Source organism: Melopsittacus undulatus, chromosome 2, assembly GCF_012275295.1.
Source record: "Melopsittacus undulatus isolate bMelUnd1 chromosome 2, bMelUnd1.mat.Z, whole genome shotgun sequence".
Classification (NCBI taxonomy): Eukaryota; Metazoa; Chordata; class Aves; order Psittaciformes; family Psittaculidae; genus Melopsittacus; species Melopsittacus undulatus.
In genome coordinates this window covers 3,126,658-3,649,166 of record NC_047528.1, presented here as the reverse complement: position 1 = coordinate 3,649,166, position 522,509 = coordinate 3,126,658, and the positions used below count along the sequence as shown (strand labels likewise).

General features: G+C 47.9%; 15 protein-coding genes and 1 long non-coding RNA gene across 20 annotated transcripts; 11 read left to right on the top strand and 5 right to left on the bottom strand.

Moving 5' to 3' along the window:
* The first annotated feature begins 21,367 nt into the window (after nucleotides 1–21,367).
* On the top strand, nucleotides 21,368–80,619 carry NARS2 (asparaginyl-tRNA synthetase 2, mitochondrial). Its single transcript, XM_034072618.1, has 14 exons — nucleotides 21,368–21,549; nucleotides 25,025–25,134; nucleotides 25,955–26,075; nucleotides 26,745–26,885; nucleotides 31,929–32,009; nucleotides 42,247–42,347; nucleotides 57,147–57,279; nucleotides 65,227–65,325; nucleotides 65,743–65,780; nucleotides 67,731–67,797; nucleotides 69,388–69,525; nucleotides 70,631–70,728; nucleotides 73,860–73,886; nucleotides 79,824–80,619. Exons 1-14 carry the CDS (start codon nucleotides 21,430–21,432, stop codon nucleotides 79,966–79,968), a joined length of 1,419 nt encoding a protein of 472 aa, XP_033928509.1. The 5' UTR covers nucleotides 21,368–21,429; the 3' UTR covers nucleotides 79,969–80,619.
* A 13,802-nt stretch (nucleotides 80,620–94,421) lies between these two features.
* GAB2 (GRB2 associated binding protein 2) lies at nucleotides 94,422–190,272 on the top strand. 2 transcript variants are annotated; one of them, XR_004550530.1, is made up of 10 exons: nucleotides 94,422–94,570; nucleotides 150,173–150,473; nucleotides 172,670–172,910; nucleotides 175,802–176,388; nucleotides 177,367–177,461; nucleotides 178,169–178,448; nucleotides 179,813–179,903; nucleotides 181,676–181,778; nucleotides 183,086–183,179; nucleotides 183,879–184,014. XR_004550530.1 is itself a non-coding variant. In XM_034072613.1 (10 exons), exons 1-10 carry the CDS (start codon nucleotides 94,499–94,501, stop codon nucleotides 184,020–184,022), a joined length of 2,040 nt encoding a protein of 679 aa, XP_033928504.1. In that variant the 5' UTR covers nucleotides 94,422–94,498; the 3' UTR covers nucleotides 184,023–190,272. The 2 variants fall into 2 exon arrangements, 1 of the variants encoding a protein (XP_033928504.1); XM_034072613.1 differs by having other exon boundaries at nucleotides 183,054–183,179; nucleotides 183,879–190,272.
* A 1,801-nt stretch (nucleotides 190,273–192,073) lies between these two features.
* USP35 (ubiquitin specific peptidase 35) lies at nucleotides 192,074–210,466 on the bottom strand. Its single transcript, XM_034074577.1, has 10 exons — nucleotides 209,785–210,466; nucleotides 208,227–208,362; nucleotides 202,945–203,074; nucleotides 201,566–201,667; nucleotides 198,102–198,260; nucleotides 197,382–197,575; nucleotides 197,171–197,264; nucleotides 195,283–195,389; nucleotides 193,374–194,565; nucleotides 192,074–192,759 (listed from the first exon to the last, which is right to left on the bottom strand). Exons 1-10 carry the CDS (start codon nucleotides 210,464–210,466, stop codon nucleotides 192,589–192,591), a joined length of 2,967 nt encoding a protein of 988 aa, XP_033930468.1. The 3' UTR covers nucleotides 192,074–192,588.
* Nucleotides 210,467–221,389: 10,923 nt separating this feature from the next.
* Nucleotides 221,390–233,633, top strand: KCTD21 (potassium channel tetramerization domain containing 21). Its single transcript, XM_034074460.1, has 2 exons — nucleotides 221,390–221,411; nucleotides 230,719–233,633. The coding sequence occupies exon 2, from the start codon at nucleotides 230,749–230,751 to the stop codon at nucleotides 231,529–231,531; it is 783 nt and encodes a 260-aa protein (XP_033930351.1). The 5' UTR covers nucleotides 221,390–221,411; nucleotides 230,719–230,748; the 3' UTR covers nucleotides 231,532–233,633.
* A 6,370-nt stretch (nucleotides 233,634–240,003) lies between these two features.
* Nucleotides 240,004–252,668, top strand: ALG8 (ALG8 alpha-1,3-glucosyltransferase). The gene is made up of 13 exons (XM_005144762.3): nucleotides 240,004–240,093; nucleotides 240,796–240,874; nucleotides 241,686–241,879; nucleotides 243,170–243,279; nucleotides 244,738–244,805; nucleotides 245,327–245,453; nucleotides 246,099–246,202; nucleotides 246,317–246,437; nucleotides 247,157–247,296; nucleotides 248,208–248,347; nucleotides 250,169–250,266; nucleotides 251,134–251,206; nucleotides 252,052–252,668. The coding sequence occupies exons 1-13, from the start codon at nucleotides 240,014–240,016 to the stop codon at nucleotides 252,281–252,283; spliced, it is 1,566 nt and encodes a 521-aa protein (XP_005144819.2). The 5' UTR covers nucleotides 240,004–240,013; the 3' UTR covers nucleotides 252,284–252,668.
* A 1,067-nt stretch (nucleotides 252,669–253,735) lies between these two features.
* Nucleotides 253,736–257,900, top strand: NDUFC2 (NADH:ubiquinone oxidoreductase subunit C2). Its single transcript, XM_034074544.1, has 3 exons — nucleotides 253,736–253,925; nucleotides 256,212–256,355; nucleotides 257,713–257,900. Exons 1-3 carry the CDS (start codon nucleotides 253,787–253,789, stop codon nucleotides 257,760–257,762), a joined length of 333 nt encoding a protein of 110 aa, XP_033930435.1. The 5' UTR covers nucleotides 253,736–253,786; the 3' UTR covers nucleotides 257,763–257,900.
* A 2,905-nt stretch (nucleotides 257,901–260,805) lies between these two features.
* Nucleotides 260,806–261,920, bottom strand: LOC117435871 (thyroid hormone-inducible hepatic protein-like). The gene is made up of 2 exons (XM_034059943.1): nucleotides 261,434–261,920; nucleotides 260,806–261,159 (listed from the first exon to the last, which is right to left on the bottom strand). The coding sequence occupies exon 1, from the start codon at nucleotides 261,878–261,880 to the stop codon at nucleotides 261,452–261,454; it is 429 nt and encodes a 142-aa protein (XP_033915834.1). The 5' UTR covers nucleotides 261,881–261,920; the 3' UTR covers nucleotides 260,806–261,159; nucleotides 261,434–261,451.
* Nucleotides 261,921–264,846: 2,926 nt separating this feature from the next.
* On the top strand, nucleotides 264,847–265,973 carry LOC101872117 (thyroid hormone-inducible hepatic protein-like). Its single transcript, XM_005144763.3, has 2 exons — nucleotides 264,847–265,465; nucleotides 265,739–265,973. The coding sequence occupies exon 1, from the start codon at nucleotides 265,028–265,030 to the stop codon at nucleotides 265,445–265,447; it is 420 nt and encodes a 139-aa protein (XP_005144820.2). The 5' UTR covers nucleotides 264,847–265,027; the 3' UTR covers nucleotides 265,448–265,465; nucleotides 265,739–265,973.
* A 9,962-nt stretch (nucleotides 265,974–275,935) lies between these two features.
* On the top strand, nucleotides 275,936–279,855 carry KCTD14 (potassium channel tetramerization domain containing 14). Its single transcript, XM_005144764.3, has 2 exons — nucleotides 275,936–276,179; nucleotides 279,074–279,855. Exons 1-2 carry the CDS (start codon nucleotides 276,120–276,122, stop codon nucleotides 279,743–279,745), a joined length of 732 nt encoding a protein of 243 aa, XP_005144821.1. The 5' UTR covers nucleotides 275,936–276,119; the 3' UTR covers nucleotides 279,746–279,855.
* Nucleotides 279,856–282,279: 2,424 nt separating this feature from the next.
* On the top strand, nucleotides 282,280–315,491 carry INTS4 (integrator complex subunit 4). Of its 2 annotated transcripts, none has more exons than XM_031045205.2 (23): nucleotides 282,280–282,374; nucleotides 283,461–283,655; nucleotides 286,459–286,576; nucleotides 287,522–287,628; nucleotides 287,805–287,990; nucleotides 288,857–288,907; nucleotides 289,516–289,604; nucleotides 289,929–290,049; nucleotides 290,556–290,627; nucleotides 291,716–291,890; nucleotides 294,756–294,961; nucleotides 298,314–298,456; nucleotides 299,220–299,335; nucleotides 301,844–301,977; nucleotides 303,374–303,531; nucleotides 306,708–306,801; nucleotides 308,427–308,507; nucleotides 308,893–309,023; nucleotides 309,846–309,905; nucleotides 311,157–311,316; nucleotides 311,668–311,811; nucleotides 312,655–312,775; nucleotides 314,773–315,491. In XM_031045205.2, the coding sequence occupies exons 1-23, from the start codon at nucleotides 282,321–282,323 to the stop codon at nucleotides 314,964–314,966; spliced, it is 2,910 nt and encodes a 969-aa protein (XP_030901065.2). In that variant the 5' UTR covers nucleotides 282,280–282,320; the 3' UTR covers nucleotides 314,967–315,491. The 2 variants fall into 2 exon arrangements, with proteins under 2 accessions (XP_030901065.2, XP_033916011.1); XM_034060120.1 differs by having other exon boundaries at nucleotides 282,321–282,374; nucleotides 283,464–283,655.
* Nucleotides 315,492–320,375: 4,884 nt separating this feature from the next.
* AAMDC (adipogenesis associated Mth938 domain containing) lies at nucleotides 320,376–331,017 on the bottom strand. The gene is made up of 4 exons (XM_005144766.4): nucleotides 330,970–331,017; nucleotides 326,364–326,514; nucleotides 321,778–321,873; nucleotides 320,376–321,078 (listed from the first exon to the last, which is right to left on the bottom strand). Exons 2-4 carry the CDS (start codon nucleotides 326,493–326,495, stop codon nucleotides 320,938–320,940), a joined length of 369 nt encoding a protein of 122 aa, XP_005144823.2. The 5' UTR covers nucleotides 326,496–326,514; nucleotides 330,970–331,017; the 3' UTR covers nucleotides 320,376–320,937.
* A 291-nt stretch (nucleotides 331,018–331,308) lies between these two features.
* On the top strand, nucleotides 331,309–390,473 carry RSF1 (remodeling and spacing factor 1). The gene is made up of 16 exons (XM_034072733.1): nucleotides 331,309–331,520; nucleotides 351,779–351,870; nucleotides 357,106–357,198; nucleotides 357,827–358,032; nucleotides 358,717–358,874; nucleotides 362,889–364,603; nucleotides 365,381–365,578; nucleotides 366,761–366,865; nucleotides 368,384–368,463; nucleotides 369,826–369,880; nucleotides 370,701–370,810; nucleotides 374,776–374,843; nucleotides 375,910–376,117; nucleotides 378,345–378,568; nucleotides 381,141–381,332; nucleotides 383,010–390,473. Exons 1-16 carry the CDS (start codon nucleotides 331,319–331,321, stop codon nucleotides 383,585–383,587), a joined length of 4,284 nt encoding a protein of 1,427 aa, XP_033928624.1. The 5' UTR covers nucleotides 331,309–331,318; the 3' UTR covers nucleotides 383,588–390,473.
* Nucleotides 390,474–395,324: 4,851 nt separating this feature from the next.
* On the top strand, nucleotides 395,325–407,224 carry CLNS1A (chloride nucleotide-sensitive channel 1A). Its single transcript, XM_005144768.4, has 7 exons — nucleotides 395,325–395,490; nucleotides 398,086–398,222; nucleotides 400,639–400,752; nucleotides 401,965–402,075; nucleotides 402,491–402,664; nucleotides 404,021–404,105; nucleotides 406,600–407,224. The coding sequence occupies exons 1-6, from the start codon at nucleotides 395,372–395,374 to the stop codon at nucleotides 404,086–404,088; spliced, it is 723 nt and encodes a 240-aa protein (XP_005144825.2). The 5' UTR covers nucleotides 395,325–395,371; the 3' UTR covers nucleotides 404,089–404,105; nucleotides 406,600–407,224.
* AQP11 (aquaporin 11) lies at nucleotides 407,080–419,449 on the bottom strand. Of its 2 annotated transcripts, XR_004080019.2 has the most exons (4): nucleotides 418,398–419,449; nucleotides 412,898–413,014; nucleotides 409,900–410,508; nucleotides 407,080–407,342 (listed from the first exon to the last, which is right to left on the bottom strand). XR_004080019.2 is itself a non-coding variant. In XM_005144770.3 (3 exons), the coding sequence occupies exons 1-3, from the start codon at nucleotides 418,990–418,992 to the stop codon at nucleotides 410,456–410,458; spliced, it is 765 nt and encodes a 254-aa protein (XP_005144827.2). In that variant the 5' UTR covers nucleotides 418,993–419,449; the 3' UTR covers nucleotides 409,577–410,455. The 2 variants fall into 2 exon arrangements, 1 of the variants encoding a protein (XP_005144827.2); XM_005144770.3 differs by lacking the exon at nucleotides 407,080–407,342 and having other exon boundaries at nucleotides 409,577–410,508.
* An 18,912-nt stretch (nucleotides 419,450–438,361) lies between these two features.
* On the bottom strand, nucleotides 438,362–444,708 carry LOC115945785 (uncharacterized). The gene is made up of 2 exons (XR_004080020.2): nucleotides 444,645–444,708; nucleotides 438,362–438,709 (listed from the first exon to the last, which is right to left on the bottom strand). It is a non-coding gene; the product is annotated as an uncharacterized lncRNA (long non-coding RNA).
* PAK1 (p21 (RAC1) activated kinase 1) lies at nucleotides 444,263–514,429 on the top strand. 2 transcript variants are annotated; one of them, XM_031045204.2, is made up of 16 exons: nucleotides 444,263–444,532; nucleotides 469,211–469,280; nucleotides 484,822–485,032; nucleotides 490,904–491,004; nucleotides 492,396–492,543; nucleotides 493,632–493,669; nucleotides 495,242–495,358; nucleotides 495,648–495,822; nucleotides 499,546–499,609; nucleotides 500,505–500,553; nucleotides 502,134–502,246; nucleotides 506,250–506,367; nucleotides 506,835–506,934; nucleotides 509,159–509,355; nucleotides 510,831–510,968; nucleotides 513,273–514,429. In XM_031045204.2, exons 3-16 carry the CDS (start codon nucleotides 484,843–484,845, stop codon nucleotides 513,357–513,359), a joined length of 1,635 nt encoding a protein of 544 aa, XP_030901064.1. In that variant the 5' UTR covers nucleotides 444,263–444,532; nucleotides 469,211–469,280; nucleotides 484,822–484,842; the 3' UTR covers nucleotides 513,360–514,429. The 2 variants fall into 2 exon arrangements, with proteins under 2 accessions (XP_030901064.1, XP_005144828.1); XM_005144771.2 differs by lacking the exon at nucleotides 444,263–444,532 and adding an exon at nucleotides 444,750–444,776.
* Nucleotides 514,430–522,509: the final 8,080 nt, after the last annotated feature.

Sequence of the window (522,509 nt, the reverse complement as noted above, 5' to 3'; positions counted from 1 at the left end):
GAACATTTTCTTCTTGCCAGTAAAAGGGAGGTAGGGACTTATTGAACACGAAAAAGCTATTTCCCATCTCTTCGGCCTCTGTGGTTTCTGTGAGCCTCAACCCCACTTCTCTTGATTCGTCACCATGTCCCTTAATGCCATATTTCTCCATTAAAACATCCAGCTGTCTCATAAACCAATCTTTGCTCCTTGTTTCAGTGGCATTATTGGGTTTATTAGTCCATATATTACCGCAAGCTGGTCCTCTGTGGAATGTATCCTTTTTCTTCCAAGTGTAGACCTCGTTGTTATCAGTCCTGGGACATGCTGCAAACAATATAGTCCTCTAATTGACCAAGAATGGAAAATAGCTGTGGACCACAAATAGCTACCAAGTGTGTATTCTCTGATTAGCATTAACAGAGTGCCCCTGTTTGACCATGTTCAAGTCATCTTTCCTGCCTGGGAGAATGGAGTAAATACATATGGTGGTTAGACATTGCAGCCAAGACAGAAAGTAAATTCAGATGGGAATACAGGGTGATTTTCTTAGGGGTTTCCCGAGAAATTATTTACCTAGGAATACAACAGCTTCTCCAGAACTTAGAGTCTTTAAATCATGGGTCAGCGTGTGTTGGTAACTTCAGGAAGGCCATCAAAAGAAGACACAAACATGAAATACTGTAATATACGATCACAAGTCCCCTCATAGCATCTTTGATCTGGATTTGAGCTGGTCCTCCTGGCTCTGGGTCCCTATGGCAGAGACCTCATAGCAGCCTTCCAGTCTTTGAAGGGGGCCTATAAGGACGCTGGTGAGGGACTCTTCATTAGGGACTGTAGTGACAGGACAAGAAGTAACAGGTTAAAACTTAAACAGGGGAAGTTTAGATTGGATCTAAGGAAGAAGTTCTTTACTGTGAGGGTGCTGAGGCACTGGAATGGGTTGCCCAGGAGAGTTGTGAATGCTCCATCCCTGGCAGTGTTCAAGGCCAGGTTGGACAGAACCTTGGGTGCCATGTTTTAGTGTGAGGTGTCTCTGCCCACGGCAGGGAGGTTGGAACTGGATGATCTTAAGGTCCTTTTCAACCCTAACTATTCCATGATTCTATGTCTCTATGCTCAAGCACAGTCTTTATCTCAGTCTTTCCTGCAGGCATAGCACTCTGTATTCAGCCTTCACACCTTCCCCCTGTCCCTCTCTGAGATTATCCACTGCTAGTTTTACTCTTTAGAGGACACAGTGATCAGCAAGGATAAACCCCCTCAACATTTGGCATAGAAATTGTTTTGATCATGTCATGTCACTTTTAGAAAGCATCCTCAATCCTCACCAGACAACTGAAGGCTTTAGAGGATGCTGTCCCCCTGGGCCAGATCTTGTTGCCATTTTAGAGGTCAACCAGCATCTGTATCTTCACATTAGCTTCCTTGCATGTGACAAAGGATAAACTTATCTTCAGAGCCCTCACAGCTCATCACAGGTCTGTTTTCTCCATGTGTCCCATCAGGAAGCACATTGCCTCCTCCTGTGTGGAGTAAAACATCCTCAGATGTATGGCAGTGATCCCACATCCAACAGAATAGGAAAAATAACTCTAGGCTACATTAGCTCTATCTAGGCAATGCATTTGCAAGGGCAAAATGCTGTGATGGGGGACAACCCTACTGCATGACACATCATAAAGCAACAAAACGCAGCAGGTTAAACTGATCTCTCTGAGCAACAAGGTGCTTCACTGTATGGAAATCATATTCAAAGGACAGCTCTTTCACCAAGTCTGTTCTTATGATCTGTTAAACCAGACTTACAGCTGCATGGGTGTACCTTTCCTGTAAGTTTGATGTTGGCCTATCCATACACATTCCTGCAAAGAGATCCCACTCAGTACCATGCTTGTTCATGAGGTTGTTGTATGAAGATTTACTTGACAACTATACAAAGGAAAACCTTTGTCCTTTGTAATCTGGTACATGAACATAAAACAAATGGTGAGTTAAATGGGCTAAACACATAGACCCATCCAGCTGATTGGTTCCTGCCCAAGGAAGAACATCTTCTGCTGGTGTTAGGGCCATGCATGGTGATAACCACAATTTCTCTGTGATGATGGCTCAGGGATGCATCAGACTCTTTCTTTGCTCAGGGCACTGACTGGCTGACATTGCTCTGTTCTTGCAGTGAGCAGGGTGTAAGATGAATCAACAGATACCATTAAATGGATACTTTACACCCAAGCTGAAATAACAATGTTGTATGCAAGTCGAGACAGAAAATGGAGTTCATAACTCGATGCATGTGTTCAGATTGGCCACATGAATTATCTTGCTAAAAGATGTGCTACAAGCTCAAGCAAAAATCATGAACCCGACACAGACATTAGTGGCTGGTGTTCTTTGTGCTTTGTGATGCAGAAGGTGGGGCTATATAATCATAGTGGTGTCTTTAGAATCTATAAATACAGAGCTCCCCTCGTGATTAAACCGTCACACACCTCCATGAGGAAAGGGACTTATTGTCTCCCCTTTATGGAGTGGGAAATTAGGCACAGCTTTACACCAGCCGTAATTATCTTCTCCACCTATGGGTTCATAATGGCTCGCTGTGTGGAAACACTCTGCTGTGCAAGTAATTCATGAAAATGACCATGACTCATTTTTAACCTATCCCCACCACAAAATAGCCCAAAATGTGCAGTTGTAGATGTGCCTTTTCTGATATCAGCAGGAAGGCTCCAGAGATGGGAATGAAAGACAAGATGTATGAAGACAGGTTGAGAACACTGGGGCTGTTGAGCCTGGAGAAGAGAAGCTGCGTGGAGACCTCAGAGCAGCTTCCAGAATCTGAAGGGGCCTCCAAGGATGCTGGAGAGGGGCTCTTCATCAGGGACTGCAGTGATAGGACAAGGGGTGATGGGTTCAGACTGAAACAGAGGAAGTTTAGATTGGATGTAAGGAAGAAATTCTTTACTCTGAGGGTGCTGAGGCACTGGAATGGGTTGCCCAGGGAAGCTGTGAATGCTCCGTCCCTGGCAGTGTTCAAGGCCAGGTTGGACAGAGCCTTGGGTGCCATGGTTTAGTGTGAGGTGTCCCTGCCCATGGCAGGGGTTGGAACTGGATGATCTTAAGGTCCTTTCCAACCCAGACCATTCTCTGATTCTAAGTGGTCTCAGGACAGAAAAAGCAAGAGGGTGATTGTGCCTGTGGTTCCTCCTCCTTCCTCTGAAAGATGAAGGAGATTGGATCTCTCCTGAGCTGGGAGGACCATGTGCAGGGGAAGTAGCTCTTGGGCTACAAGCCTTGCAGGTCTTCAGCCTGAACATAGGGAGCTGCCTCCTGTCACCAGAGTGAATTGCAAAGGGATTTTGTGCTTCACACAGCCACTTCTAAGGAGGGGAATGCTAGGTATATAGTTTGGGTTTCATATGCCAGGCCTCTGTGGAGACACTGGATTCTCCTCAGAAATGCCTCATAGAAAGCAAGCCTGCAGGGAAAGGCTATTTCAATGGCTTTTGAATTCTAATAGCAGACTATTTTGCTCTGTTACCAAGTTCCTGGGAATCACCTGGATTCTCTAGAGAAACAGATCCCTGGGAGATGCATTGCCTTTGTTTCTTGTGTAATGTTCTGCATGGGGATGGTGGTCTGTAAATGTCAACATGTTCTAGTCCAGCAGTGATCAAAGTCATTGTGACTGGGTTTTCCTTTACCCATGTTAAATGACATTGGTGACTACAGTCTATTTATTGTGGGATAGGCTGGATTATCAGTGCGTTATGGCAAAAAGAAGAGTAGAGACTTGGCATAGGACTAAAGGTCTTAGGATATTTGGAACAGAGATCTTGAGTTTCTGTGTTGGAGATGAAGACTTCATGCAGGAAGAGAAGAAATCTAGGGAATTACAGTACAAAGGGCTCTGGCCAGGAGGGATTGGGCATTCCCTAATGCTCCTGACCAGGAAAGTCTCCAATGGGAACCTATATGGGGGGAAGAACAAAATCCCTGAGAACCTTGTTCCTACCTCCTTTTCCTGTGGGAAATAAGGTCAGCATCCAGAGTGGATGGATCCCAATCTCTCCTTTCTTCTGTAGAGGATCTCAGCACTGGTGCTGGAGGACATGAATCAGGAGGAAGCCAGAGGTTGGTTTCAGCTCTGCATGTAGGTGTCAATGTGCTGGTATCTACATTAGCCACAGGTATGAGTTCCTGCTCATGTACATGAAAAGCAACTGAGCCATGCAGATGGAGGTTGGAAAGGACCTTAAGATCATCCAGTTCCAACCCCCTGCCATGGGCAGGGACACCTCACACTAAACCATGGCACCCAAGGCTCTGTCCAGCCTGGCCTTAAACACTGCCAGGGATGGAGCATTCACAACCTCCCTGGGCAACCCATTCCAGTGCCTCAGCACCCTCACAGTAAAGAATTTCTTCCTTAGATCCAATCTAAACTTCACCCATTTCAGTTTGAACCCATCACCCCTTGTCCTATCACTGCAGTCCCTGATGAAGAGCCCCTCTCCAGCATCCTTGTAGCCCCTTCAGACACTGGAAGCTGCTCTGAGGTCTCCACGCAGCTTCTCTTCTCCAGGCTCAACAGCCCCAACTTTCTCAGCCTGGCTCCATACAGGAGCTGCTCCAGCCTCTGAGCATCCTCATGGCCTCCTCTACACTTTAATTAATCCTCATCTCCCTCATGGAGGATGGGAAAAAAAACATGGAGCAGGAAATGGAAGCACAAAAAGATTAAGAATGATGCTTTAATCCACCTGGAAAACTATGGTCAAACTCAGGACTAGATCCCTTGAGCACTTGACTCCAGACCAGCTCCTAATCCAACCTTAGCCACAAGTCTTTTGCCTGGTGGCACAGGAAAACCAACACTGCTTCTGGGCTGCGTGATTTGATCCTGCCAGCTAGAGGACCACAGCCTCCAGCATTGTCTCAGCACCTTTTGCCAAAACTGAGCTACCACGTGGTTTATGCAGTTTCACTTGATTTACTTTCCTCCTTTGATGTGCAAGGATTTAGTGGCATGCTTCGCAATGCAGTAGCATGAGACACATTGCATAAAATCAAATCACTGCTGGGGCAGATGCTTCCAGATTTAAAAGCTCAATTGGTAGCACAGACACGTAGCTGCCTAACTGCAGGCTGTTTCGCCTGAGACTGAGCCTGTGGGGGCTTCTCAGGATCCCTTTTAGTCCCAAAACTGCAGTAAAAAGGCTTAGAAGTCATCCTTTGAACCTCAAGGTGAATGTTTTAGGTCAGTGGTAGCTGATCTATAACATTCAGGCTGTGCCAGTGTCTCTAATGATCTGCTTTCAGCTCTGATGCATCAGTAAGTGCCACCCTTCTCCTTTCCCTTTGCCACTCTGACAGCTGTGGACATGGCCAGGGTGACCTAAATAGTTGTCATCTCCAGGGTACCTTTTACCTTGAATCACAGTTTCTAATAGAGGACATGAAACAGATGGATAGTTCCTAGCTGGTCCACATAGGAACCGCTTCATGCTTTGGGACCTGTCAAGTGATGTTCAAGGTGATGGGCCAGCTCCCAAACACAGCCAGGCTCTCCCCGTGATCCATCAGCCACCACCTGAGCCATGTGTCCTAGGGACAGGGCAGCTCCCAGATCAGAGGATGAAGCATGTGAAATCAGACAAAAAAGCATAACAGTGACTTCAATGGGAATGAGGTATCTGTGTACTGGTCTATGAATATTCCACCTACCTATAGCTGCAGAAGCTTAAATATCTTTCTCATCCTGTGTGTGCCATCCCATCCCTTCCTTTCTTCTCCTCTCCTCCTCTCTCCTCTTCTCTCCACTCTGTTTCCTTCTTCTCCTTTCCTCTTCTCCCCTACTCCACCCTACCCTGACATATTCCATAGGTTCAAGTGGACACACACAAGATTGCTCAGGACATACAGCAAAAGACCTCTGATCTCTTCCTCCCAAGCAATAGGTTTCATCTCACCCAAGTGTCAGCAATTAGCCTGAGTAAGTGACTCATCTAAGCTCTCCCTTTGTGGCCAACTGAGAGACACAAGCTTCTCTTGACTTCTCCTTACTCCTATTACTCCTTCCTACTCCTATTTTAGATGTTCATGTTGGGAAGAGCAGAAATATTTTGGGGAGTTATCTACCCAGATGTTCTGTCATATAGGAATCCTATTCTGCCAGCTTAGTTTGACCACCTACTATTTAGATGGCTACAATGAACTAGGAGACATCATTCCATAGAAACCTCCATCTCCACCACCAGGAACAATTAGAGCATGACATCAAAGAAGTTATATCATCTTTTCTCCTTCATTCAGCTGTGGATTGGACTGACTGATCAGAAAGAAGAATGCTGGGTTAGTTTTCCACCATAATGCACCACACCAGCTCTTTAGGGCTGTGATCCTGCATGACTGAAGTCAATAGGAGTAGATGGTCAAGGCCTTACCATGAAGGTCTACCAGTATCTGTATGTTATTGCTGCCTTTGAGGGTAAAAATCATACTGCAGGGAAAACAAAGGCAACAACCACAATCACTATAGGAAACAAGGTGGAAGCTCCTACTAGTCACTGGCATGAAGCTGGAAATACACTTTCCAGTTCTGCAATATCTGAGAGATTCAATGCCTTGGTATCTCATCTCCTCTGCTGTGGTTTGGACAAGAACAAAGCTTGGGCCATGCCCAAGAGCTGCAGGCACTGAAGATTGCTGTTGGGGCTTTAGGTTGGAAAAATTCATCATGAAAATCCTGCTTGTGAAATATTGACCCAGAATCTGCTATGAAACTACAAATAAATGACAGAGAACGTCTCCTAAAGAACATAAATCCTCCTGAGAACACAAATCACAACCTCACCACAGAATATCTGTACAGATCAGAGACCTGGTTCAGCTGATCACTAGACAAGGTCCATGTGCTCATGCAGAGCTGTCTGCTAGACCGTGGTCTGAACCAGCCCCCTCCATAGCATCCTAGGTACAGAAATCGGCCACTTACTGAGTCGTGTCAAAACCCTTAGCCCTTTATTCCCTGTTATCTGTACCAGGTAAAGGTATTCCCAATAGCAGCATCATTTATACTGAAATAATTCTTTCAAATCCCCTTTTCACTCCTTATTTACCCCTCTCAATTATCTGGCCTATATTCCACCAGGAAGAAGTAATCACTGCACGCACTAAAATCCTCCCATTCATCTATCCATTCATCCATCCATCTATCCATCTATCCATCCATCCATCCATCCATCCATCCTGTCTAAAACATTTATACTCATATTTTGGTGCCAATTCACAGGATTCTACCCATTCCTTGGGAGCTCAGCTCTGTGTCTGCAGGTGTTGTATAGCAGCAGGCTGTACAGGGCTGGAAGGTGTTTCAGTTGCCTGCGTCTTTAAGCATTCCTGTTGGATTAAATGAGGTGGGTAGTGTCCATCTTCGGAGAGCACAAGCCTAGTTTAATACAGAAGACATTGGGTAAGGGTGAGAGAAATAAGGATAGGATGGGAATGACAGAAGCCGGAAAACACACGTAACTTCCCAAAGTTCCCCAAAAAGGGGAAGTTTTGACTTCAGTATTGTGTTTGTACATAACCTGACAGATTGGGAAGTAGATAAAGAGTTGTTAAAAGGTGCCTGGGTGATTTGGGGCACCGAGCTGGCTGTCCCAGCCATGAACAGCCCGGTATAGAAGCAGTACCTGCCCTAGGTTCAGAGCACTCCTTGGTCTTGCAACTCCTTGTTCTGAGACCTCTGCTGTCATCTAGCGACAAAAGGGAAGAAGTAGCCGAAAAGGAAAAGGAAAATGTTTGGATGGAAGGAATGTCAGCGCAGGTTGTGATGGGAGAAGCAGAAACCGGTGTATTCTGAAGACCTGGCTCAGCAGCAGCAGTGAGGTCCCACCTGTACACACAGAGCCAGCTGAGGTGGTTTTTAAGGTATTCCCCACAGTAATACAGGAGTGCTTTAAATCCACAAGCATTGTCTATAGCAAACATATCTCAGATGGGTACATCTCTCCTAACCATGGAGGCTTTGCCATCTGAGACTGCTATCTCGGGCACCCTTGTGAGCATACACCCAGGCTCTTTTGGATGCCTGCTTCAGGATGAGAACATCTCTCTCCCTGGAGGAGCTTATTTGTCTCCATCAGCTATAGGAGTGTGAACAACAGCTCAGATGCAGACATCTGCATGGAAACACTCTGGAATTAGATGTCCCCAACATAAGAAGGACATGGGGCTGTTGGAGCCAGTCCACAGGAGGCCATGAGGATGATCAGGGGCTGCAGCACCTCCCATATGGAGACAGGCTGAGGAAGTTGGGGCTGTTGAGCCTGGAGAAGAGAAGCTGCGTGGAGACCTCAGAGCAGCTTCCAGTGTCTGAAGGGGGCTACAAGGATGCTGGAGAGGGGCTCTTCATTAGGGACTGCAGTGACAGGACAAGGGGCGATGGGTTCAAACTGAAACAGGGGAAGTTCAGGTTAGATCTAAGGCAGAAGCTCTTTCCTGTTTAGATCTAAGGCAGAAGCTGTTCCCTGGGAGGGTGCTGAGGCGCTGGCACAGGGTGCCCAGAGAAGCTGTGGCTGCCCCATCCCTGGCAGTGTTCAAGGCCAGGTTGGACACAGGGGCTTGGAGCAGCTGCTCCAGTGGAAGGGGTCCCTGCCTGTGGAAGGGGTTGGGACTGGATGAGATTTAAGGTCCCTTCCAACCCAAACCATTCTATGACTCTATGAAATGGCTGCTATCCCTTAACTTGAAGGTGACATTCACCTGGAGAACAGGTCAGACTTTCTCTTGGTATCTTGTTATCCCTATCCTCATTTTTGCTGTTTTTGTAGGGGAAAAGCTCAAACTGGCATCCTGCAGAGCAGCACAAGGCAGCTTCTTCCTTCTCACAAAGTAGCAATGTTGCCCATACTTTTGGGGACATATGAGAAAGCACTGGAAGCAGCAAAAAGCATCACTGGCAGCTGGGAGAGACTGAAGGCAGCAGAAACTATCTGGAGTGAAACGAGGCATGAATAAAATGAGAGCTGATGTTGGTATGAACAACATCTTAAGGTTGGAGCTCAAATCCCATGCATGACCTTGACCTGTTGTGTGATTTAGGACAAGTTGTTTCACCAGTGTAGCCCAGTAGCACAAGAGGAGACTAGTTTCCCATGGGAATTCTCCAAAGGCATTAAAGCTTGGTGGCATAAAACACCATAGTGATGCTGGGCACAGTACATTGCAGATACTCCAAAGACAATTCCAGTTTTGCCAACAAAGCCAGTTTCTTCTCCCTACTTTTAAACCCTATGGCCACACTAAAGGCTTCATTTGTCTCTTGTCAGCAGGGCTGACGCAACTGAACCTGAATTCTTCCTTTCCCCCACAGTATTCTTCAGCTGTGTTGCAAAAGCAGGTATGAAACACTACCAATGTTGCCTGCTCTGCTGGTAACAGGCCCTCGGTTCCTTCTGTATCTCTATGAACCACTTCATTAGGCTTCCAGACCTGCCAAAGCATATTTCAGAGACCTCCTTTTAAGTCTTGAAAACAGAATATTGAGCACAATCAATCATTTCTTGTGACAGCTTCTTTGCCCATGAACTCTTTCCATTCATTATAATGGTTTCTATTTAAAGGCCACAGTGTGTGGGAGAGGGGTTGGTATTAAAGAAACCCCAAAAGACACTTTTTGATCCTAACAGTGTCAAAGCATGGTCTAATTTTCTTTGTTTTCCTGCTACAGTCACATATTTGAGGCACAGTCATGCCTTGAGTAATGCAGGAGCACTACTGATGCTCAACTAGGTCCCAGCATCTAGGGCACCGCACTAAGGGCAAAGACTTGGCTTTCACAGTGGGGAAGTTTCCATTCACACGAAGAGCAAGTGAAGCTGAAAGGGTTGAGGAATGTCATCCTGTGCCTGCTGAGGATGTGATCCCAATGTGAGCTCCGGAAGGATGAGTTCATGCCAGGAGCTTAAACTTCAGGAGGTCTGAAGATGCTCCTTGAGACCAGCCAATGCTGGAGACCACATTGGGCATCAGCAGTGACACAGGTTCATGCCTCCAAATTAATTCCTCCTTCTACCCCAGAATGTAGCAGGAAATAACCTGCCATCTCTATGCTTTCAGGCCAAGTGGGATATTGCTGAGCAGGGCTAAGGGCTTTTATCTTGTCCTGCTGCTAAAAGCAAGTTGAGGGTGAGGGCAGGACAAAGGTCTAAGCTTACCTTGTTCTTTACACTCTCACACAGCAAGAAGCCACAGCATCTCTTCATCAAGATTTTCTTATAGCCGAAGGATGCTGTGAGAGTTAACAATGCACCCCACATTGCTTTGGAAAGGGTTACAGGGCCCCCAACCCAAACAGGGAAGTGAAAAGATGTAGTACAGGGTAAATAAAGGTGGAACTTCACAGCACCACATGGCACAGACTGCTCACCTCAGGTAAATATGCCATGGTTGGATAATACAAAGCACACCAGTAGCTTGAAGTGGAGGCTGTCATGGAAACCCTGGCAGCGAGCGGCATCATTTCAGAGAATCACTTAGGAGGGACAGAATAAAGGGCATTGTTTCTTGGGAAGCAGCAGGATTCACAGATTAAATGCACTGAAGTTTGGGAGCAGGAACTCTTCAGCGGGTTGCCCATCCAGCCTGGGAAATCACAGCCTTTTTGGTTCCTCTCCTGCAAACAGGGCTGGATTTCCCTCTGTTAGACCCTGTTGAATGGGTATAAACTCTCCAGGAGACTAAACTTCTCTGTGTGTTATTACTTAGGCTACCACGGTGAGACTCTTTGTAACCATGGAAAGGTGGTTGTGAATATTCACCATAGAGTTTGGCAGCAGAACCTGAAGGAAAAAGTGGTGGAAGGTCTCTGCATGCATCACCTTTCCTCTGAAGCATGGACCAGAAGGACACAGTGATGGGTTCAGACTTAAACAGGGGAAGTTCAGTTGGATATAAAGAAGAAATTCTTTACTGTGAGGGTGCTGAGGCACTGGAATGGGTTGCCCAGGGAAGTTGTGAATGCTCCATCCCTGGCAGTGTTCAAGGCCAGGTTGGACAGAGCCTTGGGTGCCATGGTTTAGTGTGAGGTGTCCCTGTCCATGGCAGGGGATTGGTACTGGATGATCTTAAGGTCATTTCCAAGCCAAGCCATTCTACAATTCTATGGTCATCAGTGCACTCTCTAGTCCAGCATCCCTCAGTGATGAAGTTTCAGGGCAGCTCCATGCTCTCCATTTGATCTGAATTAACACTAACCCCCTTTTCAGAACTTGGTTTTAGCCCCTTCTCATTGAAAGATCTCAAACCAGGATGCTCCTTTTGCTCCACCACCTCCCCAACGTGCAAGCATCCTCCTGCTGGCATTCAATGCTGAGGCTTACCTCTTAATTGTCATCCCCCAAACCACTCCAGCACGAGGACAGCCATCCCAATAACCTTCCTTTGGTGCCTTTCCCACTGTGCTTCCCCTTCCAGGCAGCCTGAGCTGGTTTATCTCTTTCACAGAAGGAGAACTCTGTGGAGGCCCAAACCTCACAGCAGCAGAACACTGGAGATAAGGCAGGGAAAACACTCGCAAGGAAACGGCCTCGTCTCACGCTAACGTCCCCATCCTCTGGAATCCAAGGCAATAATTACAGCAATTTGTAGATAATTATTTGTTAATTAAAACCAGCCTTGCTGGGTACAGTCACCAATTGCCTCCGCTGGCTGCATAGGGCTGCGCAAAGAGGCACTGGGGGATTGCTGGTTTCATGCAATCATTTGCTTGCTTGGTTCAGAGAAAAGCCCCTGGTGCATCGTCTCCCCCTTCTCCTCACATCCTGATGCATTCTCCTAAGACATCCCGGAGAGATCCGTGCCTGCCTTTCCCTTGGTGATTTCCAATCAAGGTGACTGCTGCATCCCCTCACTGCAGCCTGTTTCTCCAGCTGATTTAATGCTTACACAGACTCATTTCTGAGCACATTTAATCTACTAATGCCTAAAGAAGGAGTTGTGACCCCAAGTTGAGGTTATGAGTTTGAGAGAAGCTCATCTCCATCCCATATTTACATTAGCAGTAATTAATGAACAGTGGGTTTGGAGTTACAGAAGGGAATATGATGCTGCTGGTTTAAATAGGGTTGTTGGGGGCTATTATTCTACCCTAGGTTGGGCAGTCTGTGGTTCTTGGTAGCTTCCCAGGCATAGTTTCCTTGTCAGCTGTGAGAAGAAGCAACAATGGGATCTAAGATGCTCCCCACTAAATACTGCATCCACAAGGAGTGTGTATCAGGATTAATGGCCTGATGTGCAAGGATTTTCAACCTTGTGAATCCTCTGTCTCTGTTTCTCCTATGGAATTCACCTTCTCCTGGGCCTACCATAATCCACCAACCCACCAACATGCTCCAGAGTCCCACAGATCCAGAGCCAGGAGGAATTATTTAGCCTTGGAAGCAGGAAAACCCCATTGCTCCTGATGGATTGAGCTGGCTCTGGGCAGTCACTTCAGATGTCCCTTCTTCTGTGGCACTGAGGAAACAGATCATGGACATCTGAGAGTTGGCTGTGTGAGTTGTACACCAAAATACTACCCTTATAAACCCTCATAGAAAAACAAGTCCATGGGGAACTACGGTGAGAAGGGAGAGTGAGCATCCTCCTCCTGGTTGTAGCAGAGCAGCTTGGACCCATGGTGACAAAGGTGGAACCAAGGTGTAACATGGCCATCTTGTCATCAGAAGATTGTTCCCATTACCCTTATCAAAGCAGCAGCATCAATAAGAACAAATCAGTGCTAATGGGGAAGGGAAACAAAATTACAGTGTCAGCATCCTCTTCATGGGAATGACCTCCCAGGCTGTTAGTCACACAGGGCTGGCTTCTCCCCTCTCATTTGCTCTTGTATGTGGGCTTCCGTGTTCCTCCCATCACCTTAGTGGCTCAGTGCCTGCACTACGTACAGAGGAATCACAATTAAGCAACGTGGCTGGATGTCATGATATATGGGACTACATCTCTGCTTCCACAGCACAGAAAGCTAGCGATGAGCTGAGATTAAACACGGGGTTAATTAGTGCATTTAATTAGCTCCCAGTTATTAAATCCTTGCAGACACTTAGACAAATCGGTCAAAGGACAAAGCATTTCTTAGATATGTTAGTATTTCTCCCCCTGTCTTCAGGTGAGTGGAGCTCTGCCTTTCCTCCTGCAGCTTCTTGTAGCAGTATCATAGAATCATAGAATGGTTTGGGTTGGAAAGGACCTTAAGATCATTCAGTTCCAACCATAGGGAAGACCCTTTCCACCAGACCAGGCTGCTCCAAGCTGGCCAGAGGTTGGAACTGGATGAGCTTTAAGGTCTTTTCCAACCCAAATGATTTTTAGTTCCATTTCTGAGAGACCTTGGAGACCTATCTAAGGCATTTATCCCTTGGATAACTTGAACAACAGAAGTGCACCAAGCTCAGGCTCTGATCTGACTTGAAAACCGGTTCCTATAGAGTCAAATCTATACACTGTCCTCATCATAGCTCACTGGGAAACTGATATTTGGGTCGAAGGAAAGGGGTTTCAGCATTTTCAGCACCAAGCCTTTTCTTCCCTAGTTATTAACAGCTGGGATGGTGGGCAGGGAATTCAGCTCCTTCTGATGCTCGTGACCTCAACCCATAGGCTGAGAATTAATGGGAGCGAAGAGCTGCATTGGATGTGGCTTGCTTAAGGGAGTTTGCTTAAGGTAAAATAACAGTACAGGATGAAGCTGAGTGATATTCCTTGTTAAACCATGAAAGATACCATACGACAATGACTTGCCTGACACTTGTTTGTAATTCTAATACACTTAAACTATTAGAAAGGAGAAAGCAAAGGCTGGGTAAGATGCTGTTACCCAAGCCAACATTTAGAGAACAAGAATGCATCTTTCTGGAAGATAATGTTCTCTCCTTGTTTTAGCCCTGCTCACTTTCAAAAGAAAGGAATTTAATCCTTCCATAAATAAGCAGGAGTGTATTTGTTTCTAGAGAGTACAAAATACATCAGCACCAAAGCAATGTGGAGACATTTGCAAATGCAGTAGCTAATTTGGTACTCGTAAGAAACCATCACCATAGCCTAGGACTGTATCTCAGAGGACTGGGCTGACCTTTCAGCAGCTGATGGTACTTCTAAAATGGCTCCTCATCACTGAAAGCCCAATCTAACATCAGTTAAAATAAATTAAAAGCTAGCACTGGCTTCTGCAGATATTGGATTAGGCCATATAAAACCCACTGGAATGCTGGGAACCCAAGGAAATGATCATGGTAAATCTGAATTCTAGCGAAGCCTTACAGGCTTTAAAACATCTCTCTGCAGCCCCATTAAGAATGGGTTTCTACTTAGCTCATTAATAATTCACCTTTCTTCTTCTCCTAATAGATGATGAATACCACCACGATGAAGCACAGCACAAAGCCCAGCATTACAGTCAATGCAGTGTTCAAGTTCAGGTTGGAAGGGGCTTGGAGCAAGCTGCTCTAGTGCAAGGTGTCCCTGCCCATAGCAGGGGTTGGAACTGAGTGAGCTTTAAGGTCCCTTCCAACACAAACCAGCCTGTGACTCTATGAAAAGCCATCTGAGGGCCTGTCAGCTCTGCACTCTGCTTCATCATCATTTTGATTTGGGACTGATGGACCAAATTCTTGCCCTTCCCTGTGATACCATTTGGTCTTTGGAAGGAAATATATTCCCATACCACACCATAGGATGTCAGCTCAGCATATAGAGCTGGGGGAAGAAGGAGAAAGAGGGAATACTGGGAGTGATAGCGTTTGTCTTCCCAAGTCACCACTACATGTGATGGAGCCTGTCCTGGAGATGGCTGAACACCTTCCTGACCATGGGAAGTGGTGGACAAATCCCTTGTTTTGCTTTTGCTTTACCTGTTAAACTGTTTCTATCTCAATCCATGAGTGTTCCCACTTCTCCAGTTCTCTCCCCCATCCCACTGGGGGAAGTCAGTGAGCGGCTGTGTGGGGTTAGTTGTGGGGTTAAACCACAACACCCTCTGACAGAGGGTCAATGTCTCCCCTTTATCTCCTGGGGAGCACAAAGCAAAACCTAAAGGACATGGTAGGAAGTTTTTGAATCTGCTTTGGGATTGTTTTCAGGAAAGGGTTCAGAAAAAAGCCCTGGAATTTGAGACAGAAAGAATGAAGCATCTAAACTAGTGGTTTACTTAGGGAAAATCAACTGCATTTATTGGAAGGAATGTGTTACATATTGTATCTCATTTCACTGGGAAGTTACTACTGTGAAACAAAAGAAATACAGGTTCTTTACTTTGGAAGAAAGACAAATGTGCTTCATTTCAGGTTACCAAGGTATCACTGCAGAAAAAGGCCAGCACTTTCCAACCACAGTGTTCCCATTCCTACCTCTAAGGCACAGCAGGATGTTGGCTGTCTTGTGCATCTAAGTTTCAAACTAGGACCTTTAAGGACACCAAAGGGCATCTGCTGATACAGTGAGAAGATTTCATAACCACAGGGAGTCTGTCAGGTTGAAGAACTGCATATTATCCACAGGTTAACAAGGATTTATCTATCTGCCTTACTCTCCTTCCTTCTGGGAGGACATGCTCATGCTCTGCATGTATAGTCTTTTATCCGCCCTGAAGCTGCTATATCAAGCTTTAAGTAGGAAGTACAAGTTGATGTTCTAATGTAGTCAAAAGGATGCTGGACTCTCTGGGGATACTCAGGACTCCAGACAGAGATCCATGAACAGTGGACCCTGCTGCTGATAAAAGCCCTCACTGAAAGATGCCACTGTTGGCAAATGCATCTTCAGGGCTCTCAGGTGGAGACATGGAAAAGAATTCCACACACATAACCTCGAGGGGAGTTATTCTGCAACAGCATCTCCAATTCCAAACTACATGGAGAAACTAAGACAAAGCAGACACCAGTTAGGTGAGTGTCATCAGGGAACAGGCAAGATCTGATTTCTTGCTTTGTACCATTCCCACCCTGTTTCTTGCCTTTGTTAGAGTCTCACTCCATGGCCAGGTCTGGAGAATCTCTGAGTCAGAATGGAACAAGGACAGACTCACTTCAATAGCAGCACTGTGTGGAGCTCTGCCTCCTCCACCTGCTAGAAAGCACAAAGTGAAGGAACAGAAAGATGTAGAGGGCATGGGTGAGGAGGCTCCATGTGGAGACAGTCTGGAGCTAAAGCATCAGGATGAAACATCCACAGAGGAGGCACTTCAGAGAACTTCTCCTGCCAGGCTGGACATTACTATATGGATGGTGCCACAGAGGTGACAAGCATAAGGCTGATTCTCTACTCCTGCCTGTTTTATACCCTTTTCTCACCACTGCTCCATGCTTTCTCTACAGCCCTTACACCCCGTTGGGAGTAGAGAAGCATCATTATTTCTCACCATCCTTTAAACCTCCCTCCTTGCAGACATCCTGACAACCAGCTTTCTGCCTCCCAGCCAGACTTACATTAAAGATCTCAGCCACAAACAGCAGCAATGCCCTCTGGAGAGCTGTTAGAAGAGCTCTTTTCTGCAGGGAAAGAAACGAAATGTACACTCAGACGCTGCCATGTCTTTGTAGACAGCTGAAATGGCTCTAAAACACCCAGGTCATGTAAAAGAGAAGGAATAGAGCAATAACGTAGCTCCAGCACCTCACACACCCATACAGACCTACTGAAACAACCTGAGATCTAGTGTCACCTAGTGTTAAACTGATGTTTGCTGGAGAACACAGCAACCCCTGTCTGTCCTCCTGGCATCCCAGTACAAATTGGTGTTAGCACATGAGCATTGCCTGCAGTCCAGGAGCTTGGAAAAGCTCACAGCAATGTGAGAAAGTCTTGGTAGCATCAGACCCAGGTGAGGAACTCAGTAAAAGGGAGTACAGTGTAGATGAGGGTGTATGGAGCAGGAGCTGAGGGAGAGCTGAGACCAATGGCAGAACAGGTAAAAATATAAAGGAAAGGCAGAAAAGAATGTAAATTTACATTAGACATTAAGCAGAAGCTGTTCCCTGTGAGGGTGCTGAGGCGCTGGCACAGGGTGCCCAGAGAAGCTGTGGCTGCCCCATCCCTGGCAGTGTTCAAGGCCAGGTTGGACACAGGGGCTTGGAGCAGCTGCTCCAGTGGAAGGGGTCCCTGCCCGTGGCAGGGGTTGGAGCTGGATGAGCTTTAAGGTCCCTTCCAACACAAACCAGTCTGCCCTCTCCAGTGATATCATTTGGACTTCAGAAAGAAATTGCTTCATCCAGATGGAAAAACTTCAATTCCAGTCTTATGAACTTGAGGCCAGACTTTCCTCTTCCTTCCAAAGACCCATAGGTGGCCCTGGAGCAATGGGTGTGAGGGGAAGGACCTTACCCCTTTCCTGCTGTATTTTAACTGTCATTGGTGTTACTCCCTAATTTTTCCCTTACTTAATTCTTTATTTGGCCTAGAAAGCATTTTAGGAGTCAAATAACACTGGAAAGAGATATTCTATTGCAGTATGGGCTGGACAAGAGAGAAACACCTATAGCTGAGAGCAGTAAGAAATGCACTGTCTGTGACAGGACAGAGAGAACACATAACATGCACTGAACAGCCATTACACACTTGTTTAATCCTCACATTAAGCCAGGAGTTCCCTGAACAATTGAGCCCTCATTTCCTACCCCTTTACATCCTGTATCTCTGCCTGACACTGAAGCAGCACCAGCTCCTTCCTGAGCTGTGATTGCCTCAGAGAGCACATCACATCGCTGTACCAACAGCCACCAAAGCTCAGTGCTGGCCCTTACAGGAGGGGATGGTGCTTGGCATTAAAACAAAACTCATTTTGTTCACTTCAGAGTACCTGTGTCCCTGTGTCCCCAGTGCTAAGGGATTAACCTGCACATGTACAGGCAGTCTGCCTCATTCCTTGGAGCACCATGGAAGAGACAAGTTGTCCTCATAGGCTGAGGATGCACTTGCAGCCCTCCCTGCAGTCTCCTGTCCTTCCTCTTTCTTATCCACTCAGTTATGTTGTGCCCTTGCCCTGAAGCTCTAATGCCTCAGGACAGCCTTTCAAGGCAGCTCAGAGCTCAGGTCTAGACTAAGAGCCACAGGCAGGGACATGGGCTTACTGGGAGCAAAGGCAGAGGTGAAGGAAGGCCCTGGCAAGCAGCCTGGGGACTTTGAGGACAAGCATCTTTTCATACACAGATAAAAAGCACCCGAAGGGAAAGCTGAAACCAGGCATCTACAAAGCTTTGCTCTTCTCTTTCCCATGAGTCCAGCTTGTTCCTTTTAAATGAGGTCTCTGGCTGGCAGTTCTTTTCATACCTGAGACTCTGACTTTCAGCAGGGCAGGGATTTGCCTCCCTACCAAAGCTGCCTCCCAGCACCTCCTGGCCCTGGGGCATCACACTGCTGCTGTCTCTTGTTTCACCCACCAGACTCCAAACATCAATGCACAGGAGTGGGACAACCTCTGACCACAAACACAGCAGATACATTCTGCTCCTGCCTTCCTGCAGTGGGAGTGTGCAAGAAGAGGAACATACATGGAGCAGGGAAAGGGCAGAATACAGTGGCAAAGCCTGGGCTGGCAGCACTGCTGTTGTCCCTTCCTCATAGAATACAGAACAGTTTGGGTTGGAAGGGACCTTAAAGCTCATCAGGTTCCAACCCTTTCTTACTGCTCTCACCTATAGGTTTTTCTCTCTTGCCCAGCCCATACTGCAATAGAATATCTTTTTCCAGTGTTATTTGACTCCTAAAATCCTTTTTAGGCCAAATAAAGAATTAAGTAAGGGAAAAATTAGGAAGTAACACCAATGACAGTTTAAATACAGCAGGAAAGGGGTAAGGTCCTTCCCCTCACACCCATCTGCTCCAGAGCCAGCTATGGGTCTTTGGAAGGAAGAGGAAAGTCTGGCCTCAAGTTTATAAGACTGGAATTGAAGTTTTTCCATCTGGATGAAGCTATTTCTTTCTAAGGACCAAATGATATAACTGGAGAGAGCAGGAATTTGGTCCCCAGAGCAAAAAGGATGACAAAGCAGAGTGCAAAGCTGATGGTCTCTCAGATGGCTTTTCATGGAGTCACGGAGTGGGTTGTGTTGGAAGGGACCTTAAAGCTCATCCAGCTCCAACCCCTGCCACAGACAGGGACCCCTTCCACTGGAGCAGCTGCTCCAAGCCCCTGTGTCCAACCTGGCCTTGAGCACTGCCAGGGATGGGGCAGCCACAGCTTCTCTGGGCACCCTGTGCCAGCGCCTCAGCAGCCTCCCAGGGAAGAGCTCTCCATCATGTTCAATCTAAATCTCCATTCTTAACAGTTTAAAACCACTGTCTGAGCCCTGTCATTAGAGGCCTTAGCAAAAACTCTCTCTCCATCTTATAAGCCCTCTTTAAGCATTGAAAGGCAGCAATAAGATGCCCATGGAGCCTTCTCCTGGGGCTGAATGATCCCACCTCTCTCAGCCTTTCTTCATAGGAGTGGGGCTCCAGCCTTCTGATCATCTTCTGGACTCGCTCTAACAGGCTCATGTCTTTGTTGTGCTGGAGGTGCCAAAGGTGGGCACAGAAAGCCAGGTAGGATCCTACTAGAGCCCACAATATGGTTGAATCTCAGGGCTGGGAGCATGTATTGCCCAGGTTTTGCCCACCAGTATTCCCAAATCCTTCTCCATAGGGCTGGAAACACTTCTCCTTCTGCAGAGCTGGAAGGGCAGAGGCTTGTGAGGCTGAAAAAGGGATAGAAGAAGAGCCTTGTCCCCCAGCAAGGTCTGCAGAGCAGAACCACATCCTGAATCCCTGATTAGGAAAAACACAGGTCAATCCAGTGCTTATCCCACTGTGTAAGAGAGGGATCCAGCAGCACAGGAGGTTGCAGATCATCCCTGAAATACACAGGACACTGTACACTGAGTAGGGCTGTTTCTCCCTCCATCCTGCTCCCACAAGGGCTGGTTGAGGAGCAGGGCTGCAGCCTGGCCTGTCTAAGATCCCAATTGGAATTGGCTTGTTCCTCAGGTGTTTCAACCCCTTCCCCTCCTTGTGCAATGGAAGTGGTGGGAGACCAGGTAGAGCTCCTGAGGCAGCCACAGCACTGCCAAGGTCCCAGAGAGCAGCAGCATCCCTTACCTGATGTGATAAACACATCAATGTATTGGCTTTCCCTATTATCATAGGTGTGATTATGTGGATGTAACTATACAAGCTTATAGTAACAAAAAGCTCGATAAAGACACAAGATGAGCAAAACAGAGTCGCAGAGTAGAAGAATCTGTAAAGGTAAAGAGAAGAAGGGGGGTTGCATGCTTGATATAAGAAAAACTAGTCCCTGTAAAATACAGAGTTAAAGTACTTTTTAGCTTAACTTAGGTTGTAGAAAGAGAACAATGTTTATGTTGTTAGCCTGTGGAATTTAGTGGCCTCACTAAATGTGAGTTAATTGTTTCACACTGGTCCTCTAAAGTATCTTTAGTTTTAAAGAACAACGTTTGTGTTGTAAATCTGTGGTGAGATAACAAGATTTAGTGACCCCCCTAAACATGAATGAGTTATTTCACACCATCCTTCTACTTGTCAGTTAGTTTAGAGACAGAGCCTCCCAGCCATCTGCTCCTTTGGGATACTCCTTGTCTGCCCATCCTGCCATGAATTGTGCAGGAAGGTCACACTGTTTTAAATCTTTGCTAGTTATCACAATAATTACAGATCTGGCTGGTTTCAGCTCCTTGTGTGATTACTGGGGCGTCCAACTGGGCCAAAGGTGAAAAGCACACTGTGAGGAAGACTGCTTCATCTTGAAGACCCCTACTCACATGAGGAAGACTGCTTACTTCATCCTCAAGACCCCTGCCCACAATCATTGAAGAGGAGGGCGCAGATGCCAAGAGGAGGAGACTTATGATAATAACTTACTGGACTTAGTTATAATGTTGCCTGCCTATACACAGGGATTATGAATATGTATGTGACTAATGGAATTGTGACAGTATATAAACCTGTAACAAATACTGATCACTTGTGCCTCTGGCTACGGTCACGCTCCCAGCGCTGTTTGCTTTTGCTTTATTGACTTTGTCCCTCAATAAAACCTTGTTATCTTGTTTAGAGGAGTGAATTCGTATGTCACACCCGAGCCATGGGGATCCCTTGTGTCCCACAACAGGGATGCATAGGGATGCTTCCCTCCTGCCATGCAACCTTACGAACTACATTTCCCATCGGCCCTTGCGCCGCGGCGGCGGAAGAGGTGGTTCTCCGCCGTGGGTGGTCTTCTATTCTGATTGGCTAGCTGGGGCAGCCCCTCTGCTCCTATTGGTCGGCGTTGTCACATGGTGCTCGGGGGGGCGTGTCGTCCCTCCTGACGGAAGCCGCGCGGTAGCGGCCGGTCGTGGCGAGATGCGGCCGGGTCGGCGGCCGGAGCGGCCCCGCTAGGCCTGAGCTATGCTGCGGGCCCGGGCTGGGTGGTGTTGGGGCCTTCGCCGCTGCGCTTCCCTTCCGCGGGCGCTGCGGGTCCGTGAGGCGCTGCAGGCCCCGGAGCCGCTGGAGCGGGTTAAAGTGCAGGTGTGTGGCCGGGAGGTCGCGGTGTGCCTGGTAACGACTGTCACCCACAGCCTTAGCGTGCGGAAGGGCTGGGGTGAGCACCGCGGTGCTTCAGGGAGGCGAGATGGAGCCTCTGCAGAGCGTTTTGCTGAGGTTATAGATCCCCTTTGCAGCCTGCAGGGCCAGGTTTCGCTGTGTTAATTCAGTTTGGCGTTGTTAAATCGGCTCCAGAGCTGTGGAGTTACTCAGGATGTGCAAGGAGAGATTGCTGCTGTAACGGGTTGTGCTGAAACAGGCGCTTCACACGGTTGGTTTTATCCCCTGGTTGGTTTGGGAGAGGGAAGCATTGCCTCTGTGCTGATGGGTTTGATAGCTTTGAGGGCAGGATTTCTGCCGGGCTGTTTAAATGCAGCTTTCCCATAGAGGTCCAGGGGTTTCCATGGCAGGGGGTTGGAACTGGATGAGTTTCCAATCCCCTTCCAACCCAAACTGTTCTGTGATTTGCTTTAAGCCTTGTTCTACATCTAGGTTTATAGCGGTGTCAGCTAAAGTTAGCAGTTTCATTGGTGTTCATATCTACTTTCTCTTGTGCACCAAGGTAAACTGGGATAAATAAATGGGCTTTTTTAGCAGTGGAGCTCTTGCTCTTTCCTCAGCACACAGTTGTGTGTCCCTCTGTTTTCTGGTGCTTTCCACAGACAGAACAGTGGTTGTACATCTATAGTCCCTGTTTTAATGTAGGGCCCTTGGCTGGGGCGGTGCAGTTGTCAGGATTTCTGGGTGAGTCTGTAAAGGACTGGGCTGTTTGTAACAGTGTTAAACTGGACTGATAGAGGGGAGACTGAGCTGAGCTCTTAGGCAGAAGCTCTTCCCTGGGAGGGTGCTGAGGCGCTGGCACAGGGTGCCCAGAGAAGCTGTGGCTGCCCCATCCCTGGCAGTGCTCAAGGCCAGGTTGGACACAGGGGCTTGGAGCAGCTGCTCCAGTGGAAGGGGTCCCTGCCTGTGGCAGGGGTTGGAACTGGATGAGCTTTAAGGTCCCTTCCAACACAAACCAGTCTGGATTCTGTGATCCAGAAACCAGTTTCAAACACTAGTTCCTGCACACACATAGACGAAGCCTGATGGGGTAGGGAGAAGCTCATCCAGCACAGGTGCTTTTCAGTTGTAGTTCTGTGAATAAAGCAAGCTGGAGTAAATTGATGCTAAAATTGGCAATATTGCCTTTTTATTACCCCAGGTCCTGGCTGCTTTGTTGATCTGGTTCTATGCTGACAAAACTGTGGGTGTTTTTGTATTAAACTGGGTTGGGGAACTGGTCTGGCTCGAACCCAACCTTCTTATAGCCAGGCTGTTGGAATGTGCAGTCTGCTCTGGGTTGGGGTTGTCATTACACATTGCTTCTGGTAAAGCCTGCGGTGGTCAAAGCATTGCTGCCGCAGGCCTTGCTGCTCCCCTACAGGCCTGTGGGTATGCTCTTATTTCCTGTTGCAGGATGCAAGACTCAGCTCCTTAACAGATCCCAGAACAGCCTGATGAGGTGGAAACTGTTTCATTGTTCAGGGGTTTTGTGTGTTTTGTTAAGGAGCAGGTAAGAGGAGAGAAATTAAGAAAACCATCTGGCATTATACATTATACATTAAACATGCATCAAGTATAACGTATACAACAGGTTCTGGGGATTTAGGGGAATGCAGAGGATAAGCACAACAGCTTCAGGTATGTTACAGTATGAAATACCTTTTAAACACCTGCTTCTTTAATCATAAGAATATGAGGGTGCCCAAATGATCAGACTTTAGTTTTAGACTCTCGTTTCTTGCAGTAGTTCTTGTTTCAGGTGGAAACACCCTGCAGAGGTCATTTAGGTCTGAAATCGTGAGCCTGGAGCACAAGCTGAAGTTTCATTGATTATTGGGTTTGTGGCTTTAAAACCTTCCATAGTTCTTGTTTGCAGTTGTCCTCTTCCTGCTATACAAACCTGGCTAATGCCTTGTGTGTGTTAGTAGTAATGTTGTACTTTGAAGAGTGCTTTGGTACTATTCAGTGCCTGAAGATAGTTCAGTCTAGACATCAGAAGTTGATGGGTTCACATTTGCTTGGCATAAAATCCCTAATGCACTTATGCAGTTGGAAGTTATTGGAACAATTTGGACACCTCCAGTTAAACAGAAGACAAAACTGCTTGGAAAAGAGGCAGTTTGGTTCTTTAATCAGCACTGGTTCTGGTTGTTCTCTATAGTATTATTATAAGATGAGCTGGAAGTTCCCCTGCAGATAGTTTTGCTTTTAAGGGCAGCTTTGTCTCAACACTTGTGAACTGGGGAGCAACTGAGGAAGTTGTATTTTGAATGCTGCTTCTTTTGCTTGGTGCTGACTTAAATACTTCTTTTAAAGGAAATACTGTTTTTCATTGAAAAACTCAAATGAAAACGTTAACCAACAGGTACATGGCCAGTTCTGTTGCTTTGCTGTTATAAAGAACTGCTGTGCTACTCTTTTAATTCTTTTACTCAAACTGGACAAGAACATGTGTAGATTTCTTCTTAATGCATCTTTTCATCAGTATTGAATTTAAAGTGTAAGGGGAAGCATCCAGGGCATTAGGTTTTATTTTAGTGAACAGATTTCAGTCAGAGCCTCCCTATAGGTGATACAGCAACAAAAACTGATACTATAAATTGTAAAATCATAGATCATGGAATGGTTTGGGTTGGAAAGGACCTTAAGGTCATCCAGTTCCAGCCCCCTGCCATGGCCACGGATGACTCATGGTAGATCACGTCTCCCAAGGCTCTATCCAACCTGGCCTTGAACACTACCAGGAATGGAGCATTCACTTCTTTGGACAACCTCTTCCAGTGCCTCAGCACCCTCACAGTAAAGAACCTCTTCCTTATCTCCAACCTGAATTTCTCCTGTTTCAGTTTGAACCCATCACCCCTTGTCCTATCACTGCAGTCCCTAATGAAGAGCCCCTCTCCAGCATCCTTGTAGCCCCCTTCAGACACTGGAAGCTGCTCTGAGGTCTCCATGCAGCTTCTCTTCTCCAGGCTGAACAGCATCCAGTCTTGAGTGTGTTATAAAGGACTGTGCATCCCTGCTCTCTCCTGTTTCAGTAAGAAGTGTTTTCAAGGGACATCACTCATAAGAATATGTACTTTGCTAAAATGCTTTTCATCTTCAGAGCACACTTTCTGTATCCTCAGCATCTCAGAGATGCAGGTAGGGCCCTCCTGGACTCTGGAGGAGATTTGATGTCTCTGCCTAAGGATTTTTTTTTCTCTTTGCTTTGAAGTCAGTGGAAAAACTGAAACTGATTTTTCCTTTTAATTATTTTTCTTTTAATTTTTTGTTGTCCTCAAAGAAATACTTCTTTTAATTTCAATAAGAAGTTAAAACAGGGCTAAAGTAGCTTGTCCTGCTCAGCTGGGAAAATGCTATTGGGACACTGAGTTGGTGCCAAGAAATAACAAATTCCTTTTTCTTTTACCTCTAGGGCTGGGTCCGCTCTGTCCGATCCCAGAAGGAAGTTTTGTTCCTGCACTTAAATGATGGGAGCTCTCTGGAAAGCCTCCAGATCGTTGCTGATCCCAGCCTGGAAAGCAGGTTGGTCTGTTTGTGATACCTGAGGAAATACGTGGTGACCAGTGCTTGGTGGGGTCTGCTCAGGCCTCCTTTCCTCTTGCCAGTTGCTTACCTGACCATGGGAAAGGCCCTTTGGCATTCTGGGCTCTCTGGATGTGTTTAGAGGATGGAGCATGTCTGATTACTCTGTCTCCACTTAGCTGAGGCCTCGTGGTTCAGTATCTGGTCTTCTGACATTAATTTGGACCTCATTTTCTTAATAGCTGTAGCAGTGTGGTTGTTCTGGGCTACTGCTGGACTTGTTTGGATATCATACAACATAGCTAGGGATAACCAGGAATAACTGTCCATCGGGTTTTGGGAGGCTATTGTTCTTCCTATAACTACTTTGGGGGAGACTTGGTAGGCATAATCCTTAGATAGGCATGTCTGTTGTACTATGATAAAGTAATGCACTTGTTTTACAGCTTCACTTTGTTTGTTACTCTCAATTGTTCTTTGGGCTGGGGTTGGGAGTTCTGGGGTGATCCAGGAACCTTCAGCATGTAACCTGAATGTTTTAACTTGTATTTCTCTATAAGCCTGGTTTGTCCCCACAAGAGCCCCTTGTCTCTTTTCCCCTTGCTTGTTCACCATTCCTAACTTGTCCCAAATTCTTCTATAGCTTTGTGAATCTATTCACATTCCCACATATGCATTTAATAAGCTTTCAGTTCATGGATTAAGCCCTATGGCTGCAGTATCTCTTGTGATCTCAAGTGGTCCAGCTACATGAACAGGAATCTGTCTTCTGAATGTTGTTGTCTTTGTTTCTGAATGTTGCTTTTCCTTGGTTTTTTAGGGACCTGACTTTTGGAAGTGCAGTGGAAGTGCAAGGGAAACTGGTCAAAAGTCCTCATAAGAAGCAAAACATGGAGCTGAAAGCTGAAACCATCCACGTGGTGGGACCTTGTAATGCTTTGGTATGTCACTGCAGCAGGAGCCCAGCTGGTAGGACCACTTTGGAAATGGATTTCAGAATGTCCAAGTATGCAGCAGGGCGTGCTCAGACTGTAGTTCCTTTAAGTCTGATTGATTCTGCAGGCATTGATTTGTCAGCAGTGTCTGTAGGGTGCCTCAAGGATGAAACATGGGATCACCATGAAAGCTCTTCTGGAGCAGAGCTGTTTCTACATGGAAATGGGCACACATGCTAGCAGCATGTCTCACCCTGAAGCACTTGCCTGTGCCAGGTGGTTCACCTGATTCAGTCTGGCTGGAATGTGCATTGGAAAAGCAGTGGGACTGTCAAAACACTCCAGATTATGCAGGAGGAAGACCTGTACCTGCCACAGGCACGTTTGGAACTGGCTCCCCATTGCAGCAGTGAAATGAACTTCAAGAAGACTCAATGTCCAAAAGGGTGGAGCATTTCAGAACACTACTTTCTCCTCTTTTGTTCATGGCTCTTGCTCTGCTGTAAGCATTATAAAATCTGCAGAATAACTAGAAGATAGGCAAAAGCATCCAGTTCTTCCCTATTGTGTAATGACAATTGAATTGTAGTAGACAGAAATAGTATCCCATGAACAGCAATAAAACTACACCGACTCCAAATTCTCATCCTCCTATTTTTCTTTCCCTGTTTTCAGTTGTTCCCCCTGAAAATGAAGGAGAGGCACCCGCTGGAGTATGTCCGACAGTTCCCTCACTTGCGATGCAGAAACAACACACTTGGCTCCCTCTTGAGAATCCGCAGTGAAGCCACTGCAAGCATCCACTCGTTCTTCCAGGTACTCACCTCTGTACTAAGCTTAGGTATAAAACACTCCCCCGGTCAGGCTTCATGGGAGCACACTGGGAGGGAGGGAGGGAATGAGTTATCCTGACTGCAGGATATGAATTCAGCTTTGAGGGCAACAGCACAAGAGGGACGTGGAGCTGTTGGAGGGAGGCCAGAGGAGGCCATGGAGATGCTGCGAGGGCTGGAGCAGCTCTGCTCTGGAGCCAGGCTGAGAGAGCTGGGCTGGGGCAGCCTGGACAAGAGAAGGCTCCTGAAGGGGAGAGCTGAGAGCAGCTCCAGTGCCTAAAGGGGCTGCAGGAAAGCTGGAGAGGGGCTTGGGACAAGGGCCTGTAGGGCCAGGCCAAGGGGAATGGCTTGAACCTGCCCAAGAGAGGGGAGACTGAGCTGAGCTCTTAGGCAAAAGCTGTTCCCTGTGAGGGTGCTGAGGCTCTGGCACAGGGTGCCCAGAGAAGCTGTGGCTGCCCCATCCCTGGCAGTGTTCAAGGCCAGGTTGGACACAGGGCTTGGAGCAGCTGCTCCAGTGGAAGGGGTCCCTGCCTGTGCAGGGGATTGGAACTGGGTGAGCTTTAAGGCCCCTTCAACCCAAACTAGTCTGGGATTTGATGATTTTAGACATGGTGGTTTTCTTTCTAGGCTTGGGCCTTGGCCACTGTCTTGCTTAAGATGAGGTCAGCACATCTGTGGTCTTGTTAGCATCCTTCCACCCACTTCCTGTTAGTTATTTTATCCCTTTCCCTATGTTGCACGCCTTTGAGTGTGTGTGGTCTGTGGAATACAACATAATGTGGAGTTGTTTAACCCATCCTCTGCAGTGACCTTGGATAGAAGCCTCATCCCACACAGAAAAATCTGTGATGCAAGAAGGCTCTGACAAACTGACTCAGAGCTTCACACTTTTCTTCTCAGTTCTTACCTTTCTGTTACCGCGTTGCAACTCTATATGAATGCTGTTAGCTGAGACTGGGAGACTCCTGTTTTGATGCATTACAAACTGATGGGTGGGAAGCACCTGTGTTTTATGAATGTGTCCCATTCAAGTTGTGGGCATGGCACAGGCTTTGTGCAGGTGGTGGGAGTAGCAAATTAACTCCACAGATACTGTATAGAGGAAGTGTGATTCTTTGTGTTAGTAGGTAAAGGTAGCAATTCCTCTAGCACACCTGAGCTTTTTCTTTTAAAGCTGTTCATTGAAATCATCAGATCCCAGACTAATTTGTGTTGGAAGGGACCTTAATGCTCGACCAGCTCCAACCCCTGCCACAGGCAAGGACCCCTTCACTGGAGCAGCTGCTCCAAGCCCCTGTGTCCAACCTGGCCTTGAACACTGCCAGGGATGGGGCAGCCACAGCTTCTCTGGGCACCCTGTGCCAGCGCCTCAGCACCCTCCCAGGGAAGAACAGCTTCTGCCTAAGAGCTCAGCTCAGTCTCCCCTCTCTTGGGCAGGTTCAAGCCATTCCCCTTGGCCTGGCCCTACAGGCCCTTGTCCCAAGCCCCTCTCCAGCTTTCCTGCAGCCCCTTTAGGCACTGGAGCTGCTCTCAGCTCTCCCCTTCAGGAGCCTTCTCTTGTCCAGGCTGCCCCAGCCCAGCTCTCTCAGCCTGGCTCCAGAGCAGAGCTGCTCCAGCCCTCGCAGCATCTCCATGGCCTCCTATGGCCTCACTCCAGCAGCTCCAGGTCCCTCTTGTGCTGCTGCCCCAGAGCTGGATCAGGGCTGCAGGGGGGGGCTCCCCAGAGCACAGCAGAGGGGGACAATCCCTTTCTTCAACCTGCTGCTTACTTTCCTTTTGGTGCATGTTTTAATTTAGATCAAGAGGTTTTAGTTTGAGTAGAATTGTATTGAGAGCATTCTGACTAAAAATTTTGTGTCTAATGATTAGTACAGCCTGAATAAGGTGAAAATCGTTGGGGTTCATTTTCACGTCCCAGATATGTTCATATGAGTCTCCTGCAGTGGCAAAGAAGACTTGCTTGCTCTAGAAGTTATGTGTGTGGAACTGGATGGTATTTGGAAGACTTCTATGTAATTTTAGTTTTACTTTCCTGATAGAATAAGCATGTCGGGTAAAGCTGCTGTTGTTTCAGTGTTGTGCCAGCTGGAGTTCACAACCCAGCTGTTAGGATGCAGTCTTTACTGGTGTAGAGCCACTAGATGGCATCGCCTACAACCATTTGTGATTTCAAACATGGGCAAGGAAGGCAGCTCAAATAAAGCATCTTACTGTGACAAAGATTTCGAATTAATTCCTGTTCAAGCTCTGACATACCTTCCTCTTCAAGACACTCGAGCTGAGAAGCATTAAAATATATAAGGTATCATTAATTTAGCAGCAACAACTGCACTAAAGTTATATTTAAAGGGATGAGAAGATTTGGTCTCAGACCTGATTATTTGCAATTGCTTATGTCATGACTATTCTCACAAGGAACATCTGTGAGTGCTTCATCCCTGGCAGTGTTCAAGGCTAGGTTGGACAAGCCTTGTGTGGCATGCTTCAGTGTGAGCTGTCCTGCCCGTGGCAGGGGGTTTGGAACTAGATGATCTTAAGGTCTTTTCCAATCCTAACTAATCTATGATTCTTTGATCTGTAGTTTGCTCCTTTCCTGATGGAAGGAAAACTGCCTTTAAATTGCCATCTACCAAAACTGTTTGCCATCATCCCCAATATGTTGCAGTTTCCAGCTTGACAGTGTCAGATCATACCATAACCAGGAAGTATAATCAGAATGGGTTATACAAGGATGCAGAGAAGGGACTCTTCGTCAGGGATTGCAGTGATAGGACAAGGGGTGATGGGTTCAAACTGAAACAGGGGAAGTTGCGGTTGGAGATAAAGAAGTTCACCCTGTGAGGGTCCTGAGGTACTGGCACAGAGTGCTTGAAGAACCTGTAATGCTCCATCCCTTGCAGTGTTCAAGGCCAGGTTGGACAGAGCCTTGGGTGCCATGGTTTAGTGTGAGGTGTCCCTGCCCATGGCAGGGGGTTGGAACTGGATGATCTTAAGGTCCTTTCCAACCCAAACCATCCTATGGTTCTTTTGAGTGTTTTCACTGCACAGAGCTGTGAAGAGCCTGATGCTGGAAGAAAAGAAGTAGAGGTTTTTTTTAATACACACTTGAAATTATCTAGATTCTCTGTAACTTCAGAAACATTTGTAGCCTATTCATTTCCATCAGTGAATGTCTAATGCCAAATGCCTTTGGTTTGGATGCCAAAGCCTAAAATGTCATCTTTAAATCTTTTCCTGAGTATTGTGGTCTGTGTGGGATAGGCAAATTGTTCCTAGGCACAGTGAAATAGTTGCCATGTGAATGGCAACCTCCACTTTGCACTTGCACTGACTTCCAGGTTTGTCAGAACCAATAATGTGACTTGAAGCACTTGAAGTGTTTTAGGAGCTTTTATAAGGGGAATTATCCCAGAGCCTTTCTATGGGATTCTCATCTTTGAGACCTGTGCAGTTCACATTCCTTTCCAAAGCATGTGAGGGATCTTCTGTGTGAAATGTGCTTCTTTACAGCATCTCCTATCACTGTCTGAGGAATTTAGGCAATTTTCCAAGCCTCATGTAGGGCTGGGAGGCCACATGAGCAACAGATCTCTGGAGTATGCATGGAATTGTGGCAGAGACCTGGATTTTGATAGGCTCAAACCATCCTCTCCTAGCAAAGCAAGTACTGCTGGCTACAGAATTTGTAGGTGAGAAGCTCAGGTGCTGAGCAAGCTGAGGTCTTTCACCTGTAACCAAGGTAGTGTAGAGCTGATGGCAGGGGCTTTGCTCCCTCTTGTTGTGTTATAGTACTTCCACAAAATGCGTTGTCTGTCCTTATGCACTCTTTGGTCCAAATTAGTTTGAGTTTGATGCTCAGGATGGGCAATAAATACTGCTCCTGTCTTTCCTGCCTTTTAACTAGCTGGTGGTAAGGACCAGGACCATGTGAGTGGTCAGTTTGTGTGAATCTGGTACAAGCTGTGAAACCAAGCTTCTAAAAACATTTCCTTTTTATCAGTGTTTTGAGTAAATAGACAATGGGTTATGTTACATCATTGCCTGTGTCATGATAATGCTGGCACACCCTGATTTTAAAGGGATTCCCTTGTTACAGTGATGCAAGAGAGAAGAACAAATCCCTTGTTCACAGCTGAAATCAGGTTGTTTTAGGTTCTTGTTTGCCTTGACATGCACAGGTGTGATCTGTGCTCCAGCAGTAATCTCTGCAGTGACATTAAATCAGGAAGGTGATGGTCAGTAGAGTTCTGTTCCTGGTTTTGCCTCTGAACATGCTGTGTGGGTTTGTCTGAGGTCTGCTTGATGTACCCATGCACTGAAAATTGGGTTGCAGCTGGTTTAAAAGCCATGGTTGCACTGCAGCCAAACCTAGAGAGTAGGGGCTCTTTCCTCATGCAGCCTTGGAGGCCTCTGCTGAATCTATGAACTATTACTTGAATGTGTAATTAATTATACAGGTACCTAAAATATGACCAAGCCAGGGTATAACCTGTCTCTCAAAATCAGTTTGACTTCATTATCTCAGATGATGTGAGGTAGAATTGACATTTTCATGGTGGTTAGGTGTTCTTTCCTATGCAGTGTTACCTAACACACTCGATCATTTCTCTTAGTGGAGAACACTACAAGAGTATCCTCTGCCTAACCACCACCTTCCAAAAACGTGGAAGAAACTGAAGTATTGAGACCATAGAGGTGAATTTGATGAAAACTGCCCAAAAATATAATATTACTGGAGGAGATGAGAAGAAATGGGAATGAAGTGGAGATGGGCAGTTGCAAAACCCCACAGTAATGACATATATCTCATTTCTTTATGAAACATGGAAGAAAAAGCACAAGTAGTAAACAAGGATTTGTAAGTCATGCTAGTATTTAGGTAGTCCTCTGTCCCTGAAGGCAGAAACTTGCCTGAAAGAGCAGATATTTTGTCCTGGTTGGGATCTGATAGCTGAGTTTTGATGGGGGCTGGTTGATGCCATCCTTGAATTTGGTATCTTTAACATGAGCGTTCTGTCTGTTCCAGGACAATGGCTACGTGCATATTCATACCCCCATAATTACATCAAACGACTGTGAAGGTGCTGGGGAACTCTTTCAGATTGGGGTAAGTTGACTTGTTGTGTAAAGCTTGGTTTGATTTTTGCTTGGCAAAGCAGTTCTGGAGTCACTGAAGGCTGGAAGAAAGGTTTGTCTTTGCAAAACTTCTCCATTATGTACCTCTGTGAATATATCTTTAACATAGTAGTCCTTTGCCTCAGCTAGTAATTTAAACAGATACATTACTTTATATTCTTGTTGTTATTATTACTGCTGGTTTGGACATTATTCAGCACTTTTTGCAATTATGAAGTTTTTCTGTCCCTGGTGCTATGGAGAAGTTTCCAGCAGGGAATAACAGAGGGAGGTGGAACATCTTATTAAGCAGAAAGATGTGATTATAAGAGGCCAAGAGATGGGATGGGACATTCAGGACAGCTCATGACACACAGATTTCTTAGCTTTTTAATGAAGGCTATAATTCATTATGAGATGACTCCTTAAAGTCAGAAATATCTAAAATCCCTTTCACATAGAATGGTTTGGGTTGGAAGGGACCTTCAAATTTCATCTAATCCAGCCACCCCTGCAATGAGCAGGGATATCTTCAACTAGATCAGGTTGCCACCTGTGTATCTATTCCTACATGCTACTCCTGTTGCATGTTAGAACTCCCCCTCAACGTTGGCAAGTCACCCCATCCATCCACAATCTATCATTATACACAGTACTTCACATCTTGGTTCAAAACCTCCCATGAAACTTAAATGCAGCTAAACCACAAAGATCTTCCCCACAGACATCTAATTATTCCTAACCCCTACTTCCATGAATCATAAGAAATTCCATCTGCTTTTATACTTGTGTATTTGAAATTCACTCATCTGTCTCAAACAATTACATCCATTGCCACTTGTGCTTATTTGCTCCAGCCTTGCTGGTGAATCATCTGTAAGCAAAAGAAAGTGTTGAGGTAGCAGTTGCATGTTGCAGGATCGTGTCTTCCACTCTCTGCAGACAAAAAGCCTCCATGTGCTGGTTCTTTAGGATTTCAAGGTCTAACCTGTGCTGCTAGTGATTCCCTTCCAGCCCAGCTCAGCTTTTTGCTTGCTGGGACAATAGAGTTTGATTAGCTAAATTGTTCCTGGTTTAATTGAGATCCCTTAAAGCTACCAAAGGTTTGTTCCAGGCTGTTGCATGTAAATTAAGATGTGAAAACAAGTGAGAGTTAATGATGAGAACATTATACAATTTGCAGCTGTACATGTATTACGTCTTTGGTACAAATTGTATCCACTTGAAAGCTGTAGAGGATGCAGGACTACAGCGTAGGTGGCTGGTGGTAACAGAAGCACTGATGCACATGTTGATTGAGGTGCTAAATTGTTAGTCTGAAACTTGTATAAGCTGTATTCTAATAAAAACTTTTATAAACTGCACTAAATAGGCAGTTAAAGGCAAATACCTTTCTCTTTCTCAATGTGATTGCTTAAGCATAAGTATACCTGTCTTGGAGAAATGCAGTGATGGCTGTACTTGAGAGGTGCCAAGCCAGATCCTGTTAAATGGCCTATACCACAAAGAACAGGCTTCAGAAACCCACTTGCTGCTGGGAAGTGGGAAGTGGGAAGTTCTCCCTGATTTCCTGTTTCTTCTTTAAGTATCACTTCATTGTCTGGCCTAGTTTAGGACTTGGGTTTGTTTCTGCAAAGCTCTGTTGGAGTTGGTCTTGGCTAGCAGAGACCAAGACCGTTTCACAGTGATGCTGCTAAGAGAGTGGAATCTGGGGAAGATTAAGCCTGCTTTACGCCATGCATGTGAGGCTGTCAGATATAAAAAGAAGGATGACAGAAGGGTGTCAGACATAAAAATATGGGTGTGGTATTTGCAGCAAGCCCAGAATCTTTATATGCTTTTAATCAAACCAGCCATCACGATGTTCCCCATCTGCTGTGTTCAGTCACTTTAAACTAGTGCTTAGTTCCCTGCTTGAACAGACCAAAGAACAAAGTAAGTTTCTGTTCCTCTTATATTTGAGCAGTAGCCACGAATTATGGTGAAAGCCACCTGCATATTTCATTCTTCATCTTAATAAATGTTTAAATCCTCTGCTTCAAGTCTTAAGACCTATTCTCCAGTTGCAACTAGAATATAAACTGGTATACTATTGCTCTTGCACTTACAGTAGTTACAATACACCTGCTACTTACAGGTTGGTTTTTCTGCTTTGATTTATGTGTACAAAAGTGATAATGTCCCCAGTTTTCCTGCCCTGCTGCAGGTGGAATAAGGTGAAAACTTTAGTTGGGAAGCCTTTAGGACCCAAGCAGAGGCTGCTTTTGCACTCGCTGTGAACCACTGCCTTTTAATAGCTGCTCTCTCTTGAGTGGCACAATTGTAATCCTCTGACTAATGTCTGAGGGCTGCTCAGGCCCCTACATTCCTTGGAAATGGTGGAAAGCAAAGAGGAATCTGTTTTTACATGAGACTTGAAGAGATGGGGTGGAAAAGTATCTTAAGTTAGAAGGAAAAGGCTTTCTGAAGGCCTGTGATCTTTGATTTCTAGACCTCTTAATCCTGTAGGATTTGTGTTTGTTTATATGGTCAGCTTCCTTATTATCTTTGTTTGGTTTGGGGTGTACTGATTAGTCTGTGCATAGCTTTGGCTGGGATGTTCCCATACTGGGGCTTGGGCTGGAGGAGAATCCCTGCTGGGCAAATCAACTCAGCTGAACACTTCTATCATGTAACAGTGGAAAGAGGGTGGTAAGCAGAGGAGGTATGAAAAGAGAAAGCAATCATAAGAGCTCCAAAGACATCTTTTGCAGTTGAGGCTTTCTACACCTGCAGGGTGTAGGTTTGAGGAGACACCACCACAAGTGGTCAGCCAGGCAGCCCCTAACCCACATGGAGAGCATCAGCAGCACCAACCTGTGGATTTCTGCACCTTGGATGGCCCCTGCCTTTGGTGGAACCTTGGGGGGGGGGGGGTAGCATCTTGCTTGTGCTGCCCTCTTTAAAGTAAATGTACTGAAAACACCAAAACAGCTTTGAATATTGAAAGCTGGGTTGTAGTGGAATGAGGGGGAATGTAGATCAGCAGGGTGAGACAGCCCTTTGAGTTTAATCTTAGTTCCTCTGTACCAGCAGTCTCAGCACTTCAAGGTGGATTCTTCCCTTTCTTCTCTTTTCTCCTTCTGAAGTCTAAAATTCTTTGCAGCTTTGTATGGTGCAAGAAACTACCCAGTGCCTTTCTGGAGCTGCTTCCTGGGAAATCTGCCTTTCCTTTGTGACCCAGCTGCATGTCTGTGCCCTGCTATTTTCAGTAGCCTCCCACTCTGTCTGCAGCGTTGAAGGCTCCCTGGTTTCTGGGTCTTTTGCTCTGTCTTTTCCACTTTGCTCCCTGGAGAGTTTCCTTGTTTGTCTGTCCTCAGCTGCTGTGGGGAAGGTGGAGGGTCCTCTATACTGTAAGGAGGAGTCTTTCTGGCCCAGGACACTCCAGCTCTTGTGAAGAGGCCCTGGACAACCACTTTCCATGCTGCTTCAATGCAGCCTTTTAGAAGAACTCAGCAAGCAGTGAGTTACCAAGCACAGCAGCTCTATTGGCATTCACTGGCTCTTTAAAGTAGGTCTCACATGTGTTTTGTATTGCCTGTAGCCATATTCCTTCCTCAGGACATTGATCTATGCCTAAGAACCTGCTACACTCTACGTGTTGGCTCCAGCAGAGAGTATGTGCTCTGTATCAGGCTTGTCTCTTGCCTCAAACATACTTCATTATCTGGGTGGTGTTTAACTAAATGCAGTGGCTGGATCAGACAGTTTCATTATTTGAAAGGATCATCATCGTAGAATCATAAAATGGTTTTTGTTGGAAGGGACCTTAAAGCTCCTCCAGCTCCAACCCCTGCCACAGGCAGGGACCCCTTCCACTGGAGCAGCTGCTCCAAGCCCCTGTGTCCAACGTGGCCTTGAACACTGCCAGGGATGGGGCAGCTACAGCTTCTCTGGGCACCCTGTGCCAGCACCTCAGCACCCTCCCAGGGAACAGCTTCTGCCTCAGAGCTCAGCTCAGTCTCCCCTTCTCTTGGGCAGGTTCAAGCCATTCCCCTTGTCCCAAGCCCCTCTCCAGCTTTCCTGCAGCCCCTTTAGGCACTGGAGCTGCTCTCAGGTCTCCCTTTCAGGAGCCTTCTCTTGTCCAGGCTGCCCCAGCCCAGGTCTCTCAGCCTGGCTCCAGAGCAGAGCTGCTCCAGCCCTTGCAGCAGCTCCATGGCCTCCTCTGCACTCACTCCAACAGCTCCAAGTCCTTCTTGTGCTGTTGCCCCAGAGCTGGAGCAGGGCTGCAGAGGGGATCTCCCCAGAGTGCAGCAGAGGTGCAGGGTCCCCTCCATCAGTCTGCTGTTCACGTTCTGGGGAGGCAGCCCATTCAGTTAAGGATACTTAACTATAAACCTGAAAAAAAATCCAGGCATTATTCTTCTCTAAAATCCAGAGAGTATGCAGTGTTTGGCTTTTGGGATTGTTTTTCCTACCCTCTCACAGGAGAGAATGTAAATGTTTCTTGATACCTGAAGAGTTCAGGTTCATGGCTGTGCCGCTGCAAAAGGTGCAGGCATCATCTACTGTTCCTTTGGTAGTGCTGAAACAGCCTTGTCAGCACCAAGGAAGGATCTGCTGGGGAGTGTCACAGTTAAAGGCAGCAGTATTAGTGTCTGTCAGGTGTCTGACCCTTTAGAGATGTGTCACATCTTGGGAGGCAGTCAGGCCCTGGGAGTCAGGGACTTCAGAGAGGTGCTCAGCAGGGAGCAGGGTAAGCTGGAGCTGAGCTGAGGGCAGTGCTCCTATACTTTCTAGCCCTCTCACTTTCTGCTCACTTCTACCTTGTTCATCTCTATCTGTAGTTACAGTCCATATTGGAGGTGTTTGTCTCAGCTGCTGTTGCCCAGTGCAAGTCCATCTGATTGGGATTAGGACTGAATTGCAAGGAGGACTTCTTGGAACTCATGAGGTTTGCAGTGGTTATCTAAAGAGGAAAACTTGAACATGTTTACAATGGGACATCACAGAAGGCAGGTCTGGATTAAAGATGTGGTGCTGTGAAGCTTCAGCAGGATGGTGGTGTGGACCTGGTTAGAGCTGCAGCAGTGATTTCTATGGGCTTTTTAGATCTTCTCTGATCCCTTCATGCATTTAGCTTGCATCAAGTGAAAGACAGAATCAAATGGCTTATACCTTCCTGAAGCTAATTGCCTCTAGTAAATGGTAGTACAAGACTGACATCAAAGGGAATCATCTTAAATGACATCATTAGCCATTTGAGGAGATGGGGAACAAAACAGGTACTAAATCCAGTTGTTCTTGTATTTAGAATGAGAATAACAAGCTTTTGATGCTGATGTTGAATCCTACTGTGTTTGTAGCATGTTTACTCTAAAACACCAAAATGCTTCATACAGATCCCCCCTCCCTCTTTCCCCATTGTGTTTTGGGTCTGTTTTGACTAGGGAATGGAGAGAAGTTGGAAGCAAACACATTATTCCCTGCTAATCATTTATCAGATAGGTATTTTGGGGTTGGAAAGTGGGAGAAAAGTCCCATCAAATTGAAATAAAAGTATCACAATGTTGTCACTTTGTTTGATTTATCATGGACATGAAAAACAATCTCAGAGTCAACAGTGAAGGGATAGCATCACTTACTGTTTATCTTCTACCAGTGCTTATGGTTGTGTATAGTAAAGAAACAAGCTTGATCTAAAAGGCTGAGCATAAGTCTGGGGCACAGGCACTTGAAAACAGTGGCCTGATCCTGTGCTTGAATGTGTGAAGTTGGTTACAGGATACCTGCTTGCTGAAGGGGTCACTTCAGAAGGAAAAGGGAGATGCTTCATTCTCCCTGCATAGCAAAGGGATTGTCTTTTGCAGCTCACAACCCCTGTTCATCAAGCTTTTTGTCTCAAAATGAGGGAGAGGAAGTGGGCAGCTGTGGAGAGGTGATTGGATCGTGATGGGGAAATAACATTTACCTTCCCTTCACTCATCATCTACTGTTGGAAGCCATCTAGGAGCTGCTCACAAAGCAGACGAGCATCTGGGGTCTCTCAGTGGCTTCCCAAACTGGCTGCAGTTTCTAAGCCCAGTTGAGCTCTAAACTTTCTCACACCCTTCCTTCAGTCCCTTGTTGTTGTGTCTGTTTTCCTTCTCCCTCCCTGAGATTCCGTCTGATTTGGAGAATGAAAAATGACACAAAGTCATTATAAATAAACCAAGGCCCAGCTCCTGCAGACAGCTGTATCCTGTTTGTGGATTTGCAGGGAAGCGTGGAGATTTCATGGCTGATCCCTTCTGTTCTTTTCCTGCCTCTTTCTCCTTGTTTAGAAGTTGCATCCTACAGGATTAGGTGGGATTTTGCACTGGTGGAATGAGGAATGTAACAAAGCTAAATTGGCAGTAGGAGGAGCTGGAATGGTACATGGCTCTTCTCTCTAGTGCCCTGGCCATGGCTCTGGGGCTGTGGTGTGTGGAAGTTTGTATGTTTATTAATATCCTTATTGTTTTTGAGGAGACACTCTGGGTTTATTTGAAGAAAACAATAGGAACCTGTTTCTGCATCCTTGGGATTTGTTCTTTGGGGCTTTTTAGAGCTGCAAAATCTATGAAACAAAGGAAGCAAGCCACAGATTGTCATGTTTTCATTGATTACTGTGGAACAAGGCGAGCTTGCTCTTCCCTCTAGTGTGATGCTATGATGCCTTGTGATCTGAAGGCTTTGGCAGCCTCTGTTTTGTCTTTGAGAGGAGCAGCAGAGCTCTTTGAGAACAAAAACACCTTCAGCCTCTTTGGGGAAAATGACAGGTTGTAGAATATCAAAGGCTGGCAAACAGGCTATGAGGGTGGTGAGGCACTGCAATGGGTTGCCCAAAGAAGTGGTGAATGCTCCATCCCTGGCGGTGTTCAAGGCCAGGTTGGACAGAGCCTTAGGTGCCATGGTTTAGTGTGAGGTGTCCCTGCCCATGGCAGGGGGGTTGGAACTGGATGATCTTAAGGTCCTTTCCAACCCAAACCATTCTATGATTCTATTTCAGACTTATCTCAGCAGAAAAGAATCACCAAATTAGCTTTAAAATTTCGTTCTGTCTTGCTCCTGAACCTTTGACTCCTCCAAAGCTTAGGGATGACATTGAAATATGGAAAAAAATGAAGCAAAAAAACTCATTTATCTTCATGGGGTTTTGAAAGTCACAAAATTGTGACCTCTAGGGAGTATCTCATTCATCTCGTGTGCTCAGACAGGCAGCTAGAGCAAGTTGCCCAGTATGCTGTGCTGTTCAGTTTTGTATATCTCCCCAGTTGGAGACTTCACAGCCTCTCTGAACAACCTGTTCTAGTGTCTGACCACCCTCACAGCAAATAAAAAAGGCTTATTCTTGTTTTCAGATGAAATGTCATGTGTCTATAAAATCACTGCCTCTTGTCCTACCAGTGAGAACAGCTGAGATGAGTCTGGTTCCATCTTCATTCCCTTCCATCAGGTATTTATGTACAAGGACAAGGCCCCCCCCGAGCCTTCTGTTCTCCAGACTGAGTAGTCCCAGAGCTTTCTCATTCTGTCTTCATATGGAAGATGCTCCCATCCATTAAGCGTCTTCTTTTGGTCCTTTGCTGGACTCACTCCAGTATGTCCATGTCCTTCTTGTACTGGGGAAGCGAGCACTTCATCCAGTGATCTTCATGAACCACCAGTGCTATGCAGAGGGGAGGGATTCCCCCCCCTTTGTCCTGCCATGTAGATGAGGTCCTTAGTGACATGCTTTAGTGGTGGCCTTGGCAGTGCTGGGGAATGGTTGGACATGATGGTCTTAAAGATCTTTTCCAACCTGGTTGATTATATGATTCCATTTGCCACGTGTGCTCCTCACTGTTGTGGTCAGCTTGGTTCTGGTAGGGAGATGGTGAAGCTCAGTCCTTACGTTCAAATTGCTTTTAAAGGGCTTGACACAAGAGGTCTTCTATTTTTGCTTTTGTGCCTGTAAATTAAAACCCCAGAATATACCATTCCTTTAAAGGCACTTTGGTTTTTAGAGTTGTTTTCACCATGAAACACTCAACTTGCTACATTTTCCAGTACTCCTGTTTTTTATGCTGAAAATATCTGGTGATCTGAAAAAAACATGCAAAAGGCAACATGAAACATTGTTTGTTCTTCAGTGCCTGTATAATATGTAAGCTGTGATGGTTCCAACCCCATATTGTCTCAGTTCTGCTTTTCTTGAAGCCTGAATAATGAGTCTGAAGAGGATATTGCATTCCTTTTTCTTTGTTCTGATTACTCTTTGTCTTTTTGTAATGGAAACAAATTCATTTGCCCATGAAAAGGAAAGAACAGTGGTTTGAGAAGTCTTTGGTAAAAGTCGAGGCACCTCATGTGGAAAATGCTCCTCCATTTTATCATCAGACTTGAAACTGGATTTTGAAGGCAATGCTGTGTGAAGTTTCAAACTTTAACATGATAGACATTTCTCCCTTCCCCTCACTGTTCATCTTATCATAGAACAGTTTATGTTGGAAAGGATCTTTAAAGTTCATCTAGTCCAATGCTGCTGCAGTGTGCAAGGAGATCTTCAGCTAGAGCAGCCTAGAGGAGGTTGCCCATCTTGGTAGGAATGAGGGAAAATCACTGCTTATATTTGGAGACAAGGCTGGTAGGATGGCATCTTTCTTTTGTTGCTGGGCAAAATGTTCTTTGTCATATGTTTCATGGGGGTTTTCATTCTGTGTATCTGCATTTCTCAAAAACATGGAATGTGGTTTCTTCACCTGCTCCCAAACCCCTAGGTAGAGATGGAGCCCTTAGCTACGTAGTTGCTGTTCAGCCTGGAGAAGGGAAGGCTGCATGGAGACCTCAGAGCAGCTTCCAGTATCTGAAAGAGGCCTATAAGGATGCTGGGGGGGTGGACTGTTCATTAGGGATTGTAGTGATAGGACAAGGTTTAATGGGTTAAAACTGAAACAGGGGAAGTTTAGATTGGATATAAGGAGGAAGTTCTTTATTGTGAGGATGCTGAGGCACTGGAATGGGTTGCCCAGGGAGGTTGTGAATGCTCCATCCCTGGCAGTGTTCAAGGCCAGGTTGGACAGAGCCTTGGGTGCCATGGTTTAGTGTGAGTGCTTGGAGCAGCTGCTCCAGTGGAAGGTGTCCCTGGCCTTGGCAGGGGGTTGGAACTGGATAATCTTAAGGTCCTTTCCAACCCTAACTATTCTATGATTCTATATGTGTTACTTTACAAGGGAGCCAAAAATCAGAGGCTGCTCTAGAAAATCTTCTCTTGTCATCCCTGCTTGTAAAATGGTGAATACGGAATCCCAGGCTGGTTTGGATTGGAAGGGACCTCACAGCTCATCCAGTTCCAACCCCTGCCACGGGCAGGGACACCTTCCACTGGAGCAGCTGCTCCAAGCCCCTGTGCCCAACCTGGCCTTGAACATTGCCAGGGATGGGGCAGCCACAGCTTCTCTGGGCACCCTGTCCTTCCTGACATTTTAGTTTACGTTTGTTATCTCCTACTTTTCTCCAATGGTTTTTCTAATTCAGCTCATCCATGGTCAAACACATAAGTTGCACAATTCCTTGAATAAGATTCAGAGCTCCTGTCATACCCACATATGAAGGTGAGAGGGGAAGAGCTGCAGATTCTCTTAGCTTTGTATGAACTCTGCTGCCCACAAAGTTAAGGGGTGACAGTAAACTCCATGAAGCTGTGTTGTATTAGGTTACTTCCCACTCACCTGAATGGATATAACTGGAGATCCACTTTACAATCACTGTTAGTCTGAGAAATGTATGAAAGAGCTGTGTATCCCTTCCTCTGTGCTTACATGTTCCAGCTTTGCTGGTGACACTGGGAGTACGTGCTACAGTTCACAAACCTGTTCAGCAAGTTGCTGTGATGCCCACAAACCCATGTCCTCATGAATCATTGAAAGTGGAAGTGGGAGCTGTGGTGTTTCCCACTTAAAATAGGCTTTTCATTACATAGACACATCACTGTATGGGACCCCTAGAAAGAGAAGTCTTGAGGAATGCTTTATCTTGATGTGTTTTGCTTGAGAGGGTTTTAGAGCCAGTCTGAGCAAAGAGGGGGAGTGTTGAGTTGTGACCTCCCACACTGCTGGATTCCATCTCAGCATTGTTTGGGTTGAATCTCATGGAATTTCCAGAGAGAATATAGGGGACATAAGCCAGGAGCTGTGATTTTTAATGAAACACTGATGGGCTGACTTCTTGTTCATTGGTTTGACTTACAGGTGGCGAATGAGGCCAAGGAATCTGCAGAAAAGACCCATTTCTTCAATGTGCCTGCTTTCCTGACTGTTTCTGGCCAGCTCCATTTGGAAGTGATGGCAGGGTGAGTAAAATGAGAAGGTTTTGGCTTCATCCAAGGGATCTTCCTGATTTTGCCCCATTGGTATCCATTAGATAACTGCCCAATGTGTTCCAGACACTAGCTGGATGATGGTGTGAGCAGTAGGGCAAAATCAGACTGCTTTTTAATTCTGGTTTATGAACTACTTTTAAATACTAGGAGTCTCCAGCTTGCCATTAATTGGGAATATTGGATGGAAACTTAATCTTTATGGGAATGATTGTAGGACTGTTGCTAATCACTGTAATACCTTAAATGTCTTGTTTGTTCATATCTGTCATGTCTCAGCAAGAAAAGCTCTTTCATTTTAGCTATCATGTTCCTTTCCTCTTTACTCCTTTTCTCCAAAGCTTCCTTTTTCTGTCTTCTTCATTCTTCCTGTTGTGTTTCTTCCTTCTGCCAATTCTCATTTCTCCTGTTTCATGGCATTCACATTTGATGCTTTATCATAGCATAGAATCATAGGAGAGTTTGGGCTGGAAGGGACCTTAAAGCTCATCCAGTTCCAACACCCTGCCATGGACAAGGACACCTTCCACTAGTGCAGGTTGCTCCAAGCCCCTGTGTCCAACCTGGCCTTGAACACTGCCAGGGATGGGGCAGCCACAGCTTCTCTGGGCATCCTGTGCCAGCACCTCAGCACCTTTGCAGGAAAGAACTTCTTCCTGAACTTCATCCAAGCTGAACTTCCCTTGTTTCAGTTTGAACCCATCATCCCTTGTCCTATTGCTACAGCCCCTGATGAAGAGGTTCTGATTAATGTTTCTAATAGTGTTAACTGTTTGTCATATCCACTGTTGAGAACTAATGGGTTCTATTTAATCACTGCTGCACACTTGAGTTGGCTGCTGGTAAATAGCTGCAGTTCAAAGTGTGAGTTTTGTGTAGAAATCAAAAGGTATAAATGTCTTCAGAAAGCTGTTTTCTGCCTGGCACTGTCTCAGACCACCCATCTGCTGCCATACTCCAGCTAAAGGTTCTCACTGGACAGGATGTTTAACATGTGGTGCCCTGGCTGCTGCAAGCAAAGCACAGGTCACTTGGCAGCGACAGGCAGATGCGTCATCTCAGCCATTAGCTGGGGAAAGCTAATGAGGAGGAGGTTTGTTTAAGTGGAGGGTGGTGGAGTTTGTGTGTCCCTGAAAGAAGATGGGATGACATGGATTTGTACATGTAGGATTTAATTGACCATCAAATGTTGTGACCTTTACTGAAAGATGTAATTCCGCAAATGAAATAAGTCCAAAGCAAAACCAGTGATTGTAATGATTAACTTGAAATACAATCTCACTCTCTTACATCAGTCTGTTCCCTTTAAATAGCACACAACCTGCTCTGGGATGCAGTGAAGGTTGAACTGGGCAGATGCAAGACCTGCCTGGTAAATGTATTTTCCATTGATATCACTCAGGTGCACCTTGGCCTCTAAGGATGGGTAAAAATAAATCAGTGCTCTTCAGTGTGGGGTACATGACGTTAAGCTTCATGTTCCTATTTTACAGTAGCATGTTGTTCTTACAGGCATTTTAAATGGATCCCGTACCATCTAAATATAGATGTGTTTATTCATAATGGGATGTAACTGTGAACCTGTTCCTTTATTTAAGCACACCGAGTTGTTGACCCTATAGCTCAAGTGGTATTGAATCCTGTCAGTTTACAAAAATAGATCAAGCTCTTCTAGATGCAGAAGCACCATAGTGATGCATCACAGTATTAACTCTCTAGATGCTGTGAAGCCCTTTAGATGTGTGAAGGTTTTACCTGTGGTTATCAAGTTGGGTCATAGTCTGTGAATGGGACTCCTACATCATCAAAGAATGTAAGTGCGTAATAGCAACCAGAGCTGCTTGGCAAAAGAAAATACGGAAACATTCCGGTCTTCCCAATAAACAAAGCAGCCAAAACAGTGAAGATTTATGTGGTTTGGATTTGGTCCTGTGTAATTTACCCTTTGTTTTAGCCAGACGGAGTTTTTCCTGCCTAGAAAAGGAACTATTCTTTAGCTTATATAGAAGGTTAAGTTGCTGCAGGCTTTCAGGAGCAACTGCTCCCTGAGAATTGGTGGGAGGAGAGCAAGGTAGGAATGCTTGGGAGCCCTTTCCCCTTGCAGTCTTGGCCTGTAATCCTATTGTTACTTGCTGTGGGGCATGGGAGCATAGAGACAGATCCTTCAGGGGTGAAGCAGGGTAGGTATGACAGGCAGGGAGGCATTTGTGCATGGTGTTTATGTGGTAGTAAATGGAAAGTGCGCTTGGCAGTCATCTCTGGAGTTAGCTTGGAAGCTGCTCATGAGCTTTGTGGAGCTAAAGCTGTGGTTGGAAAAGGCTGGGCAAGGGGAAGACTTAGCAGATGTATCTGGAACCAGCTCTTCTGCTGTCCTTGCTGAGGGTTCATCTGCAGCCCGCAGGCTATCACCTGAGTACACATGCCAGTGTGTTGTCCAGGGCTCAGAGCTCTATTTTATGGCAGGGCTGCTTGGTGCCATTCCTGATAACAGAGAGAACATTGAGCCATTTATGATCATAAAATCCTAGAATAGTTTGGGTTGGAAAGGACCTTAAGATCATCCAGTTCCAACCCCCTGACATGGGCAGGGACACCTCACACTAAACCATGGCACCCAAGGCTTTGTCCAACCTGGCCTTGAACACTGCCAGGGATGGAGCATTCACAACTTCCCTGGGCAACCCATTCCAGTGCCTCAGCACCCTCACAGTAAAGAACTTCTTCCTTATATCTAACCTGAACTTCCCCTGTTTCAGTGTGGTCCCATCACCCCTTGTCCTATCACTACAGTCCCTAATGAATAGTCCCTCCTCAGCATCCTTATAACCCCCCTTCAGACACTGGAAGCTGCTCTGAGGTCTCCACGCAGCTTCTCTTCTCCAGGCTCAACAGCCCCAACTTTTTAAGCCTATCTTCATATGGGAGGTGCTCCAGCCCCCTCATCATCCTTTTTCCATGCGGAAAGGTGTGGAGAGCGATATTCCTGCACTTACTGTCTGTCTGCTGTGCTGTGCATGCTTCCTATTGAAGGCAAGGTCAGAGAAGTTCATTCTGTCTCTCAGCATGACACGAATGGCCTAGTTGGCACAACTTGTCATTTCATTGTACATCATCTTTGCAGTGACAGCATCTAGGTTGGCTGCTCAGGGTGTCTGAGTCATTGTCAGCTGTAAATCTATAGGCTCTTTAAGGTCTCCAAAAAGCCTTTATTCAGTCATACAACATTCCCCTTCAGTTTTAGTCTCAGCTGAGTCAATAACCATTGTATGTGGTAGCAGCTTGTAGGACTTTGTGTGTCCTGATAACTGCATTTAAATGTCATTGGTTTACTGTCAAGTCCTTGTGGTATTTCCTTGCCCAGTGATCCTTTGGTGAGAATAAAGACCCTTTGGGGTCTGAACTAGGCTGGAGGGCTTGTGACAGCTGAAGATGATTCAGAGGCCTATTGGAGACAGCCAAAACCAAGTGTTGCCAAGAAGTGCGGCTCACTGGCTGTGTTGACTCTGGTTTTAGTATTTGTTTTGTGCTCCTTTCACCCATCTGCACCTCCCACAAGCTCAACCTGCTTCTCTCCCTTCAACCCCTCTTGCTCATAGCTTACATCATTGTTTTGCATTGCTTTTCCTTGTGCCACATTTCATCCCATGCACTGTCTGTTCTGCCTTTTGCATCATAGGTTTAACTAAAACTGCTCTTCCTAAAACCTCTTGGGGCTGTCCCCTCCCTAAATCACAGAATGAGTCATCTCTTCATTCCCTGCCTTCTACCCTAGCTCTGTTTCTTTTATCAGGCCTTCAGGGGGATTCTCATTGAATCATAGAATGGTTTGGGTTGGAAAGGACCTTAAGATCATCCAGTTCCAGCCCCCTGCCATGGGCAGGGACACCTTCCACTAGAGCAGCTTGCTCAGAGTTGAAACAAGAGAAGTTTTGAGTGGATGTAGTATGGAGAAAATCACCAAGAGATCAGTCAAGCATTGGAAAAGGTTGCTGAGCATGACTGTGCACTCTTCATCCTGAGAGGTTTTCAAGACCCAGCCAGATAAAGCCTTGAACAGCCTGGTCTGGCCTTCTTGCTGACCCTGCTTTGAAGAGAAGACTGGACCAGTGATCTCCTGAGCTCCTTTCCAGCCTGAATTATTCCATCCTTACAAGTTTATTCTTGTCTTAATGCTCATTTTCCTCTCCACCAGTCTCATCCACAAGACCATGGCAGTGAATTTTCTTTCTAGTTCCCTTTCATTTCAGCATCTCTCCCCAGGACTTGTATTTTTCTGCTCAACTTAAAGTCTCAGCCTTTCATACTGACATCTGCCTGTTCACATCTAACTGTTAAACATGGCTTAATTGAAATAGAATCAATCCCATTCCTCCCTCCTGAAGCACATGCCCTTGATTTCCAAACCAGCATGGATTTTCTGCCTATTCCAGATACTCTCTGCAGTCCTTCAGCTGAGTTTTGTGGTTGCAGAGGCTCTAAAGCAATCTCACCCATGCAGACCCTTTCAGCTCTGTCTACCTGAGTTTGTTGAGAGCTGAATGCAGTGAATTTCCAGTTGGTTAAAGAAGATACTGAGATCACACTGATTCCACTTTTTAAATGGGAGAGATAGAGATAGCTGTCATTGGTGTTCAAGAAGACCCTGCAGACCTGAAGGGAGATGTGTTTGAAGCTTCATTTTCAGCAGCCTGGCAAACACTGCCTTAAAATCTGATTCCAGAATGACTTGCTAATGATGGAACAGATTGCATTGTCTTTAAGCAAATATTTACTCTCCATTGTACCATTTGAAATCCTTCTGGATGCAGCTGCAGGAATGATGTCCAGTTGTGTAACATTCCTGTTGCTAAGAAGTAGCAAAAATAAGTGTAATTATTTATCTTGGATGCCTGGGGAAAAAAAAAGCCCCTCTCTGACATTTCTTGCACAACGTTTGGTTGAGGCTGACTCACGATGCAGACTCTTATAATTAGCACTAACTTCCATTAATTAGGCTGACACTTGATGGGAGCTATAAAAAGCAACTGGGACATGTCTGGTTTTAATCAATTAGCACAGGCTTCAGTCTGGTTCATGACTGCTGCTGGGATGGGTAATGATTCTGTGTTACTAAGAGGCTGAATACATGAACTTGCTGGGTGCAGCCCTCAGCTTAGGGTGGTTTAGGCTGGGTGGAGCTTGCAGTTCTTACAGATATGCTGTTGGTCCTTTCCCCTCCTCTGCTTTTTTGGGAGGGGAAACAGGAAATTCCTTCACCCAGGGAAGTTGTGAATGCTCCATCCCTGCCAGTGTTCAAGGCCAGGTTGGACAGAGCCTTGGGTGCCATGGTTTAGTGTGAGGTGTCCTGGCCATGGCAGGGGGTTGGAACTGGATGATCTTAAGGTCCATTCCAACCCAACTCATTCTGTGATTCTGTGAAGCATGGTGAATGAGCTCAGAGTTATCTGTAGTTCAGTCATGTCCCTGGGATCCATGCGTGAAGGGCTTAATGCAATCCTAGCAGTGTCTCGGGCTGTATGCCCTGTATTTTCATAGAAACATGTGGAAAGAGGACCAAGAATTTGAGCTGATGCCACCTTTCACCAGATGAATGTAAAACTTCTCCTGCTGTTGTTACCTGCACTTGATTTTTACAGTCAGGACTTTTATAATAAGTCTCAGCTCTGGGGCCCTAAACACAAGAGGGACGTGGAGCTGTTGGAGTGAGGCCAGAGGAGGCCATGGAGCTGCTGCGAGGGCTGGAGCAGCTCTGCTCTGGAGCCAGGCTGAGAGAGCTGGGCTGGGGCAGCCTGGACAAGAGAAGGCTCCTGAAGGGGAGACCTGAGAGCAGCTCCAGTGCCTAAAGGGGCTGCAGGAAAGCTGGAGAGGGGCTTGGGACAAGGGCCTGTAGGGCCAGGCTAAGGGGAATGGCTTGAACCTGCCCAAGAGAGGGGAGACTGAGCTGAGCTCTTAGGCAGAAGCTCTTCCCTGTGAGGGTGCTGAGGCGCTGGCACAGGGGCTTGGAGCAGCTGCTCCAGTGGAAGGGGTCCCTGCCCGTGGCAGGGGTTGGAACTGGATGAGCTTTAAGTTCCCTTCCAACCCAAGCCAGTCTGGGATTCTAATTTGAGGCCTTGGAGGGTTTAAGTAACAACACCCAAACTTCTTAAGTTGCCTGAACCATGCCTCTCTTTGTACCACAGTGCACGCTCTGCTCTTTCTTGCTGTGATTCATGTTTACAGAGTTTGTAGATGCAGTGCCCATCTGAAAAACCAATTCATCTTAAAAAATCCTATTTGTAGGTACTATAATGCAATTTCTGGGGAAAACGTCTTTTCTGCTCTGAAAGGACAAAGGTTTAACCCAATTGCCCCCTCCTTCCTCCCCATGTTGGTAATGTATTTTTACGGCTTAAAATAGAAGTCCCTGGGATGACTGTGATTTCAAAAACATCTTTGCTCCCTGTTTTCTTTAAAGCTTTGAAACATTTTGTATTACTCCTTTGTAGAAGTTCTCTGCTAATTAGGCTGTGGGGAATGGTTATTTGAAAACATGCTTAAATACTCTGAGGGCTTTCATCAGCTCAACTTGAGGTTTGTTAGTGTTTATTATTATATAAGAAATAATACGTTTATTATTATATAAACCAACAAAAATTGGTTGTTTTATTCACTTTAATTGGAAATAACAATATCTAAGCTAGGACAAAAGAAGACTCAACTGAGCATAAAATACAGCATAAAAGGGCACAAGACACAGGTTGATGAGGTCTTTGAGCCTGGGGCAGAAGACACTGTATGGTTCTGAGTAACTACTTCCTTTGTCTCCATTTTCCCCTCTAATGCCATCTGTAAACCAACACCTCAGTGTCTAGGTGTGGTGTGAGGTTTAATAAAGAAAATGCAGGTGCTTTGCCAGATAATTATGGTATATGGGTCACATTGTTAATAACTCAGATGTGCCTGCATTATATTCAGGCAGAGGTGGATGACGTGGGCAGGATCCTTGTCCCATCTTCTCCTTTTCTTGCTGCTGAAGCTGGAGCAGGGGATGTGGCAGGGTGAGAGCTGGTCCTGGAGCATGGCATGAGGGTGATGCTTTGCACAAGACCTTGCAGGCATGGTAGGGCTCATTGGAGATTGCAGTAAGGGAAACTGCTGCATTGCTTCAGCCTGACTGGCTGGAGGGGAAGTTGGCACTTCCCAAACCCTGTCTGGGAACTTAGACAGCATCTTTTTTCCCTTTATGTGTTTATTTTTGGCTGCTTACAAAAGGAAGCACAGTCCCATCTCATTGCAGCATGAGTTGAAACCTTAGTACACAGCACACCAGCTCTGCTGCCCGAGCCTGAGCCTCACACACTACTGACAGTCCATGTCAAGATGCAGCTTTTGTCATATCTCAGAGGGCAGAGAGAGGTGGCCTGTTCAGAGAGGAATCTCTTAAACCTCTTTTTGCTGTTTGAAATTCAGTTCCCCAACTGCCTTTTCAACCCCACTTGCAGCACTGTGTGCTGCTCTGGTGTCCTCAACATAAGGACATGGAGCTGTTGGAGAGAGTCCAGAGCAGGCCATGAGGATGAGCAGGGGCTGGAGCAGCTCCTGTATGGAGCCAGGCTGAGAACATTGGGGCTGTTGAGCCTGGAGAAGAGAAGTTGCATGGAGACCTCAGAGCAGCTTCCAGTGTCTGAAGGGGGCTACAGGGATGCTGGGGAGGGACACTTCATCAGGGACTGTAGGGATAGGACAAGGGGTGATGGGTTCAAACTGAAACAAAGGAAGTTTCAGGTTGGAGATAAGGAAGAAGTTCTTTACTGTGAGGGTGCTGAGGCGCTGGCACAGGGTGCCCAGAGAAGCTGTCCCTGCCCCATCCCTGGCAGTGCTCAAGGCCAGGTTGGACACAGGGGTTTGGAGCAGCTGCTCCAGTGGAAGGGGTCCCTGCCTGTGGCAGGGGTTGGAGCTGGGTGAGCTTTAAGGTCCCTTCCAACACAAACCAGTCTATGATTTTTATTGTACAAAATCCAAGCCACCCAACAATAGTAATGGGACCATTATTTTTATATTGAGGTTAAAAAGCAGGTATCTCTGTCCAACTCTGAAGTTTTATGTTAACACGATCTACCTAGCTCAATGGCATAAAATGTTCTTTCTCTGCTCCAAAGTGCTGGGTACCTGTGCCTCACTGGCAGCATTAGGAGCTCTGGGTTTCCAGCTCTTCCAAAAACTAGACCCTGGAGGTATTGGATTGGTATGTTTGAATTGTTGTCTGTGTGCTTGTGGTTTTGTGAATGGGGCCAGAATATCTTTCAACATACAAATTTCAGCATCCCTCAGCAATCCCAGTTGTACTGGGCTCAAGCACTGCAGCCAGCTGGTGTCTCCTGGCAGCAAAGCAAAGTCATCTACTTGATGGAGCAGGTAGGTCCTCCGTGCTCCAAATGAATATGGTCATGCTAGAACAGAGCAGAATTAAATCAGATGGCTCACTTTATTAATTTCTTCCCTTCCTGAGAGAAAAGAGAATGTGGCTGACAAAGCTGAGCTCCTGGGCTTCAGAGTCACCTTGCTCTCCTTTCCTCCTCTGCTGGCATCATGTGTCATTTTGTCCTTGCATTAGAAACTACTGTTTCATAGACTCCCAGGCTCGTTTGGGTTAGAAGGGACCTTAAGGCTCCTCCAGCTCCAACCCCTGCCACGGGCAGGGACACCTTCCACTGGAGCAGCTGCTCCAAGCCCCTGTGTCCAACCTGGCCTTGAGCACTGCCAGCGATGGGGCAGCCACAGCTTCTCTGGGCACCCTGTGCCAGCGCCTCAGCACCCTCCCAGGGAACAGCTTCTGCCTCAGAGCTCAGCTCAGTCTCCCCTCTCTTGGGCAGGTTCAAGCCATTCCCCTTGGCCTGTCCCTACAGGCCCTTGTCCCAAGCCCCTCTCCAGCTTTCCTGCAGCCCCTTTAGTCACTGGAGCTGCTCTCAGGTCTCCCCTTCAGGAGCCTTCTCCATCTACATTTGTATGTGTGACTGGGAAATTGAAGGATGATGTGGGGGGAGCACACTATAATTAAGATTTGGCACCACTTTCATCTGATCTCTTCACTGCAGACCTTGTCAGACTGATCATTGCACATGTGTTTATGCAGACACCTGTATTTTGGGGTGAGCAGGAGGGCACTGTACAATGGGTAACGTGTGCTGGTGTGGTTTAGTTCTTAACCCTGAGTCAGAACAAGCAGCTTCTGCCTCCAGCTGTGCCACTACAATGTATTGTGACCTTGGCATAGGCTGTGAGCTGACTGTGCAGGGATTGCATCTTCTTGATTAATAGCTTTGCTCTGAGTTCTATCCCCTTGGTTCGACAGCACAAATAAGTCTTTATTACCAAGGTAGCAGCATGGAGTCCTGGCTCAGAAAAGGATCACAATCCATCCCTGGCTTGGGAACTTTCAGTACAATTAATTATATTGGGATTGCAGTGTAAAAAGGCAGAGATGCGAGCCTCCAAACATTGCGTGAGTTTAATTAACAGAGCAATTTTGAGCAGTTTTGGGCACAGCTCCTTTATTCTTCTCCATTGGTTTCTATCACTGCCTCAGTAATGAATTGTCAAGGAGTTCAAATGAAATGAGCTTCCGTTCTGCGTGGTGTAAAGCTCTCAAAGAGGGAGAGGAGCTGCTTCTGAAAAGGGGTTTAGTAGTGTGTGAAATAAGGGTGAGAAGGGGGAAGTTTCTCCCTTCCTGAGTGTTCACAGGGTGGGGATCACAAACTCAGCCAGTGCAAGAATGAGCCTCCATGAAGTGATCATCCATGCAGAGGATGCTGTGCTCCAGCAATGCATCCAAGCACGGCTGTCTGCATCCAGAGGGACTCTTGCGAGCCCGTACCTGGAAGGAAGCTAATCCCTTCACTGGGCTGGAGCAGGGAAGCTCAGCATTTTCACAGCATCATAGAATAGTTAGGGATGGAAAGGACCTTAAGGTCATCCAGTTTCAACCCCCTGCCATGAGCAGGGACACCTCACACTAAACCATGGCACCCAAGGCTCTGTCCAACCTGGCCTTGAACGCTACCAGGGATGGAGCATTCACAGCTTCCTTGAGCAACCCATTCCAGTGCCTCAGCACCCTCACAGTAAAGAACTTCTTCCTTAGATCCAACCTGAACTTCCCCTGTGTAAGTTTAAACCACTCTGCAGGATGGAGCCCTGCCTTGCGCAGCATCTCAGTGCATCGGAAGGAGCGCTGTGGGTATTCTCTTGGCCTCCCCATTAAGCTCTCAGATTTTCCCAGAGAACTGGGCAGAGCAAAACAGAGCCCCAGAAAGGGAGCAATTAATTAAGCAGCTCTGTGCCTTCTGCTGTTGACCCTGGCAGTGCCTCTGAACAGCATAAATGCACTCGGCCTTGCTGTCCAGAGCTCTGATCTGGGGGAAGCTGAGCTGCAAAGGGTCTCCTTTCAAAGCCTCTCTTGTCTTCTTTGCTAGCACGTACAAGGACAGTGTTACAGACATTACTGCTCTGCTTATAATGGCTAAGGAAAAGAGCTCGGCAGATTATTGGGCTTGCTGTTTTCCCCGCTTGTGTGTATGTGCTTTTGTTGGAGATGAGGAATTAGCACTAGTGATGTATTTCAAAGACTCTTGGGTTCACACAGCCCCATCTGACCTAGGCACTTTTGGATCCTTAAGGCAGAGTTTTCAAGTTATTTTTGAATGCTGGAAGTCTTGCAGAGGTCTGGGAATGTTAAATGATTGATTATTTGCATCAGAGAGCATCAGAGTCACAGCCCTGGACTGAGACTCCATTGTGCTAGGTGCTGAATGCATGCAGAACAGAGTGACTGCTTTTGCCCTCGGTACATTGAAATCGGAGCTGAAATCAGCTCCCATCCTCTTCTCTAATGCATTTATACATGCTCAGTGCGATACAGAAGCATATCAAGTGACTGATATGTTTTTAATAGCAGATGAATTACACATAAAGGTCAGATTTGTGCAGCATGCATTTGCTTGCTGTCTGGAATGGCAGAGGACAGTAAACAGTGTGTGATGCCTGGATGAAAACTAACTGTTCACGCTTAGAGTTGATAACAGGGCCTGTGTGTATTTTTAGTTCTTTCTGTTATGTGCAGGCCTCTGATCAGTGTTACACTGCCATGACCACATGACTTGCATTTACAGCACTCCTTTGATCACTTTGCCAGCATGACATCTGGCTAGTTTCCCTTTGCCAGGGTCCCAGGATCATGATGAGGTTCTCACAGTTATTTGTATCTATCTTTTTCCCTTTACAATTTGCCTGAGCAATGAATGGCTCCTCCTCTCCCTGTAGATGTGGGTTTGGACTTTAGTTGTTTGGGGTTTGTTTCCTTTTTTCCAGCCAAATCCAACCCTACACCAATGATGTGAGGTTCTCTACAAGCTAACCCAGGGCCCTTATCCTTGCTGTTTTTGAACATCCCTGCCCATGGCAGGGGGGGTTGGAACTAGATGATCTTAAGGTCCTTTCCAACCCTAAGTATTCCATGATTCTATGATCTTGGGATAGTCCATGAAGCTGTGGTGCTAATCGTTCAGTTTTGTACACATAGGTGGTACTCAATGTACCAGTTAGAGAAGATTGGTCCTCATGGGATGCCTGTTGCTGAGGAAAGACTGAAATCAGTTCCTATGGGAGTTGTTCTGCACTTGTCCTCCCCAAAAGCTCCATCTCAGACACAGAGAGGCTTTATTCTTGCAGCACAAAATTGATCTGTGACTGTGAAGTGTTTGACCACGGCTGACATCTTGGGAGCAATAAGGGCTTTATTTTTCATTACTTTTGGATATCTTGCAGTCAGCAAGACCCTTGGAAGATAACTAGTCATCCTGCTTGGGCTGTATTGCAGAAGGAAATAGAACCAGTTCAAAGTGCTCACAGTAGCATTGCTGGAGGCTCTCATCTGCCATAGTAACCTGTCATCACTGAAATGTCAATGCCATGCCTGGACAGCCACTAAGAATCGTAGAATCACAGACTGGTTTGGGTTGGAAGGAACCTTAAAGCTCCTCCAGCTCCAACCCCTGCCACGGGCAGGGACCCCTTCCACTGGAGCAGCTGCTCCAAGCCCCTGTGTCCAACCTGGCCTTGAACACTGCCAAGGATGGGGCAGCCACAGCTTCTCTGGGCACCCTGTGCCAGTGCCTCAGCACCCTCCCAGGGAACAGCTTCTTCCTTAGATCTAACCTGAACTTCCCCTGTTTCAGTCTGAACCCATCACCCCTTGTCCTATCACTGCAGTCCCTAATGAAGAGCCCCTCTCCAGCATCCTTGTAGCCCCCTTCAGACACTGGAAGCTGCTCTGAGGTCTCCATGCACCTTCTCTTCTCCAGGCTCAACAGCCCCAACTTTCCTAAGAACTGTGAGAAACATGTGTCTCACTGAATCCTGTTGCTTTGTGGGACAGGATCTCCTGCAAGGCAGCTGGTACCACACTTTCAAGTGTTGCTTTAAAGCCTTCCTAACAGCGAGACCTTAGAGCCCTGCACATCAAACCAAGCAGACCCAAGTGGGTATTTCAGCAATTGCAAGCTTTTCAACATGTTTTTGTCTTGTGCCCAGTCCTGACCCAGTCACAATTGTTACTTATTTATTTAGGGGAAATTCTTTAACTGAAGAGCCCCAAACTGAAACATTTCAGCAAAGCCTAAAACCTGGGCACAGGTAGCAGGAGAACCTGTGTCTCCTGTTTCCCACTGCAGGCCAACCTCTGTGGCCTGGCAAGCAAAAGTGTTATTGACCAATTTTGGCCAGTGACTCATTGTTCCATGTTTGTTGTTTGTATTGCTATAGCAGTTGAGGCTCTTAAGCTTTGGATCCAAGACCTTGTTGTGCCAGGTGCTGTAGGAACATGGAAAACTGGAAAACAAACCCAAAAGGCCTTGTGAGGAAGGACATGCGCTTCTGTGTGACCCAAGACAACAGATGGCTCCAGATGGGGGAGCACAAGGAACTGATGAGATAATACTGACCTGTGCAGTGAGTAATAGTCTTGGTACGTCACTTATCTAAACACTGCTGAGGTTTTGTAGACACTACAGCAAAGGGCAGCTTGAAGGAGGATGATCAAGTGACGGCAGAAGTTTATGGTAACATCCCAGCAAGAGATAAGGGCAGCAGAGGGAAAACAGGCAACTGAAAATGATGCTTGAGGAAGGATACTTGCTTTAAATGTGGTTGGCATCATAGGTGCTGTGATCATGTATGAGAGAGTACAGGTGTTTGGATAAAGCACAGACAGAAAGTGTGTTTGTTGGAGCAGGGAAAGCAGAGCCCATGGGGAACAGAAACCTACAGGCATGCTACGTATTCAGGCTTGACCTGGAACTTTCCTCTGGTGTGTTTACTACTAGAAACTCAAGGAAAAAGAAAGTTCTGTTTCTCTGGATCATAACCTTTAACCATCATGTGACATGAGGGAACAGATGAGAAAAGCCGAATGTGTGTGTTCCTTTCTTTGCAGTGCAGATGCCTCCATCAGGGGTAAAGGGAAAACGCTGCTTTGTGTAGTGGTGTTTGTTTAAACTTCAGTTGAACAAAGTTAGACTGTGCAGAAACTCCAGTGAACATCCTCATTCAGCTGAAACCTTGCAGAGCAAGATGTGAGTCAAATGCCAGCCCCAGCAATTAGCACGCAGCCTTTCATGAGTGTTAAACTGTGCTTAATCTCTACTGATCAGGTTCTTTTGCTTCTACACACTCTCTACAGCTATAATAATGTCAACTTAAAGATGTACCCAGAGACAGCAGCTGCCCAGTCCATGGGTTTTGTGAAGCAGCTCACTCCCTCAGCTTGGTTTGCTTCCCATGCAGCAGGAGAGGAAACACAGCTGACTCTTTGGGAAGCTCTCACTGGCTTGGGGATGTCCAGGAGCCCAAGTGCTCAGAGCCCACAGTGTAAAAGGTATTACTTGGAGTATAGCTTCCCCACAGCAAAAATAAACCTTTGAAAGGTGTGGTGCTGTTGATAGGAAGGTTTCTTACCAAGGAAATGGAAAGTCAAGAAAGCTTTTTGTATCCTGTGTAATACAGCGTGGTGTGGCTGCAGAACAAGAGAGGATGTATTTAAATAAGAGTCCCCAGAAGGCTGCTGGAGAAATAGCTTCATAATAGGAAATTCAATGGTTGCTTCTGCATAAAATGATATCCCAGATGTGTTCTCTGCAGTAGGAGCATCTTTTAGCTGAAGCATTTTGAGTTGTGTGGAAGGAGGCCAGGCTGGAAGGCTCTATCAGCAATCAGCTTTGGGTTTGCCACTAGAGGGGGACCACAGGCCATACACTGTACACCCATCCTGGAGCCTTCACCAGGCACGCCTCAGTGCTAACACCAGTAGCAGGACCCTCTCTGGTTTGCTGAGCTTTGGGATGTCACAGCACCCATAAAGGTTAGACCCTGCAGCCAAAAACGGACCTGAATATGGGGAGCCCAACTGGTGCGATATCTGGGTGCTTCTCCAGTGATGTAGTTCTGCAGAACAGCATTTTTTATTCCTACACAGCTACAAAAAGCTCTTTGAGCATGAATGGTGTTAAGTGAAAGCTGAATAGGGTTTGTGCAACCTCCCTGAGTCGTGGAGACGTGTGAATAACCCCTCTCCATCCCTGGATGAAGGAGCGTAACAGCAGCATACCCGTCAGTGCCATTAAACTGGTCAAAGATGAAATGGAAACATGAATGCTTCTGTCTCCTGGGAGAAACCTGAGGGCTTTATAACAGACTCACCTGTGTGCTGGGCCTGACCTGCCTGTTTCTTGCTGCTTGCAGGGCTTTTACCCGTGTGTTCACCTTTGGACCGACGTTCCGAGCGGAAAACTCACAGAGTCGCCGGCATCTGGCAGAGTTCTACATGGTGGAGGCTGAGCTGTCCTTCACTGAGAGCCTTCAAGACATCATGCAGGTGAGCACTCCAGGTGTCTGCAGGACCAGTGCAAGAGCTGCTTCTTATTCCCTGAGCTGTGTTTCCTGCCCTCAGCTGAAATCATAGCTCCTTTCACCTTATGTAGAGGTTGCAAAGAGACTTCCCAAGGATCAGGGTTTGCTCAGCAGAAGTGAAGCCACAGAGGGAATTTGGAAGGGAAGACACAGCCCTCATCTGAATGGGAGGCTGCATGGTTGCTGTGTTGCCAGGAAATGTGCAAATGTGCTAATGAAAGTTACACTCTCCCCTTCCAAGTCTTCAGCATCTCTCCAGTGACTGAGCAGTACCTATGCAGTGTGTGTCCCTGGGTGTGCTTGGAAGGAGCTCCTTGAAACCCACATTGAAATCTGAAGCAGAAACAGCAGTTCCTGGCTTACACTATTCACTGTGGCTTTAGCAGAGGGCTGAGAGAAATCCTTAGTCAGCCAGCTTTTGGTTTTTCAGGGTTGACCTCTTGGTTGCAGTTTAACCTCATGATGGATGCTAAAACATTGTACGAGACTCAGCACAAGCCAGCTTGTGCCCAGTAGGACTTGTAAGTAAACATCCACATGCTCTCATATATCAGATAAGCTCCTTGGGAAGCTATTGGAGAAACAGCTATTGGAGAAAAAGACCTGAGGCACTGTAAAAAAGAACAGCCATGTGGTGGTTTCTTCAGCCTGGCTCATATACAGGCTGCTGAGTCAGAATGGCCTGAGAGCAGAGCTGACAGCCTCCATCCCTTGTGTGTGTTGCTTCTGCATCTTGAGTGTCTGGATGGCAATGGGCTGTGTGGGCTGACATGCTAGGAACCTCTGCTCTGTCATTCATAGCATCCCATTCTTTGTTTTCTTTCTCCTTTTCCCCAGGACAGCTTTGTGTATTTTTAGAGCAGAGCATAAGTCTGCATTTATGCTTCCTGAGCTCCCTGTTTCTCTAGGTAATAAGGAGCTGATTGAAGTCTTTACTGCCTTCATCTAGTATAATAAGCAGGATCTTCCCTTTGAGCCCTTGAACACATCATTAAGATAGAGAATCTTAGAGTCACAGACTTATTTGTATTCAAGAGACCTTAAAGCTCATCCAGCTCCAACCCCTGCCATGGGCAGGGACACCTTCCACTGGAGCAGCTGCTCCAAGCCTCTGTGTCCAACCTGGCCTTGAATGCTCACATGGAAGAGCTTCTGCCTAAGAGCTCATCTCAATCTCCCCTCTTTCAGTATTGTGTTTCTGTGCAGCTGTACTTTTGTGCTGAGAACCCTCATTTCTTGCCTTGTTAAGGTACAGATAGCCAGTTCAGACAATTCACAGATGTAGATTTGAGAACTGTTCTGCACTGTGTAGGGCTTTCATTGTAGGGAAAGGAGGAACTTCCCTCCTTGGCTTGGCTTTTGTTGTTGCTAAAGATCTTGCGAAGTCTCTGCTTGTGCTCTTCTCTTTCTCTTCTTCCCTCTGTTCCAAAGTGTTACCCTATAGCAGAAAGGCTCCCAGCAGCCATTGTTTTGTATTCCTCATAGTGAGCCTGCATTGCAACACACTTACTTCTGTGCTGTTCTCATTTGCAGAAGTGGAGTTCCCATTTCACTTATTTTTAAACCATTGGGCAATCTCTCCTTCAAAACAAAACAAACCTGACAGCTGCTCTAAAGCCTGCAACTGAAGTTTCTCTTTCCCCTCATCACTGACCTAAATCCAGTGTTCTCTCATGGATCTGCCCCTTGGGCACTTGCTTTGCTGTCATCTGTATATTCTTTATTCAGTGTAGAACGCCCAGTTGAGAGCCTCGGGGGCTCTTGGCCAGGGTGAGCATCTGAACTTTGTCCTCACATAAGAGCTGACTTGTTTAAAACTTGAGTTTTAAAACTGGTATTCAACATTTGCACTGAGTACCTCTTAACTGCAGCAAGTCAGTGTGCTGGGAATGCTCAGTGTGAGGTGTGGGCTTATACACCATGGAAGAAGAGCCTTGCTATGAAGACGTACATGTTTACCATTCACTGGCTTGAGAGCTTTCTCTCAACCAGAGCTCCAAAGGACACGTTTCCTTACAATATAAAAGGAAAAGGAAGAGTTAATAACAAAGTTACATGTATTTGGGAGCAAAGGTCCTGGAATCTTGGAGCAACGGTCTTTTTTCCCCACCATAATAGCCTGCTGGAATAGTGCTCCATCATTCCTAAATTAGTAACACAGTTCCTGTGAAGTCTCATGTGTCTTTATCATGCAATCTAAATGCGTGTTTTGTGCCAAAATGTGTTTTAGAGCTACAAAGAAGCTTAAACTCTCATGGTGCTGGTTTCACAATACTTTCTATGGAAAGTCCCATGTGCTCAGTGTAGCACTCAACCCTGCATGGCTGGGTGACAGTGTTACTACTTTAGTGCACAGGGTTTATGTGAGGGTATCTCAGAAGAGGCCTCTGTGGTCTCTTCCAGAATAGTCAAGTCAGGTTCCCATAAGGCACTTCTCTTTCAAACTGAATGAGAAAGAGAAAGGAGTTACACAAAGATCAGGTTAATACAGTATCATAGAATCAAAGAATGGTTTGGGTTGGAAGGGACCTTAAAGTTCATCCACTTCCAACCCCCCTTCCACGGGCAGGGACCCCTTCCACTGGAGCAGCTGCTCCAAGCCCCTGTGTCCAACCTGGCCTTGAACACTGCCAGGGATGGGGCAGCCACAGCTTCTCTGGGCACCCTGTGCCAGCGCCTCAGCACCCTCACAGGGAACAGCTTCTGCCTAAGAGCTCAGCTCAGTCTCCCCTCTCTTGGGCAGGTTCAAGCCATTCCCCTTGGCCTGTCCCTCCAGGCCCTTGTAAAATGGACTCTTGTCATGAAAAGAAGCAGTCTTGTCTCAGACCACTCCTTCACAGGCCAGTGAAGCTGAACAATAAATGCTGATGGAGGTTAGGGAACAGAGAGTCTCAGCTGTGGCTGCTGGATGCCACTTCAGAGAAGGAACCTGTGGCCTGTAGATATCCAGATGTCCCTATAGAGCCCTGTCCAAGGCACTTGAGCAAATCCTTTCCATGCACTTACCAGTGTTTGTTCCCTGGAGTCTCCAGTCAGATTTACCCAACTGCCTTTGCCTTGGCACTGAAGACAGAAAATACTCTGAGTGCAAACTGCTTTGGGAATCAACCCACACCAGTGTTTCAGATCTGAGGTACCCTGAACCAGACATGTAAGTTTGGCACTACTGCTGACTTCATTTCATGCCTCGAATCCCTCCTGTAAATTGAGGTAATAATGCTCCATGTCACTGGGCTGTAATGACAGCAGCCTAATTTTGATGAAGTACATAACCAGTGGAAAACAATACTTCTGCCCTCAAGACAGAGCTCAAATACTGTGTGTTAAATTGTGTTCTTCATCTTAAAGAGATGTATTGTCTATCTCTTAAAGAGACAATGCTGCTAGGATGTGACCTTGTCGAGGGAGACTAATGCTGTCCATAAACTCCCAAAAATGCCCTCAGGAAAACTTCCTTCTGGCATTTCCTAATTTTACAGCCTAAATAATGTGGGTTTTAACATGGGGGTTTTATGTGTGTTTGAACTCAGTAATGTCTGCACATATGGCCTCTTTGAGACCCCATTAGTGTCATGAGTGAAGTGGGGTCCTTTAAATCCAGTGCACTGCCAAGACAGCAGAATGAACAAGTGATAACCTAAAAATGCAGCTACAAGACACAGCACAGAAGAGAGGAGGAGAGAGGGGGCAGCCAGCATCTCAGAGGACAGATGAGTGTGGAGACCTTGGACTTTCAATTCAGGACCAGAGGGGCAATGGCTCCAGTGAATCCAGAGATTTCCATACAAACTGGACCCATTCTACAAAGATGCTGCGAGGGCTGGAGCAGCTCTGCTCTGGAGCCAGGCTGAGAGAGCTGGGCTGGGGCAGCCTGGACAAGAGAAGGCTCCTGAAGGGGAGAGCTGAGAGCAGCTCCAGTGCCTAAAGGGGCTGCAGGAAAGCTGGAGAGGGGCTTGGGACAAGGGCCTGTAGGGCCAGGCCAAGGGGAATGGCTTGAACCTGCCCAAGAGAGGGGAGACTGAGCTGAGCTCTTAGGCAGAAGCTGTTCCCTGTGAGGGTGCTGAGGCGCTGGCACAGGGTGCCCAGAGAAGCTGTGGCTGCCCCATCCCTGGCAGTGTTCAAGGCCAGGTTGGACACAGGGGCTTGGAGCAGCTGCTCCAGTGGAAGGGGTCCCTGCCTGTGGCAGGGGTTGGAGCTGGATGATCTTAATGTCTTTTCCAACCCAAGCTATTCTGTGATTCTATAACAACAGCATCTCTCCAGAGCTGGTCCTGAGCTGTTATATAGCTGAGAGAGGAGACTTCATGACCAAGATCAGATGCAAATCTCCCCTTTGTGTGTGTGCATATGTGCACACACATGCAGTGTGTGTGAGCAAACATGAAGGCTAGAAATAGTGGTCCACTTGGTGCATGTTTCATATGTAAATACCCTGTGATCTGCACTGCATCCATCTGCATGGCCCAGGTAAATGCAGCAACACAAATTCTACTGCCTGCTCTTGTGACTTTCTTGGAAGTGTCTTGTGTAATAAAGGTGGTGATTTAAGCCCTTTTTGTAGTACACAGCACCTTCAATTGCTGCTGCTGACGTTTAGTGCTGGTTTTTGGATGACTTTCTCTGTTTCAGCTCTGGTTATAATTTTATTTGGAAAGAGGATAAGTTGCAATATCAGAAGATCCAAGTTAAAATTAAACAGTACAGCTGGGAGCTGCTCCTCATCAAAATTGGACAGTGAACCATTAAGTTCCACAGCAACATCAGGGAAAGGCAGGATTGATACTGCTGAACTGTTTTGAAAGGTGAAGAGAGAAAAGCTGGGATGGAGAAGGGGGAACATCTCTGTCCTCCTTCCCTGCCCTCCTACCAGCACAACTTCTGCAATCCTCTTATGAAGCACCCATATTAATGGGCTTCTGGGCATCAGGAGTCCCACCTTGGGGATGAGCTAATTGCTGTTATTCCTATGGCTTTTTCTGCAAGTCATTTACCAAATATAGAATCCCAGATTGGTCTGGGTTAAAGGGACCTTAAAGCTCCTCCAGCTCCAACCCCTGCCATGGGCAGGGACCCCTTCCACTGGAGCAGCTGCTCCAAGCCCCTGTGTCCAACCTGGCCTTGAGCACTGCCAGGGATGGGGCAGCCACAGCTTCTCTGGGCACCCTGTGCCAGCACCTCAGCACCCTCCCAGGGAACAGCTTCTGCCTTATGTCCAACCTAAATCTCCCCTCTTTCAGTTTGAACCCATTACCCCTTGTCCTCTGACTACAGTCCCATGTTTCTTTCAGGATATATTCAAACAAATCACTTTGTTTCACCTCTACCTCCAGCTCATGTCTTCCCTCAAACCAATGAGCCAGTGCTCATGTTTCCCCACTCATTTTCATATAGCCTGTTCTCCAGTACTTCATTATGCTCAAAGCCAGAACTTCTCAGTTCAACAGCTTTCCCCCCTTCCCTTTGTTTTTCCCCTCCCCTGTTCATGCCTAATGCACATTTGGCATGAATAAGAGCTAAGAGCAGCGAGGAGGCCAACGCATGACCCACATGTCTGTCTCTTTTGCCAGGATAAAAACCTCCTTTCCAAACCTGGAAATGTTTCTCAGATTGTTTTCCCCATCCCACCCACCTCTTTTTTCCACAGGAGGAAGCTGCTCATGTGGAATGCTGTGGGAACCTAACTGTTACTTTATCGCATAGCGAGGAGAAGAAGTGCTAATTAAACAACATGCTCTTCTGAAACCAGATGATACTTTCATTTGCTAGAAAGAGGAAGCTTCATGTAAAATCCCTTTGTCTCTGCCTGGTGAAACCAGATGAAATGCCAAGAAGTTTTCTAATTTCATTTGCATAAGCCTTTTTCTTGCTACTTTGAAGAAAGTTCAAAGCTGCCTGGTTGGTTATTTGCTACTCAGCAGCAGGAATGCTGGCGTTTCATTTCCTCTGTGTTTTGAGTAGCAGGAGGGGGAAAACTCTTCATCTGCATATGGTAATGCTGTTCCTTTATTTGGATCTTGAGGGCCAAGGTTGATGCAAGAGTCCAGAGGCTGAGTTTGGCTCCAGAGGAGCCAAAATGGATTTACCAGCTCCTCTGGGCTGATGGGATGCAGAGGTAGTTCAGGTGATGAAGGATGTTCTTCTAAGCATGAGAGTTTGAATAACATGCCTGAAATCTCATCTTGGCTATGTCAGTAGCCCAGCTTCTTTTCTGTGCCTTTTGTTCCTCTTACCCTCTAAGATCTGGTGCCTTGCAAGGCAGAGGTCTGCTCAGATCTGCTAACTGAACATCATGTTTGTCTTGTCACAGTCTCCCTTGGGCTCTGCTGTGTCTAGGGACTGCTACTCACTCAGTTATCATCAGTGGATACTTCACTTCTCTCTACTCTACAACTAAAGATGCTCACAATAAAAGCTAGGAATGTACCAAGACTCTCAGAGGTGGGAAGAACCTGGTTCTGTCCCAGGCTGAGATGTGCAGCTGGTTTCCTGGCTCTGTTTCTTAAGGCAATAAGAATAGGGATGGTGATTTTGAAGACAAGTTGGGATCATCAGTACTACACAGGTACCAGCTACCTCTTCATGCAGGTGTAGGGCTGTGAAAAGCCATGGGAACTCTTAACCTGCACAACAGCAAGCATCTTGGATGGTCTGCTTTGCTTAGCCAAAGAAGAAGATCACCCTTACAGGTGATCAGAATGCCACAGAATCCTATATGGGGGCTTTTTTTGGTCAGAACCAAAATGGCATTTTAATTTTTTCATGGGTGAAGCCCGTTTTACTGGATAAGTATATCCAAATTGGATGATAATGGCATTTAGTTAATTCACATTGGTTTAGGGAAATGAAACCACATCTATTTTAGTTTCTTAACTGTCCCTGCATTGCTCTCCTCTGCTTTAGCTCTCTTCTCATCTCTGTACATGTTCTCTTTGCTTTGCTCTTACTGAGCAGTCTCTCTAGCTGGGATCTGTTTGAGGGGCTGGCTCTACTCAGTACACGTTTCACAGAATCACAGATTGATTTGGGTTGGAAAGGACCTTAATGTCATGTAGTGACAACCCCCCTGCATGGGCAGGGATGCCTCACACTAGACCGTGTCACCCAAGGTTCTGTCCAGCCTGGCCTAGAACACTGCCAGGGATGGAGCATTCACAACTTCTCTGGGCAACCGGTGCCAGCACCTCAGTACCCTCACAGTAAAGAACTTCTTCCTTATATCCAATCTAAACCTCTGCTGTTTCAGTTTGAACCCATCACCCCTTGTCCTTTCACTGCAGTCCCTAACGAAGAGACCCTCTCCAGTATCCTTGTAGCCCCCTTCAGACACTGGAAGCTGCTCTGAGGTCTCCACGCAGCTTCTGTTCTCCAGGCTCAACAGCCCCAATGTTCTCAGCCTGGCTCCATACAGGAGCTGCTCCAGCCCCTGAGCAACCTCGTGGCCTCCTCTGGACTTGCACCAACAGCTCCATGTCCTTTTCATGCTGAAGACACCAGAGCCGCACACAGTGCTCCAAGTACTCCTTTTCCTTCAGTTCTGCCTCTTCTAACAACAAAGCACAAACCCAGAACTGCTCATTACAGAACAGGCATCTCACTAACAATCAATCTGAGACCAGTCATCACAAATGCTTGCAAAGTGGGTGTTTGTGCCTGCCAGGGCTGCTGCTTGAATACTTTAGCTGTGCCTTTTTCACTGGAGATACCATACTGAAGGTACTGAGGCCCTAAACAGACAGCAGAAATACAGGTTCCAGTCCTCTTCAGCTGCTGAGCAATCCTCTTGCGCAGTCTGACCATGCAGAAGGACAGAAGCTCCTTCTCTACCCTTTGGCTGATGTGCACTGTGTTTTATTTATAGCCTGGGACATCTAAGCACTGTTAATTTTTCATGCCCTCCTGTTTTCTCTATTAGGTTATGGAAGATCTTTTCAAGACTGTAACAAGCACCGTGCTCTCCAAATGTCCTCATGATGTTGAGCTATTTCATAAATACATAGCTTCTGGCCAAAAGGTAATAAATGTGACAGGAAAGAGCTGCAATGTATGTGTTTTGGGGGCTTTTTTACTACAAGGGGCTTAATTTTGTGATTATTTTTATTACTGTGTTGTCCTGGGTTAAAAAACTATGAGGAGCTAAAGGTCAGTCTTGAGGATGAGTGAGCATTCAGGCCAACAGAGGGAGGACACAGGACTTTCTATAGCTGGTAGTTCATGTGGCAGAACTGTAGTTGTCACATCATCCAACCTCTGAATCATGAGCTCCTGTAGTGTGGTACCCTTTAAGCACTGAATAGCTGGGATTTTAGCCCATCTTTAGATGACAATGCAGACTTACACATTAAACCTTAGAAGGAGGTGCTTTTCTGAGTTTCCTCTGGTTCCTTGAGCCCTTAAGAGTAGCTTTACATTTTCTCTTGTTTTGCCCAAGGGCAGGTTGGAACAAATGCTGAAGAAGAGATTTGTAATGTAAGTACTTGTGTTTCAAAGGGATCTGGAAGAGGGCTTTTGGGGGAAGATTTCCTGTTTTGTGTATGACCTTTTCCTTTCCAAGCTCAATGACTTCTGGGTTAGTGTGATGTCTCCAAAAGAGCATGAATTGCAGTTCCCTTTGTACTGTACTGCATGAGACTGGCATCTGAATCTGCTCGCCTTTGGCTTTTGCTTCCCTGGGCAAGATCCTCTTTCTATATGGCTATCTTCCTTCCAGCATGTACCTGCACAGTGATTTCCTCACTGCCCTGCTTGGGTTTGGCTTTGGTGCTCTTCCTTTCTTTAAGCTACCACTCCAGTGGCTCCCTTTTTATGAAGCTATTGTTTGCTGTTTTAACATCCCAGTTAGTTTTCTATTTCCAATTGCTTGTGCAGCTCCTTTCCCCAGTTCCCTGTGTGCTAAAGAACTGAAGGGTTTTGATTTCTCTCCTTGGCCTCCAAGAATACATCTTCTTCCCTACCCTTTCTTGCCTGTCTCTTCAAATAGTGATGCTCTCCATAGCACAGAGCACTGTAGGGCTGCTCAACCCAGCACTGGTTTTCCTGTTAAGCTACAGCCACACTTGGGCAATAGGATGATGATAACTCCTCCCTATGCCTTGAGCCTGCATTAAACACTGTGGGAGATGTCAGGGAAGTCAGTGTCTCCCCATTTCAGTCCTTCTCTCATTGGTCCTAAGCTATATTCACAAGAGGAAAGAGTTGCACTCAGCTTCTTCCGTGGTCCAAGGGGAAAAAGAGTGACTCAGCCCATCTCTTTCTGCCTCTCTGTTTCCCTCTTCATCATCTGCTGGCAGGGGCACTCCTGGCTTATACACATCAGTTACATGCATTGAACCTCTGCCAGTGCTATACCTCACTTAAACCATGGCCTCACATAACCCAAACACATGAAGGACTATATTTCCACCAGAAGCCTTCCCTGTATTAGTGAAACCTTGTAGCTGGGTGTAAGGAGCTTGTGCCCTGTAGGGAATTTGGTTTATAGTTGGATCTAGCCAGTGATACAGAGAGATCAAATCATAGGGATCAGGTTATGTTTTCTTCACTCTGCCCACGACATTTGCTTGGTACATGGAAAACGTGTCAGCAAAAGTATCTTCCACTGAGTCTTGATTTCCAGTTATCAAACCTGCAGCATCTTCCACTGCACTTTTCCTGTTTCCTCTGCCATGATGCTGTTATTTTGTTCAGGTGGAGAATCAGCTCTCAGATGAGTCAGAAGGGAAGAGAAACATTGCTGCAAATCATGGAATCATAGAATAGTTAAGGTTGGAAGGGACCTTTAAAGCTCATCCAGTTCCAACCCCTGCAATGAGCAGGGACATCTTCAACTAGACAAGGTTGCTCACATCCTGCCTGCCCTTAAACATCTTCAGGCGTGGCGCATCCACCACCTCTCTGGGCAACCTGTACCAGTGTTTCACCACCCTCATTGTAAAGCACTTTTTCCTCACTTCCAGCCTGAGATAAATGTCAGGATCTTCGCAAAGTCAAGTGAGAATGTTTGAGCTCCAAGCCCTTTGCACCCTGGGCTGTTATTTTTGCCTAACACCATCCTGAACAGGAGAGCAGTGTGGTTGGAGCCATACCAATGAGGAAATGTTTTCCACCAGTTTCTAAGAAGCAATTCTCTGCAGAGCTCACTTCTGACTCAAATGCAACATTGCAATAAAGCAAAAGTATCTGGAGAGCTTGGCACTTCCTGCCCTGCAGTGTAGCACAGGAAAACAATGTTCTTTGCCATATAAAATGAGGTTTGGTTTCTATCCAGAGAAGCATTGCTGGGAAGTCTGACATCATAGCACAAGTTGGCATGGTGGGGGGGAAATGCCTCCTTCATTTGCCAACGTGGCTCTTAGCCAGAAAACTTTGTTATTCCTCTCATAGTTATCTTAAAGACTTCCTTTTTTTCCTCCTCTGCAGCATTTCCTACAGCGAAGCAGTGGAAATTCTGAAGCAAGCTTCTCAAGGTTTCACTTTCAAGCCAGAGGTAGGTGGTTCCCTGGTGGTTTGTCCTTGTGCCTGCTCACAACCGGCCTGAACTTCATTGATCTCCTTTTATTCTGATACCACAAGAGCTGTTACTTCATACAGTAACATATCCCCCTCCCAGGGGTGTTTGAACACTGGTAACCCAGGTATCACTTTTACCCTTTGGGGTTGCAATGGAAGCAATATAAGGAGTGAGATCTGTATCAGAACATGTAGCATGCAGGGAAGGAAGTGATGAGTTTGCTGTTCAAGGACCAAGACCTTAGCAAAGATGCTTCACCTTCCTGTATGTGAGTATTGCTGAGTGTGTTGTGGATTCAGCAGCAATCATCTAAGGAGAGATGCTGCAATAGTCATCAAATAAAGGAATAATATTAGGAGAGCACCCTAAGTATGACAAGGACTAATAAGCCAAAAACATGTCAAAATACCATGTAATCAAGATGTAAGTAAGGGGAATCCATTGACTTCCCAAAACATAGATGTTGACTGGGAAAGAGAATCATATGCTACTGGTTTAATACTCTTAGGTTATGGTATTAATGTCCCATCCCTGGCGGTGTTCAAGGCCAGGTTGGACACAGGGGCTTGGAGCAGCTGCTCCAGTGGAAGCTGTCCCTGCCCGTGGCAGGGGGTTGGAACTGGAGGATCTTTAAGGTCTCTTCCAACACAGCCATTCTGTTATTCTATGGTTTTCTAAAACTTGTGTTTTACCCAATTTCAAACACACAGAGCAGTAGGGAGAGCATTCTTCTCGTGTATACTGATTTATCTTCATCTCTGATGCTTTGAGGAAGATAACCCTCTGGCTGAAGCCACCTTCATGCCAGTGGGTAACTGTCTCATCTCTGTGTACAAGTGGGTGTAGAACCTCAAATCCTCTGGCTGTACTGCCTTGGTCTGAGACAGCAAACATAGTTCAGATAAGGAGTCTGCAGAATATCTGTTCCTCTCTTCCCTTTCCACTCCCCTGGTATTCTGTGCACATCCTATAATGGTCTCTAGTCAAAAGCCACAGAATTTATAACATCACTGGAAGAAAGGAGATGTGAAGGGCATTGCAAATGTCTATGGTTTCTGATAACAGAGAATTGGTTAATGGGATGCTGGCTTTTCTTAAGTGAGAATTAATGTAGCATGTAACAGGACCCAGTGGGGAAGAGAGCGGTCAGCCTAACAAAGCTGCTTCCTATATACCAAAGATAATACTGAAATGAGGCTGTGTTGCTGGCTTGAGTAAGCTAACTTTGGATAGGTGCCTGTTTCCCTTGAGGTATGTGGAGTGTGGTTTTGGGGTTTACTTTCCCTTTGGTTGGGGTTTGTTCTGGTTTGATATTAAATGCTTGGGCTTGATGCAGGGATGATCTGGCCATGGTCTGTGAAAGTCAAACCATGTTCTTTTCATTGCTGTACTCTGCCTTAAAACTTGTGAAACTGCCTAACAGATGGCCTGTGTGAGAAGTCGCTGTGATTTGTTTCATGTTATTCAGAGCAGCACATCTCTCCTACACAGGGATTTTGCTGGGTCTCTTGCCACAGGCAAGATGCACCAGAGCAGGATCCCAAGTCCCTTTTGCTGTCTTTACAGTGGGGCTGTGACCTCCAAAGGGAACATGAAAAGTACCTGGTGAAGCACTGTGGTGAGATTCCAGTGTTTGTGATTAACTACCCCTATGACCTCAAACCTTTCTACATGCGGGACAATGAAGATGGACCTCAGCACACAGTGAGTCTTTGGATCACACTTCCACCACTTTTTTGGCTAGGCATGTGTCTTAGCCTATAGAGAGGTTGATACATGTATGCATACATGTATAGATAAGGATAGTCTTCTGTGCCTCCACTCAAGAAGTCCAAGATAAGGCATGACCATTAGGTGATCCTCTCCAGTCTTTTTCCTGTTGTAGAATAAATCCTCAAAGTAGGAACAACAGGATGGGGAAGATTCAGGAGCTGGATAGTGTTTTTGTTTTAAGTCCCTTAAGAGAAGTTTGCCATAGTTTATTTTCCTGGTCAACTTCTGCACTACTGGGTGAAATGCCTACAATTGCATGGCTGCAAGTAGTCCGTGATTCTCTTGTTATCCAGATGTGGCATCCATGCAATCCTCAAACAGCAAATGGGCACGAGAAGTAAGCTCTTTTGTCACAAGTCTCATGTTTTGAAGGTGTGATTCCCAGTTGAACAGAGACAACCTGAAGCATTGCTTCTGCTGAAAGGAGCAACTACCCCACCTTGTACCACTGTGGTACTTCAGTGGCTTTAATTCTAGCAATGGTTCAACTATGGGATAAGCAAAGTATCTCTAGAATACAGAGGAAACTGGCAGCCCAAACCTAACAGCAGAAGTGGTTACCCTGGGACCATTTATCCATTGGTATCATTACCATTAGTACTGGCCGAAGAAGTGGGGGCAGGTGTGGATAAACCAAGTTGCAGCATCAGAGCAGCTTAAAGTCTAAGGGAATCAGGGCTTCGGGAAAGCTGCCAGTATGTCTTTGCTTCCTTCTGAGTTGCTATTGGGTTCCTTATACCCTGCACAGGCTCACCTACATACATAGGTTGTCACCAGAGTGACCTGGTGGGATTCAGTTCATACCACCTGCTGTAGATGTCCTCAGTCTGGAACATCACTGCACTCATTTAGGTTTTCTGCAGACTTACTGATGGTTATCACTGTAAAGTTCCCTCTGAGCCTTCTCCTGTCAGCAGGAGACTTCAAGCACATGCAGGTACTTCACCTAGCTACAAACAACCATCGATGTCAGCTGTGCTTCTGCCATAGATGCATGGCTGAATGTGTGGCTTAAATCAGTTTTCTTCCTTTCAAGGTTGCAGCAGTTGATCTCCTGGTGCCAGGAGTAGGAGAGTTGTGTGGAGGCAGCTTGAGAGAGGAGCGACTGCCCTTCCTCGAGTCACGCTTACAGAGGTATGGAAAACCCAGAGATGCCAGGAGATGGCCTGGCCAAGAGTGTTTCAGCAGCCCTCAGTGGTTGGTAGGACAGGGGCAGAAGGGCAGCTGATGGCATTTAAAGGCAGCCTGGTTTTGTCTTTGAGATATCAATTTAACTGAGTAGGTGATCAAAAACTGATGTTCTTATGCTTCTGCTGTAGGTATGCAAACTGACTCTGTTTTAGCTCATCAGAGAACAAGAGTGTTTTATGCTAGGGCAGCAGAAAGCCTCAGATCTGCTGGGACTGTCTGGATCAGGGTCTGATGGGAGGCATTTCATCCTTTAGCCTTTCCTTTGCAGCTTTTGAGGCTGAGATTGGGTTGCAAAGGTGGAAGTTGTCACGTAGGCAGAGCTTGGGTATATTTGTCACCACATTGTGTAAACCGAGGAACTGCAGTTTTGGTCAGAAGCTTCTCTCACTGTGATGCAGCTGGCCCCAGTGGCATCATTTCAGAGAATATAGTTCTTTACTAATAGCTTCATGGGAAGCCTGGGACCTGTACTGTGTCATACAGGCTCCTTCCCTGTTGCTTTATTCTGGATGATGTGACTTTGAGTAATTTTGGGCTAAATTTAGTGTTGGAATATCAAAACTGATGTTTAGTTAACAACATTTGACATAATAGATGGAATAATTCTCCATAGACAATTACTCCCATAGACAATCATGTTTGATTGTTCAAAAGAGCCATTCATAGGATCATAGAATGGTTTGTGTTGGAAGGGGCCTTAAAGTTCATCCAGCTCCAACCCCTGCCATGGGCAGGGACCCCTTCCACTGGAGCAGCTGCTCCAAGCCCCTGTGTCCAACCTGGCCTTGAACTCTCCCATTTGGACCAGTCATAGAATCACAGAATCATAGAATAGTTTGGGTTGGAAAGGACCTTAAAATCATCCAATTCCAACCCCCTGCCATGGGCAGGGATATCTCACACTAAACCATGGCAGCCAAGGCTTCATCCAACCTGGCCTTGAACACTGCCAGGGATGGAGCATTCACAGCTTCCCTGAGCAACCCATTCCAGTGCCTCAGCACCCTCACAGTAAAGAACTTCTTCCTTAGATCCAATCTAAACTTCCCCTGTTTCATTTTGAACCCATCACCCCTTGTCCTGTCATTGCAGTCCCTAGTGAAGAGTCCCTCTCCAGCATCCCTATAGGCCCCCCTCAGACACTGGAAGCTGCTCTGAGGTCTCCACGCAGCTTCTCTTCTCCAGGCTCAACAGCCCCAATGTTCTCAGCCTGGCTCCATACAGGAGCTGCTCCAGTCCCTGAGCATCTTCGTGGCCTCCTCTGGACTTGTCCCAACAGTTCCATGTCCTTTTTATGCTGAGGACACCAGAACTGCACACAATGCTCCAGGTGAGGTCTCACAGAGCAGAGCAGAGGGGCAGGATCACCTCCTTCGCCCTGCTGGTCACGCTCCTTTGGATGCAGCCCAGGATACGGTTGCTTTCTGGGCTGTGAGCACACACTGCAGCCGGCTCATGTTCAGTTTCTCATTGACCAACACCCCCAAGTCCTTCTCCTTGGGCTGCTCTGGATCTCTTCTCTGCCCAACCTGTAGCTGTGCCTGGGATTGCTCCGACCCAGGTGTAGGACCTTGCACTTGTCATGGTTAAACTTCATGAGGTTGGCATCAGCCCACCTCACAAGTGTATCAAGGTCCCTCTGGATGGCATTCCTTCCCTCCAGCAGATCAACAGAACCACACAACTTGGTGTCATCGGCAAACTTGCTGAGGGTGCACTCAATCCCATTGTCCATGTTACTGACAAAGATGTTAAACAAGAGTGGTCCAAACACCCATCTCTGAGAGACACCACTCATTACTGGTCTCCAGCCGGACACCACATACAGTTGTGCAAAGCAATTCTGGGAGGAGGATTAATCCCAGAGTAACACCATTTACACACTGGGTAATTTGGTGCTTAACTGAGCCACATGCTCACAAGGAGAGATCTAGTCAATAGAGAAGAGCAAAATCCATTTCAGCATAATGAATCCAAAAGGTGCAGGGCCATTGAAATCACCAGAACATTGGCTCTCAATTTGTAGTATGTATATTATTCCCTGTGTTTCCTACTATTCTCCTTGCAAGCTCTGCCAAAGCAGGTATGCTTCATCTGAAGCAAAGTATGATGTTGCCTGCTACACATTTGCACTTGCAGTGTTTGCCAGTGAGATCTGGAACTTACAGCTCTCGAGGTGTGGGGCCGGAGGAAGGGTCTATGTAGAAGTTGAAGCCAGACTTATTTGTTTGTCAGGGAAGCCATAGGAAGTATTTCATGCTACACATAGAATCATAGAATGGTTTGGGTTGGAAAGGACTTTTAAGATCATCCAATTCCAACCCCCTGCTATGGGCAGGGACACCTCACACTTGGTGTACCTTGAGAGACCTTAAGTGCAGCTCTGCATTGAGGATGACCTGGAAAAAGTAACACCTCTTTTCATATGTTTTTCCCAGTTTTGAGTATTCAGGATCTGATCTACTGAGCCCAAATAATTTGTTGAAGCTTTTAAAACTCAACTTTGCTCTGGTTCTACCAAGGCAGGAAAAGGAGAGAGGGTTCACTGGAGGCAACTGGGAAAAAAAGCCTATTTTATTTAGTAGCTTTACTGAAGTTACACACTTTCATAAAGCTACAGGAGTTCAGTGGGTTCATACACTGTGGAAGGGGAGCCACGTAGCCACACATGTGGAGAGACTTTGACTCACTCACAAATGAGGTTTTATTGGCTGCATGGCTTTGTATATGTAATATTCAGGCCTTTACTCTGCAAACATTCACAAGCAGGGTTTAGTGATACTGTTGAAGTTAAGAGCATGCACAAGTCTTTGCATGAAGATCAACCCTGTATGTTGACAAAGCAAACTTCATGCTTTAAGAAGCATGCTGGGAACCTGTTCAAGACTGTCTGCTAATTACCAGAACTGACAGCCACTGAGTATGTCTTCCCTTCATTTCCTGCCTTTCCTTTTTGGACTGAGCTTAATCATCAGAGCCTCCCTTTCCTTGTAGCATCCTTTTCCATGCAAATGCTGCTTGTGTGGATCTCTGCTGTTCCTTAACTTACAATGGGTCTTCTTTTTGTTCCACAGGTTAGGACTCGCAGATACCTACCAATGGTAAGACACTATGTTGGTCCTCAAGCTCTATATCTTATTTTGATACTCCTTAAACAACTGTATTGATCATGTTCTTGAGGGGACATTTCTTGGCCCAGTTGCCATCGCTGCCAGTCTGAATGGAACAGCTGGTTCCTTTAAACAACATTTAATCTGACGCTATTTAGCTTGTCTTCCTGATTTGTCCACTCACAGCACAGGTCATTCCTTTCAGTATTGCATGAAGTGGATTAATTTCCAACCCATAATGATTTTTGATATTAAATCATTAGACTGTGTTCAGAGTTGAATAGCTTCTGAGTGCCGTTGCATGAGATAAACAGGTTAGAGAACCATAAGCACTCTGTGACCTTTAGCAGCTCTGTGAATAACTCCCATTGCAATTGGCAGGGCAGTTGGGTTGAAAACGCTTCCCTAACAAAGCAGTTGAAGCAATTAAAACTGTCCAGCAAAGGAGACAAATCAACCTTTGAATTAACAAATTGGCCTATTAAAATGACAGAAGGACCCTAATGTTCCTCTTGACAAGTGTTCATTGGGATGTACTTTGTCATATCTACTGTGGAGAAGTTTAGATTTAAAAGAGTTTATTCAACTAGTCTGCAGTATTTGGATATGCTCATTAGGGAGGCTGCCTTGAAAGAAAGCAGGGTAAGTGTAACATGCTTCACTCTCCTATTTCCACAACATGGAATCACTTGGGAGCAGTCCAGTGCATGGCAAACCTTTATGTCATCTGTTTGCAAACAGCATGGATTAAATATCTCCCTTTATTGTTGGCATTTATGGGCTAGAATTTAACATATCACTTCATCTGAGGGAAGGCTTATCCTGAACTGGGATGATCAGTTGTGTGGTTAGCTGCTGCAATACAGCCTTAGGATGTCTGCTGTTCAGTGAAGGAGACTTCCAGCATGACTAGGATAGCACAGCTCTGCCTCATGCTTCCTGTAAAAGAGAACATTACAACATTGCCCATCACCCTTTTGCATCACATTCTGGAAACTCTTTCCTCCTGTCTTCTTGTTCTGGGGACTCTTTTCTCCTCTGTTCCCTCCACTCTATCACAGAGGATGCAGGTTCCCAGAGAAGATTAATACTGTTGTTACTCCTCGACATAGCAGGGTCTAGTGTGCTAGGGAGGTGCAAGGTGGGACTAATCCTGAATGCTTCTGGACTGCAGTCCATACTCTGCCAGAAAACAGGGAGGTAGTTTGCCAGCATCCATCTTTTCAGTGGAGGTGGCAGGAGAGACTGAGATTGATCTCCTCCAATTTAGTGATTGAATTTAGTCTCCAAAACTGGCTCTCAACCTCCTTGAAGAACAGTTGAGTCATTCCCTTTTCGGTATAATACTTGCTGACTAATAGTGGTCTGCTGTATGAGATGTTATCCCTTTTGATAACCCTTATATATTGCCATATCTCTGTTTCTGCCTGTTTCCTTCTCCCGTTAAGCATGAGGATATTGTGGAGGCTGACTTCTAGGGCAGCTTCAGGAGTGTTGTTTGTGCAAGAATCGTTGGGCAGAGAGGCAGTGGATGATGTGAAATGCTGTTGTGCTCCTGCCCATCCTTACCTGTTAGAAAGCTTTTCAGAAGAAGCAGATAAAGGGACCTGGTCAAACTCCTCTGAATCTTCTTCAGCTCACTGGACCTGATCCTCTTTGCAACCTCCTGGTGCCATCTTAGCACGAGCAATAACAGAGGAGGTACTTTGTAATGAACATCACTAGCATCAGCTTGAGCAGCATTTCAGACAGTCTTTCTACATGCAAGGCACCCATTTCCTCTGGTTATCATCATGCACATCAGTGAAGAAGATGGCCTCATGCTGAGCCCTTTACAGCCGAGGTACCTTATATTCTGGTGTAACACTGATAAAGGTACAAAGTGGCAGAGCAGGTGTTATCTGCTATCTTGCAGTGTATATTACTGTGTTGTTTTGGCCTTGCTCGTGCTCTGGATGGAGAAGGTTGAGATGTTTTCAGCTCTTTAATTCCTAACTTTCTTTGAAGCCAGAGTGTTCTGTTGGGTCTTTATGTGGCAGGGTAGAAAGAAGGAGCTGGACTTCAGGAGCAGCATCACTGGTGAGCCACTTGCAATCCATGGCCAGTGACAACATTCATGTCACAGAATCCCAGACTGGTTTGGGTTGGAAGGAACCTTAAAGCTTATCCAGTTCCAACCCCTGCCACAGGCAGGGACCCCTTCCACTGGAGCAGCTGCTCCAAGCCCCTGTGTCCAACCTGGCCTTGAGCACTGCCAGGGATGGGGCAGCCACAGCTTCTCTGGGCACCCTGTGCCAGCACCTCAGCACCCTCACAGGGAACAGCTTCTGCCTAAGAGCTCATCTCAATCTACCTTTAACCTCCTCCAGAGTGCAGTGAAAATGGGTAGCCCATCACTGTCGTTGGCAGTTTCTTGGTCCTATTACTCCTTCTCTGGGGAGAAACCAGAGCGCTGTGCTGGACCATACAGATGCAGGCACAGTGTCAGTACTAAAGCCAGCAAGCCAGCCCAGACCCTCATGCCAATGGGAGTGTTTTAGATTGAATGCTTTTTTTGTGGATCCCCCAGAAGTTGTAGCAGAGCCTGAAACCAAAAGCAGCCTTAAACCCAGCACTAGAACCTGGTGATGTTTGTCCTGAAACACTCAACAAAATGATCCTGCAAATGGCGTTTCAGAGTGGTTTCTCATTAGCCTTTCATTAGCCATTATTTTCCAGTAGAACATAAAGCCTCATGCACCATAATATCCTTATTCTTTCAGCTTTCCTTTTTTCCAGCTGGCTGCAGAGGCTTCAGTAGAACAAAGGGGTTACACAAAAGATCAAGATTGTATTTGTTTTGAAAGGATACTGAAGAGAATACACTCTGCTCATGAATGGTCACTGAGAGAGCAGTGATGTTCACAGTGCTTTGCCGTGCAACACAGGAGCCTGGCGATGATGATAAAAGGGTATAGGTTTCTAAAAGGATGAAAGGAAATGCTCTTCTAACTCGGTGCATAACAAGCTCCTGGAATTCATTGCTGGGGGATGTTGTTGCAGCACTTACTTCAGTAAGATTCAAATCTCTGAAGACTTCCAGGTCCAGAATATGAATTCTGGGGCTAGCTGGGGTCACAGAAACTTATTTCCCTGTGGAAATATGCTGCACAGTCCCACAGTTGCCAAGGGAGGGCTCAGCTCTCCTCTTAAGTATGAGCTACTAGGAGGAATAGCAAGACCAGTTCATGAGTGTGTTTGAGGTGAGAAACATCCAATGTCTGGAGACTACTGAATGAAGGAAAACCTCAGGGAGCATTTTCCATCCTAAAGGGAATTTTCTCATCATCTGCAGGCAGTTACTTTTTCTTTCATCTGGGAAGAATGGAAAATTTCTCAATTCTTTTGCTTCTTCTAAGCACAGTCATCAGAAAGGATTCACAGTCTTGATCCTCAGCATGTTTAATTCAATGGACTTTTTCCATTACCTTTAATGGGTTTTGTTTCGCTCCTTTTGCCAGGATGGCTTCTCCGAGTGCTTTGAGATCTACAGATGAAAGCCCTGGATAAGAAAGGGTAGAATTTATTATTATTGTTCATCTGGAAGAAGCTGAGTTATTTCATCTCCTTAGAATGACTTTATAAACTCTGCTGCCAACAAAAGGGAGAGAAGAGATGCTGGGCTTAGTCTCAACTGTCTTTGCAAAGGATGAGATATGCTTACAAACGTCATCAGAAATGGTTGTGCTGTTATTTGTATGACTGGTTTCAGCCAGAGCTGTCACCAGTTGTGCTCAGAACTATTGGGCTGGTACAGATTGATCTGCCAGGGCCAGCACCCACATCCCTCATATTTACAAGGTCTTTCCTGTTTCACAAGTCACCACCACCCTCAGCATCTGATCTGCCCATCATCTTCCTTGTCAAGCCTTGTGAAGCTGCTGAGTGGAGCTCCCCAGGGACAGTTCCAGTGTATTAGTGGAAACTTGAATACTTCTTATGAATCTCTCACTTTTAAGCCTGCTGCTCAACTTAGAGTATAGACATAACTGCCTTTAGAGAACCATAGAATAGTTAGGGTTGGAAAGGACATTAAGATCATCCAGTTCCAACCCCTTGCCATGGGCAGGGACACCTCACACTAAACCATGGCACCCAAGGCTCTGTCCAGCCTGGCCTTGAACACTGCCAGGGATGGAGCATTTACCACTTCTTTGGGTAACCTGTTCCAGTGCCTCAGCACCCTCACAGTAAAGAACTTCTTCCTTATATCTATGAACTTCCCCTGTTTAAGTTCAAAGTTTAAGTCTTCATGTCAATGCTAGTAGGAAGAATTAAGAAGTTCTATGATTTTATGAAGTTCTGCTTCTGGTTTTACTACTTGGGCAGTAGAGGGGAAAACCACTGTGGGAAAAAAACACCTGAAGGCTGGATTGAGTGTAATAAATACAGCTTCCCAGATGTTTAACTGCTGCCAATGAACTGCAAGGTAAAACACTATTTCATGGTAAAATCCCTTCCAACCCAAACCATGCTATGATTGTGTACGGTATAAAAGGCACGGTGTCAAACAGAGCTTGCCAGGGCAATCTCTTGCAGATGTAGAATTTTTTGGAGAGTGTTTAATTTTGCAAGCAGGTAATCTGGCATTACTTCATAGAATCATGGGATGGTTTGGGTTGAAGGGACCTTAAAGCTCATCCAGCTCCAACCCCTGCCACAGGCAGGGACCCCTTCCACTGGAGCAGCTGCTCCAAGCCCCTGTGTCCAACCTGGCCTTGAGCACTGCCAGGGATGGGGCAGCCACAGCTTCTCTGGGCACCCTGTGCCAGCACCTCAGCACCCTCCCAGGGAAGAGCTTCTGCCTAAGATCTAACCTGAACTTCCCCTGTTTCAGTCTGAACCCATCACCCCTTGTCCTATCACTGCAGTCCCTGATGAAGAGCCCCTTCCCAGCATCCCTGTAGCCCCCTTCAGACACTGGAAGCTGCTCTGAGGTCCCCATGCAGCTTCTCTTCTCCAGGCTGAACAGCCCCTACTTTCTCAGCCTGTCTTTATGCTTCCACCTCACTCTTAAAATGTAGTCTTCAAGCCAACCGAATTCTGACATCCAAGGAAGTATGCTTAAATAGATGTATATTGAAGCCATATGATAATGTATATTTTACATATTAATATATATATACACACACAGATATACATTTTTCCTCACAGTTCATTAACAGTAGTTAAAACCTTGGAAGCCATTTATTGCAATCAATCCTATCTTCAATTTTTCCACAGTGTTTTTCCCCCTCTACTCCACTGCCTAAGTAGTAAAACATATATTTGCATTTATATTTAAGTGTACTTGATTGCTCTTTCTTTAAACTGGGATGATTAAATACACACAAAGATTAGAAGCATGTAATGCATCTGGAGTCACTCAATCCTTTTTATAGGGCAATCACATAAAGAATAACTTTGTGGCCACAGCAAGCTCAGAAGTGGCCCCGTAAATCAAGAGAACCACTGAGATGTTTTTCACTCCTATTAAAATAAAACTGTTGGTGACAATTTATAGCTGCAAATATAGTTCACAGCAGCCACAGTCCAGCTGGGAAATGATGAACTCTAAGGCATCATAGAATAGTTAGGGTTGGAAAGGACCTTAAGCTCATCCAGTTCCAACCCCCTGCCATGGGCAGGGACACCTCACACTAAACCATGGCACCCAAGGCTCTGTCCAGCCTGGCCTTGAACACTGACAGGGATGGAGCATTCACAACCTCCCTGGGCAACCCATTCCAGTGCCTCAGCACCCTCACAGTAAAGAATTTCTTCCTTAGATCCAATCTAAACTTCCCCTGTTTCAGTTTGAACCCATCACCCCTTGTCCTATCACTGCAGTCCCTGATGAAGAGTCCCTCTCCAGCAGGCTGCAAATGTAACTGTGTGTTTAAATTACAGGTATCTAGACCTCCGAAAGTTCGGCTCAGTTCCTCACGGAGGCTTCGGGATGGGCTTTGAACGCTACCTGCAGTACATCCTGGGAGTTGACAATATCAAAGATGTCATTCCTTTCCCCAGGTTTTCTCACTCCTGTCTCCTGTAGCACTTGGCTCACTGCTGGTGTGCTAAATGGATAGAACATGCCAGGGTAGGACAAAGTGTGGTTTAGTGGGAAATCAAGGTCATTTTTGTATCAGTCAGACTCTTGGTACATATAATAATGGCTTATTGAATAGGTGTTCTGGTAAGATTATGGAGGCACATTTGATAGCAGTTTGTGTCCTCAGTGTGCTTCAGGGGTATTGATAAACCCCATTTAACTAAAGGGTTAAGATACTCATGAGACCAGTACAAGCCATGGGAGTACTGAATAAGCATTGTTGGGAGCAGTGGGGGTTTTAATGTGAAATACTAATAAAGAGGTGTGACCTGAAATGGACTGGGAGCCAGGAATGCTCTGAGGCTTTAATAGGCATTCATTAAATGCCTGAACGGTGCTTTGAAGATTGAGTGCTATAAAATTGGGAAGTATTGTCATGGCTGTGATGCACTTGCTCTTACGAAATGACTACCACCCACCCCAAGTTGAAAGCAGATATTGTTTACCTTGGGAAAATCAGCCCAATCTAGCAAGGGAAAACATCACATTGGAACCACTGGAGTGAATTAGGTGAATGATGTCTGAGTTTGTGAATCATCAATAAAGATGTGCCCTGGGTTGTTTTGTAACTCTGTATGGTCTCTTCTGCTTTAAAACCGTAGCACTTGGCATCAGCGTTCTCTCCATTGTCTTAGGTAGAGGTTTCCTTTTGGTATACTCAAAGTAGTTACCCAGTTTCTGCAGGAGGTACCTGTTTTCTGTCCCTGTGACAGCACATGTCGGTGGCACAAAGAAATACTCACTTATATGAGAGTTCATTCATCTCTCCAGAGCCAGTTTGCAATTTATTGGTGTTTTTCTTGCTGCTCTGTTTTTTTATTGTGGTTATTGAGAAAACCTCTTGTGTGCTCATCAGACCAAGAAGTTCTGTCTCTGTTTTGAAACAACAACCAACATATGCTCCCAACATTGCATATGTATTAAGTAATTGCTTATCACCCTAGGATCTGAACTCCTTGCTGTCTGTAATGGCTTTATTCTCTCAGCTTCCCTGCCAGGTAAAGAAATACTCAATTCTGTTTTGAAGACAGGATTATGGGAACATCAAGTGACTTGCCAAAGGCAATTGGAAACCAGTGGTTTATATGGGACTTAAACTGAGGGTTTCCAGCATCCTTCTTCCCTTCCAAATTATCACAACCCACCACATGGACATTTGCATAGTGCTTACCACTCTGGAGCCCAAGCCTGCTGCAGAATAAACAATATATAGAAAGAAAAAGCAAGGTGACAGCTTCATTGCTAATGAACGTTAGCAATGTGCCGTGTAAATTGGCACATACAACGTGAAGTGGCTGCAGAACAGCCTTGAAGACTTCTTTTCCAAGTAGATGAAAGAGATTGAAAAGGGGTAATCAACAAGCATTGCGCTGGTGATGCTGCAGTCACAGTTCTCTCGGGTAGGGCTGGATAATACTGCACCTGCAGTGCCTAAAATACATATTTATGTCATGTGGCACCTGCCACGTTTCAGTTTGGTCCATGGCTGGGGCTTTTGAATGATGTGATCATGCGGACAGCATCACCACAAGGTCATTACTGTGGGGTGGTTGTTGCATGCACTGGGGTATTCCCTGCATATCGAGATTGGGTTTGTATGTTCTCTGTCTGCTTGATCAGGCAGGTGTTAACCATGCATGTGCTGGTTTGTGTTGGCTGGTACAGTTCATAGAATCATAGAATGGTTTGGGTTGGAAGGGACCTTAAAGCTCCTCCAGCTCCAACCCTTGCCACAGGCAGGGACCCCTTCCACTGGAGCAGCTGCTCCAAGCCCCTGTGTCCAACCTGGCCTTGAGCACTGCCAGGGATGGGGCAGCCACAGCTTCTCTGGGCACCCTGTGCCAGCGCCTCAGCACCCTCACAGGGAACAGCTTCTGCCTAAGAGCTCATCTAGGTTCAAGCCATTCCCCTTGGCCTGTCCCTACAGGCCCTTGTCCCAAGCCCCTCTCCAGCTTTCCTGCAGTCCCTTTAGGCACTGGAGCTGCTCTCAGGTCTCCCCTTCAGGATCCTTCTCTTCTCCAGCCTGAGCTGGTAAGTCTGGTTCCACAAAACAGTTTAAGCACCTGCCTTCCCTTTGCAACCATTGAGTTCCTGCATCAGAGACCCGAGTGTCCTCCTGCATTTGGACCATCTCTCCTTTTAATGCTTTTCCTTAAATGTTATTGACTTTATGTTTTGGAATTACTTCTCTCAGCAGAAAGATGTGGAAGGAGTACAGTTGCCAAACAGCCCCATCCACACTGTGTGTGATGAGCCAGTGTCCTCACCGAGATCCTTAGTCACTGCTTCTGCCACAGTTGCTGTAAATGAGAATGCTTGAACTGGAAACCCATGTGCTGAAAACAGAGTGGATGGATGGCAAACCCATCCCCTGCTCATTGCTCTCATCCCCACTGCAGCTCTGGGCTGGCTGTGCTGGGTTTGGCATCAGCAGGAGGTTGTTGATCACACTGTCAGATGCCAGATCTGATGGGCAGGGTGAGGGTATGCAAGGGCAAGTGAAAAACAAGGTGTAGAGAAGAAGACAATGGAAGGTGCCAAAATGTCTTAGGATGATGTGTCATGAGTCACAAGTCACAGGGAAGGATGGCAGGGCTGTTTCAGAGTGGTTGTTAGGGTCCGATAGGAAGTGACACCTTGCAAGAACCAAGAGCTGCTATCATCCACCCTTCATTCTTTGCCTTGATAAGAGGTCACTGCAGGACAGAAGGAATAGGTTGAACCTTTGATTTGTAGGTGGTAGGTTTATGAAGGTAAATGGTAAGAAAGATGGAGCAAGGATGCACTGTGAGTGGTTCTTCATGTGTTTCCAATTAGGTGTCCAAGAGGAGCAGTCTCCCTCATCTTCTACATGTATTTGTTTCATTCAAAGGTATTTGTTGAGTTGAAGATCTGACAGACAGGGTTGAGCTAAGGGGATGTTATCCTTGGGTCTAAGAGCTCATCCAGAAAGAACTCCCCTTAATAATATGGCAGAATAAGCAGGAGGAGAGCAGGGTTGTCCCCAGAACTAACCAAATGAGCATTCAGGCTCTGAGGGGAGAAGAAAGGGTTGTCCAGTCTTGAAAACAGCCTTAAACACGCATGTTTTTTCCTAGTGATGGCAGAGAGAAGGTAGAGGCTGAGGCCCATGTGTGTGATGATATTGCCTAGGGTTAATACTGAGACTGGTGTTCTTGTGAGAAGCCTGATTTATGGGTACTCAGCAAGGGTGGGAGCTGCTCTCTCCCTCCAGGCTGGCATTGTTCGCCTGGTGCTATGTATATACAACACGGGCTGGTATTGCCAAGGAATGCAGTATGTTTTCCCTGGGATTTCCATGTGGAATGTCATGCATTTCCTTCGGATCTCCTCTCCCAGAACGAAGCGGAAGTTAATCTGGAGGGAGAGGGGAGGTCACTGCTCTTGGCTATGTAGGCAGGGAAACACACTGTGAATTACTTAGATTGAAGCAGGTTTCTGTGCTACCTCTTCTCTTAGAGCCTGCACTGTGAGAAAGGCTGAAGCCAGATAAGAACTGACACTTCTTCAACTAAAAAGCCAGTATTCTTTGCACACAGGAATCCTCTCTTAGCCTGACCATGCAGTGCAGTGCCTTACACTGGGGTGTGCTCAGTGCGGTACGCGGTCAGCTCTCCAGCCCAGGTAACCAGCACGGTCTCTTCTAGCATCCCTTTGGTGAGTACCTCTTCAAGTTTCAGTTCCTCAAAGCCTCTTTTCAGGTTTATCCTCAGTGTGAGCATCAGAGGAAAGAATCAGCATCATTGATTACTGCATCTGTGGCTTTGCAACATTAGGGCAGAGGGATGGAAGAGCAGCACCACTGGGAACAAAAGAGCAATGCCATCAACTTTGCATAACCAAATGCCAGCCTCTCAGGAGAGTGTTTAGAGGGAAAACCTTTGTTTTCACTTCAGTAATATCAGATAATCCCTTCACTCAAGATCCTTATGCTCAGGATCAAAGTATCCCAAAGCCCTCTGGTTTTAATTAAAAGAGTAATACCTGCAGATCTAACACTATGTCTCAGTCTTCCCGGTTTTAAATCCACAGGAGAGCAAACGCGTGCTCTGAAGCTAATACCAGAGATTGCTGTCCTCTCCCTTATGATTTACATTGCAGTGTGTGGATGTTGGACTGTCACACCAGCTTCTGTACGTGCATAGACAAAAAGATGCATCTCTTGGCCAAATGTTAAGAAGCCAGCAGAGCAGCACAGGGGTTTTAGCTGGATTACCTGCCTTTGGGCCCCAGAGCTGAGGGCAAAGCAGCAAGGTGCCCAGCTCAGCACTCCTCCTTCCAGTTTCTTTGGTAGCAGTTGTGATTTCGAAAGCATCCCTTGTTTGAGGGAATGCCAGGACACTGATGGGAAATGTACAGATTTCCTTGCTGGATTCATATTGATTGGTTTGGAAGTAGCTTATAGATGTGTTTTGCTTGGAGGGGGGGAGAATGCACTAATTTGCCAAGAAACACTTTGGTCATTGTTTCCATTAAATGTGTGTATAGAGAGAAATGTGGCTTTGCTGCAGCTGAACCCAACAGCAGCCATTCTTGCTGTTGTTTTCACCTCTGCCTTGTGCTTAGGGGGAACTGGGAGATGTGTCCAAAAGGAGAAATAAGAAAGAGCTTGTATGTAGATTGTCTGAGTTCTCATTCCACCGATCTAACCAATGCTCCCAAAGCTTGGGGTTGAATTTATTGTCTCGTCTTACTGTTTGTTGCAGAGTCGTGACCTTCAGAAGGGTTGTAAAGTTGTGCTTTATGGTCCTGCCGATAAAGAGACGTACGTAATTTACTACAGGAGTTCTTACAGACTTGGCTAACAACAAGTTTGACCCAAAGTTCAAAGAAATTATGGTTCCCGTTGTTTTATTGCTGCTGTGAAACATGTGATTATCTGTCCTACAGCTGTGGCTCTGTGTGCTGCACAAGGTGTTTGGCAAAGATGCTGGAAAGGGAGAGCTTTCATGTGAAGGGTAAGAGTAGGGCAAGACTGTGTGGTCATTTAAAGGCATACAGAGTTCCAGCAGGAGCTGTAGGCTGGGTTGGATGGGGCTTGGGGCAACCTGCTCTAAGGTGTTCCTGCCCATGGCAGGGGTTGGAACTGGATGAGCTTTAAGATCCCTTCCAACCCAAACCACTCGGGGATTCTGTGGTTCTATGAACTGACCCAAATCACCCCACTGGTGCTCAGCACCTCCCCACAGGACTTCCCTCTGTTTGCCTTTGGGTTCACTGCCATACCAGAAGCCAGGCAGGATGTTTGCAAGTGCTCTGCTTTCAAACGTATTTTTGGCATTTCTAAGCTCCTAGACTGTGCTTCAGTGACTTTTATCTGTCCCACATGTCCCGAGGCCCTTCGGAGGCAGCAATCCTGCTGGTTAGCTTTAGTGCTCCTACAATTGATTTTCATTCCTGAGTTATTCAAGGCAGCCAAGAGAGCACATCTTTAATTCCCTTTGCAAAGCCTGGTCTTCCTTTTGCTCTTTGCAATAGCTCTTTATCTTACTGCCTTAATGTGGTTAATGTGCTGATGCTTGTATGTGCTGTGAGAGGGGTGGTGTCAAGGTTCTGAAGTCACTGAGCATGCAGGTTGCCGGCAGAAGAAATCAGTGTGGTCTGGGAGGTGGCCTCAACACACGAGGCTCAGGGGGGACCTGATGGCTCCCTCCAAGTGCCTGCAGGAGGATGGAGCCAGGAGGGGCTGGGCTCTGCTCCCAAGGAACAAGGGATGGGACAAGAGGAACCGGCCTCAAGCTGCACCAGGGCAGGTTTAGATGGAGCTGAGAAACAATTCCTGCCCCACAGGGTGCTCAGGCATTGGAACAGGCTGCCCAGGGCAGGGCTGCAGGCACCGGCCCTGCAAGGGTTCACAGCCCGTGGAGACGAGGCCTCAGTGCCATGGGGCAGGGGTGGAATGGGCAGTGCTGGGCAATGGTTGGACTGGATGAGCTTAAAGGGCTTTTCCAACCTGTCTGATTCCATGGTTCTATAAGCTTCTATGCTGGATTATTATCTACTTCCTGCCATGACTTCTAAAAGAGCCACATTTCCATCCACAGGGAGAAACAGTTGTATTTCATAGGCACGATAGCTTTGTAATAATGCTTTTATAGTGTCTTTCCCACCAGAGTGATCTTTGAGCACTAATTCAGTGCTGTCTTTGTGGCCCCTTGAAGATCCTGGGCTCCAAGTGCTCAGTGCTGTGATTAAGCTGTGTGAAGCAGGCTTGTGATCCATACTTGGCTGAGACACACATCTGCTTTCTGCCTGGTGACGAAGGCATGGCCACAGGCTGCCCATCCACGCATGAGACAGCCAGACACACACCATAGACAGCTTCCAGGCTTCCTGACCTCTGTGTTGGTGCTGCCAGGGCTCTTCACACAGCTGGGATGCTCCAGGTGAAAAGTCAGGGATATGGCAGAGCCTATGGATGGAAACACAAGAGGATCAGGGATAGATTTCCAGGCTCCCCTGCCCGAGTCAAGAGCAAGTTTCTCCCATTTCTGCACTAGGCAATGGAAATCAGTGCTTTGTCAGTAGCCAGTTTGCATCTCTAGTGATGCAGTGTTTGCCTTCTGCAGGGATCCTGGCATCACTTTACCTGATGAGGCCTTGTTGTGGCAGGTTTGAGTCACACAATGGCATCTCTGTGGTTGTTCAGTGTAAATCAATCACTGTGTGGGTCCAGGCTCACCCAGCAGCGTGTGCATGGGGTCAGAGCTGCGAGAAGGGGCTCTGTGCAGCAGCTGAAGTGCTGGACAGGGTGTGCTATAGGTGCCTGTGCTACACAGGCATTGGGTGCTGCTTTCTCAGGTCACCCTGTACATCTGAACCTTATAGAACCACAGAACCACAGAACCGAATAACCACACACATCAAATCCAAAGGCCTGGCTTATGCAGTGATTTCAGTCTTCCAAGTCTCATTCTTACTAATGGCATTAATAAATTACTCATGTTTAGGGTGATTTAGGAAGTGTAGGGTTCAAGTATCTAAAGGATTTCATGAGCCTGTTCCTTAACAAACTTGATGGATGACTCACTGGGCAGGATTGCTTCTGTGTCATACAGTCATGGAATCAGCCAGGTTGGAAAAGCCCTTTAAGCTCATCCAGTCCAACCATTCCCAGCACTGCCAAAGCCACCCCTGCCCCATGGCACTGAGGCCTCGTCTCCATGGGGTGTGAACCCTTGCAGGGCCGGTGCCTGCAGCCCTGCCCTGGGCAGCCTGTTCCAATGCCTGAGCACCCTGTGGGGCAGGAATTGTTCCTCAGCTCCATCTAAACCTGTCCTGGTGCAGCCTTTCGTTATGTGCTAAAACACAGTGGGTTTAGCACTGTGTTACTGCAGACCCTGACTGAGATCTAATGCCATCTGTAACAGTGCTGGTATGGAAAAAAGGAAGCAAGTTTGTGCTAAACCCTTCTGAGATACATTATCAAGTGTTCATTTCCCAGATCATTACAAGCTCAGAATAGCCATCTGGCCAGAGCCAGGGATGCATACGGCTGCATCTACAGCTTAGCAGCATTCAGCTGCAAGGGTGGCTGCTCGGAAACATTTGGGAGCTGGAGAGCATCCTTTGGTGCTGGTCTTAGAGAGGTCTCTTCACACTTTGGTCTCTTTATGGTTACTCTGTAATGCAAAACTGACCTGACTCTTAGGAGGTGTCTGTCTAAAATGCAATTGACACTTCAACCAGGAATCCAGTTCACTTCCTGTGCCTCCAAATGGCCTAAAATGCTTTCAAACCACAGGAGTCTCTCACCTCCACACCTCACTCCAGTGTTCGTTTTCACTGTGGAACAAGTGCCACGTTTCAGTCTCCATTTGCGTGGCCCCATCCTGTGTCAGGAGGGTATCCATGTGTCTGAGCTCACAGCCTTGCATTGGAAAAGGCCATTTGCAAGCTTTGATCTCCAGTGTAATGGGAACAGGGTTTTATGTGCAGCTGCCTTGAGTCAGTGGGAGCTGGGGGGGTCTGAAAATCACAGAATGAATCCCAGCCTGGTTTGTGTTGGAAGGGACCTCAAAGCTCCTCCAACTCCAACCCCTGCCACAGGCAGGGACACCTTCCACTGGAGCAGCTGCTCCAAGCCCCTGTGTCCAACCTGGCCTTGAACACTGCCAGGGATGGGGCAGCCACAGCTTCTCTGGGCACCCTGTGCCAGCGCCTCAGCACCCTCCCAGGGAACAGCTTCTGCCTAAGAGCTCAGCTCAGTCTCCCCTCTCTTGGGCAGGTTCAAGCCATTCCCCTTGGCCTGGCCCTACAGGTCCTTGTCCCAAGCCCCTCTCCAGCTTTCCTGCAGCCCCTTTAGGCACTGGAGCTGCTCTCAGGTCTCCCCTTCAGGAGCCTTCTCTTGTCCAGGATAAGCTCCGGCTTTGCTCTGTTGCTCTCAGCTCTAAGTTACCTGTAGTAGAGCTTTAAGTCTCCTTCTATAAACACAGCATTTTGTCTATTGCTTGTTCTCAGCTGGTGGTGCAGAGTGGAAAACAGGACCTGAGGGACTCCTCCCGCATCATCCATTCACTCCTGCTCGTGCTTCCCTACTTGTACAGTAAGAAGAATAAGATTTATATGTCCCACAGCTCACGTGCATCATAGGTTTATGCTCCAGTCGCTTCAGCTCTAAGCTGTGCATGGTCTGCAGTTGTAAACAAACACACTCTAAATCATTTACACTTTATAGGGGAGGCCTGGATGTGATATGACAGCAATGACTTCCTTCTTCTAATAGCATTATACTGACTGTACCGTGCAAGCTCACATCCTGAAGGGGTGTCGGTGGAAGGAGGAGTAGGGGGGAACAGCATCTGGTTTTATTCTGGCTTCTGTTCTGACCAGCAGATATAATGGCACATGACCATTGAGCTGACAGTAATGCAGTTAGAAAAGTCCTCAGAGTTACTGCCCCAACCAAATGAAACTCAATTACATCCCATTATGCTGATAAGCCAGACAACAGCTCTTAGCTTGGGGTGAAGTAACTTCTTGCATGGGGAGGGGGGGGCCTCGCAGGGTGTCAGGAGGATAATTGCTCATTTGCTCTACCACAGAGCACCATCTGCTCTTGAAGTAATGCCTAAGGATGTGAGAGCAGAGCAGGGTTGGATGGGCAGGCAAGGCAAAGATGTCTCCCTGCTTTGTTTAGCATCATTCGGGTTCTGGTTGCTTGCCCTCATTGTGCCAAAGGGTGTCCATAGAGGGCATCTTTTCCATACAGAGCTTCTGGGCTCATCAGGAAAAACACAAGGATGAAGCAGCCTTGATGCTTAAACCAGAATAGTGCCCATGTCTGGAGCATTGACTGGTTCTCTTTTCACTGAGCAATGGGTTTCTGTCCTGAGAAGGTGAGAAAAACATGGGAAAACTCCCATTTTCCTTCTCTTCCCTGGTGAAAACAGTGTAAGTGGAAAGAAACCAGGGTAAACATGAAATGTATCTGGGTCCAGGCGGGAGAGTTGCATGAGGAACTCATCCATCCTAGGAGGAGGGACCAGGCATGAAGAAGCTCTACCTGGGCCCCAAACTGAGAAGTGCTTCACTGATGTTGTGTTCCAGCTCAGCTCCAAAGTGACTTCAAACTGTCCAGTTTATGGAAGGAAGCAGGGCTGGGCCTTGGCTTGGGCTGTGGTTTCAGAATAGGAAACCCTGTTCATCATAGAATGGTTTGGGTTGGAAGGGACCTTAAAGCTCATCCAGTTCCAGCCCCTGACACAGGCAGGGACACCTTCCACTGGAGCAGCTGCTCCAAGCCCCTGTGTCCAACCTGGCCTTGAACACTGCCAGGGATGGAGCATTCACAGCTTCCCTGGGCAACCCATTCCAGTGCCTCAGCACCCTCACAGTAAAGAACTTCTGCCTTATATCCAATAAACTTCCCCTGTTTCAGTCTGAACCCATCATCCCTTGTCCTATCACTGCAGTCCCTGATGAAGAGCCCCTCCCCAGCATCCTTGTAGCCCCCTTCAGACACTGGAAGCTGCTCTGAGGTCTCCACGCAGCTTCTCTTCTCCAGGCTTAACAGCCCCAGTGTTCTCAGCCTGGCTCCATACAGGAGCTGCTCCAGCCCCTGAGCATCCTCGTGGCCTCCTCTGGACTCTCTCCAACAGCCCCATGTCCTTAATATTTAATAATGTTCCAGTGCAAGCACTGGAAGTGTCCCATGTCTGCACCCACCGACACCATCCAGGGGTCTGCATCCATTCCTGATGGGATGTGCTGGGTTTTGCCAGGATTTCCAACATAGAAAGGACAAGGCAGGTTTAATCCATTGTTTTCCCATCACCACCGCTAGCAACTGGACCAGCAAATCCAAAGGAGCACCTTGATCACTGCAGACCCACAAGCCATCTCTTCCCTCTTTTAAGTCTCTATTAAAGCATCAGAGCTCTGATGCCTTTGCCACAATGCTATAGTGAGGATGCTTCGAACTGTCTCACTATGTGATCAGATCACCTTGTGCTGTTCCCCCTCCCCATGCTTGCTGCTGGAGCTCCTCTCTGTCATGAAGGAAAGGACCATCTTGTGGGTTGCTTTCCATTGCAGGGTGGAAGGCTTGAAAAGGCTTCATTTCTTGAAAGAAATGATTCATTTTTCTCTTTAACCTTGACCATTCTTGATGAAATAAAGGAGAAAAAGCTGCTTCCATCTCGCTCTGCTGCAGGAACTGTTGCATGAAGATAAAGTCAGGTCCTATTCTTGTGGAGCTGCATCTCCTGAGACGGAGCATTCGCTTGGAATTCCAAAGCAGGCACGTAGCACCCAGGCAGCACTGATCTGCATTGCTCCCCCTCAGCATGTCTCGGTTTATATTAACCTCAGCAAAGGGCATTTCCATGGGATTAGTGCCTGGCTGGGGTAAGTAGCCCAGAGCGTTTTAACCAGCTGGTCCCTAATCCACAGGAAATTCCCAGTGTCTCCATCCATCCCTGCTGCTTCCACCGGAGCGAGGAATGGCTCTGCCTGCAGCATTCCCTATTGCCAGTAGATGGCACAGCTCAGTTAAGTAAGCCCAGAGCAGGCAGGAGGAGCGGAGGTGCTGCGGGTTCGCTCTTCGAAGCTGTGATTTCAGGCAACAAGGAACGGCGCTGATTGAAAACCACGAGGTTTTTGCCAGCGGCAGCGAAACGCACATTAAATGAGAGGAAAAAAGGTCTTTTTCATGGGAAAAAAAATGTTTTTCTTTCTGCACTATTGTGTGCAACGAACGTGGTTTCTTATCAGAGGATCATAGAATGGTTTGGGTTGAAGGGACCTTAAAGCTCATCCAGCTCCAACCCCAACACCTTCCACTGGAGCAGCTGCTCCAAGCCCCTGTGTCCAACCTGGCCTTGAGCACTGCCAGGGATGGGGCAGCCACAGCTTCTCTGGGCACCCTGTGCCAGCGCCTCAGCACCCTCCCAGGGAACAGCTTCTGCCTAAGAGCTCAGCTCAGTCTCCCCTCTCTTGGGCAGGTTCAAGCCATTCCCCTTGGCCTGGCCCTACAGGCCCTTGTCCAGAGCCCTTTCCTGTAGCCCCTTTAGCTATGGGATGTGTGTTCTCCCATGGCATCCCTTCATTTCCCCCTTGTTACACCTTCTGGTTGTTCCTCCTTCAGTCTCTCCGGCTGCCAGGGACAAGCTCCTGATGGCTCCACATGAGCCCTCCTCGCTTTCAAACAGGGCAATGTGGTTTTCACAGCTTTCTGCTGGCTCAGCCTGCAAGGATTTGCACCAGCAGCCGGGACCAGCCCGAGTTCAGGCTCCATCACCCCTTGGATGAACAGCTTGAAGTTGGTAAAGCTGTTACGAACGTGCGAGCACTGCCAAAGCTGAGCCGCGTTCATGACGTGCAGCGTCTGTAGCTCCTAAAGGCATTGGGATAATATTGATCTTCCTGGCCAGCATCTGATGCCGTTGTAACATTGCATGCGTTGGATCATATGGAATCTGGCAGCGTTATCTCACTGTTCCCACTCTGTGTGCAGCCACAGCGGGATTAGGGAGGCACGTTCATATGGAGCATCTTTGGTTGGAGCATTTTCCTGTACAAAGCTTGTATTTCACGTTTGAGATGGCAGCACATTGAAGTGTATAGAAAATGCAACCTGTTTCCCACCCAGAATCCCAGGAATCTGAGGTACATGTGTCAGGCATCACCGAAGGCATGGAGAAAAGGGGGGTTTCACGTTTTGGATGCTGTTCCGCTCTATGTTGTGATATAACCAAGCCAATAAATGTGATCCAGAGTAGGGGATGGGTGGGGAGAAAAGGGAATGCAGCAAAGGAGCAGGGTAATCAAGCAAAGGCTGTCACAGAGTGTGTAGAATAATTCATTGCCGTTCACACAGTGATAATTATGGAGCCTTCCTTTAAACACCCATTGCCCAAGGAAGCGCTTCAGTGGAGCACTGGAAGCTGTTAACATAAAAATGCGGATGGGGTTCTCTGCAACTGGTTTCCAGACTTGATACCACTTTGCATTGGTGTCAGTGCGAGCGAATTCCTTGGCTGTGGATCATTAACGCACACCACGGGATGGATCTGCATGGTACCTGCCTATTAATCACAGTCGTCTGCTCTCGATTGGGTCTCTATAAGTCCCCAGGAGGTCACCAGCATCCCTGAGATTGCTCTGGGGTTTGGGAAGATCCCTCAAGCACAGGTCGCAAGGATGCAGTTTTCCCTGCGGATCCTAACACAGGAGGGGTTGAGGGCAAGACTCAATGTAAATTGATACAGCTCCAGTGCACTGAATAAGGTCATGCTGGTTGATGCCAGTGCAGAGCTGGTTTCTCCATCCTCCCGTGCTCCCAGCTCCATTGTACACAGCACCCTGGGTGAGCTGATCCAACCATAGCCCAGATGATCCAACCATAGCCCAGCTGATCCGACTATAGCCAAGCTGATCTGACTGTAGCCAAGCTGATCTGCCTGTAGCCAAACTGATCTGCCTGTAGCCAGCATCTGTGCAGAGACTGAACAGGATCAAGGCCTTCCTTTGGGCAGTGAAAAGGTAGAGAAACCTTTTTGAGCCTTTGCATTTCACTGGCAGAAAAACAAAGCTGTTGAGAAGATGCATTCCTAACAAGTGACATATTTGCTCTTTAAGGGGTTAACCCCCCTCCTTTATGCATCCACAGAGATGATAAACAACATATGGCTTAACTATGCTGTCCCCATCTTGAAGAGGTGTCCTGCCTCCCTCCCAAAGGCACTGTGAGCTGCAATTACTGCTCTGAAGTGATGCAAGATCCCCTCTCGAGCGACGTGCTGCAAAGGCTGTTGTTGTTTGACATGCAACAGAGCATCCAGGCAGCGTGGAGTTGTTGTTGCACCAGCTACAGCACAAACACACAAGGAGGGACCATCCCTGCCCACAGAGGGTGGACGGGCAGGGAAGTCAAGGCAGGGATGAATGTGGCCAAGCAGGTTTGGGGCAGAGCTGCTGTATAGAGACAGGTCTTAAAACTCCATCCCCAGCAAACAGCCTTGAGTTGTATGTTCCTAAGTGGGCGGTATGAGTGTGTCATGGGTTAGAAATGGGCTTTCAGGGTCCTAGATCCAGGTTGAACGATGCAGCACAAGGAGGGTTAGGGCATAATCCTACTCACAGGGCTATGGAGGGAAGTTTCCTTGCTGCTGAGATGATCAGCCTTTAAAACACACAGTGTTCCCAGATCTGGAAGATGATAGTTCATCTCAGCTGGAGCATAACAGCGTTGCAATGCAAACCCCAGCTTGTTTGCATGAGGCTCCGGCAGCAGGCGCATCCCCTCGCAGTGGGCACTGCTCCATTATTTAAAAATCAATAATAAAATATGAAGCTTTTATCGATTTCCCCCATTTTTAATATATTTTTTTCTTCCTCCAGGAGGGTTTTTTGCTATCACTGAGGTTTGGCTGTTTCTTGCTCAACCTCTTTGTTTTCCTACAGGCACCTTCATCTCACACACAAACCCCACAGCGCAGTGGGGTGAAAGCAAGTGAAGGAGCTTTCCCATTAAGACAGTGGAAGGGTCCTTGGGGGTGGGGGATGACTGCAGTGATTTAACCTCATAGTACAAGGTTTTGGGGCGTCTTCATTAAGGCATCTCTCTGCACATCCCCCCTGCGGTACGTATAAAGTTTATAGGGTCTGAATGAGCTCGGGGATGGGGCGGGGGGAGCAGGAATGAACCAAACCCCCCGGGTCTGCGGGGGGGGGAGCAGCCCTCGCTCCCTGCGGGGTTTGTATCTTTAAAGCAGGCTGGCGGGGCGCCGGGCCGGGCGGGAGGCGTGGTGAGCCGGGGAAGGAGCCGGTTTCCTGCTTCCCCGCTCGCAGCCGAGCGGCGGCGGCGGCGGGGGAGGCGCTCATCGCATACACTGAACCCCCCCCTCCCCTTTTCCCTTCCATCCATCCATCCATCCATCCATCCGGACATCCATCCTCCCACCGCCTTCCATGGGCGCTGAGCGCCGGGAGGCAGCGCCCGGCCGCCGCGATGAGCGGCGGGGAGGTTGTGTGCTCGGGCTGGCTCCGAAAGTCACCGCCGGAGAAGAAGTTGCGGAGATACGTAAGTCTCAGACCATCCCTATCTCGCATCCCTAACCCTTTCCCTGTATCCCCTTCACCCTTTGGTACCCGGTGCACCTGCCATCGCCCGCCCCGAGGCTCGCTGCCCCTTACCCGGCCATGGAAGGCTCGGTCTTGGCTCCGCTCTGCTTGGGAAGGGCGGTGGGAGCATCCCTGAGCCCCCTTTCCCCACCTCACCCCCTGCCCAGCGTGGTGGCAACGGCTGGACCGGACCCCCGCTTATCCCACCCCTCTTTAAAGTCTTGTGTTTTCTATGGGGAGGTTGGGAATACGTTGATCCCAAAGAGAAATAGCACATCTTGGGTGTCCTCCCCCTTCCTCACACCCCCCTTAACGGTCGTTTTCCCCTCCCCGTGCACGGTTCCTATTAATCATTGAAGGCTGCAACCCTTTGAAGATAGCACCAGTAGCGCTCCGATAGCCTTTGGTGTCATTAGCGGCTGAGATCAAACACTTCAAAGAAGTTGTAAAGAGAAGGGTCCAAATGCCAGCCCTGTCACATTCCCTGCTCCCTGAAAGACGCAACTGTTCCTTGCTCCCTCCCGACGGCCCCGCCGTGCGCCGCGAGCATTGGAGCTCGGGAACGCAGCAACGTCCTGCTGCCATCCCATGACTCGGCACATCGCTCTCCGCTATGATGCTGGGGTCCCATTCCCTGCCTCCAGTGTCCCCAGCCTGTGGGAAAGGCTCCCTTCCCGGTTAGGGGGAGGCACAAAGCAGGTTGTGCTTTGGTCCTGTTGGTTTTGCCTGTGTGTGTTTCGGGATCAGCAGCAGAACAAGTGCAGCTGGTGGCTCCACAGTGCCGGTTATTGATGGATTGAAGCATCGCTGCCTGCCTTTAGGAGGGAGGGATTGTTTGTGGCATCACAGCCTAGGGCAGGGCTGGAGGAGTATCCAGTTTGTGATCCTATGTTAATAGGCTTGTCCATATGGGTGCAGCCCCATAGACATCAGTGGTGTCACATCCCTGTGCATTAAACAGTGTGTTTGGTCACTCTTGTGTGCCTGGTCCCCTTTGAAGAAAGATAAGATTGGGATGGGACCATGAGGGAACCCGGTTCTTTTGCTCCTTGTTCCCCCAAATACACTGAGGCAAAGGTAAAACAGGGTATTTACATGGGGAATATCAAGTCCCTGATGTATGCAGCCAGCTTTGTGGGACATGGACAGAACGACTTTGTGCACACTGAACTGTGGAGGATGCTTTTAGCTTAATGGAGCAAAGCACCTTCCTCCCTCCCTCCCTCCCTGCAGAAATCAACTAATTGCTGATCCTGAGTCACCAGTGGCCTTAACTCATCAACCATCATTAGCTCCCCAGCATCTGCCCTGTGAAAGGGCACTCACATCTCCTTCTGAATATCCAGCTTGTGCTCCGGCATTCCAGCGGGAGCCGAATAAAGCTGCTTATGCCTCCCCATGAGGGTGTGACACGCCGGCGGTTAGCACTCATTATCCATGTGCAGAAGAGTGCTTTTCATCCCCTCAGCATCCCAAAGTGCTTTGCAAAAGCCACCTTGGCTTTCCAAACATCCCCATTCCCCAAAGGAAACACGGCTGTGCTGAGATGGGCCCGGCTTGTCCCATGCAGGGCAGGAAGCAATGCTCGAGGGGATCTCAGTGGTCAGTGGGACTTCCCTTCCAGTCACACCAGTTGTGCCGGCTCCCTGCTTCGGTGGCTGGAGTTGGGAGTGTTGGGGTCAGCTTGGATTGTGTCTTGCGTGGTGGTGTCCCCATCCCATTGCTTTTTAATGGCTATTAATGTATTTGTATGGCTGCGGCATGCGTTCAGGGTGTTGGTGTGTTGATTGGGTTCTCTTTGAGATTGGCTCAAGATGTGGTGGAGCTGGAGGCTGATGTATTCCAACAATCCCCAAAGAAGTGGTAGTCACCATCCCTGGAAGTGTTCACAAACTGGCCCTCAGTGCCATGGGTTAGCAGTGATAATGTTTGGAGTTGATGATCTTAAACGTCTTTTCCAGCCTGGTTAACTCTTTCTATGACAGCTTTGCTCCCATCAAGCCTTCATCTACAGCAAACCCACATGGCTGGACTTTGGTTTTCATGCACAGAAGGTGAGCTTCAGCCACCGCGGTGTTACACTCAAAGGCAAGGTACTGAATCCTTTGCCACTCCCCTTGTGCCTTTGGTTTATGCTCTGCTTTGAGACCTCAAAGGAGGAATCTCAGGCTGCAGGATGCTGCTAATCGGGTTTGAAGTTCCTGCTCTGGCTCTATCGACACAGGGTAGGTGATAGATCTATTTTCTCTCTGACAAGTGCCTTTCAGACGTACGTGTCTGCTCATGGGTGTGCTGCTGACACTGTCCTTGAAGTGCTGGGCTTTCATAAGCCTGCTTTTGTTTTGGTTTTGCTTCTCAAGGAGATCTTTGGCAAGGCAGGAAAGTGCTGACTGTACTTTCTGCCTCCCATGCAGAGCGGCTGGGGAAGGGGATTCCTCCCCACACCTAATCCATGGAGTGTTAATCTGCATTTGTATCAATGCCTGCTCAGTTTCACTACAGAGGATTGTGTTTATGTGAGACTGGAGGTATTCTATGTAGGACCTCTTTGTACTGGGAAATACCAGTGTCTGTGGTTCCTGTTCCATTGGGGAGCATTCACACCATGACTGCTTCGAGGTTGAGATGAATGGTACCTCTCTTCCGTCTCATAACTGGGGACTGGGGTTCATATAGACCCTAGGCAGTTTGGCCATGAGCTCAGATGAGCCCTATAATACATATATAGATAAGGCTGCCTAGTATTGATAATAAACATAACAAAATAATTGAAGGTCAAAAGTGGTGCAGGTACCAAAACACCACCTTCCATCTCCCTTCTGCATGGATGCCGGGCTCCATCGTCAGCTTGCTTGGGGTTCTTTTCAGATGAACACTTTGTACCATCACAGAATGGTTTGGGTTGGAAGGGAACTTAAAGCTCCTCCAGCTCCATCCCCTGCCATGGGCAGGGACCCCTTCCACTGGAGCAGCTGCTCCAAGCCCCTGTGTCCAACCTGGCCTTGAGCACTGCCAGGGATGGGGCAGCCACAGCTCCTCTGGGCACCCTGTGCCAGCACCTCAGCACCCTCCCAGGGAACAGCTTCTGCCTAAGATCTACCCTGAATCAATGCTCTTTTAGCTCAAAACCATTCCCCCTTGTCCTACCGCAACAGGTCCTATTAAAAGCCTGTCCCCACCTTCTCCCTTCTGCCTTTCACGCATGGAAAGGTCTCCTTGGTTTGCCACAAAGCACAAAGCTGGTTTGACTTCTTCTCTTTCAAACACCCATGAAAAACCCCAATCCCTAAACACCCCCCTTGGCTCCAGCTGTGTGACCAACGAGCCGAGACCGGCGCATGTTGTGCCCGGCTGCACTGACTCACTGTCTCCTGGTGCTCCTGCTCTGGACGTGCCTGTCTGTTGTCTCCCACGTTAGACGTGGGGGTTGAGTGTGATGTTCTGTGTCTATCCACAGCCACTGATGGGGCTCTCTGGCAGGAAAGCAATGTAAAGAATAAGGGCTGTCGATGTCGAGAGCAGCTCTTTGCTTCCTATCGTTCAATCAGTGCATTGCCGGCTCATTATGGACTGTGGAGTCCGAGGGTTCTCTGTCTGGCTGAGATGTGTGTCTGTAGCTCTGATTAAAGAGCTTCTTGCCTTGTTTTAACAATGCTTTAGTGCTGTTTTGGTTTTCCTCGCTGGGTTGTTTGGGGGGAGAGTTTGCCTTTGTTGTTTCTACATCAAGCAGAAGTAGTTTAATCAAGGTTATAGGAAGATCTGCTCCTCTCTGATGTGGTGAGCAGAAGAGGTTAAAGGAGGGTAAAATGGGCTGGTTGCAGCTCTATTCCTATGGATAACTCCCTGACAAGGGGCTTTTTTGGCCGCTGAAGTATATCCTTCATATCCCACTTGAAGATGCACAGCAAGAATATCCTCTGTAAGGGAGAATATAGGATTTTTAAAGGATATGCAGTGATGGGACAAGGGGGAATGACTATAAACTGAAAGAGGGGGCTTTTATGACTCTTATACCTCCAAATGGCCTAAAATGCTTTCAAAGCACAGGAGCCTCTCACCTCCACACCTCACTCCAGGGTTCATTTTCACTGTTGAACAAGTGCCGCATTTCAGTCTCCATTTGTGTGGCCCCATCCTGTGTCAGGAGGGTATCCGTGTGTCTGAGCTCACAGCCTTGCAGGGGCATTGGAAAAGGCCGTTTGCAAAGTTTGATCTCCAGTGTAATGGGAACAGGGTTTTATGTGGGGCTGCCTTGAGTCAGTGCTGGTGGGAGCTGGGGGGGGTCTGAAAATCACAGAATGAATCCCAAACTGGTTTGGGTTGGAAGGGACCTTAAAGCTCCTCCAGCTCCAACCCCTGCCACAGGCAGGGACACCTTCCACTGGAGCAGCTGCTCCAAGCCCCTGTGTCCAACCTGGCCTTGAGCACTGCCAGGGATGGGGCAGCCACAGCTTCTCTGGGCACCCTGTGCCAGCGCCTCAGCAGCCTCACAGGGAACAGCTTCTGCCTAAGAGCTCAGCTCAGTCTCCCCTCTCTTGGGCAGGTTCAAGCCATTCCCCTTGGCCTGGCCCTACAGGCCCTTGTCCCAAGCCCCTCTCCAGCTTTCCTGCAGCCCCTTTAGGCACTGGAGCTGCTCTCAGGTCTCCCCTTCAGGAGCCTTCTCTTGTCCAGGCTGCCCCAGCCCAGCTCTCTCAGCCTGGCTCCAGAGCAGAGCTGCTCCAGCCCTCGCAGCAGCTCCATGGCCTCCTCTGGACTCACTCTCACTGGTTGCTTTCACATTTGCCTGTGCCAGGCCTGATTCAGGATGCTTCCCTCTATGGAAAACAGGAAACAATTGCAGAGACTCCAGAGAAAAACACCAAAAATGAGAAGAAAGTTAGAAAACATGGAAAAACTGAAGGAAATTAGGGATGAGACGTGTGAAAGGAGAAATAACAGCACTTATGTCTGTCAGATGTAGCTGCAAAGGGGAAGGGTGTAAGCTTTTCTCCATGGCCAGCACTAAGAGGCCAAGAAATGCTGAGCACACACTGCACCAAGGGAAACAAGTGCTAGGAAAAAACTTCCTAACCACTGATTGCCAGAGGAGCAGAGCAGTGGAACAGATGGGTTGGGATGGGCTTGGAATCTCCATCGGTGGAAGTTTGGAAGAGCAGGTTGGCCACAGTGCTCTTAGGAGAGCTGATCCAGTGGAATAAATACGACAACTTCTCCACAAGTCCCCTCCAGTGCTGGTTTGGGTGAATTCATGGATTTTGAGCCTGAGTTCAGGGAGGGATAGCAAAGAGGCTTAGGGCACTCATCACGTCACCTGGGTCTGCTGATGGGAAGTCCTCTGACCCAGAGCAAACAGGTTCTTTGTAGGAGGGTTTGACAGCACTGAGCTCCATGACTTTGTGTCTATCAAGCTGCCTCTCTTCACCCAGCTCCTCCCATGTCATCTCCAGCCCTGATGCAAAAAGCCCATCAGAGGTTTTAGGCACTGTCATCTGCCCCATGATTCAGAGGAGGGATGAGCCCTTGCTCCACCAGAGAAGGTGTTGCAGGTCAGGGGGTGCATTTTGCTTCCAAGGGCAGTGCCTGACAGCACTCCTGCAGCACCACCTCTCTTGTGCAATGCTGGGCAAAGGTCATGCTCCATAACTCGTTTCTCTGCTGCATCATTGCTGATGAGTCAAAACCTCTTCCCTGCAACCTTCTCTTGGGGTTAGTTTGAGTGTGGGGCTGCGTTCCTTCACCCACTGTAGCATCTCCTGGCAGAGGGTGGTATATTGTCGTCATAGAATGGGTTGGGTTGGAAAGGACCTTAAGATCATCCACTGCCAACCCCCTGCCATGGACAGGGACACCTTCCTCTTTGGTTGCTGCAAGCCTTGTCCAACCTGGCCTTGAAATACTCTTGATCTAATAACCTGCAGCTATTTGGAGGATGGTTTATGGGGATAATGGAGTCAAACTCTTCTTTGCTGTAGCAGGTGACTAAATAGGGGGCAACAACCACAAACCAGCTTTGGAGGTTCAGGTTTGGGTTATAGGGAAGCTCCTCCAGTAAGGGGGTCATTGCATAGAGGAACAGGCTCCCATAAAGGCTGTAGGGTCTCAGGCTCTGGAGGTGTTCAAGACTTGGCTGACCTGATATAGTCACACCTGAATGCAGGGTTGGACCAGAGACCTCCCAAGGAGCCTCCAACCCAACACTTCTGGTACCTCTGTGGCATTACACAAGCATGGAGCCATCAATCTAAGAAGCAATGTAACTGCTTTAGCCCAGCTCCATCTGCAGGTGATAGTCCTTGTTTTGTTTCCTACCAACACAAGCTACCTGGGAGAAGTGCTGTGCTAGGGCAGCTCTTCAGCTGCTGAAACTCAAACTGGTTTGGTCAGGGCATGTCTTACCAAAGCATTGCATTGATTGAGGTGGACATGCCCATAGAGGTAAGGAATCCGTGTGTTGCGTGGGGAGTGAAACTGGTGTATTCTCCCAGTGCTTTGGCTTTGCTAAGATAACTTGAGTGACTCTTCAGCTGCCTGTCATGACTTCAGAGCAGGCCAATGGTCCTGGCCAATTTCACAGTGAATGTACAAGATTGGTGGTGGCAAAGCAGAGGTTGAACTGAAGGAAGACAAACAATACTTAAGGACAGTGTAGGAGGAAGCTGGATTTGTTTCTCTTTGGGAAAGAGCAGAAGTGATACTGAAACCCTGTCTTTTCCTCTCTTTTTCTTCTAGCCAGGGTCAGATGCAAGAGGTGATGTAATGGTGTTTACCAGACCAAAGCACTTAATTTATAGTAGTGACTCAAAGGCAGAGCAAGTGTTATTTATTTGGGTTACAGTAGCAGCTGAGGTGACTGGGATTAGGGCTCCGTGCTCTGGGTGTTTGGTGAGACCACATCTGCCCCGAAGGGTTTGGTCAGATGGGGAAACGGAGGCATGGAACAAGTCAGCATCTTGGCTGGCCTTGTGTTCAGCGTCATTCCCACAGCTGGGAACTCAACTTGGAATCATCACTTCTACCTGAGCCAGGGGGTTCCAAGCTGCTTGCAGGCTGCTGGGGATGAGTGAAGCTATGGAAAGTGAAGCAACTGGTCTACTTCTAGCAGGGATAGAGCTGGTAAGGTTGCCAAGGTCATCTGGGGGCTCTCCAAGATGAGCTGATCCAAAATCACTGCTCTTAATACAATCTGCCCTTCCTGTCAGTACTCATTTCAAGTCTTTAAAGTCTCACTTTCCTATCATACTTCTTAGGTAGACTTTATAGCACCTGACAGTGGTGACGAAGCACATTTATCCCTCTCTCAGGAGGTGGAAGAAAGGAGGAAGAGAGATTTTGATTCACTTCAGGGCACATGAAGAGCAGCAATAGAGCCGAAAGAGGTTTCTTAACTGCTGTTGCTGCTGTTCTGCACAGCCTCACCTCCTCCTCTTAGCCCTTCTCTGTGGGATAGACCCATCCTGCCAAGGATTTGGGTAAAAAGAGGTTAAGCCCAGTATCAGCAATATGCAAATGCTTATTATCCCACAGTGTCCTTCGGCTGGGTAACTTTATGGAATTTTAATTGCGGCACACCTTGGCATATCCTTCGATCGAGAGTTGTCATGTAAATACAGCCTGTTGTGGTTTCCTCATCTGGAGCTCTGAGCGGGAAGCCTGGCTGTGTCACAGTGGGGCTGTGGAGAGCCCATGGCACCAGCTGGGATACCTGGCTCTGGAAAGGCTCACAAAGCTTCTGGGACATCCTGGATCTCTGCTATGGGTCACTGAGATGCACTTACAGTAGCATTCATCATACAGATCAGAGAATGGGTTGGAAAGGACCTTAAAGCTCATCCAGTTCCAACCCCTGCCACAGGCAGGGACCCCTTCCACTGGAGCAGCTGCTCCAAGCCCCTGTGTCCAACCTGGCCTTGAACACTGCCAAGGATGGGGCAGCCACAGCTTCTCTGGGCACCCTGTGCCAGTGACAATGGATGTGTCCCATTTCCAGGGTAAGATAGTGGTAGACCTGGCCTCCAAAGTTTCATTTGGTGTCTCCACAGTCTAGCAATGGCTCCTGTAGTTCTATTTAAGTAATAAACACAGGTTGAGGATGGAAAAAATCCTCATTCTTGTTTGTACATCAAATGGTCTCTCCTCCTTACCTCTAGAGCTTCCCCATCACACAGTGCTACAGGCTGGAAAGGAGCTGAGCAGGGAAATGCTGGGTTAGGTTTTTATTTGCCTTTTCCAGTCTCTCATCCCATCTGAGAAGTCATTGGTTTTGGAAGTGACTTGTTTACACTCTTATACACCACTATGTTAATATCCCACCATGGCTGGATGCATTTAGGCCAAAGCTCTCAGAGCTGCTGGCCTGGAAATGCTGGTGTGAAGTGGTCCAGGTCTTGCTCTCACACAAGGATGGGTGAGTTTGCTCATTCTTAGGCTTTTTCAATCTGAATCTGGATAAATTGAACCAGCACTTGAGCACTCTGCTGCCAAGTGAAACTAGCTTTGTGGTTATCATGAGTTAAACCAGCAGCAAATTGGCTGTGAAGGCACTGTATAGACCGGCCAGTGTAGAGCATCCCTCTTCTTATTCATGATTAGCAACAGAACAAGCCAACATTCAGCATGTGGAATCACAGAGCACAGACCTGAGACCTTAAGAAGAGATCCAGACCATGTGCATGCCTCCAGGCAAGCACACTTGCACCTCAGGTATGTCTGCCACTATCTGACCTCCTTTTCTAGTGTAAAGGAGGAATTCCTCAAGGTCAGTGCACAGTACAGTTGTTATGTATGTTATCATAGAATCATAGAATAGCTAGGGTTGGAAAGGACCTTAAGATCATCCAGTTCCAACCCCCTGCCATGGGCTAGGACACCTCACACTAAACCATGTCACCCAAGCCTCTGTCCAACCTGGCCTTGAACACTGCCAGGGCATACACCAACTTATATATGTGCTGTGTTTAAATCGTTATTATTACTATTACTATGAATAATAATAATAATAATAACAATAACAATAATGATAGTAATGAATTAATAGTAATAAAATAAGAGTTATTAACAACTAGAAACTAGCCTTGGTCAAAAAAACCCCAACTCATAATCATCTCTAGCCTGCAAGCTGGGCTTTTAAAGCACAGGAGGAAAAGATGAGTACTGGAAGCATGTTTCTTGCTGTAAGACAGCCAGCGGTGCCTGTTTCTCCAATGAATCTGGAATCATTTGATGCCAGCAACCTGGGGGGAGTGATTTCATCTCTGGGTTTGTCTTTTCGTATTTGGTTCCTTGGGGTTTTTTGTGAGTTCTTGCGTAGTTTTCCTGGAGAAGGTTAGGAACTGGGAAATCTTGCATCAGCCTGGTTGTCTGCATTACACCAATACCTAGAAATGAACTTCTCCATCCAAAAGTGTATATTCTCACCCCAAAGAGATGCCTCTTCAGGATAGGAGCTTCACTCCTGGGCCAGAAATGGGGTGTTTTGATTTCAGTTTAAAGCTGGCTTTAAGGCAGGACCAGTGGAGAACAGCTCTTGGACATTTCTCCATACACATTCAAATTGCTTCTGCCTTTCCATTGCTTGGGAAGCTTTTCCATCTCTGGCCACTCTGGACTCTTCTTAATGCAGCCTCTGATTTTTTAAATCCTGTATGTTTGGTCTCTCTTTTGCCTTTAATATATTGACATAAATATCTCCTGGTTGTGTTTTATTAATATTACTTATTATTTCTTTTGCTTCCCAACGCCTTTTGGACACATCCAAGAGATTTCCATTGAGTCTCCTGGATCGAAGATGCTGTCCTAATAGCATCTCAGTACTTGTTATACATCTTATTCCATTCAAACCTGGTGTTTTCCAAAGGCGTTTGCTTTGGAAGGCATTTAGACATCTCCTTGGTGGAGTTCCAGCTCCCACATCCATATGGTGAGATGGAAATAACATTTTTCAGGCAAAGATTTGTGCTCTTTTGTATTCTGTAGATTTACAGCCATTCAGTTTTGCTGATGATCACAGCTGCTCCCTCTCTCGTTCAGGTTCCCCACTGACCTACTGAACATCCCCATGGACTTTCATGTGGCTGCCAAAGGACACAAGCTGACTTGCTAAACAAACTCCTTGTCTATTCAATACCCAAAAGGGGGTTATGTCTTGTTGGCAACCCTGATTATTAAACATCCCTTTAGCTCCTCTTTTGTGATGACATTTAGGGTGTCTTCTAAATGTTCAGCTTCAAAGAGTTGTTGTAAGTCTGCTACTGTATGCTGCTGTTGGATTGGGCATTACTTACAATTGTCTGCACTTTTCTATCTCATAGTAGTGATGCTAAACAGGGTTGTTGTTAGTCATTGCTACCAACCTGTTCTGCACATCTTCATCCACATGCTTATTAAGCATCTTTTTGGGGGGTTATAGTTTATTTGTAGGGGAGATATGTGGGTTTTGAGTGCCCTCAAGATGCTCTTGGCTTGAAAGAGTGCCTCATGGAAAAGGGAAGATGTAATTCAGCTTAAGAGTTTGATACTCCATAGTTGCTTTTCCCTTGCAAAGTCTCATTCTCCACCCCTATAGAGGACACCTCCAGATCTCCTTCTCCCACTGCTTTCATGCAGGTACTGTGCTTGAGAACCAGCCAGCACAGGAAGGGCCAAACACAATAAATGCCCCTTGTGGCTTATGGACAGCTTAAAATACCCTCTCTGCTTCCACGTCTTCAATGCTGCACACAGCTCCTTTGATTCTGGCTCTCCCTGTTGCTCCTAAATAACTCCCTCCAGATCGGAAGCTCCCAGGAAAACCCTTGTTTGCTTTGACCCAAGAAGAATCAATGACTTGAGGCTTATGTTCTCCCTCTCTGCCCGCTTCGCCCACTGCCCATTACATGTAACATCAGGCTGGAGTTTCCAACGGGGCGGTGGGGAATAGAAGGGCTCATTGTTTTGGGGGTCAGGGTGCAGGGCTGGGGTGGCAGGAGAGAGGGGAAGCAGCTGAGCCCCGTTGTTACCTCCAGCTTGGCCTTACATCATCCATACAGTGAGCTGTCTGTGATCGTGGCAGGCTTAAAGCCCTTGAGGGAAGGGAATAAATAAAGTAAAAGGAAGAAAGAGATGGGATGTCAGGAATGCAGACGGGTCCCTGCTTAGGGCTTGAAATAGGGGATTGAGGTTTGGAGCTAGCCCTGGATGTGTGGATCCCTCTCTGAGCCCTCTCTGTGTGTGGAGCGAGGCAGGACAGGGAGCTGGGAGTTTTCCTGGCAGCAATCAGGGCTTTATCCTGCAGCAATGTGCATGTGGGTGGACCCTTGACACCAGAGTCTTTGGAGGAGGGTGACGAGAGTGATTAAGAGCCTGGGAAAGCTTCATAGGACAGACTTCTGGAGCAGAGAGGGACAGACACCTTCCAATGAAAGTGAATGAGAAAGTGCCCTGGTAAGGCTGCTGTCAGTGCAGAGCATGGACAGCATCTTAGCTTGGCTTGTGAGACTTCTGATTGGAGCACCCCAGGGTCCTGCTCCCAGGAAGTGTTTGGCACATCACCAGAGAGAATTGCAGGAGAGTTTGGGTTGGAAAGGACCTTAAGATCATCCAGTTCCAACCCCTGCCATGGGCAGGGACACCTCACACTAAACCATGGCACCCAAGGCTCTGTCCAACCTGGCCTTGAACACTGCCAGGGATGGGGCATTCACAGCTTCTTTGGGCAACCCATTCCAGTGCCTCAGCACCCTCACAGTAAAGAACTTCTTCCTTATATCCAATCTAAACTTCCCCTGTTTCAGTCTGAACCCATCACCCCTTGTCCTATCACTGCAGTCCCTGATGAAGAGCCCCTCTCCAGCATCCTTGTAGCCCCCTTCAGACACTGGAAGCTGCTCTGAGGTCTCCACGCAGCTTCTCTTCTCCAGGCTCAACAGCCCCAATGTTCTCAGCCTGGCTCCATACAGGAGCTGCTCCAGCCCCTGCTCATCCTCGTGGCCTCCTCTGCACTTGTTCCAACAGTTCCATGTCCTTGTTATGCTGAGCACCCCAGAACTGCACACAATGCTCCAGGTGAGGTCTCACCAGAGCAGAGCAGAGGGGCAGGATCACCTCCTTCGCCCTGCTGGTCACGCTCCTTTGGATGCAGCCCAGGATATCATTAGCAAAAGGTGTCCCACTCCATCACCTGAACCCACTCTTGGAGAAGTGAAATTTGCACCCAGGAGAGGGGATCTGATGTTTCTGATCCCTCAGCATCAAATGTAGAAGGGAGCTGGTCACAGATGTTAAAGCTTGTGAGATCTTTTTGTTTCTGTATCCTTCAGCAAGTTCTGCCTCCACTATAGATGTACCATCAGGGAGAAGCATACATCCTCCTACCAACTCTGAATTTACAGCTTTTAAAGATGAGACATGAGTAATGTATCTGCTGTTGTAGAAGTTGATGCCATGAACAAAACACTGGAAAGGGAACAAAATTAGTGTTTTTAGGTCTAAATCTCAGACAGTTCTGATCCTAGACATGGGGCTACCTTCCCTTGCCTTTTCAGTCAGTTGCCACCTGCAATGAGGAGTGTTTTGGTCCAGGACCACCTATACCCAGCATCATACCCATGAGGTTGCTCCCAGAGCCACATTTTGAGCTCCTGCCTTGCATTCCCTCCACAATCAACCCAAGGGAGGGCCTGGAAGGATCAGGCTGTTTTCTCAGCCCCTTGCAAAACATGTTGGCTGAGGCTTCGACCAGGAATCAATCAATGCACTCTGTTTTTAGCATCAAATCAGTACAGCCAGCTGGCGTGCAGATGGGCTGATGTATCATGTGCTGTCACAGGGAGGTGTACCGGGGAGCGAGGTTTGAAGACAGTCATGTGTAGAGAATAAGGTTGTCTGCCGAGTGCTACTACAGGAGCTGCTTCACGTGCAGCACAGAGCAGCATCTTACAAGCTGGTGGTGTGGTTCACAAAGGGTTGTGGTTCACAAGATGGTTTGTGCTTCCAAAACACTCTTTGCACAGTAGTGTGTGTTGGATGTTCTCAATGGGGATCAAAACGAGTGTCTTTGGGCAGATGGAAACTGGATCTCATGCGCTGGGGTTGGAACTGAAAAGGAGATGTAAAGCAACATCTGTCCTGTGCTACCTGTAGGATGTTTATTAGGGTTTTTGTATGAGTTTTTAGTTAAATATGATATTTGATGAAAATATTCCATTAATGATATTTCTCTGCCTATCCTGCTTCTGAGAAGAGTCTGCCGTGACCTGCTTGATGCTGTTGAATGCTGTCATTAAGGTTAGGTGGGGTTGAGCACGGACCTGCTGCTCTGGCACTCTTGTAATTTCAGATAGGATCAAGTTGTTCAGTGGCACTCGGGGATGAGAAGCTTCAAGATTTGCATTTGTAATTAAGGAGAAGAGCTCTTAAAGCCTATTCTTTGCATTCCTTTGTACCTCAAGCCTCCCACTAACTAACCGTAGCTTGGGTTGTGGAGGAAGGTGAGAAGCCAGAATGACATGTTTGGGGTTGACATGCTCCCCTCTGCTGCAGGCATAACTGCTGAATCAGCTGTAGCATAGGCAAGGTCTAACCTTCATTTCTCTATGTGGTCAAAGCCTTTGATGGAACTGGATGATCTTAACCCTAACCATTCTATGATTTGTTTCCTTCCAAGCATGGGAGAACGCTGCCTAATTATATATGTTTAAAACAAAACAAAAAGAAATCAGTTTGCTAGAAAACCAGACACCAAAGCATGACCAGAAAAGAGCTGTGGTGCTCCCCACATTGTATCTTAGACATTCACTCCTGGTCAGCATATATGCCTGGATATTACTGTATCTGCTTCTCCCATTTTCCCACCTATATCCTTTTGTACCCCAAGCCCAGTGGTGTGGGTTGGGCTTGGGTTCATTTTGTTCCCCCAAGCTTTTGGTTATAGAATCCCAGACTGGTTCGTGTTGGAAGGGACCTTAAAGCTCATCCAGCTCCAACCCCTGCCACGGGCAGAGACCCCTTCCACTGGAGCAGCTGCTCCAAGCCCCTGTGTCCAACCTGTCCTTGAACACTGCCAGAGATGGGGCAGCCACAGCTTCTCTGGGCACCCTGTGCCAGCGCCTCAGCACCCTCAGTCCTACTGATATGCACCCTCCTACCCTGAACATTACAAGCTCTTGGCATTATAGCACTGAGGTGTGTTGCAAACACAAATGATTTTAGCCTTGTACCTCCCAACAGAACAAAGAGGTGGTCCAAGGGGTTGGACACTCAGTGCGTTTCCAACCTTTCCACCCTTGTGCTGCCAAGTTGCTTGCTGGACTCTTATGTCTTTGCTGTCCCTGCTTTATAAATAGGAAATTAAAGTGTACAGGGATTAAGTGAATCTCTTAAGGTCTGCAACGAATCCATTGAGAGCTGGGAGCCAGACACCAACATCCTTCAATCTTATCTTCATCTTACCCATTTCTAAGCTGCATCCTGGCATGCCCTGTCCCTGCAGCCTCATGTTGAGAAAGCCCAAGTGTTCTGAGCCAAGTTCACCTCGCGTGTGCCTTGCCTTGAAGTCCATCCAATGAGGTTAGGAGTGAATTCAGCCTGTCTGAAAACTCAGTTCAGCTGCTGAACAGGAAAATCCGATGAGTGGAAAGTCAATCAGACATGGGAAAGGAGGGGGGAAAGGCGAGCGGTTGTTGCCAATGCTGCGTTCATTGTGGGCTTGGCAATGGGTTTGTGCCACATTGCAGGAATCCATGGATTTACTCTGGTTTGGGAGTAAACACGTGGCAGCGCACACCCCTGTGATGTAGGTTGGGCAGTAAGAGTAAATCTTGCTCTGCTTTTGAGTAGCTGAGGCTACAACATGGTATAATAGCAGTGTGTATAATTTTGTACAGTGAGCTGGTAATTTACTGTGCTGTTTTGGCCATCAGCACAACAGCTAGAGGCTGTTAAGGTAATTTAGTGGAGGTTTGTGGTTATAAATACGTTTCCATCCCGACTAAGGATTCTAATAGATATTAAATTCAGCCAGCGGGGGGTTTAGTGTTTTGCCTTTTTCATTGCATACTCCCCAGAGTTTCTGTTTTGACTTATTAACCTTAAGGAAGAAGCTGAGGGATGGCTATTAAATGGTTCTGAACGTGTAAAACAGGAGTTGTAAAAGGAAAAGAACAACAGTGTATGATGCAATTACTTTAGTGTAATCCACTTGTTCAGCAGTGGGGCCTTGGGGTGTCCTACTTGTGGCTGCTGATGCTACAGAGGTGTTGGGTGATGTGCAAAGCTATTGTAATGCAATTCTTTGTCCTATACATGTTTTTCACTTGGAGTAAAAAGGAACTTGGTCTCATGCAAGAGAAGTAACACAACTGCATCTAAATGTCAAGGTGCTCAAGACCTCAACCACCCCCCAGGACCTTAACTGTGGAATTCCCTTCATGTTCTTCATCCATACAAAGACCTCCCTTCCACCACTGACAGTGTGAGAAGCGATGTGGATCTGCTGTGGGAATGCCTCAGCTCTCCTACTCTGCTGTCTTAATCTGAATAATAACAACAAGAAGTTTGAAGCTTAGTTTGGAATTGGATAGCTCTCCCAAAATAGGTTCTCCCTGAAGATATCTCCTACTTCCTGCTGGGCTGGAAAAGCTGCGCTGACAGCCTTTGCGCACGGATGTTTAGGCGTCTCCTGGAACCTAGAGCATGAAGGAATGCAAAATAATAGAGGAAATCAGTTAAACTTGTTATGTTTCAGAAGAGCAGATGCTTGGAGCTTCACAAAGTGTTGTCCTCCCCACTCCTCCTCCAGAGCCAAACCCCAGTATTTACAAATATCTTTGAGATCTTCCAGGTTTTGGAATTCCAAAGGTTTTGAGATCTTCCAGGCTAGATCCTCTTTGTCTACGTAATAGATCTTGGCTTGAGTGCATCTGAGCTCCTGGAAAGCATGGACCCCAAAGAGGGCTCCTTGCATCCAACGATGTGTTGGCTCCAGCTCAATCTTCACATGCTCAGAGAGGAGGAAGGCTTTGCATTAAACACAAAGGCAAATAAACCTAACAAATTTCAGTTGTTTTGTCCTTGTCTCTGACAGTCTCACACGACAGCTGATACCATCTGGTGTACTGTAGGGGTTTGTCATCTGGAGCTTTATCTCCACTCTCCTTTTGGACAATGGATGAGCCTGGAGGCGGTGGGCTTGGAGGTTTCCTCTGTGCAGCTCTCTGTGAGCTCCATGTTTTGGTGCCCTCATCTTTCCATTTTATTTTACTCCCTTTTCTCCTTTTCATCTAACTTTTAACATTTAGGGGGTTGTCAACAAGAACCCACTTTCCCCACTGAGTAGCTTGTGTTTTACTTGCTGAGGACATGGTCTATGGCACTGAGTAGAGGCACCTCTTCAAATCCACCTTAAAGTGGAATAAGCACAGAAAGGATCAGAGAATCATAGAATGATTTGGGTTGGAAGGGACCTTAAAGCTCCTCCAGCTCCAACCCCTGCCATGGGCAGGGACCCCTTCCACTGGAGCAGCTGCTCCAAGCCCCTGTGTCCAACCTGGCCTTGAACACTGCCAGGGATGGGGCAGCCACAGCTTCTCTGGGCACCCTGTGCCAGCGCCTCAGCACCCTCCCAGGGAACAGCTTCTGCCTAAGAGCTCAGCTCAGTCTCCCCTCTCTTGGGCAGGTTCAAGCCATTCCCCTTGGCCTGTCCCTCCAGGCCCTTGTCCCATGCCCCTCTCCAGCTTTCCTGCAGCCCCTTTAGGCACTGGAGCTGCTCTCAGGTCTCCCCTTCAGGAGCCTTCTCTTGTCCAGGCTGCCCCAGCCCAGCTCTCTCAGGCTGGCTCCATAGGAGAGGTGCTATGGGCATCCCCATGCTGCAGAGCATCTCAGAAACCCACCCTGAGTCTCTACATTGACACACAGCCATGCTAAGAGGAGCAACCCCTGTTCCAAGCAGGACTCCACAAAACCAAGATACAAAAAGCAGTATTATTAACCTGATGTGACATGTGGCAAGCCTGGGCTTGGGAAGCTGGAAAAACCTACATTTCCAAAGCAGTTGATTAGGGATTTCAGTGTGAAACCCTTTCCTCCATCCTCCTGCTTTAAGCTTCCCACTGGGATGTCTGGGCCCATGCGGGTGGCTGGTATTTCACCCTCTGACTCCCCAGCCCCAGCAGCACCAGCTCTAAAACCCGTGTCGGGAACAGCAGTTCAGAAACACACTCCCAACCTTTCCCGGCTTGTTTTTCCCATCTGTTTTTAACAGCGTGTTCTTGCCACTTGGACCTGTCTGGGCTCGATCTTGTGATCCCTGCTGTAGGATGACATTTCCAGTGTATTAGGAATGCTTGTGTTTATTTGCTGGGTGGTTTTTTTTCTTGCTTTCTTTCCTTTTTCTTTCCCTTTTCCCTAGGTTCTGGGGAGGTTTTCTGCCTCGGCTGCCAATACAAACGTCCCCTCGGTGCCGGGAGGTGCCACCCACACCCGTCCTCTCTGAAATCAGGACAGTTATCTCAGTATTCGCCAGCCCTTTGGGTGGTTTTGGGGCTTTTATTAAACAAAAAGGAAGGCTGAGTATGTTTTTTCTTCTCCTTTTTTACTATTCCATAACAAAACACCAGGTCCTAGAGCACTGAAGTGAGTTGAAAATCAGTCGTCTTCCTTTAACTTGCCTAAGGAAAACCAGCAAGAAGGGACTCAGGGCTCGAGTTTGCTGGTGGCATTTTCAGTTTGCCTATATTGCCTTTGCTTTGCTTAGCAGTCTGAGTTTATTGCCTGTTGCTTGCAAGTGTGAGTTGCTTCTAACATAAAGATGAATGGAGCAGCTTTCACTTTGCTCTGTCTTTTCCTTTTGCATAGAAATCATTGTGCTTCCCTGCAGTGCTGAGCAGATCTCATCAACAGATGCCTATCAATGACAGGGCAGCATTAGGACTGGGGTTCAGCTCTGCCCATAGAGTGCTGCTTTCCATAGCCTATGTATCCTTCTCTAAAACCTCCTTTGTTCTCTGTGAAATAAATCAAGAGATACCTTTTGGAGATCTGTTTTCAGTTCCTGGTTGCATAAATCCCACTTCAAAGGTGCTTAGTAGCTTGTAAAAATGCTTTCAGCTGTAGCGTACCAGCCTATGAAGCACGTGTTGGGGTGGGAAACTGCAGTCTGAGTGGTGTTTCATGCAGGGTTACATCTAGGATGCTCACAGGACTCTCCTTCCCATTGAAAACATGCTTCTGGCTGTGAGAAGACAGGACTCATGGTGGAGTGGCTCTTGTGCTGGAGCTGCCAGCCCTTGCTCTATGAGGAGAAGGGCTCTAAGTCATCTTCTTGGCCTGAGTGTGAGTAAGACATGGAAGGCAGGTCACACACCTCCATTCTTCTTCTATTTATGAAGCTGAACCAGATCTCAACTGCAGTCCTAAGACAGGGGGGTAAATCTGGCAAGTGCCACATGGCTGCAACAAGCCAGGAGTAGAGACAAGGCTGATTCATTTTGGGTCATTTCATCTTGTGCTTCAGGACCAAATCTTTGGTCGTTGTTATATGTGAAGGATCCTTTGATCAAAGGAAGGTGCTGCTGAACCCCCCTCCTGCACCTGAGGTCCTGTACTAACACAGCCCCATAGTTGGCATCATTTCTTCAAGGCATGGGAAATCTTTGCTCTTTGCCATCAGGGTCAGAATTTGTGTCTGTAACCATAAGGGTTTGTAACCAGAATCATTTACATCACCAAAACAAGCCAAAAAAAGCTCAAAAAAACCCAAAATAAAGTCCCAGGGAGCTCAGAACTGCTGTGTCTGCTTTTCGACTCTTAAACATTGGCCTTCCCAGGAAAACAGAGCTCCCTCCAGAGACCCCGTGTCTCTGACTGCTTCCAGCCAAGCAGCAGGGGCAGGTTTCTGTCCGGTGAGTCTGGTTTGTGCATCAGCTTTCCCTGATGAGAGACCAGCCTCCATGTCTCTCTATCTTTCCATTTAGTGTAGAAAGCACAACACTTCCTCCATTGGAAGCATATCATCAACAGATGCGTATCGATGACAGAGCACTATTTGCTTTAAGGCAAAATGAACTTCTTGATCATAGAATCATAGACTGGTTTGGGTTGGAAAGGACCTTAAGATCATCCAGTTCCAACCCCTGCCATGGGCAGGGACACCCCCAAATGATGTGGAGACCATACCCTCTCCTGGGGACTGCTTGGGACATGCTTTAGGCAGCGTCTGCTCCCAAAGACCTCGCCTCCTCCTGTGCAGATTAAGATTTGCTGGTACTCAGCATTAAACAAAGACGAGGTGAACTTCATCTTCCTGTTGTATTCATTAGGCTTGTGTAACGGCAGACACCATAAAAACAAAAGGAACCAGCTGTAAGAAGGACTGATTGCAAGTGCAGATGCTCTGGAGCAGGGTCAGGAGGGACAGGCTGCATCTGGCAGCCGGTCCTTAACTGTGTGTGTTGTCTGGATTCAGGAATGAGGGATAGAGAGGATAAAACACAAGGCAGTACCAGTCTGCTGGGATGGATTTGTCCAACTTGTTGCTGAATTTGCCTTTGTGGGTTTATGTTTAACACAGGGGAAGGCCTCTCTGCTGGAAGTAAAATTGATCAATAGATGCTTGGGGTCCTCGTCTGGCTCAAAACAGCTCCATGATGGATGTGCACTGCAGAGCCCTTGACCGTCACCCTCCACAGGCGCTCAGGGAGGGAGCTCAGAGGGGGATGAGGATATGATGGATGCTGCTGAGCCTGAGTGGAATTTGGCCTTCGGGAGGTTTTCCCCTTGGGATGCCAGGGTTTTGTGCCCACTCAGGGCCAGCTTTCATCTTGCAGCAGGATATTGAATGGAATGCTAAGGTTTTCTCATCCCCGTGGCTGTTTTATGAGCCAGCCTCTAACCATGTCCTTGCTTCCCCAGGGAAAGCGGCTGCTAATTTTGCTCCTCACTTATTGGACTTGCCGTGGGCCTCCCGGATGGAGGATTTCTGACCAAGGTTTTCAATATGCATAGTTGTAACTGCATGGTGAATAAGGGGCCATTAGTTCCTCTGGTTTGATCTCAGATCATTAACTCCATGCTACTGCTTTCCTTTACCATCTTGTATTCTCCTTGTCCTTCCTAAGCGCTGTTTGTTTTTTATCGCTCTGTGTATCCTTTCAGCAGTAGCACTAGCATCTTTGTTAGTATTAATTGGCATATGTGCAACAAATGTCATGCGAGGATCACAGAAGCCGTTGTCTTGGAGAAATCACTGCCTTTATCCCACATGGGGAATCAGAGGCACCGATGAAACCAGATGGGCATCAGCTGCAGGCATGCCCCAGCAGAGCTGATGGTGATTTCTTCCTAAAGGGCAGTTTGGACCTTGCAGTCATTGGCACATGCTTGCTTTGAACGACTTCAGTGTGCCCTGGAAACCAGGTCTTTATTCCAGCAAACCTGCTGGTTTTCACACCACCTTCAGTCCTGCATTGTTTATTGTACACTCCTCATTGTGCCATCCAAAATGCCCAGCCCAGGATGGGTTGGAGCAGTGCTGCAAGGCAAAAAAAGGGAATGGTAGTAATAATAATGATAACAATTATGATAATAATAACAATAGTAATAATAGTAATAATAGGAGAGAGCTGTTCAGGAGATGATGATGATAAATTGTCTCAAGGTATCATTTCAGAGTTACTTATCCAGGTTTAAAAAGCAATGCAGGCAGAAGGACCAAAGCTGGCGCTTTACACAGACTGTGGAGGTGAAAGTGAAGCCATAAGGGCAAAAAGCAAGGCTGAAATGTCCCATTTTGTTATATTTTTACCCCAGTGAGCAGCCTCTCAGTCCCGACAGGGGACAATAGCCACTTGTTCCCAGCATCATCCCCCAGCCGACAGCCTGTGGTGCGGAGGGGACCGGGAAGGGGCTCCCAGGGCTCGGCTCAGCCTGGCCGCTCGCCCGCATCCCGCTGTGCCGGGGGAGTTTATTTTTCCAGTGCTCCTACTCAGAAACATTTGGCTGAAGGGAAGATTGTGGAGGAGGTTTAGCTCCAATGAGCACAAAAACATGTGTCCGGGTAGCGCAGGGCTCGCCGAGTGCTTTCAAATGGCTCTTTTTCCTTGTCTTTCTTTTTAAGCGTATCGGAGAGCTTGGGAATCATGGAAGAGGGTGGGGGTGATGCCTTTCAGATGGACACAGGGCTGTGTAAATACAAGGAAGGGAAATCTTTTCTGCCTGCTGTAAGTTCTCCCTGCCTGTTTTTATTCCTCTTTTCCATACTACTTCTTTGGGTGAATGAGTGTGGACATGGCAGAGCTTAAGGAAACCTTTAAAGCTTCATCTAAAAGCCATACCTTAACCTACCGAAGTGACCACTCATCCTCTTCCCATGACCCCCAGAAGTCCCTGCATGAGGAAAGGAGCTGGATTGTCAGGCCAAGTTTTTTCTTGCCATATGACCTGTTCACTGTGGGGGAAAAAGCAACAAGGCATAAGAAAAGTTGGCTTCTGGACTTTAAAAAGGGAGCAAAAAGCTGCCTCCTCCTCTCTATCTGATTTATTCATTTATATCTCCTTCCCTCTGATTTATTCTTGCACACAAGCTCCTCTCTCCTGCCCTCTGCAAGCGAAACATTGCTTCATCCCAAGATGAGATGCTGAGCAAACAGATCGCGGGTCAAAGTCTCCCACTCCTTTCCCTGCCACATTCCCATCCTTGCATTTCTGTGCACCATCCCTGCTGCCTTTTCCCATGCCCTTTAAGGGGAGTGGGGTTGGTACCGGCTGTCAGCACAGCGGACGCGGTCCCGCAGATGTGAGCTCCCTTTGGCAGGAGAAACAGGGAATGACTTGGAAGCCTGGGCAGATGGTTTCCACCCTTTGCTGTGAGCTGGAGTTGGCAGAGTGGGTCTTGAAGGCAAAGCCAGTTGCAGGCTCTGGAGTCTGGATCAAATCCATGCTAAGCCCTTTCTTGGGCTTGTGCGGTGGTAACGGGATGAGAAGTAAATCGCCTCTAACCCCATGTGGATGAGGATGTGATGCATGTGGATTTGTTTGCCCTGGGAGGGTGCATCCCAAAGAGGAGCTGTGAAGCTTGGCAAAGTGGGGGATGTAAAAATGTATGTATAATATATAAAGAGATATACATTATATATACATATAATATATAAAGATAAAAGCCCCAAGCATGCTGCAATAGCTGCCAGGAAGAAATAAAGTGTTAGGAAAAGAGGGAACCACAGGATTTTAGCTATTTTGGAGAGAAAACCAAAATATTATGGGTTCATCTAACAAAGATGCACCCATGTTTTCTTACCCATCTTCAAAGATCAGAGGATCCTGGAGAAGAGGTTTAGCAGAATGGAAGGTGACGTGGGACAAGGGGTTAGTGGGATAGAAGGTGATTGTTTATTGGCTTTAACCTTTCCCCTATAACATCAGCACCATTTGCTGATCAAACCATGAAGTGAAGTTAAATTCACATTAACCAATGAGTCTGGAGGGCTCCAGTTTATGTCTCCAACCGTGTGATGGACCTGAGTGAAGAGAGCCTGAGGGTATTGCTTTGGAAGGCAGAGAGGTAACAGTGCAGAACCGTGGCTGCATCACTGGTCCTTGACATCTGTGCTGCCTTGGCCAAAGAATCCATGACCCAGATAAAGACACAGACCAGGGTATGCGAGCTGGCTGATTGCACTGAGCTGCAAGCACCTGCCATAGACAGAAGAGTTCTCCTTGGGCTCTTTCTCTACACACTTATTTTGTTTTCTGGCCCAGAGCTGATACAAAGACATTAAATGAGAATTTAATTGTGAACTTACTCATCTTGACTTGGGCACGCTACAGGCATGCAAGTTGAATCACTGTCTGGAGTCTGTACCTGAGACTGCTGTGATGCCCACTCACGGGTGAGGAGAGCTGTGGCCTTCACGTGCATGAGCCATGCACAGGATGGGACATCCCATGAGCTGGTTTCTACCTGCTCTGGTTGGTTGTCCTGGGGACTTTGCGGGTTTCCTCGTGCCTGCTGTGGGATTGACCTGAGGTCTTTGGGTTACCCTGGGGTAAAAGACAATGGTCCCACATTAATCCATGCTCCACAGGTATTCAGGAGGGCGGCAGTGAGGGGAATGGAGAGAGGACCAACTTACCCACCCTATCTTTCTTATTCAGGTTCACAAGCAGTGGTTTTGCCTGTTAAGGAATAACTTTGCTTTAGTGTGTGCTTCTCCCATCTGAGCTCTTCAGAGTAGGAGGCAATGCCCACAGGACATTGGATGAATGAGTGTGAAGATGTCTAAGGAAGCCTTTAAAGCCTCATCTAAAAGCCCTCAAGCTGCTATTGTCCCCAGTTTGTTTAATCCCAAACTCCACTGTATCCTGAACACAGCCACAATGTTCCATAACACAGCACAGAATCAACATGTCAAAGGACCCAGCTGGGTACCCTGAACTTCTTGTGATAGACCCTGCACTCATATAAAATGCCAGTGTGGTCCCTGCTATGAAGCGATTCTGATTTATCCCCTTCAGATGGTGACCTCTGTTCTGGTCTGCCAGGCCCAGGGGTACATGGGCAAAGGTGCTGAGTCTTTTGGAAACTTATGATTTGGGTTTGTGGTGTGATTTTCTTCTTGTTTTCATCCTCTCCCCAACTTCTGAAGGTGCTGAGAGGTCAGAGAGCATCATTAGATGTTTAACTTTGTCTTTGGGGTTTTTTGTTTGTTTAAGTGCTGTAGGGGAAACTCCATCTGCTAAAGTATGAAGCTGATCAGGGATAAAGAGAACCAACTTGGACATTAACATAAAGATCTAGCAGGACCCTATCCAGTTTGATATCAGTGGCTGCAAGTTGTCAGCTTGGAGTATAATGGGTTTAGGCTGACTTTTCAAATGGATCTCTGCAGATGGGTGGGAAATCCAATAGAAGATGGGAATCCAACTCCCTTACGCTCACCTAGAAAACCAGGAAGGAACAACAGTTCATCTCTGGCAGTGCCCTGCCAATGACGTCCTTATCCCTAAGCCCAGCCTTACCTTCTGTCTCCAGAGACCTATCCCAGAGAACGACTGGGTAAAACAGGGGATTTCCTCTCTTACAAAGCCTGGAAGCTGGCCTGTTCTACATCAAGTGCTGTGGTGTAAGATCCTGAAGAGAGCTGTCAACATGAGCTGCTGGTCTATGTCAGCCAAGGAGAAAGGGACTTTCACTTCTCACGTCCCTACCTTGCCACTTCCCATTTCCCTGCCTGGCTCAGTCAAACCAATCCCTTTTCCAAGAGCACACATCATGGAAATCTGACAATCCGGCTTCTTCCTGACGCTTTCTTTGCTTCATCATGTCCAAAGTGTTGACTCATCAGCCTTTCTTCACGTGATGCCCTCAAAATAGCTTCCCTTGGGCAGACAGTGTAGGGACCCAACAGCCTCATCGCACGACTTCTCTTTGAGAAGCTGCCATCATGGCTGGTCCCTCCAGGACAATTCTGGTCTCTACAAGGTTTTTAGCTCTTCCCAAAAGCATTTAAGAGGGAAAATCTTCTCCAGTGGTGTTTTGTGCTTAAAGAAGAAGAGCTCTTGTGAAGATAGAGCTTAAGTGTGTGCTGTGTGGCATCTGGGTCTCTCAAGTGCTTTGAAATCCTGGATGGAAGGTCACTCATCCTGAAATGTCTTTCCTTCCTCTCGCTGGACACAGTGCCAACAGGAACCCTGACACTGTACATACACAACCTCATGCACCACCTCTTGTGGGATTATCAAAACCCCTCTAATTTAGACTTCTCTTGCCTTTTAGGGTTGCTTTTTTGGAGCAAACCTAAGGGTTTCCTGCAAGAGCCCAGGGTGATTGTCTAAAGGAGCAAGGAGCCATGATTGCTGTTGATATTGGTCTTTGGGATGACCCCATAGCCCATTGTTTCCAGCTTTCTCAGCCCCTGAACACTTCCACACCGCCTGGGTGCCAGCTAGCATCACTGTCTAAGAATGAGAAGTAATTTAGTTCCTAAGCAACCTCTCGCCTGGCCTCTTGCTAAAGAGTGACTTAGCATTTTCCAAAGGGGAAAAAAGAGGCTGCGGATAGCAGTGTGTCAAGGCAGGTTCTTCTCATGTGCTTAACCCCCAGGATGCTGGTTTAATCATCCACAGAGCATTGGCTGGCTGTGTTGCTGCCAGTGGGGTTGGGATGCTGTGGAAATCCAAGTTCAGACCATCTGGATTAGACTAGACTAGACTAGACTCTAAGGTTTATAGTCTGTAGCTGTTCAGAGTGTTTCTAGGATTGCAAGGACTGCTTTTCCCTTACTTTTTCCTGCTTTAATTTCCCTCCTGACCTTAAGACTTTTTGCTGTCTGCTTTCAGCTTATTTCGTCTTCCCTCCCACCCCTTCAAAAGCCAATAGATTACATTTTATAGGGGCTTCTGCTATGGTGACTCTTGGTTTTATTTCAACTCCATCAATGCCTAGCCTTAAAAATGAATTTGCAGGTCACATCTCTGTCCTAACCATCTCTTACTATCTGAGACAGATAAATTCCTACTACCTCCATTAGAGCTGTCCCTCAGTAAATCAAGGTTTTCACTGTGTTTATCCCTGTAAAGCAAGCTTCAGGTGAATCATGATTTTCCCAGGTTATTATTATGGAGAAACCAGAGCCAAAGCATCTGAATTTGAACCCGCAGGGTACCCAGCTTTCACATGGGACATGCTGACTCCTGACCTGCTGTCTTCATTCAGTTCCTCCTCCACTGAGGGTCAGAACTCCTCCATCGAGTTGGGAGGCTGGAGAATGTTATCTTTTGAGATATAACTGTAAGGAAACAACAAACAGCTTGAAAGGATGTAAAAACATCAAGGCATGAGTGCAGCCTTACATTAAGCAAGAGCTTCACCATCTCTTGACAGTTATGTTGAAGCCAAGAAGACCTGATGGCAGATTTGGGTGTAGAACCCAAGCACGACCTGATGGTTGCTGATGACCCCCTCTACTACAGCAAGTTTTCTATATATAATAGCAAAGAAACACTATTAATTTTAATTCCCCTTTATTTAAAGGAAAATAGAATGGCCTGGCAGAGAGTGAGCACGCAGGGAATGGGCAGACACACTGCCTCGTTTGTTGGAATGGCCAAGAGATTAAATTAAGGCCTAAAAAAAGGGGGGAATTAGAAAGGGAGAGAGAGAACAAGTGATTTCTATGTGCAGAGTTCATTCACGAGTCACTCATTTCTCTTGCTCTTCAGGGAGTGATAGCAGACAATTAGCTAATTGGTTTGGAGAGGTGACCTGTCAGTGACTCAAGGAGGAAATGTCTCCTGTGCAGTTTGACATAAAGAATATCTTTTCAGCCCGTTGTGACAGCTGCAAGCACCCCCCATTAAAATCAACCATGTAATGGCTGTAATATGGCAAGCTTGGAATCCATCACGGCAAGGGAAAAGCAATGAAAACCCTGATAACACGCACTAAATTGCAGCTAGAACGAGTCTGTTATGTTGTCAGGGTTGAAATATTTCTGAATTATCTTATCATTAGCGCTGTGTAAGCATCCCAAGCCTTTCTGAGGTTGAAATCTGTCCCAGAGCCCTTTGGTTCAGCAGCTCATCCACCTTCAGAGCCAGGTACCTGCGTGTCTTCATGATGGAGCCAACGGCATGTCTTGGTGATGGAGCCGATGACTGTGTATGAAGTCTGGAGGACTTGAAATATGGGATTTTAGCCCAAGCCTTTGGAAAAAGGAGGTGGTTGCTCATTTTGTGAAGAAGATGTGGATTTTCCACATTTTTCTAGGAGTTCCTAAGACCTGACAGTCAACAGCATAGCTTCCTGCATTGGGTAGCGTTTGCTGTAGGATTCAAGCTTAGGTCTTAGGTCCCCATCAACCTTCAGCCCTAAATGTTGAGTGTTTTGGCAAAACCAGTAGCTTGGGAGGGAACCAATGAGAAGGGGAAGTTTAGCCAAGAAGGCAACATTGTCCTCATGCCGTCAGACCTGTGCCTGTGCACTCCTTCAACCACTGATCCCACCAACATAGCAAAAACCAGAATACCAAAGTGAGCATGTTGCAAAGCGACAGCAGTCATGAGATAATCAGATGGAGAAAAGCAGGAAGTCTCCTTCCCCCCAAATGATGTAGGTTTCCACAAACTGAACTTCATTCATGTGATTTCCCACCCACCATCCCCCTTCACTCCCCCCCCAAAAAGGCAACTACAACTCTTAATGGTCAATGGTTGAAAGAGGGAGCAGGTCCCAAACTGGTGCTAGAAGGTACCTGTTTCTCCTAATGGTTGATCCTCTCTGAATAGGAAGTGCCTGAAAGTGATAATCATAGTAATAATAATAATATACACTATTATATATATATTATATATATATACTACTACTACTATTACTATCACTATTGCTATTACTATAAGCTTTTGAAAATTTTGGCTAGCAAAACGAGTCTCCGTCCCTTCCCACAGCCCAACCATTCACTTGTATTTCCATGTGCAACATGGTACAACAGGTACAACAATTATGCAGGAGGAATGGCTTTGCTGATGCTTGGTGGGTCTGAATTTCCTGATGACAGCAAGGATAAGCCCTGGGAGTGAGCACAGCAGGAACTGGAGGTACAGTGAATAAGTACATCATAGGATCCCACGCTGGTTTGGGTTGGAAGGGACACTAAAGTTCATCCAGTTCCAACCCACTGCCATGGGCAGGGATACCTTCCACTAGAGCAGCTGCTCCAAGCCCCTGTGTCCAACCTAGCCTTGAACACTGCCAGGGATGGAGCATTCACAAACCTTTCCATCATGTTTTAGAGGTTCTGGCCACCTGGTACATCCTCCCCATGCCTGCCCTGCAAATCCCTATGAGAAAATACACTGCTGGCCCCCCTGCAGGGCTTGTTGGGACATCCAGGAGCACTGGGTCAGCCCAACACCTGCTTGTGTTGATGAGTTCAGGCAAGGGCTGTTTATGTGTTAAATTAGGAAGGGGGATGTTTTTCATCCTGGTGCTGTGTCTGTGTTGGTGTCAGACAGTTTCGCCACGGCACAGACAGGAGACAGCTGCTATTTCCATCACTGTTGCACTGGAGTTTCTCGTAAAGGTCATAAATGAAAATAACCCTCAGTGGACTGACCCATCATTAGTGGTAAAGGCAGCTCTGCTCCACAACAGGCATGTCCCATAGCAGGGCAGCAGGACGTAGGCATGATTTCCTCAAAGAAACACACATTTATTTTCATTTGTGTGGCAGAAAATGCCTAAAATAGTCAGTTTACTTCCTTCTTCCTGAAGTATCACAACCTGCTGAATTGTATGAGCAGCTTGTGTTTCTCCATCCTACCCTGCTGACTCCCTGGGTTTCATCCCTAAGGATTACAAGCCAGAAAGAGTGGCAGAGCTGCACCGTGCTGGATTTCACAGGGACTGGATTCATGATGGGAGGAAAATAGGGGCAAAGTCAATCATTCCAACCACCTAGAGCAATTAAAAGTTCCTTCATACTTTTCAGCATCCAAAAGAACTTAATGCTCTGCTACCACTTTATCACTCCATGCAAGCAGTGTTGGAAGCTGTGATTTGATAACCTGAAGGGTGAAGCACTGATTTATCTAGTGACCTCTTGCAACATTTGGGGTTGAAATTCCCAAATCCCTAAATTACATCCACAAGGGGAATACTCCTTCCTGAGCACTGAGTGTCTTTGGGGCTTATTTTCTCTGCTCCAAATACCAAATACCTGCCTGCCAAAGGGCTGGTTTTCTTAAAGGGTTTTGTCTGCAAAGCTTGAAGTCAGGCACCTTGCTCAGAGCCTGGAAGAGAGACTTGGCTTGAACCCTAAGGAGCTGTGCATCGGGAGTTACGCTTTAAACTGGATGAAGGGCTGAAATCCCACTTGTTTTAATAGATTTTTTGTTGATAAATCATTTTTGGGGGTCAGAAAAGTTTAAATTATTAAAAAGAAAAATACAGAGAACCTTTTTTCCTCACTCAAGTTGGAAATCCAGTGGAAAGGAGGAATAACAACTCCTTTCTGGCCAGACTTAGGCACCATCTCCCTTGATTCAGGGCATTACTGTGGCTAGCAGGGGACCTTCTGCCTAATTTTGCCAGGGATAGGATGGGGTTTTCTACATTAGTCTTAGACTGTTTTCCTGGTTCTAGTCTCCTCCAAAGGGATTAACATTGGTTCAGGCCATTTGATAGGAAATATCTGCTGGAATCTCAACAGAACACAGCCGCGGCAGGAGGTTTCTATACATACCTCACTCTGGGCTCACTGCAAACATCCTGCCAGGAAGAGGAAACATTTCCTCTGCCCCAGGATAACCTGCCTTCCTATAGAAAGAGAATTGATGTTTCCGGCTGGAGCATATGGATGTGGAAGAGGAGCCTGCCCATGCTGCTGCTGGGCCCCAAGGGTCGGCTCTGCTGTTGGCCAAAGTCAATGGGTTTGTTTCATGTGTTGAGTGGAGCAGGACCTGTATGAGGATGCTTCTTGGAGGTGTTCTCCAGGTGCTAAAGGGAGCTCAGGGCATTTAATTCACCCTTTGAATGCAGTGGAGGTCTATGTAAGGACTAGAGCTGGAAATAGAGTGAAAGCTGCTGTCGTGCCCTAAAATCCCACCCAATCCCATGGAAAATAGGAAGAAGCAAGGCAGAGAGGAAAACCCCAGGAAATTAGGTGGTTTTTTTGTTGTTTTGTGCTCTTTTTTTGTAATAAAACATCCAATAAAAGATTTCCTGCTGCACCAAAGGGACAGCAGAGGAGGGAAGCTCTTCCTAAAAATAACCCCAAGCTGCCTGGCGTCACTAGACAGCTCCTCCATGGGGACCCATGGGTTTGACAGGGGATGGATCAGCCAACTCCCCAGGGCACATCCACTGCAGCACTCTCTCTTCTGATGGCAATGCATTGATCCAAAGCAGAATTGACTCTTTTTTCCCCTCTTTCCCCCCTGTGCCAAAAATATCTGTAGATCTGAGGTGATGGGGAGGGATGGAAACATATGCAAAAGGGAAGGGCTGGGAGAAATCCTGGATTTCTTTCATGTGCCAAGCAAGAGGTTAGGAATAAAGAGGGTGAGCTGGGATGTTGCACAGAGCCTGAAGGTGCATCTGAGAGCAAAAGGTGACTCTGCAGGTGCCAGTGCTGTGAAGGTGGGTTAGCAATAGGGCAGCATCTCTGTATTCTCGGGTAGGTTGAAATAGTGTGATAATTGGTGTTGATGCTTAGTATGGGCAAGAGGGAATATAGCAGTGCCTGGCTACCTGCTTGTCTTACCCCTGCTGCTATCCATCAATGGAAAGGGGAGTAAGGTAAGACCTGGGTGCAGAAGACAAGAGGTGAGCTCCTCTTGCCATCTCTTCATGCCATGTCCAAAAGGGCAACTTCAGCTCAGCCCCATCCATGCAGACTCCAGGCTGAGTTTCCAAAATGCCACTTTTTGTTTCCATAGAGTCACAGAATGGTTTGGATTGGAAAGGACCTTAAGATCATCCAGTTCCAATCCCCTGCAGGGATGCCTCACACTAAGCCATCTCTTAGTTCAGTACAGAACTGTCTTCAGGATTGCTCTGGCTCAACGTGGGAGCCAAAGAGGTTCCCAGAGGAAGCTGATGCTTTTGTGGAGGAGATTATCCACCTTTTAATGCTGTTATAATACAGACAAAAGGCTTTGGGATCACTGTTACCTGATCCGCTTTCCTTCATCAGCCACAACCGCAGTCACTGGGGTTGTTCACCCCCATGTGCTGAACCTGTCCTCCACTGCCTGGATTGGGAGGATGCTTTACCCAAACCCAAGCAATTTCACTGTTTTGGAGGTTCATCCCCTTTCCCTGGGACAGGTGATACCAGCCACACTTTGGGGCAAGGGTAGAGGCTGGAGGACCTTTGGCATGACCTAGGCTACCAGATCCCAGGTAGCTCTTGGGAAGCAAGGTGCAATGTGAATGTTCAAACTAAACATTCAGTTTGAATGCTCAGATTAAAACAGGGGAAGTTCAGGTTAGATATAAGGCAGAAGTTCTTTACTGTGAGGGTGCTGAGGTGCTGGCACAGGGTGCACAGAGAAGTGATAAATGCTCCATCCCTGGCAGTGTTCAAGGCCAGGATGGACAGAGCCTTGGGTGCCATGGTTTAGTGTGAGGTGTCCCTGCCCATGGCACAGGGATTGGAACTGGATGACCTTAAAGTCCTTTCCAATCCAAACCATTCTATGATGCTATGATTCTAAGCCCCGCTAAGTATGAGGTGTTCAGCATCCCCAGGCCAAAACTTCCCAGATCCGAGCAGGTTTTCAGATCTTCCTCTAGGAAACCAGGAGCACCACCCAGGAGGCAGATGGGACATTGCTGCTCTCAAACTGCAGCTTTCTTGTATCTACCCTCATGACCAAATGGCAGAGAAATGGTTACAGCATTTGGAACAGTTCCATGGGGCTGTAGCTTTTAATGGCCATGATGGTCCTTGTGACCCCTCTTTGATGGAGACATAAATCCAGGAGTGCTTAAAGCCAGTAGAGGTTGTCCAGCTGTTAACCTGAGCGTCTGAGATGGGAATCTATCCCTAATTCTGTATTTCAATACGGTGGTGACTTGGGCCAGGATGGAGCAGGTTTGGCTGTTGAAATCACACCTTGTTGCATCTAAAGCCTACATCTCCTTGGTGCTTCCTTGCTGATGGCACCCTCCCATGAGGGCATCGTGATCCCACGCCGCATCGCTCATCCCATTCCAGGACCCAGAGCTCCCTGAGAGCAGTCACATCCTACAAGCTTTGCTTTAAACTTCTTTAGTTAAATAATTCCTGTGTGAAAAATGCAAAAATATCCATTTTCCATTCATTTTTCCAAATTGCATGAAGTATTTGCACATATGGGAGGCCAGGACATGCAGGGAATAGATTGGTGAACCCAACCTGAGCTAAGCCTAGGTGGAAAAGTCCTATTCTGAAAATAGCCACCAATTCTTGCTCATGTGTGGCATCCTGGACAAGCTTTTCATCCAACCTTGATCAACAAGGTTGCAAGCAAAGGACATTTTATCCCTTCTAAGAGGCTGTGCATAGGAAATGCAAACAAATCCTTCCTGGGGTGTGGTTCTATATGCTTTTCTCATATAACCTTGGCTGGTTCCCGGATGCTCTGCATGGTGCCACATGATGAATTAATGATTGTAACATTGGTATTTCCATGTTGTTGCCCAAATAAACCTCAAGACTCCCTGGAGGAGCTTCCCACTGCTGTAAGAACCCCACTTGGGGAGCACACAGGGGTGCTGAGGTGCGCAGGGTGGGAGAAGATGGCTTTGTACAACCAAAGTAATGCTGTGAAAGGGGGTGAATGGGGCAGTTTTTGCAAGGAGTGGGTTTGAAATGGGGTTTGTTGCATGTAGCAAACACTGGGCCTGGGCCTTGCTTTAGAGTCCCATCCTAGAACCACTCTGCATTTCTGGAAGCCCACAGATGAGAAAATCTCATCCACTGCTACATAAGGATTGCCTCTAAAGCCATGAACATGAGTTCCTGGAGCTGCTTATGCCTTCTGAGCCAAGCACATGGCCATCTTATGCCCCTAAGCATCCCAAAAACACATCATCTTCTATAGGTAACTCAAGCTGAGGTTGTCCCAGCTGGGATGGGGTTGAGGGTTCCAAAACACCAACGCTGGGTTGACGCAGTGATGTTCCCCTTCCCCACCACTGCTTGCAAATGCATTTGGAATTCAAGGGGGTAATTAAATCCTGGGAGCAATTTACTGTAGACCTGTTCCATACAGCAGTGAGGCAGCTGCCGGTAAATATGAGAATATCAATATTGCAGAGCAACCGCAGGGCTGAAATGAGTGACACAGCAAGCGCAAGGCAATTTAATGCTGTAGAGGAGGGGAGGCAGGGATGCCAGAAGCCAAAGATGAGCTGTTTGCAGGTAGCAATGTGCTAATGAGTGGCATGTCAGAGCCTCATTAGCTCCCAAGGCAAATGCATGGCACTCGGAGGATATTAAAGCTCTATGCCATCATGGAGGAGGGTAGCATCTCTATGATGACTCAGGGAGCACTATAGCACCATGGTGAGCCCCACACTGCCTCTGTCTTTTGGGACAGCACCTCTGGGACATCTTAATTTTGGCAAATTAAGGCCGAAACAACTGCTGAGAGTTGAAAATCTGGCTCCATGCATCCAACAGTCGTCACATTTCCTTTGGAGACGTCCACTGTGGCCAATGGGCAGCCTGCCCACAACAGGGCAATGGGGTTGTTTCAGTGGTTCAGCCTTGAAGTAAGAGCCAGGTTGGGAGAATGCAGGGGACTGGGGGTGCCCAAACTCCCGTTGCTGAGCAAACAAAGGCTTGTTGAATTCTTCCCAGAGCACTGTAGGAAAAACCTTGTGAATAGGGTATTAACCTCACCTGGAACATCCATGTCTGCTCTTGGAGGCATTTAAGGAAGGGAACAGTGGCTCTTCTCCTACCATCAGCAGATGCATTTGGGTGTCTTCAGCCTGCCTGCCACAAGCTAGGTCCTGTAACAGCAATTTTCCTGTCCTTTCCTGACATCCAGCACTGTGCAGACTGCCCTGGCCTGTGATAATTCAAGACTCTTTTGTCCCAAGAGAGCAGGAGGTCAGGGCCATGTGAGTCACACAGAAACTCTCTTCTTTAGGGCAATCTAAAAGATTCCCCCTCTTGTAATAAATCCCTGTGACTTCCAGGTGCTTTTTTGCCCAGCGTGGCTTTCCCTTGTCTTTCTGTGGCTGTGCAGAGAAGCTGGAATGGGATTTTATCCCAGGTGAATGGAGCTTCACACGACTGGCTGGCACGATGATGTCCATCAGGAACAGGCACAGGAATGTGCCACACGTACATCATCAAGCACAAGTTACTTCTGGAAGATGATACAGGATATGGCATTAGGATGCCAGGGGAGTTGTGAATGCTGCACCCCTGGAAGTGTTCAAGGCCAGGTTGGACAGAGCCTTGGGTGCCATGGTTTCGTGTGAGGTGTCCCTGCCCATGGCAGGGGGGTTGGAACTGGATGATCTTAAGGTCCTTTCCAACCCTAACTATTCTATGATTCTATGATGTCCCTCAATCCTGATCACAAGCAGGGGGAACAGGTTCTAGGCTGATCAGTGTGAGCCCAGCCCTGCTGAAACTGAGATCAGGCTGATTTACCTTTCGCTCTTCCAGCCCTGTCATCCTCTTGGCATGTCCTGCATGACAATAAAGCTAGATCTGTTAAGTGAAACAGATGTGGCTTTGTTAGGAGATGGATTTAGGTGCATTCCCAGGAAAGCACTCCCCATGCACAGGGCTGGGTTTGCAGGTTCACTGCTTGGGAGGATAGAGACATTGGGTCTGCACCATCACCTCCAGGCATCCCTTGGGAAACCCGATCTCCCAGCCTAAGATTCTCTCATTGAAACCTGTTTAGTTCTTACAGGGAGGATTTAACCACCTTAAATTCCTGTAAGTGAATGGGGAAGCCTCTTATGATCTCCAAGCCAAGCAGGTCACCTTTAATTTCCTTTTCCTTCCATCAGTAGTGCTAGCGGATGGAGGGGAGGTGATTTATTAAGCCCTGAATAAAAGGGCTTTCGTGTGTATTGCTGTCAGAGAGATAAATAGGCTGCTTTGAAGGCAACTTTCTGGGAGGTGGCCGTGACTTTTATATATATCCATATGCATGAAGCAACGCAGACCCCTTCCTCCTAGGACATCCCTGATCTTTCAGGCTGTGTGTGGCTCTTCCCCAGCCACCCTGTGCCATATAACGTGCTCGGAGTGGTGATCCCCGACCTGCCCCGCTGGGAGGATGATTAATGCTTGCAAAGTGCTTTGAGAACATCAGATTAGTAGGACAGAGCCTCATTATTATATTAGCAATCACCGGTTCCTTGGCCTTTTCCACTCCTGGTGCACTTAGCACAGCATCTAAAAGCCAAATGCTGTTTACAAGCAAACCTCGGTGCGTGTGGATGCTTCAGGGAGAGCTTTTTTGTGCTGTTCACAGGTTTATTCTTAATGATGCACCTGTGGTCCAGACTCCACCGAGGTCTCCACAAGGCACTGCCCTGCTTTTCATGCAAACACTGTGCCGATTGAAAACAAAGACCACTCGCGGTTATAACTATAGAAACCAAATATTTGGTGCAACTATAAAGGGCAGGGGTGTTTATGGCTACGAGGCAAAAAGGCATTTCCAGCCAAAGTGGAATGTATTTTAGTGCTGCGGACTATTTATAGATAAGGCAGCCACTCTAAATTTGAATCTTGTCTTCCGTAAGCAATTCTTTGTGCCTACTGGGATATATCCTACTCGTCTGGGGTTTAGCAATGTCACTACAGGGAGTCAAAGCAGTTTGGAGTCATCCTATAAAAGACATAATGGTTTGTTTTTAGGGGTTTCTCTGGCGGTTCTGTGAAGCTGGAGGAAAGAACTTTGCTTGGGAGATGAATAAATATTTCCCTTGACTGTAAATTCAATATTTTGATGTGGAGCTATTGTTTTAACCCTTCCAATTGGAAAATAAGTGTTACTTTGAACTGGAAAATCCAAACAGAGTTACGAAACAGGAATTGTTTCAGGGGCTCGTAGGGGGTTTAAAGGATGTTTTCTCCAAGTAAATGATTTTGCAGAATTGATATGGATTAGCAAAATATTCCTTGCCATGTCTGTCCTAAGGTTTCAGCTAAAAATCATCATTTCTATAACCACCAGACTTGAAGCCAGGGATTATAGAAGAGAAATAACAGGGTGTAGGTGGGGAAATAAGCTTCTTGAGCAGCCTGAAGACCTCTTGGGAGCAGGCTGTGTGGTGTCAGATACCACTTGGCCTTGCCCTGATCAGCTTAAAATCACGCCAGCATCTAGAAACCCTCTCTTTGACATCCAGATTAAAGCAGTGTAAGGGTTGTTTGTGCTTCTCTGAGTCCCATCATGACCCAACAGATACTACAGAGACCCATAGAAAAGCTATAAGATGAGGGAGCTTGAACAAATGGTACGTGGAGAGACTAGTAATCGTGATGGGTTAGTGTCTTCACCTCATTCCTGCTCATTCTACTCTGTAAAACCCCCTTGGTGGTTTCCCTCTTGTCTTTGGTGTTTACACCCTTCAAATATTTGCAGCCAGTTGAGTTGCCAGGCCCCTGCTAGGCTGCTGTTAAGCCAAGCTAAACACATTAGCTCAGAAAGTCCGCCTCTCCGACTCCGTAATCATGTTTTGCTTTGTTCTTCTCCGAGTTTCCTCCAGTTCACTGATATTTTCCTGGGATTGGGGCACCTGCCCCTGATGGTGATACAGGAGGTGCCGTCTTTGCAGAACACCAAGGTCCCTGTGCTATGTGAAGCCAGAAGGTGCTGGGTTTTATAGATGCTTCCTTGCCTTGTTTAAGTACAGACTGGAGGTTCCCCCACAACCCCCTGGCTGAACCCAGAGACCAACTAATATAGGATCACTCCCTGCAGAGAGACCAGTGGGTGTCTGTCTGATGGGCCTTCCATGGGCTCATCCCTCCTGTCTTCTCCTTGGCAAAGATGGGAACTGAGTTTTGCCAGGCTCAAGCCCCTCTGCATTCCTGCAGAGCTGAAGGAGTCCTCAGAGATTCACTCCCAACTCATCCATGAGTTTTCACTGTCCCCAGTAATAAAAAACCACTAATAAGCCTTATCTTTAGACATAATGATACAGCTTCTGAAACCCAACCTGGCCCTGCTGCCATCTCCCCAACCTTCACTCTTCCATGCTCCTATAATCTTTCTGTTGACCTTCCTGGCTGAAACAAGGAGACATCCTTGGCTTGGCATAGAAATGCCTTCCTTCTGCATCCCTGGATGCTAAGAGCAGTCAACAGGAGAACCTGGACTACACATGGAGCCCACCCTTGTTGTGAAGGAGAGCTGTGTTTGCTCAGGGTGGAAAACCCAGCAGAGTCCTCATTGCTTATCCTTGCTGGTGGGAGGGCGAGCAAGCCATGTGTAGATAGGGCAGGGATCCACAATGGACTCCACTCCTATTTACTCAGCTGCAGAAACCACTTGAGCTTGCAAAGGGCACCCATAGAATCAACACAAGCCTCCTGCAGCAGCGTGGTGGGGCAGCATCAGGATGGAGTGGGAGAGTAGGGACACATGGTGGGTTTAGGTGGGTCACAGTCAAAGCAAAGTGCAGGATCCCATGTGCATTAGGAGGTAATGAATAGGAGTGGCTTCCCTCAATCTCTTGCAGAGCACAGGGTGTATATATATATATATATGTATATATATATATAATATCATTGGGAACACCCAGCCCAGGAATCTGGGGTATTTAAACCCTATCTTTCCCAAACTCAGCAGCTTATGCAAGTTGAGGCAGAAAAGGCACTTACCCTGTGCATCCTCCAACATATAGTGCTAATGTCTTCCAGCATATAATGCATAATATACTAAAATATGGACCAGAGAGGTCCCATACTCCAGTAATGTTGTTTTCCAGGGATGAACTGTCTCCAGAGGAGCTTGTAAATGAGGTCCTGTGTAAAAATACAGTCACTCTTTTATCACAGTGCCTGCAGATGCAATCCCTGACTGCCCATGCTCATGCCTCGGTCCCCTGCCTGCTGCTGTGATAACTGCAATGAAATAGAGGTCTGGTGGGAGAGCCATGCAGGTGGGATGAGCTGAGCAGGAAAATCAGAATGAAGGGATGCAGGGGCAGAGGTGTGACATCCCAAAGTGAAGGGGAAAACAGCTTCCAACATCACTGTGCACCTGCCTGAGCCATCAAAGGATTTGGGGATAGGGGCTCCCAATGAGAGCTGGACCTGTTCTCCCCTGGCAGCCCATGCAGGGCAGTCCCTACAGCCTCTGAGCACACAGAGAGCCTCTCCATTCCCTTTGGAAAGCATCTGCAGTATTCCACACTGCCAGGCTGCTTGAGGGACACCCCTGAAGGCCACATTTGGCCCAGTGGGTCGGGCCCTTAATGCAGGTTGGCCCTGAAGAGCGTTTCCTTCTGGCCAGACACTGTGTTCCCATTCCAGGATGGATCCCAGATGTGAGTTAGAGTTACAAATACATCTCAAAACCCTCATTTCCCCCCACTGCCAAGTCCTCCACCCCCCTCCCAGTCCTCTTCTAGAGGGATGATTAACACATGCTGCTATGAACCTCATCAGTTATTGCTCTTTCCACCCCTCTTTGCTGCAGGTTCAGGCTCCCACTCACTGTTTTCTCCCTCTTGGTTTGCAGAACTGTTGTAGGCAGAAAAATTACTCCCCACCCATCTTATAACTGCACTTTTATCCACCCCCAAAGTATTTTTTCATATAGAATCTTAGTCTTTAGGGGTCTTTTTGTAACATCCATCTGAGATTGGGTCTTGGTTTTGTTCAGCTTTTTTCTGGAGTTGATTCTGTTCAGCCCCATTCTGTGTATTTTCTCTCATCTATCACCCAGGATATATGAGCTTTATGAAGCTAAGAATAAGCAGGGATTAATGCATTTCATGTCTCTCTTCAAGGTCTCTCTCCAGGTCTGCTCCTAAGGCGTGAAATTTGACAAAGTGTTTAAGTGTCCTCATGACCCTTTCTTTACATTCCCCCTTTATATCAAAGTTAATTTGCTTCAGATAAAGGGCATTACACAAAAAAAAGAGGAGCCCTGACAAAGCATTTGGACTTTAAAAGACTCTCCAGCACAAACCTGGTGTGATAGGCAGGGCATAGGACAGAGCTCCCAAGCCCTCAAGGTTTGAAGGCACCATGCCTTTTGTCCTCACTGCACTTTCTAGGTGCTTTCTCAGTGATGAAGCAAATGGAGCTTTTGTGTCGTCTCTAATGGCCTGAGTGTGAGCACTTTGCAGGCCACCTTTAAGGGAGGAGAGAGGCTTTAAGAGGCTTTATCTTTATGATACTAATGGAAAAACAAGACCTAATGACATCTAATCCTGCTCATTTCACTTACAGGGCTACTTTCGATAGTAGAGTGGTGTTTAACACTGTCACTCTGGCTTATCCAGTTTTGGCTTGCAGTGTCCTGCTCCTCTACACCCCATACATGTTAGCTTGAACCAGCTATTGCTGTGGAGCAGATCTGGTGATTCCCTTGTTGGAAGAGCACAGGAGCAAAGGACAGTGCAGGTTTGGACACCCTCAGCTGGAGGATGCCCTGGCTGTGTGGCTGCCCCATCCCTGGCAGTGTTCAAGGCCAGGTTGGACACAGGGGCTTGGAGCAGCTGCTCCAGTGGAAGGGGTCCCTGCCCATGGCAGGGGTTGGAGCTGGATGAGCTTTAGGGTCCCTCCCAACCTAAACCATTCTATGGTTCTATGCACCTTTGCTGTCTCACAAGCACTGTGATTCCCAGCACGTGTGGATGGGTTCACCCACCACCCACCATCCCATTTCCATTTGCATTATTAGAGGAGCCAACATGGGGAGGATATAAGGTTCCTTTCCCAGGCCCACAGGTTCAGGGAGGGATGAGGAAGCAGCACCAAGGATCCTTGTTTCTCTCTGTGTCCATGCAGCGTATGGGCTGAATGTTTCCTTTGTGGTTTGGTCTGTGAAGGCTTGTGTCTAGGCCTTTGCTCTCGTGCCAGGGAGTCCCAGCACTTCCATCCTGGAGCTGCCTCGCTGACACAAAGGACATCAGTCTGTGCACAACTTCCCCTGCTCTCCCCTTGGCCCTTCTGACAGCTTTGTGTTGGAGTGGAGCATGTTTAAGTGGGTCAACAAAGAGGTCATTTTTCCCTCTGCAAAGTACCCTAATAAATTAACCAGTGAGGATTTTAATAATACATGAAAGGAGAGAGGTTCGCTGCCTTTGGAAAGGCTTTTCAGCCATTGGTGGGGTCAGCAGCTGGGTTAGTGGCCATTGGGATTCCAATGGGCAACATCCTCCATGCCATCAGGCGAAAACAGAGCTACCCCTCTTCAACCCACTGATTTAAGTGTTGTTAATGCCTTTTCAATACACGTTACCAGGCAGATGGAGAAGCTGCTGTGGGGTGGTGGTAATGGAGAATTAGCCTTCCTCTCCACTCCTCTGAAGCCTGAAGCACATGAGCTTCAAACTGGGCTTCCAGCTGGGTTTCCAAAGAGATGGGGCTGGTGTGATCGGTCGGGGGGAACAGTCGGCTGCCTCAGTTATGTCTGGCTGCAGCCACTTTAATGGAATAATTTAAATTTAAGGAGAAAAGGCTAATCCACAAAGGTCACACTGAACAGTCCTGTTGATCCCTTTGCTGCTCATCTGTTCTAAAGTGGTTTTCAGCACCTCAGATGATTTATTCCCCTTTGGCTTCCTTGATTTTAAAGTCTTTCAACAAGGCAATCTGTCACCATGACCCCAGGTTATTTGCCTGCCTTCCTCAGCCAGATTTGTGGGCATTCTTCAGGTCAGAGTCTGAATATGCGGTGTTCTCACTGTGTTGTTGGTCGGGCAAGAAATAGGGATAACCAGAAACCCTGCAGCATCCCAAATATACTATTGCAAGGGCTTCTATAGGCTCTGATTTTTGGAAGGCAATAGTGACATTAATAGTCATTAGGAGCAGGCTATCTCTGAACAGGTCATCTTCTCATCCATTTGACCATCATCTCTGTTGGCCAAACCATACTGCTGTTTATCAAATGACTCATTATGCACTTGAGCTCCAAAAGCCAAATAGACTATTTGTGCTCAGAGATATCTTCCCCAGGCTTTGCTCACAGGCCGAAGGCAAAGGCTGGGGCAGATACGTTCCTCAGCACTGTGTTGATTGCTGTTCCTAAGGCCATGATGGTCTCTGCCCATGCCTACTTGTGCACTATCAGAGCATCCATCAGACCTTAGCATCAAAGTAGACTTTGAGGTGCTACCTTCTCTAGGTCTCTTTCCTCCTGTGAGGAAGACCAGGACTTTACTTGCTCTCTTCCACATTCCATGTGGATGGTGTCTGGAGATGCCTCTTCTAAAGCCTTTTGCCCCAAACAAAACTCTTGATGGCCACTTCCCCTTGAGTTTTAGAGGGAGTTCCATCACTAAAGAGTCTTGGAGAGACTTGAAAATGTGGTATTTGAGGAAGAGATAAGCAAAGCAGTGCACAGTTTCCTGCAGGGAAGCTCATGGAGGTCCTGGAAGCAGCAGTCTTCTTGCCTTTCCACCGAAGCATAGGAAAAGAAGACAACAGCTTTCCAGACATGGAGGAAACAGGTTAGGTTAATCCTGAATAAAGGAGTTACTTCCAATCCAGAAGGCAGAAGAAATGTTCAGAAGAGACTCCCTAAGCAGCAAAAGGAGGATGAACAGCATCAATCTGAATGGCAGACCCCACAGTTCTGTTAATGGCAGGTCAGCTATAGGGATGTAAGGACAGCCCATACAGGTCAGAGCACATGGCAAGTGAATTAAAACCTGACAGATCCCAGTAAGATGGAACCCTCAGACATGGCTTTTCCTCATGTCATTTTTCATGGATTAATACAAGGTCTCAGCATTTCTCTATGTGAAGCAGATCCGATGGCTCCTGCGGGGAGATGCTGCCCGTGGCACAAAGGGTAATGAAACGGTAAATGTTGAAGACAAATTCATTAGATGGGGCAGTCTGGTTCACTTGGCAAGCAGAGCAAACGTGAAAGAAATGTGCTAGAAGACAGCCCAATGCAAAACTGTACATCAAAGGAGAAGGAATTGAGATTGTTCCTTGGAAAGGGGCAGTAAATCACCAAATGCAGGGGTTTAGTAGACAGAAACTGCACAATAGGCTCCTGATGAGAATTGAGGCTGCAGCAGAAGCAGCTACAGTGACCTTTGGTGTCTAAATGAAGGGGTAGGAGGTGCATTTATTTCTCCTTATATACAGCAGCGGCAAAACGTGTTTCAGTAGCTGGCTACTAATGTTGGTGCCAAAGAGGAAAAAAGGGGAACATGGAAGTGTTGCAGGACTGGTGTTTAGCACAGAAATGCTTAGGCTGACAGCTGGTTAGCTTTTTGGAATAGCTGAGAGGTTGGAAGACATAATCATTGTGATATTTTCTCCCTCCAAAAGTGCTAAGGATGCTCCAGTCTAGCAGAGAAGGTCATCACAAGAGCCCTTTGCAAGATGCCAAAGCCACAAAGTGACAGATTGGAAGCAACCCCCTCCTTGCTTTTTCTTTCTGGAGATGATGGCTAAATATGAGGAGAAATGAGTGGTAACTTGGATCCATATGGGCATAAATGTGCATTCAGTTAAGAGCCTGTGATATAGAAGAAATCAGTTTACAATCATAGTATTATAATTCAAGTTGGAAGGGACCTCAGGAGACCTGGACTGCTGTAATCAGTGATTCACACTGATAAGGGGGGAACATGGAGAAGATTTCCTTATGTAGGCACAGGGCTGTGGGACTGGAAGTGTTGTGAGGACTCAATATAGACCCAACTGCTGTCACTGACAGATGTTTCAGAGATTGGGAACATCTGGAGGGATGTACATCACTGTGGCAGGCTTGAAGCCAGAAATCTGCCTATTCTAGCTGGCCACCCTCAACCCAGCCTTACAACAAGTGAGATCCTAACCCTTCTGTTGTGCAGATCTGGGGCTATCCCCATATAAACCCTGAGTTAACCCCACTGCCCTTGAGCTGAACTGCTAGCAGAGACATGGTTGGAGCTGTGAGCTTGGCACGGCTGATGGAGAGCCTCAGGGAATGTCTGGATGTGCATGTGCCTTCTGTGAGTGTCTCCTGAAAGCAGTAAATCCCTCAGCAGGTTTCAGAGGGGCCTGACAGCAGGATGAGATAATTAGGTCTCTATGAGTTTCATCTTAAGGGCAAGCTGGAAGAGGAGAGAAATCCTCTTTTAACTAATGAAAGGCTTTTGCATGAGCTTACATGTTATGAAGCACAAGGGAATCTACTCATTAGGGTGCCCTATTAAGCTACAGGAATGAATCCCAGGTCCCAAAATCAACTAAGCCATGAAAAAGCAGCCCATGGATGAATGCCATTTGTAGAATCATAGAATAGTTTGGGTTGGAAGGGACTTTCAAAGCTGACCTAGGTCCCTGCAATGAGCAAGGACATCTTCAACAAGACCAGGTTGCCCAGAACCACATCCAGCCTGGCTTTGAATGTCTCCAGGGATGGGGCATCCACCACCTCTCTGGGCAACCTGTGCCAGTGTTTTACCACCCTCATTGTAAAGCATTTCTTCCTCATATCCAGCCTAAATCTCCCCTCTTTCAGTTTAAAACCATCACCCCTCATCCTATCACAACAGGCCCTGCATTGGTGCTGTCTCTCCTATGAGCTATCTTTCTCATAGGAACTTTCAACTCCAATTCTCTCTTTTGCCCACATTTAATGTGTTTGGCCTCACAGCCTCCTGCCTCTCTGTCTTCCCAAAATAACAACCACAGCCACATTTGCTGGACTAAAGCCAGGGCAACATGTAAAGCCATGGGTACAGAATGGGTCTGATACCCATCTTCTGGGTCTGATACCAACTGGAGGACATCTTGGAGGTCCAGCCCATCGTTAGCCCTTTATATGCACCTCCACTACAGCGAAAGCACATTTGGGCAGGGATGAATGGTTTTGTTTCCTCCATGAGGAAATCCATCTTAGTGCATCAAAGCCACTTAAACAACCTGAACCAACACCTAGAGGTGAGCAGATTTGCTAGTATCAGAAAATGATTGTCATTGTGAGCAAACAGCTCCTGTAGACATGTGCAGGTTGACCACAACCACACATAAAGCAGACATAAAAAGGGGAATTTTCCTCAAGGAAAAGACCATAGGGGCAACATGACTGTAGCCACAAGGTCAAGGGAGTGATGTACTGGCTTGGGAGCCAGAAGGCAGGGTGAGGACCTCACCATGGCTGCATACTGGAGTAGCTCTGGCTGAGTTATCTCTCTTCTTTCATTCCTCATCTGCCTTTTCTCTTCCAGTCTGGCATCTCTGAGCTAATGATGTTTCTCACAGCATCTGGCACAAAGCAGCCCACAGTTTGGATAATGTCTCGTGTTGGGGCTACCATGGAAATGTTTCCTTGACAAAAAAAGCTATGGCAGGGAAAGATGAAAGTCCAAATATTGTAAAGGCGTGAGGATGCCAAATTCCCATGGTATTCCTGGGGATCTGCTGCTATTTTCCAGAGGGTTTGTGGGAATGTGTTGAGGAAGGTAAAAACAGAGAGGTTTGAGGGAGTGTGTTTAACCAAAGGAGCTTAAGCTCTGCAAAACCTTGTATGGCTGCACCCTGTGCCAATTCTATGTCAGATGGAGGTTTTGGCTGCTGGGAGCACAACTCCTCTTGCTCTGCTTCCAACCAGTGTCCCAGTGGTGCAACTGTCCTCTCAAGAAAGGAATTGGGTACCACGATGCTCAAGAAATGTGGTTTTATTGCATCGTCCCACTCTTGCAGGGGTTAATCCAGCTGGAGATGGTTACACACTGAGGCAATGGGACAGCTTGTTACAGTGGCTGCAAATTAGCAGGCATCAGAGGTTTTCTGGAATTAAAAATCAGCCCTAGAAAGGGATGTCTGCACCAAAGGCAAGTCTATGGCCTTGCCATAGTCTATGCCATCTATGCCAAAGGCAAGTCTATGGCCTTGCCATAGTCTATATGCCATCTTGGCCTTGAATAGTCTATGGCAAGTCTATACCAAATATCCTGCTACAAGCCAGAAAACCAGACCAGTCTTTTAGATGAAAGCAGAAGCTTCCTGATGCTTTGTTGTCATCTTCAGCCCCATGATACCTCCAGCTCATCATCTCAAACCAAACAGGATGGAGACCTTTCGCTGTGCATAGAGCACAGAAGAGGTTCAGTATCACCACGTTGACCCTATTTCTGCAGCCTTTAAGCAAAGGAAGTGGCATGTCAAGGGAAAGGGGAACATCAGTGTTAAAGACCAGGTTGGACAGAGCCTTGGATGACATGATCTAGGGTGAGGTCTCCCTGCCCATGGCAGGGGGTGCAACTGGATGATCTTAAGGTCTTTTCAACCCAAACCAGTCTATGATTCTATGATCCTGACACACCTCTCATTCCTGTTGTCCACTTCTATGTCCATCTGTATTTTCATCCACCTTCACCTGAGAGATTGATGGCAGAGCAGTTTAGTTATGGAATTCACTCCTAGAGCTGACATGGGTGCCTATCTCCAAAGGACTGAAACTAAGCCTCAAGCTGACTTTGTATTGGCTCAAAAGTGCTGTTTTAAAACACCTTTGCTTTGAAACACAAGCAGTATTCAGGGTTTGGAAAGGGTTCACCCCCAGTCTGGGAAACCTGTTTCTCAACTCCTTCCCTGTCTACCTCTGAGGCTTATGGATGCTCATGGATGTGAGCTGTGGGACATGATGTGAAGCCCATCACTGGGTGCTTGCGGGTAGAAGCATCCCTGTTATGGGTTTTGTGGGGGCTTTTGTTCACCCAGGAGGTCTGGGGCAGGATCCATGGCATCTACCAGCACCCTGTGCAGGTTTTGAGGGGCACATCCATATTCTTGGGGTAGCAATTTGGGATAGCACAAATCTCGGGGTGAGGGAAAGGAAATCACTGACAGTGCTGTGGGATTTATTTTGCTCTTGCAGAGGCCAGAAAACCAGAACAACTCAGTTATCAAAGCACTGCACTTGAAGTCATTTGCTCATGCCACATTCCCATGTCCAGCCCTGCTTGTGGAATGGCCAGGAAAGAGCTTATCAGAGCCTGATACTGAAGTCTCAGGAGGGACAAAAAATACCTCGGAGCAGTTTGCTTTTTATTCCAGAAACCCAGTGCTGGAAAAGCAAAGTAAACTCCACTCTGTTGGTGTGCTCATACGGTGTGCTCTGATTTATCCCAGTGACGTGGTCGGCCCTTGCTCACCTCCATAGGGTTGAGTGTAGTCAATGGTGATGGATGGGTTTTGCAAACAGACTTGAGAAGCACCAGTCTGGACATGCACCACGTGAAATATGCATAACTATAGTATCATAACGTATATGATAAGTATAATAACACATAATAAGCTGGTGGGGTATCCTGTTTGCTTGTCACAGCACATTGTCCTTGTCAGCTTTGAAACAGGCAGCAAAATGCAGTCCAGCCCCTGCTATACCTGCAATGGTGACATGGGAATGAGGAGCATGCAGCTTTGTGCTCAGTTTATCATCCATGTGGCAGAGCTACAGCCTTATGCCCAGTGAGGTGATACAGCAGTGCCATCACCCTGTAACTTGAATCAGGATGTGGGCAAGGCAGATACAGGGACTGGGAATCACCTTTGGGACTGGCATTGCTGAAAACAAAGCACCTTAAGTCAGAGAATGAAAAATCCCTCTAAGTATCCCAGGCTTCTGGATCAGACCCAGACTAAACAGTTGGCTGGAGACTCGTTGCAATCCCTTTAGGACCCCAGGGGTATCACTTGCACTGTTGCTGTTGTACGATGTGGTCCCTTCTGTCATACTGTTTTTCCTGGGATGGCCAATGGCAGCTTGGGGCAGAGGTGATGGAGGTGTCATCCCATCCCTTCCCCTTGTCCTGCAGATCCTCAGGGAGCCACCAGCTCTGCCCATCCCCACACAGTGACACCCATCTGCCTGCACCCCTTGGGGTGCTGCTCCAGTCCCTCTGCAAAGGGTGTGCCATGGCAGGGCCAGGGGAGAGATTCCAGCTTGGAATAACAGAGTGGAATATACAGAACAGGGCTGAATAGCAGGAAATACTTCCAGATAATAAAATCCATGGCACAGCGGCAGGGACACACGTGGACCATTCGCTGCCAGCCCCAGGGCAGGAGCTGGGCTCCAGCTCATTCCTTCAACCCATGTCCTTTCCCAGCACCTTCCCCGTGCAGAATTCAGAAGGAATTGCCCAGAAAAGGCTCCTTTACTCAAGGAGAGGTTAAAGATGCCAGCGCTGCCCTTTCTCATGCTAAATGCTGAGGAATGATGCACAGAGCTGCACACCCATCCTGCTGAGCAGTCTCATCAGGTCTCCATATGACAAGTTCAACATTCCTCACTGGGAGCTGGGCCTGATTATGGAAAAGTAATTTAGTTTTGGGGTAACTGAGGTCAGAAGGGACCTTTGGAGGTCTCTGGACCAACCTCCTGCTGAATCAAAGTGGGGCCAGCTTGAAGTTAAGGCCAACTCTGGAGGTAAATCAGGCTCCTTGGGTTGTCCAGCCAGGTTTTGAATAGCTCCAAAGGTGAACATCACCCCATTTGTTTTGGGGTTTTGTTGCCTGCTATTCAGTGTGAAGCCTTTTCCTTACATCTAATGTAAGGCAATTGCATCTCATGCTGTCCCCATGCATCTCCCAGTTGCGTCTGGTTCCATCCTCTCCAGAAAGGAGTTTTCCTGGTGCAACCCAGGTTTCCCTGTTTCCTTCTATCTGTCACAGCTTGCCTGGTGGTGTAAGCACAACCTCACTACATGGTATTTTGTTTCCCCATCCCATCCTTAATCAGGCACCCCACCATCCCAGCAGAAACGCAGTTGCATCCCTGAGAGACATCTTTATTTTCCTTTATTTTCCATGCAACACTGAGCTACTGAAATCTTTCCAACCGGAGAACTCCCATGAAATAAATACAAAGGGAAGTGTTTTCCACATTGTGTCACTGCTTTGTCACCCGTCCCATTCACAAAGCGGGTCCTCCAGCTTACACCAGTTGTACCTTTAGCTCTGACCCATTCCAACCCCTTCCTTCCCCTATCTCTGATGGCAGGAGCTGGTTTAGGCTTTTCAGATGATCTTGCAAATAGGTTTTAGCCTGTGTTTGAGCCTCACCTCCTTAAGCCCCATCCAAGAGGATGCTCAGTGCAGGAAGCCTCACATTGGCCACACCACCCTTGGGTGGATTTCGCACACAGCAATACATCGTGTGCTCTGAAGCCTAATTGCAGAGGGGAAATAACATCCCAGGAGGGAAGATCAGTTTGACAGCCTGAGATACACACTGGGTTGGGGGTTTACACATCACTATTACTTCCCTTTATCCCCTAGCGAGCCAGGGAAGAGCCGCCTTGTACCCCAGTGAGGTTTCCTGTGCCCTGCAGGGTCTCGCTGCTGCAGTGTGGCATTATTAAGGCTGCCAATCAAACCATCCCCAAAGCGATGCTGCTAACGAACTCACCATGAACTCAGACACAGCAGATGTGTGATTAGCAGGGATCAGTCTCCATCCCTTTGAAGGGTGAGAGGAGAGGAGCTGGGACCTGTCTGCTCCCAGCATCGTGTTAAAAGGTGCTATGAGTGGGTAGCGGGCAAGGAGAAGGTGCTTGGAGAGCCATTAAAGGGTAGGAAGGGGCTCAGGAGCTCCTGTTTGCTCTTGGATTTGGGGCACATTAAGGCTTTGTGGGGGCAATCAGCCACTAGAACCTGAGCAGACACAAGGAGCTGCCTTGCTGCTTGCACATCTTCTTTCAAGCTGCATTTCCTTTGAGTTAGTGCTAACACAGGGAGGGGAGAGGTGTTCGTGCATGAATAATAAAACCAGCATCCTTCTGTCCATCAGATGAGATAAAAAGCCCCCAGGGACACAGAGGAAGACAACATTATTATACAGGTCACCAATAGGTTATTCTACAATCCTCCTGTACGTGGCTTCACTCTCCGATGCTGTAGCATTGGCTGCTGTATGGGACCACGTCCCATATGCAGGGCTGCAGCGATGGGGTGACCAGGGCACGGTCAGCCCTGGTGTGGGGTAACACAGTCCAATGGCACCCAGGATGCCCCCATCACTGCAGGATGAAAACTGGGGACATGTGGGGCTGGGACAGGGTTGGGGCTTTCCTTGGCCATAGAACCGTAGGATGGTTTGGGTTGGAAGAGACCTTCAAAGCTCATCCAGTTCCAACCCCCTGCAATGAGCAGGGACATCTTCAACTAGATCAGGTTGCCCAGAATCACATCCAGCCTGGCCTTGAATGGTGGCATCCCCACTGGTGGCCATAGGGACCATAGAAGGAGCTGTCCTGCACTCTTTCTGGGAAGATCCAGGACACAAGTGCCCATTTGCCCCACTGTGGGTTTCCTGCTTGAATCGCTCAGTCCCTGGCTTCATCCCAGTGTGAGAAATTCACCCAATGTCACAGCTAGGTCACTCATCCTGCCTGCCAGCTCGGATTAGATCCTGTGATTTGTGTCAGGTCGGATTCTGGAAGGCTTATTTGACACTAGCGGGGTGCTGCGCTCGTGGGGACAAAGGTGGCAACAGGGGGTAAAGAAGCAAGGTGGAGAGATTTATTGGGACATGTATGTTCATGTCCTATTTTCTTTTCTCTTCTCTTTCTCTTCTCTTATTTTCTCTTTTCTTCTTTCCCTTCTCTTCTCTTCTCTTCTCTTCTCTCTTTTCTCGTCTCTCGTCTCTCCTCTCTTCTCTCTTCTCTCTTCTCTCTTCTCTCTTCTTTCTCTTCTCTTTCTCTTCTTTCTTTTCTCTTTCTCTTCTTTCTCTTCTTTCTCTTCTCTTCTTTCTCTTCTCTCTCTCTTCCCTTTCTCTTTCTCTTCTCTTCTTTCTCTTCTCTTCTTTCTCTTCTCTCTCTCTTCCCTTTCTCTTTCTCTTCTCTTCTTTCTCTTCTCTTCTTTGTCTTCTCTTCTTTCTCTTCTCTTTCTCTTATTCTTTCTCTCTCTTCCATTTTCGTCTCCTCTTCTCTTTTTTCCTCTCCTCTCCTCTTCTCTTTTTTCCTCTCCTCTCCTCTCCTCTCCTCTCCTCTCCTCTCCTCTCCTCTCCTCTCTTCTTCCCCTATCACTATATATGTTATAAGGGTGTGCTGGTAATATTATTAATATTTAAGATTTGAGAGGTCTAACTCAGCAGTTTCTTCAAGCTGAAAGAACATTCCTTTCAGCTAAAAGATAACAGTCTCTGTTTCCAATTCCTCACTTCAGAGCTAAGATAACACTGGGGGAGGCACTCCTATAGGCCCCACCAAGAGCCATCTCTTCATATTGTCACTGTATTTACTGTTTGATTCCTTCTTAGGATTGTGGCAGCTGGCAAGCTCCCCAGGGATGGGTATCTGGCTTTGCTAGCATTGAAATGATTATTTTCCTCATCTTTCTTTCTCTTCTGCAACAATAGACAGGTTGGGTCTCTGCAATCACTTGGCACAGAACAGGGGAGCAGAGGAGGAGATGCTGTCCAAATGTCCCCTGGCTATAATCATAGTTATTAAAGCTTCTCTCTGACCTGTCCTTAACTGCACTTGGGATATTACACACTTGGAGTCCCCAGATTGTCTCACAAGGGACAGTCTGAGCCCTCTGCAGGGACGCCACAAGCTCTGTCGCTGCATTGCTCCATCAGGGTGCAAGTTTTCAAGGCCAGGTTGGATGGGGCTTGGAGCAACCTGGTCTAGTGTGAGGCATCCCTGCCCATGCAGGGGATTGGAAATAGATGAGCTTTAAGGTCCCTTCCAACACAAACCATTCTAGGATTCTATGATTCTAAGGGTCCCAGCCACTGCCTGAGCCCCCCAGAGCATCCCTGCTCAGTGCACTAAACTGGTAAACCCAGCATCACCCCTCATCTCTGCCAACCCAACTCTGTGACCCATAAACCAACCAATTCTGGGTAGTATCCAGCTGGAAAGGGGTCAGTTTTGTAAACCTTAACTTGCCACAGCACTATTGAGGTGGGAGGCAATCAAACAGTTGTGGTTCTGGGCACTCAGGGAGGATTTTCATTGCACTGGCAGCACTATGGGCATTTGCTTAACAAACAAGTCCTTAAACAAAGTTCTTGCCAAGTGTCAAAATATTTCTCAATGCTATTAATGACCTTCAGCAGCTGTAATTTGGTTCTGAAGCACCTGATGCAGGCAGAGGACCACACAGCTGGAAAGCTGGGCTGCAAAGGCACCATTTTATGGCTGTTAAGTTGTTGGCCTCTCCACGTTGTAAAGCTGTTAAACAAGCGCAGCCCTTGGCTCACACCATGTGTCGGTGAAGCAGAGTGTTTTGGCAGGAGCTGACAGCAACAGGGGCTTCAAAGGAGCCAGGAAGGAATAGAAATGAGGAGAGAAGGAAAACCCAGGTGGAGAGGGAGACGTGTGTTGGCCATCACAGCCCTGTGGTGAGACAAGGTGGTCTTGGAAGCAGAGACCTATTATTACAGAGTGTGTAGGTCCACGTGGAGTTGCATCCTCCTGTGGTTTGGCATGGGCTGTGATTGCCATGTCTGTATACCCTATGCACCCCACGGCAGCTGGTGGCTGATAGTCCTTTAAATCACCCTCTTGCAGGAAGGTGGTGCTCTAAGGAAGCCTAAACATAGAAGATTTGGGTGATGTTCACAGCTTTGAGCAGGGAAATAGGTGTCCCAGGAGGATGGACCACATGCTGCAGGCTGTGTATCCTTTGCCACGTATCACTATATATTGAAACAAGCCCTGTTAGTGCCACAGGGTGCTCCAAGAGCAGCCCCAGCCTGACAAACACAAGCTGAGTCTTTTTCCTGTTGGAAACATAGTAAACCCACAGGAAAAAACTGAAATACACTTGCTGAGCTCAGAAATTCGAAGGAATGGGGAAAATCTCCATAAAAATAAGAAAGTTCCTGGCTATTTCTGTATTATTTCTGTATTACTTCTTTCCATTCTCTTCTAATGGTCAACACTTATTTCTCTGGCTCAGAAGCTGATCTTAAGAGGAAGGAATGGCTGATCCTTCTGTGGGACTTGTGGAGGAAGATGCATCCAGCATCCTGTTCTGGACAGGCAATCCAGATGCTGCTGCCATGAGCTGGTTTTCTATGTCAGAAGCTGTTTCAGAAGAGCACCAGTGTCTCTTTCATCAAGAAGGCACATGGCAGAGGGGGACAGGGTGGTCATCCTATGTTGATGAGGTTGTTTCCCCATCCAATGGTCCCTTCTTCCAGTAATATTCCAGCTCCTGAAGCTTCCAAAGAAATATTGTCCTGGCAAAAGCAGTCCTTTTGCTAGCAGCTTATGTTAGGGCTTACCCAATACTACCAGACTGCGTGTGTTATACTGTTTGCTCTGCCAATGAATGTGTGGGGCTTTCCATTGCTACCAGACACACCAAAAAGAACTAGAGAACAGGCTCTGGCACTGGTGATAAAATGGGAAGCTGTGTTAGCATCATTGGCCTTGCTTGCAGCACTTCCTCCTGTTTTTTCCATGGAAGCTCTAAATTCTGGAGTCCAATTTCTGTATTTTATGGGGTTTTTAACACAACTTCCGTGCCATGAAGGGATGCTGCAAGTGTTGGCTCTGAATAGCTGGAAAGCAACAAGCTAAGTAGAATTGGATGTCTTCATTCAGGCGGTGGTCCATGTGGTTTCACAACATGATCTTCTTTCAGACCTCCTCATTGACATGTGCCCATGTCTTAGCCCTGCCAAGTGGTTGCAAAGAAATGTCTTGGTGTTAAGAAGGAGTTAATGGGACATTTTCCTCCTAGAGCTATTAAAAAACATCCATGAGTTTGTTTCTCAATGATTTAGATGGTCCATTCCTAAAAGGGACAGCAAATTATTACTGTTGCCTGGTGAAATTGGTTTTCCCCTCCCTGATGGACACAGGTCTCCCGTGTGCATTTCATTTCATCTAAAAGCAGCCGGTTTGATGTGAATTGGGTGAGCATCTCCTGGATTAAACCAAAACCTGCCAGCTTTGCACATCCTCTCGCTAAGCAATTTGCTGCTCTGCTGCGTTTGGAAGATTGCACTGAAGTTGCTTTCCTGGCACCAGGGACCAGTTTGAGAATTAGTGCAAAACTAATTTGGTTACAAATCTCAAAGGCACCAACAAAAGCTGGTTTTAAGCCTTTGAGAAGTACAGCACAAAGTGAACCATTCAGAGAAAGCATCGCAGCTGTTTCTTAGCCTTATTTCAGCACCAAATCCCCCAAAACTGTGGGATCCTGGTGCAATTGGCACATGCCCATCATCAATATGCAAAGCATCACAGGGCTGTGGTCACCTCCCACTGAGGTCCCAGCACACCATTCACCTTGCTTCCTTTCTTGGGTTACTAAAGATGTTTGTGGCTCTTTGTTCTTTCTTAGGGACATCATCAGCTTCCTCATGATCCAACCTCTCATAATCATATTAACCCCAAAACTGGTGATTTTAACAAAAAGTAATATGGCAAATCTCATTAAAAAAACCCAAATGTCCACAATTGGTGCAAGATGGCAAGGATTACATCCCCTCCCTTGACATCCTTTGGTGCAAACTGAGGTCTGTGTTGGGCAACGCAGGAGTGCTGGCAATAACGTATCATTCATGTCAGCTGTATCCAACCCATGTTGTTTGTGAACCTCTAGCACCTTCACTGCCCTCAAAGGCAGCATGAACAACTCATCTACACTTAGACATTGTCTTTCCCTTCTATACACTGTGGGAGCTCAGCCCTCTGCAAAGCAGCATAGCTCTGCGATGGGGAGCAGCTCAAGGTGGTCCCTCACCCTGCGCATCCCTCCTACAGGCTCCATGATGCTCGTGCAGAGCCCATCCCCAAAAAACCCCTCCATCCCATGGGATAGGGAATTACACCTGCACGGTTTTCCATATAACATAAATTGCAGTATTTAGCACATTATCGTTGTGTCTCTTCACCCTCCTGCAGGCTCCCAACTGCATTTGGCGAGAGCAGAGGGGCTGTAGCTCCCAGTGCCAGGGCTGATGGCTGACATTTATCTTGCAGTTTGCTTCTAACACCATAACCCCCTGAAGTCTTTCCCTGGTCAGTTTGGCATGGGGCTGCTGTCAGCAGTGCTTTGAAGAATCAGTGATAACCTTTTCCTTTGCTAAGGGGTTTGCTATGTGCTGGGGAGCAGAAGATGCTGAAAAACAAATGAAGCTTGGATTCTCCATGGGTCTCCCTGGCATTATTCCTGATATTTAAAGCATACAAACCAGTTCCTCGTTGGTTTTATTAGCCTTTTCTATCCTGGCATTTAAACGGAGATGGAATTGCCGCGGTTGGTATCTGCAGACTTGCACTGCGATGCTCTCAGGGGTTTCTCTGAAGGGCAGGATACTCAGGTCTGAAGCACCTGAGCTCCTCCAAGCTGCTGGAAGGTATTTCAGCATTGCCAGTAATGCCACTCCACAGATTATCTTGCATTGAGGAGAAAGGGTATTTGAGTCCTGGGGGTGCAACTGTAAGATAGGAGCAAGGTTGCTCTAAGCCTCAAGACAAGCAGTTCTTGGAGTCTGAAGCTTAATGAGTCTTAAGCTTTGCATCTTAAGCTACAATGGTATTCTGGTATTTAATTCTCCCTGATAACCAGTGGGATTTGTGTATTGAACTGATGAGCTGAGTCTGTGCATCTCTTGCAGGGATGTCCTGAGCAGCATCCCAAAGCAACCAAGGCAGAGAGGTGCCATGTCCATGTGTCCCCCTGTGCACGGCAGTGGTTTCTTGACCCTTGTGACTTGAGTGATGGGGTTCATGCTTCCTCTGCTCTTGGTTTCAGTCACAGAATCATAGAATAGTTAGGGTTGGAAAGGACCTTAAGATCATCCAGTTCCAACCCCCTGCCATGGGCAGGGACACCTCACACTAAACCATAGCACCCAAGGCTCTGTCCAACCTGGCCTTGAACACTGACAGGGATGGAGCATTCACAGCCTCCCTGGGCAACCCATTCCAGTACCTCACCACCCTAACAGTGAAGAATTTCTTCCTTATATGCAATCTAAACCTCTGGTGTTTACGTTTCAACCCGTTACCCCTTGTCCTATCACTACAGTCCCTAATGAATAGTCCCTTACCAGCATTCCTATAGGCCCCCTTCAGACACTGGAAGCTGTCATGGAAGAAGCACTGGTTCATCATCTTCAAGCCATCTTAAGCTAAAATGATATTCTGGTATTTAATTCTCCCTGATAACCAGTGGGATTTGGGTATTGAACTGATGATCTGAGCCTGTGCATCTCTTGCAGCGATGTCCTAAGCAGCATCCCAAAGCAACCAAGGCAGAGAGGTGTCATGTCCATGTGTCCCCCTGTGCACGGCAGTGGTTTCTTGACCCTCATGACTTGAGTAATGGGGTTCATGCTTACTCTGCTCTTGGTTTCAGTCACAGAATCATAGAATAGTTAGGGTTGGAAAGGACCTTAATATCATCCAGTTCCAACCCCCTGCCATGGCCAGGAACACCTCACACTAAACCATAGCACCCAAGGCTCTGTCCAACCTGGCCCTGTACACTGCCAGGGATGGAGCATTCACAACCTCCCGGGGCAACCCATTCCAGTGCCTCAGCACCCTCACAGTAAAGAACTTCTTTCTTATATCCAATCTAAACCTCTGCTGTTTCAGTTTGAACCCGTTACCCCTTGTCCTATCACTACAGTCCCTAATGAATAGTCCCTTACCAGCATTCCTATAGGCCCCTTCAGACACTGGAAGCTGTCATGGAAGAAGCACTGGTTCATCATCTTCGAGTCATCTTAAGCTAAAATGATATTCTGGTATTTAATTCTCCCTGATAACCAGTAGGATTTGGGTATTGAACTGATGAGCTGAGTCTGTGCATCTGTTGCAGGGATGTCCTGAGCAGCATTCCAAGGCAACCAAGGCAGAGAGGTGTCATGTCCATGTGTCCCCCTGTGCATGGCAGTGGTTTCTTGACCCTCGTGACTTGAGTGATGGGATTCATGCTTCCTCTCTTCTCGGTTCCAGGCATGGAAGAAGCGCTGGTTCGTCCTGCGCAGCGGTCGGATGAGTGGCGACCCCGACGTCCTGGAGTACTACAAAAATGACCACTCCAAGAAACCCTTGCGTGTCATCAACCTCAACTTCTGCGAGCAAGTGGATGCAGGCCTGACCTTCAACAAGAAGGAGCTGCAAGACAGTTACATCTTCGACATCAAGACCAGTGACAGGACCTTCTACCTGGTGGCTGAGACCGAGGACGACATGAACAAGTGGGTTCGCAGCATCTGCCAGATCTGTGGCTTCAACCAGTCCGAGGAGAACACAGGTACTGTGAAACCCATGTCCACGGCCAAGAGCATCTCCTGTCCTGCCTTCCCAATGGGGCACAACTCCTCTTTCAGATCAGACCTATGGGAGGGCTGGGGCGGATGGAATGGGAAAGGGATGGATACAGGGGAAACCTCTATGAGGCTTCCCTGCCTTTGACATTTGAAGTGGCTTTGGCCACTTCATTAATTTTTCATGTAACTGTAGATTTGAGTCTCTTATAGAAGCTGGTGGGACTTGGGGACTTTTTTAGCTGCACCCTTGGTCCTCATCCATCACCAAAGTCCCTTTGGGAGTGATGGGAACCAGTAGTGAAACCCCCCCTCATTCATTCAGTCCCTTGGTGGAGAGGGGGAGAAGCTTTATAAGGACAATGTCACTCCCCACTGTGGGTGTCCCCACTGCTGACAGGCTTTCATGTGAAGGACAGACACGTTCTTCCCACCTGCATCCACATCTCCTCCTGGGGCTCACTGTGAAAATGCTGGGAGAGGAGAGCACAGGGTGGTTTTGTTCCATGGTGGGACCTGTTCTACTGGTCATGCTCCACCATCCAAACTCAGTTGTGCTTCGTCAAGCCTCTGCAGTAACCACCAGTGAGCTGCCTCTAGTTCCACAGCACCACAAGGGCTCACCATAGCGAGATAGGATGGGGATGAGCACAGGATGCAGTCACCTTCCAGTCCCATTACACTTAGTAGCACCTCCAGGCATCTTTGTTTCATCTCATCATGGTCCAGCCTCATCCAGGCTACTCCAACCCTGAGCTCTGTCTACACAAAGCTCCCTATGACAACGTCCAGCTTGAATCTGTTTTGGTGCCTTGTGGAGCAGCTGCCAAGAGCTGTAACCCTGCCAAGAGCTTGTCAGGCAGGACAGCAAACAAAGCATCACAGCAGCACGGATGTGATCTCCACTGACTGACGCAGGAAACGGGACGTCACCTTGGCAATGGGTGTACAAGTGGTAGAGAGGATCCTTGCTAACGCCACCAGCACGGTCTTTAAGGGAAAGGTCAGGCTAAATAAATCACATCCCATTCCAGTGTCAGCAGGTTCAGTGGAATCGTTCAGACCCCTTTTTTAGGAGCTGTTTTGTTGCAGGATTTTCCATTTTCAGCTGTGGGGAACTGGAGGTTTTTTTCCTGCCCATTTAGTAAAATGAGATCTCAGCCCAGCAGCAGTGGGATCGATACGGGACTCCAGTGAAATAGAAATCTGGGCAGCACAAGGAAAAACAATCTCCCGTTTGCAAGTACATCTGTCCCGAAGGGCACACAGGGCTCATCAGGCTGCAGAGATCCGAGCGCTATTCCCTGCAGGATCACGGAGTGACATCAGCAAAAGAGGAACAAAAATCCCTATTTGTAACAAAATCACAGCGCATTAATGCTGTAGGGAAAGTACCCACTTGAAACAGTACCCAGCTGCTCTGAGAGATGCTCGGAGTAAGCTGGGAAACAGCCTGCAAGAGCAAACGCAGCAGATGTGTCCAGATGCTGCAGAAAAGAGGGAGCATGAATTATTCAGAGCTGGTGCTTAGCTTTGGTGCTTGCTAAAGCAGTGACCCCACACTCACCTTTCCTTCACCATCCCTGCTAAGGAATGGCAATAAATCATCGCTGTCTCAAAGTAGATAATGACTGTTTGAAGGACCCGTGGCCTGAGGCTGGTCAGGGAGGTTGAGGAGTTGTTGCAGTGTGATGAGTATTGGGAGTCTTGTCCATCTTGGTGTATTTAAGCCCATCACCCTTCCTTCATGATGGTTCATCTGAAGGGGGATATAAAACAGTAGTAGCAGGACTTGTAATTGCTCCATCTTCATCACCTCCTTGAAACTGTGGGTTAATGGACAGAAGAGGATGCCCCATCCCTGGCAATGTTCAAGGCCAGGTTGGATGGGACTTGAAGCAACCTGCTCTAGTGGAAGGCGTCCATGGCAGAGGGTTGGAACTGAATGAGCTTTAAGTTCCCTTCCAACCCAAACCATTCGGTATAATACAGTGATGAGGAGCCTGCATGAGATTAAGACAGTTCCTGGGTAGCAATAGAGCTTTCTTTCTTAGACCCTTACTCCCTCATCCTCAAGCCTCTTTGTGCCTTGTTGTGGCTCCTGCCTTGGAGAATGAATCAGTAATTGGATGCACCAAAAAGGGGAGGAAAAGGTAACCATCAGGGGCAGGAATAGCTCCATGCTAATTGTAGCAATTAATTAACTAAACCTCCCTCTCCCAGCAGACAGGCAGTGTGGTGGAACGAGATCAGGGACTTCCAGGGAAGCTGCTCAGCACATTCTTCTGGTTGCACTCATTCCTGGGTGTGCAATGCCCCTATAGTGACCCAAAAGCCCTGCTGGGTCCAGCCCCAAAGCCGGGCTGCTCCTGGCTGGGATATATTTGCATCCTGGACAGGGAAACGCTCCATTGCCATTGTTTACTACAGCTGTCATCACACACAATTATATTGGGGTTAGAAAGGACCTTAAAGCTCATCCAATTCCGACCCCCTGCCACAGGCAGGGACCCCTTCCACTAGAGCAGCTTGCTCCAAGCCCCATCTAACCTGGCCTCCTGCTTGAAGGGTTACCCCACATCAGCTCAGCTCCAGTCACCAGTCATGAGTTTGCTTCTAATCCACTGGTGGTGGAGGAAAAGCTCATCACCTTTTGGGGCAGTTTGGGTAAAAGCCTCTTTCACCACCTCCCCATGTCCTGTCTAGACTGGTGAACTCTTTAGGGTTAAGAAACAGGCTGGAGTTTGGGGTGGGCTAACATTGTGCTATGGTTAGCTGCTGGTTTAGCTGATCGCTGGCTGTGTTATACATCTGGTTTGTCCATAGGAAGCTCGATTCAGCCTCAGGGACCTCAATGTCAGTGAAGTGATGACCCCAGTACTGCAGCCACCAGTAGGAGCAGCCGCTCTGCAAACCCATCACGGCTTCATTCCCTGCCCTAACCCAAAAACAACTGCAGAGCAGCACGATTGCATCTGCCAGGAGAAGGGAAATTAAATTGACTCCAAAGTGTTTAAACAGGCTGCGGCTCTTTCTTTGTTTCTGTTAACACCTATTTACTTTGAGAGCTAATTACTGGTTTTGAGCAAGCAGAGCCTTGCAGCATCCCAGGTCTGAGGAAGCTGATGGTGCACAAGGGAAGCAGGTTTGCTCCCAGCTCAGTGCTGCATTTCCACTGTGATTTGCACTGCTTCCACCTTGTCTGACTCTGATACAATGGGGGGAGACCTGCTGGGGACCCTGAGCCGCAGGCCATGGGAGAAACACAGGCACACGGGTATTTCAGACCATCTGCATTTTCTCTGCCCTAGTGGGCAAGCAGCCAGGGCTCAGCTGTGAACTGGATTTTCTCATGTGCTTTGTTTGTTGGAGTTAAAACAAACCCAACCCAAATCCCACTAAACATGTCTCCTGTGCCATTAACTCCTTCTGGAGAGGATGCTTCCTACAAAACCCTTCCCTGTTGTCCCATTCCCGGTAGGACAGAGGCAAAGCTATGGCAGTGTATAACTGTGAAGCAACATATATCCTTGCAGCAAGCACATCCTTGCAGGGAACTGTGCACGGGTTATTTCAGAGGGGTCAATACCTTTACTAACTCTATCCCAATTTACTGTGCTCCCTGGAGCTCCCCCTTCCACCTCCTCATGGAGCAGTGGATCTCTAAGGGCTTGGATGCATGGGTGTTGAGCAAACACTCAAGAAGGGTTAAGAGCTTGTTCATGCACTGCATTAATGCCCCTGTGCTAGAGGTGCAACCCAGCCATGGAAACAGGGAAGGGAATACTTGAGGGTGGAGACTTGGAGAGGGTGAGCAGGGCATGGGAAAAGGATGGTGCTGGGCTCCTGACATTATGGGCTGTGAACAGCAACAGTGGCCTCCCCCACCCAGCACAGGCATGTGTCTTTATTTTATTTTATTTTATTTTATTTTATTTTATTTTATTTTATTTTATTTTATTTTATTTTATTTTATTTATTTTATATTTTTATTTTATTTATCTGTCACTTTGTTTAACTTATTTCACTGCTTTCTGCCAGGGGGCTGCAATGGGGCAATCCCAGCCTCCGGCTCATTCCCTGCTCCATCGCCAAGGCTCAGTGCTGGCATTTCACATCACGGCTGGGATCAATCCCCAGCAGTCTCCAGGCTTTTACTGTCTCGCCGCATGCAAGTCAGGGCTGAGCATTAATGTTTAATAGAGAGCTGAGTGTCTCTCCTCCCTCCTTCAGCTCAGCCACACTCACTCCAGCAGAGATTGTCAGATCAGCCTCCAGACAACAATCACTTTACACTCATGTTGATGGGAGCTCCTACACCCCATGCACATGGTCCCCACTGATGCTCCCCAGACCCTCTATTGCCTGCCCCTTCCAGCCCATGATGCAAATTCATTGCTTTAGTACCCACTTGACTTGCTTTGGCTGGGGCTCCCATATGGTTTGCTGGCTGGGTGCTCCCTGCAAGTCTTTGCTAGCAGCCCATATATCTGCTCTTGCTCCTTCCTTGCTTCTCCACCCAAAATATCTTGGTCCCAGCATCAGGCCAGTGATGCCTCCCACCCCATCAGTTCCTTGCAGCCAGGTTTGTATGGGTGTTTGCTAAGCAAAGGGAGCTCAAGATGGGCTGGCACAAAGATACCCCTGAATCACCAGTGTTCACCACCCCAACATGCAGGAGCGAGGCACAGGGGAGCCTATGGAAGGTGATGGCTGTGGGGCAGCCCCTCTGTTTCTACTGCTGATGTCTGTCCCATGGCCAGGCAGAACTGAAGCAGAGGGGAAACACTAATTAATGACTGCCACAAGACCAGGTACTTCCTTGCTATTGTGTCTGGCACACGCCTCCTTCCTTCCCTGCTCAAGCCCCTGGAAGTTACAAGCCCAGCACTGTGCCAGGGAGTGTGCTGGGGGATGAGGAATAGGGGCTGAGAAACAGGGGTAAGGAGGGAGATATGGAGGTATCCTTGTGTCCCTGAAAGCACCCAGGTCCTGATGTGCTTTGTCTCCATGCCTGCAGGCAGCAGTGCCACCTAAGGGCAGCCGAACAAGCAGCCTCTTGTGGAGCTTTGTGCCCTCAAGCTGGAACAGGACTTGACTCTTCGGCTTCTATTGATGCAAGCCTATTGGTCTTGACTTCATCTTTAAGCACTGGTATGGGTTGTACTTGGATATCGGCTCGCTTGGAGGCCAGTCTGTCCCCTAACAGACAGTACGACACCCTACAACAAGCAATGAGCAAGGTTGCAGTTGAGTTGAGCTTGATCCATGGGTGAATGGGGAGGTCTGGTTGGATTATCTCTATGTATCCCACCTTCCCATGTGTCATCCACCTACTCAATGGTCCCTTGCACCATCTGGGACTTGGATGTGGCCTGCAGTGGGACAACAATGTGAAGTCCTTGGGCCTTGAGCCCTTTCCTCTCACCCAGCATCCTACCATACATATAGATGTAGCCTTTTCCTTGGTATTCTCATCAATGCTTTCTGCACTCAGCATCATGAAGCTCATTCTTTTAAAACATCATATGTCGCATCTAGTCCCACTGGTTGTACATCTCAAGGGCATTCGGATCCATCCCACCCATCCATCTCTACCATGTTCTGAGTTTTCCTAACAAGAGAAAGAGCTATGGCTATAGATTCACTCTGGGAGGACAAATGTAGATGTCACTTCTCATTCCCAGGCTTGACCTGGTTGGGTTGATCCCAGCCTCACTGGAATGAATAGAGAAGAACCCACAACCCCAGCTCACTTTGCACCAGGCTTACAGTTGAACTTTAGGTGCATGTGAACACCTCCTTGCCTGAATCCCAGTTCATCCCTTAGTGATCCTGTCCCTTTAAATTCATTCCAAACTTCCCTGACCCTGGTTTTCCTGCTCCACAAACAGCAAGTTATTTTAAGATCTGACACTGTTCAGCCTTTATTTCAGTGTAAACAATACTGGAGATGGAGTGGTCTTGGCACAAAGGAGCAGCTTGAGAGCAGTTAAGTGCCTGCTGCCTTTCCCCCTACTTTTTCCCCTCTTTCCCATCGGACATAAGCTAGGTGGGGTGCTATTGAGTCTGGTGAAGAGCACAGAGCCACAGATAATATGGGATTTGCTTCCTAGAAGGCAGAAACAGAGAGAGATCATTGCTGATCTCTACCAACCAGTTAGGGTCTCCTTGCTATGATTCCCCAGGAACCAGCATCACTGAGAGTGAGACATGTGCTGATGGTTATAAACTGTCCATTTTGGGAAGAAAATGGGTAAAGATGTCTAAAATGAGGCAAATCTCATGATTTCTTTCCCTTGGCTCTCCAGGGAGCCAGGACTGATGAGCTCAGGTGGACACATCCACTGTGTAGAGTCCTAAACCTCTGCTGAGATGAATCCCACCCATCTGTTAAGACCTTTGAGATATCTGTATCTTTAAATGGTGTCATTTGTCATCATTTTGTTTAAAGCAAATGAGGATGAACCTCTCCTATCCTCTCATACCTTATTCTTCTTGCTGTACTCAGCTCTTCATCATATTGTGTTACCAGAAGCACTGCAGGACCACTGCATTGCTGTGATAGTTGCTGTCCTTAATAATGTCCTTAAAGGGGGTTGGAACTAGATGATCTTAAGGTCCTTTCCAACCCAAACTCTTGTATGATTCTATACCATGAGCAGATTTCTAGCCCATCTGAGTGCCAAGAAAAGGATTGAAGCAAGGATGTAGAGGGTTTTAGGCTAAAGAAAAGGTTTTAAGGTATCTACACAATTAGAAAACCAAGCTTCTGGCTTTAGGGGGTCTGATACAGTTGGATATCTAAAGTTTGCAATGCTGGCTCAACACTGGATTTGCAAATTCAGGAATTATTAGGAGTTCTTTATTTAGAGGTTCTATTGTGGCTGTGGACACTGTAGAAGTAGAACTTGTGTTTGCAAACCCATATTTCTGCTATCCCATACAGACCCCTGGGAGATACACATTAGCTGAGCCCCCTTTAGCCCGGTATTGATGGGAACACACAGAGGATGCAGGCATTTGTGGGAGCACCAGGTTTCCAGGCAAATAATGCTCTTGTGTGGCTGCAAATGATAAACCCATCAAGAGGGGAAATTTATGCTCAACTGTCAAAAAGACCCACAGCCAAATTCCCAGTTCTTGACTATTTCCCAGCAGGAACCCAGCACAAGGTATCCAACTGGAGATAAATATGGAACTAGAGCACTGGGGCCTTTAGGGAAAATCCTGCCCTTTCCTGGCCAAAGTCCCACTGAGTTTGCTGAGCTGGGGCTGGGATTTGAGCTGGGATGGAAGGGAGAAAGGTGAAGTTCAAGAGGTTTGGGGACATTTTCAGAGCAAAAAAGCATTGCCCAGCCTTTGTAACACAGGTTTCCCAGCAGATGCTGGCAAACTACATTCATATGGCTCAGGGCTGTCTCCTAGGCCAGGTACCCAGAATCAGAAGCCCATTTAAAGTAATTCTTGGGTTTATAATTGGCTTTTATCACCATAAGCCTCTGTGCACATCAGGTCAGCCCCATTAGTTTAATGGGCACTGAGGAATTTGCAGGATGACTTACTGACCGTGGAAGAACGAACGCAGCAGATGGTATCAGCATCACATCAAAAAGCAAACCCATGCAAAGCCTTTGGAAACACAAACAGCTGATGGGCTTGGAGCAAAGCGACTGGTGAAGCAAAACCAAGGGAAAGAAGGAGGTATTCTGGGTATCATCCAGCTGGGAGGAAACTCACACTCACATTCACCTGCATTTCTGTTCCCAGAGGGGTGCTGCGAGTGTTTTAGCCCCCAGCTGTACCACAGTGTGGTTAATGGAGCTGTATCTTATGCCTGCAAAGCTGCTTGGGTATGGGGACATGATGTGGGTCTCCAGGTAATGCCCAACCTATAGGGGCTGGGCTGGGAAATGTGATGGACACAGGATCCCAAAATGCGAGCGCGAGCAAGTTGGAGGATAAGGGAGAAAATCACATGTTTGCAGTGGATAATTTCAGGTAGTTTTTCATTTTGTGACATTTTTCCCCAAAAAATACTCAATGTATTTCCCCTTATTTTTACCTCCATGTATTCCACATTGTTCCTTCCAAACCTTTGAGAGGGGCCATGGTTTGTGCCCACTGAGCACTGCTTTGCTGATAAAAGCCAGCACAGATTTAGACTCTCGTTTCCCAGACCCCAATACCTCGTTGTTTACTGCTTTGTGTTGCTTCATATTTACAATTAAACCCAAGCCTGAGTAAAGGGAAAGCTTTCTAAAGCCTTTAAAGCCTCAGAGTGAAGGCACCCAGAGCAGGAAGGAGCCGTGAAGCTGTCGATTGCTGTGAACTTTCCATGACACCACTCAGGGTTTGTTTCCAGACTGATCTTTATTTATGAATGCAGTAGCATTTATTACTGATTTTATCTGTTAAGATAACACTTCTTCCCTAGCTGGATTCTGTGCCTCAGTTATAATTACTGCCTGCTTCTCAAGCATACTTCTGCATTATTTAGTGTGGTAGGATGTCAGAGCTGTAATGTTGGCAATTTATTACTTGGGCTGTGGGGTTACATCTGATCCGTGGATGCCCCATGGCATCCAATTGTTGGTCCATACTTAAAATCACTTTAAGCCACAGAGGATGAAGCAAATACTTATAGTTAAACACGAGAAAACAAAACTGAACTAAACAAAACCTGAATCTCCATTCTTGGAGGTTCTCAAAACCCAATTGGACACAGTCCTGAGCTGTTGTATCTGCCTCTGAGTAGGAGGTTGGACTAGAGCATCTCCAGAGGTCCTTTCCAACCCAAATATTCTATGATTCTGTGATTTTAATGAATTTATGCTGCAGGGAAATTCCAGGCTTCAGAGTATGGTTGGGAACTGAGATACATCAGCAATCCAGCCGGTAAAACTGGAGTTGTTCCCTGTTAGCATCCAAAAGGTGAGAAGGCAGAACAAAAGATGAGATATTGCCCCATCTGAGTCTGTATCACAGCATATTGCCTGATACCCTTTGGATCTGGGCAAGTCCTGACTGGTGTTTTCTGACCCTTTTTGCTCTATGTGATGTCCCTCCTCATCCTCCAGCTGCTCCAATGTGGGTGGTGAAGCCCTGGCGGGTCTCTTAGGATTTGTCTCCTGATAGAGCAGACTTTGTCTTTCCTGTCTCAATCCCAGTTTCTTGACTCCTGTGGCCTTTCCTCATCCCCAAACTTCATCCCATGAGTCTAAGAAAAGGAGTCAATGATTTTCACTTGAAACTCATTCACGTTTTTACAGTTTATTGCAGGTTATAGTTTTTATTACAGGTTTTATTACTCAGTTCTTACTGGGCATCCAGCATCCTTTCATACTTACTGGGTTGTTGCCACATACCAAAGGCTGTGTCTGACTCGTCTGCACCTTTGCCTGATTGCCACCCTTTATGTCTGCTTATTAAGATGGAAAATAGCATTTCACCTCAAAGATTTCATCATGTGTTCTTTCAGCTCTGCATGACCAAATCTCATCCTGGCCAGTACAATGCTCCTTGTCAGCTTTTTGTATGATTGCCTTCCATCAGTTTCCTGCCAAATATATAAACTCCCCATGTTGTTATATGCTATTGCTTTTGAAAGTAAGCTGGAGTCGAGTGACTCATTACATTTGCTGGTTTCTTTTCATAACTGACAACAGATTCTCTTTTTGAAGTGTTGGGCAGGCTTCTGGGTACTTACTTCATCACTTGTAGAAGTGTGGTGAGTGGCTATCCCACTGCCTGTGGCTCCATCCTCACCTTAATCTCATAGCACATCACCTGCCCTGCCAAGCACCACCTTGTTTGACATTGCTATCTGTGTAAGCCATTCCCTCGAGCTTGCATATACTTTGCACAGGCTCAACCTTGATATAAAGCCTTTATGATGGTAATTATTTTGGCCGGCTTGCCATAACGGTTCACATTGCTCTCAGATGAGTCATGATGAAGTCTCTCAAATACCCACTTGAAATCCATAAATTGTGTGATGAGTCTGTTTTGCTCCTCGATGGTTGCTTTGATGATAAGTGTTAGGGTCAAAGCTTGGTCAGTACATGATCTTCCAGGTAAAAACACTGCCTTCCTCTCCTGGGGTTTGTCTCCTGATAGAGCAGACTTTGTCTTTCCTGTCTTAATCCCAGTTGCTTAACTCCTGTGGCCTTTTCTCATCCCAAACTTCATCCCATGAGTCTAAGAAAAGGAGTCAACGATTTTCACTTGAAACTCACTCATGCTTTTACAGCTTATTACAGGTTTTAAACACCATTGTATCTGTTCTTTGGCATCAACAGAACTCCTTCTGAGGGCCTGAGATCCTGCTGGCTTCTCTGTAATGCTCCAGAAACTCACTTCCCCCCCTTCTGCTACCTTTAAGAACTCAGAGTACAGACTTGCAGATGCTTTGAATATCTTTGGCACGCAGCTGTAAGGACCACCCTGTCCTCTGCCTGACACAAATAGCTTTATGCAGATCAGTCCACAGTGTCCTAGACAAACACTGCTCCTTGCAGTAAAAAACCCACTGACATATCTCAGTAATGAGAATACAAACTGCTGTCTGCTGTCTCCTGCTGCAGTTTGAAGGGAGAACCAGCTCACAAACCTGTGGGACACAGTGGCTGGTTTTACAGATAAAGTGGCCTAAAGAATTAAGCCTGCCATGAGTGCAAGAATGCCCTCAGTTCTATTAGATAAGTCAAGATATCTGCTTCAATAATCTATAAATGACGAGGTGAGGCACAAATCAGTTTTCCCCGTGGGTGTGTTGCTGCATGAGTGATCCCTGTGACGTACTCAGCTGTCTCCGAAGCACTTGGATATGGAAAGCTGGAGCAGGCTGGCTTCTGGTTTGGTCTGGTCCTGGTAATTCCTACATTCCTGTGGTTGCAGCCAAAACCCATTATATCACTGCTTATTCCTCCCAGCATCTGCAGGGAGAAACAGATCCAATGCATTACGTATTTGTCACCAAACCGCTTTTCATCCATGAGTGACGGACTCAGGTAGTAATGACAGGGGCACCAAGTATTGGATCTTATTCAGATCTGTTTCAGCAGCCAAATACACCAAGTCTGGACATTGAATTATGATCTAGGTAATTAAGATTAAAACAAAAATAAATCCTATTCCTGTGAGGAAGGAAGAGGTCTCAGAAGCTGCACATATGGAGTCTGAACAAGCTGATGCTGGGGGAATGGTGCCCTTGCAGGGAGCAGAGCGGGTGATGAGCCCATCACAAACTCCACTTCAGAGGTGGTAAAAACTCAACATGTTCATCTTTCCCCTCACTGGAATTCATTTTCATGCACTTTCAGTGTCGATTTTCACTCACACCTTTTCAGTCTGAATTTGAATGAATTTCAGGAGAAATCAAGAGTTCCTCTCTGAATCGCGTTTTCACATCAAAAAAGCATGTGATGACAATCTTGGGTCAAAGAAGGGCAATCCACCCCCCAAAAACCCATCCACTCTGACAAGAATGAATCAAAACACTTTGACCTTCTTCCTTTTTACTTTAAAATCACTTTTATCTTCTAAAGGTAATTTCTGGCTTCAAGCAGTCCTTTGGCAAGCTCCTATTCTGATTAAATGGCATTTCCCAGCTGGAGGGTGTCAGAACATATTCAACTGGCCCTAAGCCAAGCTCAAAGCACAGGAGATGCACTGGGCAAGAAGATGCTGGTTTTGGTCTGGGTGCTGGTACCATCTGTGGTGTGTGTGCGGATGGGTGATAATGTAATCTGGCTCTTGTGGGATTTGAGGGTGGGCTCACCGCACTTTGAGCAAGGAAGAGGAGGGTGAGGAGATGCTGAATAAGCCCATGGGATGGTTCCCAGCCCATCAGGGCAGAGAGGGTTTGCCTCGGTCTTTGGATGCTAGAGGATGGTTTTGTCCTGAGTCAGGGGATGAGGAATGCCAGAATCCAGTATTACCCTAAAGGAAATTGTGATAAATATGCCTTGCCCAATCCTCTTGAGGACCAAGCTCTCTATTACGCTCCGTTGCCTCACTAAACCCAGCTCTGCTGCTGCTGTGTGTGTTAAAAATAACCACAAAACCAGCCCATGCTTTAGTGCACAAGGTTCAAGCAGCAACATCCACACTGACAGCTTGTCCTGCTGCTCAGCACAGAAATATCCAGTGGGAATAGATTTGTTTGTCCATGACAAGATATGATGGGGAGATGAAGGGTGTCCAGGTGGAAACGGTCACACATGGAGTAAGAAACACAAGAGCATAATGTGGAACTGAACTGATGGCGACCAGTGGGATGTTAAACCCAGCAGGATTGAGGCTCCAGCCAACCCTGCTTCTCCTTTAACCTCCTTCAGCTCTTGAGATGGTCTCAAGGGATACAAGCCATAGTCAATGGGGAATGTGGGAATGTGGAGATGGGGCTGACTCTGACCTTGCAGGAGAAGCTGCCAGCCCCATGTTTCTGAGCATGAATACTACCCCATCGTATTGCTGTGCTGCTTTCAACCCACGCCAGTCCTTGCCTTTGGCACGAGTCTTGCTCCTCACTCCTTGCCAAACCAGTACAGATGTTTTAACACCCACCGGAGCCCAGATAATTACAACCAGAACCGAGAGACTGGTTGGGGCTGTTTTCATTGCCTGAACTCCAGCTTTTCTCAAGCAAGACAACTCCCACTTTCTGACACTGCTTTCAAAGGCATTTTTGTGGGCCACGTTGCTAATACTCATTTTATTAGGGTACGCCCAGAAGCCCCAACCAGGATGAGGATCGCACTGACTTAACGGTGACCGCAGAGTGAAACAAGTGCAGGGAAGATGAGTGGAGCAGCTGGGAAACCCTTTTTATAGGGAAATTAGAGCTGGTTTCTACTCAGTGGCTTTCCAGCAAAGCTCAGGTCATTTTCAAATGGGTGTGGGGAGTGTTTTCAATGAGACAAATTCATGCAATCAACTGGTGGGCACTGGGCAGAGGATGCTGCATGTCCTTCCCATCCTAGATCCTTACAGGAGGCAGTGCCCATCGTATCAAGCTTGTGAGCAGAGCCGATGACATGAAGGAAAGAGCAGCATTTCCTGTTTTGATGGAGGAAAGCCAGCAGCAAATACCTTCTCCATAGTCTGTGCTTGTACAACCCTAAAATACAGGAGTCTGGCCCAAGATCAGCAGCTATGTTCCCTCAGGCCATTTGCGAATAGCCAGGTTTGAGTTTAACAGATGAGAACTGATTTAGCATGAATGAAACCAGATCTCATATGCATCCCCCTAATGCCACTTAGAAAGTATAGGTGGGGTGGAGGAGCAAGAAAGCCTCCTCAGGCTTCATATCTACATGAACCTCATGTCTCCTTACCCCTTTTCCATCAGGATTCTTTGCGGTCCTCCTGGACATGCAGGTTTAATTTGTCATAGAATCATAGAATGGTTTGATTCTATGATTCTATGACACAATGACAAAATGGACCTGCATGGCCAGAAGGACCTCAAAGCATCCTGTCCTTGTGTTCATTATGACAACTGATAACTAGTTGGGTGGAAGATGACTGGCACAAGCCCACTAACCTCGGTAGGCTCAAGCCATCTTCATGGCTCTCCCCTCAATCTCTGCTGTGAAATTCCTCTTTCTTTATGCCCAGCCACGAACAATTTCATCCAACATTATTCCAGTTCGTTTCTGGTTGCTGTGGAGACCAATCTAAATGAAACTTTAGTATTTTGGAAGAGAATATGATTCTAAAGTCATTTGCGATGCAGGGTCCCATGCTAATAGCATTAGCATATTATTTGATTATGGCGATGTGGAGGGAATAAATTCCAAGTCCTTTTGCCATCATTGCATCTTAAAAGAAAAGGAAGAGAAAAACCTCCAGGTTTTAGCTGAAACTGATGACCTTTACTGCTGGTGAATTCGTGATTTCTGAATGCATAAAGCTTTAAGGGTCTCAGGCATTTTTAACCTCATGGCAATGGGAATAGCTCCTTGGAAGGGACCTTTTCCTTCTCTGCTTTCAGTGAGCGCTGTTAATAGACTGCCTAATGGGCAGGACTCGGGTTTTAATGATGGGTAGAGAGATCCAGGATGGCTTTTTGAGCTGGAGTGATGGTGTGGCAGAGCCCAGCTGGAGAATTGTACCTGTGCAAGCTACAATCCTCCCATTACTTGCAGAGATTTTTCTTCTTGCATTTTACCTTTAGGAAGGGTTTTGACCTCAGGACTTCTTTAGATGATTCTCGCATGAGGACAGGGTATGTCCATACCACCAGATGAAAAATAATTGCATGGAAAACCTTTGCAGATTGGTTTGTTCTGAATGTGAAGCTGCAGAGATGGAAAAGGCAGAGGAACTTCCAGCAAGAAAGAAAACAAAGCCAATCTATTGTTTTGAGTGTCCATCCGTTTGCGGGATGGACTGACCCCTGTTCCCACTGACCCCTCAGCTGCCTTGCTCAATGGTTCAGGGACGTGGTATTGCAGCCATGAGGGTTAATGACTTCTTTTGTCTCCTCTTTTGGCTTTGATGCAGCTGATACTGCCCTGTCTGAGCATGTTGGGCTCACCCACAGCTATGTGAGGAATTTGGGGCTCTACCACCACCCCCTGTTCCCATTTTCCTCTCTACCCCCTGCACATCACACACCTCCCTTTCCTTTTAACCCAACAGCTAAAATACCACCCAGGGAGCAAAAACTAACATTAATCCCATGAATATTAATAACATTCATATCAATAACATTAAGATAGAGGAGAGAAAAATAGGACCAAAGTCCTGCAGTTTTGTCCCATGCATGGATGGAAGTGTACTCCTAAGGAAGGGGGCTCTGAGAGGGGAAATATGGGGATCCTCTTTCTTTCTCCATCGCTGCCTTGCTGAGCATTGGTAAAGCAGCTCCTTAGCAGCACCTCTGCTTTATTGACTCCCTGGCAAACTGGAAGTTATAATGTTTCTCCCCCAAGGTAAGGAGAGATCAAAATAAATTACTTCTGTAAAGAGCCAGAAATGGCAGTTCTTCTATAATACAAAGTGCAAATATTTGGGCCTCCTGTGCGCTCCCTTGAATAGAAATGGTACTAAATCATGCATAATAAAACAGGTTCACGTTTTCTCCTAGCAAAAGTTTCCCTCTGCTCTCCTGAAGCGTTAAAGTCCTATGCTCCCATCGCCATAAAAAGGGCCATAAAATTTAAAGCAAGCCGTTAAGAAGCCCTGGCTGGGATTAGGTTGGGATTCATCCTTTCTACATCTCCATCCCTGCTAAGTGAGGCACGCACCCGTGTTTGCTCAAGCAAGGAATGGCATCCACATACTGCTCACAGTGAACAATGAGGGTGAGAAGAAATCTGTTCAGGGCTTAAAAGTACGTTTTCTCTTGGGTTGGGTGGTGCAAAGTCAATGGTGAACCAGCTTCTGGGCTTTCACCCTGCTCGTTGGTGGCATGTTGGACCATGGCACTGGGTGAGACTGTGTTGGCATGAAGTCCAAGGGAAACCCAGTTAGGTAAATGCCAACATTTCTAATCATCATCATCATGGAATCATGGAATTAGAATGGCTTGGATTGGAAAGGACCTTAAGATCATCCAGTTCCAACCACCTGCCATGGACAGGGATGCCTCACACTAGACCAGGTTGCTCAAGGCCCTGTCCAACGATAATAACCAATAATAAGAACCAATGACATCCTCCAAAACAAGATGCCAGAGCTTCATTTCACACAGTGACATAGCTGGTTTGATGCTGAGCTGCCTCTGGAAGGGAAAAAACACCCTTTCTCATAGAAATATATCATTTCTTATGATAGCTCTTAGTTTTCAACAGCTTCAGCCCTGTCCTGCAGCACTTGGCTCCACAGACTCCAGCCAGATTTGCTAAGGTTGCCCCTGTCATCTGTAGAAAGTACATATGTCAGAAAAGCAGCTGATTCTTCATATTCCCATTGCCTTGGGTTTGCCACGTTATCCCTACCCTGAAAAAGGCAAAAATAACCCTCTTGAGACCACTTTGTGTTTTATAAAGTTCCATCTCACCATCTTTGTCCTTTCTCTCTGTTCCACCCTTTTCTTTTTTGTCTTTTCTTCTCCCAATTTAGTCCCTCATCAAATTGGTTTTACAGTGTCAGAGATGATGATCCCTGAAGCAGTGTCAGAGATGGAGTTGGATCTGTGAAGCAAATGAAGCCTGTCCCAACCCACGCTGCCATGCTGGGGCTGTCCTTCATCCCCAGCCATAGGTCATTGTCCCACTCTCAGATAAGGATGTCCCAGGTGGGATGCTCAAGGCTGTGTGTAAGCCAGGGCTGCTTTTATCTCCAGCACTGAAGCCCTTATAGCAAAAATAAATAGGTGCACACCAGACATCCCCTATGGCCAAATGTTAGACCTCCAAATATTGACTCAAAAGGTTGAGCTCCACAATCGAGCGGCAGATTTGCTCTTTAAAGGGTAGCCACCATGCACAGGGCTGATATGATACAGAGCTGGGTCACTGCCACAAAGGGGCAGAGATGGGATTTTGGGCACAGCTTCATCTCATACAAGCAAACCTGTGTTTTCCAAGGAGAAGCATCGCATCGTTCCTGTTGCAGTCTCTCTCCTGCCCCTTTGTCCTTCAAAGAATTGATTGCTGTTAAAATAACTGAGATATATAATGCTTTGAGGTCAGGATGATCTGACTTGGCTCCTTTCCCTCTCTTCTCTCTCACTTACTCTCCAGTGCTGTGATATTTTCCCCTGGTTCCCATGCTTCTCCAAGGCAAACACTCCCGCATTGCCACTACTGTGTTGTTGTTCCATACGGATGCAAGCAGAGCGCTGACACTAATGGGCAGAGATGATGCTATTTATTTATTGCCACTCATCCTTGTCTCCCTGTCTCTCCCATTATGGGTAATTCTCCCCAGTCCTGTGTTACATACTTAAATAAATGGGGGATTTCAGTGTTGTCAGTAGAAGAAACGTTAGGGGAGCAGCTCAAGCTAGATAGCAGTTAGATGGCTGAAACTGTGCTCCTACCGCTCTGTGCAGCAGATCCCTGTCCATAAAGCTCCTCCTTTCCCTTATGCAGTCTGTCCTGACCAGTTTCTCAAAGCAAAATAACTGGAAAGGAAAAGCTCAAAACCCAAATATCACTTTGTCCCCATCCTTCAGCTCCTCTGCAGTGCAGGATGCATCTGTGCCCCATCCTTGCTTTTGGGGAGCTCCATTCCCCCTGCTTGGCACCCAAAATACAGGCGATGCTGGATATTAGGGGTACCCGTGTCCTTGCACACAGCTCCCACCCTGATGGAAACCAGAGAGGGGAGATTATCCCAACCAGACACCCTTTCCTACTAGCCTACTGGAGGAAACATTTAGCAGGCAACCATCCAAGGCATCCTTAGACTGACAACAGCTTTTCCAAATGCCATCCAACTCAGAGGCCATAGGGCAAGCTCGATAAACAAACCTTCCTTGGGTACCATTCTCATCCTCATGGCATTCCAGGGCCTCCTGGCAGCACGATGGGATGGTGAATCATCCATTGGACGTGTTGTTTGTGCTCTCCCTGCCAGGAGAAGCAGAGGGAAGGATGTTTTGGTAGGGTTGTTTGTCTTTTTTCATTATTATGTTGTATTTGTGCTGGAGGAATGAGCTGGCAGTGAAAGCAGAGGCGCAGGCGGATTCCCATAGTAGAAGGTTCCCCCTTTTTATTGCTAATAAATGATGGAGCTACTCCAAAAAGTGGGGAAGATGAGGGTTAGGGTTAGGGTTAGGGTTAGGGCACCCTCCTGTGCCCTCCTAGGGATTATTTCTAGTAGATTTCTCCTAGTCCCTCATTGGCCATAAGTTTTAACCAGTGTGAAGTCAATGACATGGTCTGAGGTGGTTTGTGGCCCTATCTGCCAAGGTAGAACTGGGAAGACATTATCTGCGAGGCCCCTTGGACCACTAAGTCCTTGCCAGCACCGTGTGGGCATCACAGAGAATTCCATGCTGCTCAGGGATGACAAGCAACCGTAGAATCCCAGACTGGTTTGGGTTGGAAAGGACCTTAAGGTTCCAAGCCCCTGCCATGGGCAGGGACACCTTCCACTAAACCAGGTTGCTCCAATCCCTTTCTAACCTGGCTTTGAACATTGACGGGAGCTTGACCCAAAAATCGCTGCCTTCCTATGGGCTTCATTTCAAGTCCATGGGATATAGGGAGTTTAGTCCCAGCCTTTGCCTGCAAGCAGGGAAGGCAGACTGGGTTCTGGTGAAAAAGGCCATTCTGAGCAACAACATCCGAAGGAGACTGAGTAATTGTTTCTCTCAGATAAGTCCAGGAACATGGTGTGAAGCTCTGTGCACACAGCAATACTCCAGTGCTCTGAGAAGGGAATTCACAACTGTCAGCAAGGAGGGAAATACCGCTTTGGGGGATTGAAAACATCCATAAAACATTCCTGGCTCCCAGCCTAGCCCATCCCATTGCCGGCAGTGTGCTCGCAGTTGCATATTGCTGCTTTGGGGATGGAGTCACAAGGGGGTTTTCTCCCTTCTTATTGCAAAACATGGCCCAAAAGGCACATCTTAACCTGGACTAGTGAGTGCCAAGCGTCCAGCTGGACTGGCACCACAGGGTTTTGCAGGGCTGTGCTGGCTTGTCCCCACTGAGCCTCTTGACTTGCTTTCTCACAGGGGCCAGCACAACATCTGTAGCACAAGCCCAGTGTGATGTACTCACGCAAATCATGCTGCTGACATTGAGTTTTAAGTTGTGGGTGTCCCAAAGCTGCCTTTTCCAGACCGTGAGAGCCCAATTCCCCAAACTCGGAGAAGAGCCAGCCAGGAAATGTGGGTTAAGATGACACTTCCCACATGGCCTCACTACGTAACCTTAACTCTGCCCCCCTGGGAATGGCAATAGGAACTGGAACAAGATCTTATCCCTTCTTGGCTGTATTTGATACATTCCCTTAACATATACTCAAGTTCTCAATGTAAAGCCAAGGGATTTGAAGGCTATGTCTATGCTGTTAAATAAAGGAGGGCCACAAGTTTATTCATGGCCATGAAGGATGGAGAAGCATCTTTCTTTATGGCTCATGTCAAATTGAGTTGAGCATCTTTGGTCATGATGCAGGTAGAACTGATGCCTGGAGGTGTGTGGATGGGACCACCTGGAGCTTATTCACTGAATGTCCTACATGGACATGGGAAAGGAGTGTTAGTCCTCATTGCCTGGGAGCTGGGCACTGCAGCATGGCAAGCTGAAATGGCTTTGGGACCTTTGACTCACTGTGTGCCTTACCCTTATGGCAAACTCTTCCTGTTTCAATCCAGCATGTACTAGTCATCAAATACTATTTTCCTGCCTCAATTTCCTTTCTTGCCTCCTGATCTCCCCCCCACCAAGACCCATCATTACTGTGTGACCTGGCCACATGAGCTGCCCTTGTTTCTATTGCAAAACCCCCATTCAACATAAAAAATACAGAGTAATCTCAGCAATCCCTTTCTGCAGCCACAGGATTTATCATCCCAGCCTTTGCAGTCCCCTCCCAGCCCCACGAAGCAATCCATCTCTCACTTGCTATTACGGAGCTCATCTCACAGACCTAATGGAGTACACGAGCCCTGAATGGGCTCCGCTAATGCTCTCAGTGGCCGGGTCCTTGTGGGAAGCGAGCTGGGAATTCAGTCTGAAAATCAATGTGGATGCCAATAGAGTGGCTTCCCCCAGGGAAGTGATGTGCTTTTACTGGGCAGTGCTGCCTGCTCCCCTTCATCTCCTGTTTTCTTTCACGTGGTCAGAGTAACCATGGAGTAATTCATCCTCCTCTCAATGAGTGGGACTTTCCCATTGGTTTCCCCACATCAGACTGATTTTGGGGAGAAGATTCAGCTCTCCTGGCAGTGCAGGATTCCCTGAGCACCTCAAAGTGTTGTGATTTGCATTTGCTGGGCTCTGGGGTGATGGTGGGCACTGTCTCCTGCATGCAGCACTATCTCTCCCTTTAGGCTGTGTTGGCACAAATAAATCAGTGTCATTTCTAACTCCTGGGTGTATTTTGGCTTGTCACAGATTTTCCATGTAATGGCAAGTGTGGAGCCTGCAGGGATAGTGCTGGAAGACTGCTCAAGGTAGAGGGACCCCAACCCAGCACAGTTCATAGCTGTACCCAGGGGTAACCTTAATGCTGGGATGGGGACACAACATTACCCTGCCATCCTCACACCATCCTTGGAAGAGTCTTTGCCAAAGCCCAGTGTGATGTGCAATTCCCAACCTTGATTCAGGAGGCAGCAAGACCATTGGGCTGTTCCTGGGAAGCACTTTGGGTGTAGCCGGCCTGATTTTGATAGGAATAGAGGTACAGGCTCTACCATGCTGATGGAATTCAAAGCACTTGATTTGGGACTAAGATCTGGGATTTGCAGAGGTCTCAAGACTCCTTTCCAATGGGGATCTGCACTACTACAGGATAAATGTTTAATGAGAATGAGGGTCAAGGCACTGTTTTGTCCAAGGACACTGAAATGGCCATTTACTCCCATGAAAAGCACCAAGGGATACTTAATGCCCATGCAAAGAAGACAGGAATGGAAGTTTTAAGCTCTCATCCCCCACCATTAATGTCAATGTTAAATATTGATCCTTTCTGTGTTTAGCACAGACCAAACAACCGAGTAAAGCCACACTCTTTGGCTTTTATTAATGTACTTTTTCTGCATCAGGTGAAGTTTGCAGTGACACCAGGATAAAAAATGTACCGGCAGTGAAGGAGCAGCATTGATTTTGTATCCTGACACCATTCAGAAGTCAGTGAAAAATCACCCTGTGAAGCAGTTCCTTGTCCAAGCCGTAACAGCCATTCCAGAGAACACATTCCCTGCAGTCAGACCCAGAATTTGAGGGATTTAAGGGAAGGAATGGGAAAAAAAAAGGTTGGAAATCTATAAAATCCCCAAAATCCAGCATCGGAGCAGGTTCCTTTATGGGTGTCTGAAGTCATATTTGAAGAGCAGATGGGAATTGTGTTGGGAGAAACATGGAAGCAGTCCCTAAATCAGTGGTGGACAGAAAATGGATGGATGTAACCAGGGGAAAATGATTTTTTTGTTAGGTTTTGGGGTTTTCTGTGGTTTTAATTAGCACCAAGTAAGTGTAAATCACAGCTATTATAAAGGGTAACTTTAGTGAATCACAATGAGGGTTTTCACATGCAAGGAGTGCATGCATGGCAAGGTGACCATGCATTGTCTTCTGCAGCCAGAAATGGATCGGCTTTCCCAAATATTGCTATTTGTGTGGTTTCTGTGGTGTTTTTATAATGGGGATGTACAGCTTGGCAGCTAAAATCCATCCAGGATTCAAATTCTTGGAGCACACTCTTACAGAAGGCTGGAGTAGCTGGGTTGTTATTCCATTGAGATGAGCTTGAGATTTGAAGGTGTATTTCACCTTGAAGAGCAGGCAGTAGGAGTCACGCCTTGGGTCTGCAACCCATGCTACAAGCAGAAAAGAGCAGGAGCTCTTTTGAGGTCACGAAATTAATAGAGGACTGGGGAATATGGGAATCATTTTCATCTCTGCTGTTATTATGTTCATATATGTTCATGTTTACCCAACTGTATAGATAGCAGTGATGTTCTGACACAAAGGGATGAGGATCATGGAATCATAGAATGGTTTGGGTTGGAAAGGACCTCAAGATCATCCAGTTCCAACCCCCTGCCATGGGCAGGGACACCTCACACTAAACCATGGCACTCAATGCTATGTCCAGCCTGGCCTTGAACACTGCCAGGGATCACATCTCTAAAGCCTCTTGCTAAAGGTCTCTGAGCAAGGACAGATGCAGTAGCTGTGGTTTGGAAGCTCTTCTCTTCCTTTGTAACCAGATTTTAAGTGTAACAACCCATTGGGCTCCCTGTGGATTGGACTGACATCACCCATACATCCCCCCAGGGCACTAAGCATGTGCTAAAACATGATAAAATATGTTAATATTTTAAAATATGGTAAGATATTCATTTCTCTCCATGATACCTATAGTTGCATAGGTACCTATAGTGCTCCAAGTAGAACCTTCTGCTGAGTGCATCAATCAAAGCCATACCCAAACCCCACCAACCTCCATAAACGCTGGAGCACTCAAGCAAGGATAACCCTGGGAACATGGGATATGTGGTCACTGTGTGCATCCTCTCAAGGTGCCTTCTCTCCCCATACAGACACCCTGAGGACCCTGGCCTCCATGAACCACGCACCGCGGTCCTCACCAGCAGAGCTCAGCAGTGCCAGCCACCACCTCCTGCGGGAGCGCAAGTCCTCGGCACCATCCCATTCCAGCCAACCCACCCTGTTCACCTTCGACTCGCCCACCAGCCACCTCCAGAGCACCCTGTCCGCCAGTGCCCCCCAGGACTACTTGTTCCTCCACCAGTGTATGAGCAGGAAGTCGGAGAACGCAAGGTATTGGAGTCTGGGAGCAAACCTTAGGGAGGAGGGAGGGCTGGGGGTGAATGGTACAACACAACTCCATCCACAGGGATGCAAAACACGGGTGGAGAAAGCTCTGAGTGATGGGCTTATCACATTGTGGTTGGGAGGAGGAGGTCAGAGTGGCCACATCCCAAGTTCCCAACTTTCCTGGCTTTCTGGGTTGTATTGAAAACTGGACAAGTGGCTGGACTCAGAATGTGGTGAGTCAGCAGCAGTGTACCCCAGGGGTCAATACTGGGTCCAGTCCCGTTTAACATAGAATCCCAGACTGGTTTGTGTTAGAAGGAACCTTGAAGCTCATCCAGCTCCAAACCCTGCCACAGGCAGGGACCCCTTCCACTGGAGCAGCTGCTCCAAGCCCCTGTGTCCAACTGGCCTTGAACACTGCCAGGGATGGGGCAGCCACAGCTTCTCTGGGCACCCTGTGCCAGCGCCTCAGCACCCTCCCAGGGAACAGCTTCTGCCTCAGAGCTCAGCTCAGTCTCCCCTCTCTTGGGCAGGTTCAAGCCATTCCCCTTGGCCTGGCCCTCCAGGCCCTTGTCCCAAGCCCCTCTCCAGCTTCCCTGCAGCCCCTTTAGGCACTGGAGCTGCTCTCAGCTCTCCCCTTCAGGAGCCTTCTCTTGTCCAGGCTGCCCCAGCCCAGCTCTCTCAGCCTGGCTCCAGAGCAGAGCTGCTCCAGCCCTCGCAGCAGCTCCATGGCACTCCTTGAAGATGATCATTAACAGTCTGCTTGATGGGGCAGAGTGCTCCCTCAGTGAGTCTGCTGATGACATCAAGGTGGGACAGGTAGCTGATATACCAGGGGCTCATGCTGATAGCATCAGGGGGACCTCAACATGCTGGAGAAGTGGACCAGCAAGAACCTCAGATCTGGATACCTGCAACCAGCTCTATGTGGCCCATCATGAGGAGCTGGGGTTTGCTGGGGTCCTTTCCACCTTCAACCACTGTGATCCTACAGACAGGGGCCTAATTCCCTCTCTAACCAGGACAACCACAACCAGAGGGATGTGCAGAGACTGCACCACTCTGCCATTCATCCCTTGCAGAGCGCGCTGTGCTCCATGGCATCCCGTGGTGCACAGTGTGGTATCACAGTGAGCCACAGCTCGCCTCCTCCAGACCCAGACAGTTGCCTTAAATAGCGAGGAGATCTTCCTGACGTGGAGAGTTTTGGCTCACAGGAGCAATGAGGAGATGAGGAATGAGGGAAGGAGGCAGGGAATGAGAGGCAGTCAAATCCCAGCTGGCGCGGGGTGAGATCAGAGCCTGGGTTGCAGCCTCCGCTGGGCTTTCCTGCTGCAGCTGCCTTTCCCTACCCAAAAACAACAGAAAAAGGCTCAGCAAAACTAACTTCAGATGGGGTTAATGGAGCAGTGTTCAAGAACAGGCTCTCTGACACTCCAGCTGTGTGGGTATCTGCAAGCCACCCATGGAGACCCCAGGCTGGGACCTGGAGGATGGAGCAAGCCGTGATGCTTTGATGGGCACAAACTGACCGGCAGCAGCTTCTGCAGCTGGACTAGAACTAATCACCCTGATCAATACCCAGCGCACAGGGCCGGGCTTCAGGACCACTGGGACTCCCTCTGCTTTCAGCTCCCAAGCTCTTACTTTACTCATCCATAAAATGAGGGTAATAGCAGCTAATTGGTGGGCAATGCTGAGTAATTAACCCGTGAGATGCTTCAAGTCCTCAGCCAAAAGGGCCCTGCCAGAGCACAGACATCTCCCAGGCGGACTGAGCTCCAAGGGCAGCAGGGGGTTGTTTGTCATCCCACAGCATCACTTTGGTTTTGACTCAATAAGCCCTATTACTGAGCGCCATCTCGTGCTGGCTCCATGGAACCGAGTTCCTGGTGTCCCTGCAGAGCATCAGCCCCATCAGAGCAGTGTAAACCAGCATCTCCCAGCTTTTCCCATAAGGCTGGGGCTTTGCAACTACTGGGAGCACTCCCTGTAACCATTGCACTTTATACCAGTGTTGTGGTACAGGGCAGAGTAATTCTGTGAGGAGATGTTTAAATGGGGCTGGCTAAGCCCTTTCTGCCTGTGAATGGCCCCCAAAACACTGACCCGTGCATAGCTAGGATCATAGAATGGCTTGGATTGGAATGAGCCTTAAAGCTCATCCAGTTCCAATCCCCTGGCACAGGCAGGGACACCTTCCTCTAGAGCAGCTTGCTGACAACCTCATCCATAGTTATAACTGCAAGCAAAAAGACCCAGCCCAGGGCTACCTCTCACCCTCTTTTGGTGCATGTGCATCAGCTCTTCATGGCAGAGTGGTCCTTTCTGTGGGCTCTCCTGTATTATCTTCTTCCATGCTGCTTCAGCCAGCTCACAGGTATCATTATCACCCATGCTCAGCTCTGCTGCGTCTTCCCCTAGTGTCCTAGCACTTTCATAGTGATTCTCATGTTTCTCCAAGTCTTGCAGGATGGGGAGACACTTCATGGTGGCAGGAGTTGAGGATGGGAGAGGGAAAAGTCCTAACAAGACTCTTCATCAGGGACTGTAGTGATAGGACAAGGGTTCAAATTGAAACAGGGGAAGTTCCAGTTGGAGATAAAGAAGTCCTCCCTGTGAGGGTGCTGAGGCACTGGCACAGGGTGCTTGAAGAAACTGTAATGCTCCATCCCTGGCAGTGTTCAAGGCCAGGTTGGACAGAGCCCTGGGTGCCATGGTTTAGTGTGAGGTGTCCCTGCCTATGGCAGGGGGGTTGGAACTGGATGATCTTAAGGTCCTTTCCAACCCAAACCATTCTTTGATTCTATGACTCTAAACAGGGGGAGCAAAGCTCAATGCACCCCAGGACTTGCTCTCCCCCATCTCAGCCCCTTTCTCCCCTTCCTCTACAGGAGCGCCAGCTTCTCCCAAGCCACGAGATCTGCCTTCTTCATGCGGAGCGACACAGCAGTCCAGAAGCTCTCACAGGGCAATGGGCACTGTGTGAACGGGGTTGGAGGGCAGCTCCATGGCTTTTACAGCCTGCCTAAACCCAGCCGGCACAACTCGGAGTTCAGGGACAGTGCGTACGACCTCCCGCGCTCCTTCGGCTCCTACACGCACCCCAAGTCGAGCCTCACCAGCTCCGAAACGGATAACGAAGAGGTCTACACCTTCAAGACTCCCAACAACACCCTATGCAAGGAGTTTGGGGAGCTCTCCACGGACTCCTATGACATCCCTACCACCCCGCATTCCGTCTACCAGATCCCCAGGACATTTACACTGGACAAGAACCACAACGCTCTGGCCGTGGCCGCCAGCGACTCTCCTGCTGCACCCCCTCCACGACCCCCAAAACCCGGGCAGATGGAGCCACGGTGGGGCAGCCCCCCCCAGCAGCCCCAGCCTGGTGACAGCTTAGGGCTGGTCCCCATGGCAGCCACCATTCCCAGGAGAAACACACTGCCAGCAGTGGAGAACAGCAGGTTACACCGAGGTGAATTGGGGGGTGAGGAGCTTGGGGTGGCTTGGTTCTATCTATCAGCCTCAGACCACTGTGTTGTGGTAGGGATGGGGTGGCTGTTGGCATCAACCAAAGGGCTGAACACAAAGAAGGTCTCCCCGATCAGGATCTGGGCCTGTTTTTTGTATATAACAGGCATGGAGAGGGATCCCCACGGTTTTGGCACTGGAGATGCTCATCTGGCTCTTGGTTGTGTTGTACTTTGAACCAAAACCCCAAACCTTCTTGCCCCATCACCACATTTTGATGATTTCAGCTCTTTTTAGCTTGCTTTTACTTCTGTTCATACCCAGATTTATCAGAACCTACTTCAGCCTGGAGCTGCCTTGTTTTTTGCTCACTGAGGATGTAATTTCACACATATCCAAGACCCAGAATCCCTTTCCATTGGCCATGGATGGGCTATGGATGAACATGCCCTTTCCAAACCTTGTGCCTAGGGTGAAATAGTTGCCAAGAAATTTAGAAGAGGTGGCTGGAGAGAAAACATCCTCTAAATGATATACACAGTTCTCTGAAATGCCTCTTCCATCCCCAACATTAAGGCTGAGATCAGACCCATGCTCAGCAATAGACAGTCCAGTCTAAGAGCTCAGCACGCCATCCTCACCCCATCTTCCACTTACTGTAGGCTGCTAGCCCTTATATTTGCAAGGTGTAACAGAGCTCTTCCTTAACCCAGTTTTGTCACCATGATCTACCTTATCTGACATGTTTACGCTTGGGATTTTGCAGCACATTGACAGAACCAGGTTAGGTCCACGTGGCACGTGCATCGATGCATCAGAGTGATGCTAACTGGGAAGGAGCAGAGCAGGGAGTCTGTGACAGGCTAAAACCCATGCCTTCCTATCAGCATCTCCATCACCAGGAGCAGACACTGCCCTCCTAGTACCTGGATTTTGTTTAGCATCAGCTGGAACACATTGTGCATTTATGGTTGTGTTGCAGCTTCTTCTTGTGAGACGTACGAATACCCCCAGCATGGAGGCAGCAGTGCTGTGCAGTCCGTCGAGTCCATGAATGATGGGTACAACTCCTACCTGGTGAGTTGGCTTTGGTGTTGGCCACACTATAGGCATAGTTTACACCTTATAGATTAAGAAGCAAGTTGGTTCCAGGTTGGACCTCACAGTCTAAGTCAAGAAGGGGTTTAGTACTGGTTTCAGCTAAAACCATGGTGGCTTGCAGGGTAGAGATGGAGGAACAATGACCTAGCCCAGCACCTCATGCAGAGATTTGCTTTGGGTGCTTCCACAGAGTGTATCTGCCTGGAGCTTTGATCCCAAAAAGGCACCCAGGAGTTTGGCTTCTTCCTGAAAGCCTGGGATGCTGACACATTTGACATGTTGCCAGAAAAGCCTCTTTTGTGCACTTTCTAAGACTTCCTGAGCTGGAAATGACATTAAAGCAGCCTTTCATATTGCATTTTATTCATGGCCAGAGCCCAGGGAAAAATGACTTTCCAGGTTGAGCGTGCTTCTGCAGCTCACTCTGATCATGAGAAGAGACTCAGGTCTGTGTGATTAAGACCTTTCCTGAACTCAGGATGTTGTAATGCCTTGATAACAATGAAAGTAGTACAAACTGATGGCAAAGGAGGGGACAGCCCACCCCATCCCTCTGTGCCGAGATTTTAGAGCTGGTCCCACCTCAGCTGTGTGTTCAGTGATGCTGAGATGAAAGGGTTTATAGTGGGATGGGGTTGAGGAATCTCTGATGCTCACAGCACATCCTCCTTCTTGTCCCCCAGCAAGCCAAGGCAGTGGTGGCCCGCTCCCACAGCACTGACTCCGAGGACAACTACGTCCCCATGAACCCCGGTTCCTCACCCCTGATCCACACCGAGAAAGCCAATGACAATGCCCAAAGTCTGTACATCCCCATGAGCCCTGGGCCACATCACTTTGACCTGGTGGGGTTGTCCTCGGCCACCCTCCCCGTGCATAAAGGAGCCATGGCGCAGTGCCACAGGCGGCTGAGTGAGATCCAGCCCCCGCCAGTCAACCGCAACCTCAAACCCGATCGGAAAGGTGAGAACAGTTGTTTATGGGTGAATCTTTCCAGGAACCCTTCTACTCTTGTAATGCTTCAGACTACACCCATTGTCTTGTGCACACTCAAGTACAGCCCTAGGTGGGCTGATGGAGCAGGTCCAGAGGAATCCATGAGGATGAGCAGGGGCTGGAGCAGCTCCTGTATGGAGCCAGGCTGAGAACATTGGGGCTGTTGAGCCTGGAGAAGAGAAGCTGCGTGGAGACCTCAGAGCAGCTTCCAGTGTCTGAAGGGGGCTACAGGGATGCTGGGGATGGACTCTTCATTAGGGACTGCAGTGATAGGACAAGGGGTGATGGGTTCAGACTGAAACAGGGGAAGTTTAGACTGGATATAAGGAAGAAGCTCTTTACTGTGAGGGTGCTGAGGCACTGGAATGGGTTGCCCAGGGAAGCTGTGAATGCTCCATCCCTGTCAGTGTTCAAGGCCAGGTTGAGCAGGGATTGGAGCAACTGGATCTAGTGGAAGTTGTCCCTGCCCATGGCAGGGGTTGGAACTGGATGATCTTAAGGTCTTTTCCAACCCAAATCATTCTGGCATTCTATGATTCTATGTGCTTTGTTCCCACATGCACAGTCAGATCTTCAGATCTTCCCCATCCCCTTCCTGTTTCAGGAGCACTATTGTGCAAATGCAGCTTTCATGGTGCTTGAACAGCCTGTCCCGAACCCCTCCTGGCCTTTACAGAAGATGCATGTTGCAAGCAGGATCTCATCCCCTTTGCCTGCACCCCTCCCTGCACTCCACCCCAAAATCTCTGCATTGCATTCAGATGACCCAGGTTTCTCCTCCTGTTTCCTACTGGCTGGCTCTAGTTCTTCCCTTTGGGCTTTGCCTACATCCTCCAAATCCCACCCCAAACCATTGCCTGGTAGCTCACCAATAAGATGCTGAGAAGGAGGGCTCCCATCATTAATGTGTCAACACCTAATCCCATCAACGTGCTGGGCAAGGACTGGGGCTGGAGTGCAACTCTATTCCACCTAATGAACCATCCGTGATGAGAAGAGCTTTAGAGCTTTCGTGTTACACTGCAGATGTCCTTTCCCAACCCATTCCCTATGGGAAAATGCTCTGGTCAGAGGCAGCTTAACACTTACAGAGCCTGGTCTTGTCCCTATCTAATGGGTTATCACAGCTCCCTGATGAACGGGATTTAGGGCATTTTTAGCAGATCTCTATTCCCTGGGAGGTACATTCCCCATTAGGGGCCACCCATACACTCTGGGGCTGTGGGTCAGAGAGAATGGAAGCAACCAGTATATTGCTGGGGACATGCAAGTCATGGATGCTGAACTGTGGGAATGTGCTGCCTCTGAATAAAGGCTTTTCTATTCCCCAGCAAAGCCATCACCATTGGACCTGAGGAACAACACTGTCATCGATGAGCTTCCCTTCAAATCACCAGTCACAAAATCCTGGTCCAGGCCAACGTGAGTAATGGTTGGGGTATGAATTCTTGCTGTGTTCCAACAGCAGATCTCTGATCTTGCTGTTGTCCACATGTAGACACACTGTCACCTCTGCCATGGATTAGACATCACTGGCTGAGTGTAAGGGGATGTCCACTGCTCCTTTGCTTCCTTCTGACCCACAATCTCTTCTTACGAAGGGCACGTTTCTCATGGGCTATCTTAAATCAAGCTTGAACTGAGCCCAGGCATTGGATGCAGACCCAAATTCCCCCAAAAGCTGTATGACCCCTTCAGCCCTCATTGTGTTCTTTGTCAATGTTAGCAACAGGAGCTGCACCATCACACAAACATGTGCACTGGCATGAAAATTCCCCTTGCCCAACACACTACCCCCATTAGGGACCAGCAGGAGCTATTTGGGAAGAGGGACACTTATGGAGTGATTCATTCCTAAAATATCCTGCCACACTATGGCAATCTGGGGGTTTCCTTGGTCACATCATGGCCAGACTTAGGAGCTGGTCCAGATGTTGTTGAAGCAGAGTGGCCCCTGTCTTGAGCCCCTCATGAGCTTAGTCCAGTGTTGTGAGAGCCAGATTCGCATTCCCCACATCACAGCTGGTGGCAAGAGAATACATTTGTTTAGGTCGGGATTCCACATGAAAGCCCAGCATGTGGCCAAGCAGCTAATTAAGATCTCCTGAAGACATTTCCTATTTCTGGGATCTGACAACTCCTGTAGAGCTGTGGCTCTAACAAAGGACCTGTGCTCCACCGCGACTCAGGGCCCAGCTGTGCCACTCCATCCCATCCATACTTTAGGTGCAGGGCATGATTTCCCATCCATCTTTCCCCCTAAAACCCCCTCTATAATGTCAAAACACAGGGTGAGCCTTGCAGGGTCTGACCGAGCTGTGTTTTGGTTGCCTTGAAAGCAAAGCTTAGCCTGAAGGAAGCCTGCAAAATGAAACCAAAGCACTTCAGAGCAAAGCCTACCGGCCAAAAATAACAGGATTCACACAGTTCCAGTTCTTGCTGCTAATTCGTGCTCTGATGCTGTCCAGTGAAAGGTTTGGCTGCTATGACTCCGCTAATAAATTGGATTGTGTGGAGACTGACTGCAGGGCATGAGCGCTGTGTGCTGAAATCACTGCACCAGGAAACAGAGAGCAGGCTTTGACTGACAAGACATCCGACCCTAGAGAAGCTAATGGATTTTTCCTTTATCAGCTAATCGTATGACCCTGCCTTTACTGCAAGGCAACAAATAGCTTTTTAAGACACAAGCTTTAATGCCAGACGCTGATTGCATTATGTTCTTCGGTATAATCAGATTTGGCCAATTGAAAGCAAGACAATGCCTCGGAGGTTTTGTATTCCAGGGCCCTGCATGGCAAACAAATCCTGGAGCTGTGGTGGGGCAGGAGGTGAGAAGCTTCACCAAGGCTGGCCCTGCATGCTCCACAATTAAATATTTCCTGTGAGACAAATAGAATTCATGGAGCCTGGTTCATGGAGCTGATAGCAGGAGGGTTATGGGTGCACAGCAAGCAAGGTGTTATTAAGAGGTCTTAGAAAGGAAAAGCATTACAAGACCAGACCCAGTGATTTATGACCCATGGAAAGGTCAGGTTGGAGAAGCTCAGTGCCACCAGCTCTTCATGTCCAGTCCCTGTATCTGAGCATGGCAATGTTTGGAACACTCAGGTGCTACCCTTTCCCATCCTTCCTTGGGAATGGACCAGCAGCATATGTGACCATCCTTAATGTATTAATCCTTGTCCTTACAGCCAGTCCTTCAATGCAGGCTCTTTGCAATACTGTCGCCCTGTCTCCTCCCAGAGCATCACCAGCACTGATTCGGGAGACAGCGAGGAGAACTACGTGGCGATGGTAAGGGCCCGACAGCTAAGATATATGGTCCTGGCAGGACATATACATTCCCCAGAGCTACAAACACATTCCTAGCTCATGACATGGAAGTGCTCAGATAGCACCATGTGCTGTTTGTCCTTGCGTACATCCCTGCATGCACAAAACAGTGTTTTTCATAGCTAAAATGACATGTCCACTGGGGTTTTAACTGTATATGAGAACAGGAACATATATCACTGACTTTGCTAGGAATTAAGAGGGGATAAAACCATCTATGGGCTGTGAGGGTGTATTTTCCTAATATAAGTTGATTTTTCAGGGTTTTTTGCCTCTAATAGCTGCTGACATCATGTTTGTGTGGAGGGCAGGGGCTATCGGAGCAGCAGCAGGGAGTGGCACTGCTTACAGGGAGGGGATTTGTCTCCCTTTATGAAGCTGCTGACTTGAAGCATATTTTTGAGGCTATGTAATTAAGGGGGTAGAGGAAATCTGTGCTCTGTGCAGTGTGGTTGTGATTAGTGAAGATCCGGGAGCTGGTCTGGCCTCAGTAAGTTATGGTTCCTGTGGAAAGCTAAAGCCCATGTCTGATGTCAGGTATATGAACAACATAAGCGTAAAGGCAGCAGAACTGCTCTCATACATCAAGTTAAGAGCATGAGCTTGAAATATATATGTATTATATATAATATGTGTAATACATGTAATATATATTGTGCATATTATATATTATAATAATTATTATAATATTGATTATACCATATATATAATATATGAAGTAATTGCATACAGTATATCAAATATAATTATATAATATATAATACATAATAGATACAATACATAATAGATACAATACATAATACATATATATTATTATATATTATACATATATATATAATCATATATAACTTTATAATATATAGAATATATATTATATAATATATAATAACATATAACATAATATATATGCATTATGTGTATTATGCATTGTATCTAATATATATTATATATTATATATTATACATTATACATTATACATTATACATTATACATTATACATTATATATTATATATTATATATTATATGTTATATAGTATATAGTATATAGTATATCTGTAGGCCCCTAGGATTTCTGCATATCCTGGTCCAAGAAGCAGGTGAACAAATAACCAGCCTAGAACCTCTTTTAAGAACACCACCAAGGCATTTTATTGCCATATTTGTGTTAATTCCTCTTTTTCTCCTTTCTTCCCATTTTAATCCTCATTGTCTCTCCTGTCTCTTCCCTGCATTAGCAAAACCCCATTTCTGCTTCTCCTGTTCCTAGTGGCACCAACAGCCCAGCGCCTAAAAAGAGCTCGGGGAGTGTGGATTATCTGGCCCTGGACTTCCAGCCAAGCTCGCCAGGGCCACACAGAAAGGTAAGAGGGGTTTTATATATTTCTGATTAAAAGTAATGTGGTTATTTAAGGGGTTTTGGGCAACCGGGTCTAGCGGTAGGTGTTCATGTCCATGACAGGGGCATTTGGAGCTGGATGAGCTTTAAGTTCCCTCCCAACCAAACCATTCTATGACTCCACATGACCTGGTGCTATGCTTATTCTTGGTCAGACTCAGTGTATTGCATGCCTGCAGCCTTGCTGGAAGCGTTACCAGCCACATGGATGTGCAGGGCTCCAGGGATGCTGATGGAACCAGAAATTCAGCTGGAGATTGTATATTCAAAAGTATCCCCAGAAGCATCAGAATTCATTTCTTTTCCTCCTCCAGAACCTCTGTAAGAGTTCTTGGGCTCTTTGCAAGAAAATGAGCAAGGTGCAGAGCTGCATTTGCAATATCAGCAGTTAGGTATCACATTTGCAACCAAGCATTCATGCCCCAGATTTGATGTGAAGGTAGAGCCCATGTGCTGTTTCTACCTTACCACTGCACCTTATGCAAACAAGATGCAGAGCAGACTGAAATCTTCCATCCAAGGTCCTTTGGGAGGTTAAAGGGAGGATGATGAGCTATAGAAAGAAGGGGAGATGTTGATGGATGTGTAGCATCCGTGATGATGTTATGGGAAGGAGCGAGAGGGAATGGGTGACCAAGCAATGCCATGTTTCTCCTCTCCACAGCCCTCCACCTCTTCAGTTGCCTCAGATGAGAAGGTTGACTACGTGCAAGTGGACAAGGAGAAGACACAGGCGCTGCAGAGCACCATGCAGGAGTGGACTGATGTGCGGCAGTCCTCGGAGCCCACCAAGAGCACGAAGCAGTAGAGCCTGGGACGGGCAGTGAAACAGGCAAATCCCAGCTCCGCTTGGGCTGGATTCCTAAGACTTACATGCAGAGGGGAAGGGATCTCCATTGTTTCTTGGTTCTCTTTTTAAGGCAAAAAGAAACTTAATTTCAGGGGCAGATTTGGTAGATACTGTTTGCCAGTGATAAAGACCAACTACATTCGGTGGCTAGGTTTGTGCTTTAGCTGTTGGATGCACTATCCAGGAACTTCGACTTAGCAATACCAGGTTTCACCTTACACATCTTTTGCTTACAGCTATTAAAGCCACCTTGTACGTGCTAACACTGCATCATCTCTCCCCGTCTTCTTCCATGCCGTGCAGGTTTGCAGCATCTCTCATGCCCCAGCTCTGATTCCCCACTCATTACGGTTGCCCTTCTCTCTGCCTCCTCCCAATCCCAAAACTAAGCAAGGATCATTCCTTTTGAAGTCACTTGCGTTGTCCCAACTCCTGTAAATAATACGTTCAAAACCTCTGAGGGCTCTTCTCCTCCTGGAGGAACAGCCCCCATGGTTTTGGTTGTGGTTGATAACCTTCAGGAGCTTGAAGAGCATCCCATTGAGCTGACTTAGGAACCCAGGACTTGCTCCATTGTACACACACAGATATGCCAGCACATGCTCACACACATGAATGCATGCTTGGAACAGCCAAGTTTGTTGGGGTGTCTTCTGCTATTGATGCTCTCCAGCATCTCTCGAAGCCAACAGGCTGGAGAGATTGGCTTTGGATGGTAGAATTAAAGCCCTGACTCACTGCCTATGTGAAACCTATGAATCTGGCTCCAAGAACCAAAATCTGCCCTTTGTGGCACCAAACGAAGCCCATAGAATTAGATTCCTACATCTGTGGCCATCATTAGAAGCTCTGTGGTTAAGCACAGGGATACAGGGAGGCTCTGGAGACCATGTGTATCTGAGCTGGTGTGAGGATGAGTGACAAGGTGGGAGTGGAAAGCTGTTGTGAGGACTGGGAGAAGGTGGATGTTGTACCACAAATGTTGTCTTGGATGAGGAGCTGCAGTGGGGTGTATCCTAGAGGAAAGGAGCAGGGTAATTGAGATGTTGGTTGATGGGGAGGCCTTAGGCTTGTGAAGAGGCTGGTCAGGAGAGTCAGAGCAATGTGTTTCAGTATTAGGTTTCATGTAGCATTATGGTTGGCTTGGTGTTGGGTACAAAGGGATGGACCAGATGCTTTCTCCCCATGTTCATCAGTGTTTCTTCAACACAGAAACAGGGCTTATTGACCCTGGGCTCTAATTACGGGTGGGAATCTGCTGTCGCCCCTTGCCAGCATCCTTGACACATCCAGGCTTTGGGATCACTCCCGAGGCAGCTGCTGGGGACAGAGTGCAGAGAAGGAAGAGACAGTTTATTGCAGAGATAATAATTCATGATCTCATGAAAACAGGAAGAACTAATGATTGCCATGGAGCAGCCTGATTGCCAGACAGCCAGCGATGACATGAGCAAACGGGCCAACCACAAATCAAGAGCCAAATGAAGGAGACATTAGAAAGATTAGGTAATAATATTTATTGAAGAGCTGGAGCTATTCTCTCTGCAAGCTGGACCTTCCCAGAACCACCAGCTCTATGTTCCAACCACCAAGTTGTATTGATTACTAAAGCTTAAGTGTTAATACATTTGTTTAATCCTGGTCTGGGTTTGGAAAGGGCCAGATGTGACCCACACTGGGATAGGATACTGGTCCCTTAAGGGCTGCATGCTGGTAAAGTAAGTGTTGAACTTCCAACACCAGTTTGTATTTGTTTCTTGCATGCCATGAAAGGGAAGGATAATAATGGAAAAGCTCTGACAACCCTTTTAAGACATCAAACTGTTGGTCGTTTACAGGAATAACGAAGCAAATATATTAATGCTTATGGTAAAAACAATAACCATCAAGGAAAGAGGGGGAAAAAAGACCCAAAGGGGAAGATTTAGCACAACCAGATGCTCTCTGAAGGTTGGGGAGTGTGTTACAGCTTGCAACGGCCCTTGCTTCTCATTGGGGGCTTGCAAGCTTGCATGGTGAGATAATGAAATGAAGAGCAGACTTCAGTGCTTCTTATTTCTATAGCCCCTTTCATCACCACATCTCAGGGGAGACTGAACGTTGGGCCTGCTCCAGAGCCCACTGAAGTGTGTGATCACCCATCCCCACCAAACAGCAAATGTGACTCAAGTAAGGAGCTGTTGTTTTCCTATCCCATCCCCTAAACTGTTAGAGGGACACAAGGGAAGATGAGGTTGGGGGAGCAGGGTTATGGTGCACGCTGGATGTGTTTCCCTGCCAAAAGTGTGCTGTTCTCCTCCTCTTACATGATCTCTGGGGTGGATTGCAGCAGGAATTTTGGGAATGGTTCCTTATGCTGTTTTGGGTCTTGCTCTGTAAAACAGTGCAGTTAGTTCCAGGCTAAAACAGTCTTGGACTGGACCAAAAGCCTTGAGAAATCAAGTGATAGCCTTGATAGTGCTCAGATAGAGTCTTTTTCATCCACCTGGGACATGGGGAGCTCAGCAAGTCCCAAATGTACCTTGAAAGTCAGAAGGTGATGGGGAAGCAGCAGCAGCAGGAATTTGATGGTGCAGTGGCTTGAGAGGCAACACTATGGGTTGTGATGTTTCTTACTGAGTCATGCCTTGTGCTTCTGAGCTGGGACTATGTGCATCCAATGCCCACTCCAAATCCCAAATCCAAAGCATTAAGACTGGAAAACCCCTTTGTGGTACTGACTAAACTAGTCCCTTTTCTCCATGTCCCACAGATGTCTGTATTTGTTTAGTTGACAAGCACTGGCATGGGATAGCTCAATTCTCTGTTTTGATGATTGCTTTCATGAGCATCCCCAGTAACTGGCCCTTTGCATTTGGCAGACCAAGGGCAAAAACAGCCCAAAAGTAGCTATTTTGCAACTGCTGCTTGCTGGCCCCTCTCTGCTTTGCAAGGAGGTCTCTGTTTTCCCAGAAACTGATACATTCCTCATTTTTTCCCCCGCTAAGCACCAAGCAAATGGCCCCTTCAAACTAAGTCCATAGACTCTACGCACTGTCAAACAGACAGGACTATATCAACCCTTTCCTGAAATCCATTAAGTAATCAATGGCTGCAATGGAAATAGTCATTCCTGATGGTTGCCGAGCTGATTACAGCAGTCCCTGGTGATTAATGTTTCTTCAGTATTTAGTCTTAAACCATATTGAAAAGCAGCTGGTTTAATTACATGGGCTGCCAAGAACTTTGTCCTGAAGGCATGGAGTTTATCACATCCACTCTATACTTGGATGCTCAAGTATGACTGACTCCTTTGTTAGAAATAGGTATTTTAGGAAGCTGGGAACACTGCAGATGGTTCATTTGGCATTAAAATGGCTTGAGCCTTCCCATCAGAGCCAGCTCTTCAGCTCTTGAGTCCCATTTAAGAAAAGGGATGTGGTTGCATGTGTGTGTGGGCTCATGGAGAAAGGTTGTCTGTGGAACAAGCATCATGACCTCAATATTGAGTTTTATGAACTACCAGGGCCATGGTTTAAAGCTCTCCCAAAGCTTCCAAATGAGTAAGGTGGTGGTTTTGAAGGCAGAAGGCTCCAAAAGTGTGTATCCCTTGCTGTGAGTGTGCAACTGCTGCTCATGTCTTGGGTGACATGGTCTGGTGTGAGGTGTCCCTGCCCATTGCAGAGGGTTGGACTGGATGATCTTAAGATCCCTTCAAGCCAAACCATTCTATGGTTCCTCTGTCTGGTGACACGTGTGAGCTGCCCTGGAGCTGATTTGCTCTGAACTGACATTTAAGTGTTGGGTGGGAAATACATTTCCAGCTCCAAATTGATGCCAGGCATAGGTTAGTCTCAAGTTGGAGAAAGAAAATATAAGTGAGTGCAAATTGTGCCAGGGCAAAGATGAGTAGATGAGCAGATAGGGCCAAAGCCAAAAGGTAGCTAAGAGCTGGGTTGACTGGGATGGGTTTGGACCCAGGGTCACCAGCACTGTTAAGGGTTATGTATGGGGGAACATGAGATTGGGAGGAGAGAGGGCAGAGGAGTTTGCCAGCAAGATTTGAGTCTTGGACCTCACCTTTGGCATGTGGGAGAGGGTTGGCACAGACCAAGTCATCCAGGACACAGACAACTGGGAGACAGCTTGAACCTGTACATGTCTTAGGATAGACATTGACCTAGAGCTCTCTGCAGCCCCATGCCAGCCTTTACACCCTGAGCATTGAGCATGGTGGGAAGTGTTGGGTTCCTTTAGCCACCCAATGAGCATGGCTCCCTGGGAGGGGTAGAGCCATGCCCAGGTCTTATGTGGTAGTGGAATTTGGTAGGAAAAGGTTTAAATAGCTCCCAGATCCTGACTCATCTTCCTGTCTTAAGAGGCGAGTAAGAGGATGGTTTTCTTAAGTCATGCTTTCATTGTGCTGATGTTCTCTCACCTGGTGGTGTTGCTGTTCCATGTAAAAGCTAACACTCACCCACTGTGTGTCCACTGAAGGGATGTTGTCTGGATGAGATGGCTGCAGTGGGGCTGTGCCTATAGAGAAGCCCTACTTGAAATGGAAAGGGCAAAGAGCAGAGCCTAACCCCAACGCCAGCCAGAGGACAGGCATGGCCATCAAAAAGCCATCAAGAAAATCAGAGGGACCAGCTCAGCATCAAATCACAAGGGCCAAGAAGCCAGTTTGTGGCCTCTGGTGAATCTGTGTGCCTCTGCCCAGAAAGCACCAACTTGCCCACATGTACACAATGACCTTGCAACTATGAATGAGGCTCTTGCAGGTAGAGATGTTCACCTTCTCATCATGGTTTCTGCTTGGCCTGGAGCCGTTCATCCCTCCATCAGCTTGTCCTTGGTGTCTCATCCTTGTAGACACAATTTGATCTCCTTGTTCACAACTCCTAAAGTATTGCTGTTCATCAGGTTGCTACTTCAGTGTCTGCTGCTCAGAAAAGCTGATACATAGCAAGGTGTCACCAAACAACTCTGTCCCCACCAACCCTTGGCCAGCCAAGCAACATCTGGCACAAGCCAAGCAACATCTGGAGCAGAAGCTGGGCCACATGGCCCCATCTCCTGAGCCCAAAGAGCTTCTCAATGGACTTACTTCCAGTCCAGTGATGCAGCCCATTGCTAACCTATAATGTGCTCATTTGTAGGCCAGTGGGTTGACTATATGGGAGAGACACCAACCCATCATTTTTACTGCTCTTTGGGTGACACCAGGTAGGACAAGGGGGCTCATTTGAACTCTGTATCCCACTTTTCCAGCTTATAAAATGAAGGTTTATAGCACTTACTTCCCCACGTCACACATGTGTCATGGGGTGTAATTAATTGACATCTAATAATGCAAAGAGCTGCTTTGAGTCTGCATGCAACAGGCAGGCAGCATGCGGTGCGACCCTCCTGTCATGCCCAGCATCACACATGGCACTGCACATCCTGCTCTGCAAAACCCATTGAAAACCCTCAACCTTAATTCCTGAGGTGGAAAATAATTTGGCAGGATTTTCTCCTGAGTGAGGGGAAAAGCCATTTGCACAGTTTGAGCCTTCTGCTGCCACACTGGCCCTGGAAATACCGTGTTTTGTTTGGATGTGGTGGCTGAAGCATGTTGTAGAGAGGGAAATGGAATAGGACCTGGGCTCCGATTGGAGCTCATCAATGAATCCCATAGGGTTAGGACCAAACTTTTAGTGTAGCTATGTCCCACTCAACCCAGCCCTTGGTGAAGTCAATGTGTCCCCATTGACTTTGGGTTGAGTGGGAATGAACCCAGCCAAATTAGGGTAGTTTTCTCCATTTGTTCCTTAACCTGCTGCGAGGAGGGGTTGGATCCATGGCTGGGAAGCCATGGCATCGGCACCCGATCCGCAGGGATGTTTTGTGTGTTTCCAAGCCTATGACTGTTCTTAAAGAGAAGTCTTTTTAATTCCTTTCTTTTTTGTTGTTGTTTTCCATTTGTAGAAGGAAGGACAAGAGTAACCTGTGGCAAACTGTACAGTACGTGTCTTCTTGTGGTGTCACTGTTTGAATGGTTATTCGGTTTTCAAATCACTGTGGACAGCTAATCACTTAAGTTATTAATTTATTCTTTGGGGTTTTGTTGTTTGTTTTTTTTATTAAAAGTAATTTGAAACAATTATTTATCCTGTAAATTGGTCTTGAGTGAAGCCTAGATAATACTTTTTTGCTGTTAATAAACATGGTACATGCCTGACGTGAAGGTGATCTCATTTTTAAGTACTGTATATGCAGTGCGAAAGCAATAGGGAAATAAAAGACTGGTAATATAAAGACATCTCTCACTGGTGACTCCCAGCATGGGTTCGGAGTGGGAAGAGAAAGGGGGAATTAATGACCTGATCAGGTTGAATTATGCGGCACCTTTAATGCTTTCAGAGCATCTTCCCAGTGTCGGCAAGTGTATCTTACAGCTTCCTGTCTGTAGAACAAGGGCCTTTAGGATGCAGTTATGTAGTTTCCCTGATACCAGAACCCAAGTCATGTGTTTCCAGCTACTAAAGTGAGTTTCATACTATATATCTCCTCCAGAGATACACTTTGGTATATGCAGAGTGAAGAAGCGCTGCCTTCCTTACCCATCAGAAGCTTAGCATCTATGATCTCCAGTTCAGGACAACAAACCACCCATAAAACCTAAGCAGAAGAACAGGTCTTTTGGGTTGACTATCTGCTTAGATTGTTTAGATTAGGGTCTTATCAAGACAGTCTCCTGCAAAAGCACACTCAGCACATGGCCCTGAAAATGTCTCCAGGTGGTCCTCCATCACAAAGCAGAGTTGGAATGACAGCAACATGAAAGCTTTCAGCAACCTCTTTGGACAGGAGGTTCATAAAGGTCTATTAATAATACCAGGAAACACTGTGCTTTCTGTTTAACTTCAGCTTTGGGTCCGTATTTATTTCCTTTTAGCATCACTTTAAGTATAATGGACTTAAATACAACAAACACACTCCACTGCTCAACTACAAACCCCCACTAACAGGACTGTGATCTGCATTCAGAGGCTGCAGGTCCCCATCCCACCACTGCCTGCTCCCATCTGCTCTGCAGTGTTGTCCCATGTATTGTGAAGTTGAATGCCCATCTCCCATATTCTCTTTGACCTATCGAACTCATAGCTATGAGTATTGCAATAAGACACTGAGGCTCTATGTTGAATTCATTCATTTCCTTTATTTGTATATAGGAAAGGCAATAAAAGAATATGATAGTACACGCCAGAGATCTGATCCCAAGTGTCCTCTCTAGCAGACTTTCTGTTCACCTTATCTGTAGCAACGTCTGTGCTTCACCTTTTCCTCTATGGCAATGCAATATTCCCACCCCAATACGCCATGGTCAGGATTAGGCCCTGCACACAGGACCTAAGGCACAAGTTTCTGCCACTTGAGCTAGAGAAAACTCTACTACAGGAGCAAGGGAGGAGCAGGCAAGGACAATGGCTGGGGAGGGACATGGGAGGGAGCTGTGACCCTATAGCCACACTAGCCAAGGCCTGGGTTGGCCACATGCCACCAAAATCACCCCTGTTCCATTACTCGTTTATATATCAGATTGGTTAATGTAGTATGTATTTATACTGGGTTGATAGAATATATCCGGTTGGGCTTCTCTCCTTCTAAATCAGTATTTTCGGGTTAGTGGGTTTAGGGTGGCTGTCATTTGCTGCTCATTTCAAGGTATTCCAGTGGGAAGCCCAAGTTTTAAAGGGCAGATCCAGCCCAGAAAGCCATGAGATGACAGCAGCAGGAAGAGGCTGAGTCTTAAAGACACATCTGGAAGAACAGCTGTGTGTCAGGGCCTGTTGTGTACACCAACAGCATCACTAACAGCATCCAGAGGTCACCAGTAACACAACTGGGCTTTGTTGGAGACCTAAAAACCCAACCAGACTATGTCAGTCTCTCTTGGCTGCAGGGGTTTGTGCTCCTCGATCTCTTCTGGGTTGACCTGCCACTGTTCACTGTGGCCAAACAGGTTTACAAGCTCACCACCCCACAAGATCAGTGTTGCCATGTTGGCTGCTTGGTGTTTTTTAGCCTTTTTCTACCTTTAGAGGTACGTCAAGTTCTCAAAACCACATTAAAATAACTGACAAACAACAAGAGGTCCCCCCCAGACCAACTCACAGCTGTAGATGGGATGTGCATTGGGAGATCTTCATCCTTGTGGCCCCACTGTGTCCATGCTCATCCCTGTCCCCATCCTCTCCCCAGGCTGGTGGCATGGCTCACAGTGGGCAAGACACGGCTATGCTGAAGCAAAAGGGCACTTCTCCGAGCTGTCAGCAGCTGCTCATCTCTGCATTAGCTTAGTTACATTAAGGCGTGAAGACCAAGTGCATAGGAAGCAGTGGGACCCTCCGGGTGCCTCCAAAACAACCCCTGAGTCCTTTTCCATTTAAATGTTCCCTAAATCTTCCTCCAAGATGCTCACTGTCATCAAGGTGAGGAAGAGGAACCTCTGGCTTCAGGTTGTGCCCATGGATATTGATTATCTGGTTTAACCCATTGGCTAGAAGACGAGTCCATGAAAGGAGCCGGATCCACCACCACTCGCTGCTGGGCTGCAGCCTCCTGAGGAGTTGTCATCATCCTTATCCCTGTCAAAGTCTCTCCACCACAATGGGGATTTTGGCAAGGCAGAAATGTAGGCGGCTCTGTTCCTGGCTTCTTTTTCCTGCTCCTGGGAGAAGAAAGAGGGATAAATAACATAAGGATACCTGTGGATAAATGACCCAGGCAGGGGGATGCTCCCAACCTCCCCAAGGAGATGGGAAGCTGTTGGGTTGCCCTTCTCCAAATACAACTGGGGTGAGAAGGCCATGTGCTAATCTCTAGAGCAGCAAAGCATTGAGCCTCTCCAGTGATCAAAAACATCCCTTCTGTGTCACCTCTGGGAGAGGAGGGACTCTACTGGGTGATGCCCATGTCCTATGGACACTGATGTTTGGAAAGCATTGAACTCCATCAGTTTAATAGAACCTGTTCTAGTCTGTATTCGCAGCCCATCCATCTTTCTCAGGCCCTTAGGAGTGCTGCTTGGGGCAGGCAACAGCAAGTCAACCCTAAGCACAACCAAGAGGTGCCTTGCACCAACCTCAACACCCAGTTTCATCAGGAAACTCCAACCTGTTTATACCTGGGTGCTAAAAAGGAAAGGGATTTGACTTCAGGGAGTGGGTGGGTGTCTGCATGCATGGATTTATCCACAGGACACAACCCGGATGGGTGGGAATGCAGCCCATGAGCCGGGAAGCTGCAGGATTACACCCTGCTGTGCACAGCAGAGGGAGTTACCTGCAAGTAGAGGATGTTATCTTTGGAAATGGCTTCCATCAAGTCCTTATGGAGGGAAGGTTCTCCATGCAGGCGGCCAGCCTCGGCCAGAGCCTCATGCAGCAGGCAGCTCTGCCTGCCCGGCCGCTGCCTGTAGAACAGGACATAGGCAGTGTCCTTGGGGAAGAAAGAGGTGACATTGCTGACGGATTCAAAGGAGGAGAAGGAAACTCTGGTGTCATTGAAGAGGTACCATTGGATTTCAAAGTCCATCTGCTTGTCAGAGGCTGGTTTTGCTGCTCCATCCCGGGGCTGCCCATGGGGGACACTGTCGGTGCACTCCCTGGAATAGCAATAGTAGTGGCCACTCTCAGAGGAGATGCCTGAATGCACCACCACACTGCAGAGGTCATACACAACAGACGTGAAGCCACTTCCCGGAGCAGCCCTGTCCTTCCCATGCCAGCAAACCTCCTTGGATTCCTCTGGAGCAACAAGGATGGGAAGCTTGAGGACCACAGGGATGGAGACGTTATCCAGGATCTTCTTCCTCTTCATAGTCCGTGGGTCAAAGGAGAACCGCAGCAGCGTGAGGATGAGGTAGTGTGGACCCTCTGTCAGCTCTGCCACCTTCTCAGCATCCTGCAGGGATGCACATTTCTCACAGTGGTATTTGTTCTCTGCTGTCAGCCTCTCCGGGGATAGGAAATAGTTGATTAAATCCGGGACGGATCTGGAGTCTTTGGCTGCGATTGGGTCTTTGGCTGCATCCACACCAATGCCATTGCCACTTAAGGGATTTGCCGCTTCTCCTGGCTCCTGGAAACCCAATGTTTCCACTGGCATTGGTGGAGCTGCAGGTTCTCGGGCCATAGGGGTCTTCCTCTGGACCCAAGGAGACCCCGTAAGCTGGCTTGGGTTTTCAGGAGGCTCAATAAGCTGTGGGCCAATTTCTTCCACAGGTAAAACAGACGTGCTCCTACGGATGTGCCTGTCCGATGGGGGGAAAGCCAAGGACAGGTCTGTGAAGGCTTCTTCACGGGAAGAGACATTGAGACACTTCAAGCAGCGGATCTTTGTCATCATTTTACCCCCAAACATCTTCTCAATCAGTGTCTTGTTTAAGTAGTGATGCTCCACTGCCTGAGACATTAAGCTGGATTCCTTGAGTTTCTGATAGATCCTTTTCCCAGTCTTTTCTTCTTCATGTAACCTTTGGAAGGGGGGAAAACAGGATACATCATGCACCAATACAACATCAAGAGGTAGTCCTTAAGTAGGGGTTCTGTTCTTCTCTCCAAGGGCTTAATGTGGGTTAACCTGCACATGCCCAGGGGTCTGGTACTATGGAAGGAAGGTGGGGAGGAGTTGAGCAGGATTTGGTCTCCATGTGCCATTGACCTGCTACTTGTAGAGGTATCAATGGGACATCAGAAATTGGGGATTTCTAGATGAGAGAAAGGCAGGAATGAGCATTTTGCAGAGGAGGTTGAGTGGCTTGTCATGCAAATCCAAACTTGGTGCAACTTTTGAGGCAGAAGCTGTTCCCTGTGAGGGTGCTGAGGCGCTGGCACAGGGTGCCCAGAGAAGCTGTGGCTGCCCCATCCCTGGCAGTGCTCAAGGCCATATTGGACACAGGGGTTTGGAGCAGCTGCTCCAGTGGAAGGTGTCCCTGCCCATGACAGGGGTTGGAACTAGATGAGCTTTGATCTAGTTGGAACTAGATGAGTTCTGACCTTATCCCTAAGCCAGACCAAGCAGGGTTTTATCAGGAAGCCCTGGGCAGCTCTCACAGTCTTTCACCCCAAGCCTCTACTCTCCCACCTCCTCCAGGTCTCAGCCACCTGCACACAGGTCAGCACTAATCATTACGTCTGGTTTAGGGATATCACTGTCACCAGGCTCCAGACTGATGGTGATGGCCACGTACCGGTCCAGCAGGTACTTGAGATACTCCGAGCAGTCCTGCTGAGCTCCAGGGGTGAACCAGGGGGGCCAGGAGGCAGAGAGGAAACTCTCAGGTGAGATGGCAGGTCTCTGGCAGCAAGACAGAAGAAGAAATGCATTTAATCTTGGGGACCCTCCATCGGGGACTGCAGTGATAGGACATGGGGTGATGGGTTCAAACTGAAACAGGGGAAGTTCAGGTTGGAGATAAGGAAGATGTTCTTTACTGTGAGGGTGCTGAGGCTTTGGCACTGGGTGCCCAGAGAACTGGTGAATGCTCCATCCCTGGCAGTGTTCAAGGCCAGGTTGGACAGAGCCTTGGGTGCCATGGTCTAGTGTGAGGTGTCCCTGCCCATGGCAGGGGGTTGGAACTGGATGATCTTAAGGTCCTTTCCAACCCAAATGGTTCTATGATTCTATTCACCTAGGAGGAGGGATAGGGGAGAGGAGGGTCTTTCTGGCTATTTCAATGGGAGCAGGGTGCACTTGTGTGCCTATAAGGTCTCCCTTTTTATTCCCATAAAGCTTAATCTCAGTGCACAAGAAGACTTTCATGTTTTGCTGCAAGCCAGGGTGCATTTCAGCCATTATTTTACATATACTCCATAAAATATCCACATGTTTATTTCTTCCTTCAGTTTTAAAATGGTTTATTGCCCTGACCCAGGGATTTCTACTTAACCCAGCCTTGAATTGAATTTGATGCTCCATTTAATTTGATCAGGATCTCTCTCACCAAATCCTCTCATCATAAAAAGAAATGAAACCAAAGCAAAAAATCCACTAAACTTCCACCTGTCATCCCGATCACTGCAGGCAGGTAATCTGCATCTCCAGTTAATGTAATCACTGCCATTAGGAAGCAGCTGTCTCATTAACATGGAAAAAGACACATCTTTGTCAAAGAAGCGGCTTTAAGAACATCTCAAAGAAGAAAAATAACTAAGAAGGCCCTTAGGAAATTAGCAGGAAGTTATTAACCATAAACTACACAACAAGTAAATTGCATTTGCTGCTGTATTTGCTCATCACAGGTCACACACCCCCCAACCTGCCATCGAAACCTAGACTCTTCTATGGCTAAGTGTTAAATTTAACAGGTTGTCTGTACTTTAACCCCAAAAGGTATCTGTTGTAATGGCTCTGGCAGCCAAGGCTTGGGAAGTAAAGAAGCCCAAATGACCAGGTTCAAGCAAGGGAAAAATCACTGGACTTTCTAAATCATGTATTTCTAGTGACAGAAAGAGAGGCTTTTTAAGAGAGGAGCTAGATAGGAGTTAGCTGTATCCCCAGGAGTCACTCGTATTAAATATAATGTTTGTCCATCATAATTCATTTGTTTAAGGGTGTTATTTGTATTTATTTTCCCTCACATATAGACCATTCAAAGCATCAGGAATCCAAGGGGGATTTTTATTACTATTCTTTTAACAAAACCCCTTTGAAGGCAGTTTTCACCCATGATTTCTGCTTTGCTGTGAAACAAGAGCTGCTCCAGTCTTTTCCCTGCTGCACAGCAAGAAAACAAACCCTCTCCTTAATACCAACATGCTTTTCAGCTGGCCACATGTGTAAGCTATTGCCAGAAGGACTTTATTGTCAAAGCTATTAGTTATTACATCAGCCCAACCCAGGAAGACTGAAGACAGGCAGCCGGGTGTGAACACAGCTCGCTTGCATGGGTGATGGGAGCTCAACTTCTCCACCCCCAAAATCAGCCTCCCTCCAATAAACAAGACTGGTCCTGCTCTAAGAACCCACCAAGATCCACAGCTCCTTATCAGCACATTGGAGTCGACAGGAAGCAACTTGGAGACGAGCCTTTCCGCAGCCGACAGTCCAAACAAATAACTAGAACATGAAATAATTACCTGACTGTGCTCCAAAAACGCAAAGAGCCACTGGAGCTTTGTCATCAGGGGCTGGGAGCTGCCCTCGGTCAGACTCAACACCGAATGCCGAAAGCTGCAAAGGGAAAGCAGAGATGCAGCCCATAGGGTGGAAAAGTGGGATGTGTAACATCAATGGGGTAAGGAACCCCTGGAGCAAGTCTTGAGTGGGAGCAAAGGTGCAAAGACTCACTCTGAAGCCATGAAAAGAGACTGGATGATGCTGTTCATGTAGCAGGTGTTTCCCAAGTTTATTAACCCGATCTTTCCCGTCTCTGATTTGGATGCCAGGCGTGGGTAGAAGCAGGCCAGCTCGTTCTTCTGCGAGGTCCAGGCATTCTGTCCCAGGAGGTGTTTAATCCGGTCTTCATTTGGAACAGGAAGAGCCTTGGAAAGAGAGATCCATGTTACAAATCATTCCATATGAAGAGTTAGTAACAGGCAATCACAACACTCTTCTGTTAGAGGTGTTCATGGAACTCATTTCCCCTGCTCTTTGCATGAACATGCATCCATGCAAGTGCTTAGCTGCTAACACTGAAGGTGTCAGGGATACAAACCTACAAGACAGACGAGTTAGCCTACAAGAAGTGTTGTCTGGTGTGCTATGTTGTATTTTACACTGTATAAACAGCTAGTATTAGTCCTTTAGAGTCATTCAATATTGAAATCATACCTAAAACCCACAGGCATAATCAGAACTTCTGTTGGTCCACCATAACATAAGCATCTACCATCAACTTGTCTACATGGGGCTCAAGTTCTGTATGTTAATCCCTTTCTTCTACCATAGTTTGAGGCATTAAGGTTAAGCCATCCCTACCAGTAGCACAGTCCCTCTGCACCAGGCTGCAAACTAGAGTGCTATTTCCATATGGAAAACAGAAAAATGACAGAGAGGTGTATGTGTTACCTTAACTGCTTCCAGAACTGGTTCATAGAGATCAGGAAATCCTGAGAAGCGGAAGAACATGCAGTGGATGAGCTCAGCCAGCTGCTCCAGGGAGCTGGTGGCAGAGTTGGAGTCCTCCTTCTTCAGAGAGGCCACCAGCCTGGGGATGTGAGGGAGCAGCTGGAAAAGGGAAGTTCACTGCATCAGAAATGACTCCAAGTTACTCATCACACATGTGGGGGAATGGAATTCACCCCCAGTAAGAAAGGACAGTCAACAGGACTTGATTTCAGTGCCATTCTGGACTTTGCCCTTCACCCTGTGAGCTCAACAGCAGCTCTTCTGTTGACTTCAGTAGTGCAAATGCTATAGACCTTGGAGGGTTTCATGGTGCATGGCACCTGCAGGTCCATGCTGCTGCTTTGCCATGTTGCAGTTATCATTGTCTACTAAATCTTAGTGATTACAGTGATGCTGCACCTCTAATCCTGTGTTCAGTTCTAGGCCCCTCACTACAAGAGAGACATTGAGAGGCTGGAGAAGGGCCAGAGAAGGGCAATGGAGCTGGTGCAGGGCCTGGAGCTCAAGTATGATGGGGAACGGCTGAGGGAGCTGGGGGGTTCAGATGGAGAAGAGAAGGCTCAGGGGGGACCTGATGGCTCCCTCCAAGTGCCTGCAGGAGGATGGAGCCAGGAGGGGCTGGGCTCTGCTCCCAAGGAACAAGGGATGGGACAAGAGGAACCGGCCTCAAGCTGCACCAGGGCAGGTTTAGATGGAGCTGAGGAACAATTCCTGCCCCACAGGGTGCTCAGGCATTGGAACAGGCTGCCCAGGGCAGGGCTGCAGGCACTGTCCCTGGAGATGTTCAAAAGTCATGCAGATGTGGTGCTTTGTGATGTGGTTTAGTGGTGGCCTTGGCAGTGCTGTGGAATGGTTGGACCTGATGATCTTAAAGGTCTTTTCCAATCTATTTGATTCTATGCGTCTATAAATCACACACCTATAGTACAAAGGGGAATTACACACCAGCTGCCAAGCGCAGGGCTTTCAGACCTACAAGACAGACACATGAGCCTACAAGAAGCATTTTCCGTTGTGCTCTATTAGCATTTTACACTGTATAAACCAAACTGGGATCGCTGTGGTCGGATGGGTGGCGACAGGCACACAAACAGCACATTCGTTATCACGTTTTCATCTGGAAATGAACAAACGCAGACCATCCATTGCTCACGGGCACCCTCTGCTGCACCCACAATGAACAACCCATTTCCAGCCCTGCACATGTGCTAGAGTGACCCTGGGCACTTACGCAACCTTTGTCATGTTTATATGAGGTTATTTTTACCCCAGAGCAATCCTGGAATGAAGTCTCAGGATCCCAGATCCAACCATTTCTTGGTCCTCTCTTCCTTCATCTTCCTTTCTCCTTTCTCCCTTTTTCTCCTCAAAACCTTGGCAATTTTAACTACTTCCTTTCCCATTTTATTGAGAAAACAAACAAATCCCATATTCTCCATCAGTATTTTGCCAAGCTGTGATGGTAACAATTTCCAAAGCCCTTGCAAAGAGCCAGGTCAAACACAAGAAGATGAGAAGCAAAGACAGGTTCGTTCCCTGGTTTTCCATACATAAGGGAGGGGATTTGTGCTCACTGGGCTGCAGATGGAAACTTCAAGCCAAGAGCAACCGACAGCTCTTGGAGTGTTTCAAACTCCGGACGCCCAACTGAAGACAAGGCGTTGGAATGAGCCTATTTATAGAAACCAAAGGGTTTCTCAAGACATTCAGGCTCATTTAAAGTGTCTCCAGCTGAGGAATGGGAAAGCAGCGGTTGAAAACGTTGGCCGGCTCTGCTTTGTTCCAGCCTTATCTGTTTATCCTGTGAACTTCAGGCGAAAAGCCAAGTGGAAGGGGTTTAATGGAAAAGCATCCAATCAGACATTAATAGGAGTAGTTTTCCATTGCTGCTTTTATCAGTTCAATCACCGCAAGCATGCCTTTGCTTTCGGTCTTGCTGCATTTCAGAGGCAACACCAGCAAGAAGCAGAGAAGCTTTAGTGTCAACAGCAAAATCGACTATAAAATGTCACTATGGGAATGAAAAGAGAAGACTAAAATGCTGTTAAAAGTAGTTTTGTGCTTTTAACAGTGGAGAATTCACAAAGTGGAAGTGTTCTGATCGTCAAGTCTTATTGCACTGATGTTGAACAATGCTTTGAAAGATGATGCATCACTTGAAGAAATGGCAATGGCTGACACGTGTTGGTGACAATTGGAAGTCACAGGTGGCATGGGGCCCACTGAGTCCAAAGGACAGTCAGGAATCTGCTTAGGAAACACCGAGGGCTGTTTAAGAATATACTCCCTGTCTTCCAGTGCATGAGCCCTCCAAGATGTTCTCAATGCAAAGGTTTCACCTAACACATCTCAAAGCCTGAGTGGCAACATCTATCACACCTCAGCTGAAAGGGTGGGGACAAATATGAGGCTGTATCTTCTATACCTGATAATAGAAAACTACAACCTGAGCCAGCCTGGGTTGGTGTAGCCTGCTCACGTTCCTGCCCCACATCACCCCTTTAACTCCTTCCCTTTCCTTCCCCAGGCAAATGCATGTCTGTGGTTATCCCAGACCCAGATGGAGGTGGGCAATGCAAACCATTAGGATTTCCTGCTAGGTTAGGTTTCACCTGGGCTCATTTTAACACACAGCTCAGCCCACAGCTGTACAAATGGCTCAGCACAAAGGAGAGTGACAGGGAGAAGCAAGTGGTCTAAGAGCTAGGGCAGGAAAAAGGGTATCCTCCTCTTCCACCTGCAGGGCTGACAAACACCAGGATGAAACGACTGCAAGAGCACTACAGCCACTGCTGATGAGACCCTCAGTGTGGCTTGACAGGCTATCCAATATATTTGCATCACCTGCATCTTTGGCTGTTGGGTTTTGAAGCTGGGAGAGGACCAAAGGGATGCACTTGCCCTAGAGATCACTCCTCCAGCTGGTAGAGTGCCATAGATGAAAAGTGGAACATGCACACACTGCACACATCTGGAGGAGCCAAGCCCCAGCCAGCCTTATACTGATTTATCCCTGGAGATGAGCCATCAGGCTGGTAAAGCTCAACAGAAATGGGAGGACCCATGGGAAGAGCAAAGCCACAGCTCTTCTCTGCATGTCACTGACATTGAGTGGGTGTTGTGTCTGTGGCAAACAACTCCTTTAGACTCAGGTCTTCCCTCCACATCTCATCACCAGCTTTGTGGTGCTCCAAAAGCTGTTTGGGCTGCAGGAGAGGCTACCATCTTCCAGGACAGGCTACAAGTGGATGGACAGGGTTGGGTTTACATCAGTCATTGAAATCAAGCAGATGAGGGAAATACCACCCAGCATCTCAGCACCTCAGGTTCCCTCCCACCCCCATTGCCCCACATCATGGTTACACTCAAGGCAATGCCCTCACCCAAGCACAGCCCAGTCTTACCAAGTGAAATGCCTCATGGGAGTGCTGGAAGCTCAGCAGCATGTACTGCAGGACGGACAAAGCCCCCTCTCTTACAATGGGGTACAGCAACTTGGAGAAGACCTGGTGGGGGAGAAAGGAAGTAAATGAGAAGGCAGAATAACACTGCAATACACAGAAGAAGAGACCAGCAGGAAAAAGGTACTGAGCATCTTCCACAGCTGCTGGTCTGCTTCTGCTCAGTGCTGGATGTTGAAGTAAGCAGCCTGCAGCTGAGTCTCCAGTCGTCTCCTATCCAGAGCATCCTAAATATACCATGTGGGTTATCCTCACCCTCTCTGTAACCCCACTGCACCTCCACACCTCCTGATGGATGAGGCCTTGCAAGCACAGAGGGATGCTGTAGTTTCTGATTTATTGTGGCATTTGGAGCCTTACCAATAACCTTTCAGGCAGATAGAAAGCAAAGGTGTTTTTCGAAGGCAAAGTGATGGTATTTATCCTGCTTCACAGGCAATGGTATAACTTGACAATGCCCTCTACCATACTTCTAAGAGTTCCAAAACTCATGTTATTTTAAGGGCTGTGTCCTTTTCCTCTGCATTAAACAACAAAAGGAAAGATAAAGAAAAGCCAGAGCTGCTTGGCTGCTCTCCCACTGCTCAATGCACATGGGGGATCACAAGGACAACTGCAGTTATTGATCATGTTCCAATGCTAATAATCACAATCTTAACAACTTCTATGCTGACTTCCACTGGAGGCTCAGCCTGGTGTCATCCCCATCATACAAAGGAGGAAACAGCAGGATCACAGCATGGAAAACGCTTTAAAGTGGTGACCAATTTCAGCCCTTGATGATACAGTTTTCAGAGAGCATCAAGTACTCATTGCTGAGAGAGGTGATGGCAATGGCAGCAGGGGATTTATCTGCAGTAGCAAATGAACTAAGGCCAGGGCACAGTCTTACATTCACTGGTGTGTATTTTGCCTGTGCCAACCAGGCACAGCTGAAGGAGAGCACATCACATTCCCAAAGGCAGATGTTACAAGAGCTCCACAGTTTGGGAAGGAAATTGGTTGGCTGGCTTGAAAATCGTTGACTTCTCTTATTTCATAACCTTGAAGATATCAAGTACTTTTGCACACCAATACCTAAAGAACTGCAGGTTGTTTTGGAGCAACAGTTTTAGCTGAAAAACAGCATCAGCCCATTAACCCATACACAGCAAAGCAGCATTCGCAAGGCACACAACAGTCCCTTCAAACCTTGGGACAGCATACTATTGTCTGTACATCCCAAGTCACATCTCGTCCCCATTCAATTGAAAGGCAGGAAGATACCTGAGGTGCAGGGACAAGTCTGTTGCTCACATTCATGTTTAAGAGAGCCCACTGACCTTTTCAATCTTAGAAAGAGTAACTTCAATCAAGATGCTGAACTTTTTCACTGCGGCCAAACCCTTCAGCAGAGCGATGATCCACTTGTCTATGTGCTTGCCCAGGGGCCAGGACACCCAGTCGATCATCCTGAAATGAAATACAAGCTCTTCAAGTAAATTTAATGCACAGATTGTGGAAACCAGTTTCCACTCTGACTTAAACCTCCTCCAAATTCGTGTCTAGTGGGTTAACTGGGTAAGAGATGAGCTCTTAATAAAACATTTCACATGTTATTCAAAGTGCAACAGAGCCTGAAGTGGAATTACCCCATCATGCTGTGATGAACCACATGGACCAGAGAATCAGAGCCAAGTCCATAGAAGAAAGTGGGGATTTCTTCCACTGCCTTCAGTCAATCTGAGTTCCAGTTTTAACATGAAAACTCTATATATCACCTCTGTGAAGTGTGGATGAGGGTCTCTGCATTGCCACCATTAGAAAACAAATGATCATAGAACCATAGAATAGTTAGGGTTGGAAAGGACCTTATGATCATCCAGTTCCAACCCCCTGCCATGGGCAGGGATACCTCACACTAAACCATATCACCCAAGGCTCTGTCCAATGAACCTCTGCATTGTTACTGGTAAGGAAAAACCACTCAGATTCAGAGCTTTTAATTCTCTGTGTGGGAAACATTGATTCCCATGAAAACCCAGGAAATACTGGTAACTCTAATGGAAGCCAGATATTCCTGAATGTCACAGCTACCACATTTCATCTATAGCCACTCCAGCAACACGTTGTCATGTTTCTGCAAGTTATAAATCCTTTACAGAAGTCACTCATAAGAAAATAACCTCAAACTAAGTGATGACACATTGTGTCTGTTGAAATTTAATGTTCAGCAAAGATGGGAAGTAACTGAGGCTTGGGATTTCCAAGGGTCTAATTCTGCCAACCATTTCAATACCTTTGATTTGAAGATATCCCAGATCCTCAGTCCAGTTCTTTTACACAATCAGTCCCTTCTGCTTATCAGCCTTTATGTTATGCAAAATGTATGGAAGGAACACAGATAAGTAGCCACCACAAGGCAAAGAGTAGGAATAAGTCTACAAGGAACTGGAAAGCAAAAGGCTGGGGAGCAAAGAAAGCCTGAAGAGCAGAATACATTGGGATGTTGAGAAATACCAAAGCTGGGGAATTAATCAATGCCAGAAAAGCTTCCACAGACATTTGCATCAGAAGAGAATAAGGGAAGCAGTGCAATCACTATCTATGGAGGGCGTGATGGTGATTAAAGATATGATACAGCCTCTAAATGTGACTTCCACACTAAACACCTCCTCTGTCTTCATTTTCAGCAAGGGAAATTCATTGATCAGGGTGACAAAGAGGAGGCAGGTAAAAGATCTGAGAATGGAAACAAGAGCAATGACAGCTGATGGGGAAGTGAAACATGAAGAGCTCATGAACTCCAACCAAGAGGAGATGGTGATGTCCATCATGTAAAATTCAACTCTGGTGAGGTTTAATGACTATTAACTTTGGTATGGTGCTTTATGTGGGAAGAATAGGAAGACAATTCCTATAACGAAGACAGGCAATAACAGCATAGGTGGGAAGAAGGGACACCATGTCACAGGGAGTTACCATAGGTGCCAAAGTCAGGTTTGACAGGATGTATGAATATCTAGTCAAAGGACAGAAGTAGATCATATCTAACTGGCTACCTGAAAGGAGATCACAAGCAGCATTCTTCAGGCATCATCAAGACAAGAAGATGATCAAGGTAGCACAAAGGAGACCCTGAGCATTAGAAATGCAGAAGTGGAAGGAAACATAATGATTCAAAACACACGCAAGGCACAAGAAATGGGTGCTACATGACAGTAAATCTGCTTGAAGACAATCAGCCAGACACCAGGTGATTACAAGTTCCCAGTGTAACAACCACCATGGAAAAGACAAGAAGAAAACGCTCTTTTCTATGGCAAAACATGAACCTCCCATGCTGTTGTCCAAGGCCATAATGTCCAAGGCACACGGAACATGATGTACAAACATCACCATCCATGTCCAACACTAATGAAGTGAAGTGAGAGCAGGTGCTGAAAAAGCCTGTTAAGGTGCTCAGGGAAATGAAGAACATTTCCTGTAAGAAAAGCTTAAAATAGCTTGGCTTGGTTAGCACAACCACAGGAAAGCAGAGATGGGAAGGGACTGCTCTGCCTGCATAGGTCGAAGGAATAAACACCAGGGAGGCAAAAGAGTCATTTCAGCTATTTATGTGGCTGTTATATCAAATGAGGGATAAGATGGCCAGAAATATATATAGGCTGGCTATTAGAGGAGAGATTTGAACCATTAAAGCAACCCAAATGTGGAACAGCTATGAAAGAAGAGCGGGGGGAGCAAAAGCCCTTCCTGCTTTGAGCAGTGTAGTTGAATCCATTGAAAGGACCTATGATGTCAATGCCTATGAAGCAGGGAGATGTGTCCAGAGATCCAAAGGTCCCTTTTATCCTATCTTTCTTTTTTGCAAAGCCATAAAATAACCTTTTCCTCTTTAAGCTATCATTTACCAGCACTAGTGGCTAGGTTGCAGTCCTGCCTACTGCTGCTTGTGCTGCTACAGAAGGAAGAAATTACACTTTAAATTCACATTGCACTTTGCACAATACAAGATCCACAGATGCTTTGGAAGCCAGGGCCCTCATTTTCCAAAGGAGCCATTGGTTTGGTAGGCTAAACCTGTAAAGCTCAGATCCTGATTCCCAGAGGTAGCAAGTGCCTGCATCAGTGTGTGATAGCAGACGCCTTCTTCACCTGGACATGGGCTCTTTGAGCATATACAATCCCAGGACAAATAGTAAAACAGATCAGTAAGTACTTCTGAAGTCATTGATGCTCTTTAATAGAGTTTATTAAAACAGAGACAAACTCTAAAATCACAGAATCATGGAACCAACCAGGTTGGAAAAGCCCTTTAAGCTCATCGGGTCCAACCATTCCCCAGCACTGCCACGGCCACCACTGCCCCATGGCACTGAGGGCCTCATGTACACTACATGTAATTAAAAGACGAAACTTCATGTTTCTGCACCGAGTTAATACTGGAAGCACACAAAGCAACTTTGTTTTCATGAGAGTTTTACCAGATAGAGCAGAATACACAAAACATTTAGTCAATGGGAGAACCTGAGCATAAAAACCTCGCCATTTTCCATGCTTGGTACCACTTATGTGCCTTTTTCCCTTCTCCCTCTTGCATGTACAGTCCTATAGCTCCTGTTGTCAAACTGAGCTGCAGAAACTCTCACTTCAAACTGCAGATCCATTTCTTCTGTCGACTACCTCTTGTTTCCTTTTCACATGACAGATGTTCTAAACTATGACTACTCCTAACATGAGGTGTCTTCCCCTCCAGTGACTGAAAACACCAGGATAAAATCCGAGCTCGGACCTACCATATCACCTCCTTCAAAATGCCTCCAAAAAGCCCTCAATAACAAGAAACTCTCTAAAAGAGACTGTGGTGTTCACCTGCACCACCAGGTGCCAGCCTTGCTTTATGTTACCTCTATTTGCTCTTCAAAGGCTCGATCAGCTCAACCCCCGTTCAGTTTGTTCCCCTGTTAGTAACTTCCAATCCCAAACTTTGGAGGAAGAGATTTGTGCCCTGAGCTGAAAGATCCTTTCAACCTGTGTGTTTTTCCTTGGTTCTCTATGCATGGAGCAAACACTCATCCAAAGGCTGAGGGTTGTTCTGCTGTTTTCCGGGGCACCCATCTACCATAAACACACTGCCAAACCTTCTGCCTTTCTCCTAAGTGATCTTAATTACATTTTGCAGGCTCTGCTTAATGTTTGGCTAGCTCTGAGTAATCATTTACTCATCCCTCTGCGTGACAAAGACTGCTTTAAGGAATGATGCAATTGATTTTGCAAGCTCTATATTTAGCCACTGGTGCTCAGCCACTTAGCAGGTGGCCAGAAGGGGAAAAAGAGGGAGAAAGAGGGTTAAGAACTGAGCTGATAACTTCGTCTTTTGCCTTGGGTTGCTCAGGACTGTGGGAAAACCATGACCTTCTCCAGCAAGTCAAAGAGAAGCAAGTCTTTTCTGCATACGTGAAGTTCCCATTAGGCATAAAGTGTGGTTTTGTCACATAACCTTACTGGGGACACACACACAAATCCTATAATAAGAAGAGGAAAAGACATATTTCCAGTGAGAACAAGTCACAGCAGCTCCCTTGGGTTAAGTGCATGGGCTACTGTATGTGAACACCTATTTAAATGTAGACCTCTAAGGAAAGGACAGGTTGAAGATAGAACCATAGATTCATTTAGGTTGGAAAAGACCCTTAAGATCATCAAAGATGCCCCTAAGTGAGTGTGAAGCAAGGAACTGGAGCACAGAAGGGCTTTAGGACTTGGACACAAGTATACAGGGAAGATCTGGTGATGCAAAAGAAGGCAGCAGCACTGCAAAGACCAGGTCTAGCCTATCAGGTAGTATTGTACCCACTACTATTCATCATGCCTTGATAAGGTCTCCATAGACTCTGCATACACAGAGGGCAGGGGTAAACATTGTACAGCACCAAGATCCAGACCAGCAGCACCACATTCACCTGACAAAGGTCAAGGTGGAATTATTGAAACAGTTGGGCACACTTCCCTTTCCAAGATCTTTAGCTGTGACTGATGATTTAGGATGGTGTCTTTGTGAAGGGAGACAGAGATCAATACAGAGTCATAGAATAGTTAGGGTTGGAAAGGACCTTAAGATCATCCAGTTCCAACCCCCTGCCATGGGCAGGGACACCTCACACTAAACCATGGCACCCAAGGCTCTGTCCAACCTGGCCTTGAACACTGCCAAGGATGGAGCATTCACAGCTTCTTTGGGCAACCCATTCCAGTGCCTCAGCACCCTCACAGTAAAGAACTTCCTTATATCCAACCTGAACTTCCCCTGTTTCAGTCTGAACCCATCACCTGTAACAGTACTTATTTCATAAAACACCCAACAAAACTAACCAAATTAAACAAATTAATAATAATAGTAATAATAATAATAATAATAATGACAATCAGTCTTTACTGTAGTTCTATGGGCCCTCAGAACTGGAAGTAATGATCCAGAAGCTCCCTTTTTGCCCACACACTCCTCACTAGATAGCACCAGCCAACCTGGTTGGGATAAAACCACACAGAGGAGCTAAGTGAAGCTGTGGGGCAGGTTTTTCTCTGAACTGAGAATGATGCTCACTAATGCAGCCTCTCCTACCTGCCAATGGCCGTCATCATTTGCACATCAGTGATGCTGTCATCGTTGGTTAGGTTTCTTATAACACCATCCATAAGCTCCAAAGGGACAAACTGGACCACGCTGGCCAAGGCATTGGATGGTGCTTCCTGCTCCTCTGCAAAGACATGGATGAGCACCAGCAATGAAGATGTTAGTCACCAGGAAAACCAGGCACATGAGGTCATTTCTTGTTTCTAAACCCAAATCATTTCTGCCTACATAAATGGAGGACATCATGAGGCTGGGTCATAGCAGACGGGTTGTTGCATGAAGCCATACACAGCCTAAAGGGAGGAAGAAATCAGAGGCCCAAGATCTTGGGTCCCAAATTTCCTCTCTTTATGCTAAGTACTGCAAATAGTTGCAGTGAGATGCAACTGCAGGTCTGCCTCATGAAGCACCTTCCAAAGGAAGAGGATTTCATGCAGAGGGCACTGAAAAATCCTTCTCATGGGCTTAGCAATAGCTGGAGCAGGAGCTTATCTGCTACCAGAGTCCAGCCTTTCATGGCACTGGTACCTCCAAAAACCTCCTGAGACCCTCTGCAGTAACCTAAAGGCCCCAGAAGTTGGTTAAACATCTTCTGTCCCACCTTAAGATGTGATCACCAGCCAGAGAGATAGTAGGGCTTCTACCTCTAGACTGGTGCAAAGTAATTCCTTAGCTTTGTTGCTGGTTTCTGGTAGGGATCAGGCTGTGGGGTCCCATCAAGTCAGCCAGAAGAGAGTGACATTGCTAAAAGCTTTTGAGTGCCACTCACCAGCTGCAGATAAAGAGCTTTCCATTAAGCTCAGTTGATGCTGGAAAATGCTGAGCACACAAAATGGTGCTGCAAATATTGCAATGCAGTTAACTTGTGTTACAGGCTGTGGGGTTTTACAGAATCCCAGACTGGTTTGGGTTGGAAGGGACCTTAAAGCTCCTCCAGCTCCAACCCCTGCCACGGGCAGGGACCCCTTCCACTGGAGCAGCTGCTCCAAGCCCCTGTGTCCAACCTGGCCTTGAGCACTGCCAGGGATGGGGCAGCCACAGCTTCTCTGGGCACCCTGTGCCAGCGCCTCAGCACCCTCACAGGGAACAGCTTCTGCCTCAGAGCTCAGCTCAGTCTCCCCTCTCGGGCAGGTTCAAGCCATTCCCCTTGGCCTGTCCCTACAGGCCCTTGTCCCAAGCCCCTCTCCAGCTTTCCTGCAGCCCCTTTAGGCACTGGGAGGCATTTTTAGGGGAATCACAGTACATCCAATGGATTTGCACTCATTAAGCTTCTCAGTGTTGTTCCTACACCATTGCTCACTCACTATTTATTGCCTTCTGTCCAAAACCTCACTATTTTACACAGAGGTTTGGAACACATTGTTTCCCTAGCTTAAAGCCCCAGGTAACTCCAAGGGATGCTTGTTTATTACATTTCAGCTGTGGCTGCACTTGTGGAGCGGATGAGACCCATGCAAGATATCAAACAAAACAAATCTAACTTCATCAGAGCCAACATTCACATTCCCATCCTTTTTTTAGATTTATTTTTGTTTCTTTCCATTACCTGTTGAAGAAATGATGGTGAACAGCTCCTTCAAAGAGGGCAGGATGGCTGAGGTCTGAGCCCTCCAGATCCTCTGCAGCAGACCACTCACTTTGTTCACCTGCTCCAAGAACTCCATGATGGCTTCCTCCCCCTCGGAAACACACTGGAACTGCCCAATGCACCGGATCAGCTGCTGACAGAACAAGACCTGGTGTTTCCCTGTGGGAATGCATTGAGGATGCTGGGTTAAGAGCTTGCTGATCTTCGCACACTGCTTGGGGCTTGGCCTCTCGCAGACCTTCCGGAGCACCTCGATCCTCAATAAGCTGAAGATGCTGTTTGCTGATGGGCTGTCCAGGACAAACTGCAGTCCTAATTGGATATAATCAAGTACATAATGGCTTCTCTTCCCCAGAGGTCCATAACCTTCCTGAAGGAGGCTCAGCAGGAAGCGGACATTGAAGAACTCCTCAAATTCCTCTGGGTGATAGTGGCCATAGACTTCCAAAACCTCTTTCCCAATCTCTCTTTTATACTTGGTGTCCCCTGTGAGATAAAGCTTGGTAGACAGCTCCAGCATGGACCAGCATTGCTCACTGTCCATGGGCTGCTTGGCTGCCTCAATGACCCGCCTCACAAGCCCTTGCTTCACGTTGTTGGGGTATGAGGACATCACCACGGCTTCCAGTATCTTGTCCATCTCTGCTCCCAGCTGCTGGAAGAGAGGCAAAGAGCAGCAGGTTAGTTCAAACAGGGTCTACTGAGCTTCAAGCCCAGGTTGATAAGGGAGGTCAAAGAAGAGAGATGTCTGCAACCACTATGAAGATGATTGTTCTTCTGCCTTTCTCATGGTGGCATTCAGAGAAGTCTTCATCCAAAAGCCTCTAAACTCAATTAATACATAAAAATACAGAATTTCTCCAGACTAATCACACATTTGAACATTTTTGTCTTCTAAACAACCAACTACAACCTTACACTTGACCCTAGGGATGGGTGAGCTCCCTCTCCTTGATGGGTTCAGCAACTCAAGATGATGCCATAGTCCTATGGAGGAGCTGAATGGGGAACTGGGGAAGCCAAGGTCTCCCACTGGTGTCTACTGGCTTATGTGTCCTAAAGAAACAAAGATGCTCCCGATGATTGTCTTCACATTCAGGGAAGGAGAGCAAAGCCCTGGGAATCAGCGATGGGATTGCAGGCTCTGTGCGCAATTGCAGGGGTGTAGGTTTGGCACTCACACCGTGCTGCCTGTCACTGGATGAGTGGTGCAGTCTTGGCTTCTCCCCAGGAACCTGCTGCATTTGTATGCGGGACCAGAGCGAGAGGAGAGGGAAACTGCAGAGTCAGGCAAAGTTTCCCATTTGTCACAGCCCAAATTCAGCAGCAATAAAGCATTGGAGGAGGGAGTGCTTAAAGAAACCCTAAGGATTTCCCTAGAAGGGATCAGAACAGCATCTCCAACTAGCATCTGTCATAGGTGTTGGATGCATTGCTGCACAACAAACCCCATCCCAGAGTGATGTGATTAGACAGCCAGGATTTCTTCACTCACAGCAGGTCTCCCAGTGTGATGTACAGCAGATTCTCTTGGAAGGCTTGCTACAGCACATGAAGAACAACAAGGGGCTTGGTGCCAGCCAGCATGGATTCACTAGGGGGAAATCCTGCCTGACCAATATAGTGGCCTTCTATGACGGGGCTACAGAAATGATGGACAGGGGTGGAGCAGTTGATGTCATCTACCTGGGCTTGTGCCAAGCATTTGACACTGTCCCACATGACATCCTTGTCTCTAAATTGGAGAGACATCAATTTGATAGGTGGACCAGTCGGTGGATAAAGAGCTGGCTGGATGGTCGCACTCAAAGAGTTGTGGTCAATGGCTCAATGTCTGGTTGGAAACCAGTAACAAGTGGTGTCCCTCAGGGATCGGTGTTGGGACCGGTCTTGTCTAATATCTTTGTCGCTGACATGGACAGTGGGATTGAGTGCACCCTCAGCAAGTTTGCTGATGACACCAAGCTGTGTGGTTCTGTTGATCCGCTGGAGGGAAGGAATGCCATCCAGAGGGACCTTGACACACTTGTGAGGTGGCTGATGCCAACCTCATGGAGTTTAACCATGACAAGTGCAAGGTCCTACACCTGGGTCGGAGCAATCCGAGGCACAGCTACAGGTTGGGCAGAGAAGAGATTCAGAGCAGCCCGAGGAGAAGCACTTGGGGGTGTTGGTCAATGAGAATCTGAACATGAGCCGGCTGCAGTGTGTGCTCACAGCCCAGAAAGCAACCGTATCCTGGGCTGCATCCAAAGGAGCATGACCAGCAGGGCGAAGGAGGTGATCCTGCCCCTCTGCTCTGCTCTGGTGAGACCTCACCTGGAGCATTGTGTGCAGTTCTGGTGTCCTCAACATAAAAAGGACATGGAACTGTTGGAACAAGTCCAGAGGAGGCCACGAGGATGAGCAGGGGCTGGAGCAGCTCCTGTATGGAGACAGGCTGAGAACATTGGGGCTGTTGAGCCTGGAGAAGAGAAGCTGCGTGGAGACCTCAGAGCAGCTTCCAGTGTCTGAAGGGGGCTACAAGGATGCTGGAGAGGGGCTCTTCATCAGGGACTGCAGTGATAGGACAAGGGGTGATGGGTTCAGACTGAAACAGGGGAAGTTTAGATTGGATATAAGGAGGCAGTTCTTCCCTGTGAGGGTGCTGAGGCACTGGAATGGGTTGCCCAGGAGGTTGTGAATGCTCCATCCCTGGCAGTGCTCAAGGCCAGGTTGGACAGAGCCTTGGGTGCCATGATTTAGTGTGAGGTGTCCCTGCCCATGGCTGGGGTTGGAACTGGATGAGCTTGAATGTCCCTTCCAACCCAAACCACTCTGTGAGTCTGTGATTCTGTGACTCAGTTGACCTTGTGAAAGGTCCATGCTCTCCTCTCTGCAAAGAAATCTACACTACAAGGTTAGACTTCAGGTAACAGTCTCCCAATTGTCTAACTACCTGTTGACAGCAAGAGGGGACAAACAAGCCCATGTGTATATTGTGTATTAGGGTACCCCAAGCTGCTCCCTGGGTATGGACCAGACAAAGGAGGAGGATGGAGGATGCTGAGAAGATGACATTTATAATCTTAGAATTGTATAACACTCAAGTTGTTTTGTAATACATGATCTTAAATATCACAGTCTTAAAACTACACTGAAAGAGCATTCCACACTAAAACATCATCAACGTGTCAAAGGTGAGGAGTTTAGACGGCTAATTCAACCCCAGCACAGCTCCAGGTGCTTTCAGAGAGATATTATTTCAAGGATCTGATATCAGCTTTCTTTTTCCCCCAGGACCTGCCTGAGGAATGAATCAGGGTCTGCAGAGGAGATGATTGTCTGCAAGATCCCTGTCTGATTTGGTGCAGGAATTGGAAGTGCATCATAAATAACCCAGGATGCTGTAGGAGAGGGAAGGATAATTCCATTGCTGGGCAGCCGAATACTGACTTAGAGATCTGGTCCCTGTCTCTCCTCTGGTTAATACTGAAATAAAGAGATAATCAGGCTTTTGTAATGAGTGCTCCTGAAGTGGGACAACCTTTCTGCACTTCATCTTCCTCACTGGTAATAACAACTCATGGAAAAGCTGGGGGGATCAACTCATTCCTGCTTGGAAAGAGAGCCGAGCTTCTGGAGCACAGGAGGCTGCTGTAGAAGGTCAGTGTTAATTATGAAGCTGAAGAGCAGCTTTGAGGTTCCCATCTGTTCTGTAGCTCACATAGAAAGTGCAATGTGAGCTTTGCAGGGAAGAAAGAATCCCATGAAATGGCAAAGCTTCTGCTCCCTGATGAACAATTGGCATCTTGGGTAAAATGACAGGATAAGGAGGGAAAGGACCTTGGGAGGTCATAGAATCATAGAATCATAGAATAGTTAGGATTGGAAAGGACCTCAAGATCATCTAGTTCCAACCCCTGCCATGGGCAGGGACACCTCACAATCCCTGCACAAAGCTGAAATCACACTGAGCTGTTCATGGCTTTGTCCATTTAGGTATTGAAGCATCTCAGGATGGAGACAGCACAGCCAACCTGGGCAACCTGCCCAGGGCCTGATTAGCTCCTGGTGGGAAGGTTTTCCTTAATTCCAGTTGGAAACTCTCACTTCAATGTCTGCTTTTTCTCATCCTCCTGCCATGCTCTGCTGTGGAAAGCCTGGCTCCATCTCCTGCATCATGGAATCACAGAATGGTTTGGGTTGGAAAGGACCTTAAAATCATCCAGTTCCAACCCCCTGCCATGGGCAGGGACACCTCACACTAAACCATGGCACCCAAGGCTCTGTCCAGCCTGGCCTTGAACACTGCCAGGGATGGAGCATTCACAGCTTCCCTGGGCAACCCATTCCAGTGCCTCAGCACCCTCACAGTAAAGAACTTCTTCCTTAGATCCAATCCAAACTTCCCCTGTTTCAGTTTGAACCCATCACCCCTTGTCCTATCTCTACAGTCCCTAATGAAGAGTCCCTCCCCAGCATCTCAAAAGCATTACTGAAGTCAAGGACAGCATCCGCTACTGCTGTCTCACCCACAGATCTACCAGACCATCCTTACAGGACATCACAAAAGTCAGGCATGATTTATCCTTGGCAAATGAATGCTGGTCATTCCCAGCCACCTCCTTCATGCGCTTCCAAGAGGATGTGCCCTATGGTCATCCCCAGAACCAAAGGGAGGTTGACAAAACCATGTTCTATGTTAGATCTCTCTTGATTTTTGAAGATGGGCTAGAGAGGGAGATGTGCTCTGGAAGAGGGATGTCTCCTCATCTCATCCTGTGTCTTCCTATCCCATCCTTGTCACGCAGAGGCTCAGACCTACAAAGCCATCCTGAAGTCATTCCCTGTTCCATCTGGCACGTCAACAAGTCTTGATGGCATTAGGAACCACAAACTGCATGCACAAATACACACTGTGCTTCCTCCCATGCCCCCTTAGAATTCAAAGGGTGTTGTTAAAGACTGCAGCTCTGGCTCTGGACTCAAATTCCATCTAAAGCCATAAATGAAGTATATCATCAACACCTGCAACAGCTATTGCTGCCCATGAGATGTGTCCTTGCAAGGACCGATACCCAACCACGCTCTAGAAACCAGAGAAGGAAGAGGAATTTAAGCCAAGAGAGCATCAACCAGCTCAGCTTCACTCTCTAAACCCAACCCCAAACCCAACCTCAGGATGAAAACCGACCTTGGGCTTTGCTTGGGTCTAATCTCCATAATCTGCACTGTTCAGAGGTGTTATATTTATCTTCTGCCTGTGTTTTCCCTTTAGTTAGGATTCATTTCAACTGAAGTCTATCCAATTATTGCTAAATCAATTCATTCCCTTATCCCTGCCAGCAGCTGATTGCCAGTAAAGGCTCCTTAGGATCTTACGCAGAATGCAGCATCAGTTCTCACATCCCAGATCTTACAAAGCTCTGAAAAGATAAATCTCAGATGTCCCTTAGCATGAGGGAATCTTGGTAATGAATTCAGCACATTTCACACACTGGCATCATTTATAGTTGGATAAATACCACTAAAGGAAGGAAAAAATCCCACCATCAAACACAAGCTGATAAATAAAGCGATTTGCTTCTTGCTTACAAAGAAGAAGATGAAATGATGATCCCCTTCCCTGAATCCTGTGGGGGTCTGGAAGTACAGAGATGAGATTCACCTCTTACTTTCCTTCACTGCTGCTGAAATGGTTTCTTTTATGTCAACCAAGACATTACTGCTCCTCCTGCTGCATCCTCCAGGCAGCCAGGCAATGAGGGCTCAATCCTGCTGCGTGCTGAGCTGCTGCAGGATGGAAGGGAGTGCACACAGTGCCTTGCTAGAGCACAAATACTGCACAGACAACACTGGATGCTCTAAGATTGGTACAAAATTTGCCATGACTTCATATATAACTTCTGAAGAGGTCCCCTGTGTCCCAAACCTCTCTAGATCTGTTTTCCAGGAGCATTAAAGCAATTGTGTCCTAATGGTTTTCATCTTTATTCATAGGCAAAGGGGGTTATTTTTGGTCCAAAGCACCTGTCTGTTCACATCCAGCCAAGGATGAACAACCATAGCCTGTGACTCCTCATTACCACTTCCAGTAGATACAGCCTGAGCAGCAGGTATCAGACAGCCACAGACAGTCATTATTACCACTTCCTTATGACTGTTCCTCCAAAAGGCTAAAAAAAGCTCTTTAAATAACTAGGGGGAAATGGCTATTTCCCTACAGAGCTGGAAATAACCAAGCAAATCCACTGCTGGGCCCTCATCTGTGCTACTGCACCTCCTACTTCTGCCTCCCCATGATCTATTATCATTTACACATCTGGTTATCCTCTTCGTTTAGCTGAGATGTAGTTTTCCTGGCTAAATAACCTTAATTAATGTAACTGATGTGATTCCAGTTCAATGCTCTTCTGTGCATACATCAGGCACTCACAGTGACTTAATGCTGTGGTTTCTATCTTGAGTCCTCCCAATGACACAATCACTTCGTCTCTTTACTTCATTATTTCACATCCAGCTTCTCACTGTTCTCTAAAGCCTCAGCCTCTCTTATGCATTATTTTCACTGTAACAATGGCTCAAGGCTTCAATTAAAATAGAGCCCAATGGCCTACAAACTATATCTATAGGAAGATACACGAGGGAAGATCTCACATAAGTGACCCAGCAGGTATCATTCGCATTGTTGTAGCCATGTGATATACTGATGCACATCCAGATCAAACCATTTCATAGCATCATAGCATCCCAGACTGGTTTGGGTTGGAAGGGACCTCAAAGCTCATCCAGTGCCAACCCCCTGCCATGGGCAAGAACACCTTCCACTAGAGCAGCTGCTCCAAGCCCCTTCCAGCTCATTCCCCCTTGGCCTGTCCCTCCAGGCCCTTGTCCCAAGCCCCTCTCCAGCTTTCCTGCAGCCCCTTCAGGCACTGGAGCTGCTCTCAGCTCTCCCCTTCAGGAGCCTTCTCTTGTCCAGGCTGCCCCAGCCCAGCTCTCTCAGCCTGGCTCCAGAGCAGAGCTGCTCCAGCCCTCGCAGCAGCTCCATGGCCTCCTCTGGCCTCTCCCCAACAGCTCCAGGTCCCTCTTGTGCTGCTTCCCCAGAGCTGGATCAGGACTGCAGGAGATGCAATAGGTTATGGCAGAGCAGCAACCAAACCTCCCCAGACCTGCAAATACATTAATGGCAATGCTCCACCTTAGGTTTGCTCTGCTCTCTGAGTTGCACCCATCAAGTGCCATGGCAGAGAAGAGGATCAGGCCCATTTCTATGAGGTCTGGCCAGAAGCTCAGACCTAATAACTGCAGAAAAACCCAATTAAATACCCCTTTGGAAATAGAAGTTTGGCTCTCCCCATCTGCAGTCGTAACAGGGAAAAAGTGCCAGCACAGGAGCCTGGCCAAATATTTTTGTGTGTAATTATAATCTGCAGTCCTAAATTTCCCTTCTCTTTTCAAGGGGATCACATATTCTTCTCTTCCTGTCCCAAACTGCTTTCCAGTGACAGACTGTACTTGTGTTGTATGTCTCCTACTCACTGGAGCTAATTACTTCTGGCTGGCAAGGCTCCTCGTGCTTTCCTGTCCTCTGCGGCTCTGAATCACAGCCGCCCTTTAGTACAGCACTGATGGAGATCCCCCTTTAGTCACAGGCAGTAACAGGAGGCTGTCCCCACGCTCTGCAGGACCTTGCACCTTGCTCTGCAGCTTTGTGGCCCCTCCAGAGAGCGGAGATTTATCTGAGCATCACTCAAATGCTGGCATTTTGCATGGATTTGCTGTATATCAGGAGCTCAACCTTGGGAGCAGTGAGATTCCCTCCTGCGACTGCACAGATTTCCAGTGGGTTCCAATAGGTTCATCAAATTCCAGACTGGTTTGGGTTGGAAGGGACCTTAAAGCTCATCCAGCTCCAGCCCCTGCCATGGGCAGGGACCCCTTCCACTGGAGCAGCTGCTCCAAGCCCCTGTGTCCAACCTGGCCTTGAGCACTGCCAGGGATGGGGCAGCCACAGCTTCTCTGGGCACCCTGTGCCAGCGCCTCAGCACCCTCACAGGGAACAGCTTCTGCCTTCCATCCAACCTGAACTTCCTCTGTTTTAGTTTAAACCCATTGCCCCTTACCCAAATAAAAGGCAATCAGCTTAAATTTACCCTATAAACATTTACCATATTAAAATCAGGGGATGTTCTAGACCATTGAGGACCCTTCTCCTTTCTTCTGCAGCACCATGCATTTCATCATTCCTTTTTCCTCTAAGCCATTATAAACATGTTTGACCACACCATACAACTCTATAAGCCATCTCTAAGCGATTTACCATGGCCTTCACTCATGAACAGTGCTGGGCTGCTGCCCTTCCTGAACCCATCTATCTTAGATGCTCTCTTATTTCCCCAGTGCTTCTTCTTTGGTGCACACAAATCGATCGGCTTCTTCTCTTGCTCTCTGCTCTTTGCTGTTGGGCACTCAGTCATTGAATAAAGAAAGGCTTTGGCTGGATGTCAGAGTGATCAGTGCAGTAATACCAAATAAAGCCCAAGGCTCTGACATCTCACCCGCTCTTTCCCCAGCCTCCTCCTCCTCCCATCTCTGTTCCTCCCCTCCAGTCAACAGCTACATACACATCTCTAACACATGCATCTCTAACACCTATTGGTATCCTGGTCTAACAAAGCATCTCAAAGCCATCACTAGCATGTTAATAACTACACTATGGATGCAGAAAACAAGACACAAGGAATTAAATTCCTCTCCCCTTTCCTTTAAACCAAAGCAGAGAAAGGCACAGAAAGGGCAGGACTTGCTCTCACCATTACAAACCACTAAGCCCAGCACCAACCACAGGCAGAAATAACCCACCCCAGTTGCTTAACTTACTGATTACATTTGGCATTGGGTGCCCAAAGCTTTGTCCTGCCCACACCGGGTCAGTTTATCCCAGGATGGTCACTCCTCATATTCCCCACAGGAAGATGTCTTCCCTTTCTTCCCCTTCTGCTTTCCAGAGCTCTCAACCAGAGCTGTGCTCCCTTATTCCATAGGGTTTTATACCAGGAGTGCCTGGATCCTGCACTGACCTTCAGACCAGCGTCCTTTCTATTATCATCCCTGGAGACTGTAAATGCATCTCCTCCGGAAAGCTGGCTGTTTTCATGCAGGTATTTATAGCATTAACATTGCTCTTCTTCCTTCAGCTTTCTGTCTGCTCTTGTCTGTGACAAGAAACTAAACCCCTGGATACAGACCAAGGAAAACCATGTCCTGTTTGCCACAGCATATTGGAGCGAGGGTTAGCACTGGGATCCATCAGATGCTGCCTCACTGCTTGGAGATATAGACATCTCCAAGGTTTTGGTGGTGCTTTTATCCTTCAGGAACTCCTGCAAACCCCAACCCAGGGCAGATGTAACCTGAAAGTGGTTCCTTATGGGATGGGAACACCTCTGGGTGTCTCTCCCCATGTCAGCTTCCCCAGGGAAAACCAGATCTGTCTTGGCCAGTTTCTCATGATAGGTTTGCAAAGCCCTGCAGGCACCAGGGGACTGCACACACAACCCCACCTAACACTGCTGATCCTGTATCTCTCCCTCCAAGCATCCCCTTGTACCCTGTCACTGAAGCATCCCTCCTCCAGCATTCCCTCCTGCATCCTGACCACAGCATCCCTCCTGGAATCCTGAATCCTGGGCCTCTCTCCTGAACCCCTCGCTCCAAGCAACCCTCCCCTGAGCATCCTTCCTGCATCTCTCCAAACACCTCTCCTGCTTACCTCCCTCCAAGCCCACTTCTACATCCCAAGCGCTGAGCATCTCTCTGAGTACCCCTCCCAAGCATCCCTTCCTCTGAGCACCCCAGTTCCTGAGAACCCTGACTCCATCCTGACCCCCAGGCACTCCTCACTGCCAACTCCTTCCTGCATCCCAATACCTGAGCATCCCGCCTGCATCCCAGCCACTGAGTATTCCCTCCCTCTGAGCATTCCTTATGCACCCCTTCCCCTGAGCACTCCTCCAGCATCCCAACACCAAACATTCCAAATCCCAAGCCTCCCTCCTGCATCTCTTCTGTTGAGCATCTGTTCTGCATCTCTTCCGTTGAGCATCCCTCTCTTTCAGCATCCCTTCTGCACCTCTGTCCCTGAGACTTCCCTTCTGCATCCCGATGGCTAAGCATCTCTCCTGACCCCTTTTCCCTGAGCACCCTTTGTGCAACCTTCACCCCAAGCATCACTCCATTGTCCAGATCCCTCAGCATCCTGACCCCTGAGCATCCCAACCCGAGTCTCCCTCCTGCACCTCTTCCTCAAGCATCCCTCCCTTTGAGCATCCCTCCTGCAACCCTTTCTTTAGACTTCTGCATCTCTTCCCCTGAGCACCTCTCCTGTATCCCTCACCCCGATCATCCTTCTTGAACCCCTTTTCCCAAATGCCTCTCCTGTATCCCTTCTCCTGAGCACCCCTCTGGCATCCCAACCCCCAAACCCCAGCATCCCTACCCCTGAGCATCTCATGTATCTCTTCCCCTGTGCACCCTCCTGCATCCCTCCAGCACCTCTCTGCTGTAGCACCCCTCCCTTTGAGGACCCCTCCTGCACCCCTTTCCCAGAACTTCCCTCCTGCACCCCTTTACCCCAGTACCTTTCCTTCATCCCTCACCCTGAGCATTGCTCCAACGTCCTGACCCCTGAGCATCCCCCTGCATCTCTATCTTCAAGTATCTCTCTCTATGAGCACCCATTCTGCACCCCTTTATCCAACTCTCTCTCCTATGTCCCTCACCCTGAGCATCCCCTTCAGCATCCTGAACCCCATGCATCCCTCCTTCATCTCTTCCCTCGAGCATCCCTCCCTTTGAGAACCCCTCCCGATCTCTTTCCATGAGACTTCTTCATCCTGACCCTTGAGCATCCGTCCAGCACCCCTTTATCCAAGTACTCCTCCTTCATCCCTCACCCTGAGCATCCCTCCAACATCTCGACCCCTGAGCATCCCTCCTGCATCTCATCCCTCGAGCACCCCTCCCTTTGAGCACCCCTCCTGAATCCCTCACCTCAGCACCCCTCCTGCACCCCTTTACCCAACTATCCTGTATCCCTCACCCTGAGCATCCCTCCTGCATCTCCTCCCTCCCTTTGAGCATCCCTCCCGCACCTTTCCCCCGTTACTTCTGCATCCCTCACCCTGAGCATCCCTCCAGCATCCCGACCCCCGAGCATCCCTCCTGCATCTCCTCCCTCCCTTCGAGCATCCCTCCCGCATCTTTTCCCCTTTACTTCTGCATCCCTCACCCTGAGCATCCCTCCCGCACCCCTTAACCAAGTACCCTCCTTCACTCCTCACCCTCCCAAGCCCCCTTTGCCCCCATCCCCGCGTTACCTGCGGCCGGGGCCGGTCCCGTCTCCCCGCACCGTGTCCGGCTGCGAGCCGCAGTCCCGCTGGAAGAGCCGGGGCAGGGCCGAGCCCGCTGCGAACTACAAATCCCAGCGCGTTCGGGCCGGGCCGCCCCTCGCTTCCTCCTCCTCCTCCTCCTCCTCCTTCTCCTCCTCCTCCTCCTCCCGCAGCGCCCGGCGAGCGGCGGGGCCGGCGGCTGCAGGGGCGAAGGTGGGTACCGGGAGGGAGGGAGGGATGGAGGAAGGGGAGGGGAGCGCTGGGATCGACTCCCCCCCCCCTCCGAGATGCGGAAACTTGGGCATAGGGAAGGAAGGATGAAGGATGAGGGGGACACGGAGCGGCAGCGCTTGTGGTCCATGGAGGAGCGCAGTGGGATGCGGGAAGAACGGGTGATCCCGCACAGAGGGGGGATTTGGGGGTGTTAGTTTAGTGTTGTAAGCTAATTTAACGGTGTGAACGCCTGGCTGTGGAAGAAAACGATGATTTATGGCTCAGGGTAGGGCTCAGCACCACTCTGCAAACTTTGTACATACCCCCCCACCCCCCATCTGCTTTCCATGAAATAACTCCAAAATTAAAGGATTTACAGTGATTTAGCTAATCCAAGGCCTATATCCATACACAGGTCTGGCTCTGCATCTATGATTCTATGTGCGTAAGATACACCCTATGGAAGGGTTCATTCTGGATGGTACCTACCTTGTTAGTGGTAGTTCCAAGTGGGTTTTGCCAGCATACAGCTGCACCCGTGCTGGCAGTCGGCTGCCCTCTAATTGCAGGGGTGACCTGGAAGTGGAGGTGTCAGTGGGAAAAGGGGTGGATGGAGGATGGAGGAGCACAGCCCTGGGTGCATCAAGCAGGACGAAGGTGCTGGTCTGGCACGTGTGCGGATGAAGTGATCTAGGAAGGAAATAGAGCAGCTGGAAGATACTCTAAGGGTGCCAAGTGGATGCTGGACAAGCAGCCTTCCAGTGCCTAAAGGGGCTGTGGGAAACCTAGAAAGGGCCTTTGGACAAGGGTCTGTAGGGAAAGGCCAAGGGGAATGGCTTGAACCTGCCCAAGAGAGGGGAGACTGAGCTGAGCTCTTAGGCAGAAGCTGTTCCCTGGGAGGGTGCTGAGGCACTGGCACAGGGTGCCCAGAGAAGCTGTGGCTGCCCCATCCCTGGCAGTGCTCAAGGCCAGGTTGGACACAGGGGCTTGGAGCAGCTGCTCCAGTGGAAGGGGTCCCTGCCTGTGGCAGGGGTTGGAGCTGGATGAGCTTTAAGGTCCCTTCCAACCCAAACCAGTCTGGGATTCTATGCTTGGAAGTGAGGAATCAGTGAAAGCCTTTGCCGGGGCTGGTATTAAATTGGTTTCTTGGACTGTACAAAGGGTTACATCAGCTGCTTGGAAGGAAAAAGTGCTGCTCCCGCTGCCATGAGCCCCCAGCCAGGCTCCCTCCTGCAGTCTGCACTGCCTGCACAGCAGCCCCTGACCCAGGGGTGCTGGAGATCACACCAGGAGAGCACTGAGCACCGCAGCACCTTGGCTTTTATGCTCCAAACCGCATCTCTCTGGCTCTGCTCTGCCTCTCCCCCTCCATCTTGTGTTCTGCTGTTCTCCACTGGTAGCAGTTAACCTGCAGTTCATTCTCCTCCTCCTTTCATTCCTCTTCTCTCCCAAGGAACCTGACCTTTGGTTTATATCACTGCTTCCTCTTACTAACTAGGCACCAGCTCTGTTTTCCTACCCCTGTCTCCCTACCCCCTTCCCTTAATGCTTAAATCCTGCAGAGAGCCGGATGCGCATCCTTTTGCATTCCCCTGCATCCTTATGCATGCAGCCCAGGAGATGCTCAAGGGCATCAAAGTGCAGGTTTGGGAAGGGATGAATACGTGGCATTGCACCCACAGTAAAGCAGGGATGTCAGGAAACTCCCGTTCAGGCTTTCCTATTGTTTGTGTGTTCCTGGCGGAGGAGAGCTTATGTGTGGAATGAAGCACTGTTAGAAAACTATAGGTAGATAGATAGATAGATAGATAGATAGATAGATAGATAGGAAGAACTGGCAGCTAAGAAGCTGCTTTCCAAGGTAGATACTCCGTGTGTCTATTACTGGGTATCACAGCCGCTGGCAGATCGATCCGAATCCTGTCTTACAGCCAGAAGGGAAGAATGAGCCACTGTTTCCTGCTTTATGCCTGCTGGGAATTGGAGTCTCTTCCTGGTGCTTGTCACCAGTGTCCCTTGTGCCAAGCAGCCTTTCCCTAAACATGGCTTGAGTTTTCCAGAGGCACCACAATGATCCTGAACCAAAATCCAGCTGCTTCCCCCTTTCCTAATGCTGCACTGTGGGATGTGTTGCTCCTGGCAGACATGCTACACTCTGCTTCACCCACTGAATTATAAGCCTCAAAGTGCTGCAATAAGAGTTGGCATTCAATGAGGGTCCAAAATTAGATGGGTCCATCCCATAGTGATGGGAAAACGTGGGGTTTCCTCTCTAATAGTGCTATAAATAAGCACATAGGGTGTAGAAACCATGTTATAAATGTTTAATTTACAGCTGAGGAGGAGCTGAGCTGAGTAAATGTGCATCAGAGATGCAAAGGGAGGGTAAGCCTGTCCTTGCAGTGGATTATGTCCCAAATCCTTCCTTAAACTCAGCTCTCACTGGATGCCACTGGCTGCTGCTGGCTGGTAAGCAGCTAACTGGGTTTTTAATCTTTTTTATCCCCTAAATACTATTTCCTTTGTTTCTGCCCTCCTTTTATTGTTCATTTAGTAGTATTTTCCTTCTTTTAGTAGTATTTTCCTCCTGTCTCTTATGAGGTGATGTTTAGGCTTCAAACTGCAGGCCCCATAACACAGTGGGGCACTAAGTCATAGCTGATGGTCTGGATTTCCTCTGTGAAATCATTCCCTGGATAAGGAATAAGGCACAAAACTGGTCTATAGGGAGAGTCCCAGCAGGTTCTGAGGTTCACGACTTCATGAGGCTTATTTGTCTCAGGGCTTGGGTGTTTCATTGAAATTGGAGTTTTTACCTCAAAATGTGGTTTTCAGTAAGATGTGATGGAGCAAAGTGGTGCGTGTGAGCATGGAAACCTGGGCAAGCATGATTGTGCTTGCCATTAATGCACTCTAATGAAGCAGACTGGGGCTCCATCCTGCAGGCCACCATCTCCTCCTGCTGCATCCCATTTGAAGGCCCCAGCTGCCACCCAGGTACCCAGACATGTCTCCTTTTCATCCCTCCTTTTAGCTGCAATCAATCCTGCCCTTCCCAATGCAGAACTGCTTCCTATAATGCATTACCTGCTCTGTCTCTTGTAACTGATGGGCCTTTCACCAGCTCTCTTGGGCAACACTCAGAAAGCCAAAGAGGTTTTTAATCTGGCTGCTCTTCCTGATGCTTTGAAGCAAGTCCCTGGCTTGCTTTTATTGCCACTCATTGTGCCAGCCTAAATAATTCATCTCCTTTTCTATGCTGTTTTATTTGCTCTGTGTGTGTTTCTGCAGTTCATTCTTACTCCTCAACTGTTCCTTAACGTAGCTGCACACATTTCACTGTCTTAAATACAGGTTTCCCTGGCTTTGGTCAGGAGGGACGTTTTACAGATGAGCTATTGAAGGCTACACTATAAAGTTAACCGGTAGTACAATATCTTATGTGTAAAATTAATACTGGGAGCAATGACTGTGTAAATGGCCACATACTATTACATCTGGCAGCAGAAGACCCTGTTGTCACAGCATCCATTAACTCAGGTTTCAGGGGATGCTATAAGCTTTAATGCCTTAATTGCAGCATGTCAAGGCATCAGAGGCCATAAGCAGCTTGTGGGATGGACTTTGTGACCCCTAACAGGTCATCGTGGTCCAATGCTACCAAATTCCACATTGTTGTTGCTCTGCTGCTCTGTGTGTATTCAATTTGATTCAGGAGATGCTCTGAAAGACACTGGGGTCAGGCTGTTAACCCCATCCCAGGCGTTGCCTCTGAAATCATGGAATCATAGAATGGTTTGGGTTGGAAAGGACCTTAACATCATCTAGTTCCAACCCCTTGCCATGGACAGGGATGCCTCACACTAACCCATGTCACCCAAATCTCTGTCCAGCCTGGTTTTGAACTAGGAATAGCTTGATTTTGTTAACACAGAGAGAGTTTATTCTCCAGTTCCTCAATGAGGCTGTTGAACAGGACAAGGCACAATGCATCTCTCTGGTTCTTCATCAAATCCCTGTCTCAGGGTGGGTTATTTGTAACGGGAATGACCTAAGTTATCATTTTTTATCTGAAAAAGTAACCAGAAATATCCTGTGAAAACTTGTTTTTATAGATGTGTGTCTTGAGGAAGGAGCCACGTCTCTGTGAAAACCATCTAAACATATTTATAACTTCACCGTTTCCATTACACTGCAGTTTTGGGGCTGAAAAGCGTAGACTACAGCCATACCCCTCTTTCAGAGTGTTAAGTAGGCAGTAATATATGAGCTATTTCTTAACGTTTTATTTAGGCTGGCAAATTGTGACTGATGCTTTTTTGGGGGGTGATTGTTTGCACTCTTGTGAGGTTTTTGCAGGCTGGGCAAAACAGGCACTCAGTGAAACTGCATCTACAGAGATTTATTTATGAGTTCATTGAAGTGCTTTCCATAGAATCATAGCATCCCAGCCTGGTTTGGGTTGGAAGGGACCTTAAAGCTCATCCAGCTCCAACCCCTGCCAGGGGCAGGGACACCTTCCACTGGAGCAGCTGCTCCAAGCCCCTGTGTCCAACCTGGCCTTGAGCACTGCCAGGGATGGGGCAGCCACAGCTTCTCTGGGCACCCTGTGCCAGCGCCTCAGCACCCTCCCAGGGAACAGCTTCTGCCTCAGAGCTCAGCTCAGTCTCCCCTCTCTTGGGCAGGTTCAAGCCATTCCCCTTGGCCTGTCCCTACAGGCCCTTGTCCCAAGCCCCTCTCCAGGGGTCTCCCCAAAGCAGAGTAGGGTCATGGGGAGCTGCTCCTCACTCAGCACTCCCAAGTCCTTCTCCTCAGGCTGCTCCATCCGGTCTCCCCCATCCTGTGTTTGTGCTGGGATTGTCCTGACCTCGTGGCAGGACCTTGCCCTTGTTGATCTCCATGAGGTTCACACGGTCCCACCTCTCCAGCCTGTCCAGGTCCTTCTGGATCCCATCCTTTCTCTTAGATGTTATGAATGCATAAGAGGGGAAATGAGTTTAATCAGAGCTATCAGTATGTGAAAACAGGTAGATTTTGTCTTTTTGCATGCACTTTTATACCTTCCTGCTATGTTTAAGATTACAGTTATCCCAGGTTCAAACCAATTATTTGCTCAACTAAGCTCATAGGGTAAAAGGTTGTTACAGGAATGTTCTGTATGGATCTGTTGAAGATGCTCCTGGGAGCAAAACCCAAGTTCAGAGTCATAAGCCCTGCTCAGTTGAAATGCTTGGATGCTCAGGCAGCAGCTTCTGTTCTAGAGTTTGACTTCCAAAAAGTTCACCACTGCTGGTTTCTCTGCTTGCATCACCTGAAAATGACTTTAAATCAACTGTAGAGTTTTCCCCCATGATATTAAATACATCTGTTTTAAAAGGAAAGATGTATTTAAGTGCAGTCACTCCGAAAGCACAAAATAAATCGTGTGCTGTTCGGCCAGATTTGCTTCTTCAAGTCCCAGATTAAGGTCTCTGGCTCATCTAATGTGAATGAGTTTTAAGGGCTGCTTGGGGAGCAGCTATACAAAAGGCTTTACTGTAATTCTCTGCTTCCAAGAACTGTATCCCAATTCATACAACCTAATAAGATCGACTTTCCCCAGCTACTGTCAAGTGTATTGGTCAATGCATTAAGGCCAGGTTGATGAGCAATCAGTAGACGTATGCATGCTCATTTGTGCTGTGGGTTTGGGTCTTCAGAGGTTTCCAGACTATCAGGCTCCTCTTCACGCTATGAAGCTACAAACCTGCAAGTAATGGGATGAATTAGGCAAAGCAGATGATTAACTTGTCTTATGTTGATCCCACTTCATGAACAACAGCTGGGGAATAGTTATCTTGCAGCTTTATCCATAGCCCAGATGTTTGTATCATTCAGTGTCTGATGCTTAATCCAGTGTGGGGGCAGTTGGGAGGTCTGAAAGAAAGGGAAGCTGGTGCCTTGAGAGGCTGGAATCCAGCCTGTATATGTCTGTAGGCTGCAAAACAGCCCTAAGCAGAATAGGCTGATAAGGGCACGTGTGTGAGCAGCATTGAGAGGTAGGAGAGGAGCAGAGCCCACACGGGGAGGGAGTAACACCCTGTCTGCCAAGCTCTGTGCTACTGCACCCACAGCAATTCCAGTGCCAGAGCCAAAGCTTGGCTGAATGTCTGATGCTGTTGCTGGCAGCATAGATGTGGTCTTCAGCTTCAAAGAGTTCATGTTACTGCCATGTTCTGTTGGCAGCCTCCCCTTTGAGACTGCTGATAAAGAAGGCAAGGTATTTTCTTGTTTTGTCCCCCAGCCTACTCACTGACAGGGCAGCGTGAGCAGCTGGAATGTCCTCAGCAACAACTAAACCACCATTGACTCATAGGATATGTCAAGTTGGAAGGGATCCTTCAGTGTGTTATCAACGTTACTGTCATCCTAAATCCAAAATACAGCACTCTTAACAGCGACTAGGAAGAAAATTAACTCTATCGAAGCTGAAACTAGGACAACTGGATTGAGATGTCTGTCTCTTATCCAAGCTGTATTGCCAGTGTGTCTTTGGATCAGAATGTACTTATGGAATCATAGAATAGTTTGGGTTGGAAAGGACCTTAAGATCATCCAGTTCCAACACCTGCCATGGGCAGGGACACCTCACACTAAACCATGGCACCCAAGGCTCTGTCCAACCTGGCCTTGAACACTGCCAGGGATGGAGCATTCACAACCTCCCTGGGCAACCCATTCCAGTGCCTCAGCACCCTCACAGTAAAGAACTTCTTCCTTATATCCAATCTAAACTTCCCCTGATTCAGTTTTAACCCATCACCCCTTGTCCTATCACTACAGTCCCTAATGAAGAGTCCATCCCCAGCATCTTTATAGGCCCCCTAAACATAGAGGATGTTGAGTTTGAAATGAGTATCTTTGGACCATCCAGAGGGCTTTAGGTTGTGTCTCTTGATGAGAGAACGTCCCTTCACTTTGCCAAGTGAAGCCTGTCATGTACATACAGAGAGTAACATCTCACTCTGCATCTGGCTAAGACAGCATGACAAAACTACTCCCATGGTGTCGATAAGCAGGTTTGGGCTCCCATACCTGAAAACACAAGCTAAGAAGAAAGAACAGAATCATTTGGGTTGTTTGGTCTAAAGCAGCCTGAGAGGTAGCAGAGATGGGAAGCAATGAACATGGCCCTTGGGGTCATTGGCAGGCCTGCTCCTACAGGCTGTGTTATTTGGAGGGACATTTAGGCAATGCTTTTGTTTGATGGAACTTGGATAAAAGAGTACAACCCATTTTAAGTTGGTTTTGTGAATGTCAGATCGTGCTTGTAGCAGTGCTTTAACAGACATATTGCAAGCCCTTAGGGGAAAAAATACATGCAGCCACTTGTACAACAGAATTAGACACGTTGAAGCCTCTGTGTGATCTGTTTTAAACAGCAGCTTGTTCTAAATTGGGTAGAAGGCTTCCAGAATGGGAAGTACACTGAGATGACAGTGCTAAAGGGAGTTTAGCACTGCAACAAATAGCTTTTTGTAGGGTATATTTGGCTGAGGTTGGTCACAAGGATGGTCTTTGCTCATGGGCGTAGATGGGGTGTTGTGTTGGTCTATGAATGCATCTTTATTTGCCGGTTCTGTTGGATATGTGGGACTAAGGGATACACAGGCAAAGCACCCAGTGGATTTGAAGGTCTGCTTCTTTCCAGTGATTACTGTGCAGTGAGATGGACACTGTGTGCTAAGGGCTAAAGTGGACTAAAGAACAGAGTGGAATGTTAATCTTAAACTAGAATTGAAGTACAGATTCTCCTTTGACCTATTCATTGCCTGACCTAAGTCAGGCAAGTTCTCCATAGCAAAATGTTCTTGCTGTCTAGAGGTATATTTGTTTTAGGGTGCCATTAACACTATTATTTGGGGTTTGGCAGCCATAAAAGAATTGGTATTCCAGAACAAGATGACATTCTTCCTATCTCTGTTTTGCTGTGGCTCCAGAGCTGATAATAGCGTTGTAGTGTCTATGATTATTCCATGACTAGTTAGGAAAATGCCTGCACTTAAGTTTAAAAGGGAGCTGTCTGGCTGCTTTCTGTTGAATGAGCATAGTTGCTATTAGCAAGAGCCTCTGCAAGCAAACTGTAATGGGTTTCCTGCTGATGAAGTCAGTAGTAAAACTGGGAATGAACTGATTGATTTGTATTCAGCAGACAAGGAAAACCAGATTTGCAGGTTCTGAGCTGGCAGGAATGAGGGCTCACCTTTTCAATGCAGCTGAGTTAATCTGCAATGGAAGGGGCTATTTTGCTCCATCCTCTTCCCTTGCACCAGCCCTGGTATTCATCTGGTTCCAAGATCATAGAATCACAAAATACTGGGTTGGAAGGGACCTCAAGGATCATCTGAGTAAAGCATGACCTAGACATGATATCCCAGCACCCTGTCCAGCCCAATCTTAAGATGTAGCAGAAGCATATTCTGAATAGCAAATGATGGGGTTTTCTCCTTGCATTGGCTCACTGTGGGATCAGATGAGTGCCAGAGCTGGCATAAGGGGACAGGAAGGTATAGTGGAGGGTGAAGGGAGGAATGTCCCTTCCGGAGGCAATGATGCTTCACTGCACCACAAAATCACATCCTCCGTTCATCTCAGCTGACTGCAGAGGAGCTGTGTGGAAACTACATCAGATGGGACATGGCCTAGATTAATTAGGAGATGTTTCCAAAGGTAAAACACATTGCAAAGAGAAGGCCTGGTGGGTTTCCTGCTGAATGGAATACTCTAAGCGTGTGCTTAGGGCAGCACTGCTTGCTGGCCAACTGCACTCAAGTGTGCGTCAGGGGATTCTGCTACAACAGCTTTGTTGCTTTAGTTGTATCTTCAGATGCCACAGAAGATGTTGGGATGTGTCCAGTTTGTGTCCTGTCTTTTTGATTCCTCTCTGAACTCTGTGTTCGTGGGGGAGATGGGATCAGGTGAGCCCAGAATACAGCTCTTGCTTTGGAGTCAGCTGTTCAGCAGCAGGTATCCATGGGAGAGATTGCACTTTCAGTGTGATTGTAAAGCTTTGGAAGACTCACGATTTCTGGCATTAAACTGAACTAAACAAAGTCCTGTTTAAGTCTGTTGGGAGAAAAAAAAACATCCTTATGCTTGTTCCGAAGATACAACCTCCAAAAGTAATCCCCGCTTCTAATTCCTATGATGAATCATTGCCATGTAGTTTACCCTTCTATATTTAGGGCTCTATCTCTGTAGTTTAACCTTTCAAAGAGATAAACAACTGAATGTGTGGTGTTGGCTTCTTTCTTATGTTGCTTTGTAGAATCAGTCCCAACGTCGTGACTTTGCCATCATGTCAGAACCCATCACGCTCAATGTTGGAGGCAAACTCTACACCACCTCTCTGTCCACCCTGACGAGCTTCCCAGACTCCATGCTGGGGGCCATGTTTAGTGGGAAGATCCCAACCAAGAAGGACAGCCAAGGCAACTGCTTTATTGACAGAGATGGCAAAATCTTCCGCTACATCCTGAACTTCTTAAGAACTTCCCACCTGGACCTTCCCGAAGACTTCCAGGAAATGGGTTTGCTCCGAAGGGAAGTAGATTTCTATCAAATCCAGCCCCTGATTGAAGCCTTGCAGGAGAAGGAGGTGGAGCTTTCTAAAGCAGAGAAAAATGCCATGCTCAACATCAGCCTCGATCAGAAGACCCAGACCGTTCACTTCACCGTCCGAGAAGCACCCCAGATCTACAGCCTGTCTTCCTCCAACATGGAAGTGTTCAGCGCTCACATCTTCTCCACGTCATGCCTGTTCCTGAAGCTCCTCGGTTCCAAACTTTACTATTGCTTCAATGGAAACCTCTCATCGATATCCAGCTACTTGCAGGACCCCAACCATTTGACCTTAGATTGGGTTGCAAGTGTGGAAGGTCTTCCTGAAGAGGAATACACCAGGCAGAACTTAAAGAGACTCTGGGTGGTGCCAGATAATAAGCAGATCAATAGTTTCCAAGTGTTTGTGGAAGAAGTGCTAAAAATAGCCATGAGTGATGGTTTCTGCATAGATTCTTCTCATCCACATACTTCAGACTTCATGAATAATAAGATTATTCGCCTAATTCGGTACAAGTAGGAATGGCTGGTTTATGATGGTGCCAGCATGGAGATAACACAGGTTAAGTGGTTCCCTTTAAAACACACTTACAACCTAATTCAGAATCATGCTTATCTGGATTAAGAGTCACTAACAGGGAGATGATTTTCCTTTAATGTAATTACCAATACAAGCTTTCAGATGATGTCCATGTTCTACACAGAAGGAATATCGTGTAGCACCTGAATTAAGGACTGGCTTTTCCTCCACCTCTTTGTACTTGTTGTACAACTGTGGGAAAATCACTTAACTTCTATCTTTCCTATGTTTTCCAGTTGGGAAAGGAGAGTGATCCTTAACCTCTATTGCAAAGGGATGTGAGGGTTCATTAACCAAGGTTTGGCATGTATCTGTACAACAGATGCAGTGAAAGATGCCATGGAGCTGCAGTGCAACAGAGAGCCATGGGAGCACTTTTCCATGTCATGGCCATATCACCTGTGCAGAGCATCCAAGAAGCTTGGTTGGATCCACAGAGAAGAAGACACATGCTTCTCATGCAGCACTCAATAAAGCACTCATGCAGCACTCGGTAAAGCTGTAAAGGATGGTTCAGACTGCAAGTAAGGGACCCTGTCTCTTTGGGTTCAACAAAGGATTTCTGTCACCATCTGAAGATGGCTTGGGGTTTGTCTGAACCCTGTGAAGAAACCCCTGTTTAAATGATGTTCCTGGCATGGAGAATGACCAAGAAAGCCATAGCAGAGAGAATGGCCTTCTACCAAACTGAGAACATTGCGGCTGGTGGGGGAATCTGCACTTTGGATGCTCTTAAACCTTTACTTCCACATTCCAAAGGCATCCAAGACAACCAGTCCTTTTCTTTCTTACATTGTTAACATTTGTCTGCAGGATGCTGCTGAAACCCTGTACTAGAGACAGATTTGGGGGGCAGAGCCCCACAGATATCTTCTAAGCATTCAAGCCTCTTCTTTGGGCACAGCTCCGATCCCCTGGAGTGCATGGGATGCTCTCTGGGAAAGCTGGATTCCATCTGAAAAGACAACATTCCTATCAAACATTCCTATCACAAAACCAGAGGCTCTCTTTTCCTATCCTGGTACACTGAGCCATTTCTTTTACGTCTCTGTGAAATGGTCAGGTCACTAAGCCAGCATTTTACCTGCTTGCTTGGCTTCAGTGTCAGAGTTGGAGGTAAGGCAGTGAGAAAACAGAGGCTGATGACAATGGTCAAGTTCTTTCCTCCACACTTATTCTGTGCTGCAATGAAGATCATAATCTCTTAGCTGCATGCTAGTTCTAAACATCATTTGCACCACATTCAAAGTGGTTCACCCTTAGCTAATGATAAGTATCTTAGCTGTCTCCCTAACCAGATTGCTATGCATGCATGAGAGACCCTCTGGAACATTTCCTATTATCTCCAATGAGATAGAAGGGAAAATGGAATAACCAAGTTTTGCATTTAGAAGCTTTATTGCTTCCAAAAGTTCTTAGCCCAGGGCTGCAAAGCTCAGTCTTGCTTGTGTCCTTGTTTCCCAAAGTAACTCTCCTGTCGTTGCATCAAGCTGACCTGCGAACAAGCATAAAGAAGCTTTTTGTTACTGGTGTAAAAAAACCAGTGAGCTAAATCTATTTTTACTGTCCCAAGCTGTATCTGTGGGAGGAGCACAAAGGATGGTGATGGTAAAAATGCCCATGCTGCAGCTATTGGCAGCCTGTTACAGACCACTGCCCATCTGACTTGGTGCTAAACCGGAGTGATGTACATGGGACCATGTTGTTAGGAAGCACTGCCTAGGCTTGAAGCCCTCAGAACCATTAAACCTGGCAACTTTGGAGGCTTTTAAACAGGATTTGGGGGCAAAATTCCAGCTTGGAGTCACTGTATTCTTCTAGATTTAGTTGCATTAGGAAGAACTCCATTTTCCCCATCCATCCTGAGCTATAAAGCAGAAGTAATCAGTTCCAGGGGTTGCTGCCTTCCAATGACAAAGTAAAGTGACTCCTGGGTGAATCTTGTTTCTGACATGAGTCAGTTGGACATTCACACTGATGATCTATAATAGTAATAGTATTATGATCTGTAAAGTTCCATACATGAACCCTTCTTCATTAAACCTAGGCCTTGCAACAGATATGCCTCTGCTGAATTTATGATCACAGAGCTTTGGGGGACTATTAACAGTGTCTTTTTAACCTATGCCCTTGGGAGTAGATCCCCTGGTCTGTAACCAGAGTTCTTGTATGTCAGGACTAAAATACTGCCTATCTGTAGGAGTCTATTTCCTGCCAGCTTGAGTTTATCCAAAGGTAAGAGCAGGTTGGCTTCAATCTCATTGAAGGGGAGGAAAGTCTGTCCTAGCCACTTTAGAGCCCTGAATCAATACTGCCCCATTCTGCTTCAGCACAATAAGAGACTTGAAGCATTACTGCATTTTCTGGTCAAAGGCAAGTAAGAGGAGTCCATAAAAACACTGTACATAGCTTAACGTAGAGCATTCAGTACTAACTTTTGCACCTACCCTCTTTTCTTCTCTTTGGATGGTAGCAGCATCCACACTAAAAGCAGTTATAGAGCTCCTTTAAAGAGAGCTCCAACCTAGACTAGACAGTAACGGGGGTAATTCTATGATATGGACATAGGGGTTTCTATCCCCAGAGGGTAAGAAGAGAACTGAACCCAGGTCTACTCCTGGAGTGCTTTAACCAATCATTCTATTACTGTTAATACACAGAGAGATGCAAAATTCCCAGCAAGTATAAAGACAGGAGGGAAGAGAGGCTTTGGGAGGAACACTAAAACTTGAGATACCTCTACATTGCAAAGCAGAACAAATATCTTTAAGCATGACTATTTATAATGCCACAGTTTTCTGCTTGATAATTGAGTACATGAAATAAGCAGAGAGTGATTCACTTGCAATTGCAGTCAAACATATGTTACACAAACGCAGTTGCTATTTCAAACTACATGCTAAGCTAAAACTGTAGCTGCTCCCTAATTTTGTAGTCTGTGAGTTACGTTATAATGACTGTTTATAGGAATGTTCCCTCTCCAAAGCATTTGTTGGCTTTTTATCTACATAACTGCCTCTTGTTTACCTTCTTTTCTGGAGCTCTAGAGGTGTAGGTGGTGAGAGCATCCAGTTCGATCATCCATTTCCAACCCCTGCCATGGGCAGGGACCCCTTCCACTGGAGCAGCTGCTCCAAGCCCCTGTGTCCAACCTGGCCTTGAGCACTGCCAGGGATGGGGCAGCCACAGCTTCTCTGGGCACCCTGTGCCAGCGCCTCAGCACCCTCCCAGGGAACAGCTTCTGCCTTATATCTAACCTAAATCTCACTTGTTTGGCATTTATTAGCAGAATCATAGAATGGTTTGGGTTGGAAAGGACCTTAAGATCATCCAGTTCCAACCCCCTGCCATGGGCAGGGACACCTCACACTAAACCATGGCACCCAAGGCTCTGGCCAACCTGGCCTTGAACACTGCCAGGGATGGAGCATTCACAACTCCCTGGGCAACCCATTCCAGTGCCTCAGCACCCTCACAGTAAAGAACTTCCTCCTTACATGCAGTCTAAACTTCCCTTTCACTGTTGAGTGGAATAGTGCCTCTCAGAACAAACTGAATGTTTTCCTATAGGGGTCTGAGAATAGGAAAGGATCCAGTGAGGTTTTTTCCCTTAAGTTTGAAGTTGTTCCATATGTTGGTGCATAACTCCTGTTCTGATCCTGCCGTATGTCTTTAGCATCTCCCTCGACATCTTTGTGTACAAAATGAGGCCAAGTCCTGCACTTTGTATTTAAATAGCCTAGATGCTGTGAGAGTGACTGAATAGAGGGACCAGTAGTGCTAGAGCACAAAAGCATCAATTAGGGGAGGATGTAAACAACTTATAAGCTGTAGTCTAATGACATTTTGGATATGGGCATATGCATAGCACAGTGGGATTTCTTATATGATAAAAAGATCATTGTGAAGCATCCTAATGGAGTCCAGGAAGAATTCTGTCAGTGTTTTTAGGCTTGATCACTCTTAAATATCCAACAATGTCCAGTTATAGTGAAGGAACTAAAACCATCCATAAATATTAAGACATCTTTGGTTTGTTTCCCTCTTAAGGGTTGGAGGGAGGAGTGTTCATTGCTGCAGGTGATGGTAGGGCAATAACAGAAACAGGTGTGAAAAGTTACACCTAAAAGAGTTCACATTAAGAAGAAACCCAGGATTTAGAAGGGGAGAATAAATAAACTTGATGTATTCAGGAATAAACCCAGCAAGATAACAACAGAGACAACAATTTTGCTAGAGAAAGAGGCTGCAATTAGAATGACTCACTGGTCCTTTCCGATTTTAATCTCCTATTATGCACCTTAAATATTGGTCATGCCCAGAGTTATGCTAATACCTTGTCAGGAGCAGACAGCTTTGCTTCAATTTGCATGTGCTTTAACACACCAAACATATGTGATGCTGTAGTTACTGTATTGTAACTGGGTTGCTGAGTATAAATTGCTGCTTGAGTTCGCTGGCAGTAAATACGGGCAATCAGATTTGTTCTAGGGCAGGCTGGTGGGGTCCATATATAGCATTGACAGGAGTGATAAATACTGCCTTCAAACATAGACTATAGAAAATAGATCATAGAATCATAGAATGGTTTGGGTTGGAAAGGACCTTAGGATCATCCAGTTCCAACCCCCCTGCCATGGGCAGGGACACCTCACACTAAACCATGGCACCCAAGGCTCTGTCCAACCTGGCCTTGAACATTGCCAGGGATGGAGCATTCACAGCTTCCCTGGGCAACCCATTCCAGTGCCTCAGCACCCTCACAGTAAAGAGCTTCTTCCTTATCTCCAACCTGAACTTCCCCTGTTTCAGTCTGAACCCATCACCCCTTGTCCTATCACTGCAGTCCCTGATGAAGAGTCCCTCTCCAGCATCCTTGTAGCCCCCTTCAGACACTGGAAGCTGCTCTGAGGTCTCCACGCAGCTTCTCTTCTCCAGGCTCAACAGCCCCAATGTTCTCAGCCTGGCTCCATACAGGAGCTGCTCCAGCCCCTGATCATCCTCGTGGCCTCCTCCGGACTTGTTCCAACAGTTCCATGTCCTTTTTATGCTGAGGACACCAGAACTGATACTTCACAGATAAACAGAAGTCATGAAGAAGGCGTTTCATTTTCACCCTATCCCTTTGAATTTGGTGTCACTGCTCAGAATTCCAGTGTATTTGGAAGCATTTGGCTGCATTCTGTGATGGCTCCTGCATCCACACACTGGTGGACACAAACATGACTCTTCCATAAGTGCCAAAAGATGCGGTTTATTTCCATAGAGAGCTTGTAGAGCTCTCACGTTTAAAATCCAGTTGCATTTCTTTGCCTGGAACTGATATGTGAACTGATTACTGATGTGCATTTGGTAAGACAGCCCATAAAATGTGAATGAAGCAGGAGATGCTTTGTCTGATGTACATTTCCTGAGGGGAAAACAGCAGGCAGTGATACCTGCTGAATCTGTAGGAATCAGGGAGCTCCCCAATAACTCAGTGCAGTTGTAGAAGACTTGGATGAACTGATCTTCCTAAATAATCAACCCCATTTAAAATGCATTAGCTCATTTATGTTTCCAACACTTATAGAGGATTCATTCGTCCAGTGAAAACCCTTCTAAAACCCTAATGCTTGACCACTGTTTAACTTGTCTCTATTCCTCAGGATGGAACAAACCACAGTGTGGTGTTGTGCAGGAGGAAGTCGGTTTAATACATTATCTAGATGATTTCATGCAGCCCCTACAAGGAGCAATCCCAAGACAGATGAAGGTTTGCTGTAAGGAAGCAAAAAGCCATCAGATCTGCATGCATCCACCCTCCAGGCTGGTGGTTTATTCCAGGTATTAAAACCTGAGCTCGTTCCTCTGGAAGAGCATTTGATGCCTGGAAGCTGACTCAGTCCCCAGTGGCACTGGTTGAAGATGGTACTTCCCTAGAGCTAAGCTGAATCTGAAGTGGCTTCTGCCCAATGCCAGCACCTCAGCACCCTCACAGGGAAGAGCTTCTTTCTTATATCCAACCTGCACTTCCCCTGTTGCAGTTGGAACCCATCACCCCTTGTCCTATCACTGCAGTCCCTGATGAAGAGTCCCTCCCCAGCATCCAGGAGAATGAGCAGAGTTAAGCCTGTGCTGGGCTTCCCAGCACCCTGCCCAACGCTGCAGAGGGGATGCAAAGGAGCATCCAGAGGGAGATCCTAGAAGATTACCCAGATCCAGGGTGAGGCAGAGCCCTCCATCTCTTTAACCACATCCCAAGGACAAGGGAGTCTGCTGCAGGAAGCAGTGGCTGAAGTCAAGCCCTGTAGGAACAGTGTTTCTCAGCTGTAGTGAATACAGAGGAGCATGAAGAGATGGGGTTGGGGCATGCACTCAGGTGATGTGTGAGACCAGCAGTGATGAACATGGAACTGGCACCACACCTCACTGAGATGTTTGCCATCAGAAGCCCAAGCCCAGGCTACAGCAAGCCTCACACCATGCAACCCGGTCCCACAGCATCCAGACCCCACATAGCACAGGCCTACCACCACCCAACCTCATATCATGCAAACTCTATAGCACCCAACTCTATAGCTGCTCCCACAATACCTAATCCCATACACATAGGCCCTACATCACCCAACCCCACACCACTCAACACCACATCACCCAGGCCCCACAACACCCAACTCCATAGCTGGTTCTGATACTGAATTAAATCAGTATTTCACTGTATAACTGATACCAAATTAAAGCAGTGTTTCACTCAATGTAGAGGTTTAGCCACAGGCAGGGCTACAGGGACTTTTGAACTTGCATTTCACTGTGTAGAGAGGCTTATAGGGATTCTCAAGATAAGGAAGGCTGCAACAAGAGGACCGGATGTCTCCTCTCAAACTGGTGTAGGTTACTCCTGTTGATAAGGCTTGAGAAATAGGTAAAGGGCTGCAAAACAAAAGAACTTTGGAGCCTGTCAGGGTCATAAATGAGACCAAACAAGAACATGGAGTTAATGGAAAGTCTAAACACATTCCAGTGTCCTTAACTAACAGATTCCCATAGAAGGGTAAACTGAGTTGGGGTGTTTCACCCCAAAAGAGAGGTTCTCTCCTCATTGAGAGGTTGTGGTGGTTTCTCCACCACAAGCCCCAAAGACCAAGCCCTCAAAATTCACAGTGTGTGTATCACAGCCCCATCTACCCAAATGACCCTATGGATAACAGGAATCGGGTGGGCACTTCATGGAATTGGGATGAAGATGTGTATAAGGAAGAGAGATGAGCTGTGAACTGCCTCTTCTCCGGGTGTGTGAGGTGATGCCCCATGCACCCAGTGCCATCATGGAGTCGCATCAGTTTCTAACCTGGCATTCTGCTTGGAGAGGTTGTCAAGGTTTTGGTGACAGTTCCATAGTGGGTCCCACACCACCCAACACCCAACTCTGTATCTGGTACTGCACCACCCAACCCCACTGCTGGCCCCACATCACCCAGGTCCCACACCACCCAGCTCCATACCAGATCCAATCCCATCCCATCCCATCTTGTCCCATTCTGTCCCATCACATCTTGTCCTGTCCCATCCCATTCCATCCCATCCTATCCCACCTTGTCCCATCCCCATCCCATCTTGTCCTGTTCCATCCCATCACATATTGTCCTGTCCCATCCCATTCCATCCCATCTCATTCCATCCCATCCTATCCCATCCCTTCCCATCCCATCCTGTCCCATCTCATCCCATCTTGTCCCATCCCCATCCCATCTTGTCCTGTTCCATCCCATCACATCTTGTCCCTTCCTATCCCATCCCATCCTATCTCATCCAATTCCATCTCATCCCATCCTATCCCATCTGATCCCATCCTGTTCCATCCCATCACATCTTGTCTCATCTCATCCCATTTCATTCTATCCCATCTCATCCCATCCTATCCCATCTTATCCCATCCCATCTCATCCCATCCTGTCCCATCCCATCTTGTGCCAATCTCATTCCATCCCATCCCATCTCATCCCATCCCATCCAGTCCCATCTCATCCCATCCTGTCCCATCCCATCCTGTGCCAATCTCATCCCATCCTATCCAGTACCATCCCGTCCCATCTTATCCTGTCCCATCTCATCCCATCCCATCCTATCCAGTCCCTTCCCATCCCATCTCATCCCATACCCATCCCGTCCCGTCCTACCCCATCCCACACTATCCCATCCCATCCCATCCTGTGCCAATCTCATCTCATCCCATCCCATCTCATCCCATCCCACCCCCATCCCATCCCATCCCTCCCGCCCCATTCCACACTCCCCAACCCGAACACCCCCCGTACATGCGCAGTGCCGAGCACGGGTCAGCTCCGCGCACGCGCACATCCCGCGGTGGGCGGGGCCGCGCTCTTCAAACGGAGAGGGCGGGAGGTGCCGCGCCGTAGTGCGCATGCGCAGTGGCCGTGCCATGGCGGCCGGCGGCAGGAGCTGGTTCCGCGGCCTGGCTCTCGGTGTCTCCCTCCTCAAGTGCCTGCTCGTCCCCGCATAGTGAGCACCGAACGGGGCTGGGGCTCGGTCCTGCCCGTGGGGAGCCGGGGGGCTGCCCCTCCGCCTCAGCGAGGCCGGGGATGGGCTTGGGGAGCGGGGCCTGAGGGGCCCACGGCGCCTGAGGGGGGTTCTGAGGTGCCTCAGGTCCTGACTTCCTTCTGTCTGTGGTGGGGAGCGGACGCTGTTGTGTGTTGCTGCCTGCTCGTCCTCTTGCGGGGGGGAATAGCTTTGGTTTTGGGTTTGAAGGTGCTGATAGTGTGTTCTGCAGGGCCTTTAAATGTGCTGAAACGTTATTGCTTTTTTGATTTTGGAAAGGGTTTTTTTTGCTCAAAAATTAAGCCCAAAATTCGAATTGTGGCTGAAAAATTAGAGCCTGTAATTCAGGCATTAATTGTTAGAGCCTGTAATTTGGGCATTAATTTGGGTCAGAGAAGGCCAAGCTGTAAGTAATTCCATGGCACAAAGTTAATGTAGCATCCTGGTTACTGTATGAATTACTTAGAATCATGGAATCATAGAGTGGTTTGGGTTGGAAGGGACCTTAAAGCACATCCAAATCTTGTGCTGTGGGCAGGACTTGCTCAAAGTCTTGCCCTAGACGTGTTCAATGTAGGTTTTCCTTTTGCTTTCCCACAATGATGTGCTCTGAAATATATCTCCTTTAAGTGCATGTGTCTGACTCTTCCTATAACCCTTTTGCAGTTACTCCACGGATTTTGAAGTACATAGGAACTGGCTTGCCATCACCCACAACCTGCCCCTCTCTCAGTGGTACTATGAAGTAAGTACACATTGGGGTCGTTTAACTGTGTTTAAATGACAGTTAAATTGGACATGCCAGCCTGGGTGAATGCTAAAGGAGAAAGCCTTGTAGTATGTCATGGATGCTGATGGTTGGCAGTTGTCATGCAGTGATATAAAAACATGCCAGTTATGATTTGCTGCTGGTGCTTATGGAGGTGAAATGGAGAAGATGATTAAGGCATGTGGGTTATAAAGGGTGTGTAACACTGGAGAAAGTTGCATGGTGATCTTAAGTTCCTGTTCTCTTTGCTGTTGCCATTAATGATGCACAGGTGTCATAAAGAATGAATCATGTCAGTATGCATTATGAAATCAATCACTATTAATGTTTTGATCTGATGCACTAGTAGCATGCAGTGATTTTAATCTGGATGAATCACTTTTAAGTTCATCACAGACTCAGCCTACACAATTGGGTTGTAATCACAGAATCCCAGACTCATTTGGGTTAAAGGGACCTTAAAGCCATGGGCAGGGACCCCTTCCACTAGAGCAGCTTGCTCCAAGCCTCTGTGTCCAGCCTGACCTTGAACACTGCCAGGGATGGGGCAGCCACAGCTTCTCTGGGCACCCTGTGCCAGTGCCTCGGCACCCTCACAGGGAAGAGCTTCTGCCTAAGAGCTCATCTCAATCTCCCCTCTGTCAAGTTAAAGCCATTTTCCTTTTGCCTTGTATCTGTTAAATAGAAACTACTGAGATAAAATCCATCAGCTGATTCGCTGTGATGAACTTAAGGACTATAAACAGCAGAGATTGTGTTAAACTCTTTAATCTTACTTTGTCTTTAGGCAACGTCAGAATGGACCCTGGATTATCCACCCTTTTTTGCTTGGTTTGAATATGCCCTTTCACACATTGCCAAGTATTTTGACCCCAAGATGTTGGTTATTGAAAACCTGAATTACACCAGTCATGCAACTGTCTTCTTCCAAAGATTTTCTGTCATCTTTACAGATATCCTGTTCATCTATGCAGTTCATGAGTAAGTCTTAATGCTCTACCTGTGTGGACCATGGGTATTCTTAATGTATGGCCTTATTCTAGAGTAAAACAAATATTTCTACAAACAAGCTTATAAATGCATGGAATATCCAAGTTGCTTTAAGCTGTTCAAGGAGAAATTTGGAATGTGCTGTTAAACACTAAGTAATTTGTTCCTGGAGCTGCTGGTGCTGTATCTGTGATCAGACTTGTGCACATTCAGACCTTACCTGCTGTTTCATGTGTTATAGGTGGCTTGTTTCTGTTGCTGGGTTCATTTAGTAGGACTTGCAGGTCAACTTGTGTGCACCCAAGTGGCTTTTTCCTGGTACTTTCCTTATGTCTCTGCTCTTCTAGAGCAGAAGCATAAAGAAAACCTGTGACAGAAAGTCATTATCAAGTATGCAAATTTGTTGTAGTGGTTTTGGTCTTGATAATAAAGTGATCATTTCAAGTGGAACTTAACTATTAATATTACATGTTTTCAGTAGGCCCTGATTTGTGCAGAAGTGTTTCTCTTGCACCTAAGGAGTCCAGGGAGGGAGATGCTTTGAGAAATATATTGCTACCTTAACAATAGCTGTGACAGTGTTCCCTCATTCTCTCTGCTCAGAACCTGGGTAGAAAGTTGCATTGAGCACTACCACAGGTCTTTTATTTAGTTTCTCTATTTGAAATGGGCTGGCTTTGCCTTGTGACCTTTTCCTTTTATTGTTCTGACTTCAAGATGTAGGAATGAGCTGGTTGGCTTAAAGTGGCTCTACTTGTGCCTTTCAGCAGAAATCATCCCCAACTTTTCAATCTGATCTAACCTTACCTTCAAATAATAATATGGACTGGATAGCTTCACACTGAGAAGTAATAGTATGGTTTTAACTAGTAGTGGTTTGTGATGTTGGGGAGGGCAGGAAAAGGTTAGTGTCCAACTGTACACAACTCTGTACAACTGAGTACCTTAAATATACATGTTGTCTCGAGTTGTAGCAATACATCATTCCTTCCTGAGAAGCTGGCAGCAAACAGATTATGACAACTTGACAGGTATTACTATATGTGAGAGTTGAACCTGAGACTAAGCTACTTAACAGAAGCTTTAGCAGCTACTACAGCTGTTGGCATTTCAATTTACTCAGCTTTGTTCCTGTCTTCTGATAAATTCAGCAGGAATTTTGTCATTGCCTTCCAATAAAATAGCTAACTTCAGAGTAAGCGCACTTCTCAACACTTAAAGGCAATGATGCTTTTGTTGGCTGCTTCAGTTAATGCTTCTGTTGCTTTTGTTCTTGCTCAGGTGCTGCAGATGTGTCAATGGAAAACGAGCTGCAAAGGATATCCTGGAAAAACCAACGTTTATTCTGGCTGTTCTGCTCTTGTGGAATTTTGGGTTGTTAATTGTGGACCGTATCCTTTCAAACTGTTGTGGGTTGTTTGTGTTTTATTGGTTTCTTTAACAACTTGTTACAGCATGTGGTGCAAACCCAGAAGTATTATTATTCCTGTCACAGCAAGTAATAGTGCTGTTGTGTTTCTGGAGTTTGTGTTCTTATTAGAGTTAGTATTCGGCAAAATGAGAATTGTGCAGTTTTTTGGTCTGATTTGCCAGGCCAGATGTAAGGTCCTGCACCTGGGTTGAGCAACCCCAGCACAAATGCAGTCTGGGGGAGACTGGAGCCCTAAGGAGAAGGACTTGGAGTCTTGGGTGAGGATAAGCTCCCCATAACCCAGTTTCTGTTGGCACTTGAGCCCAGAATCCCCCTGTGTGGGGCAGCATCCTCAGAGTGTGAGCAGCAGCTCAGGGAGGGATTATTCTATATCCAGAGCCCAGAGAAGCTGTGGCTGCCCCATCCCTGGCAATGTTCAAGGCCGAGCTGGACACAAGGGCTTGGAGCAAGCTGCTCTAGTGAAAAGTGTCCCTGCCCATGGCAGGGGGTTGGAGTTGGATGACCTTTAAGCTCCCTTCCAACACAGACCAGTCTGGGATTCTATTACAAACTACAGGAGGACCAGTCTGGCAGCAGCATGCCTGTTCCAGCTGAGTACTTCTCCTCTGTGCCTACAGAAGCATTAGCAGACAGTCTCTTTGGTTTGGATGTGCTTCTAAGTTTGTCCCATGGCAAGGAAAAATCGTCATGTGCTTTATGTTCAGACGGTTTTCAAGTGGTTCATTTTACATGAGAATTAGCAAGGTGTTTTAAAGAGGGTATGAAAATAACTCTGGAAAGTCCAATTATTATGAGTCACTGTTGACACAATGGGCATTGATCTGGCTGAGGAAGGAACAGAGGGGGAAAGCAACGGTAATTCTTTTATAGAAGGACTAGGTTTCTTTCCTTGTCTAAGTCGCTTGCTTACAGGTGGGAGACAAGTAATGACTGCCATCTCCTTTAACCAGTGCGTGGCAGAGACTAATACTTAAATAAGTGGATAATTAACCCTTTGTTTAATTTCTTATAAACTACACAATATATAGTTGGATTGTTACGCTTCATCAAGATAATACACTAGCATTAGTAGATTCTATGTCTAAGAGTACTTACCTGTAAGCTTAATGATGACTTTGTGTCTATGCTCCATGTATGCTTTGTGAATGCTCCATCCCTGGCAGTGTTCAAGGCCAGGTTGGCCAGAGCCTTGGGTGCCATGGTTTAGTGTGAGGTGTCCCTGCCCATGGCAGGGGGTTGGAACTGGGTGATCTTAAAGTCCTTTCCAACCCAAACTATTCCATGATTCTATATGGAGCGAATATAACATTGTCTTGATCAAAGTTCCATTTTAATTTGGATTTATTGTTTGAGTCTGCCCCAGAACACTGGTAGTGGTAAAGAAAACTTGCGTTATTCTTTCTTGATTCAAGTTCAGATATTCACTTCCAGTACAATGGCTTTCTGTTTGGGCTGATGCTTCTTTCTGTTGCTCGACTGTGTCAGGTAAACTTGAGGCTCTTTTCTCTTTGCTGCCAGTTGCAGTTTAGGTGTATTAATTCACTTCATTGAGCTGCTCATATTGAAAGCAATAGGAGTGGCTTGAGGTTGATGTGTGCTAGGATGGGTGTCTAATCATTTACTGAGTTTGGAGAGCTTGAAACTCACCATAACTGCTTCCTGATGCTGCAGCATTGCAGTTGCCAATGAGAAAGCTAATGTCTATGTTAGACCTGAGCAACATGGCATGGTTCCCTGCCAACTTACCTTGTTCCAAGTCACCTGCCCTTAGAATACACACCTCTGAAGCTGTGGGGAGGTGAAACCTATCCCCGTTTTCCAAGTATTGCAACAATAGCGTTTCCTTCTCCAGACTTGTCATGCACAACGCTACTGAGTTTGTCATCTGAAGTAAATACTCTTTTTATACCTATGATAACTGCCCTGTCACCTTAGGAGTACAACAGAGGACCATTAAAATGGAGTATAAGTAGAAGAGCTTAGGTTTTCCTTTGCTTTTCTTTCAGAGAAGGTATTTGGAGGGAGCTCTTCTTTTTGCTGTTCTCCTGCATTTCAAGCACATCTACATATATGTGGCCCCAGCATATGGCATTTATTTGTTACGATCCTATTGCTTTACTGCAAATCATGCAGGTAAGATGGGGTTCTCCTCATTTGCTTTTGGGGCATTGTCCTGGGGACCAGGAGAAGACAAGACATGAAGACATTGGAATGAAATGGCTGTGGGTCAAAAATTCTGCCTGAGTAACAGTTGGTGAGATCTTCAAAGATCTTTGAAACTTTAGTGTAAAATTGTTTCTAGGGAGTTTCTCGTCTGTGTTGGTAAGAATAGGTGATGTATTCTGGAAACTTGATGTGTTTTATCCCTATGAGGTTTTATTTGATTGGCATGAGCTTCACAGTAAGGAAAATGAAGGTGAACAAGCTGCAGGTGGCAGTTTGAAGCCATAAAGAGTTATTCTGGATATGAAACAGCATTAGAAACTATTTGAGTCCTCTGTTTCTCTCCATTTCCTAGCACTGAAGCATGTCCAGTGCTCATCACATGAGCAAAGAACGTACTTCTCTTGAAAGAGGAAGTACCAAAAGGTTATATAGTGCAGGAGCTGCAATGTGAGAAAGAGTAAATGCAAGCTAACTCATGAGGGAAGCAAGTGAATGCATTGGTGTGAAAGGCTATGTGCTGCTTTTAAGTCCTAGCAATACATGTCAGCATGGAATGTTTTGTCTCCCTCTCTGACACAGTAACTGTTTTGATAATCCCATTGCTTCTTGTAGATGGATCTCTGAAGTGGAGAAGTTTCAGCTTTCTTCATTTGACTCTTCTGGGCTTGATTGTCTGTCTTGTTTCTGCTCTTTCACTGGGCCCCTTCATAGTGCTGGTAATAACCCCTTGTGTACCCTGTTACTCCCCTGAACTGTTAGAACATGGTGTTACAAAGTAGAAACCACATCTTATCTAAAGAGGCTGTATCTTTCTTTCTTGTTTCCCACAGGGCCAACTGCCTCAAGTTATATCCCGGCTTTTCCCTTTCAAACGAGGCCTCTGCCATGCTTATTGGGCCCCAAACTTCTGGGCTCTGTACAATGCTGTGGATAAAGCACTAACAGTGTTAGGTACAGTATCCTAATCCTGTCATTTGGTGCCTATTTGCAGATAGAGCTCTATGGATTTCAGACCTCCCTGTTTGAATGCAGGCAGTAAATTACATTTTCAGATAGGCTTAATCCTCCCAACACCAGCACATGGTGATGGCACTTGCAGCCCAGAACCCTGCCATGTGCTGGGCTGCATCCTCAGAATCCCAGGGGTTCTCCCCTTCTGCTGTGCTCTGGGGAGACCCCCCCTGCAGCCCTGATCCAGCTCTGGGGCAGCAGCACAAGAGGGACCTGGAGCTGTTGGAGCAAGGCCAGAGGAGGCCATGGAGCTGCTGCGAGGGCTGGAGCAGCTCTGCTCTGGAGCCAGGCTGAGAGAGCTGGGCAGGGGCAGCCTGGACAAGAGAAGGCTCCTGAAGGGGAGAGCTGAGAGCAGCTCCAGTGCCTAAAGGGGCTGCAGGAAAGCTGGAGAGGGGCTTGGGACAAGGGCCTGTAGGGCCAGGCCAAGGGGAATGGCTTGAACCTGCCCAAGAGAGGGGAGACTGAGCTGAGCTCTTAGGCAGAAGCTGTTCCCTGTGAGGGTGCTGAGGCGCTGGCACAGGGTGCCCAGAGAAGCTGTGGCTGCCCCATCCCTGGCAGTGCTCAAGGCCAGGAAGATTAGGCTGTGTACTAAACTCAGCTACTTCATTTTCTTTGTTAACATTTATCTGTTTGTGCTTTGTTTTATGTTTTGATTTTAGGTTTGAAATGTAATTTTCTTGATCACACCAAAATTCCTAAAGCCTCCATGACAGGAGGGCTGGTTCAGGAATTTCAGCACACTGTCCTTCCTTCTGTGACCCCACTCGCAACGTTAATCTGTACTTTCATATCTATATTGGTAAGAATCAATAATATTATTATATATAATCACTGTATATAATAGTGACAGGACAAAGGGTAATGGGTTCAGACTTAAACAGGGGAAGTTCAGATTGGATATAAGGAAGATGTTCTTTACTGTGAAGGTGCTGAGGCACTGGAATGGGTTGCCCAGGGAAGTTGTGAATGCTCCATCCCTGGCAGTGTTCAAGGCCAGGTTGGACAGAGCCTTGGGTGCCATGGTTTAGTGTGAGGTGTCCCTGCCCATGGCAGGGGGGGTGGAACTGGATGAGCTTTAAGGTCCCTTCCAACACAAACCAGTCTGGGATTCTAAAACTGCGTCCCCTGTCAGCTCTGGAATGGTTAAAATTTCATGGATCAAACCCACTCTGCATGCTGAGCTGTAAGAGACCTTTTGTGATAGAAAGTAGTTGAACTAGGATGGGAGTATAGATACTGATGGAACAGCTTGGGCAGCTTAAGGTGTTCCTGACAGTGGGAGCTACAGGCAGGATGGTGGTTTTCATATTGCAAGCAAAGAATTAAAGGTTTGATAAGTCATTACCTGGATTCAGTCTTTCTTACTCTAATGAGTAAATCCCCTTTGTTTCAACACCTTTATGCATGAAATTTGATGAAGTGAGTCTATTGGTTTAGGTGCAAAGACACTTCTTGCCACACAACTAATGGAGTTGGCTGTGGTCTTTCAGTCTGCTTTTCCTATCCTGGTAGACTGATGAAGTCCCTCAAGCTCTACTCATATATCCAAATAGATATGGTCTATTGCAGTGCTGTGTAATGCTTATGCCCCACGAGCACAACCTGGGTGCAGTGGTGTTTATTAACATAGGAACATCTCTTTGCACAGTGGTTTGTGTTCAGGATTGCCAGACTGTTCACTGAAGTCCTGTTTTTGCCTGTTGTTTCTAGCCCTCTGTTTTCTGTCTTTGGTTTAAACCTCAAGGGCCCAGAGGCTTTCTGCAGTGCCTTGTTCTCTGTGCATTGAGCTCCTTCATGTTTGGCTGGCATGTGCACGAGAAAGCAATACTCCTTGCTATTCTGCCTCTAAGGTAAGTGGATTTCCTATGTAGCAGTTGGCCAAACTGAACCTGCAGCCACTTGTTGAGGCATCCTCAAAGAGGATCGCTTTGGTTTCAGTATGTTTCAGAACATTAACATAGAATGCCTTAGGCTGTAAAGTTTTAGTGCACTTTAATTTCAGACACAATTAAATGTGGCTGTTCCTGCAACAGGGTGTGCTCATGCCAGTGTAGCATATGTAGGGAACTGGTGTGGTGTCAAACACCATCTTTATGAGATGCTAACACTGGCTTATACTTTACAACAGCTTGCACTGACAGAAGCCTTAAGTAGAGCTTTATTTGTGGTAGCTGAGTCCCATATCAGCTCTGTGGGGCACAGCAGAGCTTTGTACTGATTCACACATCATCAGATGAATAGAAGTGTGTAGTGCTGGGAGAATTAGGAGTCTGACTCACAGGCTTGTGCACTACATACACTCTTTAGTGTCTTTGTGAAGGCTGAGTTGTGTTTCTGAGTATAAAATCTGTGGTTTGATTCAGATGCTTGGCTGCTGTTAGAGTAATGAAAACCAAACCCAAACCAAACCACGCTTATGATAGAATGGGGGTCAGACTCCAGGCTGCATGTGGACCCAACAGCTCTTAGAAGAATTCATTCAGCTTCCCCTTGAAGCCTCCTTAGGAACAGCCTGGGAGCAGGCTTGATAAAGCTCATGTTACACACTGGATGAAAGCAGGCAGCTTTGTTTCCCCCAGTGTTAATCCATTTTTGTATTCATTGCACCCCAAAAGTCCATGACCTGTTGTATGTCTTGTGACTTTGCTTCCTAAAGAGAAGAATTAATTGCCTTGCCTGGTGTGAAGCACTTGATGCTGCCACACTCGAGCTTGGGAGCATTTGTGGTTGATTTTGTTCTTTTCTCCCTGAACAAAGATCTGCTCTGGCAGGGACAAATGTAGAGATATTGTGGTTTATTAGCCACAGCTCAGGCCTTTGTGAGTGCTATGGTTCATAGTTAAAACTCAGGAGCCAGCTGAGGAAAGGGACCTTCTGCATTGCACAAGTTGGGACTGTTTAGCCTGGAGAAGAGAAGCTGCGTGGAGACCTCATAGCAACCTTCCAGTATCTGAAAGGGACTTACAGGGATGCTGGGGAGGGGCTCTTCATTAGGGACTGTAGTGACAGGACAAGGGGTAATAGGTTAAAACTTAAACAGGGGAAGTTTAGATTCGATATAATGAGGTTTTTTACTGTTAGGGTGCTGAGGCACTGGAATGGGTTGCCCAGGGAGGTTGTGAATGCTCCATCCCTGGCAGTGTTCAAGGCCAGGTTGGACAGAGCCTTGGGTGCCATGGTTTAGTGTGAGGTGTCCCTGCCCATGGCAGGAGGTTGGAACTGGATATTAAGGTCCTTTCCAACCCTAACTATTATATGATTCTATGACTTCATGCCTGCTTGGGGTAGAATCAGAAGCTGCCTCATCAGTGTTGCTACAGACTTTTTATTTCACTTGTTTAGAGATTTAGTGATACTTAAACTCTTGAAGCAAGAGTTGTGAGAGGGAGGAAAGCAAAGAGGAAATTAGCCCTGGGAAAACAAAAGAAAGGAGACAAAGCAGGGATGACAATGTTTGCAGCCAGCTGGCAATGGCATTTATAGCTGGTTTTCTTCTACACTTTTATCTCGGAGACCACATGGTTTGGAAGCAGACTTCATTCCAGGCACAGTGTTTGGAGGGCCTGGGGTACTATGAAACTCCAACTTCACTCTCTTGGTATTTGGGTAGTGTTTTGCTGAAATGTTCTGTGCTAAAAGACCAAAGCCTAACAAACCCTTGTCATTTTTAGCTTGTTGTCTGTTCAGAGAGCCAAGGATGCTGGCATCTACTTGATTCTGACAACAACAGGGCATTTCTCACTTTTTCCATTGTTGTTTACACCACAAGGTAAAGTGTTTTCCTTCTTTGGGTATTTTCATCTTGCTGCTTTGGGTGGTTTCTATTTTGGGTAATGGGTTTGGATTGTGTGGTATCTTGAAAGGTACAAGAGGCTGGATGTCTGCCTGATGCCATAAATACAAACTCTTCAGCTAGTGAGAAGAAACATTGATTTTAAAAGCTGTAGAAGAAAGAGGAGTAGCATTTAAGCTGAATTGAGATGAGAAATGGTCACAGTTTGTCTTTGTTATCCCTCATTCTGCCACAATTCTAGAAACTTCTGCCATCCAATGTAACCGTGTGAAGCAAAAGTGATGAAGACAGTTAGGAAGCATGAACCTGGCAGGCTGATTTCCAGCTGACTCCATGCTGTCAGTAACGTGCTTAAACTGAGAAATGATGCAACAGCACCAGTTAAATCAGTTTGTGTGGGGCAGATTTGTCTTTGAGGCCAAAAGCTGTTCCTTCCTTCCCCTTCCACTTAATGAGGGCTCTGCCTCACTTAAACCCCAGGGCATCCTAGCTGTGACAGCACTGTATTGATTGTCATCCTCTGGGACAGTTCAAATCCAGACTGTCTGATAATGCTTCTTATGTGCTGTGGTAAAGCTGCTGCCTTGAGAAATGAAACACTTCCTCTGGCTTCTCTATTACTTCATTTCATTTAGCATCCAGCCTCAAACTAGATAGCATTGCTTTGGCTGCCACTTCTCTTTTAAGCTGATTTTTAAATGTCCTGAGCAGTAAAACACTTTGTTCTGTGAGGAGACAATAACTTGAACAATTCAAGTGTGATTAGTAAGGTTCAAAGATCCTGCAATTTATATGGCAAAAGGGTTTTATAATTAAAAGTGTGTCATGTTCCTTGTATTTCAGAACTCCCAATTAAAATCCTGCTCATGCTGCTGTTCACTGTTTATAGCTTCTCTTCATTGAAATCTCTGTTCAGGTAATTAAAGAAACTTGTTCCTAACACCCAGAACAGTCTTTTCTGTTACTGGGAATGATGTTGTCACATAGCAAACTGATGCTGAAGTGTTACCTGTCAAAAGGTGCTGTTTCCTCTGCTCTCCTCTCAGGAGGCAAGGCTTCAGATGGGATCATTACAGCCCATCCTGGTTACACTGGAATTGTGACAGCTCCCCAGTTAGTCCTGTTGTAAATCCCTACCTGCTCCATGTGTTGTTAAAACACAAAGTTGTAATGCTGTAGCCTGTGAGGATTTATTTCAGTATTGGAGCACTTACTGCCGTGAGTTATCTGGCATTTATCTGCACCAGTTACAAATGCTGCAGTGGGGTTTTGCAGTAGTATAGAATCATGGAATGGTTTGGGTTGGAAGAGACCTTAAAGCTCATCCAGCTCCAACCCTTGCCATGGGCAGGGACACCTTCCACTGGAGCAGCTGCTCCAAGCCCCTGTGTCCAACCTGGCCTTGAACACTGCCAGGGATGGGGCAGCCACAGCTTCTCTGGGCTTTGAATATGGGTGTGTATGGAGATCTCTGTTCACTGAACTGATGGGAGGTGAAGCTACTGGTGAGATTTCAAGTTTGATTCCAAGGCATCTTGGAAGTCAGTGTAAAAGCCACATGATAGGGAAATTTAGTGTACTTTTTGTTACTATGCTGGGTTTTTCCTCCTGGAACTCTTTAAATTGTTATTTAAAGACTTATTTTGAACTAATGGGGAATATTCTTTTCACTGTTCATCGGTGATAGCTGAAAAAACAAGTTAGTTTTAGTTGACATCATGTATTTTAACACTGTATTTGTGGTTTTAATTCCCCCAACAGGAGAGAGAGGCCTCTCCTTACCTGGCTCGAAACAATCTACCTCATCCAACTAGTGCCTTTGGAAGTCTTCTGTGAATTTATCTTTCCCCTGACCCCCTGGAAGTGGCATTATCCTTTCCTGCCTCTGCTGCTCACCTCCGTCTACTGTGCTCTGGGTGTCACTTACGCTTGGCTGAAACTCTACATCTCTGTCTTGACTGAGAGAGTTTCTGTTAGACAAAAGGCTGAGTAAAGTCAGTGTTGGGACCAGTCCTGGGTTACCCCTTTGAGGGGACTGCCAGAAGGACATAGGACTCTTGGCAAGACACAAAGTACATCTTCCATCACCAGGAGGGGAGATCTAGTTCCTCTGTAGTGCCCAACAAGGATACCTCTGATCAGAAGCGCTCATCACCATAACAAAGGGCACAGTAAGATGCCACTTGCTGTGGATAAACTGTGAATTTAACAAGGGCCGGACTTCATTCCCAAGGAAAACCTGCCTGGCTTTCCTATTACTGTTCCTATTTGAATGAAACTCACTGTGGCAAATCACAAGGGATCCCTTGCTGTGTAGCAGACAATTGTAACTGAGGGCTGTGGACTATGTAAATAAAAACTTGGTATTTTTTGTTTGAGCATTGCCTGAGGGGTTTTATTTTTAGCACAGGTCTAAGCCCTGCTGTTGAGGGCCAGATGCACAAGGATGGAGAGTCTGGAAACTTGTCCTGGGGTGCATTTTCAGGCTCTTGAGCACCCAAAGCTCAAGCTTTAAATGAGTTGTGTGGTGTCCCCACCTCCCCATGACCCGGCTTCAGTGAGCGCTGGAGCCCAGAACCCCCCCATATGCTGGGCTGCACCCCCAGAGTGTGAGCAGCAGCTCAGGGAGGGGATCCTGCCCCTCTGCTGTGCTCTGGGGAGACCTGAGAGCAGCTCCAGTGCCTAAAGGGGCTGCAGGAAAGCTGGAGAGGGGCTTGGGACAAGGTCCTGTAGGGCCAGGCCAAGGGGAATGGCTTGAACCTGCCCAAGAGAGGGGAGACTGAGCTGAGCTCTGAGGCAGAAGCTGTTCCCTGGGAGGGTGCTGAGGCGCTGGCACAGGGTGCCCAGAGAAGCTGTGGCTGCCCCATCCCTGGCAGTGCTCAAGGCCAGGTTGGACACAGGGGCTTGGAGCAGCTGCTCCAGTGGAAGGGGTCCCTGCCTGTGGCAGGGGTTGGAGCTGGAGGAGCTTTAAGGTCCTTTCCAAGCCAAACCATTCGGTGTGTTCACGTGCTGGGCTTAGTGGTTTATGTCAGTCCTGGTGCTGTTTCAACGGGTTTAAGGTGGTTTCCTATTAAAAAACAAAGAACAAGGCCGTGCTCGGTTCCTTGGCAGGAACAGCTCTGAAAATGAGCCGGGTTTGATTTTGCATTGAATCATAGAATCATAGAACAGTTCGGGTTGGAAAGGACCTTAAACTCATCCAGTTCCAACCCCTGCCATGAGCCCTGGCCTCCGGTTGTGTCCCAGTCAGACCCACTTCACCCAGCGCACCCCTGAGCCGCAGTAAATGCTTTGAGGGAGAGAACGGTGTTGAGTGGGGGGCGGGGGGGGGGGGGGGGGGGGGGGGGGGGGGGGGATGGGAGGAGTTATTTTGGGGTTGATTCAGGTGTTTTCGGCTCACCCACGCGGCTCTGTCCGTGCGCGGAACCCGAGCGCTCGGCTGCGGTGCGGGCGGACGGCTCCGCTGCAGCACCGCTCCGCCCCGGTCACCTTGGCCATGGTGTTCCTGCCCGACGAGGCCCGGTCGCTGCCGCCGCCGCCCATCGCCAACCGCATCTCGGCCTGGCTCGGGTTCTGCGGGTGGTTCGCGGCCCTGCTGGACAACGGCTTCAACCAACGGCCGGTCCTCAGAGCCGGTGCGCCGGGAACGGGGCAGCCCTGAGGGGAGGTTGGGGAGGGCAAGATGGCGGCGGGTTGTGAGGGGATGGAGGGGGGATGGGGGTAGAGGAGGGTGAGGGTGGAGGGTGTGGGGTTTGGGGTGATATTGAGGGGTATAAGGGTGGATATAGGGATGGGAGGCCTGAGGTGAGGGGCTGAGGGAGTTACTGTGGGGATGGGGATGGGGATATGTGGGATTTGAGGGATATAGGGGTGAGGAGAAAGGGGAACCACACTTAAGTGAGGAGCAGGGAGTAGACAGTCCTGAGGGATGGAGGATGTGGGATTTGGGGTGATCTTGAGAGATATCAGGTGAGGAGAGAAGGAGATGGAGCCCTGAGGTGAGGGGATGGGAATATGTGGGGTTTGGGGTGACATTGAGGGGTATAAGGGTGGATATAGGGATGGGAGTCCTGAGGTGAGGGGCTGAGGGAGTTACTGTGGGGATGTGGGATTTGAGGGATATAGGGGTGGGAAGAAGGCGAAGGGGCTCAATGCGAGGGGCTGAGGAAGGTTTTGTGGGGTGGGGATATGTGGGATTTGAGGGATATAGGGGTGGGGAGAAGGGGGAACTACCCTTAAGTGAGGAGCAAGGGGATAGAGGGTCCCGAGGGATGGAGGATGTGGGATTTGGGGTGATCTTGAGGGATATCAGGGTAGGAAAGAAGGGGATGGAGCCGTGAGGGGATGGGGATATGTGGGGTTTGGGGTGACATTGAGGGGTATAAGGGTGGATATAGGGATGGGGGTCCTGAGGTGAGGGGCTGAGTGAGGTACTGTGGGGATGTGGGATGGGGATATGTGGGATTTAGGGTGACTCTGTGGGATATAGGGGGGAAAAGGGAACCACCCTCAAGTGAGGGACTGGGGGGTAAACGGTGCTCTTGGAGGGGTTATGTGGGTTTTGGGGTGATTGAGGGACCCTGAGGCACGGAGATGGGAGGCAGAGGGGACTGGGGAGGCTGGGGATGGGGTGTGCAGGATTGGGGGTGATACTGAGGGATACAGGGGTGGGAAGAAGGCAAAGGGGCTCTGGTGTGAGGGGCTGAGGAAGGTTTTGTGGGGTGGGGATATGTGGGGTTTGAGGGATATAGGAGTGGGGAGAAAGGGGAACCACCCTTAAGTGAGGGACAGAGGGTCCTGAGGGATGGAGGCTGTGGGATTTGGGGTGATCTTGAAGGATATCAGGGTAGGAAAGAAGGAGATGGAGCCCTGAGATGAGGGGATGGGGGTATGTGGGGTTTGGGGTGACATTGAGGGATGTAGGGGTGGGAAGGAAGGGGAGGGGGCTCTGAGGTGAGGGGCTGAGGGAGTTACTGTGGGGATGGGAATGGGGATATGTGGGATTTGAGGGATATAGGGGTGGGGAGAAGAGGGAACCACCCTTAAGTGAGGAGCAGGGAGGTAGACAGTCCTGAGGGATGGAGGATGTGGGATTTGGGGTTATCTTGATGGATATAGGGATGGGAGTCCTGAGGTGAGGGGCTGAGGGAGTTACTGTGGGGATGGGGATATGTGGGATTTGAGGGATATAGGGGTGGGGAGAAAGGGGAACGACCCTTAAGTGAGGAGCAAGGGGATAGAGGGTGCTGAGGGATGGAGACTGTGGGATCTGGGGTGATCTTGAGGGATATCAGGGTAGGAAAGAAGGGGATGGAGCCCTGAGGTGAGGGGATGGGGGTATGTGGGATTTAGGGTGACACTGAGGGATATAAGGATGGGAAGGAAGGGAAGGGGGCTCTGAGGTGAGGGGCTGAGGGAGTTACAGTGGGGATGTAGGGATGGGGCGTTTGGGGTTTGAAGTGACTGTGGGATATGAGGGCATTGGGAAGGAGAAGGGGTCCTGAGGTGAAGGTCTTGGGGTGGGGGGGCTCTGAGCTTTTGGGTGTCTCTGAGGATGTGGGGATGGGAGAGAAGGGGAGGGAGCCTTGGGGGGGGGTCTGTTAGCAGGGCTTGGAATCAGAGGGAGCTGGGAAAGGGCATCATAGGGGTGCGGAGGGGATATGAAGTCACTGTGAGGGATATGGGGGCAGGAAGGGGAAGGAGCCCTGAGCAAAGGGGGGGTCCTCTCTGCAGGGCGGTCAGGACCATGGGAGGGCTGCAGGTGAGGGTGCTATGGGCACCTATCCACAGGGGCCCAGTGGGGAGGGATGAGCTGGGATGTGTGGGGCTGAAGTGTGCGGGGGGGGGTGGCTGGGGAAATGGGGGCCTATATGGGGCCAGGATGATGGGCTTAGACCAGGGTCTTCCCCTTCCCGGTGCAGGAGTTCACCGCCAGATCCTGTTCACCACCGTGGGCTGGTTTGTTGGCTACTACCTGGCTAAGCGCACGGAGTACATGTACGCCAAGGTGGACAGGGAGCTGCTGGAGTACGTCAGGCAGCACCCCGAGGACTTCAGGGGAGCAGGTAGGATAGGTTGGGGTCTGACGGGAAGATCTCAGCCTGCCCTAATGTGCCTTGGTGGAAAGGTGGTGCTGGGGCTGCTTGTGGGGTCTGGTCCTATCTAGCAACGTGGAGTGACTGCGGACTGCTTCCTGCTTGTTCACGGTGTGAACTGCAACAGTATTAAGGATTTTATGAGATTAAATTAGAGACCTTATATAATATTATAAAGTGGAGGCCTACATATAGAATCATAGAATAGTTAGGATTGGAAAGGACCTCAAAATCATCTAGTTCCAACCCCCCTGTCATGGGCAGGGACACCCCACAGTAAACCATATCACCAAAGGCTTCATCCAACCTGGTCTTGAACACATATTATATATAACATATTATATATAATACTTTATGTATCATATATAATATATACAGTGTATTATACATAATATCTATTATATATAATACTATATATTATATATAGTATATTATTACATTTATAGAGATATAAATATATGTAATGTATAATATAGAATAACATAATATATAAAGAGGTCTTCCAGTGCCTAAAGGGGCCGCAGGAAACCTGGAGAGGGGCTTGGGACAAGGGCCTGTAGGGACAGGCCAAGGGTAATGGCTTGAACCTGCCCGCGGGGAGACTGAGATGAGCTCTTGGGCAGAAGTTCTTCCCTGTGACTCTATGACTTGTGTTTAGTTCTTCAGGTGTTTTGATAAGAGCCTCAGAAGAAGAACAGACCTTTAGGAAATGTTGTCACTGAGCCCAGTGATGGTAAATTTTGGTGAAAATTGGCTATTTTCTAATACAGTTACAGTTTAGGGAGTGTGGCTGTTGGATTGTGATCCACATCAATGAATGTCGGAAGGAATATGTGGAAAGAAAGAAGTGTTAATAGTGAGATCTCTTCACAGGGATCTATGGAGAGCCCCGAGTACAAGGAGTGATGTATTTAGTTTATGCAGGAAGGTGATAGTTCTCTGTTGGTAGCAGAAATCAGAGGTTTGGTGCCTTCATAGTATCACAGAATAGTTTGGATTGAAGGGCCCTTAAAGCTCATTCAACTCCAGCCTCCTGCCATGAGCAGGGACCCCTTCCACTGGAGCAGCTGCTCCAAGCCCCTGTGTCCAACCTGGCCTTGAACACTGCCAGGGATGGGGCAGCCACAGCTTCTCTGGGCACCCTGTGCCAGTGCCTCAGCACCCTCACAGGGAAGAGCTTCTGCCTCAGAGCTCAGCTCAGTCTCCCCTCTCTTGGGCAGGTTCAAGCCATTCCAAAGCAGATAGTTATTTACCCTTAAGACTTCAGTCTGAAACATCAGAATCAGTCTCAAAGGCTGTTGAGGTTTCTCACCTTCACCTCTTGCAGAAAAGAGAAGAATTGGAGAGGTTTTTGAGGAATTCCACCCAGTTCGCTGAGGGGACACGACACAGGATGAGCTAATTCCATACCAGGAACTGTCAGGCTGCTGTCACTGTTCAACCGTCCATGACTGGAAAATGAACCAGTGCTCACTTTCATATAATAAAAGCTACAATTCAATACTTGATGTTTAATTGCTTGCTCTTCTGTTCCATTCTGGCCTATCATATGCAGGTAACTGGTATTTGTAATAACTTGGATTCCCCCTTTTCCCAGTTATTTTAACTGTGAACATGGATTCTTCCTGGAGCTAATGTTTTATAGAAACTACTTGTGTAGATGCCTCCTATTTACCTCTCCCTGGCAGTCCTAATCTAGGAACATACACTTTTTGGGTCCAAACTGTGCTTTATCTCTTGTCTCCTGCTGCTGAGCCTGTGTGCCAGGGCCCTGCTTCCTGCTCCACTGCTGTGGCTGCACAGACAGAACTGAACCGCTGCAATCCTGAGCTGCTCCAGAATGGAAAGTTCCTTCCCTGTGGTGGCTGCAGAGGTCCTGATCTGCCCCATCTGCCCTCGTCCTGCAGGGCCCATTGCTGGGTCTGACAAGGACAAAGACCTTTCTGGTGACCTTTGTGTCCCTTATCAGCCACGTCCATCAGTGTTGGCAGCAGCATGGCCCTGCTGCGATTGACGTAGCGTGATGCAATGTTTGCAACAGAGCAGCCACGAGAAATGGGAGCACATGGGCCAAACCAAAAGCTATTCCTGGAGGTGACCTCAGGAGTTCATAGAGTCAGAACCAACCAGGTTGGAAAATCCCTTTAAGCTCATCCAGTCCAACCATTCCACCCCTGCCCCATGGCACTGAGGCCTCGTCTCCACGGGCTGTGAACCCTTGCAGGGCTGGTGCCTGCAGCCCTGCCCTGGGCAGCCTGTTCCAATGCCTGAGCACCCTGTGGGACAGGAATTGTTCCTCAGCTCCATCTAAACCTGCCCTGGTGCAGCTTGAGGCCGGTTCCTCTTGTCCCATCCCTTGTTCCTTGGGAGCAGAGCCCAGCCCCTCCTGGCTCCATCCTCCTGCAGGCACTTGGAGGGAGCCATCAGGTCCCCCCTGAGCCTTCTCCATCTGAACCCCCCAGCTCCCTCAGCCGTTCCCCATCACCCTTGGGCTCCAGGCCCTGCACCAGCTCAATTCCCTTCTCTGGCCCCACTCTAGCCCCTCAATGTCTCTTGTAGTGAGGGGCCCAGAACTGAACACAGGATTTGAGATGCAGCCCCACCAGTTCCCAGCAATGGGGCACAGTCACTGCCCTGGCCCTGCTGCCGCACTGGTGCTGGTACAGGCCAGGATGCCGGTACCCTTGTTGGCTGCCTGGGCACAAGCTGCTCATGTTCAGCCGGTGTCAGTCAACACCCTCAGGTCCTCACTGTGACCATTATCTTCTCCAGAGGACAGAGGTCCCATCCCTCAGCTGCAGCCAGGTGATGACCAGAGGGACATCACATCCTCCATGGTCCTCACCAGGTACAGACATCCCTCCCTCCATTCCTTACAGTTCAACCCCTGCATCTGCCATCATCGAGGAGGCAGAGGAGCCCCAAAGTCAATTTGGAGTCCTCATGTCTATCCTCCACTTCTCCCATGGAATGAACAAATCTGTGCCAGCTGGAGGTGGCATTGCAATGGGAATGGCCTGGCTGTCTCCCTTTATCCTCCTCCTGCTCCATTGTCCCTGCAGGAGACAGGCTCCATCTTTTTCCAGGCTGAGAAGGGACACAGAGGGCAAATCTTCTGATGTCCTCCCTGACTGCTGGAACAAGAGCTTGCCACAGCTCAGGATGTGGGAAACTGTCACCACAGTATCTCTGAGGGTCCTCATGTCATCCTCAGCACGTGCACTGAAAGGACATCCCTGTGGAGACCTTTGAAGAGGGCCCTGAACCCGGTGTCTTGCTACAGCATGGGTTCATGCTGGTCATCCTCTCTTCATGTGCTTGCCCATGTGTTGAGGGACTGGGTGCTCTGCAGCTGCTCTCATAGGGAAGCAAGACTATTGGGTGGTGCTGCAATGAGATCCTTTGGGTCTCTGTGGCCACAGACCTGGTGCTGGGCAAGACCCCCCCTTCTGCAGCATCCTCCCTCCTGAGCCAGGGTGAGGAAGGGGAAATGCCCCCAGCTGTGTCCTGAGGCTGCCCCTCCATCTGCAGCACCTCCTGCTGCACATCCCCCATGGCTCTGAGTGCCCTGAACCCCCAGGCCCGTCCTTGTCACTGCTTGATCCTGACCAGGACCCTTCCAGGTGTGCAGCTGCTCTGGATCCAGTCCCCAGCAGCCCCTTCCAGTGCCCCTGGCCCCTCACTGGCCCCTCGGGCCCAGGTTGTTGGGGACCCTGCTCCTGCTGCCCCTGCTCACTGAGGACAAGACAGAGCCAACGTGGTCTGCACAGCCACAAGTGGCCTGAGCAAGGAGAGAGGAGCCGGGAAGCTCCAATGGGACTCGAAGCTTCCAGTCAGGACATGGGGCTGGGCTCCCCCTCGGAACGGTGCCAGGATCAGCTCCACGTGGGGCAGCTCCAGGGCAGGAATTGTGATGGGCAGGAGAAATGAATGGGGAGCTGTGGGGCACGGGCAGCACCTGCAGTGCAGGGACAGACGTGGGGAGGGCTCTGAAGAGGGACCACAACCTGGTGTCTCACTACAACATGGGCTGATGCCCATCTATTGTGTGCTATGTGCACAGCAGCAGGGTTCAAGAAGGAATTCCTCACTGGGTTTGTTGGGAATCACTGCACACGTTGCCCAGGCAAGTTGCACATTCCCCATCCCTGAAGTGTCCCACAGCAGGTAGGATGGGATTTTGAGCAACCTGGACCCCTGCACAATGTCCCTGCCTGGAGCAGGGCATTAGGAACTGGATGGTCTTTGGAATTCCCTCCCATCCCAACCCATCCTGTGACTCTGGGATTCTGTGTCCCTTCCCGTTCCCCATCACTGCATGGAAAGTCCCCTGCCAGCAGAGCCAGTGTCCCCCTGCCCCACACCAGCTCCCTCCCCAAGGGCTCCACCACAGCAAAGCACCAACAGCACCACCGAGGGCTTCTCAGGGCTCATTTTATTAGGTAGGCAAGAAGGGGAAAAGGCCCCTTGGAGTCCAGGAACCAGCTGGAAAAGGGCTCGGCAGGCGCAGGGACCCTCGGGGCCACCGCTCCACATGGCTGCTTCCTGCTGCTCTGTGACAATGAAGAGCAGGGCAGGACCCGCGGCTCCTCCATGGACCTGCAGCAGCTCCAGAGGCTCCTTCCCAGCAGGATGAGGCCGGGGCCGGTTCCGGGGTGGCCGCAGGCGTCGGTGCCAGCGCCGGCAGATCCGCTGGCACGTGTGGGGCTGGGGAAGAGCCGCCATGGGCACGGTGGGGACGTCCTCTCTGTCCTTCGTGCCAGCAGCACCCGTCCTGCAACGGCAGCGGTGGAGCCTGAGCCCGTGCCCGCAGGGACCTGGGCACCAGCCCTGCTGCAGGAACCCTCAAGCCCAGCGGCTCTGCACACAGGGATGGGATGAGTCCCCTGCTGTGGCTCGCACATGGGAACCTGCCGGCAAGTGAGGGCACGGCCCCCATTGCAATGCACTTGCCCGCAGCTCCCAGCCTGCATTGCTGGGCACCCGTCGGTGCCCATGGGGCGCCCCCGGCCCCGCTGCCCCTGCTCTCAGCATCCCCCAGCTCTCACCTGCTGGCCGGGGCAGGGTCACCAGCTGGGCTGCCCCTCGCTGGGGCTGATCTGCTCCAGGATCTGGCTGTACCTCCGCGTGAGGGCATTGGTGTCCCTGGTGAGGTGGCTGAGGACCTGCTGCAGGCCGGACAGGTGGTGGCACAGCCGCTGCTCCAGCCGCGCATCCCCGCTGACTTCAGCCTCGTCCCACGATGCGTCCGCATCGCTGCTGCTCGAGCTGTGGTCATGGACAGAGGCCAGGCCCTTCTCCACTATGGGCTTGATGGCCTTGAGCCGCTGGTAGCGCTCGTAGAGGTCCGTGTGGTCATCGGCATCCGGAGCCTCCCCGTGCTGCTGCTGCTGCTGCTGCTGCTGGTGCTGGTGCTGCGGGAAGACCCCTCGGAGCAGGCTGGGGAACATGACCTCCTGCTCCATCCTGTGCGTGGCTGACAAGTACTGCTCCATGGCCCCGCTCCGCCTGCGGCTGCTCCGGGCTCTGCTCCGCGCTGCGCTCCCCGGCCCCGCCGCCGCCGCCGCCTCTTTATCCGGGGCCGGGGCACGGCCCCGCTCTGCCGCGCTCCGCTACTGGCCCAGGAGCGCTTGGGCCGGGCCGGGCTCGGCTCCAGCCCCGATGGGGCTCGCCCAACGCTGCCACGCTCCCGGGACGTGAGCACCGCAGCCTTGAGCCAGCTCCCGGCCCTGGGGCGGCCGCAGCGCTCGCACAAGGGAGCAGCGACCCCGTCTGTGGCCTTGCCACAAATAGAACCGGTTCCAGGCGCTGCAGGGCGCTCGGGGACAGCAGAGCCGGGCACTGCCCAGCCTGGCCCTGCGCCTGCAGGGGCTCGGGGCCAGCGGCTCCATCCGCACTGCTCTGCACGCAGCTGCTCTCAGCTCCGCCGCTCACACTCTCCCTACAGCTGCACACGCTGCTGCCCGGCCTCCCCTCACACACCGCTCCCTACCGCCCCTCCTGCCCCTTCCGAGCTGGCCACAGCATCTCCTGCCGTGGCTGCCACTGCTGCCCCGAGCTGTGTGGGTGCTGCTGGCCCCGTGGCCCTGCCAGCCGCGAGCTTGGCCACTTCAGGGCCATTTCGGGGCCATTGGAGGGCTTGGGGCACTGCAGAGCTGCTTGGAGGTGCAGGGATATCACAGGGCTGCGGGGACAGGGGCAAAGGGGGTGCTCTGCACCACAGCTCCTTCAGCACCATCCTCTCAAGTTGCTTGTGCTGCTCTTAGCAGCGTGCTGGGGGCCAATGGGGGTTCAGCGGCTCCAGGTCACTGCACAGCTCTGCATCCTTGGCACATGCAGCATTCCCAAACCCTCCCGACACCTCCAGGGACCTCAGCAGCTAAAAATGTTCCCCCACATCCTGCTGGGAGCCAGGGGTAGCTGCTGCTGTTAGGAGGAGAGGGGCCTGTGCTGTAGCCCAGCACAGCCACCATGGGCCTGCACCATGGCTGGGGTCAGGCTGAGCTGAAACGGGGCACCCAGCTCCGGGCACCCCTGGGAGGTGCAATGGGATCCTCGGGTCTCTGCTCCCATGGATGCTGTGTTTGGAGCAGCCTCCCCCTGAGCTGCTGCCCTCCTGAGGAGTCGGAGCCCAAACGTGGCTTCTAAAGCAGACACCTGCACACACGAGTCCCTCCTGTCCCTGTGTCCTCCTCAGATCTCCCCAGGGTATCATTGACACCCACAGGCAGGGATGCAGATGATGGGCTGGAGATGTCCCTGTGCGCTCAGGGACCTCTTGGGCTGGGAGGTAGTGGCACTGAGCCCCCTCCTGCCCCAGGCAGGGTTAGCTGGGCTGGCTCCTGCCCTTGTGTCCCCAGTGGGAAGGACACCTCCCAGCAGAGCCAGGACTGGTGCCTGCAGACCAATGCATCCTGCATGGTGAAGCTGCAGCACTGGGGCAGGTGCAGCCACCACGGCTGCCACAGCCACCCTGAGGGACACTGGGATGGGCCCTGCACCTCCAGGGAGCTCCGTGCTGAACCCCACACACTGAGAGCATGGAGCTGGCAGCACCTGCACAGCTCAGTGCAGCGCTGGTGCCCAGGGCAGCACACATGGAAACCCTGGGGACAAGCAGAAAGGGACAAGAAGGGTGGTGGGGATGGGTATAGGGGAGAGGTCAGCAGGAGCTGGGACATGTGGGTGCAGTGGAGAGCTGCCAGCACCAAGGGTTGCAAACAGGATAAGGGACCCTGCAGAGTTTCCCCAAATAGAACAGTTCTTGCTGACTGGGGCCACCAATGGCCATTGCGTCAGCCGTGGCCTCTGCCCCACCGTGGGGCACTGGGAGCAGCGCTGGCGTCATCCCCACTCCCCATGGGCAGTGGTGGCTCAGAGCCATGTCTGTGGGAGATTTCCATGACGGTCCCGGCTCCTCAGCACGGCCCCATCCCTGTCCCCATGAGCACACAGAGCCCATGCGGCAGCACAGCCTCAGCCCTCCCTGCAGAGTGGGGCTGCTCAGTGCCTGCAGTGTTCACATCCCCAGTGCATGGCAGAGGATGCTCCAAACACAGCATCCATGGGAGCAGAGACCCCAGGATCCCATTACACCTCCCACGGGTGCCCGTAGCTGGGTGCCCCATTTCAGCACAGCCTGACCACAGCCATGGTGCAGGCCCATGGTGGCTGTGCTGGGCTACAGCACAGGCCCCTCTCCTCCTGACAGCAGCAGCTACCCCTGGATCCCAGCAGGATGTGGGGGGAATATTTTTAGCTGCTGAGGTCCCTGGAGGTGTAGGGAGGGTTTGGGAATGCTGCATGTGCCAAGGATGCAGAGCTGTGCAGTGACCTGGAGCCGCTGAACCCCAACTGGCGCCCAGCACACTGCTAAGAGCACCACAAGCAACTTGAGAGGATGATGCTGAAGGGAGCTGTGGTGCAGAGCACCCCCTTTGCCCCTGTCCCCGCAGCCCTGTGATATCCCTGCACCTCCAACAGCTCTGCAGTGCCCCAAGCGCTCCAATGGCCCAGAAATGGCCCTGAAGTGGCCAAGCTCCGGCTGGCAGGGCCACGGGGCCAGCAGCACCCACACAGCTCGGGGCAGCAGTGGCAGCCATGGCAGGAGATGCTGTGGGCAGCCCGGAAGGGGCAGGAGGGGCGGTGGGCAGCGGTGTGTGAGGGGAGGCCGGGCAGCAGCGTGTGCAGCTGTAGGGAGAGTGTGAGCGGCGGAGCTGAGAGCAGCTGCGTGCAGAGCAGTGCGGATGGAGCCGCTGGCCCCGAGCCCCTGCAGGCGCAGGGCCAGGCTGGGCAGTGCCCGGCTCTGCTGTCCCCGAGCGCCCTGCAGCGCCTGGAACCGGTTCTATTTGTGGCAAGGCCACAGACGGGGTCGCTGCTCCCTTGTGCGAGCGCTGCGGCCGCCCCAGGGCCGGGAGCTGGCTCAAGGCTGCGGTGCTCACGTCCCGGGAGCGTGGCAGCGTTGGGCGAGCCCCATCGGGGCTGGAGCCGAGCCCGGCCCGGCCCAAGCGCTCCTGGGCCAGTAGCGGAGCGCGGCAGAGCGGGGCCGTGCCCCGGCCCCGCATAAAGAGGCGGCGGCGGCGGCGGGGCCGGGGAGCGCAGCGCGGAGCAGAGCCCGGAGCAGCCGCAGGCGGAGCGGGGCCATGGAGCAGTACTTGTCAGCCACGCACAGGATGGAGCAGGAGGTCATGTTCCCCAGCCTGCTCCGAGGGGTCTTCCCGCAGCACCAGCACCAGCAGCAGCAGCAACACGGGGAGGCTCCGGATGCCGATGACCACACGGACCTGTACGAGCGCTACCAGCGGCTCAAGGCCATCAAGCCCATAGTGGAGAAGGGCCTGGCCTCTGTCCATGACCACAGCTCGAGCAGCAGCGATGCGGACGCATCGTGGGACGAGGCTGAAGTCAGCGGGGATGCGCGGCTGGAGCAGCGGCTGTGCCACCACCTGTCCGGCCTGCAGCAGGTCCTCAGCCACCTCACCAGGGACACCAATGCCCTCACGCGGAGGTACAGCCAGATCCTGGAGCAGATCAGCCCCAGCGAGGGGCAGCCCAGCTGGTGACCCTGCCCCGGCCAGCAGGTGAGAGCTGGGGGATGCTGAGAGCAGGGGCAGTGGGGCAGGGGCGCCCCATGGCCACCGAGGGGTCCCCAGCACTGCAGGCTGGGAGCTGCGGGCAAGTGCATTGCAATGGGGGCCGTGGCCTCACTTGCCGGCAGGTTCCCATGTGCGAGCCACAGCAGGGGACTCATCCCATCCCTGTGTGCAGAGCCGCTGGGCTTGAGGGTCCCTGCAGCAGGGCTGGTGCCCAGGTACCTGCGGGCACGGGCTCAGGCTCCACCGCTGCCGTTGCAGGACGGGTGCTGCTGGCACGAAGGACAGAGAGGACGTCCCCACCGTGCCCATGGCGGCTCTTCCCCAGCCCCACACGTGCCAGCGGATCTGCCGGCGCTGGCACCGACGCCTGCGGCCACCCCGGAACCGGCCCCGGCCTCATCCTGCTGGGAAGGAGCCTCTGGAGCTGCTGCAGGTCCATGGAGGAGCCGCGGGTCCTGCCCTGCTCTTCATTGTCACAGAGCAGCAGGAAGCAGCCATGTGGAGCAGTGGCCCCGAGGGTCCCTGCGCCTGCCGAGCCCTTTTCCAGCTGGTTCCTGGACTCCAAGGGGCCTTTTCCCCTTCTTGCCTACCTAATAAAATGAGCCCTGAGAAGCCCTCGGTGGTGCTGTTGGTGCTTTGCTGTGGTGGAGCCCTTGGGGAGGGAGCTGGTGTGGGGCAGGGGACACTGGCTCTGCTGGCAGGGGACTTTCCATGCAGGGATGGGGAACGGGAAGGGACACAGAATCCCAGAGTCACAGGATGGGTTGGGATGGGAGGGAATTGCAAAGACCATTCAGTTCCTAATGGCCTGCTCCAGGCAGGGACATTGTGCAGGGGTCCAGGTTGCTCAAAATCCCATCCTACCTGCTGTGGAACACTTCAGGGATGGGGAATGTGCAACTTGCCTGGGCAACGTGTGCAGTGATTCCCAACAATCCCGGTGAGGAATTCTTCTTGAGCCCTCCTGCTGTGCACATAGCACACAATAGATGGGCATCAGCCCATGCTGCAGTGTGACACCAGGTTGTGGTCCCTCTTCAGAGCCCTCCCCACGTCTGTCCCTGCACTGCAGGTGCTGCCCGTGCCCTACAGCTCCCCATTCATTTCTCCTGCCCATCACGATTCCTGCCCTGGAGCTGCCCCACATGGAGCTGAGCCTGGCACCGTTCCTGAGGGGGGAGCCCAGCCCCATGTCCTGACTGGAAGCTTCGAGTCCCATTGGAGCTTCCCGGCTCCTCTCTCCTTGCTCAGGCCACTTGTGTCTGTGCAGACCACGTTGGCTCTGTCTTGTCCTCAGTGAGCAGGGGCAGCAGGAGCAGGGTCCCCAACAACCTGGGCCCGAGGGGCCAGTGAGGGGCCAGGGGCACTGGAAGGGGCTGCTGGGGACTGGATCCAGAGCAGCCGCACACCTGGAAGGGTCCTGGTCAGGATCAAGCAGTGACCAGGACGGGCCTGGGGGTTCAGGGCATTCAGAGACATGGGGGATGTGCAGCAGGAGGTGCTGTGGATGGAGGGGCAGCCTCAGGACACGGCTGGGGGCATTTCCCCCTTCCTCACCCTGGCTCAGGAGGGAGGATGCTGCAGAAGGGGGGTCTTGCCCAGCACCAGGTCTGTGGCCACAGAGACCCAAAGGATCTCATTGCAGCACCACCCAATATTCTTGCTTCCCTATGAGAGCAGCTGCAGAGCACCCAGTCCCTCAACACATGGGCAAGCACAAGTCCTACCAGGCAGGGCAAGGACACAAGAGCACATCTTCCCTCTGTGCTCCACCGCAGGCTGGGGAAGGCTGCAGTGTGTGTCATCCAGAGCCAATGGGACACGAGTGGGAGAGAGCCAGGCTGTGTCCATGGCAATGGCAGCTCCAGCTTGGGCATGATGGCTCATGCATGGGAGCAATGGAGGTGGACAGGGGGGGTCCAAACTGCTTTTGGGTCCCCTCGCTGATGGCAGAGGCAGGGGCTGAATCATGAAGCATGGAGGGACATTGGCTCCCCATGAGGTGAGGACCACGGTGGAGGTGATGTCCCTCTGGTGCTCTGCTTGGCTGGAGCTGAGGGATGGGCCCTGTGTGCTCTGGAGAAGACAGTGGTCACAATGAGGAAGGCCTGAGGTCACCTCCCGTAATGGCTTTGCTTTGGGTTGCTGGTGAGGCCGATGGTGCCGCATGGAAGAATCACATTGGGAGATGTGGTGAAGTGCTGAGGAAGATTGAACAGGATCAATGGGATCATGGAATCAATTGGGTTGGAAAAGCCCTTTAAGCTCATCCAGTCCAACCATTCCCAGCACTGCCCCATGGCACTGAGGCCTCGTCTCCACGGGCTGTGAACCCTTGCAGGGCCTGTGCCTGCAGCCCTGCCCTGGGCAGCCTGTTCCAATGCCTGAGCACCCTGTGGGGCAGGAATTGTTCCTCAGCTCCATCTAAAGCTGCCCTGGTGCAGCTTGAGGCCGGTTCCTCTTGTCCCATCCCTTGTTCCTTGGGAGCAGAGCCCAGCCCCTCCTGGCTCCATCCTCCCTCCAGGCAGCTCCCAGAGATGCCAGCAGAACCCAGAGCAGTGACCCCAGGAGCTGGATGGGCACAGGGATGACTTCTGCACCACTTGCAGTGCTCAGCACCCTCAGCTCCCTCTGAGCCATGCTTGGCAGCCGGCCCTGACCCCGCTCATTCCCAGGGCACTTGGGGCTGCTCAGCTTCCAGGCTGTTCCATCACGCTGCCTTGGAGGGCATCAAGCCCCAGCGTGGCCATGCTGCTGCCAACACTGATGGACGTGGCTGATAAGGGACACGAGGTGCTCACCACAAAGGTCTTTGTCCTTGTCAGACCCAGCGATGGGCCCTGCAGGACGAGGGCAGATGGGGCAGATCAGGCCCTCTGCAGCCACCACAGGGAAGGAACTTTCCATTCCCATCACTGGAGCAGCTCAGGATTGCAGCGGTTCAGTTCTGTCTGTGCAGCCACAGCAGTGGAGCAGGAAGCAGGGCCCTGGCACACAGGCTCAGCAGCAGGAGACAAGAGATAAAGCACAGTTTGGACCCAAAAAGTGGAATCAGAAAGTCCAATTCTCTGCTCTGAGCAGTCCCATGAAGCCACAGGGGCCATGAAAGTGTCCTCAGGGCAGGCACAGTCACCAGCTCTGGGGAGGAGCAGGAAGGAGGGATCCTGCCCCTCTGCACAGCCCTGCTGGGACACAGCCGGGTGCTGGCTCCGGGCTGCGCTCCTCAGTGCAAGAGAGGCATGGGCAGAGTGGAGAGAGTGCAGTGAGGAGCCATGGAGGTGATGAAGGAGCTGGAGCATCTTCCATAGGCAGGGCTGGGGCTGTTGAGGCTGGAGAGGAGGAGGCTCAGGGGGATCTCATCCCTGTGTGGAGAGACCTGAAGGGTGATGTGGAGAAGGGGGATCCAGACTCATCCCAGTGATTCCCAGCGATGGGACATGAGGTGATGGGCACAAACTGAAGCACAGGGAATCCCATTGGAACCCAAGAGGAAGCTTTCTATTTGCTTGCAATGCAGGTGGTCAGACCCCATCAGAGGCTGCCCATGAAGTGATGCAGTCTTCATCCTCAGATATCCAAACCCCAACTGGATGCAGTCCCAGCACTGACCCTGCTGGATCAGGGGCTGGCATAGGTGCTCTCCAGAGGCTCTGGCTCTGTCCCTGCCTGGTGCTGTCAGAGCAGGAGCTGCTGCTCACGGCATCAGGAGGATGCTCAAAGAGACCCAGCAGAGGCTTTGATGCTGCAGGGCTGCTTTTGGCTGTGTCCAACAGGCTTTGGCTCCTGCCATTGCCCCTCTAATATCCCTCCCTAATGCTGACACCTTTCATGCTTCCCTCCAACCTGAATCCTTCCTTTCAAAGTCCCTTTTGCAATCCCTGTCACAGCTGGTGCCCATCTTCCTCCTTGACACAACCAGCAGGAGGCAAACACCCCCAGACAAGCATCACCCTCTCCTGAGCCCCTTCTGCTCTCAGCAGGGGCTGTTCTCCAGGCTCCTTCACAGGGGTGTGCAGTGATAGACCCCGAGCAGCCCTGCAGGAGGTGTGTGCCCGTCCAGGGCCCATGGCGGAGTCCCCCTCCCCATACAAACCCGTCTCTTGCTCCCCCTGCCCAGACCGGAGCATCCCAACGGAGCTGCCGGGAGCCGGGTCCAGGTCGGGTGAAGGCCGCGGGGGAGGCAGCTCCGGGAGCTCACCCAGGGGCAGGGGCAGAGCTGGGCGAGCCCCAGCGGGGCTGGAGCCGAGCCCGGCCCGGCCCAAGCGCTCCTGGGCCAGTAGCGGAGCGCGGCAGAGCGGGGCCGTGCCCCGGCCCCGCATAAAGAGGCGGCGGCGGCGGCGGGGCCGGGGAGCGCAGCGCGGAGCAGAGCCCGGAGCAGCCGCAGGCGGAGCGGGGCCATGGAGCAGTACTTGTCAGCCACGCACAGGATGGAGCAGGAGGTCATGTTCCCCAGCCTGCTCCGAGGGGTCTTCCCGCAGCACCAGCACGGGGAGGCTCCGGATGCCGATGGCCACACGGACCTCTACGAGCGCTACCAGCAGCTCAAAGCCATCAAGCCCATAGTGGAGAAGGGCCTGGCCTCTGTCAGTGATCAGAACTCGAGCAGCACCGATGCAGATGCAGATACAGCTGAAGATGAGTGTATAGACAGTAACCTGGAGGAGCGGCTCTCCCATCACGTCAATGGGTTGCAGCAGGTTCTGACAGACCTGACCAAGAACACCAAAGCCCTCACGCGGAGGTACAGCCAGATCCTGGAGGAGATCAACCTCAGTGATGATCAGCCCAGCTCTTGAGCCTGCACCCCCAGTCTGTGAGGTAAGAGGTTGGGGAGATGCAGTGCCAAGGAGGCTGAGGGGTATCGCACTTTGTCCTATTGCCCCATCAGCTGGGTGGCTTCCCATTGTTTGCATCACAGCCCCAGATCCCAGAAATTGAGTGTGCCCTTCATTGCTCAATAGTTGTATCCGCTTGGATTTGTCTTTCTCAATTGCCCACTGGCACAAGCTGTGCCACTGAACAAAGGCTGATGTGTGAGCTCCATGTCCCCAAGACTCCCCAGCTTGCAGCACAGGCAATGCCTGACTGCTGCTGGTTGACACGAGTGATGCTAGGTACAAAAGGGATGAGCATGGGGCTCAAGGAGCTGCCTTGAGTTTATACCCCAGGTGTTTTCTTGGATGGAAAATGCAACAGAGTCATTTTAAGGGAGCATTTTGGCACTTGCAAGTCTCCAAATGTCTAAACTTGCCATGTCACCCACAAACAGCTCACATTCTTCCCATAGTAAACCCATTCTCTGTGCTGGTAGGGCTTTCATCCCTGAGAGCCCTTGAGTAGATACCCCTGTGCCCCACCAGAGATGGGGCTCATGGCTGAGATCCTTATAGTTGAATGGAGAGCACAGACCTGGAACATTAACAGGAACTCCAGTGTTAACCCTTATTTTGGATGAAACCCATCAGGAATGAGGATGTCCTGGTCCAACCATGTTCCTTATCCCCACAGGGTGATCTGATGTCTGCAGCCCAGTGGCTCTTTCTCTCCTGCTCCAAGTCCTATGAGGAACATCCTTCGTGAGCAGCACAGAGTTTGGTTGTCTACCCACCGAGTACTGCTTGTACCATCCAACTTGCCCTGTGGCCGATCCTGCCGGCAACCTTGCTGCTTCCTTCACCCTGATCCAGGGGGAATTCTGTTATTGCTTTGCAGGAGGTGTCTGTACCTTGGAACTGGTGCTTTTTTCTCTGTCTAACCCTCCCCATCCAACCTCTTTGATGTAAATAAAATGCAAAGCCTTGTACAGATGTGTCCTGTGTGTTTGCTGCCAGCTGTGACTTGGGTAGAGCTGCTGTTGGGGACCATGAGGATGAGGGGATCTTGGCACTGAGGCCACACTGGGTTTCTCCAGCAGGGAGTGGGAATTGGGTTTGTGTTGGGATAGATGTTCCCATGGGCTTCTGGCTTGGTGGGATCCTGCCATCACCCTCTTCTGGGTGCTGCCATCCTAACCTAATCCCCACAACCCTTTGTTCCCTTCCCTAACATCCCCTCCTCTCTCAGACCCAAGCTTCCCAGCTCCCCAACTCAATCTATGCCTTCACATCCCTTCCCTTGGCCCATGCTCATCCAGCCCTTCAGACCCATCTCCACCACACGCAGCCCTATGGACAACCTGCCATGGTCCCAAAGAGCCCCAGCAACACCAGGAGGGCAAATTCTGCCTCCTCTCTGCTTGAACATGGCCCTGCAGGGCCAGGGGCAGAGGAGGATGTGGGGATGCTCAGCTGGGAAGGGCTTCACTCACCTTCAGTCCCTATGAGCTGAGGCAAAGCCCCCTCTGGATGGGTGCTCAGGGGCTGTAAACCCTTTGAAGGGAGGTTGGAGCCTTTAGCACGGGCTGGGTCCCATCTCCAAGTGACTCCTTCCCTCCCAGACACATCACCATAGGGAAGTCCTACAGGGCTGGGCACTAGAGGGAGATGTCCCCTTGCCTCTTTAGGCCATGAAAGAAAAGTCAGCAGTTGAACGGGTTCTGCATTGGCTGAACACACACTGGTTCTCCATTAGCTTTGTATTTCTGGTTAAGGAAACGGGAGGTCTCTGAGCATCTGTGCTGAGAGGAAGGCTGCAACCAGGCTCAAGCTGTGTCGTGTGTGTTGCTGCACGTGCTGTCTGACTCTGCTGTATCACAGCAGTGAAATAACACCCTTCACACTGAGATCAGACACACACCAGCTTTAAAAGCCTCAGTGTACAGTGAGCAACTGCTCTGCAGATGGTTCTGTTGTTTCTTCCCATCATCTGCAGGCACCTCGTGCCTTGGTCATAGAATCATAGAATGGTTTGGGTTGGAAAGGACCTTGGGATCATCCAGTTCCAACCCCCTGCCATGGGCAGGGACACCTCACACTAAACCATGGCACCCAAGGCTCTGTCCAACCTGGCCTTGAACACTGCCAGGGATGGAGCATTCACAACCTCCCTGGGCAACCCATTCCAGTGCCTCAGCACCCTCATGGTAAGGAATTTCTTCCTTATATCCAGTCTAAACCTCTGCTGTTTAAGTTTCAACCCATTACCCCTTGTCCTATCACTACAGTCCTTAATGAAGAGCCCCTCCCAGCATCCTTGTAGCCCCCTTCAGATATGTTCATGTTAACCCCTTCAGTGGGGCCCTGGTTACTCAGCAGCACTTTGGAGCTCTACAGCACTATAAGGAAAAGCAAAGCAGAGGCTCCATCCCTTGCTTTTGTTTCAATGAAGTTCCGGTATCACAGAGAATTCATTGCACAGTTTCACAAGGAAATGCACCCTGGCTTCAAAGCATCCCCAGTCACATTCAGAGGCACACAGCAAGGTCAGACTTCCCTTTGCATCCTTATTTCTGTGCATCTAGCTGGCAACTTATCTCTCAGCCTTGCTTTTCCATGACTAGTGCAACCTCTCCTACTACCAGCTTCAGAGCAAGGGGTTGTAGCCTCAGCAGCAAGACCAAGCAGAAACACCCTGGTTGAGTTGCCAACCTTCATAGACTACATTGAAGTGATCCTTGTTTCTGCACATTGCCCTTTTTCTGGCTAGAGACAGCATCAGCCTGAACTTTGAGGGACAACCCAATGTCCTTCGGGATGGACTGTCCAAAATGGATCCATACCAATACCTTCAGTAGGACTGTTGCATGACAGGGATCTGGGAATAGTGACACCCATACACCCAGCTCTGCCTCACACACTCCATGTGGAACATCAAGAGCTGGGAAAGAGTCCAGGAAGGGAAAGAACACAGAGAAAGATGGGCAAGAAGAGAGCACGGTTGTATCTAGTTTGGTGTCTTGCTCCAGGAAAGCTGACAGTACAAGCTGAATGTGATATAAACACAGGAAAGGAGTCAATGGACATGAAGATAAGGAGAATCAATTGGTTTCTTGGGAATATGGGCACTGATGAGCTTCTTGGATTGCTTTAACTGATGGCAATAGGAGTGGTTAAGTCTGCCTCCCCCCATTCATCCATTGGGGATGGTGCATGTACTCCCTTGGCCAGGAGGCACTTTGTTTCCTTGGCTCCTGAGGATGTCCTGGGGCCTCTCCAAAGCCAGATCAGACCTGAGAACAAGCCACCAGCCTTAAAGGTGCTTAAAGGCGGAGCTGACAAGCAGCTGACAGGCAGCAGGTAGGAATGTGGATGGTGTTTGTCTGGCTCATGGCTGTTTGATTTAGGAGTGGCTCCTGGTCTGCAGAGCCACCACCCCAGCTGCACTGGTGCAGTTCCTGAGCAGGGCTAAGGTGAACTGCTGGTGGCTTTGCTTTACAGGGAAGTGTTCACGGACTGGGCAGGCTGGGAAGAGCTTCTGCCTCAGAGCTCAGCTCAGTCTCCCCTCTCTTGGGCAGGTTCAACCCATTCCCCTTGTCCTGTCCCTACAGGCCCTTGTCCCAAGCCCCTCTCCAGCTTTCCTGCAGCCCCTTTAGGCACTGGAGCTGCTCTCAGGTCTCCCCAGAGCACAGCAGAGGGGCAGGATCCCCTCCCTGAGCTGCTGCTCACGCTCTGGGGGTGCAGCCCAGCACACGGGGGGGTTCTGGGCTCCAATGCTCACTGAACGGGGTCATGGGGAGCTTCTCATTGACCAACACCCCAAGTCCTTCTCCATTTGGTCTCCCCCAGCCTGTGTTTGTGCTGGCATTGCCCCAACCCAGGGGCAGGACCCTGCACTTGGCCTTGTTGAACCTCATGGTCCCACCTCTCCAGCCTCCATAGTTTTGGAATCACCTTCCCTAGGTGCCCCTTTATCAATGTATCATGTATCCCAGCAATGATAATGCTAGCAGCTATAATACAGTGTGAAGGGTGGAGATTAGCTATGGATTGTCTCTTCCATGCTATACACCAATGGACCAGAGCCAAAGGGCTTTATACCTTTGAGGAACTTAGGTACTGGAGAGTAGAGAATGAGAGCAGACAGGCAAACAGAAGCTGCTCCCAGCTGCTTCCCCACATCCAAATGTCTCATTTCCCTTCCTGTTTTAAGCACATAATTCTTTCTTCTTTGGTTTCCCCCCTTGGATTTCGTGTATTCACTTGAACTGGGGCATAAAATCCAAGTCTGAGTGTTGTTGACCTAATTCTCTGAAACAGAAGCTGACAAGAAAATGTATTAAAGAAGTAAAGCTGTTATAAATGCTTTTATACCTAACACTGTTTCCCACAGTGCCCTATATCCCAGCACAGAAATGGTCCAGCTCATTGTTACAGACATATTGAGACAATTGTCATATTTATTCCCCACAAAGCCATTGTCAAGTTCTTCATTCTTTGGCAGACACCACGTTCACAGCATTAGTAGGATTATTCTTATGACTCACATTGTGGTTGCTTGTACAAGGCTCAGGCTAATCCTTCCATGCAAAGACAGAGGGAGAGGATGGTCCCTGCCTGAAAGGAGCAGCAGTCACCCCAAGCAGAAGAGGCAGGAGGCCTGAAGCATCACAGTGCGTGAATGAAGGAGAGGAATGAAGATCTAACTGCTTCTTCTTCCTTGTCCTGTTCATGGCTCCAAGACCTCTCCAATAGGTCTCAGCAGCCTCCCTTTTGAGGACAAGGCCTTGTTGATCCTGTTTGATCCCCTCTGCAGACATCCTCAGAGCTTTCCTCTCAGTTACAACCAGATGGATCCCCAACAAAGCATCAGTGCATAAGATGCAGCTTTAAAAGGCCCAAAGGATGAGGGATTTCAGGGATCCAGCCCAACTGGTAACAAACATAAAGCCCAATGGAGATCCTGAGTGGAAATCAGAGCTTAATACAAATCAAATCCTATTCCCCAAAGGGAGAAACCCAGCTTAACCTCCCTGAAACAGCACCGTGATGGCCAAGACCTGTCCAGGGGCTATGGAGCAGCAGCGACTAGGCACTGGAGCTGCTCTCAGGTCTCCCCTTCAGGAGCCTTCTCTTGTCCAGGCTGCCCCAGCCCAGCTCTCTCAGCCTGGCTCCAGAGCAGAGCTCCTCCAGCCCTCGCAGCAGCTCCATGGCCTCCTCTGGCCTCACTCAAGCAGGTTCAGTCCCTCTTGAGTTGGGAAATGGGAACATCTGTCTTGTGCCAACAAATGAGATGAACGAGAGGGTTTGGGATAACCTGGATTATATTTAACAATGAATAAGTATTGATGTTTATGTGCTTTAAAACAGCAGTGCACAGGGGCCAAAAAGCTGGTCATGATCAACGGGCTCACGAGGCAGAGGTGACCACACAGACACACACTGTGGGGCTCCTCAGAGGTGCTCTCAGCCTCCTTGGGGCAGGATGATTTGGCTCTTACAGCACAGGCAGTATTACAGGAGCTGTGCACTGGCAGCCAGCCCAAGGCCACCCTGCACCTTGCTGGATGCCAGGACATAATGAGCAAATACTTCCGCTTGCAGGTTGTTCCCTCCCCATTCCCTACAACCTGCACCAGGGCTGTGACCGGAGCAAACCGGAGCCTTGTGGGCACGGGCTGGGCTGAGAGCTTGGGAAAGACCTGATCCAACCAAGGGAAAACCAAGTGAAATTGGACTTGCAGCCAGTGAGGAGTCATCCTGTGAGTGGAGCAGGAAGTGAGCACTGAGGAGCAGGTTTTCCACACCGGCAGCTCTAGAGGGACATGAGCATTTCATCGGAGCACAAGCCCCTTCGGAAGCAGGTCACGGGCAGCCTGCATACGGTGAGTCAGGTACCAGCTTGAGGGCAGCGTCCTGTGGGATCAAAGTGTTCCCTTTGGGCTCCTTTAGAGTGGTATTTTACCCCCATCTGTTATTGTAGAGACACCAGAGCATGCCAGATGTGTGTGCAAGAAGAGGGCTCTAGCTATAAAGCTGTGTCTGACTCTGGCCTCTTTGCTTACAGAGAGAGCCATGTCCCTTGCAGGCACAGATCTGCTAACAACAAGTAACCAGAGTGGTTCTTCTCCTCTGACAAGAGGTGGAATTAACTTAATACGAACTTTAATTGTTCAGATCCCTAAATAAGAACCTGCTGTGAGTTTTGGGGGGGTTCAGCAGTTCTTAGAGTCTTTAATGAAGCGATGCCCTGTGTTGAATCACCAGGTGGGAGCAGTAGGTTTTCTAGCTCTAAGGAAAACAAGAGGCAATCTCAGACAAGCAGAAAGCAGTGATGGGATCATTTTCTTTTTCCTCTCTGTCCTCAGGCCACTCTTAACCAGTTTGTCTTTAGTGTAGCTGTACAACTTCCCCCTCCAGACTTCTTCAATCCAACCTTCTTGTGTTGTACTTTTCAGGTGTAGGCTGCAAAATGCTTCCCCAAGGAAGTAACTGGTTTATAGAGGGATAAACTGGGGCAGACGTGGGTGGAATGAATTTCCTAAGTGTCACCTCGCTAATGACAGGGCTGGGAATCAGCTGGTGCCAGTGCTCCTGCTCTGCTGGGAACCAGCTCGGCTCCCCAGGCTAAAACCATTGGACCTGAGAGTATAAAGTTACTTTGGCCACTGTATTAATGAAGATTTGATCCATTTATGTCAGTGAACAACAGCATGAAACACCTGAGAAAGGAGCAGAGGCTCAAAAGCATGAGACCCTCCTGTCAAATGAGCCCTGTCAGGGAAAAGCTGTTGCTGGCACTTGGATTAATGGCAGATTTCCTACAGAAACAGCTCTGGGCTGTGCTCTTCAGTGGGTGGGAATCACAAGATGGGCCCAGACAGAACTGATATTTATGTCTCCTTGGCTCTAGTGTAAGTGATCGTCCCTGAGATGAAGCCACCCACACTAAGGCAAAGCAATACTCCAGCTGGGTCTTTGGCTCTTGTTTCCCTGCCTTGCTGAGGCCAGGAGCCAATTGCTGCTACATGTGATAGCTTGCTGTCGTCTAAAGGGAAAGTCTGCCCCTGCTCCATGTTATCTGTTCCTAATCCCTTCCTTTTGCCAGCTCTGCTGCTTGTTAAATCCTCTGTGTGCCAGTTCAGTTCAGTAAGATGAAAGAGAAGCACAAGGTGAGCAACAGAAGCAGGAAGGTAGGAACAAGGATGGAAAAGGGAGAGGGAAGCAGGAGCTCCCCTTGCTCTTGGCCAGAGATCAGCTCACGTCATCCCATGCGTCCAGTCCTTGGGATCCAGCTGAGCACTTCAGCTCGTGCTCCACTTCAGGCATGTGACCGAAGCACTGAGGCAGATCCTGGCGTGAGCAGATCCAAGAGAGAGCAGGTTTGCTCCTGGAAAACACGGGTTGTTATTGACTCACACTTTCCCAATGGCAGGTGTGGTCCTGGGTGCGCATGTGACCATTACAGCAGGAGGGAAACCACTGCCTCCTTCCTTCCCTTTCCTTGCCCTCCAGTGCCTTTATCTGGAGGAAAAGAACTGCTTTTCCCCCAGTTCTTTTTACAGTATTGAGTAATGTCAAAAGTGACCGAGTGCAAAGTGATGCTGTTGAAACGCTGCAGCACTGAACCAGCAGGAACCCTGGGCTGGGCACCATGTCCAGCTTCCCAGCATCCCAGCACCTCCAATATGTTTCAGATAGGAGTGGTGTTAATGCATGGGAAATGCAATAAATCCAAAGAAAACTCTAAGCTTTACATTATTCCTTCTTAAATCCATGTCAGCTGCGTGAATGATGGGATGGAAGGATGCTGGGGAGGGACTCTTCATCAGGGACTGTAGTGATAGGACAGGGGGTGATGGGTTCAAACTGAAACAGGGGAAGTTTAGATTGAATATAAGGAAGAAATTCTTCCCTGTGAGGCAGGCACTAGAATAGGTTGCCCAAGGAAGTTGTGAATGCTCCATCCCTGGCAGTGTTCAAAGCCAGACTGGATGGAGTTTTGGGTGACATGGTCTAGTGTGAGGTGTCCCTGCCCATGGCAGGGTGTTGGAACTGGATGATCTTAAGGTCCTTTCCAACCCAAACCATTCTGTGATTCTATGATTTGCTTTACTTCCTAGCTAAAGCTATCACACATTTTCCAAGTGCTTTGCTTCTGTTCTCCATCTCTGACATGCTGGATTTTTGAGTCTTCCTTAGTATTTATGACTCAACTCCCTGATAAGTAGAAGATTCCACCCATTTCAAGGGGTTTTAGTTCCTTCCTTGAAGAGAAAACACCAGCTCAGATGAGAAGCATGGAGTTGCACAGCTTTAGGTCCTTGTCTCTCTTCACATGGGGAGGATGAGAGCACACAGATTGCTCTTGTTGGAAGGAAAGGGGCTTATGTGGGACTTAGGAGATTGATGCTGAATCCTGTGGACACTGATGGCTTCCCTGGGCAGGGTACTTCTTGTCCCTGTTCTCCACTGACAAAAAGTGGACTAATCCCAAATTTCCTTCATCCTAAAGATGTGGTGAGGACTTGGCCATTTTGAAGTGTCCAAGTTTCTGCTGCTGTGGTTATGAAGGATGTATAAACCTCCCACATCTACTTTGAGCAATAAATGGGGTGCCTGCTTCCATCTCATCGCCAAGAGATGGGAATTCATACCGTTCCTCACATCACCATTCCCACTTCCAGCAGCAATCATCCTTTTTCCTTCAATACATCCACATTCATGGCCTCAGACTGATAACACACACGGCTTTTTGTCCCCTTTGTGATTCTTGCAGTTGTCCCCAATTGTGGAGTTAAATGTCGGTGGGGAGATGTACACAACAACCCTGAGCACCTTAAAGAAACACCCTGGCTCCAAGCTGGCAGAGATGTTCACCGGTCAGCCCAAGCTGAGGACTGACTCCGAAGGGAGGTTCTTCATCGACAGGCCAGGCACCTACTTCAAATACATCCTCGAGTACCTTCGTAGTAACCAAGTGCCCACCCAGTGCGTCCAGGACGTCTATAAGGAGGCTTTGTTCTACGACATCGAGCCTCTGATCAAACAGCTTGAGGACTCCCCACAGCTCTTTGGGGAGCTCGTGGCCAGGAAGCAGTTCCTGGCTCGTGTACCCAACTACAGCGAGAACATCGAGCTCATGATCCGCATTGCAAGGGCAGAGGCAGTCGCATCCCGTCGCTCCAGCGTCATCGTGTGCGTGGTGAAGACCGAGGAGGATGTGGCCAAGTGTCAGGATGCCTTGAGCAGCTTGGACATGGATAAGAAGTCCGTGGTGAAGTTTGGGCCCTGGAAGGCAGCGCCAAGTGTTTTTGACCTGTTGGACTGCATCCAGATGGATGTGGAAGCCAGAGGGTATAAAATAGCCTTTCAGCCCCATGTTGCTGAAAAAGGGTTCCGCTTCAAATCGCATGACTTCTTCTACAAGTTCCTGTTCACTTGGTGGTAGCCAAGTGCCCCCAAAGGGAATTCCAATGGGAATGAAGGGAAGTAATTATTAAACCAAATTAAGTTGGGCTGTGGAGAGTAAGTTATGGATTACAGCAAGGACAGGAGGAAATGCATAGGGCAAGGAAGGAATCTCCTTTGGTGACTTGCTAAATTAAAGGGGATTTAAGGGCTATTGATTACTTAGGGGATAACCATGTGTTTAAAAGGTAGCAGGAAAAGGAGGCATTTTATGCTTTCAGCATTGTTAACTACTAGGTTAGTTCAGAGAGCCCAATCTGAGCCAAAATCACTCAGCCTAAGAGAAATGCATAGTCCCAAATACATACAATGGACATGTAGAGCTGGCCTCTTGGTACCAATGGGAACAGGTCACATAGGTGCAATTCACAGTGGAAACACTGACAGCTGCATTAACACATGCTCAAATTGAATCCGGATCCTTAGTGAGAAGGCAAAAGTTCTTCCTCTCACCACTTTCCATGATAGAATGGGGGTTAAAAAGGATTTGGTGTCCCCTGCTCTCTTTGTGTTCCTCCAGCAGCCAGCCTGCTCTGTAACCAATGTATTTATTAGCATTATTTATTACTTATTCTGAAGGAAAGACAGAGAACCTCAGCTCTGGTTCACGATCAACACAAGGCAAAAATACCATTGCTGATGGTTTATAATTTGAGTTTATAATCTAAGTTTATAGGTCTTTTATAGTATAGAGTTTATAATCTAAGGACACGCACCCCTCTCTCAGGCCACAGCATTTCGATCTTTTTCTTACAATATTCATCATTATTAGGATGCTATTTCTAAATATACAAGCTTCTGGAAGAATAGGGAGAAGCCACTGGGATTTGATGGGAAGGAAGTGCCACTGAAGCGATAGACTAGGACCTCAGTGTAAATTCTCCTTTACAGAACATGAGTTGGGTTCTACATCATGATGTAAACCTCTTAGCATTCAAAGGTTTATTTTTATACTGGAGATGGCTGGTGGCTTGGATTTAATCACTCTGAAAATCATAATGGCTGATTTCATAGAATCACAGAATGGTTTGGGTTGAAAAGGACCTTAAGATCATCCAGTTCCAACCCCTGCCATGGGCAGGGACACCTCACACTAAACCATGGCACCCAAAACTCCATCCAGCCTGGCTTTGAACACTGCCAGGGATGGAGCATTCACAACTTCCTTGGACAACCCATTCCAGTGCCTCCCTCACAGGGAAGAACTTCTTCCTTATATCCAGTCTAAACTTCCCAATTCAGTTTCAACCCATTACCCCTTGTCCTATCACTACAGTCCCTAATGAAGAGTCCCTCTCCAGCATCCTTGGAGCCCCCTTCAGACACTGGAAGCTGCTCTGAGGTCTCCACGCAGCTTCTCTTCTCCAGGCTGAACAGCCCCAATGTTCTCAGCCTGGCTCCATACAGGAGCTGCTCCAGCCCCTGCTCATCCTCGTGGCCTCCTCTGGACTTGTTCCAACAGTTCCGTGTCCTTCTTATGTTGAGGACCCCAGAACTGCACACAATGCTCCAGGTGAGGTCTCACCAGAGCAGAGCAGAGGGACAGGATCACCTCCTTCGCCCTGCTGGTCACACTCCTTTGGATGCAGCCCAGGATACGGTTGCTTTCTGGGCTGTGAGCACACACTGCAGCCGGCTCATGTTCAGTTTCTCATTGACCAACACCCCCAAGTCCTTCTCCTTGGGCTGCTCTGAATCTCTTCTCTGCCCAACCTGTAGCTGTGCCTGGGATTGCTCCGACCCAGATGTAGGACCTTGCACTTGTCATGGTTAAACTCCATGAGGTTGGCATCAGCCACCTCAAAGTGTGTCAAGGTCCCTCTGGATGGCATTCCTTCCCTCCAGCGTATCAACTGAACCACACAGCTTGGTGTCATCGGCAAACTTGCTGAGGGCACACTCAATCCCATTGTCATTTGATCATGATTACACTGACTTTGCTTCTCAGAAGACAGATTTCTTCCAGTAATCTTTGGGATGTGAAATAAATAACCTTTAAAAGCTCTTTGAATGAAGTAAGCACTTTATTTACTGACATCTTCCCTCCCAAATCCCCCAGTCCCAAAGACATGATGTTTTCCCTGTAAGTTAATGGATGTGAACCATTCCTAGCTAAGCTTGGTTTCAGCTGGGCTCAGCCTAACACAGGTTGACCCCAGTTAAAGTCAGAAGTCCCAGCTCCGGGCAGTTCTGCTGTAGGTGCGAGGGGGTACTCAAGACGTTTATACCCTCGGTAAGGATGGACACAAGAGTCTGAAAGGACATTTATATTTGGGTATTTGTACTGTCTACTATAAAATACTAACGGAACCGGTGAGTATTTGGGTGGAAACCGATCGGATTTGACGCCCGGGTAGGGTTCAGCCCTCGGGCCAGGCCAGGCCGCAGCCGCCATGTCACCCCGCGTTGCCATGGCAACAGCAGTCCGCCGGCGGCGAGGCCCGGCCTCCTGACCATAGAGCTGGGCCTCCAGCGGTGAAGAGAGGCCTCTGCCTCACGGGTGCCTCTCTGCGGGTGTCTCTGTGGTTTCTCTTCCGGGTTGCGCGTCCGGCAGCATGGCGGCGCACCTGAAGAAGCGGGTGTACGAGGAGTTCACCAAGGTGGTGCAGGTAACGCACGGAAACGGGGCCGGGTCGGGCCGAGAGGGGCCGGGGGGGACGGCACCGAGCTCCGCCGTGCGGCCCCGTGAGGCGGAGCTGTGGGGGAAGCCAAGGGCTCAGCCCGAGGCCTAGCCCCGGATTGCTGCCCGCCGCCATGGAGCCGTGAGGGGCTGTGGGGAGAGAGGGACGGGTCTGCAGCGGTTTATGGATGGAGGGAGCGGGGCTGGCTCGGGGTGTGTGGGGAGGAGGGGGTGAACCCCTAAGGGCTGGGACAAAGCGGCATGGGGAGGGTGTGACTGACGGGGGCTGGTGTGCGCTGACTGATGTGGCTTCCCCCAGCCCGGGGAGGGGAAGGGCAGCGGTGTTCGGTTGTTCCAGGCCGGTGGGTATGGGAGGAGCTGTGTTTGCCGTGGGTTGGTTGTCTGGGGCTGGAGGAGGCAGTGATTGCTGATGGAAGGACATGGAGCTGTTGGAACAAGTACAGAGGAGGCCACGAGGATGAGCAGGGGCTGGAGCAGCTCCTGTATGGAGCCAGGCTGAGAAAGTTGGGGCTGTTGAGCCTGGAGAAGAGAAGCTGCGTGGAGACCTCAGAGCAGCTTCCAGTGTCTGAAGGGGGCTCCAAGGATGCTGGAGAGGGGCTCTTCATCAGGGACTGTAGTGATAGGACAAGGGGTGATGGGTTGAAACTTAAACAGCAGAGGTTTAGATTGGATCTAAGGAAGAAGTTCTTTACTGTGAGGGTGCTGAGGCACTGGAATGGGTTGCCCAGGAAGGTTGTGAATGCTCCATCCCTGGCAGTGTTCAAGGCCAGGTTGGACAGAGCCTTGTGTGCCATGGTTTAGTGTGAGGTGTCCCTGCCCATAGCAGGGGGTTGGAACTGGATGATCTTAAGGTCCTTTCCAACCCAAACCATTCTGTGATTCTATGATAGGGGCTGCATGGGCAGGACAGGAGCAGCCACAGATGTGTTTTGCCTTAAGGTAGATGAGGGAGAGGTCAAGGACTGCTGAGGGGCACAGGAGCTAACTCAGGCTGCTGTCAGCACCCCATGAAGGATTGGCTGTGTGTTTCTGACCCATGTCCCTCTGCCCACAGCAGCAGCACGAGGACTTGTCCACTAAGAAGCTGCGGTTGACCAAGCCCAGCAAGTCAGCAGCGCTCCATGTGGACCTGTGCAAAGCCACCTCGCCTGCGGATGCCTTGCAGTACCTGCTCCAGTTTGCCAGGAAGCCTGTGGAAGTGGAGAGCGTGGAAGGGGTTGTGAGGATCCTGCTGGAGCATTATTACAAGGTGGTGTAATTACAAGTGTGCTTCCAGGGTCCTCCTGGGCTTGTTTTTGGGGTGTTGGATGCGGAGTTGGGAGTCACAGGGTGCTGTGTTGCGCACCTGGCTACCAACAGCTTCTATGTGTGAGGAGACTGAGGGACTCTGGTCTTTTCCCACAGTGGTTTCTGATCATGTTGGTCCCTTTGCTGATGGCTTCAGGAGTCCATGACAAGGATGTGACTGTATTATCCCTGCAGATAGTGTGCTTAGTCTGACATTAACAAGGGACAAAAGACATGACAAGAAGTTATCCAGGGAGCCTGACTATCCAGAGCTGGCTTAACTTTGTCTGAGTCCTCCCTGACTGATGCTTCCTTACCTTGCTCTTTATTTCCTCTTGCACTGGAGAAACATTTTAGCTATTGCTTATGCTGTGAATGAAGCCCTTTTAAAATGATGCTTCTGAAAAGCTTTTCAACAAAAGGGTCTTAAAAACAGAATAACAAATATGTAACAGAAGTAAAATATGTTTCGTGGTACCCAGATATTGATCCTTCACTTGGTAAAGCAAAGCTTTAATGCATCTGACAAAGCTGAAACGTTTCTCAGAAGCACGCTTGTGCTGCTCTGTTTTTCCTCTTATACTTGAGTCTGTTTTGCTTCAAACTTGCACCAGAACTCAGCTGCATTTTATCTCTTTCTGTACTTTATGTGCTTTGACTCACGTCTTGAGACTGTTTCACATTTGGCCATTTTGATGAGCACTTCATTTTGGTCCCTGGACTGGTTCCCACTCAAAAGATTGGACAACTTTATCTGTTTGTCCTGCGAGTTCTTCTGTCATTCCTGGTCAAATAATGCGTTTTATTTGTGTTTGAAGTTTGTCCTGTAGCCTGTATTAGGAGAGAGACTCAAATCTACAGATCTAGTCACATTCTCAAGTGCACAGCCTGTTACAGAAACCAGTTTTATAAAGCAGCACACTCCTGATAATATTTTACTTCAGGACAAAATCTTTTGAAGAACTGGTTTATTATAAACCAGTATCTTCAGAAAAGGGGGGTTGGAACTGGATGATCTTAAGGTCCTTTCCCACCCTAACTATTCTATGATACCATACTAAAACTTGCATTTGAACTGATCCTTCAGAAACTTCACCCTGAAAGCTGGAACTGCAGTGGAAGTTGTGTGATGATGTGTTTGTAGTGGTTTAAGGTGGTGCTGCAGCCTCCTGCTTCGTCATTCCTTTATATGGTGATGGAACAACCCCCAAAAGTCCTGTTGGCCTCTGGAATGGATAAGGAAAATAATCTGGCTTTTCCTTTCTTCTACATTTTGCCACCTGTGACCATGGTGACAGTGGAATCAGCACCACAGCTGAGAAGGGAGCATGTGTGTGGGAAGGCCATGGGGGCAGGATGTTGTAAGCCTTGTTGTGATGTGTCTTCAAACTGTGGCCCGAGGTGATCCTCAAGTTCCTTTCCTGACTCTTCAGGGTGATTGGGATGAGGGATTAGAGGCAGCTTCACTTATGGGTGTTTTGATTGTAGATGGCAATCAGACCTGCAAACTCAAAGGAGAACTTCCTCTATTTTCCAGCTGAGGAGTATTAGAAGGAGGGAGGGAGAAAGATGTCCTTTGGGGTTGGGAGACTGCTTGTAGCTCCATAATAGCATCAAAGATAGTATTGATAAGGCTGTTAAAAATGCCTTCATAAGTAGTTTGAGTTGGAAGGGACCTTAAAGCTCATCCAGCTCCAACCCCTGCCACAGGCAGGGACCCCTTCCACTGGAGCAGCTGCTCCAAGCCCCTGTGTCCAACCTGGCCTTGAACACTGCCAGGGATGGGGCAGCCACAGCTTCTCTGGGCACCCTGTGCCAGTGCCTCAGCACCCTCCCAGGGATGAATTGCCTTATATGTAACCTGAACTTCCCCTGTTCACCTGAACACCACAATACTGTGGATATGCATATGTCCTACCGCCAAATGTAAGCAGTGCAGTGACAACTGTTGTTCTAAGGGCATAATTTCAACCCTGTAATGAGAAAATGCTTCCCAGCTCAGCTGAGAAAGAGATAACTGCTGTGGGTATCACATTTGTCACTTGTGGGCTGTGTGTGATGCTCGAGTCTCTCCTCAACACTGTTATAGCTTATTTATATAATTATCACTTGGACAGCTTTGCTGTTGCTTAAATGAATCATAGACTCAAGTAGGTTGAAAAAGTCCTTTAAGATCATCCAAGTCCAACTGTCACCACAGGACTGCCAAGGCCACCACTAAACCATGTCAAAATGAGCAGATGTTTGCAGGTAACACATGCTTCTATTGGTTTATTTAGTTTATACCTTGCTGTGTTGGATTTCTTTCATTTCTTGCTGTCAGATTGGCAAGATTCCTCCCCACCAGTAAGAGAAACAGTTGTTTTCTGTAGCCCACAGACTCTGCTCTTTATCTTCGTAGAGATCAAGAGACCAGCAGCCTCAGTTCATCTAAAATCCTCCCACTTGTTCATTAAAATAGATATTAACCTGAGCAACACTGTTTTCTGGTGGCTTGAAAACCTGATTGATTCAAATGTTACATTTCCAAACAGGATGAAGGTAATTTTGAGGAACTGTGAGTAAAAGAATCATTTTGAGATGTGCAGGAAGCTGCCACCTTAATGGTTTTGTATTGTCAATGTCCTATGGGATGTGCTGTGGGTGTATAGAGGAGGAAGCAAACTGACAGCAAAATTCAGACCCTTGTGCTGAATCACAGATGGGTCCTGCCTGTGTATAGTGGAAACTGGACACTAAATGAGGTGTCTGTTGATTCCTTCCAGGAGAATGATGCTTCTGTGAGGCTGAAGATCGCTTCCCTGCTGGGCTTGTTGTCCAAAACGGCTGGGTTTTCTCCAGACTGCATCATGGATGATGCCATTAACACTCTTCAGAATGAGAGTAAGTCCCAGTTTTTGGTGGTGCCTGAGGTCAAGGCAGATTCATCTTGTCTTTTCAGCATTTAGAATAGTGGTAAGGCCCTTTAGAGCTGAAGTGTATAGTGGGGAACTGTTGCTCAGAGTATTTATGTTCTGCTGTTGTGAATGATGACAGAAAATACTATGTTCTGAGGAGGAGAAAAATACTCCTCAGACCTGCCTGTTGTGTACCTTTGTTTTAAGGGAGTGCAAGCTTTGCTTTTCCATTGCTGTGTGAGACCTGTTGCTTCTCAAGTGCTCTGTTCTAGAGGACAGTCTTGCTTAAAGTGGAATTGTGTTTGAAGAGGACGTTTTCTTTCTAACTATGCATTAGTTTTATTAGTGCTGGATTTGTAATAGTAAAAGACAGGTTGTCTTGCTTGTGGTTTCATTACAGTGTGTTTTTATTTGCTATGTTGTATTCACAGTTTGCATGTGCTTTATGTGACGTGGTTTAATTTTAATGTAATTTATAGAATCAAGTAATAGTTTGGGTTGGAAGAGACCTTAAAGCTCATTCACTTCCAACCCCCTGCCACAGGCAGGGACCCCTTCCACTGGAGCAGCTGCTCCAAGCCTCTGTGTCCAACCTGGCCTTGAGCACTGCCAGGGATGGAGCAGCCACAGCTTCTCTGGGCACCCTGTGCCAGCGCCTCAGCACCCTCCCAGGGAACAGCTTCTCCCTTATATCTAACCTAAATCTCACTTGTAAGTGCTGGTTGGGTTGAGTGAGTTCAGCAGAGGCCACTGCGGTGGTTGGGTGCTAGAGTAAGTGATGTGCAGGGGGAAGCTGAGGGAGCTGAGCTTGTTCTGGCATTGAAAGGAGAAGTTTTCAGGAGGACCTTCCAGTCCCGAGGAGTGTGTGCTTCTGTAGCTGGTGAGGAGCTCAGGAAAGAGGTACAGAGCCTTTCACTGCTTTGTTTTGCAGAGTCTCACCAGGTCCTTGCTCAGCTGCTGGACACCCTGTTGGTGATTGGCACAAAACTCACAGAGAATCCACCAGTCAGGATGAGACTGGTCGAGGTGGCCTGCAAGGTAAGGCAGCCTCATTGGGCAGGAAACCTTTATCACTGCCACAGGACAAAAGCCATGTAGTCAGTGTTTAATAGTAACATTGCATTAACTGCTAGGAAACTTCCTATGTTTAGTTGTTACAAGGGGGTGAAAGAACAACAAGCTTCCAGTTAGATCTGTTCTTTTCCATTCCACAGCATCTGACAGATTCTTCCCATGGTGTAAGGAATAAGTGTCTGCAGTTAATCGGCTGTCTTGGACCAGTGGAAAAAGGTGCTGCAAAAGAATCTGAAAGCCAGACTGCCAAAGATGTGCAGAAGATCATAGGAGATCATTTTAATGACCAAGATCCCCGGGTTAGGACTGCAGCTATAAAAGCCATGGTAAGTGGTGCTGGTGTAGTGGAATCAATTGCTGGAAGGTTTGGAGTATGGACAGCCAATGTATTTATATGCAGTTGTGTTTTCCTACTCAATCAAAGAATGAATGGCTGTGAAGTTTAAAGAAATTATACTTGAGTCAAGATTATTCTTTAATCTTGACTTGATTTAAACAAACCATTCTGTGACTACTCTGCTCTCATGAGACCTCACCTGGAGCATTGTGTGCAGTTCTGGTGTCCTCAGCATAAAAAGGACATGGAGCTGTTGGAACAAGTCCAGAGGAGGCCACGAGGATGCTCAGGGGCTGGAGCAGCTCCTGTATGGAGCCAGGCTGAGAACATTGGGGCTATTGAGCCTGGAGAAGAGAAGCTGCATGGAGACCTCAGAGCAGCTCCCAGTGTCTGAAGGGGGCTCCAAGGATGCTGGAGAGGGGCTCTTCATCAGGGACTGCAGTGATAGGATAAGGAGTGATGGGTTCAGACTGAAACAGGAGAAGTTCAAGTTGGAGATAAGGAAGAAGTTCTTTACTATGAGGGTGCTGAGGCACTGGAATGGGTTGCCCAGAGAAGCTGTGGCTGCCCCATCCCTGGCAGTGTTCAAGGCCAGATTGGATGGGGCTTGGAGCAGCCTGGTTTAGTGTGAGGTGTCCGTGCCCATGGCAGGGGGTTGGAACTGGATGATCTTAAGGTCCTTTCCAACCCAAACCATTCTCTGATTCTATGATTTAAAATACTTGTGGGCAAGATAATGAAATATTTTCATTATAGCAGGAATCCAGATTTTACTCAAAGCAGAAAAACCAGTGGTGAAAACTTGGTCTCTGTCACTTAAACCTATGGTTATACTTGTTTGTTTTTTCCCTGTAGCTGCAGCTTCATGAAAGAGGATTGAAATTACAGCAGGCTATTTACAGTCAGGTAAACCTTGTATTTATTTTGTCCTTATTTGCATATCCTGCTTTTTAGATTCTGTGACTATGAGCTTTGAGAGGAGGGCACTGAGCAGAGGTGTGCCTGTATTCTTTAGTCTCCTGTGGCAGTGGAAATGGAAATCTCTTGAGCATTATTGTGCTTAAATACACTAAAGCATATGCTATGATATATATTGTTGGGGGAGATAATTGTGGGAAGGATAAGGCACTATGGGATTCTTAATATCTTCTGGCAGTCTCAAAGTCTTAACCCCTTGCTTATTGGAGCAAATACATGAAGCTTGTATCTTATGTCAGTCAGGTTGCACAGCTGAAGCCTGCATCAAATTAGTTCTATTATAGACTCACATTTCATGCTTCCTACATAGTACAGACAATTCTGTAGTGTTCCAGCATGTCCTGATGGACTTCAGTAGGACAAGTCTACCTGATCAGACCTGGAAATAATAGAGGGTAGAAGGGAAGAATGAATCCCCCCTGATTTTTAATCTGTCCTAACTGATTCCTGGTAAAGGTCCTCACTGCACTGTGGAAAGTGAATGACAGTTCAGGTGGAGATGGTTCAGGTAGATTGGACTGTGATTCTTCTTTCAGGCCTGCAAGCTGTTGGCAGATGATTACGAGCAAGTGCGTAGTGCTGCAGTTCAGCTCATTTGGGTCCTTAGTCAACTCTACCCTGAAAGGTATGTTCTGGATGCAAAGTGACTCAAAGCATTGGCAAAGTAATCATCCTAATCCTGAGAGTCTTGTCCTGAGACTTAGTAAGTCTTGCTTCCTAAATCCTGGAAGTCTAACTTACTAAATCCTGAGAGTAAGTTGTAGGAGTAGCTGATGTGTACAGATTGCCAATACCTGATGAGAATACACTGATCCAGATGAAGTTTTGGCTCCTGGTACTTGTTGCACGTCCATAGCAATTCATCATGGTTGTCTCTTACTTGATGCCATCCAGCCTGGTGTCAGGTCAGCACATTCTGAATTCACTGACTCATGTTTCTCTTTGACAGCATCGTCCCAATTCCTTCTTCTAATGAGGAAATCCGCTTGGTTGATGATGCCTTTGGCAAAATCTGTCACATGGTCAGTGATGGTTCCTGGGTTGTGAGAGTGCAGGCTGCCAAGTTATTGGTAAGTTGCATTCTTTTCGTCTCCAGTTAAGAATAGTCAATCTTCTGGTACTTTAATTTCACATCTATTTGGACATAAATGGAAGAATATTTAATAACTATATAGGTACATTTCTACCAGAATTCAGAGAAGAAAGAAAGGAGAGAGGTTAAGGAAACCTTGGTTTGAAGTTTCTCAGGTAAACCCTGTAATGATTCTTCCCTTGAGAGTAGAGGGTTGGGTATCCAAGCAAAAACCAAGTACTTGTCATATTTCTCTCCCCTGCTTCTCCAGCACAGGACATGTAAACCAGCTGAACTCAGGGAAGACCATATTCACTCCAGTGGGAAAATAAGATGTTCTGACCATTTTAAGTAAACTTCTTCAGCCTTTGACATACAGGAGTGTCAGGCATTGTATAAAGCTTTTAGAATGAGTGGATAAGATTGGATGCTGTGTTGGGATGAGTCAGGAAACTATATGCTGTTATTTAGAATAACCCCATTTCTTCCTTTTTGTCTCCTTAGGGTTCTATGCAACAAGTTAGTTCCCATTTCTTAGACCAGACTCTTGACAAGAAGCTCATGTCGGATCTGAGGGTATGTAAAGGGGTTTGGTTTTCCTGTGTGTAGTGTACTAAAACTGCACAACAGGTATGTGAATGTCGAGTGTGCTTGTTTACCATGTCCTTGCCTCAGGGCTGCCGAGATTGAATTGATGATGACGGGTTTTCTTTTAGATTAAAGTCAATGAATTGCTGGTTTTAGGTTTCATTAGCTGAGCATGTTATAAACAGCTTCAGGCAATTCAGGTTTCACAGATGAGAGGTAAACATTTGTGTTCTTCTGACGTTTGGCTAAAAGCTTTATTTACTGTGTATGGAAAGGCTGCATCTCAGTTTTAGGAGCAAGCTTATGGAAACATCCTGCAAGATCCATTTCAAGAGACACTTGTTGCTAAAGTCTGATGCCTAAGAGTAAAGCTTGTCGGTAGAATTCCTTCCTAAAGCAACTTGGTTGTGGTATTATGTTCAGTTTTCCTGCCTACAAAAGAAAGATGAAGGTAGAGCTGGCAGTTTTTGTGGGCTGCTTTGTAAAGGCTGTTAAAGAAAGTGCTGCACAGCTCTCTGTACAGTGTGGGGGAAAGGAGGTGGATTAGCCAAGCATGCCGAATGAATATCACATTTTCTGCATTGCTGAGCTCTGTGTAGTGTTGGTAGTCATGAAAGGATTTAATTGCAGTTGAACAAGTTGAGCTGCAAAGTGATATCATGTTTTTGCAGATCAGTTACTGGTTATTTAACTAGATGGGCCTTTGCTCTGACCCAGTCTGGCTGTTCTTATAAGGGATGTCTAACATGACATGGTCAAGTATGAGGCAGCCCTGCCCATGGCAGGGGGTTGGAACTGGATGATCTTAAGGTCATTTCCAACCCAAACCATTCTATGATTGTTAAAATACATTGGTTGTTATCCTTCTCCCAACATTAAAAGTACAAAGACTTACTGGCAGTTAGAATTAATCATAGAAGAGAAGGTCCTGTTTGCTTTTCTGTGCATTTGCATGTGTTAGTGTCTAAGCCTTGAGCTACATCTATTTTCAACTCCAATAAAGCCATTTAACACTTTTTTACTTCCAAGTAATACTTCCTTTACCATGGTTGTAACTGACAGTCTTGTTTGGACAGAGGAAGCGCACTGCACATGAGAGAGCCAAAGAACTCTACAGCTCTGGGGAGTTTTCCAGTGGCAGAAAGTGGGGAGATGATGCCCCCAAAGAAGAAATCGATACAGGGGCTGTAAACTTGATTGAATCAGGAGCTTGTGGGGCTTTTGTTCATGGCCTGGAGGATGAGATGTATGGTAAGTGTTAAGTTACTATGGAATGACTAAGAGAGATGTGTGTTGGCTAATAAGCTTTTGGGTTTTGTTGGGTTTTCTTGGGGTCAGAATAGATGACTTGGCTGTTGTGTTTGGTGGGTTTCAAGTTGGTGGGGTTTTACTGCATTGTGAGCTCTGATGTGGCAGTTGTTTCAAAGATGCTGCAGTGTTACACAGAATATTGGATAGAAATGGTTCATTGAGTAGCCAAAACCAATTACCTTTCTGCAAATAATGAAGTTTTAGTAAAATACACTTAAGAAGTAGTTGCTTACAGAACATAGAAACCTACTAGGATTGGCTTTTTTGTTGTTGACTTAAATTTAACTGTTGCACTTGGCTCTAATTTGGCAACAGCAGTTGCTGCTGCTGCTGTTTGGAATTTGTGTTTTCTCTGCAGGAAGGAAACCATAGAATCAGGTTGGAAAAGACCTGTAAGCTCATCCAGGCCAACCTTTACCCTAGCACGGCCCAGGCCACCCCTGCCCCATGGCACTGAGGCCTCATCTCCATGGGGTGTGAACCCTTGCAGGTTCCATCCCAACAAAGGTTAGAACTAGGGGAGACCAACCCATGTGTTTATCCAAATGCTTCAAAATCCAACAGCCACAACTCAGTTTTTTCCTTCTCATTTCCAACCTGATTGTATCCATAGCCAGTTTGTACCCATTTGTTCTTACCAGTGGTAGGTTTCAGATGAAATAGTTGTTGTTTCTCTTGGGGACTGTCTTCCCTATTGAATTAATAGGGTAAGGGATAAACAGGGTAAGTCTCTTTAGCCTCTGTTGCTGTAAAAGCTTTCCTCTTGGCCATTGATGCTTGAAAATCAGTGACCAAATCTGTATGTTTTCAGGTACTTGAATCTGAGATGGGGTCTTGCTGACATTTTTAGCAATGTTATTGGTATATCCTTTTCTTTAATGGAAATACCTGCATTCTGAGGTCATATTTACCTGTTCCACACTGCTATTATGCTTGTTTCTGTTGGTCTTCCTCTGATGGATGTAAAGGCATCTCTTTCCAGCAGATTGTATCTCATCTGCCCTTCTAAAGGGATGAATTAGGAGTGTTCCTGAGCTCCTGGTTTGCTGGGAGCACTGACCATGCTGAAGGCCTCAGGAAAGTCTGTGTGCTACCCTTCCCAACCCAGCTTTCCTGTGGGTGAAGTGCAGATGCTTGTCTCTATTGGGAACGGGTGGTGTTTGCAGAGCCCTGAGAAACTGCTGAGCTCACAATGTTATTCCTGAATTTGCTTTTAATGTTCCAGGAAGGATGAGGCTAAATTAGAAAGTATGAACCCACCGTGACAAAACTACTGCTTGTACTTTGCGTTGTAAAGGTTGGGGGTTTGTTCCATGACTCTTGCAAATAAAAGCATGTTTCCCTAATAGAATGGTTTGGGTTGGAAGGGACCTTAAAGCTCATCCAGCTCCAACCCCTGCCACGGGCAGGGACCCCTTCCACTGGAGCAGCTGCTCCAAGCCCCTGTGTCCAACCTGGCCTTGAGCACTGCCAGGGATGGGGCAGCCACAGCTTCTCTGGGCACCCTGTGCCAGCGCCTCAGCACCCTCCCAGGGAAGAGCTTCTGCCTCAGAGCTCAGCTCAGTCTCCCCTCTCTTGGGCAGGTTCAAGCCATTCCCCTTGGCCTGGCCCTACAGGCCCTTGTCCCCAGCCCCTCTCCAGGTTTCTTGTCTGGATCTCTCCCTCCACTGCAGTGCTTTTAAATCCTGCTGAGCTCTGTTCTTCCTTAGTGTGCTGCTTGCGTTACTTGTAACTTCAATCTCCATCAATGTGTCAGCTTCTGAAAGCAACATTGGCAAAATGGCAATACCTTGGTCTTAAAGGCCGCAGAGACTCATCTGTGTGACAGCAGCTTTGTTCCTGAGCACGCAGGGGTCTTGCTGTGTTTGCATTTTTCTCTTTAACCAGAATCATCAGGACTCGAGTATGTGCTTTAAGAACAATGGGCCTGAAAGCTACATACTGGTTTAAGTAAATATTTTCAAGATGAGCTAATTTGAATGAAAAATAGAAGTATGTTTAAAACAATAACGTTTGCAAGACATCACATTCATCCGCTTTTATGATCCCCATGCATAAATGTGATGGAGGCCAGTGGGGATGGCTGTAGAGAAGAGAATCTCATCTCCGCTTAAGCTTGCAGCATTTGGGTATTGGTCAAGTTCCTGTGATGTTTTACAGCATAAATACACCCTGGACACTTTTGGATGCTTTTCTGCTTCAATTAGGAGGCATTTTAATAATGTGGCACCTTTTTCCTTTCTTTTGAGGCATGTGAAGGCAGGAAACAGAGGAGTTGCATTGTGTTCAGTGCCGATACTCTGGGGCTTTTCAGTAATTCATGAAGTAGTACATAAAAATGGGCTGAAATGCTCCAAGCAATTAAAATGCCAAGAAGAATAAAACAAGCAGAGTTTAATTACCTCAATTACTTCACTTAAGATACCAGAGTTAATGCTACACTTGCAGAATGCACTAGGAAACACGTATTAATTGCTGGTAGGACACCAATTTGTCACTTCGAAGTCCCTCTTGTAGGTGCTTACACCAGCAGCAATATTAGAGGGGAGGCTTCTGATTTGAAGTGGAAGTGTCCCCACTGGGGTCTCTGCTTAGTTTCCATCATCATAGACCCACAGAGTGGTTTGGATTGGAAGAGACCTTCAAGCTCATCCAGTTCCAACCCCCCTCAGGGTCACCCTTACGGTTTCCTTAGCATCTTCCATCCTTATCCCAGTCCTTGAACAATGTGAGGCCTGGCTGTTGAGTGGTGTGGCCTTTTAAAACAGCACTTACACAATGAATCCCCTCCCTCTCTGTTGACAGAGGTTCGGATCGCTGCAGTTGAAGCCCTGTGTATGCTGGCTCAGTCCTCGCCTTCCTTCGCGGAGAAATGCCTGGATTTCTTGGTTGACATGTTCAATGATGAAATAGAGGAGGTGAGGTTGCAGTCAATACACACCATGAGGAAAATTTCCAACAACATCACGCTGAGGGAAGACCAGCTAGATACTGTGCTGGCTGTCTTGGAGGTAAGGAATCCTAAAGAGGGGAAAAGCTATTCCTGCCTTCTTTGGGGTGCTTCATTGGATAATGTTGAGACTGTCCACCTTTATTGTTGGGTATTCTTGATCTTCTAATAGCATAAGGCTAAGGTCAGAATCCCAGAGTGGTTTGGGTTGGAAGGGACCTTAAAGCTCATCCAGTTCCAACCCCTGCCACGGGCAGGGACCCCTTCCACTGGAGCAGCTGCTCCAAGCCCCTGTGTCCAACCTGGCCTTGAACACTGCCAGGGATGGGGCAGCCACAGCTTCTCTGGGCACCCTGTGCCAGCGCCTCAGCACCCTCACAGGGAACAGCTACAGTCCCTGATGAAGAGCGCCTCTGCAGCATCCTTGTAGCCCCCTTCAGACACTGGAAGCTGCTCTGAGGTCTCCATGCAGCTTCTCTTCTCCAGGCTGAACATCCCCAACTTTCTTAGCCTGTCTTTGTATGGGATGTGCTCTGGATCCAGCAGTTTGTAATCCCCAGGACAACAGAATACTTTGAAACAGATGAATTTCAGATCAAGCTCTTCCCTTGATCACTGTGCTGTGTTCTCTCATGTGTGTTTCCATCTGTGCTGGTTTGTGGTCCAGCACTGTGCACCACTTCTTGTGGAATACAACTTCACTTTCCTCTCTGCTTCCTTTGCTTTGGCTGTACCTCTGCTCGCCAAGCAGAGCCAGAGCTAGGCAGGAGACCTCTCTTCTGACTGTTCAGAGTTTGTTAGTGTGTTCTGTGGTATAATTTGGGTTTGCCCAACTAGCATCCTCCCAGTCAGTCCTCAGCCAGGATCCAGAGGGACAGCGTAAGTCAGCTGCAGCTCCAGCTCCATGGGGTTGATCTGGGGAGAGATTTTGGCTTTATCAACTGTGCTGCTTCCCCACAGACCTCATTTATTTGCTGAGCTGTGGCCCCTGAGGTGTGGGTGTTTGTTTTCTGCTTGTACTGCACAGAGCAGGCAAATTCCTGCCTCTATTGGGCAGTCTCCCAGCCTTAGGCCTGATGCAGATCTGCTCTTTGTTGTCTTTTCACGTGCTGTTTGCTTCACCCAAGGCAACACTGGTGTGTCCCAGGGAGAAGGAAACTGATCTCTTACCAGGCTTTAACAAAGGCTGTGGAACATGATCTGAATGAGCTTTGGGTTCCTCACGTTTTTATGTAGCTGATTTGTTTGTTCCAAGCTGGGGACCTGTGCATCGAGGTATAATAATGTCCCAATTAGACTGGGGTCTGTCTTAAGCTTCTGTGCTGACTGTGATAAATCATACCTGTGTTATGGTTTATATTATCATTAGCAGGTATTGGGGTAGCTAAAGTGTGAGAGTTCACATTTGAATGGCTGTGTCTGAAAGGTGTTTTCCTTCTGTAAAATCCATCTTCCAGCAGCAAAATAAAGGATGTGGGAAAATGGCATTAACTTTAGTGCCTACATTTCTTCTGGCAGTGTAAAGATGGAGCAGTTGGGCCTGGGGGTAGCTTCTGTTTTCACCCCACTGCTTTAAATTCACCTGTATAACTACCATTTCCTCCTTGCTTTTCTGACCAGGCTTTAGATCCTGCTTTCCCTGTTACCTTTGATCTCAGTTGCTGTTGAGTTGTGCTCCTCTCTGTCTCTCCATAGTCCTGTGCTTCTCTCTGTACTCCCCTTCCAGTGTTCTGTGCCAGTCAGCTGGAGTCCTTTATGTCCATAGTGATTTAATTGTAGTCCTTGCAGTCCATCTTCTCTTTAGGTCATAGTATTCCTCCCACCACCACTAGAATAAGGAACAGGTCCTGCTGAGCTTTCCTTCTTGGATCATTTGTGTGTGTTGGTGTCATCGAAGAGCTTCTGCAAGGTCTCCTCTTTCTTCTTTTACATCAGACAGTTGATGAATGAGCTGTTGATACTAGCAAAGTATAACTTAAAAACACCCTTGAAACCCATCCAGTTCTTGTATCCTATCGACTTTTCACATCCTACCCAGCAGTGCCACACAAATGCTGATAGCAAGGGAGTGTCATGCACTGATAGGGGATGGCAAGGTGGGTTTTGGCAGGAGGAATGTCATAAGCTGGAGTTCAGCCACAGGGCTTCTAAAAATACTACTTGGAGCTTGAACAAGCTCCTCTGTGCAACATCACCCTGGCCTGAAAAATAAGATGGACACAGTGTGACTTTAGAATTGGCATCTTAGGGATCTGTGTGATCATAGAAAGGCTCCTGACTAAAAGCTACAAGTGTGGGGTTTGGGGGTTCGTTTGTTTTATTGTCCATCTGTAAACCCATAGTTAGGTCAAGTTCTTTAGCCTATAGAGGATCACTGTTAATGGAGCTGCACAGCTAGATGATCTTAAGGTCCTTTCCAACCCTAACTATTCTATGATTCTATGATATGTCTTCAATGCTTACTCAAACCCTCTGGAAGCTGGTGACTGGCTTAAAGGTTAATGCAACCTGTTTAAAGCTGGAACTGAGCTTCACATGTTGAATGATAAAAGGCTTCTCCAGAGACAATAAAGCAGTCTTTGGTGTGTTTCCATAGTATCCCAGAATGTTTGGGTTGGAAGGGACCTTAAAGCTCACCCAGGTCCAACCCCTGCCTTGGGCAGGGACCCCTTCCACTGGAGCAGCTTGCTTAAAGACTTCCCTGGAGCCTTCTCTTGTCCAGGCTGCCCCAGCCCAGCTCTCTCAGCCTGGCTCCAGAGCAGAGCTGCTCCAGCCCTCGCAGCAGCTCCATGGCCTCCTCTGGCCTCGCTCCAACAGCTCCAGGTCCCTGTTGTGCTGCTGCCCCAGAACTGGATCAGGGCTGCAGGGGGGGTCTCCCCAGAGCACAACAGAGGGGCAGGATCCCCTCCCTGAGCTGCTGCTCACACTCTGGGGGTGCAGCCCAGCACACGGGGGGGTTCTGGGCTCCAGCACTCACTGAAGCCGGGTCATGGGGAGCTTCTCCTCACCCAAGACCCCAAGTCCTTCTCCTCAGGCTGCTCCATCCTGTCTCCCCCAGCCTGTGTTTTGCTGAGTTACCCAGCACCTTCTTTTTCCATTACTGCCTGTTCTTAAGGGTAAAACATCACCCAAACCAAACAGTGATTCTGATTCTGATTGAGAAAGTCAGTAGTGAAGCAGTGCCCATTCCTTCCAGTATGTGCAGCACAGCATGGATGAGACCAGCAGGAGACCCTGCAGCAGTTGCTGGGTGTGGGCTTAGCTGTGATAACAAGGAACGTGTGATGTTCTTCAGATGCCTCTAATGCTAAGTCAGGCAAGGAGCAGGATCTGCTCTCTCTAAAGGAAATGTGTCTGCAGCCACATGTCAGCACTCAGAGGTGACTGGGTTGGGATTTGCTTGGCTTTTTCAGGATTCTTCAAGGGATATTCGGGAAGCACTTCATGAACTGTTGTGTTGCACCAATGTCTCCACTAAGGAAGGCATCCATCTGGCACTGGTGGAGCTGCTGAAAAACCTGACCAAGTATCCCACTGACAGAGAATCCATATGGAAGTGAGTGTGTTCAGTGTCCTTCCTTTCCTGTTCTCAAGGGCTTAGGTAAATACTGAGCTAGCCAACGAGGTAACAGGTATTGCAGGTGAATAGTCCTGTTGTAGTCCAGGCAAGATGAATTCAATCCTCAGCTTAAAACCTCATCTCTTTTATGCAACTTGTGTTTTGTGCTTACTTGACACTGTTAAACAGCAGTATTTACCAGGAACTGGTTATATCCCTTAGGACAAATGGATGGTTGTGGCATTGTGCTGTTGGAAGGATGTTTTCTCTTGGAGGTTGTTTAATGGGAGCAGCAAAGGAAGTGGTGCTCCAGCACAAACGGTTTGGGGTGGAATTCTTGGGTATTATTGGAAACACTTATTTTAGCCTGCTTTGTCTTCCAGTGTACTCTTGACATTGGTTTTGGAGTTTGGGGGTTTATTTGGGTGGGTTTTTACCTCCTCCTTTGTTTCTGATGAATAAAACACACTCATTTGTCAGTGTTAGTCCCAAAGCTTTTCTTTGGTTGTAGAGCTCCAGGTATTGAGTATTTCTGGACAGTTTCAATAAACCATTTTATTACTGCTTGCTTTTTCAAGCTGTCCCCTCTGTTTTCTTGGATCCCATCAAATACTAAAGCACATACTCACCTGTAAAGAGACAGGCTTGGACAGTAGGATTTTAATGCTGAAAGTGCTGCTGCAGCACAGTAATGCTTTAAAATGTTGTATTTTGCCATGTATGTATTAACTAAGAGGTACTTTGATCTGTGTGTTTTCAGATGCTTGAAGTTCCTGGGGAGCAGGCATCCCACTTTGGTGCTTCCCTTAGTCCCAGAGCTGCTGAGCACACATCCATTCTTTGACACTCCAGAACCAGACATGGATGACCCAGCCTGTATCTTTTTCATGAAGCCAGTTGATCATTTAGCCTGTAACTGATTGAATTTGCACATTCCTGATGTTCACATTTAAGTGATTTCCAGTTGTAGCAGACCATCCTGTAGCTATTTCTGAATCCCTTTGCCACTTAAGTCTTCCTACTCAGCAAGTGATGGAATAACTGTTGTCTGGAACCATCTTCATCAATCCCAATGTGGTATAAAATGACCTTCTTCTCGATGCTGGGATGAATAGTGTGTTTATCAGGCAATTTGTCAAGGGTGAGGCTTTGCAGATGAGTCCTTTGATGTGAAAACTGGTTTACGTTAGTTTTGAAGGTGCTTTAGCTCTTAAATAAGAGTGGGTTTCCTTCTCTGCTTTCTTTATAGATAAAGCTTGTGCTGTCCCCACTGTTGTGCACTGTGTAGAGCAGCACCACCTCTTAATACAGCAATGGCCGAGTCCCCATCATGCTGCAGATTCATAATCTTCTTGACATAATGCAAAATAAGAACTCCTCCTATTAACATAGCTCTTCTCATGCTTTAGATTACAAACTGTTATTGTTATACCATTATCCTTAACAATGGGAGATGCCTTGGAAATGCAAAATGCCATTTTTCCCCATTGTTTGTTCCCTTTGCTTCCCTCTGTGCCACTGCAGAATGCGATGTTATTTCTGATGCGTGCTGAGACATGTTCAACTGCAACAAGTCTCTCCCTCTGTGAATCTCCTCCTTGTTTCTCTCACCAGACACAAGCCATCAGCTCCAGACCCTGTGCAGATTAAACAAATACCTTGTGAGAAGTGAAAAGGGCTGGAATTGGGTGGAGAGAAGGATTAAGCTGATGGTTGAGGGGTAATACGAGTCAGTTTGTCCTGAGGTGGGAATTGAAGGAACATTGTGGTGGGGGGAAGCTGTCCTTTAGCTCAGGGCACCTTCCTGCCCTGACTAAAAGAGTGTTACAGTAGAGAATGCTCTGGAGGTGAATTGGCCTCCAATAAGACCATTTTCTACATGAAGGCAGGCCTGGGAGCCAGAAACTGTAAGTTAGACCTGGATGGTGTTTTTGCAGTGTATGGAAATATGGTTTTCTTTGATACAAAGCACTCAGGAAACTTGAATCAGGTTTGTTCAGTAGCTTATTTGGAGAAGATTTTTGGGTAAACAGGGGACATTGGTTTGTTAACTGGAAACTATTGTGCTTGGCATCCCATGGGCGCAGAAAGTTTTAAAGGAGGAGAGAGATAAGGGTTCAGTCCCTTCTTGGGCTGAACCTACTTCTTCCTCATGCATGCAAGTGCTCAGGTGATCATAAGACTTGTATTGGGATCCTCTCACACTCTCTTGATAGAGATCTTCCAATGGGGGTCAACCATGTTGTAGGCAAGTGCTTCTGGGTTAACTGAGAGAAGCTTTCAGGTGGCCACTGTATTTCTCAGGCTGTGAAAATGTTTTCCTATTCCAGAGTCATTTTCCCATGCTTGATTCTTTGGTTTGGTTGGGATGGGATTTGGGGCATTGTAGGAAATGCAGCAGTTTTCATAGAATCACAGAATCCCAGAGTGGTTTGTGTTGGAATGGACCTTAAAGCTCACCCAGCTCCAACTCCTGCCACAGGCAGGGACCCCTTCCACTGGAGCAGCTGCTCCAAGCCCCTGTGTCCAACCTGGCCTTGAGCACTGCCAGGGATGGGGCAGCCACAGCTTCTCTGGGCACCCTGTGCCAGCGCCTCAGCACCCTCCCAGGGAACAGCTTCTGCCTAAGAGCTCAGCTCAGTCTCCCCTCTCTTGGGCAGGTTCAAGCCATTCCCCTTGGCCTGGCCCTCCAGGCCCTTGTCCCAAGCCCCTCTCCAGCTTTCCTGCAGCCCCTTTAGGCACTGGAGCTGCTCTCAGGTCTCCCCTTCAGGAGCCTTCTCTTGTCCAGGCTGCCCCAGCCCAGCTCTCTCAGCCTGGCTCCAGAGCAGAGCTGCTCCAGCCCTCGCAGCAGCTCCATGGCCTCCTCTGGCTTTGCTCCAACAGCTCCATGTCCCTCTTGTGCTGCTGCCCCAGAGCTGGATCAGGGCTGCAGGGGGGGAATCTCAGATTCCAAAGGCAAATGTTCAGTTTTAGATGGTGTTTGGGTACCACACTGGTAAGCACAGAGTAACCTTTGAGGATGAGTGAAACCACCTGATGAGCCTGTTCTGCATTTGTGCTTGCTGATTTCTGTCCTTTGTGTTGCCTCTGAGCCATCCCACATTCAGCACTAACATCCCTCTTCCAGTATGGCCCATGCTGTAATGTTTGTGCTTTGTCCTTGGTTTTCATCCACTCAAACACTTGCCTCTGGGTTTTGCATTCCCAAGCTGTAAAGAATGAGCAAAACATTCCAGAGCAAATCTCAAGCAGAAAACAAGGGTTGTTGAGTTGTTGTTTTAACTTGTCGTCCCCAAGGAGCTGCTCTTCATAGCATCATAGAATGCTTTGGGTTTTGGGGTTTCTTGCTGTTGGTTTGTTTTCTTTAACACTCCATTTCAATAGATATTGCTGTTCTGGTTCTGATTTTCAATGCTGCTAAAAGTTGCCCAACGATGCCTGCCCTGTTCTCTGATCACACATTCAGACATTATGCCTATCTACGGGACAGCCTCTCTCACCTGGTCCCTCCCTTAAGAGTAAGTTGAACCACTTTGGTTTGGTTTAATCATAACCTCTGTTATGAATATTGCTGGTGTCTTCCATGTCTGTCATAGAATCCCAGACTGGTTTGGGTTGGAAGGGACCTTAAAGCTCGTCCTGCTCCAACCCCTGCCACGGGCAGGGACCCCTTCCACTGGAGCAGCTGCTCCAAGCCCCTGTGTCCAACCTGGCCATGAACACTGCCAGGGATGGGGCAGCCACAGCTTCTCTGGGCACCCTGTGCCAGCGCCTCAGCACCCTCCCAGGGAAGAACTTCTTCCTTATCTCCAACCTGAACTTCCCCTGTTTCAGTCTGAACCCATCACCCCTTGTCCTATCACTACAGTCCCTGATGAAGAGCCCCTCTCCAGCATCCTTGTAGCCCCCTTCAGACACTGGAAGCTGCTCTGAGGTCTCCACACAGCTTCTCTTCTCCAGGCTCAACAGCCCCAACTTTCTCAGCCTGGCTCCATACGGGAGGTGCCATAGCCCTCTGCTCATCCTCACGAGTGAGATGTTTTCCCTTCTGCTTTAAAGTATGTTTTTCCTTCATGACAGTACATGTGGGACTGAAGCTGGTTTTAAGTGTTGTTGCAGCTCATAAAATTAATGTGAGTTTATGTGGTCTTGGGCTTCCCTTGTCTTCTCAGTGTCACACCTAATAGATGAGGAAGATGTTTCCCTCAGAGGGCTATTGGAGTTTAACCTGAAGCTCTCCACCTGCAAGTGGATTACACTGGCAGAATATTAAGTAACATGCAGGCTCTAAATCCTTCATATAGATTTTGGGTTTGAGAAATCATAGAATCGCAGAATAATTTGGGTTGGAAAGGACCTTAAGATCATCCAGTTCCAACCCCCCTGCCATGGGCAGGGACACCTCACACTAAACCATGGCACCCAAGGCTTCATCCAACCTGGCCTTGAACACTGCCAGGGATGGAGCATTCACAACCTCCCTGGGCAACCCATTCCAGTGCCTCAGCACCCTCACAGTAAAGAACTTCTTCCTTATGAACTGGAGCTCTCAGTTGCAAGTTGTTAAATAATGGGACAGTGTTTTGCAATGTTGCTACCTCATAGAATCATGGAATCACAGATTTCCAGGTTGGAAAGAACCTCAGGGATCATCTGGTCCAACCGTTCTATGTAAAGCATGGCCTAGACTAGATGCCCATAACCCTGTCCAGCACCATCTTAACAGTGTCTAATGCTGGGTGGCCACCGCTTCCCTGGTGAGCTTATTCCAATGGCTGGTTCTCAATGGGAAGAATTTCCCTCTTGTGTCCAACTGGAATCTCCCCAGGAACATCCTGTGCCCATCACCATCTTTTCTGCTTGTATTGGACTTTTCTCCTTAGTTATCCTTTGTTTGCATGTGTTCTTGTTCAGTTGCCAGGCAGGAAGCTGGTGTCCTCCCCTGTCTCTCCCAGCATTACACCCCATGAAGATCCTTCCCAGCAGTTCTTACATCAGAGCCTGGAGAGGGTTTACAACCTTCAGCACCTCGACCCACAGGGCATCCAGGAGCTGCTGGAATTCACCATCCGGTAAGGCTGGAAGCTCACTTGTGTATGGAGACTTGCTCAGGATTCCCAATTTCTCTGTGGCAGCTGCTTTACTCCTGAGTATTGTGGTTGTAATTTACCATTGAGCACTTAACCTGAGCCTTCTGCTGGAGAGCATCATGAGAACACAGCATTCATGATGGTCTCAGGTCTGCCTCTCCCTCGCTGAACAATCAATGTGCATTTTGGGGGGACATCATTTTGGAGCATGGTAAGAGGAAGAAGGCTCTTTGTGGTCTGCTGCTGTGGTAAAATACACTCTAAGCTTCTCTGGTTGATGGGTGACAATTTGTGTGTTATTCCCAGGTCTCTGTCCCTATAGGAGTCCCTCATTTGGATTGTATTAACTGTAATGTACATGAACAAAGGGGTTTGGTTTTGTGGGGGGAGAGATGCTGTCCCCTTTCCTCTTCTGTTTTCCATGTGGCCTTTCATTCAGCAGGAGAGGACCTGCTTCTGGTGCTTTGTGTGTTCTTCATTACCACTTAGAGAGGACTTTGTCATTTGCCATCAGCTTGAAGATCAGTGATTTTCCTGGAACAGACAATGTTCCTGTGTGTTGCTCTCTGCTGTTATGTCATTAGAGTGTGCGGTGTGGCTTCAGAAGGTGGATTTCATGCTGCCTCTTCCATTTCATCTCTAGACTGATTCAGACAAACAAAACACTTGAAAAGGTTCCTTTTGATGCAGTTGCCCTGGTTGGAAAGAGGAGAAGAGCTTTTATTTTCAGGGGTAGAAAAACAATTTAAATCCTTTGTTTGGAGTATGGCATTCCAAAGGGCTTTATGCTTTTTCATTCCCTCCCAAACAGCTGCCTCTTCAGTACGTGTAGCTGCAGATTGCTTTCACACCCACCTGCAGTGGAGAATAAACAGTTCCTCCTCACTCAAAACCTAACTGTGAGCACTACCTGGTTTATTCTTCAGCTGTTTTGAAGCTGAAACAACCTAAAACCCAACCTCAAAGCATTTAATGCACTAAATGCTTAGAACAGATAGAGAATCCTGAATCTTACAGGCATGATGAAGGTCTGGAAACCTCAGACTGTGAGTGTGTAGAAATCATGCTGGAGATGGCTCACGTGTAACTTACATGCAGTAAAGGACAGTGATGCTTTGGAGCTGATGGATATCATTGCTTTGGCTTTTTTCCTGCTGGGATCACCACTGAGAACCCAGCTTAAGAACAAGAAGGATTTAAGACCGAACCAAAGTGATAAAGGTTATTTTGCAGAGGGCAAGAATTTCCTGCTCCAACAATTGGAAAGGGATGGAAGCAGCTCACAGCAGTGGATTCTGTGGTGGGACATCCCTCCTCCTTTATCATTAGTGTCATGGAGCTGGGGTCTACTCAGGACCACACTAAGGCTGACACTCATCCCACAGGCTCTGCTGCTGTAAGGCATCATTCTGAGCCAGTCATTCCTTGTGCTTTAGTTTCTCCATCCACAAAATAGGATCTGTTTTGTCTTGCAGGGATGTTGAAATCTGTCTGAGATTTGTAAGGAAATAGAATTGGTGGAATTGGGAACAGCAGAAGACTGGGAAATGGAATATCTGCTTGGCTGTTAGCTGAGGGATGGCATCCCTGTTGGGGTGTTGTGATGCAGTAAGTAGGACATAGGAAGTAAGCATCCAGGAGTCTCCTATTCCCTCTGGGATGGAGTCACTGTGTGAGGCTCAGGCTGGCTCTGCTGCTGTTGCATTGAGCCCTCCCTGCTGAGAAGAGGTTTCCTTTAGCTGCAGATTAGACAGATAATCTCATAGCTTGCTTTGAATGTCTCTGCACGCAGGAGCCTTCTGGTTTGGCAGAGCCAAAGCTTCAGAATTGCATCAGAAATGCAAAGATAAGCCTGAAACAAAGAGAAGGAAAGAGTCATTTGAAGAAAAATAGGTTCTTTATAATAATATAGTAGGAAATGTGGAAGGAGAGTGACAGTTTTAGTACACTTGGGATCAAAGCGAAATGCAGAGTTGAACCCACCTCATCCAACCTGTTTTCAGGTCTGTGACAGCAAAGGAGTTTTGTTGTCTTACAATCATAGAATGGGTTGGGTTGGAAATGACCTTAATATCATCCAGTTCCAACCCCTGCCATGGGCAGGGACACCTCACACTAAACCATGGCACCCAAGGCTCTGTCCAACCTGGCCTTGAACACTGCCAGGGATGGAGCATTCACAGCTTCCTTGGGCAACCCATTCCAGTGCCTCAGCACCCTCACAGGGAAGAATTTCTTCCTTGTATCCAATCCAAACTTCCCCTGTTTCAGTCTGAACCCATCACCCCTTGTCCTATCACTGCCGTCCCTAATGCATAGTCCCTCTCCAGCATCCTTGTAGCCCCCTTCAGATACTGGAAGCTGCTCTGAGGTCTCCACGCAGCTTCTCCTCTCCAGGCTCAACAGCCCCAATGTTCTCATCCTGGCTCCATACAGGAGCTGCTCCAGCCCCTGCTCATCCTCGTGGCCTCCTCTGGACTTGTTCCAACAGTTCCATGTCCTTTTGATGTTGAGGACACCAGAACTGCACACAGTGCTTCAAGTGGGGTCTCAAATACATGCTTTTGAGTGTAAAATGTGTGCATGGGCAGAGAACTGAAGCCCTTTGCATTCCATTACCTGCCCTTTTTCATTCAATCAGGTTAAAAGCTTCTGGTTTACAGGAGATGCTTACACCACACAACACACGACAGCAAGTTAGACAGATACCATCATGTTGGGATGCAGCTTGGTTTAAAAGGCAGCTATACGTCAGATTCACTTGGTTGGGTGAGCCTGACATGTTCCAAACACTTTATCCCAGCCCACATGAGGAGATGTGCCAGCAGAGTAACACAAATGGGTCATTAGCTGCTGTAGGAGTCTGCAGTGCCTTAAGTTCAAGCTGGAGTCACTGTGCTGTATGGTTCCCATTAGCTGTCGGTAATGTGGGTTGACAGTGACACACCATTGCTGTGCTGGTGTACAGGAAGAAAGGACAGGCCAAGGCCCAAGGTGCAAACTGTTGTAGTGAGGGCTTTGCTGCTGTTTCTGGTCTTAATCTAAGGATAAAAGCAGGATGCAGAAATAGTCTCATTGTTGCTGCATTCTGAGTGCATTTAGGTTAATGTACTTGCTGTCTTAATGGCTTCTCTTTCTTTCTTTTCCACATGCTTCAGTGATCTTCAGAGGCTTGGAGAGCTGCAGTCAGAGCTGGCAGGGATGGCAGACTTCACTGCGACTTACCTTCAGTGTCAGCTCCTCCTCATCAAGGTCTGGCTTCGCCTGGGTTTGTTGGGCTGCTCTTTGGAAATGCTGCACTTCCATGTGGTGCTGACAAGTGATGGGTGGTGAAAGAGAAGGTTCCTGGAGTTCTGATTATCCCGATTCCCTCCTCTGGCATGTCATTTATGCAGTAACTTTGCCAGTTACAGAGCCACAGAATGGTTTGGATTGGCAGGGACCCCTTCCACTGGAGCAGCTGCTCCAAGCCCCTGTGTCCAACCTGGCCTTGAGCACTGCCAGGGATGGAGCAGCCACAGCTTCTCTGGGCACCCTGTGCCAGCACCTCAGCACCCTCACAGGGAACAGCTTCTGCCTTATATCCATAACAATTGTATAGGTATCTCTGTGTATGAAGAGAACATATAAATACAGAACATCTAGACTGCTTTCTTTGCGTGAGAAATGTATTCCAAGAGTTTGAGGGCAGTGTGACCTATGGCAAATGGCAGCTATACAAACCGAAACCCCTTCTTGGTTTTACATAGCAAAGCTTTTATCGTGCCTCTTCTCAAAACCTGTTTGTTGCTTCCTTTAGTTCTTGCTTTACACACGTGTAAGTTACATTCAAACACCTAAAGAAGAACAAGAGACCAACTTGAATACTCCTGCCAGTTTAGAGCTTGAGAAGTGCAAGGTCCTACACCTGGGTGGGAGCAATCCCAGGCACAGCTACAGGTTGGGCAGAGAAGAGATTCAGAGCAGCCCAAGGAGAAGGACTTGGGGGTTAGGGTCAATGAGAAACCGAACATGAGCCGGCTGCAGTGTGAGCTCACAGCCCAGAAAGCAACCGTATCCTGGGCTGCATCCAAAGGAGCGTGACCAGCAGGGTTAAGGAGGTGATCCTGCCCCTCTGCTCTGCTCTGGTGAGACCTCACCTGGAGCATTGTGTGCAGTTCTGGGGTCCTCAGCATAAAAAGGACATGGAACTGTTGGAACAAGTCCAGAGGAGGCCACGAGGATGAGCAGGGGCTGGAGCAGCTCCTGTATGGAGCCAGGCTGAGAACATTGGGGCTGTTGAGCCTGGAGAAGCTGCATGGAGACCTCAGAGCAGCTTCCAGTGTCTGAAAGGGGCCTATAGGGATGCTGGGGAGGGGCTCTTCATTAGGGACTGTAGTGATAGGACAAGGGGTGATGGGTTCAAACTGAAACAGGAAGTTTAGATTGGAGATAATAAAGAAGTTCTTTACTGTGAGGGTGCTGAGGCACTGGAATGGGTTGCCCAGGGAAGCTGTGAATGCTCCATCCCTGGTAGTGTTCAAGGCCAGGTTGGACAGAGCCTTGGGTGCCATGGTTTAGTGTGAGGTGTCCCTGCCCATGGCAGGGGGTTGGAACTGGATGATGTTAAGGTCCTTTCCAACCCAAACCATTCTGTGATTCTAAGTGAAGCAAAAAATTCAGCTCCTTTTTACAGCAAGAATATATAATTTGGAGGCCTTGGTTCCCTGTGTTCTATTTAGAAGAACAAAACAAATCTTTAGCTCTTTTTTAAGCAACCTGCTGGTGTACAGCAGTGAGACAGAGCATCTTCCCTGTCCCCGATCCCATTCAGCACAAGGTTAGAATATTCAGTCTGAACTTGGTATTTACCACCATTTCTTGCTGTTTCTTTGCAGGCGCTGCAGGAGAAGCTGTGGAACGTGGCAGCTCCTCTGTACCTGAAGCAGAATGCATTGGCATCTGCTGCAGCAAAGCAGGTGAGGTGGAAGCAGCTGGGTCTGGGGCTGCTCATGCTCTGGGGGTGCAGCCCAGCACACGAGGGGGTTCTGGGCTCCAGCGCTCACTGAAGCTGGGTCGTGGGGAGCTGCTCCTCACCCAGCACCCCAAGTCCTTCTCAGGCTGCTCCATCCAGTCTCCCCCAGCCTCTGTGCTGGGATTGCCCCAACCCAGGGGCAGGACCTTGTTGAGCTCCATGAGGTTCACATGGTCCCACATCTTCAGCCTGTCCATGTCCCTCTGCATCCCATCCTTTCCTCCATCATGTTCAGCTCACCACACAGCTCAATGCCATCCCAACCCTGCCGTGTGCAGGAGTTTAACAGAGCCTGATGGTTTCTTACCCTTGTGCTGCCCCTTTGACAGATCTTGGAAGAAACATACAAGATGGAGTTCATGTACAGCGGGGTGGAAAGCAGACAAGTGGTCATCATTCACCACATGAGGCTGCAGGCAAAGGCCCTACAGCTGATAGTGACTGCACGGACCACCAGAGGGTAAGGAGGACCTGGGGGAAGGGTCCTCATGGAGTTAACTCTAAGCTCAGTTTCCTTAAGCTTTGGTTAAAACCCAGCAAGGATAAACTGGGCACATAAAACAGCACAACATGCCAGTAACCATCAGCTAAAAGAATTCACAGCCTTCTTTTGCCTTTATATCTACAATAGAAATACTATTGAGATAAGTACTATAAATACTCATAATGCCCAATATTATATTAGAGGACAAATATATGAGGAAGATGTGTTTTGGGGGTTGAGTTCTCTTCCTTCTGAACATAAAAATAGGTTAAAAACGTTGTAGAGTTGGTATTTGGGATGTATTTATGTCGTGTATTAATGAAGGCACTAATGTTGGCTTCATTAAGTATTACTTGTTGAGTTGTAGCAAGTTTTGGAGGCTTCATGTGGCTCATTTTGGCTGCTGGAGTCAATGAATGGGTTTGGGTGGGTTAGAATTAGAGGGAATTAGAGCAAAGTGGGTTAATGTACCTCATTCCTTCAGTTTCAAGTTTGATGCCATGAGTTTACTGTGTTGCCATAGAGCTCTGTTACGTATTTGCCTTTTAACCTCTTGTTTTATAGGCAGAAAGTCACTACTTTTCTAGCGGTGGCTTTGGGGATTTACTCAGTGTCTTATGCAGATGACTGTGGGCAGGGGATATGGATTTGGGGAGGGAGATGGCAACTTGTTCTCTTCTCTCATGGGGAACACTCTTCTGGCCTCCAGACTGTAAGTTCTTAGGAGCATGAACCAAAATGTGCCCCAGAGCCAAGATCTGGTTAAAACTAAGGCAAGGAATGTTCTCCTCATTACAGAGTGGAGCCCCTGTTTGGGATGTGTGAGAAGTTCCTGCAAGAAGTGGATTCCTTTCAGAGGTGAGAAACTTCATTGGTGCTTCATTGCACCATTGTCATTGGGGAATATCCCATTTGGTTTTCATCTCTTTAGGTCTCCCTTCCCCTTTTGCTGTCCTACCTTGGGACTGCTATCCTGAGATAGTGCTTAAGCAAGAAGGAAACTCCCTTTTAAACGTGGGATCAATGGAAGAGCTTGCTTTGGAAGGAATATCCCTTTCCTTTATCACAAGTTTCTAAACTGTAAATGAGAGTGAATGAACCATCTACATGCTCAGGGTGGGAGTCATCTCGCCCAGACATAGATGTTGAATGGCCACTACTTCTGAAGTGCTCCCTCAGCTCTCCTCTCACTGGAGAGGTGCTTCTTTCATTGTATTCCCAATCGAGATGGCTAAAATAGGCCAAATAAGGATGCCCAATGTTTTTCCATTGCTTTGGAGGGGAGTTGGGTAGATATCCTGGAGGTGCAGGTATCCAGAGTTGCCTGAGCAGAATTCCATCTCTAGTTGTGACTAAATTCCTGTTTATTCATGATCTGTCTTGCAGCTGTAGCTGGTTAAGTGATGAAAGAAGGGAACCAAATCTACCCATTCCCTAATGCTCAGCTCACTGAGGAGCTGGTGAACAGAACTGCTCTTTTGCTTTGTGTCTCTTCCTTGCACCGAGTCTCAGGATCCCTGAAATTCATCCCTATTTCTTAGGAAATCCCAGAGGCAGTGATGAGTTCCACAGTCTGGATAATAGAATGGTTTGGGTTGGAAAGGACCCAAAAATCATCTCATTGGGGCTGCTCAGCCTGGAGAAGAGAAGCTGCATGGAGACCTCAGAGCAGCTTCCAGTGTCTGAATGGGGGCTACAAGGATGCTGGAGAGGGGCTCTTCATCAGGGACTGTAGGGATAGGACAAGGGGTGATGGGTTCAGACTGAAACAGGGGAAGTTCAGGTTGGATAAAAGGAAGAAGCTCTTCCCTGTGAGGGTGCTGAGGCACTGGCACAGGGTGCCCAGAGAAGCTGTGGCTGCTCCATCCCTGGCAGTGCTCAAGGCCAGGTTGGACACAGGGGCTTGGAGCAGCTGCTCCAGTGGAAGGGGTCCCTGCCTGTGACAGGGGTTGGAACTGGATGAGCTTTGGGTTGGAAGGGACCTTAAAGCACTCCATGATTCTGTAAGTAGCTTGGCTGGAAATAACCCTTGTGTCGTGCTGAATAACATAATGTGTTTAATGAGTAATGCTGAAGGAAGCATTTGGTTTTCATTTATCCTGAACACAGATGTTTCATCTCTGAGCTCCCACACATGCAGGGCAGTTTTGTGGATAAACTGCTGGACTTAATGCCCAGGCTTGTGACATCCAAACCTTCAGAAGTGGTCAAGATCCTTCAGACAACACTGCGACAAAGTACCTTCCTCCACCTTCCTCTTCCAGAGCAGGTCAGAGCAACACAGCTGATTCAATGCATTATCCTTGTGGACTTCTATGCATCTTCCTAATATACCATGAAGCTTTTAGAGTTCAGGTTCTTGGTCAGTCTATCTACAAAGGCTTTCTTCTTATCCACCATCCCCAGGGCTACTGCTAAATATATAGAGGGCTTCATTCCTTGCAGTATCTAAAAGAATGCAAAGTTCATAGAATCCTAGAACAGTTTGGGTTGGAAAGGGCTTTAAGATCATCCAGTTCCAACCCTCAGCTTCCCCATGAAGAACAGCAGTGATTGTGTTTTCTTCTCTTCCCTCTTCCCTTCACCTCATTATGTTTGTCAACCCCTTTCCTCCCAACAGCTCCACAGAGCTACTGCAACCATCATCGAGCCCACTGGTGAATCTGACAACCCCCTGAGGTTCACCTCAGGGCTGGTGGTGGCTCTGGATGTTGATGCAACTCTGGAACACGTGCAGGATCCCCAAGGAACTGTTAAAGTTCAGGTAAGCAGTGGCTTGACATAGATCCAAACAGGACTTTGCCTTAGGGGCACTTTGATGTCAATACTTCTACATTTACTGATATTAGTAAGAATGTTGGATTTCTGGGGTTTGGCCCCACAATGGGAAAGTGTTCCATGTAGTGTATGGTGCTCTGGGTTGAGTTTGGTTTGAGTGTGCAGCTCCTGAGAGTTTGCTTTGAGCACCTTCATGTTCTGTGCTCCACACTGTGCTTCCCCATGCATGGAGCATGGTATGGATATGAGCACATAATAAATGCTGCTGAACTACCAGTGTGAGGAGTGGGAAGAGGAGGAGCAAAAGGAGCTGTTGTGAATGGTACAGGGATATGGAAGTGTTCAAGGCCAGGTTGGACACAGGGGCTTGGAGCAGCTGCTCCAGTGGAAGGGGTCCCTGCCCATGGCAGGGGTTGGAACTGGATGAGCTTTAAGGTCCCTTCCAACCCAGACCAGGCTGGGATTCTATGCAGGCTCTTGGCTCTGTGTTTCCAACTTAACTTTGTTCCTGCTGCTGAGCCACTGGTTTCAAATGCAGCTGGGGACATGAGGGGTGGTGCGAGGCCAAGTAAACCTCATGAATTCACTGACAGCAGAGAAACTAAAACCTCTGTTGACAATGCAGAGGAAGAGCTGGTGTCAGTGGATGGCTTTTTTCCACCTGTGCTATGGGTCTGGATGGCCGCTGTGTGGCCAGCTGGATTCTTGGCTCCAAGCTGGTGCTCACCTCCTTACCATCCAGACTCAAATAGAACCCACCAGCACAGCTCTCACTCTGCACATCCCCAGCCCAGTTGCCATTCAGTTGTTTCCTTCTCTTTGCCTATAGGTATTGTATCCAGATGGACAAGCACAGCTCATCCATCCTAAACCAGCAGACTTCCGAAATCCTGGTCCGGGAAGGCACAGACTGATAACTCAGGTTTACCTCTCGCACACAGCCTGGACAGGTAACGATGGTGATACAAGTTCATGTGATTGTGTTGCTGTGCTTCTCTAAGATAGCAGCATGTGTTGCTTGGTCCCAGTCTCCTGCACATAGATGTGCATGCCCACAGTGTTGGGGACGTAGGATCCATAGAATGGTTTGGGTTGGAAGGGACCTCAAAGCTCATCCAGTTCCAACCCCTGCCATGGGCAGGGACCCCTTCCACTGGAGCAGCTGCTCCAAGCCCCTGTGTCCAACCTGGCCTTGAACACTGTGAAGGATGGAGCATTTACAGCTTCCTTGGGCAGCCTGGTCCAGTGCCTCACCAAAGGATTTTTGGGATCCTGGAGCCTAAAGCTGTTGGTGGTGCTGCCCTTAGTTGCTCAGACTTTGTTCTTGCAGCCTTTGAGCAGTATCTCCCCTGGCTGACAGGCATTGCTGCTCCATAGGTGACTGGAAGGGCTGCTCTTGTGGGGGAGAAGGTGCTTGCCACAAGCTGGGGAGCACACGTATGGGGAAGCAAACTAACTCCATCCCAGCTGAAACCAGGACAGGACATCACCCATCTCCATGCAGAGCACGATCAGTTATAGTTGTGTCTGCAGCCCTGGTTAGAGGCAGGGAGTCAGGGTAAGCTGACTCACTGTGATTCACTGGCTTAGATCTGATAGGTATCAGAGCATAGCAGGAACCTTTGGAACTGTGGGTACCCAGCAGCAGAGTTTCAGCACTGATGCAACTTTCACCCTTTTAATAATGCCCTAAAAACCCCCATCCTTTATCCGGGATGAAATACTCCAGCATTCCCACTCAGTCTCTGTTGGCATCCACACGTCCCCATGGAAGTGCTTCAGTAATTGGCTTGTGGACTTCAAACGACAAAAGCAGAGGATTTGTTCACAGCTCCCTTTGTCCTGTTTCCTTTTGAATCCCTTCACGTTTATTCAAATGTGGGTTTTATTTGAGCAGTTTATTTTCTGAGCCGTTATAAATAGGGTTTGGTGATGGGTTTTTAACCAACAAGAGTTTTCTTTAGTGCTGTGTTCTTTCACATGCTCCTTTTTATATAGCACTTCCCTGGTGTACTCGTTCATCTGCTAGCTTGGTTGGGAGAGGGAAAACCAGTATTGTTTCTAGGGCTGGAAGTATCTGGGTTTAAAGGTAGCAGGGGGAGCTAAATGAAGTCTTTATTTCACTATAAGGGTGTTGTAAGTATGGTCCTAAGGGATGAGCAGAAGGTCTATAAAGAGCTGCTCTAGTGGAAGGTGTCCTTGCCCATGCAGGGGTTGGAACTGGATGAGCCTTAAAGTCTCTTTCAGCCCAAACCATTCCATGATTCTCTTCTGGTGTCTCCCAATGCCATTACTTTAACCATTAACACTGGCACTTGGGTGTAGGAAATGTGGGGAGGACAAAAGCAGGGAGGGTAAGGACATAGGGTCACAGCCCAAAATGGACAAACTGCCTTAATTCAAGACAATGGAACTTGTTGAAGGCTGGTGCTCAATGTGTGCTTAGGGAGGAGAAGGCCCAGATACAAGGCACATGTTAACTGATGGGGATATAGCAGAAGAGACAGAGGTGACTGAAAGCCACAGATAAGAGTTGATGATATGGAGAAAAGGGGAGCTGTGGGGAGGTGTTGGCTGAGCTGGGGGGTAAGTGTGGGACAAGGTTATTCCGTGTGTTCTGTCTGGTGCTGGTGCTGGAGCACAGCTGCAGTTCTGGGGGTCTCCCCATAGCAGAGGGGCAGGATCCCCTCCCTGAGCTGCTGCTCACGCTCTGGGGGTGCAGCCCAGCACACGGGGGGGTTCTGGGCTCCAGCGCTCACTGAAGCTGGGTCATGGGGAGCTGCTCCTCACCCAACACCCCAAGTCCTTCTCCTCAGGCTGCTCCATCCGGTCTCCCCCAGCCTGGGTTTGTGCTGGGATTGCCCGAACCCAGAGGCAGGACCTTGCCCTTGGCCTTGTTGAACCTCATGAGTCATCTTTGAGTTGTTCTGTTTGTTCTCCTCTGCAGAGCCCTGTCAGATCGAAGTGCGCTTGCTGCTGGCTTACAACTCTAACCGGAGCAAGGCAGCTGCTAAAATGCCCAAATCCGCCTGGAACGAGAGCTTGGAGGCTCTGCCACCATCTGAAAATGGCATAGAGGGAACCATCCCCTTCAGCAAGCCTGTCAAGGTGTACATAATGCCCAAACCTGCCAGGCGGTGAAGGCTGCTGCTGTGAGGAATGTATTTATGGGCTCTTTGGCTGACATGGAAGCAGTATGATGTGTTCCAAGAGTGAACCCAACCCCAACTGGTTTATATTGGGTTCAGACAGTCAAGCACAGATATAAAGCTGCTGAAGAACTTTGGTCTTCTGTGTTAGGAAGCAGACAGACTGACACAGGCGTTATTCATCCAGTGAAGACCAGTTTCAAGCCAATTCAGTATTGAACCCAGGCAGCTCCCAATCACCATTCCAGTAGTAATTCAATTGGGGCCTGCCTTCAGTTCTACTTACTAGGAGGTTCTCCTCCAAGCCTTTAGGTTTTCTGCTGTGTATTTACCATGTAAATGCTGAAGCACAAGAATCAGGGTTATTTTTACAGTACTCAGAAGCAAAGCTGAGGAGTGTGGGTGTGTGTGAGGTCTTTTGGGTCACTTTGGGTTCTTTTTGAGTGTCTAAACCTTGCATTTGTGCATTGGTACCTAAATTCTTAGTAAAGCCAAATAAATACTCTCAAGTGCTGTTGTTCTGGTGTAGGAATTGCACCTTAAAGTGAAGCTGTCAATGGATGTAGGTTAAATCCTGAGCTATTTTACCTCCACTGCAGTGAAGTGCAGTCCTGGTGAGGGCACAGGTTGCTCTGCTGTCGAGCAGAAGGAGGAGGAAGCTGTTGGTGCAAGCAGCAGAATCCGGTTAGCAGGATGTGGAGGTTGAGTTACAGCAACACACGGTATGTTACTTGTTCTGTAAGATAAAATGGAGTCAAACATACTCATCTCTGTCATCCAGCTCTCCTGTTGCACCTTTGTGTGTCTTTAGGAACACTGAGATTGAATACCATGGGTTGGAGGATTCCTAACCCCATCCCACCAAGCTTCACAGCTCCTGTTTCTGGGTGATGTGATCCCATCTGACTTGAGGAGAGAAAACCCATCTAGGTTTTTGGTTCACTTTTGGCAGCCAAAGTCTTTCTGATCAGCCAAAGCACTGGAATGTGCTCTCAGTTAACCAGCAGGCACTTGTCAGTGTTCCCCATAGGAGGTGAGGCAGGAGCATGGAGGGATGAGAACTGACTAAAAACGTGATCCTTCTGCCATTCCCATTGGAAGGTGGGTCTGTGCATTGCTGCAGGGTTTCAACAGGCTGAGGAGCTCCTATGGGGAGCAATCCTGGTGGGGTTTCCTAGGAGTGTTTGATGTGTGAGACCTTACAGTGCAGCAGCCAAATGTGACCTGTGTTCATAAATCAGTTGTTATAGAAGGGGAGAGGGGTATTTTTAGCAAGTGAAGAGCAGTGAGGAAATCCTTTCCACTTGTCCAGAGCTGAGGGTAAATAATGACCCCTCCTGTGCTTTCCTACAATAAAACTGGAAAACTCAGGCTGATCTGTTTCGTGTTACATGAGTGGACATGGTGTGAGGTCTGAGGAAGACGGGAGATCACTGCAAGGGTTACTGTGATTTGCTTTTAATCTTCTAGCAGTATTGTGGTCCAGAGACTCAGAACCATTGAACTATTCAAATCCTTCAGGTATTCTCAAGTTAAATACCAGTTCTTAGTGCTGCTACTCTCACAAACGGGTTTTTGGTATTTTACCTTTAGGACCCTGCAGGTCTCACAGCGGAGTTGTTACCAGCTGCATCCTCCATTCAGTTCCCAGCAGACAGGGGTTGACGTACATCTCAGTAGGAAGCAGTCTCCAGTCAGCTTCATAGATCCATAAACCACAGAATTCCAGGTTGGAAGGGACCTCAAGGATCATCTGGTCCAACCTTTCCTGGCAAAGCATGACCTAGACATGATGTCCCAGCACTCTGTGCAGCCCAATCTTAACAGTGTCCAATGTGGGGCATCACCTCTTCCCTGGGGAGGTTATTCCAATGGCTGGTTGTTCTCTGGACTTGAGCTGGCTCGTTCCAGACTCTTTTTCCCCTCTCAGTTTGGCACTTCAGTTTGTCATCCCAATAAGGATATCTAATTCAGGTGCTGTCCGTATGCTCCAGGCCACAGCTGATGCTTTGGCAGTGGTGGAGAGGGAACAGCTCTTCAGTCCCAAGTGCTGCCCTTCCTTGTCAGGTTAGAGCAATATTGATGCGCAGCACAGGGAAGCTTTGGTGCTGTAGATAAACCCAGCAGGTCCTGGCATTACCCAGCTCTGGCACAACCTCTGCTTCTCCTCAAGGTGATTTGGCTGCTCTGTGCTTAATGGTATGTAAGTTATGGTTTCTGATTTGCTCCCAGGCCCCAACAGCTGCTCCAGTCTGGACCTTTCCTTTTGCATTTTCATCTTCAGTATCAAAATCTTGGCATCTTTCTCCCACTTTCTGAGCACTGGGACTAATTTCGACTGTTTGCTCCCTTCGTGCTGTGCTTGAGCTCCTTTCATCATCATAATAGGCAAAGATCACTCACTTTCTGTATTACCACCAACTGAGAATCAAATACTGAAGAGCTGTGGCAAAGTTCTTCATCTGTAATTCAAAATGCCTAAAACCACTTGGAACTGTGAGGCTGCTAGCAGTATTTCCAGTCTCCTCATGAGTATTCCACAGTTGGCTTCTCTTCTTGATAGTGTCCTGTGAGTTTTAATCTGATTCCTAGTTTGAATCATGGAAGAAATGGCAGGTTCATCTGTTCAAGCAGATCGAATGCATCATCATCTCAGCTGAACTGAAAGAAAAGGGTTCTGTAGCTCTTAACATTCAGTGTCAGGGTCCAGTTGAATATGTACAAACACACCTCTTCAGTAGCATTTGACTGCACCCATTCCAAAATTCAGATTTGCCTTTGATTTCCCTGCTGCTTGAAGAAGCAGATTTGTAAATATGGAATCATGGAATGGTTTGGCTTGGAAGGGACCTTAAAGCTCATCCATTTCCAACCCCGGCCATGGGCAGGGACCCCTTCCACTGGAGCAGCTGCTCCAAGCCCCTGTGTCCAACCTGGCCTTGAACCCTGCCAGGGATGGGGCAGCCACAGCTTCTCTGTGGCTCATTTAATGTCCCTTAAAGCCACCGGTGTTGGGGTGTTTGGGGTGTGCAGTGTTTTCATGGCCTCGTGCTCCTGCTGCCAGCTCACTGCTGCTGCCTCACCAAGATAAGGCCTGGGACCTTCCTGGCACCCAGCATTGCTTTGGCACAGGTTCACTGCAGGCAGGAGATGGGGCTCGTGGTGGAAGGTGAGGTGCAGTGTGTGCATGAGAAATGCTGCCCTGGGAAAGTGCATTCCCATGATGGGGCCAATGAGCCCTTCACTGTACCCAGTTATGTATGGCTGTAGCTGAAAGCAGAGATTTAATGAAGATACCAAGTGAGGGCTGCTGGAATCTTGTGGTGAATCAGTCCCAGCTGTTTCTACCATGTAGCAAAGGCACCAAGAAGGAAATTGGGCTTTCAGAGACTGGAGCAGCCCAAGTGGAGCTGATGCTGCCTCAGGAAGCTGTGAGGAGAGCAAGAAGAGAAGATTCCAGGTGGGAAAGACTTGCAGCAGATAATCTTGACACCGAAATCTTGTCCTGATGGTAGAGGAATCTGGGAGTTTGCCTTTAGAAAGTGAAACCTGTTTCCTTGGCATGCTGTAACTCCTTGTTCTGGAAGTGGAAGCTTCTGGATCCTACCTTTTGACAAAGGAAAGGAACAACTAAGAGGCTGCAGCATGAAGCCAGGTAGGGCACAGCTCCTAAAGTACCTAAACAGTGAATGGGCTCTGCTCCCCTCAGGTTTTTTAGGAGGACAACAGACGGAGTTCCACATGATGGGAGGAGCACAAAGAATCTTCCTCAATGTAGGATATGGGCTGAGCAGTTTTGTTGAATTTGGCTTCATCATTAATGTGTCACATTAATCGCAGAATCAGAGTGGTTTGGGTTGGAAAGGACCTTAAAGCTCCTCCAGCTCCAACCCCTGCCACAGGCAGGGACCCCTTCCACTGGAGCAGCTGCTCCAAGCCCCTGTGTCCAACCTGGCCTTGAACACTGCCAGGGATGGGGCAGCCACAGCTTCTCTGGGCACCCTGTGCCAGCGCCTCAGCACCCTCCCAGGGAACAGCTTCTGCCTAAGAGCTCAGCTCAGTCTCCCCTCTCTTGGGCAGGTTCAAGCCATTCCCCTTGGCCTGTCCCTGCAGGCCCTTGTCCCAAGCCCCTCTCCAGCTTTCCTGCAGCCCCTTTAGGCACTGGAGCTGCTCTCAGGTCTCCCCTTCAGGAGCCTTCTCTTGTCCAGGCTGCCCCAGTCCAGCTCTCTCAGCCTGGCTCCAGAGCAGAGCTGCTCCAGCCCTCACAGCAGCTCCATGGCCTCCTCTGTCCTCACTCCAGCAGCTCCAGGTCCCCTTTGTGTTGGGTAGCCCAGAGCTGGAGGAGAAAGACCAAGTGTTTGCTCAATCTCTAACAGTGTAACATACATACTGTGGTACTTAAAAACTGGTATTGTCCACTCAATACAAGACTTGCAAAGTCTTCCTAGCTCAGACCCAAAAGGTCATGAAATAATACAAATATATCACCACAATCAAGAGAGTCAAACTCCCCCTGCTAGAAGAGAACAGAATTTAATGCAAAAAGTCTTCACACAGAGTGGATTGGCAGGATGTGAGTCTATGGCATTCCCTTGGGCTGCCTGCAAGTTTTCCAGGGTATTGGTTCACCTATTTCACCCCATGGAAGTTATGCAGACAAATACCCCAGCAGTTCTGATGACTGTTGTACCAGCTGATGTGCCAGAGCACGCAGCTGCAGCTGGAAGGGCAGCTCTGGCTGGTTTAGGTGAGATGCCTCCAATGCAGCTGCACTAACAGAATATTGCTGTCATAGGAAGCTTGCAAGATAAAAGCTTTCCCTTACGTTCCCTCTGCTTTGTATTTGAGCAGATAAAAGGGTTGAAATGATTACCAGAGCAAACAAACGGAACAGAGGATTTTGTGAAGGGTTATTCTTGGGGCTTGGGAAGGTCTTTGCATTCTCATACCAGTCTAAGCCTCTCTGCTACTGCTGGTAGAGCTCCAAGCGCCTCAGGCCATTAGTATCACCTTTGTGCTGTCATTAACAGAGACTTCATATGCACAGCTCAAGAATTAGCTTGGTGGGGAAAAGAATACCTACAGAAGGGAACTTGTCTATTAATAGAAGCCCACCAGCAACAGCAAGGAAGAGAACTTGTTTAACTTGCAGCAGAAGAACCTGCTTGTTGGCACCATGTTTAAATCCTCAGCTAACCAAGACCAGTCAGAATCCTCACATCCAGCCCCACTTGCTAGCAGCAATGTAGGCTGATTGCCTAAAGATCAGCATCTGCTGTTGGTTGCAAACTCTTGTGACAAATGTTCCTGGTGATTTTAAGCACATAAGGACTTGAATAGATATATATTGCACTACTCAAAGCATTTTCCTGTCATTGGGAGGATTAAGGCCCAGATTTGATGTTGATTCCCTGTAAACTTTATTTTTTATTCCTTTTTCAAGCTCAGTGTAAAATCTTTGTGTTAAATTACGTGATGGTCATGAATGAGCCAACATCCCGACTGAAGTCACCAGCAGGAGGCAAAGCTGTATGTTCTGGGTTTGCTTTTCGTTTATGTTTTAACTCAGTTGTATGAAGTTTTACCTTCATACCCACTTGGTTGTACCCGTCAGCTATCCTATGGCTGCACTCCAGTAGCCAATAATGTAATCTCCTACTAAAAGTATTCAAAACTTAGTATTTTAATTTAGCAAACAGGTGAAAAGCTAAGTAACCAAAATATGACAGTGTTCAGGTTAGATCAGTCTCAAGAACGTATGGAAATGGTTGTATCATTCCATGATTTCATTACCAAACCCCTTTTTATAAGCACTTAATTTGTTTCAATCTAATAAACTGCCTTTGCATTTCAGACTGTCAGGGCACAAATACCTTGGCATAGAACTCCACACTCTATTGCCTGTAATTTGATGCAGTGGAGGGATGTGCCTGTGATTTGTGTGGTCAAGGAGCTGCCTGGAGTCAGCAGGTTGAATGGAAGACCCCCCCTACTTTGACACCCTGGGTAGCCAAGGCGTTGTACTGCTCCACAGCCTTCTCTGTTTGCAACACCAACACATCGATCCCATTGTTCTTCAGATAGTCCACAGTGGATGCTGGAACCTCAGAAAAGGAAATGGGAAAAGCAAGTATTAGATTCTTTTTCCCTCACACTGTAAAGCAGCGATGGGGCATTCCCAACTTCCTTGGGCAACCTGTTCCACCCTCACAGTACAGAATTTCTTCCTTGTGTCCAACCTAGATCTCCCCTGTTCAAGTTTTAACCCATTACCCCTTGTCCTGTCACTACAGGCCTGGTTATTCTATGATTAAAATGCAGCCCTTTCTTACCAAAATAAATAGAACTGGAGCTAAAGGTACAATTAATCTCCATAACGTGTTACCTCATCAAAAACTAAAGAGTGGCTTCTCCTGAAGCTCAGACTAACTACAGGGACTCACAAGTGCTATCTGCTGAAGTGAGTAATGAAAATACCTCACTATCAAAGTCTTCACAGCAGGCCAGAGAACGAGTTCATGACCTGTTCTAAGAGGGTGAGTAATGACATTGTAAGAAGTTCTTGTTTAAATTCCTCCTGTAGCAGATGAACCTGTTTTACTGTTTCACAGTGATGCTAACACAGAGGATCTCACATGACGTTTCTCCCAGGAAAATGGGACTCCTGTCAGGAGCTCAGTGATGCCAATTCAGCATCCTGAGTTTTTCCCCTTTTAGGAAGGCATCTTTTCCGCCTGATTTCTTTTTCCTCCCGATCAGAGGGAAAGCAAACAGTTCATCTTTCTCACAGCACATAGGCCTACCTGCAAAGCCTCACTCATGCCACGACCAATCACCACAGTTTTAACACCCTTCTTGACGACTTCTTCAAGGTCAGCTGGTTGCACTCCTGGAGAATGCTAAGAGCAAGGGGAGGAAAACACCAGTTTGTAGTGAGAGCATCAACCAGGTAAGCTCCTGCTGTGTCTTTTGAAAATGTCCACAGAGTAGCAGCATAAATTAGCAGTGCCAAAACGTAAACCAAGCCTCCTCATAAACACAGCAGATAACACTGGTAATTAAAAAAGGTATTCTATATGCAGACGAAGGATTACAGTTAATCAGTTGATGGCAATATTATAATACTTCATTGAACAGGTAAACAAAAAAGCATTACATGTTTCTAGAATATGTGGAGCTGTTGGAGCGAGGCCAGAGGAGGCCATGGAGCTGCTGTGAGGGCTGGAGCAGCTCTGCTCTGGAGCCAGGCTGAGAGAGCTGGACTGGGGCAGCCTGGACAAGAGAAGGCTCCTGAAGGGGAGACCTGAGAGCAGCTCCAGTGCCTAAAGGGGCTGCAGGAAAGCTGGAGAGGGGCTTGGGACAAGGGCCTGTAGGGCCAGGCCAAGGGGAATGGCTTGAACCTGCCCAAGAGAGGGGAGACTGAGCTGAGCTCTTAGGCAGAAGCTGTTCCCTGAGAGGGTGCTGAGGCGCTGGCACAGGGTGCCCAGAGAAGCTGTGGCTGCCCCATCCCTGGCAGTGCTCAAGGCCAGGTTGGACACAGGGGCTTGGAGCAGCTGCTCCAGTGGAAGGGGTCCCTGCCCGTGGCAGGGGATTGGCACTGGATGAGCTTTGAGGTCCCTCTCAATCCAAACCATTCTGTGACTCTATGATTTACATCTAAGAATGAGCTGTTTTATAGCTGTTAAAAACTAAAGTGAAATCCACAAATTGCAACATATTGCTGTTTTCAAAGGAACAAAATCCGACTGTAACACTGATTGATTGTCCCAGCCCAATCCTCATTTTAATTACAAAAAGCTCCTCAGATAATTAAAATGCTAAAATGACTTCCTTGTTTACTCTGCAAATCTCATTTACCACTGAGGACTGGAATATATTGTCATCTTCATTGCAGTTTCAAGTTCTGCACTATTCCTAATTTGGAGAAAGGAGTATTTGAAACCAAACTCCTCCAAGATGAAAAGAGCTTTAAGAACATGAGGGTTTTAAAGAAGTACAACTATTTACTACTACTTTAAACATAAGAATCCACAAATACACCTTTAATGTTAACATAAAACTTCATTATGCCACTGTAATTCTCCTCCTGGATTCAAGTTTTATGTATCTCTCTATGGCCAAGAGTAAGATACTGCACAACCTGTGCTAGAATTTAGCCCCTCTTTGGTGTGCATTGTTTTTAGATCATAAATACCATTCCCCCTCCTTTTCTATTGAGTAGAATTCTTTGAGGGAACTGAGATGAGTTTCATACCTGGAGTAGGTAATGCCATGGTGGACTTCTGGAGGATGTTATTTCAATGCTTTATCCCTTACACTTCCAGAAAATACCCCATACTTTCAATGAATTAAGGTCAAAGCACCACCTTAACAATTGGCCTGATGTCCCATTAGTGAGCTTTGCTCTTTGTGTCCTCTCCTGTTCTTTCTTCCCTGCCCAAGTCTCCAGCACCTGATGCTGCAGCCTCAGACAAGATGTAAGAGTTCTCAGGCCTGTCACTGCCTCAGCTTGCAGAACAGAGCAAGTGAGACTTCTGAAGCTGAAACAAACAAGTGAGCTCCTCAAGCTGCAGGTGAGAGAACTTCCCATAGCAGAGTGCAGCTTCCAAGGAATGGATTAAACTTATTCCACAAGAAAGCCTTTAGCCTGGATGGTACCTGGGATTTCAGCAACAGAGGTGGCTTGCCTTTATGGTTCTCTAAGTTCATAGAAGACCTCAGAGAATCAACTATGTTGGAAACTACCTTCAGGAACATCATGTTGGAAGGGACCCAAAAGGATCACTGAGTCTAACTTCCTGCTCCTCATAGGACTACCTAACCCTAAACCATATAATTCAGAGTGTTGTCCAGACACTCCTTGAGCACTAACAGGCTTGGGGTCATGACCACTTCCCAGGGAGCCCATTCCAATGTCCAGCCACCCTCTCATTGAAGAGCCTTTTCCTAAAGTCCAGCCTGAACTCCCCCTGATGCAGACTGACTCCCATTTCCTTGTGTCCTATTGCTCAGAGTTCAGCACCTCCCCATTTGCTGCTCCTCTTGAGGAAGCTGAGGACAGGGATGAGGTCACCCTCAGCCTTCTCCAAGCTGAACAAGCCAAGTGACCTCAGCCACTCCTCCCAAGACTTTCTCTCCAGGCTTTTCAGCATCTTGGTCGCCCTCCTCTGGACACACTCTAATAGTCTGATGTCCTTATGCTGAGGCAGCCAAACCCACACATGACACTCAAGGTGAGGCTGCATCAATGTGGCCTTGAGTGGGAGAATCACCTCCCTCAACTGGCTTGCTATGCTGTCTTGATGCACCCCAGGACACAGCTGGCCAGCCCAAAAGCTGTCCTCTCCTTAGTCCATTCACATCTGATATCTTCACCTAGAATGCAGAGGTCCCTTCAATCCACAAAGCAATCCCAGAGCAAATCATTGCAAGTATATGTTTGTGACAGAACAAGACATGCTTTTCCTTTGGGGTTTTTTAAAGTAGGCTCAAAACTCGGACAAAAAGAACTGTAATGTTTGACTGCAATTGCAATAACTGGATTACTGGGGAAGGTTTGTGTCACAGAAGTACTCCTGAGACACTGAAGCCATGGAACAAAAGGATTTCCTGTGGTTAGGCAAGGCACACTGAATGTGGGGGCTTTCACATGTTTTGTAGGAAACATGTAACATGATGGAATAAGTGTATCCTTGTCGACTGGGCAGCTGGAGGGGAGAGGCAGAGCAGCAGAATTCCTTGCCTCTTTTGTTCTCTGACTTCCTACTCTTTTCTGCCATGATGGCAGGAGTGCAGCCAGGCAGGGAGGCTGCCTTCCATCCCTAAGGGTTAAGGCTGTATGAGCTATCAGTGCTCAGTTACAGAACCTTGCAGAGCCAGTTATGCGATGAAAGGATTACATACCAGACAGCGGCCTGACAGCAGAGGAGGAAAGGAAGCAATTCATTTCCAGCTGGAGTGTGGGACATGATCAGCACTGCTTGTTTCCCCAACTTCAGCTCCACTTACCCCCAGGAAAAGCATGCTCAATGAAAACAGATGCACTATAGTCTACCATAAAGAAACATGCAGAAAATGCATCTGGTGAATGCTACTACTTCCAGTGCTGAGTGGATTCATTTTGTACATTTCTTCAAGTTGGAGATGCAGTCTGGAAAAGCTTAGCTCTGTTCTTATAGTGATTGCTTGCTATTCATGTTTAAACCACATCACATAACTCCTCATAGTGGCAAGAAGGATAGAACTGACCTAAAGAACCAGAAAACCACTGTCAAACAAGCAGGAAGTGACTCTCGGCACACAGCCCACCCCTCCAGCCAGTGAGAGCTTCATCTTTGTAATCAGTCCCTAAAGAATTACATTTTAAAAGGTTATATACACAGCTAGCTAGCTCTTTCTGCAAGGTAAAGACACCTTTGCAGAGAGAAAGGTACAAACTACCTTTCTCTTGGTGTTATAAACTGTATAAATGGACCCCTGACAGGTTAGCAAAGTTCTGTTCCCCCAAAGATAATAGATGAAGTTGCAAATCCAAAGGTTCTGCCCTTGAGTTGCATCAAAGTGAATTCAACAGGGCTGCGGATGCAGGTGCTGGGTCTAAGACATGGTTGGTACATAGTCCATTTGTGCTTTAACTTTTGCTTAGAAAGCCTGGATTTTTTTTCCCTAGCCAATACAGCTATTGTAGTGCAAGCCTAATATAGGGGGAGAATTACCAACATCAAGCTCCTAACACAACAGATGTTATCCTGCTTCTAAAACTGGAATGTCGATACTGTTCCATGGACTTTTATACTGTTCTGATAGCATTTACAGATAAAGCTTCAAAATTGTGAGGGCAAGCACTCAGTATATGGCTACCAAGAGCAGTCATTGTGTGCTTAGCCAGACTGTGAGCTTTTCATGGCAAAGCCAGTGTGTATGACACTAGCTGCATATCTTTCCTCTGAAATAAGCACAAGGGACCCCAAGGAAAAGGATCTAAACTAAACCACATGCATTGTTGTCTTCCAAACACACAGGGTCAGTTACTGGTGATTTGTTTTAGCTTCACTTCCACTTTTCCTTGTCTCACTCAAGACAATTTCTGTGTACACAGTCCGAAAGAGGCTGTTACCAGCAGCTGGTGACAACTGCACTCTTAACCAAACACAGAATGCTGTTTGAGAGCTGTAAGGGATGCGAGAGCTGCCTGGTGAGGGGAGCTGGGAGGAGAGTTGCTGCACCATCACCTACAGGACATCGTGCCTACAGTCCTCCAGCCCGTTTGCACAGTCATGCCTGAAACACACACTCGGTTCTTCCCAGGAGAAGCCCAACAGATGGAAGCAAAAGGCAACTTGCAGAATCTCTGGTCTTTGGACTAGATGACAGTAACCAGCAAACTTACATTAGTCCCAGTTTCTCGCCAGTCCCAGGTTCGGCTTCCTCCTGGCCAGACTTTGCAGTCCTTGTATGTTGTGGAGCAGCCTTTCACCTTCATCTGACCCCACGAAAGGGAAGCAATTTCAGGGGAAGACATCACAAAGTTGAACCAAAGTCTGGAAAAAGGATATTTTAATGCATAACATCAGGCTAACACATGGAGCATGTTAACATAACCAGAAAGCTCTGCCCCAAGGAGTTAGGAAGGAAATGCTATTACAGGCTTTATCCACATCATTTTGGTATAACTGAACTGAGGGTAATTTTGTGCAGGATTTGGCACTAATAATTTTATATGCTAAATCTGTACAAGTATTGGGTGCTCAGCTCTTAAAACTACCAACAGGGATCAGGTTCCAGAACATCCTCTCACAGAGAATCATGTAAGCACTGGTTTGGGTTGGAAGGGACCTTGAAGATCATCCACTTCCAACCCCTCTGCCACGGGCAGGGACATCTTCCACTAGAGCAGCTTGCTCCAACCTGTCTGGGTTTCAATCTTCTCCCTGAAATGTACAATGAATATAATAGTTATATCCTAAAATATCTGAGACACACCATTTCTTTGGCTGCTTTGCTAATTAAAAGAGGTACATGAGGTTAAACAACTCCCAGTAAACACAATGGAAAGGCCATGAACAGAACAATGGCATTGCCGTGTTGCTACAGCGAAGGAGACTTTCCAACCTTCTTTCCCTTGTCACTCCTGGCAGAGATAAATGTCTCTGGACAGTTAAACACCCAAATAATGCATTTTCCAATGTCTGACCTCAACCTTCATTGTTTCAATGTAAACCCATTTTTTTCCTAATCCTTTCTATTGCTGACAAGAACAGCTTAAGCCTTCCCTTTTCCACCATCTTTTGCTTCCCAAGGACTTAACTCTTTGTGTTTTTTTTCCTTTCTTTTAGATGAAATCAACTTCCCTTCAGTCATGTTTTCTACATTTCTGCTTATTTTCTCCTCTCTTTTCCCTTGGCAGCCAACAATTGGCATGCATCTTTGATGTGTGTTGCCTAGAACTAGATGAAGTGCTCCAGCTGAGGCCTTATCAGCACTGCTAACGACCAACTGCTTTTTGGTATTAAGCACAGTCATTTTGAGATCTCTATCACAGTCACAGCTGGGCAGCCATCAGGCAGGGACTCAAAGCACCAGCTCACCCCCCCATGGAAGCTTATACCCTCTTCACAGTCCCTCACATCACTGTGAACTGATTGCTGCTGTGATTCTGGCAGTAGATAACAAGAGGAATTGCCTGGTGACACCCTGGAAATGCTCCTCGGAGGGAGTCACCTTCCCATCTGTCCAGGTCAGGAGGAAGATGGTCTGAACACCACATTATGTAGAAAATTGGTTGTTCCTGCAGTAAAAAGAGATCTGCTCCTGAACAATCCAGAAATTCTCCCTGGCTGATGTTTCCAGACATGAGGTTTCTCATCTTTCCCTTTTTAATCCAAATCCATCAGGAAACAAAAAAATGAATCAATCACAGGATAGTGGCAGAGATTAAAGAGCCCTCACAAAACAGGAATCTTTGGGTTACCAGGTTTCCAACCCTCCTGGAAAGCCTCCTTTTTCCTGGCTTGAACATGTTACAGCAAATCACAGCACAAACACGCTCTCCTCAGATTGCCAGGAGAGGGTCTCAGTGTCTCTTCACATGACATAAAAACACATTAGTTTGGATTCAGAACAGAAGCAAGTCTGCCAGAGGTGCTTCTTCCACAGAATAGCTGCAGAGAAGAGATGGGATCCAAAGGGACATGGACAGGCTGGAGAGGTGGGACCATGTGAACCTCATGGAGTTCAGCAAGGCTAAGTGCAACCCTGTGTCAAGTCCAGGCTGGATGGTGCTTGGAACAAGCTGCTCTAGTGGAAGGTGTCCCTGCCCATGGCAGGGGCTGGAACTGGATGAGCTTTATGGTACCTTCCAACACAAACCACTCTGTGATTCTTGCATCCACTGCCAAACAGGCAAGCAGCCATGAGGGAATGAAACTTGCTTGGATTCATGCATTCTGGCTTCCTTCACTGCACATCCACAATGCAGTGCATTTAAACAACGGTCTGCAAGACTTTTTTCCCAAAGATCTGCTTGAAGGGAGATTATAGCAGAAGAATAACCAGCTGTAGTCCCAACAGAGTGAAATCAGCCACCAACCACACTGAAGGTTGAAGAAACTGCTCACAGCCTGCCTCTGGAGAATGAAAATAACCTTCGCCTGTGCTGCCTTTGAGAGGGAACAGCAGAATTAGACCTGGAGATTTGACATTGGTGAATGAACAGTAATTAGAAATATCAGCTTTCCCAATCCAAATGGTATTACAAGGTTGGAACTGGGCAACCAAACAGGCACAAAATGCAAACAGGAGATGCAGGCTTCACGGAATCAGACTGGTTTGGGTTGAAGGGACCTTAAAGCTCACGCAGCTCCAACCCCTGCCACGGGCAGGGACCCCTTGCACTGGAGCAGCTGCTCCAAGCCTCTGTGTCCAACCTGGCCTTGAGCACTGCCAGGGATGGGGCAGCCACAGCTTCTCTGGGCACCCTGTGCCAGCGCCTCAGCACCCTCCCAGGGAAGAGCTTCCTAATCCATACTCTTGTTTCTAGGATAGCACAAAAATAAGCAAGTAGCAGAAACAAAGAAACAAAACTTAAAAGCCATACATAAAAATTGTAATCTAAAGCTATTTCCTGTAATACTGCCAGAGAATACCAGTAACATGATTTGAATTAGTAAAGAGTATCTTCAAGTAAGAATGAACATTTTATCTGGACCTTTGAACATTCTGGACTGTTGTGGTTTAAGGCCAGTCAGTAACTCAGAACCATGCAGCCTCTCTCTCACTCCCCCTTTCCTTCCCCCCTGCTCCCAGAGGGATGGGGAGAAGAATCCAAAGAATGTAACTCCCACGGGTTGAGATAAGAGCAGCCCAGTACCTAAGGTATAACACAAACCACTGCTGCTACACCAATAATAATGACAGGGGAGATAACAAGGGAATACAACCACTCACCACCTGCTGACCAATACCCAGCCTGACCGAGCAGTGATATAACCCTTCCCAGTAACTGCCCCCAGGTTATATAGTGGGCATGACGTGCTGTGGTAGGGAATACCTCTTTGGTTAGTTTGGGTCAGGTGTCCTGTCTCTGCTTCCTCCCAGCTTCCCCTCCTCCCTGGCAGAGCATAAGACTCACAAAGTCCTTGGTCAGATTAAATATTACTGAGCAGTAACTAAAAACATTGGTGTTATCAGCACTGAAAGTCAAAACCACAGCACTGCACCAGCTAAGAAGGAGGAAAATGACTGCTACTGCTGAACCCAGGACATGGACACAGGGCATGGTCCTGTCACCAATCAGCAAGGAGCAGGAAAATGCTTCCCCAACAAATGATTTGGCTTTTTTAATTACTATGCTAAAGGTACAGCACCAAAACATACACCATCACTTAAGATCAGAGACCATGAACTCCATGACTCACAAGTTTAACCTAACCTAACAGTTTCTGTAAGCTGCAGTCGTTCAAACACAAAGAGACGAGGAGGAGGAATGGTTCAGGAATCTATAAGCAAAGTTATGAGAGTGTAAAGTCACAGCACATAAAGGAAGGAGAGCTTAAAAGGAGGCAAACCACAAGTTTATGCGAGGAGACTGTACCGAATGAAGCAGCGGCTGAAGAAAAGAACAGCTGAGAATGAAACAGAAACTTGAGATCAAGTGCAGTCAAACAAGCAGGTGGATCTTAAAGTTGCCAACACTCATCTCCAGTGAAGGTAAATGTTGTTTCAGAGCAGCTCCCACCAGCAACAGATCAAGTATAAAAGCTGCACAACAGCAGCACATCAGAGTATTTTGTTAAGAGACTGCAGAGGGAATGAATGCTTCATAAAATCTAAGTGCAAGATGAGGTCAAAGAGCACAAAGGTGAAGGAGTAAGTCAGTATAGGGCCTGCTTCAGCCAGAACAGCTCTAATGCATCAAAAGACAACGTTCTTTCTTCAGGGTCAGCAGGTGAAGGCAGGCAACTTCTCAGCCATTTCAGGAGCAATACAGCAGCTAAAGGAGCAGGTCTCCTTAAGGACTTCATAACTGACAGCACAACAGCAAGTACAAAAGACAGGTTAAGTTTAAACCGGGTAAGGAGGAGACAGATACCAAGTTTAAGAACTAGAAGAACTGTTCTTTGGGAGCTCATTCACCTAATACTGCTGAGAAACGGGTGAAGGGGATTACTGGTGAAGATCACAGAGGGTGAGGTGATGGGAATAGAGCGGGATTCCTCGAAGTAGGTGGGAGAGAACCAAGAGAAGAGTTAGGAAGGTGCAGACCTGGCGGGCACCACCGCTTTCGGACACCCCCAACCCCACCTCAAAGCAAGGCCCTGCCACCTCATCACTCTTTAACGCCGGGCAGTTCTACAAAGCGGCTGCCTGTCAGGGGGACCATTAGGGTTCCCATTCATTCCCTTTCCTTTTCCCTTTCCTTTTCCCTTTCCCCTTCCATTGCCGTCCCACCGCGTCCCCTCACGCTGAGTGGATCCGCTCCGACCGTTAACACTCACCCCACAGCGCAACCCCACCGGGAGCAACGTCTACCTACACCGCGGAAGGGAGGGGAGGGGGGAAACGCTCGGTGCCCTCTCATTGGCCAGCATTACCTGCTGGCTCCGCCCACCACCGTTGCGATTGGTCAGCGGGGCGGTCTATCCCCGCCCCTCTATAAATAGCCGTGGGGGAGCCCCGCCTTGTTTTCATTCCCCTTGCCGCACGCGGCGGAGGGCAGCCGTCCCCCCCCGCCCCTCGCTGCTCCGCCGGTGCATTGTGGGATACTGGCGGCTCGGCTCGGCAGCGCCCCCTCCCTCCCTCTCCCCCCTCGTTCCCCTCAGCGCCTTCTCCATCCTCAGGTCCAAGATGGCGGCGGCGGCGGCGGCTCCTCCGGCCCCATCTCCGCCTGCCCCTCCTCCGGCGGGCCCGTGCTGCCCGGGCTCCTGGCCTAACTTCGCCGTCGTCTGCTCCTTCCTCGAGCGTTACGGGGCTTTACTGGACCTGCCCGAGCTGCCTTTCCCCGAGCTGGAGCGCGTTCTGCAGCCGCCGCAGGAGCCTGGAGATCAGGGTGAGCGGCCCGGTTACCTCAGCCCACCACCCCCCCACCCACCCACATACACTCTGTATGACCGGTTGAAGATGGGGGACCGCGGTGCTGGGGGTGAAGTAGGGGACTGGGGCTGAAGTAGGGGACTGGGGCTATTCCCCCCCCGCCTCCTCCCGGCCCCGGGGGTGGAGCGCGTTGAGGGAGAGGAGGGGCCTGGGATTCCCGGAGCGGCGCTCCGGGGGGAGGGGAGCCTTCTCCTGCTTTTTTTAGGGGGGGAGCAGCTGTTTGTGTCTATGGGGGAGCTGCCTCCCCGCTGTGGGGCATGGGGAGGAGGTGGAGGGCCTTTCCCCCTCCCTCTTTCCGTCCTCCCCCCTTGACAGTATCGGCTGTGACCCCCCCTTTCCTTCTTTCCCCCCCTTCTTGTTTCCCTGAGTCTGTTCCCGTGCTCCGTGCGGGTGGGATTCCTGCAGAATGGAGGCTAAGCTGAAATAACTATTTTTGTTCACCCTAGCGCTGGCAGTGGGGCTCTTCCATCTCCTCCCCACCCCACAGCTTGGGGGGTTGCTTCTCAGCCTTCCCCCCCCATCCCCGCCCTTCCTATGTGTCCGTTTTGCCTTCACCCCCTAAAGCAAGAAGGACACGCACACACACAAGGCAATGTCCTGATCCTCCTTCAACCCCTCCTCCTTCCCTCTCTGTGGGGTGAGGAATGGGGAGGGGGAGGCACAGAGAAGCCCTGCGCCCTCCCCATGACTGCTGTTGTAGGCCATCTCCTCCCCACCAACAGTCAGCCATTGTGTGCCACCTCCATCCCTCTCTTCTCCTCCCTCTCGTCCCCTCTTGTAGTTGGGGGGGGGCATAATCTGTCTGCTTCCTCCTTCCCCACCGCCACCTGAGCTGTGTGAGGTGGAGGGATGGGTTATACACTCGGCTGTTCCCTTTCAAGCTGCTCCTCCTCCCCTCTCCCCCTCTCTCCAGTAGCAGATTTGGTTGCCAGACTCCTTAATTCCTGCTCCCAGCCATGGATGTGGGAGGGCCCTGTCCAAGCCTGGGGAGGGCTTTATGGAGGCTGCAGCCGGAATATAGAGGGGAAGGTGCTTGTTGCTCTTGGTCTCTTGTCTCTGTTATTGGTTTGGTTGGTGCCTCTGCACTCTTGCCACATAGGGAGACTGTGGAGCTCACGGCGCATGCTCGGCCAGGCCCCATAGAAACTTCCTGCTGCTGGAGAAGCCCAGCTCAGGGCTGCTTTTGGTTCAGCAGCCCCTGCTTTTCCCCCTAAACACACTCATTCTCCCCTCATTTCCCATCCAACCCTGCTTGTCTTCAAGGGGGGAGTGTTTAAATCTGCATGTAAGGACTCCCTTGTATAAAGGAAGTTGGGTTTTGTGCAGAGTGTATTTGTCCTGTCTGTGAGTTCCCAACAGCCAATGCAGAAATACAGTGAAATAGGATTAATGTGTTGTCTCCCCGTGTTGCCCACTGTCTGATCAGTGTGAAACAGACAGCTGAGATCCGCTAACTTCTAAAAACAGGGTTAACTTTCTGGAAAGCAGGTATTTATATTCAGTTCCCCAGCAGCCCTTTATCTCTTACGTTATATAAAGGACGCATTAGGAGCAGCACAGTTTTGTTAACCTGTTGCAAAACTTATTCATAAGCCCCACCAACATGCTTCTTGTTTGAATTGTTAATGAAAATACGTCTTTTAAAGTGATGTCTGTAAAGAAAGCTGATGCTTTTACTCTGTGATGGGATAGGAGTGGGTGTGTAAGAGTAATTTTCTTGTGTGAGCTGCAGTATAAATTCAAATGAAGGTGTGAGATAGTGACCTGTGTTTTAAGATATGCATTTGATTAACAAGTATAATCCTAATGGCTTTCATTGCATGATGTGTGTGTCAGTGGGATAATGATTTCTGCATAACCATGTTCTAAACAGCTTTCCAGTGACTTGGATTATAGAGTTTTCATTATGGGTTGACAAGGGTTTTCTTGGTTACAACTTGGTAAGAAACTCATGGTCCTTGGATTGGGATGCTGGTGGCTGTTACCTGATATCTTACAGTATAGATTGGGTGTATTCCTCATGGACAGAGTAGTGAAACAGGATGTTAGTTAATGTGATCGATTTTTCTTGTATCTAATGTTTGGTATCAAGCATGTTTATGTGCTGTTGATCAGAAATTACAGGGTTTGATGTGACTCTTTGGTAAAGTCATAATACATTGTAGCAACGTGTAATCATGGAATGACAGAATGGTTTGGAAGGGACCTTAAGGCCAGCATTTCATCAGGGTTAGATTTCCACCTTTAAGAACAATTTCTACTTGACAAAAACGTGAGACATTCATTCACAGAATCCCAGATGGGTCTGGGTTGGAAGGAACCTTAAAGCTCATCCAGTTCCAACCCCTGCCACAGGCAGGGACATCTTCCACTGGAGCAGCTGCTCCAAGCCCCTGTGTCCAACCTGGCCTTGAGCACTGCCAGGGATGGGGCAGCCACAGCTTCTCTGGGCACCCTGTGCCAGTGCCTCAGCACCCTCCCAGAGAAGAGCTTCTGCCTAAGAGCTCATCTCGGTCTCCCCTTGGGCAGGTTCAAGCCATTGCCCTTGGCCTGTCCCTACATCCCTTGTCCCAAGCCCCTCTCCAGCTTTCCTGCAGCCCCTTTAGGCACTGGAGCTGCTCTCAGGTCTCCCCTTCAGGAGCCTTCTCTTGTCCAGGCTGCCCCAGCCCAGCTCTCTCAGCCTGGCTCCAGAGCAGAGCTGCTCCAGCCCTCGCAGCAGCTCAATGGCCTCCTCTGGCCTCACTCCAACAGCTCCACATCCCTCTTGTGCTGCTGCCCCAGAGCTGGATCAGGGCTGCAGGGGGGGTCTCCCCAGAGCACAGCAGAGGGGCAGGATCCCCTCCCTGAGCTGCTGCTCACGCTCTGGGGGTGCAGCCCAGCACACGGGGGGTTCTGGGCTCCAGCGCTCACTGGAGCTGGGTCATGGGGAGCTGCTCCTCACCCAGCACCCCAAGTCCTTCTCCACAGGCTGCTCCATCCGGTCTCCCGCAGCCTGGGTTTGTGCTGGGATTGCCCTGACCCAGGGGCATGACCCTGCACTTAGCCTTTGGGAAAACCATGCTTCTGGGATAATGCTTGTCATGACTGGATTTCTCTACATAATATTTACTTCCATTAGTCTTCAAAGTGCTGTTTTTAAGTGTACAAGTCATAGAGTTGCTAAACATTGATTGAAAACTAAAGTGGTCTTTTTTTCTGCTGAACATCTGTTATTTACCAACTGTATGTAGTTTTCCTTGGATAGCAAAAGGGATTTTGATTTCAGTTCTATACAGTTTCACTTTTGATACCAGCATTGCTTGACAGTGGATTTGCATTGACAGTGATACATAAAATCAGAGCAAATAGCTACAGAGCCGATGAAGTGTTTTATTTTCTGATTTTCTTGTATCTGGAGCAACTTTAAATCTCAGTAGAATCCCAGAATCCCAGACTGGTTTGGGTTGGAAGGGACCTTAAAGCTCAGCCAGTTCCAACCCCCTGCCATGGGCAGGGACAACCTTTACTACAGCAGGCTGTTCCAAGCCATGTCCAACCTGGCCCTGAACCCTGCCAGGGATGGGGCAGCCACAGCTCCTCTGGGCACCCTGTGCCAGCGCCTCAGCACCCTCACAGGGAAGAGCTTCTTCCTTGTATCCAACCTAAATCTCCCCTGTTCAAGTTTAAACCCATCACTCCTTGTGCTATCCAGTCTCTCTCCAGCATCCTTATATATATATGTCCTTCACATACTGGAGGACTGCTCTGAAATAATGGCTGTTTCGAGCTCCTCCCCATATTAATTTTGCAATGAAGGAAGGGAATCAATAGTTTGTGGGGTTATTTAACCCCGTTTTGATGTTCAGCAGTTCCAGTATTGGGTTTGGGGTGGTTTTTTGGTCCTGTGTTTTTAAACACTGCCTAGATTGTCTTGTCTCAAGAGTTACTCTTGCCAGAGATCAGTAGAGGTCGTTTTCTTTGTTAGGAGCCTCAAGGAGAACCAGGATCTCATTTGTATGTTGTTCAGTATTTGTAGAACACTCGTATTTTCTTTCCAGTTAATAATTACAGCAAAGAATTTGTCCATTATTAAGGGTATAAGGTATAACTTCCCTTACAGAAGGGGTGCTGTGAGGATGCTGAGCAGATGCTGACAACAAGGAAGCTATCAAGTATTTCTTAGAGGCATTTTAGGTTATTAAGGCTCAGACAGCACTTGAACTTTATTGTATTATCTCTCCTACCTGAGAATTTCAAGACAAACAGCCATAACAGCAGTGCTCAAGAACAACTTCCTGTAGTTGTTTGACAAGTTTTGATATCAAATTAGCCTGTATTAATAGGGGGGTAAATATTTTAACTGTGTGTACACAGGCATGGTCTTGTCTTAAAGTGCACGAACCAATTTGAAATGCTCTTTGGGATTTGGGGGGTGATGTAAATCAGGCTGGAAGAGGAAAAGAGGAATGTGCGGTGTTGAGTTTGCTGTTGAATTGTGGGATCAGCTGGGAGGTGTGAAAATAGGCTGCTTCTGATGAAGGCTTTATGATAAAATAGCTGAACTTCCTGGCTGGTGGCTCATTTGAAAGCTGTCTGGTGAAGATTTGATTTTATGAAGTATACCTTGCCTTTAAGAATGCCATGGCAGTGGGTTGTAACTGAATGAGCTTAAGGTCCTTTCCATCCCAAACCATTGTGTGAGCCTATGGTGATTCTTGCTGTATGTACAGTGTTGTGACTTGGTTTACAGTGATAATGGTCTTCTTGAGAGAGACCAGAGTTGAGTGTCTGTCAAGATGGTGATGGGGTTAACCCAGAATTTGGTTGTTGAGATGCTTCAGAAAGTCAAGTGTTTCATGTGGGATTTCTTTAAAGAGTAACTGTCACGGTCAACTCAGCCCCACAGAGCAGTTTGTTTGCTTTCCCCTGGTGGGGTGTGGAAGAGGATTGGAAAGGTAAAAGTAGGAACCTGTGGGTTGAGATACAGTTTAACAGGTAAAGCAAAAGCAAACCAAGGGATTCATCCACTACTTCCCATGACAGGCAGGTGTTCAGCTGTCTGCAGGACAGCAGGTCTCCATCACGCGTAGTGGTGCCTTGGGAAGGCAAACACCATCACTCCCAACATCCCCCTCCCTTCCTTTTCCTCCAGCTTTATATGCTGAGCTGTCATCCTATGGTGTGGATATCCCTGGGGTCAGTTGGGGTCAGCTGTCCTGGCTTTGTCCCCTCCCAACTCCTTGTGCATCCCCAACCCACTCACTGATGGCGTAGTAAGGAGCAGGAAAGGCCTTGGCTCTGTGTAAGCACTGCTTCATAGCAGCAAAAACATCCCTGTGTGATCAACACTATTCCCAGCACAGATCCAAACCATAGCCCCATACCAGCTACTGTGGAGAAAATTAACTCTATCTCAGCCAAAACCACATTTTCCACCCCTTATTCCATGCCACCTCATGCTTAAGTCCTGTACTCTCCAGTACATCATCACAAACTGCCACCTTTTCCATCCTTTGATCTAATACATATATCTTTGCCTTAGTTTATGTGTCACCCCTTAAAATGTCTGTAAAATGTCCACTGAGTTAATTCACCCTATGACTTTAGGCTCCATCTCCTGTTATAGTAATTCCTATAACATGCAACTCAAATCCTGGTTTACAACAATTCAGAGGTATTTCCATTGCAGTCTCCATCCCTAGCCCCTTTGGCTCAGGCTGTAGGGTTTAACATTGTAATGAACTCCTCCCCTTGCCCCTGCTTCAGCTTGCACTTGTTTTCAGCCAAGGATGCCAAGGAATGTACCAACCAAGCTACTTGCTTGCTTGCTACCTTCTCCAGTGTGGACTTACCCTTGGCCACAGTCCCTTCAGAGGTCCACCTAGTGCACCACACATAACCATGGCCACAGATGCTTTGAGATATACCTGCTCTGGAGTGGACTCATCCACAGCTTCAGGGTGTCCTGCTCCCAGGTGAACTCACCTACAGGTGACAGTCCCTTTGACTGGAGTTGACACTGGAGTTCCAGCCTGCCAAGTACAGCAGCACAGGCACAGCAGCCATGCCCTGGCCATCTGCCAGCCCAGGCACATGGCCACTGCTGTTACCAAGTGTTCCCAGGCAGAGCAGAGTGAGATGAGCACCACTACAGCAAACAGCAAAGCAAAAAACACTTGACTTGAATTTACAGCAAGGCAATTGAGCCCCATGGCAAGCAAGGAGCCTGCAAGTTAATAGCTGAACAGGAAGAACAGCTATAAATATGAACTAGAACATTCTAATCAGACCTGTCTTTAGCCCAAACCCTTCAAGCCCCATGTTGGGTGCCAGAAAGGATGGTTGTGGTTTAACCCCAGCTGGCAGCTCAGCCCCACAGAGCAGCTTATTCACTCTTCCTCATGGGATGGGGGAGAGCATCGGAAGGGTAAAAGTGAGGAAACTCATGGGTTGAGATAGAGACAGTTTAACAGGTAAAGCGAAAGCAAAACAAGGGATTCATCCACCACTTCCCATGGTCAGGCAGGTGTTCAGCCATCTCCAGGACAGCTGAGCTCCATCACATGTAATGGTGACTTGGGAAGACAAACACTATTGCTCCTAACATCCTCCCTTTCCTTCTTCTTCCCCCAAGCTTTGTGTGCTGAGCTGACATCCTATGGTGTGGGATATCCCTTGGGTCAGTTGGGGTCAGCTGTCCTGGCTGTGTCCCTTCCCAACTTGCTGATGGGGTGGTGTGATGAAGAGGAAAGGCCTTGACTCTGTGTGAGCACTGCTCAGCCATAGCTAAAACATCCCTGTGTGATCAGCACAATTCCCAGCAGATCCTAACCAGCCCCATACCAGCTACTATGAAGAAAATTATCTCTACCCCAGCCAAAACCATCACAGCAACCCAATATATGATTATAAGTGGAACTTTGGAGAGCTGGGAGATGTCCTTGCTTCCGTATTACTGTACTTTCAGTTGCAAACCTGAGGTACCAATACAGATCATCCTACAGTGTGCCTCAGTGCTGTTCTCTCTACCAAAGGCAAAACTGGCCAAACTGGACCAAACCAGCACAGGAAACCAATACTTTTTCTCCTTGTTCTAACAAAAATACTGTCTTTTAACTAAGAGATTTTACTTGCAACATTCTGAATAGTAGATGTATGTGATGGAGGGGAGCAAGAGCTACATCTGTATTTAGGGCTGTGTTTAAGGACCCATGGTATCAAATCCCACCTCATTTGTGTTGGTAAATAGCTGGAGAATTGGTGTAAATGTTAATTAAGCACTTGGTCTCTTGTAACTGAAAATATTACTCCAGTGTTCAGCTTGCACAGCAGAGATCTGATTTTACACATGACTACACAAACCACTTGCTCTTTGCCAGTTCCCCAGTATGTGAATGGGGGAACATCTCCTGGAGGTGATGGCATCTTCCAAAGGGTGTGGGGCTATGTTAGCTCAGCAGGGTCGGTTGTATTTGTTGGTTACATCTATGTATGCTTTACGTATTCTTTCTGCCATATAACAATCCAGCATCAAAATCTTGCTGGTAATGATGGTGCTAAAGGTGGTCATGAAAACATGGGGTGTGTTTTGGTTGGGGTTTCCAGTCTGAGGCACTCTTCCATATTCCCACTACAGCTTAAGCATCTTTATCTCCTTCGACTCTTTACAATCATCCTGCCAGACCCAGGGTAGAAGATTTTAACTTGATTACAGCATGATAGGACAAGGGGTGATGGGTTCAAACTGAAACAGGGGAAATTCAGGTTAGATAGAAGGAAGAAGGTCTTCCCTGTGAAGGTGCCCAAAGAAGTGGTAAATGCTCCATCCCTAGTGATGTTCAAGGCCAGGCTGGACAGAGCCTAGGGCGACATGGTCTAGTGTGAGGTGTCTCTGCCCATGGCAGGGGGTTGGAACTGGATGATCTTAAGGTTCTTTCCAACCCAAACCATTCTGTCATCCCGTGATTCTGTGAATGTGTTGTGTTTGGTTGGAATTTGATCATAAAACCACTCTTCACATGTTGGCTTCTATTGAAGCGTTGAATAAAAGGACCTGATGACATGCAGATGGCAGTAGGTCCATTTTGGTAAAGCTTTTCTCCCCTTTCCCTCCTCTGTCTTTATCATGAACTGAGCATAAAGGCTTGTGGAAACCCCAAGGAAACCATTTATAATTTCTTTAGGTTATTTCAGTAGAGAATACCTGAAACTGAAAAATATATAGTCTTTGGAACTTCAAAACAGTTAAGTCTATATCTTGTAGACCTCTAACATCAGCTCTCCCTTTGAGTGAGTTAAACTGCTGAAGCCACTTGTTCCAGTGAGTTATGTCAGGCATTTTTGTTGGCATTGCAATACCTGGAAAGCTTTACAGCATTAAGTTTGAGGGTTCTCACCATTCTCTGAAGACATTAACAATGAATATTGACTTAAACTGCTGTTGAGTATCTGTATGGGAAAGACATACCTGCAGCTTTGAGCTGCTTAAAATAGCGAGCAAAAGCCAACTGCGTCTAATGACAAGGAGTTGGACAGACTTTCAAGCTTAAGATTAGATATGTTTCTAAAGAAGAAGGTAGAGAAGCAGGGTTGTATGCTAGTGTAATTGATTTTTCTTGTGTTTAATGTATGGTATCAAGCATATTTGTATACTGCTGATCACAAGTTACAGGGTTTGATGTGACTCTTTGGTACAGTCATAAGTTGTTGCAGTAATGTGTAATGACAGAGTCATGGAATGGTTTGTGTTGGAAGGGACCTTAAAGCTCATCCAGTTCCAGACCTCTGCCACAGACAGGGACAACTTCCACTAGGGCAGCTTGCTCCAAGCCTTATTTCAGGACAAGAGTACAAGAACCTGGAATGCTGGTGGAAATTCTTCTGGTCAGGGTGAGATGATGTTTACTGAAGAAGCCTCAGACTGTGTTGTGGTGTATTTGTATCAGAGAACTTTCTAACCATCAAAGTGAGTCCTATGTGACACCATCATCACACCTAAGCTGGAGGTTGTGGTTTGGCCAACAGTCCTTGTTCTTGGACTTGGCCACCTTCAGTGGGCTGCAGAAGCTGAGGAATAGCCTCTTGTTTGAGGTTATTTCCACGTAGCATTGTCTGGTGTAATAACAGTTAGATAGATATGTGTGTGCAGTTATTAGTGCCTTCTGCCTTGTACAGCCACTTCTGAGGCTGTCTTGAAGGTGATATTAAGAATAGCTTCTTTATGGCCTGAGAAGACCTTCTAGAAGACACATAGTATTGTTGATGAAGATTAAAACAGAACAACTATTTGTGATGTTTCTGTGCTCTGCAGTAGCTGATAAACTGCATCCCTCAAGCAGAAACCTGGTAGCTTTGAGGAGGGTAAAGAGAACCTCCTTAGTGACTTGGTGATATCCAGCTGGAGGCAGAAGACAATGACAGAAAGACTTCCTTTGTGTAGTGTGAAGGAGAGGATGGGAGCTACTGAAGGACTGAGCTGGCAAACAGAGGCAGAGAATGGAAAGGTGATGAATAAATCATAGAATCCCAGCCTGGTTTGGTTTGGAAATGACCTTAAGATCATCCAGTTCCAACCACCCTGCCATGGGCAGGGACACCTTCCACAGGTTGTTCCAAGACCCTTTTAACCTGGCCTTGAACACTGCCAGGAGTGGAGCATTCACCACTTCTCTGGGCAGCCTATTCCAGTGCCTCACTACCCTCACAGTAAAGAACTTCTTCCTTAGATCTAACCTAAATCTCCCCTGTTTCAGTCTGAACCCATCACCCCTTGTCCTATCACTGCAGTCCCTGATGAAGAGTCCCTCTCCAGCATCCTTGGAGCCCCCTTCAGACACTGGAAGCTGCTCTGAGGTCTCCACGCAGCTTCTCTTCTCCAGGCTCAACAGCCCCAACATTCTCACCCTGTGTCCATAAGGGAGGTGCTCCAGCCCCTGCTCATCCTCGTGGCCTCCTCTGGTCTTGCTCCAAGAGCTCCATGTCCATCATCTTTATCCTGTCTCAAATCATTGAGAAACAATAAAACTCACACAAAGATGTGTTATGTTCTTTGTTACTTCCAACCTTGCAGGAAGAGCACAGTTTCTTCCAGTTGTGGAATAGCAAGATCTGTGGCCATTTATAACACTAAGGTGATCTTTCCTCCTTATTTCATTACTCCTTCTCCTCTCCCTCCTTCTCCCCAAATCGATGAACCCTCCTTTGCTTCAGTTGTTCTACATTTTAGCTTTAATGAGTACTTAGTACCTTCTAGCATTTGTCTCTCATATATGCAGCGTGCCATCAGCCTGAGAGAGTTATTTCTCTTCCCCAGAGCCAAACAAAGCTCTTGGAGCTCAAGCAGCAGAGAATTTCTCTGAACTACAATAGAAATAGTGACCCTGTTGATGTCTGTAATGGTCTGGGGAAAACAAACCATTTCTCAAAATGAGGGAAGGGCTGTTTCTAAAGACTCCTGTGTTTCAGCAGCTGTGCTTTAGCATTTGATTTCTTTCCATTACGATAATTCAGGTATTGTAGTACCTTAGAGAAAAGCATTAAACTCCCAGGCTAAAGTGATACTTGAAGAACTGATAACAAGCAATCAGTCCTAGCCTTAAAAATCCCTTTTTCCCAGAAAGTTGGGGTTATCAGCATGAAGCTCTGTGGCTTTTTTTGCTTGTTTTAAGTTCTTTTTTCCTATCCTAACAGTTGTGGTTGGCAAAATCCTGACCCAGCAGTTCACCAAATGAAATTTGCCTCTGAGTAGTCACTTGATTTCCTCCTCCACTCAGTGTCCCTCTGGTGCTGCTCTGGCTGTTTTCCAGCTCATCTCCAGCTTATCTGGTAGCACAAGTACCAGGACACGTTTACTGCTTTTTAGTATTAATGACTCCCAGGATTAGAATGGTTTCCTCCTGAGAACAAGTTGGGATGCTTCACAGAAGGCATATTCATTAGTGGGTGATAGAAGTATGGAAGTCTTAGTTTGATCCCAGAGCTTGTGGTGTGGTGTTCTTGGAGTTAGCAGCAGTGTAAGAAAGCATCCATGGTGAGAGCTACATGGTAAACCCCTGGTGAAATGCAGGCAATAAAGATGAAACATGATAAAACTTTGATGTTAGGAAATGATGTGCTGGAGCAGCTGATGATGTGGAAGGATGCTGAGCAGCCAGGGTTAGATCCTCTGCTGAAAAAGCCCAGAAATACAGCTGGGAAAAATACCCAAACTTGTGTTGGAGCACAGGAGTGGAACACAGTGAGTATCACATATTAGAGTTGAACAAAGATTTAAGGAATCAGAAGCAAGGAGCTTTTACATCTGGTTTTGGTCAACTTTATGAAATTGTAATTTCATAGGTATGTTATTCTCCAGAGAAAAATCTTCTGCTCTGAAGTATGGGTAGGTGGTTCCTCCTTGACAGATACAAAGTCTTGCAGGAGGTCACAGATTAAAGTGGCTGACTTGTGTTCCACAGCTCTATTACCTGATGTAACCAAAAATGGAACTCTCATGCCCAGCCCTTCTTTGGTATTATTCTTTGTGGCAGGAGGGACCAGGTGAGACATGGAGTCTGGTTTGAGCCATTTCAGTCTTCAGCCCAACTTGTTAATGCAAACTGATGTTGCCAGTGGTCTGTGTTCATGCTGTTGATGTTAAGTTAGGACCAGCTGAGGAGTGGATTTGCTTTCTGCACACCCCTGACAACCCTTCCTGGCACAGGGTGAGAGGAGCTTTGAGGAGTGCATCACCCAACCACTGGACATGAGTCAGCATCCAAAGTGGCCATGGGTTGAGAGGGGAAGCAGCATCAGAAACCTGAAAGTGATGAACCAATACAAACTGGGTAAAGTTGGGTATTGGTCATTGTGGTATAAATGAAGTGGAATTCTTAACTGTTAATTATTCTTTTGATGGGATGGGCAATCTTAATTGCCAAGAAAACAGGAAGGAGCTCACAGAGTGGTTAAGGCTGGAAGGTACCGTTGGGGATCATCAAGTCCAAGCTCCCTGCTCAAGCAGGATCATGTAGAGCACATTGCTCAGGCTTATGTCAGATGGTTCGTGGATATCTCTAGGGAAGAAGGCTCCAGGAATGAGTTGGTTTAAAAAAGCTCAAGGTGAAAGATGGCAAATGCAGCCTCAGGGGAAGCACTGCTGTGGAGAAAATAGAATCCCAGAAGGGTTTGAGTTGGAAGGGACCTTAAAGCTCATCCAGTTCCAACCCCCTGCCACAGGCAGGGACCCCTTCCACTGGAGCAGCTGCTCCAAGCCCCTGTGTCCAACCTGGCCTTGAGCACTGCCAGGGATGGGGTGGCCACAGCTTCTCTGGGCACCCTGTGCCAGTGGCTCTAATAGTGTTGAGAATGGGCAACAAAACTGCAAGTGATAGCAAGTGATGAGTGATTAATAAGTGTGCATTAGAAGGGAAAATGTTCATGATGAACACATCCCAGGGTATTTAAAATTAGCTGTTAGCTCAACAATATAGAATCAGAGAATAGAAACAAAGAATCAACTGAGTTGGAAGAGACCTTTAAGACCATCAGGTCCAGCTGTTCCCTAGCACTGCCCAGGCCACCCCTGCCCCATGGCACTGAGGCCTCGTCTCCACAGGCTGTGAACCCTTGCAGGGCCGGTGCCTGCAGCCCTGCCCTGGGCAGCCTGTTCCAATGCCTGAGCACCCTGTGGGGCAGGAATTGTTCCTCAGCTCCATCTAAACCTGCCCTGGTGCAGCTTGAGGCCGGTTCCTCTTGTCCCATCCCTTGTTCCTTGGGAGCAGAGCCCAGCCCCTCCTGGCTCCATCCTCCTGGCAGGCACTTGTAGGGAGCCATCAGGTCCCCCTGAGCCTTCTCATTATTAACACGCAGTGGGCATTTAAAAACCAACACAACACCAGATAGCACAAAGATGGGCTGAGAATCACAGTAACACTTGGGATATTTAATTTCAGGCATGCGTGTCTACCTCTCATTTTGGTGATTGCTCATTTACCTTCAGCTTGATTTTAGTGCTCGGCTGTGGCAGCTCCTTGCAAGGCTGTGCAGACAGATCAGGAGACTGAGGAAGACTGCATGAAGTTCTAAAGTAGGGTGCTGTTAGCTTCAGAAGAGGTTTTTCAAGTGCACAGACAGGGCTGCTGGAGATTTGCATTCCTTTTGTATTGTAAAACCTGAAAAATGGCACAATGAATGAAATTTGAAAGTAATTCAGTTTTCAATGCTTTTCACATGTTCCATAATTACAATTGATTGCTGCAAATTATAACGGAGGCCAGAGCTCAGAAAGATTTAGACACTAATGAATGGTGACTTGTCGTGAAAATATTGAAATAAAAAAATAAGAGCATGAAGTTTCTTCTTTCTGTGTTAAGCTGAGACTCTCACTAAAAAGAGGATTTAAAGCTTACCCCAAGGGTGGGTAATTTCATATGTGTGCTGTGGGGTTTTGTTACCTTCTGACAGAGGCACAGGGTGCCCAGAGAAGCTGTAGCTGCCCCATCCCTGGCAGTACTCGAGGCCAGGTTGGACACGGGCTTGGAGCAGCTGCTCCAGTGGAAGGGGTCCCTGCTCATGGCAGGGGTTGGAGCTGGAAGAGCTTTAAGGTCTCTTATAACCCTCATGATTCTGTGGTGCAGCCTTTGCTCCCCCTGTGAAGCTGCAACAGCCCCAAAGTTATAACCGTTTCTTGCAATTAAAAGAATTATGTTGATGGGGTGGGTGTTTTAATGGTGTTAACAGGTCAAAACATGAGTCTGCTCATAGGAGTTTATACTACAGTGTTGGATGCTTCAAGGAATGAAACTTCATTGAATCCCCACCCTATATGAGATGCAGGTATCAGCTCACAAGAGGACAAATGGAGTTTGCTTTTTCTTTAAGTCGAAATAAGTCTTTGTTTTAGACCTAAGCTTAAAGTTGGTCAAGACCCACACTGTGTTTTCATGGACTACTTTATCAGGCAATTCTGCTTGACAGTCTTTTTCCTTTCCTGGAATACTGTGGTCAGTTTTGGTCCTGCTGCACAAAACAGATGGGGATGGTGTGGGGAGGGTCCAGAGAAGAGCCACAAAGATGATCCCAGGGCTGGGCAGTGTGTGAGGAAAAGCTGAGAGAGCTGGGACTGTTCAGCCTGGAGAAGGCTCAGGGGGATCTGATCCCCATGTGCCAGTAGTTAAAGGGAGGCTGCAAAGAAGATGGAGACTCCCTTTTGACAAGGAGTCCCATGGAAAAGACAAAGGGTGATGGGTACAAGTTATTGCTGGGGAGATTCCAGTTGGACACAAGAGGGAAATGTTCCACACTGAGAATAACCAGCCCCTGGAATAATCTCTCCAGGGAAGTGGTGACTCCCTAGCATTGGGCACTGTTAAGACTGGGCTGGACAGGGTGCTTGGGATATCGTGTCTAGGTCATGCTTTGCCTGGAGAGGTTGAAGCAGATGATCGCTGAGGCCCCTTCCAACCTGGGATTCTGGGATTCTTACCTTTCTATTCACACTTGCTTTGTGGGGTTCTGAAGAAATACTGGAGGCAAGGCTGCTGATAGCTGTGGAACTATTTAAAAGAAGCCTCAAGTTCTTCTGCTAATTGGATTAAACTTGTAAATGTTTTGGGTTGGGATCAGGAATTCAGCTGGAGAATGACTTCCATCCAGCTGTGACTTCCATGGAAATCTTTGTCAGCTGCTGGAACTGTTCCTCTCTTACCAGTTTGCCCAAGGCCCTAAACCCTTGTGTGGTTCTTTCTGGATAACTGAGATCGTACATGTTCTACATTTCATTTTCACTGCTGATCTGTTAATGAACTGATCCTACCTTAGACAGGTCTCCACGCAGCTTCTCCTCCAGGCTGAGCAGCCCCAGTGTTCTCAGCCTGGCTCCATACAGGAGCTGCTCCAGCCCCTGCTCATCCTCGTGGCCTCCTCTGGACTTGTTCCAACAGTTCCGTGTCCTTCTTATGTTGAGGACACCAGAACTGCACACAATGCTCCAGGTGAGGTCTCACCAGAGCAGAGCAGAGGGGCAGGATCACCTCCTTCGCCCTGCTGGTCATGCTCCTTTGGATGCAGCCCAGGATACGGTTGCTTTCTGGGCTGTGAGCACACACTGCAGCCGGCTCATGTTCAGTTTCTCATTGACCAACACCCCTAAGTCCTTCTCCTTGGGCTGCTCTGAATCTCTTCTCTGCTCAACCTGTAGCTGTGCCTGGGATTGCTCCGACCCAGGTGTAGGACCTTGCACTTGTCATGGTTAAACTTCATGAGGTTGGCATCAGCCCACCTCACAAGTGTGTCAAGGTCCCTCTAGATGGCATTCCTTCCCTCTGGCGGATCAACCAAACCACACAGCTTGGTGTCATTGGCAAACTTGCTGAGGGCACTCAATCCCACTGTCCATGTCGGCGACAAAGATATTAAACAAGAACAAGTGTAACAGAACGTGTGCTCCCTCACTTGAAGTTAAATGCTGCCATGCTTAGAGATTTGAGTCTGCCTGCCAGAAATGACTGTGCATGGATAAACCTTGTGAACTAAGGTCAGCTCTACAAGGGTAGTTGTGATAAGGAGCAGAAGAGCTTAGGTAACAGCTTAGGAATGAGGTGCATCCTGCACTGCATCAAAATTAGTGTGGGCAGTAGATCGAAGGAAGTGATCCTCCCCCATTGCTCTCATGATACCTCACTTGCAGCACTGTGTACAGTTCTGGTGTCCTCAATGTAAGAAGGACATGGAACTGTTGGAACAAGTCCAGAGGAGGCCACGAGGATGCTCAGGGGCTGGAGCAGCTCCTGTATGGAGACAGGCTGAGAAAGTTGGGGCTGTTGAGCATGGAGAAGAGAAGCTGCGTGGAGACCTCAGAGCAGCTTCAGTGTCTGAAGGGGGCTACAAGGATGCTGGAGAGGGGCTCTTTGTCAGGGATTGCAGTGATAGGACAAGGGGTGATGGGTTCAGACTGAAACAGGAGATTTAGGTTAGATATAAGGCAGAAGCTGTTCCCTGGGAGGGTGCTGAGGCGCTGGCACAGGGTGCCCAGAGAAGCTGTGGCTGCCCCATCCCTGGCAGTGTTCAAGGCCAGGTTGGACACAGGGGCTTGGAGCAGCTGCTCCAGTGGAAGGGGTCCCTGCCCATGGCAGGGATTGGAACTGGATGAGCTTTAAGGTCCTTCCTATCCAAACCACTCTGTGATTCTGTGACTTGTGGCAGAGCAATGGGACTTCATTACAACTTTGACAAACAGGTGATAAATTGTAACTATTTGAAAATAATCTCTCAGCTAAAATCAGGGCTGTGTTTTAGGGTCACATCCTGCTTGCTGCAAGGGCCCATGCAGTGAAGTCTGCAGCTCTCATAGCAAGGTCTCTTAGGTTGGCAACACAACTTACTGCATGGTTCAGAAAAGGCTTTTAGGTCCCAGATTCAAGCACTGTCCGTGTTGGTCACAGCTCATTCGCATGTGGCAGGGAATGATGTGGTGTGATGATATCCCTGCATGGGGATGGGTTTATCAGCATGATTCAAGTCTTAAGGTTGCTGAATAGTGTGCAGTGGCATGTGCTCTGGGTGGTCCAGGTAAGCAGAGACTCTTCTGATAGGCATGTAATCACCTTAGTGATACACTTTGATATGGGTATGAAAATGGTGTAGCTGCTGAGCATGCAGATTTCAAAGTACTTCGCTGGGATAACAGTGTCATTTCCATGTGAGCATGGTTTGTTTTTCCATGCCTGCCAAAATCTTTCTAGGAACAGGATATAAAAGTGCTACTTGGTGACTTGTTCTCTCTGTTTTGATCTGGGATTTGATGACAACATGTTTGATTGCTCTTTTCATTCACTCCAGAGCCAGAGCCGTTACATTTTTATCCCTTTCCTGTGTGTCTTTTATGGGCACACAACTTGGGAGGATGATGTACTCATCAAGTGACTCAGCTAGAAAATAAGCTCCTGAAACTGTCCTTTAGAACGGAACTCCTGCTCTTTCTTGCTGGGAAACACTACAGACGTCAAATCCTTCAGGTTCTTTCTATGCCAAGCTTCCTGTGTGAATGTGGGATTCCTTGTCAAAGCTATCAGAGGGCCACTTCAGCTTCTTGCCTGGTCCTTACTAGAGGTTTTGGCCTTCCATGTAGTTATGCTGAGTTTATACCAAGGCCATCGTATGCTGGAGGGAAGGGATGGGATCAAGAAGGGTTGGACGGGCTGGAGAGGTGGGATTGTGTGAACCTCATGGAGCTCAACAAGGTTGCCCCTGGGTTGGGGAAATCCCAGCACAAACCCAGGCTGTGGGAGACCAGATGGAGCAGCCTGAGGAGCAGGACTTGGGGTGTTGGGTGAGGAGCAGCTCCCCATGACCCGGCTTCAGTGAGCGCTGGAGCCCAGAACCCCCCCGTGTGCTGGGCTGCACCCCCAGAGCATGAGCAGCAGCTCAGAGAGGGGATCCTGCCCCTCTGCTGTGCTCTGGGGAGACCTGAGAGCAGCTCCAGTGCCTAAAGGGGCTGCAGGAAAGATGGAGAGGGGCTTGGGACAAGGGATGTAAGGCCAGGCCAAGGGGAATGGCTTGAACCTGCCCAAGAGAGGGGAGACTGAGCTGAGCTCTTAGGCAGAAGCTGTTCCCTGGGAGGGTGCTGAGGCGCTGGCACAGGGTGCCCAGAGAAGCTGTGGCTGCCCCATCCCTGGCAGTGCTCAAGGCCAGGTTGGACACAGGGGCTTGGAGCAACCTGCTCCAGTGGAAGGGGTCCCTGCCCGTGGCAGGGGTTGGAGCTGGATGAGCTTTATAGTCTCCTCCAACCCAAACCATTCTGTGATTCTTTGCTCTTCCCCTCTGTATCCAGCACTCCAGCTCTCTGATATGTAGGTTTTCATTTGTAATCACTTTCCAAATACCAAGTTCCCCCAGTCCTCCCTCTAGCCCCAGGGCTCTTTGTCACCTGCACATTCTGGTTTTGTGCTCCTTCAGTTCAGTCCTGTTTCAGTGAGTATTCAGCTGTGAAACTGTTCATTTTGGCAGGGAGAGTAAGTAGAGGTGAAACAGGATCATGGTTCTTTGGAAGGTGTTAATGGGTGTCCACAATCAGGTCTCTAATCTGTGGTTGTGCAGGTGTTGAATTTACAGGTTTTCTAAGCAGGTGCTGGGTTTTCCATGTGTTCACACTTCAGTTCAATTTTAAACCATTCCCAGATTTCTTGGAAATGGGACTGCTGCATGGGACATTCCCTGGAATGCTGCAGTACCTGGAATAGTGCTCAAAGGGTGTTGGACCAGGTTACATAAGAGCTAACCTTCAGGGAAGTGCAGGATTCAAATTGGCTGAACTCCACCAGAAGCCTTATCATGGTACCTATAGTGACTCATCCCATCTGACTCAGGCTTCTTCCTAGGAAAGGCTGTATTTGAGTATCTAACAGATGGCACCATGGTGTGGTTGTATCTGATACTCTGAAACAGCTTTTCTTTACAAGTAGTGCTTGTGTGTGTTATTGTCCCTTAGCACAATGTCCTGGTGTTTTCTCCACCACTTAAGTGTAGTCTCCCAAGGTTTTAGGGAGCTGCTGTGTTACAATCCAGAGCTGAAGGTTTCATGTCAGTTTGAGAAGATCACTCAGCTTTAGAGGGGTTTACGTACTTCCATCACACTGTTTTGACCACAACCTTTGCAGAATGGCTCTTGGGCAAGAAAGGTTCTATGTGTTGTTCCTTCCCTTCTGTGAGATCTAAAAGAAGGCACAATGTGATGAGGTTCTCACAACAGTCCCTGAAGTGAGTGATGCAGGTCCCACTGGAACAAGGATGATACTTCACAAAGGAGATGTAAGTCTGTTTGATTTAAACGACTCAACCCCAAAGCAGTTACATCTCCCATTTGTTATCTTTGGTGTGTTACAAGTTGGATTGGAAGTGTTGTAAAAATGATCCTTCTTGTGTCCCACTTCAGTGAACTCTTGTCAGGAATTCTCTCTGTATCCTGAACAAAAGTAAGTTAAAGTTATGCACGTTCAGTGTTAGGCAGTGTTCAAGGCCAGGCTGGATGGGGCTTGGAGCAAGCTGCTCTAGTGGAAGGAGTCCCTGCCTGTAGCACAGGTTGGAACTGGGTGAGTTTTAAGGTCCCTCCATCCCAAACCAGTCTGGGATTCAATGATGGAAACACAAAGGTGAATTTAAGTTAAATATTGAATAGATACTCAAATATTGAATGTACACAGATACTCCAATATTGAATAGAACAGTAAAAGAAATGGCATCTCAGTAACACTTAGTGTCCCAGCTCTTTATTCTGTGTCAAGAAATGCTCATGAACCATCAGAAAAGGCATCATAAATTATATGATCATAAACTATGATCATAAAAGTTCTTGGGTTTACAGCTTTGAATGTGTGTGCAGAGTGATGGAAATGCCTTGAAAATAAAGATACATGCAAAGAGCAGAGAAAGATACTTGAAAAGTTCATTTCTTCAAGCTTCTCAACAGATGACAAAGGAGGATGCTCATGGCAGTGGGCACATAGAGTTGCATTAGTAGTAACTGGGTTTGTGTTTTTCAAAGGTCATGCTGCTCGCTAGCTTATAGAATTGATGTTCTGCGAGTTTGCCACTTGGTGGTGCAAGATTGATTCATAAATCACAGATGGGAGCTGAGAGGAGACTCAGTGAAGCTGTATCTGAGGAGCATATACAAAGAGGGAGGTACAGTTTGGGTGGAAAACGTTGGTTCTGTGATGGTGCTGACGCAGCTGTACTCAGCAGCAGCTCTTTCCTCCAGCCCTCAACCCCATATCTTCAGTCCCAATCTGTCCGTGCTGTACTCACAGAGTAAGTATTTAGGATAAAGCTTCTGGAGTGTCTCAAGGAGAGGCTGGATTTGGCAGTGTCCTGGTTGTGGGGCAGAACATGGCTTTGGGTTTATGGAGGCAGCTGCAAGCGTGGTGCTCGCAGGAGTACTTTTGTAGGTGGTTTCACTGATGTAGTTCTTGTCCAGTTGGTTTAATTCTGCCCCAACTTGTACATCTTTATCATTCATACTTATTTCCTTGATATAAGGACAATGATCATCGTAAGTGCAAATCCAACGGGATCCAATTAACCTTCCTCCACCTCTCAGTTGCGGGGCTGCTCTTCAGCAGAGCTCAGGTCACTATGTTCAACCAGAATGTCTCACTTTGTCACGGTGTTTTGGTGTTATCAGTGTTTAGCATTGAAGTGTATTTGCACCAGCCTTCATAACATCTTTGTTTTTTCTCTCTCTTTCTCTCAATGCTGCAGTTCCAAAAGAATTGGTGGAGCTTCACTTGAAACTGATGAGAAAGATTGGCAAGTCTGTCACAGCAGACAGATGGGAAAAATATTTGATCAAGGTACAATGTGCACGTTGGATGATACTGCAATGCTGGAGTGTGGTTGGGATGCCCTCTGAATGATCCTGAGCCTTGGGCTGTGTCGTGGCCAACACTGTGCAAGCCCAGGTGTTAGTTGTGGAAGATCCCAGCTTAACTTTGAGTAACCAGACAGTATTTCTGCATGTGCAAGAGTGGACACCTTCATACCTGGTAGTAAAGTACTTCTTTGAGCATTAAGACCCTAAATAAGGAGGGTTTGTAGCCTGCAAACTAAGTTTAGCAGAGATTGACACAGTAACAATTCACTTGGCTATCAATCATCTGGCTGTGATTTTAGTGCTGTGATTTGGTTGGGACTCACTACACAGTTCTTGCAGCATGTGTTAATAATAAATGAAACTATTGTGGTGATTGATACCTGTGCACTCAAAAGGATGAAAATGTAGTTATGTATCCATAAATACAGCATCCCCTTGTTTTGTATTGGGAGTTTAATCATAGCTCTGCCATTGATGGCACTTTACACACATAGTTTTCAGTTTAAAGTGTTTACACACCTTCAGAAAATACAAGTAGATACTCAGAATTAATGGGTTACCATTTCCCCCTTGGATATGTTCTATATATGTTTTAATTCACAAAAACATAGTTTTAGTATTGTCTATGCAGCCATGATCACATCTTACTTAGAAACACAGCATTATGGTAAGACCAGTGACACAGGTAATGATACTTGGGAAGTCCAGGTGCCTTTTGGTCCCTTAAGTGCTGCCTCTAAGTTTTACAGAGCCAGGGATTCGTCTTGAGGTTCATGCAGTGTTAAGATGATGCTTTTAGGACTGGGATTATGTCAGGAATGAACCTGCTGAAGGGCCTGGGGTTAAATGTTAGCTCTTAACCAGCTGTAAAGCATTTATAATGATGTTTTAGAAGAATAATGTAATAATTTATGTACCTTTTGTGTGCTTCACATATTACTGTGGTTACTGAATTGCGTTTATTTCCTTAATACACTATAAAACCATTGCAGGCAGCTGAGAAAAAGAGAGTCTGATGTGTACTCTGCTGAAGCAACTTAGCACTTGTGAGCAGAAAGCAGGGGGATAAACCAAGGTTACAAGGGAAAATCTTCCTTCAGCAGGCACTGAAAGGATGGGAAGTGGTAAGGAAATCCTCCCACATCCCCTGTGAAGACCAAGTAAGCAATTCCACTTCATTTAGCAGTCTCCATAGCTAACTTGAAGCTCAGTCTAGGCAATGGTTCAAAGGAACGTTGAAGAACAAAGGAATTTGAATATAGCTAGAGAGGTTTGCTAATGTTGTCCTCATTTCAAAGGGATAATTTAGAAAACCAATGGAGTGTTGGGAAAAGCCACAAAAGCCAGGAAAAAATGATCCATTGGGAACCATTGTGGAACCATTGGGAGCACTTTCCTAGATGCCTGCAGGTTGCTCAGTGTATTATTGACATACTCTAATGTTGACCTGGTTTTCCTTTGCTAAAACCCACTAATGTGTTGCTTTGATAAAACAGGGATTGATACATTCTATATGTGACTGTTTTTATGTCTTAAGGTGGAAACTTTAAATGGGGAGCATTCAAATTTAAATGCTCTTCATATTTATGCACATAAATAGTACTGATATGGGGGTTTATATACCAGTTGTTTATAGATGTGCTTTATTTGACTACCATGCTTGCAAAGAGCATGATAAAAACAATGTCTCTAAGCTGTGGCTGGTATTCTGAGTGATGACTGTATGTTAGGGTAGGAAGGGAACACTGCAGCTGAGTCTTCTGATGGTGAACCACCCAGCTTGGCTCACCAGCATCCACACAAGTCTTTTTTGGAAGAAGATGGCTCTAGGCTTAAAATTGGCTGTACTTAAGGTAATATAAAATGCTTATCAAACAGCTTGGTAGAAAATAGCTCTTCTCTGTGCAAGGAGTGTGTGTGGTCATGTAGGGCTGAGGTAGAGAAGTGGCTTGTCCTATACATTCAAACAATGAAGAGGAACCCTTCAGCTGAGCTCTTTGGGAAATGAGCAGTTGGGCTAATGCAGGTTGTGCTGTCTCCTGGCAAAAGGCTTTACAGAGGGCTGGAGCAGCTCTGCTCTGGAGCCAGGCTGAGAGAGCTGGGCTGGGGGAGCCTGGACAAGAGAAGGCTCCTGAAGGGGAGACCTTAGAGCAGCTCCAGTGCCTAAAGGGGCTGCAGGAAAGCTGGAGAGGGGCTTGGGACAAGGGCCTGTAGGGCCAGGCCAAGAGGAATGGCTTGAACCTGCCCAAGAGAGGGGAGACTGAGCTGAGCTCTTAGGCAGAAGCTGTTCCCTGGGAGGGTGCTGAGGCGCTGGCACAGGGTGCCCAGAGAAGCTGTGGCTGCCCCATCCCTGGCAGTGCTCAAGGCCAGGTTGGACACAGGGGCTTGGAGCAGCTGCTCCAGTGGAAGGGGTCCCTGCCCACGGCAGGGGTTGGAGCTGGAGGAGCTTTAAGGTCCCTTCCAACCCAAACCAGTCTGGGATCCTATGACTTGGCCATTGTCAAGCATATACTGCAGTTTTATACAGATGAGGTTTACGTGGATCTGACACATTCAGCCCCAGAACTGGCACGTTTTGAACACAGTGTCCTTTGTGGCTGTTAAAATTCAGGTGCCTGTAGTCCCACCCAGGCAGACTCTCTGCTTTGCCTTTCACCTTCCTGGTTTTACTCTTTACAGTGAACACAGGAGCAGGGCAGTAGTGTCAGATCCCATCGTAGCTGCTTTGGAAATACTCAAGAGATGTTTCAGGTTCTCTTTTGCAGGGTGGGATGGTGTTGACCGCTCCTTAGTGTGCAGAAGCTCATGCAAGCAGCAGCTCTTTGATCACTGTGAAGTCCCCTTTCTGAAGGCAGAGAGTACCACGTCATCAGAGCCTGACTCAGTGAGATCCACAGTTCAGGGTTGTGACAGTACTTGTCAGGAGGAAGCACAATCATCTGGGGTTTAATTGTCAAAACGTAGTCTTTTCAGGTTGAACAGATGCTTCAGCAGCTCTGATGCCTCTGAGCTTCTGCTTTGACAGCCACACACTTCCACAGCATGTGAAACTTCTCATTACTGCTTTCATACTTGATGAGTGACTAATGAGCACTGACTGGCACATGCCCTCAGCAAGGGATTGATGTACAGCTCCCAGTGTTCCTCATGTTACACAGTTGAGAATGTGAGAAAGAGCAGAGTAACCCCGTTTTGTGAGTGAGGAGGGGTTGTCTCTTGCTGTCAGCTTTGGCTTTGTGTAGGTAAAGTGCTCACATATGGCTCCTTAACCTTGGGGCAGGACACAGGGTCCTCCAGCAGGATTCACTGTGACCTGAGAGCACTCTTCACTGTTCTCTGTAGGCCATAGTTTAAAGTCAGAGTATGATTTATGGTGTGGGTGAGCTGATCTGAGTGCAGGCTTTAGCCATGGGTCACTGGAGAAAAGGTGTTGGTACTAAGGATAGCAGAGGGCAGGTAGCACAGCCTTGGGGTTATAGCCCACATGGAGTTTTACAACATGAATCAGCTGAGCTCTACTCCTGGTGGGTGAAATTCAGGGTTATTTTGGCAGCTGTTTCCAGAGAAAGCTGCTTTCAGATGTGATTTACAGGTTTCCAGGTAGCTTGGTGGCTGTATCTGGTGTTTGATAATCATTTGGTGACTGGGAGACCACAGCCTTGAGTGAGTCCATGGGGCAGGTCCTTGCTCCGTTGCAGGCTGAATGCCAGCAGCAGCTCTTGTGCTAATCTGGACAGTCATGATTCAATAGAAGCATTCAAGAACAATCTTGACTGGAGATTGATCAGCTTTTGCCTCCTTCTAACTGGGTGTTTGCACTGGGATAGCCTCACCACGTATCCTCAACTGATAAACAGCTCTTTCCTGTTCATGTCTGAGTTGTTTAGGAGGAGAGGGAGTTCTTCTGCACCGTGACTACTGGAGCTTCTGCTGAGTCAATCTGGTTGTATCTACTGCCACTTTTTTGTTTGTTTTTCCTTATATTGTTGTCATTGAATTTATTTGCTTGAAGTAAATAGAAGTTGGCCACACTTCTCCCTCTACAGCTGCCTGAGAGGAGGATGGAGCCAGGAGGGGCTGGGCTCTGCTCCCAAGGAACAAGGGATGGGACAAGAGGAACTGGCCTCAAGCTGCACCAGGGCAGGTTTAGATGGAGCTGAGGAACAATTCCTGCCCCACAGGGTGCTCAGGCATTGGAACAGGCTGCCCAGGGCAGGGCTGCAGGCACCGGCCCTGCAAGGGTTCACAGCCCGTGGAGACGAGGCCTCAGTGCCATGGGGCAGGGGTGGCCTGGGCACTGCTGGGGAACAGTTGGACCTGATGGTCTTAAAGCTGTTTTCCAACCCAATTGATTCTCTGATGATTCTATACATTAAAATATTGATCAAGCAGCTTGAAGCCCAGGCTTATTTTCTAAAGAATCATAATTCCACAGTGAAGAGTATCAGTGGCATTTATCTGCAGTACAGGGGTAGGGCTCACGTGGCCCAAGATGTACCATAAGGATGTGTAATAAGAAATGTGTACTCAAGAGAGTTTCTATTCTAAATAGACAAGTCAGAAATAGAAGAATAGGAGCTTTGGCACAGCAAAGACAAGTGTATCTTCCTGGTTCAGAGCTGTGCTGCCCAATTTCAGAGCTTTAGAGAACCTGGTGGTGATCAGAGAATGACAGAATGGATTGGGTTGGAAAGGACCTTAAGGTCATCCAGTTCCAACCCCTGCCATGGGCAGGGACACCTCACACTAAACCATGGCACCCAAGGCTCTGTCCAACCTAGCCTTGAACACTGCCAGGGATGGAGCATTCACAGCTTCCCTGGGCAACCCATTCCAGTGCCTCAGCAGCCTCACAGTAAAGAACTTCTTCCTTAGATCCAATCTAAACTTCTCCTGTTTAAATTTGAACCCATCACCCCTTGTCCTATCACTGCAGTCCCTGATGAAGAGTCCCTCCCCAGCATCCTTATAGCCCCCCTTCATATACTGGAAGGCTGCTATGAGCAGCTATGATCAGAGCCTTGATGATCTATTCTCTTGTGGAGATTCACAAGTGCTTGCCAAGGAATCCCACTTTTGTTTTCTTTGAGGCTTTCTGACCTGCTATCTGAAGAGATCATATGTAACTGTTACTGTAACATGGTACTATTAATACAAAAGCTTAAAGTTGCTTTTATGCACTAACCCTGCACTATTGTGATTCTCTTTGTGACAGATATGCCAAGAATTCAACAGCACGTGGGCTTGGGAGATGGAAAAAAAAGGATACCTGGAAATGAGCGTTGAATGCAAACTGGGGATTCTGAAGGTACTCATTCATCAGCTGAGGTGCTGAGGGACTTCTTCCTTGCTCACTTTAATATCTTGGAGCTTTGGCTTTCTCACTCACTTCAAGAGCTTGCAAATTTAGCTTGACTGAGCCATAAGTAGATACATTAAATATAGATGTCATCTTGTGCCAGGCATCAGATTCATTAGAGTAGAACAGGCCCAAACTGAACACTCTGCATAGTTCTCACCCTCTGTATGGAATCTGGTTTGTACTGACTGTTCTGTCAGCATCTCTGTGCCTGTGTTGTGCACTCTAAGATATTCATTAGCTTGTTGAGTTCCAAAGCCAAAGATGGGCCTTCGAGTCTTAAGGAAGCTCTCAGGGTTGCTTCCAGGTTTGGGGATATGGCTCATTGTAGAATGAGATTATTTGGAGTAGGTAAAAGAAAATAGTGAAAAATACACTTTCTAAGCTGGAAAAATAAACCCAAACCCCAAAACTTCTTTCGTTTCAAACCAACATGGTCTGGAAAACACCCCCCCGATAGCTCAAACTCACAGATATGATAGAAAGTGACCTGAAAAGAAGCTGCAAATGACTGATTTTCTTATTTCTATCTGTATTTTGACATTTGAACAGTCTCCCTTATCTCTCCCTTTCCCAGTATCTCTGTGAATGTCAGTTTGATGATAACCTCAAGTTCAAGAATATCATAAATGAGGAGGATGCTGATGCCATGCGCCTTCAGCCCATCGGTCGTGATAAGGATGGTCTCATGTACTGGTATCAGCTGGATCAAGAGCATAACGTCAGGATGTACATAGAAGAGCAGGATGACCAGGATGGATCCACCTGGAAGTGCATTGTTAGGTATTCCTTTTTTATTTCCCCTTTATTTCTTTTATTTTCCCTTATTTTATAGGGATTTTCAGCCATTTGTGACTATCTCAGCAATCTGTGTTAATAACTCAATTTCTCATGGAGCAGGATTCCTGACAGTGGGATTCTCTGCCTTCCCATGTATGTGTTGGTAGCAGCCAATGTGTAACTTATTTTCTGCTTAAGCTACAAAGGAGATACGGAAGGATAGCAGGATACAGGAGAAGCTCCTGGCAGCTTTTCACAGCAGCCACTGTTGTTGTCCCCTGCTTTTGGAAATGTCACTTGAATGATGTGGTTGTTCCTTTTGGAGCAGAAAACTGCAACTTCCTCTCCACTGTGAGGGCAAAAGCAACTGGAAAGCAGTCAATGAGGATGGGTAAGAGGGTAATACATAAAAGGATAGTAGCAGCTCACGTCCAGACTTGACAGGGCTTTAGATGAGATGGAAAAGGTCCTTCCCCCATAGTAGTTTCAGTTTGGTATGGATAAATTGGGAGGCTTCTGACTATGAAGGACCAGCTACTGGTGGGACAGGCATTTTGCTGTGGTTGTGTATTTGGTTTTCAGGACAGGGCTCATATAAGCAGATGGTGTTTGTTTTATTTGTTATGAATCCCTTTGGGCTGAGCAAGTGGCTTATCAGATAATATGGGGTTTAATTCTGTCATCTAGAAACCGCAATGAGCTCGCTGAGACCCTGGAGCTGCTGAAAGCACAGATTGATCCTGCCCTGTTGAAACCCAGCAATGCTCAGCAGGAGAATTCATCCCGTGAAAGCCCCAGCCTAGAAGATGAAGACACCAAAAAGGGTGAAGAAGCATCTACACAAGGTTTTCTGCCTTCTTTTCTCAAGCTTTCAATGTCATGCTATGGCAGTGTAAAGAGTTCTCAACTTCCTGAAAGGTTACTGTGTTAGAGCAGGACTTGTTAAAGAAAATCAACCTTCAGGACCTGTTTCTGTTCAGAGTAAATCCAGTAAATCACAGAATCAGCCAGGCTGGAAAAGCCCTTTAAGTTCATCCAGACCAACCATTGCCCAGCACTGCCAAGGCCACCCCTGCCCCATGGCACTGAGGCCTCGTCTCCACGGGCTGTGAACCCTTGCAGGGCCGGTGCCTGCAGCCCTGCCCTGGGCAGCCTGTTCCAATGGCTGAGCACCCTGTGGGGCAGGAATTGTTCCTCAGCTCCATCTAAACCTGCCCTGGTGCAGCTTGAGGCCGGTTCCTCTTGTCCCATCCCTTGTTCCTTGGGAGCAGAGCCCAGCCCCTCCTGGCTCCATCCTCCTGCAGACACTTGGAGGGAGCCATCAGGTCCCCCCTGAGCCTTCTCTTCTCCGTCTGAACCCCCCAGTTCCCTCAGCCGTTCCCCATCACCCTTGGGCTCCAGGCCCTGCACCAGCTCCATTGCCTTTCAGTACTGAGTACTTTGAAATGGTAAGTATTTTTGCAGGTTATTTCGTGCATATTTAGGCTCAGGCATTTATTTATAAGGAGAATTTTATTTTTGCTGGACATGCTCATCATTGTATGTTTTTGGGGGGCATTGAGCTGTTGCCAAACTTTACCTGTTCTAGCAACATTAAAATTTAAAAGAAGAAAAATATCTTTTTGCAATGCCAAGTTTGAAATCAAGACATCATTGGGTGCACTGTTCATGCTTCCTTTTGAGTCTGAATAAAAAAAATACAGGTTATATCCTCCAGTGTTTCATAATTGGCATGATTTTGCAAGAATTCCAGAATCACAGAACAGTTAGGGCTGGAAAGGACCTTAAGATCATCCAGTTCCAACCCCCCTGCCATGGGCAGGGACACCTCACACTAAAGCATCACACCCAAGGCTCTGTCCAACCTGGCCTCAAGCACTGCCAGGGATGGAGCATTCACAGCTTCCCTGGGCAACCCATTCCAGTGCCTCAGCACCCTCACAGTAAAGAACTTCCTTATATCCAGCCTGAACTTCCCCTGTTTCAGTCTGAACCCATCACCCCTTTTTCCTATCCCTGCAGTCCCTGATGAAGAGCCCCTCTCCAGCATCCTTGTAGCCCCCTTCAGACACTGGAAGCTGCTCTGAGGTATCCACGCAGCTTCTCTTCTCCAGGCTGAACAGCCCCAATGTTCTCAGCCTGGCTCCATACAGGAGCTGCTCCAGTCCCTGCTCATCCTCGTGGCCTCCTCTGGCCTTGCTCCAACAGCTCCATGTCCTTCTTATGTTGAGGACACCAGAACTCAACATAAGTTTAAATGTAACGATTTAAAATACTGAAATGTTTCACAAGTGAAGTGGTCCTTGGCTTCCTCCACTGCATTGCTGTTATTGGCAAAGTACCTTTATTCCTTCTTTACTATAATGTCATTGCACATATGTATTAATGGGCCTGATTTGTTGCTGTGTGCATTGCTTTTAGCAAGCATTTGTCAACCTGAAGTACTTTGCTTTGCAAGATGTGCTCTGTTCTCAGGTTATGGAAAGCTAAAGCTGCTTATCCAAAGTAACTCCACCCCAGCTACAACCTGGTGTTACCAAAATACATAATGTTTTCACAATCAGAGAGAATATTTAAGGATTTCAGTGTGTTAGGATGTGTTCCTTCTAAACCTAAGTTAATTTGATGTATGAAATTAGCCAATGCTTGTCTTGGTTCTGGGTATCAAAGGGAAATACTCGCTGTTTTATTCTCATTCTTTGTTAGAAACAGTGTAGAGCAGAAGAAATAAAACATCAAGGTAACACTGAAGTGTTTGTGGGAGCATTAAAAGACTAATGTAGAAATGGCAGGGAACTGGGATGCACTCCAGCAGGTTTGTCTTCCAGTCTAAGGCTTTTCCAGTGTGTTACTCTGCATTTAAGTGACAACACAACCTGTGTGGTTACCAGCGCTGCAGAATGAATTCCAAGTGCTGATCTTGCCTGTGTCTCACATCATGTTGATGCAGAATCACTCCTGGGCACTAGTCCTATGTATGCAATGAATGATGAATTGATTGGCACATGCAGTGATACATGCACAGTCACAAAGCACTGCTCAGAGCCTCTCAGTTGAGAAGCTTTAGTATTTCTTCCTAGTAGTCCAAGGACCTCACACAAAGCTCTTTTGTGGTACAGTGAAAACCTACTGGAAGAACTGATACCTCTTTGGTTTGGCCACTTAGATCATAGAATCTGAATGGTTTGGGTTGGAAAGGACCTTAAGATCATTCAGTTCCAACCCCCTGCCATGGACAGTGACACCTCACCCTAAACCATGTTACCCAAGACTCCATAGTGTTAAGTTTATGCAAGAAGATCAACGGACCCAATGCTTACATGTGCTTTACTAGCCTGAGGGATTGAGGAAGGATGAGATGGCTTTTGCACCAGCTAGGTCAGTTTGTAGATCTGAAACGCTTTATGAGCAGATTGGGGAGTTAAACTATTGGCAGTTGTGGCTGTTAAACTCTCAGTGACTACAGCTGTTGAGTTTTGGTGTAGAGGAGATTTGGGATTCTGGTGCTCCTTGATGAAGTTTGGGAGAAAGCAGGAGATGAAGGGAAGAAATGGTTGAACAGAGTTTAGGAAGAAATAAATGAAAAGAGGGCGGAAGGACTTGGAAACAGAAAAATACCTCAATTCTCACCATTATAGACAAATGGCTTTAAAGAGGAAGCTTTTGTGTTACAAGGGATCAGAGTGGGAAGCACTTCTCCGAAAGGGAAAAGAGCAGCTTTGAGCCTTCAGAATGTTACTGCTCTGGAATTCATCTTCCACTGCTGTGCTGGTTGCTGAGACTTACATGAATGCATGCTTTGTATTTGAAAATGGTATCAACTCTGTTCTTCCTCACTACACACAGAATCCCAGACTGGTTTGGGTAGGAAAGGACCCTAAAGCTCATCCAGCTCCAGCCCCTGCCACGGGCAGGGACCCCTTCCACTGGAGCAGCTGCTCCAAGCCCCTGTGTCCACAGCTTCTCTGGGCACCCTGTGCCAGCGCCTCAGCACCCTCACAGGGAAGAGCTTCTGCCTAAGAGCTCAGCTCAGTCTCCCTTCCAGCAGTTAAATGTCTTCTCTTTTCTCTGAACTGCTGGGGACTGATTTCCATGTGGAATTTCACTTGAGGACCATGGAATCTTCCACCGTTTTCTAGTTTCTGAATGAATTCAGGAGCTCAAGCAAGACTTCAAGCTGATGCTTCATGCTTCTGTTTTATGTATCCTCTGAAACCATTGTGCCACTGTTAGAATCATAGAATCATAGAATGGTTTGGGTTGGAAAGGACCTTAAGATCATCCAGTTCCAACCCCTGCCATGGGCAGGGACACCTCACACTAAACCATGGCACCCAAGGCTCTGTCCAACCTGGCCTTGAACACTGCCAGGGATGGAGCATTCACAACTTCCCAGGGCAACCCATTCCAGTGCCTCAGCACCCTCACAGTAAAGAATTTCTTCCTTGTATCCAATCTAAACCTCTGCTGTTTAAATTTCAACCTGTTACCCCTTGCCCTATCACTACAATCCCTAATGAATAGTCCTTCACCAGCATCCCTGTAGGCCCCCTTCAAATGAAGGGGCTGAGATGGCTGTTTAAAGAAGGATAAGTGCAGAATTCTGCTGTTAGCTTCTGCATTTTAGGTTCATTTTGGTGTATAGTTAAGCTGAACTGTGATTCTATAGCTAAAAATTAGCATCCCATTCATTTAATGGCAGTGTTAGACCAGGCAGGCCTCTGGGTATTCAATGAGAGATTCATTTGGGGGGGGTGTTGAGTTGTTGGATGTTTTACATCTGCCTTTGTTTTGATGGGTGCTCTTTGTGACCCTGTAGGTCCTCTGGGTGATTCACAGTTGTTTTCCTCTATCAACAGAAAATCAAGTGAAAATCAAAGAAGAGAAAGAAGAGGTGGAGGAACAGGTGATGGAATCAGAAACCCTCCCTGTTCCTGCGGTCAAAGAGGATGAAAACACCCTGAAAATGGAGAAGGTGGAAGAAAAAGAAATAATCAAGTTGCCAGTAATAGTAAAATTAGAGAAAGCTTCAGAATACACTGAAGAGAAGCAAACTGTCAAAGAGGAAAGCGACTCCTTCAAAGAAAACGTCAAGCCTGTTAAAGTGGAGGTGAAGGAGAACAAAATAGAATCAAAAGACTTAAAAGAAGTCAAAAGTTGCACGGATAAAATGGCAGTTCACGAGCCTGAGAGGTTAGAGTTTTGTGTTAATGTCAGAACTCCCCAGGAAATAGTGGAGAAATCAGTGGAAGAAAGTGAGAAGCTGAAGAATGACCAGCAGGCCAAAATACCGCTTAAGAAGCGAGAGATCAAGCTGACGGATGACTATGACAGCCCAATCAAGGGGCCTCTGTGTAAGTGCGTGACTCCAACCAAGGATGTCTTGAAGGAAGAAGGGAAACCTGAAGAAGAAGCTTTTAAGAGAGTCCCTACAATCACTGCCTTATGTCCTGATGGGAAAGTGCTGGTGAATGGGGAGGTGAGCTGTGAGAAGCTAACCCCAAGCGTCATACAGAATAACAAACCAGAGCACTCTGCTGGTGCGAAGGAAGAGAGCAGCTCCTTGAAGGAGAAAAATGGGAAGAGTGGGGAAAAGGTGGCAGAGTCCTTGAATTCCATTAGCAAAACCATCAAACTGGATGAGGTGGAGAAGAACACAGGGACCATGCTGAAGGAGAGCGGAGCTGTGGCCTCCGAGGCTTCTCATCAGAAAGTGCCTTTAAAGGAGGAATTGAGTCCTACAGAGAAGGAGCCCCCTGACACCGCAGCCACTGATGTGGTAATGGAAGAGCCTTTGAACCCTGAAGCCTGTGCCAAAGCAAGTGAAGAGAAACCAGCCACAAACATCAAACAGGAGAGACTCTCACCACCCAAAGAATGCATAGAGAAGGTGGAGAAGTCCCCACCTGCATCTGCTGTGGCAGAGCTGCCCAACCCAGCGCTGTCTGATGAAGAGGCTTTGAAAGGTAAAGAGGAGTCTGAGGAGAGAGCTGCTTCTCCAAAAGCTGCTGCCATTCCCCCTGCGCCTGCTTCTCCTGCTGCTTTAGAGAGCTCTGGTTTGGAAAAGGAGGGCTCTGGAAGTAAATCCCCTCAACCCGAGCAGAGCAAAGAGGAAGGATCCAGCCCTGAAAAACAAGAGGAAGAGCCAGAAGCTGCCAAGCCAGAGCCAGATAGATCAGATGATGCCCTTGAGGACTCCTCAGAGAGTAAAAAGGACTCTCCAGTTCCTAAAAGCAAGTTTAAATATAAGCTAGTGTCTGAAGAAGAAAGCTGTGCAACAGATAACAAAGAAATAACATCTGAAAGGCAGAAAGAAGGGATTAAATTAACCATCAGGATCTCCAGTCGGAAGAGAAAGGCAGAGACGCCACCAGAAGAGGTCAGCATTGGCCGCACCTTAAGGAGATCCCCAAGGATATCCAAGCCCACTCCCAAAATTGTGGAGACTCGGGATCAGAAAGCTGACAAAAAGCGTCAGGAGGAGGAAGAGGAGAAACCTGCAGCAGCACAGAAACCGGAACGGAAAGAAGATGCAAAGAAACAAGAGAAGGAGTCAAATTCTAAGGTTAACAAGGTAATACCTTGTTTTGTTACCCGGGAGTAAAGAGCATCCCGAGTCTTACCTGTAAGGATATGCACTTACCTAAGAGTATTGAGGGTTATGTTCCTTTTGTGAGCTTTTGAAGGGAAGTAGCTTTGGAATCCAGTTGGTGGGGTCAACCATAGCATCATGGAACCAGAGAGTGGTTTGGGTTGGATGGGACCTTAAAGCTCATCCAGTTCTAACCCCTGCCACGGGCAGGGACCCCTTCCACTGGAGCAGCTGCTCCAAGCCCCTGTGTCCAACCTGGCCTTGAGCACTGCCAGGGATGGGGCAGCCACAGCTTCTCTGGGCACCCTGTGCCAGCGCCTCAGCACCCTCAATGTAAAGAACTTCTTTTAGAGCAGTCTGAACTTCCCATTTCAGTTTGAACCCATCACCCCTTGTCCTATCACTACAGTCCCTGATGAAGAGTCCCTCCCCAGCATCCTTGTAGCCCCCTTCAGACACTGGAAGCTGCTCTGAGGTCTCCACGCAGCTTCTCTTCTCCAGGCTCAACAACCCCAATGTTCTCAGCCTGTCTTTGTATGGAAGATGCTCCTTGAGAGTTTCTTCCTGCAGGGAGATAGGAATTTCTCTCCCTGCATTATCAGGTTGCATTTGAAGGCTCTTTGACAAGACACTTTATTCAGTGCAGTGCTCTGTGGTAAATTCAGCTGTTGTGATGGAAACCAACCTGTTCAGTGTTGACACAAGTGTTTTATGTGATCTGGGAAGAAGCTCTGTGCTTCTCTTTGCTGTGTCTCGTAGAGAAGCAAAGTCCGGTGGACAGGTACGAGGACACGTGGCCGGTGGAAATACTCCAGCAATGATGAAAGTGAGGCCTCAGAGAGCGAAAAGAACTCGGAGGAGGAGGAAGAGGAGGAAGAGGAGGAGGAAGAAGAAGCTGCCCCTGCTGATGACGATGAGCCGTGCAAGAAGTGTGGCCTTCCCAATCACCCTGAGCTGGTAGGCTGCTGAGGCCAGGTTCCCTTGGTGTTGTGTGGATGTGGTGGGTTGGATTTGGTGGTGCCAAAGGGGCAGCATCCTCTGGAGTGGCTCTTGAGAGAATCCTCTCTAGGTTTTAGGTGGTAAACTCATGGTAGTAAATGAGTTTGCCTTTAATAAGAAGGGAAGGGATTTATTCTGTTTACTGCCTCTCAGCTGTTGTCTTTTGTGACATATAACACATTTAGCCCATTGGGAATTAGCCTGGGTGAGGCTCTGAGTTTGTGCCTCTCAGTGAACGCAGGGGAGACACCATCAAAAAGCCCAGCAGTGTAATGTGTCCTTTCTGGTGTCTTGTGACGTGATCACAGCTCCATAGCCATCCCCGTTGGACAGAGCTGCACATCACCCTGGGGACTGAGTACAGCAAAATCCCATATAGGAAGAGCAGAGTGAGCTTTCCCTCTTCTGGTACACGGTTCTCATTCATCAGTGGTAGACATCATCACAAATCCCTCTGTTCATCTGGAAAATCCTAATGTCCTGCTATAACTCCACAAAACAAGCTTACTTTAAGGTGTGTGACAGATATCCCAGCATAGCTGAGACAAGGTTTCACCTTTAGGATGTTAGACATAAATATTCTAGTATATACTCCCACAGCTTATACCAGCTTTGTTCCTCAGCTTTAATGGAAAGGGATGTCTCCAGTTATACTGAGGTAAATATGGACTTCAGTAGTTGCCTGGTTCTTTATGCCTGTACTTTACCTCTACTGTCAAGGATGTAAAATCATCCTGACTTGAGGAATACCCATGTTTCCTTCTTGTGGATATGAGTGCACAGGGAAAACAGTTCATAGCACGTCTTGTCCAGATGGAGTTTTCCACTTCAGCTGGTATCTGGAAAGCATTACCAGATTCCATGCTACAATCTACATAGACCAGTTGTACTAAGTGCCTGAGAACACGTAAGAAGAGGAAATCTGGGGTTAAAATGGAAAACTGTGATACATAAATTACCCCATAAAACCCACTCCCAGCCCTGGAAGCCTCCAGTGAGAAGTGATACAGGATGCTGGGAGGTTTTGGCGCAGTCCAAGCTATGTATAAAGCACTTCTGTGTTGGCTGCAGAAACGGTTCTGGAGCTTGTTACATGTTGTGGATGCCAAAAGATGCTCATGGCTCGTTCTGTTTCCACAGATTTTGTTGTGTGACTCCTGTGACAGTGGGTACCACACAGCCTGCCTTCGCCCTCCCTTGATGATCATCCCTGATGGAGAGTGGTTCTGCCCACCCTGCCAGCATGTATGGTTCCTGTTCAGCTTTTTTCTGTCTTATGTTAAAAATGGGGTTGTGATGAGTGGTGGGGATGGTGATGTTAGAGAATCCCAGAATGGTTTGGGTTGGAGGGGACCTTAAAGCTCATCCAGTTCCAACCTCCTGCTACAGGCAGGGACCCCTTCCACTGGAGCAGCTGCTCCAAGTCCCTGTGTCCAGCCTGGCCTTAACACTGCCAGGGATGAGGCAGTCACAGCTTCCCTCTTGCCCATTGTTAAACCTGACTTCTGTGAGGTGGTTTTCCCTTCCCTTTCATTTTCTGCTAGTGGTGACTGTGTTGCCAATGGGAATTTCCAACCACACTGATCTTCTCCTATCTTTGGCTCAGTGGTCAAAGCAAGCAGCTGTTTCCCAGTGCTGCTCCTCCTCCATATGCTCAGGAGCTGGGTAAAGAAAGCTGCTGTTTCTAATGAGCCTCACAGCATAGTTTGCCCCTGCTGGCAAAGCCTGAATTGTCCTTGTCAAGTAACAGACAAGTATGAGCATGTTCTTGAAGCTCAGATGTTGCTTCTGCCAAAAGATAATAGGTGCATGGGTCTAGTTTCATTTAAAGGACATCTAAACCAGCAAGACTTGCAGGGATAAGGCAGCGAGCATGTGTTCCTGTTCTTGGTCAGTTAATGGAGAACCATTGATGCACATATTCAGACTAATCTGCCTGATTCCCAAACCCCTTTCCTTGCTTTTAGGAAGATTCCTTGCCAAAAGGGCTGTTGCCCTGTAAAAAGCCACACTGGATGTGACACAATGTGGTGCTACCGAGCAGTGATTTTTAGTTGTATTTAGGAGAAGTTTAAGTAATGATAATCTTAACTGTATGGTAGTGTTTTCTCCACACAGTTTGGGATGGCAGCTGGTAGTTAGAGCATGTCCTTGCTCTGTTGCTGTTCAGTGATTTTTAATAGGAGGAATGACAGGTTTGTAATAGCACAAAGATCATCCTTGGAAAGGGTCCGATGAGGGCATTAACATGGAACAAAAGACAATTTGTCCATGAAAAGTCACTGTCATACTCAAGGACCCATAGATAAAGTGGTGTAGTAAGACATTTGATAACAAAAGGACCCTGAAGTGTATCTCCACAGACTCCTGTGTTCTCCAAAGATGAAGATAAGGGACAAACAGCTACCACTGTGTGTGCATATTATATATGGCAATGAAATCCTCAGGCTTCTCTGAGGCAAAGCTGTAAATACCAACAAAAATGAGGTGCTGATATAGAAGTGTTGGTGCCAAACCTCTTGCATTAGGCATGTTGCTTCTGACAGTAAATGCCAGTTACTGGGAGGATGCATGGCTGTAGCAGCTCATGGTGGAGCATAAGTGCTTTAAGGAGATGGTCTTTGTTGTCCTCATCAAAGAGGAGCCTCCAGTGTAACAAAGAACTCACCCTTCTTCCAGACGAATATAGAAGTAGTGACTGCACCATCTGAACATGAGAACAGTTGGTATGAACGAAACTAATACTGGGTTTAAATCCCTCAGAAATTACTCTGTGAGAAATTAGAAGAACAATTGCAAGATCTGGACGTGGTCTTAAAGAAGAAGGAGCGTGCGGAGCGCAGGTACTGGTGTGTGGTTGTGTTCAGAGCGAGTGCTCTGCAGAGGGGTGGTAATAACTGGATGAGCTTTGTGAAACAACTGGGAAGGGGTAAGGCTGGTTTTGACTTCCCACTGGTTGGTGGTGGTGCAGTGCTGGGAATAGGCCCAATAATTGGGGAAAACAAGCAAATACATTTGTATTAAGGTTTGGTTAAGGTGCCTGAACACGAACTTGGCTCTCTCATACCTGTAGGTAAGTGGTTCAGCTGCATGTGTCAGTTATATTGTCAGCCCAGTGTACAGCTCCTGCTGTAAGCAAAGTTAAGTCACAGAGCCATAGAACCCCAGCCTGGTGTGGGTTGAAGGGACCTCAAAGCTCATCCAGCTCCAACCCCTGCCACAGGCAGGGACACCTTCCACTAGAGCAGCTGCTCCAAGCCCCATCCAAAGTCCCAGCTTTGTTACAAAGATACAGATTAATGTGGGGGTTGAGTCTTGTTGCTCTAGAGCTGTTAAACTTTGCCAGGTTGACAAGATTCAGCCGTTGCTGTAGTCCATCTGTCATCATAGTTGTTTCCAGAGCAGGTTGACTTGATCTTTGTTCAGACTCTTCTCCTCTGGCAAAGGATTGCTACATAGCCCCTTATTTAATAGACTCATGTAAGGGTTTGGGGTGGAAGGGACTTTAAAGATCATCCAGTTCCAACCCCCCAGGACAGGTTTGTTCCCTCGTATTTCTGGGGTTGATTGTTCCTGCCCAGGTCTAAAATCTGGCACATGTCCATTTGGAATTGCATCCTGTCATTTTTCCAGATCAGTGTGATTCTGAGTTCCTGTTTTAGCTTTCAGTGCCTCCAAGGTTATAGAATCTCAGCCTGGTTTGGGTTGGAAGGGACCTTAAAGCTCATCCAGCTCCAACCCCTGCCACGGGCAGGGACCCCTTCCAATGGAGCAGCTGCTCCAAGCCCCTGTGTCCAACCTGGCCTTGAGCACTGCCAGGGATGGGGCAGCCACAGCTTCTCTGGGCACCCTGTGCCAGCGCCTCAGCACCCTCCCAGTCCGGTTGGTAGTGGTTATGGATCTGACCACATAATCTTGGTCACAACACTATTACGGTTGTTCAATTGCATTTTACACCCCACTTTGTTCACTTCTGTGTTGGCTGCAATCTTCAAGTACTGTTTGTCAGAACTCTTTGGAATCTCCTACATAATGCAGGCAGGAAAATGTAAGCATAGGAGATTTAGCACATAATTCCAACTAAAAGAACTGATTTCAGTTGGAACATCCTCTTGGGATGCTTCTGCCTAGAGATAGTGCTAATTACAGCATTATTTGATATATCTACAGTCTGTAAGCTCATTTTCCCTTTTTCTCTCCTAAAGGAAAGAGCGGTTGGTCTACGTGGGGATCAGTATTGAGAACATCATCCCACCTCAGGTAAGTTACTGTGTCTGTATTGGAGCATTGGTTTATATCCCAAGTTTCTCAGTGCAGACATTCCTCAGTGGTGCATTACGAGTGCTGTAGCATCTTGGGAACTAAAACTCATCTCTGTGCAGGTCAGACCTAACTGTTCTCCCTTTGGTTTATATTGAATTTAGCTGAGAAACCAAGGGAGCTTCATGGTGTGTGTTCGAGCCAACTGGTGCCCCACAGAGTCCTCTGTCAGTGGAGGATACACAGTCACCTCCCTGCCCATTGCAGGTCTATAGGTTATAAAGGTGGGATTCAGTTTATTTAAACCTGGTGTCTGCTGTGTAATTATCCAGGTCTAATTGTCATGGGATGGATGGGAACAAACGTTCCTGGCTTATAGAAAGAATATGCCGTGTCTATTAGAAGCATATCATTTGCCTCCCTCAAATATGGATTGAAGTCATGTGGTTATAAACTGTAAACACATAGGGGTTTATTTACATGCTTTTATAAGGTTTCCATTTGCAGAAGAGTAAATCAGGGTTTATTCACGTGGAAAACAGCTTCTTCTCACTTCTTAGACACATTTTAAAGTGATTCGCTTGAAGTCTTTGCCAAAGGCCTTCGTCTGAAGTGATAGAAACTGTTCTTAGCAAGAGAGCTCAAAGTGAGACTTCGTTTTGGTTTAAACATAGACTTCCCACTCCAACTGGCTGTAGTAAAGCCAACTCTCTCCCCCTGTATGGACCATAGGAATTACCTGTGTCATGAGCTCAGGCACAGTGGGTGTGGAGGGAGGGGGGAGATGAAGCCTTTTGACCCTTCTGCCTTATGTGAACAGGAGCCCGAAATACCCGAAGGTCATGAAGAGAAGAAGAAAGATTCCAAAAAGCCCAAATCAAAGCTGCTTGAAAGGAGATCCACCCGGACCCGGAAGTGCATAAGCTACAGGTCAGCAAAGAGAAGTCAAACTTGGCTTCTTCATAAGCACCACTTCACATGCACACTGGTACATTTAAATGAAGAGGCCCAACTACAGTGGGTTTTGCTCTTTCCTTTCAATGCTGGTTAAGGTTGATGGCTGTAAAAGCATCTGAGGTGCTGTAGTGAAGGCATGAGGCAGGGAAGAAATGCATGTGGTGCTTTGTTCAGGAATACTGGAGGAGGTTTGGGTGTTGCTGCAGTTCCTGCAGTAAATTAAAGCAGGTCAATCAAACCTTTCCTTTCAGTTGAAAAGGAAACTTGTACTTGTGTCTAAAAGCCTTAAATTCCTCTTTCCCACCCCACTTAGGGCTTCTTTACATAGAATCATAGAATGATTTCGGTTGGAAAGGACCTTAACATCATCCAGTTCCATCCCCCTGCCATGGGCAGGGAAACCACACACTAGACCATGTCACCCAAGGCTCTGTCCAGCATGAAAGTGGCATGAAGCAGAATGTGCAGGAATGAGGCAGTTCATCTAAGAATGGTCTGTAGCTGTGTAGAGGAACTGTAATAATAAAAATGCACTTAGTAAATGAAAGTTCCAAGATATTGGAACAGGTCCCAGGTTGGAAGGGACCTCAAGGATCATCTGCTCCAACCTCTCCAGGCAAAGCATGACCTAGACACGATGTCCCAGCACCCAGTCCAGCCCAGTCTTAACAGTGCCCAATGCTAGGGAGTCACCACTTCCCTGGGGAGATTATTCCAGCGGCTGCTTGTTCTCAGTGTGGAACATTTCCCTCTTGTGTCCAACTGGAATCTCCCCAGCAATAACTTGTGCCCATCACCCTTTGTGTTTTCCATGGGACTCCTTGTCAAAAGGGAGTCTCCATCTCCTCTGCAGCCCCCCTTTAAGTACTGGCACATGGGGATCAGGTCCCCCTGAGCCTTCTCTTCTCCAGGCTGAACATTTCCAGCTCTCTCAGCTTTTCCTCACACACTGCCCAGCCCTTGGATCATCTTTGTGGCTCTTCTCTCCACCCCATCCCCATCTGTTTTGTGCAGCAGGACCAAAACTGACCACGGTATTCCAGGGGTGGAAAACTGACAAGCACTGAGCACAGTGAGACAATGACATCTTTATGTCTGCTGGTGATGTCCTTGTTGATGTTCCCCAGCATTCTGTTGCCTTTGCTGCATCTGCTCACTGTTCACTCCTATGGAGCTTGTGTCCCCCAGGTCCTCTCCCATAGAGCTGCTCCAGCCAGGCAGATCCCAGCCTGTGCTGCAGGCCAGGACTGGGTTTCCCAAATCCAAATCATGTTTCATATAATGTTGTTTCTCTGATAGAGAATGAGAGAGTATTTCTGACAGACTCCATCATACACACTTAGAGTGGTGAAGATATTACATGTGTCAGTGCATCGCTCCACATTTACATGTCCACAGTGAAGTCCCACTGGTGTCCCTGACAACCGTGCATGCTTTCCTTCAGCAGGGAAGTGTCTTACTGTGCTGACAGACAGATGTGTATCGGGTGGCACTGTGTTCTCTAGAGACATGTAATCCCTTTGTATCACTCAAGTGAGCTGCTGAGTCCTCTGAGCAGGTTAGCAAAGATCTGCTGCATGAAGATGGGCAGCGATGGTCCATTGCACCTCATGGGCAGGCTGTTGTCAGCTCGTGTTGGAGCTCAGGGTGTTTGGTAGCAGTGATCTGAAAGCATCAAGGGATTTCTTACGTTTTGAAGAGGTTGGGTTTTTAGTGGTGTGCAGGGAAAATGGGGTTTTGAGTGATGTGGAACTAATCTTGTTGATGGAATAGTTTCACTCACTGCCTTGGGGTGTAAACCTGCCTTGCACATTGCATGCCATTATTCTTAGGGATATATAAAGAAACCAGAAACCCATCACCTTATTTTTAAAGGAGAAAGTGGTTTGTGCTTGTTATTGGAATACAGAGTAATACTGGAGTTATTCTACTCCTGTTCTGCTGGAGGAGAAATACAACTGTAATCTTTCTTTTGTGACTGAGAAAGTGAATCTTTAATGAAAGTCTCGTCCAGTTGTCAGTGTTTGTATCTAAAACATTAGGGTTTTACATATGAGAAGAAAATATTGCATCTAAATAACACAGAATCATAGAATCATAGAATAGGATTGGAAAGGACCTTAAGGTCATCTAGTTCCAACCCCCCTGCCATGGGCAGGGACACCTCACACTAAACCATGGCACCCAAGGCTCTGTCCAACCTGGCCTTGAACACTGCCAGGGATGGAGCATTCACAGCTTCCCTGGGCAACCCATTCCAGTGCCTCAGCACCCTCACAGTAAAGAACTTCTGCCTTATGTCCAATCTAAACTTCCCCTGTTTCAGTCTGAACCCATCACCCCTTGTCCTGTCACTACAGTCCCTGATGAAGAGCCCCTCTCCAGCATCCTTGTAGCCCCCTTCAGACACTGGAAGCTGCTCTGAGGTCTCCACGCAGCTTCTCTTCTCCAGGCTCAACAGCCCCAATGTTCTCAGCCTGGCTCCATACAGGAGCTGCTCCAGCCCCTGCTCATCCTCGTGGCCTCCTCTGGACTTGCTCCAGCAGTTCCATGTCCTTGCTATGTTGAGGACCCCAGAACTGCACACAGTGCTCCAGGTGAGGTCTCACGAGAGCAGAGCAGAGGGGCAGGATCAGCTCCTTCGCCCTACTGGTCACGCTGCTTTGGATGCAGCCCAGGATACGGTTGCTTTCTGGGCTGCGAGTGCACACTGCAGCTGTAGTCCATAAAGTGTCAACTTTTGCATGTTAGATGTCAAGACATCTGTGTGGTGATACAAGGAATGATCCTTTTTGATGAGATTTGACTGGAGAAACAAACTGAAATCATCTGTATAAAAGCATTGGATCGTTTTTCCTCCAGGTGCCGTTCCCTTTAAATGAGTTACTCATTGTGCGGAGATTTAGGTGGTTTTATAGACATTGCTGCATGACAAACACACTCAAGGATTTAATAGAATCATGGAATGGTTTGGGTTGAAGGGACCTCAGAGCTCATCCAGTTTCAACCCCTGGCCATGGGCAGGGACGCCTTGCACTAAACCAAATTTGGCTTTTGGTTCTTCTCTTTAGTTCTGTAATATTGCAGCTTATTTGTGTATAATTACAAAGTTTAAACTGAAACAGAGGGAGTTCAGGTTAGATCTAAGGAAGAAGTTCCTTACTGTGAGGGTGCTGAGGCACTGGCACAGGGTGCCCAGAGAAGCTGTGGTTGCCTCATCCCTGGCAGTGCTCAAGGCCAGGTTGGACACAGGGGCTTGGAGCAGCTGCTCCAGTGGAAGGGGTCCCTGCCCGTGGCAGGGGTTGGAGCTGGATGAGCTTTAAGGTCCCTTCCAACACAAACCAGGCTGGGATTCTGGGATTCAGTGGTACTGTGGACAGTATGTGTCATCTGTTCAGCTTGGGAGGGTGCAGATCCATAAATTAAAATGCCCATGAGCTTCGAGAGGAGCACAGAGTTCTCTGAATTGAGGTTTCAAGGAGGATTCAGACAGGATGAATCATTTTCCTTTGACTTTAATGGTGCTTTTCAGAGCGTCCCTTGCAGATTGGTGTTTGTGTGTCTTCTAATGAAAGGTGTGGAATAAATGACTGATGCTGTGTGTCAAAAATGCCACTGACAGCATCGTACCAAACATTGCAATTTATATATTGTTAAATTGAGTAGGGTGTCATGCAAAGGGGGAGTGGTTTTCTGCTCACATACATGAGTAGTAAGACAGCCAGGCAATGGTAAATAACCTGCTAGCAAGTAGAAATTAGACCCCACACCTTTAAAAAGTGGCTATTTGATCATCAACCAGCCCATTACCTTTGTTATTTCACATCCAGCTCATGGTGCACAGTGATTTCATAGAGCAGTTTTACAGAAGTATGTTTTCATAGTATAATTTAATCAGGATTCACTTCAAAGTGGTAAATGAAAGCTGTTCCTTTTAGGTTTGATGAATTTGATGAGGCAATTGATGAAGCCATTGAAGATGATATCAAGGAGGCTGATGGAGGAGGTATGTTACTGATGCTGTTTGGTGTTCATTGCAGTGGTGATAATGGTTGAGATTAATTTTATTATGAGAAGCCACAAATATCATCCTCTCCTTTAAACTCCATGATTTACAGATTATACTGCTTGTCATTTCGGAATCAAATGGAATAATTTCCCTTGGGAATGGCCATCTCAGGCTGCCAAAATGCATTCGGTCTTGCTAGTTAAATTGAGCTTGTACGTTCAATATATGAATACAATGAATGAGCATGACAAGAAAACCCTTATAATTCATTTGCTAGGGTTTTGATTAGAGACTGGGATGGCAGCCTGTGCTGTTGGCATTTGTCTCCTGCAAAAGTTGGGGTCTGCAGTTGGGCCCCCTGAAACCTTGGTCTCCAAAGTCATCTTGATAAGCTCTATAAGCACTTCTCAGTTGAACATGAATAGAGCGGGATTATGTTCTCCGAGGCCTGTTAAGTTGATATAGAGGACCAAAAGCAAGATCTTCAGCACTATTTGGCAGTGCAGGTGGATCTGTGCTTCTGCATCACCTCAGCCTGCTGGAGAAAGCTGCCATAAAGTGTTATCCCTCAGTTCCTTGGCTTGTGGCATCTCCACCAAGACACCAGTCTTCAGAAGCTTGGTGGCTGCACATGGGCTGTCAGTCAATCAGGTGTCTGAGGGTGTGTAACACAAGATCCATCTAAGTCTCAACAGTAAAACCAACCCTTGAGAACCCCACTCCATGGGCAAACCACAACTTAAACACTTTGTCTCCCAGGAGGGATATTGAGCATTATGATGAAGATGTGTTTTCTGACATCTGCCCCTCTCAAAAGGCACTGGCCATTGGTATAATGTAGGTTGGGTATCAGAATGTGGCATTGAGTGTCAGAATGCTGACACCCTCAATGTGGACATCAGTATGTCCAAGTGACCACAGAGTGGTTGAGACAGAGTATTGTGTGATGAACACCCTGCTTTAAAGAGAATAGCTGAAACTGGAGGCATGGAAGGAAGGTATGGATAAAGTAAAACAAACACCTAAACTTGCTCTTTTCCCCCCTTTGTCTCACTGAATTCAGGCATTGGCAGAGGCAAAGACATGTCCAATATCACAGGTCACCGTGGAAAAGACATTTCCACAATCCTAGAGGAGGAAAGGAAAGAAAACAAGCGACCACAAAGGGCTGCTGCAGCGCGGCGCAAGAAACGACGGCGACTGAATGACCTGGACAGTGACAGTAACCTGGATGAGGAGGAGAGTGAAGAGGAGTTCAAGATCAGTGATGGGTAGGTCTGATTTAACCCCCATCACAACTGCTACAGGCTCCTGTGTGTCTGCAGTGCCCTTGAAACAATGATGAGGAGCCTGGTGCTGGAATAGCACTGCACAGTGGCAGCAAAGATGCTCCTGGCCTAAGTGAATGTCACTGGGCTGGAAAAGCAGCATTCCAGATCCATGCACTGAGATCATCCCATCTGTATTTTGAGCAAAACCTGTTCTGGAAATGTTACCAGTGTGTTTGAGGCTGTGCTGTGGCGTTCTGGACATGGTTAACTTAGTGAAGGAAGAGATGGGCTCAGTTCTCTGACTGATACAATCATGGAATCATTTATGTTGGGAAAGACTTTAAGATGACCAAGTCCAACCTTTACCCCAGCACTGCCAAGGCCACCCCTGCCCCATGGCACTGAGGCCTCGTCTCCACAGGCTGTGAACCCTTGCAGGGCCGGTGCCTGCAGCCCTGCCCTGGGCAGCCTGTTCCAATGCCTGAGCACCCTGTGGGGCAGGAATTGTTCCTCAGCTCCATCTAAAGCTGCCCTGGTGCAGCTTGAGGCCGGTTCCTCTTGTCCCATCCCTTGTTCCTTGGGAGCAGAGCCCAGCCCCTCCTGGCTCCATCCTCCTGTCAGGCACTTGGAGGAGCCATCAGGTCCCCCCTGAGCCTTCTCTTCTCCATCTGAACCCCCCAGCTCCCTCAGCCGTTCCCCATATCTCTTGTGCTCCAGGCCCTGCACCAGCTCCATTCCCTTCTCTGGCCCTGCTCCAGCCCCTCAAGGTCTCTCTTGTAACCTTGTTATGATGTGACCATCCAGCAGAAATCCTTCACAGAGGTGTAGCTAAAAGGGAGGCTGGCTGTTTCCTTTAGGAAATATGCCCAATTTTGTGGGATTATTCTTGGGATTGATTGAAAATTAGGAGAGGAAAATGTCCCCATTTGGAGCATAAAGACCTTGACATGCAGGTTCTGAACTCAATTCCTGATTTCTGCTTTCTAGGAGATAGAGTTTGAAAATAGCCAGAGAAGTGGTTTATACTATAGGAAACCAATGCATGTGAAGCTTTAAACACTGAGTTTTGCTCTGGTTGACTGAAACTCTCTTTCCATGAAATTCCTCATCATTCCATCTGGGAATTGCCTGACATTAACAAAATTAATACTAATTTTAGACATTCTTTATGCTTCAGTGAAAGACACTTAATGGAGCATGAGATCTGGGCTTTTTAGCATCAACATTTAAAGCTGCACACCTCTCACTGTGTCAGTTTACTAAGTGTGTGGGTAATGTATACAGCACAGATGCAGTCTGGAGCTTTGTTTTCCACCCATGATCGTGCTGAGGCCATGAATGTGCTGAGTTAAATGTGCTGGACATTTCCAGTCAATGAGGGTAGAACTAATAGTGCATTGATCAGTTAAAGTGTTCTCATGCATTGTCAGCTCCCTCCTCTGCTGAATGTCTTCTGGATCTATATTGGGATTTACATTCATGCAGGTGACTGTGAACCTGCAGTGCCTAATGGTGGTTAAAAAAGCATTGGCTCACTTTGGAAATGACAGGAGGGTCATAAGTTGATCAGGCTGAGATGTATGTTTTACATGAGAGCAAGAGCTTTGTGTTCAGATACCATAGAATCCCAGCTTGGTTTGGGTTGGAAGGGGCCTTAAAGCTCCTCCAGCTCCAACCCCTGCCGCGGGCAGGGACCCCTTCCACTGGAGCAGCTGCTCCAAGCCCCTGTGTCCAACCTGGCCTTGAACACTGCCAGGGATGGGGCAGCCACAGCTTCTCTGGGCACCCTGTGCCAGTGCCTCAGCACCCTCACAGGGAACAGCTTCTGCCTCAGAGCTCAGCTCAGTCTCCCCTCTCTTGGGCAGGTTCAAGCCATTCCCCTTGGCCTGGCCCTCCAGGCCCTTGTCCCAAGCCCCTCTCCAGCTTTCCTGCAGCCCCTTTAGGCACTGGAGCTGCTCTCAGGTCTCCCCTTCAGGAGCCTGCTCCTCTCCAAGCTCCATCCAGTCTCCCCCAGCCTCTGTTTATGTTGGGGATCACCCTGACCAGGGGCAGGACCTTGCACTTGGCCTTGTTGAACCTCATGATGTTTGCATGAGAAATCCTGCATACATGGATATATTTCATGGATAGCTCTTTAATGACAGATGTATTTTGCAACTGTCACTTGTAAAATACAAGTACTGTTTCCAATACCTACCTGTGTTGTCTGTGGTCTTTCTTTGACCAGCTCTCAGGATGAGTTTGTTATATCAGAGGAGAACCTGGATGAGAGTGAAGATGACCCCCCCTCAAATGAAGACAGCGATTCCGAGTTCTGTGCCCGCATCTCCAGGCGACACCTCTCCAGGCCCATGAGGCAAAGCAGGAGGTTACGAAGGAAAACAGTCAAGAAAAAATACTCTGAAGATGATGAAGATGAAGATTCTGAGGAGAATTCAAGCAGAGAATCTGGTGAGTAGAAGAAATCCTTGATGTATTCAGTACTCGAGAAAGCAAAACTGGAAGTCTCTGTTTGCTGGCACAGCTGACATGAGCCTGTTGGCTTGCTTTGGTCAAGTCAGATGTCATCTTTGCTGTACAGCAGTTTGCTGCTTGTTGTGCTGTGAATATTCTGCAGGAAGCTGGCATTGGGCTCTGGGTGCTAGGTTTTTCAGTAGTTATGTATTAAAGTGAACGCTTGTGCCTTTATGGATAGTTAGAGCTACCCTGTACCTTCCTGCTTGGCACATGAGTGCAGGGAAGAGAAAGGGTGGTGCCAAAATACACTTCATAGCTACACAAAAACCTTCCCACCACCTTTGAAAAAGCTTCTGAAAGAAACATTTTCCCTCTATATGGAAGAAAATTCCTTCACTTGTATGGCATTCGAGTTGTGGCTTGAAAGCCAATGATAACACCTTGAGTCTCTCTCCCATAATTGTCCTTTTTGATCTTTAGTAACTGAATACTCTTCCATTGCAGGAGGATTTCATAGAATAATAGAATAGTTAGGGCTGGAAAGAACCTTAAGATCATCCAGTTCCAGCCCCCTGCCATGGGCAGGGACACCTCACACTAAACCATGGCACCAAGGTTCTGTCCAACCTGGTCTTGAACACTGCCAGGGATGGAGCATTCACAACCTCCCTGGGCAACCCATTCCAGTGCCTCAGCACCCTCACAGTAAAGAATTTCTTCCTTATATCCAGCCTGAACTTCCCCTGTTTAAGTTTCAACCCATCACCCCTTGTCCTATCCCTGCAGTCCCTGATGAAGAGCCCCTCTCCAGCATCCTTGTAGCCTCCTTCAGACACTGGAAGCTGCTCTGAGGTCTCCACGCAGCTTCTCTTCTCCAGGCTCAACAGCCCCAATGTTCTCAGCCTGGCTCCATACAGGAGCTGCTCCAGCCCCTGCTCATCCTCGTGGCCTCCTCTGGACTCGTTCTAACAGTTCCATGTCGTGTTTATGTAGAGGACACCAGAACTGCACACAATACTCTAAGTGGAGTTCATAATTCACTTTATTTTGCTTGTCCTTCATGCAGACTGCTTTCTGTGTGTGCAGTTTGAAGTGTGAGAGTAGTACCTATGAGATACTTAAACCTTGCATCTTCCTCTGAGCACTGTCCTTGTTTCTGCTTCATTCATAGACCCAGTCCTGGAAAGTAGCAGATACATAAGCACTTACTTTGACTTATTGTGAATGTAAGGTACTAAGTACACTGGAGTGCTAAGTTATTGCAGTGTGTGATACCTTCCCAGTGGTGTATCTGCCTCTCCAGAACAGAGATGAACATGTTGGATAAGGTGCTTTGGAGTGTTGGTTTCCAAAAGGAGGGTTCATGCATGGATGGATGAAGTTAGCTACATGTACTTAATATAGGTGCTGTCTCCGTGCCCTGAGTGCATCTAAGCATAAGCTGTTCCCAGTGAAGATACTGTCAGAAGTCTAAAGTAATTGCTCATCTGTAACACACAGGAGCAAGTACTGTTTCCTGGTGGACAGACAACTGTGCTAAACCCACTTGATTCCAGTGTCATTCCATATATATCCAAGAGTATAATGTTAACAATGTGTTTCTCTTTCACCCCCTTTGTGGTCCCCAGGATACTGCTTGAAGCCTGTTTTGAGCTAAGGAAATAAGATTCCCTGTGAGTGGCTTTGTTTTCAGTCTCCAGTGATGGAGTTTCTTCCTGAAGGTGGTTCTTGTTGGCTTGCTCTGATTCTTCCTCTAATGCTATAGGAAGTAAAGCTTTGATCAGTGACTCATGTCAGTCACTAAGGAGCAGTATGTGACACTTACAGACCTGTGTTTTGGGGTGATGGTTCTGGCACAGTGAAAAAGTTGATTCAAGTTAAAGTTGATTCAAGGCTATTTAATTCTTGAGGCAGTAGCTGCAGTAGACTGGTGCAGGAAGAGCTGTGGCTGCTGGTAAGTGTCCTGTGTACAGCTTCTGGTTTAAGCAAACTTATGCTCTACTGAGACTGATTCTTGGTGTTCATTTCAATTCTATAACTGATTTATTCACGTTTCAGAAGCAGAAAGGACTTCCCAGGGTAATGTGCATCTTCAGCTCCCATCCAGTAAGGCTGTTTCAACTGTCAGGAAGTGTAGAGGAGGCATCTTTGACTCCAGTAGGGATGAAGGAATAAAAACACTGGAAGGAAAGCACCTTCTGGAGGAGTTTGAGGGAGGCAGGAAAAGGGTTGTGAGAAGATCTGAAAATCATAGAATCATGGAATGGTTTGGGTTGAAGGGACCTTAAAGCTGATCCAGTTCCAAGCCCCTGCCACAGGCAGGGACACTTTTCCCTACAGCAGCTTGCTCCAAGCCTCTGTGTCCAAGCTGGCCTTGAACACTGCCAGGGATGGGGCAGCCACAGCAATGATGAATAGGGAGACTGAGGCATGAGCCTGGAATGGGTCAGGATAATGAGACTCCTGTGCTAGGCAGAGCACATGGATTAACTGCTGCTGGTCTAAAGCTCATCTAAGCTGTTTTACTTTAATGGAATAAGCCACGTTGCTGTTTCCTCCTGCACAGAGAGCGGTGATTACACAGATTACAGCGACGATGATTACCTGGAAACCAGGAGGAGAAGATCCCGACGGAATCAGAAGAGACAAGTCAATTATAAGGAGGATTCAGAAAGTGATGGCTCACAGAAGAGTGTCCGATACGGGAAGGAGTTAAGGAGGGTCCATAAACGCCGGCTCTCCACTTCGGACAGTGAAGGTAAAATGAACAGTCCTCTCTTTGCAGCAGCTGGTCTAGGTCAGCATGAGCATCAGGGGGAAACTGTACATAAACCAGAGCTTTGGGAGACTGTTTCTTCTAGAGTTCCTTAATGTTTCAGTCCACTGATACTTTATGATTCACTGTTACAATCACAGCATAAACATTGGTGTCCCTTCCAGGTCTGAGTTCAGCCAGTGTGGCACAGAGTGCTGGGATTCCAAAACTGGCTCTAATATAACCTGTTTCACCACTTCTCTGTTAAGAGGACACAAAGCTTCATCCCATGAGCCTATAAAGATTCTCTTTTGTAAGGGGAAGGGTGCCCTGAGTGGTGTGTGCTCATGGTTAAGACTCATTCCACCTCCTGTCTGAAGGACCTGTGGGAAGCATGGAGAAGCACAACTCAGTAATGTCAGTCACACATGAGTAACCACTGTGCATTCTGATGTGAAATTAGCTATTGCAGAAGCAAGCACTGATGTTGGGTGCCCTTCATGCTGGGTGCCAGCTTTTGAGGTGTGGCTTTTGGAGACAGAGGGCAATACAGGTTGCAATAGGTGGCAGCCTGCCTCAGTGAATCAGCTGTGCTTGACAGGGTGAACACCTCTGATCTGTAGGTACGTTTTGACCTGAGTTTACAGAGTGTTTGCTTTTAGATGAAGGGAAACAAGTAGGTAATGCAACCATAGAGTATCTTGTGAGCCCTCCTGCAGCCCTGATCCAGCTCTGGGGCAGCAGCACAAGAGGGACATGGAGCTGTTGGAGCGAGGCCAGAGGAGGCCATGGAGCTGCTGCGAGGGCTGGAGCAGCTCTGCTCTGGAGCCAGGCTGAGAGAGCTGGGCTGGGGCAGCCTGGACAAGAGAAGGCTCCTGAAGGGGAGAGCTGAGAGCAGCTCCAGTGCCTAAAGGGGCTGCAGGAGAGCTGGAGAGGGGCTTGGGACAAGGGCCTGTAGGGACAGGCCAAGGAGAATGGCTTGAACCTGCCCAAGAGAGGGGAGACTGAGCTGAGCTCTTAGGCAGAAGCTGTTCCCTGGGAGGGTGCTGAGGCGCTGGCACAGGGTGCCCAGAGAAGCTGTGGCTGCCCCATCCCTGGAACTAGATCAGGGATACAGATCTGTTATTTCTGGCATGCAGTTACTACTTTTAGGGGGAATTACACTCACTTCCAAAGCCTTAGATTGGAAACAGAATATCATAGAATCATAGAATAGTTTGGGTTGGAAAGGACCTTAAGATCATCCAGTTCCAACCCCCTGCCATGGGCAGGGACACCTCACACTAAACCATGGCACCCAAGGCTCTGTCCAACCTGGCCTTGAACACTGCCAGGGATGGAGCATTCACAACCTCCCTGGGCAACCCATTCCAGTGCCTCAGCACCCTCACAGTAAAGAATTTCTTCCTTATCTCCAATCTAAACTTTCCCTGTTTAAGTTAGAACCCGTTAGCCTTTGTCCTGTCCTACAGTCCATCAGATTGTTGTCTTTGCTTCTTAAGCAGTTTATTTAAACAGTAAAAAGCTTGGAAGAGTTCTAAGTTGGTTGGGGAAGGAGACAGAAATGTGTGTGGTGAGTGAGATGTGGCTTTGAATGCATGTGAAAGAGGAAGGCTAGATAGTGGGATGGTTCTGGCTGCACTCACTTGCTAATGGCTTTAAGTCTGCTGCTTCTTCCAGAGAGCTACACATCGAAGAACTCTGAAGACGATGAATCCACAAAGGAGTCCAAGCGATTGATCCGGAAGCGCCGGCGGAGTACAGACGACTACAGTGAGGAGGAAGGGGAAGAGGAGGAGGAGGACGAGGGGCGGCCTGTCCGCAAGCGGCTCAACCGGATCGAAACGGATGAGGAAGACACCCTGGAAAACCCCAACGATGACACAGAGAAACCTGCTCCTGCAAATAAGCTGCCAGCACCACAAGCTCCTCAAGACAACAGCAAGAAGCACTGCTACCGGATAGAGAGCGACGACGAAGATGACTTTGATAACGTAGGGAAAGTAGAGAGCCCTTTGGACTACAGCCTGGTGGATTTGCCTTCCACCAACGGACAGAGCCCAGGGAAAACCATTGAGAACTTGATTGGGAAGCCAGCTGAGAAGACCCAGGCCCCCAAGGACAGCACAGCCAGCGCCAGCCTGGCGCCCAACGGCACGGGGAGCGGGCAGGAGGCGGTAGGGCCGGAGGAAGATGAAGATGAACTCTTGCGAGTGACTGACCTTGTTGATTACGTCTGTAACAGTGAACAGTTATAAGACTTCCATTTTTTTGTGCTAATTTATTCCACGGTAGCTCATACCAGCGGGCCAGTTCTTAAAAGCTCTTTTATTTTTCCTAGAAAACTCGCCACTACAGTATCACTTTTTAGAAGCAAGAATTTCACCAGTCCTGCAGTCTTTCTGTGAAGTGACCAGTTTTGAACTCTGAAGATGAGTTGCTGTAAAGTCCCTCTCTCTTTATCCCTTCCTTCCCTTTCTCCTTCCAAGTCCATGGTCCTGGGTAATTTCACTCACAAAAACCTTATAACAACAAGAGATTTGTATATTTTTGACTTTATATTTCCTTGAGTGCATACAAATTTGTGGAAATGGGTGGCCTAAGAAAGCATTCCAAATCGGTCAGGGCCCAAACCGGAGCTGGGGTGGGTTTGGCTCAAAGCAGGGGGGGGTGGGAAAGGGTGGGTGCAGAAGCACTTGTGCTTTAGCTTTTTCATATTGAGATATATATTATATTTAAATGTTCACAACTTAGATGACAACTTAACAGACAGTGAAAGATTAAATGTCTGTACTGTCGCATTTTGTGAGTTGTAGGTTAACAACCATAGCTCATTTTAGTAATCACCTTCATGGAGATGCAGTTTTGATTTTGAATACTGGAGGCAAACAGAATCCTTAGAGGCCAAGAAGGTACCATAAACAAGAACTCTACTATCCATTATGACTTGCAGACTTTCCTAATAAACATCCTTTAAAGTGTTTGTACAGTAAAGTGTACTGTAATGAAGTTTTTGGCAGTCCAAACACGCCATCAATCTCGAAAGCTGTCTCATCCGATGCTCCTCGATGCACAGTGTCTAGAGGGAGGATGTATCAAGGTGAAGCTATCTGTAAGCTGGATGGCATCAGAAGCCTGTACAGACCCAAAGAAGCCTGCAGTCGCTGCCTGGCCACTCGAGTTTCACCGTGTTGGAGTACTCCCATCGAACTCCATGCGTGCAAACAGCAGTGACCACCAGAGTGACGGTGCATCAGAGGATTGAGGGATTTACAACTAAACCACCACTGGTCCATTCATGTCCTTTAATATCTACTTCAAATTGAAGTAAACAAATGGAACAGTTTTCCTTTGGGAGGTTTTCTGTTTGGGGTTCGTGTGTGGTTTTTGTTTCGCTTTTACTTCTCCGCCTGGATGTTGTTAGAGGGTTTTGAATGTAGTGTTGGCCTTTGGCCACTAGGATTTCCTTAACCCATGTTAATAATTGTCCTGTGACCCAGCTGGTTTCAAGGAGGCAGTGTTTGTGAGAGAAGACATCCCATCACCTTCTGAGTGGGCATGAAGGGATCTGTGCTTTTACTCAAGGATAAGACAAGCCCAACTAACATGGGGCAGATATACAGAGCTGATGTGTTCTGGGTAGCATTCAGCTCTCTTCACTCCAGATGCAGGCTGTAGCATTTGTTGCAGCACACGGAGAGCTCAGCTCTGCCAAACACTGCAATCCAGTAAGGTCACATCTGTTAATCCTTTTGCTCTGAGATTGGGATTTTTGACTGGTGTTGATGTCCATTGCCGGCAATGGATGCACCAAAACTGCTGCTGCCACCGAGGAGTGAGTTCTCCTTCCCCACCCCATCCCCTTCCATTATATTGTATTTCCTAGTCAGTCATGAAGCACTTCTGTTCTCTTGGCATTCAACTGGCATTAGGCCTTTACTAAATACCTCTGTAGAAAACCCACATCCCCAAACTCCCTCCTGGCCTTGGAATTCTGCCCTTTGTTTCCCCATCTCTTCCTATCCAAACCACTCTGTGACTCTTCCTCACCTGGGTTCCAGCAGGGCATATATCCTGCTGTAGAGCTAGAATCAGATAGAACTCACTCTCTGCTGTGCTAAGCAAGCTTGTACCTTAAAAACAAATGAGAAATCACTCTAAATGAGAACTTGATTCCATTCAAGATTAACTCTTTTTCCACCTTACTGCTGTTAACTGAGCTTTCATTCCTAAAGCAGGGTGGTGAAAAGCCACAGAAGCACAGGATGAAGTTCTAAAGAGCCTATTGTAGCATTTTAAGCTACTCTAGTAGTTTTCTTTGCTTAAGTGATGCATAAATGTAGTGCTGCTACGTTTCTAATGCACTTGTGTTTTAAACCAAGCAAGAACGTAGTTTCTGCTTCTCAATGTTCATGTCTAATACTCACCATGGAAACTGGTCCATGTGCAGGTGATGGATTCTCATTTGTTTTGGCAGTGCCACAATCTTCTGCTGCCTGATGGAGCCTTTTAGTATCTGATCAGTGCTGTAGCAAATGTTCTTGCCTTAGAGTCATCCCAAATGTTAAATACACGGTGGGCGAGTGATTGTGAACGTAGGGTTGAGATACTGAATATACCAACCAGGAAGATACCAAGTTAGGGACTGATGTCAAAGTAGGAAAGACCAGGAAGCAGGATTGGAGCACTGAATCTTAAATCAGGAATGTCATGTTTTAAAAGCAGGGAATGACAAGTTGTGCCCAAGTTTCACATCTCAAAACCCAAGCTTTTCTCTCTTCTAAGAAGTCATCTGTGGTAGCTGAGACAGCTTCATCCCCCCAGGATGCAGAGTTCCCTCTTACACCAGTGGGAATGTTGGGTGAGTTTGAACTGCAGGAAATGCCCTTCAGAAAGTCCTAGCAGCTTTAAAGTCTTCTTTCATTCCTTTCTAAGGAAAACGTACAATCTCCTGTTTGGAAAGATGCCATTTTCAGGGTTCCCCCTGTGATTGTGTATGTGATTCCAGAGTGGAAGTGTCCTCCTGGGGTCCCCACAATCTTGTGCTCTTCTCTGTACTGATGAGATCAGAAGATAAATGCTTTGAGTAATGATCTTCAGGTGGCTTTGGCCCTGATGGATTTAAAAGTACAACAGGTATCAGCTGAATGCACAAAGCATTTGTTCCACACAGGTCCTCTACTAAAAGCTTTCTCTTTAACTACAAACTCTTTGTAGTGTAACCAATGGGGGAGAAAGGGAATTGATGTCTCTGTGCAGGTTGAATAGCACTGGTGAGGGGAAGAACCTGGAAATTGAGTGGAGAAATGGACTTCTTTGTGTCACCAAGATAAAAACCAATGGCCATTTGTGTGCAGCTCATGACTGTGAGCAATAGGTCTGCTCTGTAATGAACGTGGTGTCTTCATGTAACCAGAGGGTGGTAGAACAAGGAACTTGGTTTCACCACAGTTGGCTTCTAGTTATTGACTCTCCTAAACCTGAGCATCTTCTTGGTTTAAGTATGGAAAATGATGACATTGAACTACCAAAACCCCCCAGAGTGTTGTAATCCCATAGGAAGATCAGTGCTGAACAATCAGCTCGTTGCCAGTTGGACTTTGTACAGCTTGAATTGTGTTGTGAAATGACTGCATCTTCCTGGGGTTTATTCTGTAATGGAAGGGTTTGCTCTGTTCTGACAGCACCTGAGAGGAACCGAGATGCTTTCCCCCTAAACTGCTTGTTTATGAAGTGTGCATTAATGTATCTCAGTTCCTCTTCATCCAACAGGGGGTAATGGCTGAGTTGGGCTTGTTTTCTGTTCACTCCTGTTTCTGATGGCTGTGTCTGAACCCTTGGTTAGAGACCTTACTCACAGAACCTCAAGGGGAAAACACTGTGCTCACAAAAGGATAAACCATATGGCAGAAAGGCTGTGTGTTGTCTTCACCTCTGTCATTTGGGCTACATCGGTGTCCAGCTGCTGTTGAACAGCTTGGATAGTTCATTGTCAGGGTGTCCATTCTGTATCTCTGCTTTCAGGTGCTTATAACTTGGGTTTTTCAGTGCTCTTCAATAGCAAAGCCTGATCTCAGCTTTCAAATCATTGTTTCAATTGCCATTATTTTCACTCCTTTTAGGAAAGGGAATTTTTTATGGCATCTGCTTTTTAAATTCACTTTGTACACAGGAGTTCCAATAAATGCTGGCAGTGAGGCCAGCCTCAGTGTGCTCTGCTGAAGGGATCTGTTATCTCATTCCAAACAGCAATGCATAGGCCTTGAAAATGGGGTTTGGTACATGTGCAGGGACTACTGTTCACTATTGTCGTGTGAATAGAAGCCTTGGGTGCCATGGTTTAGTGTGAGGTGTCCCTGCCCATGGCAGGGGGTTGGAACTGGATGATCTTAAGGTCCTTTCCAACCCAAACCATTCTATGATTCTATGCTATGATGTGCAGTGAGCAGCCAAGGTGTGTATGTACATTTGACGTAGGCTCCCAATTCACTGGGTGTAGGAAACCCTTAACTATAGATAAATATATATATATATAAAAAAGATCAAATATCTTCAACCAGAACAGTCACTTTCTGAATGTGATGGGGAAAACTCCAGCAATTCATGTGAAGGAGCCCAAGTGCAATTCCTTCAGTGTTCAAAGGAAGGAATGCATTTAGGATGCATTCCTGCCTTAGGAAGAGAAGCATTTAGGATGTTGTGTGAAGGATTTGCAGGATCAAGCCCACATATCCCACTGGCCTTTTCTTCCTCCCTTTCCCTAAAGCAGTAGGGACCGTATCTTACTTAGAATGTTGGAAGGCAGAAAACAGTAAATCCAACAGAAATGATCCTTTTTTTCTTCTTTTTTTTTCCATTTTATACTGATGTAAGGAATTCTATGACTGATTTTTGGTGCTTTATAGTTGAGTACCCAATGTGAGACCTATTCTGGCTTCAGGAATAGCTCTCAGCTGAAGCTGGACACGCAGCAGTTGGGGTATGGAAGGTTACTAATCACTGCTGAAAACACTCATCACTTACTAAGCTCTTACTTTACATCACTTACTAAGCTCTTACCTTAGGTGTAAGTAACTGAGATAGTTCCAAACAGCAAAAAACCCCCATGTGCTTGGGACTTGGTTGTCCCAACGCTTCAGAGTAATTTAACTTATTTTGTATATTGCAAAAGATGTATATTGCTTAGTATGACACTTAGAAGATTGTGTACAGCATCTGGGGGAAAGAATAGAACACTCTAAAGTAGAGAAGAGGGGTTTATAATTGCATATGTGGTGTTAAGGCTCCGGATTGAACTGCAATGAAAAGCAAGTCCTACACCTTGGGTTTATGACTATCATTTTGTAACTGCTGGCACCCCACACCCCAGCTGAGGAGCAGCAGAGGGGACAGGAGAGCAATTGGAGGACACACGTGCTCGAGGAAAGCACGTGTGTCTATGGATAGATCTGCTGCTGCTCCATAGAACCCCAAAGGTTACTAAGGGGAGCTGGGCAGAGCTGCTCTGGCCGGTCAGTTGCTTTACTTGAGCACTTGGCAGCACTTTGTGTATAGTCGGTCTCACTGGTTCCCCAGGTGCAGACAGAGCTTGCTCCTGCTGTTGGCCCAGCAGCAGGAGATGGGGAATGGATGGAGGGAAGTGGAATGGAAATGTGTGTGTATGCAAACCCATGCCTTTCGCAAGACAGGTCTTGGATAGGCCTAACAATGACTTCTGACTCACCCTTTATAGCCTGTTATCCAGTGGAAGGTCTCTGTTTAGGAGAATCATCCTGATACCCTCGCTTTGTTGTTTGTTCCTCTTGCTGCGTCCCACACAACTAAACTTAGCTTAGTCTGTCAGAACTTCGGTGATTCAATGGGGATAAAGTCCTTCTACTAAAACATACAATAGGCCTAGTTACCAGTGCACCATTTGTTAGTTAGAGCAGCTAAAAGTCCTTAATGATACTCATCTGCTACTCAAGCTAGTGGTAGAAAAGGAAATCAACTCATAAAGCTATAAGCCTTGTTTAGTTTTCCACTTCATACTCGGTATATGGACTCTAAACCTCTTGTACAGCATCTTACTCCTCTACTATACTCATTGAAGTGGTACTCCTCCCCCTAACTCCCATGAACACCATCTGTTGGCAATGCCAATGTGGTTGCTTGTTCCTACCTGTGTTTCACGACCCTCCTACAGCAGGCAGGAGATGGTGTGTGACACTGGTGTCGGTGCACCCCACAGCTCTCACGATGCACAGGTCCTGTATGTGACACATGGGGTATGTTCAACATCCTCAAGTAACACAGGACAGGATCCTTGCTACGAAACCTGTGAGAACTGGAGCAAACCTCCCAGAAAGGTCTCTTCAAACTCAGATCTGCTTACATGAAACATGGTTCTGTCTCATTCCTGTGTTGGCAAAGGAACCTGGAGCTACTTAAACCAGTCTCACAGTTGGCCTCGGTTCTGTTTCCTTTAGGAGCGAATGTGTCAAGTGCCACTCTTTAGGTTGAGCTTAACCCTTGTGTTTCTTGAGTTGTGGAACCTTGGTTTTTCAGTCTCTCTTCAATCATGACTCCCTAAAGAGAAAGGACTGAGGGGACCCACACTGTGTATGTGTGTATGTGAGGAGGGGGAGATCCACTGAGCAAACTGGAAGCATTCTTCTTGTTGCACATGTATTGCGTGGTGCTTTCACTGTCTGTTCCCCCCTGGCCACACCAGGAACACCACAAACATGATGCGTTCCAACGCCTCCAAATGGAAGTCACGGTGGCCTCAGTGCTCAAAGGGTTTAACTGCAGTTGATTAACAGCTCCTGGTCTGGGATTCACAACCCACTGCTGTTGAAACACTGTATTCCTTGTAAATGAAGTCAAAAGACATCCTCATGTTAAGGCTGGTGCCAATACTTTTGTTACTGACTCGTTCAGCGTTGTCTCTCACTACAGTCTGCTCAGAACTCTTTGTGTATAAGCTGGGCCTGAAGCCGTTTTCTAGCTTGGGGGCCTCCTTGTGTAACTTTTCTTTCATAATGGGTTTTGGTTTGTTTTTTGGGTTTTTGTTTTGGTTTTTTTTTGTTATAATCTCTACTGTCATTTCTTTCCTATAAATATGACATGTAAATTGTCATAATAAAACAAACGTTGAAATAACGCCGTGGAGAAAGTGTATTGAGGAAACACGTGGGGGTTAGCAGAGCAGCTGCCTGCTGCATCTCAGTCCTCTGCCTGCCGTGGGCATGGGTAATGTAACTCCTGGTTTATGTGGGGTTTGTTGTGGCAGCTCCATTGATGGAGCTTTCCCTTCTCTGCCCAGCTCTGGGGAAGAGCTGATGGGTTTGTTCTTGCTGTTGTGATGGTTTTTGTGTGTGTTCCATCTCCTAACATGGTTTTTATAGCTCATTTCATAGCTGCACCGACCCAATAGCTTGACCAGGGTTCAGTGCTTGCCTTGTGCTACAGCATCCTTCATGTTTGCTGTTGGAGTTGTGTAAAGGCTGAATTAGTGGTGGGTTCTTAAAACTAGGGAGGAAATCCACCTGGGTTGTTACCAGTGTGTGTTTGCAAGGGTCAGACCTGCAGCCAACACCATCCCCAGCCATGCTGTTCAGATACATCCCTGTGGTGCTACTGAGAGAGGAGTGAGGCTCATGTCCTTAGGCTGAGATGTAAATCCCTGATGTTTTAAGGCTTTAAGAGGAAAAAGAAGTGAATCAAAGAAAATGTGCCCAGAGAAGCTGTGGCTGCCCCATCCCTGGCAGTGTTCAAGGCCAGGTTGGACACACGGGCTTGGAGCAGCTGCTCCAGTGGAAGGTGTCCCTGCCTGTGGCAGGGGTTGGAGCTGGATGAGCTTTCAGGTCCCTTCCAACCCAAACCACTCTGATTCCATGACTCTATGAAAAGGGTGGCTTCACTCTATGTGTTACAATCAAGCTGCTCTGTGTTCCTGTAGTGATATTGCTGTGATATTCCATTTTACATTTGCTTTTCTGATGGATTCTGGGTGTTTCAGTCTGAACCAGCCCTGCGGTGGCATCACTGGACAGAAACAAGCTCCCTTGGGTGGCGAGTCCTGCCTCCTGTCCTATGGTGCCTGTTAACTCTATGGAGGTACCTGCTGCTCTGCTTTGCCTCTGGAGGACCACATTGCTCTTGGACATCCAATATTCGGGCCTGGGGTGGGTCCTAACTCACTGTTTAAAGCTCTTATAACTGAGGGAGAGAGCTTTGAAACGGTGCTGTTCTGTTCATAACCCTCTATGAGATGCAACACCCAGCGCTAGGGGATGAAGTATCTGGATCTTGTAAACAAGGAGGATGTGGAGTCCTTCTCCTCTCTCATCCCTCGGCCTCAAACCCAACTTCCCAGCCTGGCCTTAAACCCTCTCTTTTAGTCTCTTCTCTTGCAAGGGGGGTATGTGACAGGAGAGACTCACTTCTGTGTGCAGGAGGGGCAATGAGCTCTGCATTGACTCACCGCAGAGGCTTAATTCAGTTCCAGCCACTGAAATCTTCATCTAGAACAACCCAAAGGAGCTGCTGTGCGATTCCCAGTGAGCTGCAGAGACTGAGGGTTCTCCATGGCTGATAACACCCATCTATGTGAGGTAACATGAGCAGGAACAGTGAGTTATAACTAAGTGGGGTGAGTGGGTGTTTCCATGTGTTTCCATCCATCTCTTCCCACCCGCTGCTGTGGTCCAGCCTGTAACCATGGGTGTATTCTGAATGTGGGTTTCCAGGTGAGCACTCGGTGTGGTGAACTTGAAGGCAGTCAAGAAACTTCCTCATCTCCTCCTGCCTCTGCAATTCTTCCCAAGCTATTCCATAATATCACTTCCTTGTGGAATTCACTTTGGTTTCGGTCAGGGTGGTTATCTGTATCAATACCAGTTATGTGCACAATTAGAACCCAAACTGGGATGTGTTTGAGGAGCTTCCTAAAGCATTTTAGAAAGCTCAGCCTAAAAGAACCACTTCATGCTCTTGTTCCCCTGGTTTCTTCCTGTGTTTTCTATTCCCAATATGTGCTGCTTTGTCATTCAGGACCAGGAAGGAGAGATGAAGACCTCATTGTGTTAATAATCAGTTTATGGTTGTGAGAACCAACTGTAGTGAATGAAGCCTTGGGTGCCATGGTTTAGTGTGAGGTGTCCCTGCCCATGGCAGGGGGTTGGAACTGGATGATCTTAAGGTCCTTTCCAACCCAAACTATTCTATGATTCTGTGACTCCGTAAGTGAATTCACAGTGATGAAAGGGCAGATTAAAAGCCATGGTGATACCCACTGGTGAGCAAGGTGCTGCAAGCAGGAGCATCTGCCAGCCTGGAAAGTCATAGAATCATAGAATAGTTAGGGTTGGAAAGGACCTTAACATCATCCAGTTCCAACCCCTGCCATGGGCAGGGACACCTCACACTAAACCATGGCACCTGTGAAATACGAATTCACTCCTCTAAACAAGATAACAAGGTTTTATTGAGGGACAAAGTCAATGAAGCAAAAGCAAACAGCGCTGGGCGCGTGACCGTAGCCAGAGGTGCAAGTGATCAGTATTTGTTACAGGTTTATATACTGTCACAATTCCATTAGTCACATACATATTCATAATCCCTGCGTATAGGCAGGGAACATTATAACTAAGTCCAGTAATTTATTATCATAAGTCTCCTCCTCTTGGCATCTGCACCCTGCTCTTCAATAACTGTGGGCAGGGGTCTTGAGGATGAAGTAAGCAGCCTTCTTTATGTGAGTAGGGGTCTTCAAGATGAAGTAAGCAGTCTTCCTCACAGTGTACTTTTCACCTTTGGCACAGTTGGACGCCCCAGTAATCACACAATGAGCTGAAACCAGCCAGATCTGTAATTATTGTGGTAACTAACAAAGATTTAAACCAGTGTGACCTTCCTGCACAATTCATGGCAGACAAGGAGCATCCCAAGGGAGCAGATGCTTGGGAGGCTCTGTCTCTGAACTGATAAGTACAAGGATGGTGTGAAATAACTCATTCATGTTTAGTGGGGTCACTAAATCTTATCTCACTACAGACTTACAACACAAACGTTCTTTAAAACTAAAGATACTTTAGAGGACTGGTGTGAAACAACTCACATTTAGTGGGGCCACTAAATTCCACAGGCTAACGACATAAACATTGTTCTCTTTCTACAACCTAAGGTAAGCTAAGAAGTACTTTAACTCTGTATTTTACAGGCACTAGCTTTTCTTATATCAAGCATGCAACCCCCCCCACACCTTATCTTTACCTTTACAGATTCTTCTACTATGTGACTCCGTTTTGCTCATCTTGTGTCTTTATCGAGCTTTGTTTTTGTTACTATAAACTTGTATAGTTATATCTACATAACCACATCTATGATAGTTGCGAAAGCCAATACATTGATGTGTTTATCACAGCACCCAAGGCTCTGTCCAACCTGGCCTTGAACACTGCCAGGGATGGAGCATTCCCAACCTCCCTGGGCAACCCATTCCAGTGCCTCAGCACCCTCACAGTAAAGAACTTCCTTAGATCCAATCTAAACCTCTGCTGTTTCAGTTTCAACCCATCACCCCTTGTCCCATCACTACAGTCAGCCGGATGGTCTTTAAGGAATCGAGGTACTTGTGCCCTTCTGTTTCTTCTCCATGTGGGGCTATCTGGAATTAGGGCCTGCCCATCCACCAGAACCCCCCTCTCCAGCATCCCTTAATGGTCACCACAGAGCAGCTGCCTCCATCACCTCCATCACCTCCATCAGAGCCGGAGGACCCCGAACACACTCACCGCTCCCCATGGCCGTGCTTTGGTGCTGCCGGTGCCCTCCTCTGCTCACAGGTAACGAGGCTTTCACTCGAAGCCCTCCCGGGCAGCAGGGCCGGAGCCAGCCCCGTGCTCTGAGGTAAAGCCGCAGGGAGGCCATGGCGGCGGCAGGGCAGGGATGGCGGTGATGGCCTCGGGGCTCTGCCCCTTCCTGCGCCTCAGTCACAGCAGGGAACGGGTCCGGCTGTGAAGGGTGAGGGGAGAGAAGGGGTGGCCATGAGGGGAGAGCGTGAGGGGAGAGAAGGGGTGGCCATGGGGTGTGAGAGATGCTGAGGGGAGATGAGGGGCAGCCATGAGGGGTGAAGATGATGCGTAGACAGACTCCACAACCAGTTAAAGCTGTAAAGTAGGTATGGTTTTATTCAGCCCTGAGGTGCATGGGGTTTGCTCCTCCAAAGCATGCACACCTCAGGGGTGTTCTCCCTGTACATTTATTCTCTTAAGGTATATATAGACATGAGGTTGCTCAATCCACCTATACATATTTATTATCCCCGCTTCGTATTATAATGAGCCGGGAGGTGCTTTGCGCCTGCGCAGTGCCCCTTCTGGGCATGGGCAGGGGTCTCAGGATGAAGTAGATGAGTCTTCCTCTTGTGAGTAGGGGTCTTCAGGATGAAGTAAATGAGTCTTCCTCTGCTTAAACTTTACACCTTTTAACCTTTAGACATGGCCTTAGGGTTTGGTCGGCGCCCAGTCTGCCTGTCTCCGGCTTATCAGGAGTCAATGCCCCGGTATGTCAGGTACTTCACAAGAGACAACACCCCTGGCTAACCAAAGGAATCCTTTTAGTCCCCTGTACATTGGCTACCCCTGTATCAAAGAGAGATTATGAGATGAGCTTAGGGGTGTGAGAGATGGCGATGAGGGGAGCGGCAGCCATGAGGGGAGAGTGTGAGGAGAGAGTAGAGGTGGCCATGGGAGACGCTGAGGTGAAATGAGGGGCAGCCATGGGGTGCAGGAGCAGCAGCTGTACTATGGGGAGGAGGGAGGGGGATGAGGGTTGGCTGTGAGTGGGAACCATGAGCTCAGTTCACCCTCAGTGCTATGGCTCTGGGGCAGCGCTGAGGACCGCTTGGACTGGAGGAGCTTAAAGGTCTCTCCCCACATAGCAGGTTCTAAGATGGCGGCGCCGCACCATCGAGACGCACCCTAGAGCGGCCCCGGCGGGACGGGCACTTCCGGTTCCGCCGCGGGCGGCTGGAGGAGGAGGGCGGCGGCGCCATCATGAGCTTCCTCAAGCGGATCCCGGCGCCGGCCGAGGGTGTCCGGCACCAGCAGCCCGACACTGAGGCCGTGCTGGCCGGGAGGTCGCTGGGTGCCGGTACCCTGTACATCACCGAGAGGTGAGTGGGGCACTGCGGGTCTGTGGGTGCGATGGGGCTCGGTACCTCCGTAGGCCGCGCTGTGAGGGGCCTCCCTGAGGGATGGTGGAGCGCAGGCCGGGAGCGCTGTGGGGTTTCGGGGTGATTTGTGAGCGGTGTGGGGCGGGCGAGGCGCTGGAGGGAAGGGATGGGATGCAGAGGGACATGGACAGGCTGGAGAGGTGGGACCGTGTGAGCCTCATGGAGTTCAACAAGGTGCTGCCCTGGGTTGGGGCAATCCCAGCACAAACACAGGATGGGGGAGATGGGATGGAGCACCTGAGGAGAAGGACTTGGGGTGCTGGGTGAGGAGCAGCTCCCCATGACCCGGCTTCAGTGAGCGCTGGAGCCCAGAACCCCCCCGTGTGCTGGGCTGCATCCCCAGAGTGTGAGCAGCAGCTCAGGGAGGGGATCCTGCCCCTCTGCTGTGCTCTGGGGAGACCCCCCCCTGCAGCCCTGATCCAGCTCTGGGACAGCAGCACAAGAGGGACCTGGAGCTGCTGGAGCGAGGCCAGAGGAGGCCATGGAGCTGCTGCGAGGGCTGGAGCAGCTCTGCTCTGGAGCCAGGCTGAGAGAGCTGGGCTGGGGCAGCCTGGACAAGAGAAGGCTCCTGAAGGGGAGACCTGAGAGCAGCTCCAGTGCCTAAAGGGGCTGCAGGAAAGCTGGAGAGGGGCTTGGGACAAGGGCCTGTAGGGCCAGGCCAAGGGGAATGGCTTGAACCTGCCCAAGAGAGGGGAGACTGAGCTGAGCTCTGAGGCAGAAGCTGTTCCCTGTGAGGGTGCTGAGGCGCTGGCACAGGGTGCCCAGAGAAGCTGTGGCTGCCCCATCCCTGGCAGTGTTCAGGGCCACGTTGAAGGGGGGTTTCCATTGTTCCTGCTCTAAATGATGTTTTAAACAACACAGGAGGGAACAGCACAGCACAGGAGCCCACTGGCCTGTGTATCCAAACCACAGCATCCTTATTCCCTTGACAGGGGAGTGGGTGATGTGGCCGTGGGGTTTCTGCTGTTATTAACTGCTATGGTTCAGTCAGGTCTCTCTGGTCACATTAATCATGTGGACACTGAATGTTCTCAATACTCAGGAATCAAGCTGGTTATTCTGGAAGATGTTATCTGAGCACTTCAGAGGTTCCTTTAAGTTCTCCTGCACTGTACAGTTCAAGAAGACGGTTGTTGATTAAAGCTGTTTTCCTCAATCATGGAAAACCACTCTAAATAGAATGTATTTCTGCAGCAGAACAATGTGGTTAGAACGGAAACATTTAAAACATGCAGTGAGAACTGAATTATCTTTTAGCACCTTTACAATTCAAAGCATTTACACAATGTCTAATATTGTTTGAGAGGCTTTTTCCCCACCTGAGCTTGTTGCTGATGCTCCTCTTGGAGCAGGATCTCTCTGTGCTCCCAGTCTCTGCTCTGTTCAGTTGTTTGCTTGCAGATAAAAGCACTTCTGTTCATGCAGCATCTCTCAACATGTATAATGTTGAGCTGCCTTGTAACTTGCTTTCAGTGGAGTTCTGTGTGAGGCACACACTGCCAGCTTCCTGCTAGCATGTTTCAGCACATCACAGGGCTCTTACTGGAGGCATTTGCTGCTACTGAATAAAACCAGTGGTGTTTGCAGGAGGGCTGTGCTGTGGGGGAGCTGGGCACCAGCACAAGAACTGGCCACCAGGGAGGACAATGTGGCTTTGAAGCTGTACTGTCTCTGCATCAAGAGCTGTAAACATTGAGAGCTGCCCCATCGAGGCCAGGAAGGAAATTCCTTGCTCCCACTTCACTCTTGCTTTCAGCCTGACTTCCCGAGGCAAGGAATCTTCTGTGACCTTTCCATGGGTTTTGTCCTCAACAAAAACCTGTAAACACCAAGTTCTGCACATGGGGGAAGTTCTCACTTCCTGCCCCTTGACACTTCTGTGCTCTGTGTGAGTTCATCCATCACAGACACCCAGATTTAAATGGGGTTTGATAGCTGGGCTGCTGGAAGGATCTTTGGGATATGAAAGAAGTAGCAGCGCAGTTGTTACGACCTCTGCTGCCTCTTGCAGTGGTTAGAGTGAGAACAGGGGGAAGCACAGGCTACAGTACATAGGCTGTGAGGTGAGAAAACCCAAATGGCCTGGCTGTGTTAGCTCTGCTGATCATAGATCTGGTTGTGTGTCTACACACAGGTCATTGTAATCCTCCAGAAATTACACTAGTAATAGAAACCACAGGACATGTGATAGTTTGAGTTACAAACCCCACTGTCAAGCTGCTGTAGTTCTCTTTGGAGTGACAGATACCTACAGGGAGGAGAAAATGAAGTGGCAGGGTGGGGAAATGCAGGGTTTAGTACAGGTGTGTTTTGGGTGCTCAGCTTCAGCTTCATGTCCTGTAAGAACAGGTTTCTTTTACCTCAGCCATCACTTACTGTATTAGGGCATGTCCAGGACCGTGTGTTACCTATGAGTAGAGTAAATGCTGTGTCCATAGTTACTCACTGTTTTGGGGTTGCTCTGCAGGTGTGAGTCAGGTCCATCACATTCCCCTGTTAGTTTCTAACCTCTTTTTTTCCCCTTCTCCTTCTTAGTCGCCTGTCTTGGCTGGAAAACTCCGGAGTTGGCTTCTCCTTGGATTATCCCACCATAAGTTTACACGCTGTCTCCAGGGACCTGAGTGCCTTCCCATGGGAGCACTTGTACGTCATGGTGAATGCCAGATTTGAAGGTACGACTGGAGCATTGCTTGGTGCTGGCACATGGTCCTGTGTGGCATGATTTCCCCTTGAAAACCAGGGAATTTGGGGCTTAAAAATGCCATGTTTCATTTAAGTATTTTCTGTTTCATTCTCTGAGGGGTGAATGTTATAGTAGAGTTTTGCTCTTGTCTTGTCAGAGTGATGTTTTGCTCTCAGCACATGACTCTGTATGACTGGAGCTGCCTGGAATTGGTTCTCTACTCCCTTACACTCACTTTAAACAGTTCATTTCCTCTGCCTTCCCCCTGTGATTCCAGCTGGAGCATCACTTCTGCTGTATTGAATGTATGTTAATGATGCTGCCCTCGCCAGGCTTGAGGAATTCCTGCTGTTTCACATTAGCCTGGAAGCTTTCACTCATTATCTCCCACAGCTTGCTTAAAAGCCATGGAGTAGCTCATGTCACCAGGCTGGTTCTCTATTTCCTGCAGAACCATTGACCATTCTTGCTGTGACCTGGAGAAAACAAACTATCTCTGATTATTTATGTGAGGGTTTTCTATAGTTTTGATGTATATTTGGTTTTTAATTGTCCTGGCAGACCTATTAATAATTGAAGTGTGTAATAAACTGCCATGTCAATGGAAGAGTAATGAGTGTTGAGTCTTGAGCAGGTCTCTTTCCTCTTCGTGCCTGTTAGTGATTGTAGTTAAAGGTTCAAATCTGGCATTTTATTGTGCTTTAAATAATCTATATCCTGAAAGTTCTGCAATACTGAGGAGGCAGGGGTGCTTTTACATTATTAATACTCTTCATTATTTCCTCCTTTTGTATTAATAATGTTCTCTGACAATTCATCACTACAAATAATGAGGACTACAACTAAGAGGACATTTATGTGTCCAACCTCTTGGTGGTTCCTCCCCATTTTCCTTTAACTGTGTTTATTTTAAAGTAATCTGAGCCTAGTGTGACAAAAGATTTTGTTTTCTAGCTTTGAATTCATTCTGACAGTGATGGTTGAAAATATGGATATTCTGAGACAGTTCATATCTATAGATCCTTAACAGACTGATTATTGTGGGTGGGTTTTAAATCTATGGACTGGCTACAGTAATTGTTCTCCAGCAAGTCGATCTGTTTAGTTGTCAAGTCTGTGATCTTAAAGGTCTTTTGCATACGATTCCATCGCTGCCCTGCAGTTCTCAACGGCTGAATCATCTCACACTCAAACCTCTCCACGTCTTTGGCTGCAGGAGTCTCTGTCCTTTGTTCGACAGGGGACATTTAGTTCTTCCTCTGGAAGTTCTGCTTGTGCTCTGTATGTGTGTGTGTGTGTGAACCTCAGCCCTGTTTTGGGAAAGGCACCCTGAGGTTGACTTCACTGAGAACAAAGAGCTGGGCTCAGCTGTGACAAGCTGAGCCTGCGGGTGGCTGTTGCAAAGGGGTTGTGTAGCTTCCTTGGAGACTTCATTTTGGGGGGCAGCTGCCTGGCAGCTTCTTGGCTTCAGTTCTGTGTGGGATAAAAGCCACTCTCAGAGGAACAGCCTTGACTGTATTCCTGTTGTTCTGGAGCACATAATGCACTTCTGAGGCTGTCAGTGCACTGTCCCCAGCATAGAGGGATCAACTGCAGCCACATTTGTGGGGTTTATACTTATGGAAAGTAAACGGTAAAGTCGTTGCTTACTTACCCGTGTATGTGGTGCCCAGAAGCTGGGAAACAGGGTTTTGCACAGGTGGCATTGGCTCTGGGTGTATTTCCTACCTCTGACATCCTGCTGGCCTCCTAGGAATGTCTGAAATCAAGTAGAGATGCTCTATAAACCTCAGAGTGCTCCAGGAGAGGCCATGCTGGGAGCTGTTGGTTTCATGACAGTGATGCTCAGGATCCCTCAAGTTCAGGTGATTTAATATATGTACCTAGCATTGTGTAAGGGAATGATATAAGGAAGATATCCTTGGATACAAAGAACAAGCTCTTCCCTGGGAGGGTGCTGAGGCGCTGACACAGGGTGCCCAGAGAAGCTGTGGCTGCCCCATCCCTGGCAGTGTTCAAGGCCAGGTTGGACACAGGGGCTTGGAGCAGCTGCTCCAGTGGAAGGGGTCCCTGCCCATGGCAGGGATTGGAACTGGATGAGCTTTAAGGTCCCTTCCAACCCAAACCAGTCTGGGATTCTATGATAAGCAGTGGGGATTATAAGGGTTCAGAATTAGGCAGTTTTCCTGCAGTATGTGAATAATTACGTGGCTATTCCAGAAATCTGGAATTATAAATGGAGAAGCTTCTGCATGACAAGTGCTGTTGAGGGGCTGTGGGAGGGCCTCATGTATCCATCCTGTGGGTGGGAGTGGGTTGGTTTGTGCCTCTCCAGGTTTCTGATGTGGTTATCTGTGTGTTTCAGTAATAAACATGTTTCTTTTCACTCTTTCCATTTCTTAAAGAGGCAGAGACAAAAGAGTCTCCTGTGGCTGAAGGGGAGGAGGAGGAAGAAGACAGCGATGATGATGCTGAACCCATCGCAGAGTTCAGATTTGTACCTAGTGACAAATCAGCCTGTAAGTGAAGAGGGAAAACTGGTTTAACATAAAGTCCTGGCTGTATGGGGAAGACAGTGAGGTATAGAGATGGAAATGATATTATCCTTTAGGGCCCTTCTCTAATTTCTGTGTGCTGAAAAGAGCAAAGTGTTTTATCCTGCTTGAAGTTGGAATAATTCAAGCAGCTGCTTCTTGAGGAAAATTCCAATGCTTAAAAATAGAGACTTCAAATACACAACAAAGATAACCTTATCTATGCACATTTGCAGGGAACGTGTATGGGAAACAGATGATGAAATACAAATTCAGTGAGACTTGAGTCAGCAACAATCTCATTAGGAACATGCTGATGCCCAGAGGCTCCCACTGGAAAACAGTTGTGTCCCATCTGGTGTGGAGCATACAGCTGAATCCGGGAGTCAAGAATCTTATGTGTTAAATGTCATATGGAATCCTGTAGTGGGTAACACAGACTGAATTGTCCAGAGATACACCTTTATCAAGGTCCCCAACACAAGAGGGACCTGGAGCTGTTGGAGCGAGGCCAGAGGAGGCCATGGAGCTGCTGCGAGGGCTGGAGCAGCTCTGCTCTGGAGCCAGGCTGAGAGAGCTGGGCTGGGGCAGCCTGGACAAGAGAAGGCTCCTGAAGGGGAGACCTGAGAGCAGCTCCAGTGCCTAAAGGGGCTGCAGGAAAGCTGGAGAGGGGCTTGGGACAAGGGCCTGGAGGGCCAGGCCAAGGGGAATGGCTTGAACCTGCCCAAGAGAGGGGAGACTGAGCTGAGCTCTTAGGCAGAAGCTGTTCCCTGGGAGGGTGCTGAGGCGCTGGCACAGGGTGCCCAGAGAAGCTGTGGCTGCCCCATCCCTGGCAGTGTTCAAGGCCAGGTTGGACACAGGGGCTTGGAGCAGCTGCTCCAGTGGAAGGGGTCCCTGCCTGTGGCAGGGGTTGGAGCTGGATGAGCTTTAAGGTCCCTTCCAACCCAAACCAGTCTGTGATTCTGTGAAATAACAGCAAAGTGCTGTACAGAGGATAAAGCTCCAGGCTGGGTCTGGAAAACCTGTTCTGTTTCTTGCCTGGCTGCAGCTTGTGGGGTGATGTTTCCAATACACATTCAGTGGGGGTTCTCGTAAAGGAATGTTCTAAGTCTTTTTGCTCTTTCAGTCTCTCTTGCCTGTTGTGGTGGGTATTGATGGATAAACAAGAGAGGTTTGTGTCTGTTTGTGTCCCTGCAGTGGAAGCCATGTTTTCAGCTATGTGTGATTGCCAAGCTCTGCACCCAGACCCAGATGATGAAGATTCAGACAACGACTACGAAGGGGAAGAGTACGACGTGGAGGCCCATGGTTTGTAACACTTGTTCCTTTGAAATACCTGCCAGCACCTCGATACCTGCTGTCTGTCATGGTTTGGTCTCTTTAGAAGCTTGTTGTTCGTTGCTCCTCTTGCTGAAACATTAATTTGCGAGAGGCACGTAAAACAACTCAAAATCTGAAGGAAATCTATCACAAATCAGTGAAATTCAGCAAAAACTTTGTTCTCGTGCTCCAAAGCCCCAAACACCAATATCAGCCTTTGCTGGTCCCAGGGGATGTGTTTGCAGAGGTGTGTGCTCAATTCACATCACCATGTATGTGCTGTAACTGATGTGAGCAGCCTTTTAGTCTCAGCTGTCTCATTTGAACATAATCTGTCTTCTTGTTCCTCCTCCCCTGCTTGATGCAGGCTCCTGACCTGATAAACACCAACTTGTCTCCACAGAGCTACAGCAAGGTGACATCCCTAGCTTCTACACCTATGAAGAAGGGTTGTCACATTTAACTGCAGAGGGACAAGCCACGCTGGAGAGGTTAGAAGGCATGTTAGCCCAGTCTGTCAGCAGCCAGTACAACATGGCTGGAGTCAGAACAGAAGACTCAATAAGGGAGTTTGAAGGTAAGAAATGCTTTTGTTTTCATACAGTCACAGAATTCCAGGTTGGAGGGGATCTTGAGGATCATCTGGTCCAGTTTTTCTTGGGGAAAGCATGACCTAGACTAGATGGCTCAGCACCCTGTCCAGCCTTGTCTTAACAGTGTCCAGTGTTGGGGAATCCACCACCTCCATGGGGAGATTATTCCAATGGCTGGTTGTTCTCAGTGTGCAAAATTATCCTCGTTTCCAGTTGGAATCTCCCCAGCAGTAACTTGTGCCCATCACCCCTGTCTTTTCCATGGGACTCCATGTAAAAAGGGAGTCTCCAGCTTCTTTGTAGCCACCCTTTAAATACTGGAACATGGGGATAAGGTCTCCCCTGAGCTGCCTTTGCCACAGCTGCTCACTGTTCACTCCTATGGAGCTTGTTTCCCCCAGGTCCCTTTCTCAGAGCTGCTCTAGCCAGGCAGATCCCAGCCTGTGCTGCACTCTGGGATTGGGTTTTCCTAAGTGCAAGACCTGCCACTTGGCCTTGGTGAGCTCCATCAGGTTCTTGTTACCCCACTCTTCAGCCTGTCCAGCTCATCCTGCAGGGTGGCTCCCGCTTTCCAAGTGTCCACTTCCTCACTCAGTTTGGTGGCACTGGCAAACTTCATCAGGGAACACTTGGTCCCATCACGCAGATCCCTTATGAAGACACTAAGCAGCATTGGGCCCAATATCAGTCCCAGGGGTACCCCACTGGTTACAGGTTCCCACTTGGAGAAGTAGCTGCTCATCACCACCCTAGGGGTGCAACCTGTCAGCCAGATTCCACCCACTGCATGGACCACTTGTCCAGACCATAACCCATCAGGTTCTTTAGGAAGAGGCTGTATAGGAAACCCTGTCAAAAGCCTTGGAGAAATCCAGGTAGACAACATCTACCATTCACCCCATGTCAGCTTTGCCACAGAAGTCCATCAGATTCATCAGGAAAGACAAACTAAAGCCCATATGAGAGCAGTGGTTCTGCAGTCTGGCTCTTATTCTGTTAAGAGCACATTTAAAGCTATTCAAAGGAATCATGTAGCCATTTGCTACACCAAAACATCATTTCAAGATGGAATAGTTTAACTCTGGCATTTAAGTCATTTTAATAAGATGGGGTGAGATGAGGTGGTGGGAAGCAGCTCCAAGTGACCAACTGATGGAGCTGGAACAAACCCACACACCTGGGAGCACATCAGTGTTTCCTTAGAGCCTTGCAGAGAGGTTCAGCAGAGGAGTTTCCTGTCCTGGCCCTCTCTTGTCAACAGAGGGCACCCGCTCCCTTTGCTGTGTTAACATCACCCGCTTGTGTGCGGTGGTGTATAGCATTGGCTGTTCTGTTTCCAGATGGGATGGAGGTGGACATAGCACCAGTAGTTGCGGGGCAGTTTGAAGATGCAGAAGTCGATCACTGAGGAGGCCACGTGCTGCTGTAAGTCCTGCTTTCCAACCCTCTCCAGTATGCAGAGTCTTCTGTCTCTGTGATGTGTATAATGCACAGATCTCCTGCAAGGAAGATATTGGGATGATGGTGGCTTAGGGAAGGAACAGGGAGCTGTAGTCAGTGCAGATGTGGAAAGATGTACAGTGATCTGTCCAAAATTGCTTGTTGGTGTAAACAATCACCTGCATGGAGGTGCCTGTCTGGAAGTTCATTCCTTCATTAAACTGTCCCATCTGAAGGGCTCGTGGATGCTGGAGCTGTTGCTAGGAAGTTATGTCCTTAGTGTCTGTTATTTCATTCTCAGTGTGCAGGAATTCCAAGGCCTTCCAGTGGGATGGAACACTTGACAAGTGCTGTGAGTCATAGAATCATAGAATAGTTAGGGTTGGAAAGGACCTTAGGATCATCCACTTCCAACCCCCTTGCCGTGGGCAGGGACACTTCAAACTAAACTATGCCACCCAAAGCTTCGTCCAACCTGGCCTTGAACACTGCCAGGGATGGAGCATTCACATCTCTTCCTTTACTGCAAGAGCAGGAACAGTTGCTGCTAAAGCTATGGAGCAGTTTGGATGGGGTTGTTAAGAGCCAACACCCTGCTTAGGTGGTTGTGCCAGTGACCATCACCTACACTGCTTTTTCTCTTGGTGGCATTACAGGACATGCCAGCGTTTCCTTGGCACTGGGACTGTATGGAGAGGCACAGGCACAGCAGGGTGGTGACCCCAGCCCTCCTGCAGCAGTGCTCACTAGTGCAGTGTTTGCCTGTGCTGCTGAAGCACTGGTGTGTTGTCCCACTTCTTCTGCCTCTCTCAGGAGAGGCTGCCAGATCTTGCCTTGAAGCAAGTACAGAACCATCCCACTTGGAATGCTGGAGAACACAGTTGTGGGCAGTAGCCAAAAGGTCAGGGAGGAAAAAGGAAAGGGCAGGGGAGGAAAGGGGCCCAGGAAAATGACATGCTGAAAAATTCAGTGGAAATGGGGCAGGAGTTGGTTTGGGACTACACTGGGAGAGAGGCTGCAGCCCCTGAGAGAGGCTGTTGTGGAGCAGTGATGCACGTCTGCTTCCCTCCTCTGCTCCTCCTTTGCCTTTGCTGTTAATACTCATGCACTAAGTCTCTGAGTAGCTCCGTGCTCATTGATCTTAACCACTGCTGTGGGTCCTGAGTTAGTATTTATTGTTGGGTGCAAGAGCTCAAACCTTGCCCACCCTAGGAAGGACTTTGCAGTACAGGGAGTTCTCCCAGTGAAAGTCAAGATACTGGTTGCCCCATTGGACTTAAGCTGATAAAGGAAAACTCTTTAGCTGTAGATGAAGAGCCTCTTAGTGAATGGGAAGCTTGGCTCTGATGATTCCATCTCCAAGATGATTTTTGATCTGTGGTTTATTAAAAGAATAAGTAATTGTGCTGTTGAAAAGTCAAATTTGAATGTGTATTTGAATACTTGGCCAGGACTAAGGAGAATAAGTGGCTGGTGGCAGATATCTAAGGAGCCTGAAGTGCTGGTGGAAGTGGTGTTGACTGGTCTCCTAGCAAAGCATCAAATCCACTCTGTAAGAAGTTGTTTTGGTCAGAGGAGTTATTCCTGCTGCTTAATCTGTGCCTTCTGTGGGGCTGCAGGTGGCTGTGGGGGATTAATGCTGTGAGAGGTGACTGGACAGGCAGTCTGCTGTCCTGCTTGTCCTTGTCCTTACTGGTCCGAGCTGAGGAGCTGGTCCCTGCCAGGGCAGATCAGGTGATGTGCACATGCAGTGATGCTGTTCCAGGTAGCAGCTCAGGAGCTGTGGGTGTGATGGGTCTTTCTAAACCAGCCTGAGTGCATTTATGATGTTAGTTAAGTACAGAACTCTGGGATGTACAGCAGCAATAAATAACTGAAGGTGCCAAGTGACAAGAACAGCTCTTGGAGACCTGTGCTAATGAGTTTGAGCATGAGGACGAGGGCAGCTTAGTTCTATGCTCTGTAAACAGAGCAGAGAGGGAGCATGCTCTGATCTCAGTACTGAATCACTGCTATGATCTTGTTTGTGGAGCAGCTGAGCCCTTTTAACCTTGTGAACCCCAAACCCACTGTGCAAGAACGTGTTGTTGGTGACCTGTTAGGGAGCAGACCGCTGCTCTGCTGCTACAGTGATGCCCTTGTGGGCTGCTCATGTTGCATATTCCTGCTCATTACCCAAATGAGATGTGGCAGTTGCCCACCAAAGCTCTCAGAGACTTGCTGCTGGTTCACGTGGGATGTTTCCACTGGTGTTTAATGAGCAGCTTTGTGTCTGGCACATCACGAGGTGCAGCTTGTTGTTCTGGAGTGACCAGTGTGTCTGTGTGTAGTGTCCTTAGCTAACCCGAGCTTAGAGCTGCTGCTGCAGACCAGTGGGTGTGCAGTGAAGTGCTGTTCCCTGTGCAAACAACAATTAACTATGACTTTGTAACGATAAATAACCTTTAATCATGTAAACTTGGTGTCTTGTATCTTTCAGATTCCTCTTGTGGCACTTGCAGAATAAGCTGTAAAGCTGAAGGCATGGCAGTGACTATCAGGAGTTAACCTTTCTTTTAATGACCTAAGCTTCAGACATCTAAGGTCTAAAAACGCTTTTATAGATGTTTAAACCAGGGTTTGACATTTGTGACCACTGTGGGGTTATTTAAGCAGCCAGAACCAACCAACCAACCCAACAAAACCTCTTTGCATCTAACACTTGAATGGGGCTAATCAGGGGGCATTCAGAGAAGCCTTTGTAGGAGTTCTGGGACTTGAGAAATCCAACTGTAAGTAGAACAATTTTAGATTGTCCTGGAATTCCCCATATTTTTGTACCTGTTCATTTGGGTGGGTAAAAGGGGACTAGAAATGTTACACAGCTGGACTAAAAGGACACAGGGTCAGATGGGGATTGAAAGCGAAGCTTCATATAATGCCCCTCAAAGTGACTGGGGTCAGTTCAGTGCTATCCCTTTCATTTCTCTGAGAGCAGGGTTTGGGTGGGAGAGGAGATGGCCTAAGAGTGTCAAGTCCTGAAAGAGGGAACTGGTTTGTGTCTTTGTATCACATGTTAACAATGTTGTGAAATAAACTAAGATTTCTTTTGTATCTCACAACCAGCTCAGTGCTGCAGCCTCAGTCCTTTCCTTCAGCAACTGGTGACTCTGAGCCCATGTCCTTTGGGTTCGGCACATTCTTGTAGAGCACAGAGTCCAATGAAGCCATTTCCTGGGCTACCTGCATGTGAGAACAAAAGGGCAATACATATTCAGAAGGCACCTTAATACAGAATTAGTCTGACCCATCCCAAACTTGGGAACCCAGATTTAGATGGCCAAAGCTTGGTCCTGTTGAAGCTTTCCCTGCTTCATCTCTGGGTGTTGGTAGTTGTGCCATGGGGCAGTGTCAGCAAATTCAAGTGGTTCACCCCCCAGTGTTCAGATGAAAGTTGTTCTTGATTTCCATTTGATTTGAAGTTGCCTTGTGGATTGTTTTCAGTAGGGATATGTTGATAGATGAGCAGTTTTCTTTACCAGCCCTGCATTCTTGCAGTCGTTTTGAACAGTCCTGCTGTGCTCAGCATGTTGGACATGGTGTGATTTCAAGGTATGTGAAAATTATAACTACCTTTGATGAATATTCATCAAGAATTGCAGCCAAATTAGTGATGATTTAATAGTGGTGTGAACTTGACATTGCTGAATACATTGGGTATTTAGTGTTATACAAGACGTGCTAGAAGAATGTCTTCACTAGCCCCTTTATCTGTATAAATTGGAATCATAGAATGGTTTGTGTTGGAAGGGACCTTAAAGCTCATCCAGTCCCAACCCCTGCCACAGGCAGGGACCCCTTCCACTGGAGCAGCTGCTCCAAGCCCCTGTGTCCAACCTGGCCTTGAACACTGCCAGGGATGGGGCAGCCACAGCTTCTCTGGGCACCCTGTGCCAGCGCCTCAGCACCCTCCCAGGGAACAGCTTCTGCCTCAGAGCTCAGCTCAGTCTCCCCTCTCTTGGGCAGGTTCAAGCCATTCCCCTTGGCCTGGCCCTCCAGGCCCTTGTCCCAAGCCCCTCTCCAGCTTTCCTGCAGCCCCTTTAGGCACTGGAGCTGCTCTCAGGTCTCCCCAGAGCACAGCAGAGGGGCAGGATCCCCTCCCTGAGCTGCTGCTCATGCTCTGGGGGTGCAGCCCAGCACACGGGGGGGTTCTGGGCTCCAGCACTCACTGAAGCCGGGTCATGGGGAGCTGCTCCTCACCCAGCACCCCAAGTCCTGCTCCTCAGGGCTGCCCCAATCTGACCTCTGTGCTTTATGGACTTTGCTTTCACACGCTGTCATCAATGAGGTGGAAGCTGGCCTCTAAGCCAGTAAATCCTGGCTGCTTGTGGGTTTCTATCTCTACTTTCTCTTTCCCCTGGCTGCCTGCTTTTATGTTTGATGACCTTTGTTCTCAAGACCTTTTCCCTGGGGGCCTCATGGGCTCAAGGGAGACATGCAAATCAGTTCATTATGTCAGTCCTATTCGTGTAAGAAATGAGGTTAATAACAGCCTGAGTAAGCCAATGAAGGCAAAGTCCCAGGGAGGGGGAAACATTATCTCCAGTGTATGGATCACTTTAAAATAGGTAAAAAAGCAGCAAATCCATAGAGTGGCAAGTAGAATCCCCCCAAAGCATCTGTTTAGAAGCAGTGGGTAATGTGTTAAAAGGACACGTTTTTCAGAGGTCTCACACGCTGGGTTCTGTTCTAGCAACCCTCCATGGCTGAGTTACAAACAGGCAGATGAATGTAAAACCAGCTGCAAGATCGTGTCTGCTCATGCTCACAGGGTGGTCTGGGTAGTCCCTGCTGTGAGGAGTTTTACTCAAGACAAGTCTCCTTTATTAGGCTTACTCACACTAGTACCCAGGAGCTGCTGACTGATCTCCCAGCAGTTGTAGTTGTCATCAGTGTATTAACAGGCTGCTTTAGTTTAATGACTGAATACAGGGTCGTGGGTAAGGCTCTTGTAGCAAACCCAGTTTCAAGTTCAAACAGTTGATTTCGCAATATAACCTTAGAGGCACATTGGATAATTAAAATGAGAGAAGACTTGATTGCCACAGGGAAGAAATGATATGAGAATGTTTACTTCCCCAGCTCTTGCATGAAAAGGCAGCTGACAGCAGCAGCCGGTCAGGACTTGGTTCATCATCTGACTGCAGGAAAAACCCCATCAAAACCTGTCTGATTCCTTCCCTTTCTCTCTGGGCTGCTATTACTGGTAGCTTTGTAGAACTGGTTAACCACCTCCCCTGCCAGACCTACGAACTATAAAGTGAAGTCTTCAGTTTAAAAACTATTGGCATATATAAGAATTAAGATGCATTCAGAAGAATCCACCTCCTGCTAGAAAGAGAACTTCAGGGGATGATGGTACCTCTTGGTGGTGTGCTTCTCAGTGGAGGGTATAAAGGGTGTTTGTGGCAGTTTGTGTACACACCTTTCATTTCTTTACCTGTATTACAAATTCATTTATTAAAAGTCAAACATCTGGTAAGAGTTACATGAAATAAGTTCCACATGATTCATCCCTATGTACTGTGTCTGTTTTACTGTGTGCAGAGGCAGCAGTGATCTCAGGTGAAGTAGTTTGGGGTTGGTTTTTGCCCAAAATGCCCTTTTTTTTGTGTGTGACTACAGAAACTTATGATACTTTATTACTGCTTTTTCCAACCAAGATAAACATTCAACCAGCTGCAGTGGGATGGGATGGGATGGGGCAGAGCCTTCCCAAAGGAAGTGAGGAGTTACTTACCTGCACTGTTATTAGGGAAACAATGCTGGTCCTTCAGACTGTTAATATCGGTGTAAGGTGTCTCTAGAATAGAGGTACGAGGCCTCTTCTAGGGAGCAGTGTAGCCTTTCTTCCTCTCCTGTGTTGCAAGGAGGAGTATGATGAGGTCAATAGAAGAATGAAATCTTCAGCTCCTTTTTTATGCAGGTGCCTTCTATGGGAAGCAATCCAGCACAGTCATCACAAGGACTGAGTATGTCTCTAAAATGAGCTTTGCAAACTGTTGTAATAAAGGTCAGCAAATGGCACTTCTGGCTAAAGTGACAAAGTTGCAGTGTTCTAACTGTCCTTCACATTCCTAGGGTTTAACGGTGGCACGTATCTCAAGATCCCAGTGTGCTGTTACTAAAGAAGTGTTTGAATACAAAGTTGGAAGTCAAAGATTGCAAATACGAAGTCTGGAAATACAACTGAAAGGTGGTGTGGAAGTTGTGGTCAGCAGTTTTCTGGCAGCTTCACAACCTGAGATGTTGAAGGTGTATTTCAATGTCACTGCTTGGTGTCAGGAATTGATGGCTCAGGAGATCCGGGGAAGGATTTCACCCCATATGAAAGCCACAAGTATTGTACCTGGAAAAGAGAAATCGCAAGGATGAGTTTGTGAGCAGCATCTGTTTTGATAACCACATTGGGTTTAGGTGATGTCAAGGGGTACAGCACAGTAAATTGGGCTTTTTGAGGAGTATTTTGTGAAGATCATTCTAGTTTCAAGTTTATTTTGAAGCTGAAAAATTATAGAGACTATAGGTTCTTACTTAAGAAACAGAACATCTCAAATTGGAATGGACCCAGAAGGATCAGACAGTCAAAAAAAGGGCACCTGAATACAGCTTAAGATCTTTTTGTCTCTCCTGGAAAAAACTACTCTGTTTCAGAAATGAATGTCTGGTTGACAGCATTCCTCACCCAGAACTTGTACCTTATGAAGCTCCCTACATCACCAAAAAGCTTACTAGAAGGGATTATAGGCAAAAGTTCTTCCCTCTGAGGGTGGTGAGGTGTATTTTCTGTACTTTAATGATAAATCACTGTTGATGAATTGGTATAGACTGTAGCATTTCTCCCTAATCCCGTTCTAAATCCCTCAAGACATGGTTCCATTTGAGTTAACATCTGCTGATTGTCTTAAGTCAAAAATCACCTGAAGGCGTTCTGCAGAGCAGGATACATCTTGCTAAGTAGGAGATGGTGTTTGAGAACACCTCCTGTTTGTTCAGATCACTTGCCAGAACCTTAAATCCCAAGTACTTACAACCTGGAAAGGTTCCATGTGATTTCAGGTAGAAATCAGTCAACACACACAAAGCTAAACCTGGATTTTGGGAAGTACCGTGTGTTCTGTCAGGACCAGGTGATGCCCACACCAGCTTTGCCTACAACACTTCACTAGCTACCAACTGGAACAGCACACAGGATTTTATCTTGCTTAGCAATAGCTTACTCTATGTTCATATCCTGTTTGGGTATCTAATATATCAAAATGATAGTAAAGTGAATTTTAGTTAGCCTAAAACTTCTGTCTCCATTTTTGACTGAGCATCAACCCAAGCAGAACATGCACAGATATAAACTCAAACAAGAAGTTCTTTTAACTGGTGCCCTTTGAGATATTTCCTGTTTATGTTTCATGTCCTGTTGTACCTTCCTCGCTGTTGTACCTCCTAATAGGATTAACACTCACAGAAGAATTTGGGATTAGCAGCTTCCTTATATACCCTCTACACAGCAAGCTCAGGAGCTGTAGGGACTCACTGTGAACAACCAACAGCATGGAGCAGTTTCATCTGCACACAACTTGAAATCAGCAGCTTCCAAATTAAAACTGTCATTTAAGTTGGAGAAAATCTAGTTATTCATATTGTTTATTCTTGAATTGAGAAGAGATTGTTTCCAACCATGACAGGGAAAACCACAGAATGGGAACTGTAAAGTTTAGACACTATGGAGATAAGAAAGATTTGGTGTTATAATATAATTGGGAAAGCATTTTTAAGCACTTGTGCTAATACCTATGGGGTTTTTAAATTACTCATCCCTATGTTCTTGTATAGTGTCACAAAGCAAGACAGAAACTGTGCTAACCAGGATGTTTTTCCTTCTGAACTTAATCAGGTTAATATTCACTTCCAGGTGGCCTCTTCTCCTGTTAATACTCTGGTGGAATCTACAAGTGGGCCCTTGGTCAGTGGGAGCATTTGCAATGTACCTTAAACAGGCTGGACTGTAAGACAAAGGTGTAAAGTCCCAAACAATAGGCAGCTCTGAAAGGATCCAGAGTAAAGGGCTGTTGGTTTATAACTAACCAGTTAACCCTACCTAAACACTAACCTTTTCCCACATAGGACTGTGCTGGTGTGGTTGGTTGGTAGTACATCTTCTTGCTCAGAGTATCCCAGAAGTACTTAGACTTTGAACATAGAATCAGCTGGGTTGGAAAAGACCTTTAGGATCATCAAGTCCACCTGTTCCCCAGCACTGCCAAGCCCAGCACTAAACCATGTCACTGAGGGCTTCATCTACACATGGCATCTAAACTAAGCAATGATTTAACCTAATATGGTTGTTTCTTAAAATGATCTTACTGTAACAGCAGATACTATTTTGTGAATGAAACTGGTGTTTAAAACTTAGTGTCAGATGCTTGAGTCACAACAGCACACTACAGGTGCTCCACACAGAGCATGACACAGGTTTGAAATCCATAGCCTGCTTGTGCAGAGTGAACCCATGATTCTGAATGACTTCTACCCAAATGCCTCCCATGGCAGGGGGTTGGAACTGGATGATCTTAAAGTCCTTTCCAAGCCAAACCACTCTGTGAGTCTATGATTCTATGTTGTAATTGACTATGTTCTAGATTTCATTAAAGCAGACCATCAAATGAAGAACACCAGTTCCTGATTTCTGAACCAGGTACGGAAAAAGACTTCCTCAAATACACAGAGTATGAAGAACTTACCCAAGGATGGTGCTACCCAGTATACTAGTGAGTAACTCAGAAACTTCTCATAGAAACAGTGTGGGTGTAATGACAAAGCCAATGCTGGGTTAAATATTGCTCCTGTGAGATTTCCACCTGCAGTAAAATGCAAACAGTATGGAATCAAACAATATGAAATCAAATCTTTATTGGTATTTATTCTAAATTAAAACTGAAATGCACATACACAATACTAAAGGCAATGTACACCCTGCAATGAAATGAATTAGCAGAAACCATTTGAGTAGATAAACTCTGTGTAATTTACCTTGATGGCAGGGTTAAGAGTTTAACTGTTCACTAAAATGCTTCCAAATACCTGAAGTGTAGACTGTAACCTCCTTTATCTCTCCCTAGCAAATGCTCTTTAAAGAGATGGGTTTGGCTCATGTTGAATGCTTCTGCTGATAAGTTCTTTTAGTCTGTAGCATGCTTGTAGAAGAGAAGGGGGAATGGGTTTTAACCTGCCTGAGGGGAGACTGAGCTGAGCTCTTAGGCAGAAGCTGTTCCCTGGGAGGGTGCTGAGGCGCTGGCACAGGGTGCCCAGAGAAGCTGTGGCTGCCCCATCCCTGGCAGTGTTCAAGGCCAGGTTGGACACAGGGGCTTGGAGCAGCTGCTCCAGTGGAAGGTGTCCCTGCCTGTGGCAGGGCTTGGAGCTGGATGAGCTTTAAGGTCCCTTCCAACCTAAACCAGTCTGGGATTCTATGAAGTTGTTCTCTGCCTGGGGCCAACCCCCACTTTCTGTCCTGGGCATGACGTGCTGTGGTATGGAATACCCCTTTGGGTAGTTTGGGTCAGGTGTCCTGTCTCTGCTCCCCTCCTGGCATCTTGTGCCCCTCCTCACTGGCAGAGCATGAGAGACTGAAAAGTCCTTGATTTAGATGTAAATGAAGTTGCCTCGACATTCTCTAAATAACTAGATCCAAACACATTACGTTGTGGGGACTAAACTGTAATTACACAGCAGATGAACCTGCAGGTGTTTTAACTCTGACATATGTTGTGCCTCTCATCACAATCATGCATGAAAAGCATTACTCACAGCAAAATCCTCCATATTTCTGTTTTATTAAACACCCCATATCTGTTTTATATCTTAATCTGATCCCTTAACATCTAATTGTGTTTAGTTTCTTAAAGTTCCTCCTTGATTTTCCCCAGATAAGCTCTGCACTCCCCCTGGGTACAAATACCACCCACTGTAACCCTCATTAGTATGAGCATCAGTTACCAAAAGGTCTTTGCCATTTTCTGTTCTATTTCTCTATACAGAATATAGTCTCTATATACAGATATTTCTCTATGCAGAATAGTCTCTTTATGATTTCTTTTACTGTTATTCCAGGTCAGGAAGGTTTTAACCTTTGTTGATCTCCTCAGTTTACTCTGGTTTAAATGTGTTCTCCAGCACAACTCAGATTTACTGTGCACGCTTACACATTTAGTCTGTTATTGTGTGCTCTTGACGCATGAAGAACCTCCATGGTTGCCAGGGAGGCCATCTACAGTTATTCCATCTAGTTATGAACATACTGCTTCTGCTTTTATAGCCACAAACATACATTTAAGAGTAGAATTTCATTACCAGGATGCAGCTGCTGTTTTCTGAACATTAAACAGATGTTTAGCCACTGTTTTTCTTCAGTATTCATTACTAATAACTACCAGGTTATCAACCATAGGCCAGGGCCACTTGTATAATCTTATTTAAAAATCCTTTTTAGACATCTCTGTGCACCAGAAGGATTTTATAGCAAAATAAGTGTAACATCTATGTTGTTGTACCCAGGAAAGCTTAGATTGGATCTAAGGAAGAAGTTCTTTACTGTGAGGGTGCTGAGGCACTGGAATGGGTTGCCCAGGGAAGCTGTGAATGCTCCATCCCTGGCAGTGTTCGAGGCCAGGCTGGACAGAGCCTTGGGTGCCATGGTTTAGTGTGAGGTGTCCCTGCCCATGGCAGGGGGTTGGAACTGGATGATCTTAAGGTCCTTTCCAACCCTAACTATTCTATGATTCTATTTTTACTCTTATCCTAAATAAATCTTTTCCCAAAGGAAATATCCAAGGATAGTCCTTAGCAATATGTATATGGTGTGTATCCCTAGCTTCTGAATCACTCCCTTCATATGCAAAGACATAATGTTCTCTTTTCCCTTCTATTTTGGAGAAGAAACAGCAAATGCAGAAATGGAGCTTTTCCGCACAGGTTGTGCTGTAAAAATTTGGTCTGTGGAAGGCTGGATGTTAAAAATGATCCAAATATTTTTAACTAGGGAAAAGTAGAAAAAACCCTTAAGGAACAGCTTGAAATGTTGAAGCTCCTGTATAATCTGGCATTATTTGTTGCATACCCAAGTACCAATAGGGGGTATACACAACAGTGACACATCAACAGTTAGTTCTTCCAAACACCTTCACTCAGTCACCATATAAATGTAGTTGAATAGTTCTGAGCCCTGCATGTGTATCAATACATTTGGACTGGGATAAGCCATAGGGATATGGGTATCCTTCAAAATAACACCCAAACTAAAGTGGAATTGGAGATACTCTTGCTTACAGCCCCTTTTTAGACAGCAGTTCTTCCTCCTACAGCTTTCAAACCCATAGTAGAAAGTAATTCATAGAATGAAATGTGATGTATTATGGATGAGGTGTATTTTCTGATGTTTCTGGTTCATTCATAACTAATAAGCACAGGTCCTGAAGGCACAACTGATGTGGTTTTTAAAATCAGAGCATAAAACCCAAATCAACCTGGTTTTATATTGTAGATTTAAGGAGAATGGAGTGTATACTGGGGAATGTGTATGTAGATGTGGGCAAAGAGGTACCAAGAAAGGTTTGAGAACCTCTTGGTGTCCTAAGTACCTACCTAACCTCCCACTGAAAGGAGATCTGTTACAGGGCAAGCCTGTGACTTTATCACAGGAAGACATTCATAACAGCAGCATTTTCCCACATTTGTTATAACAGCTCCATGATAGGAATCTCTGATTTTGTGCCTTCCTCTAATTCAAGAGGCTTCAATCAACATCTTAGGAGTGAAGAGGAAACACCCAAGTTCATGCCTACAACAGGGGGAGGACAGCACTTTTCACCTTTCCTTTTGAAGCTGAGTGTACAGCAAAGAATGCAAACCCTAGGAAGATTGGAGCAGAGTGAACAAGAAAGAATGGGATTCAAAAGAAGCATGGCTGGCAGGTCAGGGGAGGGGATCCTCCCCCTGTACTCTGCTCCTGTGAGACCCCCTCTGCAGCCCTGATCCAGCTCTGGGGCAGCAGCACAAGAGGGACATGGAGCTGTTGGAATGAGGGCAGAGGAGGCCATGGAGCTGCTGTGAGGGCTGGAGCAGATCTGCTCTGGAGCCAGGCTGAGAGAGCTGGGCTGGGGCAGCCTGGACAAGAGAAGGCTCCTGAAGGGGAGAGCTGAGAGCAGCTCCAGTGCCTAAAGGGGCTGCAGGAAAGCTGGAGAGGGGCTTGGGACAAGGGCCTGGAGGGACAGGCCAAGGGGAATGGCTTGAACCTGCCCAAGAGAGGGGAGACTGAGCTGAGCTCTTAGGCAGAAGCTCTTCCCTGTGAGGGTGCTGAGGCGCTGGCACAGGGTGCCCAGAGAAGCTGTGGCTGCCCCATCCCTGGCAGTGCTCAAGGCCAGGTTGGACACAGGGGCTTGGAGCAGCTGCTCCAGTGGAAGGGGTCCCTGCCTGTGGCAGGGGTTGGAGCTGGATGAGCTTTGAGGTCCCTTCAACCCAAACCACTCTGGGATTCCACTAAGTATGGGGTAATACTAGGTTCAGGATCTGCTCTCTGGAATGCATATGCATTTTTATAGTAGACTTAATTCCCAATTAAAAGAAATTGGAAGAAAACTGTCCATGTAGCACAGGGTGCTCTGTGTACAAATACAGACAAACTCTATGTTGAAGAGGGCAAAGGAGGTCTGATGATTCCTAGAAGTACACAGGGATCGATTGCACTAGAGAGTTGTAACAAGTCCAAGTTTATGACAAGGAAGAGAAGGAGGTGCACAACCTTCTCCTGACAGACAAAGGCCTGAGTCCAGCCTGTCCAGTGACAGGGGCATGAATCCTTTTTATGAACTGTCAGAGAGAAAGCCAATGTGACACATATTATTTTATATGACTATCTGCTAAGTAAGAAAAGAATGTTAAGAGCCAGAAATCCAGCTTTTTATCCTTGTCAAAGAGGGAGGATAACTTTTAGCTACACTTTAAACAAGGAATTCAGAAATATATTTGATCTGCTAAAATGCACTGACACCTTCCCTCTGCCTTCAAAATTAGTATTAGCAAGTAGTTCAAACTACGAAGTTAATGCTTAGTATTCTCTATGGGCTTCTTTTAATCTTTCAGGTATTGGCTAATTTTAGGTAAATATAATGAGTAAAGGGTTTTTTTCATTAATACAACTGAAAATTCACCTGTACTTTATGCTACTATATGCTATTATGGTTGATAGCATAATACAGTTAAACCTTTTACACAGGATGTCAGGGACTGCCCAGATGTTTGCTGGTAAGAGAATGATTTCCCTCTCTCATAACTGGATTTGATCATTTCCTAGATGACTGTGGCGGGTGCTGTAGCACAAGCACTTCTATAACTATCTCTGTATCCCAAGCTACAGAATCTCCTTCTGTACAACCCTGCAGGGTGACAAGTGACACAACAACTCTGGTACTTCACTGGGGGCAACAGGGAGCATCCACTGCGGAATGAAGTTCAGACTGACTCCCCTCACTGCTTCCTTGCCCCTGATCTGATGCTGCCCAAGGGACAGTGTCCCCACACTGGGAAGCCTGAGGTGACAACCAAGCAGAGGCAAGGACATGGATACACAGGGCACTACAGAGACAGGCTCTTGTCAATGCCACGATACAACAGTCACCTGATACATTCCCTTTTCTACACTTGGTTTCATTAAGTATTTCATCATTTCTGCATGTATGCTACAAATAACCATTCCTGCTTCTGCTGTAAGGATTTAACAGTTAAACAAACTGCACTGCTATGAATTATGCATTATTTAAATGCAGAACTTATGCCATATCACCAGTCTGTACCCTGCTGTTGCACAATCCGTGGTGTTTTCCTTTCGCAATGCCATTTAGGAATCAGAGCACCCTGTCTGAAACCTCTCACGTTGTATCAAGTTGGGTTATGAAACGACCCTTCACTGAGCTATTTTAACAGTGATGTGTGAAAACCTTTCCTCGTGGATTTGACACTGTTTTACATTCGAACCTCATTTCATTCGTAGCCCCACACCTGCCTGGAATCTAAATCAGGGAAACTTTATATAAACTCCAGATGAACTCTGCATATGTTGGACCAAAGACTCTCCTTGATGCATTCCTTGTAGTGTAACAGCAATCCTTTCACATCTTAACACTTTTAAGTCTATAAACCCCCCTCCTTCTGTTAGTTTCACTGCAGGAACAGAGAAAAGCACAGACTAACCTGCATACACCAGCATGGTGATGAGAAGAGCCATCAGATGGACCCTGTACTTGGGATTAACTCTTTCCGCTCGCAGCAAGGTCAGCTGGAAAACGGCAGAGAAGAGCAGTTCTATGCAGAACGCCTGCACCACCGTAGTCTGCATGGGGCTGCTGCATCCCTGCGAGAGCGCTCCCGAATGTGCCTCTGCTATCCCCAGGCTCCAGATGCAGCCCATAAACACCCTGGCAAGCACCGCAGCCACGAACTGAGCGGCGATCTTGATCCCCCCGGTCTGGAGCGGTATTCCAGAGCTCCACATGGGCTGCAGAGTGCCGCAGGGATTGCAGGCGCTGCCGCTCAGGGTCAGGCCGTGCAGGACGGTGAAGCCATAGGTGAGGCTGAGGCCGACGTGAGGTTTCGGCTCCACGCTGCCGAGCAGGCAGAGCTCGTTGGTGCAGGCACAGATCTGGAAGGTGCTCAGCAGCTCCATGAGGGCAGGGACAAGGCGGCGGTTTAAGGAGAGCCGGCGGAGGATCAGTCTCTTGCACAGCCCCACGGCCACCACGATGCTGACCATGAGCAGGAGCGAGACCTCAGCCCCACCGACGGCCATGGCGAGAGGCTGACAGGACGGAGGCTTCGCTGTGCTCCAGCCCCACCACTATGGAGGGAAAGGGAAGGAAAATGCCCACCCCTTTCCCTTGCCAGCTTCTGTCCCCACCTGCTTGGAGCCTGACTCACCGGGAGCAAAGGGCAGGCAGCCCGGCTGCCCAGGGGGAAGGCAGGGAGATCCCTGTGTCCTGCTGGGAAGCGGCGGGGACGAGAAAGCTCTCCCTTTGCAGTGCTATGGAAGCATGGAGCGGTTAGAAGTGGGCTCCGCTCTCCCTCAGCGCTGAGGCGGGCGGGCTCCCCTCAGCCAGCCGGACAGCGGACACGGTTACAACGGGTCCCCGGTGCCTGGGAGCCGGACTGGAGCCGCAGCCCCACCGCGGAGCCGGTGTTACGGCCGCCCCGTCGGCAGCGGCTGGAGGGGGAGCCCCGGCCCCTCAGCGGCTGAGGAGAACCGGAGCCGGGCCCGCCGGCAGCGAGCGGAGCGCTGAGGGAGCGCGCATGCGCGGAGCACGAAATGGCGGGGGGGGGACACACGGGGGTGTCCGGTACGGGACGATGGCGCTGAGGGGTGGGGGGTTAATTAGTATTAATGAGTGATTAATGAGCCAAGGGGAATGGCTTGAACCTGACCGAGGGGAGACTGAGCTGAGCTCTGAGGCAGAAGCTGTTCCCTGTGAGGGTGCTGAGGCGCTGGCACAGGGTGCCCAGAGAAGCTGTGGCTGCCCCATCCCTGGCAGTGCTCAAGGCCAGGTTGGACACAGGGGCTTGGAGCAGCTGCTCCAGTGGAAGGGGTCCCGATTGGAACTGGAGGAGCTTTAAGGTCCCTTTCAACCCAAAGCAGTCTGGATTCGGTGACCCTATGAAATTTAGGACCAGCAACACATCAGCTCTTGGTAAATTTGGGAATAAAAGGGTATTGGGAAAGCCCAGCTCCAGGAGGATCGTTTAGCTGTGAGAAACGGGATGTTTTTTACCAGGAGGGGTTAAATCCGGCAGTTAAATAATGATAATGTAAAGAGAGGGAAGGAGAAACAGGCAGAGTCGTTTGTATTTGGCTTTTTTGTTTATACAAGATTAGATGTCAAGAACAGTGACTGAGGCAAGGCAATAGACTTGGTGGTGTTGAGCCATTGTGAAAGTTCTGAAGCACCTTCATGAAACCCCTGAATTGAAGCAAGTGCTCTTCCCAGCAAGGATGTTCTGTAACTGTGCTATGGAAGAGCAGGTACATGCAAGCATAGAATCACAGGATGGTTTGGGGTGGAAAGGACCTTGTTCCAACCCCCTGCTGTGGGCAGGAACACCTCACACTAAACCATGGCACCCAAGGCTCTGTCCAACCTGGCCTTGAACACTGCCAGGGATGCAGCATTCACAGCTTCCCTGGGCAACCGATTCCAGTGCCTCAGCACCCTCACAGTAAAGAACTTCTTTATTATATTTTGCAGAGAAGAGATTCAGAGCAGCCTAAGGAGAAGGACTTGGGGGTGTTGGTCAATGAGAAACTGAACATGATCCGGCTGCAGTGTGTGCTCACAGCCCAGAAAGCAACCGGATCCTGGGCTGCATCAAAAGGAGCGTGACCAGCAGGGCAAAGGAGGTGATCCTGCCCCTCTGCTCTGCTCTGGTGAGACCTCACCTGGAGCATTGTGTGCAGTTCTGGGGTCCTCAACATAAAAAGGACATGGAACTGTTGGAACAAGTCCAGAGGAGGCCACGAGGATGAGCAGGGGCTGGAGCAGCTCCTGTATGGAGCCAGGCTGAGAACATTGGGGCTGTTGAGCCTGGAGAAGAGAAGCTGCGTGGAGACCTCAGAGCAGCTTCCAGTGTCTGAAGGGGGCTACAAGGATGCTGGAGAGGGGCTCTTCATCAGGGACTGCAGTGATAGGACAAGGGGTGATGGGTTCAGACTGAAACAGGGGAAGTTCAGGCTGGATAGAAGGGAGTTCTTTACTGTGAGGGTGCTGAGGCACTGGAATGGGTTGCCCAGGGAAGCTGTGAATGCTCCATCCCTGTCAGTGTTCAAGGCCAGATTGGACAGAGCCTTGGGTGCCATGGTTTAGTGTGAGGTATTCCTGGCCATGGCAGGGGGTTGGAACTGGATGACCTTAAGGTCCTTTCCAACCCTGTTCTATGATTCTATAATCCAGTGTGGTGTTACATAGTGAAGCACAGCCATTTGTGTTCCTCCTACCCTTGCAGGTTGCCGAAGAACACAAGAATTATTGCCAGCCTGTTTTTACACCTCAGGCAGCTGCTTATGAGCAGTCATCAATGTGTCATTTCACAACAGAGCAATGGGATGGATGTGTCGCTTCAAGGCACGCTCTCAAGGTGGAACACTGGAGTGTGGGCTGGAACTGACTGCATTTCTAGGTACCTTTAAAGTGTAGTTAGCACCAGTGACATGAATAAGGGATCAAACACACCCCAGTTACCTGGACCACCACCTCCAGTGGGTACTTTACCTTCCTGATGTACACATAGCTGTGGTTTTGACCACCAGAGGGTAGTGTCATTCCAAACAACTGCTGCTGCTGGGCTCCTGGAGCCGCATCGTGTTTTGCCACCCATAGATTTCCTACAGCAGTGCAAGTCCTTAAATGTGTAACGAATGGTAAAACCTGGAATGTCTTTTAAAACTCATTTTGGATTCAGTTTCATGAAGTTGAATAAGTTGTACTCATCAGTTTCTTCTTCTTGTGGCTCTCATTCCAGGTTGTCCCCTCCATGTACCAGATTCCCTCATTCTCCTGCCTGCTCCGTACCAGGACATAGTTTACCTTTCCTGTGATGCTTCCCACTTTCTTTTCCCCTCATTTCCGAGTCCTTCCACATCCTTTCCCCTTATTTTCCCTTCCATACATATCAGCGCTTGTATTCCCTTTCCTATCTGTGTATATTCCCACTTTCCTTCTCTGCCCAAGCCCTCATATTTCCTGCGTTTCCCATAGCAGTTACGCAGTTAGCACAGCTTCAACCCCCTTCCTTCCGAAAATTCCCTGATCCACTTCCTTTTCCTATGGCAGGCTGAGTCATGCACTGGGTACAACGTGCCAGGAATACTTGGCTGGGTTTTGCAGGGGTGAAATGGGGCATTATCGTGCTGTGAGATGCTGGCAAATGCTTCCAACCACTTTAATGTTACTGAATGATTGCAGAGGAGTTGAATCCGTCTCTGGGAGTTCCTGTGTCCTGTTTTCCCTGCTCTGGTTTGGTTGGTTTCCCCCCAGTTAAGTAGCTTTGCACTGACATTGAGAACTCTTGAGATCGATTAACTACAGGCACTAAGGGTGCCTCCAAACAGAGAAGCCTCATTGAGCACAGGCCCTGGCGAGCTCAAGCACAGGGGCTGTGGAGGCTTAAGATGTTTCCCCTTTCTGGCTGCTCATCATAGAGGTTGAAGGATGATGCCTTTACATTAGAGGGCACTCAGAAGCTCTGCTGCACCCACGCTGCTGTGGGTCCTCATGGGTGATAGGAAGGAGCCAGGAATGATGACACTGGGGAATTGCTCACTACACATGTGAGGTTTTGGGATAATAGATCTAAAAGTGCTTAATATTAGCACAAGAAATGCCCCTGCATGTGCTGATTATTGCTTTAAGGATCCGGTGAGGGTATTAGCACAGATCAAAGCATGAAAAACGTCCATGTTCCTTAAATCTCTGCTGATACCAGCAAGCTAAACAGCATCAGGGATGTTCCTGAGCCCTGGAGCTCCATTGTTTCTGCTGATTCTCATTAATCCTTCCATGGGTTTAGCCTGGGACAATGAGCAGCTTCCCAAAATAGTCCTGGGCATGGTTTGGGGATACATCCTGCCACCCCCAGTGGGCAGATTGTGTGTTTTTAATGACTTCTTCAGGCTTTCATAGAGATGATGTTAGCCATCCTGTGCCAGTTGGCCCCAGGGGCACAGACTGGTCCCAGGCTTGTTTGATTTACCAGTGTGGGTGTGATGATAGCGATTAGGCCCAGCCTGAAAACTGGGATTTGCAAACCCTGTTGGGTTTAGGCAGCAGTAACGGGAGGGAGGTTATAGAATCTCCGGATGGTTTGAGTTGGAAGGGACCTTAAAGCTTATCTAGTTGCTTAAAGCTCATCCAGTTCCAACCGCTTGCAGGCGTATTGGAATTAGATGAGCTTTAAGGTCCCTTCCAACTCAAACCATGCTGTAATTCCATGATTCAGGTATGTTTCTAAGTAATTCTGCAGTGTCTTTTTCTGTTTCAAGTAGCTTGCTGCTCCTGCAAGGGCACCATCGGTTTGAAATGGTATTTTAATATTAAATATAAGTTATACCTCATAAAAGTGTAAAGATACCCTTAAGATCCATGCACAGGGGTTGTTAGCTGCTTATAAATATACATTTCTTAAATAGGAAAGGTAACTTAGATCCATATTTCCAAGAATTGTAAATGCTAAAAGGCCAGTAGAAGAAGAGAAGGATCAGGGGGGACCTGATGGCTCCCTACAAGTGCCTGCAGGAGGATGGAGCCAGGAGGGGCTGGGCTCTGCTCCCAAGGAACAAGGGGTGGGACAAGAGGAACCGGCCTCAAGCTGCACCAGGGCAGGTTTAGATGGAGCTGAGGAACAATTCCTGCCCCACAGGGTGCTCAGGCATTGGAACAGGCTGCCCAGGGCAGGGCTGCAGGCACCGGCCCTGCAAGGGTTCACAGCCCGTGGAGACGAGGCCTCAGTGCCATGGGGCAGGGGTGGCCTTAGCAGTGCTGGGAATGGTTGGACTGGATGAGCTTAAAGGGCTTTTCCAACCCATTTGATTCCATGATTCTAAGGCCCTGACTGCTTTTCAAGTGTATTTAGAACAACAGTCTCCAAACCAACAAACTTGTACAAGTCCAGTTTCAAGGCTAGAAAGAAGGTTAAGAGGAACTGTGTCGTCTCACACAGCACTAACCTCTATTTAAATATGTATGTATGTGTTGCCAGCTAAGTTAGCGCCTTGGACTCCCCAGCACCTTGCTTTTGCTTCTAGCAAAGCACTTCAGCTCTGTGTAAACACCTTCAGCATGGTTCCATGGCAGGGGGGTTGGAACTAGATGATCTTGAGGTCCTTTCCAATCCAAACTATTCTATGATTCTGTTCACTTTGGGCTTTGTCCTTCATAGATGTGAGTTGTGAGGGGCCCTCACTGTGTGAGCAGGAGAGTTTGCACCAGTCCTGTTTCCTCTTGCACTTGCTGGGGTTTGGCTCAGGTGAAGCTGCTCTTGAAGTCAGGTTTCATTGTAGGTAAGCTGTGGGTTGGAGTGTAAATCATCTCCCTGCTGTCAGCACCAGGTGCCTGCTGAACCTGCTGCCAGACATGGCATTTACTGGACAAGCATGAAAGCATTTATCAGCAAAGGTATGTTAACAAATGTGTCCTCGTGGGAAAGGAGTGAGTTCATTTGTGCTCCTGCTCCCAATTGTCAGTGATAATGGCTCCGTGTTGCAGCCTCAAAACACAATAGCAGCAGTTCAGAAAGCACATGGGAGCTCTGCTTTTCCTTATGAGCAGGGGATGAAAGATCTGAGGAGAAGAAAGGTTTGGATCATGGAGCTGCAGCAGCAGCAAGCTTGACCAAAGGTGAGGGAAGGAACAGGTAAGACAGGGAATGATCACAACTGCTGTTGTCTGCTTCTGATGCCAAAGAGCTTGTGGAAAAGGAGCGTGACTCTGATTTATACCTGGTTTTATGTTCCCATGTTCTGTACCATAGCTGTGTCCTTTGTGGTTTCCTTCAGAGAGAGCATTGTGGAAGCTCATCTTTGCTGGAGTCCCTCTTGAGCTGCATTTGTTCACTGTGTACTTCTGATGCTGTGAAGCTGAAGCAGAGAACTTCAGTGTTAGGCAGGAAAATCAACTTGAATGAATGGCTTCCTGGAGCAGAAGTTCATGTTAGTGTCTAGGAGACACCTCATGCCTGTTTATCATGACATTCCCAGGATTGCTGTGGATGTTGAATAAGATTAGAGCTTTATTAACACACCTGTGCAGCCTTCATTTCACTCAAGCACATACAGTGCTCTTTTTCCCTGGGGGTTTGCCACATCTTTTGTTTCCCTATATTTTATGCTTTAATATATGTCTGTTTTCCAGTGTCAGAAGAGGTGTTGAGTGATCTTCTATATAGCCGTAATAATTCAGCTGTGAGATACAAGGTAATCTGGTAGCAAAGCATGTCTGTTAGTCAACAGGGGTGCAATCTAATCCTTCTTGCCTGATAATCCGTGTCGTGGCTGTGGTTTGATGCCTGCTCTGCTTGTCTGCCTCCTTCTACTTGTCAAATTCCAGTGTTAACACATGGATGTCTGCATCATCACTGCTGGGTGTTGTGTCGTTAGATCCCAGGTGGAATCACGTTTATACTATGATCACAAGATCAGGGTTAAGCATGGACCTTCCCCTGATGCTCCTCCAGTCACTTGAAGCTATTGATAAACCTGAGACCTGTGATAACCCATGTGCAGAGAACACACAGGCAGTGCTTTGGTGACTGGGTGTGATTTGGTTGGTTCTCCTTTCCCTTCAGCTGCTGCTTACTTTTGGCCCAAAACAAGAACAACCTCTTTGCTGCTGTGCTGAGTCCAAGCTGAGTCAAGTGGAGCTTTGCAAGTTTGCATCCAGGTGAGATGAGGCCACTGAGCATCAAGAGGATTTCTTTCCTCAGCAAGATGCTAGCATCATCCTTCAAGAGAGGTAACTTGAAGGAGAGCATTGAGACACCAAATCTTTGAACCCACTTCTATGTCAAGCTGCCACCTCTCACTTATTCTGTTTCTACCTTTGCATGAGTTTTACTCTGCCCAGAGATGCTGTGTTAAAGCCTCTGAAGCCTGAACTCCCTTATGTCACCTTTAAACAAAGCTTGGTTTGGGGTCACATTCAGCCAGCACAATTGCTGTAATGCCACTAGTTTCCCAGGAGAGAAACTTTAGTTCTAAACATTCCTTTTCTCCCACCTTCTCCCATTTCTACCCTCAGGGTTTCAGGACACAATGCAGTGTGTGACTGAAAGGGCTTTCCATAGTTCAGAGAAACATGGATTTAAGAACACAAACATGGTTTATGTTCTCAATGGGTGACATTTCTGAACTGAACAGATGAGATGGTTGCAGTTTAGTTGAAATATCACTCAAGAACATCACCATCAGTTCCCAGCCTGCCCGGTGGCCAAGCACCACTGAGCTATGGCAGTTTAAAAGGTGATAGAAAATCTTCAATGGGACAAGTGACAGGAGCAATCACATCTGTGCTGCTTAACTACACACGTTGTTCTGATTACATCTATGTGGTTCCCAGCTTGTTCAGTGCATAGAATGAAGCCAAAGGGCAGTAACACAACACAAACCAAACATGAAAACAAGGAATGAACAATGTTTTCAGGGTGAATTTTCAGGCAAGACAAAATCTGCTGATTTAATTTACTGGTGACATGGAATTGGAAAACTGTATCAAACCAGAGGAGATCTAGAACATCATATAGGAAGCACTGCGTAACATAGAATCACAGAATCACAGACTGCTTTGGGTTGGAAAGGACCATAAGGTCATCCAGTTCTAACTCCCTGCCATCGGCAGGGACACCTCACACTAAACCATGGCACCCAAGGCTCTGTCCAACCTGGCCTTGAACACTGCCAGGGATGGAGCATTCACAGCTTCCCTGGGCAACCCATTCCAGTGCCTCAGCACCCTCACAGTAAAGAATCTCTTCCTTATCTCCAACCTGAACTTCCCCTGTTTCAGTCTGAACCCATCACCCCTTGTCCTATCACTGCAGTCCCTGATGAAGAGCCCCTCTCCAGCATCCTTGTAGCCCCCTTCAGACACTGGAAGCTGCTCTGAGGTCTCCACGCAGCTTCTCTTCTCCAGGCTCAACAGCCCCAATGTTCTCAGCCTGGCTCCATACAGGAGCTGCTCCAGCCCCTGCTCATCCTCGTGGCCTCCTCTGGACTTGTTCCAACAGTTCCATGTCCTTTTTATGCTGAGGACCCCAGAACTGCACACAATGCTCCAGGTGAGGTCTGACGAGAGCAGAGCAGAGGGGCAGGATCATCTCCTTTGCCCTGCTAGTCACACTCCTTTGGATGCAGCCCAGGGTACGGTTGAATCTTAAAACATCTCTGGGTGCTCATGCAGAATACATGGGTCAATCCAATGTGCCACAGAAAGATGACCTGTTTAATGTAAAAGACAACGTAGACACAAGAACAAATGAAAGTGTAAAATGCAAAGTAGGAGAAGATTGCTAAGCAAAACTCAAACTCGTTTAGTTTAAGCTTTGATTCCCATGATTCCAGTAGCAGAGCACACAAATTCATGATTCAAGGCTCTCTTGCCAGTCGTGTTATCAGTTTTATTCCTAGAATCACAGCTAAAACTGCCTGGGCTCACTTACTGTCAGTAATACTTTTCTCTGCTCAAACCTAACAACCTCCAAGCAATGGGGGAAGCAAATAGAGGCTGTGTGGAAAATGAACTGAGAGCAGCCTGAGGAGCAGGACTTGGGGTGCTGGGTGAGGAGCAGCTCCCCATGACCCAGCTTCAGTGAGCGCTGGAGCCCAGAACCCCCCCGTGTGCTGGGGGCACCCCCAGAGCGTGAGCAGCAGCTCAGGGAGAGGATCCTGCCCCTCTGCTGTGCTCTGGGGAGATCCCCCCACTGCAGCCCTGAAGGTCAGCAAAGGGAGAAGGATGCATCTCTTCTTTCATAGGTGTCTCTACATTAACAACAGTGAGGATGAGCTTTTATTGTATGAGCTCAGGCTTGCCTGAAACCTTGGTTCTATCAGATTCTGCATCAGTGTTTGCAAAAGTGCTTCCTCCAGACCAATTCCCCAGTCCCAACCTGGTAAACCACCAGTAACAAGGATAATAAATGCTTCAGATTCTGAGCTAGACTTGGTAATGTTAAATGGAGCATGCATCCTGCAGGTTCTGATGAAATGGGAGTGTGAAGAGCAGAAAGAAAGGCAACTTTTGGATGCAATGCTTTCAAAACACATTGGAAACATAATCATTGGCTGCATGGATCCCTTTGGGTGAGGATTCAGCACGAGCAGGTGAAAACCCAATTACTTCTTTCAGAGTTTAGAGTCTGAGATGAATATAAGGAGCTGATGTTAAGAGTCAGCAGACTATAACTTTGCATGACCTGATATCTCACCAGGGTAATCTCAGCTCATAAGGAGACCATGGAAAAGCACAATTTGCAATAAAAAGAATTACTTTCCTTTAACCATTTATAACAGGGCCTCTGTTTGAGGCTATCTATGCAGGTTTGATCAACACTAATGTTTTTCAGGCAAAGAAAGGTCTGTTTTGGCCTGACTCATCCTCATTTCCCCCTTACATTTCAGTCTGAGCTGTTTGGTCATTTCCCAGTATGAAAAGAGAAGAATAGATTGTTTTTCACTCTCAAAACATCTTAGGAGTTCTTTTTTGTCCTTTCCACTTTGGCAAGAGGATGGACAACGTGTCTGAGCCTCTAAACCTGACCTAAATCAGGCCAAGCCTGAGGCCTTTGAAGAAGGAATCTCACTTCTCATGTTGAGGGGAGATGTGCTGAGCTTCAACAGCAGCATAGAACAGTGGGTGGGAGAGTGACAGGGACTGGATGAGAAGGTGGTGGGAGAAAGGGGACATGAACAGGGAACTATGACTGGCCTTATGGAGGTGTTGGATCAGCTGAGGGGGAGTAGAGACACTTAGACCTGAACAGTCTGGTGTGCGTGGGGACAGAGACATTGGGCAGACAAAATGGGTATGACAGGATGTATGGGAAGTGAGAAACTGAGACTGAGCAAGAGCTGTTCCCTATAGGACTGCAGAGATCACTCCCCCCCCCCTTCTAGGGTATTATAAAACCAAGAAAGGAATGCTGAGGTTCTATAATGATGGAAAACTAGGAAGTTATATAATAAACTAATAACTTTTGTCTTCATCTTACAGTGGAACATGCATGAAATAAGGAGATAAAAAGGAATTGAGCTACTGTGGCTTTAAAGGATGGGTTAGTGCCACATACATCCTTGTACCTCCATCATGGCAAGATGTGGATTTCACAAGGAGATTCAGTTTGCTGAAGACTCAGGCTACCACAAATGATACCATTCTCCCCTTGAGCGAGTGCTGTTCTTTCTATGAACCAAATGAGGAGGCTGTGGAAAACCAGCGCCTACTCAGACATTAAACCCCATTAGAAGGTGCATATGCAAAGAGCATTAATGAAGGGGGTGCAGCTTTGGCATTTCACAGCCTTCCAGATTGGCTAATTTAGTGTTCTTTTAGCATCCTTTTTGTGTCTGCTGTTAATGTGCCATATTGTTTGGACAGAGATAAAGCCTGGAAGCCCTGGGCAAGCGTTCTGAGGCTTTGCAGCCACAACACATTGTCACAAGCTCAGACTTTTCAGTTCCTACTGATTTGGACTTCATTTGGAAACCTGAGCTGCATGAACTTTGTTTTGGGAACATGAATAGCAGGGTGCAGTCCCTGCCTTGTCTATTTAGACTGTGTGCTTTCCAGAACAAGAGACATGTTATCTTTGTCCCATTTCTACCATCCTTTGTTACCACCTTAGGATGAATCAGTGGTGATGAAGATGGTCAGGAATAATCTGTAATATAACCCCTTTTAAAACCCTAAATCCTGGTGCATGTCAGAATGCCCCAGCTCAATGCTTCACTTAACAGAGTGCTCTTAACAGAGATTGCAGTCGTGTTTCTTTGTAAATGCTTGTGGTTTTGAAGACATCCATTCTTCTCCTTCCCACAGAGCTCGGCGTGATTTGGACACACAGAAGTGACCATGGAAGTTTCTGTCTCCTCTGCATTGCTGACAGTATTAGATAAGCTGCTTGGTTTTGTCACACATGAAACAGCTACAGTCGTCTTCCCAGAGACCATCACTCACCAGCTCCAGGCAGGCAGGAGGTCAAGGACAGGCTGTTTGTTCTTGGTGCTGCAGTCCCCTCTGAGGAGCTGGGAGAGCAGGGCTTTCACAGGGCAGGAGCTTGTCAGAGGAGCTCATTCCATGGGGATGCCAGCACTGGTTCTGCTCCAGCTGCCTTCAGGCCTCCAGGTGCAGCTCTTCAAAGTCAGCACAGTGTTTGGCAGCTCTGACTCCCCTTGCTTCTTTAAGCTTATTTGGTGTGTTTAATACATTGCATCAAAAGGAGTGTGAGCAGCAGCTCAGGGAGGGGGTTCTCTCCATCTGTTGTGCTCTGGGGAGACCCCCCCACCCCCTGCAGTCCTGATCCAGCACAAGAAGGGCATGAAGCTGTTGGAGCAAGTCCAGAGGAGGCCTTGGAGCTGCTGCGAGGGCTGGAGCAGCTCTGCTCTGGAGCCAGGCTGAGAGAGCTGGGCTGGGGCAGCCTGGACAAGAGAAGGCTCCTGAAGGGGAGACCTGAGAGCAGCTCCAGTGCCTAAAGGGGCTGCAGGAAAGCTGGAGAGGGGCTTGGGACAAGGGCCTGTAGGGCCAGGCCAAGGGGAATGGCTTAAACCTGCCCAAGAGAGGGGAGACTGAGCTGAGCTCTGAGGCAGAAGCTGTTCCCTGGGAGGGTGCTGAGGCGCTGGCACAGGGTGCCCAGGGAAGCTGTGGCTGCCCCATCCCTGGCAGTGCTCAAGGCCAGGTTGGACACAGGGGCTTGGAGCAGCTGCTCCAGTGGAAGGGGTCCCTGCACGTGGCAGGGGTTGGAACTGGAGGAGCTTTAAGGTCCCTTCCAACCCAAACCAGTCTGTGTTGGTACAAACACAGGGAGGTTATGATGTCCACTGAAGTTTTTAGAAAGCCTGGATAAAACCTTTGTTAAAAGCAAACAAATACAACAGTACATTAGGTCTTAACAGCAGGTTGAAGGGGGAATGGAGAAGTTTTCATAGAGTTTTTGAGGACTGGGGTTGCTTGTTGAGCTGATTTATGTTTTGAAGGAACTTGTGTGTGGAAAGCTGTAGGGTTACACCTGGAATGACTCTGGTCTAATGCTTGTGGCAAACTTGTGATTGACTTGTGATGTGGCTCTGTTTGCAGGCGTGTGGATGAACTGTGGGCTCAAACCTTTCTATTCCAGTTGAAACAACACAAAAAGTCATCCCATGTGCTCAGCCAAACTTGTTTTCATCAACTGCCTTCTTCTGGTCTGCAGTAAGTACCAATGATCACACTTTAAATGATTACTTGGTTATATGAAGGACATGTTCCTAATGCTGTCCCCTCACTGCCATAGATGGTGACACCACAGCAAACACAAGCAGTGGGCACAGCCAACAAAGCTGTTCTCTTGCAGTCAAAGTGTAAACCACACTCTGACGTTGTGACTTCACTGTTAGAGAATGCTTTCTTTGGGGTTGCATTGCAAGCAAAAAGGCAACTTACTTTATAAGAAAACCCAAATCTCTGTGGAATAGAGGTCTTGAATGTGCTGGTTCTTTGTTGGCCATACTCCAGAGGAACAGCAAACTGCAGCTTAGCCACTAAACCTCTCAGACCTGTTACTCTGGCCTTGATGGAAGTGAAGGCTTTGCAAGAGAACTGCAATATAGAGGCAAGTGGAGATGAGGTAAAAGGCAAAAGGAGTGAATGAAAATAGTATCAGAACAAGGGCATGCATTTATTGTGTGAAATGAGTGCTTTTTGACAAGAAAAATAGGATCTTTGGACTTGATGATCTTAAAGTCTTTTTCAACCTAGTTCTTTCTATGGTTCTATCTCTTGAGGCTTCAGTGAAGTAGTTGGTGTGTTGCCACAAAGAAAACTGCGTCAAATAGGCAAGACTGAGGATTATGGACAGAATGGTGACATAAACCAGTGAGCTCAAATTTCCCCACTTATCTGGGCTAGTGGAAGATTACATCCCATGCACCCATTAAACTGACTTTGTGCCACATTATCTACATCAAACCAACAGGCTGGGAAAGGAATGCTCATGGAAAACATGCAGTAAACAGCAAAGGGGAGGGAACCATAACCTGGGTTTGCCAAGCTGCACCTGGGTCAGTGATCAGCAGATGTCAGGATGGCATCACTGTGTGTTTCCAGCCCTGTGTGTTTTGGATACACTAAATAGTCTATGATGGGATGAAGTGACTGATGGCTTGCCATGGACTACTGCTAAGGTGTGTGCCAGTGAAAATGCCACTCCTATATAGTGCTTCTAAGCTTACACAAGGTCAATTTTTAGTATTGTATGAAGTAGATCAAGACTTGGTCAGCTTGTTTGGGAAGTGGTTTGCAGAGGGGAGCTAAAAGGGAAATCTCTGGGTCAGCCTTGGTTTTATCCATCTGATTTGTATACATATATATATATATAGTACATATATATATACATATATATATATTATATATATATATATAGATGTGCTTGGAAAAATTATCTGGGAAGGAGGTGGAATACCTGGGCTCCTTGTTTGGACCAGGTGGGCTCCTGCCAGCCTTTGGAGTGGGTGAAGAACAAGACAGGTAGGATGGGAAATCAGGAGGGAAAGGGTCAGTCTGGGAGGAGAAGGAAGTTTTGGCAGCAGTTCCACACTGTTTGTTAGAGAAAACAGCAGCTCCTTTCCTTTGACACTGACTGGGCAGACAGGAGGCTTGTTCAGAGGCTGGAATGTGCTACAAGCATTCCTTCCACTATACAAAGCAGGAATTCAGCTGCATTTCTGCTCACCCTGAACACCTGCACATAACTCTGCTGCTAAACCCCCCCCCCAGACTGGAAGGCTCAAGAAGGGGAGCAGAGAACTTCCTATACAGCTTCTGAGGACTGGGGTTGTTGCTTCCTGAGCTGATTTATTTCTTTAAGGAACTCTAAGTTTATGCATTGGGATCTCTTTTTCCTTACTAAGTGTGCCTGACAACCTGCTGCTGGTTGTGTGAGCCTCTTAGTCATCACATTAACTTCCAGGGGCTGGGGAGGAAAACAAGGGAAAGCTACAGCCGCTGCAGTCTGATCTGAATTGGTTTAATACCAGCATCCTGTTTGCTTCTCGTTCGTGTTTCCCCACAAATCATCTGTTCCACCTTTCAGTATGATGCATGAGGACTAAAGGAAATTAAGCTCCTGAAACTCAGTTGCTTCCTGTGGGAAGGAACCACGTGCAGCTCCTACGCAGGCTAACAAAAGCTTAAGAGGACTTACTAGTGAGTATATACATAGAGTATATATATTACATATATATAAAATACATACTATGTATAGTATGGCTATAGTAGCATATACCCTGAAGCTGATTATTTTTACTAGTTCTAATTCTATATGTGGACATGTATAGGGACTGTCACTGGTCTCAATGGGCCGATATCCAAGTGGAGACCAGTGACAAGTGATGTTCCTGCTATTGGGACTGGCACCGTTCAACATCTATGTCAGTAACATTGACAGTGGGGTTGAGTTCTATGGGTTTTCATTGTGTTGTCTCTCTTCACAAACAGAAGACAGAAAACAGTCTTTCTGCCCTCACCCTGTGTATGCATTGCATACACACAAGGGATGCCACAAACTCTTTTTGATGCATTTCAGGTTTGAAACAGTAAGCAGACAAAACATGCACCAAGCCAAGGCCACAGTCATTATAATGCTGATAAACCCAACCTGAACCCTGTGCATTGTACAGACCAAGGTCAAGTTCCCATTCAGTGCTTTTATCAGTACCCCCAGTGGCAAGGCCATGGCTTGGCAGCATCACCAGAACACTGACTATGAGTAAGGATTTCCAGCCTACGTGTTTCTCTCCAAGCTTGTGGCAAAAACACATACACACATACACATACACACATATACATACACCCATACACGCACGCAAAAACACATACACACATACACATACACACATATACATACACCCATACACCCATACACACACGCACACACACACACTTCCCAGCTGAAGAAAGCAGGAGTTCTTTTCTGTTTATTTCCACTGGGAGCAGCACATCCTCGTGTACCAGCATCACAAATCTATGAGTAATCTCTGTAACAAACAGGCATCATAAATATACTCAGGAAAAAGACCTAATGAGCTGCGTGGGCCTGATGCTCATCTGCTCAGTATCCTTCATAGCCATTTATGTTCTGACAGGATATAGGAGGCAAACAGTTCATCATCTCTTTTTTTCAACTTCTATTTTGTTCTGCACTACATCATAGAATCCCAGACTGGTTTGTGCTGGAAAGGACCTTCAAGCTCATCCAGCTCCAACCCCTGCCACAGGCAGGGACCCCTTCCACTGGAGCAGCTGCTCCAAGCCCCTGTGTCCAACCTGGCCTTGAGCACTGCCAGGGATGGGGCAGCCACAGCTTCTCTGGGCACCCTGTGCCAGCGCCTCAGCACCCTCCCAGGGAACAGCTTCTGCCTCAGAGCTCAGCTCAGTCTCCCCTCTCTTGGGCAGGTTCAAGCCATTCCCCTTGGCCTGGCCCTACAGGCCCTTGTCCCAAGCCCCTCTCCAGCTTTCCTGCAGCCCCTTTAGGCACTGGAGCTGCTCTCAGGTCTCCCCTTCAGGAGCCTTCTCTTGTCCAGGCTGCCCCAGCCCAGCTCTCTCAGCCTGGCTCCAGAGCAGAGCTGCTCCAGCTCTCACAGCATCTTGGTCTGTTTCATCCTTATCCACAATTCTACTTTCATGTTAACTTGAGGCATTGATGGGCACACTCTGGTGAGTGTTGCTGTGGCAGCTGCAACTGACTTCTCCTGTCACTTGGATGTGTTGCTGCATCAGAGCTGTCAGAATGAACACTTGCAGAGGCTTCTACCCAACAACACAGCCGGGCTGGTAGAGAGTTGATAAAGATGCATTGGAGTAAAGACACTGGATGTTGGAGAGGAGCAAAATGTAGGCACACCTTCCCTTCTGCTGACTTTGCTGGAGGGAGAGGAGCTCCAGCCTGAGGTGACAGCTTACAGCTGGGGAACAGAAACATCTTGAACTGATGCAGATGTCACAATGTGACAGTGCCACGTTTAGCATTCAAATTCCCCAAATTCAACTAATTTAGCATACAGGTGGTAAATTCTTACTTAACTATAGATGCATTTTATGCTCCTGTTTGCATTTGTGCCTGACAATAATGGGAGAAATGAATCTGAATCCCTAATATTGCCTGGTCTCACCATTCTTTACCTCATCCTGTAGCCAGTTATACAATCACATCCCTTCTTGAGCAAGCTGCTCTAGTGGAAGGTGTCCCTGCCCATGGCAGAGGGTTGGAACTGGATGAGCTTTAAGGTTCCTTCCAACCTAAACCATTCTATGCTTTTACATCTGTTACTTTAATTGCAGCTTGCAATGAAACAACCCATCTAACACTTGAACTGCAATCTAGTCCCTTTTAGAAGCAACTGCAATAAGTCTTTGGAAAGCCAATCAGGAAGCATTCAACTTTTCCTCGCTGCTTTACTTGTAGAGCTTGCTTCCTTCTAGATTGCAAACATCAGCATTAAAGATCAGCCTGGCACTGTGAAAGTGCTTACTCAGCATCTCATCACCAGCCTGAGTCCTGCTGGGTTTTGTGATACTGCTCCTCTGCCAGTGTCAGATGGGTTTAAGCACAGCAACCCTCACATGCTCATGCTGAAACCTGGTGGGTCCTGAAGCTGCGTGTTGAAACAAGAGCTTCCACTTGGATGCACTTTGCTTCGGGGATCGGCTGAGAAGTCAGAATACAGATACCTTGCAACTGGATACCCATGAGAATGAGAGAGCTGAACTGAGAGAGATTAAGCAGCTCTTTGTACCTCCTCCCTGTGAAGTGTAAAGAACTGAGAGCTTCATTGTGTTCTAAGGGCTCAAAACTGAAAGGGGAAAACCAAGTCCTTCAGCAGGGTCCTCTTCAACCTGGTTTTATTACATCTACTGCTCCCAGCAATCGAGGCATATGTGCATCAAATAAACACACATTTGACACAGAGCATTGTCCATCCCAGAGCTCCAATGCTCCCAACCCCTGTGAGCAAGTAGCTTTCCCAGACTGTTCCAAACCCATCAGTGCTCAGCTCCCTTTCTGTTCCTTGAAAACCATTTACCTTACAGCTCTAGGCCCTTCTGCTCCATACACCCATTTACATCTCCTTGTCTGGGTGGAAGAGAGGCCACCAACAACAGAGGGGAAGTTTCAGTTTCATGTTTGATTGCAAGGCTGCTCTCTGCTAACACAAAGCCTTTGGGCAGAGGCTGGAATCTGATGCACAGGGTGGTATTGTTTCTTCCCTGCCTGCTGAAGTGTCTGGATGACTGCATTGAGTGAACTCTGTTGCACCAGGTTTGTATTTGCTGCAGTTGGGAGCATTCAGAGGCAGCTTAAAGGACTGAGCTAGTCTGAGAACAGACCTGGAGACAGGAATGCCTGAATTCAGGCACCATAATTGCAGTTGCTTTGCTGCACGGCCTGAGGCTACTGCTTGAGCTCTTACCTCATCTTCCCCATCTGCAGTACTGCTCACAGCATGGTTTGGTGATTAATTTCTGCTGATGCAGTGAATTATTTGGGAAGAACTGAATAATTCGATAAGAATCTCTGTGTATCCCAGAAAGTGTGGCAAAAAGAAAAGCCATGGAGCCAGCCCTATTAAAACAAACCCAGACAAGATGGTGAGCTCAGCAGAGAAACCTCATCACAGGTATTATAGAATCATAGAATAGTTAGGGTTGGAAAGGACCTTAAGATCATCCAGTTCCAACCCCCCTGCCATGGGCAGGGACACCTCACACTAAACTATGTTCCTTTGATTCCAGAGTCAGCTTGACAGCAATGTAAAGTGTAAGGATGTTCCTGAAACCTTAGCTTACAACTCTTCAGCATTCTTGGTTCTGTTATAGAAGAGCTTCAGCCTCTGCTCCTTTATACTCCTCAGGGGACCTTGAGCAACCTGGTCTAGTGGAAGATGTCCCTGCCTGTGGTACTGGATGAGCTTTAAAGTCCCTTTAACCCAAACCATTCTATGATCTATGTATTACGCTAAGGCAGCCAGTGACAAAGCTCGAGGGGATTTATGTTGTTATCTTGCAGTTCCTGCAGGTACATGCAAGGAAGCAATTGGAAAGGATTCTGCAATATAATTTCCATAGACTTCCTGTGTCCTGCAGAACGATCCGTGACTCATCAGCGATTTGGACAGCACTGAGATGTACATCATATCCCAGGAATTCTGCAGGGCCAGCTCTCTTGGCAGGCTCACAGTGATCTATATCTCCAGTGCAACTTTGGTGTTAGTGTGACCAACCAGGATAATTGAATTACCAGTGTCACTGTCCTCAGCCAAATTGCCCCTGAGCTTTTATAGCTCCCTCTATTGAATTAGCCATCAAAGCTGCTTTTTACCTGGCAACAGGGGTTCTCCATCTCTCCAGCTTTTGGATGAGTTCAGAATTAGAGCCTTGCTTGTTTTATGACACTTTGCATGCTCCACATCAATCACAGAATGGTTTGGGTTGGAAGGACCTTAAAGCTCATCCAGCTCCATGGGCAGGGACCCCTTCCACTGGAGCAGCTTGCTCCAAGCCCCTGTGTCCAACCTGGCCTTGAACACTGCCAGGGATGGGGCAGCCACAGCTTCTCTGGGCATCTTATGTTGCTGAAAACCTTTCCCTTGCACTCTAAGTGGATTTCACTGTATTGATATTTGAAGCTGCATGAACTATCCCAAAGTCAGTATAGGTTTTCCAGCTGCTCTATGATATTTGTGTTATAGTCCACTTAGTCCACCTTGGACACAACACAACCAGGCAGGAGTGAAGGATGGTGGTTCTCTATTTTCACTGCTTGCTTGCAAAGCCCCTGAAACACCCAGAGACCCCGTGTCTGTCAGTGCTCTGCAGTTTTGGGTTGCTATTCATGTAACCCAGAAGAGCAGTGATAAGGGAGAAGACCAGGGAAGATTTCTCTCTGCAGTTCATTCTCCAGGGTTTTGTTCAGCCCAGTTGTAAGTGGCTCAAGCTACTGAAGTGATTCAAGCTCTGACAGTTTGGCAGGGTGTGAAACAGAATCTGGCAGAGGTGCTGGGACTGAAGGGCTGGTTTTGTTCCCTTTGAAACCTGTCACAAATCTCCCCCTGGTTTCAGTCAGAACAGGATCAGCTCCTCAGACTGATTCCGTTTGAATACACTCAGCAAAACCAGCAGAATCTAACCTTGTTGTATTCCCTTACAATCCCTTTTGGGTTCACCCTCCTCTGTTTCAGTGTCCTCCAGTGCAGCCAAGACTTTCTATGCAGGAAAAGGAGCTGCTTTTGTTAGGTTCTGAGTAACAAACAGCCCTAGATTAGTAGTCCCTGTCTGATGTCTCAGTCAGACTCTTGCATTGCCTTGTTGGTTTCTCTTAACCCTGATACTGGAAGTGAAAGCCCTACTTTAAAAATCAATGAAGAGAGGAAAAGCTAATTGATTTTTGAACTCTTTTTATTATTACTTTCTTCATAAGGGAGCCCATTAAACTGGGGCACTCCCTGATGAGAGGGGAGTTTACTGCAGTCTGCTTTACCACACTTACAGTCTCGGCTCCCTTCTTGCCTTGATCTTACAGCTTTCTTTTCTCTCTTCCCACTCGTAGGTAAAAGGATGTGTTAAAAATGACACAGTTCGGGCTCATCTGGATGCATTTCACTTTCAGAAGCAGTGCTCTGGGTTTCTGACTGTTTCAGCCGTTGGTGAGTTCAAGTTACATGTACATCCATTGCTGCTCTGTTCTTCCACTTGCTCCCAGACAAGGATTTATCCCATTGTAGGTCTCTGGTAAAACAGGGAGAATGGAAAGATGAGTAATTCTGATATATATCATCTGTGTGATATAAACCCATCACATCTCTGCAGGGTGGATGTTGGAAAGAAAACCTGCCACAGAGTGCTCTGGTGGAAGCACTGCTCTGGGCAGCAAACTGACATTTTGGCTAACAGCAAATGAGTCTTTTTCTGAGTTCTTTGTATTGAAGAGAGATTAAAATCACAGTTCCTGGGCAGCCCAGAGATGCTGTTGCCACCTGAGGCCAGGATAGTGACCCAAACAGCTCCAAGATGACCCTGCCACGCAACACCACAGCCCAGGACCACTTCCTTATACCAGCAGCCAGGCAGGAACCAGCAACCGTCACTTGTGTGCTTTGATTTCTGCAGGTAGTTTGCAGCCTGGAGACATGTTCTCATGTGCTCAGGATGTTTGTCTGTCTCTCCCATGCTGTTCTCCACACTTCCTGCACTGTCAGCAAGCTCCTTCATGCTTCAAAGGCCCAAGTGAATAAGCACCATTTACCACCTCCCCTTTCCCCCCCTTCATCTCTCAGTGGTGCCCCTCCAGCTCTCCCTGGCTGCCTCCTTTGTCTGCAGCACTGCCTGTGTTTTACAGAGTCACTGCCATGACTTCCAGTCAAAGCTCAACACTGATCACTTAAGTTGCATCCAGACTGTATGTGTATCCTTGTCTTAGCTGGTAGGATTGGGAAAGGACTTTGGAAAATGAAGGGAATCATGAAGTAAGGTTGGGGAGATGGAGGAAGTGGGACTACATATTTCCAGAAAGCTAGGGACAAATAGGGGCAGGGATGGAGAGGGGCTTTCTGGGCTGCAGACAGAGGGAAGTTCTGATACAGGGAAGTATAGCTAGGACATTAAAAGAGGAAATTGTGACTGTTTTCATGCCTGCTTTTGGAGCACATCAATACTGGTTTTGCTATCTGAAAGCAGACCTTTCTGTCATGGCACTCTTCTCTTGCACAATGGAGGCTTAAAAGGCAAGTGGTCAGATCCTGGTGTGAATTCACATAGCTCCAGGGGCTGACCCAATGTGTTCGAAGCTTCTGCTCCATAACCCCCAGCCCCAAAAAGAAGCTTATGGCATTTGAATATGGTGTTTTAGCTAAGGTTACCTGTGCCACTTGTATCTCTTCAAGAAACAAACCTCTTCAGATCAGTGAGAAAACATCCAAAATCTGAGTCAAACCCAGGATCCAGTACAGCTCCATAGGGAATTACAGTGCAGGATTCATCTTTTTAAGCCTGAATTAGCAGCATGCCTCAAAACTGGGCTATGTGTGCTTAGGTTTAGTTGCTAACCAATGAATCAAAGATTGACCTCACTGTTAAGCCATTATCCATCTGTATTTTAGGACTTCTAGAGATACAGGAGGCTTCCAGAATCAAACAGTCACTTGTGGCTTCCCTAGTACTCACTGCTCCCCAAAGCATTCAGTGCTCTTAGCTGTCTCTCTGCAATTTCCTGGCTAAAGGAGACCTGGAATGTAGAAGTGAATTCATCACCAGAGGCTCTGCCAGATTCCAGGGCTTCAGTGAAGCAGTAAGAGATGCTTTAAAGCTGGAATGGCGTGAAGATTGCTCTGAGCTCCCAACCAACTGTTGGGTAACTTAACCAACATGAACGTAACCCTTAAGGAGAAGCTGAATGATTTGGGTTTGAAGCATCAAAAACATGGACCAGGTTGTAATTACTGTTATACACGAACCAGGCAGATACTGGGTCTACTTTGACCCACAAATGGAAGACCAAGAAGCAACTGGGAATGTGTCCAGTATGATGCTCTAATCATTTATCTAGAAGATAACAACTGGATAGAGCCAAATCCTTAGAAATGGTAATGCATATGCTGGATTTTCAACTTCACACGGTGATAAAATCAAACAAATCCAGAGCCAGCTTTGCTAAATACAGGTTCTTACCCCTGTATTTGAACTCATTCTAGGCAGAGAGATCACAGAATCATAGAATGGTTTGGAAGGGACCTTAAAGCTCCTCCAGCTCCAACCCCTGCCACAAGCAGGGACCCCTTCCACTGGAGCAGCTGCTCCAAGCCCCTGTGTCCAACCTGGCCTTGAGCACTGCCAGGGATGGGGCAGCCACAGCTTCTCTGGGCACCCTGTGCCAGCGCCTCAGCACCCTCCCAGGGAACAGCTTCTGCCTAAGAGCTCAGCTCAGTCTCCCCTCTCTTGGGCAGGTTCAAGCCATTCCCCTTGGCCTGTCCCTACAGGCCCTTGTCCCAGTCCTCTCTCTGGGACTTAGCAAACCCCTCTCTATGGTAGGCAGTGCACATCCATGTTAGATACGTAGCAGATGTAATGTGCAGCTTGCAGGCATTTTGCTTCTGGATTCTAGCTTCTTGTGTGATGGGTCTCACACACCATGTAACATCAGGGTATGTACTATAGGAACCCGATGCTGCTCTCCACCACTCAGGTGTTCTGGCCATTTAGTTATTTTGCTTGTCTGGCACTAGAACACCCTCAATCCTACTGAGGAAATGAGAGATTGTGGCTGACCTGCTTTTGTGTGTTTGCTTAGAGAAAACATGTACTCATGTGCATCCCAGATCTGTGTCCATAAACTCCCCCTGCTCCTTTAGCCTCGTTTTCTCTGGACAAAGCAGAATGAAAAGGACACAGTTCTGGTGTGGGAATGGTTTAGGAATACCCTGCAGAGCTGTACAAGCTTCTGCCATATGTAGGGCAGCGATGAATCATTGTCTTCTCCATGGCTTCACACCACACAAACAACATCAGTTTGCTGGCCTGACTGCTGATTTACTGGGTGAGAAACCTCCAGGCAGTAAAATGCTGAGCCACCATCACCTTCAGCTTTGCTTGCTGGTGCTTGCTGCTTCCGCATCTCCACAGGGAGATCTCTGGCTGAGGAACACTGGAATTGTGTATTGTATGACTATAGGAATCCTTTCCTCTGTTTCTCTTCTCCCACTCCTTGCCTGACTACTAAAGACTCGGAGCCAACTGAAGTTCAAGTCATTCATGAACTCTGGTTTCTTCCTTGTAGGCTGAGGGCAATTTGTCTGTAATTGCTGGAGCAGATGAAAGGAGAGGATGGATGATTGCAGGTGACTAAGCTGGTATGTCAGAACACGTTACATCCCTCAGCTGAGATTTACCTTCTGTCATTTCACCCTCTGAAATTCACTTTCTGTGCTCCCTCTGCCTTGTGTCAGCTAAGATAGATGGGAGTTTGAGCTGGCTGAGGAAGCACCCAGGACAAACCCCCTGTGGACCAGTCCCTGGATCCCTCCTGCACAAAGAGCTGAGCTTGTGCTGTGCAGGGAGTAGTTCAGGAGCAGAGATGCACAGCAGGGTAAGAACTATTGATACTGGTACTGCTGACAGAGAAGGAATCTGGACTGCTCCTTGTGTCTGATGGGGAGGAAACTGTGGTTCTGACATGATCACTGTAAAATTGATTGTGCAACAGAGCTGGTCTTTGAGGCTGGGGCCTGGTGCCAGGCTTCTTCCCACAGGACACAAGAGATCCTTTGGAGGAGTAAGAAATCCTGTTTTCAACCCATACTGGACTTATCCTGAGTACAAGGCCAATGGCAGGGGCTTGGAACTAGATGGTCTTTAAGGTCCCTTCCAATCCAAACCACTCTGTGATGCTAGATCTCATTCATTCCTCTCTCAAGTACCAGATTAGTTTGCAGTGGTAGCTCTCTATCCCTTTCTGATGATGTTCATGGACATCCCTAATGCCTTTTCCTCCTTTATTTGGGAACCCCTTCTGAAATATCCAGCAATATTTCGGACAAAAGAGTCTTGACATTTGGGTAGTTTCAGAAAACTTAAGTATTGTATTCCCAGGATATTCCTTCAGGAGATCTCTGTGGCTCCAAGTTACTACAGAGTGGGATAATAATGAAAAGTAATGCAGTTCTGAGTGTTCTGTGAGATCCTTTGGCAGTGAATATGCAAAGCTTTAATTGAAACAATTTCTGAACTGAGTTAACCTGTGTGTACACAGTCTGTCCTCAGCTTCAAGCAGCTTTAAAAGCAATTATAGTTAAAGTCCTGGTTATTTCATGCTGCTTTATACATAGAATCAATGTACACTTTGGGCTGGAAGGGACCTTAAAGTTCATCCAGTTCCAACTGGGACCCCTTCCACTGGAGCAGCTGCTCCAAGCCCCTGTGTCCAACCTGGCCTTGAGCACTGCCAGGGATGGGGCAGCCACAGCTTCTCTGGGCACCCTGTGCCAGCGCCTCAGCACCCTCACAGGGAACAGCTTCTGCCTCAGAGCTCAGCTCAGTCTCCCCTCTCTTGGGCAGGTTCAAGCCATTCCCCTTGGCCTGGCCCTACAGGCCCTTGTCCCAAGCCCCTCTCCAGCTTTCCTGCAGCCCCTTTAGGCACTGGAGCTGCTCTCAGGTCTCCCCAGAGCACAGCAGAGGGGCAGGATCCCCTCCCTGAGCTGCTGCTCGCACTGCACATACAAGTACAGCTGTAGCAGGGCTGGTGGATCAATGCACTCACAGGCTTTGGTCAACCACTGCAATTACCTCACCCAGCTGTTATCCATGTGGTTGAATGAATGTGTTTGGTACAATATCTTATCAAACAAGGCATGTTTATGAGTATTTTGGACCAATCCCTCCCCTGGCTTCAAGAGTTTATTTTCTTGTATTATCAGGATACATCCATGTTTCTGAAGAGGCTGACTGGGGCCATAGTCAAGGCAAAGTGGCTGATCCACTGCCTTACACTGACACAAGCACCTTCCTGTTGCCACCAGCTGACAGACAACATACAGGCCACACTCCAGGGAGCTCAGGTAATTTGTCTGTGTGGTTTTAAACCAAGTGTTGAATACATTCAACAGAGGGAAGCAATTCCCAGCTGCAGTTCCCCACCAGGTTACACTGGCTGGCATCAGCCCCATCGCAGCCCGCTCACACTCATCGCAGTCCCACACTCCCATTCTCACTTCCTCCATCGGTTTATTTTTGCAGTGTTCATTTTTCTGCTGGTTCAGCTCCCAAACAAACTTATCACAGGAACTGATAAACGTTGGGACAAGGGGGAAGGGCAGGACGGTGGCAGCGCTGCCTTAATCTGTCCTATGTGGGCTTAAACTGGGTCTAAAAGGCAGCTCGGGGGTGGTGACCTGTGTTATTTGTGTCTCTTTTGTCTCTATCTACCGAATGTTTTCCTTCTAGACAGCATGTTCCATGCCCCCAACCTCATGCTCTGTTCTTGTCAGCGGTGCAGCTGTGCAATCATAGCATCATGGAATGGTTTGGGTTGAAGGGATCCTAAAGCTCATCCAGTTCCATCCCCCTTGCCCCACAGAGGGACACCTTCCCTCACATGGGAAGCACTTCTTCCCATTCACATTCAATCAACTCCCTCCTCTTTCTCTAGCAGAGCACAAGCACTGAGCCCAAACTCCTGTGAGTAGCAAGCTCCCAGCAAGCTTTGGATCCGCATCCCTGCACTCCACAGCGCACCCCCCTCAGCCTGTGCAGCAAAGGCAGGGCCCGGCTTAGTTCCTGCCTTTCTGGGATCACCCAGCCCTCAGCGGAGCCAGCTCTGCGATAGCACAGCGCGATAGGGCTGACAGCAGACTCACTGCAGCGCTGCACGCCAAGCCTGCGATCACCGGTGATCCACTCCCTCCCCGCCTGGTGCCTCCCGTGATGGCGTGAGCCACAAACGCTTTGCCTTCCCTTCCTCCTTCCCTTCCTCCTTCCTTCCTTCGCTCAACCAAGGTGCGGACTCCCCAGGGCACCACCGCGGCGAGACAAGCCCCGAACCCGGCTCTGCTGCCCCAGAAGGTACCGCATCCCCTTAAAACTTTCCATCCCGTATCCGCATCCGATCCCCCCCCTCTTCCCCATCCGATGCTGCCCCTTCCCCGGGCCCGCCCCACCGAGCCCCGGTGCCCACCTTGGCGACGGCCCGGAGCCAATGGCTGCGGCAAGGCGGGGAGCGGAGGGGAGGGAATGGGAAGGGAAAGGGAAGGGAAGGAGAAGGGAGGCGGTGCTGGGGAGCCGGGCAGCACCTTGCGGCGGGCGGAAGGTGAGTCCCTTCGGGCCGGGGAAAGGGGATTTCCTCGTCGCTTGTTGTTGTGGAGCCGGGAAGTTTGCTCCGGGATTGAGCTGTTGGGGTTTGCTGCTTCTTTTCCATCCTTTTTGTCCTCCTCCTTTTCTTATGGGATGGGGTTTCCGAGCCTGGCTCCCTCCTGCCTCCCCCCTCCGGCTCATTCATTTAACAAAGGGAGTTCTCTTTAACGGCGCTTTTGGGGTCCCAGAGCAGAGGTTGGGGTGAGAATCGGGGCTCAGCCCGTAGTTAGTGCTGCGCACCCCGCGCTGCCTTCGGCTGGAGGAGCGGGTGCTGCGGGCAGACACAAAGAGTTAAGGAGCTGGACCCTTGCTGGGCGATGGATGGGGTGATGCAGCCCCGGGCTTTGTGTGGCTGATGTGAAGGGATGGGATGGTTTTCAACCCCCCTCGCCCCCGTGTGTGGATGAAGCCGTGGCTTTTGGCTAAGAAAGTACTTAAAAGGAAAGCTGAACTTGGGATCGTGGGATAATTCAGATCGGGAGCGAGCTCAGGAGCTCTCTAGCCCAGCCCCAAAAGCAGGGGCTTGAGCCGGGGGGTACCATGGGCACCATGCGATGGTGGCACCTCTGGGTGCTCCTCAATGGGAGCCCGAGGGAGAGGCAGCACCCCCAGGACGAGCCCTCCGGGGCAGCAGCGCTTCTCTCCTCCACCCTGCATGGAAATGCCCCGATCCACAGCTCCCCCGTGCCTTCAATCCCTGTTCCTGCTGCTTTTGTTATCCAGAGGGCTTCACATTGGGGAGAGCCGGCTCCATCCGTGTGCGTGTATCGGGGTGCATCGGCTCCTGCTGAGCATTACTCGGTCCTCGGTCCGACATTAACTCCAGGAGCTCTTCAGGAGCAGGATTTATAAATAGATGTCAAAACCTGGCTCATTGCTGGGGACCTGTTATGGGCTGTAAACCATGTGCTTTGTGGGCTGATTCAATATGATATATAGATATATATGTGTGTTTAAGATCAGCTATAAAAGCTCGGTGAGCCAGGCTTTACAAAGTGAAAGCAGGTATTGCACTGGTGAAATGGCTGTGCCAGGCACAGACGGAAGAGGGTTTGTTCTCTTTGCTTGCACTTACTCTTTGTACAGTGCCTCATGGATGCCTCTCCTTGAACCACCTCCCCCTTCTCCTTACCTGGAGTTTCCTGGTATTGCATACATTGCACAGGAGCATCTTCCTGCCTGCTGCTCCAGCACCTCCATGTGTTAATCCACTTACTTATTAGGATAAGGCTGGAAAAACTCCTCTTTGGGGGGGTGTGTGTCTGCTGGATGCATAGAAATAGCTTTTCCCTGCCTGTTTTCTGTGGGTAAGTCAGCAAAGTGAAGCTCTGCACAGAGAACAGAAGGTGCAGTGAGACTCTAAATGGGTCTGAATACTGCATGTGTTTAACCATGGATTGCCCCTGTCTTGTGCCACGGGATGGAATTTGTTCTTGGCTGGACTGGAGAACAAAGCTGGAGTTTGAGGCTGGATAAGCTGGGTGGGTATTCAGCCGTTCTGAGCCCTGTGGGGAGGGCCCAGCTGCTTGAAATGAGGTGATATAACTGCTGTTCATTGACTTGGAAATGAAAGCTGAAAATAACATTGAAGAGGAAAGTGCTCTTGTAGCGTGACAGTGGGAATGCCGTGACTGGATGTAGGGAATGTTGTGTGTGCTGGAGGTTGCTCGGAAAGGAAAGGGGAGAGAATGGCTTGAACCTGCCCAAGAGAGGGGAGACTGAGCTGAGCTCTGAGGCAGAAGCTGTTCCCTGGGAGGGTGCTGAGGTGCTGGCACAGGGTGCCCAGAGAAGCTGTGGCTGCCCCATCCCTGGCAGTGCTCAAGGCCAGGTTGGACACAGGGGCTTGGAGCAGCTGCTCCAGTGGAAGGGGTCCCTGCCTGTGGCAGGGGTTGGAGCTGGATGAGCTTTAATGTCCCTTCCAACCATTCTATGAAATGTAAGGCTTTTGTCCATGCTTTTCCATGCAGCACAGGGATAGTGGAAGAAACGTGTGCCAAGTCCAGTGGAAACACTTTGCTTGCTTATCGTGTCTCTGCATTGCTCCCCCTGCATTAAACCTTCTTCTTGCCCAAGAACTGTTTGATAACTGCACATTCCTGTATAGCCTTTTCCAGGCCTGTGCAGACCTTTTCCCTCAGCTTTGCCCACCAGTGCATGAATTTCACCTACTTCACTAAGTGAGGTTTTGGTCCTGTCTTGCTCTCAGAATGAGTGAGGGCAGTGCTGCTTCTTCCCTTCCTTTCCCGTTCGTGAACCTGTACCACTTCCTCCCTGTGGGAAGTTCTGTCAGTTCAGAAGTCAGTTGTTCTGCTCCAGTTCCCTTCTACTCATCAGAGCCTGCACAAGCACCGAGAGCTGCCATGGGCTCTTCTCAACACAGAAATGACCCAGAGCTCCCCCTGAAAGTGCTCTGGTTTCACAGCACAGCCTGTCAGCAGCAGGCAGCAGAAGCAAATGGGCTGTGTGAAGGATGGGACCGCTCAGTGTGAGGAAGTGCAAGACATGGACTGAAATCAGGCAACTAAAACCAAAAGTCACACTTCTTTAGTCAATTGTTAGTCCTTTGACAGGTACAAGGATGACTTTTGTTGGTGGTTTCCTCTATGGGAAGGTGAAAGACTATTGTGTGCCAGAATTGTATTGGGTGGAAAGGGCCTTAAAGCTCATCCAGCTCCAACCCCTGCCACGGGCAGGGACACCTTCCACTGGAGCAGCTGCTCCAAGCCCCTGTGTCCAACCTGGCCTTGAGCACTGCCAGGGATGGGGCAGCCACAGCTTCTCTGGGCACCCTGTGCCAGCGCCTCAGCACCCTCCCAGGGAACAGCTTCTGCCTCAGAGCTCAGCTCAGTCTCCCCTCTCTTGGGCAGGTTCAAGCCATTCCCCTTGGCCTGTCCCTCCAGGCCCTTGTCCCAAGCCCCTCTCCTGCTTTCCTGGAGCCCCTTTAAGGTATTGAAGGAGCCCTTTTGTATGCCTGGCAAGGAGCTGAACTCATGTTCTCAGCCTGATGTCTTGGTCTGTGTAAGAGTTGGGAGGATGTGGGCATGTTCAGCTTGATGCTGAGGGCTTGCTCTTACAGCGAAATGAGTTTGTATAGTGTGTGACTCTTGTTAAGCACTTGCACAGCTCCCACCTAGGAGGACCCCTTTGCACCCCTCTTCCCAGAGATGGGAATGGCTGGTCCTTTCCCTTCAGTGGCAGCAGAGCCTGGACTGTCAGCAGATGCTCACTCATGCGGTACATAAGTCACTGTGATGAGTTCTTCCCGTCTGAGCATGAGGCATGTGATTCTCTTTAGGAATGAATAGCTTAAAGACATCGGATGCTGCTCGTGCTAACCAGGATTTACTCAAGTTTAGGCTTGAAATTCCTGAATTTGGGAGCAGTGTGCAGGGCACATGTGGCTGTGAGGGATAACACTCAATGAGTGCTCCTTTGTGCAGGAGAGGAGGGTTTTCCTCCTGTCCCTCCTGAGGCACATCCTTGGAGCTTTAAGGCAGGGGTGTTTGTGTCCTCCCATGCTCTCTCCTGTGCAGCCCATGGTGGTGGGGTGATTGTTGCAGTTATAGAGCCCTTGAGGGGGTTCACTTGATGCAAACATGGATGCTCAGAGCTGAACAAGGCTCCCCAGGCTCTCAATATGATCAGGAGAGAGTTAAAGGCCCTTCTAGGATGTGGTACATGGAGCCCTTCAGTAGGCGTTTTAATATAGGTCAGGAAGTTGCACTCTAAAAATGCTGACTCCTCTTTGTAGCCACCCTGATTTCCTGTGTCTCCCATGCAGTGTGCTCATATGTGGCAGCAGGTACCTGAGAGGAGCTTCGCTTACCCTCCTTGCTGTAGGGATGCAGGCAGCATTGCAAACAAATCATAGGATCCCATAGTTTGGGTTGGAAGGGATCTTAAAGCTCATCCAGTTCCAACCCCTGCCACAGGCAGGGACCCCTTCCACTGGAGCAGCTGCTCCAAGCCCCTGTGTCCAACCTGGCCTTGAGCACTGCCAGGGATGGGGCAGCCACAGCTTCTCTGGGCACCCTGTGCCAGCGCCTCAACACCCTCACAGGGAAGAGCTTCTGCCTCAGAGCTCAGCTCAGTCTCCCCTCTCTTGGGCAGGTTCAAGCCATTCCCCTTGGCCTGGCCCTACAGGCCCTTGTCCCAAGCCCCTCTCCAGCTTTCCTGCAGCCCCTTTAGTAGCACAGCTTGCACCAGTTCCCTTTGTTTTAGCACTTGTCTGTTGGGGTTGAGGGAAGAGGAAACCCAAGAGTGATCGAATTAAGTGCATTTCCAGGGGAATTTGAAGAAAAAGTTGAAGTTTTCTGTTCTGCTTTATGTACTGATACACCCCTGGTGAATTGGTTGGGCTCTGGAGTATGTGCTTAAACTGGTAATCCTAAAGTTCCTGATTCCGGATGTATATTTGACAATGGCCTTTCGCTATCTCTCACATCTAGTCTGAGATGCAGGTTAAACAGTAACTTTCCTTCCAGGATTTCTTTCCTTCTTGCAGGCTGTGCTCTTTGGACCTGCTGTATAGGTGGTTTCTTTCACTCTCAAACTGACTTAACTGCTTTAAAGTCACTCTGTTCCCTGCTTCCTGTCTAGAATTGGTCAAGTAATGTGGTGGCAAATCAGGCATCCTTTTATCACCTTAGGCTTAGAAACAGGAGGAAAACCAAGTTAATTTTGTAGAAGAAAGGCCCCAATTTGGAAGAACGAGGCCAGCTCAGCAGGCTGCAGAAATAGTAACCAAATGTACTTTGTGCAATGAAACCAGTTCTCCTGCAGTGGCCCTTTGTGATCCCAATTACCAACGTGCGTAATACACTGTGACTGCCTGCAAGTACAGGATGCGCTGCTGAAACACCTCCTGCACCTCAGTAACTGTGGGACTGCAAGGGAGTTGAGTGATGCATGCAAGTGGGACCCAAATCCTCTTTCATGCCTTATTTCCCCTCTTCTTTTTCCATAGTCAGTCCATACCTGTGATCTAAATGGAGAATGGGGGAGGAAAATAACTGCTGTACATAGAATCCCAGCCTGGTTTGGGTTGGAAGGGACCTTAAAGCTCATCCAGCTCCAACCCCTGCCACAGGCAGGGACCCCTTCCACTGGAGCAGCTGCTCCAAGCCCCTGTGTCCAACCTGGCCTTGAACACTGCCAGGGATGGGGCAGCCACAGCTTCTCTGGGCACCCTGTGCCAGCGCCTCAGCACCCTCACAGGGAACAGCTTCTGCCTAAGAGCTCAGCTCAGTCTCCCCTTTGACAGGTTAAAGATGGAGTGAGGAATAGTTTAGTTTGAATTGATGGCTTGTTACATATGGGTTTTCTCCTCATTCACGTATAGAACCTTAGTGTAATGTGAAGTTCCCTTATCACTTCTTTAGCATAAAGCTTTTCCAATAGAGATTATTTTGTGCATCTATGTATTCCCAGTGGCACCTTCTCTGCTGATCTGAAGACGGTTGTGACTTGGCCACTTAACCCAAACTCCTCTGTAGCAAGAGAAGCGAATCCTTTTGTAGAACTTGGGTTTAATCTCTGTGAGTGAGCATTATGCAGGTTCAACAATGAATTCAACTTAAAGGCCTTGTGCCAGGTTGCATCTCTCCTTTGCCTTTAGTAGGTGTTTCAAGACTGTCCCTATTTCAGTTGTGCTTTGGAGAGCCTGGAAGTCACAGCTGAACATAGAATTCCTTTGCCTCCAGAGTTCAGGCTTGTTTGGGATGAGGGAAAAGCTGATTTCCTTCAGCAGCAGAAGGAAGGAATATTCCAACCCCCCATTCCCAATCCCATCTGTACTGAAGCTGGGTTTATTTCAGCTCCAGGGGCTGTGCTACCCCCTGTGTAAGGTGCAGTGTGTGTTTGAGCTTATTCCTGAGCTCTGTAACCCCAGTGTGTATGGAGCCAGGCTGAGAACATTGGGGCTGTTGAGCCTGGAGAAGAGAAGCTGCGTGGAGACCTCAGAGCAGCTTCCAGTGTCTGAAGGGGGCTACAGGGATGCTGGAGAGGGGCTCTTCATCAGGGACTGCAGTGATAGGACAAGGGGTGATGGGTTCAGACTGAAACAGGAGAAGTTTAGATTGGATCTAAGGAAGAAGTTATTTACTGTGAGGGTGCTGAGGCACTGGAATGGGTTGCCCAGGGAGGTAGTGAATGCTCCATCCCTGGCAGTGTTCAAGGCCAGGTTGGACATAGCCTTGGGTGCCATGGTTTAGTGTGAGGTGTCCCTGCCCATGGCAGGGGGTTGGAACTGGATGATCTTCAGGTCCTTTCCACCCCAAACCATTCTGTGATTCTATGATAGAGGGGATAAAACCCAAATGATTCCAGGCTCATGATGTATCCTTTGCTTTTCCAGTTCATTCAACTGCCCACCTGAGCCTGAACTCTGCTGTCTCTTCATAATACAAGGTACATTTAACAGTCAGGTGGCAGCTGCAGAGACCAGGGAGTGCCCAGCACAGAAAGGAGTTAACCAATGGCCACATTAGGATTTGAAATGCAGTATTGATTAGTTCATTAAAATTAATAAGACACTCAATTAGAAAGCTCCCATTACATTTTGCACTTCTGCTGGAAATAGAACCATTTATCTGTCCTTATCCTTTCAGGAATAGCTCATTCCAGACAAATTTGAATGTCATTTTCTGTTACAAACCACAGAGTATGTTAACTCTTAGTGGAGCCCAAGTGTTTGATGCAGTACAACATTGGTTTTAACAGCCTGGAAGACACAGTCATAGTAGAATGTGCTAACAGGCTGCTTTGGTTGAATGTCATCCAAATTAGTGTATAACTGGACTAATGTCATTGTAATTGGGGTCAAAAATGAAAAGGCAGATGCTCACATAGAATGGTTTGGGTTGGAAAGGACCATAAAGATCCAGTTCCAACCCCTGCCACGGGCAGGGACCCCTTCCACTGGAGCAGCTGCTTCAAGCCCCTGTGTCCAACCTGGCCTTGAACACTGCCAGGGATGGGGCAGCCACAGCTTCTCTGGGCACCCTGTGCCAGCGCCTCAGCACCCTCATAGTAAAGGATTTCTTCCTTATATCTAATGGAAATCGCCCCTCTTGCTGCTCATCTCCTGGATGTGGTCACTCCTAACTTGTTTTTCCATGGAAGTTTGATTGAATTCTTTTGCCACACTGCTCAGGACATCTCCCTCTTCTGTTTCACCATCAAACATTAACCACATGCTTATAGTTCAGACCCCTGCTTTGCCCTGCTGTTGCACTCATCTTCTATCCCACTTGGGAACAATCAGAACAGCTTTGGGAATACTGGGTGAGCTCTGGGAGCTGAACTCAAAGGAGCAGCCTATAAATGAGTGGTGCTGATGCCATGCAGCCCTTCCTCAATCCCATCCACTTGCTGATGATGGTTCTTTAGGGAAAAGCATGCGTGTTGTGGGGGTGTGGTAAGGTGTTTGATGCTTTCTGTTCAGCTCCAAGACTGGAGATGTGAGAGCTGTGCAGAAATCTGTGTCATGTAAAAGAGACTTCTCCCACTCTCATCTGCAGAGGGAAATGTCAGGATTTGATCCATGTGTGCCTTGAAGGCTTAGAAAAGGAGATTTAAGCACACAGAGGCTTTGGTTTGAGCCTCAAGTTCCTCCTTTTGGGTGAGGGCATCGACTGCATCTTCACACTAACATTAACATTATAAGTAAAGGAACCCAAATCAGTGAAATCTTCACTTAGAGCAAAGCAGAGTTGTGAGGGAACTGCAGCACCAGTGACAAGCATCACTCTTATGCTCATCTATTACAAAGGAATCTGTCTTCTGGTTTCTGGCTCATCGTATTTCTTGCTCTTGCCTCAGCTTCTGTGCCTCAGTAATGAGGTGTCTGCTAAGAATTGCAGTCTCTTACATTTGTCTGGCTTATAAATTCTGCATGGTTTTGAGTCCTTTGGTAGCAGAGAGGATGAGGAAAGAGGCTGCACCGAAGTCACAGAGAGCAGCAGGAGCCTCGTCCACCAGGGCCAGTGCCAAAACAGCCTGAAAGAGCAGGATGAGGACTTCTCTGGGCTTGTTTGAATCCCTTCCTTAGGTTCCTAAACCTGATTTTGAGGAGTATGAAACAAATTAAGCTGACACTTCACCTTGTTGAAGCTGCAGATGAGTCAGACCAGTTCCTGACCCTCTTTCCATATTGGGAAGCCATAGAATCATGGAATCAGCCAGGTTGGAAAAGCCTTTTAAGCTCATCCAGTCCAACCATTCCCAGCACTGCCCCATGACACTGAGGCCTCGTCTCCACAGGCTGTGAACCCTTGCAGGGCCGGTGCCTGCAGCCCTGCCCTGGGCAGCCTGTTCCAATGCCTGAGCACCCTGTGGGGCAGGAATTGTTCCTCAGCTCCATCTAAACCTGCCCTGGTGCAGCTTGAGGCCGGTTCCTCTTGTCCCATCCCTTGTTCCTTGGGAGCAGAGCCCAGCCCCTCCTGGCTCCATCCTCCTGCAGGCACTTGGAGGGAGCCATCAGGTCCCCCCTGAGCCTTCTCCATCTGAACCCCCCAGCTCCCTCAGCCGTTCCCCATCACCCTTGGGCTCCAGGCCCTGCTCCAGCTCCATTCCCGTCTCTGGCCCTGCTCCAGCCCCTCAAGGTCTCTCTTGTAGTGAGGGGCCAGAACTGAACACAGGACTCGAGGTGCAACATCACCAGTGCCTGGTACAGAGGAGGTGAGGGTAGGGCTGGGAAGGCCAAAAGCATCACTTTCTTGAAGAAGAACAAGCAACAAGATTCCTTCATCCCCCTCCTGAAAGCCAGGAAGTGTATCCCAAGTGGTGTAAATCAATGTCCCCCCTCTGTGTAGGCTGTCTGTAAATGGAGGCAGACGGTCACAGACGGTGTTTGAATTCTAGGTTCAATAAAGGCACATCCTTCAGTTAGACAAGGCAAAGCAGTGTCAGCTGTTGGAGTTCAAACCCAGGATCTAAATACCTCAAGGACTTGTCAGCAAGTGACTCACTGCACTGTCATCGTCAGACTTCTGGCTTTCACATCAAAGTGCTGCTTGCTGAAACAGCGTCCTGCTAGCTTATGGTAACAGTTCCCCCCTCCCTGCCTTGCACTCCAGTTTACTCATGGTAAAGAAGAGGGGATTTGGGTGCCAGGGTGGGAGAAGGCAGCAAGAGGTGGTTAAATGATCAGAGATGTCATTACTGTTTCCTTATAGGCAGCTTTCCCTTTGGTCTCTGTGTCTCTAAATGAGTCCTTGAGTTGCAAAAGACAAACATACCCAAGGGATGAGCTGGCCACAGTGATGAGTTTAGTCACTGGCTTGGTCCAACCATAAATGTCGTGTGTGCAATGTCTTCTTTTAAAAGCATTGGCTACTTTAAACGAATGCCAACGTTGAAATGATCTCAGATGAGTTTCTTGGCCTCCTGCAGGAGGATCATCAGCATCCTGGGTTTGTTTTCTGCTCGATTCACATCATCAGCTTTATTTTAGATGCTCTTTGCTGTTTTAAGAGCCAGTCCTCTCCAAAACGAGGTGCATCCTGCAAGAGCCCTTCCTGCCTTCTGATCCAATCCTTACTCATCCCGGGACCTAGGCCAAATGCCACCAGCAGGGCTTGTGTGGGCTTCTTCTTGCTTCTAAACCATCTCATCACATGCTGACATGTGGCAGCATTACATGCATAAGCGTGTAGTTCAGGAGGTGATGGGCATGGAGATTGGAAGCTCATCTGAGCAGCAAGTGGCTTTCTGCTCTTCACGTCAGACCTGCTTCTGTCATCAAGGCTTAAGCTGAGCATTACAGAAGATGCCTTGTGTACCTGATTGTGCTCAGTTGCTCTCTGCATCCCACCCTCTTGGCTCCGTATGGAGGAGCAGTGACCTCAACAAGGTGATCTCATCCAGCGTGCGGTGTGGTTGGGTTTGCTTTTGAAGACAGTGAGGCTCTGTTCCATCTGCACGTCCTGCAGCTATAGGTAAATCCTCAGACATTCATCAGGATGAGCATGTGGGATCTCGGTGCTCTGTCCTCCTGTCTCATGGATTCACTCTCTTCCCTTCTGCAGTGGGGCTCTTGTGAGCGTTGGTTTGGTTTTCACAGGGTGAGCAGTGCAAGGCTTCTGTATAAAGCATAACCTGTGCTAGTTTCAACATCAAGCCTGTTTGACCTCTCTGGGAGGGCTTTGATCCTGCGTTCCCAATGAACTAACTACAAATCTGGATGGAAAGAGCCTGTGGTTGGCTTTGCATTCTTGTCTAGCAGATGAGAACCTGGTGTTTTGCTTTCTTCCCCCAAACCAGTCCCATTCCCCCCCATCACAAGACTATAAAGCAGGGATGTGGCTCTCGGCCGCTCTTTTCCTTTTGATGTGGTCCACTCAAAATTGCTGTTAAAAGTATGATTCTGAGCTTGCATTTGTGTTGGAGACTGAATGTGTGATGAAAGGAGGGAGGGTTCTCTCTTTACCTGCTGGGAGCATGCTCCTCACTCGGGCTGTTTTGGAGGAGCAGGGGATGAAGCTTGACACAGCTGAGCTCATTGTGGCACGCAGCCATGCAAGGGCAAGGGTGCTCCTGCCTTTCAGCACTTGGCTGGGAGCTGAGCTGGCAGAAACCTTAACAGAGCAGTTGGAGTGAATGTAGCTGTGGTGTAGTATTGAAGATCTGAGAGCAAGTTTGCTGATGACACCAAGCTGTGTGGTTCTGTTGATAAGCCAGAGGGAAGGAATGCCATTCAGAGGGACCTTGACACACTTGTGAGGTGGGCTGATGCCAACCTCATGAAGTTTAACCATGACAAGTGCAAGGTCCTACACCTGGGTTGGAGCAATCCCAGGCACAGCTACAGGTTGGGCAGAGAAGAGATTCAGAGCAGCCCAAGGAGAAGGACTTGGGGGTGTTGGTCAATGAGAAACTGAACATGAGCCGGCTGCAGTGTGTGCTCACAGCCCAGAAAGCAACCGTATCCTGGGCTGCATCCAAAGGAGCGTGACCAGCAGGGCAAAGGAGGTGATCCTGCCCCTCTGCTCTGCTCTGGTGAGACCTCACCTGGAGCATTGTGTGCAGTTCTGGTGTCCTCGGCATAAAAAGGACATGGAAGGTCCTTTCCAACCCTAACTATTCTATGATTCTATCCTAGAGCTATTGGTAAGACTGGAACCTTTGTGTAAGGACTGGAAGACATCTGGTGGCTGCTCAGGATTAGCTCACAAGTGCCTTTTACTCCTGAAAGATCTGTCTGGCATTGTGGTACCTGCTGCATACAGCATTTAGTTTGGTTCTTATGTTCTTACCTTCCTCTGTCCCAGAGCTCTGTGAACCTCTAGCATCTGCCCAGTCAGCTCCTGCTGGACCTGCTTATGCTCCCTATCTGGAAGTCCTTGGTCCAAGATGTTTTTCTGTCCAGTTCTGTCTTTAATAAATGTATCTGGGAGACAGAGACTGACAGAATATCACAGAATGGATCCCAGACTGGTTTGGGTTGGAAGGGACCTTAAAGCTCCTCCAGCTCCAAGCCCCTGTGATACAGCATCACATTGCTTTATCTCTGAACAACCTGGAACACGTACAGAGAGACTTGGGCAGCGTTTGTGCCTCCAAATTCACGCAACCAAGATGAAACCAAGATGAGATCCTTTCATGTTGTCAGGACCCGTGCAGCAGGTATTCAGTAAGGTCTGCTGGGCATGAAGGAACAAAACAAAGCTGGAGGTTTGTTTTCCTTCTTTCCCCTTTATTTCCCCTAACCTGGGGCCATAACTCTCTTAGTAGCCCATGGGTTGCAGTGGGAACAGTCAGGGACTGTCTCAGCAGCACTAAGAGAGCCTAACCCCGAGAACAACAGTAGTGTTTCATGTGGTTACGTACTGAAAGATGTGGGTAGGCTTTAGTGGGAATCCAGCGAGCGCGTGGGAGCTTGATTCCCTCGGAAACTGTTGGGATTTGGCACCTAAGATGGAAAGGTATTTTTAAAACCTCTTAATTCTGACAATTGGCTCTGATGCTGCTCATTGGTGTGAGGGGTTGAGGGCTGGGGGGGGTTTGCTGCCTCTGATCCTTGCTTTCCAGTGGATAAACAGGAGGAAATAGGAGGAAAGCAACAGAACTGACTTAGGGGCTGGAGGGATTGATGCAGAAGGGAGATAAAAGAGCTCTGTGCTTGTGTTGTTCTGTTAAACAAGGAGGGCAGGCCTGGTTATGGGCTTCTGAAGCGTAAAACAGCAAGGAATGGAGGGTGAAGGAAACTGAGTCTCTGCTCTACAAGTGCCTGTGTGGGCAGGTACATTCCCACAGCCCCATCTGAACGCAGCATGGAACTCGAGTGTCACAGGGATGTGCTGGTGAGGAACAGAAGCACTTTGGGTGACAGCAAGGTGCCTGCTTTACTGCTTCAGTCAGGGTGAACCCTTTCCATCAGTAGCTCTTTGGACCTTGTATGAACCTCGTGGCTGTCAGTGGCATCCCATTGCACAGGAGAGACTTTCCCTTTGGACCAGGTCAGGAGGAACCCAGACTGAAACCCCACTTCAGGCCATGATAGCTTCAGTCCCAAACTTGCGTTGTTGATGCTTGGATCTCAACCCTGTATTAAAGTGGAGCTGGCTGCCATGGTGACACAGTTTAATCTTATCAATCTCTTTGTGGTGTCTAAAAACTAAAGGAGGAAGGAAAGGATGGGAACTGCTCTGCAGGGAGCAGGTTGGTGTGAGGAGGAGAGCAGGGACAGCAGACAGGTGAAACAGTCTTCTGAGATAAAATCAGACTGGTTTGGGTTGGAAGGGATCTTAAAGCTCGTCCAGTTCCTGCTGGACCTGCTTATGCTCCCTATCTGGAAGTCCTTGGTCCAAGATGGATTTTGACTCCTCTTGAACTAGTTCTGTGTTTAATGTATGTATCTGGGAGACAGAGCCTGACAGAATATCACAGAATGGATCCCAGACTGGTTTGGGTTAGAAGGGACCTTAAAGCTCCTCCAGCTCCAACCCCTGCCATGGGCAGGGACCCCTTCCACTGGAGCAGCTGCTCCAAGCCCCTGTGTCCAACCTGGCCTTGAGCACTGCCAGGGATGGGGCAGCCACAGCTTCTCTGGGCACCCTGTGCCAGCGCCTCAGCACCCTCCCAGGGAACAGCTTCTGCCTAAGAGCTCAGCTCAGTCTCCCCTCTCTTGGGCAGGTTCAAGCCATTCCCCTTGGCCTGTCCCTCCAGGCCCTTGTCCCAAGCCCCTCTCCAGCTTTCCTGCAGCCCCTTTAGGCACTGGAGCTGCTCTCAGGTCTCCCCAGAGCACAGCAGAGGGGCAGGATCCCCTCCCTGAGCTGCAGCTCACGCTCTGGGGGTGCAGCCCAGCACATGGGGGGTTCTGGACCTTTATTTTTCTGGGCTGGATTTTAGTACTTTGCTTTTTATATTCATTAGGACATAAATATCACATACATTAGGGTATAATCCATTAAGATTAGAGTATTTTAGGGAGTGCTTGATAAGAAAGGTATTGAAATGTTACTTACGGTTGATAAGACCATATCAAAGAACATGAAGTCTCAACTGTTGAAGGTGCTGGGGACATGAGGGTAATTTTTGTAGGCAGTAGATCAGAGGAACTGATTTGAGATCAATACAAAATGAAAAGTTACACCAAATAGGTAATTTAGGTATTAATAAATATCACTATTAATAAGTCACCAGAGCTGGATGCTGTTCAACCAAGAGTCCTGAGAAGCTTCAATGTGAAGCTGCAGAGCTTCTGGCCAAGCTGTATAATTTGTCACTATGGACAGCCGCTGTGCCAGGGGACTGGGCAGGTGCCAGTGTAATTCCCATCTATAAAAAGGCTCCAGAGGGGATTCTGGGAGCAGCACAGGAGATCAGGAATGGGAAGGCCTGTAATAAGGAACTCTGGATATACAAATAGATGTTAAGTGTTGGGAAAGGGTCAGTGTTGCATCTGAATGTGAAAATCCTGCTGCCCATCCCAGCAGGAAAACCCCAGCCCATGGTGTGCTGTGGGATGTCACTAAGAAAGGATGGAATGTATTTGGGTTGTCAGAAAGCTTCTTTGAAGATCTTAAGCTTGGAGGAAAGGTTATTTTGTAGGTTGAATGCTGCATGAATAATAGGAAGTAAAGGGGATGATTTAACTTTTCAGGATGGAGAAGGAAACATCCCTGCAGGAGCAGCCACAAATCCACCATCATCAGCAGGAAAGTGATGAACAGTGTTGATTCAGTATAAATGCTGAATGCACCTGTATTTTGTGTGTGATGTGCAGTTCTGGTCTCCACATTGCCAGGAGGACACAGGGATTGCATAAAGGCAGCTAAAAGGGTCGGAGAGATGGGCTGCCATCCAAAATGGAGCTAAAATGGGACTCTTTCCTTTTGGGAATGAGGTGAGGACCGTGGGTGAGGTGAAGTGCTAAAGTCAGCAGGTAAAGGTGGATGTGCAACATCCATCTCTTCCCATGCTGAGGATGTTCCCCTCACATCCAGGGCTCTTTTGATAAGATATGGACTTTAATTTTAAGGTAGATAAAAGCAGCTCCAGTGCCTAAAGGGGCTGCAGGAAAGCTGGAGAGGGGCTTGGGACAAGGGCCTGGAGGGCCAGGCCAAGGGGAATGGCTTGAACCTGCCCAAGAGAGGGGAGACTGAGCTGAACTCTGAGGCAGAAGCTGTTCCCTGGGAGGGTGCTGAGGCGCTGGCACAGGGTGCCCAGAGAAGCTGTGGCTGCCCCATCCCTGGCAGTGCTCAAGACCAGGTTGGACACAGGGGCTTGGAGCAGCTGCTCCAGTGGAAGGGGTTGGATCTGGATGAGCTTTAAGGTCCCTTCCAACACAAACCAGGCTGGGATCCTATGGAAGTGCCTGCTTGTGTCATGGAGAAGAACTGGTCCTTGCGACATTGGAATAGGTGGTATTTGGTGCTGGGCTTTGCAGTGCTCCCCCATGCAGGGCAAATCCCTTTGCAGGACAGTCTGCAGGAACTGTCCTTTCCCCAGGGCTCTCTCCTGCAGGTTTCCATAGGAAGTGATTATCCCGGTTGTTGTTGGCGAATGTGGGATGCTCCCCCATGTGCATGCTCAGGTGCTTGGTTGCTTTAATTATAACTGACTTCTCCCCCATGGAAGTGCTTCTTTTAATGCTGCCTTCATCAGGGTGTGCATGTGAACCTCATTTAATGGAGGGTGAGGAACCTGTTTTACATAACTGTATCCCAGGTTCTCATGAGAGAGTGAAAACAGCCCCAGGGACTGCTGAAGAGTCATTTGGTTGCCTCACCGAGGAGAGGCTGGATTCCAGTCTCTCTTAGGTGCTCTGTACCTGTGGGACTTGCTCCAGGCTGGCTGCCATCCAGAGGGTGAAGCAATGCAGAGGGATTGCATCCTCATGGCTTTATGTTGGGGCTGCTAATTTGGGGTTCTGGGCAGGTACAGGGGGAAGGCTGCAGCTCTGCCTGTGGTTGTTGTTCATGGAGTGGGAATAGACTCATGGAATGGTTTGGGTTGGAAGGGATCTTAAAGCTCATCCAGCTCCAACCCCTGCCACAGGAACCCATTCCAGTGCCTTAGCACACTCCCAGGGAAGAGCTTCTGCCTTATTCCAACCTGGACTTCCCCTGTTTCAGTTTGTACCCATCACCCTATGTCCTATCCCTACAGTCCCTGATGAAGAACTGAATGGGATATGAATCTGCTCCCAAACCCTTTCAGCCATGGCTTGATGCTGGCCCAGACAACTTCTTCCACTATGCCCAGTGTCAGGGTATTACTTTGCTACGCTCTGTTCACCCATCTCCTTGGAACAGGAGTGCCTATTGCCAACAAAGTCCTCACCATCCAGTCAAGTTGCTTCAGATGTAGTGGCAGTGCCAGTGGGATTGGGTCATGATGGGTCTCTGGCTCTTTGAGAATGAAAACAGATCACACTGTAGGTCACAAACAAACCATTTAGTGGTGGATGTGTGTTTGTGGGTGTGCTTTTGAAGATGCCATCAAACTCTTTTGGGTTATAAAACCTCAGGGAGCAGCTGAGTTAAATGTTTCTGTGCAGTTAGGGAGGGAAAACCCAAGGGGTGTTTTGTTCAGTTGCTTTTATTACCTCTTAAGAAGATGAAGCTGTGGCTGCCCCATCCCTGGCAGTGCTCAAGGCCAGGTTGGATACAGGGGCTTGGAGCAGCTGCTCCAGTGGAAGGGGTCCCTACCCACGGAACTGGATGAGCTTTAAGGTCTCTTCCAACCCAAACCAGTCTGGGATTCAAAGAAGAAATGATGGAGGTATTAAAACTCAACTGTTACACTACTGGCAGCAGAGCATGGCAATAAAACAGACACTTTTACTGTACACAAACTATGAAAAACAAACCACAACTCCCTGAAGATGCTAATGAATTATGGGAGTCCAACCTGGCTTGTCCCTAGCATCTGCTGCTTGTTTGCAGCAGCTGAAGTGAGCATCGCTTTCAGCTCCCCATGACCCAGCAGTGTGGAGGGTGGAAACACAAAACCCAGGACCAGGGCAAAAGGGATGTCTGGAAACCCACATTGTGGTTCTCCTCAGCTGTAAACTCCTGTGGTCTTTCTCACCTTGCTTTAGCCATGTCCTCTGTATATATACAGGTAGCGAAGCTGTTGTGCACTTTCAGGTGTTCCGTGTTACCCATCAGAAGTTGTTTCACATTCATTAGTAATGTTTTGGCACTGAGTAGTGTTTTATGGAGGGATGGTTTGCTGGGAATTCCTTAAAATTGAGGAAAAAGAGCCTGAAACTTTACGAGCCTCTTGTGCAGGCAGAAAGAGTTGGATTTGTGTGTGTGTGTGTGTTTGTGGAGTATTACCCTTTTCTGCAGAAAACTTTGTTCATTTTCCCTTCTTTCCCTTCCTTCAGGGTATTTCTTTATTCCAAGCATTTGTTAATGCATTGTGCAGAGGAGCAGCAGATAGCTGGTTCTGAAAGCTGTGCAGATCAGGAGTGCTTCTATTCACTATGAGGGTGCACAGGGTGCCCAGAGAAGCTGTGGCTGCCCCATCCCTGGCAGTGTTCAAGGCCAGGTTGGACACAGGGGCTTGGAGCAGCTGCTCCAGTGGAAGGTGTCCCTGCCCGTGGCAGGGGTTGGAGCTGGAGGAGCTTTAAGGTCCCTTCAACCCAAACTATTCTATGATTCTATGGTTTTGCCCATACAGGTCTCTTAAACCTCAGTACTTCAAGGTTTACTCTGTTTTCTTTGGCTCCAGCCTGTATCTGGAGCTGAGCCCCTTTGGGTACACTTCAGCATCCCCAAAAGACCTGCAAACTTAGCCAGGCTTTTGGGCTTGAAGAGATGAGTGTGAGGCTTGAATTGCAACCGGGTGCTTCTAGCTCTGGGGGGCTGTAATGATGGTGACCTTTGAAACCTTGTTCAAACTGGCTTTGTTGCACCCAGAAAGGAATGTTGTGTTCTTTGTTCCACCTCCTAAAAAGCAAACCTTTCTGTATGGGCTGCTTGCAGCTTTTATAGCTTGATATATATGTGTCAGGGGAGGAAACAGGCATAGCCTGTTACATGTTCTCAAGCTGCAAAGGGAACATAGGGAGGTTTTAACATCCTAGCTGGGTTTTGACAAGTAACCTCTGTTTGGCTTAGGAATAGAAATAAAGCCCCAGGTTTGAATTGCATCCAACCTCTGTGCATACAAGCAAGTGGTCCAGCTCTTCTCTGAGACAGACCTGTGTGTGGAGGGTTCCTTCTTTAATCCTGAACTCTTCCTTGCTCTGGAAATAAACCAGAATAAACCCATGCATTCAGTAGTTAAGGTTTGCACTGCCTCTTGAAACCATTGCAAGTGTTCTTCTTAATGCCTGCACACCTTTAGGTCTTCACAGCCGCGTCCAACCTGCCATGGATGGAGCAGCCACAGCTTCTCTTTAACGTGTCCTTAAAGCCAGGAGACCTCTGCTACAAAGCATTTTCCTGCTGTGTGGAGCTTCTCCTGAGGTGATGTTGTCCTGCATGTGTGCAACTTGGTGTGTGTAACCCATGGTGAGTGCTTCATCCCTGGCAGTGTTCAAGGCCAGGTTGGACACAGGGGCTTGGAGCAGCTGCTCCAGTGGAAGGGGTCCCTGCCTATGGCAGGGGTTGGAGCTGGATGATCTTAAGATCCTTTCCAACCCAAAGCCGCAATGATTGTTATGCTTGGCTGAGGATACGAGTCTGCCGCGAGGACTGACTGTGAGTTGAGCTCAGCTCTTTGCTTTGGAAATGAGAGTTTCAGCTGGGGCTGCTGAGCCAGCTGATGGTTCTGTTCCACTTTTAGCACTCTTATTTTTAGCTCTTTCCTTAATTCCTGCTGTAAATAGTTTTAGAAGACTTAGCATTCGTTTGGGAGAAGCTGGGCCGTGAGACCAGCAGCAGGTGCTGGAAGTCATCGCTCTCCTAAATTAAGCAGCACTTTGCAAGGCAGTAGGTTAATATCGGGGTAAGGGACTTGCATACAGATCTTAGAATCAGCTGGATCGGGACCCAGTGAGTGACTCAAGGCTCTGGGTGGATTTCAGGGCAGGAAGTGTACTGAGGACTTTCCTTTGCAGAGGAAATTGGGGCTGTGCTTGAACTTGTGTTGCAATCCCAGGCACAGCTACAGGTTGGGAAGGGAAATGAGTGAGAGCAGCCTGAGGAGCAGGACTTGGGGTGCTGGGTGAGGAGCAGCTCCCCATGACCCAGCTTCAGTGAGCGCTGGAACCCAGAACCCCCCCGTGTGCTGGGCTGCACCCCCAGAGTGTGAGCAGCAGCTCAGGGAGGGGATCCTGCCCCTCTGCTGTGCTCTGGGGAGACCTGAGAGCAGCTCCAGTGCCTAAAGGGGCTGCAGGAAAGCTGGAGAGGGGCTTGGGACAAGGGATGTAGGGCCAGGCCAAGGGGAATGGGTTCAAACCTAAACAGGGAAGATTTGGGTTAGATATAAGGAAGAAGGTCTTGGGACTGGATGAGTTTTAAGGTCCTTTCCAACCCGAACCAGTCTGGGATTCTATGATACTTCCTCAGTCTTTACAGATCTTCTGACAGTGGATGCCTTGTGGGTTTAACAGATGGTCCCAATGCGCATTGATGCTCTCGGCTCATCTGAGTGTGTTCTCTTTGATGCTGTGGGATCCTTGCAAGGTTTGCAAACATCTGCACTGGGGAAGAGCTGGGTGGATGGTGGTGACAGGAGCACAGAAACCTGTTCCTCTTGCCCATGTGTTTATGGGCAGTGTTTTCACAAGGGGTCTGAATGTGACCTCTGTCAGATACTGTGAGGTTGGAGGCAAGGAAGTCTCATTCCCCAGATGATGTGGCTCTGGGTGGGCTGCGGCAATTGAAAGCATCAGGTGATGCAGCCACCACATCCTCAGCCAATGTCTTGTAAGCTGGTTGTCTGCATTGACTCCTGGAGGAGAAACCAGAGGCCAAAGCATCCTCTGCTCCAAGTCTGTGGATCTGGGGAGGGAGTGGGTCTCTTAAGACTCCTGCTTTGCATCTTTCCCACTGCCTGCCTTAAACTCAGTCTCTCCAAACCTCTTTTCCAGGCTGCACAAAGAATGTGTAATGCTTTCTGTTATCAGTAGCAGAACTTGAAGGAGAAGGAATCTCATCCCTTATGATATGAATACTGCATTAGGGAATGTGGGCACATTAATAACACTCCACCAGTCTGTCCTTTGAAATAAAACATGTCGAGCAAATTGCTGTAACATTAGAATGAGACTTGGAAGTGATGTTGTGGGGCAATTCGATCCTGTTCTCCTAAAATACCGCTGGAGAGCATCCAACTGTAGCTCTGCTCTGATCCCAAGCCGATGCTATGGATGCCCTGAACGCTCACACGTGAGCAGCACGCTCTGCCAGCATGGTCTATGGGGGTGTTAAGAAGCTGTGGTATCTGGTTTGCTCTCAGAGGGTTTTCCCTTTGGGAAAGAAGAACTGATGCCATCCCCATGTTAACTCTGGAAGTAGAAGGTAAAAGAAGAAGCTTCAGAGAACCAAGCTTTGGTCCAGTCTGTGGGGCCAGCTGGGGGTCTGGGTCTGTTTTGCCAACTTACCTTCTTATTTGGGGCTCTTCTGGGTTATCAGCGGAGCTCCCTCAGTGAAGATAAAACTGATTTGGTATGGCCTGTGAGGCCTGGTCTCCCATGACCAGCCTCAGGCATGGCTGTCAGGGACCAGTATAAAGGCACAATCTTCCCTCTTTGTCTTTTTCCTTTGAAAAGCTTTCTCTGCTGCTTCTGCCTTCAGAAATGCGTTTGAAGTTAAAAGTCCCTTTTGTTTTGTTGGCTATAAATCCTGTGTGATAATTACAGGACAATTCCTGGTTAGCTGGGATACTGCTGTCTGTGTGAAGGACAGAGCCCTGCTCCCTGCAGGAGCAGATAAAGTTCAGCCTGGACAAGAGAAGGCTCCTGAAGGGGAGACCTGAGAGCAGCTCCAGTGCCTAAAGGGGCTGCAGGAAAGCTGGAGAGGGGCTTGGGACAAGGGCCTGGAGGGCCAGGCCAAGGGGAATGGCTTGAACCTGCCCAAGAGAGGGGAGACTGAGCTGAGCTCTGAGGCAGAAGCTGTTCCCTGGGAGGGTGCTGAGGCGCTGGCACAGGGTGCCCAGAGAAGCTGTGGCTGCCCCATCCCTGGCAGTGCTCAAGGCCAGGTTGGACACAGGGGCTTGGAGCAGCTGCTCCAGTGGAAGGGGTCCCTGCCTGTGGCAGGGGTTGGAGCTGGATGAGCTTTAAGGTCCTTTCCAACGCAAACCATCCTATGATTCTGTGATTTAGAGGGATAGGACTTGACTTGCACTGTAGGTGTTGATCCTTTTGTGTACAAGCCCCTGCTGCCTCCATGGATCCAAATAAAGGATCCATTGAAGACTTAGATCCTGCAAACTCTATGCTGTCATCAGTAGATTGGTGACCAGTTTGGACATGATCCAGGCTTCCTGTTCAGAGCAGGGATACTGTATGAAGCCCTTGGCTCATGGAATACATGAACTGGCTGTTGCTTGGCTCCCTACAGGACAAAGGTCAGACTGGGTTGAATGGGGCTCATAGCCGTGTTCCCTCAGGGGAAATGTTCAACTTTGGCTTATACTTAACTAAGCAAATAGTGACCAGATAAGAATCATAGAACCATAGAACCATACAATGGTTTGTGTTAGAAGGGACCTCAAAGCTCTTCCATTTCCAGCCCCCTGCCACAGGCAGGGACCCCTTCCACTGGAGCAGCTGCTCCAAGCCCCTGTGTTCAGCCTGGCCTTGAACACTGCCAGGGATGGAGGCAGAGAGAATATGGAACAGAACGGGAAAGACCATCAACCAGCAGCACACTGGTTTCCTGAGCATCCCTGAGGTTAGATCTGGGCACAAAGGCACCGTGTGGGCAGCAGTTGGCTCTCAGACCTCGATGCTTCCTGGCTGCAAATCCATCCACCTTGTCCCAGGTCACACTGGGGATGGCAGCAGTTGTTGTATGGGTGATCTGGAGGTGTTCTTGGGAGAAGATGACAATCTGGTGCTGGAAAGAGGCTCTAGGAAAGGACTTGGGGGTGTTGGTCGATGAGAAAAAGAACATGAGCCGGCTGCAGTGTGTGCTCACAGCCCAGAAAGCAACTGTATCCTGGGACATGGAACTGTTGGAACAAGTCCAGAGGAGGCCACGAGGATGAGCAGGGGCTGGAGCAGCTCCTGTATGGAGCCAGGCTGAGAACATTGGGGCTGTTGAGCCTGGAGAAGAGAAGCTGCGTGGAGACCTCAGAGCAGCTTCAGTGTCTGAAGGGGGCTACAAGGATGCTGGAGAGGGACTCTTCATCAGTGACTGCAGTGACAGGACAAGGGGTGATGGGTTCAGACTGAAACAGGGGAAGTTTAGATTGGATATAAGGAAGAAATTCTTTACTGTGAGGGTGCTGAGGCACTGGAATGGGTTGCCCAGGGAGGTTGTGAATGCTCCATCCCTGGCAGTGTTCAAGGCCAGGTTGGATGAAGCCTTGGGTGCCATGGTTTAGTGTGAGGTGTCCCTGCCTATGGCAGGGGGTTGGAACTGGATGATCTTAAGGTCCTTTCCAACCCAAACCATTCTGTGATTCTGTGATTTGCCTGTTGTTACTGTTACTTATCCAATCCCTATTAACAGCAGGGCACCAAAGTGAGGGGGTTATTGCACGTGTGATGTGATGTCCTAGGTGTGCAGCTGCTTTGTGGACTTTTTGCTTTTACAAGTGTGGTTTTGGCTCTGAAGTGTCTTTTGTAGGTGTGTTTTTAGCCACTGTTCTTCTGAAACCAGGTTGCTCTAACCCTGTTCATGTGCGATGAGAAGGATACAGACACAACACAGACACGTGTTGGTTGAATTCTGTTGTTACACAGTGCACCTTGGAAGCCTCACCTGAGATGTTGTCGATGTGTCCTTTACATTTAGCCAGTTTCCAGGGGTTGTCAGGTAGTTCTGTGTGGGAAGTGTTACAGGGCATTATGGGATGGATCCTAGAAACTGAATTCAGGCCAAACTCCCAGTGTTTTCAGTGGGTGGCTTGCTGGCATGAAGGCCAAGTACCCCTTAGCTATCCATACACATGACCCTTTTAAAGCTAAGGAGACAGATTTGGTGCCTGTATCTTGCATTACAGATCAAACTGCAGGGTTGCAGCCCTTAGAACTTAACACATGTGTGTGGAGTTGTGAACAAGATGATGGTGGAATAGCAACACTTCCAGTAACTGTTCTTTGGAGTCTCAGTAATGCTGGTGAAATGCCAGAGATCTGGAAACACAGCTGGTGATACAGAGCAGGGCATAACAATGACACTCATTCTGCAGGGAAATGCTGATGTTCTGTAAACTCTACTTTGCATCAGTGGAGAACATTTACCCACTTTTCTATTAAAATGAACACTTTAAAATCATTCAAAACATCAGCACAAGTTTATTGAAACATTGTTCAGATAATCCATAGGATCCCAGAATGGTTTGGGTTGGAAGGGACCTTAAAGCTCATCCAGCTCCAACCCCTGCCATGGGCAGGGACCCCTTCCACTGGAGCAGCTGCTCCAAGCCCCTGTGTCCAACCTGGCCTTGATTTTGGTCTTCTTTTATAGGGAAATGTTTCTATAGAATGCTGAAGCTTTGGTCAGACTATTGCTTTCCAGTCAGAGATGCTCAATTACCTGTATTTTAGAAGTTAATAGTTTGGAACTGGGTACCTGAAGTTGCTGCCTGTCCCCCATCATACGTTTTCTGTCTGCAAGAAAGAGGGAAATGTGTTTGTGTTGGCAACACTCAAACCCCAAACCAGTATCCCAACAGTAAGGAAGAGGGCCCCAAAGCCGTTATAAGACATTATGATGCAATGTGGTGTGGCAGGGATGTAAGCAGAGTGAGAGCTGAAGTAAAAGCTCCTTCCCTTCACCTCAGTGGAGCATTGTCACTGAAGTCTGCTTGAACCCAGCTTGGTGTCAGCCTTGGATGTTGTGCAAGGGCAGCCTAAGGACTCACTCAGCTGCATTTGAGGCTTTGAAGCCCACACTCTATTTTCTTCCTTCTCTGCCTCCCTTTAGGGCGTCTCTGCCTATTCATAGTCCAAGCTGGGGAGGGCTCTTCTGTCCCATCATCTGCTTTCCAAGGGGAAGGAAGAGTTTCCACATCCTTCCATGCCCCCTTTACCCTCTGCTGTTGAGTTTCCCATCAGGATTGCATATGTAGGGTTGCATTTAAGTGAGAATGTGTTTCCTGTGGTAACTGCAGCTGCAGAAGCACCTGGGAAGGGTTTTATTCATGGTGTGTGTGTTCTTTCACTACCTGAATTGCCTTTCCTTTAGAGAGGTGATTGGTTGGAGGGGGGCAGAGCAAACACTATTCACACTCCTCTCCCTGCTCATGTGCCACCAACATCACAACAGGTCTGTGGGAGGACTGGGAGGAGAGCTTGCATCTCCCAAGTACCAGGCTTACATTACATTAAAACTCCATACATTAAAACTCCATACATTAAAACTCAAAATGAGGCCGTTGGATCACTGATCCCGACTCTTCCAACTCATTTTCTGCTCCAGGTTATCACTTATCACCTCTTTTCATTTATTTCATCACTAAACTGGGGCCTTGGGTGCAGTTGACTGAAACACTTGAATCAGCAAAGTAGCTGGAATGATGTTGTGTCTGTCTCCTTTAGAGCCTCCCCACCACTTTGTGTGCCTTGTAATTGCAGGATTGGTGTGGTTGGCAGGAATCCCTATGGATAATGGAGTCCAGCCTCTCCTTACAGTGACAGCAGCTGGAACAGTTTGGTCAGGGGCATGTCCAGTGGGGCTCTGAGCATCCCCAAGGATGGAAACTCCATGTTCTGTGGTTTGGCTCCTCCCTTAGGGAACAAGCTTTTAGTTTTGGTTTGTGTTTCTTTTGTTTCCCCTCCTTCCTTCTTGCATTGAAATGGAATTTCCTGTATTTCAGTTTGTGCCTGTTGCCTCTTGTCCTGGATACCACCAAGAGGAGCCTGGTTTCATCTTTACACCTCCATCAGGTATTTATGCACCTTGATAAAACCCCCCTGAGCTTTTCCTCCGGCCCTCTTGGCCTCTCTCATTGTACATCAGATGCTTTCATGCCTCAATCATCTTTGTGGCCCTTTACTGGCCTCTGACCAGTATATCTTTGGTCTGACCAGTATGTCTCTCTTGTACTGAGGAGGCGAGCACTTGGTCCAGCACCCCAGATGTGCCTCACCACCCTGAGCAGAGGGGAAGGATCCCCTCCCTTTGTCTAATGGCAGTGTCTTAATGCAGCCTAAATGCTGTTAACCTTTGCTGCAAAGGCACTCTGGAGGCTTATGGACAACTTGATGTCCACCAGTCTGCAACAGCTTCTTTTGTCCCAGTTGACTCCCATTCTATGCTGGTCCCTGGGGTTATTCCTCATGAGCATCCTGGCTTTGCATTTCCCTTTGTTCATGAGGTTGGTGTTGCCCAACTTCTCCAGCCTGTCCATATCCCTATGAGTAGCAGCGCATCCATCACCCCTCCTAATCCTCCATCACCTCCAAGCTTCCTGTAAGTGTACTGTGTACTCTGTGTCATCACCTATAATCATTCCTTTGGGAAGAATCCAGAGCCTTGGGTGAAGTGTTTAATGAATCAAATCTCTCCACACTTCTTGAGAGCACAGTGCTGTTCATTGGGAAAGTCAGGCAGAGATGAGGTGGTTTCCCTAGCACTAAAGGAACATTAAATACTTCACCTTGTAGTGAAGGACTGCGTCATTATCACCTAAGACTTTAATCTCTGATACATCCTGCAATACCAACCCATGCCCTATGCTAACACCATAGCGACCTGCTGCAAGCATCACTGTGTAACTGCTGCTTGTTGGCCAAAAGCTGGACAAGGAATGCTTTCTAGGGTAGGAAATCCAGGGGGTGAGTAGGAAAAGTGGAACAGAAAGAGAGGAAAATCCTCTTGGAATTGAATAGTGTTGCCAAGTGATATTTTCTCTTGCCCTAAACTGTGCCCCAAAGGAAACAGGGGCATCAACTGAGATACTCTCCATGCTTTAGCTATATCCCCATCCCCCAAAACCTACCCTATAGGCACAGTCTGAACCTCTGGGCTAACAGATGGTGTTGAAAGGGGGAGGAAAGGGGACCAATTTGCATCTAAATAGCTGAAATAAAGAAGGGTCAGGTCCCACAGCCCAGCCCCACTCACCTGCTGTTTAAATCCCTCTGAGAACCAGGCAAACAGCTTAGGTTTGTGATGTCTGTGTCAGCTGTACTGCCTTTCTGAAGCATTCTGCCCCAGAGAAGCTGCAGGCCCATGTGTCTTGCTGCTTGGATTGTGGTTCTGGCCCCAAAATGGGGAACTCTTAAGGATTTGAATGCAATCCGACTGCTGTGGCACTTGGGTTCAGCCCTCCCATCAGAGCCACTGCTGCTGTTGTGATGAGTGCAGGCGCTGATGGTATATGAGCTCATCTCAGTCTCCCCTCTCTTGGGCAGGTTCAAGCCATTCCCCTTGGCCTGTCCCTCCAGGCCCTTGTCCCAAGCCCCTCTCCAGCTTTCCTGCAGCCCCTTTAGGCACTGGAGCTGCTCTCAGGTCTCCCCTTCAGGAGCCTTCTCTTGTCCAGGCTGCCCCAGCCCAGCTCTGTCAGCCTGGCTCCAGAGCAGAGCTGCTCCAGCCCTCGCAGCAGCTCCATGGCCTCCTCTGGATGTGCTCCAACAGCTCCAGGTCCCTCTTGTGCTGCTGCCCCAGAGCTGGATCAGGGCTGCAGGGGGGGGTCTCCCCATAGTGGAGTAAGGGGTAACTAGTGGGAAGTAACTGGGCAGTGTGTAAAACCAAATTCCATTAACTCTGAGCTCTCTATTGTGCTTTTCACAGCCCCTTTTTTGAGTACTTCCTATCACTTGAGGATAATTACATAGTTGTATAATTGCTCATGTGATGCATAATCACTGTCTGGAAGTAAAGAAACCAAGGGAGTTACTTGGGTGGTGCAAGTCATACACACATGTGTACATGTATGTGTATTGTGTACATACATTTATACATTTGCACTCTCTATGGTGATACATACTCTATTCTGCTCCTGCCATTTCCCTTTGGACCCCCATTCACAGAGGCAGATAGCTGTGGCAGCAGTGCTGGCTTGTCCTGCTGCTGTCTCGTAGGGATAAAATGCTTGTTATGCAGCAGGGCCCCACAGGGCATGTGAGAGCAAATCCACAAAGGAAAGGTGAATTTGAAATATTTCTTTCCCCTTTTTTTACCCCCAAATCACATAATTTGTGCAGCTGTAGAAGAGGCTCTTGCTTCTTTCTGACAGAGGAGGCAAAGCTTGGAAATACAAGGAAATAGGAGGTTTGCATGTAAAGAGAAAGCCATTTATTGGCTTGAGATATGTTTCTTTTACTGTTTTGCTTTTGATTTCTTTGTTAAAGCTGTTCAGCACGTGCCTGACTGACATTAGATGTGCATTTCTCTATCTTCCTGCACTCTCCACTTGAGACAGGAGCCTGATACACAGCAAGGACCATTCTGGTTCTTTACAGTGGGTTTTTAATCACTTTCTGGGTGTGGGGCTAAGAGATTAAGAAGTGATGTGCTGGATTGGATCCATGCCTTGGGATAATAGGATTATGTGAGTGGTTTTTAATTAAAATAGGATCCTAACTAGGTTATTTTGAGCATGCGTTCAGCTCTGCTTTGTTGTTATTGGTCTAATTGCCTCCTGAGCTAGAGATACCAATATTCCAATTCACCCTTTCCCTCTGAGGGCACTGAGATGAAAAGGGAATGTGAAATGCGATGGGAATGATGTATGGGAATGCAAGATAGAGAATGGTCTTTAAGGACATTAGGCAAAAGTTAGGTCTTCTCTTTACCTGCAATGGCTTGACAGAGAGAATGATGAAGTGATGCTTTCTGTATTTACTCATTTCTGTGTCCTGACAGGTCTTTTAAATGCCTGAGACATGTAGCCTGAGGAAAATGCCAATGATTTCAGCCTTTAAGGAAGGAGCAGTTAATGAATCTCCCAGGGAATAGCCAGAATACAGATGCTCCTTTGAGGGGAGAAGGTTAGGAGCCAGCGGAGCAGGGGCTGGAGGCAGTGCATCACCTTGGATCTGAGATGGAAGCTGTTTGCTCATAGCATAAAGTACTAAAGTGATACAAAATCACTTGTGGGCTCATTTTCTGAGGCTGCTTTTTGAGGACCCATGTCAAAAGGTTGTGATCTGGGATAGGACCACTTGGGTTTGAGGTATCTCGGTTCAGCTTTGACAGAAACAAAGCAGATTTTGAATTGCAGTTTAATTGTATTGAGGCTTCCCCTCAGGGGAAATGTGGAGATGTAAGTTCAACCAAAATGTAAAGCATATATATTAGGCTCAAATCCAACTTCTATTTTTAAAGGTAAAAGAGACCTAGTAGAATGGGAGGCCATGAATTTGGTTGTGTGATTTATAATACTTTAATACAGCAACAGAGACTGATAAAACTTTGAGGCTTTTGTTAAAATAGAATATTTAGAATCATAGAATGGTTTGGGTTGGAAAGCACCTTAAGATCATCCAGTTCCAACCCCCTGCCATGGGCAGGGACACCTCACACTAAACCATGGCACCCGAGGCTTCATCCAACTGGCCTTGAACACTGCCAGGGATGGAGCATTCACAACCTCCCTGGGCAACCCATTCCAGTGCCTCAGCACCCTCACTGTAAAGAACTTCTTCCTTATCTCCAACCTGAACTTCCCCTGTTTCAGTTTGAACCCATCACCCCTTGTCCTATCACTGCAGTCCCTAATGAAGAGCCCCTCCTCAGCATCCCTATACCCCCCCTTCAGATACTGGAAAGCTGCTATGAGATCTCCACGCAGACTTATTTAGGCCTTATTTAAGCCTTATTTAAGCTCCTCAGGTAAAACTAGATATGTATTGAAGAGTGTTAATAGAAAAATAAGTTATTTCCATCCTGAAGTGACTTTTTTACACATAAAAGCAGCCAAACATGTGTTTTTTGGAGGCTGTGAATCTGCACCTGCAAATACCAGGTGTGAGAATAACCAGGAATGGAGGAAACCTCAGCTGAGAGGAAACAACTATAGAAAGAAAGGTGGGACCATACAAACCTCATGGAACTCAACAAGGCCAAGGGCAAGGTCCTGCCCCTGGGTTGGGGCAATCCCAGCACAAACACAGGCTGGGGGAGATGGGATGGAGCAGCCTGAGGAGCAGGACTTGGGGTGCTGGGTGAGGAGAAGCTCCCCATGACTTGGCTTCAGTGAGCACTGGAGCCCAGAACCCCCTGTGTGCTGGGGGTACCCCCAGAGCATGAGCAGCAGCTCAGGGAGGGGATCCTGCCCCTCTGCTGTGCTCTGGGTTTGGGAAGTGCAGCTCCATTCATTCCTCTTGGTACGCTCATGGACCAGCATTGATTTCCTGTGGGCTGTGGAATAGCTGGTTCCAAAAGTGACTGCCTTGTTTGTGACTGAGTTTTATAGCAAACAGAGCTGTTACTGTAAAGGTGAGGGGTGAAATTAGTGTGTTAGCTATGGAATTTAAACTGTCTCGTTTTACACTCTTGGATTTGCAATAGAGGGACTGTGGTCAGGTAACCTGGGGTGAATGCTGAAAGGAGAATTGGTTTGAGTGCCTAAATGCTGAGGAAGCTTTGGGGTTTTGGGTAGGTAGCAGGAACCTCTATGAGAGTGTGCTTATAGTGAACGTCCTTGAATCTTAATTATTGGGGTTGAGGATGATCAGGAATCAGGGATGATGGAGAAACTCTGCATCCTGATCTGCTGCATGCTGTGCTCTCATAGGGATGCTAATTCACATGCTGATGACCTTAGCTGGAAGTAGCTGTGGGACTTGAGGAAGATGACTTACAGCAATGAGAAGGAACATGATACTGAACAAAATGCCTCGATTCCTCCAGCTGCTTGGAACATCAGCCTTTGGTTGGTGTCTTCATTTTGGAAACCAAGTGAGTTTTGGCTGCTGGCACTTAGCAAAGGTTCAGCACTGTCTGCAGAGCTTCTTGGCTGCTCAGTAGTGACCCTAAAATGACTTTTAGCCTTTTAACTACAGAGGGCAGATGTAACCAACCTGACAAAGCATCCCTGAGATGAATAAAACATGCACACTGGGAATCCATCCATCAGTGCAATCCAAGTTGTGCTGAATCTGCACTTCATGTTGTTGCTAATTTCGTGATGTAGATGCTCATCCCCTTGGAATTGGATTGGAAGGAGCAAGTCACTTGCTGCAGATGCTGACAGGGCTGGGCTAGGAGCTTGATCTGTCTCCACTGGATTGGGTTTTGCCACCATAGTCAATGTGGCTGCTTCATGAGAAGGGATGAGTTTTAAATAGGTAGCAATGAAGATCCACACATCCCACTTAAAGCTGCATAGGTGGTTGTAGGAGGAACACGGGATAAGAAGATCCATGTCCCAGAAAGGCTTGCACAAAGGTGTTGAAGAAAACCTTGCCTATGAATCCCGGTCCTGTTATTAACTCCTACCCCTAATTACACCGTGCCTTAAAATGGGCCTGCTGCCATAATAAGTGATGTTCTTATATTTGCCTTTATTCAGTGGAGTAAAAATACTTCACTTGGCTCATAGACTTTATTTAACTGAGTGCTAATGTAGAGTTGTGTCATAATGTACTGCAGAAACAGCAGTTCCTTTGCACCAGTCCTATAGAGCTTTCTTTTCCCTGCTGACATACAGTAAGTATGATTGGGATCCGAGTAAATGATGCTCTAAAAGGCCTGATGGTACCTCCTAAAGCCAAACTCCTCATTAATTTAAATGATGATGATTCTTAATGGACTGGTGAATGCTCTGCAGTCCATTTGGTACAAGGAAGGAAGGCTGGGAATGTGAGAAAGAGGGGAGATGGAGATGAGATCTTAGGCAGAAGTTCTTCCCTTTAAGGTCCCTTCCAACCCAAACCTCTCTGTGATTCTATAAGGCCTTGCCCCAGTGTACTCAGCACAGTTACTTCTGCTCATACTGGGGTTATGAAATAGGTACAATAGAGTGTTTTCCTAGATGGCATAGGATAATAAACACAGAGCTCATGCTCCAAGAGCAAAGAAGGCTCTACTGTGAAGGCTCAATTAGGTGGAAACTCAAAGCTCCCCTTTGGCTGTTTCATTTTGCTTGTTAAATGAACTGCTTTTAGAACATTACATGTATCATAATTGAAGGAGTGTTTGTGGCAAACATGAAGCAGGTCTGTGTATAGTTCTCATATTGTTTGTCTTTACTGATGCTAAATTGGCTCCTTCAGTTCTGGGTGTCTGACTGTGCTTTCCTTGTCTCTTAGTTCAGTTTATCTACACCGAGCTCATGTTTGATGCAGAGCACAATCTGCCTGGGGAGAATTATTCACTCTTCATCATGGCCCAGCTTTGAAGGAGAACCAAAACTTCACTGAAGCAACGTGAGACTGGAGCAATCTCTGTCATTTCCTTTCATTGAACACTGCTGCCAGGAGGAAAATCCTGGCTGGCAATTAAGGGAATGTGACAGCTTTCCCAGTCATTACCTAAATACCAGGGAGCACAAGGCTTCCTACTGTCATTAGCAGCACTGAGCACAATGGAGCTACACACAGCAGCTACACTCTGCTGATAAATATTTGCATTTCCAATTAGCACTGAGCTGCTGGGGCATCTCCCTCTCAGTCTGATTGAGGCTCTTGGATGGCTTCACGCTCTTAATGATGCTTCTGTTGTCATCTTGCTCTTTAGTTTCCCAGCTGAATACATTTGGTTCTGAACATCATTGCTTTCCTCTTTGTAGGTTTGTCTCCTCCTTAGAAAACCTCACCTTTTACAGCTTAGGGCAAACTTTGATGCTGTGGTTTTCTGCAGCAAATACACTGCTGTGTCCTTTGTGCATAGGGGATGTTGTTCCTTGACCTGACAGTGTTTTCTGACACAACTGTATCCTGGGCTGCATCCAAAGGAACGTGGCCAGCAGGGCGAAGGAGGTGATCCTGCCCCTCTGCTCTGCTCTCGTCAGACCTCACCTGGAGCATTGTGTGCAGTTCTGGTGTCCTCAACATAAAAAGGACATGGAACTGTTGGAACAAGTCCAGAGGAGGCCACAAGGATGAGCAGGGGCTGGAGCAGCTCCTGTATGGAGCCAGGCTGAGAAAGTTGGGGCTGTTGAGCCTGGAGAAGAGAAGCTGCGTGGAGACCTCAGAGCAGCTTCCAGTGTCTGAAGGGGGCTACAGGGATGCTGGAGAGGGGCTCTTCATCAGGGACTGCAGTGATAGGACAAGGGGTGATGGGTTCAGACTGAAACAGGGGAAGTTTAGATTGGATATAAGGAAGAAGTTCTTTACTGTGAGGGTGCTGAGGCACTGGAATGGGTTGCCCAGGGAGGCTGTGAATGCTCCATCCCTGGCAGTGTTCAAGGCCAGGTTGGACAGAGCCTTGGGTGCCATGGTTTAGTGTGAGGTGTCCCTGCCCATGGCAGGGGTTGGAACTGGATAAGCTTCAGGTCCTTTCCAACCCAAACCATTCTATGATTTCTTACCCCTATTGCTTTTTAAATGGCAAAAGTGCATTTAGTAAAGTGCAGTTTTTACCAATACCAGTGTGTCTTTAAAAAGTGAGTAGGTTTTACTATGAATTTCCCACATTAGGGGACAGAGGGGCTTAATTCTGCACCCTGTGCTCAGTGTTCATCTTCTGGATTGGGAACTTCTCCATGGAAAAATGCTGAATGATTTGGCTGCTGCTAATCTGCAGCTTGGACTTGGAGCCAAGTAACTCCTGTGCAGGGCAGCGTGGGGGGGTTTAACCATATCTGTTAATACATTTTCTTGATGCTGCATCTGATCATTTCCTCTGGAACACACATTTCCTCCAGGAAACCTGCTTATATAGCTTCGGGTTCTGCTTTAACAGAAGAGGCCTTTATTTTACCCACCCTGCTTAGCACACTCTGACTCTAGGCGCTGCTTTGACTTGGTCCTGCCCTCCTGTGAGCTGGAGCCAAGGCTGCTCCATTCGGTGCTGACATCTGTAACAGGGAATGTGCTTGTTCAGGCATGTAGCTGGAGGAGGGGAGGAAGTAAGGAGGATGATTTGTGGGCTGAGAGCTTTTAAAAGCGATAGATGCTCCTGGTTCCTTCTGTCTCAGCTTGGATTTGCTTGCTTTAAATATGGATGCAGTTTATTTCTCTGGGGCTGTTTAAAAGCGCTGTTAGACTGGGGTAAGTGCTCAGTCCAGATGAGCAGGATGCTGCCCAGGGATGCAGCAGATCTAAAGCTTAAGCTTGAGGTCATTGTGTCTTCCAGGTACTTGGGCATCAATTGGAGAATCATAGAACCTGAATCATAGAATCAACCAGGTTGGAAATGACCTTTTAAGATCATCACAACTTGATTGTGGAACAGTTGCACCCTACCACTTAGTTGTGAAAGAGCCAAAGCTAAGCTGAAACACAGCAGTTGAAGCTGGAGTTGCCTCTCTGCAGTTTTGGATCCAAACCTAATCCTGTGGAAAGGGCTTGACCTGTTTCCATGCTCCCAAACCCCGCAGTGTGGCTGTGTTACTGTCACGGCAAACATGCATGGACCCACACTGGACAAACTGGGTTTGATTGTTTAGAACAAAACTGACAGAAGCTTCCTTGAGTGTAAGGAGAACTCAGTTGCTAGGAGTTAAGTGGTTATAATTAGTCTGTTCTTCTTTAGAAGTGTATCTGTGTGGTACAATGGATTAGCACGTGTATATCTGCCCAGGGAGAGACTTTGCAGCTCTCCTACCCAGAAGTCTTCCAGTATCCAAAGGGGACAAACAAGAAAGCTGGAGAGGGGCTTGGGACAAGGGCCTGTAGGGCCAGGCCAAGGGGAATGGCTTGAACCTGCCCAAGAGAGGGGAGACTGAGCTGAGCTCTGAGGCAGAAGCTGTTCCCTGTGAGGGTGCTGAGGCGCTGGCACAGGGTGCCCAGAGAAGCTGTGGCTGCCCCATCCCTGGCAGTGCTCAAGGCCAGGTTGGACACAGGGGCTTAGAGCTTGGAAGGGGTCCCTGCCAATGGCAGGGGTTGGAACTGGATGAGCTTTAAGGTCCCTTCCAACCCAAACCAGTCTGGGATGCTGTGAAGTCACCCCCATGCGGTGATGTTCCATGTCCTCCTGCACGATATAGGCTGGCGAATCCCATCCTAAGCAGCTGAGGTTGAGTTAAAATCTTATTTTAAAAGGACCCTCCAGTCTTTTTCCCTTTAAGATTCCAAGCCCATGGAGCCCTCCAGCATTCCCGTCACTTGTAACTGGTCAGCCATCCTTTATGTGTAAGCTATGGAGATAATGCTGGCAGCGGAGCAAGACTACAACTAGTAGCTGGCCATCTGCCATGAGAACGTGTCCCTTCCCCTGCTCACACCCACCCGCTCCGGATGCAGCAAGTGGAGCCATCCTCCCCTAAATGTGTCCTTATCCTTAGGTATTTATTGTTTCAGTTCATTTAGCAATTTCATTCCCATCTCTGTGTTGGCAGCACCTGCAGGGCTCTAGCAGGTACATTCTAAAGAGCAAACACTGCTGGTTTCTCATTCGTGATGAGAACTCTATGAAAACCTGGAGGGTGTTTCAATTCACATGGAAACGCTGGGTCTGTGCTGATGCATTGATGGCCCTTGCCTTCATCTGGGCTCAGTGGCTTGCACAGCCCTGGGATGTGCAGGAAGTGGCTGGGAAGCAGCTAGGTGCTAGATCCTGGGGTTTTATCCTCACCTCTAAATGGGATGATCCATCTGTCCTCCCTCAGGGGAGTGTGTTGCTGCTGCCCTTCCCTGTGACAGCGTGTGGCCCTGATCCCATCTGCTGTGTGTGCAGGGAAAGGACAGCTCTTCCCACTGTTTCAGGTGGGACATGGGGGAGCGTTCTTCCTGCAGTGTGAGACCTCATCTCAAAGTAATAAACTAAACCAAAGGAGAGGCTTTTCATCCTGTATGGAAACGCAGCTGGAAAACTCTGCCCTCTGTTTTCTGCTGGGATTTGGATGGAAGTGTGACATAGGGGAGGGAATCTGCTGCTTTCAATGTGTTTGAGCAGAGCAGGGGACAGCCCGTGCTCCTTCCCATTGGTGCCAGGAGGAGGAAGGAGGCTTTAGCTGTGTGTATATGTGCACCAGCAGTGTCTCACCATGGGGTTGAAGGGTGCAGAGGTGAAACACTTGTTCTGATCAGGATCAACTCAGTTAAAGGCCTCTGTTGTTTCTGTGGGCAAACCACCCTTTCCTCACCCAGGCAACAAGAGCAATAGATCCTCTTGGAAGAGCCTGAGACTTCCCTCTGGTAGTAGGCAGAGAGGGAGAACTTGTTGCTGAGGGCTCTGGTTTAACATAGGTTATTCATCTGTAAGTTGTAGTGAGTAACTCACAGCCAGACGGCATGAGTTATAGATGGCTCTTTTTGTGTTGACTCCTGTGATTAGTATGCGTTGGACATAGTTATCTCTATGGCATCTGCTGCAGTGGAGGTTTTCATGCTCCTCTGACTTTCTAATTGCTTTCTGTTCCAGCAATCACTCAGCTGCCTGTCTTGCTAAGGAATGCAAAGAAAACACAACCGGCTTGATAGGAACTTATAGTTCAGTGCGGAGGATCAGGTTTGAAATGATGGGGTTTACCAGGAGGAAAAATGATGTAAAGGGAGGATCTTTGTTCTCTTTTCTTTCCTGTGTGTGTGTTACACACAGTAGTGCTGGAAAGCTCCAGTATGCTGGGGTTCCATTCTGCTCCCACTTAGGAGCCTGTGCCTGTAGTACAGGAAAGCTACAAGTATATAGCTTCATAGAATCCCGGACTGGTTTGGATTGGAAGGGACCTTACAGCTCCTCCAGTTCCAACCCCTGCCCTGGGCAGGGACACCTTCCACTGGAGCAGCTTGCTTTGGTGGCAGTTGTAAGTACCGACTTCATGGTTTGGAGCCATAGATGCTGAATGCAGATCTCACATCTGTGTGCTCTGAACTCTTGAACGCTGCTGTTGGCATCTGTGGTTGCCACCTTCTGTTCAGCACCTCCTCTTGTTCCATCTTGAGCTGCCAAGTGGTTTCCTGTGTCTCTTGTCCCTTTGCATGCGGTTATCTGTCACTGTTCCTGTCTGCAGAAGAGTTCTGTAGGTGTCAGTTTGTCAGATCTGCTGTTCAGCCTATGGGCTTCAAAAGATGAGGAGGGGCAGGAAGCATTTGGAGGCCCCTGTAATTTCAGTTATTGCAGTCATGGTTTGCTTTATGTAATAAAACTTGTCATAAGTTCTGTGTGCTGAAACAACTGGCACTTCCAGTGCTCCCAAATGGCTGCAGAAACAATAGCCCTACATCATTAGTGTATCATAGTCCTACATCCTACTTCATACATTAGTACATCATTAGTATATCATAGTCCTACAGCCTACTTAATACATTAGTAAATCATTAGTATATCATAGTCCTACAGCCTACTTAATACGTTAGTAAATCATTAGTATATCATAGTCCTACAGCCTACTTCATACATTAGTACATCATTAGTATATCATAGTCCTACATCCTACTTTATACATTAGTGCATCATTAGTATATCATAGTCCTATATCCTACAGTTTGCCCAGAGAAGCTGTGGCTGCCCCATCCCTGGCAGTGTTCAAGGCCAGGTTGGACACAGGGGCTTGGAGCAGCTGCTCCAGTGGAAGGGGTCCCTGTCCATGGCAGGGGTTGGAACTGGGTGAGCTTTAATGTCACTTCCAACCCAAACCATTCTGGGATTCTATGATGATGACTGCACCTTCCTAGTGATGCCTGTGGGGTTTGGTTTGAGTGCTGGTACCTTAATAGATACAGTAGTTGAGAGTAATTGTGTCTGCAGCTAAGATGTATTCCCTCATCTGACTGTGGTTGAAAAGTTCATGTGCTGTTTTATAGCTTCCCCTCTTCACTTAATCGTACTGAGGAGACCTAAGATGTATTTCCCAGAGCAGGTTTGTGCTGGTGTGAAGAAGGAAGGAACTCAGTCTGGCGACGCTTTGCATTCCTTTAGGATGGATCAAGCAGAGCCACTCACTTCAGTGATGCAGCACTGATGTTATGCTGCCTGGGGAAGCAATTGCCTTGTGCTCTGAACTTGAGCAGGGCCTGCACAAGAGGGGTGTTTAAGGCCTCATTCCATGTGAATTGTTAAAGAGATTATTTTGGGACAAAAGGAATCTAGGCAGTCAGCTAGGCTAGCATGAGAGGGATGAGCACCACTCACTATGGCTCCATTCTTCATGCTCTCAGCTCTGCTGTAAAGACCTGGAGAGGTGGATCTAATTCTATCAGAACAGGGTTGCATCCACATACACTAAAGCCAACGAAAGGTTAAAGTATAACAATGTTGAGTTTGGGTTAGTCTGTGTCTCTACATCACAGTGGAGGACTCATGTAAGCAGGTTTTTAGTTTTCCCTTTAAATATATAGTGGGAAAAGGCTTTTGGGAACCCTCTAGGATAATGCTGCTATGACAGGGATAACATCTGTGGAACCAGTCAATGTGGGGGGGGCTGAAGGATTTCTCTCGTCCCCCATCTCCAAACAGACCCAATAGCTCTTGTAATGCCACACATTTAAGTGGTGAAAGGAAAGGTCTGAGCTTGAGCGATGGAGAAGAAAGGAGAGGATGTGCTATAGGCTTGGCCCATACGAAAGCTGCAGTTTCCAGATAGGTGTAAACCAATATTATGTGTTAAACTGTGTAACTTCTCATCAGTCACTTGCTCATTCAGGGAATAGGGCAAGATAAACAAGAGCTTGTACTGCCAGTGCTTCTGGCCCTGCAGTAAAACAGTAATTCACTTGTGCTCTACCCTTTCTGACAGAGGGATTTTGAACAACCCTCTTGTATGGAATAAACTGTGAGCAGACGTCCCTGGGGTTTGGCATGGGTGGAATTGAGAGCGAGGATGTTTGACATCCAGAAGGTTCTTCTTATGTTTTCATGCCCTTTTTATGTGCTCATGTTCTTTCTCCTTCCCCCAGCACTAAGCCAGCCTCTGCCTGGAATCTGGGCAGGGCTTTCTTCTTCTCACTTCCTTTCCTCCAGCCTGGAGCCACATGCTGCTCTGTTCTCTTCCTTGTATCGCCCTTTGGTCTAATGTTGAACCCATTGCCCAGTACAGTATTCTTTACCCTGTTCCCTGTTTAGTCCCATGCTTTGGATAGGACATAGCAGGCACTGATTCTCACCTCTCTGCTTGGTGGGCTCAGGACCCCCCAACAAGGCTGTTTCCCACCATCTGCAGCTCCAGGCAATCTGGCCAGTGGGGGAATCTCAATGCATCATTATTCAACCCCCTGTGAGGGTAAACCAAGGCGTTACAGCAGCAAATGTGGTGCCTGCTCCTTAGGGAAGGCTGTTTGGCAGGCACAGAGCTGCTAACACTCATTTTCCTTCTGTTTCCCTATTTGCAGCAGATTCCCAGCACCCTCCCAGCAATTTGCTTTCTCATGGTTAAATAATCGTTAATGCAAAGACTGCAGCTTTTATATGGCATGACTGCTTATGTTGTGCTTTGATGCTTTAGCTGTGCCAGTTCAGTACCAACCCCTGACATGGGGATGCGCAAAGCCCATCGGTGAGGCCTCAGTATCTTCATGTGGCACAAAGTATTTACTACGTGGGTTTAGACTGTTTTCCACTGCTTGGGCAGAGATAGGAGTTGTTTGCACCACTTCATGGCTGGCACTTCAGCTGTCACTTGGTGCTGCTCTGTTTTACACTGGGGAATGGCACAAGGATGGGAGATGTGCAGGGCACATGCCAGAATACACCCAGACAAATGCACATCAAATTCCCCCACTCCTCCCAGATGCCAAATCTGTCCCACCATTAAAATCATTGCTCCAAATGCTAGGGATAGAAAATTCCATCACACAGTTGTGTTAGGAAGAAGCAGGGCTGGGGTCTAACCTCTTGGAAAGCTCCTTGTGTGTCAAAGCTTACCTAGAGCATTAAGGGCTGTGCAGTGCTGCCAGCTCTCCTGTATCAGAACAAGTGTGAAGAAACCAGGAGCCAAGTGCAGGAGAAGGTAGAGCTGCAGACATGCTTGGCAGGCAACAGCTTGGGCATCAGTGCTCTAAGTGAGGTCTAACACAGAGTCCTGCATCAACACAAGAGAGACATGGAGCTATTGGAGTCCAGAAGAGGCCACGGAGATGCTGCGAGGTCCTGCTTTAAGGTCCCATCCTATTATAATCGGTCCCTATTAGGGACCTATTAAGGTCCCAAACTATTCCATGATTCTTTGTTGCTGCAGAGTGCCTTCTGTGGGCAGCATTTGCCTTTCTCTGCTCCCCACAGCTGCAAGAGCAGCGTGTGCCCTGGGGCTTCATCATTTCAGTGATGCTCAGCATCACTAGCTTTGCCAGAGAAGACTCTGAAAGCTGGCTGGCTGGTGTGTGGTCATAGGGCCATGGTATGGTTGTGACATCGATCTGGACCATGACCCAGTGTTGTTCCTTGGAGACCATCCTATGGAAAAGCAGCTCCATGGAAGCCAGCAGTGATCTCAGCTCTGTAACTGCACTTACAGAGAGCAAATCCTCTTTTGACCTTCTGCTACCCAATAGTTCTCCCTGAGCAGAGCATCTGCCCATGCTGCCTGTGAAGCTCACAAAGCAGCTGAACTGCTTTTCCCACCCAAACAGACTCTGGTCCTGCTTTGCTCTTTGTTCTGCCCTCAACTCCCAGCTTTCATTTGAGAACATAACCCAGACAAATTCCAGCTTCCAGAAGGATCTGGCTGTAGCCAGGCTGTGTCTGCAGTAGTGCTGATCTCATTTGGGTGGAACAAGCTAGTTGTTGCAGAATAAACCCGTTCCCCTGTTCCAAAGCTTCAGTCCCTAAATCCACACAGTGGGGATTATTTGCTTAAGGATTTATGTGTGTGTTGGGGATCTAGTTTTGTTTGACCCTTCTGAACAAGAACAAAATGCACTCAACTTGCTGGTGGTTTGAATGGTGCCTGGAGTGTGTTGCTACCATGGGAAGGCTGGGAATAGCCTGGGACCAGCCAGGGCTGTGCCATGGAGATGATGTGGTAGAGCTCTGGGACCAGGAGGTCAAGGGAGGGGATTCTCCCACTCAACTCTGCTGTGGGGAGACCCCCCTGCAGCCCTGATCCAGCTCTGGGGCAGCAGCACAAAAGGGACATGGAGCTGTTGGAGTGAGGCCAGAGGAGGCCATGGAACTGCTGCGAGGGGCTTGGGACAAGGGTCTGTAGGGCCAGGCCAAGGGGAATGGCTTGAACCTGCCCAAGAGAGGGGAGACTGAGCTGAGCTCTTAGGCAGAAGCTGTTCCCTGTGAGGGTGCTGAGGCACTGGCACAGGGTGCCCAGAGAAGCTGTGGCTGCCCCATCCTTGGCGGTGATGATGGTGAATTCAAGCCACCATGTCTATGTTAATACGAGGTTACAGGTTGGTCCACAAACACCTATTGTGGTTCATCTGACAATGTGTGATTCTAGTTTACAAAGCAATAAATCAAGCTTCCTGTTTCTTCTCTTTTTCCTATTCCTAGTAACGGCCTCCCCAGCTGAAGATGTCGAACAATGGAGTTGAAACAGAAGACAAACCACCTGCTCCTCCAATGAGAAATACCAGCACTATGATCGGATCGGGAAGCAAAGATCCTGGGACTCTCAACCATGGCTCCAAACCTTTGCCTCCCAACCCGGAGGAGAAGAAAAGGAAGGACCGATTCTACCGATCTATTTTACCAGGAGATAAAAGTACAGTATTTGTCTCTTCTAAACTTTCTGTTTGAATGTTGCTCTGAATGGCTTTAGTTGAGCTCCTGATGTTTAGTGATGGTTTAGGTGCTAGAAAACGTGTGTGTTTGAACTGTCTTGGTCATTTTGAGGCTCATAAGGTGCTGCCTGTAGATCTGGTTTTAATAATCATAGGATCATAGAATGGATTGGGTTGGAAGGGACCTTAAAGCTCATCCAGTTCCAGCCCCTGCCACGGGCAGGGACCCCTTCCACTGGAGCAGCTGCTCCAAGCCCCTGTGTCCAACCTGGCCTTGAGCACTGCCAGGGATGGGGCAGCCACAGCTTCTCTGGGCACCCTCATAGTAAAAAACTTCCCTGTTTCAGTTTGAAACCATCACCCCTTGTCCTATCACTGCAGTCCCTGATGAAGAGCCCCTCTCCAGCATCCTTGTAGCCCCCTTCAGACCGTGGAAGCTGCTCTGAGGTCTCCTCCAGCCTGAATAGCTTTCTTAGCTTGTTTAGTATGATTAACCCTGCCACATTTAATCCCTCCCACTTACTCTTTTGGGCTTCTCTTTTAATTTCTTGGTTTTCCCTCTTCTCCTGTAATTATGAGGACAGTGTCCTTAAAAACTGGGACAAGTTCTGCCACTTCCCAGCCTGACTTGTGCAAGATGCTCTTTAAAATCATCTCTTTTGTACCAATTGCAAGCAGGTCAATTAAATCTGGGATTGGCAAACCCTTTGATGGGGAGCAGTGGGAGGTCTCTTGCATGCTTTGCTGTTTTAAACAGGAAATAATATGAGTTAAGCATGACCAACAGGCCATCCCCTGCTAGGCCTGTCATATGTCACTCTGTGGTCATTTACTGTTGAGTGATTGGGTCAGGCATTGCCTGCTTGCTTTTAAGAATAAGCCATTACTGCAGTTTCTTGCACATTTCTTGTGAACTAAAGGCATTTTCTGGTGTTAGAGGGACTGTAACAGATGGGAATGGAGAGAGGAGCTGTGAACTGTACGTGGAAGTCTTATTTTTAAGATCAGGGTATTTAAAAAACCCCTCATATGAATCTTTCAAAGGGATGTAAAGAAAATAAAACTCCATCCCCTAATTCCTGCTGGTTCCTTTTTATATCTGACCTATTTTTTGGCATTGCTAATACATCAGCTTTCTGTAGGGTCTGCATTGCAATGGTATCTGAACAGAGGGTAGCTGAAGTCAAGCCTATGGATCTTTATCCTCCTGGGCTTCAGCCTGTACCTTTGGCAGCTTCTGATCGAATCTGCCACTGAGAAACCCATAAACTCACTGTTAAATGTTTGCCAGATCTTGGGTAGAACATGCCCTTAGGAGTATTAATCCTAAAAGCTGCAGGTTTTTTGTGTTGGCCTCCTTAAAGGATTGGGGGGCTTAACTTTCTAACTCAGCAGTTCCAGACAACTGAGGGGACTGGAGCAGCTCCTGTATGGAGCCAGGCTGAGAAAGTTGGGGCTGTTGAGCCTGGAGAAGAGAAGCTGCGTGGAGACCTCAGAGCAGCTTTCAGTATCTGAAGGGGGCTACAAGGATGCTGGAGAGGGACTCTTCATCAGGGACTGCAGTGACAGGACAAGGGGTGATGGGTTCAGACTGAAACAGGGGAAGTTCAGGTTGGAGATAAGGCAGAAGTTCTTTACTGTGAGGGTGCTGAGGCACTGGAATGGGTTGCCCAGGGAAGCTGTGAATGCTCCATCCCTGGCAGTGTTCAAGGCCAGGTTGGACAGAGCCTTGGGTGCCATGGTTTAGTGTGAGGTGTCCCTGCCCATGGCAGGGGTTGGAACTGGATGATCTTAGGGTCCTTTCCAACCCAAACCATTCTATGACTCTATGAGTACCTGAAATCCATGAAAATAGAAGCAATAGAATCCCAAGCACTCGTTTGAACTGGATTGGAGAAGAGAGCTGCAGAAATGAACGGTTTGGGTAAAATCAGCACAGACTGCCACTAAAGATGCCTGCGTTTGCTGAAGATTGGCCAACGTGGCAGATGCTTTGAGATATGAGAGGGTTTTGTTTAGCCAAGCTCAGCAGAGCCTTCTGTTGCAATACACCTGCCCCAATGAGAGTGATTGCTTCTGTCCTCTAATTCCTGCCGAGCAAAAAATACCCTGAATGCTGCCACCTTCACTTCAGATGGGTCTTATGAAAGCTTCTTCCAATCTCATGATGACAACTGAATTCCCAGTGCTTTCTGCTGCTTAATCCTTAATGAAATTCCCATGTTTTCAGACACCTCTTTGGTTTATGCCTGAAACAATTTGGGTGCTATGTGTTAGTTTGGCTGGACTCGAAGGGGAGTTACTTTCCATTCAGTTGGAGGGATGTAACTGGGTCAAATCCATGACTTCTGGATCTTCTCCCTAGGGAAGCAGTGATTTGGGTTTAACCTCTGCTGGAGTTGCAAAGAGCTGGTGAAGAACTGAAATGCTCTGTGGTTTATTCTGCTAGTGAAGATGGATGTTGGCTTTCATGCTGTAGCCTAAGAGCTGCTGAAGTTGATGCTGTCAATCCCTTTGAGAAGTGGTAGCTCTTTGGGCAGGAAACAGCACTGGGGCAGGCACTTTATGAAGGCTGTGTGGGAATGATGGTGAAGGGGTTGTGCTTTATGTAGAGGTGCAGTTCAAATAAGTGGGGTCCTGCTGTGGAACCAGGCAAGAGACCTGCTGTGGGGCCAGATCAGAGGGGAGGCCAACAAGGGCAGACATCCTGATGGTATCTCCTACAGGTTGCTGGATCAAGAAGGCAATTCTAGCTGAAGGCTCTTTTGAAAGTGTCTTTTCCATTGTGCTACCCCCAGGCATGGTCAGAGCCTTGGTTATAGGGCACAGAGGAGCTTAAATCCTGGGCCTCAGACATGTTTGCACACTTCCATTTAGCTATGGAAGAGCTTCTGCCTAAGAGCTCATCTCAGTCTCCCCTCTGTCAGGTTAAAGCCATTCCCCTTGGCCTGTCCCTATAGGCCCTTGTAAAAAGTCCCTCTCCAAACACAAGAATCTCTTCCTGCTTCTATCCTGCAGCGTATGTGTTGAACATAAACAGAGAGCTGGACTGATAAAGGCCATTATGTTATTTAATCAGGCCCTCTGGAACTGTTTTTATTGCTCTGTGTAGCTGAGGTTCACTCAGGGCATCATCTCCTGCTTGGGATAAATTAACAGTGATTTCAGTTTCCTGGTTCAACAGATACTGGAGCAGTTGGATGCAGAGATGTTTATTGGCACTTGGGTGTGTGGCAGGAGCTCAAGCTGCCTGAATGTTGTAATAGAAAACACCAAAGTGTATTGATTGCTGGATAGCACCTTAATGCCCTTAAGCTTTGTTAGGGATACACTCAAATCTACTGTGGCAGTTATTCTGGACCGCATCCGGTTGGGCATCATCCATGCAGCACATAGCAGTGCTAGTACAGGTTCCCTCTTCTTCCTCAACTGAATGGTGGGCTTCTAAGCTGAGCTGACACCTTACTCCTTAGCATGGGTTGGCCCTGTAGAGAGAGCTATAGCATATGGTGCCTCTCTCTGCATCTCTTTTCCTCTTGCTTTCCATCCATCACTAGTGCCTGCAGCTTTTTCTGTGTACCTGCTGGATGCAGCTGCTTGTCCCGTTGTTGGCAGGGCTCTGTGCTGCAGATGCTCACCGTCTGCTCACCAGCAGCTGCTCCGTCTCCTTCTAGTTCCCACTCTGTGATGGCTCCTCCAGCCTGGCAGTTTTCTCCTTTTCCTTGCCAACTCCACTGCTTTTCTGTGATTCAGCTTCCCCCATCCCATTTGTTTGAAAGAGGGATTGAAAACAATCTGTTCCATCCTCGTGTCCCACATGGAGCATCTGATCCTGTTCTTTCTCCAGAAGTACTCCGTGCAACAGGAATGACACACAGAACAGTGCCAGAGCTGGAGCTGAAGGAAAAGGGATGCCCCATCCCAGGCAGTGTTCAAGGCCAGGTTGGACACAGGGGCTTGGAGCAGCTGCTCCAGTGGAAGGGGTCCCTGCCCATGGCAGGGGTTGGAGCTGGATGAGCTTTAAGGTCCCTTCCAACCCAAACCATTCTATGGTTCTATGATTCAGTCCTTTGGGGTGAGCCCTGACCATCTCTACAACACTCATCACCACCAGTGCCTTAAATAAGTGTAATATTGAGTGTTAGCCTCACAGGTTCCCGACATACCTGGGCTTTGGCATTCCTGCTGCCAAAAATGCACTGAGGAATGCCAGCCACGAAACAAATCCTGTTTGGCTTGCAATAAAAAAGGCAGCAGCTGGGAAGCAGAAGTGGTTTAGTCACTTCTGTCTCTGCTCATTTTGTAACTGCAAGCAGCAGAAAATCCATGTAGAACGTGGCTCTTTCTCAATCAGATCCCAAATCCATGAGCACACTATGAAAAGGGAAGTGGAGTCCTTAATATGTGGTGGATCTCCTTTTCCTGCCCATGGCAGGGATTGGAACTGGATGATCTTAAGCTCCTTTCCAACCCAAACTATTCTATGATTCTATGGATGCACTTAATCCAAGGCATAATGATAATCTCATTTGGAGACCTGACTTTTAAATGTGCGGAGTGCATCTGCTTTGCTTTATTGCCTTTCCTGTTTCTTTGTGACTTCTGCTCCTCACCTTGCCCATTCTGCTGTCCTGCTCTGCATCTCCAAAGCTTCTTATTGAAACCACATTTAGTTCATTTTGTGAGCTGGAAGATGTAACTGGTTTTGCTGATATAAGACTTGTAGCAGATATGTGTTGTATTTGGGGCTCTTCATAAGAAGTAGCTTGAAGGAAGCAATTAAAAAACAGTGTTTGTAGTTGATTTTGACCCTGTCTTTATATGAGGTGAGTGTATAATTCACAGCCCATAATATTTTGGTTTCTTAAAGTAGCTTTAGACAACATATCAAAAAATGTGTTCAAAACTGCATGGCTTCCACTTATGCCACTGTAGTGCTATTGACTCTGACCTGTGTAAGTCTGAGTGCATGTTTTAGGTACACAGTGCTTGTGCTATTGAGTCTAGCCCAGCTGATTGATGCTTGACATACTCAAAGTACAGTTTCCTTGTCTTGTGCTTGTCCTGTGTTGATCCATAGAATCATAAAATGGTTTGGGTTGGAAAGGACCTGAAGATCATCCAGTTCCAACCCCCTGCCATGGGCAGGGACACCTCACAATAATCCATGGCACCCAAGGCTCTGGGCAACCTGGCCTTGAACACTGCCAGGGATGGAGCAATTATCACTTCTCTGGGCATCCTGTGCCAGCACCTTCACAGTAAAGAACTTCCTTAGATCCAATCTAAACTTCCCCTGTTTCAGTCTGAACCCATCACCCCTTGTCCTATCACTATAGTCCCTAATGAAGAGCCCCTCTCCAGCATCCTTGTAGCCCCCTTCAGACACTGGAAGCTGCTCTGAGGTCTCCACGCAGCTTCTCTTCTCCAGGCTCAACAGCCCCAATGTTCTCAGCCTGGCTCCATACAGGAGCTGCTCCAGCCCCTGCTCATCCTCGTGGCCTCCTCTGGACTTGTTCCAACAGTTCCATGTCCTTTTTATGTTGAGGACCCCAGAACTGCACACAATGCTGCAAGTGGGGTCTCATAAGAGCAGAGCAGAGGGGCAGGATCACCTCCTTCACCCTGCTGGTCACGCTCCTTTGGATGCAGAACTTTACATTAAAACCCTGTTGTTTTGTGTCACAGAACTTTGATTTTTGTTGTCCATTTGCTGTGGCTGCTGTTTGTCTGCCCCAAATCAAATCCTATGACAAGCAAAAAGGGGGGATGGTTGGGTTGGTGAATGGGAAACTATTGCAAAGGTTTTAATTCTTGCTGCACTTATGGCTTGTTCTCGTTGTCTCTTCCAGCTAATAAAAAGAAAGAGAAAGAGCGGCCCGAGATCTCCCTCCCTTCAGACTTTGAACACACGATTCATGTGGGGTTTGATGCAGTCACGGGAGAGTTCACAGTAAGTGAATCTGGAGGAAAGAGAACTCTGTGGTTTGGCTTATTGCTGGGAGGAGCCATTAATCTTTCATGTAGTGATGCTGGAAAGGCTATTACCATCGTGTAGTTTGATCTCCTTTGAAACACATCTGAGAGGTTACCCACTAATTCCTGCTGAGAGACTGTTTGTCAAACTTGGCACATCCCAGGAGCCCAGGCTGCCAGCAAACTTCACCTTTCCTGTTGTTTTGGCTCGTGTGGACAGCAAAACATGGTATATCTCTCCTCCCTTCGCCTCCCTTCCTCTTATAGAGCTGGATTAGGTCGATAGCATAGTCTGTGTCCACCAAGTGGGGTTCTAAGAGTTCCCCTTTAGGAGACACACAGCCATGTACAACTGCTGATGGCAAAACGTGTGTGTGCTGTCTTAAGGCAATATCACATGCTTTTATGGCTGTTTTTATTGACATGACAAATACTATGACCCCAGAGTTGTATTTCATCATCTTATGCTTCTTAATTTTATGATGAGATAGTATTTTATAGCAGCAGCTGTTGTTTGTGAGCAAGCTGGTTTTACCTGGCTTTAATAGACTTGCCCATGTTAACCTAGATGTACCCAAGCGGTGCATCCAGCATCCTTTTGAATGGGGTGGGTAACTTTACGCCAGTCACTTGCCACTTCATCTCTACAGACTCATTCTTGCTGCTGCTGAAGGGCACAAGTCTGGTTGTGTTTGTTTTCTGGCTGAAATGATGTCTCTGTAATGAAATTCTGAGCTTCATATGTGAAGTTAACATCTCTGCATTCCCAGCTCTGGTTACAACAGGCACCAAACCACTAGTATCAATGAACTCTAGTGCTACAAGAAGACACAAATGAACGTTGTGTGTCCATTGTGCTAGGTGCTACACAGTGTATGTTCTATAGACTTCCTTGGGTATATGAAAATCTGTGTGCTCAGTATGTGTGTAAAGGTTTTGGGTTTTTTTGGGTTTCATGCTCTTCCTGAACTGCAGCATTTGGGTCTGCTCCTTTCTGGGTTTTGAGTTTTGGTCTTCAAAGGACTTGGGACTTGGCCACAGCCTTGTGAGCAGAGTTGTGTTTGCATGTCTGTGTAAGGAATGTGTGACTTGTAACTCCTCCTCTCCTTCTCCTTCTCCTCTCCTTCTCCTTCTCCTCTCCTCCTCCTTCTCCTCTCCTTCTCCTCTCCTTCTCCTCTCCTCCTCTCCTTCTCCTCTCCTTCTCCTCTCCTCCTCCTCTCCTTCTCCTTCTCCTCTCCTTCTTTCCTTCTCCATTTTCCCTGTTTCCCTCACAGCACAGTGTAGCTGTGGTACAACTCTAGTGGGTATCTGTGTGCTGTGAACGTGTTGGTCATTAGGAGCTAACAAGGTCCATCAATATCCCCACAGGGAATGCCAGAGCAATGGGCACGTTTACTGCAGACTTCCAACATCACCAAGTCGGAGCAGAAGAAGAACCCTCAGGCAGTGCTGGATGTGTTAGAGTTTTACAATTCCAAGAAGATCTCCAACAGCCAGAAGTACATGAGTTTCACAGGTACATGCTGGTTGTCTCATATGGCTGCATTGTCCAGCGTTCCATTAGTCACTGGATGTGGGGTTTCCTTCCTTTAAGCAACAAGTGCATCTGTCTTATCAAGGAAGATGTGAGTGAGTGGCTGCTCAAGCATCCCTCTTCCTTCAACACATTGTTTTATTGATCCTGATACCTAACATAGCTGCCAAAGAGGAGTCAGTCCACTGGCCAAATCCCCAAACCACATAGGTTTTCTGAAGCTTCCAGCTGGAAGGCAGATGGTGCCATTGAATTCCCAGTGGTCCCTGGACAAACAGGCAGCTACATTTTGCACCAGTTCCACTTTTCCAGCATTGTGTTGTTTCACGCATGCTTGGGATGAGCTTTGCTCCCGTGTTCCATGATTGAGGAATACCCTTCAGCTTGTTTATTGCTGGCTGGATTCCTCTAAAAATCAGAGCGGCCATGGTTTTATGCCTTCTTTGTATGGATTACCTGCCCACTGGAGAACATCTCCACCCACCACTCCTTTTCTCTTTCAACTCTAACTCATTCCCTTTATATTAAGCTCTGCTTTGGCTCTTTCAAGAGGATAGAGCCATACCACCAGATCTGGTATTGGGAAGGCTCCAGGCAGGGATAAAAGCACGAATCTTCCCTGTATGTATGTGAAGAGTCAAACAAGAAGCCCATCAGTTGACTCGTGGCTTCCTCTGATTCTATTGTAGGAAGCTGAGGTGGCTGAGAGTGAGCATCTTGCAGGTCTCAAGCTAACTGCAGTGCCTCAGCTGGTGATTTAGCCCATTGGAATGATTTTGTATATATGGATGGAGACAGTATTCATTCAAGTGTTGCACTGGGACATTACACCCTCCTGCAGCAGGGATTTGGTGCTCCTGCATTTAGCTATAGCATTTTTTACCCTCTATTCCCATTTTTCTTTACCCTCTATTCCCATATCCGCCTGGTGTCAGCTTGTTCTGGGAATCTGAAGGTCATGCCAAGGTTTCAGAGCAGCCTTTTTTCCTGCCTTTTCCAATGGAGCTTGTCCTTTTCTCCACTGCTACTGCCTTACAACTCATTTACAATGGCTTTACTATCTCTTTCAGATAAATCAACAGAGGATTACAATTCATCAAATACATTGGTAAGCCTGATATTCACATTCTGTCTCAAGTTTGGGGATTAAAACCTTGCATAGAGTAGTTAACTACATGTAAACTTCTACTTTGCTTAGTGCTTTAAAATCTGAACTATATACACTTGTATAGTGAAGACATGTTTATAAACCAAGGCATGCCCCTTGCACCTTTTCTAACTGGGGGAGAACCAAGTAAGCAGAAGTAGCTTTTATTAGTGAATAATAACTAGAAATTAGGGAATTAATGAATAGAAATAGTTGTGTTTCCATAGAAGTCAATCTGTTCCTGTAGCTCGAATTTGACAACCACCGTGTCAGGTTTTATATGTCTCTATAAACATCTCTGATACACAACCCAATTAATTACTAACCCACAATATCTGATTGACCATAAGTAATGTTGGTTACTGTTGATTAACCAAACTAATCTCCAGCAGACCAGGAAATAAAAGGTTCTCCTCCTCTCTGCATGACCTTTACTCTGTCCGTACCAGGGCAGGCACCACTCCTGTTTGCTTTGTTAGGTGCAATACGTTCTCTAGGTGCATGTGAGATGGAAGGAAGCAAACTTAATCAGTTAAGATGAGTCATAAACCCCCATAATTCCCTCATCTCTTGCTTTCTCACTGCCATGCCATTGTCTGGAGCTGACTGGTTCTGCTCCCTTCCACAGGCAGCGTGTTCAGATCTGACCATTTGGGACTTGCTATGAAAGGGAAAGGAGAGGTTTTGCTGTTGTTCATTCATTGTACATCAGTCCTCTGGAGTTTAGAATAGCTGAGGCTGTTGGATTTTAAAGTAAACCCTGAAAACAAGGAGTAGTTGCCAATCTGCTAAGATTGGTTTTGGAAGACACTGGATAAGCTTTAGTTTTGGCTATATACTGGTAGAAGGTGTCCCTGTCTATGGCAGGGGGTTGGAACTGGATGAGCTTTAAGGTCCTTTCCAACCCAAACCATCCTGTGATATTGAGGAAATAGGTTGTTTTTCTTGTTGCTTTTAACAGGCAAAGCTTTTGTGTTACATCAGGAGCATTTCAGCAATGATACATCAGGGTGCTGGTGACTCCAAGTATAATAAGTTCAGTAATACTGTTGCTTTACCCCTCTTACACAGAGAACTCACTTTTGACACTCTTTTCCCCTGCCACTCTTAGGGAGCTGCTGATGCATGAGCAGAACTGGTCTAGTGGGTTGAGGATCTCACCAAGTGTAGTTTGAGATGTTGATAGTGTAAAGATGCCATGAACTTCAAATGCAGCTTCAAATTTAGAAGGCTAAAAGTGACTTTTGTTTCTAATCGCAGCATTGCAGAAGAAAATAATCTAGATAATTATCTAAACCACTTACAAAGCTTAAAAAAATAGAATTTTTCATGTTTTTCATGAAATTTTCTTTTAGAAAGCAATTTTAAAAGGGATTTGAAAAGATTTTACCAGATTCTGCTTCCAAAATCTCTCCTTAGCTCAGTCACCATCCCAAAGCTCCCAACTTGTAGAGAACACATTAAGACCTTAATGCTAACTCAAGCAGTTAAAGACTTCTTTTTCCTATTTGCTGTTTGTGTGACCACATGCAGAATGTGAAAGCTGTCTCCGAGACCCCTGCAGTGCCCTCAGTGTCTGAAGATGAAGATGATGAAGATGATGCAGCTCCACCCCCTGTGATAGCTCCGCGACCTGAGCACACGAAATCCGTGAGCAGAAATACTTCCTTCAGCCCCCACCACTGCAGTCAGAGACGTGTCCTGACTGTGATCCCTCATCCATGGGGTTGAGCCCTTCTTGGGAGCAGGAGGGAGGAGGTTGGAGCTGTTCCTTCTTGCTCAGCACCTTTGTTTTATCACCTATTTGGGGGGACCAGAGAGTCTTTGCTTACTTAACAAAGTAGCTATAGAAATGCAGCCCTGACAGCATCAAGAACAAGAACAATGCGAATAGAAGTGTTTAAATCTTCATCTAACATGTTTCTCTCAACAAAACTAGATCTACACCCGCTCTGTGATAGACCCTCTGCCTCCTCCTACCAGAGATGTGGCCACCTCTCCTATTTCTTCTCCCTCGGAAAACAGCACAGCGGCCCCCGATGCGCTGGTCAGGAACATGGAGAAACAAAAGAAAAAGCCAAAAATGTCAGATGAGGAGATCTTGGAAAAATTAAGTATGTTCCTTCCTTTACATTCCAGCTCCTGCTGTGTTGGTTTCTCAGAACTTTCATAAGCTGCAATGTTCTGACAGTCCCGTTTTGGGATCCCTTACTGATGGTGTTGCGTTGGGACTGCGTGCCAGAACTGGGGGCAGATGTAAGGAGGGAGCATAAATGTAAGCTGAGCACCTGTGATGCCAATTGAAGTCCCCACAGAGTTAATAACTCCTCAGGCTCTGCAAAACAAGCCCTGAATGAGTAACATCTACTTAACTATGAGGTCTGAGTTTGCCACTCGTGATACTCTGCAGCTCTGGAGTGTAGATATTGCAGTGTTAGACATAAAGTGTCTAATGGAGAGAAAATGCATCCCTGTGTTCACCTTCCACAGTACCATGGTATAAAGGCACTTGGTTATTCTTAAATGCCTTAACATTGTGTGGGCACCCAAATTAGTGGTGGTTTCTAAGACAAATCCATTGTGTTTCTCTGTCTTAGTGGCTTTAACAGTGTCTGCCTTCAGTTCAAGTGCTGCCTGGTATTTCGGGGTTAGACTGTAGCATATACAACAGCTGAACCAGCTCTTCTGTGCAGCTGATGCTATCCTCAGCCTGGGCTACTTTCTGTTAGGGTAGAGCATTTCTAATCCTTTGAACTACTAATCCTGTATTAATTACAGCCATGCCTTGCTTGTCAGTTGATGTAAATTGTGTTAGCACCTCTATGGTTGGGCTGATCTCTTGGGTTGAGGATATACCCCTGAAGGTCAGTATTTGATGAAGCAAAGACTAACTGTTAGATGAAGGAGAATTTAATCTGAGGGTATAACTTAAAAGTAAAATGGCACCTGAGGACCTCATTCCTCTAAAGGAAGCTTCAATTGATTGATGGCGTGTTAGCTGGACCTACTGGAAAATTCCCATGCAGTGTTTCTGAGTATTGACTTCACAACCAGAACCCATGTACCGTTAAGGATTCAAGCCATTTTGGTGACCAGGTAGGAGAAGCAGGGACTATGGCAGGAGAAAAAGTGCAATCCTAATACAACTACTGTAAGGAAGAGAAGTGCAAGTGCTGCTCTTAGCAGTATTGGGAGGCAGATGTAATGTGTGATACCCTCCTTGTTCCAGCAAGTGGCATTCAGTGCTGCACTGGTGGTTCTTCAGCATTGAGGATATGGAACTGTTGGAACAAGTCCAGAGGAGGCCACAAGGATGATCAGGGGCTGGAGCAGCTTCTGTATGGAGCCAGGCTGAGAACATTGGGGCTGTTGAGCCTGGAGAAGAGAAGCTGCGTGGAGACCTCAGAGCAGCTTCCAGTGTCTGAAGGGGGCTCCAAGGATGCTGGAGAGGGGCTCTTCATTAGGGACTGCAGTGATAGGACAAGGGGTGATGGGTTCAGACTGAAACAGGGGAAGTTTAGATTGGATCTAAGGAAGAAGTTCTTTACTGTGAGGGTGCTGAGGTGCTGGAATGGGTTGCCCAGGGAAGCTGTGAGTGCTCCATCCCTGTCAGTGTTCAAGGCCAGGTTGGACAGAGCCTTGGGTGCCATGGTTTAGTGTGAGGTGTCCGTGCCCATGGCAAGGGTTGGAACTGGATGATCTTAAGGTCCTTTTGGAACGATTCTATGATTCTATGGTTCTATATACATGTGTGTGTGAAGTTCAGTGGTTGCTGTTAAGTGTCAGCTTCTAGCTATGGGCTGGTCAGAAATAAGCAATGAGGTCTTAATCCTGTTGTCAACTGGTGTTTTTCCACTGAGAGCAGTGGTGTTGTACTTGTGCACACGTGCAACCTTTACATCTTTTGCTTTGACATGTAACTACAATGATTAAAGTCTTATAGCACATATGTATTTGCATACACTGAATATGTACAAAGGTTAAAAGGAAGCTGATAAGTCTCTTAGCATTATCACAGCATTGGTACAGGCATTACTGAATCCTCACCTGGCTCTCTGGAAAGTAGGAAACATTACCCCATTTGAGGGATGAGAGCATTAAGCAGGGCAAGACTAGGAACTGCCTCTTGTCACTGCAGCGTTCTGTCCTGTCACTGCCTTGGGGAAGCATCTCCCTGTCTCACAGCCTGTACTTGTAGCCTGTGTCAGGCTTTGATGGAGAGTTTATGAATATTTGCCCAGGAATTCTTGTCCTCAGGGCAGAGAGTGTTGCTTCCCTAATTGTACAGTGGGATTTATACAGCTGGATTGCTCTTCTCTCACTCCTTCCCAAACATGGGCCATATTCCCTTCCTTTACCTCTGTCTGCCCTAAACCCTGTAGGTTTGGCTGCTCTCCAGTGCTGTCTGAAAATAGCCTGCTCCTACTCTGCTTGCTACTGCATTTCTTGGCCTGATGACCACGAGCAGTTTCTTTGCCAATATACATCTGGTTAGGCTCAGCCCTAGATCCCTTGGAAAGCAGCACCATGTGTTGGCAGCTTGGGTGACTTGCAAACAGCAGCTCAGATGCAGCTCAGCATCCCTTGATCCTCTTAGCCACCCGGGTGCTGTTAGAAAGGAGGCTTGCTCCCAGCTGAGCTCTAGGGGGTTGTTGGCTCTGATTTCTCAGCCTAGAAAGGCTGTGATTCCTGCCTGCCTCAGGGGAGTGGTGAATATCAGTTAATGTGTGCAGGGAGTGTTGAGCTGCACTGATGCTCCTTTTGACAGCTTCCCCCATTCACCCCTTGGCAACTCACCCTGTGATCTGCAGGTCCCTGGCACATCAAGCTGAGAGAGCTGGGCTGGGGCAGCCTGGACAAGAGAAGGCTCCTGAAGGGGAGAGCTGAGAGCAGCTCCAGTGCCTAAAGGGGCTGCAGGAAAGCTGGAGAGGGGCTTGGGACAAGGGCCTGTAGGGCCAGGCCAAGGGGAATGGCTTGAACCTGCCCAAGAGAGGGGAGACTGAGCTGAGCTCTTAGGCAGAAGCTGTTCCCTGTGAGGGTGCTGAGGCGCTGGCACAGGGTGCCCAGAGAAGCTGTGGCTGCCCCATCCCTGGAACTAGATCAGGGATACAGATCTGTTATTCCTGGTGTGCAGTTATCACTTTTAAGGGGAATACACCCACCTGCAAAGCTTGGAAACAGAATATCATAGAATCACAGAATGGTTTGTGTTGGAAAGGACCTTAAGATCATCCAGTTCCAACCCCCTGCCATGGGCAGGGACACCTCACACTAAACCATGGCACCCAAGGCTCTGTCCAACCTGGCCTTGAACACTGCCAGGGATGGAGTATTCACAGCTTCCCTGGGCAACCTATTCCAGTGCCTCAGCACCCTCACAGGAAAGAATTTCTTCCTTAGATGCAATCTAAACTTCCCCTGTTTAAGTCTGAACCCATCACCCCGTGTCCTATCACTGCAGTCCCTGATGATGAGTCCCTCCCCAGCATCCTTATAAGCCCAAATAATAATTGTATTTACATGCATGAGGGCCCTGTATTCCCATTCTGTGCCTAGCAGCATGCAGTGATCAGCTACTAGTGAAGAGTTAATGTGCTTTAATGCCTGTATTCCACCATTTCTGAAGGGGAATACCTGTGAGACAGGAATGCTGCAGCTGATGTGTGTGCATAAATAACTAAAGACTTCCCTGGTGTTTATGTGCCTCTGGATTCCTGATGCATGGTTCTCAATGCTCAGCAGAGCCTATTGTGGTCATAGGGCTGCTCTTAAAGTACAGCTGGTTCTTCAAGCTGTACCACAAAGTCCTTATAACAGCCTCTTATTTCCTTTTGTAGGAAGTATTGTGAGTGTGGGTGACCCCAAGAAGAAGTACACGTGTTTCGAGAAGATTGGACAAGGGTTAGTACATCCTCCTCTTCTCTCCTATGCCTTTCCTTATGCTAAGAAGGAAGTGCTGAAACCAGGCTGAGTTTGCTGTGAAAGCTGTTGGTGATGCTTTAGAGAGTTTCTTGTGTTTGATTGGGACTTTCTTGCTTTCCTGTGTGGTTTTGGTTGGTTTTGGGGGGTTCCACAGCTCCTCTCCCTTTCCTGGCAATGTCTTGAGTCACAGGGACTGTTTGGGGTTTTCTTTTTGTGTGTGTGGTTGTGTTTTAATAGAAGCAAACACATCATTAGATGGTCAGGTTGCTAAATATAGCTGCAAGTAGGGAAGGAACTGCTTATTTTCAGTGTACAAGATGATCTTCTGAGTCAGCTCTCCTGGACCATGGGTCCCGTGCCCCTCTTAGCAGGGTTAGGACAAAGCAGGGGTTGTAGGAGAGGTTATAGTGAGGCAAACCAGTGCAGATCACTGGGATCTGCTGTCGGCTCCCTGTGCTGAGCCTCAAACTCCCATTTCCCTCCCTACAAATGCCTCATTTTGTTTGCTTTAGCTGATCCTGGTTGCTCTGTAATCACATTGGGCAGTCTACAAGCTGGAGCCATGCGAGCTTAAATGGGATCAATTCATGGCCCTACAGCTGTGCTAAGTTGCTGGCTTAGCAGCAAAGGTTTGGGTGACCACAGTGCCCCTTATTAGGAGCTTTGTTCCCCCATAAGTTCTTTGGCTTCTGCTCCACCAGCAGCCTTGGCTCAGACCTGTTTCAGATGTTATTTACCATTGGACGTATTGCATGAGAAGGAATGGGACTGAGAGCACTTCAAAGAGATAAGTGGGAAGGGGCATGTTTTAGGCTCTCAGTCTTGCTATGAGGCACTAATAAGTGTTTGTTTCTTTCTCTTCTCTCTGATTTAGAGCCTCAGGTACAGTTTACACAGCAATGGATGTAGCTACAGGGCAGGAGGTAAGTGCTGCCGGGTTACCACAGCAGTGGAGTTTGGACTGTGTGCTAGCAGTTCAAGTTGATGCTACAAGACAAAGATGGTCTGTCAGGGCTTTGTGGCTTCTTATGTTTAATGAAGTATTTATAAGGCCCCACTTAAACTCTGTATATGCTCTCTGCTCATTTGCTTCCTACACTTACAGTAGTAGACTTACATAGAAATAGTTCCTCTCCCACCCTTTACCCACTTGCTTTCTGCCCTGGAGTTGAGAGACAAGGAATGTCTTTCTATGGTTTTCTGCCCCTTCTGCATATTGAAAAGTGCCCTGCATGTTGAATGCATGCATAATAAAGCAGTGAGGCATATGCAGCATCTGTGGAAATCATTAATGCTAGAGGGAGGACTTTTAAAGAGGAAAGTGTATGCATTATTCCAGATATACTTATGGAAGTCTGCAGCAGAGTGTGTCTGCTTTGCATTTGTACAGCATCAGGGTCATGCACCAGTAAATGTCACAACTGTGCTTTTGCTGAAGCTCCTTCACCCCCTATTAACTGATATTCAGACAGTTCAAGTGCAGCCCTTGAGGAAAGAACATTGCAGTTGGAAGCAGTGAGGAATTTTACAGGAAGAGGAGGAACTCCTATGATGGTTTCCTGCCTTCTTTCTGTATCCCTTCAGTGACTGCCTCTGAACAGGAGTGAGGAAGTACAGGAGCCTCTCTGAAGCATCCTTAGTATTGCTCTGGTCTTGCTTCACCTGCATCTAATGCCTTCCCTCTCCTCTTCTGCCTCCTGCCATGCTGAGTAGTCTTATTGATTTGAAGGCTGTCTGAGAGCCAGGTGCTCTCATGACAGAGTGGAACATAGGAGTTAAAATGTGCTGTTAAAACCCTCCTGCTTTCTGCATACATGCAGAGTAGATACCCTGAAGCAGGCAGAAAGCTACTAAGCCAAAGGGCTACAACACACAAATCCATCCCTAATGCCTTTATATGTAAATAACTGGGAATGAAGGTGAATCTAATTCAGTTCTTCTCATCCTTTTATCTAAACACTGATGCTTATTTCTCCCAGGTCTTGCTGTGAGAGAAAGAAATAGAATCACCACCTCAAAGTACTAAAGTACTAGTACTCAAACTACTAACTTGGCCTCATGTTATTTATGCCCTCCATGCATGGCTGCCCTGCTGTAGAGTTCTAGAAGCAGAAATGTGCATGGAAACAGGCAAAACACCAAAAAAACTTCCATAAACTTCCAATCCAAACTAAAATTAATAGAATCCTTTAAGAAATAAAAGGTTTCTGTCATACCAGTCCATATCAGAGTAGGAGAGCTCTCTCTTGTTATCAAGAAGCTGTAGATGGAGGTGGCCATCCAGATGTGACATAGAGGTCCAGTATGAAAGTTTTAATTCCCCTCATCCTTTTAGGCTTTGAGGATCTCCCATCATGTGTGGAAATGAACTGGCTGCAGGAATTCAGTTGCTAAATGAGGAACCCATGATGGACAAAGTGTCTGGGACTACAATAATCCAACCCTGGGCAGGTTTTGAGGGGACTCCTGTAATAATGCTGTATTTGGTCTTTCTTCACTGCAGGTTGCAATCAAACAGATGAATCTGCAGCAGCAGCCCAAAAAAGAGCTGATTATTAATGAAATCCTTGTGATGAGGGAAAACAAGAACCCCAACATTGTCAACTACTTGGACAGGTAAGTCACGGTTTGAAGTGTTCACAAAGGGACTTGAGAACACTTCCTTGTCACTGTCTTGAGTGATGCTGTCTCAGCTTAAGGCTGGTATAGGACAACCTTGCATTGCTTAATGCACGTGGCAGTGCTGGGGTGGCTGAGTGGTCTCTCTCCATATGCTAAGAGGAATAGAATCATAGAACAGTTAGGTTTGGAAAGGACCTTAAGATCATCCAGTTCCAACCCCCTGCCATGGGCAGGGACACCTCACACTAAAACATGGCACCCAAGGCTCTGCCCAACCTGGTCTTGAACACCACCAGGGATGGAGCATTCACAACCTCCCTGGGCAACCCATTCCAGTGCCTCAGCACCCTCACAGTAAAGAACTTCTTCCTTAGATCCAATCTAAACCTCCCCTGTTTCTGTTTTAACCCGTTACCCCTTGTCCTGTCACTACAGTATCTGAATCAGTCTTCATGGAGTATTTAGGCTCTCTTTAAAGATGAATGAGCATTAGCACTATGCTCCTCTGGGCAACCTGAGAGCATCACCACCCTCATAGGAAAGAACTGCCTAAGATCTCATCTCAATCTCCCCTCTGTCACGTTAAAGCCATTATCAATGCAGCTTTGGTGCATTATGTCAAGTCTGTGCCATTCACCTTGTGTTTCAGAGACAGCTAATTCCAGTAGGGCTGCAGCAGGATTTTCAGTCAGCACCACACTCTCACAGTCCTGATGAACTACAGGTTTGCTCATTTTAGGGTAAAGAGAGAGCCTGCATAGGGTGAGCTGCAAGCTTGGCAGCTCTGTTTGAAGATGCAATGGAGAGATGTGACCTAGGATCTCTTGTGGGAATCTGAGAGAGTATTTGCACATTTGCTTGCTCTGTGTGTACATCAAAATCTTATCAGCTGTTGCTTTTAACAGATTTCTTTAACAGGCTTTTATTGTTTTAGCCAAAAACGTTGTTTCTTGAATGCTGCAGCATCAGTTGTGTCCTGTGCAGAGCGGTGAAGAGAGGCTTTGCTGGAGGGACAGCAAGTCTGCCCTGAAATACTGGGGAGGAGTGTGTGTGTGCAGGGAAGGGATGCTGGGCAAAGGCTGTCTTCTTTTAGAAAGGAGATTACCTGTGTAAAATGAAACAAATGGTAAAGAAGAGTTAGGGATTATGGAATCACAGAATGGTTTGGGACTGTGATCACGAGACCTCTCAGGTCCATCCTAGTTCCACTAAAAACGATGTCAAAAGGCTTGCATCTGTCCCCAGCACAGCATAAAATTACAGCATGGGTTTGGATTGGAAGGACTGAACTCATCCAGTTCCAGCTTCCCTAAGAGCTCAGCTCAGTCTCCCCTCTCTTGGGCAGGTTCAAGCCATTCCCCTTGGCCTGGCCCTCCAGGCCCTTGTCCCAAGCCCCTCTCCAGCTTTCCTGCAGCCCCTTTAGGCACTGGAGCTGCTCTCAGCTCTCCCCTTCAGGAGCCTTCTCTTGTCCAGGCTGCCCCAGCCCAGCTCTCTCAGCCTGGCTCCAGAGCAGAGCTGCTCCAGCCCTCGCAGCAGCTCCATGGCCTCCTCTGGATGTGCTCCAGCAGCTCCACGTCCCTTTTATGCTGCTACCCCAGAGCTGGATCAGGGCTGCAGGGGGGTCTCCCCAGCAGAATGAATTGCATCTGAGCTGAACCTGTTTATTTCTCCTGCCTGATTAGAGGCTTTGTTTTGGCAAAGCTGTTTGAGAGATGTGCTCTTCCCATTAGAGAGAGCATGGCTGAGTACATGCACTTGCCTTGTCTGGCTGGCACATCCCAGCTGCAGGGTAGCTGCTCATTCTGCACTCTTGTTCAGGCTTCCACCAACAAAAGCTGCTGCTTTTGTCCTCCACTTTCTCTCCCTAATCTTTTCCAGAGGGATTAGCTGTTCTTTGAGTGCTGCAATTGGACAGAGTGGCAACTGGGATGAACAGGGGCATTCTTGTGCCTATTATGCCACGATCCTGTTGCTGGGGAGCTTGGTCCATCCTGCCTGGTCTATTGTGCCTGTTTGCTTTATGGATGCTGAATTCAGCTGCTATTTGAACACTGCTTACGGGCTTCTGCCTATTGCTGTTGCAGAAGGAAGTACAAGGAAGGATGTACTGACCATTGTAGGACCCGTTCTTGACATTGTCTCCCCTTCTAAGTCCCTAATAGGGCTGCAAGAGAGTCATTGGCATAAACCATCTCTCTTGCTTCTCTTTGCCCCAGCTCCTGTCCTTATGCCAGCATTTCCTATGCTTTATTCTCTCACCTGCTTGTCCCTGTTGTTCGTGGTAAAGAGAGCACTTCTGCTGCAGTGTAAGCAGCCAGTGTGGCACGAAGGTGTGCTGTGACATTTAAGGTAGTGACATGGCCTAATTCAGCTGTACTGAGGAGCTGAATTTAGAAGCATCTGGCTCTGAAGAGCATGACATCAGTTTTCCTGTGCAGACAAGCAGCCGTTTATGCTGATTTACTTTGTGGAGGTGTCAGTTTCTACTGCATGAAGGAGGCCTTCAGAGTCCTGCTTCTAACCACAGGCAGCAGATCCCTAGTGTCACTCAAAGCAAACTGCTGCTTTTGTGTTTCTTCCTTCTTGCAGAACTCTCCTTAACCCCATAAACCCCACAAATCCTCTACTTTAAGTGGTAGCCACTGCTACCATCGCCCCATCCCTGCACTCAACGAGGGCTGGAAGGTCAGGGCATAAAGCTGAAGGTATATGACAGGCATGCAACAGAAAACACTGATTTCTTTCCAGGCTGACTCATGTTTGCATGTTGCTGGTGTAGAAATCTATAAAGGATGATCTTGCACCTCTGAGGAAAACCACATTTCATTAAGTTGATCAATAAGAAAGGACTAGGAGTGACTGGTGTGTGTGATAGGAAGGGCTTGGTGAACACCTTCCTAAGGCATCTAAGCCTAGGAACACCTTCCAGTAGACACTACCTGCCCTTACAGATGGATGGAGGGAAAGCTGTAGACCACCTCCTCCTTCCTCAGAGACTTTCATCAGCTTGTTTTTACTGCCAGCCTTGATTTGGAAGCTGTGGGTGCCAAGGTGCAACACCATGCTGTGCCTGACAGCACATGGGGAGCAGCATGTAGGTGTATGGGCTTCCTGGTGGTGTCACCAGCACTGCTGAGAGGGTGGGTTTGAGTCATGCCAACAGTGACAGGCAGCTCAGTGACTAAAAGTGGCCTCTTGCTGCAGCAGGAGAGTGAAGCCATCCCTGAGACAGCATCACCCAGTCTTGTGAAATGACATTTGCTTGGCAGCAGATTGCAGGAGCCACTGTTAGTTCCACCTCCCTGCATGTTGTGTCGACTTGATCAGCTATTGAGGTGCCTGGGTCTTGGCATGTGCCTTTGGCTGCTCATGGCACAGCTTTGGTTCACAGTGTGGTTCTTGGCTTGCTCCATCCCTTTTGGCTGCAGAAATATTCCAGCTTGGTAACAGCATGCTCAGCCTGGTGGAATGTGGGAGTGATGGAGCCCATTCTGCCTGTTCTGTAGGGATAGGGTGAGGGGGAATGGCTTTAAACTGTCAGAGAGGAGACTGAGATTAGACATTAGGAAGAAGTTCTTCCCTGCCCTCATTCAAAGCCCCTCTCCAGCTTTCCTGCAGCCCCTTTAGGCACTGGAGCTGCTCTCAGCTCTCCCCTTCAGGAGCCTTCTCTTGTCCAGGCTGCCCCAGCCCAGCTTTCTCAGCCTGTCCCCATAGCACAGGTGCTCCAGCCCAGTTTTATAGCCAGGAAACTTGTAGCCTGTTCTTCCATTACTTCTCTCATTGACTTTCTGCACTCACCCTTCTCTCTGCTCATTCAGGTTTTGACCAGATCCTCCCCTGTACAGAAGGTACAAGTACCTGATGCCCCAAATGCACTGCCCAAGCCTCATGATTCCTCTGTGTTTCTAAGAGAGCTTTAAGACCCAGTGTGTTCTGGCTGTGTAAATGGTGGCGTGCTCACACTTGCTGATTATAACACCTGGTTTTGCCTCCTCAGTTACCTTGTAGGAGAAGAGCTCTGGGTGGTCATGGAGTACTTGGCAGGAGGCTCCCTAACAGATGTTGTGACTGAGACCTGCATGGATGAAGGACAGATCGCAGCCGTGTGCCGAGAGGTAAAGCAGCACTTGTGCTTGGAGGGAGCCAGGATTGGGAAGGGGACATGGGCTTTCCATGAGCTCCATGGGAATAGCTGTCTCCAGCTCCTGTAATGCAATAGGCATTGCAATAGCTCCTGTAATCCATCATTCTTTCAGAGGATGGGTTTCATCTGGGAGGTTGCAGCATACAATCCTAATACATTTCACCATAGAGGGAGGATTAGAATGCAAAATGGGCTTGGAATCCTTGGGTTCTCTTATGTTTTGGGACTAACTTGTCCTCCTATGACCTGCTAATCCCAGTGGGTGTCTCTCTGTAGCCTCACACACACTGAGTATATGAAAGTCCCTAAGACCCCATGCCCTTGCTACTCAGAATGCACGTTGTTAGACCATTATTTGGCTAATTGTGACTGGTGAATGATTTCATGCACAGTAAGAATATCTCAATTCTTTTATGTTTCATTTTGGGTTTTTTTCAGTGTCTCCAAGCTCTGGAATTCCTCCATTCAAACCAAGTTATTCACAGAGACATCAAGAGTGACAACATCCTGCTGGGAATGGATGGCTCTGTCAAACTAAGTATGTGGGGAGCATCGCTGGTGATGACTTGTCAACCCAAGTCTGTTATCTGCTCTGAGACAGGCCTGTTAGGGAGATGGGTGTTGGAGATGCTTGCTGTGGTGGTGAAGAGGCTGTGGAGGTGCTCCTGTAGGCATTGGTTTTAATGGAGATTGGTAATCGTGAATCCTTGTGAATGGATACCAGACTCAAAGTGAGATTTGGGCTTTGTTATGGTTTTGTGGGGTAAAATAACTGTATTCTAATGCTACTCCAGTCTAGAAAAGGAGTGAATTCAGAACTGTGTGACTAGAAAACACTTCATCTTCCAACTCCAACCCAGACTGACCTCTAAACGTTGTTCCCTCCTTGTGTCATCACCACTCATGAAGACCTTGAGACCCTTCTGCCCCTCAGGTGCTAAGGTGCCTGTTGTTCTTATCCTTGCCCATGCAGAGATAAGGCTGGAAAGCAGTAAATGATTATCTTCCACCTCTCTCTTTAACAGAACAGTGCTCCCTTCCTCCTGCTCTCAGTTCTGTTGGCTGGCACCCAATAGGCATAAATACATCTATTTTTGTCAGCACTGACAGCAGATATGACTCAAAATTCACACAGTGCAGATATGCTGAGTAAGAAGGTGGGGGATTTTTTGGGCACATAATTGCTTTTCAGACTAAAGCTGTACTTTGGTACAGTCACATCTCTGGAGGGTTAGCAATGAATAGCTGATCAGGGCCAAAGTGCTCTGTTCTTATGGAGCAACTTCTTTAAGCACACACTGCAGGTACTGGGCTGTAGCATAGAGAGCTAAGGCCCTGTGGATATGCTGCAGTAACCTTCTGGACCTGAGCTGCTTATTGGCTCTGCTGAGCATTTCCTCTCTTCATGAACCATATGTACCTTCCCTGGTTGTTGCCCTTGATGAAACCTCAGTGAGGGACCAGGATCATTTCCATCATCCTGCCTAAAATTAGAGCTGGGATGCCACAGGGGGTCAGGATGGGCAGTGCCTCTCGCTGAGTGCATTCTGCTGGGCTCACAAGAACAGAAGGACTCTTCTCTTGGTAAGTCAAGCACAAGTAGGAGACAGGACTCAGCAATCTCTGTGTGAGGGCTGCTCATCTGTCTGTCTGTTCAAAGGAAATAATCACTATAAATTTAGGTACTTTATTTTGAACACTGGTTGCTTTGTAAAGCAAAACCTGTTTGAAGGATGATGCATCCACTGGGGAAGTGCTATCTCTGGGATTGCAAATATCATAGGATCCTAGAGTGGTTTGGGTTGAAGGGGCCTTAAAGCTCATCCAGCTCCAATCCCTGCCATTGGCAGGGACCCCTTCCACTGGAGCAGCTGCTCCAAGCCCCTGTGTCCAACCTGGCCTTGAACACTGCCAGGGATGGGGCAGCCACAGCTTCTCTGGGGAACCATTAACAAATACCACCAGGCAATGCAGCATGTGGGTTGGGGGATGTATCTAGGTCAGACTGTACATTAAATTCCTTCTTAAGATACCCAGAAACAGTCTTTAAGCCATATATATTCCATAGTGTGTTACCACTGCATAATGCTGCAAGCACAGTCAAGTGTCTCAGCATCTTAGAGTTATTTACTCATCTCCATCATCCACATAAACAAGTCTGTGATCCTCATGGTCTTGCTGGGTCAGATTTAGAACTCTACCTCTCAATGCTATTTTCTGTATTAGAATCATAAAATCTGGGTTGGAAAAGCCCTTTAAGCTCATCCAGTCCAACCATTCCCATCACTGCCCATTCCATCCCTGCCCCATGGCACTGAGGCCTCGTCTCCACGGGCTGTGAACCCTTGCAGGGCCGGTGCCTGCAGCCCTGCCCTGGGCAGCCTGTTCCAATGCCTGAGCACCCTGTGGGGCAGGAATTGTTCCTCAGCTCCATCTAAACCTGCCCTGGTGCAGCTTGAGGCTGGTTCCTCTTGTCCCATCCCTTGTTCCTTGGGAGCAGAGCCCAGCCCCTCCTGGCTCCATCCTCCTGTCAGGCACTTGGAGGGAGCCATCAGGTCCCCCCTGAGCCTTCTCTTCTCCATCTGAACCCCCCAGCTCCCTCAGCCCTTCCCCATCACCCTTGTGCTCCAGTCCCTTCACAAACCCACCCCTCCTTGCACAGTTGCAGCAGGGTAACCACAGCTCCAGCATCTGTAAGTGTTGTTTTGGAGAAACTTGCTGATTTTTGTGTCTCTTTCTCCCCCCCCCTCTTTATTTTCCAGCTGACTTCGGGTTCTGTGCCCAGATCACTCCTGAGCAGAGCAAACGCAGCACCATGGTGGGGACCCCGTACTGGATGGCACCCGAAGTGGTGACACGGAAAGCATATGGGCCCAAAGTGGATATCTGGTCGCTGGGGATAATGGCCATTGAGATGATTGAAGGAGAGCCCCCCTACCTCAATGAGAACCCCCTAAGAGTAAGCGAGTATCTTTGCTAAGGTCTTTGCTAAGCTTGCTAAGTAACTCCTCCAGCTCCCTACCTCCTCACATACCATAGTGAGAAGATGGAGATAGTTTTAGTTATAAGCCATGGCTTGCTCTGGGTAGCAGAGGTGTGGGTTCTTCCTGTGCAGCCCCTCTGGTCAGCTCTGATGAGTTAGATCATTGCACACTCATCATTGCACACTCATCATTGCACACTCATCATTGCACACTCATCATTTCCCACTCTCTGGAGATGCTGATAGAGGCAGAAGGAATACCTGATGGCACCAAAGCAGCTGACATCTTGAATCCTTGTGCACTCCATAGGGAAGAGTTGTCCTTAAGGTCAGGAATATGACATTACTCTTCTATAAATGGAGCTTTTTCTTCCTGCTGATTGTTCCTCCTTGTGTGTCCCAAATGAAGCTACAGGATTAATACACCTTTGGCAGGGCTTAAGCCTCCTGATGTCGTTCCCTTGTTTAGTTTATAATGAAAGAGGTGATGCTGTCAGTTTGTAAGGGTGTAACTGCTCCTAATACAAGCCAGGTTTATGGCTTCTCCCTTAGCTACACAGGATGAGGGGATCTAGAAAGGTTCTGTTTGACTTTTGTCTCCATCTCTTGCTCTGGAACTGATTCTGGGGAGAGAAGAGCAGCAGCAAAGAGCGAAAGGAAGGGACCTGGGTGTTGAGTTAAAGGAAGGTGGCTGCATAACAGTACTTTGGCCTCGTTTAACTCAACTGGTGCCAATTCCCAGGCTATCAGCCTGCTCCCATGGGCTGTGCTGAGTGATGTGCTCCAAGGGGCTGTGTGTTAACAAGTCTCCAACAGATTTCCATTCCTTTTGAAAGTCCATCCAGGAGATTTCTTGCATGAAATCCAGAACTGGATGGAATTCCGAGTCCATTCTCAGAGGGTGTGTGTGTGTTTCAATGCTTTAGACCCAAACAGTAGCAAAGCTACTTGTTTCTGGAGTATGCTCAAAGCTGCTTGAGGATCTGTCTATTGTGAGGAACCAACTGCATCTTCATCATAGTGGAGTCTTAAGCCTTGTGCACTAGGGTGAAGTACTGAGAGGGAAATAACCCTATTTATTCAGGGGTACTTTCCCATGAGGATATAGTTATTGCAGGAGTCTAGCACTGGTCGAGTCGTGCCAGTTAACTTCCCTATATAAACACAGCCTGGAATGTTGTTTTTGTCCTCCTAATCCCTTGAGAGGACTGCAGGATCCAAACCCAGATTAGGAGGGTAAAACAATAAAGGATTGGATCCCATCCATGTTAAAACAGGGCTGGCAGCTATTCCGTTCGCTGAAGCTGAAGCATTGATAGTCACCCTGATAAGGTGGGATTTTCTTCCTCTCCATTGAACAGAGACAGAGGAGAAGTGGGTGTCTCTGTAATCCAGAGATGGAATCTGACCTTCATAACCTCCTCTTTCTTTGGTGCTTGCTTTTGCTTTAGGCCCTGTATCTCATTGCCACTAATGGGACACCAGAGCTGCAGAACCCAGAGAAGCTTTCACCCATCTTCAGAGACTTCTTAAACCGTTGTCTTGAAATGGATGTGGAAAAGAGAGGTTCTGCCAAAGAGCTGCTGCAGGTAGGTGATGGGGAATGGAAATCACTGTAATCCAGCTACCATAGAACGGTTTGGGTTGGAAAGGACCTTAAGATCATCCAGTTCTAACCCTGTGCCATGGGCAGGGACAGCTGAGTAAGGCCAGGCTTACTTGTTTAGGGTCTGAAATCCTGCATCAGCAGAGCTAAGGAAACCTGCTAGGAAAAAGACCACCAAAACCCAACCTCAAACCTTAATCTCTGATAAAGTGTTAGCAAACTACTCCCTTTTTATGCTGTTCTGGCTACTAGTGGCAGCTGTGCAGTGTGTTCTGTAACCAACGTGCAGTAACAGCTGTGCTCCAGGCCTGCCAGATGCTGAGCCCCTTAAATCCTGTGTCTTCTTCACACAGCTGGCACATCTGTATGTGTTGTCATGTTCTTGATGTGCTGTTCTGATTTGGACAGCAGGAGGGCTTCAAGCTAGCAGATGCTCCGGTTGTCTCCCTCCTGGTGGAGGGATGATGAAGCTCTTTGGCTTATTCACAGCTTGCATTACCTGGGGCAGTTTGGTGATACCACATTTTGCCAGATACTACTCCATAAAGAGGTGATGGAACAAAGCTTGTGAGGTATCTTAACCACAGAATGGTTTGGGTTGGAAGGGACCTTAAAGCTCATCCAGCTCCAACCCCTGCCACGGGCAGGGACCCCTTCCACTGGAGCAGCTGCTCCAAGCCCCTGTGTCCAACCTGGCCTTGAACACTGCCAGGGATGGGGCAGCCACAGCTTCTCTGGGCACCCTGTGCCGGTGTCCCATCATCCCAGCATCAATTCTTTCACTGGTATCTTTAGTCTGCACTCCTGGTGAAAGAAGAGGCCCAGGCTGCCAGGCTTCTTGCTGACACGGATTGAGGAGTGGTTCATGTGTTCCTTCTGTCAGAGTTTGCTCTGGGGATGGAAAATGCAGCTCTGTAAAATGAATGTGTGAGCAGGGGCACCCAGCCCTCAGCTGTGAGACAGTTCCCATTCTTGTCTGTCTTCCTTTCAGCTACTTTGGTGCATCCAGTTCTGGGTGTGTTGCTGCCTTCTGAGGCTGTAACGAAGCTTTAATCATTGTCAGAATGGCAGTAGTTGAAAGATGGCTTTTTCTACTGGACTTTCCAGCCCCAAAATACCAGAGAGCAGTAACGTCCTGTTCCTTGGAGCAGAACACTTTGACCGTAACATTTCAGCCTGGTTTGAACTACTTTGTAGGCTCTGATGTTATTGTCCCCCTCCATCTCTGAAGCATGTTGCCTGGGGTGGTTGTTCCCTCTTGATGCTCAGAAGTCCTGTGGGATGGAGTTGCTTTGTGTTCTCAGAACAGCTTGTGGGCTTGCCCTACACAGCTTGGCTCTCATGTGAGAGCTGTTGTGATGATCAATATTGTTTTACTTAACAGAACACCTTGTGTAGGAGACTGAGTGGTTCTGTTCTGCTCTCTGAAATTCCAGCTGCTTTGCACAGTTCAGTGATGGTAGCAATAGGATGAGGGGCAATGGGTTCAAACTAAAACAGGGGAAGTCCATGTTGGAGATAAGGCAGAAGCTCTTCCCTGTGAGGGTGCTGAGGTGCTGGCACAGGATGCCCAGAGAAGCTGTGGCTGCCCCATCCCTGGCAGTGCTCAAGGCCAGGTTGGACACAGGGGCTTGGAGCAGCTGCTCCAGTGGAAGGGGTCCCTGCCTGTGGCAGGGGTTGGAACTGGAGGAGCTTTAAGGTCCCTTCCAACCCAAATCATTCTGGGATTCTGATATCCATTAAACACTAAGGCAATGCTCTTACCAAGCCTGTGATAACAGTGAAGAGAGGAATGAGAGGTGATTCCTGCAGGGAGCCCAGTGCCTTGTGTTTGAAACCAGCAGTTTTTTTTTACTACACCTTTGTTCTACACTGTATTTCACTATAGAATCTTAGAACCTGAATCATAGAATCAGCCAGGTTGGAAAAGGGCTTTAAGATCATCAAGTCCAACATTCACTCCAGGACTACCAAGACCACCACTAAACCATACCATTGATGAAAACAGATTATTGCAAGACTTTATAATTCCTCAGGAGAATTCGCTGAGTTTTGGTTGGTTTTGAACATGTTACAAACCTGGAGAGTTTAGCTTGTGTTGGGTGCAAACCTGTCCATCACTTCAGGCAAGGCCCAGAGGTTTGTGGTGGTATCAAGACCTTTTGGTTCCTCCTGTTCAGAGGTTGTAGTAAGCTGCTCAGGTCACCTGGGTCTAAGTACCAATACTCTGAATAGCCACAACACTTCTGGGTCAGATTTAACCCTTTCTCTTTATTCTTTCTCCTAGCACCAGTTCCTGAAAATTGCCAAGCCTCTCTCTAGCCTCACTCCTCTGATTATTGCAGCTAAAGAGGCAGCCAAGAACAACCATTAAAGTGATGGAGCCAACGCAAGCTGTCGTGTCAATGGCTTTGAGATGCTCATTTCAGAGACTGAATCACTGCTCCCTCTCCCTTTCTGCTCCTTCTTCACAGGGGGGTTCTTCAGTCTGATCTGCCCTGAAGGGTGCCAATGGTGTTGTCACTGAATGTGGAAGGGCACCCAACAGGGACATCTTAAGGAGTGAACTACCTTCCCATCCTTGTGATGGCAGAGGGGAGGAGTGTTTTGTATGGTTGGGAAGATCTGAGAACGTCTGATCCTGACCTACATGTAGCGAAGCCAGTTTGTTTCCATAGTTCTTACTGGGTTTGTTTGTAAGAATCATGTGGAGCCTTAGACCATGCTTATTGTAATAGAGGAAATCTTTTGCTGCCTGGACTTTGCCTGCTTCTGCCAAGCTGCTGTTCCCCCACTGAGGCTGCTTTGGAGGACTTGAGGAGGGAAGGAAGGAAGCAGCAGTGACGTGAAGAGTGCAACAACCAAATGGGGAATGAGGATGTGAATATGCATCCCTCCTTCAGCCCCACTGGATCCTTTGAGGGAGGATGGAAAAGCCTCTGTGTGCTTCCTGCAGCCATTGGAGTGTAATTCATGGATAATCTTTTTGCCAAATTGTGTGGATCGGGGGTTCCCTCCCCTTTTAGTTTCAACTCGATGATGTTTCTGTGTCCTAGAAGGTAAATCACAGGAAGAATTGTCAACCAGCTCTATTTTATCAGCGCTACGAGGCTTCTTAGAGGACCCTTGCCCTGTGTTCTAAAGCAAACAGAGCAATCACTGCGATAAAGAGAAGCTTTGCCAGCAAAATGATGTGGAAAACTCTTGGTTCTTAGAGCAAGGCCAATGGGAAACAAACTGATCACGGATGCTGCTGTCTTGGAGACATTAATTTTGGGGGAAATGAGAGTGGTTTCCTTACGCTACTGATTCCTTTGGTGTCCAATAGTCTGCAAACCATGGAACCCGGACCTGTGAGAGGGGTTGGTTGGAAACACTGGGCTCATGTTCAGCTGTATACTGATTCTTTTGTATCTTAAATAAAATGACTGCTGAGTTTCTTAATGTGGGGCTGAGGGAGGTTTGGAGAGGTCACTGTCACCAGGCAGGTCTGTTGGATGCTGTTTGCATCGTCACCAGGTATTGGAATGCATTGGATGAAGCAGTATAACCTTGCCTCTTACCCCTTCTCCTGTAGTCGTTTGGGATAGCAAATGGCTTTCAAGGGAATAACTTTACCCATAGAGGAATCTTCTGTATCATGCCTCTTTCCAAAGAGTTTCCCCTTGCACAGCTTGGATCCAAGGATAGATTCCTTGGGCAAAACAGTAAGTGCCAGCCTGGGGTGGGATGTGATCTATTGATGGGCTCCGCTTGGAGCTTAGGTGGGGATGGTGGAATGGAAGGGCACTATCCATGAATAATTCCCTTGGATAAGGACTTTCTTTGTATTTTGCCTGGAAGACTCCAGATGGCATCCATGGGAAGAAAGGGATTAGGGGCTAGATCTCCCTTGATCCAACACCTCATCTAGCTCTGCTCTTACAGATTTGCCAGCTGACTTTTTGGACAACACAGGACCACAATGTGTTTAATGTCTCTGCCTTCCCTTTAACTTCATTCCCCACTCCATCCCCTTCATTCCACTGGGATGAGAACCTTAATGCAGATGGACCTTCCATCAGAGCACACACATGAGCTTGTTTATCCACAGCAAGATCTCTGCTAAGTTACCCCAGAGAAAGTAGAGCAGTATGGGCTTACAGTGCTCCTGTGGGTTCTCTATTGCTTAATGGAAAGGAATTGACACAACTGACTGTTCATCCCTCTTATTCTAGTGATCAGAGCCCAAGGGTGATGGGGAATGGCTGAGGGAGCTGGGGGGTTCAGATGGAGAAGAGAAGGCTCAGGGGGGCCTGATGGCTCCCTCCAAGTGCCTGCAGGAGGATGGAGCCAGGAGGGGCTGGGCTCTGCTCCCAAGGAACAAGGGATGGCACAAGAGGAACCGGCCTCAAGCTGCACCAGGGCAGGTTTAGATGGAGCTGAGGAACAATTCCTGCCCCACAGGGTGCTCAGGCATTGGAACAGGCTGCCCAGGGCAGGGCTGCAGGCACCGGCCCTGCAAGGGTTCACAGCCCGTGGAGACGAGGCCTCAGTGCCATGGGGCAGTGGTGGAATGGGCAGTGCTGGGAATGGTTGGACTGGATGAGCTTAAAGGGCTCTTCCAACCCAATTGATTCTATGATGTGCTCCTGTGTCACTGATTTCCACTTTGGATCGATCCTGCCTGGTTTCTGTTGAGAGGGGTTTGGCCAAAAGCCTTTTGTCCTCCACTGGAAAGCTGCAGGACTGTGACCATAGATGTGGCCACCTTGTCCTAGGCTTTTGTGCTCCCCATGGAAAGAAGGTGACCCCTGCAGAGAGCCCGGCCCTTGTTTCAGGTGAGCAGACACATTATAGATGTATGTTCCCAGGAAAACAAATGTGAGGGTGCTGAGGTGCTGGCACAGGGTGCCCAGAGAAGCTGTGGCTGCCCCATCCCTGGCAGTGCTCAAGGCCAGGTTGGACACAGGGGCTTGGAGCAGCTGCTCCAGTGGAAGGGGTTGGAGCTGGGTGAGATTGAAGGTCCCTTCAACCCAAACCCATCTGGATTTTATGGTTTAGAGGTCACCACAACCAAGAGTTTGTGTGTGAGAGGTGTTTGGATTCCATGTGCCCTGATGAGTGCAGGTTGTGATGCTGGGAGCAAAGAGCCAGGGCAGGGATGCAGGAGCCAGCAGAACGTGCTGGTTTAGTCACAGCAGCACTAGCACAGCTTTAGCATCCCTAAAGCCTCCTAATAGAATGGATGTGTTTATAAGGGACATGAATCTGAGGAGTCACTGCAGGCTTTATGCTCCTACCCAATGCACCCCCCTTTGAAACAAAAGGGGAGCACAGTTTCCTCCAACAAGGAGGTTTCCATGGAGATGCTTGACTTAAAACCGCTCTGCTTTGGGCTTGAGAAGAGGCTTTTGGGGGGAGGAAACACCCCATGGCCACAAAGCCTCTGTCTCACCGGGGTCAGAGCAGTGATTTGTGTGACTTGATGCCCCTTTGTATGGACCTGGGTTGAAAGCCTGCCAGAAGTTGCCTGCTCAGAAGCAGGAGGTGTATAAAGGGCTCTTGCCTCTCAGCTGAGATCTCTGTTAGCATCCGAAGCCATCTGTCCCTGTGAGCACTGCACGTTGGTGTAAGTAGGGCACGTTTGCAGCAAGGATAGATTGCCTTGGCCTGTAAGGAGGTGTTTGCCTCCTGAAAGCCTTGTCCTTGGTCCGGACTAATATTGGTTTGAAGCTTGCACCATCCATCTGTATGGTGGATGGGAGCATCCTCAGTGTTAAAACTCCTCAAGGTGAGGCCTGATTCTCCATCTTCCCACCATAAACTAACATATACATGTTCTTTTATAATGGCTTCCCATTTGAGCAGTAACAGAGCCTGTGGGTGTATTTTGGGGTTATTAGCCCAAATGGATCAAGCATATCTTGTATTCCTAGGAAGCTGTGAATGCTCCATCCCTGGCAGTGTTCAAGGCCAGGCTGGACAGAGCCTTGGGTGCCATGGTTTAGTGTGAGGTGTCCCTGCCCATGGCAGGGGTTGGAACTGGATGATCTTAAGGTCCTTTCCAACCCAAACCATGGTTCTACATGGATAATGAATGCTCTAGACCTCACCATTTATTGCTAATGACAGCTCATAATGTCAAAGATGGGATCTAAGAGAAGCAGATGCCAACACTGACAGTGAGTAGCCAACAGAAATGAACTGCTACAGAGATGGGAGCTGGGCAGAAACTTGCTGCCAAGGTGGATGCTGCAGAGAAGTGGAAGCAACAGAAGAAGATGGAGCTATTCCTGCAGGGAAGAACTACAGGAGAAGATGGAGTTGGTCCAAGGTGTGATGGGGTGGGATGAGGCAAAGGTTAAAGCTTTGATTACAGGGTTGCTGAGGGTATTCAGGGCATCATTCTCTATGCATCATTCTCAATGCAGCAACGTCCATGGAGGAGGAGGAAAGCAAGGAGCCCAGGAAAGGAAAAGGCACTGGAAGTGGAGACTGGAGCATCTTTGAGTCACAGTCCATGTGGAGAGCCGGAGCTGATCCAGGAGGATCACTGACAAGGGAAGGTGGGAGCTGGGATGGAGGAGATGGCCCTGATGTGCCAAGGAGCTGAGGAGAGAGGCCACAGTTCATGGGTACATGAAGTGGAGGAAGCAAATTGAACCCAGGTGGGTGATGAGCAGCTCCTTCCCTCTTGCCTTGCAGCATCTGCACCGTGTCCATCCATGCTCAGTGCTGCTTTGGGATCATGTCAGCAGAGCCATGGCAAAGGAGATGAACACCTGCAGTGCTCCTGGTCAAGATGTCCTGGCTTTAAAACACATCCAAGTCCTGGTTTTTATTCCCAATGTAACCTTGTTTTCTTCCATCTGCACAGGGGTAACTCCTGTGTGATGATCCCAAAGGGATGTCCTGAGCCTATGGGTGCAATTCCTGCTTTTTCTGTGGTACCCACCTCAGATCCTTAAAGTTCTACTCTTTCATCCCTAAATGTGGTGCCTTGTCCTGGTTTACAGGAGAGGGGATGCCTTGGGTTAGAGCAGCTGATGTGTAGTATAGAGGGGCAGGAGGGCTGGAAGAACAGAGGCAAGCTTTGGGGAGCACAGAGCTTCAAGTCTGAGCCAGATCTGGCAGCTAAATCCTGGTGGGAACAGGACTGATCTGTGTGTAACTGCAGGGTATTAATTTATATGGGAGGATGGGGGAATTAACAGCAACAGAAGCAATTGTTGGTCAGTGCAATGGGTCATGGAATCCAGACTGGTTTGGGTTGGAAGGGACCTTAAAGCTCATCCAGCTCCAACCTCTGCCACAGGCAGGGACCCCTTCCACTGGAGCAGCTGCTCCAAGCCCCTGTGTCCAACCTGGCCTTGAGCACTGCCAGGGATGGGGCAGCCACAGCTTCTCTGGGCACCCTGTGCCAGCGCCTCAGCACCCTCCCAGGGAACAGCTTCTGCCTCAGAGCTCAGCTCAGTCTCCCCTCTCTTGGGCAGGTTCAAGCCATTCCCCTTGGCCTGGCCCTACAGGCCCTTGTCCCAAGCCCCTCTCCAGCTTTCCTGCAGCCCCTTTAGGCACTGGAGCTGCTCTCAGGTCTCCCCAGAGCACAGCAGAGGGGCAGGATCCCCTCCCTGAGCTGCTGCTCACGCTCTGGGGGTGCCCCCAGCACACGGGGGGGTTCTGGGCACCAGCGCTCACTGAAACCGGGTCATGGGGAGCTGCTCCTCACCCAGCACCCCAAGTCCTTCTCCTCAGGTGCTCCATCCGGTCTCCCCCAGCAGGGCACTACCTGTGCTCCCCGGCAGCTCCTTCCCCATTCCTGGGGCTGCATTGCCCTCTCCCGACAGGTTCCCGCAGCAGCCGCTTCCCTTCCCAGCGCCCAGTTCCCATGCAAGGAAACCTTCCCGTGTTCCCGTAGGGATGCACCGCGGGCAGGCAGCGGTGCGGGGATGGATGTGACACGGATGCAGCGGTGCGGGGATGGCTGTGACACGGATGCAGCGGTGCGGGGATGGATGTGACACGGATGCAGCGGTGCGGGGATGGCTGTGACACGGATGCGCTCTGGGCTGCCTGCGATGCTGAATGAGGGCTCGTCTGCTCTGACCGCAGCGATGGGGGAAGCAAACCAGGACCCATAGAATGGGTTGGGTTGGAAAGGACCTTAAAGCTCATCCAGTTCCATCCCCCTGCCACGGGCACTGGGCAGGGAACAGCCTCTGGTTTCTGACCATTGGAGAGTTGAAATCCTTAAGTGCTGTACTGCCGGAGGGGAGGAAGGATGATGTGGGGCAAATTGTTCCCCCAGCCCCACTCCTTTACATCCCCCGAGCTCACGGGTGCAGGAATGGGGATTCCCTAATGAGAAGCATCCTCTGCCTGATGGCCATAAACTGTGGAAGAAGGGTGAGATCCATCTCTCTCCCTATGTACAGCGCTGCATCAGCTGGTCCATGGTGCCACCAGCACCCAGCCCTGCCATGGAGAGCAAGCAGCACAGCAATGGGTGCAAAGAGGCACAGAGTTTGTTGCTGCTGCTTTGAAGGGTGATGTGGGAGCTCTTCACCCACACAGCGCAGCTTGGTGTTGTGCTGGGTCCCCATGGTCAGGCTGTGGGATGACTCCATCTGGTCCCCCCTCCCTGCCTGCCCCAGGGATGCAGCTCGCTCCTAAGTGATGCTCAGAGCCCTTCTCTGAGCCATAGGACCCAGGGGGGATTGCCTGGCAGTTTCCCTGCCTGAGATGATGTTTTGAGCTCATATTCTGACGTTTGGGGTCTGTTTTGTACCTGGTGGGATGCGAACTCCAGCAGAAACTGCTGGTCCTTGGTGCATCTCAATGGGCTTCGCACCATGAGTCACTCGGGAAGGGACAGCAGCGTTTCTTGGGTGCAAAAGTGGACTTAAAATAACTCTGATCAAGCCAAGCAGCCTGAGAAACGATGGTGAAGGCGCTACCCCAGGGTGCAGGAGCAGGATGAGGCCCTGGCTTCACTGGAGGGTCACCAGCATCCTGTGTACCTGCTGCTCCCCATTTGAATGGTGCCTTTGCTTCACCCTGTTTCCCCACACCAGCACTTGTTGGGGAATGATGCTTTCCCTCTTTTTTGATGTTTCAAAGCTGTGTGCTAAAGGGTTCAGGCTGGGAGATGGGGAAAGGCACACACACATCCTGCAACCTCATCCCAGGGAGGGCAGCATGAAGTTGGATTCATCTTTATAATTGGACATGCTGCATATTGTGGGTCTGGAGGCTTTTCTGCTCCCTTATGATGGGGCTTGAAGCTTCCTAAAGCTTATTTCTCACCCTGAGCCCATCCTCTGTGCCTCCAGGAATTGATGCTTCTGTTCTTGATAGGACACCACTGGCTGTAAGAGGGAAATGATGCTCACCCATGGCCATGGGGTCTGTGCCAGCACCCTGCAGTCCCCTAAGAGATCCAAGGCCTGGGTCAGTTTGAGTCACCTCCTCCTCCCTTCACCTCTGTTATCATTCCTGGACTGCCAGCACCACAATCAGTGCTGTGTCTGGAGTTAACCTTGCAGGGACATCGCTAGCTCCATGAGTCACCTGCTCTCAAGGCTCTGATGCAGTAACCATATGGCAGGGAGGAGCAACAACCAAAGGGAGCACAGCCCCATCATAGAATCATAGAATGGTTTGGGTTGGAAAGGACCTTAAGATTATCCAGTTCCAACCCCCTGCCATGGGCAGGGACACCTCACACTAAACCATGGCACCCAAGGCTCTGTCCAACCTGGCCTTGAACACTGCCAAGGATGGAGCATTCACAACCTCCCTGGGCAACCCATTCCAGTGCCTCAGCACCCTCACAGTAAAGAACTTCTGCTTTATATCCAACCTGAACTTCCCCTGTTTCAGTCTGAACCCATCACCCCTTGTCCTATCCCTGCAGTCCCTGATGAAGAGTCCCTCTCCAGCATCCTTGGAGCCCCCTTCAGACACTGGAAGCTGCTCTGAGGTCTCCACGCAGCTTCTCTTCTCCATTCTCAACAGCCCCAATGTTCTCAGCCTATCAAATGCTGCCACCTTGGACAGGACTCAGGATGTGGGGATGTGAACGTGTGTGTTTCCCAATGAGATCTCATCCCATGGCAGGGCATGGGCAGGGAACCCATCCCCACTCCCTGTTTGTGCCATTCTCCCCTTGGTTTTATCTTCCCCTGACACAAACAGGGGCAAAACTCAACTGGGTTCAAGGCTGAGCTGCTCCCCTGATAGCCTTGGGATGGGTTTGCTCAGCACCAGTCCCTTGCAGGAATGTTCTTTATGGGCTCATAAACCCCAAGGCTGGGCTGGTTGGTGGCAGGGCTCCAGCAGATCTTCCTTTGCCTCCATTGCCAGCAGGGCCAGGACAGTGACTGGGACACTGGGACACTGGGAGAGGGTCGAGATAAGCTGCCTAACTCTGAGCTGAAGATACTGAAGCCAGAGTGAGTCCTTTGTAGGGTGTTTGCAGGGCAAACCTCGCTGCTGGAGGCTATGCATCCCTATAGACAAGAAAGCAAACCCATGGTGTTATTCCAGGGCAGAGAACAGGGATTCATGGGGTTTCTTTGCTTGTTGTGAGGCTGTGTTTGAAAGGGGATGTTCCATTTGACCTCCATTGCAAGGAGCTTCTGTTGTGCTGGTGATGCCCTCTCCCCATATCCCACACTGACCCCTTGGAGTCCATCCACTCCATGGATGGAGGGAAGAAAGGCAGCCCAGGAAGGATGGTGGTGAAGCCCCTTTAGAAGGTACTTTGGGAAGCAGTGGCCTTGCTGCTGGTTTCAAAGGCAAAGCAAAGCTCTTGTGTTATCTGAGCTCTCCATTACCCCCCATACCTGCCATGTTACCCTATGCCATGCTCCCTTTGGTCCATGCTTCTTCAGGACCTTGGCATGACCCTGTGATGGACATAGGCTCAACACAGCCACCAATATATAAGGAGGAAAATGCAGTGCATCAACTCATGAGGTTAAAACTGCAAGGTAAAGGGGAAAGCTGCTGTGGCTGCTCCCTGCATCTCCTCAGTGCCATCAGCCTTCCCAATCCCACCTTTTCCTGCCCTATTCCTAATGGGTTTCCTGCCCTATTCCTAATGGGTTTCAGACCTTAAAGCAAGTCATATTTTTAGAGGCTGACACACACAACCCCTCTTTACTTCACTCCAGCTGGGGCTTAACTTGGAATATGATCAGTTGCTTCTACCTTCATACCTTGTGGTTCCTGCCTTCATCTGATAAACCAAAAGGAGAGGATGCTATTTTAGGACCTAAGTCCTAAATTTAGGATTCTAAGGATTGGCAATACTGCTTTTAAAGTGGGACTCTTACACGCCTGCTGCTTGTCATTGGGTTTCAGCATGAACCAGGCTGTCACCTCTGTAGCTCATCTTCCCATTTAAAGCTTCCCTATGTACTGTAAGCTACCAACCCCCTGCAGCTCCATCATTTTCCACCCTGTTCTTCCCCTCTCTGTCTGCAAGGGCAGTCTGATGATTGTGCTTCCAAGGGATCCATCTTCTCATCCAACAGGACCA

Coding starts and splice junctions, on each gene's coding strand:
- PAK1 (XM_031045204.2), top strand. CDS start 484,843: ATGTCGAACAATGGAGTTGAAACAGAAGACAAACCACCTGCTCCTCCA. Junction 491,005..492,395: donor CAGTCACGGGAGAGTTCACA/GTAAGTGAATCT, acceptor ATATCCCCACAG/GGAATGCCAGAGCAATGGGC. Junction 509,356..510,830: donor TCAATGAGAACCCCCTAAGA/GTAAGCGAGTAT, acceptor CTTTTGCTTTAG/GCCCTGTATCTCATTGCCAC.
- AQP11 (XM_005144770.3), bottom strand. CDS start 418,992: ATGGCCGTCGGTGGGGCTGAGGTCTCGCTCCTGCTCATGGTCAGCATC. Junction 413,015..418,397: donor CACCATGCTGGTGTATGCAG/GTTAGTCTGTGC, acceptor ATTTTACTGCAG/GTGGAAATCTCACAGGAGCA. Junction 410,509..412,897: donor CTGGGTAGCACCATCCTTGG/GTAAGTTCTTCA, acceptor TCTCTTTTCCAG/GTACAATACTTGTGGCTTTC.
- CLNS1A (XM_005144768.4), top strand. CDS start 395,372: ATGAGCTTCCTCAAGCGGATCCCGGCGCCGGCCGAGGGTGTCCGGCAC. Junction 395,491..398,085: donor ACCCTGTACATCACCGAGAG/GTGAGTGGGGCA, acceptor TCTCCTTCTTAG/TCGCCTGTCTTGGCTGGAAA. Junction 398,223..400,638: donor GGTGAATGCCAGATTTGAAG/GTACGACTGGAG, acceptor CATTTCTTAAAG/AGGCAGAGACAAAAGAGTCT.
- KCTD14 (XM_005144764.3), top strand. CDS start 276,120: ATGAGCATTTCATCGGAGCACAAGCCCCTTCGGAAGCAGGTCACGGGC. Junction 276,180..279,073: donor TCACGGGCAGCCTGCATACG/GTGAGTCAGGTA, acceptor TGATTCTTGCAG/TTGTCCCCAATTGTGGAGTT.
- AAMDC (XM_005144766.4), bottom strand. CDS start 326,495: ATGTCTTCCCCTGAAATTGCTTCCCTTTCGTGGGGTCAGATGAAGGTG. Junction 321,874..326,363: donor GGCGAGAAACTGGGACTAAT/GTAAGTTTGCTG, acceptor CCTTGCTCTTAG/CATTCTCCAGGAGTGCAACC. Junction 321,079..321,777: donor GCATGAGTGAGGCTTTGCAG/GTAGGCCTATGT, acceptor TCCTTTTCTGAG/GTTCCAGCATCCACTGTGGA.
- INTS4 (XM_031045205.2), top strand. CDS start 282,321: ATGGCGGCGCACCTGAAGAAGCGGGTGTACGAGGAGTTCACCAAGGTG. Junction 286,577..287,521: donor TAACACTCTTCAGAATGAGA/GTAAGTCCCAGT, acceptor TTTGTTTTGCAG/AGTCTCACCAGGTCCTTGCT. Junction 288,908..289,515: donor AGCAGGCTATTTACAGTCAG/GTAAACCTTGTA, acceptor TTCTTCTTTCAG/GCCTGCAAGCTGTTGGCAGA.
- LOC117435871 (XM_034059943.1), bottom strand. CDS start 261,880: ATGGAGCAGTACTTGTCAGCCACGCACAGGATGGAGCAGGAGGTCATG.
- GAB2 (XM_034072613.1), top strand. CDS start 94,499: ATGAGCGGCGGGGAGGTTGTGTGCTCGGGCTGGCTCCGAAAGTCACCG. Junction 150,474..172,669: donor CCAGTCCGAGGAGAACACAG/GTACTGTGAAAC, acceptor CTCCCCATACAG/ACACCCTGAGGACCCTGGCC. Junction 176,389..177,366: donor GAACAGCAGGTTACACCGAG/GTGAATTGGGGG, acceptor GTTGTGTTGCAG/CTTCTTCTTGTGAGACGTAC.
- USP35 (XM_034074577.1), bottom strand. CDS start 210,466: ATGGACAAGATACTGGAAGCCGTGGTGATGTCCTCATACCCCAACAAC. Junction 201,668..202,944: donor CTCTTTCTAAGATTGAAAAG/GTCAGTGGGCTC, acceptor CTCCCCCACCAG/GTCTTCTCCAAGTTGCTGTA. Junction 197,265..197,381: donor TCTCTTTTCATGGCTTCAGA/GTGAGTCTTTGC, acceptor TTCCCTTTGCAG/CTTTCGGCATTCGGTGTTGA.
- RSF1 (XM_034072733.1), top strand. CDS start 331,319: ATGGCGGCGGCGGCGGCGGCTCCTCCGGCCCCATCTCCGCCTGCCCCT. Junction 358,033..358,716: donor ACCTGGAAGTGCATTGTTAG/GTATTCCTTTTT, acceptor TCTGTCATCTAG/AAACCGCAATGAGCTCGCTG. Junction 378,569..381,140: donor GAATTCAAGCAGAGAATCTG/GTGAGTAGAAGA, acceptor CCTCCTGCACAG/AGAGCGGTGATTACACAGAT.
- KCTD21 (XM_034074460.1), top strand. CDS start 230,749: ATGTCAGAACCCATCACGCTCAATGTTGGAGGCAAACTCTACACCACC.
- ALG8 (XM_005144762.3), top strand. CDS start 240,014: ATGGCGGCCGGCGGCAGGAGCTGGTTCCGCGGCCTGGCTCTCGGTGTC. Junction 240,875..241,685: donor TCTCTCAGTGGTACTATGAA/GTAAGTACACAT, acceptor CTTTGTCTTTAG/GCAACGTCAGAATGGACCCT. Junction 241,880..243,169: donor TTCATCTATGCAGTTCATGA/GTAAGTCTTAAT, acceptor GTTCTTGCTCAG/GTGCTGCAGATGTGTCAATG.
- LOC101872117 (XM_005144763.3), top strand. CDS start 265,028: ATGGAGCAGTACTTGTCAGCCACGCACAGGATGGAGCAGGAGGTCATG.
- NARS2 (XM_034072618.1), top strand. CDS start 21,430: ATGCTGCGGGCCCGGGCTGGGTGGTGTTGGGGCCTTCGCCGCTGCGCT. Junction 21,550..25,024: donor TGGAGCGGGTTAAAGTGCAG/GTGTGTGGCCGG, acceptor TTTTACCTCTAG/GGCTGGGTCCGCTCTGTCCG. Junction 73,887..79,823: donor CTCGCAGATACCTACCAATG/GTAAGACACTAT, acceptor TTTAAATTACAG/GTATCTAGACCTCCGAAAGT.
- NDUFC2 (XM_034074544.1), top strand. CDS start 253,787: ATGGTGTTCCTGCCCGACGAGGCCCGGTCGCTGCCGCCGCCGCCCATC. Junction 253,926..256,211: donor ACGGCCGGTCCTCAGAGCCG/GTGCGCCGGGAA, acceptor TTCCCGGTGCAG/GAGTTCACCGCCAGATCCTG. Junction 256,356..257,712: donor CGAGGACTTCAGGGGAGCAG/GTAGGATAGGTT, acceptor CACCTCTTGCAG/AAAAGAGAAGAATTGGAGAG.